This window comes from Schistocerca serialis, chromosome 3, assembly GCF_023864345.2.
Source record: "Schistocerca serialis cubense isolate TAMUIC-IGC-003099 chromosome 3, iqSchSeri2.2, whole genome shotgun sequence".
In the NCBI taxonomy this organism is placed as follows: Eukaryota; Metazoa; Arthropoda; class Insecta; order Orthoptera; family Acrididae; genus Schistocerca; species Schistocerca serialis.
This window is the reverse complement of record NC_064640.1, coordinates 1,013,481,349-1,014,058,064: the sequence shown is the minus strand read 5'-3', so window position 1 is coordinate 1,014,058,064 and position 576,716 is coordinate 1,013,481,349. Positions and strand designations below refer to the sequence as shown.

The following is a 576,716-nucleotide window of genomic DNA, read 5'->3' as shown; positions in this document are numbered from 1 at the left end:
TCGAGTATCTACACAACAGAAACTGACCACTGAAATAAGTCACACTAATATTACTATGATTTTCTTATAGACAATATGTACACTGTATGGGCACTAGCGGCCACAATTGAAGAAGAATGTACCACACATACACACATTCACCCACATATATACAATATATAAGCAAACACTGTGTGCAGAAAATATGTACATAGCATACATAAAATATATACAATTTGAAGGCACACATAGGGTGCAGTCATTCACATGCTTACACGCGTACAGACAATTATGACAATGTTCCATTTATGTATTCCATAGACACGCATACATACACACATCCACACTCAACCACTTTCATTTAGGAATGAAACGATGGTCACTATATTTTCAACTACCTAGTTTCAACTTCTTTTCAACGTCATTTAGCTATCCACTTCCCACACTTGTATTTAGCAGACTTTTTAGGATTTTTTGTTTAAGTTGCGATTAACAACAAGTATTCCAATACAAAAACTTTTATGAACCATCTACATTTTTTTATGTAATTCTAATAAGATCCCTGCTTACCTTAAAGTTGTAAATTACATCTACATCTGAGTCAGCTATTTCTTTCTCCGGCCAGTACTTTGACAAATACAACTGCTTATCATGGATGCTCTCCAATTGTATGATGAAGATATATAATAAATTTATATGACAAATCATGAATCTGGGAGTAAACGAAGTTATCGGTAACGACCTTACAGATTTTATAAAATGCCCAGACATATGACGACAAGAAACTTTTACGTCTTCCTTGGCTAAGGAACATGGAGGTTGGAGGCTACAATAACAGCTACACAATGGGTTCTGTGTTTGACTGTGGGCAAGTCTGTTTAAGTGTATGAGACACCAACAAACAGTATTTACAATGTGCACGACTTCACTGCTTGCCAATTGCTTCCATGTGGTGTCCATTAATGAATAAAGTACAGAACAACGTTCTGCAGTTTGTGTGCTGGTGCAGTAAAAACATTCAGATATTGAATAGTATATAAGTAAGTCTTCCAGACACTCAAGACTGATGAAAGCTTACAAGCTATGCTCCGTTTGGATATCGTTTTAATTACCTACCTTTAAATTATATAGAGATTCTTAACACTAACTCAAAAATGATGTATAGGAGTAAGTGTTATGCGGAAGTGTTATATTAAAACAGGCGCACATATTTTTCTCAATCAAGGACACTGTTCTCCACAAGACCATCTAAATAGACCGTGCTGAATTAGGTCTAGTTCCCACAAATAATATTTATCCACAATTACTAAGAAAAAGGACCAAATCTTTCGCACAGACTTAAGCCATTCCCCATTAAAGAAATTACGCTTTTAATCGTTGATACTCTCTTATGGATACCAAAAATAAAAATGGAAATGGAAGAGACCAAAGTCAAGAAATGAAAACTGGAGTGTATGGTGAAGACACCTACTGTAAGGGAAGAATATAAACTGCAATTGGAAAAAGGCAAAGCTATTGCAAATTTACAAGCAAAATCCAAGGTGACAGCACTTTCGATGATGAACTCCTAGCTCAATTATTGAGAAAAACGAACACTTTAAGCACTGTCGCAAAAATGCTGAGTTGTGATTGGATTCCCAGTGGATATTGCGTTAAGGTATGCATGGAAACGAGCCACTTACGATGCAGTGCAAATCCGCCTTGCACTTCTGTCGTGCATTGGCTATTTCTTAGTGTCTGCTAGTAGAACAGGAGCAGGAATGGGGATCAGTGTAGGTAATGTTGTTCACAAAATAACTTTTTAAACGCTGGAGGTAATAAAAGATACGTTTAATTAGCGAAGGAAAAGCCCAAATACAGTCGGTATCGGAGACATCGTTTATTCATAGTATGTAAAAAATGGTTGCTCTATGGGAGAAAAATATTTCAATGTGACGGTAGGAGGCGGAGCCTCCAAGGAAAGATGTTGTTTAGAAGATGAAACATGTTGAGCACTGTCGAGAAAACGGTATTGTTAATTTGTAATTGGTTCCTAAGTGAATATTTGCGCTAAGATGAACAAGGAAACGAGCCACTTACAATGCATTGCAAATCCCATATGGCTTTTTCTTCTTTGTATTAATGCTTTCTAGTAGAACAGTAGCAGTGATGGGATTGACAATGGAGTTGCCAGTATGGACTCATATTAACGTTTAGGGAGTTTTGCGCTCAGTGGAGACTATGTTAAAGAAAATTTGTGGGTTGCATGGAGGCAGGGTGTAGATTAATATATTCTCTCTTTGAGTACTGCACCCACTGGAAGAGAGCTACTGACTATCATTCACCTGCAAATGTGAGGCGGAAAGCAAAAAGGGTCCTCTTGTCAGAAATTTTCGTTTCTGAGTTATTAATATTTTCAAATTAAGCATTAACTTCTGAATAATGTAGTGCAACAATCATGACTTCATTAATCTTTACGTTACAGACATTTAAAGTTTATTAAATGAAAATGATCACTTTGAGGAAAACACAATTAAAAGTTCAAAGTAAGGCAGAATCGTTATGTTTCACATTTAAGGAATTAATTTAGTAGCACAATACAGTTTTAAATGACCTCTTTCAAACAGTAGAAAACTGAGATTCACATCTCTTCAGTTTGACACCTTAATCTGAGCATTGACTCGTTGATAGTCCAGGAACTGTTTGTGGATCGTCAGGCTTGGGATAGGCAGCTTCAATACTGCTGATTGGAGCAACAGGTTCATGTTCAACTTGAGATGTCTTTGAATTCGTCTTCACAGAATGGTCTGACGTTTTTGAAAAGATATTCCTGACGTTTCCTTGTCAGGAGTCACTTCTTCGGGAAATCCGCGAAGTTACTCTTCTAATTGCCGTATCTTGTGAATGAACACATTCCCTGCACGTTAATTTTGCAATACACTTTACATCTGTTACTCTGTTCTCTCCATTGAACTCGAAGCGATTGTACTTAGTTATAGGGGGCACTTTCTTAGCACCATTGTTGTGAAAAAAACGTAACTAGGCAAATATTTTAACTAGACACTCAACAAAAAAGTCAGAAACAGACGCAATCGGGTGTGTTGCTGCGCTACTCAGTTTGCAGTTTTTGCATGGTGACCAGCACTATTTGTTTACAAAACCTAAATATAGTACAGTATATGTTTAAAATAAATAGTCATTCATAATAACTAACTCTTAAAAAGAAATGAGCAGAGGTAGAGTCTGAATATCAGTAAAGTTACTGGCTTCTAAACCTATGAAGGAAAAGGGACCTATAGTCGGGACAGACATTATTGCTGTCAAGAAACTTTCTTTGGTTGTCTGAACTGCCACTTGCATTTGGGGATGCTAATTTTCAAAGTGATGAATACTAGCCAAGTGTGTTGCTGGCCTGTGTTATACATTTTTCTAGACACGATGTTCACTACTTTAACTACGGATTTGAGTGTTTTATGTATTCTAAATTGTTTTATTATCGATTGTAGCTTGTAGAGGACAAAGTAAAGTTCATTAAATTACAAAGAAACCAAAATCGATAGTTCTGGTGCAAATCACTTTTTCGACAGTACTGAACAATTGACTTTGCTGACAAGAGCTCCCTTTTTGATTTTTGCCTCACGTATATAGAGTATCGTATGCACTGAGTACACGAGTGTGGTAGCCGCCAAGGACGCTGTGCGACCGCAAGGGCCAGTTCGACCATGGAGGTAGAATAAGGGGAGATGGCGCTACAGACTTAAGCTGTAGATTATTTTGAAGCCAGTGGGCGGGGCTTGCCGCCTTCTTGGATCCCCCAAAACACTAGCAGACGAGTGTTTACAATTCCTTCTTGTTCGTTATTTCTGTCGTGTGCACGCTATATTTATTTTATATAGTAAATGCTACACTGTTTTAGTGAACAACACAGCATAAGGAACGCAACTTCAAACGTTTTTCTGGTCTTAAATGCGTATTCGATACAGTAATACTACACGAAAATATGACGCTTCTAGCCTCAGTACCGCAATTCCTTTTTGTTTATACACTTCGAATAACCGAGAAGAGAAGTATGTGCTATGAAAAGCGTGCTTTCGTAATCCATTTATATTCACTTTCATTGTGTTTGTGTCGATAATTGATAAAGGCAGAACTCCAAAAGCAATGACTGATAGTTTAGAGGCATCGATTTGTATTCGTTGCATTTTCAAGTCAAATGCAAATTTTAAATGTTCAAGTTTGCAAGAAACTTGCCTTATTTCTTTTGGTGTCCAACAGATGTATGCAGGGATGATATAAACAAGCCAGCTGTCATGTCAACAAAGTGAAAGATTCGTTAAATTACGAAGGAAAAGAACGGAATTTAAGATTGTCAGGCCCATTGTAGTTTACACATCTGCTTTGTTTTTAAATTGTACCTATCAAGTGACATTCTGTGTGGCAAATAACAGAAATTTACAGGGTAATACATGTAGTTAAATTACTTTTATATTACATTATCGCATTTTAAAACATTAGTCCCCATTTACAGGGTATTTCTTGCTAGGACTTTTCAGTTACTTGGGAATAACCAAACAATGAAAACCAAGTGAATTGCTCACCTCCAGAGAGCTCTTCGCGTTGGATTGATAGGAAATCTAAAGTCAAATCACAGAAATAAAACCATACTGTAAAACTTCACAGTGCATCAGAATTTCAGGTATATATAAGAAAATAGCGCTTAAATACGTCCACTTACGAATGAAATGTGACTTTTTTTAAACTTTAGACTACAATCAGAACGATTAGTACACCAGTAAGCGACCCAAGCCGGCATTTTTTTTATCAAAACAATTCACGACTACATGGAATCAATCTAGCAGAAGCGAACATTTTGGGGTAGCTAACATGGCGGATCTTCACTTGTGTCGGTTTCAAGTTTGTGACGTCATGACAACTCCTCTTATTTTTACCTCCATGAGTTCGACACAGCTTATGACGTTACAAGATGGCTTCTAAGGTGGCTGACTATGATGTTAGATCGCTGGTAGCACTGCCAAGCTGGCCCTCACAGTCTCAGTTGCACAGTGGCTTTAGTGGGTACCACATGTGTGCATGATGCCTATGATATTTGATACATGGAGATGCATGACTCTCAGCAGTGCTCATCTGGTGGGTGTAGTAAAGTCTTCCAGTGTGAAAAGAGAAATAATGCTTCTATAACCTGCCTCTGTGCTGCCCACATAATTTACTTTGACCTATTCTGCACTGTATTCATAGCTATCCAGATATTAATATGATTCCTTACTGACAGCTGCACTGGTTGCTTCTGCCGCTGTTGCTGTTCTACTAGAGAGCATTAACAAAAAGACAAAAATCGCAACAGCTTCAATTCCTATAAAGAAATTCCCCAAGGGTATGCAGGGGAAGAGCTAGTAGTGTACACACAGAAAGATGTGAAATGGTTTGACACTAGTGCCATTGAGGAAATAAAAGGCAAAACTAAAATCCCCACATGCTCTCCCCTAGAACAACTGCAGGAAGGAACAGAGTTAATTGTCAAAGCCATGAAACATATTTTAGTGGAAGGAAATTAGATATATATTAGAATGTGACAATATACCTTCATTGCATTTGTCAAATTGATGACTGGAGAAAGAAATAACCGATTCAGATATAGATTTAAGGTATGAGTAAAAAATTAAGCTGTATATTATTAAAACTATAGCAAACAAAAGTAAAGTATGATTTGTTTTCTGTATGTAAATAGCTATTTCCGTTTTTTGTATGAGAATGGTTGTTGTTATTTGCTATGCTCCCAAAACATTATATATATATATATATATTGTTAGCAAATATCTCGAAAAGTTCTTCACTAATTTGCTTCAGATTTTTACACGATACTCTAATAAACATTCAGACAGCCAGGTGATCATATATATATATATATATATATATATATATATATATATATATATTGTTAGCAAATATCTCGAAAAGTTCTTCACCACTTTCCTTCAGATTTTTATACGATACTCTAATAGACATTCAGACAGCCAGGTGATCCTATCTTTTGATATATATGGTACTTAAATATATTCACACTTTATACTTTATGAAAGAGAAACTTTGATGGCTATGGTACTTAAATATATTCACACTTTATACTTTATGAAAGACAATCTTTGATGGCAAACATCTCGAAATGCTCTTGACCGATTTACTTCAACTTTTACACGAAACTGTAACATCACGAAACTATAACAAACATTTGGATGCACATGGGCTATATCCTTTTAGAGTAACATTGTTAGCACGAATCTGGAAATGTTCTTGACTGAATTACTTCAAAGTTCTTCACTGTACTCTAATAATGGTTTGGATGGACATACACTACATATTTTGTATATAAAGATGAAATGTTGTCAGAAAAAATCTTGGAAAGTGCTAGATCAGTTTACTTCAGCTTTTTACACAACACTGTAACAAAAATTTGGACCAACGTAGACTGTATTTTTTTATCTATGTTTATAAGTTGTATAAAGGGGAAAATTGTTAGCAAAAATCTCAAAAAGTTCTTGACTGACTTATTTCAAATTGTTACACAGTACTCTAGTAAACATTTGGATGAACTCAAGCTATATATATTTTTATGTACATAGATACATTTATACTACTATATAAAGACAAGGCATTGTTCACTATTATTACCAAAATCAAAGAAAAATCCCTGATTCAATATTTTTCAGATTTTTAAACAATGCCATACTGTATGTTCAGACAGACAGAGGCTACATGTTTTTTTAAATATACACTGCATATAAATACATATGTAATGTATAGGAAGGCAACGTTGTTAGCAGAATTCTCGAAAAGTTCTTTACCAATTTACTTCAAATTGTTACGTAGTATGCTAATAAAATTAGAAGAGCCATACACTATAAGTAAACATCATTGGCAAAAAATCTCGAAAAGTTCTTCATCGGTTTACTTCAAATTTTTGCACAATACTCTAAAAAAATTCATACAAGCATAGACTACATATTTTTTTAAACAACAGTGTACACGTTTTATATTAAAACCGACTTTGAGGAAAATGCTGTTCTGTGGAAATGTGTGGTTTAATTTTCTTTTCCACAGTCAACTTTAACAACGAAAACAGGAAATTAAAACCACTGGACAAATAGTTTCTTATGTATACATTCTTTCTCTTGACATATAATTTTAAATTAAACTGGCATATACAACACTGTAATGTTTCATTTTATTCCTTGCAGTAGGTTTTGAGAGAAAACAATAAAGTTATATTTATGGCTTATTGGCTTATGACTAGAATGTTATTACAGAATCTGAATCGTTCAAAATTTTGTAATTTTACCCATTCACAGATTAAAACCATGTCAAATACTGTCATTGCACATCTAGCAGCTGGAGAGTTCTCTGTTACACTCCATATACCAATTATCCCAACAATTTCATTTTAAGCGACTTCAGTCTTCAATCAAGGTTTCCTTTGCGACACCAATAAATAAGGCTCTTAGTCAGATATAGTGGAAAAGAGGAGGTGGACAGAGAGAGAAGGAGGAATATGAACATAGGAGATGTACAGAGAGAGGGAGAACCTTCAGGAAATTCAGCCTTCACAGATTTCATGCTTACAGGTTTCTCAGACACATATTTTGGCGTTGGATGAACAATCATGCATATACCGTTCTAATTGATTTGTATTCACATTGTGCACATGCAAACAGTCGATAGTCACAGTATCAACTCTAATATATGGACGATAGCAGCTCAGTCTGTTTGCCACAATCAGTAAAGAGTTTTACAGGTTGCTTAAATTCACCACACTTGAATGTTTGGTATATATGACTGCACATTCAGATTTTGATTCAAACGCTGCCTCTCCATACATATCAACAAGTGATGTTTCATCCTTCAACATGCTAATGTTAATAGGAATAGGTAATGGGTTGTATTCAGTTGTGAACTTTCTCTGTATGAACTCTGTCGTACTACACACCAAGTCCCATTCACACCATGGACGGAGTACTCAAATTTTTCACGTAACAATTTCTGAGGCGTTATTTTTCACACATCCTCATTGAAAAAAGTGAATGACATTGTCTTTCTAATGCAAATACTTTATTTTTCACAGTTCACAAAGTACAGAATGTATATTAACAATCCTGAAAAGTTGTATATAGTAAATAAAAGTTTTACTAGTTGCAATATGTCTTATTCATCACAAATGTATCCCATGAGACTTATCGCTTCAGATGTTGGAGAAACAGACTTAGTAGTTCACACATTTACAATCTTAGAGAGATTTTACAGTCCAGTTGCTGCTATATCAAAGAGACTTAGAATATTTTGCATGAGATGAAACTTCACAGTTCAGCTGTTACAATGACAGAGAGAGTGAACACTTTTTCCAGCATCTTATTCACATGTGACATTCCGACACAGTCAACCACTTAGACGAGGCCTGCTATTTCTGGTCTACAGCTAATCTCCCCTCCCTCCTTATCTTCTTACCCTACGAGGTCTAAGAGTACATTTTTCTGGTACAGCTTCTTACAGTTTATTGCAGCATATGACCATTATCAAGTATCCACAAATCACATTCCTACAGTGGTGAGAAGAAACTGTGACACATTCAGCTGTCAGGAGAGTAGGTTTCTGACGAGGTAGTGAATAGATGTTTGAAATTCTATGAAAAATACTCGTAGGCCACAGGGAGAAATTGTAATAAACAACATGGAGAGGAACTTATAGGGAATCATAAGAATGTAAGCTCAAGAGTGTGATGCTTGTATTGAAAAGGGGTGTGACAAGGTAGCAGTTCTACTAACCTACAGTTGATCATGTACAGCCAAGAAGAACTGAGAGCTATTGCGATGGTCCAGATAGTTGTTCCATCAGAGCATCAGTTTTATCGTTAGCTAATTCCACTTTAGAGTATGCTTCCTTGCCAGTTTCACCCAGTATTCCTTCTGCTATCACTTAGTCATTCCCATGGAGGAGAAATTATTTTCAGCCTTCGCAGAGATGAACTTGAGAAATTTACCACACAAATAGCTGTTAATTATACAGTACACATTTCAAAGTGTTCGTCAGTTGGACTTATCACCCTACCTAACGATAACATTTCGACATGTGTCGATGTACACTTACTTTTTATTGAGTGACCAATATTATGAGCAGACATGGAGTTGCACTAGACAGGTATTATTAGCAGTTTGTTTATGAAAGCCTCCCAGGAATGTGCCTTGGAGTCAGAAGCTTTGAAACCTGCATGTTTTTTCAGATACGTAGACGATGGTTTTGTTGTTTGCCCTCATGGCAGTGAGAATTTGAACGACTTCTTAGAACATCTGAAGTCAATTCACCTAAATATTTGTGTCACCATGGAGGTGGATGGATGTGAGGAGGCAGGTTGATGGCACATTGGGATAGGGTACTTATAGAAAGCTTGTGTTGTGTACGACTTCTTGGACACTCAGGTGGCCAGTAGTAATACAGTTAATTAGAACACTTTGTATAGGTTCTACTTTATGAATTGCAACAAACCTTATCTTTGGTCGCCAGGCTCGCCTCCACTTCGCATCTGGACTTGTGGTTCAGACCACATGAGATGAGCCATGATTACTGAGTGGTGAAGCGAGTAGACAGCACAATGACGTTACTCCGACAGGAAGTTCCTGGAAGTGGGCAGGATCTGACCTCAAACAGAATTGTCCTCCTGCCCTCTGGCGACGCTATTTCGGGGCGGAGGTAGCTATAGTACATCGGAACTGCGGGAGGCATGGCTTCTTCCCGGCATCTCTTTGGCGCCTCGTGATACCGCTCTGCTGTGCAGTATCCCTGTGGTGGTCGATACTTCTTGCGCCGCCCTCGATACTCGACGACATCGCAGCCTACTACAGGCTGATAGTTGTCTTCATCCTGCCAGTCATCGACATTCTGGGTCAGCCTGCATGATTCATAGCTTCAGTATGCTGACAGCGTCCTCTCCCCTTGGACAAGTTCTTTGGGAGCTTTATTCGTATCAATTCCACATCTACATCTACATCCATACTCCGCAAGCCACCTGACGGTGTGTGGCGGAGGGTACCTTGAGTACCTCTATTGGTTCTCCCTTCTATTCCAGTCTCGTATTGTTCGTGAAAGATTGTCGGTATGCCTCTGTGTGGGCTCTAATATCTCTGATTTTATCCTCATGGTCTCTTCGCGAGATATACGTAGGAGGGAGCAATATACTGCTTGACTCCTCGGTGAAGGTATGTTCTCGAAACTTCAACAAAAGCTCGTACCGAGCTACTGAGCGTCTCTCCTGCAGAGTCTTCCACTGGAGCTATGGTGACAGGGTGCACTGTGATCTGACGCCTGACACTGCTGACGGTTTTTTGTGTTGAAATGTCATGGAGAAGAAGTGAACGGACAATTACTATTGTAAGATGTCGTATGTTCGTCGCTGACAATTATTTTATAGGAATGATGTGAGCCTACCACAATTTCCGAATCGTAATCGGACGTAAATTTGGTAAGCAATTGACTTAATATACCTTCAGAAACCTACGAGTCGTTAGCGTCAGACTAAACCGAAGTTTTATTTGGTGTACGAGGTAGAAGTTTCACCCTCTCAAAGTTTGCGACAATATTGAGTGGTACCTGCTAACTGAATGTTTGTCAGACTCTGGAAATTGATTTCTTACATTGGAATGTTAATAGTGTCACATTCTAGACGACTAGTGTAGGACGTCTGGGTGTCATAGGGTTGGGCGTCTACAATCGTGTATACAACTGAGCATGCATGCAGTCCACTTGCTGGGCATTTTCAGTTCCTGTGCCCATGTGGAGTACATCTCTACAGCGCTAGTGACACATGACATAGCTGTGTGATTTCCTTGTCAGGCCCCTGGCTCCCTGTAGTAACACCGCCAGCCACTGGCAGTAAGCAGACGGCTAGGCCCTGAGTGAGCCGTGAGTGGTAACTTGCTAGTGTTTACAGATGGGATGGGTTTTATTGTTCATCACTGGGTATTTGTGTCTGATATTCAGTCAGTAAATTAGTCAGTGTACTATGTTTATTACTACGTTAATAGCTACCACAATATTCATATGATTGTAGATTTTGCGAATGAAATGTTATAATTTTTAAGAGTGATCGATAGCTGGTGGTACAAGAATTAGTGTGGCTTTGCAACGAGGCAAGCCAAGAAATTACACATTTATTTTTATACCGACAGTGCTCTTTTTCATGAGATTTTGGTCTGATGTGTCCTCAGTTACTCTTTTAATAAACCATTTTGTCAGGATTCTGTCGCAATTGAAAATCCATTAGCATGTTAGTGAGGTGAAATTGTGTAAACTCCACTTTCTTTTGCCAAAGGAAGCAAATTTTAACATTGCAGCGAGAGAAATGTAGCTGATATTCGATATTCGCCACTAATGAAAGAGTGGTTTCCAGGTGACAGCAAGTTTTAGTTGCTACAAATCTAGTGATGGGGTGGACCAATGCTCACATCGTGAAACTTATACAGTTGTATCATGAAATACCTTGTTTGTGAAAACTGATAAATGAACACTGCACAAACAAGAACTTAAAATGCAGGACAATAAACATATCATTGAAACATCTCTAGAGAGTATTACAACTGTGGACCAAAGTGTTTTAAAAACTGTCAACGGTGCCAAAAGAGGAAATATCTGAAAAACGTACAAGCAGTCAGCGTTTGCTGATGTGAGAGGAAATCGGACATAATATATCATAAGTAACATCAACACGTTTTGTAACTAACTGTTTTTGTATATAGAAAGCAAGCCAGATTGTAAATATGTTTCATTACAGACCGCTGATCACGTTTTATGTCAATAAAACTAAACGCGATTGGTGACAAAAATACGCATTTTTTTGTAGTTTCAAAGGCGGATTTAAAATATCTTCAGTAATCCTTGAGAAGTGTAGGCCTCTTGAAAGAAGCGTACAAGGGTGGGAGGGATGATTTGTATAAACCAACACTACAGCGAGCACAAATAAGACGTTGCTTGTTCTATGTTCATTATTTTATGGTATTACCCATAACTCTATTACCTACATCTACATCTATATCTACATGGATACTCTGCAAATCACATTTAAGTGCCTGGCACAGGTTCATGGAACTACCTTCACAATTCTCTATTATTCCAACCTCGTATAGCGCGCGAAAAGAATGAACACCCATATCTTTCCGTACGCGCTCTGATTTCCCTTATTTTATCGTGGTGATCGTTCCTCCCTATGTAGGTCGGTGTCAACAAAATATTTTCGCATTCGGAGGAGAAAGTTGGTGATTGGAATTTCGTGAGAAGATTGCGCCGCAACGGAAAACCCCTTTCTTTTAATGATTTCCAGCCCAAATCCCGTATCGTTTCTGTGACACTCTCCCATATTTCGCGATAATACGAAACGTGCTGCCTTCCTTTGAACGTTTTCGATGTACTTCGTCAGTCCTACCTGGTGAGGATCCCACACCGCGCAGCAGTTTTCTAAAAGAGGACGGACAAGCGTAGTGTAGGCAGTCTCCTTAGTAGGTCTGTTACATTTTCTAAGTGTCCTGCCAATAAAACGCAGTCTTTGGTTAGCCTTCAACACAACATTTTCTATATGTTCTTTCCAATTTAAGTTGTTCGTAATTGTAATACCTAGGTATTTAGTTGAATTTACGGCTTTTAGATTAGACTGATTTTTCGTGTAGCCGAAGTTAACGAGTTCCTTTTAGTACTCAAGTGGATGACCTCACACTTTTCGATATTTAGGGTCAACTGTCACTTTTTGTACCATTCAGATATTTTTTCTAAATCGTTTTGCAATTTGTTTTGATCTTCTGATGACTTTATTAGTCGATAAACGATAGCGTCATCTGCAAACAACCGAAGACGGCTGCTCAGATTGTCTCCCAAAGCGTTTATCTAGCAAAGGGCCTATAACACTACCCTGGAGAACGCCTGAAATCACTTCTGTTTTACTCGATGACTTTGCGTCAATTACTACGAACTGTGACCTCTCTGACAGGAAGTCGCAAATCCAGTCACATAACTGAGACTATATTCCATAAGCACGCAATTTTACTACGAGCCGCTTGTGTGGTACAGTGTCAAAAGCCTTCCGGAAATCCAGCAATACGAAACCGATCTGAAATGCCTTGTCAATAGCACTCAGCACTTCATGTGAATAAAGAGCTAGTTGTGTTTCACAGGAACGATGTTTTCTAAACACATGTTGACTGTGTGTCAATAGACCGTTTCCTTCGAGATAATTCATAATGTTCGAACACAATATATGTTCTAAAATCCTGCTGCATATCGACGTTAACCAAATGGGCCTGTAATTTAGTGGATTACTCCTACTACCTTTCTTGAATATTGGTGTGACGTGTGAAACTTTCCAGTCTTTGGTTACGTATCTTTCGTCGAGCGAACGGTTGTATATGATTGTTAAGTATGGAGCTAATGCATCAGAATACTCCGAAAGGTAGCTAATTGGTTTACAGTCTGGACCAGAAGACTTGCTTTTATTAAGTGATATGAGTTGCTTCACTTCTCCGAGGATATTTACTTCTACATTACTCATGTTACCAGCTGTTCTCGATTCGAATTCTGGAATATTTACTTCGTCTTCTTTTGTGAAGGCATTTCAGAAGGCTGTGTTTAGCAAATCTGCTTTGGCAGCACTGTCTTCGATAGTATCTCGATTGTTATCGCGCAGGCATTGATTGTTCATTGCCGCTAACATACTTCACATACGACCAGAATCTCTTTGGATTTTCTGCCAGGTTTCGACACAAAGTTTCGTTCTGGAAACTGTTATAGGCGTCTCGCATTGAACGCGGCGGTAAGTTTCGTGCTTCTGTAAAGGATCGCAGTCTTGGGGATTTTGCGTCTGTTTAAATTTGGCATGTTTTTTCGTTGTTTCTGCAACAGTGTTCTAACCCGTTTTGTGTACCAAGGAGGATCAGCTCCGTCGTTTGTTAGTTTGTTTGGTATAAACCTCTCAATTGCTGTCGATATTATTTCTTTGAATTTAAGCCACATCTGGTCTACACTTATATTACAATACTGGCCATTAAAATTGCTACACCCAGAAAAAATGCAGATGATAAACGGGTATTCATTGGACAAATATATTATACTAGAACTGACATGTGATTACATTTTCACGCAATTTGGGTGCGTAGATCCTGAGAAATCAGTACCCAGAACAACCACCTCTGGCCGTAATAACGGCCTTGATACGCCTGGGCATTGAGTCAAACAGAGCTTGGATGGCGTTTACAGGTACAGCTGCCCATGCAGTTTCAGCACGATACCACAGTTCATCAAGAGTAGTGACTGGCGTATTGTGACAAGCCAGTTGCTCGCCCAACATTGACCAGACGTTTTCAATTGGTGAGAGATCTGGAGAATGTGCTGGCCAGGGCAGCAGTCGAACATTTTCTGTATCCAGAAGGCTCGTACAGGGCCTGCAACATGCGGTCGTGCATTATCCTGGTGAAATGTAGGATTTCGCAGGAATCGAATGAAGGGTAGAGCCACGGGTCGTAACACATCTGAAATGTAACGTCAACTGTTCAAAGTGCCGTCAATGCGAACAAGAGGTGACCGAGACGTGTAACCAATGGCACCCCATACCATCACGCCGGGTGATAGCCAGTGTGGCGATGACGAATACACGCTTCCAATGTGCGTTCACCGCGATGTCGCCAAACACGGATGCGACCATCATGATGCTGTAAACAGAACCTGGATTCATCCGAAAAAATCACGTTTCGCCATTCGTGCAGTCGTTGAGTACACCATCGCAGGCGCTCCTGTCTGTGATGCAGCGTCAAGGATTACCGCAGTCATGGTCTCCGAGCTGATAGTCCAAGCTGCTGCGAACGTCGTCGAACTGTTTGTGCAGATGGTTGTTGTCTCGCAAACGTCCCCATCTGTTGACTCAGGGATCGAGACGTGGCTGCACGATCCGTTACAGTCATGCAGATATGATGGCTGTCTACTCGACTGCTAGTGATACGAGGCCATTGGGATCCAGCACGGCGTTTCGTATTACCCTCCTGAACCCACTGATTCCATATTTTGCTAACAGTCATTGGCTCTCGACCAACGCGAGCAGCAATGTCGCGATACGATAAACCGCAATCGCGGTAGGCTACAATCCGACCTTTATCAAAGTCGGAAACGTGATCGCGATACGATAAAGCGCAATCGCGGTAGGCTACAATCCGACCTTCATCAAAGTCGGAAACGTGATGGTACGCATTTCTCATCCTTACACGAGGCATCACAGCAACCTTTCACGGGCAACGCTGGTCAACTGCTGTTTGTGTATGAGTAGTCGGTCAGAAACTTTCCTCGTGTCATCACGTTGTAGGTGTCGCCACCAGCGCCAACCTTGTGTGAATGCTCTGAAAAGCTAATCATTTGCATTTCACAGCATCTTCTTCCTGTCGCCTAAATTTCGCGTCTGTAGCACGTCATCTTCGTGGTGTAGCAATTTTAATGGCCAGTAGTGTATTAATTTGGAATGAGTGGAGATTGTCTCTCAGGAAGGCGTCAAGTGAATTTTTATCTGCTTTTTTGAATAGGTATATTTTTCGCTTATTTTTCGAGAATTTGGGGATTACAATATTCAATCTCGCTACGACAACCCTGTGTTCACTAATCCCTATATCGGTTTTGATGCTGGTTATTAACTCAGGGTTATTTGTTGCTAAGAGGTCAAGTGTGTTTTCACAACCGGTTACTATTCGCGTGGACTCACGAACTAACTCCTCTAAATAATTTTCAGAGAATGCATTTAGCACAATTTCGGATGATATTTTATACATACCTCCAGAATTAAATATGTATTTTCGCCAACTTGTCGAAGGTAAATTAAAGTCACCACCAACTATTATCGTATGAGTCGGTACGTGTTTGAAATCAAACTCGAGTTTTCTTTGAACCTTTAAGCAACTGTATCATCTGAATTGGGAGATCGGTAAAAGGATCCAATTATTATTTGATTCCGGTTGCGAACAATGACCTCTGCCCATACAAACTCACAGGAATTATCTACTTCAATTTCGCGACAAGTTAAACTACATCTGAAAGCAATAAACACGCCACCGCCAACCGTGTTTAGCTTATCTTTTCGGAACACCGTTAGGTTCTTTGCAAAAATTTCGGCTGAGCTTATATCCGGCTTTAACCAGCTTTCAGTGCCTATAACGATTTGAGCAGCAGTGCTTTCTATTAGCGCTTGGAGCTCTGGTACTTTCCCAACATAGCTACGACAATTTACAACTGTTATACCAATGGTTCCTGTATCTATGTTCTTCCTGTGTTCAGCCTGCACCCTTTGTTTTCCTGAGACCCTCTAACCTAAAAAACCGCCCAGTCCACGCCACACAGCCCCTGCTACCCGTGTAGCCGCCTCCTGTGTATAGTGGACACCTGACCTATTCAGCGGAACCCGAAACCCAACCACACTTTGGCGCAAGTCGAGGAATCTGCAGCCTACACGGTCGCAGAACCGTCTGAGTGTCTGATTCAAACCCTTCACTCGGCTCTGTACCAGAGGTCCGCAATCGGTCCTGTCGACTATGCTGCATATGGTCAGCTCTGCTTTCATCTTGCTAGCAAAACTAGCAGGCTTTACCTCTTCTGTTAGCCGCTCGAAACCAGAGAGAATCTCTTCTGATCCAAAGCGACACACATCATTGCTACCGACGTGAGCAACCACCTGCAGTTGGCTGCACCCTATGCTCTTCATGGCATCTGGGAGGACCCTTTCCACATCTGGAATGACTCCACCCGGTATGCACATGGAGTGCACATTGGTTTTGTTACCCTCCTTGTCAACCAAGTCAAAAAATGTTCAAATGTGTGTGAAATCTTATGGGACTTAACTGCTAAGGTCATCAGTCCCTAAGCTTACACACTACTTAATCTAAATTGTCCTAAGGACAAACACACACACCCATGCCCGAGGGAGGACTCGAACCTCCGCTGGGACCAGCCGTACAGTCTATGACTGCAGCGTCCGACCGCTCGGCTAATCCCGCGCTCAGCCAAGTACCCAAGGGGCCCCATAACGCGCCTAACGTTGGAGCTCACAACTACCAATAGTCCCACCTTCTTCGATTGCCCAGATCTTGCAGACTGAATGGTTTCCTCTGAAACAGGACAGGCGACAGCATCTGGCTCAGCGACAGTGTCAGCCACAGACAGGAGGTGGAACCTTTTTGTCAGACAAACCGGGGAGACCTTACATGCAGCCGCCTGGGAAGTCTTTCGCCGCCTGCTTCGCCCCAGGGCGACCTCCCACTCGACCACAAGTGAGGGGTCAGCCTCGGTGCGAGCAGTAACTGGGTTGGCCACCAGTGAGGACCGATCGGAGGACTCTGACGCGCTGGACGTCCGTTGGGTCCCCACGGCCAGCCCACAACAGTGGTTCCCATCCACTGCAGCCTCAAGCTGTGTAACCGAAGCCATCACAGCCTGAAGCTGAGAGCTAAGTGTCACCAACTCGGCTCGCATCCGCACACAACTTTCGCAGTCCCTGTCCATACCAAATACCGTGGAAAACTAAACTATGTAGATAAACGGACTATCGGCACGTGCTGCGCAACTCCAATGTAGACACTGACGAAAACACCCAAACTGCGTCTAGTAATACGCAGATATTCAAGAACCTGACTATCGAAGCACTCATGTGAAACTAAATAATTTGCCCCTGATAAGGAACTTGTAATATATCACAAAATCGGTTTACTTTCTGACGCAAACGAAAACGCGAGAACTGTGGCTATTGGATTTTAAATGTACACGCAAAAACTCAAGAAACAAAACTATTAAAGCACACAGATGATATAATAAAATTCGCTCCTGGTTGGGAACTCGTAAATGATACAAAAGCGGTTTACTTATCTGTTGCTGCGCCTGTCGCGGTCGGCTATTACTGCCTGACTGTCCATTACTTTTCTGGTATTACGAATTACTGCAGTTTACAAAGGCGCAGGAACGCCCTCTTCCTAGCATATTAAATCTTCATGAATCTCAGAGCATTGGCCGCGATTCTGACTCAGATCTGTATCTCTGGATGTTGTCTTTTGGGAATCCATTCTTCTACCCATTTTTGCAACTTTTCTTTCGGAAAATATATGAATACAAAGCGTACAAGCAGCCAGCGACTGCCACAATTTTGTTCCTACCATCTTCCATAATTTCTCTCGAAGACATAAACCATTTTCAAAGTGTGAAAATATACTAAAATAAAGAAAATGCCTATGAAACACTACACTGTACAATGTACTTTGGATGAGACACTGTCGAAACTCCTGGAATATGTCACCCGTGGCCTCCGGGCTGTCGAGCACGCACTGCAGTCCCTGGAACCACGGATAAAAAAGTCACAAAAATCTGCTGGTCTGCGCCGCACTGTAAAAAGAGAGTCCTGCAAGCGCGTCGTCTAACCGCATGGCCCACACTCGCCTTCGGTGTACGAGTGAGAGGGCGAATACCGCTTCAAGAACGTTTGGCGCATACTGCCGAAGATTACCAATGCTACTGAAAGCCGCGTGAGCGCATGCATAACCGGCTACGCTGCTAACACAACTACGTGTGGGCTTCTCAGCAGCCACGTGGATTTCACGTGCCTGCACTCACTTGCATCTATGTTGCGAATTTGTAGTGCGGACATTTCGCATAGCACCAGACGTCGGCGACATTTATGCGATTGACGAATAACGAATACAGATATAAATTATTAGTCATTATTCGTAAATAACAAATATTATTCGTAACATTATTCACTTACACAGATACATCTTATAATAAAAAGTGTTAAGAACAACAAATAAATTTGAAATCCAGTTGCATTTATTGTTCCAGTTCTTTACCATTTATGAAATGAATGTACTTTGTTTGTTTTAAATTAGTTTTCAGAACAATTCTTTTTTCGAAATGTCTCATGACAAACTTTGTTTGATTTACGGATATTTAACATTGTGACACTAAAGAAAATATGTTCTATACATGTATTGTACTCCTGAATTCGTCTTTAATCATGACTTTGACATATGAGTTTCAACTAAAAAATCGAGAAATCATCAATTCAGCTGTAGTTTTTGGCAAATAATTCGTTGTGATTCAAGTTGAACTTCATTTCTCAAATCACATTCCTAGCAAAATCTTTTTATGTCGTAATGTCATTCGAAACTCATGACCCGATTTCTTTGACATTTCCTTGGCCAATACATGTCCGAATTTTTTTGTAAGCAGTCCTTGGTCATGGTCAACAGTAGAAGTGAACTATTTGTTTTTAAATCGTGGGCTAGACTTTGCTGCAATAATTGCAGTTAGTATAGAAAGGCGAAACATGTCTTCCAATAATCTCTTGACTCCTTCACAATACAAATGTTGCAGGTGCACTGCAATATTACAAACTCTTTTATGTACTCGAACCCAGTGCCTCTTCCGAAATTTTTGTATCTCAGAGCGCTATGTAGTTGCATAGATGGATGTCAAATAGAAAAACTGCTCCATATTATAATGGCAAACTTACTCAGAGTTAATCTTAAAACACTTTGGATGACTTTGAACGTCCAGCAGCATTCCATAAACGTTTTAGGAGACCTTAGATTAAAAGTCTGTTGATTTTAATCGTTAGGAACCACTGAGTTCTTGCTTGGTTCACTCATTTTGTAGCACTACGAGCACGAATTGTGTAATTGTATCAAGGAGACATGTGTATCCGTTTTTATCAACTGCATTCTCATCGTAGGCTGCTTACATGGGGTGTTTGTGACAGATTAGCAGTGAGAGGTAGAAGGTATTAGCATGTTCAGAGACAGTCGAATGGGACTGAGTCGACAGTGTAAGGGCTGTTACACACTAGGTAGCCAATAAAACAATGACGTGAGCTGTAGTCCACGCACTAGGCAGCTGTGATTTTGTGTCTTCGCACTGCCAGTTGTGAGCAGGCTGTCTTGTGGAGAACGTATGTATCTGCCTTCAGTCTCTGCACCCTGAAAAAAATTTCACGATGACTTCCGACAGCTTGTAGGACCTGGGGTACGTGCAGTATGTCTTCAAATTTGTAGCCTTTTTCCTGACACATTATTTAGGAACACACATCATAAATTTACTATGGCAATTGCAAATTCTTCTCGAACATCCATTGAGCGATGAAGAATTCTCCATTCTCCATTTATTTGCCAGATTGCCAAAAGTGTATTTTATAAAGAGCCTGGTCTGCGACAGTCAGTAGTTAAAGGTTCTTGTATTGTTTGTTAAATTTTTTCCTCCATAAGAAAGATTACATTTTCAAATATTCCAAATACCTTGGCTCCGACAATGTTACATGGCAGCAATGCTTCCTTGTTTGATGTGAGGTTTTTCTCGAATATTTGTAAATTTTTATTGACTATCTTTTCATGCAAAATTGATTGCTTAAAGATGGATGACTTACTATGCTTTCCATATGCTCCAGCATCTATGTAAGTGAACTTATAATCTACAGCGCATAAACCAAGTAAATCGACAGAAAGATAATTTTTTATAATTATACTGAAGTATGTTTGTCATGAGTGGAAAGACAAAACATGTTCCACGTCCATCTCACTCAGCTGATTGGTCATAACTGACCCTCAGGAGGCTGATTAAATTGGCTGCTCAACATCGTGGCTGCCTAGTGCGTTATAGCCCAAATTTCTGAGGCCATCCAGCTATAAGCACCTTTACGATTAATTTGTCATGGTGTAAATCAAGAAAAGCTGTGCTCAACTTGAAGGTTGTTTTCAGCACTGCAGTGCTTTATTAGGCATGATGGAGTCCCCTTGACTTCTCTCACCTCTGAACAAATTCATACTGCCAGTGAGAGGGGAATCTACATTATTTCAACAGATACTCTGAAATATTGTCCAACTTAACGTGGAATAATTGTCACTGCTTTAGGCAAAGGAAGTGATAAGTAATAGAGAAAACTGTAGGACCAACTGGGCATCGAACCCTAAGCCTAAGTTTTGTAGTCTGGAACTTGAGCCACTTAGCCACAAAGGCACATTTCTGGAAAACATATTAAAAAGTTGTTTATCAAACAGAAACTGCACTCTACCAAGGGAACAAATACTGAAGCTATACAAGAAGTAAACAAAGAAAATACGGTGAGATTATATGTTATTCGTTATTTACTTAACATATAATTTACTGGCGAATAAATTTGTTTGAATGATCTACTCATTCGAATAATTATCCAGGTAGAAGTATATTTGAATAGTATCCACCTCTTTTCACCACTACACCTTATGCTTAATTTCTGTTTCTGTTGATATTTTCAAATGTAATGAGTCCTACTAGTTCATTTCCTCGATTTACTCATGAAAACCTACAGTGTAGTTGGATTCAAGTTTTTTTGTTAATCACAATGAAAGTTGACAATTATAATGTGTTGTCACATAGTTCAACATGGCTCTATTTAATTTGTGCTGTTCAAAATACATTTAAACGTCAGTGCGATATTAGCATCTGCCTGAAAGTGAGCATCAATTCGTCAGCTATTATTTCACAGAATATGGAGTCTACAACTAAAACAATGGCTTTCAATAACATTCAATATTCAGTTATCACTTTAATTTTCGTTATACTGTGATAACACTTGGTGAATCTCAGGTATACAGCACACACCTCCTCCATAGAAAGCTTGGAAAATAGACAGCGAAATGCATCTCAGCGTTTGCTGGAGCTATTAGTCCCATTACATTGTCTTTCAGCTACATAGGTAGAGTCAAATGGCTCTGAGCACTATGCGACTTAACTTCTGAGGTCATCAGTCGCCTAGAACTTAGAACTAATTAAACCAAACTAACCTAAGGACATCACACACATCCACGCCCGAGGCAGGACGCGAACCTGCGACCGTAGCGGTCACGCGGTTCCAGACCGAAGCGCCTTTAACCGCACGGCCACACCGGCCGGCAGGTAGAGTCAGTGTTTACTTACTAGTGTGGCAATTGCACGCCGCCATACGGCTGTTGCCGATCACTCTGTGCGGTACCAAGTAAGTGAACTGCCAGCTGCTTACTTCTGTGCGTACGTGCATGATGTAGACGAAAACTGTCCACGCGGATTCGTCTTGCAGATGCATTGCTCTACGCCACACAGGAACGAAACCGGCCTGCGGTCAAATCGGAGCTACTAGATCCCACAAGTGGGGCGTGGACGCAAGTGGGAAACAATGGGTCTCAAATCGGTGGGCCACATACATCTGAGATAACCACAGAATTGGTGTGAGGTTCTGGTCTATTGGGGAACTGCGTTCGTGTGTGGCCAACTTGTTACAGTTCTTAAAACAATAATTCATTCTTTGCTTGTTATTCTACCTATTATTATAATTTTCTTTCCTACCATAACACTGGTCACATTTATGCTGTTGATGGAGTCTATCCCCCCTATCTGCTCCTGTTCGACACTTCACTGCCCTTCTTTTTCTCCATTATCTTCACTATAGCATGGTCTGGAAACATTATTTCCCCTGCTTCCAAAACCTCTTCCTCTTCTGCTACCTCGGTCCAGCCTAACAGTTCTCATGCCATACTGTCAGTCTCTGTCATTTCTATTATTTTTATTGTTATTGTAATTGGATCTATTTAGATTATTGTGGATCCTGTTCTCATTTGCACTATTCCACATATCAAGCTGTCCTATTCTCCTCAAAAAGTCTCTCTTGGCACAGTTCCCTAAACTAACGTAAGGCTACACATTCCATGGTAATCCACAATGTAACACATGTAATAAATGATTCTCAATCGTGAGTTCTTTCACTTGTTCTACCTCCCTACGCAATTCCTCACAATATGTTTACATAATGTTTTCTCTATTTGGTTTGTATGGAGGTACACTTAAAAATTAATGATAAATCTCACTTTGTTTAATTTGTGATCAACATTCTTTCTCAAATCAGCTGAAAGTTCCTCTAAAATGCCACAGTCTTCTGTGCCTCTAGCTGCCCATTTTCCAGCATCACCACTAAGCTTTGTTTCTCTGATCAAAACTCTATCTTAATGTATCATTTTTTTTATTTTTGATACAATCATAACTGCTTTTGGCCTTCAAAGGCCATCTTCAGATGCTATGGGTGGCATTCAATTAACAAGTGATCATTTGTTGACAACAGGTAGTTGATACATTTGCTACAGGAAAGTGGGTTATTATTTAGAGGAAGCCATTGCATTACTTACCTTTAGAACATATTAATTCTGACTTGTATCATTTTGCTTTTGTAACTGTTGATTATGAAAAAAATTGCACATGGAAAATAGGATTGGGAAGCACTCACTACTTATGCAATGAAATGCGTAAGACTATCTGCAATGGACAAAAAAGTAATTATTAAAAAAACACCATACATGAGAGTGATTGGTTTCACAAAACAAAACCTTAACTTGGCATAAGGGCTTCCTGAGAACGTGTCTGCTGATTGCACCATACATACAGTAAAAAATACTTGGGTCTACAGTCATTTCAGTGAGCAGGCCAATTATCATTAGGGGCAGCTCAGCCCAAAACAAGAATAACAAATAGCTTTTAACAGCATTCAGGTCAAACCACATGATCTCACTTACTTGTTACTTTGGACATTTCATATTGGATTTCATCGTATTCAGTTGCTACTGAATTATAAATTACGTGTTATGACAGTATGCCATTCCTAGGCAAAGGTGCATTGAAGATTTATCACAATCATCACTCTTATATGATTTAACACAATTAAACATCAGTTAAGGCCACATCAGAGGTAAAAATCCTGTTAGAGATCATAAGATAGACAATACTAAATTGAATGTGAGCCACTTGTGCAGTGGGGCAAAGACAGTAAACGGACAGCCTGCATTGTTGCCAAATTTATCCAAGATGGTGGCAGTAGATGTCGCAACATCACAGCAATGATGTCATCTCCCCCCTCTCCATCTTCCATTTCCTCCTCACTCCTCCACTTCTCCCACCTCACCCACTGTCGCCTCATCTCCCCTCTACCATTTGGAAATTGTCAGGTGAAAGGCTGTCTGTGCTCAACTGCTGGAGAGTAAGGTTATGTTAGTGTACTTTATTTATTTCTGTATACTTCACTATCCCACACCACACATATCTCACCTCACCCATCCTACCCTCTCTTCCCCCACCTGGAAATTGGCAGGAAAAAGGCTCAGTCTGTGTCAAGCTGCTGGAGTGGAAGATAGAGTCCCTCCCTTTATTTAATGGGGTTAACCTCTCCTATACCTAAAAACAAATCGAAAAATCAATCACTGAAAATATGCTTCTCGAAAAAATTGACCATCAAAGATAAGTTCTTCGTAAAAATACATCGCGGAAATCAGCTATAAACGCTACCTAGATATCGCAAACTACCGTAAATGATGTCTAAATCACCCTGCTGATCCTAAAACATTTCGCAAACATCGACAAACATATCACGAAAATCGAAAAACATATCGCGGGTGTCGAAAAGCCCTGTGTTCGCAACAGATCGTTCTAGCCCCGATGTGTTAACTTTCATTTCATGCTGGCTGCGAAAGGTCTCCCGCCTACACGCCGTCGAACCCTGTGGCATACTGGCAGCTATTAGGCACGTGCGGGGCTGCCACAGCCAGTACTTGTGCAAGCAGTAACCGGGACAGCATTCAGCTGCTACCTAGTGGCTACCGTGTGAATTACACTCCTGGAAATTGAAATAAGAACACCGTGAATTCATTGTCCCAGGAAGGGGAAACTTTATTGACACATTCCTGGGGTCAGATACATCACATGATCACACTGACAGAACCACAGGCACATAGACACAGGCAACAGAGCATGCACAATGTCGGCACTAGTACAGTGTATATCCACCTTTCGCAGCAATGCAGGCTGCTATTCTCCCATGGAGACGATCGTAGAGATGCTGGATGTAGTCCTGTGGAACGACTTGCCATGCCATTTCCACCTGGCGCCTCAGTTGGACCAGCGTTCGTGCTGGACGTGCAGACCGCGTGAGACGACGCTTCATCCAGTCCCAAACATGCTCAATGGGGGACAGATCCGGAGATCTTGCTGGCCAGGGTAGTTGACTTACACCTTCTAGAGCACGTTGGGTGGCACGGGATACATGCGGACGTGCATTGTCCTGTTGGAACAGCAAGTTCCCTTGCCGGTCTAGGAATGGTAGAACGATGGGTTCGATGACGGTTTGGATGTACCGTGCACTATTCAGTGTCCCCTCGACGATCACCAGTGGTGTACGGCTAGTGTAGGAGATCGCTCCCCACACCATGATGCCGGGTGTTGGCCCTGTGTGCCTCGGTCGTATGCAGTCCTGATTGTGGCGCTCACCTGCACGGCGCCAAAAACGCATACGACCATCATTGGCACCAAGGCAGAAGCGACTCTCATCGCTGAAGACGACACGTCTCCATTCGTCCCTCCATTCACGCCTGTCGCGATACCACTGGAGGCGGGCTGCACGATGTTGGAGCGTGAGCGGAAGACGGCCTAACGGTGTGCGGGACCGTAGCCCAGCTTCATGGAGACGGTTGCGAATGGTCCTCGCCGATACCCCAGGAGCAACAGTTCCCTAATTTACTGGGAAGTGGCGGTGCGGTCCCCTACGGCACTGCGTAGGATCCTACGGTCTTGGCGTGCATCCGTGCGTCGCTGCGGTCCGGTCCCTGGTCGACGGACACGTGCACCTTCCGCCGACCACTGGCGACAACATCGATGTACTGTGGAGACCTCACGCCCCACGTGTTGAGCAATTCGGCGGTACGTCCACCTGGCCTCCCGCATGCCCACTATACGCCCTCGCTCAAAGTCCGTCAACTGCACATACGGTTCACGTCCACGCTGTCACGGCATGCTACCAGTGTTAAAGACTGCGATGGAGCTCCGTATGCCACGGCAAACTGGCTGACACTGACGGCGGCGGTGCACAAATGCTGCGCAGCTAGCGCCATTCGACGGCCAACACCGCGGTTCCTGGTGTGTCCGCTGTGCCGTGCGTGTGATCATTGCTTGTACAGCCCTCTCGCAGTGTCCGGAGCAAGTATGGTGGGTCTGACACACCGGTGTCAATGTGTTCTTTTTTCCATTTCCAGGAGTGTATTACTGCACATTGCTCAGCAGTTGCATGGAATATTCCCACTAATTGGAGCTGCCAGTAACCAGCCTTTCGCCTGTAGGTCTTGCCCACATAGCCACTGGCTCTGGGGAAAAACCTACACCTTTGAAAACACCCAGGTGGATTACCCTCGCAGCCAGGTGGCTTGTTTTCCACCGCAAGGCTGGCAGCAGCAAACAGAGATATTCCAAAAGTCTGTAAAAGCTACACTTTAAACACAATTTTACGTATGTCCCCTAGTGTGGCGGCAGCAGCTTCGTTCACACCCAGGCAGAGAGGCAGCTTGTTGTGCACCGCTAGGCTGGCAGTGCCAAACAGAGATATTCCAAGATCTTGTAAAATCTGTCCAATAAAACACGATATTTCATATTTCCCCTAGGATGGCTGCACCTTTGTCCACACCCATGCAACTTCCACCTGTGGCGTGGCTCTTTTGTTGTTGATGGCGACACGGGCATTACAGAAGCCATAAAAGCTGTTCTATTAATCTGGGTAAAAACTTTCGCATTGAAAAATGTCCTGTATTTCCCTGGGAGGAAACAGGATGTTCCACAAAACATCTCAGGGCACCCATAGAAGCTATACTATTATTCTGAGCGCTGGGGAGGAAAAGTTCTTGTCAAACAATGTTCTGTATTTCCCTGGAAGGAAACAGCCCTTTGCAAATGACATTACACTTGGGAATACGTTCCCTGTCCTCCTGTATGAACCTGTAAGTCAGGGTTTTCGCTCTATTCGAGCGCTCTTATTGGTTGTCACCAAAGCAGGCCTGGGAGTCCGCCACCCAGTACAATCATTGCCATTGGCTCCCACCAAACGAGTGGGAACGATTTGAGGACATATAAGCCATAACTCCTCCACTCTCAACCTGCTGTCTCATTCTGCTGTCATTCAACATTGTGTTCAAGTGCCTTTCTGCTATTGTTCGCCATTGTGTTTGAGTGCCTCTGTATTGTCTGTTTGGTGAAAGTGTGTAAGCCTGTCCATCATGAACTGTTCAGCGGCAACATGAGCATCAAGTGACAGTGGTGCCAAACGTCCAAAGCAGTACCTGGAGGAATTGCCATGCAAGTACACAGTGAATTTTCATAGCAAGTATGTTGACAACTTTCGTTAAAATGAATTTTGTGGTGTGTGTTAGAAAAAAAAGTTTTGTAGTAAGTGGTCTACAAATCAGTGTGTTCAGATTTAGTTAAAACGAATTTCACAATGTGTGTTACAGATATTCTCTTCATTGTTACAGCTTATATTCCTGAAATGCTGGATGAGCTCAGTCGGTAGCTATAGGCTTGGATGCAGCAGCATCAACCCCCTGAGACTGTGGTACAGCCTCTGGTTGCTGTCCAACGGATGCAACAGCCACCTAAGTACATTTCATACTTTTTGTGTCTTCAATTTTTTTCTTTGGGTCTTCAGTATAACTTGTTGAAATCGATATGTTGTTGCTACAGTATATCACCTCAGCAAAATGGATCGCTTGTTGGAGGTAGTTAATGAGCCTCCAGCACCATCCCAGCCTTTGCAGCAGCAGCAGTTATTTAAGAATAATTAATAAATTAAGTATAAATAATAAATTTAAAAAATCATGTGAGCTATTAAGAGCACTGTATGTTAAAATTTAGTATTGACATGTCTTACATTTCGTGCTGTTGTTGTTACAGCATCGCCAGGGGAACTTCTCCCTGAACCCAATGTGGAGATGTTGGAGTGGGCGAAAGAGATGTCTGATTAGGCTGAGATGATCTCTCATGATTTCGTGGATGTGCTGTTGTCGTGGGAAGGGGAGGAGGAGGGAGACTTTGGTAATTTATATAAATAACCGTATTGTGTTGTTGTAGTATTAGTAGTAGTACATGTAGTTGTTGTTGTTGTGGTCTTCAGTCTGAAGGCTGGTTTGATAAATCTGTCTATGCTGCTCTGTCCTGTGTGATATTCCTGGCTGTGGCTGTCAGTATTATATTTTGCTAGAAGCTCGTCTTGATGCGGCTTGATACACGTTAAGTAGCATGTGGTACAAAAGTGGAGTGAGGTACAAGTGGCAAATGGTACAGTATTTACCAGTCCCATGGGAGAGTCCACCAATTGTACTGAACCTGCTTCTGATTTGTTGGCAGGTTTGGATGCTAGGTGCCAAAGCACCTAATTCTCTTATTAATTATTTATATAATTTTCATTGTATTTAACCCAGTTTTTAGTATGACAATCTGTCACGATTACCCTACGAGTCTATCGTTTTTGTTTATGAAATTTCACTAGTTTTCAGAAGCATACATGTAATTATATTTCAAGCAAAGTGCTTCAGACACCTTCGGGTTTCTTTGGCACGACTGGGGGATGAAGTACTTCGGCTGCTCTAGCCTGTTCCAGGCGTTCTGGAGAGCCAGACACGTATGTCTGTCTTGGGCATTATGGAGAGACGGACACATAATTTATACCTGTGTGAGCCTCTTCATCTCTGAATAACTACTGCAACCTACATCTTTCTGAATCTGCTTACTGTATTCATCTCTTGGTCTCCCTCTAAGATTTTTATCCACCACACTTCTCTCCAGTACTAAATTGGTGATCCCTTGATGTCCTGGAATGTGCCCAATCACCCAATCCCTTCTTCTGGTCAAGCTGTGCCACAAATTTCTTGTTTCCCCAGTTGCATTCAGCACTTCATCATTAGTTACGTGATCTACCCACCTAACCTTCGGCATTCTTCTGTAGCTCCACATTTCGAAAGCTTCTATTCTCTTTTTATCCAAACATGGACGCATGTTTCACTTCCATAATGACTATACTCCAGACAAATACCTTCAGGAAAGACTTCCTAACACTTCAATCTATATTCGATGTTAACAGATTTCTCTTCTCCAAAAATGTTTTTCTTGCCATTGCCAGTCTACATCTTATATCCTATCTACTTCATCTGTCATCAGTTACTTTGCTGTCCAAATAGCAAAACTCATCTACTACCTTAAGTGTCTCATTTCCTAACCTGCCTAACCAGATTCCCTTAGCATTATTTGATTTAATTCGACTAAATTCTTTGAAGCAGCGGACGAGTTTTCTCTCTCTTTCTCCCCCTACCTGACGTGTGAAGTGTCCCTGGGGAGCGAGCTACTCCCCATAACCACCATCCCTCCAGCACGCAGAGGCGTGGGTGTTAGGCTTCCCCTAAACGCAATCTGCTGTGGCGTGCATCACCCACCAGTACGAGTCTCGCTGCTGCAGGGACTGCTGCAGCCCCCACTGATTCTTGAGCCCCCCACTCGGCCTTCCTAGTGGCTATGGGAGGCTTCCAACCCTCTGTCAACTGAGTCAGTGCTAAGAGCCACAAGCGTTCCCTGAAACAAGGCATCACCACCGCCAGGGCACTCCTTCTGGCCAGCAGGATCAGGCCAGGGGACTGCTCCACATCCCTAATGGCAGCGGAGCTCTTCACCACCACCATGACAAGTTTTAGTGAACCTGTGGCTATTAGCAGTTTCCTCTCCTGTCCTATTATAGATGGACACCATGTCAGTACCGCAATGCCACAATTAAACTACGAAGTGCCTGGAGATGCATTTGAGAAGCGCATCTCATTTTATCATATAGGGAACCCAGCAGAAGGGCGCACAGATCCGATAGAGTTTCTCAAGGCATGCCTTCCCGTTCTGGAGGGAGAGCTCCTCAAAATCATTAATGATCTGTGGTACCCCACTTTAAATGCACTGCTGTGCTGTGTTGCAAACTTTTGCACATCCCAAACAGAACTCTGGTCTTGAGGGGATGAGTATCGTATATATTTGGGGGAAAGTGGGGTGGTATCACAAAGCTCCTCAATCACTAATTGGTTCCATAAATCCACCTTGTGTGCTATGCAGGTCAAGTTTTCCAAGATATACGTTAGAAGCTCAGATAAAGCAATTAGCCAAGTACTATAACGTGACATCCATACCCATTTCCATGATCCAATCAATGGGCGATACAGCTACATCAGGCTTCCCAATGATATAGCAGTGAAATGATCATGTAATAATGTCCAAAATAAAAAAAAAGACAATTGTTGTTTTCCTTGGTCATTCCTGGCTTGTCAGAGAAATTATACATTCAGGTAGTATCGAGTTCCCCATTAAACCCCAGGACCACCAATCGCAAAAGGCGTACCTTTAAACTGTACCGAAATATTGCCACTTCTACTTCTTCTAAGTTTATTTCAGTCAATCAGACGTTTGTGCCCGCTTCTGACGCCTGATCGTTACACATGTACATCATTAGAGCACCATGGACCTTTCATATGATCAGTAAATGCGATTCTCTTTTAACTGTGTCTCCGGCCTGTTTGTATCCATTTGGAAATTCCCCCAACGCAGTTTTCTAAAGAATTTCTCTGTCACAGGCAACACTGGGTCACTACCTGCTCACCTCAATGTATCACCCTGCATGTTCGTTATCTCTCTCGCCACAGGTCACCTGTTAGAAGCCTTTCGTTGTATGCGGGACGTGATTGCGCAGCTCGAGTCTGTCCCCAAACTAATGCATTTCTTCCCACAGCTTTTTTCACCTTTTGCTCATTGACATGCAGGATTTCGGCTCAGTGCGTTAATACCATCGAAATGAGTGTCATCCCTTTTTGCATTACATATTGTACATTTTGTAGGCAAACCTGCTCACTATCACCATAGTATGTCAGGTGACATATCCATATACATGCTACAGTGTATAAAATCTAATGTAAAGTGCGAAATTAACATTCATTCACGCTGCTACCTTTCATATCCAACTCCTTCCATGTTCAATCTTGCGCTCGGTCAATCAACGCTTAAGAAATTGGTTGATGTCAGAGCAAAACTGTTCTCAATTTCTGAATGTAGCAATTGTTACATATTTATATTGACTAACTCTCTATTTTAATATGGCATAGTCAAAACAGATGTTCTTTCAGTCTTTCTTTGTTTTTCCACCGCAACTGATTTATTATGTACTACTGTTCTGAGCCTTAAACTAATGTTTTTCTAGAATTTAACATGTTTTTACTATTTTTCTGATTCAATATAATTATTTAAATAATATGAAGCCTTTTCTTTCTATTCTGTAGCTGTCTATACTTTAATTTTAAATAGAAACAAATTAGGGATTCTCTTGCAATTTATATACAACATTTTTTTTACTTTAACATAAATTTGTACCACTCATTATTTCTAAATTTGAGACTGATTTTTATTTTACATCAAGACTTAGATGTATGATGATGTAGATGTATTGACATTAGGGTAACCTTCATTTAAATTATCCTCCCATTTTTCAATAATTATGTCTTATTCTCAACCTTAATTGCTATGTCTGTTTCTAGCTTCTATGACAATTATAATTCATGGAAGTTTCATCCTTTATAATAATTTCTCAAATTATCTTACATTTATAGCACCATTCCCATAACTTTACAAGCACAATTCCATTAATTTTTTTTCACAAACATATTTATATTTCTCAAAAATCTTAAACTTATGCATTACAACTTCACAGAAGAAATAAACTATTCATTGACTTTTAGAAAAGTATTAAATTGCTAATCTTACTAATTACAAATATTGATATCCTGCAAGCCACTCCAAGCACCTTGGAGGTTGCAAAGTACTGAGTACGTGTAATATAAATACAATTTGTATATATATATATATATATATATAGACATATTTATTTATGTGTATGGCTACTGTAAATTTGTATGTTTCTGACTCGAGAATAAAAAAAACATTAAATCAACATCGACAAATTGCAAAATCCTTTTTTTGTACATAACTATACATCAACGAACATGTTACATACTAGAATCTTAGCCTCCAAAGAAAATATGGCTTTCTTAACCTAGATATGTTGTCAAAATATGAAATACAAGAAAATATCATTTACCTGTCAAGATTAAAAAAACTCAAAAGTATTGTTAACAAAAATCTCTTTCTTGCACAAAACTCTTCAAAAATGAAATATTTTTAAACAATAACAAACTCTGTGTGTTCATGATTTTTTTCAGTTTAATCTGATACATGTTAGTCTGTCACAAACAGTCTTTTTTGATATATCTTCAATGTGGTTCATTGAAGTCATCATCCTCATCTTCATGTTCCTCGATGTGTCTCTTCTGAGCATAGAATGTCAGTCGGCAAAGAGAAAGATTGCAAAAGTTTTGAGTGTATTGTGAATGCTTGGTTGCGTTCATTCCATTGCATGTGTACCCATGGCGAAATTGTGTTAGAGATCTATTATTAGCAGCATAAAAACTTATATTCTTCGTCAATCCTCGAATCTTTATGCCAGTCCAGTGTTGGTTAATTAATCTCCTGTTTTCTATACAAATAGCCATCTCTCATCGCTCAGTGTGACATTTGAAAGTGTTGCAATTTGCCATAATTAATATTGGACATCTGTATTGCTAGATCAGTTAAAATGGATGTTTTGTTGGTAGGTAGATGCAATAATGGTCTTGTATAGGAAGGGATTTAGAAAGGTTTCTTGATTTCTTCTGGTCCAGGTCTTCTTTCTTCCTGATCTTCTGCCTTGAATCTTCTTTTCTTGTTGCATCTTGCTATCTTCTCCCTTGTGTCTTCATTCTACTCTAGACTGGGAACTGGAATTTAAGACCCACTTAACCTCATTATTGTATAATCCGTTCTTATAGTAGTTTCTTTCGTTGTGTATCCTTAACTGTATCAGGTTGTTCTTCTGGATAGATTGGACAGCCTTCCATCGCTCTCTTGCTTGCTCCCATAAGTGTTAAGGGATGTTTCGCAGTTGCTGGATTCTGTATGGTATGGCGATAATTTCAGCCATTCTGTATCTTGGGTTACGGAAACACGCCTTTTCTTCTTCTGGTCTATTCAAACATTTGTTCGTCAATGATGGAACGTGTCAGCCCCAATTACGGTTTGGTGGATATCCATCATATCTCCTTATGCTGCTCTAAACAGTTTGTGACAGAAGTGCTAAGAATCTATGACTTTAGCAAAACTGTTACTATGAAGGTCGCATGTGACTTACACATGAATAAAGAGCCTGTCATGTCACATGTCGACTGTATCCAGGATTCTTCGTTGATCCCCATACTTTCCCACAGAGCTGTTACCCTCTTGGACTGTTACTTCCACAAAGGCATTTCCTTTCGTCATCTCGAAAGCTGATGTACTGGGCACCCACACTCAGTGTTCCTTCCTCCCATGCCTAACCACTCTACTCAGTTCTGCTGTCAATCTGACCACAATGACAATGCATTGTTCTTGATGATGTCGTCTATAATACAACACTGTGCACGCCTTTGTCCATCTTACATCGCCAAATTTCTCTAATTTACATCTTATTTCCACCTATATTAGTTTTTGGGTTGTTCTATTGCTCTTTATTAAAGCAAAAATGATAATCAAAACCCTTTCTCCTTAAGATATATTACAAGCTTTACAAACACTGAACTATTAAGAGACTTTACAAAAATTCTGTACTAAAAACAGTACATAAGATTCTCCTTATTAAACTCTTCATAACTTTACATCTATTATAACAGATCAACATCTTTTATCCACGTTCCATATGTACATTTTCTTTTTTCTTTCCACTATTAGTACAAAGATAATGGTTTCCTCATCTTCGTCACGATTAATAGTAAGAGGAAAATTGATGGTGATGAAGGTTAGTGTCTTAGTATGTCCCTCTTTTTTTCTAACTAGAGGTACATCATATTATAAAAACTCTGCACCTTGACTCTGACTGCGGCGTCTTTTTTTCTGCAATCTCTTCTTTTCGGCATAAGCTGCAACAGAACTTCAACATACAATATGTCTCTTCTTGTTGCTTCCATTTTGAAACTTTCTTCACTGTCCAATTCCATTGTTCTAGAGCTTGTATTTTTATTAGTTATAGTTATCCCTACCTCCCTCTTATAAACAGTAAACTATTATATTACTTTCTCCCACTATCTTACTCTTCCTTGTTACAATCATCCCTGTGTTAAACTCACATCCCTCTGTCTATATCCTTCAAGGAAATAGCATGTTTTTCGCTTTCCTTAATAATTCAAGATATGCGAAAGATTACTCAAGGTTGCTTATGTTCACATTGGATGCAGGCTGGTGATGCAACAATTTTACGCCTCTGCCAGCACCATTTACCTTTAGCAGCGACGTGTAGTCGGCTGCATAGCTGCTCTCGCCCTCTGAAAATCCTATAAAAAGCTAATCAAAATCTTTACTGATTTTATCAGCTGAAACTGGCCTATGTTTCTCGTTACACGAGAAAACACGCATTCATCCCTAGTCTGGAAAATAGTGTGACATATACGTTCATAGATGGTGCAGCGTGTAAACTTCAATGCCCTCTCAATTCTCACAAGAACAGTTAACTACGTGGCTGTTTCGTTTCTCCACTATTGGAGCTTAACGACCCTTCAGCTAATTTCTAGCTGAATATCAGCCAAAGTGAATGCAGTGTTCACACAAAATTCCTCTTTTGGCGTCGTACAGAGCGTGATGCGCCTTGTTCTACACTTGACACTGATTCAGTTCTCGAGAGTCCCCAAACTTTACGGTATTCTGTCTTTCGTAGCAAAACTGTCCCCCACCTGTGTCTTTTCATGCTTCGCATCACAGTCTTTTCAGACCAATGGGAGCATTCCTTTTTTTGTGGCGGTGTTCGTAGCGACAAGCAATTCGCTGTAGAAACGGCTTACGAAGTCACCGCCACACTTTTAATAGCGGGCCGACCGGTTCGCTGGAACAGTGAACAGAAAGATGAAAACCCAAACACTCTTATTAAATAAAAGTCGGTACTTATCTTTATTAACGAAGATACAGCAACACAATAGTGAACTCCGTGTCTACAGAAATCTGTCTAGTTCGAGTCGGAGCGGCTGGGTCAGCGTCGGCTGACGACAAACAACAACTCTGCTGCGATGAACACACGACTGACTAGCAAGTACACAATTCGGTGGCGAGTATACAACTGAGCGGCGAATACAGAACTGTCCTAGCGCTCGCGACTCCAGCGCTTAAGAAGCCAGAAGCCAGCGGTGGCGCGCGCAGACTTGCGGCGATTTCCTGTATCGCTGGCGCTGCTTATGCGGACGGCGTCCGGACTTTGATGCTGCCAACCTTTTGGCAGCGGGCTCGGTTGGCATTACTGGCTAGGATATAACACCTTTCATCTCTAGCCCCGTCAATCGGAAAGGGCGTACCTTCAAACTGCGCCAAAATATCGCCACATCTACTCTTTCCGATTTTATTTCAGCCAATCAGACATCCTGTACCCGCTCCTGATGCCTAAGAGTTACACACATACATCACGAGAGCACCACGTTCCTTTCATGTGATCAGTAAATGCGATTCTCTTTTAACTGCATCTCTGGCCTCTTTGTATCCATTTGGAAATTCCCACAGCGCAGTTTTCTCAAGAATTTCCCCGTCGCAGACAGCGCTGGGCCGCTACCTACTCCCCTCGATGTATCACCTGGCTCATTCGTTATCCCTCTCGCCATGGGTCACTGCCCCTTGTTAGAAGCCTTTCATTGTATGTGGGCCGTGACTGTGCAACTCGAGTCTGTCCCCAAACTAAAGCGTTTCTTTCAGCAACTTTTTTCATCTTTTGCTCATTGACATGCAGGATTTGGGTTCAGTGTGTTAATACCTTTGAATCGAGAGTCATCCCTTTTTGCATTATGTACTGTAAATTTTGCTAGGCAAATCTGCTCACTATTACGGAAGTATGTCAGTTGACATATCTATCTATTTGTTATGACATATATAATCTCATGTAAGGTGCGAAATTAACATTCATTCAAGTTGCCACCTTACTCTGTGAGGTGGTGTGAAGAAGACCCCATAGTCTCATACACCACCTTCACAGAAAAACAAGTGTCACATGTGGCCACGTAGCAGGTTGCGTATTTGTATGATTCAAGTTGTTGCCATCATGAATGTTATGTCAGGGATAATCCAACGATTTGATAGCTCGATGAGCTTGAAAAACTTTCATGTGAGGTTGATAAGCTTTACAACACCAATATCCCCATGACTGAGTCAAAGGAGAATGATGATTGCTGCAAGGAGGATGTCGAGTGTCACATCTGTGGGCATTCTTTAGCTTGGAAAGTACATACTCCTTGAAAGGTCGCATGGGATAGCTACATGGTCCGAGGAGGCCTGCCATGATTTGTGTGGCTCCCTCCGTCAGAGGTTCAAGTCCTTCCTTGGGCATGGGTGTGCGTGTTGTTCTTAGCGTAAGTTAATTTATGTTAGATTAAGTAGTGTGTAAGCCTAGGGACTGATGATCTCAGCAGTTTGGTCCCATAGAAACTTACCACAAATTTCTACTCCTTGTAAGGACCATTGTCATCTAATGGGGAAATTCAATGGTGCTGCTCACAACGCATACTACCTGGAGTGTAAATTGCCATGACACATACCAGTATTTTTCAAAATTTGAGCAGGTATGATGCTCACTTTATTACAGACCATACGGCTGATTTTGGAATGGAGAAAGATTGAGTAAGTGGCCTGCCTGATAGTGTTGAGAGATATAGCTCAATCAGCAAATGAATGACGCCAAGAATTTTGCTCCACTTCCTGGACTCGCTACTTTTTATGCAGGCTTCACTCGAGAAACTTGTTGAAACTCTACCCTAGGAGGACACGCACATCACTCAAAGTGTTTTTTAGAAAGCCTAGAGTGTATTCACGACTACATACGAAGGGCTTATTTAAGTAGTGGTACAAGTCCATTTCTGTTCATTTTAAGATACGGAGTCCAAAAGTTAAATGAGCATTGAAAAATCTGCAGCTGAGATACCAGAAATATTCAAACATATGGCTTCTTGCTAGAGACGAACCTTTCTTTCTGTTTGTTTGGCTCATTACTTTCAGAAACATTATAGGCAGAAAAGTGGAGGTGATGGACTTGTGCCACTACTGAAATAAGCCTTTCATATGCTCTGGAACCTGGCTTTTGTTACGCACTGCCTAGGTTGTCTTGGGCTGCTACTCTCAAGAAAACAGTAGTCAGCATTGAACTATTGGCCGATGCCGATGAGCTTCTTTTCTTTGAGCGAGGGATCGTTGGGGGAGTTGGTCAGTGTCTCCATAGACACATTAAGGTAAACAACCCATTGATTGGTGTGAGGTTGAATGCATCTGATGATTCGAGCTACATCATGTACTCGATAACAATGCTGGGGAACAAGCAGAGATACGTTTTTCAGTCTTTTAATCTCCAGCAGTGTCTCAACTTGGGAATGGAGTTGGTTAGAATCACCCACACTATCTACTTCAAGCTTCTGTGAAAAATTATTTTGAAAAAGATTCTTTTAAATTGATGAATAATGCAATTTTCGACAGGACATTGGAAAATTTGAGAAAACACTGCGAAATTCTTATTAGATCAAAAAGGGATATGCATTATGGCGTAAGAAAGTGTATCACCAGATGAACTTACTTGCTGTGGAGATGGTGAAGACTGCAGTGGAGTTCATGGAACCTGTCTACATAGGGATGTGCATATTAGATCTCTGCAAACTCCACATGTACTGCTTTCATTACAAGTTTGCACAAACTCATTTTGCATATCCAGAGTTACTTTATATGGATACATATAGCTTTGTCTATTGGGTGAAGGACTGATGTAATAAGGTAGCATGCCAATGCGTTCGATACATCTTCCTTCACCTCCAATAATCCTTAAGGTATTGTTCCACAAAAGAAGAAGGGTGTCAGGATAGTGGAGGATGAGGTGGGTGGTGCCGATTGTGGAGTTTATGGGTCTTATATCCAAAATGTATGCATATCGTAGATTGGGGATGCCACCCATAGGTGGGCAAAGAATGTGCATTGTGTGGCATAAAGGGTCCTCATCGTTGAATATTATTTGCACTGCCTGTAGAGTGGTATTCATGGTGCTCCACCACAACCACAGTATATAGTAGAGATTACTAGTATTCAATCATGAGAGCATGATGTGTACACTCATTGCAATTTAAAATCAGTCTGTCACCTCCTGATGATAAGCTGATCATTTGTGAGGATGAGATTTAAAGTCGCCCATAGCCAAACCACTTGATGAGGGTAGTGTGTGTGTGTGTGTGTGTGTGTGTGTGTGTGTGTGTGTGTGTGTGTGCGTGTTTGTGTGTGTGTGTGTGTGTGTGTGTGTGTGTGTATCTGTGTAGTGACACTTGTAAATAGACTCTGCATGTAAACAGAATAGTTTTGAAGTTTCACCAGTTCCCAGCCATCCAAGTCTGATTAGTTTTTAGTGTGGATATGTATTTAACCTCCAGTTCATTCAGATTTGTAATAATTCTCATCCAGTGCTACTGTGTCTCTCATATCCATCGAAAATTGTAAATAAATGTTCTCAAACTCACCCAGTGCTACCAGTGGACTATCTCTTGCCCATCGAAAATTGTAGATGTATAATAGCATCATTCAGTGCTACTGTTGGATTTTTACTCGTAGCTATTAGTAATAGCAATACTATGTGTAAATGAAAACTATCCCTGCTCTGAAAAAATGTTATTATCAAGAACCATATTGTATCTGAAGAAGAAACCAATATATCTGTGAGAATGGAATAAAACGAAATTTGTTACCATGTGTCTCTCCTATTATTTACAGAAAAAAATGCCATTGTGAAATGCTCTTATTACGACAATATTTGTTCATTTATAATGATCACTGCACAACACCATCGAGCAGACAATAGTTGATCACACAGTCATGTAGAACTAGATTATATGCTGCAGTGGGAGTTGGGAAATCTGCTGAAGCTTCAAATTCAATTAGTAAATCGACAGGTCCAGATTAAATTATTTCATACTGTTTTAAGCAGTCTATTACGATGATTAGCGTCAGTTCCTTGAATTCCTGTGGACAGAGTAGACATCCTTCCACTTCGTAGCAAGAAGCACAGAACCTTCCATACATGTCAAATGCTAGACTGTACACATTTTCATCCCACGGTAGGTGTAAATTATCACACAGATAATTCCCAGTTCAGGTAGACTCTGACATTAGTTAACCCACAACTGTCAAATATGGCGGAACCATTTGTTATATTCCCTCTTCTGTTGGTCTGAAGCACAAGCGTGACAAATCTTAATGTCTCCAGTTGAACAGCCATTTTAATTGCCCATGTATGTCTGTTTGCAGAAGGAAGCACAAGGTATTCGAAAAGCCCCCATGAACGGAAAGTTAAAGGCAGAAATACACCAATACTCAGAACTTTTAAAATCTTCAAATGCTGCTCATTTTCCGTATTATTTTATTGATAGTGACCTCGTTCTTTTCATCAGCTCCTTGAACGTACGAGTTGTTATCTGTTGCACTCTATACCAGGATAAGTTCCTGTTTAGCGTCCATAATAAATCGCTGCATATCTTCAGAGTAACCCATAAGCATTTTAGAGGTATACATGGAGTAAATCTCCTGTACTCTTCAACAGTTCTGCCTTCTGCTTAATGTACGAACCATCCTCCATTTTCTAATTTGCTCAAATCCGAGGGGGATGCAAAGACATATGTTTTCAACCCGATAAATTCATACTGTATCTTGTGAAACAGGAATGCTAAAGCATTACGTGTAAGCTTTGATGTCACTGTATTGGTACCATCCCTTTTTGTAGACGATCCTTCCAGAAAATGGGAGAGTAAAGCATCATGTTGCTAGATGAAAATCTTAATTTCGTCGTTCTTGTTAAATTTTGTTGAAGCATAAGGTTGATGCAAGAAATATTCCTGGCGTATAATATGCTCATTGTATTCTGCAGGGGTAGTTAAATCGAGTGACATAATTGTGAGGTTTCAGACCTACTGATTTGAGAAACTCGTAGTTTGTACATGCTATGACTTGCTGTTCTGCTGTGGAGAGCCAAGCTATGTATTATGCACATTAAGTTTATATCTACTTCCTGTCGCTGATATTTTTCTTGATACACGATGGCTAACACAATGATTGCTGCTGCTGCTGCTACCACTCCTGGCTGCCACGAGTTCATGATCAACCCCGCTTCCGGTGTCCTTTGTTGTAATTTTTTTGGAAATTTGTGATGAGTTCCTATGGGACCAAACTGCTGGGTCATCGGTCCCTAGGCTAACACACTACTTAATCTAACTTAAACTAACTTACGCTAAGGACCTGCACGTTCGAGGTCACTGCTGGTTCTGCTTTAGGAGTAGTGGCACAATGATTTCCTCGCCACGAAATTCAGTGGACTGGTTATGCTAGTTCACTATACGAAGTTCCAGAGAGTCCAAAGTCTGAACTGTTACTGGAAGGTAAACAGCATTAGTAGGTGTCCCAACGATCTTATAGCCTGATCCATCTGTTGGGAAGAATCCATAAATCCCATGAACCAAATCATAGTTGAGGTAAGAGTTTCTGGCAATGTTACATTCGACGTGGATTTTACTGATGGGAGGTATATCCACTGGCTAATCGTATCTGTAAAATTTATTAGGGTCCTTCTTCAAAACCAGTCCTTTTGTGAAAGCCAGCAACTGAACCACTCTTGTTACAGTCTATCGTTGCATTCAGTGTCTTTACTTCAGATTTAAGTGTAGTGATGTTGGCATATAACACAATCCTTTTTCCAGACCGTTTTAAAACCTCGTTTAAATCGTCCCTATCGTATGCACCAGGTATTATTTAAACAAATTGTTTTACACCATTAATTTCCAGGTAAGGACTATTGTTAGTCTCTGTGATATTCGGAATGCTGTTGTAAGTCTCCAATCCAGTCAGCGTTCGCGCAAAATACTGACGATCGTTCTTTTAAAAGTCAGATATACGACATCGCATCTGAACCTTGACTAGAAGGTGGATGCTTAATGCACCTCCTTATATATAAGTTTCTTCGCAAACGTTAGGAGGAACATGATGCACAGATGCCCACAGAAGTAGACATTAAAGTGTTGGTAGCGATGAAAATTGTAGGAAACAGGTTTTCTGTCGGTGAAGTATTGTTGTATTGATGTTTTTCAATTTTTATTCTCTCTTTCTTTCTGAAAATACTTCAAAAAGAAATACAAACAAACTGCAAAGATTTCTTTAACTTTTTCTAATTTAAAATTCATTTATAGTTAAAAATTTTCAGTAAGTATTCTGTGCTGTTCATCGTAAGTTAAATTTTTCTTACCATACATCGTTACAAATGCTAAAGTAACTGTAGGAATTGTTTCATTAAAAGTTGCACAAAGTTTCATAATGGTTTTCTGAGAAGATGCAATATTCTATCTATCAGTCGTGTTAATCACATAGGCAGGGTAGTTCGTTATGAAGTTATATCAGTGTCTGATTTGAGTAGTGTAACTCGTTTAAAATCGAGAAATGCATCAAATGCTTTGAGAAAATTACTTGGAGGATTAATATTCCATATTTCCCGTGGGAAAATTTCGTTTATTTCATTTTTCAACTATATATTCTGAAGATTAACGTGATCAAATAACGAAGAGTCAAGTATCTGATTGTTTTTACGATTTGTCTGAAATGTAACGAATACGAAATATCCCTATGAAATTCCACTGAGTTCTAGTAATTTGTAACATTTCGTTCGAAATTTTTCTTACCACTCAATCCTACAGCTTCTACAGTTGGCTGTTCATAAAAAGGTATCAGAACTTTTGGATTTTACAGAATATTTCCTCGTTGTTTTAACTCGCAAGTTGGTTCATATTTAACAATTGGTAAACGAATTTTCGTCGATTCTATTACAATTTTTCGTTCCCTAGGAGGTGTATCTTTAACTCCAGCATTATTATAATCAGGCCATCTCAGAATTGCATCTCCAAAACTAGTGGAGCTAGTAAAAATTAATGTTAAATGTCCTTCCCAGATAATTTCTTTATAATCTTTAAAAAGTCCACCAAGCATTGATAATCGATAAAGTACTTCATTTTTCTTACTCCTTATTTTTAAATTATGAAGAATGTGTCCTTCCAATCTTATTTTATCAGTAACAGATGAAGTTAAATAAACTATAGTTGTCGATGAAATAAAAGGCTGTCCACTAGTAGATAAAATATCATTTCCTTTCTTTATGCTCACAGAATCAAACAAATTTGCCACATAATTATCGATTAATTTCTTATTCGTTTTTCCATCATATGTTGCATAATGTTATTCTGATCTATCTGGATTAGCTATAACAGTTCTAAAGTCCATGTATAATTGTGCATGATTCGGATGAAGCCATCCATCTCCAGTTTTATTTCAATGTCTGTATCATTGTTGAGTACATTTAAATTATTTTTTGTTTTCTCATTCACTGGGAATGAGTAAAACTGATAACTCTCGATTTTGCTCATGATATATTAAGGATAAAATTTATAAAGACAGTTTTAAAACTATCAGGTTATCATTTTCATCAGTTATAGTAATTTTTTAATCTTGAGTAAGTTAAAAAATAGGAATATTTACAGGATAATGTGGTTCATAAATTATTGGTCTTCCAGATTCAGCATTTGTTTTAAATGAACAAAAATATTAGTTTCTCTATGAAAAGTATCAGTATGTTTAACAAACATTCCATCAGCCAAATTAAAATTTATATTAATTAATTCAAATGGAATAATATTAGGAACATCTTTAGCACTAGTTTTTTATTAGGTTCAATAACTTGATATTAAATTGTAATACACTAACAATACTATCTTTTGTATCCATGTATAATATTACATTACTTTCAATAACAACTGTATTTAAAATTTCATCTGCTTTAATATGAATATTTGGCATTTTCGATTGAATAAATTCTTCTAAATTTTTCAAACTATATTGACCAACACGAACTTCTATTGTTTCTCCATTACAGTAAAGTTTATTATTTTTCGATGTAATATTTGGCGTTAAAAAACTTGAATAGAACCAACTAGTTAAACACTTTTGTGAGTTTCTCTTATTGAAACGGTTTTTAAGAATAGATGACTTATCACTCAACTGATATAATCTATTATGTTCCATTTACTAGTAGAAATTGTATTAAATAAATGACAGATTGGAAACAAAAAAAAGAATTCCAGAAAATAAAATAAAAAACACTCATGGTAATCTTTTACCAAATTCCATTCAATATGCAATGATACGACCAACTGGATATTGGAGAACAACATTATTGATTGACAGTTATGTTCTAGCTCCAGGATGGTTGAACTGGAATAAAATTAATCATTTGTACATTTATTCAAAGAGTTTAAATCAAGCAGAATATCAAGAATTTATAAAAAGATGTGAAAAACTGAAGATAAGCACAATGAAAAAATTGCTACATTTATTGGAAATAATGAAGAAATTATTCCATTAGATCAATGTCAAAAGAATTCAGTTGCTGTATTTTATGACTTCATTCTTGAAAAATCAAGATATACTTAGAGAATATTTTACTAGAGGAAGACTTATTCAAAAATACGAAAACAATTAGTCCGAGATAATCTTAATTTTATAAATATTTTCAGACAAGATGACACAAACTTAAATCATATTTATCATGAGTTCGCTGCTGGTGATTTAATGATTGATGATTTTAAAGAAATGTATAGTAAATGTTGGAATGATCAATTTGGATTTTTTTATGATAGACATGACTAGAAAACTGAATGAAGGTAAGCTCAGAAATAAAATAAAAAATTTCATAAAAACGTAAATGTTGGACATAAAACATGAACATAAACGTTTCAAAATGTTTATTAATGTTTTTCATCTCTAATAAATGTATACAAAATACGACACAAGAGTTGTTAAAAAAGCTAACTGAAGTAGAAAGAAAGCTGAAGAATTAAAAGAACAATTCAAGCTTCGGAAAAAAGCAACTACAAACAGATTATGAAAAATATAGAAAAGATCAACCAGTTATTGATGCTATTGAACAAGTTAAACAAAAAATCGAAGGAGTAGGTGCTAATGTTTTGAAAGCTATTGAAGAAAATAATGGCGTTGAAAAACAAAATCTGCTGTAATGACGATGGTTGCATTATAGTCATCTCTTACACTTTGGGTCAAGGACTGAGCAGTTCAGATGGTCATTCTGGTAGTTGTCCCTTTCCTCCTCATCGAAAAGGGCAAGATGGCGATGCCTTTTAGTGTCCTCAGCAGCCGCTAAATCATGTACCTACTCTGGCATTTCTCCTTCTCCTTGGAGCCATCTATCTAGCTCTCTGAGGCTACCTACAACAATTAGATATTGAACGTAATTATTTTTTCAAAATGTTAGAGACATACACAAAAAATAGTACTGAAATACAAAGGGAAAATCGTATTCTTTAGCTCACCGAAATACAAAACAAAATCGTATTCTTCAGCTCACTGAAATACAAACAGAGAATCGTGCTCTCTAGTTCACTGAAATTACATATAAGAGAGTCGTTCAATAAGTAATGCCCCACTTTTTTTTTAAGAACATATTAGTTTTTCAGAGTGTGAATTTGGTGACAATATGCATCAACATGTCTTACCCATGTCTTATTCTTCTATGAAGTCTCCATGACATTCTATGGCCGTAAGCCAACGTTGCGGAAGAGCATTTATTCCCTACTGGTAAAAGCTCTTGTCCTGCAGGCGTAGCCCTTTTTTCACTGCATGACTGACACACTCGTCATCTTCAAAGTGTGTTCCCCGTAGAGAATCTTTAAGCTCCAACAGTTGAGATGAATGGCCTGTCTTTGAATCTTGTGGTCCGTTGTGAGCATTTGTGGAACCCATCGTGAACACCCCTTTGAATATCCCAGAGACTCGACCATTGCAAACGCACTTCCAATGCTGACCGACAACTATAGAGCCAATTGTCGAGTTGTGATGCGCAGGTCGGCACGAGTAATGGCATCTTCACGATGCAGCATGTCTGGAGAAGTGGTTGTGACAGGACATCCTGAGAGTGACTGATCATGGAGCTCTGTTTCTGCATTTTCTGAAGCTTTAACTTTCTTTACCCATCGCCCAACTGTACTCCTATCAACTACAGCGTCGCCATACACTAAACACAAAGTTTATGGAAGTTTAACATGGTTTCTTTTTCTGCACTCAAGAATTCAGTAACAACACGCTGCTTGTAGCATGAGTGGTATGTAGACGCTAATTTGACACTGTACTACGCCTCCGCCATCTTTCAGAATGGTTCCAAACTTTACCGGTGCACCGAACAAACATCAAATGTGAAGCACCTACAAGGACGTTTGTCCATATATATATTAATGGTTTTTTTTTACAAAATGTGGGGCATTACTTATTGAACGACCCTCGTATATGAAACAAACACACTGAATATGAAAATCGTATTCTGGTACTTACAAGACTGAATTAATGTCTCCTGATTTTCGGCCTCAATAATAATCCTTATTTTTCTTCTTGATCCATAGAAACACCCAGAATAAAAAAGAATATGTCACAGACATTTGAATGCAACATGTTATGAAAAATGAATGTTTATACATATCCTGCCCTCGTCATTAGAACCACAGTATATTGTATGAACAAAATCTTTTCTCTAACAGCTACATGATACAAAAATAACATACAATTACGTTCTTGCTGATCCGGCACGATTATTATTGCTGGAGGCTACTGCAGTGCTCTCTCTGCCTTCAGTTGGCCATCTAGCTCAGCCAGAATCTTAGAGATAAATGTTGCAACGACAAGGAACAAAAAGGACTATAATAACCGTTATAGAATAAAAATTCGTCACACACTGAAATTATAGTAACAAACCGTTCAAAAGCTCAGTAATATGGAGGTATACCTCTGCCGACTGCGGCCTAAACAGTTGCTGTGAGGGATACTACAATTACAGAGCAAACAGGTACATTGAATCAGTAGAACAATTAACTTACATGGCAGGCTGTCTGGGTGAAAGCATGTGCTGCTGCTACCGCTATTGTTGCTGTCGTTGGAATTTGAGCGCTTCATTTTTCCATGAAGAAATTGATGGCAGAATGAGAGCGACTGCACCACGACAAGGGTCTATATAACTTCTAACTAGAGGAGTTGATACTGGTCTGCTGGCCATAGATTTTCCACACTTTTGTACGTTAATTCTCGTGCACTCTGAAAATACTCACTTGTTTCACTGATCCATTCTTTGAGCTGGAGGCGCTCGTCGATCCAGCACGAGAGCCCACTCCCTGTGCTGGTTCACTCTGTGGCGAGCGGCGGCCGCTGACAGACACGTCACTTCGTGGGTCCCAGGTTATGACAGTGCCTCGTGTAGCAAACTACTGTGCTACTGTTCAAATGCCTCTGAGCACTATGGGACTTAACGGCTGAGGTCGTGATGTGGGGCGGCGGGTGGAATAATTGTTATATTAAATGTTCCTATTATTTATGCTGTTGTTTGCCATTCTCAACACTGGCCCTCTAACTACAATATTGGCAACCAGAAAGTGATTAGCAAAACGTGAAGCCTGTAATTAGAATTCCTAGTGCCCACTTCATCTGAGAAATACATTTATAGCTACAGCTTATAGCTGTGAGGAATTAGGAGATTGCCTAGGATTCGTAATCAAAAACCATTCTCTCTAAAATGTTCACTATATTCTGAAAGTCACAGACCAAAAAGAATCCACACAATCCAACTACCAGAGCAGTTCAGAGTCTAATGCACTGATGCAACTATAACTGTTCAAATTAAATGTTTAAGTGAATGCTCGCCATAATTTGATGATAATCTTCATCAAACGCCACGCTAAATAATGGTAGAATGTTTGTCCCGCGACGGCACGTGAAAATACGACATACGCAAACTGAAGATAGATCATTAAAGTCATCCCAGAATTAACACTTCACTCGAAAACGATTTCATGGTTACGTGTATCCCGAGTAACTTATTACGGCATCCGAGGCTGTTTATAGCAATGATACCGACGCGACGCGATTCCCGGCACAGGTGGTGCGCTAATCAGTGTCTGGAGAGAACTGGGGCCTTTCTTTTCTCGCGCAGCGTTCTTATATATAAAGCCGCGGTGCGGACGGCTAAAGGGACGCCTGATCAAATCCGCTCTCCCGACTAGCCGCTGGGCTAGTAATGCGACACTTTAAGCTATTGAATAAATCATTGCTTCCTTTGCTGATGGCCGATGAAGCTCTCAATTTAAATGTGCAATCAGCACACAGGTAAGTAATCATAATAAAAGTCTGACGTGGCTAAGTCAAATATTTTGGGCGAGAGAATTAATTTAATTACACTACACACAGTAGACGAGCTCTGAACTTGCCCTTTGGAGATATGCTATCGCTATAGTTTTATAGTTATTCAGTTGAAACTTCTCACATCTTTATGATTATAGCGGATCTCCCTTCTACTTAAATTTAAACATCCTAGCTTTATTTATTCGCCTACTTAATCTATCTTTCTTCCTTAATTTTTGAGACAAGAACCAGAAAATCCTGAATTTCAACTAAAATTTTAATTTGTGAGATCCAGAATACTGTTTCTACTAAATTATTATGAAAGAGGAATCTAAATATAAATTTTTAAGTTTCTAGCTCTTTTCTGTTGCGCCAATGATTTTTACAGAAAAACATCAAAATTTCGAAAATGGTTAAAGTTATTGAACTGATATCCAACATATATTGATTTTGTATTACTCCTGACATGCTAGAAACGTTTCAGATTATTTACTTGATTTTTAAAGCATTGCGCAACATTTATGACATCAGAGCTAGTTACAGCAGACTAGGCTGGCACACAATGGAAAGACTGATGTGAATTTTATAAGGTGTGAGTAGGCTGCTTCCCTACAATCAGTCCCCTAAACTTAGAACTACTTAAACCTAACTAACCTAAGGACATCACACACATCCATGCCCGACGCAAGATTCGAACCTGCGACTGTAGCAGCCACATGGTTCGGGACTGAAGCGCCTAGAACCGCTCGGCCACCGGGGCCGGCGCTGTGCTACTGTATTTAACATTATTTTTATGGGATATAGGCTCGTCTTTATAGTTTCGATGGAATGTATTTGCGATTATTTATTTTAGTTTCAGTTTATAAACAATATTTCCCCTTGATGTATTTTCGAATGTATTTGCATTCATAATTTTTTTTATGTGACGTATTTCCGTTCCACAGGCGCCTGGAAGATTGTTATGCTCGCGAGCGGCACCGGTAGTGGGTAGCGGAACTAAGGCCGGTATTACACTATCATATTTCTTTGTTGAAGTTGATATGTCAAATGTCTATGTCAAAGAAATTTGATGGTGTATTAGGGAACTTTGTGAAATCTCACCTTTCGTCAAATAAATATGATCAAATCTAGGGACTCGCTTCTATTCACTGCAATGTGAAATGTAACCGCCTGGAGCACATGTGTTGCTACAGCTATTTGGCATCTCTGTAGTGTGTTTGTAAACATGGCTTCAAAGTTAGTGTGTGTTCCTTCGACTCATATATATATATATATATATATATATATATATATATATATATATATATATATATATAAACTTGCTTTGACAAGGGTGGGGGTTTGAGCAGGGGCACTGTGCATATTATTGATTGCACATTGATGGGCAGGCGAAATATGCTGCAGGTGATTTCATGTTCACAATCACAGCTACAGCCATCCACCTCTACATCTGGGAACATCCATGTAGCTTTTCAGCAAACCGCAATAGAGGATGTTGTCATACCTTAAAATAAAAAATTCTTTCGTAGTTTTCCATTTTACTTTGTTTATTTTTGAACTCTGGATACCACAAGTTAAAAAGCACTTCATCTGTCTCGTACTTTTTATTAATTTTGTAGTTGTTGGAACACTAATTCCACTAAATTATTCAAAAATAAAAATAGTTGTTACTGTCCATTTTGTGTACTAAACATTTATTTACCTTCACATATTCCTCCTTCAGTGCTTTATAAATCGCTTCACACGTTTCTGGAATTGTTTTGGTTAATGTGCAAAGTGATAATCGAGTGCCACGTTGTGAACTAGAGTAGCTCTCTCTTGTATCAAGAAATCGCAGTGTCAGAGTTAGTCTGTCTTCTGCACATGTAGCATTTCTCGAGAGAGTATTTTGTTTTGTAATTTGAGAAACCACTCTACTGAGCAAATACTGAAATACACTCTCATCCATTTCTATGCAATTTATACAGGGTGTTGTCTTCATCATCCCCATTCGGCGCACAGGTCGCCCAGTGTGGCGTCAAATGTAATAAGACCTTCCCAGAAGGCGGCCGGACCTGCCCCGTAATGGTCTCCTGGCCATTGACGCAAAACGCTCATTTCCATTTTTACGGTCCGTGGAAGTTTCAGTTGCTTTGCTGTAAAGAGTTTATCTGAGCCATAGTCCCTCATGATCTGAAATGCATAGCTTGATTGTGTTGAATTCTGGTTTGTTTAGATGAAAATTACAAATTATTTTATTTAGACCTGCTTCCTGTCTTGTGAGTTTGTTATTTACGCAACTGAAGTTAAGGGATCTTAATATTTTAGCAAATGATCAGCCTTTCTATTCTTAAATCTAATGTGTATATTGTTATCACCAAATATTAGTATTCCAAACTCCCACTTGCACAAAAATGCGAAAGGGAGAGTTGCCAAAGTTTACACATTATTTCGTTATTGCCCTAAACTGTATTTAATTATGTTCAAAACAACAAAATTCCACAAAAACAATTCCATCGTTTGTCATATAAGTTATGCATATTATTATTATTTATTTTCTTTCTCAGACGTTATGTCTGGTTAAAAACAGAAAGTGATGGGGACATTGATCAAGTGTGACTTCCTTTTAACTGTACGGTATATGTTACATTGCATTTAGGAACTTTTGGGTAATTGAACATGTATCAATAATTACAGATTTCTGTAGCTGTATATATACGTTTGGATGTAGCTGTATTGCGTTGATGTACTGGTGGATATTGTGTGGTATGACTCCTGTAGTTGATAGTATAATTGGTATAATGTCAACTTTGTCCTGATGCCACATGTCCTTGACTTCCTCAGCCAGTTGGATGTATTTTTCAATTTTTTCTCCTGTTTTCTTCTGTATATTTGTTGTATTTGGTATGGATATTTCGATTAGTTGTGTTAATTTCTCCTCTTTATTGGTGAGTGTGATGTCAGGGTTGTTATGTGGTATTGTTTTATCTGTTATAATGGTTCTGTTCCAGTATAATTTGTATTCATCATTCTCCAGTACATTTTGTGGTGCATACTTGTATGTGGGAACGTGTTGTTTTATTAGTTAATGTTGTATGGCAAGTTGTTGATGTATTACACTGGTCAACACTCATTTTCTTGCCAAGGATATTTGAGTGGCTTTAGGATGGGTTAGTGGTGCTGAGGACGAATATAGCAACCATTTATGCGGTTTGGCTCTAGTTTTTGAGATAATGCATGATAATGCATGATAATGCATGACTCGAGCGCTACAAACTACAATGAAAAAAGAAAATAATCTTTATAAATAGCTTCTATGAAAACCTGATAGGCATTTGTCCACGTATAAAACATAATTGAAAAGTTTCTCTATAAGTATATCATTTTCCGTCCATGACGAACCGCTTCCTGCACGCTTTCCTTTTATAGGTCTCTTCAGAACAGTCACGTTGCAGATTCCAGCAATAATCTGCCATCATATGCCTGTCCCATCTTCCTTTATATCTTTCCTCTATTCCTTTCATATCTTGATGGAACCGCTCTCCTTGTTCCTCACTGAAATCACCTAGATTACGAGGAAATCGATCCAAGTGGCTGTGAAGGAAGTGCAATTTTATGCTCATGTTAGCGCCTAAGTTTTGAAAGTTAGTGAGCATGTTTTTGACCAGTTCCTCGTAATTGTGAGCTTTATGATTGCCCAAAAAACATTTTACAACAGCGACAAAACTGTTCCAGGCCGATGCTTCAGTGACAGTCATGACACTTGTAAAATTGGTATCGTTGATGAGCCTGCGAATTTGAGGACCATCAAATATTCCTGCCTTAAGTTTTTCACTTCTGAGTCCAGGGAACGCATTGCAGATGTACGTGAAGCAATTACCATTTCTGTCTAAAGCTTTGGTGAATTGCTTCATTAGTCCTAACTTAATATGTAATGGTGGAAGAACAATCTTGTCCCTACTAACCAGAGGTTCATTAATGATGTTTGCTTCACCAACAGCCATATGTTCCCTTGGAGGCCATGTTTTCTGCTTCCAATGTTCGTGCTTTGCCCTACTATCCCACATGCAGATAAAACATGGGTGCTTTGTGTATCCACTTTGTTGTCCAAGCAAGAAGTTCACCATTTTCAAATCAACACAAATCAACCACTGGTGCTGCATATACTGAATTTTCTGCAGAACCATCTTGATGTTAGCATATGCTTCACAAAGTTTTGTTGAGTGGGCAATTGGAATAGATGCGTAACGATTGCCATTGTGTAGGAGAACACATTTTAAACTTCTAGTGGAACTGTCTATGAAGAGACGCCAGTCCTCTGGTCTATATTCCGGCAGCCCCAATTCAAGTAAAAGTCCAGGTATATTGCTGCAATACACTATAACCTCTTCTTGGTTGAAATATGGAAGAAGGTTTTCTTCTCTCGTCCGATAAGCTGTTATTTTAACACTTGGATGAAGACAGTTCTTTTCCTTAAGCCTGGATGCTAAGAGTTCTGATGCTTGCTTTGAAAGATTGAGTTCTCGTATCAAGTCACTGAGCTCCTTCTGGTCGAACTGCTGGGGTTGTGTCTCACGTCCTTCGTATTCCGAACCACTACTTGTACATTCCTCGCCGTGCACATCGTCATCTGATGATGTTAGCGTGGGTAATGTTGTGAAGGTTGGTACAGGAACATCGTTGCTGTGCACCACCGGTCTTCTTGCTGACTCCAAATCGGGATATTCCCACTTTCGTTTTTTGAACCTATTAAAACCTTTCACATTAACAATGCAAAAATAGCAATCATCTGTATGGTTCTTCTGCTCTCACCATACCATAGGCACTCCGAAGTTTAAGCTTTTCCTTTTTCGTTTTGTCCACTGCCGTAAGCACTCCACACAGCATTTACAAACTTTATGGGGTGCCCACGCCTTGTCTTGATCTCCAAGTTTAATTCCGAAATATGCCAGATACGCTTCCTTCACAAAAGGAGTGATATTCTTCCTGTTCTTTTGAAGAACGTATTCACCACAAATGTAGCAGAACTCATCTGGATGGTTCACGCAAAGACGGCGTGAAGAACTCATGTTTTCCTAAAACAAAATTGCACAAATACTACATATTATGCAGAACTTTCTTGTATTTGCATGTCAATCACATCCAACAAACATCATTAATTGTTTTGTGTGAAATGAATACTCACCTCTTATTTGCTATGTCACGATGAAAAGGTTCTATCTCCTTGAAGCTGCACTGCACATGTGTGTGACTTTCGACCATCGCCATTTTTCTTGTTTACACTGAACGCTACCTATCGGCTGTTGCGGGGATTACCTCGGCCAACAAATGAATGTCGAGTACTGCCGAATTCAAATCTGCACAACCCTCAATATCTTCAACACACGCACCGCACAACAGGACTGAACACATGCTGACAGTGTGATGTTTGCATGATGTAATCCTCAACCACACAGATGCACTCCCTGAGCACAATTGTTTAATAAAGATAGTACAATATCACTAATTAAAAAACAGGTAGCAAATACATTACACTATATATGGACCCTGCAGTCGATATTATCCACATGAAATTCTCATTTCCACAAATAACCTATATCTCAAAAACCAGAGCCAATTTGGAAAAAGTACAAATATACTCGGAATGAGTATCATAACAATATCCCATTTTCGTTCAAACTTCCCTGGCAACGAAAAAAAATTTTATTTTGTAGAGCTGTGTTATTTTTGTTACTTTGTCATGTCTTCTGGGGTATTCTGTATTTGCTAGTATTGTACATCTGCTTGTGATGTGATCTACTGTTTCTGTTTGTTGTTTGCAAAGTCTGCATTTATCTGTTGTGGTATTGGGATCTTTAATAATATGCTTGCTGTAATATCTGGTGTTTATTGTTTGATCCTGTATTGCAATCATGAATCCTTCCATCTCACTGTATATCTTGCCTTTTCTTAGCCATGTGTTGGATGCATCTTGATCGATGTGTGGCTGTGTTAGATGATACGGGTGCTTGCCATGTAGTGTTTTCTTTTTCCAATTTACTTTCTTCGTATCTGTTGATGTTATGTGATCTAAAGGGTTGTAGAAGTGGTTATGAAATTGCAGTGGTGTAGCCGATGTATTTATATGAGTGATTGCTTTGTGTATTTTGCTAGTTTCTTCTCGTTCTATAAAGAATTTTCGTAAATTGTCTACCTGTCCATAATGTAGGTTTTTTTATGTCGATAAATCCCCTTCCTCCTCCCTTTCTGCTTAATGTGAATCTTTCTGTTGCTGAATGTATGTGATGTATTCTATATTTGTGGCATTGTGATCGTGTAAGTGTATTGAGTGCTTCTAGGTCTGTGTTACTCCATTTCACTACCCCAAATGAGTAGGTCAATATTGGTATAGCATAAGTATTTATAGCTTTTGTCTTGTTTCTTGCTGTCAATTCTGTTTTCAGTATTTTTGTTAGACTTTGTCTATATTTTTCTTTTAGTTCTTCTTTAATATTTGTATTATCTATTCCTATTTTTTGTCTGTATCCTAGATATTTATAGGTATCTTTTTTTTTTTCATCACTTCTATAGTGTCGCTGTGCTTATTCAATATGTAATCTTCTTGTTTAGTGTGTTTTCCCTTGACTATGCTATTTTTCTTACATTTGTCTGTTCCAAAAGCCATATTTATATCATTGCTGAATACTTCTGTTATCTTTAGTAATTGGTTGAGTTGTTGATTTGTTGCTGCCAGTAGTTTTAGATCATCCATGTATAGCAAATGTGTGATTTTATGTTGGTATATTCCAGTAATATTGTATCCATAATTTGTATTATTTAGGATGTTGGATAGTTGGTTCAGAGCAAGGCAGAACCAGAAAGGACTTAATGAGTCTCCTTGGTATATTACATGCTTAATCTGTATTGGCTGTGATGTGATATTATTTGAATTTGTTTGGATATTAAGTGTGGTTTTCCAATTTTTCATTACTATGTTTAGGAACTGTATCAATTTAGGATCCACTTTGTATATTTCCAATATTTGTAGTAACCATGAGTGGGGTACACTATCAAAAGCTTTTTGGTAATCAATGTATGCGTAGTGTAGCGACCTTTGTTTAGTTTTAGCTTGATGTGTCACCTCTGCATCTATTATCAGTTGCTCTTTACATCCTCGTGCTCCTTTAGAACAGCATTTTTGTTCTTCATTTAAAATTTTGTTCTGTGTTGTATGTGTCATTAATTTCTGTGTAATGACTGAAGTTAATATTTTGTATATTGTTGGTAGGCATGTTATGGGGCGATATTTAGCTGGGTTTGCTGTGTCTGCTTGATCTTTAGGTTTCAGATAAGTTATTCCATGTGTAAGTGTATCAGGGAATGTGTATGGGTCTGCAATGTAACTGTTAAATAATTTAGTTAGATGTGAATGTGTTGAGATGAACTTCTTTAGCCAGAAATTTGCTATTTTACCTTTTCCAGGGGCTTTCCAATTGTGAGTAGAATTAATTGCTTGGGTGATTTCATGTTGCAAAATTATCACTTCAGGCATTTGTGGTATCATCTTGTATGCGTCTGTTTCTGCTTGTATCCACCGTGCATGCCTGTTTTGCTGTACCAGGTTTGACCATATGTTGCTCCAGAAGTGTTCCATGTCTGTTATGTTTGGTGGGTTGTCTGTTTTAATGTGTGTGTTATCTACTGTCTGATAAAATTTCTTTTGGGTTGTGTTGAATTTTTGGTTTTGTTTCCTTCTATTTTCACTTTTTTTGTATCTTCTAAGTCGTTTGGCCAATGCTTGTAATTTCTGCTTCTTTTCATCTAATTGCTCTCTGTCTTCTTGTTGTGAGATTTTACCTAACCTTTTTCGTTTTTTGTCTGATATTTCATTTCTTATAAACTATGTTAGCTGTCCGATGTCTTTTCTCATTTTTTCTATTCTGATCTGTAGCCTGTGTTGCCATGATGGTTTTGTGGGTTTCTTCTGTGTGTTGGTTTGTTCTGATCTCTGCCTAGTGTGTATATTTAGTGTAGTGAGTGCTCCTATATAAACCAGTAGTTGTAACTCTTCCATAGTTGTATATTTATTTATTTTGTTGTGTATGATTGTGTTGATAGTTGTTATTGTTGTTTCGACTTGTGGGTTATTTGGTGGTCCATGCAAGAATGGTCTAATGTCTGTATTTGTGTCTTTGTATTCTATATATGTCACCTGAAATTTTTCTTCTATATCTAACATGTGTGTCACTTCGTGTTCTATTTGTGCTTCTTCTGGTGGCTGTCTTAAGCTTTCATTTTCCTCTTATTATTTAATTGATGCGTGTTGTTCTTTGTTTGTTTGCTCTGGGATGTTTGAGTCCATTACTGTATTTTCTTCTTCTTCTGATTGCACATTATTTTGTTCCAGTATTTGTTGTACTTGTTGTTTGATGTTTTCTAATTCTGACTGGGGTATCCTGTTATTTTTGATTATTACACGGATCTGATCAGCTAGTCGTTGTTCTGTTAAAAAATTTTAGTTCTGGGTATCTGGTAATAAATGTTGTGTGTACTTGTGATCTGTATGCAGTTGTGTTGGTTCCTGAGTTTGTTGCTTGGTAATAACAGAACATGAGGTGTCGGTTAACTTCATCTGACCATCTCATCATCTCTCTTTGTTTTCCTTCTAGAGTGGTTGCAGGAAGCATATCCTGCAAAACACGTCTATTTGGATTTAAATCATTTTCCGTGTGGCTAGCAGTGTCGTTACCATTGTGGACGGGCATAGGGTTCAAGCGTCGTCCCCGACCATGACAGCGCTTGTCCAAGGCTTCATTAGTTCTGTCCTGAACCAACTAATCACACTAAAAGGGGGTTAGCCCTATTAGTGGTTTGTTCTTTTCGTCGCCTTTTACGACTTGCAGAACATTCCGGAGGCCTATTCTTTTCCCGGGCCTCCACAGGGTTTATTATTATTATTATTATTATTGGCAGTGGCTGTAGTTGTATAAATTTGTTACGAAGCATAACTGTTATGCAACAGATGCTATTAATTTCACACTGTCAAATTTATCTGAATCTAAAAATCTGTGAACACCCAGAATGTATACTCATGAGCTGCCACTGGTCATAGGTTCAGTTTTTCCCCGTGAATCCACAATTTGATTTATTACACTGTGGCATCGATGTATTTGTCTCTTATCCATAATATCTCCATATTCTGGTGGTATCCCTGCTATTCTAATTGTTTATGACACTAGACTGGAGGTATATGCAGTCCATTTGAGTTCAACAGTGCGTACTATATTACTTTTTATTGGCGGTTTGGACTACATCATTTTCCACACATTTCTGGTTTTGTTAAAAAAGTTTTTGCCAGAAGCTGAATAGCATAAGTGTGCAACTCATTTACATTTTTCAGTTGTGTCATCTACTGCCAGTGTGAAGGTGTCCCTTAGATCGGCGCTCGTAACGCAGCTCCGCTGAACGGCTGTGCATAGCAGCGAGGACGTTGTGAGCTGTCGATGTTCTTCACATTGCTAGTTCAATTGAGACTTGGCAGTATTGCTGACGAGTTTGGCTCCTCGTGACCATTCCACACTTTCAGGACTGGTGCTGAATGATTCTACTAAATTCTCGTAATATTCTCTATCCATAATGGTGAAGTTATCTGAATAGTCATTGCGTTTATGTGAGTTCGAGATCGTAACTTTAATTTTCAAAACAAAGAAAGTAACTCCACTCTTCAATTTCAACTGCTTTTGTATTTCATATTCCTGAACTGTCTGCATTAACTATCACAAGAGGAATGGTAGACAGTTAACGAAAGCAGTGTCACGTTTGCTCCAGGGCGCCATGCTCAGTTCGCGATCTAAGCAAGGATAGTTGCTGGTTCCTATCTCGTTGGACTATCGATGTGTATCGCCTCAGCTTTTTTTTCCCTTTTTTCGTTTTTCACTGGAATAGTAAGTACGGAATTCAATAACAAAATGCTAAGAAAACCTTTGCACTGTGCCAACTGAATAACAGGCTACAATTTTTTATTTTTAATTGTCAACATCCTTCTATAATGTAATAAACATAATTAATTCATAGTTTGTTATTGTCAATATTATTGTTGTTATTTATTCACTTGCAAGAGCTTTCCTGTCCCTGTTTCGAACAGATGCCCACAACCAGTGAATCTGGAAGACCGGATGTTGCAAGTGTTGCGGCACATAAAATGTGACTTTATAGTGCGTTTGAAATTAGTTACGACTTTTGACGTTTGGCTCACCGGCGGGGACATGACGCCGTTACCCAGGTGACACCAACGGGGACCCGGCTTTTCCTACCACGCCGCCAGCAGTTCGCTTGGTGAAGCGCTACTGTTGCCACGCCGTGGATAAACAGTACCGGTACTACGTGGTGTCACGCTTTAGAGGCACCTACGTTCGTTAGCTCTCCTAGTGAAGTGATATTTTCTGGTGTTGAAGTGTTCTACGGTCGTCAGGTATTGAGAACCAGTGTTTCGTGTTGGCGCTGCATTAATACACTACTGGCCATTAAAATTGCTACACCAAGAAGAAATGCAGATGATAAACGGATATTCATTGGACAAATATATTGTACTAGAACTGACATGTCACTACAGCCGGCCGGAGTGGCCGAGCGGGTCTAGACGCTACAGTCTGGAACCGCGCGATCGCTACGGTCGCAGGTTCGAATCCTGCCTCGGGCATGGGCGTGTGTAATGTCCTTAGGTTAGTTTGGTTTAAGTAGTTCTAAGTTCTAGGGGACTGATGACCTCATAAGTTAAGTCCCATACTACTCAGAGCCATTTGAACCATTTTGTCACTACATTTTCACGCAATTTGGGTGCATAGATCCTGAGAAATCAGTACCCAGAACAACCACCTCTGGCCGTAATAACGGCCTTTATACACCTGGGCATTGAGTCAAACAGAACTTGTACAGGTATAGCTGCACATGCAGCTCCAACACGATACCACAGTTCAAGAGTAGTGACTGGCTTATTGTGACGAGCCAGTTGCTCGGTCACCATTGACCAGACGTTTTCAGTTGGTGAGAGGCCTGGAGAACGTGCTGGCCACGGCAGCAGTCGAACATTTTCTGTATCCAGAAAGGCCCGTACAGGACCTGCAACATGAGGTCGTTCATTATCCTGCTGAAATGTAGGGTTTCGTAGGGATCTAATGAAGGGTAGAGCCACGGGTCGTAACACATCTGAAATGTAACGTCCACTGTTCAAAGTGCCGTCAATGCAAACAAGAGATGACTGAGACGTTTAATCAATGGCACCCCATATCATCACGCTGGGTGATATGCCAGTATGGCGATGACGAATACACGCTTCCAATGTGCGTTCACCGCGATGTCGCCAAACACAGATGCGACCATCACAATGCTGTAAACAGAACCTGGATTCATCCGAAAAAATGACGTTTTGCCATTCGTGCACCGAGGTTCGTCGTTGAGTACACCATCGCAGGCGCTCCTGTCTGTGATGCAGCGTCAAGGGTTACTGCAGCCATGGTCTCCGAGCTGATAGTCCATGCTGCTGCAAACGTCTTCGAACTGTTCGTGCAGATGGTTGCTGACATGTGGAATAATCGGGTCTACTGCCGGATGTTTGTGTCGCTGTGGCACAATATTTTGGCCACGTAACTCGTTGCCTTCTTCAGGTGAGACTGCCGTACTGGAGGATCTTGTCCAGTATTTATGCCCAGAGAGCGCTGGCCCATACCACGGCCGCATATTCCAGCACTGGACGAACCAGTGCCAGGTACAGCGAGATGCCATGGCGGGGAGGCAAGGCGGACGACGGCTTGAGCAGAGGGTACAGAACGTGTAGGCGCCCTATTGCTCTGCTCCTGACGTCCTCAATGTGGGCTTTCCACGTGAGCTTCTGACCGAGAGTGATTCCCAGGTAGCGGCCAGTCTTGCTCCACGGGACGGGGCTTCCCATGACGGTGACTGGCGGAAGATCTGGTGGCAGTGGTCTTTGCATCGAACACCATTGCCTGGCTCTTTGTCGCATTCTGCTTCAGCCTCCACTTTGTCGACCACGCACCAAGGGCCTCTCATCCACACTGGAGCAGGCGGCGCATTTCGATTACCGTCATACTCCGCACGAATAGCGCTGTGTCGTCGGCATATAGTGCCAACTTCACCGGCGCCACGTGTGGAGCGTCGGCACTGAATAAGGAGTAGAACAGTGGGCCGAGAACGGACCCCCGCGGCACTCCAGCACGAATGGGTCGGTGCGTGGACGTCCCCTCGTCCAGGCGGACGTGGAAAGTCCTGTTGGCCAAATACAATCAGAGTAGGACCCCATGTGATGTCGGGACCCCGTGCACAAAACGTTTGTACACCAGGCCGTCATGCCACACAGAGTCGAATGCCCTGGAGACGTCGAGGAACACTGCCCCAAGGTATTCCCGAGTCTCCAGGGCGCGCATGGCCTCTTCCACCAGCCACATCAGCCGATGGACCGTGGAGTGTCCCCTCCGGAAGCCGAACTGCTCGTCCGGTATCACTCCTTCTGCTGTCACGTGGCGAAGCAGATGCCTGGCGCAGAGGTGCTCGAACACTTTGGAGAGAGCCGGTAGCAGACTGATGAGTCTGTACTTGGTGGCGTCACTCTGGTCCTTGTTCACTTTGGGGATGGCCACCACCTCTGCATGTTTCCACACAAAGGGGTAGACACCCGAGCGAAGGACCTGGTTGAAGATACCCGCCAGCAGCGGATGGGCCCCTGCTGGAAGGTTCCTCAGCAGGTGGTTGGTGACCCTATTAGCACCTCCGACCTTCCTAATGTTGAGTGCCTTCAGCTGTGTGGCCACCTCCGCCTCGGAGATGGCTTCGATTACGTCCCCATCGTCCTTTGCCTCCAGGAACACCGGGAGTTGCTCGGTTACCCACTCTATGTGGTCTTCATCCAGATTGTCGTCCACCGGGGTGAATGACGATTCGAATTGGTCCGCCAGGACACCTGCTTTTCTGTCTGGGCTGCAGATGACTTCTTGCCCAACCAGTGTTGGTGGTATGCGCTGTCGTCGGTGCAGGAATGACTTCACTGTGGGCCAGGTGCTTCCGTCCTCTGGGGTGAGGGAGGCAACGAAGGCCGACCACATGCTGTTCCTGTGCGCCTCAGCCGCAGCTTTGATGTCTCTCCGCATGCAGTTGAGGCGTCGCTTCGCCGTGGGTTGGCGGTTGGCAGGTGAGCTGCCACTCCCGGAACAGCCTATTCTTGTCCCTGATTGCATCCCAGATGGGAGGCGGTAGCTTGCGGGAGAAGTCCCTGGGCCCCTGTGGCTGGGGGGGGGGGGGCTGCGTGCAATAGCTGGCGGGAGAGGACCCACAGAGTGGCATCTGCACCCACTGTGTCTGGATCGGGTGTGTCCGCGATCGATTCCAGGACTGTCTCCTGGAACAGCTCGCAGTCCATGCACCGGTATGTCTGTCGGCTTGGTGGCAGCGTGGCTCCGGCGACATCTATGGCGAAGACCACCGGCAGGTGGTCTGACGACAGTGCACACCGTGTGGAGGCGGTCATGTGGTGCCCGATGCCTTTTATGACTGCGATATCAAGCATGTCCGGCCGTCCCCTGGCTGGGTAGATTGTGGGCTCCTGTGGGCCCAGGATCAGGGCGCCATTCCTCTGGGCAGCACAGGAAAGTCGGCGGCCACTGACATTCGTGAGGAGGGAGTTCCATTCCGGGTGCTTCGCATTGAAGTCACCCGCAATGAACAGCCTCCCCCCAACTGTCAGCAGTGCGTCGACGTCCGCCTCCTGGAGGTGTCCGCGTGGTGGCCTGTATACTGCCACAAACGTGATCTGCCCAGCTGTTGTGGTGACCGTCACCCCAGTAGCTTCCAGAGTTGCCAGGTCCCAGAGCTGCACCTGGTGGTGCCTGAGTGATGCACGGACATAGATGGCGTTGCTACCACCAGCTGTTGGGCTGTCATTGGGGTAGCAAACACAGTTTGCTACACGCACGTGGACCCCAGGTGAGTTTCGCCGACCAGGCAGAGGTCAATGGCCTCGTCCTGAATGAACTGGCGAAACTCACCTTGTTGGGGGAACAGGCTGTTTGCATAGAAGCCGCAAACACTCAGTCCATGGATGAGTGGATTATCCATGGTGCGACTTCGTGGTGATGGTAGCAGGCTGGAGGGCCTCCGTGACTGCCGTGACTAGCACGGACAGTGGTTGGAGCAGGGCAGAGAGGGAGCCCAGGAGGGTTCACAGGTCTGTGGCTCCTGGTCCTGTTGATGGTGCGGGTGCAGCCGCAGCTGCAGGTGCAGGGGCGGCTTGGTGCGGCGTCGCCGTCGCGTCCGTTTGCTGGACCATGTGCCCAGCAGCTTGCGGCGCGGGAGTGTTGAGTGGATGGGCAGTGCGTTGTCTGCCCTTGTGGTGGTCGGCCTGGGAGTCAGCCTGTGGGGCCTGTGGGGCCGACGAGCCAGGCGCGGTGGCTGGTGCAGTCTCGTTCGAGTCCCGTTGCGGAAGTGGTGGGAAGGCCACTTGTCGTCTCGTGGTGGCGTCAGCGGACTCCCCCTTGGTGGCGGAGGCAAAGCTGGTGCCAGGTTGCACCTTCCTGGCAGGTGATGATCATTCGTTCTGCCGTGGGCGGCGTCGTAATGCAGCGCAGCCTCTGTAGCTCGCCACATGTCGCTCGCTACAGTTGCAGCACTTTGGCGCCTCCTCTCTCTTCTTTGTGTAGTCCCGACTCTGGTGGGAGTCAGCGCACTTGACACAGCGGGCCAGCGTGGAGCAGTAGCGCGCCACGTGGTCAAGGTCCTGGCAGGAGAAGCACTGGGCGCGCTTCCCCTTGGCCTTGAGTGGCTCCACTTCCACCCCAATCCGGGCCACCATCTGCAACTTGAAGATTTTTTCGGTTTTCGAAGTTGTCCGGGAGCACAACTAGGAAAAGAGGCATATCTCGCCTCGTCCTGGGCGACTTCATGATGGTCACGGAGCTGGCCATGTAGCCCAGCCATGCCAGTTCGTCTTTGAGGTGTGAGGTCTCCATTTTCAGCTGCTTCACGGGCTCCGCATTATGTGTAAAGCAGTGTAGCTTGTCGGTCTCAATGATCTTCATGGGTGCTCAGTAGTCATCCATGGTGGCAGTAGAAACCCGGTATAGGTCTCTCCCAACAAATTTGACCTTGGCAGCGGGCGCAACTGTCTGAAATTTATCAAGGAAGGGCTTGTATGTGTCCGTCCATGAGACAGTTATCGGTGCCCGCCTCTTCGATGGCTCAGTGGCCTCCACGGCCTCTGGCTCATCGACGTCGATGAATGAGTTTGTCATTGGGAACGGCTGCGCTGTTTGGAGCCGTTTGGCCCGAGCAGTCTGCCGCCACTTCGGGACGGTGAACCCATCGTCTGGCGCCTGGTCTGCCTCAGTGGGGGCAGGGTCGTCTGCCATCTTCTGCTTCTGGCTCCTCCTGCAAACAGACTGAGAGAATGTGGAGGAGTCATCCTCCTCCATTGCTGCCAGCCTCTTCCTGGAGGGCTGCGGTGTTGCCATGGCTTCCACCTCGAGCAGGTTGCCAAGGTTGGCCTCTATGATAATGTCATCACATGGCAGGACTGTGACGTCTTCTCTCATCACGCCTGGCGGTGCAGTTTCCGGTATATCTGTGGCCTCTTCACTCGAAGAGACCGGAGTGGCAGCCAGCATTGCACCAGTTTCTTCTGCAACTGGGACTGGTGGCGCAACACTCATTGGGGCCGCCGCTAGCAGAACAGTGTCGTCTTCATTCGACACGCATGTCAGGGCTCCCAACAGTACTCTCTCCTCTTCATCGACCACGCGACCGAGTGACTTTAAGTACTGCTGGAACAAGTGGAAAGCTCGTTTGTCGGCAGCACGTTCCGGGCAATCAGTATCCCGTGCCATTCGGTGCATGATGAGGTACAGCTGCTAGGCTGTAAGCGGGCATGTTTCCCTTGAATATGCCGTCTCGTAGTCCATCATCATTTGCTGCGTCGTCGTACGTGGGGGGCTCGGTCGCCCGAGCCCGTCCCGCCAGGCGGCGATCCGCCACACCCTTCGCTTGAGTAGCATGATCCTGCTTGCACGGCATCGCTCGCTCGAGTGCGCCCACCATCTGTGGCAGCTCTCTGAGGCCCGTCCTGTGTCGGGTGTTCCGTTCGTGGTCTGCACCCATCTGGCGCTGCTCCTGAGGTTTTGGCACTTCCCTGGTGCTCTGACGGTCGTCCGCGCTCGGCTCGTCCATCATCTGTGGTCGTGGAGGCTGTCAGACGCCCGTCTTGCGTCGGGAGTTGCGTTCGCGGTCCGCGCCCACAGAAGAGGAGCCAGAGGAGGCGAAGAAGGTGGCATACTTGCCATATGCCGGACCCATTTCTGCAAAGATCAGCAAAATTCTTTCAAAATATGATATAAAGAGTATCTTCTGTCCAACCCTCCAAAATTGGGACAATGCTAGTGAGTGTGAAGGACGACCTGGGGCGATGTAAACCAGGCATTTACAACATTCTGTGCCAGTGTGGAAAGTCATACATTGGCCAGACAACCAGGACAGTGGACGTCAGGTGCGAAGAACACAAAAGGCACACCATACTCGTACAGGCAACCAAATCTGCCATAGCGGAGAACTGTCTGGAGCTCGGTCACTCAGTGGAATACAACAACACCAAAATTGTGACACAGACGCCAAGATTTTGGGACAGTGTCATAAAGGAGGCCATCGAGATCAAGGTCACAGACAACCTAATTAACCGAGACAGCGGTTACCAGCTCAGCTCGGCGTGGAGTCCGGCTCTGGAGCTTATCAGGGCCTAACGAAAGGAACCAAGAAACTCTTCAAGAAGTAGTAACACCGCAGGAGCAGCGCCAGGCGGGCGCGGACCATGAGCGGATCGCCCGACAAAGGATGGGCTTCAGAGAGCTGCCACAGATGGAGACCAAGTCGGGCGTGGACATCCAAGGGAGCACCAGGGAAGAGACAACACCTTACAAGCAGCACCAGGCGGGTGCGGACCGCGAACGGAGCGCCCGACGTCAAACGGGCCTCAGAGAGCTGCCACAACTGCAGATGGTGGACGAGGCGGGCGCGGACGTTCGTGGGAGCACCAGGGAAGTGCCAACACCTCAGGAGCAGCGTCAAGCGGGCGCGGACCACGAACGGAACGCCAAACGCGGTTCCGGCCCCAGACAGCAGCCACGACCACAGACGGTGGACGAGCTGGGCGCGGACGTCCGTGGGAGCACCAGGGAAGGGCCAAAACCTGAGGAGCAGCACCAGGCGGGCGCGGACCGCGGACGGAACGGCCGACACAGGACCGGCCTCAGAGAGCTGCCACAGATGGCGACCACGTAGGGCGCGGACGTCCGAGGGAGCACCGGGGAAGAGACAACACATTACAAGCAGCGCCAGGAGGGCGCGGACGGCAAATAGAGTACACAGCGCCCTCTGGGCATAAATAACGGACAAGATCCTCCAATACGGCAGTCTCAGGTAGCACCTGAAGAAGGCAACGAGTTACGTGGCCGAAATATTGTGCCAGAGTGACACAAACATCCGGCAGTAGACCCGATTATTCCACATGTCAAGATCTCGCCGGGAAGCCTGAAGAGTTACATCATATGGTTGTTGTCTTGCCTACGTCCCCATCTGTTGACTCAGGGATCAAGACGTTGCTGCACGATCCGTTACAGCCATGCGGAGGATAAGATGCCTGTAATCTCGACTGCTAGTGATACGAGGCCGTTGGGATCCAGCATGGCGTTCCGTATTACCCTCCTGAACCCACCGATTCCATATTCTGCTAACAGTCATTGGATCTCGACCAACGCGAGCAGCAATGTCGCGATACGATAAACCGCAATCGTGATAGACTACAATCCGACCTTTATCAAAGTCGGATACGTGATGGTACGCATTTCTCCTCCTTACACGAGGCATCACAACAATGTTTCACCAGGCAACGCCGGTCAACTGCTGTTTTTGTATGAGGAATCGGTTGGAAACTTTCCTCATCTCAGCACATTGTAGGTGTCGCCACCGGCGCCAACCTTGAGTGAATGCTCTGAAAAGCTAATCATTTGCATATCACAACATCTTCTTCCTGTCGGTTAAATTTCGCGTCTGTAGCACGTCATCTTTGTGGTGTAGCAATTTTAATGGCCAGTAGTGTAATAACAGTGCAGTGCGTCTGAACACGAGATTCGCAATAATCGTCGTCCAGGAACACGGTCATCGACTGTGATGATAATGTTCTACGGCAAAATCTTCCTCCGAACTGGACAAAGCAATGGACAAAGCGCAATACCACTCGGTTCTGATGGATAGAGCTCCAACAATCCAGCGGAGGAAAGCGCATATTTTTCTCTGGGTACAAGGAAATGTTCGATTGGATTAAGTTGAACCTAGCTTGTGTAAGGTGTAGTTAACGGAACTTGTAGTAATGTGCAAGCCAAAAATGCTGAAGAGCATAGTTTAATCAGGCTTCCTCCGTATCATGCTCGTTTAAATCCGACCGGGAATATGTAGGCCTAAGTGAAAAGTAATGAGGCAAAAAAACAACACGAAATTTACGCTCAGTGAGGTTGACATGCTGACAAAAGAAGTCATTGCAAATGTTATATCACAGAACTGGTCTCAAGTTGTCAGCAGTACCAAGAACGTTTTTAAGGAAACATGGATTCGTGAAGAACTGTGTCGAGTTTTGAGAAATACGTCACTTCTCTTGTTACTGTAGGCAGCAGAGTTTACAGATATACATCTCACTAACATTCTACAGCAGTTCAAATAGTGACAGAATCCTAAAACAGCGTATTATTAAACTAGCAAGTGAGGGCGAGACATATCATTAGTTATGAGAAAGATGAGTCTCACTATAAAAATAAATGTGCAGCCATTCTTCATTTACATTGTTGCAAAACTCACAGCAAGTTTCGTTTCACAGGCTACTGATGATCCCTGAAAATTACGTTACTTCATTTGAAAACATCTGTAGTTGCTTGAATACCGCGATAGGTATGGAAGGTTTGCATATAAGTCATATGGCAAAATACTCTGCTCTTTCCAGAATGAGATTTTCACTCTGCAGGGGAGTGTGCGCTGATATGAAACTTCCTGGCAGATTAAAACTGTGTGCCGGACCGACACTCGAACTCGGGACCTTTGCCTTTCGCGGGCAAGTGCTCTACCAAGTGAGCTGCCCAAGCACAAATTCCGCCCGGTCCTCGTAGCTTTACTTCCGCCAGTACCTCGTCTTCTACTCTCCAAACTTCACAGAAGCCCTCCTGCGAACCTTGTAGTACTAGCACTCCTGGAAGAAAGGACATTGTGGAGACATGGCACAGCCACAGCCTGGGGGACGTTTCCAGAATGAGATTTTCACTCTGCAGCGGAGTGTTCACTGATATGAAACTTCCTGGCAGATTAAAACTGTGTGCCAGACCGAGAGTCGAACTCGGAATCTTTACCTTTCGCGGGAAAGTGCTCTACCATCTGAGCTATCCAAGCACGACACACGCCCCGTCCTCACAACTTTAATCTGCCAGGAAGTTTCATATCAGCGCACACTCCGCTGCAGAGTGAAAATCTCATTCTGGAAACATCACCCAGGCTGTGGCTATGCCATGTCTCCGCAATATCCTTTCTTCCAGGAGTGCTAGTTCTGCAAGGTACGCAGGAGAGCTTCTGTGAGGTTTGGAAAGTAGGAGACGAGGTACTGGCCGAAGTAAAGCTGTGAGGACGGGGCGTGAATCGTGCTTGATGAGATGTGTGTGAAATCTTATGGGACTTAACTGCTGAGGTTATCAGTCCCTAAGCTTATACACTACTTTACCTAAATTATCCTAAGGACAAACACACACACACCCATGCCCGAGGGAGGACTCGAACCTTCGCCGGGACCAGCCGCGCAGTCCATGACTGCAGCGCCCAAGACCACTCGGCTAATCCGGCGCGGCTGAGTCGTGCTTGGGGAGTTCAGATGGTAGAGCACTTGCCCGCAAAAGGCAAAGGTCCCGAGTTCGAGTCTCGGTCCGGCACACAGTTTTAATCTGCCAGGAAGTTTCACTCTGCTCTTCGCTAAAAATCTTGTTTCGATATCTCAGACAGTTTATGAGATACGAGGGATTTATGAATATTTCAGTCTGTTTTTCTCTTTTTTCACTGGCGTGCGCGTTCGTGACGGAGACCTTTACACACATTCCATTTTATGGACATTGCAGATAGATAGCGATATCCTTCGAGGTTTAATGAATAATTAAATACGGTTTCTAAATTTTATATGCAGCAATGTATGACCTAACACACACCAAACGCAAATTCGTAGCGATCCCTAATTTTCACTAGAAACTTTCAGAATTTCTCGCAGTAGTTCAGCTAATACTGAAATATCACAGTAACTACGACCATTAAGAAATAATAGTAGTTCATCATGAGGCTGACGAATGAATCTATAAGGTGTGCGAGACGCAGAGTTTGCTGCCGTATATTTTCTCAAAAATCCTTTGAGAAAGATTGCAGATCAGCCAGCTTGGGCGGCCGACAGGTTACGCGCCGAGAAGGCCCGGTGTTATCGTCGCGTGCTGAGGCGTTCAGCACACGCTTTCCTCCACTCGGTCCGTACTGAACTGTCAAAAGTCGAAACTAATTTTAAACGCACTATAGAAAGTATCAGCAGATAATGCAGCATAGAAACCAAATGCGCTAGCGCCTCCCATATGAGTGCCCGTATAACGGGAGCATGACAAACATTTCGCTACATAGCTGTCCCTAGCACAGCTAAGGACTGGCAACATTGTTGCAAATATTTGTCAACTCTGTGACAGTGAGATTACAACCCCATGTGGTCCTGAATAGTTGCGCTAAATTCACTTGGCATGCATTCCTTTTCCATCTAGATGACTTATGCTACATAATCCTACTGTAAGATGAGAAATTGAGACAGAAAATTTAATTGTTGGACCGCAGGAATGCCATACCTCACTTAAGTAACGAACGTTCTTGTCTTTAATGTTGCATTATGAGGCTCAGTGACCAATACTACAATGAGAGGAACCTGATCCCAACAGCAGCTCGTTAGCTCAGTGATTCTGCACATGTCTTGCTATGTAAGGGGGCCGTGAGTTATCGGTTTTATCAACGATACAGATCAGTGCGCTATAGGTTATTATTTCCCGATTTACTTAATGCAGCTGCAAATTGCTAGAAGAAATTCCTTAACAAAATCTGGAGAAAACTTTTACGAATAAAGCCTTGCCACAAACTCGACTCAGTAAGCTGTGTGAATGGTCATAATTGTCTGCTTTGTGATTGCCAAATGTACCAATTTGATATTTGTTTTAGCTAGTACATTCAAACTGCCAAATCAGAATACAGGCCGACACAATTACAAAAATAGAACTTTTGCAGGAAATTCCATGGTCTTATGTATTCAGGACCCCCAGGTGCAAATTATGCAAAAGCCAGCTAAACAATAGAAAGTGGATTCAGAATGCTTCTTCAGCTAACTGATTACCGATTAATCTGTTTGATACAAATGTCTCTGAAGAACTTTGTGTCGACCTTCAACCACACGAATTTCAGTTTTGTTCGTTATGTAGGACCCATGTCAGGGGAATAGTTACGAAGTGTATATACAGTCTTCTAACTAAAAACGTGGTCAGAATTACACACACAGATGGTAAAAATATCATCTTACTTCTTTCAAAACCCACTAGAGGGAACCTTTTTCATTCGTGCATTGTCCATAACTCGTTAGTTTACTTTGAATTCCTGACTGAGATCCACAAGAAGAGACATGAGTGCAGCTTACGTATCGCGTTTTTGAGGCTGTTTTTCTCTGTAGCCACCCCAAAAGGTCTGAAAACGAAAAATCAAAAAATCAGAAACAAGTTCCAAGGAAAACAGATCTTCACTTTGAAACAGCTGTCACTGCAAATTCGACGCATTTGGAGACCTCCTCCAAGTGAATTCGCGGAAAACTTGGTTTCAAGCATGCCTCTGAGATGCCAAGCAATTATCGGTACTGTAGGTGAATGGACGTATTATTAATTGTAATTGCATTTTTCTTTGGTTCATATGTAATGTATGCATATATTTTAATCTGTTGTCAAATAAATTCTTCTGCTGATTAACCTGACAACGATTTTGCTTAACAAACTGTAGTTCCTCTGTGCTTCATCTATGGAATAGGGGAAGGTGGGGGAATTACACGCATGTGGGTAATCCCACGCAGGCTGATTTATGCACTTTGAATGGCGGAAGCTGTTCCCAGTTGGTGCTATACCCTGCCGGCAGGAGTAAAAACTACTATGCAGCTTACGCCAGCCATTTTCCAGTGGCATTGTTGGAGCAGTGAAGTATTGTTTATTTTCGGCGTGTCTCATGTAATTTTGGTCAGCTGTATTTTGCATGATAGGTGCTACTATAAGTTGCTTTAATGTAATTCTTGCGTATCAACTACTAACCCTAGATGAAACCTTTAATTTAATCGTAGATTTGTCCCGCTATTTGAATTAGGTGCCGAGTTATGCTTAGGTTAGTCATCGAACTTACGGTGGGGTAATGCCACGCAGCTGTTGAAGTGCGTGGTATTCCCCCTTGCAGGTTATATTTTCAATACTAACAAGGTTTTTTTTAAAAAAATTTAAGATGGGTAGATATTATAAAAGAAAAACCCAGAAAGCAAAATGGATGCAAGAGGAACTTTGTAAGGCTCTTGATGCCATCAAATTTGGAAGAAAAATAAGAGAAGTATCAAGAGTTTTTGGGATTCATGAAGCTACACTGCGAACGAGAATGAAGGTTAAAAATACCGAGGGTCCAAAACTTTGAAGAAACCCAACATTTTCGACAGAGATTGCATTTGAGTATGCAGAGGCTAACAACATTGCAAACAATTTTGATAAATCATCTAGGTTTTTAAAAAGAAACCCAAGTATTAGCTTGAGAAAACCTGAAGCAACTAGCATAAACAGAATACAGGCATTTAATGAAGAAGAGGTTAATGCATATTTAAAAAATTTAGAACGTGTCTTTGAAAAATATAAATTTAAAGAGGGGCGAGTGTTCAACGTCGATGAAACGGGCATAAATACTGTACAAAAGCCTGACAGAATTTTGGCTCCTAAAGGTGTTAAACAAATAGGTGGGGCCACATCTTGGGAAAGGGGGAAAAACGTGACCGTGATATGTTGTTTCAGTGCTGCTGGTACCTACATCCCCCCTACGTTTATCTTCCCCAGGAAGAGGATGTCAAATCTCTTAAGTAAAGGTGGACCAGTTGGAGCAATATATGGTTGTTCCGTCAATGGCTGGTCCAATGAGTCATTATTTTTCGAATGGATCCAACATTTTCAGAACAATGTAAAATCAACTATTGATGACCCTGTGCTGCTTATTTTAGATAATCACAGCAGCCATATGTCACTTGATATTTTTGAATTTTGTAAAAAACATTCTATTGTCATGGTAACCATACCTCCACACACTTCTCACAAGCTGCAACCACTAGATGTTACATTCTTTACCTCTTTGAAATTAGCCTTCAATCGTGAATATGACATGTATATGAAGTCACAGGTGTATCAAAAAATTACACCATATGAGTTAGCAGAACTTTTTAATAAGGCATATAATAAGGTCGCTACCATGGACAATGGACAGTCAGGGTTTAAGGCATGCGGGATTTGCCCTTTCAATCCAAACAAATTTCAACGTGACGACTTACAACAATGTGAGATCTTCAGAGATGTTGTCCTTGAAGATGAAGAGGTTCCAAATGCAACAAATGGAAATGAAGTGGTTGCATCTACAAACGAGCCACATATCCCCAAAAGGAGTCAAGAAGATTCCTGAATCTTCAGTAGAAGATGTTCCATTTCTAGTAGGCCTAGAAGAGGTCACAACAACATCAACTAAAAGTGCATGTGTCAAGCACATTAGTGTATTTGACATATCTCCTGTTCCAAAACAAAAACAAGTTCTTCCTAAGACGAAACAAGCTAAGGGAAAGCCGAAGGGAAAGTCAGTGATCCTTACAGCAACTCCAGAGAAGAATAAACTGCTAACGGAGTTATCAATAAAGAAACAAAAAGAAGCCATGAAAAAGAAAGCTGAAGGAAACAAGAAAAGAAATCTTAAGGATAAAGCAGATAAGTGCAGAAATCTGCAACTTAAAAAAGTCTCAAAGAAGAAACAGACATTATATAACAAGGAACACCACCAAGAAAGTGAAAGTAGCAGCGAGGATGGCCTAAATCTGGACTTGCAGAACATTTGTGATGGCGATGAAATGGATGATATTGATCCATTGGCGATTTCAGAAGATGTCTGTTTAGTTTGTGGAGAGTCTGGGAGAGATGGAGAACTGAGGTACCGATGTATTTCTTGTAGCAGATGGAGTCATGAAGAATGTAGTGGCTGGAACACTCCAAAAGGTTACAAGTGCGATCTTTGCTGTATGAGAAAATGAACTCTTTTCACACCAATAAAGACGTAAAGAACGAAAATTATAAGAGATGTTTGTAGAATTACATTATTTCGTTCTTAAATATACTGTTTACTATTTGTAGTAACTAATAAGCAAATAAAAATAGCAATTATTGTACATTTTTATGGTTTGTTTGTTTTACGTCTTATTACCCAGTACTTTGCGTGTCATTACCCTCAGGGGTGGGGAACACCACGCATATGCACTTTTTTTATTTTAATGTTCAAAATTAAGTTACTGTTTATAACTATTTACAGACGATTGGAATATGGAGAGAAATGTCCATTATATGGTATGAACTTATTTTCGTAGGTTTTAATGACGTAACGAATGGTTCACATCGATTTTTCCTTAGGTGCGTGTATTTCCCCCAATCTCCCCTACCAATTAGGCAGCCCTACAGACGTTTGCTGACACCGACGTTAGCAACTTCTTTTCACTTTGTATCCGTGAATAAACACAGGTACTCTCTTATGCGTTCGTCACTGTTTCTAAAGAAGCTGAAGCACTATGGAGTGGTTATACCTAGTACAGCAAAGATACGCAATGGCTTCAGATGCAGGGAAATATCAAAATCTTTCTTAGAAAAATGGGCTCACCTGATTTTATAATACACATATTTTATGGGGCTTAATAATCTATCAAAGAGATTAATCGGTAATCAGTTAGCTGAAGAAGGATCACTGGTATTCTGAATCCACTTTCCATCGGTTAACTGGCTTTTGCGTAATTTCAATCTGGAGATCCTGAAATCATAGGACCTTAGAATTTCCTGCAAAAGTTGTATTTTTGTATATGTGTCGCCCTGTATTCTGGTTTACCAGTTTGAATGTACTAACTAAAACAAATATCGAATTGATACATTTGAAACACTATTGTTTAGAATGTCCAAAACGGCAAAGATATTTGTGCCGTGGCGGCGGTATTCCCGATCGATTCTCGATCGTTGGGCCTCCGAGTGGTGTTTCTTTCTCCGTTGCGGGGCGCCTCCTGGTGGCGGGTGGCGCCGTCTCTGCCCGGTTGTGTGTGCACAGGCAGTGAAGTTTGGGCGCGAGCATTGCCTTTTGCGTCGGACGGTGGGTCCCTCTGCGCTGTCGCTGGCCGGGACTGGTGTTACTTGCTGCTGCGCAGGTCGGTGGTTGGAGTCGTCGCCTGATTACCAGCTTTCCTGCCCTGTCTGACTGCGCCTTGCTGAGGTCTTGGTGACAATACTCGTGCTGGATCATCTTTCTCGCGGCGATTTCCATGGACCGCGCCTTGCCAGGAGCTTGTGGCGGTGCTGTTCCCAGATATACACTGTGTTACAAAAAGGTACGGCCAAACTTTCAGGAAACATTCCTCACACACCAATAAAGAAAAGATGTTATGTGGCCATGTGTCCGGAAACGCTTAATTTCCATGTTAGATCTCATTTCAGTTTCGTCAGTATGTACTGTATTTCCTCGATTCACCGCCAGTTGGCCCAATCGAAGGAAGGTAATGTTGACTTCGGTGCTTGTGTTGACGTGCGACTCATTGCTCTACAGTATTAGCATCAAGCACATCAGTATGTAGCATCAACAGGTTAGTGTTCATCACGAATGGGTTTTTGCAGTCAGTGCAATATTTACAAATGCGGAGTTGGCAGATGCCTATTTGATGTATGGATTAGCACGGGGCAATTGCCGTGGCGTGGTACGTTTGTATCGAGACAGATTTCCAGAACGCAGGTGTCCCGACAGGAAGACGTTCGAAGCAATTGATTGGCATCTTAGGGAGCACAGAATACTCCAGCCTATGACTCGAGACTGGGGAAGACCTAGAACGACGAGGACACCTGCAATGGACGAGGCAATTCTTTGTGCAGTTGATGATGACCCTATTGTCAGCGTCAGAGAAGTTGCTGCTGTACAAGGTAACGTTGACCACGTCACTGTATGGAGAGTGCTACAGGAGAACCAGTTGTTTCCGTACCGTATACAGCGTGTGCAGGCACTATCAGCAGCTGATTGGCCTCCACGGGTACACTTCTGCAAATGGTTCATCCGACAATGTGTCAATCCTCACTTCAGTGCAAATGTTCTCTTTACGGATGAGGCTTCATTCCAACGTGATCAAATTGTAGATTTTCACAATCAACATGTGCGGGCTGATGGGAATCCGCACGCAATTGTGCAATCACGTCATCAACACAGATTTTCTGTGAACGTTTGGGTAGGCATTGTTGGTGATGTCTTGATTGGGGCCCATGTTCTTTCACCTACGCTCAATGGAGCACGTTATCATCATTTCATACGGAACACTCTACCTGTGCTGCTAGAACATGTGCCTTTACAAGTACGACATAAAATGTGGTTCATGCACGATGGAGCTCCTGCACATTTCAGTCGAAGTGTTTGTACGCTTCTCAACAACAGATTCGGTGACCGATGGATTGGTAGAGGCGGACCAATTCCGTGGCCTCCACTCTCTCCTGACCTCAACCCTCTTGACCTTCATTTATGGGGGCATTTGAAAGCTCTTGTCTAAGCAACATCGGTACCAAATGTAGAGACTCTTCGTGCTTGTATTGTGGACGGCTGTGATACAATACGCCATTCTCCAGGGCTGCATCAGCGCATCAGGGATTCCATGCGATGGAGGGTGGATGCATGTATCCTCGCTAACGGAGGACATTTTGAACATTTCCTGTAACAAAGTGCTTGAAGTCACGCTGGTACGTTCTGTTGCTGTGTGTTTCCATTCCATGATTAATGTGATTTGAAGACAAGTAATAAAATGAGCTCTAACATGGAAAGTAAGCGTTTCCGGACACATGTCCACATAACATACTTTTTTTCTTTGTGTGTGAGGAATGTTTCCTGAAAGTTTGGCCGTACCTTTTTGTAACACCCTGTAGTTTACAGGGGGGGTAATTTTCTGTCCTCGGAAGTTTGGTGCTGTTTGTGTGTTTCAGCGTGCTATGGCTAAGAAGATTATCTTCGTTGTTATGATTGTGTCAGAATCGTGGGCAAACCCCAGTGTTCGTGCTTCTCGGCATTCTGTGGGGTGATGTACCTTACTTTGTGTGTTTTTCTTGGCTTTTTATTGTGCCATTGCAGTACTTTGTTTAACCTTTTCCGTCCTTACTCTTCTGCAGAGTGCCGTTGGATCCTGTGGCCTGTAATTTTGCTTGTGCCAATTTCTGGGGTTTTGGGGGATAATTGATTAAATTATGTTTTGGAATTTATGGGATTCTGTGTGTTTGTCTGGGGTTTTGCTGGCCTGTGCCCGTACGATTTCCCGTTTCCTCGCCCGGGCGTCGTACGTAAAGTTTAAGGTGAGTGAATTTTGGTAGTTCCCGTCCAGTGGTTCGGTGGACCCCATCACGAATTGTTTTTTTGCACCCTGCCTGTCCTATCTCCCTGGCTTAAGGTTGGCTCCTCTGTGCCCTGGCGCGAGTGTGTATGTGGGCGAGGGTGATCGTTTCCTGACTTGTTTGCCGTTTCTTGACGACTTCTCTGCAGACACTGCCGAATCTTTAATTTGGTCTATGCCATGTTATAGTTGCTTCAATTTGGTTCGCACACTCCCCTCGGTAATGACATCTGCGCACCTATGAGATTGAATAATGTTTTGAACTAAAGTAAGCTGGCGGTTGTCACCGTGTGTGTTAAATTTTAACCTGTATTTGAGTTTTGGTGTAATTGTATTTTGTTAACTGAGTTAATTTTATCTTGCCTACTGCTGCGATGTAAGAAATGTTAAAATCTAGCCTTGGGCTCCTTGTGAATTTTTATGTTGATAACTGATGCAGCATTTTAGTGTAATGATCCATCTTTTACGTTTTGGGGAAATTTTATCTTGGCAATTCCTTGGGGTTAAATTGTGCAACTTGTATCTATGATCTATGGAAATGTTGGGGTGGATTGCACTTTCTCGTTAGGTCTATCACTTATTGTTTTACTAAAGGCATTAAGGGTTTTTTGCTGAAAATTTAAAAAAAATTTAAATATCATAAATTTAATCTTACCTGTGAAGCCATATTTGTGGAGAGTTGTTATTTAAATTTCATTGTCTACCGTTCACTCCAATAAAGCCACCCTGTTTAAGAAAAAAATTTTGGTGCTACCATTTGTTTCCCCCTTGTTCCCCTACCACGGCTCACTGCCAGACGTCCAAGGACGGAAAAGTACTCCCCTGTAAACTATATCCGGGAGCAGCACAGCCACAAGCTCCTGCCAAGGCGCGGTCCAGCAAAATCGCCACGAGAAAGATGATCCAGCACGAGTATCATCACCCAGACCTCAGCAAGGCACAGTCAGACAGGGCAGGAAAGCTGGTAATCAGGCGACGACTCCAACCACCGACCTGCGGAGTAGCAATTAACACCAGTCCCGGCCAGCGACAGCGCAGAGGGACCCACCGTCCGACGCAAAAGGCAATGTTCGCGCCGCACGTGCCCAAACTTCACTGCCCTGCCCATGCACACGCCACCGGGCAGAGACGGTGCCACCCGCCACCAGGAGGCGCCCCGCAACGGAGAAAGAAACACCACTCGGAGGCCCAACGATCGAGAATCGATCGGGAATACCGCCGCCATGGCACAATATTGATGAAAAACACTCAGATTCGGGCCAGATGGCAGTGTTAAAATACCGGAACATATTGACGAGTTCATATTCCTCATGTTTCGGCGAAGTGTCGGGATATACAGATGCTGTGATATTTATACTAGTGGAGTGCCCCCTCCACCTGGCTATGAGCGACTCTGTGTACTGTCCGGCTGGCGGATAGGGAGCAGGGTGAGGCAATAGTGGTGGAGGTAGTGGATGCTCTGTTCGTATCTCTGTATAGACCATCCAGCTGTATCTTGGGGAGCTGTGTGGTGCTGATCACGATCTGGTCGCATTGCCGTTAAAGCCAGATTTCATGCCGCACTTAGTTGGTATCCTTCGTCTCTGTTGACACGATGCCATGACCCATATTTCAATAGATTCCTTTACAGTGCTGTCCCAATAGCTGGTAGCTCGGCAGGTTCCTTGGCATTCTGGAAGTCATGGGTGTGTTCTTCCTTGAGGTTACACTCTGCTATGGCCGACTTTATTGTCTGTCCCAGTGGTGTATGCCTGATGTGCTTCTTGCAGCATTTTAAAATATAGTCATGCATGTGCCGTATGTAGTGTCGGCCACACACGCAGGAGATGTTGTACATTCCTCGTACACTGATTTTCAGTGCCTCTTTTGCACAGCCAAACCACTTTTTCATCTTTGGTAGAGATCGGAAGACAGGTTTCATGTTGGATTTTTCGAGTGGCCCCGCAATTTTGGCTGCAAGTGGTCCCAGGTGTGAAAGGAAAGCGAGTCTCTTGTCTTCTTCTTCCTCTTCCTGGTTTCCGGCATCTTGTCTCTTCTTGAATACCCTACTAATCTGCACTCCACTGTACCCATTTTTCCTTCAGGTGTTGTAGTTCAGCCAGGAGGCTTTCTTAATTGCAGATGACGTGCGCAATATGGCGGCACTGCCTGCTCTCGTGCTGGATGGTGGCAGCTCACTGCATGCAGGTACAGCTCTGTGCGTGTCTTCATCCTATGTACTGACTGGCCTAGTGATCATCTGACTTCTTCCTTAGTAGTTTGCCCAAGAAAGGAAGACAACCATTCTCCTCTATTTCCATAGTGAAAATAATGTTATGATGGATGTTGTTAAGGTGGTCCAGACACTCGTCCACTGCCTGCTCCCATACCACGAAAGAATCGTCGACAAGCCGAAGAAGTGTTTAGCTTTCTAATGAGCAGTTTGAAGAGCCACCTCCTCAAAGTGTTCCATGTAGAGGTTCGTAGTCCCTGAAACGAGAGGGGATTCTATGGCCAGTCGATCCATTTATTCATAAAACTTTCCACTGCACTTAAAGTCGGCAGTGCATGTTCGAAGAGATTAGTTATTTGCAGATCGAAATGTTGAGACAGCAGCGCCAAGGAGTCGTGCAGAGGCACTTTCAGGACCAGCAATGTAATGTTGAAACTCACAAGCAGGTCATATCTTTGTAATCACATATCCTTAAATACTTTCACGAAATCGGCCCAGTTCTTAACATGATGATGACAGTGTCTCACAAGGGGTTTTAGAAGTGTCACCAGATATTTGGACAGTCTGTATGTAATTGTGTGAACTGAGGGTGTCAACTATTGGTCACAGAGGCACCCCTTCCTTGTGGATTTTCGGCAGTCACTGGCGCCCTGAGATACAGCCACTTCTTCTCTGCCTCTGACAGATTTGAGCGCTTCAGCAGAGCCACGGTTTTCTTAGTCATTGTCGAGGTTAGAGACCTCTTGAGCTTCCTGGAAGCTAGGTCCTGTAGCAGCAGACCAAATTTATGATAGTAGTTGACAGTGTGTATCAGCATTGTTGCATTCTCTTTGTCTGCTTGAAGAATCATTGTGTTATCATCATATCTCAGTGAGCAGATAGCCTCCAGTTCTGCATCCATCATGTTTGCTTTCAGAAGGAGGGACACTTCGTTGACCCTACAGTTTCCCCATCAGATTTCTTCTGCTTCTTCCTTTGGCAGGCTTCAGATTCTTTTCCCCATGCCGCTAATAATGTCCCATCTCAGTATAGGCCTCCGGACTGCCTGCCAAAGGAGAAGCAGAGGAATCATCATAAAGTCCCGACTTATGAAAGCGAACATAATGGTGCAGAACTGGGGGCTATCTGATCACTGCGAGATGATCCTGACATTACAGTTCCTCCAGCAGACAAAAGGAATGCACTTTCGACTACCATCGTAAATTTGGTTCGCTACTAAAGGAATCAGTATACAGGAAACTCAAGGTGGATCGAGCCTCAACAATCACCAGGAAAACCGTGGCTCTGCTGAAGCGCTCAAATCTGTCAGAGGCAGAGAAGAAGTGGCTGTATCTCAGGGCGCCAGTGACTGCCGAAAATCCACAAGGAAGGGGTGCGTCTGTGGCCAATACTCGATACAATCAATTCATTCAACTGCGGACAGGCCAAATGTCTGGTGACATTTCTAAAGCCCCTTGTGGGACACTGTGGTCATCACGTTAAGAACTCGGCCGATTTCATGAAAATATTTAAGGATATGCTATTACAAAGATATGACCTGCTCATGAGTTTCAACACTACATTGCTATTCACAAAAAAATCTCTGAAAAACTCCTTGGCGCTGCTGTCTCAACATTTCGAACTGCAAATCGCTACTCTCTTCAAACACGCACTGACGACCACCTACTTCAAATGGAATGGAAAGTTTTAGGAAAAAAATGGATGGACAGACCTTGGGGTCCCCACTGGTTCCAGGGACTACAAACCTCTATGTATAACACTTTGAGGAGATGGCTCTTCAGACCACTTACTAGAAACCCAAGCACTTCTCCCATTATGTCAACGATACATTTATGGCATGGGAGCATGGCACACAGATACTGCACAAGTTTCTGGACCACCTTACCAGCATCTATCATGCAATTCCTTTCACTATGGAAATAGAGGAGAATGGTTGTCTTCCTTTCCAGGACAGACTAATAAGTAAGATGGCAGACGGTACACTAGGCCACTCATTATATAGGATAAAGACAACACAGAGCTGTACTTGCATGCAATGAGTTACCACCATCCAGTGCAACAACAGACAGTGCCGACCACACTGGTACATATGGTGCATGTCATCTGCGATTAGAAAAACCTCCTGGATAAACTACAGCACCTGAAGGAAGTAGCCTGCAAAGTGTGCAGATTAGTAGGGTATACAAGAAGAGACAAGATTCTAGAAATCGGGTACAGGAAGAAGAAAAGAGCCACGTTTTCCTTACATACCTGGAAACACGCTTAGTCAAAACTGTGAGGCTACTCAAAAACTCCAACATAAAACCCATCCTCTAATCACTGACAATGATGAAAGAATGGCTCGGCTCTGCAGAAGAACCACTGAAAATCTATTTACAAGGAATATGCAAAATCGCCTGTGAATGTGGCCAAAAGTACATTGGACAAATGCAGAACTGTATTTTAAAACACTGCAAGTAGCACATTTGGCATGTGCTACTGGGACAAACAAAAAAATCAGCAATAGCTGAGTGTAGCCTCAGGGAAGACCACATCTTTCATTTCCAGAACACCAAGGTGCTTTTTCAAGCAACCATCTACTGGGACAGCATCATAAAGGTAGCTATTGAAATACAGGTTTACAACAATCTCGTCAACAGAGACAAACGATACCAAAGAAGTGCAACAAGGAATCTAGCATTGCGCCAATATGATCAGAGCACCACCAGTACCGTCCAGCTCGCAAAGCACAGCTAGGATGTCCATGCAGAGATGCAAATGGAGCACCCACTACCATCACCTCATCCTGCTCCCCGCCCGTCAGCTGGATAGTACACAGCCGACCGCGGCCAGGTGAAAGTTGGTTTAAAAGAGGGGGGAACGGACCAAACTACGAGGTCATCGGTCCCTTGTTCCTAATAAATCAATGCCACGTTGTTGTTGTTGTGGTCTTCAGTCCTGAGACTGGTTTGATGCAGCTCTCCATGCTACTCTATCCTGTGCAAGCTTCTTCATCTCCCAGTACCTACTGCAGCCTACATCCTGCTGAATCTCCTTAGTGTATTCATCTCTTGGTCTCCCTCTACGAATTTTATCCTCCACGCTGCCCTCCAGCACTAAATTGGTGATCCCTTGATGCCTCAGAACATGTCCTACCAACCGATCCCTTCTTCTAGTCAAGTTGTGCCACAAACTCCTCTTCTCCCCAATTCTATTCAATACCTCATCATTAGTTATGTGATCTACCCATCTAATCTTCAGCATTCTTCTGTAGCACCGCATTTCGGAAGCTTCTATTTTCTTCTTGTCTAAACTGTTTATCGTCCATGTTTCACTTCCATACATAGCTACACTCCATACAAATACTTCCGGAAACGACTTCCTGACAATTAAATCTATACTCGATGTTATCAAATTTCTCTTCTTCAGAAACGCTTTCCTTGCCATTGCCATTGCCAGCTGTTCATTTGGGCCCACTACCACCACCAAGCTCGACAGCGGTGCCTTCGGTTACTAATAACCAGTGTACCAACCTTGTTTTGCGTAGCTCACTTGTTTGTCACTCGTAGCCACCCACCAGTTGGCAGTTATACAAACTTTTGCCGTCTGTGGCACAACCCAGCCTAGCGGCCGCCGCGCACACTATACCACTATACCTCATCATTAGTTATGTGATCTACCCATCTAATCTTCAGCATTCTTCTGTAGCACCGCATTTCGGAAGCTTCTATTCTCTTCTTGTCTAAACTGTTTATCGTCCATGTTTCACTTCCATACATAGCTACACTCCATACAAATACTTCCGGAAACGACTTCCTGACAATTAAATCTATACTCGATGTTAACAAATTTCTCTTCTTCAGAAACGCTTTCCTTGCCATTGCCAGTCTACATTTTATATCTTCTCTACTTCGACCATCATCAGTTATTTTGCTCCCCAAATAGCAAAACGCCTTTACTACTTTAAGTGTCTCATTTCCTAATCTAATTCCCTCAGCATCACCCGACTTAATTCGACTACATTCCATTATCCTCGTTTTGCTTTTGTTGATGTTCATCTTATACCCTCCTTTCAAGACACTGTCCATTCCGCTCAACTGCTCTTCCAAGTCATTTGCTGTCTCTGACAGAATTACAATGTCATCGGCGAACCTCAACGTTTTTATTTCTTCTCCATGGATTTTAATACCTACTCCGAACTTTCCTTTTGTTCCCTTTACTGCTTGCTCAATATACAGATTGAATAGCATCGGGGATAGGCCACAACACTGTCTCACTCCCTTCCCAACCACTGCTTCCCTTTCATGTCCCTGACTCCTATGACTGCCATCTACTTTCTGTACAAATTGTAAATAGCCTTTCGCTCCCTGTATTTTATCCCTGCCTCCTTCAGAATTTGAAAGAGAGTATTCCATTCAACATTGTCAAAAGCTTTCTCTAAGTCTACAAATGCTAGAAACGTAGGTTTGCCTTTCCTTAATCTTTCTTCTAAGATAAGTCGTAGGGTCAGTATTGCCTCGCGTGTTCCAACATTTCTACGGAATCCAAACCGATCTTCCCCGAGGTCGGCCTCTACCAGTTTTTCCATTCGTCTGTAAAGAATTCGCGTTAGTATTTTGCAGCTGTGGCTGATTAAACTGATAGTTCGATAATTTTCACATCTGTCAAGACCTTCTTTCTTTGGGATTGGAATTATTATATTCTACATCTACATCCATACTCCGCAAGCCACCTGACGGTGTGTGGCGGAGGGTACCTTGAGTACCTCTATCGGTTCTCCCTTCTATTCCAGTCTCGTATTGTTCGTGGAAAGAAGGATTGTCGGTATGCCTCTGTGTGGGCTCTAATCTCTCTGGTTTTATCCTCATGGTCTCTTCGCGAGATATACGTAGGAGGGAGCAATATACTGCTTGACTCTTCGGTCAAGGTATGTTCTCGAAACTTTCACAAAAGCCCGTACCGAGCTACTGAGCGTCTCTCCTGCAGAGTCTTCCACTGGAGTTTATCTATCATCTCCGTAACGCTTTCGCGATTACTAAATGATCCTGTAACAAAGCGCGCTGCTCTCCGTTGGATCTTCTCTATATCTTCTATCAACCCTATCTGGTACAGATCCCACACTGCTGAGCAGTATTCAAGCAGTGGGCGAACAAGCGTACTGTAACCTACTTCCTTTGTTTTCGGATTGCATTTCCTTAGGATTCTTCCAATGAATCTCAGTCTGGCATCTGCTTTACCGACGATCAACATTATATGATCATTCCATTTTAAATCACTCGTAATGCGTACTCCCAGATAATTTATGGTATTAAATGCTTCCAGTTGCTGACCTGCTATTTTGTAGCTAAATGATAAAGGATCTATCTTTCTGTGTATTCGCAGCACATTACACTTGTCTACATTGAGTTTCAATTGCCATTCCCTGCACCATGCGTCAATTCGCTGCAGATCCTCCTGCATTTCAGTACAATTTTCCATTGTTACAACCTCTCGATACACCACAGCATCATCTGCAAAAAGCTTCAGTGAACCTCCGATGTCATCCATAAGGTCATTTATGTATATTGTGAATAGCAACGGTCCTATGACACTCCCCTGCGGCACACCTGAAATCACTCTTACTTCGGAAGACTTCTCTCCATTGAGAATGACATGCTGCGTCCTGTTATCTAGGAACTCCTCAATCCAATCACACAATTGGTCCGATAGTCCATATGCTCTTACTTTGTTCATTAAACGACTGTGGGGAACCGTATCGAACGCCTTGCGGAAGTCAAGAAACACGGCATCTACCTGTGAACCCGTGTCTATGGCCCTCTGAGTCTCGTGGACGAGCTGGGTTTCACATGACCGTCTTTTTCGAAACCCATGCTGATTCCTACAGAGTAGATTTCTAGTATCCAGAAAAGTCATTATACTCGAACACAATACGTGTTCCAAAATTCTACAACTGATCGACATTAGAGATATAGGTCTATAGTTCTGCACATCTGCTCGACGTCCCTTCTTGAAAACGGGGATGACCTGTGCCGTTTTCCAATCCTTTGGAACGCTACGCTCTTCTAGAGACCTACGGTACACCGCTGCAAGACGGGGGGCAAGTTCCTTCGCGTACTCTGTGTAAAATTGAACTGGTATCCCATCAGGTCCAGAGGCCTTTCCTCTTTTGAGCGATTTTAATTGTTTCTCTATCCCTCTGTCGTCTATTTCGATATCTACCATTTTGTCATCAGTGCAACAATCTAGAGAAGGAACTACAGTGCAATCTTCCTCTGTGAAACAACTTTGGAAAAAGACATTTAGTGTTTCGGCCTTTAGTCTGTCATCCTCTGTTTCAGTACCATTTTGGTCACAGAGTGTCTGGACATTTTGTTTTGATCCACCTACCGCTTTGACATAAGACCAAAATTTCTTAGGATTTTCTGCCAAGTCAGTACACAGAACTTTACTTTCGAATTCATTGAACGCCTCTCGCATAGCCCTCCTCACACTACATTTCGCTTCGCGTAATTTTTGTTTGTCTGCAAGGCTTTGGCTATGTTTATGTTTGCTGTGAAGTTCCCTTTGCTTCCGCAGCAGTTTTCTAACTCGGTTGTTGTACCACGGTGGCTCTTTTCCATCTCTTACGATCTTGCTTTTCACATACTCATCTAACGCATTATGTACGACGGTTTTGAACTTTGTCCACTGATCCTCAACACTATCTGTACTTGAGACAAAACTTTTGTGTTGAGCCAACAGGTACTCTGAAATCTGCTTTTTGTCACTTTTTCTAAACAGAAAAATCTTCCTACCCTTTTTAATATTCCTATTTACGGCTGAAATCATCGATGCCGTAACCGCTTTATGATCGCTGATTCTCTGTTCTGCGTTAACTTTTTCAAATAGTTCGGGTCTGTTTGTCACCAGAAGGTCTAATGTGTTATCGCCACTAGTCGGTTCTCTGTTTAACTGCTCAAGGTAGTTTTCAGATAAAGCACTTTAAAAAATTTCACTGGATTCTTTGTCCCTGCCACCCGTTATGAACGTCTGAGTCTCCCAGTCTATATCCGGCAAATTAAAATCTCCACCCAGAACTATAACATGGTGGGGAAATCTACTCGAAATATTTTCCAAATTATCCTTCAGGTGCTCAGCCACAACAGCTGCTGAGCCAGGGGGCCTATAGAGACATCCAATTACCATGTCTGATCCTGCTTTAACCGTGACCTTCACCCAAATCATTTCACATTTCGGATCTCCGTCAATTTCCTTCGATACTATTGCACTTCTTATCGCTCTAACACGCCTCCCCCTTCACTGTCCAGCCTGTCTCTGCGGTATACATTCCAATCTGAGTTTAGGATTTCACTACTATTTACGTCTTGCTTCCGCAGCAGATAAATGTTGGAATGTTGTCTACTCCTGGGGCCTTGTTTCGGCTTAGGTCTTCCAGTGCTCTGTCAAACTCTTCACGCAGTATCATATCTTCCATTTCATCTTCATCTACCTCCTCTTCCATTTCCATAATATTGTCCTCAAGAACGTCGCCCCTGTATAGACCCTCTATATACTCCTTCCACCTTTCTGCTTTCCCTTCTTTGCTTAGAACTGCGTTTCCATCTGAGCTCTTGATATTCATGCAAGTGGTTCTCTTTTCTCCAAAGGTCTCTTTAATTTTCCTATAGGCAGTATCTATTTTACCCCTCGTGAGATAAGCCTCTACATCCTTACATTTGTCCTCTAGCCATCCCTGCTTAGCCATTTTGTACTTCCTGACGATCTCATTTTTGAGACGTTTGTGTTCCTTTTTGCCTGCTTCATTTACTGCATTTTTATATTTTCTCCTTTAGTCAATTAAATTCAGTAGGTCTTCTGTTACCCAAGGATTTCTAATGGCCCTCGTCTTTTTACGTACTTTATCCTCTGCTGCCTTCACTATTTCATTCCTCAAAGCTACCCATTCTTCTTCTACTGTATTTCTTTCCCCCATTCCTGTCAATTGTTCCCTTATGCTCTCCCTGAAACTCTGTACAACCTCTGGTTTAGTCAGTCTATCTAGGTCCCATCTCCGTAAGTTCCCCCCCCCCCCCCCTCCCTTTTTTTTTTTTTTTTTTTTTGCAGTTTCTTCAGTTTTAATCTACAGTTCATAACCAATAAATTGTGGTCAGAGTCCACATCTGCCCCTGGAAATGTCTTACAATTTAAAATCTGGTTCCTAAATCTCTGTCTTACCATTATATAATCTATCTGAAACCTTTTAGTATCTCCAGGTTTCTTCCATGTATACAACCTTCTTTCATGATTCTTGAACCAAGTGTTAGCTATGGTTAAGTTATGCTCTGAGCAAAATTCTACCAGGCGGCTTCCTCTTTCATTTCTTAACCCCAATCCATATTCACCTACTACGTTTCCTTCTCTTCCTTTTCCTACTGTCGAATTCCAGTCACCCATGACTATTAAAATTTCGTCTCCCTTCACTACCTGAATAATTTCTTTTATCTCATCATACATTTCATCAATTTCTTCATCATCTGCAGAGCTAGTTGATATATAAACTTGTACTACTGTAGTAGGTGTGGGCTTCGTGTCTATCTTGGCCACAATAATACGTTCACTATGCTGTTTGTAGTAGCTTACCTGCACTCCTATTTTTTTATTCATTATTAAACCTACTCCTGCATTACCCCTATTTGATTTTGTATTTATAACCCTGTATTTACCTGACCAAAAGTCTTGTTCCTCCTGCCACCGAACTTCACTAATTCCCACTATATCTAACTTTAACCTATGCATTTCCCTTTTTAAATTTTCTAACCTACCTGCCTGATTAAGGGATCTGACATTCCACACTCTGATCCGTAGAATGCCAGTTTTCTTTCTCCTGATAACGACGTCCTCTTGAGTAGTCCCCGCCCGGAGATCCGAATGGGGGACTATTTTACCTACGGAATATTTTACCCAAGAGGACGCCATCATCATTTAATCATACAGTAAAGCTGCATGACCTCGGGAAAAATTATGGCTGTAGTTTCCCCTTGCTTTCAGCCGTTCGCAGTACCAGCACAGCAAGGCCGTTTTGGTTAGTGTTACAAGGCCAGATCAGTCAATCATCCAGACTATTTGCCCCTGCAACTACTGTAAAGGCTGCTGCTCCTCTTCAGAAACCACACATTTGTCTGGCCTCTCAACAGATACCCCTCCATTGTGGTTGCACCTACGGTACGGCTATGTGTATCGTTGAGGCACGCAAGCCTCCCCAGCAACTGCAAGGTCCATGGTTCATGGGGGGGAAAAATGTCACAAGTGTGAGAATCAAACAGACAAGACATATAACACAAAACGGTAAGAAAACAAAAACCCCAAGAACGAAGGAAAGCCGGCCAAAGTGGTCGAGCAGTTCTATGCGCTTCAGTCCGGAACCACGTGGCTGCTACGAATGCAGGTTCGAATCCTGTCTTGGGCATGGATATGTGTGATGTCCTTAGGTTAGTTAGGTTTCAGTAGTTCTAAGTTCTAGGGGACTGATGAGCTCAGGAGTTAAGTCCCATAGTGCTCAGAGCCTTTTGAGCCAACAGAGGAAAGGCAACAGACACTAAAAGGAACAAAAGAGGACCAGAAAACAACAGACTCTAGAAACAGAAGAGACTAAAATTACTAAAAGGAGCAAAAGAGGACCAGAAAACAACAGACAGACGCTAGAAACAGAAGAGACTAAAGCTAGAAAGCAGATTACAGTGGCTGGCCAACCACGAGAAGAAAAAGGAAAAGCCAGACACTCTGCAACACATTAAAACCTCCACCCTAAAAGCACTAGGTTGGAGGACACAGAGGGACTAGGAGACATGCGCTAAAACTTAGATCAAATGATAAAACCCACCCTCACGAATGAAACGTAAGACTAAATCAGCCAATGAGGCGTTGTCAGATAAAATGAGTGGCAACAAGTCCGGTAACCCAAGATTTCGTCGCTGAGCAGTCAAAGTGGGAGAGTGCACCAGAATATGGGCCATTGTCAACCGAGCACCGCACCGACACTCAGGTGGGTCTTCACAGTGCAGGAGGTAACTGTGGTTAGCTCAAGCGTGGCCAATGCAGAGCCAACAGAGGACAACTGATTCCCTGCGAGAGGCTCGCATGGAAGTCTTTCACACATTCATAGTCTCCTTAATGACACGTAGTTTGTTGTGTGTACTGTTATGCCATTCCGTCTCCCAAAGCCGAAAAACCCTGCAGCATAAGTCAGAATGCAGGTCAGGTTCAGAGATGCCCATCTCCAGAAGCGGTTTCCGCGTAGCCTGTTTGGCCAGCCTGTTGGCAAGTTCGTTGTCTGGGATGTCGACGTGTCCTGGGGTCCACACAAACACCACTGAACGATGGGACTGGTCCAGGGCATAGATGGACTCCTGGCTGGACGCCACCAAAGGATGGCGAGGGTAGCACTGGTCGACAGCTTGTAAGCTGCTCAAGGAGTCAGTACACAGAAGAAACGATTCCCTGGAACATGAACATATATACTGAAGTGCATGAGATATGGCCACTGGCTCTGCAGTGAATACAACACAGCCGTCGGGAAAGGAATGCTGTTCAATATGGCCTTTGTGGACAAAGGCGAAGCCAACATCACCATCAGCCACCGAGCCATCGGTGTAAACCACTTCAGAGCCCCGGAACACTTCAAGAATCGAGTGGAAGTGACAGCGGAGAGCTGCAGGGTTAATGGAGTCCTTAGGGCCACGTGAAAGATCCAGGCAAAGCTTCAGCCTACAGCTATACCACGTAGGTGTATGTGAATAGACCTCGAGGAGAGGTGGTGAAGGGAAGGACTCCACTTCAGACAGAAGCGATCGCACACGCACTGTAATTGTTAGCCCTGACCTGGGCGCCTATGCGGGAGATGAACCGCTATGTTTGGGAAAAGAAGACGGTAATTAGGATGTTCAGAAAAGCTATGAATGTGTGCAACGTAACTGACGAACACTTGTGCACATCTGATCTTCAATGGAGGCACTCCAGCCTCCACCAGTACACTTGTCACCGGACTTGTCCTAAAAGCTCCTGTCGCTAGTCAAACTCCGCAATGGTGCAGTGGGTCGAGCAAACGCAATGCTGAGGACGCCGCTGAATTATAAATCACACTTCCAAGTCAAGGCGGGATTGAACAAGGGCTCTGTAGAGCTGTAGCAGCGTAGAGCGATCTGCACCCCACTGGTGTTGCTCAGGCAATGGAGGGCATTGAGGTGCTGTCAACACTTCCGTTTAAGCTGACGAAGATTAGGAAGCCAAGTAAACCGAGTGTCGAAAACCAGGCGTAAGAATCAGTACGTCTCCACTACAGTGAGTGGATCATCATTAAGGTAAAGTGCTGGTCCTGGATGAATGGTATGACGCCGACAGAAATGTATGACACACGTCTTCATGGCGGAAAACTGGAAGCCGTGGACTAGAGCCCATAACTGCGCCTTGTGGGTGGCTCCCTGCTGGCGACGCTCAGCAACACCAGTACTAGAGCAGCAGTACAAAATACAGAAGTCGTATGCATACAGAGAAGGTGACACGGAAGGCCCGACAGCTGCTGCTCCACTGTTAGTGGCCACTAAAAATATAGACACATTCAATACAGGGCCCTATGGGACTCTGTTCACCTGGATATGGATGGAACTATTGGAGGCACCAACTTGGACACAGAAAGTAGCGAGCAACAGGAAGTTTTGGATGAAAATCGGGAGCGGACCCCGGAGACCCCATTCATTCAATGTGGCAAGGATATGATGTCGTCAGGTCGTGTCATATGCTTTACGTAAGTAAAAAAATACGGCAACCGGGTGCTGGCGTCTGGAAACGGCTGTTCGGATGGCAGACTCGAAGGACACAAGATTATCAGTGGCAGAGTGGCGCTGGCGGAAGCCACCCTGACATGGAGCCAGTAGGCCACGTGACTCCAGGACCCAACCCAACCACCGACACACCATACGTTCCAGCAGCTTACAAAGAACCTTGGTGAGGCTGATGGGCCGATAGCTATCCACATCAAGACGGTATTTACCGGGTTTGAGCACTGGAATGATGGTGCTCTCCCGCCATTGCGATGGAAAGACGCCATCGCACCAGATCCGTTTCAAGATCACGAGGATATGTCGCTTTTGGAGGAGTAGGCGTTCGCGTCTTACAGCTTTTAAAGCAATAGACAACATTTCTATTACTACCAAGGATTTTGTAGGCACCCAAGTCATCTTGCATGTGGCTCTGGTGTTTTGCGGTGGAGTTTTGAACTTCATTCTCGCTAACAAGGATACAAATGAACACAGTAACAGCTGGGTCACCGTTGCTCTTGCTCCCTCCTACGTATATCTCGCGAAGAGACCATGAGGATAAAATCAGACAGATTAGAGCCCACACAGAGGCATACCGATAATCTTTCTTTCCGCAAACAATAAGAGACTGGAATAGAAGGGAGAACCGATAGAGGTACTTAAAGTACCCTCCGCCACACACTGTCAGGTGGCTTGCGCAGTATGGATGTAGATGTAGATGTAGTCAGATGAGAGATGTTTAATCATTTGGCTGTGGATCCGACCAGGCGCAGGAGCTGCATCAGGGCAATGTGCAAGGACACTGAGGACCTCCCACTCTGTAAATGGGGTGTTATAGGATTCACTGTGGCGCGTAATGAATGAGAGGACTTTCCCTTCCAGCCGCAGTTTGAGAGTGCGAAAGGTTGGGGGGGGGGGGGGGGGGGGGGGGAATTCTCTGGCTCTGAGCACTATGGGACTTAACATCTGAGGTCATCAGTCCCCTAGAACTTAGAACTACTTAAACCTAACTAACCTAGGGACATCACACACATCCATGCCTGAGGCAGGATTTGAACCTGCGAGTGTAGCGGTTACGCGGTTCCAGGCTGAAGCGCCTAGAACCACTCAGCCACACTGGCCAGCCTGGGGTCTGGTAACCGAAAAGATGTTTCATCTTTGCCCAGAGTTGGGAAGGTGACGTATGACACCCACTAGTCGACACACATCTCTCCCGGCACTCCAGCTTCCGTCTTTTGATAAATTGGCAAACGCAGGCTGTTTAAAGGCTATGAGGCACTCCAGGGAAGGGTGCTGCTTATGACATTGTAGAGCTCGCCGACGATCCTTAATTTCTTCAGCGACTTCCAGCGACCACCAAGGGACTACCTGACGCCGCGTTTTCTGCCGCAGAAACAATTTTTGTAGTCACCTGTTCAAACATCACATCGATGTTATCGTGCGGGGGAGATTCAATGGTGACAGCAGAGGTGAAAGTTTCCCAGTCCGCCTTGTTTAAAGCCCATCTGGGCAGGCGTCCGTGGGCCTGACGCTGGGACAGTGACAGGAAGATGTGGAAGTAGTCACTACCACACAGGTCGTCATGTGCAAATTGATAAATCAATGGTCGAGTAACTACCATGAGCCACACTGAAATGTGTGGCGGCCCCAGTATTTAAGAGGCGGAGGTCGAACTGAGACAGCAAAATTTCGACATCTCTGCCTCCGACAGTAAACACAGTGCCGCCCTACAAGGGGTTATGGACGTTAAAATCTCCCAAAAGTAGAAAAGGTTCAGGGAGTTGATCAGTCAGTACAGCTAATATATTCAGGGGTACTGCACCATCTGGAGGAAGATATACATTGCAGACAGTTATTTCCTGTGTCGATCTTATTCTGAGAGCCACAGATTCAAGAGGGGTTTGAAGAGGCCCAGTTTCACTAAAGAATCAGTTTAGCACATAAACGCAAACTCCACCTGAGACTCGATTATAGTCGCTACGGTTCCTGTAATACCCCTTATAGCAGGGGTCCGCATTGCGGGGAACCAGGTTTCCTGGAGGGCAATGCAGATAGCAGGTGCAAAGCTTAACAGTTGCTGCAGCTCATCCAGGTGATGGAAAAAACCGCCGAAATTTCACTGTAGGATGACGTCATAGTGAGACTGGGAAGGCATGGAACATTCAATAAGAGAGTTTACGCCACAGAGTCACCTGCTGCCACCGACTTATTGCCTGAGCAGTCTATATCCATTGTGTCTGAGTGTCTGGTGAGATCTAGGTCCTCAGCAGACGCCAGAATCTTCACCCCATCCTCAGACTTAGAGCTTGTAGGTAGCGGTGGTGTGGGTGCCACCGCAATTTCCTTGGTCTTAGGGAGCTTCTTTTTGGATTTCTCTCACTGCTCCTTGGGTTTCCCTGGCTGGGTGGACTTCACTGGCTCAGTCTCCAGGACTGAGGATGAGCATGAAGCACTACGACCAGCTACTTTTGAGCTCTTCAGCCACTGTCAGGTGTCATCTTTCCCACTAGCAGAAATCAGGGAAGGGAGTGACCCAAGGGACCCCTTCCTAGCGAGAGAAGCCAAAGAAGACTTACGATTCTCCGGCTTAGAAGTGCGGACGGACGTCCCTGATGGTTGGGGGGAGTGTTGCTCCTGAAGTAAGTGGTGTGGGAGCAACAGGGAGAGAAATGCACCACGCCATCAAGGGGGCAGGCGCTGTCTTCTGGCTCTGAGAGGTGACTGGCGTTGGTGGAGCTGATGGTGCCAGAACTGTTGTAGTGGCGGCGTAAGACGATGTCATATGTACAGGATGCAGGTGTTCAAATTTTCTCTTAGCCTCAATGTAGGTCAGTCAGTCCAGGGTCTTGTAGTCCATGATCTTTTTTTCCTTCTGGAGAATCCTGCAGTCTGGCGAGCAAGGTGAATGGTGCTCTCTGCAGTTGACACAGATGGGAGGCAGGGCACATGGATTATTGGGATGTGATGGGCGTCCACAATCTCAACATGTGATGCAGGAAGTACAGAGGGAAGACATACGGCCGATCTTCCAGCACTTAAAGCACTGCATCGAGGGAGGGATTTAGGGCTTTACATCAGAGCCCTAGACCGTCACCTTGACCTTCTTGGGCAATGTATCACCCTCGAAGGCCAAGATGAAGGTACTTGTGGCAACCTGATTATCCCTCAAACCCCGGAGGACACGCTGGACGAAATGTACAAATATGATACCATGGACCATATTTAAGCTCTGATGGTTGCAAAAACATTCCCCAGCTCGTCACATGTGAGTAACGCCCATGGCTGGTCAGAGGATGCTGTTTTGATTAAGACTGACCAGATCTTATTTTGGACAAGCCCTCCACCTCCCCAAACTTGTCCTCTAAATGCTCAAGAAAAAACTGAGGCTTCATTGTTATGAAAGATTCCCCATCATCTCTCGAACATACAAGGTAAAGGGGCGAATAAGATCCACTGCCATCCTTAGACTGACGTTCCACCCATGGTGTGTCCAGGGATGGGAATGATTTGGGATCATACTTGTGTGCATTGAACGGAGCTCATGAACGCATAGAGACTGCTGGTGATTCACTACCAGCACGAGATGATGGACTGTGCTTCACCACGTGTCATTTGCCCTGATGCCACCCACTCCAACCAGGGGCCCTCCCAACAGGTGTCACCCAGCTGCAGCAAAGACCACCTCGCAGGATGCTCATTGCTGGGAGTCCCACTGCCGTAGGGGGTTGGGCATCTGACCCTTGGCATATGTGGGGAGTTAACGCCGCAGGCATCAGCAGAGCGATCCCTGTGTGGTTGGGGGCTACAACCAACAGGGTACATGGCGGCCCCACCACAATGGACTGGCTACCGTGCTGGATATCAGATGCAAAGAAGTCCATGGTTATCTTTGACACAGAAAGTGACACTGCATAGTGCATGTTGCAAAACACACCCAGGAAGTGGGACTGAAATATGACGATGAGAAAGTGGGCTAAAGATCTCAATGCACGATGGACCCGATGCACCATGTAAGGCGCCTTTCCCCAACAGCCTTTCCTTGGAACAGCGCAGCGTGCCATATTTATTAGAGGTGTTAACAGAGATCTTCAGGTGAGTGAAGAGCTCCTCGATGTAGTAGCTATGAAGAACGCTACAACCGGCGGTGATTTTTAAGTCGTGTTGAAGAAAGTGTTGAAAATATAGAATTGTCGTAGAATTCTTTAGTTTCAGTGTCTACAGACGGTGCACCAGCGGTGACAGGGAAAAAATCATGTTTCGTTGCGCTGTTGAAGGAGAAAATGCAAAAACTGACCGTGCCGAATGAAACAAGGGGCGTTCATTGTGTGATCCACCAGGAAAACTTATGTGCAAAGAGTATCACTCTAAAAAATGTGATGAGTGTTGTTGTTCGTACAACCAATTATATAATGAAGCATGGGCTACAACACAGGCAATTTAAAAGCTTTCTTGAGGATGTAGAAAGCCAGTATGGTAGCCTGCCTTATTACAGCGAGCTCCGCTGGCTTAGTCGTGGCGAATTATTAAATCGATTTTTTTGCCTATCAAATGAGATAAATATGTTCATGGAAATAAATAACATGTGTGTTCCTGAATTGAAAGAGCCTTCATGGAAATGTGATCTCGCGTTCTTAGCAGATTTAACTAGCCATCTGAATGCTTTGAATATTTCACTACAAGGTAAAGATCTGCTAATTACTCGTTTCATAGATCGAATATGAGCTTTTAAAATGAAATTGGCGCTTTGGATGAGTCAGCTGGAAACAGTAAATCTAGCTCATTTTCCTAAATTATCATCCATGCAAGATGTTCACAAAGACTGTGAACGTTATTCACATAGTTTAGTTGCCCTTAAGGAAGAATTTGATCAACGCTTTCAAGATCTGACAGCACTAGACAGTGATTTTGATCTGTTCTCCTCTCCATATTCAGCGAATATTGAAGAGATTCGTCCTGAGCTGCAACTAGAAATTATTGACCTGCAGTGTGACAGAGAATACAGAGACAAATTTCAGAACAAGAAAAACATTTTGGAATTCTACAGACACTTCCCTCAGGATAGATTTCCTCGTTTGCACAAACTGGCGGCTACAATAATATCAATGTTCGGTTCCACGTATGTTTGTGAACAACTGTTCTCCCGCGAGCACGTATGTTGTGAAGCTCTGTACTACATGTTAATCCACATTTGCTGATGTTTGAATGTATCTGGGACACTAGAATTACACATAATGTTTATTCTCTGCTGAATGCAATGAAAATAAATTTTATACGTACCATATTCAGTTACATAATTTGCAATAATTCAAAATGGAAAAATAAATTTTAATTTTAGTTTCTTGTGGGTGTCTGGAAGTGATAAGAATGTACACTGAGGTGACAAAAGTCATGGGATACCTCTTAATATCGTGTCGGACCTCCACCTCCCTGGCGTAGTGCAGCAACTCAATGCGGCATGCACTCAACAAGTCGTTGGAAGTACCCTGCAGAAAAATTGACCCATGCTGCTCAATAGTCATTCATAATTGAGAATGTGTTGCTAGTGCAGGATTTTGTGCACGAACTGACCTCTCGATTACATCCCATACACGTTCTATAGGATTCACGACAGACAATCTGGGTGCCCATACCATTTGCTTGAACTGTCCTTCAAGCCAATCATGAACAATTGTGGCCTGGTGACATGGCGTGTTTCAATCCATACAAATTCCACCATTGTTAGAGTATGTGATATCCATGAATGGCTGTAAATGGTCTCCAAAGTAGCCGAACATCCAGAGGACCCAGTCTATTCATTCCATGTAAACACAGCCCACACCATTATGGAACCACTACTAGCTTGCATGTTTGTCAAAAATCCCACATCAATTTCTGTGGTTATTTCATGCAGTGTTGCTTGTCTGTTAGTACCAACAACTCTATGGAAATGCCACTGCTCTCAGTCATTAAGTGAAGGCTGTCAGCCACTGCATTGTCAATGTTCACAGGTAATGCCTGAAATTTTGTATTCTCAGCATACTCTCAACACTGTGGACCACAGAATATCAAATTTGCTAATGATTTCCAAAATGGAATGTCCCATGTGTCCAACTCCAACTACCATTCTGCGCTCAAAGTCTGTTAGTTCCCATTGTGTGGTAATAATCACATTGTAAACTTTTTCACATGAGTCACCTGAGTACAACTACAGTGCTGGAAATGCACTGCCATTTTATACCTTGTGTTCATGATACTACTGTCAGTGTGGTTTCAGTTGCCTGCGACTGCAGTCGTGTGTGCGAGTTGTGTTTGTGTGAGTGTCCGCGTGTGTATGTGTGTCTGTCATCAATTGCCAATGAAGGCCTCAATGGCCGAAAGCTTTAATTGTGAGAGTCTCCGCTATATGGTGAGTAGAAACTTTTCTTTTCATAATATTTATACTACTGTCATCTGTATATGTGTATATCGCTATTACATGACTTGTCACCTAACTATATATGTAAGAGTAATGGACACCACTTTATTTGCCATTCCTCTCATATGAAATTGCGATTTTGTTTGCACATCATATATTTCCCCTACATATTTGATATCCAATGTTCTCCTACTTCATACCTTATTTAGAAGTCAAGAGAAGCATCTCCTGGTCTTTTAAAGCCTCTCTGAATGATGTAAGATGTTGCCAACAGGTCAGAACAATGAAGAACACTTCATCAAAATTCATTCACTCATATAACTAAAGTACATAAGATTAGTCAGTGGTCCACTTGCAAATGTTAGACCCATTGATGTACGCTGTACAACTATGACAGATCTATGTTAATAGAGATGTAGATGCTGACAACAAACATACATACATGACAACATTTCAGCAGGTTTTGACATAAATTGTATTGACAAAGACAACTGTTATCTTGGATATGCTGTTTTATGAATTAAACTATTCTAACAATATATTTTTATTACAAAGTATTTTTACGTTGAGTTGAAAATGGTACGTCCCACAAAAATTGTCATTAATTAACCATTATTTACTAGAATAGTTGTCTTCATGGTAACATGAATTTCTTCAAATATGTTAGTGCTGAGGAGCACATCTCACAAAATATATTTCATAAGGTAATGGATCAGCTTTTCCTGAAGAGGCATGCAAAGATGATGTAACTTACCAAACGAAAGTGTTGGCATGTTGATAGACACACAAACATACACAAACACACACACAAAATTCAAGCTTTCGCAACCAATGGTTGCTTCATCAGGAAAGAGGGAAGGAGAGGGAAAGACGAAAGGATGTGTGTTTTAAGGGAGAGGGTAAGGAGTCATTCCAATCCCGGGAGCGGAAAGACTTACCTTAGGGGGAAAAAAGGACAGGTATACACCCGCGCGCACGCGCGCGCGCGCGCGCGCGCCCACACACACACACACACACACACACACACACACACACACACACACACACACATCCATCCGCAGAGTGTGTGTGTGTGTGTGTGTGTGTGTGTGTGTGTGTGTGTGTGTGTGTGTGTGTGTGTGTGTGTGAGTGTGTACCTGTCCTTTTTTCCCGCTAAGGTAAGTCTTTCCGCTCCCGGGATTGGAATGACTCCTTACCCTCTCCCTTAAAACACACATCCTTTCGTCTTTCCCTCTCCTTCCCTCTTTCCTGATGAAGCAACCGTTGGTTGTGAAAGCTTGAATTTTGTGTGTGTGTTTGCGTTTGTTTGTGTGTCTATAAACATGCCAACACTTTCGTTTGGTAAGTTACATCATCTTTGTTTTTAGATATATTTTTCCCACATGGAATGTTTCCCTCTATATATATATATATATATATATATATATATATATATATATATATATATAAATGCATCAAACATTTGTAATGTGTAGCATTGTTTTACTCCACAATTTACATATATCAGAAGGCACAAGTTAGTGGTGTAATCAGCATAATTTAAAATGCCTTTCTTCCTTTGTGCTGTGTCAAGCTGTATTTCTATTTTGATGTGCTGAAACTGGGACCTAAGGAGAGAGCTTGTAAACTAGGTTCTGCTATCAGCTCATCATCCATTGTATTATGATCTGAGAAAGTTCCCTTATTCTTCTTGGAGTAATGTATTATATCTATGTATAGTGGCTCATTACACTTGGTGTCTTTCAGCTTGATAAACAGTGTTGTCACGATAGCCACCATAAATTGGGAAAGATACTGGAGATGTACATAATTATTGCAAGACTAACTTAGCTAGTGTGGCATTATCAAGCACCTTATTCGTTTTGTCTTCTTAAATGAAATTGCAGTTAGATTATTATTTTCTCTACTGTCACACTTTGTTGCAATTAAACTCTCAAGATTTTGTGACAACACAAACTACTAAATACACTTATTTTATGCACTTAGCACTTTTTGTTCTTATTTGTGGCTATACCTCACTACACACAGAATTATGCTCTTCTTTTGAAATAGCAGAGTGTTTTATTAAAGGACTTTAAACCCCTCACAGTAACTGATTGTGTCCCCCCCTCCCCCCTCTTTCCCTCCTTGTCTCATCACTTATCCAGTTGAACTAGTGCTCCATTTCTAATACCTAATGAACTCACTGTTGATAGCCTTTTAAACCAAAATAGTCAGATAATTTATACGAGGTGCTTAAGTAATGTTCTTTCCCTTTAGTTTATAAACTTTAAAGATTTAAAATTCTCTTTTATATTCCTATGAGAAAATTGTCGCAAAGTTTTCTGACACTACAAACAACACTACACTATTTTACGCATTAGACAGGATTGTTGGATAATAGATGGAGAAAATATTTTATTTCTTGTAATGAGTTCCTGTATGTCAGAGTATTTTTGTCACATAGGGTATACAGCAAACAAGTCCCTGATTTCAAAATTAAATATCCCAAAGACTAAGATTGACAGAACAATGCCACAAAAGGTATGTTTATTGTGAAAGCTGTGAAAATTTTATGCAGAAGTTTTGAAATAGTTTGAAAAGCTGCTAACAGATGGTGTTTTAATGACAATACATAGTGCCTATAAATAGTGCACCCCAGCTCAGAGTGATCTGTTCCACAATTGAAACGTGAAAGGAGGTTAGTATACCGAAGAAAGAGGCTCAAACCATGTAGTTCATTTAACAACATATACTTCTGTTACTGGAATACTACAGGTTAGAACACATTCCCACAGCAACAAAGTGCAGCTCCAAAAGGACCCGATCCAAAAGCCATTCACAAGTTCGTCACCAAATTCCTACAGACGTGCACTTTGGCTGATGATCTAGTGGGGAAAGTTAGCACCTGGCAAGCTGTAATTACTCCTGAAAATGTCAAGGATATCCATCTGAAGAATTGCAGCAGAGACTGGTTTGATGTGCCGCAGCATGCTGGAGATACTGAGACAGACGCTACACGTTTCCATTCATAATCCGAACCACCAGGTCATACCTGTATGACCTGTGAAACAGGGGGCTGACTCTGCAAACCTGATTCTCAAAATGATTGATAATGAATGATTTGATGTTGGTTGTGCATAGTTCACAGATGAAGGACACTTCCACCTGAACAGCATCATGAATAAATAAAACCGATGATTTAGGGGTGCCAAACTTCACCATTTGTGTAAAGCAAAACCATTGTATTCTCCCAAAGTTACTTTTTGGGCTGTGGTTGGCAGCACAGGCATTATTGGCTGTTTTTTCATGCAAGAAATAACCACTAGTGAATGTTATGTTGCTATTTTGGAACAATTTGTTGCCACACAACTAGCATTGGAGGATCAACCAGGCACCAAGTGGTTCATGTAAGATTGGACCAGACATCATCACACCAAACAGGTGGTTTGCTTTCTTCATAAATACTTCAGAATAGAGTCATTGCATTGGATTATTGCAAATTTACAGGTGCAGGGACAGATTCACCTGCATATTCGCCCAATCTGACTCCTTGTAAATACTTTTTGTGGAGCGCATTGATAGACACTGTCTACCAGAACCATCCCATCACATTGGATGAGCTTGAATTGACAAACTGTGTGGTATCTGAATCCATTTCCATTGAAACACTACAGAATGTGATGGCAAATTTCATTCCTCATTTGCACCATCTCTGTACTGCAAATGGTGGACATTTTGAAAAAGATTCTGATGTGACTGCAAAGGCTGCTTGCAGAGGCTGAGTTTAATTATGCACACTGATAGTGTAAGAGCTGCACAGCATACAGCACCACATCTTAGCAGCTTTTTGAACTGTTTTGAAAAAATTCTTACAGCTTTCTCGATGAACATATCTTTTGTTGCACTCATGTATGGATCTTAGTTTTTGATATACATATTTAATTTGAAATCAGAGACTCCTTTGCTGGACACCCTGTTTTAAAGAAAAAAAAGTGTACTGGCATGTAAGTATAAGAATCCAAGTTTAGTGGATAGGCTTTTGCACATTGTTCATTTTTAAACTTTAACTAATATTCTTATATTTTTATCTAATACAGTAAAAAATTGATGACTTCAGCTTGTAGTATTTGTAAGACATGATAAACTGAACAGAAAATACCCTCTTATTTCTCTGTGAACTTTACTCCATTTGTCTAGAGGCAATGAATAAATATGAATGTCACAATTTAGTGCACTAGTGACAAAAATTTCATTATGTAAACGACCAAATGACTGTGAATGCTATCACAGTCAGACACATTTTTACCTGTCTTGGTATTTTATGGTATCACTGTAATGACAATGGTGCTGTATTATATGCTAATTTAGTTGTAAGTTTCACCACAACTTGTGTTGTCTCTATTGGTTAAGAAGTGATGTCAGTCTCTGAAGATTAAGGTTCTACGATTTTGCTTACTTATCATCATTACAGCTACATCTGGACTCCACATACCTCAACATAGTGTTTGGCTTAAGGTATATCGTGTACCAAAATAAGTTTTTCCTTTGCTATCCATTCACAGATGGTGTTTAGGAGCAAATACTGTCAGTACTACTCTTTATATACTGGAATTTTAAGGGCCAAAAATAATGTCACACTGGACTGAGATTTCGGACTTTTGACAGTAAGGGTTTATGAAGTACATAACATCTTTTTTATAGACTCTCCTAGTGGAGGTTTTTTTTCTTTTTTTTTTTTTAGGATTTCTGTGCCAATATTGCATTAACTTAACAACCAATGACAAAGATCCTGTCTCTCCTTACGGCTGTCTCTATTTCTCCCTTTAATACTACTTGGTCATGGTCCATTACCAATTAACAGCATTCAAGAACTGGCCAAATGACTACTGTGTAACCAGCCTCCTTCCTGGATGAATTACACTTCCTTTGGAATTACCCTTCTTAAATATAAGTCTGGCATCTGCCCTTCCCATGACACCCCCGTCACTCAGGCCAGATATTTCTTGGTACTTGACAGCTGTGACTAACTCCAATGACTGATGCTTGATTGTGTAATCAAATGATATTAGGTTTTTCCATTTATTTACATATGTCACACTATATTTATTTATTTTAAGAGTAATTTGCAATATCTGCAGCAAGGGCTGATCACTTAACAAGATAGCTAACAAATAAGAGGCAATAAAAAAGATACTTGCATAATGAGAATATATATAACCAGGGCCAGTTTGAGAACATATTTCCACACAAGTGACTTACACACACTGTACATAATATAATCAAATGGCACCAAATTAAAATCAATCAATCTGCTCTGAGAATAATTTTCCACACAAGTGAATTACATACTCTGTATATAATTTAAACAAAGGGGACCAAATAAAAATCAGTCAGTCATTTGGTGCCCTCTTCTTCTTCCTCCTCCCCCTTTTCTCTCATACATTTTCATGTCAGTTTTTGCTGTTACTTGTGATATGTACTGCATACTAATCTTGCAATTGGACACCTCCATCGTCTCTCTCTCAGCTTGTGCCCCAAGCCCTGGATGTTGTATGCATGTCAGGCACATAATGAAAATGATTACTGCAAATATACTTGGTGGCAAGTAGTGACTGAAGTATTTTAACTGAGGCTATTGTACAGCACATTAAATTCCAGTAAAACAATCTGGAAGTGAGAGTGAGTTCACTGGCATCACAAAAGGTTTAGTTTTGCAATGAACCTTTGTAAAATATGAAGCTACATATAAGGTGTATTATAGTTATGTAGTAAAACCAGTGTAATTAGAATTTAATGAGTTGTACAAAACTGTAAGAATAATGTACTCACTGTATCTGCCTGAAGCAAGCATAGGACACAGACAGTGTGGCAACAATGAAAAGTAAACCACAAAAAAAACACTGAAGTTTTTCATGTATTTATTTTGTGTCAGGCAGAACATAACAAATGTAGCTTGTGTATAATCTCACATTATCCAAAAACAATGGAACCTCAGAATTCACTTTGAAATATCATTGATATACAGAAGAAAGAATAGAGCCAAAATGTTCTTTGAGTATTCACGTACAAATTTAATGAAAAGATTAAAAATGTTTGCTTATTAAGTGCTGACAATAACAAAATACTGAGAAATCTTGTTTTATATATACAGATATATTTAATTTGCACACACAATCACATTGCTACACATAACATCCATAAAAATAAATAAGGCAATTTATCAACATTTTTGCTGATTCATGAAAAATTATAGCTATTTTATTTTATCACAGCTATTCCATGCTGTTAACATCACATTAACAACATTAACTTTGCTGAAGAAATACAAATACTGTTTAGACTGACTTTTTTAAAATTGATACAAATAAAGCAGATACCAATAGGATGCATGCATTGCACATGCATCTTACAGATTAAAAAATATACGCATACATCCATTACTGGATGATGATAGGTCTAAAATAAATTTGACAGTTTAAACAAAAGTCATGTACTGAATAAAGCACACCACAACCATAACATTTGTTCACATCGTTATCACAAATTATGTACTCAGCCATAAGAAGGGCAATTCATAAATATTGTAAAACACAAGTATGCTACCTAACTACTAAACATTATTGGTGTCACAAGGGTGGCTCAGACAGAACTGTCTTTGTTAAATGGGCAAAATACACAAAACAACTTTGAGAGTTAAAATCATATTTTGCCAATGTTGGGTCAACACATTTCAAGCTAGTTCTTTCAGTAGGTAAAAAAAATTCTTAGATATGTGTGAAATGATTTTTGAACAGCTGATAGGAAATGGCTAAATTTATTTGGCTTGTATGATAAAGACACTGAATTCTCTTAGAGGTATTATTCAGAATGTTGGCACATTGTGCTATGAATAAATTTTATGATCAATTTCCTCCTCATAATGATGTGAAATAGATGTTCAAAAAAATCTTTGTATTAAAAGAGCACAACATGGAAAAATGTTCATGTGCAATATATTTTGGGTATTGATACTATTTCACGGTAAAGAAATGATGATTAGAAATAAATGTGTATAAATAAAGTTTAATTCTCTGATCCTCAGGTACCTGTCTGTCAATGTTTTAATGCCCCAAGGAGCTCAAAAGTTGCATCTGATTTTGGATATTAGCACTATGACTACATTATTTGCAAAAGAAGAAGCAGATTTTGGTTGCAACTGATTTACTCCCCGTTTCCATAAATTGACCACAGCTATATTAAACATGAAAGATGCAGGATGCACTGATGGATGCCGCTTTAGTTGGTTGGTCTTAGGTTTAGAGCACTCAGTGTCACAGTTATTAGCACCCTTAGTATTGCTTTGACTATAGCACCAATAAAGGTCCATGTATAGGCAATACCTATTTCATACAACATATTCTGCAATAATTAGGCTGACCTACAGCTAAAAAAGCTAAGAAAAAGATTTTAGAAAGTTCTGTACATTATGTTAGAGAAAGTATCGAACACTTCCAGTTATGCTTCAGGCAGTTGCTACATAAAGGGGTCAAACTGAGAACCAAATCTCTGTAACACACATTCAGCTTGTAGCAAAAGATACCTTCCCCCCACCCCCACCCCCACCCCCTCCCTCCCCTGTTATGATATTTTTGGCAATGGTTCAGGGATCCAGAAGCAAACTTGTGAACCACTAAAAACAGGAAGGAGTGCAAATAGAAAGCAGTGAAAATAGCTTCCTTAAATGTATTTGTGCCTGAGGTAGAAAGCAGCACTGGAGCATGAAATTATATAAGCTGGCATAAAATGAGGGAAAGCCATAGTTAAATGTACAGTCAAGTCATGGTACAAGAACCAGTTGACCAGTGGAAATGAAAGAAAGGAAGATAAGAGTTTAATATCCCATCAACAGTGTGGTCATTAGAAACAGGTGACCAATGAAATATAAGAAAAGATTGTCATACATAGTGTCATTGAGCACTGAATATAAAGTGCGAGAAGGAGTGAAGTTGGTGTCATTGCACATAGCACAGATACTATATGAGAAATTACTCTAAAACATTAACAGTCATGGATGGAAGTATATAAAAATAGTTTCCTTGTATGTCTTTATACATTTTCCTATTAAATTTGTTTGATAACTGCTACAGCACAACAAATCTTATTAAAAATAAGTCTGCATCTTTGTTTATGCAACTGCAATGTTATGGTGATGCTTAAAATGGTCTATAACTAAAGGGAGAGAATGGATGAACTAAAACAACCTCAGAGCAAATTTAAGTGCCTTCTATTATTATTCTTTTTCAACTTGTGTCTTCAAAAGAGCACCAAAATGCCATGGTTCCATTTCAAAGCTATTCTGATAGGATTTACCAATAATTTTATTATACTGCAAATTTAGTGAATTCAAAATGAATTCTCAGGTATGGGTTTTAACTTAATAAATAATAAGCACAGTGTCCCATTTTTAAAGTACTTCAGTGTAAAGTCTGAAGTAAAAAGCATTGATAAAATATAAAGATATGTAATGAAAATAAATGAACTGCAGACCTCCCCACCACTAATATAAGGCAAGTAGTAACAGACGTTGTTTGTGCCCTGCATGTGAAAGTGCTTTCTGAATAATGCATCGAGTAACATAATATAGGAGATGCTGGACTCAATATACAACAGACTTGCATCCAGTACCAACTGTATATTGAGTGAGTGCACAATACATGTCTGATTCAATATAAAGATGAATGAACAGGAAATTCAGTGTGTACTTATGTCATGAAAAAAGTCAATGAAACAAATATTCACTATAGATTTAAAAATCGCTGCATGCATCATTACTAATAAGCTTAGTAACATGTATGAAATAATTATAGCCAGTTCCACTTCATATGTAAAGCATTTTAAAGAGAGTTTAGTCTACATAAGAACCTCCTTACTGTTAGCAAAAAGCCAAATGAAAGAAGAAGAAAATCTAAAATCGTTTTATATGTCTTGGTGTAAATGGATTGCACCTTTCCATTATAGCTTATATTAAGCAACAACACAGCCAAGTAAGAAATATCACACCAAATCCCAGAATTAAATACTAAATGGTCTAACATTTTTATAGTTTGTCTTAAAATTTAAAACTTGCAGATATGTGCTTTCCATCTTTGTGTCAAGATAAATAGTGTACAGCAGTCTATTACTACAGTCATCTTAGCAATTATTGTAAATTCTTGGATGCTTTAAGGCCCTGCAGCTGTTGCAGATGAGAAATACATATTGCCCTTTTATTTGTTGTGTGCTATGTATGTATATATTATGGGGTAATAGTTTCAAGGGTTCTGAACAGAAATTGTTTTTGCTCAGCATCATGACATTATTTGTTACAAGGAGAGTCTGTCGAAGTCTTGTAAAGTGGAATAACTATTGCTGAAACATTACTGGATGGACAGATGACATATTTTACATGTCTAATATATCCAGATTTGACTGATTTCTACTGGTCACATATATTTGTCTAATAGAGTTCTGTCTAAGGAAGTTAAACAGCAAAATAATAGACACTTTTGATATGAGATCAATATAAGTAAATCCTATAATTGTAGTCCACAACGTTCATGCTAAGAAAAATGAACACTACAAAATGTGCTGTGACATGACATTTATCTGTAAACTTATAACTCTTTCTCTTCATTACTGATGACTGATGCTGGAACTACATTAATAAGTAGATCTGAATTCTTAATTATTCTGTAATAAAAATTAATTGCTTGATGGTAACTGTCTATGGAAATCCGTTCATTATTTCCATGGTACCGAGTAATATCCGCTGGTGTTACAATTGTTGGTAGAAATCTGTAGAGATTTGATGTAAGATCCAGGTACCAGCGAGTATCTGTATTAGCAATGAAAACACCTGAAAATAAAAGTCACAACTCTTGTATATCTGTTTTAAGAATACATGAAAACATGAACAGAAAAATTAAAGTATCTAGTTTTTTATTTACAATTCTGGTTCTTAAAATAGTCTGATCTTGGAAGATCAATGCATGACAATGATTTCCCTAAGTTTACACTAGCCTAATGAAATAAATATTGCAGAATAAAGCATACAGTTTTGTGCGTTAGGTAAGAAAGCATATTTAAAATACAGGTCGGACTTCTGCAGAATTTTTCTGACTAAACCATTCATTACAATATTTCTTGTTTGAGTTTTTACTGACTTTGAATAAGTTCTAGATGTTCTCAAAAATTATTAATTATCACCACATAGTCATATGAACTGTGAAATAAATATGAAATAAGTGATAGTCCAAATTTAATACTGAAAGAAAGTTTACTATGCAAACACAAACACATATATTGGAACTGCCTCTTGAATGAAGTGTTCACATTTACATACTATATAAAATTTTATAAAGTCATCTAAATTTTAGTTAAATATGGTTTTAGAGACTCTTCTGGACCTTGTAAACCATACATTAAAAATAATGTTAGGAGAGTAGAACGAAACTTGTGACCTGTCCATTGCCAGCCAGGAATTTTAAACATTACGTCACACTATATGTGGCCGAGGCTGCTATGCTATTTAACCTCTTTGGAAAAGAGCAAATTGCTGTTACAGAGCTAACTATAGCATCTTAAGTCTGAATCTTGCTAAAGCTCTTTTGTGAGAAGTACCTTGAGCATATTTGCTCCCTAATCATGCCGTCACATACTCAGAATAAGTGCAGCTCCAAGGACCAAGGGATAGAAAAACAACTGAAATTACTCAACAGAGGAAACGCCACTGTACCCGATGGGATACCAGCTTGATTCTACACAGAGTAAATGAAAGAGCTTGTCCCTCTTCTACCAGCAGTATTCCTTAGGTCTCTAGAGGAGCAAGTGTTCCTAATGATATGAAAAAATGTACAAGTCATTCCCATTTTCAAGAAGACTCAATGAAAAAATGCACAGAACTATAAGCATATATCTCTGATGTCGTATTACGACATTTCTGGGGACCAAAAATCTTCTCTGTAGTAATCAACATGGATTCCGGTAACAACAGCGATTGTGTGAAACCCATCTCACTTTATTCATCCACAAGACCCAAAAACCAGTAAATATAGGCAGCCAGGTACACATGCCAGGTTGCTCAACTTCAGGAAGAAGTTTGATACAGTTCCACAATGCTGCCTAATGAACAAAATATGAGTGTACGGAATATAGACAAACTATGTGACTGGATTGAAGAGTTTCTGTGAAACAGAGCACAGCATGTCATTATGCACAAAGATATGACTTCAGATGTAAAAGTGACTTCAGGCATGCCCCAAGGGAATGCTACAGGACCATTACTTTTCACAATATAGATAACATTAGAAGTCCCATGAGGCTTTTTGTGGTAATCCTACTGGCGTATTAGAAGGGAATAAAAAGTGTTATGGAAAACTATAGGGCAATATCATTAACTTCAGAGATTGGGGAATTACTAGAAAAGGTAATTTTAAAACAATTTAAGGCATATTTCATTAAGCATAATCTATTCAACAATCTACAACATGGTTTCAGAAAAGCAAGATCTACTGTAACAGCAGTAGCTACTTCTATACATGAAATAATGAACAAGGTAGATGAAGGAGACAAGGTAACAGACACCTTCCTGGATATGAGTAAAGGTTTTGATACTGTGGATCATACGAATCTGCTACATAAATTAGAAGCATACAGGATGAGAGGGGTAGCCTTGCAACTACTTACCTCTTGTTTGAAAGACAGAAAACTGTTTATCAAGCTAAATTATAAAAGGAATGAACAGTTGGTAACAATCAAATCAACACACAAGATACTTCAATGTGGTGTGCCTCAAGGAAGTATACTGGGGCATTTCCTGTTTCTTATGAATGTTAATTATTTGACTGGACCCCAAGACTGCAAGGTTGTAAGCTATGCTGATAACATATCTTTTGTCAGCTGGGGCCATGATATGCAAACTACTACAAACAGTAGTGAAACCAGTTATAATGTTCTGTCAAGTTATCTTACTACAAAAAAGATACTTGTAAATAAAGAGAAGAAAGTGACAATGCAATTTCATTTCAATGAAAAAATGCACAGAACTATAAGCATATATCTCTGATGTCATATTATGACATTTCTGGGGACCAAAAATCTTCTCTGTAGTAATCAACATGGATACTATTTAGATAGTACTCAGTTTACACCTCCACTGGCTCTTAGCTACACAAACAAACACAAATTTTTGGCTATAGTTGTTGATGAACATCTTCATGGAAAGAACATTAGGCCATATTTGTAAGAAAATCAGAACAAATGTTTATCTATTGAAATAGGTCTCAGCCTTTCTGAACCATGTTAGATTCAGACAAATACACTTATGGTATTGAGATATGGGGTGGGGCACCAACTGTCTTTACAGACAGGGTCTTCAGACTACAAATGAGGAAGTAAGAGTGGTAGCTAAGGTAAACAGGAGAGACCCTTGTAGAGAAATCTTCAGAAAATATAAAATACTAGCCTTCTACTCTATGTACATCCTGTGGGCAATAACGTTTCTGAAACAAATTCCAGAATATAATCCAACAAACAGTAATGTACATAGGTACAATACATGGGGAAGGGAAAACTTTCACAGAATTGCACGTAAAAGAAAAGACTGCAGGCTATAGTCCACACCTTTCATAACAGACTGCCATTGGCCTCAAGCACGCTAATTTAAATACCTTAAAGAACAAACTTAAGTATTTATTAATAGAGAAAAGCTTTTATTCAGTAGAAGATTTCAAGTTGTAATATTCCTTTTTAAAATGGTGTATATAACACACTTTTTTTTTTTCAACAAAAAATAATAATGTCTGATCTTCACACACTATATCAATGCGTGCATTTATGTTTCAAGTTGTAATATCTCTCTGTAAAACAGTCTATATAATGCAAGTTTGTTTTTGCAACAAAAAGTAATAATTTCTGACCTTCACTATTTATATCAATGAGTGCACTTATGTATGTTAACAAAGCTTTGTATATGTGAACTAAAATCTATGGCAATGTCCAAAAACTTATTTTTATATGGACAACAAACAAGGAAATAGACAAATTTGTTACTGAGAAGTCACTACATTAGAAAATTGTCGAAGACCTACAGAGGATCGACCCTAGGAGCAGTGTGTGGTAATTGACCCTCAACATAAGAAAAATGTAATGTATTGTGGAAATATAGACAGAAAGACCCTTTACTGCATGATTACATAATTGCAGAACTGTGGAAGTGATTACTTCCATAAAATATCTGTGAAAATGTGTGCAGAGTAATCTGAAGTGGAAAAAACCATTTAAAATTAATCTTGGGTAGGACAGAAACCTCAGGAAATTTATCCTATCATCAAAGGAAGTAGTTTACCAGTGTGGGATCCATACCAGATAGGATTAATAGAGGAAACAGAGAGTAGATCCAAAGAAGAGCAGTATGTTTGGTCACAGGTTCATTTATTAAGTATGAAAGTGTCATGGAGATTCTCAGCCAGCTCCAATGGCAGATGCTGCCAGAGAAGCATTCTGCATCATGATATGGTCTACCGTTAAGGTCCTGAGAGCATATGTTCCTAGAAGAGTCAACCAATACATTGCTTCCTCCCATGTATATCTCATGAAAAGAAAATGATAAAAGTAGGGAGACTCAATCCCACTTGTAGGCTTACCTCTTCCCACAAACTACATGCAACTGGAACAGAAAAAGAGGGAAATTATGATGGTAGACAAAGTACCCTCCTCCACATGCTGTAAGGTGGCTTGTAGAGCATACACACACACACACCCACACACACACACACACACACACACACACACACACACAGAGTTGTAGCTGCATTCAATGAGACTTCTAAATCAACAAACATGCCTTCATGTTCTCTTGGTTGTAAGACATGTCACCAATGTAGACCTCAGATCTGTAATAAAATTTCATGTAGTGGACACATATAACATCCCGGTACATTTGGCTTCTTGGAGTATAACTATAATATTCGAATTTATATGTGATGTATGACAAATAGTGACAGTATTGTCACAGCCCAAGTAGCATTTTATTAATTTTTAGATAGCTCAAATATTACCACAGATGTAAGGATCCAAATTAAGTTACCTTATTATCTACAGTTTGGTGATTCACATTACAGTGCCACCAGTCATTACCCTAAGTGTCCAGCATATATAGTGGCTAACAGTAATTCTTCAATAGTGGCAATAAATTAAGGAATTTAATCATCCTGAATACCTTCAGTTTTGGGTAATAAGATTCTCATTTAGGTCATATAACCATTAAGCAGAAAGAATAGTGTTTCATTGTGTTGAATTTAGATGTCACAACAGTCAGTATCATACACACATATTGATGCAGTGTCATTATACATAAAGATATCAAAATCTAATTAGATCATTTGTCTGTTGATGATATATGTGTACAACCGCCAAATTGTAAAAAAATATGACAAGAAATCAATTTCGACATCAGATTCCATGGTAACACCGTTCCGTGATTAGAGTTCATTTTATGGTGTTCCATGTTTCAGAATTATATATTAACTATGGAACTTTAGTTGTTGCTAGAAGCTTGGTAAGAGCAAAATAAACTAGTTAATTAAACTGCTGTCCATCTTTTTTTTTTGTCTTTGGGATACACCATAAGAGGACAGTTCCAAACCAATGTAATGGGGCAATGGCAGGTAGAAGTGACTCCAGATGTCCTGGGGGTAAATGAGGTTACATTCCTTAAGTTATTTATGTTGTGTCCAATATATTGGAACAACATTGCCAACAATACCAGTGTGCAGTTTTGTCAAAGAACTTCAAAAATGCCAGCTGGCCAAACATTGAATGTTGATGAAAATACTTAATTGCTGCTGGCCATAAATGATCTATTTTGTATGGTATTAGATGGTGATTGCTTCTATGCAGTGTCCTGTCTACTAGTTAGAGATGTTTGATGGCTGCTTCCATATCTAAGCCCTTGATGGCTTTTACATATGATGGAACTTACAACAATGACGTTTGTTAATGAAGAAGTGAGTGGGATTTTGTCAGTGATGAGTTATCCCTCCAAGGGAGTCTTTAGCTGACAGTAAGGATCCTTGTGTTTTTAAACCACTGTGATATTGTGCTCTTGAAGTATCACTGTTCATACTTAAAATAGCACTGACAGATATTCTACCTAGCATTATAAATATTTATTCATTACAGTAGTGGATGATTTGCCTTACGTATTATATACTGAAGTCAGTCAAACTTCTTGAAACATAACATTTTCTGATGCATTGCTTTTTGATGTACTGGGACCACTTGATAAAGTTCTCTGTTTTGGTAATATTCTGCAGAAGAAGTGCAGCTGCATATTTCATTAGAAGTGAAACAACATTGCCTTTTTTCATATTTTGTGAGGCACAATGAAAAAATTCCCTGTGCAAACAATGTCATAGCCCCCCCTAATACTGGCCTGTGTGCTTCTTTACAGACAAAATCTGCTGCTGACTGTCATTAAAAGCTTTCTTAATTTTCATCTGAAATTGCTCCTAGCTATCTCAAGCCATTGTTCATCCCAGTAAGAGTAGACACAGATGACAAAAAATGTTATTGAAACTACTGTATTGGGCAATTTGATTGAATCACTTCAGTAACTTAACTGGCTCCTCATTAACATCTCCTGTAGGCACCTGTTGTGCAGCTGGTTCACTGACATTTTCTTGGCAACTACTATCTCAACTAAGCAGTTATTAAGAGCAGCACAGTTCTTTCATTTATATGCTGGACATGAATGTGATGGCATTTTTATAAAATAATTGGAGTCATAGCCCTATTAAAATTCTGAAGTATCCAGCATCATCTTCATTAAAATATGTCACTTACTCATCAGAACTGTGCCAAATATAAGAGTAGGCATGTTAACATAGCCAATCCTTGTTACTGAAAGTTGGTTTATTTGACAAGCACAAAATAAATTGTGTACTGAGCTGAAGCTTCTCGAATGGTGAAAAGCTACATGCAAACAAACAATGAATTTTCTCAGATCTGAAAATTTTCATAGTAAGAAGTTTCTAGAAACTTCCAGAACTCTTAAGTGTTACATGATAAGTATTAACACAGGAACTTGGAAATTAATTCTGTTACCTGGTTCATCACAAGCCACTGACTTCAACTGCTTCACCCTGATGGCCTACGTACAGGCTACAAAAAATTATATGAATAACTAATTCCTGAAGGTAGGCTATATTACATGAGTGAGCATGTAAAAATCAAGATATGTAGTCAGTACAGGGTAAAGTGGCTGATGCACAGTGACTAATTTTCATCCAAAGTTCTGGGCGAGTTCATTTGTTTGTTAGGAGGGGAGGACAACAGTGTCTGCCAAACAGCCGTTCAGCGATGGCAGAATCGAGGCACATACTCTGCAACCTTTCTCAAACAATTTTACACAAATTATTCGATAGAAAATTTCATTTTTGCTTTACTTGTAGCTTTATGTGTCAGGTTCATGATGATGTGTCCATCATTTTGTTAATGGCCATAGTTATTGTGATATTTACGTGGAAGTAAGACACTGCACAAAAGTCATAAAAGTTTTCAATGAAAAATAGAGATTGCTATGATTTTGCATTTAGTGCATACTGCATAATATGTTAACGAAAACAATCAATTTTTGACAAAATAATTTAATTGGATAGATAAAAGATCTACTCATCAAGCGGCGGCAGAACACACACATAAAAGGAGGTTATAATTAGGCAAGCTTTCAGAGCCAGTGGCTCCTTCTTCAGGCAGAAGTGTTGAAGGGGAAGGAAGAGGGGTGAAGGAAAAGGTCTGGAGAGGTCTAGAAAAAGAGGTAGATTTTGGGAAAGTCACCCAGAACTGTGGGTCTGAGGAGACTTACCACATGGGACAACTTCCTCCCCCATACTTGAATAATGCGATGGGATTGATGACCTTGCTGTCTGGTCCACTCTCCCAAATCAACCAACTGATCTTATGCTAATGAAATTCAAAGAACAAATATAACATGGACTGTGTTGTGGGGGGTTGCATATATCTATAAGGTCCCTATTGTTATATTGGCCACAATACTGCAGATGATATAATCTTATCTGCACTTCCACCTTAGTACTGATACACAGTGAATTCTGATGTTTGGTGTTGTGTAGGGTTTTCTGGAGGTCCAGTACTAGAGAATTTGCAGGTCATAACTGCCTCAGGGATCCACTTGTATATACATAAGCAGTAAGGTAAAGAGAGATAGTGGTGAGCCAAAACATTGAGACCACTGTCCACCACAACACTGAATGCAGTCTAGTGGTGTTGTGGACATGTGATGCAGCAAGGAAAGTCTATAAATGAAGCAGAGATAATAGGGAATGAATATAGTGATGATACAGACTGCAAATGGGGAATTCCAATGACACAAGTATCTTTGGCAAAGGGCAGATTGTTAACGCCCAGTGCCAGAGAACAAGCATCTTGGAAATGGAGACACTGATCAGCTGTTCACATGCTACTGTCATGAGCATCTATGAAAAGTAATTGATGGAATGTGAAACCCAAAGTGGGTGACAAGATTTTGGATGTCCACACTTCACCACAGAACATGGGGGCTGGAGGCTTGCCCACTCTCTAAAGTGTGACAGGCAGATATTTAGGGTAGAGCTGATGACAGGAGTACAATGCTGGTGCAGGCACAAGTGTTTTGGAGCACATTGTGGAACATGAGGCTCTACAGCTGATGATCCCTGCATGGCCCAATGACATCATCAATAATGATAGTACTGCACACAGGACCATCAAGACTAGACCATGGATGAATGGAAATGTGTCATCTGATTGAAAGAATCATATTTCTTGTTACGTTAGGTTGATGGTCACGCTGGAGTCACTGTAATCAAGGTTAATAACTGCCTGAAACATGTACCACACTACAGATACTAGCTGATGGGAGCAGTGCTGTATTTGACCGGGCTTCCGTGGGATATGTGGTGGTAATCAAAAGCACAGTAATAGCTCTAGACCGCATATACATTATTGTGGATTGCCTGAATCCTTTCATGCTTGATGTGTCCTCCCACAGTGATGGCATTCTCCAGCTTAATTACTGTCCAGGTCACAAGGCAACAGTGGCTTGCAGAGCATGGTAGTGAATACACATTGATGTCTTGACCACCAGATTTGGCTGATATGAACACGACGGAACACATCTGAGATGGTATCAAGTGCCAGATCTGCAGCCACAAACCACCAGCCCATAATTTATGGGAATTGTACAACCTGTGTGTAGACAACAGTTGATAAGTACCTTCAGAACTCTATCAAGGACTTGTCAAATCCATGCCATGCAGAATCACTGCTCTATTGCTTTTCTACTGACTTATTTAGTATTCTAGGGCTGTCCATTTCAATTCCATTGTTTTTAGATAAATTTCTAGAAAATGGTGAATATCATCATGTTTTTCAAATACTTTCAATGCACTAAATAGAAAATGATGTGGCTGTTACTACCATTAATCACTGGTTTTATATGTCCATCCTTTTGACTGGAGGTCTTGGGGACCACAGTCATTCACTACAGTAAGAAAATAAAATGCCTACAGCCATCCTTATGATCTTGTTTATGGTGTGGCTACCAGTTTTGATACTTCGGTGTACCAAAGCTGAATTGATGGTTGGAGTGCTGACACCCCAGTTACAAATAGTCTGCGTAAACAAGTTAAGTTGGCCACTGATGCAGTGTATATATGGATTGTGGTAACCCCTTCAACATCAACTACAGCCTGAAGATGGTGCATTGAAGTGCTGAAACTTGTAGCTACACAATAAATGATATCACAAGGTTGGCTGTAGACATTTCATTTTTTTTACAATTAATCAGTTTCCCTTAGAGGGCTTTGCTTTTGATTGGACATATATTTGAATGCTAACATGTGATATGCTGGTATGGTGAAGTCTCAAATTCTTTGGTTAGCATCAACAGAATATATGTAGCACAGCAACAATAAGTGAAGAACTGGTTGAAGAGAAAATAACTGTAAATGCAATATTGTCTTTGAATTATGTATAAGTAAAGGTGGGGAGGGGTTAGCTCATGTATGTTACATGCTAGATCCTCAACTTACTCAACTTCACTGAATTTAGAAAGCAAACATTTAGAGATTTAAAACTTTGACAAAAATTTAGATACCACTTTAGTTCAATACAGAGGTGTTTCTATGAAGATTATATTCACTCTCAAAAACAATAAATAAGGGCATGATGTACAGAGTGCGGCAGAACTGACTAAGCAGTTTTAAGGAGCAATAAGAAGTAAATCTGGATGTATAGAGAAAAAATGTTTTTATTTTCTAAATTAGTACAATATACCATTTAACATTCATTTAGTTTTGAAAATAATGTCCTCAAGATGGCGGCCATTAGCATCAATACATTGTTGTAGATGAACCCCTAAGTTTTGAGAGGCTCTTGCACACATATCGTGGGGTATGACATGCATTTCGTCAGTAATCTGCTCTTTTAACTCTGGTAGGGTGTGAGGGTGGCTTTTGAAAACCTTTTCCTTCAGATATCCCCAAAGAAAGTAGTCATAAATGCTGAAATCTGGTGACTGTGCAAGCCAACTGACATCACCCCTCAAAGAAATGAGGTGGCCTGGAAACATTTCTCTCAAAACATCAAGTTAAATTCGAGCTGTGTGAGCAGTAGCTCCATCCTGTTGGAACCACAAGTCCCCAGTCCATGTTCTTCAACATTCTCATCCATTCTGGGTTCAAGAAAATTTTGGAAAATTGAAACATAATGTGTGGAATTCACTGTCATGGTCACTCCTTCCACCTCAAAAAAGTAAGGGCCTACCATGCCAAATTGTGATATGGCACACGACACTATCACTTAAGGAGAATGTTTCCTCCAACTGCTGTACCCAGGACTGAATAGTGTTTGCATTAGGAATGGCATTGATGTGTGGAATGTTGAACTGTCACCAAAAAGCTCACTGTGTAGCGTTCACAGATCTGATGTTTTCATAATAAGCATGAATGGTAAAACTACGATGTGCACTGGTCCAGACCATGTTGGCTACTGAAATGGGGTCCATGACTGAACAAAGGCAGACCACATGCAACTGCCTACCCCCATCACAGCCCCAGCGGTAATCAATAGAAACTGCTTGGTTGGTTCTGCCACACCCTGTATAATTAGAGTTATGCGACCGTGATACAGAAATGATATAGTCAAATGTTAGAAGCAAAACAGATAACAATTCAAATTTACCATTGGTCCATTGATGATGATAAAATTTCATGTAGACATATTTTTGTAATAATTTTACTTAACTGCATAACTTACACAAAATGATACTTTCATAATACTTGCTCAAAGTGACATCCCTTAGCTTTAATGCTGGCATGACATTGTTACTCAAAGTTCTGTCATCATCCTTCAAACAGCTCTGATGTTTGAACAATGTCATATTCAGCAAAACTACTTTCCAAGAGGTGTTTGTCAGTCTTTACAAGTGTTTCAGACACAAGGCTTTTCATATGGACCTACAAGAAGATAGCAAGTGGGGTCCAGTCAGGTAAATGAGACTGCAATGAAATAGGACTTTCTCTTCCTATCCACCTTTCAAGGGATGTCTGATGTAGATTTTCATGAACAAAAGGTACACAATGTACTGGGGCTTCATCATACTGGAACCATATAAATGCATGAAGATCAAGCAGGATGTCTTCCAACAATGTTGTGACTGTGATCCTGAGAAACACAATGTACTCTGGTGCAGATAGGGGTACAGGAAGCAAATAAGAGCCTTATAAACAATTATTGAATATCCACATGTTCATTACAACTCTGTGTTGATAGCTCTTGGCAACTGTACATGACTATTTCAACAGTCTTCATTGAAGGAAGGGACATACACAAGAAGATGAAAAGTGATGATACAGCACTACACTGGGGCAAACAAAAGTGGCTCCAAAATCGGTATGAGTTCAGTGCGGATTGAAGGAGTTTGTCTGTGTGATCACAAACCCCATATTCCAAACCAGGGGATATGCAGTTTATTTTTCTTCTCAGTCCTTATATTATGGTGCCAATTGTTATATTTAGCTCAATTATTTGAATAGTCTAAAGAAATAGTATGTGTTGAATGTCTCCTAAAAATGTACTTGACCCGATGCAAGCTGTGAGCATCCCTTACATTTTCATTTGCTTGTGTGTACACAAAAATCATTGGGTACAATGCCACTTCACTATGCCTGACTGACTGTACACTTCAGTTTATAAAAAAACAGACTGTAGTCTTAGAGACTTCTATACCAGACCTCTACATCAGGAGTGATCAGATCATGTTGGTGTACACATCATATCATCAATGCTTTAATGGAGTTCCTGTCCCCACCTCTCATGATGCAGAGCTACATGTTGGTAGGATTTGTTTAACCTAAGTTGTTGGCAGCCATGTACACAATAAACCAATTCTTACATCATACAAACAATAATTCATACATTCTTGCATTCCACTCGAAGAGTTAACTTACAAGACTTATGGCTTTGTAGCTTTGGATGAAACGATTGTTTCATCATAAACAAAATACTACCCACTATTCACTAGGTCTTGATCCAACATCATTTTCCTTTTTATCAATTTGGTGCAAGCAACATGAAACAAATGTAGCCCTACAATTTTCTTGCTATTACTCATCAACATGCCATTCACGTATAAAATAATGTACAAACAGAAAATGTAGACATCTCAAAAGCCACAAAAGTGTCTTAAATTGTTAATGATAAAATATTTATTTTGTAAAATAGTGAGTGGTGCCATTAATATTATATTTAAATTTAAATAAATTATTGTGGAAAAACAACTATGTAATATAACAGCAATCTCTGCATCTGCAAAGACGCAAGACCAAAAGTTTATTGTACTCAATTTAATCTGCATTAAACTCAAATTTGCTGTCTTTTTTGTTTGCTGTTTATTTTTATAGTTATTTTGTTCATTTATTTGGTCTCTCTACCTATAGGTGTCATGTGTCCTACAGACAGCATGTTATCTTCTCTTCTCATTTTAATGTACAGTAGTAAAAAAAAGGTTCTTCTGCAATAAAACATTAAATGCACCTCATCCCTTTAACAAAAAAGATTGGAAAAAATTGGTCAAATGTTTTGTTAAATGATTTGTCTAAAAGTAAGAAATAAAATAGATTAGTGTAACATATGAAGCACCTCACTTTCTGTACATGACTTGAAGAATCATTAAAAGGCATGAAAAATGTTTCTCTAATCCAGTTTATTTCTTACTGTTACACAAGACATTTCAGAAAACATTTGGCTGACTTTTTACACATTTTTTTTTTTTTTATTTTCAAGTTTCATTCACATCTTACTGACACCTCATTTTCTTTCTTAGTGTCCTCTATTCTCAAAACGTCTTGAATCTAGTACTTGGTTTGGAGGAAACCATTTTGACAATTAAATATCACACCGGTGTGACTTTTCACGTGCAAAATAGCTAGGTCTTGAAGAGATGAACTTTTCCACATTTCATTTACATAGCTAGAATAGCTGTTCTTGAACTCTCAAGCTAGTCAATTTGATACCACATTTGCCCATTTCCCACTCTGTGTTTTGATATGAAAATTTGGACAAAAACTGATTGTGTCATTTATAGGGAGTCTTGTTTTCACTCTGCTCTAACATTTGGCCAGATGTTTTCACATATATGTAACTCTTACAGCATGCAAACAGTTCCACCAAGATGGTGTAGTAAAGTAGTTTAATACTGATACTCAATTTACCAAACTTGAGTAAAATTCCAACAGTTTCCTCCAAGACCACTGAGATTCAGGTGAAATAATGATTACTGTAGGTTTCTATGTTTCAGTTTCATAGAGTGTGCTCTGAGCCCACAGTACAAGAAATAATCACCTGTTAATGTTCACACCCAGGGCTCTTAGTTTTTAAAGTAGGCAACTGTGTATCTATTAGGCATGTTTTCTCTCTTCTTTATTTCAGTTAGCATTTTCATTCAGCTCCATTTAAAATATCTCTGCTTAGATATTTAGCTTTAGCTTTGTTGTTCTCTTTCACTATAAATGTGTCACTGTATGAACTACTGTTTCATTTACTGATGGCTATTCAACAAATAGCTTAGCTACAAACTCTGCAAAAAATTATCTTGAGATATTTGTTTTGTTATAGAATACTACCCCATGGTCGTCCGCCCCAGTAGCTGAGTGGTCAGCGTGACGGATTGCCGTCCTCTGGGCCCGGGTTCGATTCCCGGCTGGGTCGGAGATTTTCTCCGCTCAGGGACTGGGTGTTGTGTTGTGTTCATCATCATTTCATCCCCATCCGGCGTGCAGGTCGCCCAATGTGGCGCCGAATGTAATAAGACCTGCGATATGGCGGCCGGACCTGCCCCGCGAGGGGCCTCCCGGCCAATGACGCCAAACGCTCATCATCATCATCACCCCATGGTCAACACGGTAGTGGACTATGGTGAACATATCATATCTCAGAACAGCAAACAAAGACTTTAAATGACAATTTTTGGCATATTTATGCTTCAAAGCATTCAAAGATTAGGCTATGTAAAACACATTCAAAATGGAGTGTTTCTGACTTTACTTAGTAAATTTCACCAACAGACTACAATTAGTTTCCAATGAAAGTACAAACACAACTTGCCCTATTGGTAGTTTTCAATACCTATGAAACACTTGCCTATTCAAAGTAAAGTGTACACCTTTCCTACTAAGACAGTACATTGACATTTTGTGACAGTCATCAGCAGTGACAAACATTTGTGTTTAGATTCCTCTCTTTTCTGAACTATAGTTAACATTTGAACACTATTGGAGTACAGAACCAGAGACTTATGCAGTTTTGATAGAGAAAGAACTTTAGAAAATTGTTTCTAAATACATGGTTAAAATAAATGTTGAGTATAAAATAATCTGCATTTTCTGATTAATGAGGAATTGTTTTGTTATAGGAAGGAGATGTAAAAATTAATTATATTTCAAATGTTATATATAAAAACAAAGATGAGGTGACTTACCGAAGAACAAAAGCGCTGGCAGGTCGATAGACACACAAACAAACACAAACACACACACAAAATTCAAGCTTTCGCAACAAACTGTTGCCTCATCAGGAAAGAGGGAAGGAGAGGGGAAGACGAAAGGAAGTGGGTTTTAAGGGAGAGGGTAAGGAGTCATTCCAATCCCGGGAGCGGAAAGACTTACCTTAGGGGGAAAAAAGGACAGGTATACACTCGCACACACGCACATATCCATCCACACATACAGACACAAGCAGACATTTTGTCTTTAAATATGTCTGCTTGTGTCTGCATGTGTGGATGGATATGTGCGTGTGTGCGAGTGTATACCTGTCCTTTTTTCCCCCTAAGGTAAGTCTTTCCGCTCCCGGATTGGAATGACACCTTACCCTCTCCCTTAAAACCCACTTCCTTTCATCTTCCCCTCTCCTTCCCTCTTTCCTGATGAGGCAACAGTTTGTTGCGAAAGCTTGAATTTTGTGTGTGTGCTTGTGTTTGTTTGTGTGTCTATCGACCTGCCAGCGCTTTTGTTCTTCGGTAAGTCACCTCATCTTTGTTTTTATATATAATTTTTCCCACGTGGAATGTTTCCTTCCATTATATTTATATTTCAAATGACGTGAAATAATTTAAACTGTCAGTTACTGCAAAGATATTAGTGAATTAAAAGGGTAACTATGACACTGCTATCTAAGAAATGCTTGGGGACTGGATCATTCATCTAACTGGAAAGGTAATCTTTACTAAAACTGAATATTTATTTCAGTCAAAGCTGCAAAATGCTTAAAGTGATCATGACCAGATTTAGATATTAGGAGGCCATCTTCAGAATTTTATTTCTACACCTTGACACAGTTTCTTCATACAGTGTATTTTGGTTCAGTTGTCATCATCAAAGCTACACAAATTTGATGAGTGTGTGTGGAGTGTGTTACTAGAATAGTCGAACTGGTACCACACAGCCAGTGTATCAGATCATAAACATGGGAACAAATCATTAACTAAAAAATTAAGCCTTAATAGAAAATGGAAATCATTGTAAAATAACTGAAACAGCAGTGATAATTTTGTATACTAATGTAACACAAAAAGCAGAAGGTATTCATGTCACTACCTACCTGGTACAACAATGGAATCATGAAAAACTTGTTTTATACTTGTAGCTACCATCTGAAAGGGAATGCAATCACGGTCAAATGGAGAGACAGGATGAGCTTCTCTTGAAGTTTTGACTCGAATGTGTACACGAGGATCATCAATTATCTCACGGTCATAAGAAATTACATCAGCCACTCTTTGAGCTGGATGTACTCGATGATTGATGACAGCTGTTGCTGATGGTGGAACAACATTTTCCTTCATATAAAACAGTTTCCATTACTATGATATTCAACACAAAAAACTCCTCTCATGGAGTGATATACAAGCACAATAAATATCAGCCATTCACATTCACTATACTGTAGAAATGTTCAATGTAACTATTCCAGCACAAGTATGACAATTCATGGAACTCATTTATCAATAACATACTTATGAAAAACAAGGCATATCATATGTGAGAAGGCTGAAATTCAGTGACATAGCAACACTATACAATGGCAATAGTCTAATTTCATCGTGAAGGGAATATCACATTTTGCATGATAAGGCATTTTAAAATTAATGTGTCTTCAATGACAGAAATTCTAGGATGGAAGCAATAAACAACAGTGTGGAACAATATAGCTGATAGATGCATAGCACATAGAAGTATGTGACAACACAGAGATTTGACTAACTTTTAAACTACCACTTTATGTTTACAGTCTGACACAAACAACCACATGACTTTCGGAGCGGTTGCTCAGGCTGACAGGAGTATGGAGAATGGAAAGGTGCGTGGTTACTGGAAAAGACTGCGATACATGAGACAATGAGGGTGAGGGGAGTTGATAATGGCCATTTGTGTGGATAGACAGCTAGTAAGTTATTATTCCCATATAGCATGCTACACAGTGAATGGAGAACAACTGAAATATAATTTTGCTATTTTCACACTTACCCTACCTTTTTGAGAATAGGAAACGGCGGTGCTTTGACTATGGTAGGAGGTGGTAGTTGGGGGAATTGGACACATGACCTATGCACTGTGCAAAACCTGGAGTAGAGTTAGCATAGTGATGTCATAGGATATTACAAAGGTTGGGTAATACTACTAATACATTGAGTGGTGGATAGGTCACACTTCATCATAGGGCTTCAAATCCCTGGCAAAGGATTTTGTTGAGTTTTCAGTGTGTGTATGGTACTGGATGATGAGAAGAGTTGTGTTTGACATTGGATATGAGTTTGTTTGTATCATAAGAAGAAATTGCAAGGGCTATCAGTTCTGAATTAGCTGGGCAGGATACTCTATGCCTGTAAAGTCTCTGGTAAGGTTATGTGCTAAACCTTGCTTCTCATTAGAGAAATTCCAACCATGGCTGCCAATGGTTGCCAAGGCTGTAGGGTAGGGATTTCTTAATGTGGAACAAATAACAGCTGGCACAGAGGAGGTGGAGTTGGTGGATGTGCCTGACATGGATGAGCCTGAGAAGTAGAGGTCAACATCTACATAGGTAGCTTGTTGAGCTCAAAAGGGCTAGATGATGTAGATTTTAGAGCAGACTCAAGGTTCTAGAGAAAAAATCAGGGACTTTCTTTGGCACTGGTCCAGATCATAATGATGTCATCTACAAATCCAAATTAGACAAGTGGTTTTAGGTGTTGTGTGGATAGAAGTGATACTTCTAGGTAGCACATAAACAAATGAGCATGAGACAGTGCCATGAAGGTATCCTTGTCAGTTCCATGGTTTTGTTTGAAGATATTGCCTTCAAATAACGTATAATTATGAGTCAGAATGTGGTTAGCCAAAACATTATGAACTAGGCGATATTAGTTGATGCTGGTAAAGGTAGTATTCCACAGCAGCAAGATCCTATGTGGGCAGGGGAGGGGGGGGGGGGGGTGAGGGGAAGGGGGAGTTAATATACAGGGATTTAGCATAAGGTACATGATGGTATAAGGCCAGCAACTGTTGGGAAGGGAGACTGAGGAAAATTTGTTGCGAGTGCTGGTAAATGAAGTCAGAAGAATATTGGTGAGAGCATTGTTTTTGCCAGCCAAGATGAGGCAATGAGCAGAGTGATTACTGGAGTTGGGTTTGTGGAGTTTGTTAGGAAGGAGATTAGGGTTTAACATCTCATTGGTGATCAGGTCATTACAGAAGAAGCACATGCTCAGATTTGGGGAAGTACAGGAAAGGAAATTGGCCATGTCCTTTCAAAGAAATCAGATCAGAATTTAGCTTAAATGATTTAAGGACATCACAAAAACTTAAAAGTGGAGGGCAGGATGGGTATTTGAATTGATATCCTCTTGTATACAATTCCATTCTCCACCATTGTGCTATACTGGTAAGTATTGAGCTTAGGGAGCAAGTGAATGGCTCCCAGAATGAAATTTGCACTCTACAGTGGAGTGTGTGATATTATGAAACTTTCTGGCAGATTAAAACTGTGTTCTGGACCGAGACTTGAACTCAGATCCTTTGCCTTTCATGAGTAAGTCCTCTACCAAATAGCTACCCAAACACGATTCATGGCCCATACCCGCAGCTTTACATCCACCAGGACCTCAGCTCGTACATTCCAGACTTTACAAAGGTTCTCCTGGGAAACTTGCAAGACTAGTACTCCTGGAATAAAGAATGTTGCTGATAAATGTCTTAGCCACAGCCTGGGGGATGTTCAAGAATGAAATCTTCTCTGTGTAGCAGAGTGTGCACTGATATGGAACTTCCTGGAAGATTAAAACTGTGTGCCAGACCAAGACTTGAACTCGGGACCTTTGCCTTTTGCGGGCAATTGCTCTAACGACAGAGCTACCCATGCACGACTCGTGACCCATCGTCACTGCTTTACTTCCACCAGTACCTCATCTCCTGCTTTCCAAATTTCATTGCCGGCCATTGTGGCTGAGCGGTTCTAGGTACTTCAGTCCGGAACCGTGCTGCTGCTATGGTTGCAGGTACGAATCCTGCCTTGGGCATGGATGTGTGTGATGTCCTTAGGTTAGTTAGGTTTAAGTAGTTCTAAGTCAAGGGGACTGATGATCTCAGATGTTAAGTCCCATAGTGCTCAGAGCCATTTGAACCATTTGAGCCAAATTTAATTCTGGAAACATGCCCCTAGGCTGTGGCCAAGCCGTGTCTCTGCAGTATCCTTCCTTGCCGGAGTGCTGGCCTTACGAGTATCACAGGAGAGTGTCTGTGAAGTCTGGGAGGCAGGAGATGAGGTACTGGCAGAAGTAATGCTGTGAGGATAAGTCACGAGTCAGGCTTGGGTAGCTCTGTTGGTAGAGCACTTGCCCATGGAAGGCAAAGGTCCTTAGTTCGAGTGTAGGTCTGGTATACAGTTTTAATCTACCAGGAAGTTTCTGGTTAAATGTTGGTGTCCCAGGGGCTGATAGTGTGTATTAATGTGTCAGGTTTTCAGATGGAACTAATGTTTGAGAAGCTGCTGGAGGTCACACTGGACATCTGCAATGGAATCATAGTGTTAATGTTTGTAAACAACGGTGCTCGAAGGTTTGGACATATTGGGAATGAAGGTGAAGCCAGATTGCCAGCAAGTAACTTCAGTAAAGTTATAAGGGGATGTCTGGATAGAAGTGGCAGAATATGATTTGAAGGTAGTTGGGACTGTCTGAAACAAGGTTCTGTGTGTAAATTTTGCTGACTGTGGTCAGTATAGCGAGTGATGAAGAAATGATTCCACTGAAGGGAATAAGTAAAGGAAAACATGTCCTTTTCTTGTCCAGCATGGCTAAACCTTAGTTAGCTGCTCAGAATCAGTGTGGCTATTGGGAGATGAAGGAAGTTACAGGAAGCATTTTAACTGGAGGAGATCAGCAAGGCAGTATCTGAAGTGTCTAAAGATTTGTTGGGGTGCAGGAGGTGGCGAGAAGTCACCGGTACTTTGTTGAGCAGATGTACTCACTGGCAGGAATAACACATAAATAGCTGAGACAGCTTCTAGCCATTTTTATCTCAGAGACTTGTTACAGTAAATTACTGTCTTAAGGAAAAAGGACCCAGTGAAAGAAGCAGAACTGGTTAGTTGCAGCCTGAGCTTGGATGATGTGATTATGTTGGACCATGGTGGTGACAGTTAAGAATTGATGCGATCAGAAAAAAGGGTATGTAAATGTAACTCCATCTTCTGGCTGGAGTATTGGACTATGGCTGGTCAATATCCAATAAAACAATATCAATCGCCGTTATTTGGGTTTATTTCTAGTCTACCAGTTTCGAAGATACACTATGTCATCTTCATGCCTGCTTCAATTGAGTAACCTTCTGTGCTGCTTTATTTTGTAACACGAAGGTTACTCGATTGAAGCAGGCCTGAAGATGATGTAGTGTATCGTCGAACCTGGTAACCTAGAAATAAACCTAAATAATGGCGATTGGCATGGTTTTATTGGGAAAGGGCACGTCTCTGTATACGTCTCTTGAACAACACTTCAAATGTCAGACAGGATTTCAGGAAGAGTCTGTGGTATTGGAATTTTGCTATGGCAATGGCTAGTTGTTTGAACATTGTTCATATACACTAGAGAAAGAGAGGTTGCTCAAAGGTTAGCAACATCTTTGTGCTGGTATGTGTTTCCATGCATCACACACCAGTCTGGTTTAGCTAAGCTGTGGCCTTTCCTCATTTATTTATTAACATAAATATTTGATAATCTGAAATTTAAGGAAAATGGTTTTAATGACACACGGTTTAAAGAGTTGGCAAAGAAAATCAACTTCTATGAAATATCAGTTTCAATTAATGCTTTATTAGTTTAAAAATGTTAATAGTTATAAACATCTGATGTTTTGACCACACAAAACTTCAGATATTTTAAATCATTCATGGCACTGAAAAATATAGGGGCCCATTCTGAAACAAACAAATAATTTGAACCTAATTTATTTATGAACAAGTTAAGATAAAAATAACAGGAAATAGTAAAAACTTTGAAGGCGTTCAGAATGATTTGAGGGAACAATAACTCAGCCTATAAAGCATTTAGAACTGATTTTCAAATGTGTAACTGAAAGGTATGAGTGGTAATCACTAAGTTAGGAATGAGTGAACAAAATGTGTTGTACACAAATGAAAAGGTCAGATGAGAAAGAAAGTATAACATCACTAATTATTGGTTTAAACAGGAGAAAGGGAAAGAAGCTTATAGATTCAGCAATAACGGGTCTTTTTATTATTATCCATTGATACATTATTATCATTACTACATCAATTGACCACAAACAAATTCACTTTTTTCTTAAAATGTCCTTCCATTCCACCCAAATATAAGTCAAGTATGTTACCTAGTTTCTGCTATAATCTACATTTTTTACCATCTATTAACTATTGTAAGCTATCATAGTCCATAATCTGCACAAAATACTTTTGTTTGTAATTAAAGACAGGTACTATCTACATTTTTGTGCTACCTATCATTTCAGAATAGAAATAATCAATGGTAACAAACCTATTTTGTTAGAATATTATACCATTCTATGGCTCTCTTGTCTTGTGTCATTGGCAATTTAATGTTTCTTCACTTACATTAGGTACAGAATTCACTGTCATGCAAACAAAGATCAATGAGAAATCTCTCAGTAACTGCTTATCTATTTTTTTCAGTATGCTGAGAATACAAACTGATATGTATAAAGTGCTCTATAAGTGAGAACTGAAAGGATTTTCTTTGTTTTGGGGTTTGCTTTACCTGAGAACTACAGTTATTGCCATACTGTCTGTCCAATTGTTAAACACACACACACACATAAGTCAGTTTGGTGCATTTTAAAAGGTATTCCGTTGCAGTGCTCTTCTTCTCATAATCCCAGACTTTAGCATGCTTTGTTTCATCTGAAGAGATTACATGAGCATGTGTCCATAAGAAAAATTTTGGGGTTACACACATTATCAAATTCTCATTAATGGCTAATATTACTTAGTTCTAGAAGGTAACTACTTTCCTTAAGTTGACAGATCAGTGCAGTATGTACAGTAATAATTTTTTGTAAGATATTTTCAGACAATTAATTGCATCACTATTCAGAAAATCTTCCAGGAGATTTTTGCAGTACTTAGCTAGTGCACTATTGCTTGGTTTAGTTTGCTGTTTGTACAGGTTAGTAGCAAATGGTAAACATTATCATCTTCATGCCACTGCACATCAAAAACACCTATTTTCGTATAACTTTTTATCATTAGCTTCTGCCTGTTTCATAGATTCATCTGGGATTTACACTGGCACATTGAAGCTTATTTCATCCATAAATCCCAGTCGCAAATCCACATATTTTTGTGTACTGTGTAGCCTGTACTTTTCAAAATAAACTAACAACTCATTCATTTTTTTAAAGAAAATATGGCCCCTTCAGGCAAAGCTAGATTATTTTTCGGTGTTCCTTTGTGTCCATACATTGACACAAGATTTCACTTTTAAACCATTTTTTTCCTTTCTTTGTTCAACATTAGATATACGAAGTGCTGCACATGTTCCTTCAGTAAATTTAAGTCTCTTACCAGATATCTGAGTGCATGCTGTGAAAACAGTTGAGGGATGGACTCATGTCTCCAGGTCAGTAGACATTGGTATCAGCATCAGTAGTTTCACTTATAATTTCACTCTCTGATGTTACACTCTCCAATACAGCTGGAGGCAAGGAAATGGCAGGTTATCTCCACGTGGTATTGGTCTAATCACATATCGAATTTTAAACTATATATAACTTCCGTTTGCATGGAATTCATCTACACTAAGTAAATGAAAATAACAGTCATCACAGAGTTCCTTATATTCTCATCAAGAAAGCATTCATCAAAGTGTTCCTCATTTGCCCACTGGGAAAATTAATAGACATTGCTTTAATTGCGTTTCTCCTACTAATTCAGAGTCTTGTACATGGGCAAAATTGGGCAGTTATCTGTTCTTATGTGTACAATTAATGGAAGTGTTAATGCTTTTTCCAGTCAGGAGTTTTGCACAATTTGAAGATATGGAGTGTAACGATGGAACTTAATGTAATGATCAGTAAGACTGCTGTCTTGTAAGATGTTAAAATCAAACAGAAACATGTTAACTATAACTTCACACATGATACACAATGAAAACTACACTGAATTAATAATTAGTTGGGAATTATTCTCAATCTGTCACAACGTTTTACAAATTTATTTATTTCTGTTTAAAGTTAGTATGGGAGCTTAAGCAGCACAATTTACAGATATATGCAAAAAATGATAGATATGTAAATATAGAATTTTAAAGGAATCTGTTTATAAATGCAAATAAAACACATTAAAATTCAATATTCTATGAAAAATATTTAGTTTTTACCTTTATTCCACCATGAAATACAGTGATGGCTGTTGTTGTGCGAACAATTGCATTTGCAATAGGTTTAAGTGCTAATTCTCGAGCCATTAGTCCCGAAAAGAGCCATAAATTACTATACAGAATTTTATAACCAAACGAAACCTGGAAGGCAAAGAAGTGTGACATTAAAAGGGACAGCCACAGGAATCTACATGCACTATCCATTACACAGTACACTGTCATATTTTTAAAAACATATTTCCAAATATTTCATAGTATCTGTCTACCCATTAAAGACAATATATTGGACATTTATAGTTTGAAATGGAATGTTAAAAATGGTTACCGTACTGTAAAAATAAAATGGTATTGCAGTCTGCTTACCAGGCTGATATGGATGGCTACATAATCACACTTTTGATAAGGAATACCTTTAAAAACAGCCCCAGGAATATAATATATTTGGCTATTGAGTAAGTGTTATGCATGAATTAGAAAGGAACACAACACAAACTCTGATGACAGTGAGTGACACCAAAATTAAACTGACCTAAATTATATTCAGCACTAATGACAATACAGAGGAACTGACCTAAATTATATTCAGCACTAATGACAATACAGAGGAAATGTTGAGTCTCATTGTTCCACTGTGATACTGAAAGTTTGACTGCACATGGTATGGTTGGCCATACCAAAAGATGACTACTACTACTATTACTACTGCCATTTCATTGTAACACCACCACACTGGCACTGTGATGGGTAAATGGTGGAAGGTGAAAATATACTTTCCATCAGGTTGATATTCATAATTCAGTAATCTACCAGTACAGATGCAAATGGCATTACCTCTTCATTCAATGTATTATGTGCCAACTCCTGCAAGTTGCACAGAATACATCTGAATTTGCATCACACTTTTGTGTAAATTCATTCATTTTAGCCAGTGGATCAGTTTTATTTTAGATGATAGCTTGTTGATAGATTCTTAGATTTGTTGCTTTATAGAGGCCAACCTAATAATCTTCAAAGGCTGTTCCAAAAGAAAAGTTGCACCTGACTCATCTAATGAACTATTTATAGGGCTACAGAACAAGATAAATCCCGTTAATAATTTCTGCATGACATGTTATGACATTACACCTCCAAGGTCGACAACACATCTACATCCCTGCATCAATGATTGTTGACTTGCCAAGCAACCAGTTTTCATGGAAAAGTAGATTTCCTGCTGTTCTCCTATGCAACACACTCGCAGGCCATAGCAGATGGAGTAACCACAGTTTCAGTCCCCGCACTTGAGGTCTCCAATAATCTCTCCAGAATCAACACCATGGTCATGGCATTTCATGAGACAGCCTCATTGTTCCGGCCATTCATCCACAAGGTTGAACCATGGACCAACTATATTGCAAGTATGGAGCAGCACTTCCTGGTCCACAGTATCTGCATCTCTGGTAATGAGCAGTGATGCACTTTTCTGTTGGCTTATACAGGACCAGAGATATATCATCTAGTACAACACCTTAAATCCAAGACAGAGCCCCATGTGCTCTTATACAATAGGGTCAAATCCAGTTTGCTTGAATCTTTTGACTCTCAAGTTCATATAGATGATAATGATGATGGTTTGTTGGGCACTAAGCATCAAGGTCATCAGCACTCATACAAGTTCCCAATCTTTCCAGTTCCAATCTCACCTCTGCTCAAATGATGATGAGATGATGAGGACAAAGCAAACACCCAGTCCCCGGGTGGGGAATATCCCTAACCCAGCTGGGACTCGAACCTTGGACCCCATGATCAAGAGGTAGCAACTCTAGCCACTAGTCCACGAGCTGTGGACTCAAGTTCATATAGTTGCTCCTAGACATAAATTCTTCAGCTATCACAAGCCCAGTGGACAATCATACAAAGAATGGATTGCACAGTTACAAGGGCTACCCAGGGACTGTAGGTGCAGTAATCAGGACGGCACACAGTCATATGCAATTCATTAGTCAGAAACATTATATTAGTGCATGTTCTGCAGGATGCACTCTGGATGGACTTGTTGAAATCAAGAGATCCTTCATTAGAAACATGTCTGCCTATCATTAGGGTTTTTGAACAGTCACTGCATTCATCAGCAACTCTACAAGACTCAGCCCAAGTATTCACAACCAGGACAACCTGCAGACTCCCACTGGCAGTCAGAACTGATAGGCAAATGGCACAAAAAGACAAGGCACTGAGGCACCATTCCAAACAATTGCCATTGTGTAGGCTGTGTTTTATATTGCACCCCCATCATGATCTGCTTATCTTTATCTGTAATAATTCAGAATTATTGCTAAGAAACAATTTTTAGCATATATGTGATGCTAGAAACAAAGAAAATTTAAGGCTAAAATTATACTACAAAAGCTATGAAAAACTTCCACAGTTTGAACTAAGTTTTCTGAGAAGAAAACTATACAGCATCCTTCTGTAAACAAGTTATTTTTAAATAATGAAGCTATCTTTATAGAGTAGTGTAAAAGATGTGTCCTAATGGATGTAAATTAAGAATAATTTTAGTTTTTTATGCTTTGTATGTGTCTCAGTTACATTACTTATATTCCACATTAATTCCAACTTATTTGTACGGTTCCTGTCATTTTCCATCACACCCTACATTCCTCTACATCTATATAATGTACAGTTACATCTGTTCAACTCCATTCTAAACAAGATGATTAAGTTGTTGTAAACTGCCTTATTGTATCTACTGACTCATGTATCACAGAACAAATCATTACTTCTCAGGAACACTGAATGATTTTATCCATTATTGTTGTTTTTCCCTTCTTTAGCTTACTGCAGTTTAAGAGTGACTTTCATCAGACATCTTTTGCTTCTATTCACAAAACATCTTCAGTACTCATTAGCATTTTTTTCCTCTCGTTTACATGTCTTAAGTCCACTGTATTTCCCCTGATATTAACAGAGTTTGAACTCTCTCTCTCTCTCTCTCTCTCTCTCTCTCTCTCTCTATGTGTGTGTGTGTGTGTGTGTGTGTGTGTGTGTGTGTGTGTGTGTGTGTGTGTGTGTGTGTGTGTGTGTGTTTTTCACTTTTTGTTATTTTTCAGCTACTACTTGACCTCTACTTCATCATGAACTATGGACCATGTCGTTGGTGGAGAGGCTTGCGTGCCTCAGTGAAACAGATAGTCGTACCACACATGCATCCACAGTGGAAGGGGTATTTGTTGAGAGGCCAGACAAACATGTGGTTCCTGAAGAGAGGCAGCAGCCTTTTCAGTAGTTGCAGCATCAACAGTCTGGATGACTGACTGATCTGGTCTTGCAACATCAACAAAAACAGCCTTGCTATGCTGGTAACGTGAACAGCTGAAAGCAAGGGGAAATTACAGCTGTAATTCTTCTCAAGGCCATGCATCTTTATTGTATGGTTAAATGATGATTGCATCCTCTTGGGTAAAATATTCTGCAGGTAAAATAGTCTCCCATTTAGATCTCTGAGTGGGGACTACGTGGAGGATGTAGTTATCAGGAGAAACGAAACAGGCTTTCTATGGATCAGAGCGTGGAATTTCAGATCCATTAATCATGCAGGTAAAGGAAATGGATGGTTTAAAGTTAGATATAGTGGGAATTAGTGAAGTTTGGCGGCAGGAGCAACAGGACTTCTGATCAGGTGAATACACGGTTATAAATACAAAATCAAATAGGGGTAATGCAGGAGTAGGTTTAATAATTGGTAAATAAACAGGAATGTGGATAAGCTATTATGAACACCATAGTGAATGCATTATTGTAGCCAAGATAGACATGAAGCCCACACCCACAACAGCAGTACAAGTTTATATGCCAACTAGCTCCACAGATGAGGAGAAGAGTGAGGAAATGTATGATGAGGTAAAAGAAATTATTCAGATGATTAAGGGAACTGAAAATTTAATAGTCATGGGGGACTGGAATTTGATAGTAGGAAAAGTAAGAGAAGGAAAAGTAGTAGGGGAATGTGAACTGGGGGAAAGGAATTAAAGAGGAAGCCGCCTGGTAGAATTTTGCACAGAGCATAATTTAATCATAGCTAATACTTGGTTTAAGAATCATGAGAGAAGGTTGTATACATGGAAGAGATTTGTAAACACTGGAAGGTTTCAGATTGATTATATAATGGTTAGACAGAGACTTAGGAAGCGGATTTTTAAATTGTAAGACATTTGCAGGGGCAGTTGTGGACTTTGACCACAATTTATTGGTTATGAACTGCAGATTAAAACTGAAGAAACTGCAAAAAGGCAGGAATTTCAGGAGATGAGACCTGGATAAACTGAAAGGATCAGAGGTTGTAAGGGGTTTCAGGGGGAGCATTAGGGAATTATTGACAAGAACAGGGGAAAGGAATACAATAGAAGGAGAATGGGTAGCTTTGAGAGATGAAGTAGTGAAGGCAGCAGAAGATCAAGTAGACAAAAAGATGAAAGCTAGTAGAAATCCTTGGTCAACACAAGAGATATTGAAGTTAATCAAGGAAAGGAGAAAATTCAGAAATGAAACAAATGAAGCAGGTGAAAGGGAATGCAAAATGTCTAAGAAATGAGATCACCAGGAAGTGCAAAGTGGCTAAGCAAGAATGGCTAGAGGACAAATGTAAGGATGGAGAAGCATATATCACTAGGGATAAGATGGACATTGCCTACAGGAAAATTAAAGAGACCTTTGGAGAAAAGAGAACCACCTGTACGAATATCAAGAGCTCAGATGGAAAACCAGTCCTAAGCAAAGAAGGGAAAGCAGAAAGACGGAAGGAGTATATAGAGAGGCTATACAAGGGAGATGTACTTGCGGGCAATGTTATGGAAATGGTAGAGGATGTAAAGGAAGATAAGCAGGGAGATAGGATACTGCATGAATAATTTGACAAAGAACTGAAAGAATTAAGTCAAAGCAAGGGCCCGGGAGTAGACAACATTCTGTTAGAGTTATTGATAGCCTTAGGAGAGCCAACCATGACAAAATTCTTCCATCTAGTGAGCAAGATGCACTAGACAGGCAAAATACCCTCAGACTTCAAGAAGAATATGATAATCCCAATTCCAAAGAAAGCAGGTGCTGACAGGTGTGAAAATTATTGAACCGTCAGTTTAATAAGTCATGGCTGCAAAATACTAACACAAATCATTCACAGAAGAATGGAAAAACTGGCAGAAGCTGACCTTGGGGAAGATCAGTTTGGATTCCTGAGAAATGTAGAAACACGCAAGACAATACTGACCCTATTACTTCTCATAGAAGACAGGTTAAGGAAAGACAAACCTACAATTTACAGCATTTTTAAACTTAGAGAAAAGTTTTTACAGAGTTGACTGGAATACTCTCTTTCAGCTTCTGAAGGTGGCAGGGGTAAAATACAGGGAGTGAAAGGCTATTTACAATTTGTACAGAAACCAGATGGCAGTTATAAGAGTAGAGGGGCATGGAAGGGAAGCAGCGGTGGAGAAGGGAGTGAGACAGTGTTGTTGATGTCATTAAATCTATATATTGAGCAAGCAGTAAAGGAAACAAATGAAAAATTTGGAGTAGGAATTAAAATGCAGGGAGAAGAAATAAAAACTTGCGGTTTGCCGATGACATTGTAATTCTGTCAGAGACAGTAAAGGACTTGGCAGAGCAGTTTAACAGAATGGACAATATCTTGAAAGGAGGATATAAGATGAACATCAACAATGGCAAAATGAGGATAATGAAATGTAGTCTAATTAAATCACTTGATATGGAAGGAATTAGATTAGGAAATGAGTCACTTAAAGTAGTAAATAAGTTTTGCTACCTGGGCAGCAAAATAACTGATCACAGTCAAAGTAGAGAGGATATAAAATGTAGACTGGCAAAGACAAGAAAAGCATTTCTGAAGAACAGGAGATTTATTAACATCAAGTATAGATTTAAGTGTTAGGAAGTCTTTTCTGAAAGTACTTGTCTGGTGTGTAGCCATGTATGGAAGTGAAGAATGGATGATAAACAGTTTAGACAAGAAGAGAATAGAAGCTTTTGAAATGAGGTGCTACAGAAAATATTGAAGATTAGGTGGGTAGTGTGGTGTCACCGCCAGACACCACACTTGCTAGGTGGTAGCTTTAAATCGGCCGCGGTCCATTAGTACATGTTGGGCCCGCGTGTCGCCACTGTGTGATCGCAGACCGAGCGCCACCACAAGGCAGGTCTCGAGATACGGACTAGCACTCGCCCCAGTTGTACGGACGACGTAGCTAGCGATGCACACTGACGAAGCCTCGCTCATTTGCAGAGCAGATAGTTAGAATAGCCTTCAGCTAAGTCAATGGCTATGACCTAGCAAGGCGCCATTAGTAACATTGCATGTATCTAAAGAGTCTCACTTGTATCGCCACAATCTCCAGATGTACCACAAGGATGGATTAAAGTTAAGTATTCCAGCAGCTACGTACTTTTCTTTATAGCATTCATTACGTATCCTGTTTCAGACCTCACGCCATCCTGCCTTAGCTTAGCGCGTGCCTTTCGGCTTCCTCTCATTGTGTCTAGGCTGTCTTGTCTAGACACAACAGGTAGGTCACATGCCTAATGAGAAGGTACTGAATAGAACGGGGGAGGAAAGAGATTTGTGGCACAACTTGACTAGAATAAGTGTTCAGTTGGTAGGACACATTCTGAGACATCAAGAAATCACCAATTTAGTACTGGGGGGAAGTGTGTGTGTGTGTGGGGGGGGGGGGAGGGGGGGGGGATCAGGGGATCATAGAGGGAGACCAAGAGAAGCTTGCACAGGATAGAGTAGCATGGAGGGCTGCATCAAATCAGTCTTTGGACTGAAGTCAACAACAACCACAATGAGCCTCATGATTTTGCTGCATTTTTGCACTTCAATTTGTAAACTTCACAATAGCTGTCCTCATAGAAACAGTTATGCAGTTTTCCTAAAGATGGAAAAATAAAATGTATGAATAAAATATGTAAATAATAATAAAATATCAAAATAATAATAACTGATATTTAACAGGTTCTTTACACAATTCAAGGTATATACATCATAATAATTGCTGGAATGGGCACTGTCAGGTGCGTGATTGTACTGCAGACAAATACAGTTTTATAATTGGCGATGGTAACAAAGCTTTCAGACAACTGAAAACATAGGCTCTTATAGGTAGAATAAGAAAGTTTTAGCCCTTGAATGGAACTCTGAGACACACCTTGTGATACTATGCTCCATTTAGAATGTTAATTAACTTTTCTTGAAATGACAGTTCAACTATGTGATCAAAAGTATTTGGACACCTGGCTGGAAGTGGATTACAAGTTTGTGGTGCCCTCCATCAGTAATGCTGGAATTCAATATGGTGTTGGCCCATCCTTAGCCTTAATGACAGCTTCCACTCTCACAGGCATATGTTCAATCAGGTGCTGGAAGGTTTCTTGGGGAATGGCAGCCCATTCTTCACAGAATGCTACACTGAGGAGAGGTATTGATGTCAGTCAGTGAGGCCTGGTACAAAGTCGGCATTTCAAAACATCCCAAAAGCATTCTATGGGATTCAGGTCAGGACTCTGTGCAGGCCAGTCCATTACAGGGATGTTTTTGTCATGTAGCCACTCCGCCACAGGCCGTGTATTATGAACAGGCACTCAATCATGCTGAAAGATGCAATTGCCATCACCGAATTTCTCTTCAACAATGGGAAGCAAGAAGGTGCTTAAAACATCAATGTAGGCCTGTGCTGTGATACTGCCATGCAAAACAACAAGGGTGCAAGCCCCCTCCATGAAAAACACGACCACACCATAACACCAACGCCTCTGAATTTTGCTGTTGGCACTACACACACTGGCAGATGACGTTCACCGGGCATTCACCAATAACCACACCCTACCATCAGGTCGCCACATTGTGTACCATAATTCGTCTCTCCACACAATGTTTTTCCACTGTTCAATCATACAATGTTTACACCCCTTACACCAAGCGAAGTGTCATTTGGCATTTACCAGCACGATATGTGGCTTATGAACAGCCGCTTGACCATGAAATCCAAGTTTTCTCACCTCCTGCCTAACTGTCATAGTACTTGCAGTCAATCCTCATGCAGTTTGGAATTCCCATATGATGGTCTGGATAGATGTCTGCCTATTACACATTATGACCCTCTTCAATTGTCGGCGGTCTCTGTCAGCCTGTACACTTTTGTGCTGAACGTGTCCCTTCATGTTTCTACTTCACTATCACATCAGAAACAGTGGACTTAGGGATGTTTAGGAGTGTGGAAATCTCGCGTCCAGACGTAAGACACAAGTGCCACCCAATCACCTGACCAAGTTCGAAGTCCACGAGTTCTGCGGAGCGCCCCATTCTGTTCTATCACAATGTCTAATGACTACTGAGGTCACTGATATGGAGTACATGGCGGTAGGTAGCAGCACAATGCACCTAATATGAAAAATGTTTGTTTTTGGGGGTGTCTGGATACTTTTGATCACATAGTGTACCATTTTTCCTGCTCTGCAGTTATGACATAAGACATTGCAGAACACTGTTCTTAAACCCATATTTATCTAATCTGTAAATAAGCAAGACATGTTTTACTGAGTCAAAGGCTTACATGAGACTCCAGAAGACATCTGCAAGATTACTTCTCTGATCTAACAGTTTACTTATCTTTTCAATAAACTTTTTCACTGCATCCAGAGTATTTTTTCCTTCTTGGACTACAAGCTAGTTACTTAGGATAATAGCATTTCTTATAGTAAAATTTTGAATTTGGATTACAGCTACTGTCATCAGCACTTTTGACAGGATTCTAAGACTAAAAATAGGGTACTGGTGATAATTCCTCATGTCCTTCTTTGACCTTATCTTAAATGCACATTGTAATTAAAATATAGTAATGATACCTATTGAACAATCTTCTTTGGTCTACTCATTTATAATTTTGGCCCGGCCTCAGCAGCGAGAGGCAGTGTTGTGTGTGTCAGTTGCATCTGTGTGAATGTGGGTGTGTATGTTGCCTAAATGAGACAAAGGCCTTCTGGCCAGAAACTTACTTGTTTATCAGTCTTTTTGTTGTGCATCTCTATTACATGGTGAGCAGTGATTTTTCCTTTTCATAATACTGTCAGTATTCCACCCTGGATTTTCCATGGTTTCATTTATAATTTTGGATTGAACTCAGCTGTTTGATTCTTGTTACCAGAAAGCTTAAGAGTTACTCATAAACTCACATGTGGTGCTAGGTACTGAAATGTGGCTGCTTCAGGGCCTTGGCCGAGTAGAGCTGGCTGAGGGTTTTTTTCTAGACGTGCAACAGCTGCTGCTAGAATTCCAATAGCTGATTCTGCTGGTGGAAAGCTGGAGTGCCCTGGACTTCCCCTTACACTGAGTTCAACAGTGGCAGAGCCTTTTTCTGAGACTCCAATGCTAGGTAAAAACAAACATTTTGCAGGTAAGGAATACACATGAATGACACAGTAGATTAAAAAAATACTGTAATCAGCACAGCCACATGACAAATATCTTATTATTTTTTTCTAGCATAAGTACATTTTTTAATTGTCTAATTACTGAACTACTACACTACTGGCCACCCAAAATACAACACCCTGAAAGAAGCATCCAAATTAGGTGAAATTTGCAGCAAGCTTTTGCAGCAATGAAAGATGCACACTATTAGCATTTCAGCAGAGGTGCACATCAGAGGTGTCAGTCAAGTAACACAGCCTGCAAGTGCTATTTAAAGGGAGAACAGATAGTCATGTGGACATACTGGAATTGTTCATTCGTGCAGTTCTTTTGTGTAAACAGCTTCAGTACGCCTTGTAGAAGGCAGCGATTGTCTTTAGAGCATGTTTTGGAGTTCGACTGAGGGAGAATAGTTGCCTATAGGGATTGCAGATTAACCTTCAGAGAAATCAGTGGTTGTGTCAAATGGAATGAAGCAACTCTGATGTGGATCTGTAACGATTTGATGAAGGAGAGAATGACAGATTGCTGGGACTGATTAAACCCAACTTGTTGCACCACTACATGTGATGACATGCATAATGTGCACATGGCAGTGATGGATCACTCTGCCACATCATGAACTATATCACAATACATTTGGTCTGTTCCACAACAAGCAGTGTCCGCGTGTACCATTCAGCATTGTATGCAGCACGGTGGACTGTCTGCAAAGTGTCAATTGCTGCATTTACCAGTGAGTCAATGCCACAGGTGTATGGGCTGGCAATGGTGCTATGAATGACGGATATGGAAAACTGAATGAAATGACATTGTTTTTACTGATGAATCTTGATTCTGCCAGCACCACCATAATGGTCAGATTAGAGTCTGGAGATGCCATGGTGAGAGAACTGTTGCCTTATGCATCACAATACTAGTCCTGCACCTGATATTATGGTTTGAGGTGCTACTGGTCTCCACTTGTGCACCCCTGTAGTATGTATTGCCAGTACACTAACCAGCCAGTGTTACATCTCTGATGTGTTGGAGCCTGTTGACCTCCCATGCCTTCGGAGCTTGCTAACAGCTACAATGCAACAAGACAATGTGCTACCACAGGAGCATGCAATTTTCAAGACTTCTTCATCACCCATTGGACTGCAATGTTGCCTTGGCCTCCCTGTTCTCCCAATCTCTCACCTATCAAAAATGTCAGGTCGATGATTGCAGTACAACTGGTCCAAGATATACCACCCACTGCTATGCCAGATCAGCTTAGGTGATATGTGGAAGCGGTATGGACTGATATACCCCAACAACGCATCCAGAGCCTCTTTGATTCAGTGCTGAGGCATGTAGCAGTGGTTATAGCCAGGAATGGTGGCAACACTCAATACAGATTTCATCATCTTTCTCACTCCACACAGGGCTGTATTCTCAATCATGCAATCTTCGGGCAACATATTATCTCCCAAATCAATTTGATTGTGATATCTCTGGACCTTTTTGGTGTTGCATTTTGGATGGCCAGCAGTGTTTATTTCATCTGCATATTCTTTTGCCTGTATTAGCAGATAGTATGACTGCAGCATTTAGAATATTCCACTCTGATTGTTATTCTTTGTTTTTTATAAATTTATGATAGCAGAAGTAATTCCATGTCTATCAGGAGCTGGTTTCATTTATATAGCTGGCAACATTGTATAAATGACTTAAAAGTATTTGCAGCAGGTATTCTGAAACTATGAAGAAATATAAATAAATCTGAGTTATCAAAGGCATTTCCTCTCACCATCCCATACCAACTCCCATTCCTGTCAAAAAACACCCTATAGTAAAAACAGATGTAACTCTTCTGAAATATCCAAATCAATATATCATTTATAAAATTGCTATCCACATGATGTCACCCACAGCTCTCACTGGAACCTCAGATCTGTACATAACAACAAATTTGTTAATACACAATTATGTCTGTTCAAATTCAAATTCAAATGCTTTATTCACCTTGAACATCTTTACCTGCTACTGGAATTGCCAAAGTTAAATGAAGTAACAATAACAATAATAATAAAAAATCAAACAATGGAAAATCCAGGCTTGAATGTAACAATATTAGGGAAGGAAAGTTGCTACTCACCATATAGCGGAGATGCTGAATCGCGATAAGCACAACAAAAAATGACTGCTTCGCAGCCTGTGCCATATGGATCCTTCCCACAAACACCAGCTTTTCTGAACTGTGCAGGTGGGAATTTTTCCTGCAATATATCCCATGTTCCCATAACACTCCTGGCCTCAACCTTCATTAGTCACTGTCTTCACCCATCCAGCCCCCTCCCTGTTCCCATTCCAGCACTACACAGCTGTCATTTCACCACCACACCCAATCTTTTAATTTCTTTTCATTTCTGCTACTTAACCCCCCCCCCTCCCCTCCCTCCCTCCCCACATTCTCTCCTGCCCTCTGTCTAAACTACAGCACTTCACTGTCTGCCACCCCCACCATACTATCCTTGCCCCTTCCCATTCTAGCCTCCTCCTTACCCCCACCCAGTCGCCACTCCCATCATGCACTGGTGCTGCTGCTTGCAGTGTGGTTTCAGTTGTGTGTGTGTGTGTGTGTGTGTGTGTGTGTGTGTGTGTGTGTGTCTGTCTGTCTGTCTGTCCGTCTTTCTATTTCTGACAAAGGCCTTAATGCCCAAAAGCTATAATTATGTGAATCTCTTTGTTGTGCCTATCGCGACTCAGCATCTCCGCTATATGGTGAGTAGCAACTTTCCTTCCCCAATAATAATAAAAACTTAGACAACTGTTATTAAGTACAAGAAAATCATACATGGTAGATAAACTGTGTAATTAAGTAAATGACAATAACAATAAATAATCACATGATAGAGCAATTACCAGATAAAAACACTACATAGTAATGAATGACAAAGATAATCAATAACTAAACATACAAATGACAATAAGCACATGAGACAGAAATAAAATAGTTACACAGCCAGACATAAATGGTTATAAAAACTCTGTTATTTATTGACTTCTCATTCTCATATGAAATGTGGGTCATTTGTCACACATTCGAGGAATTCTTGAACAGGGTAAAGTCCTTCACCCTTCTTCGATTTCGCAAGGCTTGTTTAAAATTTATTTACTGGCACTTTGTATGCACTTTCAGATAATCTGTTGAAATAGACAAGACCATGGTATATGTAGCTGTTTCTCAGTCTTTGCCAGGTAGCATATAGCACATAAGCTGTATGTCCATTTCTTGTACTATAGTTATGGATAATTATGGTCCTCCTTAGGTAAAGTATACTTAGGTTTTTTTAACACAGATAAGGCAATCATAGACATACAGGCTAAGTAGTGTCATTGCATTTAGTTGCATTGATTTGTGTGAGCTAAGACTTGCAATCCCTTTTACAGCTTTCTTTTGCCATTTAAACACTAATTTTGACCCTGCAGAATTACCCCACAGTAGTATCCCATAAATCCATAAATCAGGTGGGAGTAGAAGAATGAAAAATATGCATATAATTGAAGTTATTTACTGACACTGTTCCTCAGCTTGTACAGAAGAGACAACACATGTACCACTCTGACACATAATTTCCCTGTGTGGGTATGCCAGCTGAGGTTTTGGTCAATGTGAAATCCTAATAACTTGTGTGTTTTGTTATTATGACTGGGAGCATTCAAATGAATAAAATGTCTGCAGTTTTAATGTAATTTTTCTGCAGTGCCAAGTAGAACAACATTGCTTTGCTACCACCATTCTGTGTTGCACATTTTCAAGCTTCACATGTAATGAGTGTTGTGTCTGCATATAACACTACAACACATAGCACAATGGTGGAAAATCATTTATATAAGTAACAAAAAGGAAAGATCATGAACAGATCTCTGAGGTACACTCTACATGACTTGAACACATTATTACTTTTAATTATTTACCTTAACTAACTGTTTTATGTTGTCCAAGTAAGACTGGACAGAGCATTCCTCTCACTTCTTAGTGGTAGAGTTTTCTGTGAGAATATGGTGGGAGGCAATATCAAATGCTTTCATGAGGTCCACATTGTTGCACAGCTAATCTCTCTCGCTCTCTATGCCTTTTTTTTACCAGCTATATATTTGTGTTACCATGCTTTCAACTGCTTTGTCTGTAGAAATTATGGATCTTAAATCATGCTGTGAGGAGCTTAGTATACCATTATTCATTACATTCAAAATATTGACTCATCTGTTTACGCATGCAGTATTCTATTGTTTTCGATATTTTAGGTGTAAGTGATACATGATGATAGTTATCTTGAGGCACTTCGTCTCCTTTCTTATGAACTGGTTTACAGAGACACTGTCCAGTCATATTAATGTGACTTCTTGTCAAAAGCCTGAATAAACAGCTTTTGCAGTGTGGACTGCTGTGAGACATGCAGGAAGAAAGTCAGTGAGGTTGTATAAAGTACTGACAAAGATGTGGAGCCATAATGACTTCAGTGCCATCGCCAGCTGCACTAGGTTTCTCGGCTGAGAATCCATGGCACAAACAGCCTGATCAAGTGGCTTCACAGATTCTCAACAGGGTTTAAGTCTGGGGACTTTGGTGGCCAGGGGAGTATGGTAAACTCATCCTGGTACTCTACGAAACATGCACATGCACTACAAGCTGTGTGACACTGCACTGCACTGTGTGACACTGCACTGCTGGTAGATTCCATCATGCTGAGGAAAAACACAGTGCATACAGTGGTGAACGTAGTTCCCAAGGATATCTACATCTACATCTACATCTACATCCATACTCCACAAGCCACCTGACGGTGTGTGGTGGAGGGTACCTTGAGTACCTCTATCGGTTCTCCCTTCTATTCCAGTCTAGTATTGTTCGTGGAAAGGAGGATTGTCGGTATGCCTCTGTGTCAGCTCTAATCTCTCTGATTTTATCCTCATGGTCTCTTCACGAGATATACGTAGGAGGGAGCAATATACTGCTTGACTCCTCAGTGAAGGTATGTTCTCGAAATTTCAACAAAAGCCCATACCGAGCTACTGAGCGTCTCTCCTGCAGAGTCTTCCACCAGAGTTTATCTATCATCTCCATAACGCTTTCTCGATTACTAAACAAACCTGTGACAAAGCGCTTCTCTCCGTTGTATCTTCTCTATCTCTCCTATCAACCCTATCTGGTACAGATCCCACACTGCTGAGCAGTATTCAAGCAGTGGGCGAGCAAACGTACTGTAACCTACTTCCTTTGTTTTCGGATTGCGTTTCCTTAGGATTCTTCCAATGAATCTCAGTCTGGCATCTGCTTTACCGATGATCAAATTTATATGATCATTCCATTTTAAATCATTCCTAATGCGTACTCCCAGATAATTTATGGAATTAACTGCTTTCAGTTGCTGACCTGCTATATTGTAGCTAAATGATAAGGGATCTTTCATTCTATGTATTCGCAGCACATTACACTTGTCTACATTGAGATTCAATTAACATTCCCTGCACCATACGTCCATTCGCTGCAGATCCTCCCGCATTTCAGTACAATTTTCCATTGTTACAACCTCTCGATATACCACAGCATCATCCGCAAAAAGCCTCAGTCAACTTCCGATGTCATCCACAAGGTCATTTATGTATATTGTGAATAGCAACGGTCCTACGACACTCCCCTGCGGCACACCTGAAATCACTCTTACTTTGGAAGACTTCTCTCCATTGAGAATGACATGCTGCATTCTGTTATCTAGGAACTCTTCAATCCAATCACACAGTTGGTCTAATAGTCCATAGGCTCTTACTTTGTTCATTAAATGACTGTGGGGAACTGTATCGAATGCCTTGCAGAAGTCAAGAAACACGGCATCTACCCGTGAACCCATGTTTATGGCCCTCTGAGTCTCGTGAACGAATAGCGCGAGCTGGATTTCACACAATCGTCTTTTTTGAAACCCATGCTGATTCCTACAGAGTAGATTTCTAGCCTCCAGAAAAGTCATTATACTCAAACATAAAACGTGTACCAAAATTCTACAACTGATTGACGTTAGAGATATAGGTCTATAGTTCTGCACATCTGTTCAATGTCCCTTCTTGAAAACGGGGATGACTTGTGCTCTTTTCCAATCCTTTGGAATGCTCACGTCAGTATAGTTCTTCCCTCCTCACGCCAGCCTGCGTGAGCTAAAATGTGTACATTTCAGCCTCCTCTAGTAACACAGAGTTGGCTCTTCTGCCAACACAACAAATTCGAATCAAGAACAGCTGCCAACATGAGTAAGTAAGAAGTAGATATCCTTGGTGTAGTGGAGCAGCTTAAATCACTTGAAAAGGGCAAGTCCTTATATCAATTAGGTTCCTTTCAGAGTATGCTGATGCAATAGCTCCATACATAACAATCATAAACTGCTCATTCGACAAAACATCCATGCTTAAAGAATGGAAGGTGCACAGGTTACACCAGTATTCAAGAAAAAACCTAAGGGTAATCCACTGAATTACAGATCTACATCACTATAGTTGATTTGCAGAAGGATTTTGAAACATACAGTACACTGTGTTTTAATAGTATGGATTAAGTAGAAGAAAACAAAACCTGAGATAGATGGCAGTGAGATTTTTGGGGAAAATTTAAGTGTATACTGAAAGGATAGGCTAATGGGAAATGGAGATGCTGTATTTGTCACAGTAAACAAGAAGTGCAAATCCATAGAGATAGAAATTGAAGCTGAATGTGAAATTGTTTGGGCAATTGGATCCTTCTATTGCTCATCAGACTCATCTTCTGACGTAATCAAAAATTTTAGAGAAAACCTCAGTTCACTTGTAAGTAAATTCCCCAATTATACTGTCATCACTGGTGGAGACTTCAATCATCCAACAATCAGTTGGGAAAATTACAATTTTGTTAGTGGTGGTTATGATAAGACATCCTGTGAAACTTTACTAAATGCCTTCTCTGAAAATTACCTAGAACAGATAGTTAGAGACACCACTCATGATGGAAATACATTGGATCCAATGACAACAAATAGACCTGACATCTCTGAGGAGTCCACATAAAAATTGGTATCAGGAACCATGACACAGTTGTGGCAACAATGATTACTGAAGTTCAAAGGCCAACTACAATGAGGAGAAAGATCTATATATATTCAGTAAACTAGATAAAAAATCACATGTAGAGGAACTCTGGCTCAGGTTTAAAAGTATAGTTGATCATGCACTGGATAAATGTGTATCCAGTAGAAGAGTTCATAATGGGAGAGAACTTCCACAGTATAGAGTCACTATAAAGAAACTTCTAAAGAAATGGAGATTACTGCATAATAAGTGTTACACAATGGTATAGCTATAGATAGAGATATTCTGAATGAAACTCATTTGACTGTCAACAGAGCAATGCATGATGCCTTCAATGACTACTGTAGAAGAATACTGTAAAGTGATCTTTCACATAGCCCAAAGAAATTCTGGTGGTATGTAAAGGCTGTTAGTGGCACCAAAGTTACTGTACAGTCCTTAGTGAATGAGACAGGAACTAAAATTGAGAGTAGCAAAGCAAAAAATGAAATGCTTAACTCCATTTTCATATGTTCCTTTACAACGGAAAACCCAGGAGAATTGCCCCAATGAAACCTCATACCACTCAAAAGATGAATGAATTAAGTATTTGTATCAGTGGTGTTGAGAAACAGCTGCAGTCATTAAAACTGAACAAAGCTCAATGTTCCAATGGAATCCCTGTCAGATTCTATACTGAATTTGCAGTTGAGTTAGCCCCTCTTCTAACTACAATCTTTCATAGATCCCTTGAACAAAAAACTGTACCCAGTTCTGAGAAAAAGGCACAGGTCACACCCATCTACAAGAAGGGTAATAGAAGTGATCCACAAAACTGCCACCCAGTCATTGACACAGTTTTGTTGTACAATCTTAGAACATATACTGAGGTCAAACATAATTAGGTATCCTGAACAGAATGACCTTCTCAATGCCATCCAGCATGTATTTCAAAAACAATAATCATGTGAAACCCAACTTGCACTTTTCTCACATAACATGCTTAAAGCTTTGGATCATGGCAATAAGGTATATGCAGTATTTCTTGATTTCTGAAAAGCATTTCACTCATTACCACACCTATGTTTATTGTCGAAAGTACAATCATATGAGGTATCAAGTGAGATTTGTGACTGGATTGAGGTCTTTTTGGTAGGGAGGACACAGTATGTTATCTTGGATGAAGAGTCATAGTCAGGTGTATAAGTAATTTTGGGTGTGCCCCTGGGAAATGTGCTGGGATGCTTGCTGTTCATGTTGTATGTTAATGACCTAGCAGACAATATTAATAAGAAAATTGGGCTTTTTGCAAATGATGCAATTATCTATGATGAAGTACTATCTGAAAAAAAGCTGCATAAATATTAAGTCAAATCTTGATAAGATTTCAAAATGGTGCAGAGATTGGCAACTTGCTCTAAATGTTAAGAAATATAAAATTGTGCACTTCACAAAACAAAGAAACATAGTATCCTATGACTATAATATCAGAGAGTCACTGCTGGAATCAGCCAATTCATACAAATACCTGGGTGTAACACTGTGTAGCGATATAAAATGGAATGATCACATACGTACAGTCTTGAGTAAAGGAGGTGGTAGACTTTGGTTTATTGGTAGAATACTGGGGAAATGCAATTGGTCTACAAACAAGATTGCTTACAAATTACTTGTGCAGCCAGTTCTAGAATATTGCTCAAGTGTGTGGGACCCATACCAGACAGGATTAACAGGAGATATTGAAGGTATACAGAGAAGGGCAACATGAATGGTCACAGGTTTGTTGAATCCATGGGAGAATGTCACACAGATACTGAAGGAATTAAACTGGAATACTCTTGAAAATATATAAATTACCCCAAAAAAGTCTACCAATGAAATTTCAGGAACTGGCTTTAAGTGATTACTCTATGAATATGCTACAACCCCCCATGTATCACTCTCATAGGGATCGTGAGGGTAAGATTAGAATAGATACTGCACGCACAGAGGCACTGGAACAATCATTCTTCCAGCACTCCAAACATGAATGGAACAGCAATAAACCTTAATAACCAGTACAATGAGATGTACCCTCTGCCATGCACCTTACCATGATTTGCAGAATATAGATGTAGATGTAGTTGTAGAATCTATTGACAAATAGTCAGCATAGATTCTGAAAATATCATTCTTGTGAAACACAACTATCTCTTCATTCATATGAAGTAATGGGTGCTATTGATAGGAGATCTCAAATTGATTTCATATTTCTAGTTTTCCTGAAGGCATTTGACACCATTCCTCAAAAGCAGCTTCTAATCAAATTGCGTGCTTACAAGAGTATCCTCTTAGATGATGACTGGCCTCATGATTTCCTGCCAGAAAGGTCACAGTTGACAGTAATTGATGGAAAGTCATCAAGTAAAACAGAAATGATATCTGGCATTCCTCAAGGAAGTGTCATAGGCCCTCTGCTGTTCCTAATCTATATTAACAGTTCAGAAGACAGAATGAGCAGCCCTCTTATATTCTTTGCAGATGATGCTGACATTTACTGTCTCATAATGTCCACAGATAATCAAAGACAATTGCAAAATGATTCAGAGAAGATATCTGCATGGTATAAAAAAATAGCACTTGGCTCTAAGCAATGAAAAGTGAGAAGCCATCCATGCGAGTACTAAAAGTAATCTGTTAAATTTCCATTATGTGATAAATCATACAAATCTTAAGGCCGTGAATTCAACTAAATCTGTAGGGATTACAATTATGAATTACATACATTGGAACAATCACATAGACAATGGTATGGGGAAAGCTAAAAAAGACTGTTTTATTGGCAGAACATTTAGTAGATGTAACAGGTCCACGAAGTAACTTTTTACACTATGCTTGTCCATCCTCTTCTGGAGAATTTCTGCACAGTGTGCGATCCACATCAGACAGGATTGGTGAAGGATATTGAAAAATTCAAAGAAGGGCCTCTCATTTTGTATTATCATGAAATAGGAGAGAGAGTGTCATGGGTATGATATCCAAGCTGAGCTGGCAATCACTAAAATAATGGCATTTTCTGTTGCAGCAGGATCTTTTTAAAATTTCTATTACCAACTTATTGCTCAGAAAATGAAAATATTTTGTTGGTGCCAACCTACAAAGAGAAATGACCATTGTCATAAAATAAGAGAACTCAGAGCTCGCATTGAAAGATTTGTGGGTTTATATTTCCTGCATACTATTCGAGAGTGGAGCAGTAGAGAAATAGCATGAAGCTGGTTCAATAAACCCACTGCCAGGAACTTAATTGTGAATTGCAGTGTAGTCAAATAGATGTAGATAATTTAGTCAATTAGGGGTTTGTAACTAACCACTTTGTCACAAATATCTTTAACACTGGCACTTTGTGACACCAGCAAGGCATTTTACTTCACTCATCATAAGGTCTTTTTAAATACACCCAATCGGTATGAACCTGGAAGAACTGTATTGGCAATCTTCAAATCTTATCTGGAAAATAGAAAGCAGATTTATCAGCTGAAGGAACACTATCATGTGAACAGAAACTGGAATATGGCATGCGATAAGGATTGGTAATGGGCTGCCTCCCTTTCCCAGTTTCTGTAAGTGATTTAAGTTTTCCTGGACAGTTCTTGCAACTTGCAAATGACACAACTCTGTATTTATAAGGCATCAATGCCAGAAAGGCTCAAGAGAAGAAGATCCTTTGTCTTATGTGACAAATAAATTGCTTGTCATACAGAAAATGAAAATCAACAAAGCAAAAATGAAAAATTGGTATGTAGCCTCAGTGACAAAAGCTACCTAAACTGTGCAGGGGCTGTGAAACTTCTGAGGTTAATGGTGGACAGCAAACTCACTTGGCAAAAACACACTGCACATGTTTGTGACAACCTGTTATGTCATACACCTTCTGAAAAAACTGAAACTTGTGTTAACTAATCAGTAGCTGCTAATAGTATATTATTTACTGTTTCTTACTATAGGGTGCAAGAAAGTAATACTACTCAAAGAAATAGCAATAAGGATAACAACAACGCATAGGGGCAGGAGCACTACAGGCCATTATTTACAAAATTGGGAATAATGGCTGTTTGCATTCATCATGTATTTTTGTGCTTCCTTCATGTTAAGGAAAATCTAGATTCCTTCAGCAACAGGCATGAGATACATGACGACAACATCTGCAACAAAGAAAACATAAACATACCAACCTGTTGAATGCCCAGAACAAGAGACAGCTTTCACTAGATACATCTGCATCTTTGAGATCACATCTACAATATCTTTCATTGGCAGAGATGTGGACTCAAGGCGTTCAAAAGCAACAGGTAGAAATTGGAAGTGAGCTCTTAAGAATGCCAAGGAAGCAACATTCTTGTTATTCTTTAGGGATAGCTTGGATTTTTCAATAAAAGCTGATCCACTAGTGTCAAATGTGTCTACTACCTGATTGACTTTTTGGCAGTGTTCAGCATAACAACGATTCGAAGAGCCAGGTGCACCAACATGTAGGTATGGGTTCTGGGGGGAGGGGAAATGTTTGGAGCTATTTCCTTAAAGGACTGGATGTGGATAGGAGCTTTGATAAATATTTTCTTAACAGAGGAAATGATACTGTTAGCCTCAGGAAAACTATTTGTGTCTTCTTCTGCTAGATGATGTAGGTCACCAGCAAGGCAAGTGCAATGGATCCCATTTTAACATACCGGTAGCACAATCTGTCACCAACAGCAAAACATCTTCTCCAGGTCATATGGTGCATAGGGCATAACTGATAGTCCAGGTTACTGTGCTGTGATTCCTTTTCTCCAATTCTCTACACAGGAATAGGTGGAGTGTGCCTGGTGCTGTGGAATCTACCCACCATGACATTTAATGTAAAATTGCCACATCTGTCACTGGTCTTGTCAATTCAAAGTGAAATATGGTAGTCACCAACGTCTGTTTTAATATCAGCAACAGCTTTTTCATGCACCTGTTGCAAATAATATTTACACATTGTCGATTCATCTGGTATACTGCAGCTACTAATACACTCATGGAAGCCCTTAAAATTGAGGTTCTTTAGCACTTTCCATGGCACATTAGCCAACACTAAAGCCTCACACAAGTCTATATTAAAGTTGTCCACTGCACTACTTGTCATAGAGGAAAGTAATGGTTGAATCTGTTGTTTGCTGTTCTTCCTAGTAATGCTTGTAATGTGAGCTGTGGAATCTTTGTGTTGAAGGAAATGTGACTTTTGTCATAGCCTCTATTATATTAAAACAAAAAAACACTAAAAAGATGATAGTAACTAAAAAATAAGAATGCTATAATGTAAAATGTCAACTTCAATTGAATTGCATACCCCTGTCAGCAGTCTAGTTTTAAAGTGCAAGTGGAAAATCCAAGAGTAGAAGACTCACAAGAAGACTGGTACATAAAATGAATGATAACAGTCATCTGTGTTAACTTACTTGCTTCTGACAGGCTTTGCAAAAATTTACTCATTTGTCAGTTATGAAATTGGAGCCTTTTCCAATCCACTGTCGGAAAAGAACAATTTTTGACAATTTCTGTTTAAACATTACACTATTACATTTACAGTACACTACTCAATTGAGTCAACACACCACGCAAATTTACTTTGTAACTACAAAAATAAAAAGACTCATCAAGTGTCAATGATTTATTCCTTTAATATACCTCTCTATTGTTGGTTGGCATTTAAGTAAAGGTTGGCTGTGTTTGGCAGAATGCAGTGGTATGTTGGTATATTCTCAAAGCAACAATATGGCATCACACACAGTGTTGATTTCAATGTGGACAATATTTCTTATACCTTCCAAACTATAAAAATAAGTAGATCGAAATGTCACCGATGCACCAGCATCCTGACACATTATCAAGTTATAAAGACGAGCAACATTGTACCTTACACATTCTTGATTTTAGCACAGTGTACAACTTCATTACGTTGTTCCTCAAACTGCACAAATTTCCATTATTGACTCTCCTTAATATTACATACGATTTGACAATCAGCAGCTGTATGAAATATTATCCCAAAGGGACTGATTACCCTATAGTTTGGTCCCTTTCTCTCCAAACCAAACAACAAACTTGTTATTCCAAATTATTCACTACATGCAAATTTCATGACATCAGATGCAATGGGTGTAGATGTATTATTCACTAGTGACATATGGTAATTTTGATATGTCACAACTATGTAATACATCTATACAGATTGCAGATAATGTCATACAATTCACATTCAGTGAATAAAATTTCATACAAGCTGCTGACTGTTAAATCATATGTGAGTTTTATAAGTTGAGCTGTGGCTTATGACAATAAAAATAGTCCCGATTCCCTGTGGTGGTGTCATTCTCACTCAGCGGAATTTGAGTAACATTGCATGATTAAGAGGGGGTGTACACAAGACTACAATGTAAAGATGTGGACTGTGACATATGGAGGTTTGGGTCAGGCTGAGAAGTGTGTATTGATAGCTGAAGTGGTTAATGTGACTGCTCGCAATAAGCAAGAAATCTGGGTTTGAGTCCCAGTCTGGCATATATTTTCATATGACAAAATTGGTTAATACATCTACACTCACATTGCAACTAATGTCATGAAATTCACATCCAGCACAACTTCTGGAAAGATCCTTAGTATTAATTCAGAAACTGCACCATATTTAAAAACTGTTTTTTTTTCCTGCAGAAGTCTTCTTTAGCCCCTAATTTTCTATGAAAGCCCAATTTAGCTCATTTTAGGCCGTTTAAGTATGATTTAGCCCTTTTTAGGTTCCGTAAGGTTCAAACTTTCAAATCTGAGTCCTAGTCATGAGACACTGTTGTAGAAACTTCATCAATACAGCATCAGAGGAAAAGTGGTTGATATTATACAATCCCTTGTAAAATGCAGCACACAGCGAAAGGAAGTGGACTGCAAAATCGAAACAAAAATTATAAATATGTGCCCTAAATTTCAATAAGTTAAATATGATATGCCTCAAGGATCAGTATTGTGTCCACTGTTTTTCATTCTTTACATAAATGATATGTGTAGACAAGATGGCACAAATGTCATCATCTGTGCTGACCACTTACCTCTTATGAATTGAAGAAAAGACTTGTTCTGAATATAGAAAATGCAATCCAGTATTTTAGTGATAAAAATTTGTTCATAAATGGAACAAAAACATTTACATACAGTTCCATGCTATCAGAAATGTTCACACTGAAAATATTAGCCTTAAAGTTGGGAACACAAATCTTCATGAGACAAGCAGTTGCATGTTCTTCAAGGTAGTAATACACAAGTACTCATCTTAGGAAAATCACATAGATAATTTATGTCCAAAAATTAACTCAAAAACATTCGTAAAGAGGAAGATGTCTAGCTCAGTAAATGGAAACACATTACTAAAGATGTACTATGGTCTTGGCTATCCATAATTCTCAACACTCACACAGCAGGACTGATTAATTAAAAAAAAAACCCTTAAGGTGTATTGCAAAATTATGGCCATGAGAATCTGTAATAAGGACCTTATGGAAATAGGGTGATTCTTTTACAATACGCTCCTACATTAAACAAGGAGCATAAGAGTATTGTCAGCATTCAAACACAAACTTAACTGTTATATTATTGTCATACATTCCTACAGTCCATAAGTATTCCTAGAGAAATATCAGCACAATCAAACATGAACTGTATGAGCCTAAGGTTAAACGTGACTAAAATAAACACTGTACAACTCTTGTTTATAATAATTACACTGAAGTCACAACAATTTATGATGGTCTTCTGGACATTCCAAAAGGTGGGACATGGTTGTTAATGTGGTGTTTAATCACCATGGACAGCAGTGCATGTTCCTCAATGTTCTCCCATATTGGCCACAAGGTTGGTGAAGAGTTCTTGTAATAGGACATACCATTCCTCCACCACTGTGGTTGACAACTGTTCGAGAATTGTTGATGTATGTGGACATGCTGCAAGACAACACATCACACACATGCTTGATGGGATTTAAGTCAAGGGAATCACCTGTACTGTTTTATGCAGTCATGCATTGTCATCCATGAAAATAAAATCAGTGCAAAACTACCCCTCAAAAGATGCAGATCAGGAAGAAGTACAGTATCACAATAACTCTGACCAGCGAGTGCAACATGTTCAGAGATTTGGAGGTAAGTATGCCCAAGCAACATTATGCCTCCACAAACCATATTTAGTTCATATGGAAACATTCAGAAGAATCAAACCATGTGTACATCAAATTCAGTATTGCCAAAGTTCAAGATTTTATGGCGTGAGTTGCTTACAGATCTTTAGAGTATTTCTTGCAACCTCTTATCCAAGCCTCTCGAACCTTGTATAAATCTTCCTTCAGATTTCTTTACTGCATATTCTATGCCACTTAATTTTTCCATTCTGCAATTTTGAATGAACACTTTTCTTTTTCCAAAAACTTGAAATATAAAGTTATTCATATTCAAAATTTTCAAATCTTAAAATGTAATTCTTTCCAAAATTCAGTGCCAAGTTCCATAGCCTCAATTTTTCTATTTCCAAAAATATATACATGGGCATAAGTAACTTGTTAATTTATTAATTATTTAACTGAGAAGAATTCATTTTCTAGAAAATTCTTAACAAACTATGAAAATCTCTGTGCACATTAAAACTTAACTCTTATAAACTATTACCTATTATTTTGTCATTTTATAATTACATACAGCTATTAAACAAACTTACTACCCTGCTGATTGTATCTTCATCCCTTTTAATTTTCCTGTCTTTTATGTTAACATCTATAATGGAATAGCATAGTATTTTACCAATTTGTAATTTCTGTGATATGGGCATCTATAAGTAGGTGTCAAACACAAACCTTAAGCTAGTTCATGTTCACTAGTCAAAACAGTACTACACCAGTCAATTAGTACAGTCACCATGTTACCCAGCCAGTACTCAGTATTTAAAGTGTATAGTTACCATGTGTCAGTCAAGTAAATTTCATAGTCAGGTCACTGAAATGAGTTGCTTGTGACAGTTTCAACAGAGGAAATAACTGAAAGTTTGAGTTCTTAATTAACCTCACACAGCAAGAAAATAGAAAAATTTATTCAGTCCAAGGATATAGTACTGAAAAATTTAAATCCCAATAAATCTGAGTATTAGGGAAAATGGAACCTTAGTTGCTAAGCTAATTCATTTTATATGCTGTGATCATTTATACATGTATATAGAATCCTGTGACCACATGGAAAATTTCAATTATCAGTAACATAAAGCTATAGTTTGTTGAGGAAAGTTGCTGTGGGACATAGTGGGACAGAATAACCAAATAAATATGTATGTTGAGTCAAACTGGAGAATGATTTACGCCCAGGAAAAACTTTATGCAGTTTTGAAATAGAAAATTTAGAATAAAAAATTGAATACAGACAACATAGTGAATATGAAATCCACAGGTTTGGACTGAATAGTCAAAAAGGTATTTTTTGTATTAGAAATGACTAATTAAGATACAAAAGTTAAAAAAACAGTGGTTTGAAGTTATTTGCCATTTTTTTTTCCTGTAGCAAAAGATAAAAGGAGAACAGAAATGTAGAAAGTGACAAATGAAAGGACAGTTTCTCTATAACACTAAACATTTGGAGACTGCACATACGTATGAGTAAATGCCTCAGTAGGAACAAATAAATGATATGAAAGTCTGATGCAGGAGAAACACAAAATAAAATTATAAATGAAGTCTTAAATTAAACATAAAAATCACCGTGATCTTCATGATAACAATGAACCAGACAACTGCCTAGATGAAGTAAATGAACTTCTTCCTTTGTGTCTGTTAACACAAATATAAATATAGTGATACACCACAACAAGTTGAAGGCACATAATTTGTCCTGTTACACATGATTATGGTAGTGGATATATATGTGTGTATTTACTTCAAAGACAACTTCATGTTTGTACTTTCATTGACCTTACCATTGTCTTTTGTGGCATTCTTTTTGAAAATACAAAGACTGGTGACATACAGATCTGATTTTGTTTCCCTTTATATTACCCACATTCAGTGGGTGAAAAGCATCCAGAAATGGGGTGTTCATAAAGTTTACCCTTCGACAAATATTTTACATTCCCACAAATACCATAGTTTTAACATTTCACGTATCATTATAATTTTTCAAGAAGGTAAATGGCATGATGATGATCTGGTACACAGCATAATGTTAAAGACTTCAATAGGAACAATATATCTGCATGATACCAATAAATACTTACTGTTATGGTTATTGTTCAGTCACTTCCTTGATGAGTTTTAACTTGTGAGGTGTAACACTTGTGTTACAAAAGCAATAAACCACCACAAACATAGTTCTTTATAGGCATATATGTGAAATTAAACTTTTATTGATGAAAAGCTGTTGGGTTTCCACCTGAGCAGAGGTGTTGAGATATAATGACAAATGGAGATCTTTTTGTCAGTCGCATATACTGGGGACGTCTACATCAACACATAAACTCTTATTAGTTTGGCATTCTTATGCTATCCATTGTGGCTGTTGTTATTTTGTATCTTATTCTTATTACCAGAAAGAAATAGTACAATCTATGCTGATTTATGGTCTTCTTATCATATCACATTAGTTGCAGTATCTACTTATTAATGTTATCACACCAAATAACACATTTCTTTACATGTATAAGCATATACTAGAAATTGCAATACAGATATTAGTTATACATATGTAACTTTTGTAACAAGCATGCTATGTAGGTTCACCTTGTATCTGTATATTACATTTATCAGTATTTACAACTACCATTTAATTTCAATTACATTTCATATCTTGCTTCAGACAGCATTATTGTCCTCCTTTTAGTTCACTATGACCTTTTAAGATAAACTGAAATGTTACTCACATTGCTACATGCCTATCTGTGCCAGGTATCAGCCCTTTTGTAAGCGGATAGCCTTCATCCAATACAAAATCTAATCGAGTGACACCACGTGCTGTGAGTATCTTTGCTATTTCCTGTGCCCCTCGTCTTCCAGATATCTAAAACATAACCATATGAGACAAAATAGAATAAAAGAGTAGTCTCTTATCTCTTAACACATAATTTCAAGTTATTTACTTAATATTGAGAAGACTCATTAAAATATAAAAATTAGTTAGGATTTTTTCTTAAAATGTCATTAACATATACTGTATTGGTTATATTTTTTTTAAAAAATAATAAATTTTATTCATAAGTATGTGCTCTCTTTTTTAGATAATTTAGATAATTATAATGAACTCTCCAATTGAATAATATCATTCCTACAGCATTCCATGAGACAAGTTTTTTTTCAGTGATTGTAAATTAATATTCAGCAAACCTTCTCCTTCCACTTTGTGACAGATTTCAGTGCCCATACACTACACAGTTTGAGCCGAAAGTTTCAAATCATGGACATTCAGCATAAAATTATTGTGATTCCAAGTGTTATATTCATGCTGATATTGATTTGCTATAAATAAACTGAAATTGGTGTGAACAAATATCATCAATTCATAAATGTATTATTAAGAATCACTTAGTATTCTTAGATTTTTTACGAGTGTGCAATATGGTTTTCTTCACTTTGCATTATGAATATTCCTAACGATATTTTTTGGAGTGTTAATAATGTTCAAGCTGCCCCAAAATGGTTCAAATGGCTCTGAGCACTATGGGACTTAACTTCTGAGGTCATCAGTGCCCTAGAACTTAGAACTACTTAAACCTAACCAAACTAAGGACATCACACACATCCATGCCTGAGGCAGGATTCAAACCTGCGACCGTAGCGGTCGCGCGGTTCCAGACTGTAGCACCTAGAACCGCTCGGCCACTGCCCCAAAATATTCCATACCATATTACTGATTTAAAGCAGCTGTGATGAATTTCTTTCCTGATGTTCATGCTGGTTGCATTATATATAATCATCGCTACAAACATCAGGTTATTTAATTTGTTTAGGAGGTATTGTATACGTGAGGCCACTGAGTTAACCTTCCATTTTTTTAAAGTATTAATTGAGTTTTTCAATGTTTGATTTCAGCCTATTTAGATTAAATTAGTTATCTAATTTTCTAGAGTATTTATGACAGTTTGCAAAATTTGGTCAGTGTTAGTTTCATGATTATAGATGTGTCCTCTGGGAAGAAAACTGAGCGACAATCAATATTGAGTGCTAGATCATTTATGTAAAACATGGATAGGCAACCGGTGGCCCATATGCTGGATCTGGCCCATAATTGGTTTCTATCTGGCCCATAGAAGAAATTCATGGGAGAGATAACGAGGCACTTTCATCGCACTCCACCCGGTACACATTTTTGGAAATTTCCACCAACATTCAGCTCACCTCGAGTTTGCAGCTCATGATGCAGACCAGTGAAAGTTTTGCTTACTCAGTGCAATTTGAGATTCCATTTCTCATCATTGTAGAATTTTAACAACCAAGCCAAATGTTTTTCCAGTGTGAGTGTGAAATTGTGGGCTATGTGTGTGCAGAGAGTAGTGGAAACAGCTCACTACCTTGAAGGGGTGTGGGGAGAAGTATTTTCGCTCATGGATCAGTGCTAAAACACACACACACACACACACACACACACACACACACACACACACACACACTGGTGGATCACAGATGTTGGAAGTAGGCAACAAGAACACGAAATTTACCAACTAAGACACAAAATGTACAAATATGAACAACAGCGGCAGGGGCAGTATCTTGGCGAAAACACTAGTTATTGTTGTCAGTTCATGTGTAAAGTTCTGTGCTAGCTGTTTGTCAGTTTTGTGCAGGTGTTTCTATGCATCTTTAATGCATACATTTGCAAAAGTCTCGTATTAAGATGAGAAAAGTAAATGCTGGTGAATTTCATCAATTCCAAGAGAAAGGATTTTTCTTTGCCCTATATAAAGATAAACATGTCTGTTTGTTGTGTAGTGAATCACTAATTGTTGTGAAGGAATGTAATATTAAAATGCACTTTTTTTTGTGAAACGCACTGCTGAACAACAGCTTACAGGTCAATTACAGAGAGACAAGTTAAAATACTTATTTCTAATTTGGACAAGCAACAACAAATGCTTGTCAAACCAAGGACTCTGTACAACAATTCAGTTAAAGCTGACTTCATAAAGGTGTTTCTCTTGGTCATTTCAGATGTACTATGTTCTGATAAAGAAAGAGAGTTTGAACAAGTATGTTTATCAAGACAAACAGTCCTTCAGCAAGCTGGTATGATGGCTGATGACATTAAGAAAAGTTTGTGTGATCATGCAATACCATGCGAAGCATTTGCAATCACTTTTTATGGGAGCATTGATTTGTCGGACACATCTCAGTTAGCAATTTTTGTTCATGTTGTAGATGTTAGTGTAATATAAAAGATGAATTATTAGCATTACAACCATTAAAAGAAACCACTAAGGGTAAAAATATTACTGAAGGAGTGAAAAACATCATTAAAATGTTCAATGTGGATGATCTCTCTTGATCCACTGTTGATGCAGGACAGCAGCTGGTCAAATAGTTAAGACGGAATATCTCGAAACAACCATGCAATCTTAGAAGATATTTTATTTTATTTTATTTTCATAACCAGTTTTGGCAATCCAGCATGCCATCTTCAGGCCTCATGTCTGTACATGAGATGCATACGGGGCCTGAAGGTGGCACGCTTAAATGCCAAAACTTGGTGTGAAAAAAAAAAAAGATGACTTCTCAAATCGCATAGCTGTCTCACAATTTACCTTTCAAAAATCACATGTGAGTGCAGCTACAATTGGGAGATGGGAACATATTAGACAGGCTTACACCTGAATAGGAGAGGGAAAGATAGGTTGGCTGAGCTTCTTGCAGATAATATACGGGGTGCCATCATCACACATAGCAAGATCCCTGCAGTGTAGCCTGGTGTCAGAGGGCACCTTTTTTTAGGTTAGAATCAGGATTCAGGCACCTTGTTTTGAAAGAAGTGAAAATAACAGAAGCGCCCCACAAAATGCTTAACAGTGCACAGAAAATCAAGGTTAACTTATATCATCAACATATTAGAGGATTGTGTAATAAGGTAGAAGAGTTTGTTGTCTGGAAAATTTAGAGAGCTCTGAAAGGATAGACGTCCTGTGCCTTTCTGATCACCACATAACCACAGAGATGGATAAGTCACATATAAAAGATTATGCTACTGTAGCTTCCTCATGCAGAAATAACATGAGAAAAGGAAGAGTTGTTAAATACATTAAGACAGACACTAGTTCAGAAATGTCAAGACAAGTAGATTTTGTAATGAGCAGCACCTCTAGAAGCAGGGGCTTGTGAATTAATGCTGAAAAAAATTCTCTTTTAATTGTAACTGTTTATAGATCCCCACTGGGAAATTTTTAACTATTTATAAGGGATCTGGATTCCTTACTGTGCTGTCTGTCAGACAGCAGCAAGCAGTTAATAATCTGCCATGGTTTCAGTGTAGATTTTTTGAAGGATTCTGATAAGAAAAATGATTTGGAAACCTTATTTGGATCCTACAATTTGATTTTAGTAATTAAATTTCCAACAGAAGTAGATAAAGACAGTGGGATCCTAATTGATAATGTTTCCTTTGATGAAGCTCAAAGCATGAAAATAACTATTTACCCAGTAACAAATGCTCTCTCTGATTATGTTGCACAGTTACTTAGGATAAACATCATAGTGCCTTACAGTATGGATACTCCTCAGAGGAAATCAGTCAGAATAATGAATGACTCCAGGACAAATGTTTTTACGAACAGTTTACAGGAGATGACATGAGATGTAATTTACAATGAACCAAATCATACCATAAAATTTAATTTATTTCATGATAGATTCATATCATTATTTAAAAATAGTTTTCTGCATAAGCTAATGAGAAAGGACACTAAACAACCATGTAAAAAGCATGGATCAGTAGAGGGATTAAAGTATCTTGCAAAAGGAACAGTGAAATTTATGTTTTGGCAAGAACAAGCAGGGATACTGCAGTAGTTGAACACTACAAAAAACTGCTCTGAATTACTAAGAAAGGTTATTAAAAAAGCAAGGGACATGCACATAAAATTGGAAATCAGTACTTACAGACTTAAGGCTGTATGGAATGTAGTGAAACAAGAGACAGAGCAACCAGCCACAGAACAAGACAACATCGCTATTGAATTGAATGAAAGGGCTATAATTGATGAGTCACAGGCAGCAAATGCACTTAATAATAATTTCTTAAATACAGTAGAAAGCACAGGGACAAACAGTTCAAGAGCAAAATCACAGCAGTATGTTGAAAATGTAAGTTTCATAATATTAAATCATAAGAGTGAATCACCAACTTCTCCTTCTGAAATTAAGAAAATTATATATTCTTTCATAAAAATGCTCACCTGGTTTTTACACTTTTCCAACAGAGTACTAAAAATTTGATCCCATGTAATAAGCCCAGTCTTATCTGAGACATGTAATGCATCACTAACTTAAGACATTTTTCTAGAGAGAATGAAGTATGCCATTGTTAAATCACTTTAAGAAAGGTGACACGAGAGATATAGATAACTACCAACCTGTTTCACTGTTGATATCATTCTCCAAAATTTTTGAGAAAATGATGTATTCTAGAATAGTGTCTCACATCAGCAACAATAGTATCCTTAGCAAATCAATGTTTGGGTTTAGGAAAGGTTGCTCTTCTGAGAATATTTACATATTCACTCACCAGAGTTTACAAGCATTAAATAATAAAATAGTGCTGACTGGTATTTTCTGCAACTGCTCTAAGGCATTTGATCAAGTGAATCACAGTATTCTCCTAGGTAAATTGACATTTTACGCATTTGAGGGTATAACCAGCCTATGGATAATGTCGTATCTAACCAAAAGAATGTAGAAAGTTGTACTTAGTAATTCAAGCAATATAGTCCAGGGACATAATTCTGACTGGAGAGAAATCATGTTTGGGGTCCACCAAGGCTCAATCTTAGGTCCACTATTGTTTCTCATACATGTAAACGAGTTTCCATCCAATATATAACAAAAAGAATTAGTTATTTTTGCAAATGACACTAGTATTGTAATCAGTCAAAGCACATGTACAGATCTTTAAGAAAGAAAGTCTTCATTGTGCAAAAATGGGCTGTAAGAATAATATGCAGTGCTCGAGTATGATCATCTTGGAGATGTTTTTTTAAGTAGTTGGGCGTTCTGGCTACTGCTTGACAGTATATTTATTCCCCCTTGAATTTGTTGTAAATAATTCACCACAGTTCATAAGGAACAATGAGGTACATATTACAATACCAGAAGGAAAAATGATGTGCATTATTCCACATTAATGTTACCTTTAGCACAAACAGGGGTGCACAATGCTGCAACAAAAATTTTTATCACTTACCCAATGATATAAATTAGTTTGTGATGTGAATACAGAATGATTCATTCTGCATCATTACAGTCTATCATGCAAGATGATCCATGGAAAATGTAACTAACTAACTAACTAAATAGCTTCTGTGTTCCTGGCAATACAGTATACTTTAATTTCATTCATCAAAGTCAACTTTAAAATCTCTCAAAGGACTAATTGTAGTGAACATCCAACAGGTTATGAGCACAGAAAAAGGTCAGTGAAGTTTCCACATCAATAAAGTACCATCTGCTCAGAAGATGACAAGTAAAGATCCCAAGTATCTGCATGGCATCAACTGCTGTGTTTGTTATTGTGATTGTGATTTTTACTTGTGGAGTTACTGTATTTCACACATGTTCAACATGGTGCTATAATATTTTATTTAAAAACTTTCAATATTTATTTTTTGAACTAGTTGAACATATTTAAGATGACTGGGTGGACACTAACTGTTTAATTTTGAAAAGCTGACACGTACAGCTAACTGCAATGACTGTAAATTTATGATAGAAGTGTACCTAACATGAAGAACTATAGGAAATAATATTGCTGGCACTGACAAAGAGCCAAAGAATGTACAGAAAGCAATATCCAAAATATGTTTAATGGTAAATTCATCTGTATGTCCAGAACTTCATAGATCAATGACTGCTACAGATGCATGGCTAAATTTACAATCTGCATTTGAAGATATGAGTTTATTAGTAACATTGGGCTGCTACAATACTTGATGAATGTACTAAACTGTCTGAAGGTCAATAAATAAATATATAAATAAATAAATATAAAACACAGTGGTGAACACCAGAAGCTGAACACCAATTTGCAATGTGCGAAATTTCAAGTTGTTTAAATGTTATGAATGTCAGCACATATGTCATTAGGCAAGTGAGTGTAGAGCTAAGAATAAACCAAATAAATCTTCAAATTCTGTGAATATGGAAAATGAAAATGCATTAGTGGCTGTAACTTCATCTTTGCATCACAGTGATGGTTGGCATGTAAATTCTACATGTACATGGCACATGATGAACAAAAGAGACTCATTCAACAATTTCATTAAACCAGAACTGCAAAAGCTGCAGTAGCAGATAACAGCAATCTTGGGAAAATTATAGAAGGCAACATTCATCTTGAAGCTACTGGAGATGAGAAGAATAAGCAGATAACTGTTAATAATGGTGTATGCAATGGATATTATTTGCTGTCGGTTAGTCATACAACAAGGCATGGATCGTGCATGTTATCTGACAATGTGAAGTGTGGTATATACAACAAAAACTATATGATTGTCTCTGGAACACCAATAGCAACTGCAACTCAGGTAACTGCCATATATCAGTTAGATGCAGTCTGTAACTATGCAAATTATGTAGGAATCAACAGTTATAAAATGTGACATTGAAGAGTGGTACATTCAAACTGTGTAAGTGCATGTGCATTAAAAACAAAACTGCCTGATGGACTGAAGTGGATGAACATCTGCTTAGACCTATGTATGTTTTGCATAAAAGGTAAACACTCTCAGCAGCCTTTTTGTAAAACATCAAGTAGAAAAGCAAAATACCTACTTGACAGAGCATTCTGATGCTTGTGAACCAACGAGCATGGCCTGGGGGAGGTGTACATTACCTTCTCACTTTTATGGATGATATATCAAAGAAGTCATTCCATTAAATGCTAAAATCAATAAAAGAAGTCTGTGACATTTTCACTGAGTCCAGAGCATGAGAAGAAAATGTAACTGGTCAAAAACTTAAAACATTTCAAACATACAAGGGAAAAGAGTTTTTCAGTCAGGGTATGAAATCATTCTTAAAGGCGAATGGAATTCAACATGAAATGACAATTCCTTACACACCAAAACAAAACGGAGTTGTGGAACAACTGAACTAGATGATTGTTAAAAAAAACAATATTGAAGCTGATAGATGCAGGACTACGTAAACAGTTTTGAGCTGAGTTACGGCAGTGATTTATTTGAAGAATCTATATCCAACCAAAGCTGTTCGATGTGTTACTCCTGCAGAATTATGGAATGGTCACAGACTAAATCTGAGCCACATGTGAATATCTAAATGCTTGATGCCCAAAGATTATATACCTGCAAATTTTGTAGATGTATCAAAGTAAAATGAATGAAGTCAGAAGACAAATTCAAAGCATTTATCTTTGTTGGATACTGCAAAGATTCTGATTGATCCAAATTCACCTAAGACATTTGTGAAGGCCTGTGATGTGCAGTTCATTGAAAATTCAAAATGCAATTGTGCAACACTAATGTGATTCACGATAATGATACAGGCAGTGCTCAGCTTGCAGCAGCATACAACAAGGGATGCTGATGTGTCAAATACAGAAGACATGCAGTGAGAAATTAGAAAATATTCACATGAAAGAAAACTGAATCCCAAATATTTTAAAGATGATTTTGCTTGTTTTACTAGTATTTCTGAACAAAATTCATATAAAGAAGCAATGAGTCATGACAGCTGTGAAAAATGAAGGAAGCCTATGATGATGTATATAAGTCATTACTTGAAAACGAGATGGACTTTGATTTACTACCAGGCAGAAAGGTAATCAATTCCAACTGGGTATTCAGTGTCAGAGAAACTGAGATGAGAAAAGCTGAACATTATAGGGCTTGTTCTGTCACAAAAGGTAATTCCCAGATACCAGGAGTGGGCTTTGATGAAATGTTCTTGCTTGTTGTTCATCATTCTTTACTTCATATTCTCTTAGCTTTAACAGTGGAATTTGATTTTGACATTGAACCCATGGATATGTGAACTGCACTGCTGTACGGTGATTTTGATGACGTTTACATTCATCGAACCGAAGGCTACGGGGTGAATGGAGAGGAGGCAAATGTATGCTGAAGAAGGCAATTTATGAAAATGTGACACAAAGTAACAATGTGGATGCAACTGAACTGCGGTATTGACCATCTAGGCATGGTTGAACTACAGACAACACGAGCCGTATGCCTCCTTCTTGGTGGAATGACTGGCACTGGTCAGCTGTCAGATCCCCTCTGTCTAATAGGTGCTGCTCGTGCGGGGTTGTTTACATCTTTACATCTATTGGTGGATTTAATGACAACTCTGAACAGTCAAAGGGACTGTGTCTGTGATACAATATCCACAATATCCACCCACTGTCTTTTTTTTTTTTTTTAGGTGTGTATAGTGTGCATTGGATGTGAAGATTTCAAGTTCAATTGTGTCCACATTGTTACTATGTTTGGTGTCAGAAATTAGATGTGACATTACATAAAATGAATCTAAAGAAGTCAGAATATGACCCCTACAAAATTTTCAAACAAAATTGCACTGGACAGTCTAGAAGGTGTCTCAGAATCATCAGAATGGGGTACCATCACATGTGGACTGCCTCAGGCATCCATTCTGTGTCCATTACTTTTTATTATCTTTAGTAATGATCTACCTCTTTGTGCAGAATATTGTAAGTTAACCATCTTTGCTGATGACACTATGCTATTATTGATAATTCGATAGACAAACTTGAGGTGTCAGCTAATGAGGTTTTAGGGATTATTGTGAGTTGATGATAATTTTCATTTACTGTTGGATCTCAGTTGTACATTTTTAATTAGATTACATGTTTTGATTACTCTGGACCATATTCAGATCTAACACAACGTAAAAATAAATATGTACAATATAATATTTTACAATAAGTAGAAAAAACAAGAATTGTACATAAATGTAGAATTTGCCTATGTAGCTGCATCAGAAATCCATCTTGTCTACCCAAACCACATATCATAATATTGTGATTTGCAACTGTAGTCAGTGTTTTAAATAGGTGCACGTGGAGATAGGGGTGGAGGGATTTTGGGGGGGAGGGGGGGACAGGGGGAGAGGGGGGGGGGGATGTAGTGAGGTTGTTGGAAGAATTTTCGTAAATACCTAGACAGATCCTACACATATCAAGATGATTATGTTGGCTATAGTGTATTGTGAATTGATTGAACATAAATGGTCTCTCTGTTACTTACAGTAAAACAAACTATATTCAGTTTCAAATTATCCCTAAAGATGAAGAAATAGGAGAGTAACTAGGTGACCAGCAGATAGCTAGGTTGGATAGTTCAAAATACCTGGACTTACATACTGATAGCAAACTTAACTGATAAAATCACGTCATGGATCTTTACAAAAGACTGAATTCTGCAACTATACTTTATGCATCACCTGCTCTTATAGAAATACGGAAACCATTACATCAGCTTATTATGGTTATTTTCATGCCATTATGATATATGGAATCATATTTTGGGGGTATCAGCCACTTGCTAGAAAAGTGCTATGTGCACAGAAAGGGGCCATAAGAATCATGAAAGGAGTGCACTGCAGAGCCACAAGCAGAAATATTCTTAAGGAACTTAAAATCTTTACATCCAATGCACAATATACACACCTCAAAAAACATCACCCCAGTTCCGAGAACCGATGATAGACATTGACAGTGGATATTGTAAAACAGACAAGACTGTTCAAAGATGACTGTTCAAAGATGTCACTAAACCCACCAAAAGATGTAAACAACCAAGCAACCTATTAGAGAAGGTCCAACAGCTGACCAGTTCCAGTCATGCCACCAGGAAGGAGGCACATGGCTCATGTTGTCTGTAGTTCAGCCATGCCTAGACAGTCAATACTGCAGTTCAATTGCATCCACATTGTTACTTTGTGCCAGGAAAGGCTTTGGACAAGGGAAGTATGAAGGCACCTCAGAGTGAACCAAAGCAATGTTATTCGGACATGGAGGAGATACAGAGACACAGAAACTGTTGATGACATGCCTCGTTCAGGCTGCCCAAGGGCTACTACTGCAGTGGATGACCGGTACCTATCGATTATGGCTCGGAGGAACTCTGACAGCAATGCCACCATGTTCAATAATGCTGTTTGTGCAGCCATAGGACGTCATGTTACAACTCAAACTGTGCACAATAGGCTGCATGATGCACAACTTCACTACCGACGTCCACAGCAAGGTCCATCTTTGCAACCATGCAGCGCATTACAGATGAGCCCAACAACATGACAAATGGACTGCTAAGGACTGGCATCATGTTCTCTTCACCGATGAGTGTCACATAAGCATTCAACCAGACAATCATCGGAGAAATGTTTGGAGGCAACCCTGGCAGGCTGAATACCTCAGACAAATTGTCTAGCGAATGCAGCAAGGTGGAGGTTACCTGCTGTTTTGGGGTGGCATTTTGTGGGGTTGACGTATGCCTTTGGTGGTCATGGAAGGTGCCATAATGGCTGTACGATACGTGAATTCCATCCTCTGACCGATACTGCAACCATATTCACAGCATATTGGCGAGGCATTCATCTCCATGGACAACAATTTGTGCCCCTATCATGCAAATCTTGTGAATGACTTCCTTGAGGATAATGACATCCCTTGACTAGAGTGGCCAGCATGTTCTCCAGACATGAACGCTATCGTACATGCCTGGGACAGACTGAAAAGGGCTGTTTATTACATCATGACCCACCAACCACTCTGGAGAGATCTATGTCGAATCGCCATGGAGGAACGGGTCAATCTGGACCACCCTTGCCCTGATGAAATTGTGGATGGTATGCCATAACAAATACTGACTTGCATCAATGCAAGAGAACGTACTACTGGGTATTAGAGGTACCGATGTGTACAGAAATCTGGACCACCACCTCTGGAGGTCTCACTGTATGATGGTACAACATGCAATGTGTGGTTTTCATGAGCAATAAAAAGGGTAGAAATTATGTTTGTGTTGATCTCTATTCCAATTTTCTGTACAGGTTCTGGAGCTCTCAGAACCGAGGTGATGCAAAACTTTTTTTATGTATATATATTCTCCCTGATGTGTTTCATAAGGGAAAAAAGCCCCTTTTCAAACCTGACAGTGTGCATCACGGTCATGATAATAGAAGAAAAGATAATATCCACTATGAGCATGCAAAGCTGAGTATGGTACAGAAGGGGGTCCACTTCAGTGGCTGTAACATTTTTAATGCTCTCCATTCACAAGTTAAGCGTTTAGTAGATGATGAGCTCTTGTTTAAAAAAACTTAAGGCAGTTCCTATTGCAAGGGTCACATTATTTTATAACTATTTTAGACTACAGAAGAGTTCCTGAACTACAGCAAATAGTACCCATGAAACTGTAACTCTTTATTTGTGATCCTGTCTATTTATTGTTGTAAACATATTTATTTTTCTATAATATATTTTCTGAAATATTTAAATGCAAAATTTATTTTCCTGCCATAGAATCTAAGCTGTAGATACTTATATGAAACTGATTAGTACTGTTTGCATAACACAATAACAAATTTTTAAAACTGAAACATTCCATATACTGTGATATATTCACAACATGGATCACTAGAGCATGAAAAAAATAAATAAGATGCAAAATATACTCATTCTATCCATTTACATAGAGGACTTGATCATCTTCTTGAACGGAAAAAATAGGTGGAAGAAATAATTAATGCATCAACTTGAGATGAGAGATCTTGGCTAACTCAGTTGGTACCTTGGCGTGAGAATGAAATGAAGCAGAAAAACAAGGCCAATTAGTGTCAATCAAAGCAATATGCAGCAAACATATTCAAGAAATTTGGAAAATTGCAAACTGGTTACACATTGACTCAAACCTTGTTTGAAGCTGTAAAAATGTGAAGAATACCTTCAAGGATTAGCCCGTGAATTATGAATTGTTTTGTTTTCTTTTAGGGTGTAAAAACAACAATGGTCATATGCACCCATGCCAGAACCACAGAGCACGAAGACAAGGAAGGGATTAAAAGCGACTACATGTTAAGCCCAATCAACATAAGGAAAGACAGCTAAAAAACAGGGACTTTCTGCTGGTGAAAGGGCCATAAAATATGCCATAAAGACAATGAAGATCCTGAACTAAAGATTAAATGTCCTTTGCCACATTGCTACAATAGATAAAAAGTAAAACCCAGGTGACAGCCCATGTGTCATTCACTAAAATGGCTGATAACTTAAATGGCAAACATAAATTAGAACGTAAGTGGTTAAAAAAAGGGGCATTCAGTCAGGAAATGGCAAACAGTCAAAGGTTGAGGACAATGAGCATAAAATGGTGGTGGATCACCACTTAACAATGGTGATGGCTAAAAAGACAGTGCCCAATATGCAACACTGCTAAAATGATCTCCTCATGGTGAGAGGGCCGAGGGGAGGTCGGCCCAGCCATTGGGAGAGGTTTAATTCCCCAGAGTTTGTTGCAATGAAGGGGAGACCAATAGGATGACAAAGTAACACCACCCGCTGACAGATGGCAACACAAAGATCATCAGAGGGAATGGAAGAACTAGCAGGCCAAGGTACAAGGACTGCAGCCTTGGCAGCAGTGTCGGCGGCCTTGTTTCCCGTCAGACTGAGGTGACCAGGGACCCACAAACATCACAGAGGCTCCATTAAGAGTGGGTAAGTGAAAGCTTTCTTGAACCCATTGCACTAAGGCATGGGCAGTGTACAGCACACAGAGGCTCTGAAGGGCACTGACAGAGTCGGAGCAAATGGCACAGCTGGAAAGCCTGTGTCGCTGGATGTGCTGTGTGGCCTGATACAGGGCGAAGAGCTCTGCTGTAAATACTGAGCAGTTTTCCTGAATCCAATACCAAAAACCGTCGGTGCCAATGACAAAGGCACATCTGACAAGGTCAGTCCGAGAGCCAGCAATGTACAGATAGGACTACCGCGAAGCTCCATGCGAATGTCAAGGAACTGATGGCGATAGAGCGAGTCTGGAGTAGTGTCCTTAGGAAACGAATTAAGTCCAACGTGAACACAGGCCACTGCATGAAGCCAAGGTGATGAGTTCACACCAGTCAGGAAAGTGGCAAGTAGCATGAAGTTACACTGCCGGAGCAGTAGGCAAAAACAAACTCCTGGAGGTAAGAGAGAAGAGGGACACATTCCATACTGGCGATCAAAGGATCCATCGAAGAAGGACACATAGGATGGGTGGCCAGGCATGGCATACAAATGGCATGTGTATACGCTGAGGAGAAAATCACAGCGGTATGACAGTGGTAGTTCAGCAGCTTCTGAATGCAGACTCTCAACCAGACTAATGTAGAAGGCACCAGGGGCCAAACGGATGTCACGATGGTGGATTGTACCAAGACGGTGTAACATGGATGGATGTGCAGATGCATAAGCAAAACACTCACAGTCTAGTTTCGAATGGACAAGGGACTGGTACAAACTGAAGTACCACTGAGGACACATAGGACACTGAGGGATCCCGTACAGCGGGCGGCCAGGTAAGACATGTGGGAGGACCAGGAGAGTTTCCTATCGAGCATGACCCCCCAGGAATTTCGTACTTTCAATGAATGGAAGAGCAACAGGCCCAAGATGTAAAGATGGTGGAAAAACCTATTGCGCTACCATAAATTCATACAAACGGTTTTGTCAGTGGAAAAGCCCTTGTCAATGAGTGAAGATGTTCAAGACTATGCTGGAGACTCCACTCAAGAAGACATGTCCATGGAGAACTGCAATAGATGGCAAAATCATTGATGAAAAGGGAGCCAGAGATACCTGACAGGAGACAAACCATAATAGGGTTAATGGTGATAGCAAAGAGGACAACACTCAGGACAGAACCCTGAGGTATACAGTTTTCTTGGATAAAGCTGTCCAACAAGGCAGAGCCTCCCTCTACCATGAAAACTCAGTCTTTTAAAAATTCCTGAAAGAAACAGGGTATGTGGACTTGAAAGCCCCATGTGTAGAGAGTATGGAGAATACCAGTTTTCCAGCACGTATCGTAGCCTTTCTTCAGATCAAAAAACATGGCCACAGTCTGGTAATTCCACAGAAAACCATTCATGACCGAGGTTGACAAAGTGACGAGATGGTCAACTACAGAATGGCAAGCTCGAAATCCCCATTGTGGAGTAGTTAGTAAATTGTAAGACTCTAGCTACTATACCAGTTGAGCATGAATCATATGTTCCATCACCTTGCTAACAGTGCTGGTGTGAGAAATAGGACAGTAGCTATAAGGAAGGTGTTTCTCCTTAACAGTCTTGGGTATGGGTATGACAGAGGCTTCACACCAGTGTCTGTGAAACATGCCATCTGCCCAGATGTGATGGTATGTATGAAGGACAAAGTGCTTGCCTGCAAGAGAAAGGATCTGCAACATCTGAATGTGAACATTGTCTGGCCCTGTGGTAGAGAATCAGGATGAAGTAAGGGCACAATCTAGCTCCCTCATTACAAAAAGCGGCTTTGTGGCACTCATGATTCTGAGAAGAGGAGGGTATCACCTGAGCCTCCCCACTCGTTTCCAATGGAGAAAGGCAGGCTGATAGTGGGTGGTGTAATACTTTTGCCAACTCGCCATGTGCAGCCAAGGAGGAGGGAGCCAGACACCCTGGGGTGAGCCCCAGAGGAGTGAACATTGCAGTCATTCCACAAGCATGCAGTGGGAAGCCAGGCAGACGTCCTCGCCTCGCTCAAGGAGGGACACATTGTGAAGGGTCTGTCTGACATGAAGCATGCTGAGAACTGATGGACACCTGCAGCCATTAGGATGGAATGCCAAGAATGTACGCGTGAAAGCATGTGAGTCCTTCTGGCCCAGCGGCAGTCATGTTCCTGCCTTAGAAAGCAGAGATGTGCTGACAATTCCAGCACCCAGAGGGCGCAGCGAGGAGCATACACAAAGTGCAGGTAATTGGCACAGGGAGGCATGTGAAAGAAGTCAGTGTTGTTAAGAAGATCTTTTTCTTGACAGTAAGGACATTGCTTATAAATCACGGATGCCGGCAGGTTTTGAAATGAAGCCAAACATGAGTCTGTCCAGGTCTCACTCAGAAAGAGCAGATATAAAGAAGTGTTGTGTAGTTGCTCTCACAACAGCCTCGGAATGCAGGAAAACATCATACGAATGTGAAATCATGAGGAAGTTGCCAATTCACAAGGCACACAGCAGCCCACGCCAGATAGGAAATTTTCCATCTTGCACGGAGAGGTGTGGCTATGAAATGGTGATTTTTCATTGGGCTGCACTGAAAATTTTGTCCGCCAATGACAATGCTCAAAGGAACAATATTTCGAAGAGGAGTTGAGCTGAGAGATGGAGGAGAAGTGAGATGGGGAGTCATGGAGACACAGTGGAAGCGAGAGGGCATAGTTGCTCCTCCACCCATGGGCTCTCTTCCACCCATGGGCTCTCTTCCACCCATGGGCTTTCTTCCACCCATCGCCAACATGCACCTCCAGATACCCTGATAATGCAGCTTCAGCCACATGACTGACAACTGCCAGACAACACGGAGATCGTACCTGGGCCCCACCGCAAAGCCGCAATTGCTGATGAAGGCACCCAACTTGCGCCGCACAGCTGAGAGGTGACACGTTGAACCAACACAGTGCCTGCCACCGACAGCAGTACATGACAAATGATAACGAATAATGGTGAGACGATTCATCCCCTCCTCCTTCCCCTAAATAACAGAGTCGTGTCCATGACCATTAAAATCGGCCCTCAGAGTTATAATTTTGTTTTGGTTTGTGTAAACAGCACGGAAATAAATACATTCCTTTCAAGTTTTGACCAATAAGCAATCTTTTTTATTCATACATGAACCCCTTAATTTTGAACCATTTGTGTTTGATTTCATTTCATTATTGATATCAAGTATTTGTTGGCACCTAATGTGGGGCAATCTCATCAGTCATCTGCTGGTCATTTCACGTCCGACAGCAGAGAGAAGAATTCACAGTTCACTACATTTTTGGCGCCCAGCATGGGGTTTTGATTTGACTTCATTCTCACATTGTCGTTATGGTGAGAACGTCTACGTTTCGAGACACAACTCTGGAAGGATCTCCATTCCCTTATTAGCATATGTTAAACTCATTGTGTGAGATGTCAGGTGCAAGGATGGCGTGTTTGTGTATGCTAAGTGTGTTACAAATGAGCATACTAAGTACATATAGCGGTAGCTAGTGAAGTCAGTTTTGGTTCCCAAAGTCTCCTTATATTTTTTGATGTAGTATTAGAACGTGTAGTTTGCTGATGTGAATATTATGTTCCACGATTTTCATTGTTCTGTTCACTGTTATCAACATTGCCATCAGCATTGTACTGTCTCTTTGTTCTGTGGAGTGCTTTTACCTTTTACTTTAGTTCTTCTATGCAACTGAGGTCTGGGAGACTGATGAATATGGAAACAGTCAAGTCAGTTGATGAAAGTTCGGGGGCGAGCGAGGAAATACAAAGCACGTTTGTGGGGGTACGCAAAGTCAGAGTCCACTAGATCGAATTCTCGGGATATTAAAAAAACCACACACCACAGTTAACAGCCATAAGAGAGGAGAATAAATCATGGTTTGAAAGACTGGAAACTGAACTAAAGCTTTGTAGTCAAAACCCCGATTGGCAGATCACTGAAGTTAGCCACGAATCGGAGACCAAAACCGAAAAGATATGGAAAGAGGTCACCAACAACCTGGACGAGGTGAGTAAACAATGCGAAATGAAGATTGACAATTTATAAACACAAGTAAATGTGAAGATTACCGATATCTCTGTGTGCATAGATTAGGAAAATAAATCATCCAAGGAAACACAATTACGAGAGTCAGTCCTCGAGCAAGAAGTGTCTGCAATGTGACAAGGTAATGTCTTTGTAATGCAGGTCACACCAGCGAATATGCAGGCTGCATTCACAATGCACAGGGTGTACATACCACTGCCCAAGTTCAGTTGAACACACAGTACTCATCCAAAAGCATACCTAAGGAATTTAGACACTTATCGGCATGTGAAGGGAGTGGTAGAGTGTAATGCTTTACTCCTTGCATGCCAGACACGTGATCAGGAGGAGGCTTCCTGGTCTGATGTTACAATTTGTGAGAACAGTAGTTACAAGGATTTCTGCACTAAGTTTCTGGCAATATACTGGAACCTGACTACACAGGCAAGTCCAAAGATGAGTATACAGGGTGTTACAAAAAGGTACGGCCAAACTTTCAGGAAACATTCCTCACACACAAAGAAAGAAAATATGTTATGTGGACATGTGTCCGGAAATGCTTACTTTCCATGTTAGAGCTCATTTTATTACTTCTCTTCAAATCACATTAATCATGGAATGGAAACACACAGCAACAGAACGTACCAGCGTGACTTCAAACACTTTGTTACAGGAAATGTTCAAAATGTCCTCCATTAGCGAGGATACATGCATCCACCCTACGTTGCATGGAATGCCTGATGCGCTGATGCAGCCCTGGAGAATGGTGTATTGTATCACAGCCATCCACAATAGGAGCACGAAGAGTCTCTACATTTGGTACTGGAGTTGCGTAGACAAGAGCTTTCAAATGCCCCCATAAATGAAAGTCAAGAGGGTTGAGGTCAGGAGAGCATGAAGGCCATGGAATTGGTCCACCTCTACCAATCCATCGGTCACTGAACCTGTTGTTCAGAAGCGTACGAACACTTCGACTGAAATGTGCAGGAGCTCTATCATGCATGAACCACATGTTGTGTCGTACTTGTAAAGGCACATGTTCTAGCAGCACAGGTAGAGTATCCCGTATGAAATCATGATAATGGAAGAACACGGGGCACAATCAAGACATCACCAACAATGCCTGCCCAAACGTTCACAGAAAATCTGTGTTGATGACGTTATTGCACAATTGTGTGCGGATTCTTGTCAGCCCACACATGTTGATTGTGAAAATTTACAATTTGATCACGTTGGAATGAAGCCTCATCCATAAAGAGAACATTTGCACTGAAATGAGGATTGACACATTGTTGGATGAACCATTCGCAGAAGTGTACCCATAGAGGCCAATCAGCTGCTGATAGTGCCTGCACATGCTGTACATGGTACGGAAACAACTGGTTCTCCCATAGCACTCTCCATACTGTGACGTGGTCCACGTTACCTTGTACAGCAGCAACTTCTCTGACGCTGACATCAGGGTTATCGTCAACTGCACGAAGAATTGCCTCATCCATTGCAGATGTCCTTGTCGTTCTAGTTCTTCCCCAGTCGCGAGTCATAGGCTGGAATGTTCCGGCTCCCTAAGATGCCGATCAATTGCTTTGAATGTCTTCCTGTTGGGACACCTTCGTTCTGGAAATCTGTCTCGATACAAACGTACCGTGCCATGGCTATTGCCCCGTGCTAATCCATACATCAAATGAGCTTCTGCCAACTCCGCATTTGTAAACATTGCACTGACTGCAAAACCACGTTCGTGATGAACAGTAACCTGTTGATGCTACGTACTGATGTGCTTGATGCTAGTTCTGTAGAGCAATGAGTCGCATGTCAACACAAGCACCGAAGTCAACATTACCTTCCTTCAATTGGGCCAACTGGCAGTGAATCGAGGAAGTACAGTACATACTGACGAAACTAAAATGAGCTCTAACATGGAAATTAAGCGTTTCCGGACACATGTCCACATAACATCTTTTCTTTATTTGTGTGTGAGGAATGTTTCCTGAAAGTTTGGCCGTACCTTTTTGTAACACCCTGTATATCAGGGACAGAATGCACCACCGTCACGCCAATCCATGGCAGCATATGCTGCTCACTTTGTCATTCTGGCAGGATACGTGGATGACAAAATGTCAGATGAGGAATGGTGCAGAGCGATGCACTCACATTTTCCTGCTTATGTACAACATGCACTCATTGGGGCACTGTAGAGAGAACAGTTCCTCAATATTTTAAGGCCTTTGGACAAAACCGAAGAGCAGGAGAAGCAAAGGACAGCAAATGGTAATGCAATTAGGACAGAAAACGGGGCACCGCAAGGGATTGTGCACCACAATGACAGGCAGAATTGGTGTAATAACAGATGAAGGAGAGAAGAGGGGAATAGGTGAGAGCGAGATAGACGTCATGGTCTATACCATGGAGGACAAGGCAGGAACAAAGTGCCAAACCACAGATGCCATGTGAAGTGCGTGCAAGCGTCACATAATGGGAGAGACTGTGAGAATAATGGAGGTTTACCACCTCTGACCTCACCTTAGGCAGAGGAGCATGAGGTTACACAAATGAATGATCAGAGAAAATGAGATGTTTCAGGGGACGCCACAGTAGGGAAGGGCCATCACACATTTAATGTGCGGTACTGGTAATCACAAGCCAAAGATGACATTCACCAGTACTGTGATGATCAGAGTTCCTGAAAAACCCGGACAATCGGTGTCCTTTCATTGAAATAATCGTGGAGGAATTAAAACAAGAGCCTGTCTGGATTCTGGATCAGAAATGACAGCACCTTCAACGTCTTTTTACTCAAAGCTGGTAGAAAGTGGTAATAAATTAGCTGAGATACCCGTAATCTTGAGTAGAGTGGTGATCATGGATTGGACCACCAAAACCATGGTCAGTTTGTTCGAAGATCCGATTCCACGGGGTGCAGAGGGCACAAAGGGCACAGTTAACACTATGCCGTCTGGCAACACCACACTGCTTTCGTGTGTGAAATAGTGGTCAACGGCCGGCGACACCACAGTGGTATCGTGAGCATAGTATTGCTCAGTGGCAGGCGACAGCACTTTAGTATCTTTTGCATTCTGTTGGTGTTTTGATTAGGTAACATTAAGTTACACACATAAACAAGTTTTTTATTTTTATAAGTACTTGTGACCTTTCATTATGGCGGACGAAAGAGACAATAGGATTATTTACGATGAATGTGCGAACATCTTCTCTGACATTCCGGACGACTTGGCTGATTGGGAAGAAGACACTGGATATCAAAAAAATTAAAGTGAAGTGGAATCATAGGAAGATAGTTGAATATGTCCAAGAAGAATTCGGCAAACACTACGGTTGTCAACTTATTCAGCTGAATCAGACGAAACAGACAGTGCACAATGGTCAGACTTTGATTTACCGAGGACCAATAATAAATTTGAAGGATCCCTGGGTCCAAACATATTTCCCAAAGATACACAGAGTATCAAGGATATCGTAGAATTATATATTGAGAACAATCTATTTCAATATATTAGCAACAAAACCAACAAGTCCTACAGTCAAAATTGCAATACAAGGGAACTGGATTAAAAAATACCAAATTTGTCAACATTACGGAACCCGAAAATGGTTTGGGGTTGCTATCCTTATGGGAATTGTAAAAAAAGCAAGGATCAATGATTATTGGTCAACGAATCCGTTGACAGACACACTGATATTTCACAAAACGATGTCCTGCAACTGATTCAGACAAATATTATCATTTTTACTTTCTTCCAACAGCAACAATAAACCGGATAATGCCGACTGGCTTGTGAAAGTGCAATTTGTAATTGATTATTTTTCCAAAAACTTTAAAGAAATGTTTAATCTAAGTCAAAACATCTCAGTTGATGAAGAGATGATACTGTGGCGTGAACTGTTAAATTTTAAAGTTTACAATCTGTCGAAAATTACGAAATATGCCATGATCATTCAGATGCTGTGTGATTCGAGTACGGGATACATTTCCTCATTCAAGTGCTGGAGAGCCTTTAGCAAGAACAGTGATGGAACTATTGACACTTTCTGATGGAAAGCAAATCACCTCTGCATGAATAATTATTATAACAGTGTAGAACTTGCACAGAAGTTACTTGAAAAGAAAATTCAACTTTGTGGAACGATAGGACAAACTAGAGGATTTCAGGAAAATTAAAGCATGCAAAAGTCAGTGTGTCTGAAGCCTGTCATCAATGGAAAGGTGACAAGTGGTTAGCGACAAGCCAAGTAATCCAAATCAGCGATTCCGGCGCCAAGCGAATAAATTTGTACAAGACGTGTGGACAGCAAAGTTTTAATTTAGTAAAATGTAGGAAGAATGAGGAAATTTTCATAGATGAGCCACAGAAGCTAAGAGATGATTTAGAGGGAACATGGGTTCCAGATTAAGTCAGTTTGCTGTCCACAAGTCGTGATGAGAATTCCATGCGCACAGCCAATGAAAGTGAATCTGACAGGCATGATGGACTGGTCACGGGTTAAAGACCCCCGCACATGTACTATTAGGGTTTAAAGGGCCAGAAGCCATAAATGAGTATGCTCCCATTACACAGCAAGCCGCCCATGCGAGTATGGAAGACACGCTCCAAAAGGAACATATTAATATGCAGAGAGAGACCACAGTCAAATGCCATGACAAAAGTGCCAAGACAATGAAAAACGTTGAAGGTGAAGCACCTACAGCAACAGAGAAGTTCATGTGGAGTGTAAAATGTGAATGTGATTGCAGAGTGCCAGAGAAGCACTGTAAAGTGCACCTCAGAAGTACTAACGCCCACTTACCAGTAGTGGAAGACAATGTTGTTCCCTCCACGGTCATAATATGTGCAAAAGTCAGACGGTTTTCTGAAGATTGCAGGTGTTTCCATGCTTCCAAGTGGCGAAAAAAACTGACGCCTCAGTAAGAAGCAGGGGAGACTGCAGACAACAATGAATTCTTATGCTATTTATGATGACAAGAATGAGGTTGAGATTTTTAATGCCCACAGCCTGGGAGCATACGTGACTCAATAGAGTATTGCATGGCAGTACTTGTATAGAAAATTGTAGATATCTGTTAACAGCATGTTGTATCTTGTGAATAGATTTTCTGTTGTAGTAATTAGTAGTTATTTATTGTTTTTACCACAGACAGTCATTTTATGTGTATTTGAAGTGTGGGACACTTGGTGTGAATGTGGAGAGATGATATGACAGTAGCACGTGAGTGTGCCTGCATTCCATACGCCGTCACAACACGCAGTGCAAGGCAGGGAGGAGCCGCCCACATTCGACAGCATGATACTTCCAGTAGCGCGGGAGTATCAGGCAGCTCACGCAAGAACATTACCATTTCGATGTCTTTCAAGTTTTGTTTGTTTGCTGTGTATATTTCATTGTAATGCAATGTGATGGAGCCATGTTTTACTATATTACTATGCGAGGTTTTCAGTGTAATGACTAGCGTGAAAGGTGGAAATGAGACGCACCAATATTTGATGAGATTTCTGTTGCAGCATACAGAGGTGTACCAAGGGTACCTTGCAGTTGGTGGAGAAGACATTTTACCTTTGCAAAGTAGTGCATGAAACATTGATTGAAGCATGTTAGGTTTATTCTGCAAATTAGAATATAAGGGTTGGGTAAAATAACGCGAGTGATTACTGACAGTCTAGGTGTTGGCACAGCTTGTACAGCTGAGACTGTTGAATTTAGTAAAAAAAATATTTAGCATGCTTAAGTTAACGGCATAGAAAGCTAGGTACACAAAGAATTTTTTGTTTCTCGACATTTGAGTCAGTCCATACGGCCCACACAGCTGAAACTATGCAACCTAGTAAATGAGAAGGGGGCCTCCCAAAGATCACTGATGAGTACTTTATACATATGGAGTGTGGGTTCTGTGCAAGAAGGAAAGGTACAAATCTTATTTTTGTACATCTTATACAGTAAGAAAACATATGCACTGTTGACTAAAATGTGAAGGGGCTACCTGTCCCATCCTTCCTTATCAGTCCAATAAAGTGTATCATCTGAAACTTTATTGTTTTGTGTGACCAGATTTTTGAACTGACATCCATTCTGTATCGATTTTATAGCGGTCTTCGATGAACAATACCACTTAAGGTCAACTCTTATGTCACTTGCTTTAATTCTACCTTGTGTATTTTCCTTGTTGGTATTTCTGTCAAATAAGTCTTTCATGAACATTATTGCTGTGTAAAGTGCACTTTTGTCTCACATGTCTTAAGTCTGTGTGTCATCTAAATGTACAGTGTTCTCATCTGTCATATGATGAACAGTGTTATTGTGAGCAGTATATTTTTGATTTACACTTGTCTTGAATACATGTTTATTTTCCATACATCTTGTGCATGTCTGTGACGTTATCATCAAGTTCATTGTGTTCAATGCCATTTGTGTTCCTCATGTATTGTTTACTTGTTCTGATCTTCATCTATTTGTGCACATCTTGTCATATGTACATATGTGACATAATCATCATGTTCAATGTAATAGTGTTCTTCATGAACAGTTTACTTGTAAGGAAATTTATTTATCTTTACACGCCTTGTACCTCTTTACTAAGAGCAACCATATATGTTAATGGTCAACTGGGCTTGACACACTAGGGCACAACTGATAACATAATATCCCCACAGTATCCCATATCAGTGAATGAAGTGTTACTGTAAGTATTTTCTTTTGAAGAGTGTGTGTGTGTGTGTGTGTGTGTGTGTGATGGGACACTTTGCCATTACTTTCAACCTTCCATATCAGAAGCTTAATAGTCATGACAAGGAGCTGTGTAATATGTCTGACCACAGCCACTTTTGCCAACTCGCCGCGAGTGGAGGAGGAGGAGGAAGAGGAGGAGGAGGGAGCTGGACACCCTGGGGTGAGCCCCCGAGGAGAGGACACTGCAGTCATTCCGCAAGCACACAGTGGGAAGCCGGGCAGATACCCTCACCTCGCTGAAGGAGGGACACATTGCGAAGGGTCCATCTGACAACGAGAAGCACACCGATAACTGATGACAAGTGCAGCCATTAAGACGGAATGCCAAATATGTACACATGAAAGCATGTGAGTTCTTCTGGCCTGACGGGAGTCATTTTACCTGCCTTAGAAAGCAGGGATGTGCTGAAAATTCCAGCACCCCACAGGCATAGGGAGAAACATACACAAAGTGCGGGGAATTGGCGCAGGGAGGCGTGTGTAAGAAGTCAGCATTCTTAAGATGATGTTTTCTTTGACAGTAAGGACATTCCTTATAAATCACAGATGCCAGCAGGTTTTGAGATGAAGCTAAAACCTGAGTCTGTCGATGCCTCAAGCAGACAGAGCGGTTATAAAGAAGTGTTGTGCAGCTGCTCTCACAACACCCTCAGAATGCAGGAAAATATCATAAGATTGTGAAATTGTATGAAAGTTTCCGATACATGAGGTATACACCAGCCCACACCAGATAGGAAATTCTCCACCCCACATGGAGAATTATGGCTATGAAACAGTGCTCTGTCATTGGGCTGGATTGGAAATTTTGTCTACCAATGACAACACTGAAACGTATAATATTTTGAAGAGGAGTTGAGGTGAGAGATGGAGGAAAAGTGAGATGGGGGAGTCATAGATTTCCAGAAGGCTTTTAATACCGTTCCTCATAAGTGACTATTTATCAAACTGCATGCATATGAAGCATCATCTCAGTTGTGACTGGATTCATGATTTCCTCTCAGAGAGGTCACAGTTCGTAGTGATAGATGGTAAATAGAGTAGAAAAGAAGTGATATCTGGTGTCCTGCAAGGTAGTGTCATAGGCCCTCTGCTGTTCCTGATTTACATAAATGATCTAGGTGATAATCTGAGCAGCCCCTTAGATTGCTTGCAGATGACATTGTAGTTTAATGTCTAGTAAAATTATCAGACACTCAATTCCAATTACAAAATGATCTAGAGAGAATTTTTGTATGGTGCAAAAAGTGACAATTGGCACTAAACAAAGAAAAGTGCGAGGTCATCCACATGGGTACTAAAAGAAATCCGATAAATCACACAAATCTAAGGGCTGTCAATTCAACTAAATACCTAGGAATTACAATTACAAGCAACTTAAATTGGAAAGACCACACAGATAATATTGTGGGATAGGTGAAACAAAGACTGCACTTTGTTGTCAGAACATGTAGAAGATGTGACAAACCCATTAAAGAGACAGCCTACATTACACTTGTTTGTCCTCTGCTGGAATATTGCTGCATGGTGTGGGATCCTTACCAGGTAGGATTGATGGAGGACATCGAAAAAGTGCAGAGCAGGGCAGCTCGTTTTGTGTTATTGCACAATAGGGGCGAGAATATCACTGATATCATACACGAGTTGGGGTGGCAGTCACTGAAACAAAGGCAGTTTTCTTTGTGGCAAGATCTATTTACAAAATTTCACTCACCAACTTTCTCTTCTGAATGTGAAAAAATTTTGTTGACACCCACCTACATAAGGAGAAATCATCATCATAATAAAATAAGAGAAATCAGAGCTCTAATGGAGCTCCTTTTTCCCACGCACCATTGGAGAGTGGAATGGTACAGAAGTACTATGAAAATGATCCGATGAACCCTCTGCCAAGTACTTAAGTGTGAATTGCAGAGTAACCATGTAGATGTAGATGGAGACACCACAAAAGCAAGAGGACATGGGCACTCTTCCACCAATAGCCAACATCCGCCTTTCAACACCGTGATAGTGCAGCATCAGCCACATGACTGACAACTGTCAGACAATGCACAGATCATACCTGGGCCCTGCCACGAAGGCACGACTGCTGATGAGGGCAGCCGACTTGTGCCACATAGCTCCAAGGCAATGCGCAGAATCGACGCAGTGCCTGCCGCTGACAGCAGTACACAACGAACGATAACGATAAATGGTGAGACGATTCATCTCCTCCTCCTTCCTGTAAATAACTGAGTCCCTTGCCCATTAAAACTGGCCGTGAGAGTTATAATTTTGTTTTGGTTTGTGTAAACAGGACGCAAATAAATACATATCTTTCATGTTTTGACCATATAAGCAATCTTTTTAATTCATATATGAACCTCTTAATTATGAACCATTTCTGTTTGATTTCATTTCATGATCGATATCAAGTAATTGTTGCCACCTAATGTGAGGCAACCTCATAAGTCATCTGCTTGCCACTTCACATCCAACAGCAGAAAGAAGACTTCACAGCTCACTACAATGGTGTTCGATATCTGCAAAATAGTGGACCAAGGTGTTGGAGATAGCAATAGGGTCTCCTATGACATCATCTTATAGAGTCAGGCCGGAAATTGAGGATTGGACCTTGGTCCCAGAGAGCCGTCAGAGGTTGCCCACATAACGTAAGAGGGAGTGGAACTGTTAAAAGAACTGGTAAAGGAAATTCAGCTAGCTTTTTTGCTATCCTGAAGAATGCAAACATATTGCTCACAAAACTGTTTATAACGAATGCAGTTTGACATCATAGGATAATGGTTAATGGTTAAAGACATGGAGAGCAGGTCTCCACATGCAAATTGCATTGCAGCATGCCTCAGTCCACCAAGGGACCGGAACAGTAAGGGTAAGGATGACGTGCACGAAATGGAACATTCTGTAGTGGTAAGGATAATGTTGGTAAGGTATTCTACATGATGATCACAACTGGGGAAAAGTTGGTCATCAAAAGTTCCCAGGGGGGAGTAAGGCCTCCAGTCAGCCTTAGAAAGCTGCTATTTGGGTTTGCATGTAGGTACGGTACAAGTTAGCAAATGGATAGCACATGGGCAAAGGGTCACTTGAGTACATGCCAGAGAGAATGGACCCCTCAAGACAATGGTCAAGCTGGGAAGTGCAGAATGAGAGGTTCAAATGGGAATAGGTGTGCATGGAATCTGAAAGGAATGTGGTGTGTTCCAGTGTTAAGGCAGATGAGGTTGTGTTGATCAAGAGGGTCACCCAAGAGAGCACCTCTCTGACAGGTTTGGCAGAGCCCAAAGGGGATGGTGTGCATTAAAGTCACCAAGTACCAAAAAGGGGTGAGGGAGTTGCCTAGTAAGCTGGAGGAAGTCCACCTTGGTGACACCGAATGATGTGGGGGTGTAAACAGTACAAAGGGAAAAGGTGAAAAAAGGAAGGAAAATGCAGACTGCAACAGCTTGCAGCCAGGTGTGCAAGGAGATGGTGTGACTATGAACAGCATCCCAGATGAGCCTCATGACTCCCCCACGAAAGGGAATACCATCTTCGGAGGGAAGGTCAAAATGGACCAGAAAGGTATACAAGAAGTCAAAGTGGTAATGAGGATGCAATTTTGTTTCCTTGTTGGATCTAAGGCTACAAATGTCCCATTGGAGGAGGAGAAAGGGGAGGAGGGAAAAAGTTAAGGGGTGTACACCTCAGTGGCTGACAACTGCCACACTTCAAAGAATCTGTGCTGCAGGGTACAGGGACTGGAGGATCCTGCTCCATGAGATCAACTGGGGTGTTGGTATTCTCCTTCGGTTGGTCTGTGGAGTCCAGGTCAGAAAAACGGTTGACAGTGCACACTGGCGGAGGTCGACTGGATGAGGGTATCACATGGCAATGCCATTGAAGAGGATCTCTGAGTCAATGAAGCAGAATCTGAGGTGTTGGCATTCTCCCTCGGTTGGTCTGTGGAGTCCAGGGCAGAAAAACGGTTGTCAGTGCACACTGGCGGAGGTCGACTGGATGAGGGTATCACATGGCAATGCCATTGAAGAGGATCTCTGAGTCAGTGAAGCAGAAGACTGTGTGCCTTTGTTCGATTTGTTGGAGCCATTGCAGTTGGCAGATGACGATTCAGGTGTTTGTTGGCTGGAGGGACATAAAAAGTGTTCATGGAAATATACCTTCTGTTCTTTCTGGCCTGCTGGTTGTATAGCAGGAGATTGAGCCATGTGAGGTGAAAATTTAGTGGCTTGCTTCACAGCTGGAGGAGAAGGAATCAGAGATGCTACCATTCCACTAGGTGGTTTTACAACCACGGTGCTGAATTTGTGGTTGCATGTCTGCATGGCCATGTCCTTCTTAGAGCAAGATGTAGCAAGAACAGTACTGTCAAGTGCTGGATGGTACAGCACAGGGTTTACAACTAGTGAACAACTTGCAAGCAACAGGGTAAGGAATTTTTTCATTCACCCGGATCTCCCAGAAAGACCACTCATCGACATATATGACACAATCTTGGGAGGAGGCTGCATTGTCGCCATTGCAATTGATACAGTTGAGGGAAGGAGGCAGACAATCGTCTTTGTGAGCATCCCTACCACAGGTTACACATTTTTGAGTGTGGTTGTAATGATGACACTGGTAGCACCACATCAGATTCAGAATGTACGGTTGGACTATGATAACTTCATAGCCTGCTTTGATCTTGGATGGAAGCACGACTTTATCGAGCGTGAGAAAAAGAGTGCATGTGTGCACTAAGGATGCATCCACCTTTTTCATACCTCCATGGACTATAATAATGCCCTGATCAAGGGGTAAGTCTGGATTTATGACGCAGTCTGACCATCAAGCAGCCTAGTGTAAATAACACCGTGTGAAGAATTCAGCATTCAATGCGCCCCGACATGAAGAGGATAGCCCTGGAGGAGCGAAGCTGCAAGCAGTTGTTATGCTTGAGAATCACAAGTAGTCTCCAAAAGCAAAGTGCCATTGTGTAAACAAGAGTAAGATTTTACAGGGTCAGCAATTGCATCAACACTTTTCTCAATAATAAATGGATTAACCATAGCAAAAGACTGTCTTCAATATGTGAAACAATGAGGAACTGAGGTGCAGCTGGGAGCGCCTTTGATCCATTAGCCTCATTCTGCTTATATTTAATAGATAGACTGACAAGAAAATGTTTGGCTCATTGCGAGTAAGTTCTCCATGATTGCCAGCATCTCCAACAGTGCACTCCTTCCAACTAGGGTGGCCTCCCCTCAGAGGGGGGATCACCCACCTTCACATCTCAGGTCACACCTTCTGAACACCTGGCAGAGGGTCCAATTGGCAATTCAGGAAGGTAACAGCTCAGGCAATCACCCCTCCCCGGGCCTAGACTGTACCAGGAGGTAAAGGCAAACTCTACCTATTGATCCAGGACTGGAATTATGTGTCATATGCATGGGCCAACCTTCAGGAGTGCACAGAGAGGAAGACGAAAAGGAGGAACTTCAAATGCCAAAGCAGAAGAAGGGTAGGAGAAGGGGGGGCGGGGGGGGGGGGGGGGGGCGAGAAAATAAATAAATGAAAAATGAAAAAACTGTGGAGGGTCTGTTCTGATGTTGGACTACTGAAAATCCACAACACAGTCCCAAATACATCTCAGACATGTTCTGCAAGGGAGGGGAAAAGAATAACAAGAGGATAGAGATGCAGCACAGAAAGGAAAAGATGCTGCAAAGGCTGGACCCCATGCTAGCCAAGCAAGAATTTGCCAAAGAGTGGTGAGCCCCCTGGGGAATGAATTGTGTGTTAAACACAGTGAGAAACAAGTAAGTGTATTCTGTTGTAAGGGCCTATGGGTCGCATGCAGCCATAAGTTATGGACACGTGCTCGCCAGCTGGCCTGTCTGGAATGCTGACGATTCGCTTGGTCAGTAGATGTGCGTCCAGCCACACTGCAATGGAGTATGCGACTGGCCACCATCGGCAGCGGGCAGTATTAACTAGCGCTGCCTTGGGCGCGAATCTCTCTCTATTCTTAGCTCACCATGGAGCCTTTCAATATGACCGTAATTAGCCGGTGTTAGGATGTCAGACACAGTGATGATGGGTGTTTTATAATCTGCCTTTGCTAATAAAACTGTTTAAACTTACTTCTCGTGTTCGCGTATTGCCATACTTCAAGAACCCACCGTTTACAACCCCTGACAAAATATTCATGTAATCATCAAGGGGATAAATTGAAACCACCACTGTTAAAATTGTGAGGGTTAAATGGGGGAAAGCTACGTAAATATGGAGAAGTTGACATAGAATTAATTCTTGGCCAAGGCCAAGACCAAGATGAAGGTGAAAATAAAGATAAATACACAGCAAGGGTGCAAGTAGTTTCAAATAACAAAACACGTTACGACGGTGTACTTGGATTTGATTTCTTGTCCACTAACAAGGCAGAGATATTTATCACAGAAAGAAAGATCAGACTAGGCGATAGTAACTACAACCTTGGAAATCATTCTTCAGATCGTACTCAAAGGAGCAGCAATACTGACGTCAGGGAAATGGACCACCCAAACGATGCATCAGTTCAAACCATCTGAGTCTATGGTCAAATTGATCAGCCCCAGCAGATTCCCAAGGGAGCAGGAAAGACAATCTACGTTGAAATTAAGTAACCCTAATGCAAGGAAGGAACTTTGTTATTAATTGAGCGATCCAAGAAAAGCGAGTTATTGGATACAATGCATTGTTATGTTGCTAGAAGTGTAGGTGTCGCTACAATGGTGAGACAGAATGTCACAAAAGCCCCAGTTACAATAATGAATATGAGCAATGAGGATGTTGTTTCACCACGAGGAACGAAAGTTGTTGAAGTGTTGAACATAAGTAAAAATGACATAATACAGACTCCAGATGAGGTAACAAATGCTGCAGTTATAAACACACAGATTTTTGTAACAGTACCGCAAAATTTCAACGAGGAGACAAAGTTAATAATGAACTGAAGTGCAAGATTTGGGAAAAGATAGAACATTTGACAGTTGATGAACAGAAGATTTTAGCGCCTGTTTAGCTGGAGTATGCAGATTTATTCCGAGAACGTGTAAATTTACCTGTCAGTCATTTAGTTCAGCATCATATTCATACAGGAAATGCTGCCCCAATCACACAGAAACCTTGCCGAATACCATTTAGTCAAAGAGAGTTGGTAGAAGACATGGTTAAAGAACAATTAGAAGCCGGAATTATAAAACCAAGAGATCCTTCAGACCCACCATGGTGTTCGTCTGTTGTAATTGTAAAGAAGAAATCAATTTCAGGAGAACCACAGTTCTGTTTTTGTGTTGATTGACGATCTTTGAATGCTGTGAGTACACCTGACATTTACCCCTTACAAAATTTAGTGGAAACCTTGGATTACTTAGGCAGATGTCGAATTTTTTCAGTATGTGATTTAACAAGTCGTTATCTTCAGTTAAGAGTGCATCCAGATGATCAAGCAAAAACTTCATTTGTAACAGCAACAAGGGTATACAAGTATCTTTGTATGCCATTTGGACTTCGTAGTGCTCCAGCTACATTTCAACGCCTGATGGATTCAGTTTTATGAGGGCTCACCCCAACACAAGCACTTGTTTACCTTGATGATGTAATAATTTTTGGTGAAAACATGAAGCAGCATACTGAGAGACTACAAGCTGTTTTTGAGCATATAAGAAGTGCAAACCTGTCTTTATCAATAGATAAATGTCATTTTGCACAAAATAGAGATAACTACCTTGGTCATGTTATAACTAGTGAAGGTGTTTAACCTGATCCAAAATTAATTGAAGACGTAAAGAATTTTCCTGAACAACAGAATTTGAAAGAACTACAATCATTCTTGGGATTGTCAAATTTCTACAGATGATTCGTAGACAGTTATGTGAATATAGCACATCCAATGACACAGCTACTGAAGAAAGGAGCCACATTTAATTGGTCAACAGAATGCAAAAAGGCAATGGAAGAGCTTAAAACTGCTCTAACCACAGTCCCAGTGTAAGCCAATCCGGATTTCAGTAAACCTTTAATTCTTTCAACCGATGTATCCAATTTTGCCAGATGTGCAATCTTGTCTCAAGAAGCTGATGGTCATGAACATCCAATCTCATTTGCTTCCAGACAATTAAACAAAGCAGAATGTAATTATACTACTACTGAGAAGGAGCTTTGTGCTTTGGTTTTTGGTATAACACATAACAGATGTTTCTTAACAGGAAGAGAATTTACAGTTATTATAGATCATGCTGCACTTATATTGTTATTGAGCTTAAAGGATCCAAGTTCCAGATTAAGAAGATGGGTATTAAGACTGAGTGAGTACAAATTTAAGGTTATTCACCGACCTGGTAAACAACATGTGAATGCTGATGCAATGAGTCAAAAAGTCAATGTTTGCGTTACAATAAGTCGAGAAGAAGAGCTAAAGGCAGCTCAAGAAGAAGATCCACAATGCAAATTATGAAAAAATGATCACTGTTTTGTCGAAATAGATGGATTATTGTGCAAAATCACTAGTAAAGGAAACCGCCTAGTTATTCCAGAAAGCATGAAAGAGCAAATCATGAGAGAGCAACATGATTCTTTATTATCAGGACATTGCAGTAAAAAAGCAACAAACATTAAAATAGCTCAAATGTTTTGGTGGCCGAGTCACAAAGCTGATGTTTCCGAGTTTGTTTCACAATGTGATACCTGTAACAGACAGAATAATGTAGGAAAAAGTAGAGCACCATTGCAAGAACTGCCAGAAACAAGTGCACCATTTGAATGAGTAGGACTAGATGTCATAGGACCGTTGCCTAAGACTAAAGATGGAAACAAATACATATTGACAATGTTAGATCATTTCTCTAGATACCTTCTCACAATACCAATACCTGATCAGAGCGCTGGGACTATAGTTAAAGTTTTTGTAAAAGAATGTATTCTTAAGTTTGGATCACCATTAAGTATAATTAGTGATCAAGGAACGAATTTTATGAGTGAATTACTTAAACAAACGTGTAAGCTCATGCAAATAACTCAGTTAAGGACTACACCAGCACACCCTGAAGGAAATGGAAGAGTCGAGAGAGTCCACAGAACAATTATTAAAATGGTTAGCCATTATGTGAGCAGGTAACACAACAATTGGGATGTCTGTTTACTGTACTTGGTAAGTTGTTACAATGCCAAAATGCACAGCTCAACTAGCCTAAGTCCATATGAGATCGTCTAGGGGAGAAGAATGCATTCACCCTTGGACTTTGCAGGATCGACTGCCAGATTCAGCAATGAACACATAAGGGATCTAGCACGCAAGCTAAAGGAAGCATGGAGGGGAGTCAAACAACGGAATCATCAATCCTTTCTTCAGCAAGCAAGACAACATGACCGCCAAGCAGCAGTGCCACAGTATCGAGTTGGAGATCTTTTGTATCTGAGCAATGTGGTGTTAAAGAAGAGTCAAGTCAAAAAGTTTAACAAGTTTTGGAAAGTGCCATATACAATCTTGGAGGCATTATCACCAGTTACTCTTAAGCTCCAACTGCCCTTTCGTTCGATTGTTGTTCATGTCAATCATGTAGCCATTTCTCGGTAGATTTCCTGTAGTATCGCAAGAAGACGAGGACTGATCGAGAGGCAGATCTGCTGTTCTCAAACCCTGGAAGCGAGAATCGCGAGGTCGCAGTCCAGACTTCGAGGCCGACGCATTGTCATGTGCCGACCAATCCTGTTCCAGACACCCCTACAATCTGTGTAAAGGTGTGTAGTGTGTGAGAGTGCAATGTGTGTGTTTATTTCAGCCATGTGCTTATGTGAATGTGCTGTGAAAATTTAGTATTGAAACTACTGCATGAGTGCACAAGTGAAACTAAACGTTTTATTCCACAGATTACCCCAAGAAACTCATTTACTTTATGTTCATTGTTAACTATAGTATTTAGAACTAAATAACCATGTTCATTTTTATTCTAATACTTGACATGATAGCATATTCTACTAATGCTGTAGTAATAGTACCGCAGAGTACAGGTGTTTTGTTTGAACCACGATCAGACATGGTAGTTTCAACAAGTAACACAAAACTTGTCCTCAAGTACAATCTGAGTGAAATCCAGCAACAGTTCAATTCTGTAAAGAAGCAGATTGACCTAATTCGTTCTGTCAAGGGTAATGATTCAATTTTGGAAATGGGTACATCTTGGTATAATAACTGGATCACAGCCAAAATGCAGGTAGAGTCTCCATTTGCTAATTATGAACAAGAGATTTACTGTTTTTTAAAGCTTTTGCCACATAAAGCTTTAATTAGGTGTAAATGAGCCTGGTTTGATTATGGAGGGAATATCCTTCATACTGTATTTAGTAATTTAACTATCTTGAGATCTACTGGAAGTTAAAGGCAAATAAAGGCAAAATATTAGCTCTTGAACAACAGCCCAGTACAGATTCAACTAACCTCTCTAATGAAATTATCATATTAATGAATACTCAAAGAACCATTACTAACCACAAAGTTTTCATTGAGCAGATTGTAAAGCAATTTATCTCACATTTCCACGTACTCTGTAATGAAATGAATGCAAATATCCAAGAACTATTCCAAGTATTAAATGCTGTGAGTGCACACTTAGATTTAAACACTCTTTTGTTAAGGATTACTGATAGTTTATCAAATGCTAGAATTGATGCCCTTAACTTAAGAACAGCCTTAGAGAGTAGTTCAAATGATTGAGCAGTGTACTACTACATCCAGAACAATTTTTACAGATCCTACAACCAATTGAACGAAAGCTAGATGCAACATATACCATGATTTACCCTGTTAACTCTTACAATTTATATGCTTACTATAAGTTAACCACCACACACTCCCTAATGATTGAAGATGAATTAATTGTTATTGTTTCTATTCCCATTGCTAGACCAAAGCATGATTTTGAAATGTATAAGGTTTATACTTACCCTGTGAAATGGAGACAGGCAGGTATTCATGTAAAGTATGTACTGAATGATTATCTACTGATAACCAAGGATCGAAGATATTTTGTGTCCCTAAATGAAAATGATTTGCATATGTGTAAACGTAGTCATAAGTTAATTTGCCCTGAATCAGCAGTATTCTTAGACAGTAGAGTGTACAGCTGTGAGAAAGAATTGTTTATGAATCAGCCCCCAAGAGATGATTGCCCTAGAATTTTAATGCATCTTTATCATCCATTTCTTAAACGATGTTCTGAAGGTATAATTTTCTCATTTAACTCCACGCTTGATGTCACATTTACATGTAAAAACTATGATACATTTGAGCCACCCTTTACACTAAAATTGAACAATAGTGGATTAATCTTGAATGCCACACATTGTGATTTATCATGTGAACTATTCGATATGCCTAGTGTGTTGTCATCTACATTTCATGCAACTGGATATTTGCCATTAACTAGAATGTTATCTGTTTGTTACAATGATTCATACATATTAACATATGGGAAGCATTCCTTATCAAGTTTTTCCGAAGACAATAATTTAATTAAGGACAACCATGAAAATGTAATCTCTTCAATAATGAGTTAAATTTCATTGAAGCAGCAAATAGAATTAAGTCCTTCAATTCCTCCAGTAATGTTAATGCTTAGTTGATTGTCAGCATTGCATTTTCACTGCTTTTATTAATTTGTCTTGTCAACAGCATTTGTCATGTATGAAATTGTCATCTTGAAGGCACGCTTCTCTGTACCAAACGTTACTGTGTCTTCAAATTAAATACATGTTGCAATGCCTTCTGATGCCACAAATGGTGAAATAGATTCATAATGCCCAGGAGGTGGTTTTGAGCCACCTATGGTTGCTCTTTTTCTCTGGGGAGAGTGATGTAAGGGTCAACGGGTTGCACACAGCCGTATGTTACGGACACAAGCTCACCAGCCGGCCTGTCTGGACATGCATCCGGCCACACTGCAATTGAGTACATGACTGGCCACCATCCAGAGTAGGCAGTATTAACTAGCGTGGCCTCGTGCATGAATATGTCTCTTTTCTTAGCTCACCGTGGAGCCTTTCGATACGACCGTTATTAGCCAGTGTTAGGATGCCAGACACAGTGATGATGGGTGCGCATAGTGTGCATGTTTTATAATCCGCCTTTGCTAATAAAATTGCTTAAACTTACTTCTCGTTTTCGTGTATTGCCGTACCTCAAGAACCCACTGCTTACAACTCCTGACAAATTTGTGTAATCATCATCTGGGCCAACAACACAGAGTAACCCCCTTATATTGTGATAATAAGAGGAACCTTTGCCCTGAGTCACAATGCTCAAACAATATGTGCTGATGTGAGACACCACTGTATTCATGAGCTAACACAGGAAAGCTCACCGTCAAGTTGGTTAGTACCCACAAGCAACAACCTGATTTTTTGATGAAGGTACTGCCGAAGATTAAGCATCAGTGGTTCTGCTAAGCCATGGGACTTTCAGACTACATGAATTAACAACTTGAGAATTTGCAGGGGTGTAGAGAAAACTATGCTTTTTTTCCTTTTCTGGTGTCTTGTACAGCAGTTTGTTGTTTTGCATCTTTGGTCAGTTCTGTAAATATATTGCTGAATAAATAGTTTCTGATGATTAATGATCCTAGCAATACAAAGTACATGAATTTCATTCATCAAAATCAACTTTATAATCACAAAAGGACCAGTTACAGTCATAGTCCAGTAACATGTCATCTGAATTAAGTACAAGTATCTCTTCCTAGGATAGGATACTATATTTGAACCTCAGGTGTTTTCATCCCTTGTCCCTGCTTCTGCTTAATTGTTCCCTCATTTGTCTATATGGGGAAACAGGATTCAAAAAAGGGTAAAATTTTGTCTGCCACAATGCTTGTTTTGTTAGTCCTCTTCCTCAGTGAATTTTTATAGCCATCTGTGTTTTTCTTTACAAAATTTACACTCTATTCAGAAAGTATACCTACTCTACAAATGCCTCACTACTACTTCAGGTATAATTTACTGAATGTATACACACTGTATATCCTTAAGAAAATTGTGTTGTGTAAAACAGAATAATAAAACGATCATAATGAGGAGACACTCATAATTTCAATACGTGAACCAGATGCAATTATTGTATGATACTGTGGTAAAAAAGAGCTACAGATCACAGTTCATATACAACTGAGAGATAATTTTACGATAGGTTGCCAAATAATATAAAGAAACTCCCTAGACATCTTTCTATGACAATTTGAAACAGCTGTTAATTAAAAGATGTTTATTCTCACTCAGAAATTTCTGAAATTTATTATTGATAGCACAACTTCTGTATATTGCAGTATATTACTGATGGTAAATATTTATATAATAGTATCTAATACAGTACTTCTTGTATACATTCACTATATGTATTGCATGATATAGTTGTAAATGTACAAAGAATGATGCTGTGCAAGACTGTAAAGTTATTATGGACACCTAATTATTCTAATTATTATTATTATTATTATTATTATTTCTGTCAGTATTATTATGAATTCTGACATCTTTCTTCTGTCTGATGCAAGGCATTACCATCTTTACTTCATTTATTCTCTCTCTCAGTGGAGGGCCACTATGACACAAAGCACTGCAATAATTTTTTGTGGAGAGCATTTTGATTTGATATGCTTTGCAGGGACAAATTTGATTCATATTTTATTTCAGTATATGTCAATCAGTATAATTCATTTGGTTTCTGATATTAGTAGCTTGGTACCATTTGTAAACATAGTGAATGTGTGGCAACACTTGATAATAGCCTAATAATTGAGGTGTAAGCTTCATAAATTAATGTTATACACTGAAGACCCACGGAAACTGGTACAACTGCATGATATCGTGTAGGCCCCTATGAGCATGCAGAAAGCCACAATATGATGTGGCATGGACTCATATAATGTCTGAATTAGTACTGGAGGGAACTGACACCATAAATCCTGCAGGGATGTCCATAATTCTGTAAGAGTACGAGGGGTGGTGGTCTCTTCTGAATAGCACATTGCAAGGCAACCAGATATGCACATAATGTTTGCTTCTGGGGAGTTTGGTGGCCTGCGGAAGTGTTTAAACTCAGAAGAATATTCCTGAAGCCACTCTGTAGCAATTCTGAATGTGTGGGGTGCTGCATTATCCTGCTGGAATTGCCCAAGTCTGTCAGAATGTACAATGGACATGAATGTATGGAATTGATCAGACAGGATGCTTACATACATGTCACCTGTCAGAGTCATATTTAGACATATCAGGGGTTCTATATAATTCGAACTGCACATGCCCCACACCATTACAGAGCCTCTACCAGCTGGAACAGTCCCCTGCTGACATGCAGGGTCCATGGATTCATGAGGTCGTCTCCATACTCGTACCTGCCCATCCACTTGGTACAATTTGAAACAAGACTCATCCAACCAGGTAACATGTTTGCAGCCATTAACAGTCCAATGTCAGTGTTGATGGGCCAAGACAAGGTGTAAAGCTTTGTGTCATGCAGTCATCAAGGGTACACAAGTGGGTCTTTGGCTCCAAAAGCCTATATCAATGATGTTTCGTTGAATGGTTTGCATGCTGACACTTGTTGGTGGCCCGGCACTGAAATCTGCAGCATTTGTGGAAAGGTTTCACATCTGTCACATTGAACGATTCTTTTCAGTAATCATTGGTCCCATTCTTGCAGGATCTTTTTCCAGCTGCAGCGATGTCAGAGATTTGATGTTTTACAGGTTTCCTGATGTTCATGGTACACACATGAAATGGTTGTATGGGAAAACCCCCACTTCATCACTACCTCAGAGATGCTGTGTCCCATCACTCATGCACCGACTAGAACACCATGTTCAAACTCACTCAAATCTTGATAAACTGTCATTGTAGCAGCAGTAACTGATCTAACAACTGTGCCAGACACTAGTTGTCTTATATAGACATTGCTGACAGCAGCACCATTTTCTGCCTGTTTAGAAATCTCTGTACTTGAATATGCATGCCTATACCAGTTTCTTTGGTACTTCAGTGTAAATTAAGTAGGGCATAGGGTGTGTGTCACACGCTAAGATAGCAACAATAAGATTTAAAATATATTTCAACATGTAATTACAGGGAAAATTTGTGATGTGCAATACACCAACTTAGAAGAGACATTGTAAAACACTTAAAAACTACCTCATTTTAAAAAGAATATTGTACGGTATTTTTACAGCCAACTTCTATAGTACACAAAAAAATACAAATATTCATAGTAAACATACTTCCTCATCATGACCAAAGGCAATGTAAAAGGTTCTCCGAGTCCTTTGTCCCTTTTCAAGCATATACTCCAAAGCTTCCAGAATTCCCTGTAAATAGAAATTAAAGATAAATAATGATTAAAAAAACTGTCTCACAAGAAGAGGTACATAGAAACGGTAGCACTATATGTGTTTAAGGTGCCAGCCATCATGTTTATATACCTACTGAATGCCTGTTAGATTACATTAGAATTTTGATTTCTAGCTTCACAATAGGTTCCTATGTTCAAAGTAGTTTATTGCTTATCATGCAGCATGAAAAAAGAAAGTGTTTAATATTCAAGTACTAATTAAATCCTTAAAAAACCATATGTTTTTCTTTTTGTAAATACAGTTCTAAAGCAGATTTATTATCTGTATTGATTGCATTATTTTTTAAATGGCTTATTATGGCTCAACATGAATGATTCTCAAACCTGCATACAGCAGTTACAAAAGTAATCTATCCAGCTTTTAGTGAATTTACACACTATGTCTCACAATAAAACGTATGTAACTGATAATTCAAATCTGATGATGGTTCATATTGAAGCAAAACTGATATTTTAAAAAAAATAATGCAGTCAAGATGTGTAATAAATCTTTTTTAAAACCAGTGATTGCAGATTTGTTCTCCAAGGATATTATATCAATTTTTGTAAATAGAGTTCTGTAAACGAAACATTATGTGTGCAGCAAACTCATATACCTATGATATGTCAATGTATATCAGGAAGAGTTCAGATAACTAACTGGAATGGAGACAAGTAACATCCTCAATAACAGCGAGGGCATTACCTAGTTGGATTTTTATTGAATAAGCTTTCACTAACTGCCCAAGATATTCCTGAATATACATTCAAACAAATATTATTTGACTGGTTAGGTGCCCATCTGTTTTATGACTTTTAAGGAATCATTTATGGCAATATACACTCAAGTTAATCCAGAAAGTTAGGAGTTGTAGATATGCAGAGATAAATAGTCTCACACGAGATAGGAAGATATTGAGGACAACATCAAAACTCATGCAATTTTCAACTAGAGGTAGCTACTATGTAAGAGAGGAAGCTTTCTTATTGACAGGTCACATGGAACAGAGGAATGCAAAATTTGGCAAGAAAGAGTTCAGAACATCTGAGCAGAGCCATATTGTCTCTTTTTTATTTGCCATTAGGTCAGTGGTATACCAAGACTACTGAAGCCTTCAAAATTAGCCGTTATGAAAAAATACACACTGATGACATAGGTCACAATCAATGTATTGTAACAGCAGATAAACATGCAACAGAGCAGCAAATTACTCATACATCCAATTCTAGTGAGTACCCATACCATACAGAACGTCTCCTTGTTAAGGGCTACAGGACCAAGAAACCCGCATGTGTATTTCCACCAAGAACATGTGAAAAGACATAGATCAGTATGAATAAAGACATATTGCTATTTGATGCTTCAGCCATGAAGAAGGGTAGCCTATATGGGTGAGTCATGGTACACAATAGTAAATGCTGATATATAGTATGCAGAATGATGAAAATTATATGAGGTGATGCATCCAGCTAGTTAACACTGCATGCAATTGGTGGTGCTGTTTGCATATTATGGATGATTAGACAGAACAAAATGTAGCTCTAAATATAGCTTCTTAGATATCTGTCATCAGATTTTATTCTTAAACTATGCAAGAACCTGCTGTGCAATTGTGTCCATGTGTTTCTTTACCTACAGCACCTCAAAATCAATCTGAACATTCAGCAATACTTTAGGTCATCTGCAACACCACAAAGTGAGATGCTCTTGATTTTGACCCATCTGTACAGTTTGCACAAGTTGTGGATGGCAGTTGAGTGATCATAGATAAGGATTGTTCCCAAACATGTTTGGAATCTTGGGGAGTCCATGCTGTGACACCTCAACACCTCACCACAGCTGTCAGTGTGAAATGGGGTGTTACAAACTATTACATCAATGGGTCTAGTTCAGTTGTTCATTAATGTAATGTTGTGTAAACAGCTAACATACTGCACTGTTTTATATATTAATATAACTATGCTACATTGTGTTAGTAGTTGTTTGTTGCCGTAATTGCCTAACAACAATAAATTATTTTTATCATTATCAAATCTGTCATTAAACATTTTGATAAATGACAGCAGTCAGTTGCAGAATCCATAATTCACTGCGGATTTAGATTTTTGACTATGACATAGTCATCATTGTTGCTGAAATACAAAAAGAGAGGATCAAGAACAGGTACAAAATATGTATATAATACAGTTATATAAATCAATATAAGTGGAAACACAATAATAACATACCATTATCATAACATACACATGTGAAAATAAACACTAGCATTTACATGGCAGAAACAAGAAGGAAGCCATTGCTTACAACCATTGCAGACAATGATAACATGGATCATCAAGGACCTATAGTGTGCTCTATTGGAGAATACATGCAGAAAGCTATAACTCAATTTTATTGAAGGCCATAACTTTTAAATGACTCTTAAAATACAATACATCTAGGAAATACAAATTAAATAGTGAATATATGTAAAGGCATAAAAAGTGAACATCAGAATTTTAATGCAAATAAAGTCATAAAAGACAGGAGGAGTCCCCTATGGGATTACCATATTTAATTTTATAATAAGACTAATGGATTTTTAATCAATTTATGAAAGTTTATAAACCAGCAATTTCTGTATGAGTGCACCTTTTGTATGTACTTCAGTTTTGGCTACGCCTTCCAAATAATAGTTCCCTTATACTAATTATTGGTTTTAACAGTAGTTGGTTTGATAAACACTGTAGCCCCCTTTTTTATATTTGGCTTAATGGTTTCCACTAAAACAACTTAGTAGATGCCTTGATATTATGCCACCAAAGAGGTGCAGCACTATCAATGACGAAAGTATTCGATAGTTGGACACTGGTCTGTGCATTGTCTTAGCACAACAATCTTGTTTAAAAATAAAAAAGTAAATGTATTTTTTCAAAAGTTTGTAATGGCTCTTTTTGTAAAATTCTCTTTTGTGACAAGTAAATCCAGTTCCTAATAAAATTTCAATTTACATTATTGATCTGATACTATATACGTTAGAGATCTGATGTACATATTAGCAATAACTTTATAACTATGTGACAGACACAAATGGAAGTGTGTAGATGGAAATTTATTCAAACATTAGGTTCTTTAAAATAAAGTGTGTTTAAATTATTGCCTCTCTCAAATGTAATCTCAGACGGGGTGCTTGATCCCTATTATGGCACTATTTTATATTTTGTTTATAATGCTGCAGATTTTTCAGTTTTGTTCACAATGTCTTTTAACACCTTTTGATACACAGTACTGAAATATGTTGTATGAAGCTTTTGTAAATGAATCTTTTAATCCATTAGTCTTATTATAAAATTCAATATGGTTTTATCACAATCTAATTCCATATGGGGTGCCTCTTGTCTTTTATGACTATTTGTGTGTAAAGTCTGATGTTCACTTTTTATGCATTTGTACATATTCATTATGTAATTTGCATATCTCAGATATATTGTATTTTAAAAGTCATTTAATGGTTATGGTCTTCAATAAAATTGAGCTATAGCTTGCTGGATGTATACTGCAATAGAATGCACTATAGGTCCTTATTATCACTGTCTGAGTTGGTTGTAAGCAAACAGCTTCAGTTTTGTCCATGTTATGTAAGTGTTAGTGTCAGCAGTCACATGTTTATGCTCTGACATGGTTATGTCTATATGACTTCTGGTAAAGGTATACAATCATTTTGTACCTGTTCCTGCTTCTTTGTGTTTTTGTATTTTAAATTGATGATGACTATGTTATAGTTGAAATCTAGATCTGCAATTGATTATTTATTTATTTATTTATATCCCATAAATTCAATGCTGTGAGGCATTCGCATGGATGTAGGATGTGTCAGAATTATTACAAATAATACAAAAGGAATACATAAAAGTACCTCTTGCAAGAGGATATCTGGTATAAGACAAAATACACATTATTACGTATAGAAAAATTTACATTAAAAAATGGTAGATCTTAATAGCTAAATGAAAGACACAGTAATGTTAACAGTAATTGTGAGTATCATAATGCACAACAGCACATCAAATTAGTAAATGAAAAACTCAATTACAGTTAACTCTACTGAAATATTCTTCTACCGAATAGAAGGAATTATCTAATAAATACTGTTTGAGCTGTTCTTTAAATTTGGGAAGCTCGTGGATAAGTAATTTCAGTGATGGTGGGAGAGCATTGAACACCTTGCAGCTCATCTAATGGTGTCCTTTTTGTACAATAGTAAGGATTTTTGTTTCATAATGGAGGTCCATCTTCCTCCTGGTATTGTGGGTATGGCATGAATCATTGGTTTTGTACGATTGTCCACTTTTACCAATGAAATATAACAGGGAGTAGATATATTGACATGCAGTTGTCAGTATCCCTAATTTTCTGAAAAGATTCCTACAAGAACGTTTAGGCTGGACTCCGCTCATTATCCTAATAACTATCTTTTGGGCAATGAATATTTTTTTGGATAGTGGCTGATTACCCCAGAAAACTGTGCCATACAGCTATAGTGCATGGAAATAACTAAAATGAGCAGTTTTGTGGTGTCTTGTTCACATACAGTGGAAATAATACAAACAGCAAATGTTGCTGAGCTGAGTTTTTTGTGGAGGTGCAAAATATGCTCAGACCATTTTTAGACTGTTGTCAATGTGTAAACCCAGAAAATTGTTTGACTCAACTTGTAGTAACTCACTACCATTCAGTGTAATACTTAATTGATCCTCAACTTTTTTCCTTACTTGGAAATGTACAAACAGGGTCTTATTAACATCTAGTGATAACCCATTATTTACAAACCAATTACATACTTCACTAAAGACAATATTAGCCGATTCCTCAAGATTGACGTTGGGAGTTTTGTTGATGAGGATAGCGGTGTCATGAGCAAAAAGAGTAAAGTGAATTTTAAAGCTAGTATGCAAGGGAAGGTCATTGATAAAGATGAGGAAGAGAAGGGGGCCAAGTACAGAGCCCTGAGGAACACCACAGCCAATGACTGACTGCTGTTCTTCTTTACATTTGAATATTCAATGGCTGCTGTGAACCACTGGTATCCAATGAATTCCAGTTTATCTAAAATCTATATATAGTCTCAGTAATGATATTTTACAAGAGACTAATGCTTAGGTCATTATAAGCTTAAAAATGTATACCCCATGGATTTTCTGTGTCTACAGATAAGTCTTTGACTGTGTAGACTTTAAAACATGAATGAAAACCATTGCTGTTTGATGAAAGAGAGCTCACTTAGTTAGTCAGACCCTATGAATCTTTGCCATGCATTTTATAATGATTTGCAGAGTATAAATGCAGATGCAGATGTACATGTAGCTGTAGAAGCATGAGTAAAGAAATATGGGCTCTAACAGTTACACATAAAGAAAAATTCAGTACTGTCACTCAGAGCTTAATTCTCGGATCAGTGTTTCTCTTGATTTACTGGTACATTGACAGTCTCCTTTCAAACACCACAAGACATTAATTTTACATAAAATCACACAATTACAGAGTGCATCAAGTCTGTGAAATCACATTAATGAGCATAAAAGTTATAAAATTTATGAGGATCTGAAAGTACATCCTTGTCATAATTAGTCAAACTAAATTTAACATATTTTGTGTTAAGTGTCTTGTATGTTGATAAGCATGTAAAATTGTTGTCTTGCTTATACTTTTTCACTTTCTGCTCTATGCTGAGAAACATACTGGAGAAACATTGCAGCACACCGAGTTTTTTAATGCTGAAATGAATTGGGGGTGTAACTTATGGAGTTTGTAATAGCATATTCTGCAATAGATGTGGTTTTCGTAAAGCAAAAGACAGATATTTTTATCTACAGCTGCCAAACATGACATACTTTTACAAAGACAATATAACTATCACAAGAATACAGAATGGAGTTTTGTGCAGTTATTCCCTATAATAAACAAGTTTTTGAAAAGCTATCTAGAATTAAAAACTGTACATTTCAGGGGAAACTCAAATAATTGCTTATGGCTTCTATGAACAAACTATTTTTCAAATAGTTAGTTCTATGTTATTTGTCATAACTACAAACAGATTAAATTCAGCTACAGAGCAAATAGTTCAAACTTGTAGTAAAATAGTCATACACCAATTTCACATTAACTACAGTGGTTCAGGGAAAATTTGATAAAGCTAATAAAGATTACTGAAGATTAAAGATGACTGCAAGTCAACTGTTTTATTTTTATGTTTTTACACATAAGGGGCTGTCAAATGAAAACAAAACAAATGGAAAAAAGTAAGTAAACAGTTTAGTGTTTCAATAGTAATCACTAATCACCATAACTACTAATACATTTATCCCACTGTGAGACAAGATGGTCTGTCTTCATGGAAAAATGTTTATGATTACCTTTTGTACCCAGGCAAGCACCACTTTTTCCAAAGCAAATCAACAGCCATAAATGTCTTTCTTTAAGCCTCCAAAAATATAGAAACCATATGGAAGAATTTTAAGAGCTTCCCAGCAAAACATCTGCAGAATACTCAAAACAACCTTGGCAACATGTGGGTGGGCATTTTGTTGGCAGGTTGTTTCAACTAAACTGTAGAAGTTTTGCTGGGAAATCCTTACATACCCTCCATACAGTCCCGATCTCTCCTTATACAATTCCCATATTTTTGGAACCTTGAAGAAATACATTTATGGCCACTGATTTGCTTCAGATAAAGAGCTGCACAACTGGGTACAATCATTGTTTCACAGGCAATTGCAAACATTTTTAGTTACAAGAGACAGATTAATGAAAATCTTGAATAAATACAACCTCCTAAGTTCATCAAAGTTTGGGTTCTGATGGGTAGGAGTGCAGAGTTAGTCATAGTTGAATTTACAAAAGTTGTACCTGCACTTGAAAAGAATGAGTGTGTCCCATGAATACACATAGAACTACCTAAGGCTTCTGATACTGTCGACAGTGAGGCTCAACCAAATATGCTGGAATCATCAAGAACAAGATGTGTCAATAATTCCAGGTTCCAATCAACCCTATCAGATAGGCAAAAAAAGAAGGGATATGGCAAATCTGAAATAAGGCTAAATATTTAGCCAAACATTTATGGAGAACCAACATATATTTATAATGAAGTTCTTCAGGATAGAATATTAGGACTAACACCTCTTCTGATGTAGTTTAATGATCTTTTCAGTAGCATTAGTCATGAAAAAAAAGTAATCATTGTTGATGACAGTAATATTACAGTCACTGAGAAACAAGGGAACTCCTTAAAGGGAAAACAAATAAAGTGCTCAAGGAAGTTTACAATCAGTCAATATGCAGTAAAGTTATACTGAACATAGATAGAACAAATGTCATATTTTCAGTTTGAGGAGTGAAAACGACACTGTAAAATAATATTTGGATGCTACCTTAGTAAAAGTAAGGAGAAATCCTGAGAAAAAAATTGAGAGACAGTCCTAGAATATCCATATACCATAGTATTTACAGTGTAATGAATTGGAACAACTACAACCAAATGATGCAGATGAACTCTACAGACAGCACAAAAAATTCTAAGAATCAATATTGATTCTTGGTTGAAGTGGTGTGAATATATCAAGATGGTTGTAAATGGATCAGCATCTTATAACTTAAGAGTCCTGCCACATGTGTGTAACAACCAGTGTCTTTTAGTAGCACACTATTCATATGTACACTCAATTCTTAGCTATGGAATTCTGTTCTACCAAACAAATGAACAAAATATGAACACAAGTGTCAAACTACAGGAAAGGGCCATAAGAACATTAAAGAAAAATAGTAAACAAGTTCATTATAAAGATCTGTTCAAAACATTAGAGATTTTAACTGCACATTGTCAGCATGTTTACCAGTCAGTTACGCACATCACAAATAACCTTGATAATTACTACACAAAGACCTCTGCTCATGACCATGGAACAAGATCTAGATTGGACTTGCATTTTCCAAAAAAGGATAAACTTAAATCTCTAAACAGAATTTTCTAATAAGGAATAAAATTGTACAGTAATCTGATGCTGAGTCTGTCAGCTTCTCTTGTGGTGACAGGACAGGTTTAATCTTGTGCCTCTCCATCATCCTAATATTTGTGGATGAGAATGCCTCAACATTAGGGAGAATGGACACTTGCTTCCTACATTTCTGTTTTTCTACATCTGTATACACCTTTCTGAAGATACATTTCTTCCCTGCTTTCCACAAAACCCTCATTCTCTGTATTTTGGTGCTGAGTAAAATAGGAAATAAGCTTAAAGAGGTAATAATGCAGCCGATATCATTAGAAGAACATCAGCAAACTGTTTCTAAGGCTTTTTAGGCTAAGTGTTAAGACTGGTGATAATCCAAGGTGTTATAATTTACCGAACAGTCAGAGTTTGTGGGGAGATGCTAAGCTATCAAAGTGTAGCAACAAATTAAGAAATACCAGTAGCAGTAAACTCTTTGTGTTACATGAAAACATCAATGGACACAGAAAAAACTGGAGCCTTTAAATCAAGACATTAATGATGCTGGATCTGTAAACCGTGACAAGTAATATGTCTTACAGAACACCACGTGACAAGTGGAACCGAAATGCCTCAAATTGATGGATACTCATTAGCAGCCAGCTACCGTAAAACCATAAGGGGATAGGAGGGATTGCAATCTATGTTAAAACTAATGTAAAATATAAATCCCTAGACGTAAGTACATACAGTGCAGATTCCCACTTTGAAGCCTGCGAAACAGAAATTACTACAAATAATAAGTGAGTTATAATTTTGGCAGTTTACAGGGCCCCTGCAGGGAAAATATGTATCTTTCTAAACCATATGAACAACTTTTGAACCAAATATATTCAAAACACAAGGATTTAATTATCATGGGTGATTTTAATATTAACTTCTTAACTACAAATAATGGCAGAAGAGAACTAGAGCACCTGATGGAATCATTTAATCTAATTTCAGTAGTTAACTTGCGCACTAGAGTAACTAGTACTTGTAAGAGCCTAATGACAATATATTCCTGGACAGATACAGAAGCAACAGTATTACTGTAAGTCAAATTCTCAATGGTCTGTCAGATCATGATGGTCAGCTCCTTACAGTAAATGATATCAAACCGTATGATAAATCGAAACACTCCTATAAAACTGTCAGACCAGTCAATAATAACAACTTGTAACTCTTCAACCTTCTCTGACAGCAGATCAACTGGACCCCTGTATTTATGGAGAGGAGGAATATTAAAGAAAAATTAAATCTGTTCTGTAATGAGCTTGTGTCATTCTTTGAAACTGTATTTCCAAAAATAATCTTGAGAAACAATCCTCAGGCCACAAAATGGAAACCCTTGATTACTAAATGGACCAGAATTTCCTGTAGAACAAAAAGAAATATATATGAACCCCTAAGGCTATCTAATGATCCCAGCAAAAAGGAGGACTACAGATTGTACCATAATATTTTGAAAAAGGTAATAAAAGAATCCAAAACCATGTGCATAAAACCTGAAATTGATAACTCAAACAACAAATCAAAAACCATATCGCAAGTTATAAAAAGGGAGAGTGGTAAGAAAGTAGAGTACATGACTAACAGAGAATTAATTCAAGATGGAACTATTGTAAAAAATACTGAGGAAGCTGCTAATATCTTCAATAAACATTTTTAACAGCTGCAGAAAAAATTGGCTGTGAAGGCTAAGTGGGTGATGCAATAGCCCTTCTACATAAAGCTAACAACGCCAGAGTTTGCCAGATGCAGATAACCCCCATAACAATTAGTGAGATCAATAAGACAACCAGAGAGAGGAAGTCAAAAAACTCTTGTGGGGTTGATGATACTTCAACTAAGATACTTAAGTACTGGCATGGCTATATAAATGCAGTCTTGTGTCACGTTTTTAATGAATCCCTAAAACAAGGTATTGTTCCACTTCGATTAAAATATGCCTGTGTGAAATCACTTTTCATGAAAGGTGAAAAAACTGATGTAACAAACTGCCACCCAATATCCTTGCTAACAAGTCTTTCAAAGGTGCTTGAGAAACTGGTATACAGGAGAATTATTAATCACCTGAACAGCCATAAATTTCTCAGTCAATGTCAGTTTGGTTGTCAGCAAGGCCTATCAATTGATGATGCTATTTTCTCTTTCACTGATTAAATTCTCAAATCTCTTAACAGAAAATTGGCACCAATTGGAATCTTATGTGACCTATCCAAAGCTTTTGACTGTGTCAATCATGAAATTCTGCTAAAAAAAAAAGGCAGACTACTATGGGTCAAGTGGAATAGTGGGGAAATTGATTAAATCCTATCTGTAAGGTAATAATTAATGACAGTAATGGAATCCCAGCTTTATTCAAGTGGGCCACAGTCAGCATTGGAGTGCCTCCAGGCTTCGTATTGGGACCCTTAATGTTTCTAACATTTATAAATGACACCTCCCACACTGCACCATGTCAGTGAGCAACTTCACCCTATTTGCTGATGATACTTCTCTTCCTATTGATAGAGCAACAGGGAAGAACTGGGAAACGTCTGCAAACAATGCATTTGATGATATTCTGAAATGGTTTTACTGTGATGGACCCTCTCTGAATATGCAAAAAAACTCATTATGTGCAGTTTCACACAGCACATAAAGAACTGGGGGAAATAAATATAGAATGTAATGGACAGCAAATAAAGCAAGTTGACTCAGCTAAGTTCCTGGGTGTGTACATAGACTACAAACTAAATCGGTCCAACCATATCCTACACCCAGAGAAAAGGTTACATTCTGCACATTTGCCTTACGCATAATTGCATCAACCACACATAAGGAGGCCATAAGAGCTGCTTACTTCAGATATTTCCAAATATTTTATATCTTAAAGAATTATCTTTTGGGGCAACCAGCCCTTGGCTCACTAATTCAGTAGAATGACTTTTGTATTAGGAATTCCCTCAGTTTGCTCTTGAACTTTGGTGTTTCAGGAGGAAGACTTTTGATGACACTGGGTAGAGCATTGTAAATTTTGATGCATGTATAATTTGCTCCTTTCCGCACAAGGGTATAGTCTGACTGGTTACTATGAAAGTCCTCTTTTGATCTTGTGTTTTGAGCATGATATTCACTATTGGTTTTGACGAGAGAGTGGTTATTATTAATGAAACATAAAAGGGAGTATATTTACTGAGATATAATTGTAAATACCTGTAGTTTCCTAAACAGATTCCTGCATGAGTGCCTTGGTGGCACATCATTCATGATACGTATAGCTCTCTTCTGAGCAGTAAAAACTAAAAAAGTTTTCATAGAACCTTTGACAAATCATAGCAGACACCAATTGTTATCACTTTCTCATTCAGAAATCTTAGAACCTAATTTGCAAGTGCATATTTTGTGGCTTTTGTTGAACAGCCCATTTGAAAATCAAACATGTCACTGTCGAGAATTCCATTCTTAATGAGATGTTCAGTATTTCTTACATGGATTAATTGTTCTAGAAGTTTTAACACACAAATAGATGATAATTAGTGAATTCAGTTGTTCCTGCACTACTGTTATTCTTGATCTTTATAAATGATCTACCATCATGTAAAATCCTGCCCTGTAATTGCTAATGATGGCATCATTTTCATGAGTGGATTAGGGGATAGAATTGAGAAATCGATTAGCTATGTACTCTTAGATGTGGTTAATTGGTTCAATGCAAATGGTCTCTAACTGTATTCTAATAAGATGAATTATGTACAGTCCTGTACAATTACAGAAAGAAACAGAGAAATGAATGTGGCATGTGGAAAGCAATCAAAAGAAGTAATGGATGTGACTAAATATATTGTAGTTCAAATAGATAAAAATAGAAAGTGCTCTTCTCATATTTTGCATCTCAGTATGGGTTCACATTCTGCTACTTTTGAATTACATATTCCCAATATATGGGGAGAAATTGTCTCTCATGTGTTTCATCACTAAACATATGAATATGTTTCAGATGAACAGTAGATCTCATAATCATAATACAAATAGAAAGAATGATCTGTACAGTGAGAGTAAAAATTTGAACTTGATACAAAAAAGTATTCACTACACTGGAACAAAGGTTTCAGTGATCTTCTTCATATAAAGAACCAGATTAGCAATAAAATAAAGTTTAAGAATTTACTAAAATATTTCTGCTGTAAAATGCTTTTTATTGTTTAAATGAATTCTTCAATATGTGAGTGAACTATGTGATTCTACAATTATACAAAATGACTTAAATGTTATCTAATAATATATGGTACTAAAATTATTTACAAAGGTCTGGTTGTTAACATTGTATTTATCTTGCACTCTGTTTCTTGGTACAGTTTTAAAGTGTTTATGACATTAAAAATTTGATGTAATTATAAATTCAAAAGTATTGTACACAGAACATGATTGTGAAGGAAATTGTCCTCTCAACATAAACATTTCACGTCTTTGTAAGCCTATAGAATATAAAAATCTGAAAATATTCCTTAATTGCTGCAAGGAGTCCAAAATAATGTGTATATAAAGCAAATAATTCAATTCTATGTCATTTGTAAAGAGCTGATCCTCGTAGACAACCCTATTGAAGACATCTATAACATTTTTTTGATTCTTCCATTTTTGTTCCAGAGTATACCAATTTAAGAGAGAGAGAGAGAGAGAGAGAGAGAGAGAGAGAGAGAGAGAGAGAGAGAGAGAGAGAGAGACCATACACCAAAATCTGAATTCCTCATGGTTAATGTACATTTTACAATACTTTTTCTACTAACATATATAAAATAACTATTACAATGTACATACCATTACACCTGTTTTGTCATCGATGGCTCCTCTACCATAAACAAAAGTTTGGTTAACAATTTTTCCACTAAATGGAGGAACATCCCATGCTCTAGGATCAGCTGGAACAACATCCAAATGAGAAGCCAACAAATATGGTAGCTTTCCTTTACTTGTGCCTTCCACAGTGTACAACAAACTGTACTCGTTGATAACTTCTCTCTTAATGTGTGGTGAGCTATGGATCAATGGAAAATCTGAAAAGAGGTCATTTTTAGTTGTGTTATTCAGAAGATAAAAGCTATTCTGCAGATGTCTCAGTCACTTACTCCATTTCTGCTGATGCATCAGTGCAATAGAGTGAGCAACAATGTACACACACTATGTTTTAAACTCTGCTGAAAAACACTACCAGTAAACAAACAAATATATTCAAATTCATTCAAGTGTTTTCTTAATATCTTACATACAGTACTGCTGTTTTGAGATATAAAGCTGATTGACGTGGTTGTGTAGGAGACAGCTAGGCATCATAAATTTCCAAATTGGATTAAAGTTTATACTGTGTTCCAGTGTATTTTAAAATTCAAGTTTTTAGATCTCCTAATACTTCCTAAATTTTTGTATGTGTGTAGAAAAATTTGTTTTTGGCCCCTAGTCATTTAATAAAGCAATGTATTTTTTGTAACTTCTAAAACATCTGCTCACATAAAATTTCATACATCTCTAGCTGCTATGGAAAATTTATACTTTAATTGGACTTCCATAATCATGAAATAACCACTGAAAGGGAGGCACTTATCTGGGCAAGAAATTAGTATCCCAGGACGCATCGCTTATACTGTGCAGCACTGCCCCTAGCTTTGATAATGGCCTCAATTCAGCAAGTAGAGCATCCACAAATTTCTCCAGAAATCCAGCATTCACGGTTAGATCCCACAGAATTATCAATTTTTGGGGATGCTGTTTGCTATATTTCATCTGCTGTATCAAATAGTCCCAAATATTTTCTGTGGGACTACGAAATTGTGATTTAGCTGGTCAGCTGAGATGTGATATGGTGCCTGAGTGTTCACAAACCATCAACATGTGTGCGCAGCCCTGTTAACATGGCTGTAATTCTGGGAATATGGGAGTGTCCACAGGATAATCATTATGAAGATGTAGATGAATGGACAACATCTGGGCACTGGAACTGTTAAAATCAACATCCCAGATCACATTCAAGGTAACCTGAATGAGCGTTTCCAAGTCACGGTACAAAAAACACCCCCAAAACACCACAAAAATCACTCAAAACATTACAAAAATCACTTTGTATCTGGAGTATATTCTCTACTCAGTGTGCTCTAAATGCTTCATTGGACCGTCGGTAATCGCATTGCCTTGCATTAGTTGAAAAGGGGCAAATTTGCAACTTCTATGACCTCACTGCACACTGAAGAAGTGCAGCTTTATGTGCTGTTGAGAGCAATTTCTGTTCATGCAGTTCCCTTTGCCGTGTTTGCTCGTAAAACTGATTGAGATGAGCCTGAATTCACTGATAATACACAGAAGAGCCAAAGAAACTGGTACACCTGCCTAAAATTGTGTAGGGCTCCTGCGAGCACACACAGAAGTGCCGCAACACAACGCGGCATGGACTCGACTGATGTCTGAAGTAGTGCTGGAGGGAATTGACAACATGAATCCTGCAGGGCTGTCCATAAATCCAAAAGAGTATGAGGGGGTGGAGATCTCTTATGAGTAGCATGTTGCAAGGCATCCCATATATGCTCAATAATGTTCATTTCTGGGGAGTTTGGTGGCAAGCGGAAGTATTTAAATCCAGAAGAGTGTTCCTGGAGAAACTATGTAGCAATTCTGGATGTGTGGGATGTTGCATTATCCTGCTGGAATTTCCCAAGCCCATCGGAATGCACAATGGTCGTGACTGGATGCTTACGTATGTGTCACCTGTCAGAATCATATCTAGACATATCAGAGGTCCCATATCAATCCAACTGCACATGCCTCACACCATTAAAGAGCCTCCACCAGCTTCAAAAGTCCCCTCTGACATGTAGGATCCATGACTTCATGAGGTTGTCTCCATACCCGTACACGTCCATCCGCACGATAAAATTTGAAATGAGACTCGTCCGACCAGATGACGTGTTTCCACTCATGAGCAGTCCAATGTCAGTGTTGACGGGCACAAGTGAGGTGTAAAGCTTTGCGTTGTGCAGTCATTAAGGGTACACGAGTGGACCTACTGCTCTGAAAGCCCATATTGATGATGTTTCATTGAATGGTTCACACTTGTTGATGGCCCAGCATTGAAATGTGCAGCAATTTGCAGAAGAGTTGCACTTCTGTCATGCGGACTATAACATCTCATTCAAAATCACTTAAATCTTGACAACCTGCCATTTTAGGAGCAGTAACTGATCTAACAACTGCACCGCACATTTGTCTTATAAAGACATTGCCAACTGCAGTGCCTTATTTGTCCTCTTTAGGTACTCTGTATTTGAATACGTATGCCTATACCAGTTTCTTTGATGCTTCAGTGTAGCAATTCATGGCAGGTTTGAAACTGATTGTTATTGACGAGTTGTAACAATCACCCTGCTTCCTGTAAGCTAAGTTCTTTTTACAAACACAGGTCTTATGCTGTATGCCATGGCTGTGAATGGTGCACCATTTCTTTTAGATATGCTGGACATTCTGCTTTGATGCCCCAATGAATCAAGCAATTACATTCAAGGTGTGACAATGGGCACATCCAACAGATAGCTCATTTCCATCATTCTGTCACATTTTCACATCAATCCACCATCCTATCATGATTCCACACAAACTGGCACATGCACACCACTTCACTACCATGATGTATGTCAATGGTGGAGGATCACATGACTGCCTAGTACCAGTTGTACACCATCTACAGTGCTCCAAAGCAACCAGTGTCCTCATGTAAAGGGGTTGCTAATGTTTTGTCCAGTGACCTTATGAACAGTCAATAACTACGATCTTCTTTCTTAAGGCAAAATAATTTATATCTAAAGCACCCTATCCCTTCCATATTGTTGTTATTCCATCATGAATTTTCCATTGTCCAATAGGTCAAAATAATCCATTATCCCCAAAAAGAAAAATTTCACCCTGCCTTAAATGAATAATGCAGCAAAAAAGGGAAAGGCCAGAAGTAACACTAGGATACATGAACCCACAGTTTTATACTGTATTATTTACAAATACATTTTGTTCATGAGAGTAAACAAATCTATTAGTTTATAACTCAATAGTAATTTCATAATAAATTGCTTTAGAAAAAGACAGTAATTTTTTTTACTTACAAACAGTAAATGTGATGTAATTAACACAATACTGGAAAATCTTGGATGGAATGAAGTAAATGAAATTAGTAAAGATAACTTTGCACCATTTAATGGAATCTTTTAGCTGTGAATAAGCAAATAGACATGAATTTGTACATTGTAGCTTAACATGGAAGTATTATGGAGATGCTTCACAAACTCAAGTGGGACTCACTGAAGGGAAGGTGATGTTCTTTTTGAGGAGCACTATTGAGAAAATTTAGAGAATGGCATTTGGGACTGACTGCTGAACAGTTCTCCTAGCACCAATGTACATTTTGTGTAAGTCTCATGGAGATACGATGAGAGGGATTAGGACTCATATAGAGGCATACAATCATTTTTTGCTCACTATTTGTGATTGGAACAGAAAAGGAAACGACTAGAAGTGGTACAGGGTACCCTCCACCAGACACCATACAGTGGCTTGTGGAGTATGTATGTAGATGTAGAACTTGAATAGTTTCCTTCTACTGCAGAAAGCATGCGAGCATTCACTCACTCACTCACACACACACACACACACACACACACACACACACACACACACACACACACACACACACACACACACTTGCTGTGATGTGCTCACATGCAACATAGGTTTTGTGTAAGGGTTTTAAGGAACAATTCAATTTATCTTTCAAGATGAATGAATGCATTGATGCAGTCCACACTGGGCTATAACTTGAGAATGACATCAGCCAAAATTGCAGTTATAAATAAGTACATTTAATAACAGTCTGGGCAGAAAATGTTGTCATTTTTAAAAGTTCGGAATATTGTTTGCTTGCCTATCCGCTGCTTAACAATTAAGTTATGTAGTGAGTAGTTATCTTTATGCATTGAGTTGTTAAAAGATATGATGTAGAAGCCATTACAATACCTGAATTGTTTTTGCATGATATCTAGTAATATACTACTTTTGTAACCTTAAGAAGTTTTGCAATATTTATAGTTATTTGTACACTTCTTCAACTGCTGATGTACGAGTCTCAGATTAATTATATTCTATAAACATACACTGCAAAATAGATACCTCTGACATATGAAACATTTATATCAAGGGACAAAGATTTTGTATTATTCAACCCCTCTACTTTCTTTGTGTCTACTATTACATTCGAAACTTCATTTCCACTATACAGCCCATAACAAAAAAGCAATGTAGTGATTATGGAAAATTAAAATAAAAGAAATAACAGTCTTTCACGAAAAATATGGTAGCCCATGACTGCCAGAGTCAGCCACATAATTTTCTGTCTTTTGTGATTAGTGCCTGAAATTATCATGCATAAATGATATGTCAGTTCCCAGGCAATTTAAGTCCAATGACAAGGACAGTAATATGATTAACTTGTAAGCTGGTATACTTTCCTTCAATATAAAAAATTTAAATATAGTGGATGTATTATGATTTATAAGACTGGATGATATCCAATCTGAAAGAGAAACAGAACTGATTTACCATTATAAAATTTAATAAACATCACTAAATTACGGAAACAACTCAAAATTGATCACTGGCATAAAAACATCATCATAAATACTTCTCTCTTTCAAATGAGAACCTTACTTGTCTTAATAAACTCATGGTACTGAAGTATAGCCTGTTTCTCTTGTTTATCAATTGCATATGACACAGTAGGAATCCTCAGTGCTCCAGCAAGACGTTCAGACCTAAGCTTCATGCTGCTCCTGTCAATAGCATCTGAAGCCTGGTCTTTCAGGAGCTCTAGTATGTCCACATATTGTTGAGGTTGTATGAAAACAGCTCTGAGGAAGGCTACAAGACTCAGGAACAATGTAACTGCAAGTGGAAGTCCAATAACTGACAGAAAAATTTTCTGCCAGCATCTGTATCTGAGTCGGAGTTTTCTTTTGTTTGTTGAGCCCATGATGAATTTCTGGAAAAGAAATGAAGATCTCAATTATAGACACCTGTATCACTTACACATACTTGACTGATATTCTGAACACAATTTCAGTATTTATGCTACATGATAAAAGTACTTATTTGTAATGTCAGTAGTATAAAGATTAAATCCACTTTTGGGATTTGGACAAAATTTTTGCAGACATCACACACACTGCAGCATATTTCAGTCTGTCTTGCTAAACTCTTTTGTGCAAGTATGTTACCTCAATATCTAATCAGCTGCAGTGTCATCAAAAGAGTGAGGTCCGGTAGTAAAGTTGGTACCTCACAGCAGAACCACTAACTAAAGACAGTCACTGCCAGATGCAGGTAGGAATGAGAGACAGTGATGAAGACATGCGCTCAAGTGATTTGTTACACCGCTGCTTCTGGAAGTCTACTTACACTAGGGTGCAGCGCTGCTCGCCCACTCTTTGATAACCTACTCTGATAGTAGGCTCATTGTAGTTCATATCCAGGAGGGAGTTAATGTCATTATTCAGAACTATGTACCAAAGTTCATAGTTAAATGGAAGTAGTATTTGCCTGTCATTCAGTACAAGAGAAAAACTGTTGCAACATTATATTAAAGTATTACTGAGTACTAGCAGTTATCATTGTGTTATGCGATTATAAATGTATGTCATTCATCATATGGACATGGACATAGACTTCTGTATTAAAGAGTTTTACTGAAACTGAACAAATATTCTCGATGTGTTTTAGCATCCCCTTGAACTCCCCCAGAAGTCTAATCTATTGTCATCTAGACTCACTACAACATGTATAAAAGCAAAAATACTCGGCATGTACTAAAATATGTACATACACTGTTTACTGTGTAGTTTAGGAGGTTTAAATACAAGAAACTGATGAGCGAAGGTTGCTTTAAAAGCAGATAGCCACAAGCAGAAAGGTTTTTTCATAGAAGCAAAACTGTCTGAAATAGCGACCGAGCTAACTTGAAGTAATAATTTAATTCAATTTAAATTTGTACAACAGGAAATCCATAAAAGGAAATTTATGAAAATAGGCATAGTCTTCTCTGAAAAATGCTCATATGATTTTTGCCTAAAGGTTATTGTCCACTAAGGTCAGTTGCTGAAATTTTAGCTACTGGGAACACAGATATTTCTTATTGAAATTTACAGAATAATGCTAAAAAAATACTCTTCTGCACTGTGTTGCATGTTAGGATCCCTTGTGTGAATAAGTGTGTGTGTTTTCTGCTTTAGAGAAAGGTCTTTTGACAGAAAGCTTAAATGTATAGCGGTCTTTTTGTTATGCCTGTTTGTGACTCAGTGTCTCCTCTATATGGTGAATAGCTATATATCCTTTTCATAATATTACTGATTTGATAACTTGTAATCTATTTTTATATTTTACAGGTAACTATTGAAGTATTATTGTAACATTTGTCATATTTCATGGTTCTTGCAAGTAAATATTGTGTTATAAAGGACACAGGCATCTAACCCAGAAGGCAGGAAAGAAAAGTACACTTAGTTGGATATGTATAGTTCTTCAAATTTTAGTATTATGTTCAGTTGGAGAATGCATGAACATTTGCTCATTAAATGTTGAGACATGAAATCTCATAGAAGGTAGGCAACAACGGTTATCTTATAACATTGTACTATTTGGAGCTGAATAACTCACTTCAAAAAAGTCATACAGTTGGTGAAAAATGACTATTAATTAAATTGCTCACTTGATGCATTTTGGATTTATTTTCATCTCCAGACATCTGAAAAGTAAGATGATAACAAATTTGTACATAGAATATGAAAAATATAACAGACATTAAAGTATAAAATGCAATATATGAAAACCTACCTAAGTGAACAGAGGGTACAGGATACGAGTCTTTCTAGAGGTATACATACCTAAACAGACAGACTACCAGCTACTGGAGGGGTACAGAGGGGGAAGGAAGACAAGTTTGGTCACCAGAGGGCAGGAGTTATATGGTGGTGCCATGGGCATATTATCTGACATTTCATATACAAAAAAATGCTAAACTATTGTTTCAAAGGTTACAGACTGTCTAGTAACAACAAGTACAAAATGTTAAAATCTCACAACTTCCTGGCAGATTAAAACTGTGTGCCAGACCGAGACTCAAACTCAAGAACTTTGTCTTTTGCGGGCAAGTGCAAAGTACTGGTAGAGCACTTGTCCACAAAAGGCAAAGTTCTGAGTTTGAGTCTTGATGTGGCACACAGTTTTAATCTGACAAGAAGTTTCATATCAGCGCACACTCTGCTACAAAATTGAAAATCTCGTTCTGGAAACATCCCCCAGGCTGTGGCTAAGCAATGTCTCTGCAATATCCTTTCTTCCAGGAGTGCTACTTCTGCAAGGTTCACAGAGGAGCTTCTGTGAAGTTTGGAAGGTAGGAGATGAGGTACCGGCAGAAGTAAAGCTAAGAGGACAGGGTGGGAGTCACGCTTGAGTAGCTCAGATGGTAGAGCACTTGCCCACGAAAGGCAAAGGTCCCGAGTTCGAGTCTCAGTCCGGCACACAGGTTTAAGCTGCCAGCAAGTTTCATAGCAGCACACAATCCGCTGCAGAGTGAAAATCTCATTCTGTGCAAATCTCAACTGCAAACTTTCTTGATTGATAAGGTGTATGGAACCATAGAAACACCCATGAACAAATGCTAGGTTCCACACAGCAAGGATGCAGGGGCTGTACAAACATACCACATACAGAAAAATGAGTGGCATCAAATATTGCAAAGATTCCTGTGATTCACTCCTAACTGATATCTATTGCCTATAATCAGTACAAGGAATCTGGCTTACAAAAGTGAGCAAAAATATGATTTTATATGCACATAGGTGAAGGGGCTGCATGAACAGTTCACATATTTTTAGTAACAATAATTAAATTATGTTCATGTGGTCAACAAGTCTGGTGTAGAATAACAAAGTGTAATCCACTGAAATGGACCAGTGTAACCAAAAATTTCTTGTTAGAAGTGATGGTGATAGAAGCTCCTGGCATACAGGAGGAAAATAAGAAGGTATGAGACTGAGGAGGGGGGGGGGGGGGTGAAAGGAGGGGTGCAAGAAGGAGGTGGGCAGGGGAAGGAGGGGGAAAGAGGGGGAGGGAGGATGGTGTTCAATGTGAGTCAGATAAAAACATTGTATAAAGCATAGAATGAGTACCAGTAAAATATGTAAAATATACAGTATATATATACGGGGTGGAGCAAATAAAAGTGGCCCAGACAAGTGGATATGGCTGGATGGGAATGTATGTGTATAATCACACCCTGTGATGCACACACAATGTGTACCCCTGCCACGTGATTTACATCAGTTCCTTGTAGCACATTTACACCATCTTCACACCTGACAGAGTTGTTAATAGAGGTCAGTTTGGTCACGGTCCTGGCAGGCGAGGTCACCCGATCTGTCAGTGTGCGTTACTTTGTGTGGGGAGCACTCAAGTCTAAGGTGTATCACAGCAACCCTTGTAGTCTTCAAGTACTGCAGCAGAACATTTCAGATGAGACTGCAGCAATTCCAAAAGTCCAGCTTCAATCTACCTTCAGTAACTTGCTGACCAGAACCCAAAAGTACCAAGAGATGACTGGTGGTCACTTTCAACATCTTCTATAGTCATGTTAGTACCATATTTACTTTTCTCTGCTGTGTTTCTTTGTAACCTGGAACTTTGTTCTCCGGGCCACTTCTATTTGCTCTGTCCTGTATATTACTATCTCCCATAAAATGAACCAACTACACAGCCAGTACCAAAGGTTGTATTTTTTTTTTCTTTTTTTTCCATGCGGTCTAGGAAGCTAGTAATTAAATTGAGTCCAACATATCCATCCAGAAAAAATACAAGATTATACAATCAAATTTATATTAAAGCAAATTTACTGCATACATTAAGTCCAATCTGTGAGTCTATAAAACAGTTATATGTGGTTACAACAGTTTTAATTTTTAACCAATATGAAATTGTCTTTTCAATATTTGATTCCACTCGTTTTCCTGTATATGGTATTTTTGTATGCCACCTGCATCCTTGCTACATGGAGCCTAGCATTTGTTCATAATTGTTATGTATGATTTTGTAGGCCTCATCAGTCACAGAATCTTTCAACCGATATTTGTAAATTTTGTACTTATTGTTACTAGACATCCTATAACCTTTGTAAAAATAGTTTGTCATTTTTGTACATGAAACATCAGATATTATGCCCATGATGCCACTATGTAACCCTTGCCCTCTGGTGGCCAACACTGACTTCCTTCTCCCTCTGAGTCCCTACAACAGCTAGTAGTCTGTCAGCTTATGTTACATGTACAGCTAGTAACACTCATATACTGTGACCCTCTATGCTCTAGCGTATGTTTCCATGTATTGCATTTTGTATTTTGTTAATGTCTGTAAAATTTTCATATTCTATGTATAAATTTGTTCTCATCTTACTTTTTAGATGCTCGATGATGGAAATAAATCTGAAATGCATCAAGTGAGCAATTTGAAGTCATTTTCACCAGCTGTACAACTTTTTTGAAGTGACCTATTCAGCTCCATTACAGTTATACATTATAAAATAACATAGATCATCTGAGTGAAACTTGTATTTTAGAGCAATAACCATCTGCCAAGTTTTGTTTTCATTCAGCAAGACTGTTTACTCTAAACCAATAGGATAATTGAGCAACTGTCTTTTCTACACAATTTTTAAGGTTACTGAGATCATTACTACTGTGAAGAAAAGTTGTCAAACTACTGTTCCAGAATGTTGGAAATTAGTAACGAAAACTTGTGTCATCTGCACACAGTACAGTACTTGATCTAATAAATGAGAGTAGGTACTTAATCATTGCAAGGCAGCAGCAACCGTATGAGACAGACACAGCAACAGGAAAGTATATGATTTTGTGACTTTAACAGTTTCATAACCATGAGCAAATTTTATGATTTCATCTGTGTGCTTTGATAGTTAAGTTTCTTGAGTTTCTGTGTGTTAATTTAATATCTAATAGCCACAGTTGTCAAGTTTTCGTTTGCGTCGGAAAGTAAACCAATTTTGTGACATATTACAAGTTCCTAATCAGGGGCGAATTATTTAATCTCACCTGAGTGCTTTGGTAGTTCAGTTTTTGAATCTCTGTATATTAATCTAACTAGTTAGACACAGTTCCTGCATTTTCATCAGTGTCTACAGTAGATTTCTGCAGCACGTGCCCCAATAGTCTGTTTATCCGGGTATTGTAGTTTTCCATGTTCATTAGTGTATATAGGGACAGTGATTGCTGACAAATTATTACTCGGCACATTGACTGCCGTGTAGTTGCCAGTAGTCACAGCAGAGTTGCCTCCCTATGCCATGTGGCCATGGGAGACCATAGCAGACTGGCACCTAATGCAGCATGCCTGGTTTGATCTGGTGCTGAAACATCCAGGTAACAGGTTCAAAAAATTGGTTCAAATGGCTCTGAGCACTATGGGACTTAACATCTGTGGTCATCAGTCCCATAGAACTTAGAACTACTTAACCCTGACTAACCTAAGAACATCACACGCATCCATGCCCAAGGCAGGATTCGAACCTGCGACCGTAGCGGTCACGCAGTTCCAGACTGAAGCACCTAGAACTGCACGGCCACACCGGCCGGCGCAGGTGACAGGCAACATGTTAAACTATCATGTGTGTCATCATAATCATGGCCAAACCAATCTCCTGTAGCAATGGAATTTCAAATCTTGCCAATTACACTGGTAACATGTCTTGTGATCACAACTTTTGGAACAAGCCCAGTTATATTACTCTTAACAAGAGGGAATCTACTTGTATATTTTAATGATATAGAATTATGATAAGAAAATGGAAACATCATGTGACCCTTCTGTAGATCTAAAATTGACAAAATATTGTGCAGACATGCTTGTTCTCTTGTGCCTACATTATTGACAAAGTGTAAATTGCACTGTCTTAGTAACTTTTTTAGTTCGCTAACACTGCAGTAATGTGTTGTTATATCAAAATCTGCAGTCAAATCTCCGCCATTTCAACATCACACTGTATCCCTCTAGTATCACTTAATATACTAAACAGTGCAATTTTTCTAAAAGTACACTGATGATACTTTTGAATGATCTATAGAAGAATATTAGTACTATGTTAAAACTGTCATATCTATACCAGTAGCTTCAAAGTTCTGTTCTTCACACAAAACATCTAGAACCAATCTATTGAGTGAGCAACTGAATGAGTGGTTGACAGTGATTGTCACACAACCTCTTATGTGCAGTTTTCTGCAACAACTATTTTCTACACTTTGGTTATCAAATTTAACAACTGTAAGTTGAATATCGCCCAGATGTGCTATGTGCTACCAAGGGTGCTCATGTGGAAGTTTACTGATGTGCGAATAAACTTTGATAGTTTGTAAACAATTAGACAACCAGTTTCATATTTGTATCTTACTTCTAGCCTGAGTTATCAATTTATGTAATCAGGGAAAGACTTTTCGGACACACTGTATATTCTGTGTGTCTATATACCAGACCACCTTATTTTCGTTGTGTTATGATGACAAATCTTATATCATTATGAGATGATTCCTGGATGAATAAATAAAAAATCAGAACAAAACAAATAAGTATTATCCAATACATCCAATGGTATCTGCCATTCATGGCTGACTTTTTCCCTTCACAGTGCAGAGATAAACACTGTTGTTCTTGATGCTGAGTCACTTCAACATCCCAGGTAATGAATTATCAGACAAATTCGCCAAAGAAACATAAAGAATTTGATAGAAGTATGTGTTTGAGTATTCGATGTTAAGTATAACAAACAGCACACGCTGCTCAGGAGTGAGTTTGTTAGAATAAACTGCAGTACTGCTGCTACGTTCCTGACTATCCTCGCAATTCAGTGCTGTGTATACTATAGACACTATGCGGACAAGGAAGCAGTTATCCACTGTAGAATAGGAGCAAGTTTTTTATAATGTTAAAGGTGATGATTACTGCAGACATTGCTTCCCCACTTATCCGTGGAAGTAAAATGTAGCTATTTTACACGCATCCATTTTTTTAAACTAACTTTGTGATTTGTGCACTATGTGCACCGTATGGTGGCTTGCAGAGTATGAATGTACATGCAGATGCAGAACAAGTGCGCCTAGAGAGCACTGCGGTCATAAATCACTTTATTTCATTTTATTTTAATTCCTGTCCATAGAGCAACGAGTCAATAAACTGCAAGTAAGCAGAATGTGCCATACATTTAAGGTATATATATATAATAATGAAGTCCCATACTCCATAACAGAGCGTAGGGGACGATGCGGGACACCCGCACCGCCGTACTAGGCAAGGTCCCAGTGGAGGTGGTTTGCCATTGCCTTCCTCCGACCGTAATGGGGATGAATGATGATGATGATGATGAAGACGACACAGCAACACCCAGTCATCTCAAGGTAGGTGAAAATCCCTGACCCCCCGGGAATCGAACCCGCTACCGCGAGACCACGAGCTGCGTTCTTACACTTTTTGTTGTACATTAAATGGTTTGTTATAAAGACTAATCAGTTTTAACATTGACATTAAAATTTTTACAACGCACTACACCTGGGTCAGCCACGACGTGCCCAACTGCACCCAGGCAAGATGTGTGGGTAGAATGTGGGCTGAGGTTCGGACTGCCTTGGCTATGCTCGGTACTTCTCGGAAGCACTCGGTACAACAAAACATTTCATTTATCATTGAGGTGTGGTATTTTTCTTCACTTGGGCAGAATTGTGGTGTCAGCGCCGTTTACCCTGCGCTATTTGTTAGTGGTACAAGGGAAGTTCACAGGTCCAGTGGATGTTTGCGCAAAAAGGGATAATCTACCGATCTGCGGTCACAAGCCTTTAAAAACGTATGGGAATCACGGAAGAGAAGAATGAGAATTCTAAGTAGTATTATGCAGTTATATAATTGATGGTACCAGAGATTTGCTAATGAACAACATTACAACACCGTGTAGAAAGAATTTAAAGATTTAATTGGCGATGAAAGAGCAAAAAATTAGAACGATTGATAGACGGGAGTCATTGTTCTGTACGTCAAAACCCACTTTATGCTCCATGTACTAGCATGGAGCACATCATGAAATTGGTAGTATGAAGAATTGATTTTTTTGAAGGCTTTATATATTACTGCAAAGTACATTGGTTAAGTCAAGGGGACATGCCTGGAAAGAGTTTTCGATTTATAACCCGCTATTGTTGAATGTAAGGAGGAAAATATGAGCATGAAGAGAAATCAGAACATTCGAATGGATTGCAGAGGCAGAACGTTGCATTTTAAGGGTACGAGATGGCACACTGCTCATAGTGAGATACTGCAATGTGACAAACAACTTATTTCTGATTCCAAGGGGCTGCATTTAAAACGAAAATCGCATTGTGGAAGCGACAAATTCTGACAAAAACCTCGTCCATTTCCCTAAGCTCACTGCTATTAAAGAAAACATGAGGTTTGAAGAATTCATGGTGTCTTTGAAAGAATTACAAGAACAGTTTTCTAAACGTTTGGAAGGCACTGCCAGTCTTACATCTGTTTTATAGCAGTTTTCAAGACCGTTTGCCTTTTCAGTTGAAAGTATGCAGGTAGAACAAATTGATCTACAATGTAATCCGCGTTTAAAAGACAAATAATTTTACTTTAAAGTTGCCCACGAGGTTTACGTTGTTTTTCTCTGGAACGGTATCCACGTGTCCATAATGAGGATGCAAACGTGATAAAATACTTCGACACAGATATGTGTGTGAAGGGCTGTTTCGTTAGTGAAACTAAGTAAATCACAATTACATCGAACCTGACTTTTTTTAGATTATATTAATTATTCATTCCATAGACCCACAAAAGAGGGCATCCTCCTGGGTGTGGAACATGTCAGAGAAAATCTGTGAAATTGTCTGCGTCTGTTCAAGATAAAAATTCTCATAAGTCTTCAGCGCACCTAAAATAATTAAATAATACTGAAAATTTGTTTTGTTTTTCATCTACGTTGCTATGAAAGATAAAACCAAGTCATAAGCAGTGTTTCAGTACTCCCATTTAACTGTGGCGCATTCGCAGTTACTTCCTCTTCCCCCTCCACGTACTCAGACATTATGTCGTGGCAGTGTGCAGCCATGCGGGCGACATGACATGCGAACAGGAGCCCTTCTTTCACTACCCAATCAAACATTATTATAAAATTCCTATAAAGAATTTGAAAACACGTTTAAAAAGGTGTTGTTTTAGATAACTGTTTAAAATTTATTTAGGTCGGTAATACTGAATTTGATATTGACTGGGAAAGTATTATAACCTTTGTGCTGGAGTAGTGAACTCCATTTCCTACTTCGTTCATTTCGTGCAATCTAAAATTCTATTCAACAGAAGACATAAGAGAAAAATATATATACTGAGATGTCAATTCAGCTGTTTGAATATGTTTCTACATTAACTGCACATGTGGGCTACATACATTAGTCTGTACACTCAGTTTTGTGTAGTAAAGAGCTGATCGAATGGAAACGGCCCAAGTACGAAGCTTTGACTGCATATTTATCACCAGTTGCACTGATAATATAGATAACAAATGTTGCTGAGCTCGATCTTTTAAACAGTTCAAGGGTATATAAAGGCCAGTTTAGCTTGTTCCTCATGTGTAGGCCAAGCAATATGGAGGACCTCACTCCCATTAATTCTTTATTATTACATTTTTTTTATTTCTTCCTCCAAACAGTGTGCTATCCATGTTCCCTATTACACTGTTATACGGTTTCTCAGTCAAAATATTTGTCCCATCTTCAGAGTTAGTAAAACTGTGTTATTAAGTTTTACAGTGTGAGGTCCTCTATAAATATAACAAACAGCAGAGGACTCTGCACAGAACCTTGTGGTGTTACACAGGTAATGCTGCCCAGTCATTGAGTTTATTGTCCCCTGAGGAGCGAGCACCATGTCATGGACCAGCTAGTTTCTGAGTGTGCACCATCTCGGTAGGAAACGGGGGACAGCATAACATTTCATTACAATCTCCCAAGACATGCATCGCCACTTGGACCCAGGAAACCACCTACCACATATTCTATCGGATGAGGTAACAGCCGTAAGCTACAGTTTCTGCAAAGGAGTGGATATTATAATAAGATTCAATCTCAGTACTGTTTCCAGGCCTTACTGAGTTGTCAACAGCGAGAGTTATAATGCCCAAAGAGCTAAATCAATCTAAACTAAACACAAGCCAAAACGTCAACAGAATGCTTACTGAGAGCAAACTGAGGAAAAGAATACCTCTAAACATGGAAATGTGTAAGTGAGGCAGATTATCCGTAAGTCAGGCTTCTAAGCTAGTAAAAACACGACTGATGTGAGTCTGTGGTCCCCTTAACTCTCGCTTCAGAAAGCAGAGGCTCCATCCAATAGACACGGTGCAGGCGTGCACTATCAGTGGCCGCTGTGACCAGTTCGCTGGCGGTCAACATAGTTGGTTCGGCGATCTCTGTTGCCATGAAATTATCAGCAGGTGTGGATACAAAATCAGCACCATTAAATGTCAGCTTAACGAACAGTGCAGGTTGGGTAGGGTGTGGAAAGGTGGTCGTCTAGACAAGTACATAGCTGTTTTACGCTCACAAGTTCCTTCTGAAATGTTTTGCTTTACTCACACAACCAACTGTGGCAGACACATCAGAGTAGGTTCATCTTGTCTATAAACGTAACTGTACGCTGTTTCTTGCCAGTGATCACTATTGCAAAGTGAAGGTGCGTAGTAGCAGTAAGTACTTTTCTCGTCTGTGACAACACCTAGTCTATGCTAATAGAAAGAGATTTAGGAAGGAATAGAGATGGAACAAAGTTACTAATGAATAGAAAAAAAAACGTTGTCGACAGTCGTCACCTATCTAACAGCGATCAGCATGAATTTGAAGATTCTTTAGAGGTGAAGCCGCGGGTGACTGAAGGTCTGATAATGCAGTGATAGTCATGATGGTGCAGGCAAACATCTCATTCTGGTCGTTGAGGTTATCCCCTCTAGGTTTGGAGACAACTTCCTAAGCAGAATCTGTTTCTAATGCGTGCAGTGTAGGTCGCAGCACACTGAGGGAGTACTTGTGCTTCGAATGCCACGGTCGACAATTTGCCAAGTCGTTTTTGTGAGAAAAGGATAGCGTCTAAAAATTCCGAACTGGTGGTGGTCGCAGCAAAGCTCGAAATGAGATACTTGTAAAATACATGCTGACTTTACACCAAAGAGAGGGACTAGCGAAGCAAAACTTCCTCAGATCTGTGAACGTCTTTGCACTCCTCACAGCACATACCAGTCTCCCGCCTCATTAAACAACAAAATGACAAGTGTCAGTCACCAAAGGGACTTACATCGAAATACACAACTAAAACTCACAATCACGCTTACTAGAATAATTATTTGTTTTAAAAGTCGTTTCCCTAGAATAACTGAACAATGTGAGCTTAAATATAAACAAACCCTCAAGTCTTCTTTGCTTTGTTGCATTAACCATTATTGTAATCGTATTGATCTAACTTTAGAAAATGGACTTCAAGCTACTGATGAAATGGATACCTCTCTGTTCTATGGTTTTTGGCTTAGCTGTAACAAAAGAGAAATCCCTTAGCCTCTTTCCTACCTCATAGGGCGTCTCCACTACTTTTTATCCTGGATCGGCTGTAGTGAAGAATCCGTGGATAGTATGAATCAGTTTGTTGTTGAGAAATGTATGCTTCAAAATAGTGCACTCGACTCAAATCGTTCTGATATGTAGTATACTCACTGAATGAGCTGAGAGTTTATTTGGATCATTCTGCAGATATTGTTTCTTTGAGAAAACTAGTACTGATCCTACTGAATTCTGCTTTGTTATTCCTTATTTCAGTTTTAGGTGTACTGACGTTCGCACGTCACTCGCAACCTGGTACTGCCCATTTTAAATATTCATTTAAACTATCAATGTCTCAAATACAAGTTCACTGTCTCAACAAATGCATTAAACCATTCGATTGGCTCCTATTGTATAACGTTCTTTTGTTCAAAAGCAATTTGCACATATAGTTTTGCACTGTTCGTCTCTTTTCCAAAAATATCCATTCAATTACTGCGCGCACCTTTGTTTGTAATATACTCAAGAAGTTGCTACATACAACGAAAAGTTAAAACGTTTTTAGGGCTATTAATTCTGAAATATAAGACTGCTTTCTTTTTTTTCTCGTTCCCGTTCGTGGACGTCCACATAGTCGATTCGCTCATTATATCTGGCATTATGTAAAGTAGTTTAATACGTGTATGCTCTTGGACGACTGTATAAAATGCACAGTTATAAAAATTGGGAACTAAGTTGTCGCACCAGAGGTCCATCCTTACTATTGGTCAGACAGCACATCATGGAAGAGTGGCGGAGGGAGAGAGGGGGAGGGGGATTTCATACATGAAAATCTTTCTTACATTTTATCAGGAATAATTCAAGTTCTTGACGAAGGTTTCAAGTCATAGTGTTTCTGGTCGTACCGTTCTGAGACAGTTCATGGGTAGCTGGATTGTGGAATACAATGGGATGATAGGTTTAGTATGACATCGGATTAATCGTAATTGTTATTTAACTACACTGGTGTCCAAAACTAAAGCAACTAACCTCTATTTCCCCGTCATCTGTCTAATTAACGATATAATCATACAAACTGTCAATGGATGTCCGTGCGATCTTGTTCTTCACAGAAGATAGCATTCTGGTCAACGGACAACCACGCCAATGATGACTTCAGGACACCTGTCAAATGGGGTAGCGTTTGCCGAGTAGACCCACACCTACAAACGCTGTGTACACAGTCACAGACGGTGTAGTATGGCACAGAGAAGGCAGCTACCGGACTCTCTGCATTGGAGGGCCATAGGAAGAATGGAAGCAGGATAGTGGCAATCTAATGTGGCCCAATGGCTTAATATGACTCGGTCTGTTGTTTCCCAGATGTGGCGACAGTTTATAGAGACCGAAAGGGTATCCCAAAGACCAGGGCAGGGCCGACCACGTGTGACATCAGAAAGAGAGGACCGTTGTTTGGCTGTAATGGCACGACGGTACCGCCGTAGGACTGCACGACAACTGATATCTGACCTCGCAACATTCACTGCACGTGTTGTTTCGAGACAAACGGTGAACAGAAGGCTTCGGCAGAGTAATATTTACTGTCGGAGACCTGCTGTATGTGTACCTCAGACGCGTCTTCACAGAATGGAACGTCTAAAATGGAGCCAAAGTGTCACGTGGGTGGCCGCACAGCGGACCAACGTTCTTCACACAGACGAGTCCTGATTTGGTCTGGAGAGTGATTCTCGACGGATTCGCATCTGAATGGAACGTGGAACATGATTTTGGGACCCAAAAAGTGCGGAAAGAGGCCGATATCGAGAAAGAACCCTAATGGTGTGGGATGCGACTATGTTGAGTGCTGTGGGCCCAGACTTGCCCCCCTTCTAACAGCCATGTACCGCAAGTCTCTAGAGGAATGGAAGGTTCCAAATGATTGGAAAAGAGCACAGGTAGTCCCAGTCTTCAAGAAGGGTCGTCGAGCGGATGCGCAAAACTATAGACCTATATCTCTGACGTCCATCTGTTGTAGAATTTTAGAACATGTTTTTTGCTCGAGTATCATGTCGTTTTTGGAAACCCAGAATCTACTATGTAGGAATCAACATGGATTCCGGAAACAGCGATCGTGTGAGACCCAACTCGCTTTATTTGTTCATGAGACCCAGAAAATATTAGATACAGGCTCCCAGGTAGATGCTATTTTTCTTGACTTCCGGAAGGCGTTCGATACAGTTCCGCACTGTCGCCTGATAAACAAAATAAGAGCCTACGGAATATCAGACCAGCTGTGTGGCTGGATTGAAGAGTTTTTAGCAAACAGAACACAGTATGTTGTTATCAATGGAGAGACGTCTACAGACGTTAAAGTAACCTCTGGCGTGCCACAGGGGAGTGTTATGGGACCATTGCTTTTCACAATATATATAAATGACCTAGTAGATAGTGTCGGATGTTCCATGCGGCTTTTCGCGGATGATGCTGTAGTATACAGAGAAGTTGCAGCATTAGAAAATTGTAGCGAAATGCAGGAAGATCTGCAGCGGATAGGCACTTGGTGCAGGGAGTGGCAACTGACCCTTAACGTAGACAAATGTAATGTATTGCGAATACATAGAAAGAAGGATCCTTTATTATATGATTATATGATAGCGGAACAAACACTGGTAGCAGTTACTTCTGTAAAATATCTGGGAATATGCGTGCGGAACGATTTGAAGTGGAATGATCATATAAAATTAATTGTTGGTAAGGTGGGTACCAGGTTGAGATTCATTGGGAGAGTCCTTAGAAAATGGAGTCCATCAACAAATGAGGTGGCTTACAAAACACTCGTTCGACCTATACTTGAGTATTGCTCATCAGTGTGGGATCCGTACCAGATCGGGTTGACGGAGGAGATAGAGAAGATCCAGAGAAGAGCGGCGCGTTTCGTCACAGAGATATTTGGTAACCGTGATAGCGTTACGGAGATGTTTAGCCAACTCAAGTGGCAGACTCTGCAAGAGAGGCGCTCTGCATCGCGGTGTAGCTTGCTCGCCAGGTTTCGAGAGGGTGCGTTTCTGGATGAGGTATCGAATATATTGCTTCCACCTACTTATACCTCCCGAGGAGATCACGAATGTAAAATTAGAGAGATTAGAGCGCGCACGGAGGCTTTCAGACAGTCGTTCTTCCCGCGAACCATACGCGACTGGAACAGGAAAGGGAGGTAATGACAGTGGCACGTAAAGTGCCCTCCGCCACACACCGTTGGGTGGCTTGCGGAGTATAAATGTAGATGTAGATGTAGACTTCGTATTAATGGACGATAATGCTCGACCTCATAGAGCACAGGTGGCAACAGAAGATATTGCACGCATTGCGTAACCTGTTCGGTCCCCCGATTTGAATCCCGTCGAGAATGCCTGGGATGCACTATGGAGACGAGTTGGATCATGTCAGGATCCACCAACCATCTTCCGAGACTTGTGAGCACCTCTGCAGGAAGAGTGGGCCTTATTGCCTCAATCCAAGTTTGTTGGCATCATTCACAGCATGCCACGTCGTAGTCAGGCCTGTATTGCTGCTAGAGGTCGTCACAACGCATACTGAGCACATTAATCAATTGTCAGAATGTGTGTGCAAATACGTCAAGTTGGTAGAAACGAAGAATGTTTTTGTATACCGTTATACATGTTGCAGTTTTTTACGTTCTGTATTCTTTACGTTGTTTGTACTTTACTGAAGTCTGTTTATACTGTTTTGTGGCAAAATAAACGTAACCTTGCAAAATTTCCATCTGTTGCTTTAATTTTGGACACCAGTGTAAATTTTGTTGGCGCTAGAGTACTATTCAGCGTTTGAAGTCCTTATGTAGTAGGCTTCACAAAATATACGGGACAAATCTGAAGACATCCTGCTAGGCTCATAATGCATAATTTACGGGAAAATAAAACCGAGTTGTTCATAGAAAGTAAACGGGAAGTTTTGGACTAACGACAGTAAACCCTGTTGGGTAAATTTAGAGAATCATTATTTGAGGAAGACTGCGTGACCATTCTGCTACCACCATCGCATATCTCACATGGGATCATGAGAATAAGATCAGAGAGATAAAGGGGCATACAACGGTATATGGACGGTAATTTTTTTCCTCACTCAATATGTAAATAGAACAGGACAGATATACAACGGTATTGATACAATGTACCCTCCGCCATGCACTGTAAAGTATCTTGCGAAGTATGTACGTACATTGCCGGAAAAGAATGCAACATTCGCATGGTCACGGTCATTATATTGGCAAGTGAGTTAAGAGGCAGTTCGTCATTGTAGGAGTATGCCTATACAATAACGAATTCAGGCTAAATGAAATACGCACGTCACAGCAAAACGTTCCCAAACAGTTGCATCAATACACGGAGTAACCCCTCCTCTGGCGGCAACTTAGGCGTGTATTCTCGCATGCAAACGATCATAAAGATGCCGAATGGCTTCTGCCATAGCTTTTCCTAAGCATCTTGCGCCTTTTGTTGCAATTCGGCTACGATTCTTGTAGGCCATCGAGAAGGAGTAAGTTCCCGTTTCATCATGTCCCATCCATGTTCAGTTGATGGCAGATCTGATGATCTTGATGGTCAGGGCAGTTGTTGTACACAACGAAGAACATGTTGTGCCACAGCAGCTGTACGTGAATGTGCACTGTTCTGCTGAAAAAGGGTGAAGAAATGATAGTATCATGGGGATAACAGCCTTTGCAATGTAATGGGCACTGTTTACTTTACACAGCAGGAACACCAAGTGTGACCGCGAGTTGCAATTGATGGCACCTCAGATCATGATGCCTAGGATGGGACGTGTGTCATGGGGAATGCAATCTGGAATAGGCAGCTCACCAAGTTCAAATGGTTCAAATGGCTCTGAGCACTATGGGACTTAACATCTGAGTTCATCAGTCCCCTAGAACTTAGAACTACTTAAACCTAACTAACCTAAGGACATCACACACATCCATGCTCGAGGCAGGATTCTAACCTGCGACCGTAGCAGTCTCGCAGTTCCGGACTGAAGCGCCTAGAGCCGCACGGCCACCGCGGCCGGCAGCTCACCAAGTCTACCCCATACATGTGCAAGTCCTTCACTCACATACAGACAGAACCTACCTTCATCAGTGAAGCTAACTGGGCACCACTTCACTCTCTAGTCGATTCCTTCTTCAGTCAACTCTTTCACAACAACAGAGTGGCCATGCTTGATAGTATTTTAGTGTCAGTGGTAGCCTAGCCAAAGGCATAAGTGATCTTAAAACTGCTGCAAGCAGGTGGCTCCCAATAGTACCTGATGACACAGTAGGTCTTACATATGCCCTAATTTCGCCCCTGGATGATGTTCTGTCAGCTTCCACCACTCCCACAATGTGTCGATCTTTACGTGCATCTACACCATGTGGACGTCCAGAACCTGGTCTACAGGTGTGGGAATGTTCCACAGGCCACTGTCGAAAGCAGTGACACACCACCAACACAATGGGCCCATCACGAACAGCAATCCATCAATATGTCTATCCAGACTCACAATGCTACCCTGTTTAAACGGCTGAAGCTGTTCACAGGCGTAGATGTTTGCCAGTGGGGCACAGTCGTACCCTCGAATGAATATTGCAAACACTGTTCACCTTTAAACTCGGCACAGTTACTGCCTGCAGAGTAAAACAAGGCCTACCAGCAGCACCTGATCGTCGAGGAGCGATCATTAACACTATAACCCCTCAGTACCACAATATTATCTCCTGCTGGCACTCAACACAGTCCTTACGCTTGTTGCATTTTTTCCCAACGGTGTAGACGTAGACTGTGTGAGCTTAAAAACTTTTGTCATAAAAAATACAGAGCAAATATTGCCAGGTGCCATTGTAAAAAATATTTGAAGTACTTACTTTAAACTGTAAGCACATCACCCAGAGAAAGAAATGAAGAAAAAAAATTATGCTTTGAAAGTCTCACTCAAAATCGCTGAAGCAGATGTGTATTCTGACAGCCATGCTCGTGGTCTTGGAGAAGTTCTTTTTTAATTATTACAGTTTAAAAGCATGTGGCTATCTTACAAAGTGTGCCCAAAGATAAATCATCAGTGACACTAAATCATAAACTGAAATATATGATCATCATGTTGTACTGTCGGAAGGCACAATGAACGTATATAGGTACAAGCTAGTGTATGCTGTCCGCAACTTGAAACGAATTCTACAAATTTCTGACAAACAAACTGTAACACATTCTGGAATACCACAAAGGCATGACATTAATAAAGTTCCAGAGGGACTGCGACGAATTCCAAAATACACTGTCAGACAAAAAAGTGAAACGCCCAGAAGGGGGGAGAAGTGGAAATTAAATTTCACGGGTTGAAAGGCTGTATAGTATTTCAGTGATTACTAAATCGAGTCAAATTTACGAAGAACTTGGCAGCATGAGCCCACTTATCAGTACGACGTTGCACCCTCCTCTGGCCCGGATGCAGGAACTAATTCGGTCGAGAATGGTCTCATAAAACCGTTGTATCTTCTCCTGAGGAAAGCTGGTCCACGAATATTGTAACTGGTCTTTGATGTCACAGATACTGGCAATGGGATGGAGCTGACATCTGAGCTGGGCTCAAAAATGCTCCATTGGTGACAGTTTGGTGATGTTGCTGGTCACAGGAGTACCTCAATATCATGCAGACAGTTTATAGAGACACTTGCTCTGTTGCAAAATGATGCTGTTGCACGAGAAGTAACACATGGGGACGGAGGATTTTCATGACGTACCATTGTGCCGCCAGTGTTCCCTCAATCACTACTGCCCATGACCTAAAGTCGCACGAGATGGCTACCCACACCAAGATGCTAGGAATAGCAGCACTGTGCGTAGGGCCGGCCGAAACCATCCAGGCGGCCATGGCGAGTCTCTCATTTGGCGCCCTTTACCATATAAGACTATGCATAATGAAAAGGAAACTAATATTGGATTGGGTAACAAAACTTTTATTTAATTTGATATAACTAAGCAATGAGCCTACATTGTCAGTCAGTCGTCGGAACACACAAAATTTAATGAAAAACAAATATAAACAAATGGCTAATACTTTAATTTTTATAGTTTTTTTTGCCAGCAACTCTCTGATAAGATTAACAAAATCTAGGTTTTCTGCGACTTCATTTTCAGTGGACAGCGAGGCCAAACTGGTCAGTCTTGTTTGAGGCACTGCCAAATACGTTTTTATCAGTTTCAGTTTGGAACCATTGCGTTGGCCACTTGCAACAGTCATTGGTATTGTTAACAGGTGTTGGGATATAACTCTTGAAGATTATGCTTTTTGATAAAGTTTAAGGCTTCAGAGGCGTTGCCTGGCTGTCTTCGAGATAATGTTGCAGACCTAATATTTCCTTGCACAACAAATCGCCATCAGCATCTGATTTCGTGTGGACTGTTAACTTTTCTTATAATTTAGAACAATTTTGTATTAGTTCTTCTTCATTTTGATTTTTGTAATGTTAAACAAGAAACTCTACGTCGCAAAAAACTTACATCTGTTCAAATCTTTCTTTCATAGATATCAGCACAGTGTCCAAAAGGGCATTAAAGAACGCCACTTCTATTTTTTTTTGGGGGGGGGGGGGGAGGTTAAGTCATTTGATCATCAACAGCCACTTAACCCGGTCTGCATTTAACACGTCTTAGCCACGTATTTTGTGGTTTATATAATGGCTGTGTATCGAGCTCCGACGGTAATTCAGTTGCTGTTACAATAGTTTCTTCGAAACCTGTTTGTCTATATGTATACAAATAAGAGCAACATTTACCAAGGATTTCGTTAAACTGGACACAGTTAATTGTAGGTGACTGACTTGCTTTGCTCACAACGTTAATTTTGAAACGGAACATCATACAATGTCGCGAGAGAAACAATGAAGCTGAAGTCGTCCTAGTGCTGTCTCTTCATGTGACGTCGCAACATCGCTTTGTTTGGTAACATCGGCCAAGGAAACCAAAGCGTCGTGTGTTCCACATAATCGATAATGAAGCGCTTTGACACTTTCAACTCGAGCGTCCCAGCGTGTTTCACTTAAATCTTTCGGGGTGTATATTTTCAAATGGTCGGTCAAAATTTCCCCTCTATTTACCGATCGTGCAAATAAATTAAACATTTTTTGCAAAATTTCGACCAGGTCACTGATTTACTGATGATTTTGCCGCATCATGTAAACCGAAATTATAACTGTCGCATCCACATGGTACAAAAAAATCTAGCGGGTTTAACTTCGTAATTCTGTTCTGGACGCCTTTATTTTTCCCCTTCATGTTCGCGCCGTTATCGCAACCCCGTTCTCTGCCGTAATGAAAGTTGTGGCCTAGATCACTCAAGTACTTAAAATGCTTTCTGTGATACCCGCACCGATTGTATCATCTGTTTCCAAAAATTAAATAAGATATACTTTTACACTTACGCCGTCCTCTGTTACGTAGGCGCATCGTAAAGATTGATTGATTGATTTTTATTGTTGTAGAGACCTCAGAGGTCATCTGAGGCATTACAAAAGTCAATATTACACAGTATAAATGTTACACAAATAGTTATTGAAAGTTGCTCTATGATCGCGTAATACTTTGACCCCTTTATGCGGGGTATTATTTTAGACATAACTTTTGATGCCATCAGTTCTATTAATTCATTTTGTATATTTCTGCCGCAGTAACTGTCAGCCAAATCACCATTCACTGCCAATCTGACACGCTCTTTCATGATGGTACCAAACTTTTCCAATAATTGTACAAGGCCTAGGAATGTTCCATTATTTGGAAAAAAATAATTTATCTGGTAACCCTCTGAATGTCACATTATTTTCAGCAAAACACAATGTTATGCGCATCACTCTTTGAAGCACATTGTTCCATCGTAAACTTTCTTTAGAAATTAGCTTTTATTCTTCTTTGTTAGATTACATTAGATTAGTACTTGTTCCATACATCATGAATACGACACTTCGTAATGATGTGGAACGTGTCAGGTTAATAAAAGGTGTCCATACAAGATATTTTTTGAAGTGCTACCTTGAGCAGTTAAACAGAGAACCGACTCGTGGCGATAACATATTAGACCTTCTGGTGACAAACAGACCCGAACTATTTGAAACAGTTAACGCAGAACAGGGAATCAGCGGTCATAAAGCGTTTACTGCATCGATGATTTCAGCCGTATATAGAAATATTAAAAAAGGTAGGAAGATTTTTCTGTTTAGCAAATGTGACAAAAAGCAGATTACAGAGTACCTGACGGCTCAACACAAAAGTTTTGTCTTAAGTACAGATAGTGTTGAGGATCAGTGGACAAAGTTCAAAACCAACGTACAATATGCGTTAGATGAGTATGTGCCAAGCAAGATCGTAAGAGATGGAAAAGAGCCACCATGGTACAACAACCGAGTTAGGAAACTGCTGCGGAAGCAAAGGGAACTTCACAGTAAACATAAACATAACCAAAGCCTTGCAGACAAACAAAAATTACGCGAAGCGAAATGTAGTGTGAGGGCTATGCGAGAGGCGTTCAATGAGTTCGAAAGTAAAGTTCTATGTACTGACTTGGCAGAAAATCCTAAGAAATTTTGGTCTTATGTCAAAGCGGTAGGTGGATCAAAACAAAATGTCCAGACACTCTGTGACCAAAATGGTACTGAAACAGAGGATGACAGACTAAAGGCCGAAATACTAAATGTCTTTTTCCAAAGCTATTTCACAGAGGAAGACTGCACTGTAGTTCCTTCTCTAGATTGTCGCACAGATGACAAAATGGTAGATATCGAAATAGACGACAGAGGGATAGAAAAACAATTAAAATCGCTCAAAAGAGGAAAGGCCGCTGGACCTGATGGGATACCATTTCGCTTTTACATAGAGTGCGCGAAGGAATTTGCCCCCCCCCCCCCCCCTTTCTTGCAGCGGTGTACCGTAGGTCTCTAGAAGAGCGTAGCATTCCAAAGGATTGGAAAAGGGCACAGGTCATCCCCGTTTTCAAGAAGGGACGTTGAACTGATGTGCAGAGCTATAGAACTATATCTCTAACGTCGATCAGTTGTAGAATTTTGGAACACGTATTATGTTCGAGTATAATGACTTTTCTGGAGACTAGAAATCTACTCTGTAGGAATCAGCATGGGTTTCGAAAAAGACGGTCGTGTGAAACCCAGCTCGCGCTATTCGTCCACGAGACTCAGAGAGCCATAGACACGGGTTCACAGGTAGATGCCGTGTTTCTCGACTTCCGCAAGGTGTTCGATACAGTTCCCCACAGTCGTTTAATGAACAAAGTAAGAGCATATGGACTATCAGACCAACTGTGTGATTGGATTGAAGAGTTCCTAGATAACAGAACGCAGCATGTCATTCTCAATGGAGAGAAGTCTTCCGAAGTAAGAGTGATTTCAGGTGTGCCGCAGGGGAGTGTCATAGGACCGTTGCTATTCACAATATACATAAATGACCTTGTGGATGACATCGGAAGTTCACTGAGGCTTTTTGCAGATGATGCTGTGGTGTATCGAGAGGTTGTAACAATGGAAAATTGTACTGAAATGCAGGAGGATCTGCAGCGAATTGACGCATGGTGCAGGGAATGGCAATTGAATCTCAATGTAGACAAGTGTGATGTGCTGCGAATACATAGAAAGATAGTTCCCTTATCATTTAGCTACAAAATAGCAGGCCAGCAACTGGAAGCAGTTAATTCCATGAATTATCTGGGAGTACGCATTAGGAGTGGTTTAAAATGGAATGATCATATAAAATTGATCGTCGGTAAAGCAGATGCCAGACTGAGATTCATTGGAAGAATCCTAAGGAAATGCAATCCGAAAACAAAGGAAGTAGGTTACAGTACGCTTGTTCGTCCACTGCTTGAATATTGCTCAACAGTGTGGGATCCGTACCAGATAGGGTTGATAAAAGAGATAGAGAAGATCCAACGGAAAGCAGCACGCTTCGTTACAGGATCATTTAGTAATCGCGAAAGCGTTACGGAGATGATAGATAAACTCCAGTGGAAGACTCTGCAGGAGAGATGCTCAGTAGCTCGGTACGGGCTTTTGTTAAAGTTTCGAGAACATACCTTCACCGAAGAGTCAAGCAGTATATTGCTCCCTCCTACGTATATCTCGCGAAGAGACCATGAGGATAAAATCAGAGAGATTAGAGCCCACACAGAAGCATATCGACAATCCTTCTTTCCACGAACAATACGAGACTGGAATAGAAGGGAGAACCGATAGAGGTACTCAGGGTACCCTCCGCCACACACCGTCAGGTGGCTTGCGGAGTATGGATATGGATGTAGATGTAGATATTACATTACACAAAATATTACATGACACTTAATATTTTTTTGTGGGGGGTTCGGGAAATTACCCACTTACTATATCCAAAAATTCATCTAATGAGTAGAAGGAGTTGTCATTAGAAATTCTTTTTGTTTCCTTTTAAATGCTATATGGCTATCTGTCAGACTTTTGATGCTATTAAGTAAGTGACCAAAGACTTTTGTGGGATCATAATTTACCCCTTTCTGAGCCAAAGTTAGATTTAACCTTGAGTAGTGAAGATCATCCTTTCTCCTAGTGTTGTAGCCATGTACACTGCTATTACTTTTGAATTTGTTCGGATTGTTAATAACAAATTTCATAAGTGAATATATATATATATATATATATATATATATATATATATATATATATTGTGAGGCTACAGTGAAGATCCCTAGCTCTTTAAATAAGTGTCATTAGTTAATACAGCTTTAAACGTCATTTCAGCTTCAATCCATTGAGTAAATGCTTTTTTGAGGTTAGGACTATTTTCAAGCATTTTCAAAGCTTCACTGAAATGTTTCCAGTTTTTAAAAACCTCAGTGGTTGTCAGATTAGCGGTTGACTTTGCGTCAAGCAATCGACAACAAAATTAAAAGATACTGTCGTTTGATACTGAATAAATTAACCAACTTCGTCTGATAATTTCTTCATTTGATAGTTTTCCTGTGTAATGTGCTAAAGAGAAATGACACCCAATTTCATATTTTGGAAAACTGCTTAGATATACTTGTGAGGGTACTTACAGTACAACGTAATATATGTCTCTCGCATTAAGTACTTTTGGCCACGTACCTACGTTAGAAACCCTGTATTCCTTTGTTCCATGTACGCTGATACTTTCATTAACGACAAAAGTCACATACTGATTTTAATTTGGAAAAATCTCAGAGCGTTCATGCAAGAATTTACTAAGCTGGTCAATTTGATCACCTTGAGTACATGACTGTATATTTTTAGTGCCTAATTGTCCACAATATAAATAAATATTGGGGTTCTAATTCAATGTCTGAAGTACTTGCCTTAAAATTTCCTTTAAGGAATTTAAGAATATTCATGTGTTTTTTAATTTCTTCAAAAACTTTTTTCTTCATTTTTTCTTTCCCGATTTTCTATACCAGAAAGCTTTCTTTTTAATTATTTCCCTCTCTTCTGACATGATGTAATAATCTAGCAAATTATTGTGAGGGCACTGCTCTATTTCGCGACCACAATATTCCATCTACAACAAATTTAAAAAAAACCTATCAGGAGATGTAACTAGAAAAAAATGAGATAAAAGATAAAAATTTAAACCAATTGTGAATTTGCAAAACGACTGAAGTCCACATTTTCATGGTGTTGAGTTACGGGCACAGTAATGTTCCCGTACCCAACACTCATCGCTTAATACCAAAGAGACTTTAGTCCCTAACTTCTGTACATGCTTTCCAGTAATAGAACATTCGTGTTTACTGGCAAAACAGCCTTAGTCCAAGACTTAGGTTGTTTTGCTTGTCAGGTAATGATAATTGTTAACAGATTCATGTATAGCTTTAAGTTGATATAACGTCTGTATTACTTTTGTTTGTTTGGTAGACCTGTGATACGTTAGTTTAAAACGAAAATGACGTGTAACAGCAGTTCTTTATGTATTGGTGTTATTGACAATGAAGAAAATATGACCAAAAAAGGAGGAAAGGAATGAAAAGGGCTACATAATACAAGAGAGCTACAATAAAGCGTGGTAATGTGAAAGGTTTGGAGCACGTAAATCATGTGAGGAAGTTGAGTTTCAGCTAGACGAACAGGAGCTGCTTGCAGGAAAGCAATTTGGATTTAATTTTGTTTCACAATATTGTTGTACACAATATTCTTGTACACATCATTGTAGCTTACTGAGACATAATTACTAGTAATGCAGACTCTTGTTTATAAAAAATTGTCATATATTTCAGATGCAGGAAAGTGTCTCAACTTGGTTTCCGAAAATGCATTGTTAGAAGCAGATAATTACATGAACGATTTTGACACTAAGAACGAACAAGACGTGTTCTTACAGGGACAAACTGAAAGTATTGCCATAAAAAAACGAAGAGAAAGGAGAGACGAGCCTGGTACTGGGGCAGCTATGTTTAAGTATTATGTTAAAGATTCAGACAAGCAGATAGAGATATGTAAGAAAGCCTTCCTCAGTGTTTATTGTGTTACCGAATCCAAGATGAAGGCATTGTGTAAGTTGCTGCTTCGTGGCAAGTCTCCTTCCTAAAGACCAACGTGGAAAACACAAACGATGGAAGCAAAGGCGGCTGATATACTTGATTCTGTTCATGCTCATATTGTGTCATTTCCAACTAAACAAACCCACTATGGAAAAACAGATTTTTTCTACTTAAACAGTGAACTAACTGTGAAAACTATGCATGTAATGTTTCTTGTCAAATATCCTGATAGTAATGTCTTACCGCTATTATCACAGATATTTCAATAAAAATTTCCGTTTGAGATTTGGTAAACCCAGTGTAGACACATGCATTACGTGTGAAGAACTGAATGTTAAAGTGAAAAGCGGTGCACTTAACGATTGTGATCAACGTGTATCTGCAGCAGAACTCCTATTTTACAAACGTCGCAGCAAAGGGTTCAGCAAAACATTAAAAGATGCAACCAAGTTATGCACTGAGAGAGAGGATTTTCTTGCTTTAATATTTGACTACATGAAAAATGTATGCTTGGCTAAGATACCAGTTCACGACATGTATTATTATCGTCAACTAACAATTCCAGTTTTCTCTGTGCATAACATGAAAACTAATTCAGTATCCTTCTACATCTACCGTGAGAGGCAAGCTAAGAAAAGTCCAAATGAGGTATACAGTTTTCTCCTCCATTATTTCAATACATGTGTCTCATATAGTGTTAAAGAACTCTGGTTGTTTTGTGACAGCTGTCCAGGTCAGAATGAGACCAACACTCTCGTCAGGTTTTTAATGGCTATAAGTGCTCAGAGGCGTTTTTTTAACATCAGACTTCTTTTCCCTATCAGAGTACGCTCCTTTTTGCCAAATGATAGGGACTTCGCAGTAATAAAAAGACGACTGAAGCGTGTGGACAGACTTTACACAATGAAGGACGTGTGTGAACACATAGTCAGCCCTAGCGCCAAAGGAAATTTTACAGTTACAATCGTTGAAAGTGAGGATGTTTATGATTACAAAAACTGGTGGCCACATTATTACAAAAGAAATGCCAATTCCATAGACGTCTGTTAAGGACGTTCCTAGATGTAGAAAGGTATCTTTCACTGTTTCAACTTTTGTGGAATCTGCTTTTGTGCAGAACAGATCAGAATAGTTTTGGCAAAACTATTCATAGGAGGAATAATTCAACATTCTTTCATCCTTGGGTCAACGTTTCCACACGTCCCAGAACTATGACACAGACATGCTTATCCAAATGGTGTGTGTCCAGTCAATTAAAATAAAATTTTAAAAAAATGGTTCAAATGGCTCTGAGCACTATGGGACTTAACTTCTGAGGTCATCAGTCCCCTAGAACTTACAACTACTCAAACCTAACTAACCTAAGGACATCACACACATCCATGCCCGAGGCAGGATTCGAACCTGCGACCGTAGCGGTCGCGCGGTTCCAGACTGTAGCGCCTAGAACCGCTCGGCCATCGAGGCCGGTAATAAAATTAATTAAAGATACACGCAAAATGCTCAAGTACATTCCCGACTGTAATGAATCCAAAGCATTTTATGAGAAAATTGCAGCTTGGGAACAAAAACAAATGAGTAAAATTGCAATTTCGTTTTGGAAATTTTGTCCTGTATGTTTATTTTCTTGGATGATTTACTGTTCTATGTATTCTGAATGTGTTTTCAATAAAGAAAATACATTATTATGTGTGTGTATGCCACAATTTTATTACGTAAGAAGCAAAACTAAAGTTAATTCTTTTTTAAACCAAAATTTGAACATGAAGGAAGTACAAGATCATGCTTTGGTAATGACATCTCGTGTAGTTCAGATGTATGTAACATATATTGCAATAATTTAGTGCAATATTCGCTTCACTAAAATAATAGACAGTTTTATCTTGTTTCTGAAAATGTACCTCTAGGGACTTAAGTCGCTTTTGAAAATTCACGATTCAAATATTCTCACAATCACGACACTCGTCTCAATCACTATTATTCAGCCGCGAAAACATGACCCCTGCCTCCGACGATTAATGACTGATTACTGAATGTAAATCGTGACGCTACCAACATATGCAGTCTAACAATGTGTAGCGCTGTATTATTCCAGTACGTATTCTTTCGTTCTGACTTCCGGTGTGTGAGTGAACATGAGCGAAATTCTCGCGACTCCTCAAACGCCATTTAGTAAGTCCGTGATAAACAGTGAGGCCTAAAAAATAATTCAGAATTAAATAATTTATACTATCCTTTGGAGAAATCTATGAAGCCTTCTGCAACATACACAGAATTCGGCTGTTTGGTCAAATACTCCTGGGAGAAAAAGATGAGCGTTTATTTAGTGTGTTCATTCGACAGCCAGCTGTTGAATTATTTAACTTATTGAAAAGAGTTTTTTAAGCTACCATTGGGATAATTATTATCACGAGTAATATTTGCTGTCTTTTTAAAAACGAGTTGCCGGCGCTGACAATAGCCCACCTGCCCTCACCTGTGTGCCTGTGCAGCTGGCCAAGTCCTGACCTGACTGTTCCCTGTGGCAAGGGGCCAGGTTTTCGGGGCTAAGTAGTACACATTATCATTTCTTTGACAATTAATAAATACCCTACTTAGTTTAGCATGAAGTCCGACCAATTACAACAATATTCACGGCTCACTAAGTACTGAACCATTCCAGCCAACGTTTTGAAAAAAGTGTGATGAAATGAACTATTATTTCTTTTCAGTCATACGTTAATAACTTCATAACTACTTCACATTAAAAAAATATTTGTTGTGACTACCCGGCAAAATCATTCCACAGTTAGACAGGGCTACGTCGCGCTGTGTAGACCTGTACTTCCAGGGAAACCTACCAGATGGCGATGACATCATATTAACAGTTCGTTGTACCTTAATCCATCATTTAAATACATAGAGCGAGAGCGAGATACTGTATCTCCCCCCCCCCCCCCCCCCCCCCAACAAACTACCGATGTGTTTGCTTGCCAGAGTATCATGTTGGATATGTGAAGGAGGCTTAGTCTTCCAGTGATTGAGTGCATTGGGAAGTTTTTGGAAATTTGTGGTAAGGTCTTATGGGACCAAACTGCTGAGGTCATTGGTCCCTAAGCTTACACTCTCTCTGAATAGCACTGAGTAATGAATTGGTCTGTTGTTGATTCATAGCACGTTCTGCTATGGAACAACGTAAGTACGATACAACAGAGGCATCTTATGGAAAGTAAATTCAACATACCCTGTATCATGACTTGCTGGTAATCAGACGCGTGTTCCTTCTTTCCTTGCAGCAAGTAAAGAAACCTAAATGTAAATAAACAGCACAGTATGTGTAAACCTACACGCATGTTAGTTGTAAATAAGCTGAAAAACAGTAATGCTAGACATGGCAGCAGACAAGTTTACTTCCATATCTCCTTAAGCTGGTCTTTCTGACCCCAGGTTCCCTATCTCAAAATGTTCAGTGGAGTATTCTTTATGCCCTGTTACATTTTTGAGCGTTCTTACGGAAACATCCTGTATGCCAGAAATACACCAATTCTGCGAGTTCATAGTAGAAATGTAGAATGTACCGTGTGAAATATCATTGAGTTGATTGATACAGCTAATGGCACTAGCAATCTGTGCTGTGTCTTTTGGCAATGTTACCGTCATCTACTACCAGTTGGCACTGCTTTCTGATGGTGATGGCAGTTCAGTTTTTGGTCTTGAAATGTGATGTACGAGTATCTTGTAGAACATGACTCTTATAAGATGTCACTGTTTTTCTTCATCTATATTTACCGCGTTTTTAATGTGTACAATTCAGTTTGTCAATAAGTATAAGTGTGTACCACTCTCAAATATTGACGCTACATTACTTCTGTATATAATTTCACATGTTTAACAACTGTGTGCTGTTGGTTACGTTATTGGCGGTAAATAGTCACAGCCCATTCCACACACAATATATTTTTGTGGTGAATTTTATGATCATAGTACTGAATTTTCTCTCCATCTCCTTCTCCTGACTTCAGATCCTGCACAAAAGTGTTTAATTTCAGCAGGACGAATGTGCATCTGTCGAAGTTCGACTTCCATCCAGAATATATGTATGTATATGTGGGGGCTATAGAGAACTGGTGCTTCTCACTAGTTGTCCTAGCATTCCTTTCTCATTGCCTACTGAGTAGACTTGGCTGGAGAAACTTTCCTGTGTTTCTCAATAGTAACCATCCGAGCACATTTCCTATGGAGTAGAATTGGCTGGAGCAACCCTCTGGTGCTTCTCAATCCTTCCATTCCTCTCCTTCCCACTGCTGTTAACACTCAACTGTCACTTGGGTTAAAGTACAAGTCTTTTTATGTTTCCTATCGTTTTAACTCGGTGCTCTCATGTCTTAAGTGGTGTGGTGAATCCTAGAGCCCTTTCTTCTGATGTCAGCAGTGGTGCACGGTGATACAGCTCTTAGCAGCAATGGGCGAGCTCCTCAATCACTAACTTTGCAATTCTGGAAAGAGGACTTCTCCCTGGTGTGGTATCTCTTTGATTCTTTAAACAAAGATGGATTGTTACTATCCTACTCACAGCAGTTGTTTTAAACGAAGTACTTTCCGTAGTGATCTGTATCATACAATATTAGTCCCACAGGTTCACCAAAGCTGAACGCTTGAAGTTACCTATCAATAACATATTGGAGTAAGTCTGCATCAAAGTCTTGAACACCATACACAATACACACCAGAAACCACACATCACACCTTTCATTTATGATTAATTGTAAAGGGTTCTGCACAGGAGAATGTGCTATAACAGTTCATACAGACATGTGGCTAGCTTTTGCTCTGTTGGTATAGTACCATACTCAGCGTCTGTAGGTTAGTCGTCGTCCTCATCATCATCATCATCATCATCATCATCATCATCATCATGAAGTGGCATCAAAGATCTACCACCTCCAAACAGAAAAAACTTCCTCGCACACTCACTTGTAAGTATGAAACTAATCATTTCTCTCAATGTTTATTATTTATTATGTGTATGTATGCGTTTTGCATGGTTTTCTTTCACTTCTCCCTCAGTTCAATAGCTCCAGCATGTAGACGATGCGGTGCTTGACACATTTGACCAGCAGTAGCAGATATGAAGCCCACATGCAGACACTTCCCGATGCTGCTCCCAACGTTTCACGGTGGAACTCAAGCAGATTCAAACAGCAGAAATCAAGTCACCATGCAGACAAGCTCCCTGAAGCAACTCTCCACATGCTGCATTGGAAATAAAGTCAGCATGGAGAATAGTTTCGAGACTTCAAGTTTCCATTATATACATTATTGGCACCACTGAGTCAGCATGCAGAAAAGCTCCCTGATGCAATGACTGATATATCAGAGCAGCACAGAGAATTGCTTCCAGTCTTCGAGTTTCCAGTATATCCAACATCTGCACCACTCGTTGAGGCTGAGTTAAATCATTACATAGTGCTGTTGTTCAACCCTACTTATCAACGGACTACCAATGGATCAAAGTGTGTTAATGTTGGTTTAGTAGCTAATATGGACTTCAAAATTATAGTGGAAATGAGAATGTCCAGCAGTGCATTTCAGTGTTATGGAGTTGGATCAACTGTGCAGAAAGCTGAAATACATTGAGGACTGTGTGACAACTGAGAACAATCCATTTCCTCAAGACATCAATATATCTGGCAGCAACAATGTCGTCGACATGTCTGGGGGTGATACAATTAAGTTAACACCCCAAACCTCTGCGGTCTGTACAGTGCAGTATGGATTGCTATGGAGAAACTCAGTCTGTGGTGAAGTTATGTCAAAACACACTCAGATTTCGATGGTATTCTTGAGTATCTATAGGAACACAAAAGTTGCAAACTTGATGATGATGAGGACTTGAGATAGAGATAGAGACAGAGAGAGAGAGAGAGAGAGAGAGAGAGAGAGAGAGTTGGGAACTTACTGCAATATGAATTCGTCATGGGGTCTACTGTTTGAATCAATTGAATCTACTACTACAAATGCAAGGTATGGTACTATAATAATTAAGGCAAAGCAAGCTACATGTCTATATGAACCATTATAGCGCATTTTACCTTCCACACATGTTTACAATTCATTAGAAATGAGAGGTATGATGTGTGGTTTCTGGTTTGTGTGTGTGTGTGTGTGTGTGTGTGTGTGTGTGTGTGTGTGTGTGTGTGTGTGTGTGTGTTAAATACTTTGATGCTGACTTGCTCCAGTATATTCTTAATGAGTAGTAACCTTGCATACAACACATTCTAAAGAACATGTTGTATAATTGCTAGTCAGTCCCTTTTTCTGCTCCACTTGCATGTGGAGCAATAGGGGAACGAATATGTTCCTCTGATAGGTAGCTTGAAGAGTTCAGTTGTGGTGAACCTATGGCACTTGTACTGTGGAATACGGATCACTATGGAGAGATTCAGTCTGTAGTGTACATATCTTAAAATTAATCTCTGTTTATGGTCGCAAGTATTTGTTGGAACACGAAGTTAGAGTTCCTGACTTCTGGTCGGTGTTAAATACATGGGATGGTATCGCCTAGTGACTGTGTTTCTAGTTGAGAAGTTACGGATAAGAAGGGAACTCAAACTCATAAGATGTCATCTCATTACATGTGTTTACCACTGCTGACGATGTAAACATAGCACAATTTTCGAACTGTAATCGGATGTGAATTTCCTAAGCTGTTGCTGTTAACATATTCAGTAACCTATAAAATGAATTGTGTCAGACAGAATCAGTGTTGTATATGGCGTCCCAAAATATCGATTTCACCCTCTTAAAGTATCCAATTCTAGCGTGTCGAACTTGCTAGCTGGATGTCTGTTTAAGTATTTTCGCATTGTGTGTGTTCTGCACTTCCACCTTGTGTACATGTGTCTGATTCACAATGAAGTCGAAAAAAATGGAGTGCAATTCAAACACTGCACTGCTCATCAGAAATGTCTATGGAACATTCAGCTTTTAAGCTGTGCTTATTTCAGGTCTATGGTAGGAATGCGAATATCTTAACGTGATAATTCAACGGATAGTACTACTATACGTCAGAAATACACCTGCTCTGCGAGTTTGTAGTACAAATGTAAAATATACTGTGTGAAGTATCAGAGTTGATTCACTCAACCAAAGTCCTATGTCGCTAGTGCTAATCGGCTTTTCAGTTTTGGAGAACGTCTTATACACCATGTCTTCCTTCCCTTTCCACCTATCAAGAGCTTGTTTAATCCATCTAACACAGAACCGCAACACTGAAAAGAGATGGACCAACAGAGAAGTATTCCGTGTTGAGTTCCGAGATATTACATCACGATCAAAATATGGATCGTTTATGTGGGAATTCTGAATGAACTGATGACTTCCTACGAAATACCTTCTTGTTCTTGAAAGTGGTGGATCACTCTTGTTCATTCGCGCCCTGGACAGAATAAGTTTCGCCCTTATTCGTTGATTTAACCATAAAATTAATGTGAAAATTCAATGACTCGCTGTATGTATGATGCCCATCCCCATTTAGAAAACCTATGGAAGTGGCTGATGTTAAGCATGCACCATCATATTTCCGTAAAATGACGGCAAATTTGGATCGCTGTATCATATATGTGTGAGTGGGAGGTCGAGCCATGTGCGCTGGTTGTCAGGACTACCGTGTGCAAGCGCAATCTCCTGCGCGCCGTAAAGTGTTTACCACTGACAGCACACTCGACTTACTATGCTCATGTTCCCTCCTTCAGACAGAGCTAGCAACCTGTGCTGTGTCGCAGGGCGATTTTAAAGCAATAAAGGTATGATGTAGATTATTATTCTCACAAGATGACACTGTTTTTCATCACGTATATTTATTGCGATTTTGATGGGTACAATTCAGCTTGTCAGTAAGTATAAATGTGTTTCACTCGCAAGTATTGATGGTACATGACTTCTGTATATAATTTCACGTGTTTCCAGTTGTGTAATGTTGATTGCGGTATTGTCAGTAAACAGCCACAGTCCATTCCACACGCAATTTATTTTTGTGGTGAATTTTAGAAACATAGTACTAAAATCTTTCTTTTTTCCTTTCTTTCAGCTGCAGAGCCTGCACACAAGTGTCCAATGTCAGCAGAACAAATGTGCATCTCTTGAAGTTCGACTTCCATCCAGAATATATGTACGTATACATGGGGGCTATAGAGAACTGGTGCTTCTCACTAGCTGTCCTAGTATTCCTTTCTCATCGTCTAATGAGTGGAACTGGCTGGAGTAAATTTCCTGTGTTTCTCAATAGTAAGCATCCCTGCACATATCGTACTAACTACAATAGGCTGGAGCAATCCTCTAGCGCTTCTTACCATCGTTTTAACTCGAGGCCCTCATATCTTATGTAGTGCAGCGAGTCCTACAGAACTTTCTTCTGATGTCAGTAGTGCTGCACAGTGACAAAGCCCCTAGCAGCCACGGCCAGACTCCTCGATCACGAACTTTTTCAATTCTGGAAACGGGACTTCTCCCTGGTATGGTATTTCTTTGCTTCTTTAAACAAAGATGGATTGTTATTATACTACTCACTACAGCTGTTTTAAACAAGGCACATGTGGAATTAACCTACTGCAAGGGGTGTGAGTCCAGTGCTATCCTCCACTCCAGGTGATTTAGTTGGAACTGTCACTGGCGCAACTTCAGGACGAGTTAGAGGAACTGGAATTAGGACAGTAAGTATGCACGAATTCTATAAGTAACACACACCTTTGAGTGAGAGAGTTTCGCTTCTGGTGTGGTTTTAAAGACATAATGTGGAAAAAAACCTAACTTAGAGTTAGGAGAAGCAGTGACCATACACCTATGAGTGAATAATAGCCAGAGAAAACATGCCACATGCTTCGACCTGCACGTATATCCTCTATCCCCAGATGTCGCATTGCCAGTATTCCAGAAAATTAACTACGACGTAATGGAAAGTGTCCCAGTATGTCAAGTACGGATTAGTATGTTGCAATTCCACACTGTTACAAATAGCACAGCAGGTCTGAGCAGAATTGTGACGTTATAGAACGAGGGCCAGTGTTCCAGGCTGGCTATCTTGGATTCTATCGTCATAGTTAAGCTGACGACAGTAATCTGAGTCTTAGATTTCCTCCCATAGTATTCCAGGTTGGCCATCTTGCATTGTCATCCTATATTCTGATCAGAGCAAGACTGAACCAGTATTCCAAGAAAACCAGTATCACAATGTATCACTTGTGAATTTCTCGCCAGTTTATACTTGGGGCAACTGCGCTACTTCCACACTAGCGCTATTGGGCTATTTTTTGAATTCCCAGCAAAATTTTCATTTTCCCACCAAAATCTGAAATCCTCCCTTTTTATGTATAGGGCAATTGCCTTTTCTCAGTCGGGGTGTGGGTGAGGAAATTCCATGACACATCGTTAACACCAGAAAATCCCGCCATAACTAGCACTGTTATCCCATTACATTAAAAGGTATATTAAAAACCACGAAGAATGGTCGGTAACCTCAGCATGTCAGAGAGATTATATAAAGTTTCCCAGTTCGATCCTCCTTATTCTGCTACACATTCCTCGTTTATAACCTTAGCAGTTTTACTTAGTATGACACATTAGTATCTAGATATATAATACTGAACATTAATATTGGGAGTGTCTCCAGACTGTATATTAAAAAAAAAAACACACACAGAGAGAATATTGCAAGTGACCACACTGGGACAAGCGTGTAGGACGTGCAAATATCAATCCCATAACACAGCAGGTAACAGAGAAAGTTGAATGAGAGTTGTACTGATCTGCAGTACCACCAGCTTAACGCCCCTGGAAGAATGGAGTCAGCCAACTCAGACATATCTACTTTATTGTTCAGTCTGTTTACATGCTCAGAAATATGAATATGCAATCCCTAGACTAGTTTCCCATCCCTGTCGTAAAGTAGCCCTCAATGGGAGAGCGACAACATAGTCCTCAAGAAACTCTGCTGGGTAATTGTAGGAAATATGCATTTATGAAAGACTGCGTGATACTCCTACACCTGCCAAAGTATGCCTTGCATACAGGCCAAGGGAATAAAGCGAGAGAAACCTGACTTAATAATTCGAGATATATATTGCTGAATAATATTAAATGTAGAACAGCGAGATATGAAAGATTTAGTGTATTGTCCATCTTTTCCTTTCACGGTATTCAAGAGAGAATAATTCCGATATTGAATTTTAGGGGAGGAGTATATCCCTCTTTCACTTGCTGCAACAACCTCCAAGCAATTCCTGTAATAGTGATATGCACAAGTCTAATCGAAATATTGCTACATTATGGTAAGACTAAGAACAAGAGATACATTTAGAGAGAATGTAGCTTTCTGCTTCAAGTCTACCCAAATAGGTGAGTCATAATATTACCTACAGAAAGCTATGCCAAACACCTCCCCCTTCCCCCCCGCCGAGCCAGACGAGTGTGGAAATTGATACGTAATAATAAAAGAACTAGAAATGCTGACGACAATGAGGTACTAGAGTTTTTTAAAAATCCACTAGCAAATACTGCTTAAGTTGTTGACGATTGTCCATACCAGTAGCAAAAACCTTTGCGCAGGTGGATCTGGCGCCAGTCGTTGTTGCCAGTGCATCACTGCAAATGAACATGTTTCCCAGTCTTGGTTCAATCGTCTACATAGCATGTATCTGACCCCAGTAAGTTGGCTACCGAATAGATTTGCAGGAAGTTAAAGTACGAGGGTGTGCTGAAAAGAAATGTCTCTGAATTTTTTATTCTGTTCGCCATGTCTGTTGAGGGCTTACTTATCATGCATATTACTCACTCGACTTTTCCACTCCGCTGACGCAAGTTGCAAGCTTCTGCCTCTAGAACGTGGTGTGTTTATGGCGGTATGTAACGTAACTATGTTGGTGCATGAGATAACAACCGAGCATAAATGCAGTTCTGCCACAAAGGATCACCGACGCCAAAAATGTTCAAGAACATGCTATCGGCAAGAAGAGTCATACACGCATTGCTTGGGCTGTTCAAGGCGTGGTGGATTTTAAATTGATGCCCAAAGGCGCCATCACGAACTCTGCAAGGTACTATGAGACTCTCAGATCACTGAAAACACGAATTCGAAGAGTTGGTCCACACATAGAGCACACTCTTCTTCAGCATGACAACGCCAGATGACACGCGAGCGCTGCGACACTTGTAGCAACACGACGCCTTTGGTTCACTGTCATTGATCACTCTCCACACAGTCCTAATTTGACCGCATCCGATTTTCACCTGTTTCCAACCATTAAGAACACTGTTGAGCACTCCACGTTGACAGTGATGAAACGGTGGAGGCACAGATGAGGTTGCGGCTCCATTCTACACTGACAGTGTCAACAAACTGGTCTCTTGTTGGGATAAATGTGTCCGTTGCCAGGGTGACGTTAAAAATAAAGATGTGAAATGTTACTAAAGTTTGTTTCATTGAAAAGCCCTTAAGAATTTTCACATAGAAAATTCGGAGGAATTACTGTCCAGCACACGCTCGTACAATTATTGCGAGTTTTTTTATTGGAGTATCTTGTCCGCATCATTGTTTCTTCTTCATGACTCCCATGAAGTCGATCTTGATGATCGAACAGAAAGTTTCATAAAATTACAGGTGATACCATCTACTGCTGAGCTCCTGTATTTTGACATTAAATTTGTTATGTTTTCTGTGATTTCAGTCATTGGTTCTGACATAGTAGCGATACATTATTTCGATAAATATACAATCAATCACGAAACAACTGTGCTGTTTTTGTGTGATAGATAGTCGTGCACCACACAGCCTTTTAAAATGACCCTTTAGCCCCTCTCAGCTAATATATTCCTTCCCGCCTACAGAGTGGATATCATAGTCACATGTTCTTTCGTTCTCTTGTAAGGGGGTACATACTCCACTTCTCAGCTGCCTGGTTGCCGAAAACCTCGCATGTGATGATCTTTCTCTTCTCGTTCACTTTTCAACAGCTCTTAAGTCTCTCTTTTAAAATATTGCTTGCTTGATCCTCCCCTCCATTATCTTCTTTTGCTTGCAGTCCACGAGTTAGAAGGCAGTGATATGCGACGTTATTTCTCTAGTAATCGTTAAACCTCAAGGTTATATAATTGTTGGATGTAATGTTTCATGATGTTTTCGGAATGGTGTTGGAGAAGCTGATATATTTGGTGACAGAGCAACATTATGTATAAGTTCACCTCGTCGAATAGACTCTAAAAAGCCTTGATACTGCTTCTGCCAAAACATACATGAACTATCAAGTCTATGGACCACATTTTTCATGTTTTGCAGTGCACCACAGAAGGATGTTGGGTCCTTTGAATCTGTCGACCTTAAAAGGCAATTTAGGTATTCCCTGTCTCGATACAGAACTTCTGTATCCCTTTTGTCACTTTCACAAGATCGTGGAGTGTGGGAACAAAAATGTTTACCAGCTAAAATATAGCACCTATATACAATATCCATATATTGAAGTGCGTTGCTGTGTTATACAACCCCCACCATTAACAATTGTTCCATTAAAACCACAGCCTTCTATGGCATATACACATTGTGCAGATTTTGAAATGCTTTTGCTTATGAAGAGTAATATGCACTCTAGCAAGGCAATGGAACTGGGTGGTATCACAGAATTCCTCTATGAGATAGTTTACAATACAACTGTCAGTAGTCCTGTTTTGTACTGCTTCCCGCCATTACTAATTGTTCTGTTAAAACCATAGTTGAAACAACTAGCCAGTGAATATAAAGTGTGATTGTTGCTGAACATACATTTTAGCTACAATTTCCCTGATTTCTCCATTGCAATCATGTCATACCATGTATCTAGGAGGAAGTAAAATGTTGCAGTTGCACAGATTATTTGCTTCTGGCTACAGTCAATGCTTGGCCTGTCTAGCACAGCTAAATGTGTAAACTAAAGCGGTGAGTCTTTTTTTTCTTTAGTAGAGTATCCTACATATTGTGTTATATGGAATGGTTTAAGTCTGTTTGACACTGTGATTCCTTCAGATATTACCCATTTCGATACAGATCTTTGATGCAAAGTATATCACTTTGACAATGGCCTGAAGAGAGAAAACGTATATTTTTCATAAGGAACTGCTCAAATCGGTCAATTTTCTTAACACCTAATGAATAACATTGCTCTTAGTAAGCAATTTTAAATCGATAATATCTATACTTGATGATATTGTGGACAACGGATAACAATGTTTTTGACTTAGCTAAAAATACACGTTTCTTTGGCTTTAATATGTCACTTATAATATATGTGTGTCGACATTGTTGATGCCACAGTGTTGCATACATGTTAGTTGATATGGTAGTTTCGTCTAAAAAGTCGTACTCTTCCACTAGTAAAGGGCCTATCTATGGCGTCGTCCCTCTTGTCTTGACAATATGTCTCTAAAAAACTGTACCCTTCCGCTAGTAAAGCATCCATTTATGGCATCATCCAACTACTATAGTTATTGCTTAGATTAAAGTCCTACAGCTTCTGTCACAAATTCCAATTACTCCCTCAGTATAATGCTTTGTCTCAGGTTATCTGTAAATCAGTTTAGGTAAGAAATTATAATTAGTATGTTGCGGATGTTTTGTATGATGTCACAATCAGATATTTTACCATGCAATACAGCGTAATACGCCACTGAGTCACTACCAGGTTAGCGGAGTGTGCATTCTGTCTTCGGAACGCTATCCCCACATCACACAGCACTTGTTACCAGATATCACAGACTGGAATATTTTACAAACAGAGCTACAAGCTCCAATATCTTTACAGCCCTCAAGATGGCTGGATGTGAGTGTGAACCATAGTCCTGAATGCGAGTACAGTGCGCTAACATTTGCAGCATCTCGTTAAGTGAGAAAAGATGAGTGATGTAGATATTAGTGTCAGGGAGTGCAATCTCTCAAACTGAACATAGATCTAGGAAAAAGTGAACAAAGCAGCTGCACCCGTTGGAATTCCTACTAGATTACTTGCGCCTGAGTAAGCATCTCTTTTTACCATAATGTGCCATATATCCCTCAAACATAAAACTGTGTCCAGTAGTTGGACGAGATCATAGGGTATACCCACTTACAATAAGGGGAGCAAAGGCGATCCATAAAACTAATGTCCATTCTGATTTGTGTCAGTCCATTATAAGATCTTAGAAAATCTGATAAGTTCAAACATACAGAATGACCTCTTCCATGCCAACCAGCATAAATTCCAAAAACACTGATCATCAAAACCTTAACAAGTGTTTTCCTCACATTACGTTCTGAAACTGATCAACAGAATATATGCTTGCAGTATTTTTTGATTTTCAAGTAGCATTTGACTAAGTACAACAATAATTTTTATTAACGAATTTGTGATCTTATGGGGTATCAAACAAAATTTGTGACTGGATTGAGTGTTGCGTGGTAGGGAGAACCCAGTACCATATCTTCAATGGAGAGTAACTGTCAAAAGTAGAAGTAGGATAATTAGTACCTCAGGGTAGTACAATGTGTCCATAGTTGCTCATGTTGTATGTAAATAAACTTACAGAAAATATTAAGAACCGCCAGACGCTTTTTGCAATGATGCAGTGATCAACTCTGAAGTACTAGATGAGAAAAACTGCATCAGTATCAGTTTATTTATACAGATGCCTAGGTCAACTGGTAGAGATATGAAATACAGTTCTCACATATGTTCAAGCAAAGGTAAAGCAGGTGATATACTTCAGTTCATTGGTAGAATGCTGTGAAAATGCAATGATGCTACAAAGGAGATTACTTACAAAACACTCATACAACCTGGCCATTAGTAATGATTAAAGGTGTGGGACCTATATAAAATAGGAATAAAGGGAATAATTTTTGTATACGAAGGTTTGTTTTTCCTACAAGAGACCGCCGTTGAATTGGCAGTCTTGAAACTTGATGTACTTATCCTATAACCCACTACACATCGCCCTTGTAGGGCCGCAATGGCACAGATTAAGTGCTCACAGAGGTATTTAAACAATCATTCTTGCAGGACTCCATATGTGAATGTAATGTGAAGAAATCCTAATACATGCTTGAATGGGTAGTACTCTCTGCCAGGAACGTAACAATGTATTGTAGAGAATAGATTTAGACATAGGTATCTTACGTAGGATCTCAAGAAATCACAATATTTCTTTGTTAGATACGATACAGACAATTTTAACAACATAACGGAAAACGTGTGGGATTAAAAAAAATCTGGAAAACAAACAGAGTATGCGTTTAATATATACATATGTCATGACAGTTTATAGTATAAAATGTGGCGCAGTTGAAAACACTTTTTTGACAGCAACAAACAAAATTGGTTCTAGTGGCTCTGTGAAAGAAGCCATGGACTTTTTCACAAAACTCTGGCTGCAAGAAAAACGGTAAAATGCATGTAAATCATGTCGCACTTAATAAGGGATTAATATGCAAAGCATTTTAAAAACAAAATTTCCCTGTGAATTTGAAAAAAATATAAAACGTTGCTATGGATTTACACTGGCTGGCAAAGAAAGTGGATCACCTCGAAGCGGAGGGAGAAATGAAATGAGATGAGATTAGGCCTCCAGAGGTTAGGAAGGTATGGGATTTCATTCTTTCATTAATGAAGTTGTGAGAAAGCATTGCTGTTCGTTTGATGAGACTCTAGTCATTATCAGTCTAGGTGAAAAATGTTTTACAGTTGTCTTTAAGAGATCAAAAGCAATTGAAAGTGAAAAAGTTTGGTGCCTCGCTCGGTATATTGCTAAAGCACATAGCCAAGTTATGCTGGCCTGTTTAGTTTGATCATAAAGGTTAACAGTGTCTGGCGGGAAAAAAATTACACTACTGGCCAAAACATCATCTGTCTACTGTCGATAGACATATGGGGAGGTGAGGATTCAACTAATACCTTGTAGTGAGACTGAAGACAATAGATTATGCCCTCACACTCCTCACTGTTTATTAACAATATAAGAAACCATTTGTTGTGAAATATGTATAAAGCACATTATGTAACTTTAGGTCGTCATATGCATTTTTCAACACACGAGTAATAACGACAAAACGCAAACCCTTACTCGATCATCATAACACAAACAGGCCACACGAACTCCCCATAAAATGTTTCATAGATGAAAGGTTTGGATGGTGCAATATCACTGTTCTGACATTTCTTAAACGATTTGTAAATAATAGATTTCAGCTATCAGTTGTCCTTTGGAATTTTTTGTTGGCTAGATTTCAGCTAGCAACTAGCCATTCTCAATGCTAAGAATACAACAGGTACATAGTTAGATGATGTCATAAAAAAGTTGCAATTAATGGCTTAACTCATATGGTTTGTATATTACATACCACTATCCTTTTTTGGTCAATGCATGTAATGCCTGTTGATTTGGCTTTGTACACAGTTCATGGAATACCAATTTTTGCAGAAGGCGGGCTGTGTGGAGAACACATCGGTTAGTTATATGGCGCCATCTATGTGAACTACATATAAACCTCAATGGAAGTAAACCACTTCAAATTTAATTACATGAAATGAAACGTAAGTAAAATTCTTACATTGTCGTCCGACTTATTTCATCTTTATCGTCAAGTAATAAAATTTCCATGTTCACTCCTTGTGAGTCTGTGATTATTATTAAAACATTTAAATTACGTCAGTTGGGCAAAACTTTAATTTTTTAAAATACATTTTTTAAATTTATAAAAACACTGGAGAACACATGGTGTATACATATATTGGTTGATATGGCTTAGATATATTTATTTTTATATTATATCTCCCTTTATTAAAACCTAATAAGTAGATTGTTCATCATATTTACTAAATAGTTCAGAGATGGCACCAAACATCGGTCAGATGCATGGTTATTGCAATTTGGCTATTCCGCTATAGATATAGAGGATGCTAACCTCTTTCTTCCTTAAGGCGATTTTCGTTGTAAATGTAAAGTGTCGCGACTATTATGTTAAACTGTGCTCCATATGTGACTGCAACAGGAAGAATATGTGATACAATGGGAAGTATTCTATGGCATGCATATCACACTTGTTTGCAGAGTACAGATAAAGAAACCCTTTTGATTGGTTGAACCCTGGACCAGCTGTAGATTAATCTTTAGGGGATATGAAATTTGTGGGAATAATTTAGCAGGAGAGTTGACCAATGTTGTTTTTGACGTCCATTTTGGGAATAAGTAGTAGTAATGTACTGTCATTTGGAAGGGCATATACACTTTTAGTCAGTGGAGAGAGGAACATGTGATGAGCAATGAACACCAACACTCCTTCCTTATCTCCACCCCAGCACTGGAGGGTCTTCCATTGAAAACTATCATTACTTTTCATAATACATATTAATTAGATGCTGTAAAAGATACTCCAAGAGAACTAATGCACATCAACTGTCGCTGATCATAAAACAACATTCATTTTACAGTTGCAGTGAGCATTATCTTTTTAAAGTTTTTGTAATAACATCCTGTGTAAGCACTATGAAGGTTATGTTGTGCTAGCTTGATGATTATACTTTAATTGCATCTAAGTTCCAAAAGCACAGGAAATAGTGGATTTCCGTGTTAGATGTGAGCTGAATAGCAGAGGAAGTAACATGGTTGTTAGTAGTATGGCCGAATGGGTTCTGGCACAGGGACAATGCAGATATGCAACCTGCACTACAAGCTAAGAACAAATGTACTGCAGAGGCAACCCATCCAGTCGTCAAAATGCTGCAATATTAGTGACCAGCATATCTCACTGTCTCAAACATTTGCAGCAGACCTACATCCAAGTCTCCAGAGCATAGAATAGCAGGAAATTCAAACAGTAATGGAGAAAAAACTGGAGCTGAGCTGTCTGCATTGTTACAAGATTTCTCCCCAGCTCCTGATCGAGATCAAGATCATTTCTCCTTCATTCCCCTACTGCTCTAGGACAACTAAGTGATGTGTAAATGATGTGAAATTCAAAGGGCTGTTACCTTAGCTGTCTGAGAAGCTGGAACAGCCTGCATGACTGCCAGATTTATCCAAGATTGCAGACAGTTAGTATGAATCACTTTCAGCCATGCTCCCTCTATCATTTATTAGCTAATTAGGGTAATTTATGACCCAAAATGCAGCCAAGAAGTTTTCGTCAAGCACCAGTACAAAATAAATGTTCCAACTTCCTATTTGCAAACTGCACTTTCTAATTATTTTTTATTTTCCAGTTTTCCTGCTGTAATCTATTACCCAATGCATTATCCCTATTTATTACCCAATGATGACTACCCAGAGGGGGCCTTATTGTTCTAATTCATCACCCAATAAATGTAATTTATCGTCAAAAATGAAAAATTGTGGAAACAAAAAAATTTATTATGGTTTACTTGTTAAAACAATTACTGTTGTATTTTCATCATAGTGACATAGAGACAGTTTAAAAATGGTTGGAATCTCGTTACCACACTGCCTACATGAAACCCCTAGGCACACACTTGCCGTGAAACAAGATGTTCAGACCAAGATTTTACTGCCAGCAGAGTATTTCTTTTACAATATTTTTACTGTAACATAGTGATGTGGTGTGTGTGTGTGTGTGTGTGTGTGTGTGTGTGTGTGTGTGTGTGTGTGTGTAATGCTGATGAATGCCTTTTTGGCTGAAAACTTACTTGTTTGACAGTTTTTTTGTTGTGCCTATCTGTGACTCAGTATCTCCGATATGTGGCGAGTAGCAATCTATCCTTTTTCAAGTATGAAGACACACAGACAAATTACACTGATAGTACCTGGTTCCATGTTTAGGAGTTACTGCAGGAGTTTTGCTGTATGGTCATGTTGTACTGCTTGGCGTAATAGGATAGGATGGGTTCATATGTATCTTGATTTTAAACACCCCCCCCCCCCCCCCGCCTCCTGCTGCTGCTGCTGCCGCTGCAGTGAACAGCTATCTGATTTATGAGTGGCTGGCGGATTGTTGTGAATGTGGCTGGAGACAGTGTGGCCAACATCAGCCATGTACTCTGCGAGGTGTTGCTTAATCACCTGCTGCTGCATGGTGGAAGCAGGGTGGAATACAGGCCGAATTCTGAGGGTGTTGATATATCACTCACAACTGCAGCTGTGCGACCTCATCTCACGAACATTGACACTTCGAAAAACAAACATTGACACACTTAAGAAAAACCCATGTCTAATTACAAATTTATTCAAGCACGGTGCATGCATGAGGACAACATAGATCTTTCAAAGTGGTGTTAGGTAAAATTCGAGAGCCTGTATTTGAATGTGATAGTACATCACAATCATTACCAAACCGTTGAAATGCACACCACATTTAAAAAAGAAAATCGTGACTAGTCATTTTATAAACAAACCCATTACCACAGATCCTATACTTTTTATGTATGATTAACACACACAGCGACAGGCAACAGACCAACAAAATGGTATTCTGTGTGTATTAAGTATTTTGTTTCGAGTAAGTGCAGCATAATATTCTGGGCCTTCTGCTGACACTATATTACCTCGAAAACGCAGATAGTGTCTCCTGGATGTGATGTGTAACTTGCGATGACAATCTTTTCCAAAGCAGTGATGTATGCTGGATCATCTAACGAACAAAAATGTGAGCTTCAGAACTCCATTACTTGGACAAAATTGGCAGATGGAGTAATAATTTCCAGTCAAAGGATTATTACAGGGTTGATACTGTATACAATGGATAATATCAGAAACTCCTTACAGTGTGAGATTGAGAGCCCGTCTATCATTTAACACGCGTCCCTGTTCTACTTGCCAGTGGGACATAGAAAGAATGATTGTCGGTAAATCTCAGTATTAACTCTAATTTCTCGGATCTTTTGATTGCAGTCTTTTCACAAGACGTATCTGGCAGAGAGTAATGTGTTGCCCATAAAGTGATCTCTTGGGTTTTTCCAAGAATAAATCCCTCCATGATATGCAATACCTTTTTTATAGCGTCTACCACCAGAATTTCAGGAGTTGGTTTAGTATCTTTGTAACGAACACATGTATACCGCATTGCATTGGATCTGGTATACCTTTTCTATTATAGTGAGCTACTAATGCCCCGAGTCTGACGTGCAATACACAGAAACTGGTTTATAATAGTTTTGTAAGCCACTTATTTAGTGGATGAATTACATTTCCTTAAGATTCCTCTGAGTTTGGCATATGCTTTTCCTATATTTCGTTTTTGTGTAATTATTCCACTTTGGATCGCACCAGCCATTTACATCCTGATATTTCACAACTGTTAACGTTACCAATGATTTGTCATCAACAGTGTAATTGTGCACTTCTTGGTCTCTTCATCTATTTATGTGCAGAACGTTACATTTACCTGTGGCGAGGTCCAAATGTAAGTCCTAAGTCCAGTCATCAATCCTCTGCAGGTCTCCCTGCAATAACCAAGACTAATTATGAAGTGCCATAAAACGTGTCACCCCATACAGGAATCGCCTGACTGGCAATGTGTACAACATACAGTGACGTAACTATAAATTGCAATGGGTTTACTATTTTACTGCATAACCCTGAGATGTTCAGACCAAGATTTTACTGCCAGCAGAGTATTTCTTTTACAATATTTTTACTGTAACATAGTGATGTGGTCGTGTGTGTGTGTGTGTGTGTGTGTGTGTGTGTGTGTGTGTGTGTGTGTGTGTGTGTGTGTAATGCTGATGAATGCCTTTTTGGCTGAAAACTTACTTGTTTGACAGTTTTTTTGTTGTGCCTATCTGTGACTCAGTATCTCCGATATGTGGCGAGTATCTATCCATCCTTTTCCAAATACTGTCATTCTTTCTGTAGCTTTGGTATAGTTTTTGTACCAACAAGCTTATCATTCAAATCTATATCCAAACGATTCAAATGGGTCTGAGCACTATGGGACTTAACATCTGAGGTCATCAGTCCCCTAGAACTTAGAACTACTTAAACCCAACTAACCTAAGGACATCACACACGTCCATGCCTGAGGCAGGATTCGAACCTGCGGTCGCGCGGTTCCGGGCAGAAACGCCTAGAACCGCTCGGCCACTCCGGCCGGCAAAATCTATATCCAAATCATATATTTCTTTCTCCAGGCAGTAATTTGACAAATACAACAAAGATATATTCTCAGATTATAATACGAATCTATTTTTTTTCTGTGCAGTCTCTTTTATGACTTTAACAATTAACTAAGTTCCTTCTTGCAATTCTTCTAGTCAAGAGCAATCAGAAATTTTAATTCTCTCTCTTACTTCCTGCATTGCACTATTGTTAAAACATGCCACAACTTCTTGAATGTACCCTGGAAAATCATCCTTGCAGAATTTCTGTATAAAACTTCAAGTTTACAATTTTTGCAAAGATTACTGTTACATGGTGTTGTTCAATCAGTTCAAAGGTCTGAATATAGCTGCTATTTTGCTAGGTGAATAATGTCCTGTCCACCTTATTTATATACAACGTAACTGTTCTTTTTAAACAGATTGAAGCAGAAATAAGCTTTGTAAATTTCTTTTTTCATGTTTCCTTTACTATGCCAATAAATTTCCACGGACTCATTGATTTCTATGAGTGCACCAACATATGGCCACTTTCCATAGGTATTTACAGCAAACGCCAATATCTCGTATTCCACACTAATATACACATTTTTTCATACCCTCTACTTAATATATAAACCTAGTCGGCACGTCTGCTATGGCTTCTTATTTTTCCAATAAAAGTTTATGTCCCCCCTTCATGGCAATTGTTTCCATCATATACTCGCCAGTTTTCATTTTCTGACTTTTGCCTCTCAGATTTCCAGTTCTCTCTCTCTCTCTCACTCTCACTCTCACTCTCACTCTCACTCTCACTCTCACTCTCTCTTCTTTTTTACATACAACGCATTGACAGGGTGTATACGTGGACAAGGAAAAAAAAAATTCCCAGATTTTTCCCGGATTTCCAGGTTAAAAATACACTTTCTCCCAGGTGCTCCGGGTGAAAATGCACTTTTTCCGTGTTAAGTGAGAGTATACTCTTCCTTGGCACTGTAAAACTCATCAATCCTTTGAATGCTTATGGTTTTATATACTGACGTAGACTTCCCCGACACTTTAGAAAACGAAATTCGGGTGGGGGGGGGGGAGGGGGGACACGTTTTGAAAGACGTTTGATGTGTAGCAAGATGTACGCTGCATATTTTCCAATTACGAAGGTATAAATTTGAATTCCACCAAACAACGCAGGTCATTTTCCGAAGCATTGAAATCGAGATTATGATGGGCTTTTGTAAGCCAGTCATAGCTCATAGCTCATGTCAAGTGATCTCGCCAGCTGATAACAGCATAGGACACGTGATATAGTCAGCCAATAGCAAGATCACTCTTAAGTAGCACAAACACGCAAATAAGAAAAGTTAATGGTTTAAATTAATATACGTAGCATTTCCCGAGGGCATGCAGCTTTACTGTATGATTACATGATGATGACGTCCTCTTGGGTAAAATATTCCGGAGGTAAAATAGTCCCCCATTCGGATCTCCGGGCGGGGACTACTCAAGAGGATGTCGTTATCAGGAGAAAGAAAACTGGCGTTCTACGGATCGGAGCGTGGAATGTCAGATCCCTTAATCGGGCAGGTAGGTTAGAAAATTTAAAAAGGGAAATGGATAGGTTGAAGTTAGATATAGTGGGAATTAGTGAAGTTCGGTGGCAGGAGGAACAAGACTTCTGGTCAGGTGACTACAGGGTTATAAACACAAAATCAAATAGGGGTAATGCAGGAGTAGGTTTAATAATGAATAGGAAAATAGGAATGCGGGTAAGCTACTACAAACAGCATAGTGAACGCATTATTGTGGCCAAGATAGATACGAAGCCCACACCTACTACAGTAGTACAAGTTTATATGCCAACTAGCTCTGCAGATGACGAAGAAATTGAAGAAATGTATGATGAAATAAAAGAAATTATTCAGATTGTGAAGGGAGACGAAAATTTAATAGTCATGGGTGACTGGAATTCGAGTGTAGGAAAAGGGAGAGAAGGAAACATAGTAGGTGAATATGGATTGGGGGATAGAAATGAAAGAGGAAGCCGCCTGGTAGAATTTTGCACAGAGCACAACATAATCATAACTAACACTTGGTTTAAGAATCATGAAAGAAGATTGTATACATGGAAGAATCCTGGAGATACTAGAAGGTATCAGATAGATTATATAATGGTAAGACAGAGATTTAGGAACCAGGTTTTAAATTGTAAGACATTTCCAGGGGCAGATGTGGACTCTGACCACAATCTATTGGTTATGACCTGTAGATTAAAACTGAAGAAACTGCAAAAAGGTGGGAATTTAAGGAGATGGGACCTGGATAAACTAAAAGAACCAGAGGTTGTACAGAGATTCAGGGAGAGCATAAGGGAGCAATTGACAGGAATGGGGGAAATAAATACAGTAGAAGAAGAATGGGTAGCTTTGAGGGATGAAGTAGTGAAGGCAGCAGAGGATCAAGTAGGTAAAAAGACGAGGGCTAGTAGAAATCCTTGGGTAACTGAAGAAATATTGAATTTAATTGATGAAAGGAGAAAATATAAAAATGCAGTAAGTGAAACAGGCAAAAAGAAATACAAACGTCTCAAAAATGAGATCAACAGGAAGTGCAAAATGGCTAAGCAGGGATGGCTAGAGGACAAATGTAAGGATGTAGAGGCCTATCTCACTAGGGGTAAGATAGATACTGCCTACAGGAAAATTAAAGAGGCCTTTGGAGAGAAGAGAACGACTTGTATGAATATCAAGAGCTCAGATGGAAACCCAGTTCTAAGCAAAGAAGGGAAAGCAGAAAGGTGGAAGGAGTATATAGAGGGTCTATACAAGGGCGATGTACTTGAGGACAATATTATGGAAATGGAAGAGGATGTAGATGAAGATGAAATGGGAGATATGATACTGCGTGAAGAGTTTGACAGAGCACTGAAAGACCTGAATCGAAACAAGGCCCCCGGAGTAGACAGTATTCCATTGGAACTACTGATGGCCGTGGGAGAGCCAGTCCTGACAAAACTCTACCATCTGGTGAGGAAGATGTATGAGACAGGCGAAATACCCTCAGACTTCAAGAAGAATATAATAATTCCAATCCCAAAGAAAGCAGGTGTTGACAGATGTGAAAATTACCGAACTATCAGCTTAATAAGTCACAGCTGCAAAATACTAACACGAATTCTTTACAGACGAATGGAAAAACTAGTAGAAGCCAACCTCGGGGAAGATCAGTTTGGATTCCGTAGAAACACTGGAACACGTGAGGCAATACTGACCTTACGACTTATCTTAGAAGAAAGATTAAGGAAAGGCAAACCTACGTTTCTAGCATTTGTAGACTTAGAGAAAGCTTTTGACAATGTTGACTGGAATACTCTCTTTCAAATTCTAAAGGTGGCAGGGGTAAAATACAGGGAACGAAAGGCTATTTACAATTTGTACAGAAACCAGATGGCAGTTATAAGAGTCGAGGGACATGAAAGGGAAGCAGTGGTTGGGAAGGGAGTAAGACAGGGTTGTAGCCTCTCCCCGATGTTGTTCAATCTGTATATTGAGCAAGCAGTAAAGGAAACAAAAGAAAAATTCGGAGTAGGTATTAAAATTCATGGAGAAGAAATAAAAACTTTGAGGTTTGCCGATGACATTGTAATTCTGTCAGAGACAGCAAAGGACTTGGAAGAGCAGTTGAATGGAATGGGCAGTGTCTTGAAAGGAGGATATAAGATGAACATCAACAAAAGCAAAACAAGGATAATGGAATGTAGTCTAATTAAATCGGGTGATGCTGAGGGAATTAGATTAGGAAATGAGGCACTTAAAGTAGTAAAGGAGTTTTGCTATTTGGGGAGCAAAATAACTGATGATGGTCGAAGTAGAGAGGATATAAAATGTAGGCTGGCAATGGCAAGGAAAGCGTTTCTGAAGAAGAGAAATTTGTTAACATCCAGTATTGATTTAAGTGTTAGGAAGTCATTTCTGAAAGTATTTGCATGGAGTGTAGCCATGTATGGAAGTGAAACATGGACGATAAATAGTTTGGACAAGAAGAGAATAGAAGCTTTCGAAATGTGGTGCTACAGAAGAATGCTGAAGATTAGATGGGTAGATCACATAACTAATGAGGAAGTATTGAATAGGATTGGGGAGAAGAGAAGTTTGTGGCGCAACTTGACCAGAAGAAGGGATCGGTTGGTAGGACATGTTCTGAGGCATCAAGGGATCACCAATTTAGTATTGGAGGGCAGCGTGGAGGGTAAAAATCGTAGAGGGAGACCAAGAGATGAATACACTAAGCAGATTCAGAAGGATGTAGGTTGCAGTAGGTACTGGGAGATGAAAAAGCTTGCACAGGATAGAGTAGCATGGAGAGCTGCATCAAACCAGTCTCAGGACTGAAGACCACAACAACAACACGTAGCATTCATATATAATATTGGTCTCGAAGATTAATAAACTGGAAGAAAAGTTAAGCTTCCACATATAATGTTGATCTCTTTTGCGCGTGTTACACTTTAAGATACATCACACAAATGTGCCAGTAAAATTTTTAATAACGACATAAATGTCTGATCTTCCGGGCTCGAAATTCTTCTAAGTCGTCGTCCTCAAAGAGTTGACTTTTAAATCAGAGTCAAACGCCTTGTGATTTAAGAAATTCATCGTACATTCTCGCACATTGCTCCTGTGCAAAAGGAAATTTGCTTTGAATGTAACACTTTTCAAACCATCATTCGCAATATTTTCCCGCGACCTGTTAGAACTAAGTTCGTTTCAGCAGTTGCAAGAGAGCGCAAAATAAGAGGCGTCACCGCGCTTGCGCAGCAACGATGACGCAGGAAGCCCATGTACACGTTGGTACGTGTAAAACATTAAAAGACCTTACATTATGTCATAAAAGAGAGAAGACATCAGATCATACTTCAAAAGCGTCGGAATTTCGTGAACCATACTAAAATGCATAAATCGGCTGAAAATGCACACTCGTATGTAAATTTTCTTGGAGTACCAGTACCGTATTATCTCATGTTTGGTTCTTTATTATGGCATAATGCCATAGGTGCACTTGAAATGCAGCAAACAGTTGAAACTAGCCAATAGTGTGAAATTAAATACTTCGTTTCAAACAAATTGACTGCCTCAGCAGAAGAGATTAATGAAAGCCAAATCTCTTCAGCAAACCGGCAAAAATAACTTCATTGTTCCGCAAGGCGATTAATGCTTGACTGTCAGAAAGGTGGAAATAATATCTGCAACATATTTTGGCCTTCCGTAATTATGCGAACGTATTTTAATTCATTTGATAGCTCCCGGCCACAAAAATCCTTTTTGTAATCATTTAACGTGAGAGCAACAAACGAAGAGGAAACAACATTATCACTGGACGTAAACACAGGTCACGTGGAGACGACCCACCTCCCTACCACAACTCAGACTGCTCTGTGCACCAGCCCCAGATTTACTGTTATTTGCGAACCGGGGCATTGCAGTCTTCCTAAAGCCTTTGACACACTTTGCTGTCGGCAGACGCTTGTATGAGCACTGTTTTGTTGTTGTACATGGCGCATTTCCTTTGCAACTTAAGTTTTTTTTTCTTTTTTTTCTCTCGTTCATGATCTGTTGCTGCAGTATTATTCTGCAGTAGCGGGATACAGTAACATCCTTTGTTAGAGTATTGGTTCTTACCAGTCAAAATCACAAAAATTTATCTGAAAACTAAAAGAAAAATTCCCGGAATTCTAAACAATTCCCGTGTTTTTCCCGGTTTTCTCCCGGATGAAAAAATTCCGGGGTTTTTCCAGGATCTCCCGGATGTCCCGGGTCGTATGCACCTTGATTAACTATACTTAAAGGTGTGGTTTAAGTCTGCTTTATACATTTTTCTTTTCGTTAAGACCTGTGGTGCTGGTAAGATCCTATGGGACCATACTGCTGAGGTTATCGGTCCCTAGGTTTACACACTACTTAATGTAACTTTAACTTAAACTGAGGACAGCACACTCACCCATGCCCGAGAGGTAACTCGAACCTTCGATGGGGGCAGCTCCGCAAACCATGGCAAGGCGCCTAAGACTGTGCAGCTACCCTGCATGGCTATGGAATAACAGAACCAATTCTAATTCGTTAATACCTGTATTTGATGGTACTGTGGAGAACGATGTCCTAGATATGGTATTGACAGTCATCTGGTCAGCCGTACTTTTAAGGATGTATGCTGCCAATTAGACCACCACATTTCCTACAGCCGCCACAGTGGCATGACGATGCTGCCACATATGATCACGCCACTGCCAATGAGATGCAAGCATCCCCTCTCTAGAGTTCCGGTGGCAGGTGTACTTAAGTTTGAACATTCATGCACAGACCCCATTTTGTTTGTTTACCAGTTGGACAACATTTACAGAATTTCATAGTGGCCATGGCTCGACATCATCTTAATAGATATTGTATTGAAGAGTGACAAATTTATAAATCTTTTGTATCTGTATATATTTATACATTCAGAGCTACTGTTAGTTGTCTGCATTAAAATATCCATGTAGTTTACACGCAAATAATTACTATAGGCAGACAGAACATAGTTTATGATCTCTTCTGGTCTTGTACAGGACGTTTACTTGCATACCAGTCAACTTTCGGGTATTCGTATTGCCCCAGTGGACAAACTGCAGTACCCTGTTGAATGCAAAACAGCAGCTGTTCCGTTACCTACCTGATAATTTACGCCACACAGAAGCAGTTGTTACAGAGCACAATGAAGCACATTGTAAATACTGTTTGTTGGTGTTTAGTACACTTGAACAGTCTCACAGAGAGTCTAACATATGTGATCTGTATTTATGAATGCAGCCTGGTAATACTATGTTCTTTCGCCATGGAAGATGTAAATGTTTCTCCTAGACGCATATGAGAGCGCTCTACAGAGTCCAGATGGTTATTAATATCTTTGTTCACTCTCAGTCTTGTGATTTGATATACAAATTGGTTTTGTATGTCTCCACTGCAGTTGAGTTCATCCACGTTAAACAGTATACTCCAGCTGTCTTAGCGTTGTTTGAAACATCACAGCACTTTCGTCTGTTGTCTTCTCCATCCACATCTACATATATACTCCTCTAGCCACCAAGCGTTGAGTGGCGGAGGGCACTATTCGCGCCAAAGTCATATTCCCCCCCCCCCCTCCCCCCTCTCCCAGTATCTTTGAATGGCGATCATTGCGCAATTTGAAAGTAGGTGGTAATAATATATGCTCTACATCCTCGGCAAAGATCGGATTTTGGAATTTAGTGAGCAGCCCCTTCCGTTTAGCGCGTCGTATATCTGCAAGTGTGTCCCACATCAAACTTTCTATGAGATTTGTAACACTCTCGCGATGGCTAAACGTACCAGTCACGAATCTTGCCGCTCTTCTTTGGACCTTCTCAATCTCTTGAATCAGAAACAACTGGTAAGGGTCCCATACAGATGAACAATATTCTAAGACTGGACGAACTAAAGTATTGTAAGCAATTATCTTTGTTGAAGGACTGCATCACTTCAGGGTTCCACCAATATACCGCAATCTGGAGTTCGCCTTACTCGTTACGTATGTAATCTGATCGTTCCATCTGAGATCATTTCCAACAGTCACACCCAGATACTTGACGAATGTTACCGCTTCCAAAGACTGGGAATTTATTTTGTACTCTTACATTAATGTGGATTTTTGCTTTGTTATGTGCAGTAGGTTACACTTACTAATATTGAGAGATAACTGCCAGTCATTACCCCACGCATTTATTTTCTGCAAATCTTCATTGATTTGTTCACAACTTTCGTGTGATACTACTTTCCTGTAGACTACAGCATCATCGGCAAACAGTCTAATGCCGCTGTCAATACCATCAACCAGTCGTAAAAAGCAGCGGACTTATTACGCTGCCCTGGGGCACACCTGATGATGTTACGCTTGTTTCTGTTGAAGTCTCCCCATTCAGGACGACATACTGCTCTCTGTCTGTTAGAAAACTTTCTATCCAACCGCATATACCATCGGATAGACCGTAAGCGCGCACTTATTGGAACAAGCGACAGTGCCGAACTGAGTCGAACGCCTTTCGGAAGTCAAGGAATATGGCATCGACCTGGGAGCCGGTATCTAGAGCCTGTTTTATATCACGCACAAAGAGGGCCAGCTGTGTCTCGCATGATCGCTGTTTCCTAAAACCGCGCTGGTTTCCGCAGATGAGCTTCTCAGAGCCCACAGAGGTCATTACGTCTGAACACAAAATATGTTCCATGATTCTACAACAAATCGATGTCAGTGAAATTGGCCGGTAATTATGAGAATCCGATTTTCTACCATTTTTATAGATTGCTATGACCTGGGCTTTCTTCCAGTCCCGTGGAACTTTCCTCTGTTTCAGAGATCTCTGATAGATGATGGATAAGCGTGGTGCTATTATATTTGTAGCATAGTCAACATAAAATCTTACGGGGATACCGTATGGGCCAGATGCCTTGCTGGCGTCTAAGGATCTTAGCTGTTTTACAATCCCAGATACACTAAACGCTATATCAGCCAGCCTTGCGTTTGTTCGACAATTGAAAGTGGGAATGGTGCTGCAGTTCTCTACCGTAAGCGATTTTTTGAAAGCTAGGTTTAGAATTTCGGCCTCCTGTTTATCACCATCAGTTACATTACCCGTACTGTCAGAAAGAGAAGGTATTGAATTATTTGTAGCGTTCATAGATTTTACGTACGACCAAAATTTTTTGGGGTTATTTTTAGAATCTGCAGATAAAATATTGCTTTCAAATTCGTTAAAAGAATCTCTCATTGACCTTTTGACAGCTGCTTTCATTTCGCATAATTTCTGTTTGTCAGTGGGGCAGTGACTACGTTTAAAACGACTGTGCGAAATTCTCTGCTTTCTCACCAACTTCCTGATATGTTTATTGAAGCAAGGTGGAGCTTTTCCCTCCCCTGTATTTTTGCTAGGCACATATTTCTCTAGCACGTGGTGAACAATACCTTTAAATTCCTACCAAAGATGCTCAATATCTGAGTCCCGCGGTGAATGCTTGGAGCTGACTTTAAAGATATTCCTTAATGACACTTTTATTTGCTTTCTCAAACAAGAAAACTCTACGCTGTTTCTTTGGCTTTTTTGCAACTTCCACGGATATAGAAGCCACAACGACATTATGGTCGCTAATACCTTCTTCTAGATTAACTTCCTCAAAAAGACCAGGTCTGTTTGTCGCCAAGATATCTAATATGTTCCCATCTCGTGTTCGTTTTCTAACCAACTGTTCAAGGTTGTATGTTGAGAGCGCTCCTAGATTAACTTCACAAGAGACTTTGCTTCTGCCCCCTGTGATAAACGTGTAATTTTCCCAGTCAATGGACGCCAGATTAGTCTTCTCCTATAACTAATGGATAATTTGGATATTTATTTCCTATGTACTCCCTAAAACGTTCTGTGACGTTTTTTTGTGGATGCTGGTGGTCTATAAAAACATCCTAATACAATGGTCACTCCTTGTCCGATTGACAGCTTTATCCAGACTATTTCACAGTCCAACCCAATATCGCTCTCAACTGCGTTTAAACTGCTTTTAACTGCAATGAACACACCACCTCCCATAGCATCAGTCCTATCCTTCCTAAACACTGTCCAATCCGAGTTCAAAAATTCACTGCTGTTTATGTCTGCTTTCAACCAGCTTCCGGTACCTAATACAATATTGGCATTACTACTGTTTATTTTGGAGAGTAACTTGGGGACTTCGACAATTTACTAACATTAGATTTAGCATATATAAATCCTTTGGAATGAGCTGTTTAGGCGAACTAACAATTTTTACAGTTGGCACACCCACATCAGTGTCATGAACTGGTAATTTTTCAGGCCAATGGTTTGTTGCCCGTCGGGAGGAACCTAATCTAAAAAAAAAAAAAAAAAACCATGTGCACACAACAAGTACTGTGCTACCCATGTAGCTGCTTTCTGTATGTAGTGTAACCCTGATCTATCGAGGGGCGTCCTACAACCTTCCACCCCATAGCATAGGTCGAGGAATCTACAACCATTTTCGTCACAAAGTCGACGTAGCCTCTGGTTTAGATTCTACACTCGACTCCAAACCAGAGGACCCCAGTCCACCCTGGGTACGATGCTGCAAATCGCCAGCTTGGCTTCCATTCCTCGAGAGCTGAAGGCCTCCGTCGCCAATTTAGCCAGCCATTGAAAGGACCCAAGGATTTCCTCGGAATCCTGACGACGGGCATCGTTGGTGCCGACATGTTCAACAATCTGCAGCTGTCTGCACCCCGCACTCTCGATAGCCGCCGAAAGAGCCTCTTCCACATACCAGACAAGGACCCCCCGGTAAGCACACTGAGTGAACGTTCGACTTATTCCATGCCCTAGCCACTATGTTCTTGAGGGGCTCCATGACTCGCCTAACATAGGAGATCCCAATAACTAACAAATCCCTATCCCGACATGCCTGTCCGGACCTTGCTGAAGGAGCGGCCACTATCCTGGCAGAAGGTGCATTCTGATCCAGCTCAGCCTTCCCCCCCCCCCCCCCCCCCCCCGCATCAGATAACACACAAACTATTAGCAAAGTGCATGGGATTTGGCAGGAGCCTGCATCCCCCATGTAGCCTTCGCCTTGAGGCTCAAGACCTCGACACCGTGCACCGCCCACACTGAGGTGAGAGTGGGCCGGCCGGCTCAGTCGCACCTGAGATCGGATCAGTGACAGAGAGCTGTGACCCCCCCCCCTCCCTGCACAACTAGTACAGACAGGCTGCCCCAGGCACCCCATCCCCACCACACCTCAACGTGGCACTCTCAAACCTGTTGACAGTGGCCAACAAAGCTGTCAACTGCTTTTGGACTGTGGCCAACTCCTCCTGCATCTGCACACAAAAGACACAGTCCCTATCCATCTAGCTAATATGTGATTTACTATAATAGACTTAAGGAAACCTACAGCTACACTCTAGTTGACAGAAAGGACACTCAACAGTGAAAAACAATAAGAATGTATGGTAGAAGCTAAATCTGGTGCTTATTTTCCCGTTAGGGGCTATCTAGTGAATATTATTAAAGAATTACACAGTAACCTACAGTAAGCTACACCTACTGATTATCTCTCGTATTTATAATGTAAACAAACGTTTACGTACTGTCGAAAAATTATCTAATAAAACGTATAAAAACCGCTACCATCAATGTATCGAGTCTAAATAACACTAATAAACGTAAATGCTGAGTATTGTACACTGCCTTAATTGACAATCCCGCGTATTTAACGTCAGTTAAGAATGTAAACAAACGTTTACGTACACGCGAAACTGTCCTAAACAGAAACTTCGCTTTTCCTATTCAGACGCAAATAAAAACTGAAACCTTCAATTTATCAAGTCTATCTGACATTAACGCACGCAAATGTATGTTTCTTTTTCCCTTTTTCCTATGAAGCCTGTGGCTGAAAGCTTATGTGTAAGTGTCTTAATTGTGGCTGCCTGCAACTCCTGCCCACAGAAGTCATAGTCTGATGTTAAGTAGTACCATGTCTCTATTTTGTTAAAAATCCTATCAATATTTTGTGTTATATCCACATCTGTTAAAGCAATAGTAGACTACACAAAGCACTTGCATTATTCCAAGCAGTTGTATCATTGGCCAATTCCACTTTATGTGGTACAACCACAGGCTTTTTGTATTTTCTCAAAATGGTTTCCAATAGTTTCCAATATTCCTTTTGCAGCCACATTGCTACTCCAGTGTGGGACCAATGGTAGCTTTGCCCTGACACTATGTCTCACAGAGAGGAACTTGGAGATGTAGATGACTATTAAATTCACCGCAAACTACCTTCATTAATGTTATAAATAGCGCATTATCAAACTGTTAATGACAGCCCACTTGGTAACAGATTTTAACTACCATCATGCTGTCACACAAGGATTCTGTAATAGAAGTATGGACATTTAAATTATTTTTTCTAAGGAGTGTACCATCTTCAGTATAAATTGTTAGCAATATCAGTAATAAGATTACATAGGTTCTCCAATAATAACCATACACTAAAGTACTTGCCTGTCAGTTTCATCTCCCCCCCCCCCTCCCTAACAGCTGCATGATGTTTAGTACATTGGAGTGAGACATGCCAAGACTTTCCTCTGCTGCAGAACACTAATCAGTTGTTATCAAGCTTCCTATGTGCTAAAAATTAGAGACGTTGGATAATACTGGTCATGTCAGCATGATGTCACTTCTGATTTTCTCCTAAATTTATAACGCTGTTATACAGGTTGTGTGTACACAAAATGTATGAAAACGAATAACTTTTAAAAACATATTTATTTTTTAAATTTATTTTACACATCTGCTTAAGTAGCACCAAATTGAGGGTCAAATCCCCATGGTCGTGGAAGGAGTCAGTAAGTGAAATTAACATCAGAAAAGTGAGCTATAGATAAATACGAGGAGCAGGCAATAAGTACTGCAACACTTTTTTACCAGCCAATTTCGGTTAAAAATGTGGAAGTTGTTGTGGGACATCATGAAATATTCCTTCTTCAGCCCCTATAGTTTCATGAAGTTCCAATAGGTCACAGCGCTGTACGTAGCATTCAAAATGGCTTCTCGAATTGAGTGCATTCCAAGCAGAGAGCTGTCATTGAGTTTCTTTTGACGGAAAACCAAGGCATCATATATATTCACTGGTGCTTGAATAATATCTACAGAGACCTGGCAGTGAACAAAGCATGATGACTCACTACGTGAGGCATCTGTCATCAGTACAAAGGGGTCACACGCCACGCACCTGTCCGATTTCCCGCATGCTGGCTGTCCCCACACACCATCAAGAAATTGAAGAACGACTACGGCTCGTTCATCACCAACATAAAGTGAACAAACTTCTCCTCCGTGACAATGCAAGGCCTCACACAAGTTTGTGCACCTGAGATGGGCTCACAAAACTTCATTGGACTGTTCTTCCTCATCCACCCGACAGATGATATCTTGTACCTTCCATCTGTTTGGCCCAATAAAGGATGCCATCTGTGGGAAGCAGTACATGGATGAGAGGGAGCTTATTAAAGCGGCAAGACATTGGCTCTGATGGCGATCAGTAGAGTGCTACCATGGGGTCAGATGGCGTAAGGCAGTCGAAATGACCAGATATTATGTTGAAAAATAGGGTTTCGTAACCAAATATGTGAGGAATACTATAGTGTACCGAATCCTGAATAAAATCAACCCGCTATAAGAAAAAATGTATTGTATTACTTATTGAATGCCCCTTGTAAAAGTTGCACAAATCCTATGCAGACAACAAGCTGCTGTACTGCAGTAATCAACACTGTAACAAAGGAATTTGCTGCTTTTTTCAGTAACTTCCAACAGAACAGAACAAAAGGAATGAACCATGATGAAATTATTCTGTTTGGACTAGAAAGTGCATGGTTCACTGATAATATTTGTTAACACTTGTAATAGCTTACTGAAAATGGATGCAGCAGTATACTGCAAGTCTTTCTGCACAAGAGTCAAGGAGGTGTGCTCCAAATGCAGACTGGATTTTTGCCTATATCAACTGAGTGAAAGATGCAAATTCTTGGGAATAAGCTCATAACGTTAACAAAAAATGACATTAAAGGAAGTATATATTGAGGGGTCCAATGTCAGAATTCCCAGACTTCTGAACAGGAGTCAACAAGTTGTTTGCGAACTTACACCATACATTTCCCCAACTGTCCACTCCTAAGCAAAAAATCACCTTTTTAGGATAGGAAGTGTTCTCCAGAATATAATTCGATATGTCATAGGCGAATTAAAATAAGAAATGCACAATAATTTCCGTCTTAGGCTATTACTTATTGCAGATCCTGTTCTAATGATAAATACCTGTAGCAGCATCCAGTTTTTGAACAAGATTCTGAATAAGGTTTCTTACTCCATAATGGTCTAACTTCTGCACTAATATTTTGTGTTCAACACAATGAAATGCCTTAGTTAAATCAAAGAAGACGTCTATCGTTCGCAACTTTGGTTTAATCCGAACACTGCCTCATAGAAAAAAAGGAATACAACGTTTTCTGTTGTTAAATCACTGCTAATACCAACCTGTACATTTGACAGCAAATTATATTCACTGAAATGATCAGTTACCCCACACAGAATGAACCACCTAAAACTTGCACCACAAATATTACGGAAACGGAAAATGCAATTGATGTGAGATTTTCACAGAACAGACTGGTAGTAATGGGCTCGTATTGTTAGCCAATAAACAAATTATAACAATACTTAGAAAGTGTATTTTTGTGCAATCACATACTTTTTTTAAAATGGAACAATGCCTGTTGATATTAACACACTAAAAGTAGGATAAATGATTACGTCACTGGTGTTTGTAACAGGATTCTAGTGCCAGTCGTTTACGAGATATCATATTTTGAAAAAATTCCACATCAACACTTGTTTGTAGCATTCAACTGGCATAGTGGTTAGGTACGATGTTCTTATGGTTGCTTACAGTGTGCCTTGCATGTTCCTTGAATTTATTGCGACTTGCTAGTCAATCAGCATGTGACAGTCCAAGCAGTAGGTCGTGCGTGGACGGTGGGGTTTACCAATGCAGAAAAAGTCGACATGCTCATGCTATGTGGAGAATGTAGGAAGAATGCAGTTCATTTGTGTACAGTGCACGTGGCAAAATATTCCAATACATGTCAAACATCTCAGCAGTTATTTATTGAACTCCTCAAGCAGTTACGTGAAAGTGGTAATATAACACCTACACAATGAAACAGAAGGAAACAAATGATGATAGAAGAGAGGGAAATTGTTGGGCTTGCTTGCCATTGCAGTTGATCCGCGTGTTAGCTCCCACACTATCGCATGAGGAAGTGGCATGAGTCAGGCAAGTGTCCTACACATTCTTCATCGACATAGGTTCCATCCCTATCACATCTCTTTCCATTCAGAGCTCCATGGAAACAATTATGAGGCTCATGTTAAGTTCTGCGCATGGGCATTAAGACAGGATAATCCCCATGCGTCATCTTGCTTGTTTAGAGATGAAGCCATTTTTACCAATCATGGCCAGGCAAACAGCCGAAACATGTGCAATTGGTCTGTTGAGAGTCTCCATTGGCTTTGTCAGATAGAACATCAGTGTCCATGGAGTGTAAATGTGTGATGTGGGATAGTGAACCATCGGTCACAGGCTTGTTTTTCATGGATGGAATACTGAAGACGCACAAGTATTGCGGCCTTCTAAAGGACTATCCTCCACGGACGCTATAAGACGTTCCTCGGCAGACTAGGAGGAACCTGTGGTGCCAGCATGATGGCTGTCCAGCCCATACTGCACGCAGTACTGCAGCATGTCTTCACAAATTGTTTCCAAATCGTATTGGACGCAGAGGGCCTTTACCTTGGCAGGCCCATTCCCTGGATTTGACGCCTGCAGAACTTTTTCTGTGGAGAAAGCTGAAAGACGCTGGCTACAAGGACATACCAACTACACCTGATGATCTGCAACTATGCATTACTGTAGTTTGTTCAGACATCCCTGCTGAAATGCTAGCGTGTGTGTGTAGCAGTCATTCCATTCCAGGCTAGAGGTGTGTTTGTCCCTACTGGTGGTTATTTTGAACATAACCTGTGATGGTCAATTGTCTTGTGAGTGGTCAGAATACACAAAACTAGTGTATGCACTTGTGTTTAACTTTAGTGTGTGATACCACAGGTATTGTACAAGTCGCAGTGTGGGAACTTTTCAAAATAAGTTATCTCATAAATGACTCTCTCTCTCTCACTAGAATCCTTCAACAAACATCACTGACATTCTAATTTACTCCACTTTTAGGTTGTTAATGTCAATAGGCATTGTTCCATTTTTTTAAAAGTTTATATTTTCACAAAAATTCCACTTTCTAAGTATTATTACAATCTGTTGATTCACTTACAACACGAGTCCCTGACTACTTACTCGATTGTGTGAAACTGGCACATCAACAGCACTTTCCATTTCCGCAATATATGTGCTGCGAATTTTAGGCGATTCACACTGTATATACAGCCTTTTTAGTAACTTCAGCGAACACTGCCGCCATAGAAATATGAGGGCGTTCAATCAGTATTGCAACACTTTTTTTTCTTAAAGCAGGTTAGTTTTATCCAGGATTCGAATACACCATATTATTCTCCACTTTCTTGCATATAAAACCCTATTTTTTTAACGTAATCTCCGTTCAATGCGATGGCCTTATGCCATCTTACTAACAGGACCTGTATTCTCGCATGGTAACATTCTACTGGTCGATGCCCTGTCAATGTCTTGCTGTATCCAGAACCTCCCCATCATCCACATACTGCTTTCCGCAGAGTGCATTCTTCATTGGGCCAAACAGATGGTAGGTGTGAGGTATCGGCTGTAGGGTGGATGAGGAAGAACAATGCAATGAAGTTTTGCGAGCCCCTCTCAGGTGCACCGACTTGGGTGAGACCTTGCGTTGTCATGGAGAAGTTCGTTTGCATTTTAGTGGCGACGAACACGCTGAAGTCGTTTCTTCAGTTTCCGCGTTCCAACAGTGCGGGAGTCAGAGCTGTGTGTCGTTGGCTGGCACGTGAGGGATCGGAGAGGTCTGAGCGACCTTGTTGCAGTGATGACAGATGCCTCGCCCAACGACTCACCGTGCTTTAGTTCAATGCCAGATTTCCGTAGACATTCTGCAAGCGCCTATGAATATCAGAAATGCTCTGCTTTTCCGCAAAAAGAAACTCAATGACAGCTCTCTGCTTGGAATTCACCCCCATTACAGATGCCATTTTGAAGGCTACGTATAGAGCAGTCATCTAACGGAACTTCATGAAACAATAGGAGCTGTAGCGAGAGTATTACAGGATGTCCCACGGCAAATTTCACACTTCTTCAATCAAAATTGACGGAGAAAAAATGTGTTGCATTACTTACTGAGTACTCCTAGTATGTCTAAAATTGTTTATGTTATCGTTTTCTCCCATTTTACACAGTGGTGCCATTATGGAGTACTTTAATCGTCCCATAACCCACCATTCCAAAAAGAAAAATTACAAATGTGGTTAATTACTAGGGTAACATACGCAGCACAGTTCTTTAGTATCCTGCTACATACCGTATCATATCCATGAGAGACTTTAGTCATCTACAACTATGTGATTACTCTGAAATTCACGATTAATTACTTGGCAGAGTGTTCATGGAACCACCTTCAAGGTATTTCTCTAGCGTTCCACTCTCGAACAGTGCTTGGGAAAAACAAACACTTTAAATCTTTCTGTGCGACTTCTGCTTTATTTTATTACGATAATCATTCTTCCCGATATAGGTGGGCGCTAACAAAATATTTTCACACTCTGAGAACAAAGCTGGTGACTGAAATTTCATGAAACGATCTCGCCGCAACGAAAAACAATCCCTCTGTTTTAATGATTGACACCCCAACTCACGAGTAATATCCGTGACACTTGCTCCTCGTATCGCGACAATACAAAAGGAGCTCCCTTTCTTTGAACTTTTTCGATGGCCTTCGTCATTCGTATCTGATGCGGATCCCTCACCGCACTAAAGTACTCCGGAACAGGACGGACAAGCGTAGTGTGGGCAGTCTCTTAAGTATACCTGTTGCATTTTTCTAAGTGTTCTGTCAATAAATCGCAGTCATTGATTCGCTTTGCCCACAACATTATCTATGTGATCATTCTAGCTTAAGTTATTTGTAATTGTAATCCCTAAGTACTCTGTTCAATTTACAACCTTGAGATTTGCGTTTTATCCTGTAACCGAAATTCAGCGGATTCCTTTTAATACTCATGAGGATGACTTTAATATGTTCATTATTTACAGTCAACTGCCACTTTTCGCACCATGCAGACATTTTGTCTAAAGCGTTTTGAAAATTGCTTTGATCATTGGATGATTTTATAAGGCGATAAATGGCAGCATCGTCTGCAAACAATCTAAGAGGGCTGCTTGGATTGTCTGCTAAATAATTTATATAGTTTAGGAACAGCACATGCCATATAACACTTCCTTGAGGAACGCCAGATATTAATTCTGTTTTGCTCGATGAATCTCCATCAATTACTACAAACTGTGAGCTTCCTGACAGGAAATCATGAATCCAGTCGTACAACTGAGATGATAATCCATAAGCACGAAAAATGATTACAAGTCCCTTGTCAGGAACGGTGTCACAAGCCTTCTGGAAATCTAAAACTATGGAGATAATTTTTCATCTCCTATCGATAGCATTCATTAGTTCTTGAGATTAAAGAACTAGCTGTATTTCACAAGAGCGGTATTTTCTGAATGCGTGTCAGCTGTTTGTCAGTATATCATTTTCTTTGAAGTAATTCATCATGTTTACCAACAGCATATGTTCCAAGACTCCGCTACAAATTAACGTCAGTGATATGACTCTCTAATTCAGTGGATTACTCCTATTGACTTTCTTCGATATTGGTGTGATCTCTCCAATTTTCCTGCCCTTAGGTACATATGTTTCGACGAGCGAGTGGTTGTATATGATTGCTAAGCATGAGGCTTTTGTATCAGCATACTCTGAAAGGAACCTGACAGGTATACAATGTGGACTGGAGCCTTGCCTTTCTTCTTAAGTGTTGGGCGCAAAGACAACTAGGGTCATACGCGCCAATGTCAGGACTGTAGAACACGACGACAAAAAAAAGCAGTTAAAAAAGACTACACGTTAATCTCAATCGACGGAAGAGAAAGCAGCTAAAAACAGGGACGTGGAGAATGATCTATAAAACACGCCACAGCGAATTTGAGGTTCTGAATTAAAAATTAAGTGTCCTTCGCCATGTAGCTTCGACGGATAAAAAGTAAAACGGCGTCGACAGCCCACGCGTCGTTCGCTAAAACGGCCGACATCTCAGAAAGCCTAACACAGGCGAGAACGTAAATGGTTAAAAAAAAATTGGCATTCCGTCAGGAAATTGCGGACCGTCAAAGACTGAGGAGAAATTGGTGAGCGAGCACCAGGTAACAAATGGCGATGGCTAAGAAGACAGTGCCTGATACGCAACCTGGCTAAAATGGTGACCTCACGACGAGAGGGTCGAGAGGAGGTCGTCCAAGCCTCTGGGAGATGCTTAATAACCTGGAGCTTGTTCCCATAAAGGGAGGATCAATGGCGATGCCAAAGTGACACCACCTGCTGACAGACGGCAATACAGAGAACATCAGAGGGAATGTGGCAACTAGCGAGCTGAGGTACAAGGACTGCAGCCTTGGCAGCAGCGTCAGCGGCCTCGTTTCCTGTCAGAACGACGTGACCAGGAACTCACATAAACATTACAGTGGCTGCATCAAGAGTGGGGAAGTGACAGCTTTCCTGGACCCGTTGTACTAAGGGACGCATAGTGTACAGCACACAGAGACTCTGAAGTGCACAGGGAGTCGGAGCAGATGACGCAATTGAAAAGCCTGTGTCGCCAGATGTACTGCGTGGCCTGATATAGGGCGAAGAGCTCTCCTGTAAATAATGGGAATGCTCTGGAAGACGATACCGAAAAACGTTGGTGCCAACGACGAAGGTTCACCTGACACCACAGTCAGTCTGAGAACCATCAGTGTGCACAAAGGTACTATCACGAAGTTCCGTGCAAAGATCGTGGAACTGTAGGCGATAGAGCTAAACTGGAGTAGTAGTATCCTTAGGAAGCGAATGAAGGCCAAGATGAACAAGGGCCGGCATACAAAGCCAAGGTGGTGAAGGATTCACATCCAATGGGAAAGTTGTTGGTAGCGTGCATTTAAGCTGCTGGAGCAAGAGCAGAAAGCTAGCTCCAGGAGGTAACAGAGAAGAGGGACACACCCCATACTGGCGATCAAATGAGTCATGGAAGGAGGAGGCACACATGGCAAACAAACGGCATGCATATCTGCTAAAGAGGAAGTCACGGCGGTAGGACAGTTGTAGCTCGGCTGCTTCTGCATACAGACCCTCAACCAGGCTAGTATAACAGACGCCAGTGGCCAAACGGATGCCATGATGGGGTATAGTACTGAGACGGCAAAGAGAGACGGACGTGCAGATGCATAAACGAAACACCCAGAGTCTAGTTTAGAACGGACAATGGACCTATGCAAACAGAGGAGGGTGGTTCGATCTGCTCCGCAGGAAGTACCGCTGAGGACACGTAGGCATGGAGGGACCGCATACGGCGGGCTGACACGTAACACACATGGGATGACCAAGAGAGTTTCCTATCGAGCATGAGCCCCAGGAATTTCGCAGTTTCAATGATCGGAAGATCAACAGCCCCAAGATATGAAGACAGTAGAAGAAACCAACTACACCGCCAGAATTTCATACAAACAGTTTTGACAATGGGAAAACGAAAGCCATTGTTGATGCTCCATGAGTAAAGACGATCGAGACATCGGTGAATATGCTGCTCAATGTGACAGCTCCGTGGAGAACTCCAATACACGGCAAAATCGTCAACGAAAAGGGAGCTAGAGCTGCTCTAAGGGAGACAGGCCATTATAGGATTGATGGTAATAGCAAAGAGGATGACGCTTAGGATGGGACCATGAGGCACGCCGTTTTCCTGGATAAAGGTGTCGGACAAGGCAGAACACACATGTACCTTTAAAACTTGGTCTTTCACACATTCCTCAAGGAAACGGGGCATGCAGCCACAGAAGACTAACATGTAGAGTGTACGGAGGATACCAGTCCTGCAGCTGGTGTCTAGGCTTTCTCCAAATCGAAAAACACGGCCAAAGTCTGTGTTTTCGGCAGAAAATCATTGGTTGACAAAGTGACGAGATGGTCAACTGCAGAACGCCGCACTCGAAATCCACACTGTGCAGTGGTTTGTAAATTGCGAGACTTCAGCCACCATACCAGTTGGTCATGAATCAAACGTTCCATCACCTTGCGAACACAGCTGGTGAGAGAAATGGGGTGGTAGCTGGAATGAAGATGTTTGTCCTTACTGGGCTTAGGTATGGGTATGACAGTGGCTTCATGCCAGCACCTGTAAAGGTGCCCTCTTCCCAAATGCAGGTGTATGTATTAAGCAGAAAGCGCTTTCCCCATGAGAAAGGTTCAAATGATTCAAATGGCTCTGAGCACTATGGGACTCAACTGCTGAGGTCATTAGTCCCCTAGAACTTAGAACTAGTTAAACCTAACTAACCTAAGAACATCACAAACATCCATGCCCGAGGCAGGATTCGAACCTGCGACCGTAGCGGTCTTGCGGTTCCAGACTGCAGTGCCTTTAACCGCACGGCCACTTTGGCCGGCAGCTGTCCAATAAGCTGGAGGAATTCTGCCCTGGTGACATTGAATGACGGAGGGATGTAAATGGTTCAAAGTGAAAAAGTTCAGGTGAAGTAGGAAAAGGTGAACTGCAGCAGTTTGAAGGTGGGTAGTCAAGAAATGGGCTGACTATGAACATCATCCCGTACGAGCAGCATGACTCCCCCACAAGATGGAATGCCACCCTCAGGGGGAACGTCAAAATGGAATGGGAAGAAATGCGAGAGTTCAAAGCGGTCGTGAGGATGCAGTTTTGTTTCCTGGAGGCAGAGAGCAATTCGTCCACGAGACTCAGAGGGCCATAGACACGGGTTCCCAGGTAGATGCCGTGTTTCTTGACTTCCGCAAGGCGTTCGATACGGTTCCCCACAGTCTTTTAATGAACAAAGTAAGAGCATATGGACTATCAGACCAATTGTGTGGTTGGATTGAAGAGTTCCCAGATAACAGAACGCAGCATGTCATTCTCAATGGAGAGAAGTCTTCTGAAGTAAGAGTGATTTTAGGTGTGCCGCAGGGGAGTGTCGTAGGACCGTTGCTATTCACAATATACATAAATGACCTTGTGGATGACATCGGAAGTTCACTGAGGCTTTTTGTGGATGATGCTGTGGTATATCGAGAGGTTGTAACAATGGAAAATTGTACTGAAATGCAGGAGGATCTGCAGCGAATTGACGCATGGTGCAGGGAATGGCAATTGAATCTCAATGTAGTCAAGTGTAATGTGCTGCGAATACATAGAAAGATAGATCCCTTATCATTTAGCTAAAAAATAGCAGGTCAGCAACTGGAAGCAGTTATTTCCATAAATTATCTGGGAGTACGCATTAGGAGTGATTTAAAATGGAATGATCATATAAAGTTAATCGTCGGTAAAGCAGATGCTAGACTGAGATTCATTGGAAGAATCCTAAGGAAATGCAATCCGAAAACAAAGGAAGTAGGTTGCAGTACGCTTGTTCGCCCACTGCTTGAATACTGCTTAGCAGTGTGGGATCTGTATCAGATAGGTTTGATAGAAGAGATAGAGAAGATCCAACGGAGAGCAGCACGCTTCGTTACAGGATCATTTAGTAATCGCGAAAGCGTTACGGAGATGATAGATAAACTCCAGTGGAAGACTCTGCAGGAGAGACGCTCAGTTGTTGAAGTTTCGAGAACATACCTTCACCAAAGAGTCAAGCAGTATATTGCTCCCTCCTACGTATATCTCGCGAAGAGATCATGAGGATAAAATCAGAGAGATTAGAGCCCACACAGAAGCATACCGACAATCCTCCTTTCCACGAACAATACGAAACTGGAATAGAAGGGAGAACTGATAGAGGTACTCAAGGTACTCTCCGCCATACACCGTCAGGTGGCTTGCGGAGTATGGATGTAGATGCTGCGATTCTAAGAGCAGTCGTAAATCCTCTTTGTTGGCGCGAAGATTGCTAACGTTCGATTCGAGGAGAGTCATGATGAGGAATAAATGAAGGGGTGTCACCTCGGCAGCTGCCGAGTGCCAGCCTCGCCTCGCTGCTACAGGGCACAGAGGCAGGAGAATCTTGCTCCATAAGGTCTACAAAAGCATAGGCCATTTCCTTCTGTTGACCTGCGGAGTCCAAGGCAGAAAAATGATTGGTGGTGTGCACTAGCGATACAAGGGACGGCTGGGCAAGGGTATCACGTGGCGATGCTGTCAAAGAGGATTGTCTAGTCGGCAAAGAAGAAGATCATTTGCCTTTGTTTGACTTCTTGCAGCCTCTCCGGTCGGCAGAGTAAGACTCAGATGCTTGTTGGCTGGAGGGACATACGAAGCCTTCACTGGAGTATTCCTTCTGTCCTTTCCAGCCTGCTGATTGTGTAGCAGGTGACTTCTCCCTGGGAGGTGTATGTTTGATGGTATGTTGCATAGCTGGAGGAGAAGATGGGGACGCTTCCATGAAGTTGGGCGATTTCACAATGGTGGTGCTAAATTTGAGGTCGCATGTCTGCATGGCCACGTCCTTCATCGAGTGAGAGTTCGCAAGAACAGTACTGTAGGTGCCAGCTGGTACAACGCAGGGTTTCTGACTAGCCAACAACTTGTGAGCAACTGGGTGAGGCAGTTTTTTCTTCACTCAGATCTCCTGGACAGCCCGCTCATCGAGATACAAGGAATAGTCGCAGGAGGAGGTGGCATGGTCGCCACTACAGTTGATGCAGCAGGGAGGAGGAGGCAGACAATCACCCTCATGAGCATCCCTACCACAGGTTAAGCATTTGGCTGGGTGCTGAAAACTCTCGAGTGTGGTTGTAACGATGACACTGGTAACAGCACATCGGGTTCAGAATATATGGTCTGACAGTGATAACTTCATAACCTGCTTTGATCTTTGACAGAAGAACCACTCTTTCAAAAGGGTGGAATGGAATGCGTGTGGGCACTAAGGAGGCATCTCCTTTCTTCATCACCCGATGTGCTGCAATGACACCCTGATCAGAGTGGTATATTTAGATTTCTGCCTCAGTCAGACCATCGAGCAGCCTAGTGTAAATAACACTACAGGAAGAATTCAGCATTCCATGAGCCTCAACACGAAAAGGATAGCCATGGAGGAGCGATGCTGCAAGCAGTTGTTGGGCTTGAGAATTAAAAGTTGTCTCCAAAGCAAAGTGCCACGGCATAAACAGGAGCAGGATTTCACAGGCGCAGCCGTGGCATCAACATCCTTCTGAATAATACACGGATTTACCGTAGCGAAAGACTGACCATCTTCTGTATGTGAAACCACGAAGGACAGTGATATAGCTGGGAAGGCCTTCAGGAGCGCACACGTAGGCAGAAGAAAGAAGAGGGACCTGAAACGCCGAATCGGAGATAGGATAGAAGGGGAACGAAAAGCAGTGAAGAGACTGTTCCTGTACTGGCCACTGTAAATGCAGAGCACATTTCCAAAAACGTCCCAGACACGTTCCCCAAGGGAGGGGAAATAGGACAGCAAGAGGGTAGACATGCAGCATGGAAGGGAAATGATGCTGCAAAGGCTGCGGCCCCGTGGTAGCCAAGCACGACCCCGCCAAAGAGCGCCAAGCCCCCTGGGGGTTTCTTACGAGTTTTAAGCATCTACACCAAGGATATCTATTTCTAAGTTACTCAGGTTGGCAGTTGTTCTTGATTCGAATTCAGGAATATTTATTTCATATTGTTTGGTGAACGACTTTCAGAAAACTGTGTTTAGTAACCTTGCACTAGCAGCACTGTCATCCATAACATCACCATTGTTATCGTGCATTGAGAGAATTGATTGTGCCTTTCTGCTGGTACATTAATTTTCTGCCAGATCTGGAGACAGAGTTTCGTTGTGGCGTCTACAAACATCAAAAATGTTTTGCATCACCTCGGTTCCGAGAGTTCCGGAAACTGTCCAGAAAACTGGAATAGATATCAACATAAACATCGTTTCCGCCCTTTTTATTGCTCATGAAAACCACATATTGCATGTTGTACCACCATACAGTGAGACCTTCAGAGATGGTGGTACAGACTGCTGTATACACTGATACCCCTAATATCCAGTAGCACGCACGTCCTCTTGCATTGATGCATGCCTGTATTCGTCATGGCATACTATCCACAAGTGCATCAAGACACTGTTGGTTCAGATTGTCCCACGCCTCAACGGCGATTCGGTGTATATCCCTCAGGGTGGTTAGTGGGCCACATCGTCCATAAAGAGCCCTTTTCAATCTATCCCAGGCATGTTCGATAGGTTTCATGCCTGGATAACATTCTGGCCACTCTAGCTGTGCGATGTTATCCTGAAGCAAGTCATTCACAAGATGTGCACGAGGGGGGCACGAATTGTCGTCCATGAAGACGAATGCCTCGCCAATATGCTGCCGATATGGTTGCACTATCATTCGGAGGATGGCATTCATGTATCGTACAGCCGTTACGGCGCCTTCCATGACTACCAGCGGCGTGTGTCATCCCCACATAATGCCTCCCCAGAACAGCAGGGAACCTCCACCTTGCTGCAGTCGCTGGATAGTGTGCTTAAGGCGTTCAGCCTGACCAGGTTGCCTCCAAACACGCCTCCAGCGATTGTCTAGTTAAAGGAATATGCGACACTCAGTGGTGAAGAGAACGTGATGCCAATCCTGAGCGGCCTATTCGGCATGTTGTTGGGCCCACCTGTACCGCGCTGCATGATGTCGTGGTTGCAAAGATGGACCTCGCCATGGACGTCGGGAATGAACTTGCGTATCATGCAGCCTATTGCGCACAGTTTGAGTCTTAACACGACGTCCTGTGGCTGCACGAAAAGCATTATTCAACACGGTGGCGTTGTTGTCCGGATTCCTCCGAGCCATAATCCAGAGGTAGCAGTCATCCACTGCAGTAGTAGCCCTTGGACGACCTGAGCGAGGCATGTTATCGACAGTTCACACCTCTCTGTGTCTCCTCCATGACCGAACAACATCGCTTTGGTTCACTCCGAGACGCCTGGACACTTCCTTTGTTGAGAGCCCTTCCTGGCACAAAGTAACAACGCGGACGCGATCTAACAGCAGTATTGTCCGTGTAGGCATGGTAGAACTACAAACAACGCGAGCTGTGTACCTCCTTCCTGGTGGAATGGCTGGAACTGATCGGCTGTCGGACCCCCTCCGTCTAATAGGCGCTCCTCATGCATGGTTGTTTACATCTTTGGGTGGGTTTAGTGACATCCCCAAAAAGTCAAAGGGATTATGTCTGTGATACAATATCCACAGTCAACATCGATCTTCTGTGCTGGGAACCAGTGTGATGCAAAACTTATTTTGATGTGTGTATTAACAGGACCTCGTATTCAAGATCGTGCTAAGTTTCGATCTTTTGTAAAAACTTTGCCAATCTTGAGGGGTGTTGCTTTCTTTGAAATTTGGCATGCTTTTTTCGCTGCTTCTGAAGGAGTGTTCTGACCATTTTGTGAACCATGGGGGATCTGCACGATCTCATATTAGTTTATTTGCTATGTATCTCTCAATTGCCGTCGATACTCTTTCTTTGAATTTGAACCACATCTGATCAACATTTACACAGTCAGATTTGAAGGAGTTGAGACTGTCTCTTAGGAAGGCGTCAAGCGAATTTTTATCTGCTTTTAAAAAAATGAATTTTGCGTTTATTTTTGGCGAGTTTTGATGTTGCAGTATTCTTCGGCGATTTAATTAATGGTTAACTCATTGTACCCCTTGCCATAGTTGAGGTCTATTTCAGATAACAGTCTTGGAGAGTGATTTTCTAAGAGAGTTATATGATTTAATGTGGAAACTAACTTTTTATTTAATTCACCTCCTGTGTGATTGTCAAATACAGTACATATATCTGACCTATCAATAACAAAATATTTTTACTACATATTGAGTTTACATCCTCTAACTTGCGCTACTGGTCACACACTTCCTTCGTGATTGACATATGCTTCTAATTTTGTCCTGAGGATTAGCTATTCTACACTGTGCAACACAAAGGGTTACTCTTTCGAAATCATGTAATTGTCTCCCATTGCGATGCAGACGTTTTAAATTTGGCTCAAAGGTCTCCTTTGTAATGGAGAAAAAGTGTGGCGTCGTGCAAAGTGACCCTCGGGCTCGGCGACGTTTCAAACAGCAAGCTGTAGCCATGAGCGAGAAGGACACAGCTCGGAAGTTCATGTGAGGCGTAAGGCGGGTTAATGATGTCACACTGACACCAAGGTTCACCACAATTACCCCCAACGCCACAGTGAACGTGTCACACGATGGGAAGGTCGTCGCACTCCCTCTTACCTACGTTTTACCCCTTCTTTTGACGCCTCTACTATGAAGGTCAGAACCGCTAACGCCCAGCGTTGATATCACGTCATTTTCTAATGGATGACCAAGGAAAACATTTCATACACACCGCTGCTGAGAATCCACACGAAAGGCCGCAAGAGATGGCATAAAGTGTGTCAATGAAGATACCTCTTACCTTGGGGCATTGATTCCCATACATTTCGCGCTAGAAAACGACAGTTTGCAGAGCAATAAGCAACAGGACGACGTTTCTCGACAACCTTTGACACTGTCGGACATCCCCGTCCAAATGTTTCAAACCCTTTGCTATGGACATCGTTGGGTTGTAACCACACTGAATATGGTCTCACCCTTTCGGAGAGTAGCTTGACCACAATTTTTGGTTTGGTATACAGGGTGGAACAACTAGGGACCGTTCAAACCATTCGACGAAATCCGAATGTGATCTCAAGCAGAAAAGGATGTTTATGTTTTTTCATCCGTCCTTTTTCGCGCCCTTCTGTAGCATACGCACACGGGGTAAGGAGGTGTAACATAGAAATGCACGTGAATGAAACAGCAAAGGGACCCTCTACGGCCCCACAGTTCGGCAACACCCTCAGTGCCACTCAAGCACGCTTGCTGGGCACTTTGAAACTGTCCCTGCACAGAGATACTCATTCACTACCCACTGACGGAACCGGCAACTCGTTCCACGTTCGTCTCTGCTGACCACTTGCGAAATCAGAGGGATTACCTATCCAGCCACCACGTAGCGATCGGTAGATCGGTGTATCTGCACCGAAACTTTTTTAAAGTGACCAACAAAGGAGCGCAGGTGGCACCGATGATGTTGCCAATCTGTAGAATTTAACAAGGATCCTCTGCCGTTTTATTCATCAATGTTGCACTCATCCTCACCCCATAGCACATACCCACGACGCTGCGGACAGGGAGGGATAAAAGGACAAACACCATTTGCTGTTTTGGATAGCATTCAAATTACGTCGAATAGTTTTGAAGGGTCCCAAGTGGTCCCATCGTGCATATGAAAGCAAACTTGAGGTCACGTTACATTCCAAAAAGGCGAGATCACATTCAGTGTGGTTGCAGCCCCATGATTTCCTTAGAAATGGGTTGAATCATTTGGGAGGGGGGGTTGTCAGACCCAAATATCAAACTTCTGAGTTACAATGGGAGCAAATTACAGGGTTTCAAAAAAGTGCCACATACTTCTTGACCTCCTAATAACATTTTTGAACACCTTACATTGAAATCTGTAATGGGCCTTTTTCTTTCACAAATAAGATTAATATGAAAATCATCACATACAACTAATTTTTTGGTAAAATGTCGTCCAAAATTAAAATAACAAACGGAAATTTCGCAAGGTTGCGTTTATTTTGCAAAAAAAGGATAAACAGATGATAGCAAAGTAGAAACAATGTAAAGCATACAGGATGTAAACAACTGCAAAATGCGTAACAGTAGACGAAAATGTTCTTCGTTTTTTCCAACTTAACCCTCAAACGGTAAGGTTGGGTTTGGATCCGACCCCAGCGAGTCTGTTTTGTGTGTAACTGCCCACTCCCTTTTCTGAGAGCGCTGTGGTTCCAGCTACCCTAACAGCCAGTCGTCCCGAGAACGCCGAGGAGTCCACTTCAGTCTGGTGAATGACCTGCAGCTACCCTCTCTATTCGAAACATACACTCCTGGAAATTGAAATAAGAACACCGTGAATTCATTGTCCCAGGAAGGGGAAACTTTATTGACACATTCCTGGGGTCAGATACATCACATGATCACACCGACAGAACCACAGGCACATAGACACAGGCAACAGAGCATGCACAATGTCGGCACTAGTACAGTGTATATCCACCTTTCGCAGCAATGCAGGCTGCTATTCTCCCATGGAGACGATCGTAGAGATGTTGGATGTAGTCCCGTGGAACGGCTTGCCATGCCATTTCCACCTGGCGCCTCAGTTGGACCAGCGTTCGTGCTGGACGTGCAGACCGCGTGAGACGACGCTTCATCCAGTCCCAAACATGCTCAATGGGGGTCAGATCCGGAGATCTTGCTGGCCAGGGTAGTTGACTTACACCTTCTAGAGCACGTTGGGTGGCACGGGATACATGCGGACGTGCATTGTCCTGTTGACACAGCAAGTTCCCTTGCCGGTCTAGGAATGGTAGAACGATGGGTTCGATGACGGTTTGGATGTACCGTGCACTATTCAGTGTCCCCTCGACGATCACCAGTGGTGTACGGCCAGTGTAGGAGATCGCTCCCCACACCATGATGCCGGGTGTTGGCCCTGTGTGCCTCGGTCGTATGCAGTCCTGACTGTGGCGCTCACCTGCACGGCGCCAAACACGCATACGACCATCATTGGCACCAAGGCAGAAGCGACTCTCATCGCTGAAGACGACACGTCTCCATTCGTCCTTCCATTCACGCCTGTCGCGACACCACTGGAGGCGGGCTGCACGATGTTGGGGCGTGAGCGGAAGACGGCCTAACGGTGTGCGGGACCGTAGCCCAGCTTCATGGAGACGGTTGCGAATGGTCCTCGCCGATACCCCAGGAGCAACAGTGTCCCTAATTTGCTGGGAAGTGGCGGTGCGGTCCCCTACGGCACTGCGTAGGATCCTACGGTCTTGGCGTGCATCCGTGCGTCGCTGCGGTCCGGTCCCAGGTCGACGGGCACGTGCACCTTCCGCCGACCACTGGCGACAACATCGATGTACTGTGGAGACCTCACGCCCCACGTGTTGAGCAATTCGGCGGTACGTCCACCCGGCCTCCCGCATGCCCACTATACGCCCTCGCTCAAAGTCCGTCAACTGCACATACGGTTCACGTCCACGCTGTCGCGGCATGCTACCAGTGTTAAAGACTGCGATGGAGCTCCGTATGCCACGGCAAACTGGCTGACACTGACGGCGGCGGTGCACAAATGCTGCGCAGCTAGCGCCATTCGACGGCCAACACCGCGGTTCCTGGTGTGTCCGCTGTGCCGTGCGTGTGATAATTGCTTGTACAGCCCTCTTGCAGTGTCCGGAGCAAGTATGGTGGGTCTGACACACCGGTGTCAATGTGTTCTTTTTTCCATTTCCAGGAGTGTACATTACACGCGCTCGGGTTGGATCCGACCCCACCTTACTGTTTACGTCACACTTATTAGTTTCTTTTGTGGGGAGGATTCAACCCCATATTGATGTTTATATTACATCTAAGTTTTGTTTTCTCTTCTAGTATCTTACTAAAATGGCTGAGGAGATGCACAACGAGTTTCTCCGACAGGAGGCTGAGCCAGAGGATGGCGACATTATAGATGCAGGTTCAGAAACCACCTATTACATTATGTGTACAAAGACATTTATTATTGCGAACTTTATATTTCGAAACTGCTGAGGAGGAGGAGGAGGAAATTAGTGTTTAACCTCCCGTCGACAACGAGGTCATTAGAGACGGAGCGCAAGCTCGGGTGAGGGAAGGATGGGGAAGGAAATCGGCCGTGCCCTTTCAAAGGAACCGTCCCGGCACTTGCCTGAAGCGATTTAGGGAAAGCACGGAAAACCTAAATCAGGATGGCCGGAGACGGGATTGAACCGTCGTCCTCCCGAATACGAGTCCAGTGCGAAACTGCTGACACTATAATTATTTTCTACAAGTAGTAAGAGATGTTTCTCATTTAGTTCCTATCTTTAGAAATTCTAAAGCACTCAAGTTTCTAGTTGATGACTGACTCTATTGATTTTTACTATGTTTTCAATAATTTTATAGAGAATATTTCTATTAAGGTATTTTTTGTAATCAAGTTCCTATTTTTTTCCAAAGTACTTAATATTCTTACTTATTGACTATAAAAATAAAAAAACGTGTTATAACAATTATTACATGTGTTTAATTGATAAAACTTTTTCCCATTATTCATTTTTTATTTTACCCCGAAAAATCGATATTTGGAGGGTGGGGTCTGATCCAACCCCACCTTACCGTTTATGTCAGGAAACTTCACCTTACCGTTAGAGGGTTAATAGATTTGCACACATTCTGTCTACTGGTTACTGTGCTCACGATGGGATGTGACTACCTCTGGCAGCAATACAGACCTGGCAACGACGGAGCATGTTTGAATAACGTCATCAACGTCATGTTGAGGCAATAACGCCCATTCTTACTGCGGAAATGCTCGCAAGTCTTTTAGATTGGTTTGTGGATGCTGTTACGATGCAACCCGTCTCCATAGTGCATCCCAGACATGCTTTACGGGATTCAAATCGGGTGAGCGAGCAGACCAGCCATACGTGCAATATATTCTGTTTCCAAGAAAACATCAACCACTTGTGCTCTACGAGGTCGAGCATTATCGGCCATCAGTATGAAGTCTGGGTGCACAGCACATCGCGACACCAATACATGATGTCCCAAGAGACCTCATCACGATACCTGACAGCAGTTAAACCTTTGATTCACCATACAATTTCATGTGGTAGTGTTCGAGTGATCAACATAATCCCTGTCCACACCTCGGTATCTGTCTCTTTCCACAATGTTTGCGTCTCGAAATCGGGTTCCACATTCCCTTCAGATGCGAATCCGTTGAGAATATCTCTCCCGACCAAATCAGGAGTCATCTGTGAAAAGAGCAAGTCAAGGTGGCATATTGACGACTCCACTCTTGATGTTCCCTTCTGTACAGACGCGTCAGAGGACACATACAGCAGGCTCCCGACAATAAAAACCATTGTGTCAAAGCCTTCTCTACACGGTTTGCCTCGGTACTGCACATCCAGTGGATGCTTCGAGGTCAGATGCACGTTGCTTCGCAGTACTAAGGCAGTACCATCGTACCCTTACAGCCAAATAACGGTCCTCTCTCTCTGATGCCACACTTGGTCGGCCCTGCTCTGGTCTTCGTGATACAGTTTCAGTATCTATAAACTGTCGCCTGATACGAGAAATAACAGTAGGCTTGACATTAAGCCATCGTGAGTTTGCGACTGTGCTGCTTCCATTCTACCTGTGGTCCTCCACTGTAGAGTGTCTGGTACGCGTCTTCCTTGTGACTGTGTACACAGCGATTGTGCATATGGGGCTACCCACCAAACACTACCCTATTAGATAGGTGCCCCGACATGAGAGTTGGCGTGGTTTTCCGTTGACCGAAATGCCATCTTCCGTGCAGAACAGGATCGTACGAACAACTGTTAACAGTTTGTATGATTATATCTTGAATTATACACGGGTGGGGAAATAGCAGTTTGTAGCTTTAATTTTGGACACCAATGTACTTTCTATATTAATAAAGAACACTCTAGAGCTTGAACAGAAATATTCTGGAATCAGAGCCAGGGGACCTATGGACCGATTTCTACTGCTCCTGTACAACATTCAGGACCTGTTCAAATGGCTCTGAGCACTATGGGACTTAACTTCTTAGGTTATCAGTCCTCTAGAACTTAGAACTATTTAAACCTAACTAACCTAAGGACATCACACACATCCATGCCCGAGGCGGAATTCGAATCCGCGACCGTAGCGGTCACGCGGTTCCAGACTGTAGCGCCTAGAACCGCTCGGCCACGCCGGCCGGCGGACCTGTTCAAGTGCAATGCTTTGATACATCAGTAGATTCAAATGGAATACAGTTTTTCATGTACATGGTCACTCCCCATCTCCACAAAGATCACTTGAAAAATAGCCAGTATAGGGAACCTCTGAACTGTCACATTGTTTAAGTTGTGCTCTGATATACAAAAATTGTCAGAGTTAACATCTACAACAGGCTCGTCCAAACTTTGCCCCTGGGGCGCTAGCGCCCGGGATCGCCCGAGGCCAGCGCCTCGAGCGAATTCAAATTTTGTTGCAGTGGTCGAGCCGTGTCGCTTAGCTGACCGTGCGGTCCGCCCGCCGTGCCTCGCCATGCCGCTGTACTTGCACTTCGTACGGAAGACAGACCGACACGCCAGCAGAGGTCAAAAGCATTCATACGACACGAAGCCGTAAGTCAACAGACGTAAGGCTGCAGTGGATCGAGTGGTCAACAGCAGCAGAAAAAAAGCAGAGGAGCGGCACGTCCGCACTATTTAAACCCGAGTAGGAAATTAAGTTTTTTTTGTACTACTGTCGAAAATCACGTCAAATGTTTAGTATGTCATCGGAACCGCATGTATTAAAAAAAAGTATTCGATTGAACGGCACTTTAGTACCTGTCGCAAATATCAGTTCGAAAATTTGTCGTAAGAGGAACGCCAGTCAAAGCTTGAAGAACTAAAAGAAAATTGCAAGCAGCATTACAGTGAAGTAAATGTTTCATATGAAGGGCTTATTTCAATAGTGGTACAAGATACAGCGTCCTAAAATTAAATGAGCGCTGAAAAATCTGCAGTTGAGATACCAGAAATATTCAAGCATATGGTTTCTTGCTAGAGATGAACCTTTCTTTCTGTTTGTTTGGCTCATTAATTTCAGAAGTATTATAGACAGAAAAGTGGACGTAATGGACTTGCACCACTATTGAAATAAGCCCTTCATATCGTATGACTATAATAAATAAAGATGATAAATAAAACTAAATTTTATAATCTGTCACTTAGCGATGTGCCAGTTATCGAATATCAGAATGTCAGCAACAAAGAACATTTCTTTTCGGTTAATTTTTATATTTGGGTTGATTTAATCGCATCGCACAGTCATAAGAAAAAGTTTCAGGTGCGTTACTTTTTTCCACTTTCTGAAAAGCCGTCATAAACGCTCTCTCGGACAGCAAAGTGTCAAAGAGTCATTCTTTGTTTTTGTGTATTTGTGTTTTGATGTATGGGAAGATATATGTTGCAGTTTGATCTATGTTTATAACTAATGTTTATAATTAATTAAAACGCAAATATTCCAATAGATAAAAATTTATTTTGCGATCGCATTTCGTTTTCCTTCCTAGCGTCTATGACCAGTTTTCAGAGGAACTGGGGAAAAACGTAGCTAAAACAAATCTATTTTGTTAGTTTTTTATTTGGGTTTCAATGAATGAAACAATTAATTGTTAAAATTATAGGAGCAGGAAACAGGTGGGCAAAGTTTGCGCGTAAGTTACAAATGCTCGCTGGGAATTGTGAAAGCAGGGAAACCTTTTGCGGCTGGGAATCTTATCAAGGGTTGCCTGATCGAGTCGGCGGCTTGTATTGTCCTGCAGACCTCACGGAAAAATTTGAAAAAAATAGCTCTTTCACCTCAAACTGTTGCTCGTCGAGTCGAAGATATGGCCTCAGATATGGAGCAGCAATTAACGGAGAGAGAGAGAGAGAGAGAGAGAGAGAGAGAGAGAGAGCGGCAAACTTCGTTTTATTTTCTATCGCTCTTGAAGAGTCGACGGACGTTACGGTCACATCTAAGCTCGTCATATTCATTCGGCGTGTCGACGAAAATCTGTGTCACCGAAGGATTTTTCGACCTTATACGATTAAAAGACACAATCATGGGTTTGGATATTTTTCTAGCCGTGGAAAACGTGTTCGAGTCAGTGGGTTTAAAGTGGGAACGCCTGACCAGTGTAACAACAGATTGCTGAGTTACGTCAGGTCAAAAATGGCTGAAGTCTTCTGTTCCTTAATCGCGGCAGTCCATTGTCTGATACACCAGGAGGCACTATGTGCGAAGATCGTCAACATAAAAAAATGTTATGGACACAGTTGTTCCAACGGTTAATTATCTTCGCCCGCATTGACTCACACATCGCCAATTTAAAGTATTTCTTGCTGATATCGAATTGGAATATCCGGTCATCCCTTACCACGCCGAAGCAAGATGGCTGAGCAGAGGGAAGGTGTTTCATCGGTTTTTCTCCTTGAGGGACGAAATCAATACCTTTTTGGAAATAAAAGGACGTCCAGAAGAATTACTTAGTGATCCTAAGTGGGTGGCGAATTGGGCTTTTTTGAGTGACCTAACTGGTCATTTAAATACTTTCAACATTTCAATCCAAGGTGAAAATCACTCTGTTGTTGATTTAATGCAGAAGATTCAAGCACTTAAAAAAATACTTATTTTGTGGCAAAAACAGTTGCGCGAGCAGAATTGTGGACACTTCCCTGCATTAGACAGCGTTAAAGATGATGCCAATTTTTCAGATTTATGTTCAAATCACTTGTGAATTACAAGAAGAGTTTGAAAACATTTTTTAGATATGAGTGAGCTTCAACCGGCCTTAAGACATATTTGCCACCCATTTTCCCTTCGGGCAGAGGACGTCTCACAAGTATTTCAACTAGAGCTGATTGACCTGCGATATCCGCCTGAAGGGCCGCATTCTTATGGGTAAAACTTTGGATGACTTTTACAGGCGTTTTCCACGAGAGAAATATCATCTTTTGCACCAGCACGCCGCCAAAGTTCTCTCAATGTTTGGTTCCACGTATATTTGTGAGCGCTTTTTCTCCCTTTTAAAGTCTGCTAAGACTAAGAACTGTTCACGACTTAGCGACAAAAATTTGACTAATTCTTTGAGGTTAGCAGTCTCCCGGAATATTGTACCAAACCTAGACAAAATCAGTTCCTCTAAAAAGAAGAATGTGTAAAGTGTTAATGGTCTTCTTTAACAGTGTTGACTGTAGGGATTAAAGGTCTTTACAACCTTAATTCTATTTTTAATAGGATTTCAAACTTGAGCAATTAAAATTATTGCTTACAAAACAGCAATCTAAGGATCCGATGTATAAACTCTGAAAAGGGATACAAAAAGCTGTAGCACGGAGTACAACAAAAAAATATTTACTTGTAACTGCTAAGAGGAAGAATGAGACTCTATATCCCTTACGTAAAATTATTTCTAAAACAGAATATTTATGACACTAGTTCATTTAAGAAATTGATATATCTTTCAGAAGACGCATACTGTACATATGAGGAGTGTTCATGTACAATACTAATAGAATCAACCTGTGGGTCAGAAAACTACTCAGCTGTTCTTCGATTCTTGTTTTGGATATTGTTTTCCAAAGGTTTGCGCAGTAATTCTGCCACACGAACACTAATTGTTACCTAATAAACAGTAATTGGTTTGCTTGTTTTACCGCTCATCTACCACTTCTACAGAGATGCGCTTCCTCTGTTATTCTGTTTGCATTGGATCTGACCGCGGGACAGTCCAAGGCAGAGCAGTGCTGTGCGGCCTCACTCGCTCCGCAGCTCTCTCTCTCTCTCTCTCTCTCTCTCTCTCTCTCTCTCGCTCGCTCCTGTGCCGACACTAGCGACACGCGGTCACGGACGGGGCGCTGAACTACACTGCCTTGCGCGGACCTTTGTTAGAGTGAGTTCCCTTATGTAGGAATACCTATCAGCTGACTTCAGTCTAAAAAAGCTGCAGCTCTAACACCAACTACTACAGTAACTCACCCATAAATGATCCCTCCACCCCCAACTACACTGTTACCTACAACCTTTGCCATCCCTTTCCTCTACTTGCTGAGTAGAGGCCAGTGATACCCAATCTATCGACAGACTCAGCTGGCACCACTACAATGTGAGCCATACGCTTCTCATCATAAGTGCCTTCTCAAGCCCCCATGCTAATACACCTAACAACTATATCAAGATGAGGCCAATCATGACACAAAGAGCGCCGGCCGGAGTGGCCGAGCGGATCTAGGCGCTACAGTCTGGAACCGAGCGGATCTAGGCGCTACAGTCTGGAACCGAGCGGTTCTAGGTGCTACAGTCTGGAACCGCGCGACCGCTACGGTCACAGGTTCGAATCCTGCCCCGGGCATGGATGTGTGTGATGTCCTTGGGTTAGTTAGGTTTAAGTAGTTCTAAGTTCTAGGGGACTGATGACCTCAGAAGTTAAGTCCCACAGTGCTCAGAACCATTTGATTGGTTGGTTGGTTGGTTTGGGGGATTAAAGGGACCAGACTGCGACGGTCATCGGTCCCTTTTTCCAAAAAATTAAAACCACCCAAAGAGAATAAAAACGAACAGCAGGAAAGACGTCACACGACACAGGACAAGAAATACTCCTACAGAGATCAGACAAAACAAATTAAAATCACACAGAGTGTGACGGTGGTTGGCCAACCATAGAGATAAAAAGGAAAAGCCAACCACCGAGAACACATTAAAAACTCAGCGTAAAATCGTAGGCCAATGGCCAGATTCAACACAAAAGAACAGAACAAACACTCAGAGAAAACGATAAAAAAACCCTGCCCGAATAAAACGTAAAACTAAGCCAGCCATAACAGGGTCATCAGATAAAAGGGCAGGGAGCGTATCAGGCAGCGCAAATGTCTGCCTGACCACAGCTAAAAGGGGACAGGCCAACAAACTGTGGGCCACTGTCAAAGCCGCCCCGCAGCGACATAGAGGAGGGTCCTCCCGGCGCAGTAAATAATTGTGTGTCAGCCGGGAGTGGCCAATGCGGAGCCGACAAAGGATGACTGAGTCCCTGCGGTTGGCTCGCATGGATGACCGCCACACAGTCGTCGTCTCCTTAATGGCACGGAGTTTATTGGGCGTAATCCGATCGCGCCATTTTGCGTCCCAAAGCGCAAAAACTTTTCGGCGAAGGACTGCCCGCAAATCAGTCTCTGGGAGGCCAACATCCAGAGATGGTTTACTCGTGGCCTCTTTCGCCAGGCGGTCAACATGTTCATTGCTCGGGATACCGACATGACCGGGGGTCCACACAAAGACCACAGAGCGGCCGCAACGGGCAAGAGTATGCAGGGACTCTTGGATAGCCATCATCAGACGAGAACGAGGGAAACACTGGTCGAGAGCTCATAAACCGCTCAGGGAATCGCTACAGATAATGAAGGACTCACCTGAGCAGGAGCGGATATACTCTAGGGCATGAAAGATGGCGACCAGCTCAGCAGTGTAAACGCTGCAGCCATCCTGCAAGGAACGTTGTTCGGAATGGTCCCCTAGAGTGAGCGCATACCCGACATGACCAGCAACCATCGAACCGTCAGTGTAAACAATGCCAGAGCCCTGATACGTGGCCAGGATGGAATAAAAGCGGCGGCGGAAAGCCTCTGGAGGGACTGAGTCCTTCGGGCCCTGTGCCAAGTCGAGCCGAAGGCAAGGGCGAGGAACACACCATGGGGGTGTATGCAAAGTGGCCCGGAAAGGAGGTGGAACAGTGAAAACCCGAAGCCTGGAGAGAAGCTCTTTGACGCGGACCGCAATTGTACAACCAGACCGGGGCCGACGTTCTGGCAGATGGACGACCGATCGCGGGAACAGGAGACGATAGTTTGGATGCCTGGGCAAGCTTAAAACATGGGCAGCATAAGCGGCCAGCAAACGTTGGCGTCGTAACCGCAGTGGAGGGACACTTGCCTCCACTAGTACGCTGTCCACAGGGCTGGTGAAGAAAGCACCAGTGGTAAGGCGTATCCCGCTGTGGAGAATTGGGTCCAGCACCCGCAACGCAGATGGGGATGCTGAGCCATAAGTCAGGCTCCCATAATCCAGACGGGACTGGATTAATGCCTGGTAGAGCCGCAACAGGGTAGATCGGTCGGCACCCCAGCGGGTGTGGCTCAAGCATCTCGGAGCGTTTAGCTGCCGCCAACACGTCTGTTTAAGCTGCCGGATATGAGGCAGACAAGTCAACCGGGCATCGAAAACCACCCCCAAAAACCTGTGGGTCTCCACCACAGCAAGAAGTTCGTTGTCAAGAGAAAGCCGCGGCTTAGGATGGACCGTTCGGCGCCGGCAGAAATGCATAACGCGGGTCTTGGCAGCCGAAAACTGAAAACCATGCGCTGCAGCCCAAGACTGCGCCTGGTGGATTGCGCCCTGTAGCTGACGTTCAGCAGCTGCAATGCCAATAGAGCTGTAGTATAGGCAGAAGTCGTCAGCATACAGGGAAGTGGAGACAGAATTTCCCACGGCCGCAGCGAGCCCGTTAATGGCTATTAAAAACAGGCAGACACTTAAAACAGAACCCTGTGGCACGGCGTTCTCCTGGACGTGGGAGGAACTATATGAGGCTGCGACTCGCACGCGGAAGGTACGATACGACAGGAAATTACGGATAAAGATCGGCAGAGGGCCCCGAAGACTCCATCCACGAAGCGTAGAAAGGATGTGATGACGCCATGTCGTATCGTACGCCTTCCGCATGTCGAAAAAGACAGCGACCAGGTGCTGACGGCGGGCAAAGGCAGTACGGATGGCCGACTCCAGGCTCACCAGATTGTCGGCGACGGAGCGGCCTTTACGGAACCCACCCTGAGACAGAGCCAGGAGGCTCTGAGACTCCAGTACCCAATGCAAGCGCCGGCTCACCATCCGTTCGAGAAGCTTGCAAAGAACGTTGGTGAGGCTAATGGGGCGGTAGCTGTCCACCTACAAAGGGCTCTTGCCCGGTTTCAGAACGGGGATGACAATGCTCTCCCGCCATTGCAACCGAAACTCACCCTCGACCCAGAGACGGTTGTACAGGTCGAGGACGCGTCGCTTGCAGTCCACTGAAAGGTGTTTCAGCATCTGACAGTGGATGCTATCTGACCCAGGAGCGGTACCAGGGCAAGCGGCAAGGGCACTGTGAAATTCCCACTCACTGAATGGAGCGTTGTAGGATTCAGAAGTGTGGGTGCGAAAAGAAAGGCTCCAACGTTCCATCCGCTCTTTAATGGAGTGGAAGGCCTGGGGGTAATTCGCAGAAGCGGAACTCATAGCAAAATGCTCTGCTAAGTGGTTTGCAATGACGTCGGAGTCAGTACAAACTGCTCCATTCAGTGAGAGCGCAGGGACACTGATAGGTGTCCGATAGCCGTACACGCGTCAAATCTTGGCCCAGACCTGCGATGGAGTGACATGGAGGCCAATGGTGGACACATACCGCTCCCAGCACTCCTGCTTGCTTTCGCGGATAAGGCGGCGGACCCGCGCACGCAGCCGTTTGAAGGTGATCAGGTGTTCAATGCAGGGATGTCGCTTGTGACGCTGTAGCGCCCGCCGGCGATCTGTAATCGCTGCAGCGATCGCAGGCGACCACCAAGGCACAGTCCGCCGCCGAGGGGACCCAGGAGGGGGGAATGGCAGATTCGGCGGCAGTAACGATGCTGGTGGTGACCGATTGAACCACCGCATCAATGTCATCAGTAGAGAGAGGCTCAAGAACGGCAGTGGAGGAGAACAAGTCCCAGTCAGCCTTATTCATAGCCCATCTGCTAGGGCGCCCAGAAGAGTGACGCTGTGGTAGTGACAGAAATATCGGAAAGTGGTCACTACCACACAGGTCGTCATGCACACTCCATTGGACAGACGGTAAGAGGCTAGGGCTACAGATTGAAAGGTCAATGGCTGAGTATGTGCCATGCGCCACACTGAAATGTGTGAAGGCACCATCATTTAAAATCGAGAGATCGAGCTGCGACAATAAATGCTCAACGGCGGCGCCTTGACCTGTTGCCACTGACCCACCCCACAGAAGGTTATGGGTGTTGAAGTCGCCCAATAGCAAGAAAGGTGGCGGCAATTGGGATATCAGCGCAGCCAGGACATGCTGCGAGACATCACCATCTGGTGGAAGGTAAAGACTGCAGACGGTAACAGCCTGTGGCGTCCACACCCGAACAGCGACAGCCTCTAAAGGTGTATGGAGAGGGACAGACTCGCTGTGCAGAGTGTGAAGGACACAGAGGCAGACGCCACCAGACACCCTTTCATATGCTGCCCGGTTCTTACAATAACCCCGATAGCCACGGAGGGCAGGGGTTTGCATTGCTGGAAACCAAGTTTCCTGAAGAGCAATGCAGAAGAAAGGGTGAAGGCTGATAAGTTGGCGGAGCTCAGCTAGATGGTGGAAGAAACCGCTGCAGTTCCACTGGAGGATGGTATTGTCCTTTGCAGAGAAAGGCGTGACGGGACTGGCAAGGCAGATTACGCCGCTGGGTCACCTGCTGCCTCCGATGGAGCACCCGTGCAAGTGCTATCCATTGCATTTGAGGGATCGGCGAGATCGAGGTCCTCAGCGGACCCAAGGATCTCCACCTCATCGTCAGACGCAGAGCTTTTACGTAGCGGTGGAGTAGGTGGCACCGCAGGTGTCTTGGACTTACAGGTCTTCAAAGTCGTTTTCTCTCGCTGTTCCTTTGGTTGCCGTTGTTGAGAGGGCTTATTGGAGTCAGTCTCTGGGACCAACGAGGATCGCGAAGCCCGTCGACCAGCGACCCGTGGCTTCTTCAGCCACTGGTTGGTGTCTGCTGTGCCGCTGGTAGGAACCTGGGAAGGGAGTGACCCAAGGGATCCCTTCCGAGCGAGAGAAGCCAAAGAAGACTTACGCTTCTCCGGCTTAGAAGTGGGGACTGGTGTCTCTGGTGATTTAGTGGGTGCTGCTCCCGAGGTAGATGGTGTGGGAGGAACAGCGAGAGAAGGGGCCCCCATCGTCAAGGGGGCAGGTGAGGTCCTCTGACTCTGAGAGCTGACTGTATATCTTGCAGCTGAGGGAGCTGGAGCAGGAGTGACAGTGGAGGCATAAGATGACATCATGCGCACGGGATGTAGCCGTTCAAATTTCCGCTTAGCCTTGGTGTAAGTCAGTCGGTCCAAGGTCTTATATTCCATGATTTTGGGTTCTTTCTGTAAGATACTGCAGTCCGGCGAGCAAGGGGAATGAGGCTCTCCACAGTTGACACAGACGGGAGGCGGAGCACATGGAGTATCGGGATGAGATGGGCGTCCACAATCTTGACGTGTGAGGCTAGAAGTACAGCGAGAGTACATGCGACCGAACTTCCAGCACTTAAAGCACCGCATCGGGGGAGGGACGTCACACCGGTAGACCATCACCTTGACCTTCTCTGGTAAGGTATCACCTTTGAAGGCCAAGATGAAGGCACCGGTAGCTACCTGATTGTCCCTCGGACCCCGATGAACACGCCGGACGAAATGTACACCTCGGCGCTCTAAATTGGCGCGCAGCTCGTCATCAGACTGCAAAAGGAGGTCCCTATGGAAAATAACACCCTGGACCATATTTAAACTCTTATGTGGGGTGATGGTAACGTTAACATCCCCCAACTTGTCACAAGCAAGTAACCTGCGTGACTGGGCAGAGGATGCCGTTTTTATCAAAACTGACCCAGAGCGCATTTTGGACAAGCCCTCCACCTCCCCAAACTTGTCCTCTAAATGCTCTACAAAGAACTGAGGCTTCACGGATAGAAACGAGTCCCCATCAGCTCTGGTACAGACGAGATACCTGGGCGAATACACGTCACTGTCATTCATTGCCTTTCGTTCCTCCCATGGTGTGGCCAGGGATGGGAACGATTTGGGGTCATAAACGTTAGCTTTAAAATGAGCCCTCGAACGCTTACAGACTGCTGGGGCTGGCCGCCAGCGAGAGATGATGTACCACGCTTCATTGCGGGTCATCCGCCCTGATGCCACCTACTCCGACCAAGGGCCCTCCCCACGGGCGCCACCCAGCCGCAGCAATAGCCACCTGGCAGGATGGCCATTGCCGGGAGTCCTGATGCCCCAGGGAGAGGGGCATGTACTCCTTGGCATACGTGGGGAGTTAACGGCGCAGGCATCAGTAGAGCGATCCCTGTGTTGTCAGGGGGATACAACCAACAGGGTACATGGCGGTCCCACCACAACGGACTGGCTACCGTGCTGGATCTTAGGTGAAAAATGTCCAAGGTCGTCGTCGCAGTTAAAAGCAACACTGCAGAGTGAAGCGTGGTAATCGCACCCAGGGACGTATCCTCGTCCAAGAGATGGAAAACGAGCGGGACACCATTGCAACGACGAAAAATCCGGCTAAAGGTCTCAATGCACGACGGATACAGTGCACCATGTAAGGCGCCCTTCCCCAATTGGCTCGCTCTTCAGAATAATTTAGAAAGATGGAGGTCAAACTCGAGAGGGGACCATCACATAAGGCTGAAACATTTGAGACTCCTTTTAGTTGCCTCTTACGACAGGCAGGAATACCGCGGGCCTATTCTAACCCCCGAACCCGCAGGGGGGAAACCATTTGAACACAATGAGCTACATGATGTGCATATTTATGCCACCAGTTTGAGTAGCTAACTTTTCCAGGTCACTACCTGCCATACTCTCTGTCACTACGTTATTTCCTGCTCCACTCACAACCCCTACCTGATTCACTTCTGAAAAATTCCTACATAACTCCCCAATGTTATCGGTCACCTGAGCCAAACCTGCACTAGGCTTCACAATACTGGTAACCTGGTAATTACTCCCCAACATTACTTGCAACTCTTGGCCCACACCTCTGGCATGAGAAGAACCTAACAGTGAACCCTCTTATTTCTATTTGAATTTACAACAACTGACTTAGCATTCTGAAGTGTTGAGATCTGCTGCATCTTTCATATACTTAGGGATACAAGAGAATCTCTCTCACTAAATTTTGGAAATTGGTCAGATCTGTCGGTGATACACAAAGTGCATCTGTCTGATTATATCGCTCACCTAGCAGCCTTCGTACCAGCTATCAGTTCCCATTCCCCAACCCCCATCTACCTCCTCATCGTATCTAGTTTCTCCCTTGCGTTTTCTGACTGCATCTGAAGGCCACAGATCTACACTCCTGCTACATATCCCGAAATTCCACGAAAGGATCTCCCTAGAATGCCCACTGGTTTCCCCACTGAATACCCTCTCCCCAATGAAAATATTTTACACAAATCTCACACTGTAATACAGTTCTCACAAACTTATGACAATGTCCATGCTTCTCACTCATTGTAAAAATTTACAACTATCAAAAAAGTACACTTTAAATTACCTAAGTTATGCTGCTACAGTAAACCTATTGTATGAAGTTCCTACAGTACTTTAACAAAAATGCAATCATTCATTTCGCCTTAAGTACTTTTTTTTGGAGGGGGGGGGGGTAAAGTTAGCAGTATGGATACAAAATACGTACAGTCTGCTTATCATAATACATATGTATGATTATAGACTTTCATCATGAATGGTACAAAGATCAAATTTAATTTTTTCAAAGTTTAAATAAATTGTCTATCAAGCTGTTTTGGATACTATGCAAAGTTTATATTGCATCAGAGATATGTAGTCGCAGATCCTCTGGTAGAGTTAGCAAAATATACTGTATAATCCGTTCCTTTGCTAAAAGTGGTTTCTTACAAATAATATTATCTCACAGGTCTAAAGAAAAAAGAATCAATGTATAAAATAGACTTTAGCCAGCCCCTGTAAGTGCAGTTAATGTGTTGCGTGTATGAAAAAGGAAGCTGAAAGTGGAAATACATCAGAATTAAATACATGAGAACTCGAGTGAATGGTGAAAACAATTCCCACAATGGAAGAATATAAACAGAGGGTCCTTTGAGATGTGTAAGCAAGGCTTACAAATTTCTTTAAACACAGTGTATTGAAAAATCTGGATACATCAGCGGAATACAAGATTTTTGCACATACTGTAAATAGCAGTGGAAAGTGGTCACACGTTGGAGTTTCCTCCCTAGGTGGATGTTTTGGTGTGTAGAGTAGAACTATGTGTATAAAAAAGACATGCATGATACCTGTCATAATTCACAAGTATGATAACAGATCTCTGATTGCAAATGAACACATTCAATCCTGAACAGAAAAAGTAGTCTGTGTTACGATTATTTAACCCAATAGGAAATATTTCGAGTATAAAACACGTATATAGCACTAATGTTGGAATTTAACTGCCCTATAGTAGTAGAAAGCCACACACGGCTCACATACTGACAGTACTGGGGTAGCAACTGACAATATGCATACAGTGGTACTTGTGAAGCTTTAACATGGTAAGCACCAGATACAAGAGGGAGATTACTCCACATATTTATATTTTAATAAATATACAATGCTAAATATTTCCTCTATAGTCTTTAAGAGTATAATGCAGAACTAGACAGCAGCAAACTATTAAGATATCAATTCTATGCTTAAAAAGATATTTTCCACTAGGTCATACTCGAAATCATATTCTGTACTGTAAGCAACGAATTCTACACCAAAATCGCTTCATATAACAGATTCTTTTACAATTTCCGATAGTATTTTCAGTTACAGAAAAGCAAACAGAATTGCAACAATTTACTTTTCACATCACAGGAATTGCAACAATTTACTTCTCACACCACTACGTTAAAGCAAATATATTTTAAAAGAAATACTCTGCTGGCTGTAAAATCTTGCTCCGAACACCTTAGGGTTATGTAGTAGAAAAGTAAGCACGTTGCAATTTACAATTGCGTCACTGTGTATTGTATGGAAACTACATATAAGTGGTGAATGCAAGATAATTTTGTCAAAAATAAGTAAACTTCACTGTCTGTTTAAAAATGGGAGTCATTGCTCACTCAAAACTCCACACAACACGCGATTTTATAGAGACTGCAACAACAGGGAACCCATTGCCAGTCAGACGATTCCTGTATGGGGTGACACGTTTTGCGGTACTTCATAATTAGATTCGGGTATTGCAGGAGCACCTGCAGAGGATTGATGACTGGAATAGGGACCTGTATCTGGACCTCGCTCTGCACATAAATAGGTGAAGAGACCCAGTAATGCACAATTACACTATTGATGACAAATCATTAGAAACCTTCTACAATTGTAAAATACAAGGATGTAAGTGTCTCGAGCGTTCCAAGGTGGAATGACTGTTCAAAAATCAAATGTAGGAAAAGCATATACGAAGCTCAGAGTAACCTTAAGGAAATTTAATTCATACAAAAAATAAGTGGTTTACAAAACTCTTCTAAACTAACTTCTGTGTACTGACGTCAGACTCTGGTCATTAGTAGCTCACTGTAATAGAAAATGTATACAAGATCCAATGCAATGCGGTATACATGTGTTCGTTACAAATATACTAAACGAACTCCTGAAATTCCGGTGGTAGACGCTACAAAAAAGGTATTGCATAACATGGAGAGATTTATTCTTGGAAAAACCTAAGAGATCACTTTATGGGCAACACATTACTCTCTCCCAGATGCGTCATGCTAAAAGACCGCAATAAGAAAATCCGAGAATAATACTGAGGTTTACCGACAATCATTCTTTCTATGTCCCACTGGCAAGTAGAACAGGGACGCGTGTTAAATGATAGAGGGGCTGTCCATCACACACTGTAAGGAGTTTCTGATGTTATCCATTGTAAACTGTAACATCCCTATAATAATCTCTTGACTGGAAATTATTATTCCATCTTCCGACTTTGTCCCCGTAATGGAGTTCTGAAGCTCATATTTTTGTTCGCTAAAGGATCCATTGAGAGTATGCATGTCTACTTGGGAAAAAAAAAGTACCATCCCAAGTCGCAAACCATATCCAGGTCATTCTCTGCAATTTTTCGCGATAATATACTGTCAGCAGGAGACATAGAATATTACGCTGAGCTTACTCGAAACAAAATACTTAATACACACAGAATACAATTTTGTTGATCTGTTATCTGTTGCTATGCGAGTGAATTAGACATAACGTATAGCTTCATGGATCTGTGGTAACGGGTTTGTTTATAAAATAACTATTTCCTACTATTAATCATGCTTTTCTTTTTAAATGTGTTGTGCGTTTCTACATTTGGTGGTGATTGTGATGTACACATATTCTTTAAATACAGATTTTCGAAAGTTATCTCACGTGAATTGGCAAGAATTATGTTGTCTTCACGCAAACGGACTTTTCAAATGAATTTGTGATTACACATGGTTTTCCTTAAGCGTTATTCATCGTTCTTACATTACTTCTTGCACACCCATTCCACAGCTTCAGTCTTATGGTGAAATTTTGAGATGCGTAACGCTCAATAAAGAACTGTGCGATCAAGACATTTCTATATTTCAGACTTGTGTCATCGTTTTTCGAAGTAACGGTGCTCGTTGCAGGTGGCAGGAGTCGGCACACAGTCACAAATGATACTCTCCAGAAAACGATGAAAGGTAAAGGTTGTCGTTTACTACAGTTTTGCTGCTCATGTAGTAAAAGAGGCTTGGCCTTTTAATTCATTACTTCTTTGCTACTTACTACATGTAACACATTTTGAAGTCAGTATTCACATAAACCACTTAATGAACCTGCAAAAATATATCATTGTATGACACATACTTCAGGAGATAAGACATCATGAATACTGGAATGTGTAAAAAACTGCCGCTTCATGTATGGCGTTTTAATTTATTACTCCTTTGCTACTAACTATTCGCAACACATTTGGCAGACATTATCCACATGCACCACTGAATGTACCTTCTAATTTATATCCTTGCATGACACACAGTTCACAAAATATGTCGTCACAAACATTGAGCTCTCTGGAAAGGAAACTACAGGGCGAAATTAGCTAGAGATACACTTGAAATATTTGTATTAGTATGTTTGAAATATTTTAAGTATACGTGAAATATATGGCTCTTAGCACTATGGGACTTAACATCTGAGGTCATCAGTCCCCTAGAACTTAGAACTACTTACACCTAACTAACCTAAGAACATCACACACATCCATGCCCGAGGCAGGATTCGAACCTGCGACCGTAGCGGTCGCGCGGTTCCAGACTGAAGCGCCTAGAACCGCTCGGCCACACCGGCCGGCTGTGAAATATATGTGACACGTGTACGCGGGCTAGGCCACAGATAAAAAGCTCCTCCTAAAAACTGGGATAGATTTCAAACAAGCTCGGTACACATATTACTTACTGTGCTGGCGTAAGCTGTTGCCAGCACACCAGTCCCTCGCATTCGGGAGGACGACACTTCAAACCCACGTGCAGCCATCCTGATTTAGGTTTTCCACGATTTCCCTAAATCGCTTTAGACAAATGCTGGGATGGTTCCTTTGAAAAGGCATGGCCGACTTCCTTCCCCATCCGTCCCTAAACCGATGGACCAATGACCTCGCTGTTTAGTCCGCTTGCCTGAACCAATCAACCAACCAACCACATCGGTCGACAAAGATGCAGCAAGAAAATCGATAGTACGCGCTGGATCATGCGCCCTCTCAGGAGAGACGCCTAAGACAGACTCCCAAGCAGCAAGCTGCCAATGCCCACTCGACCGCAAGTATTGAGATCGCCGCCGCCGACCGGAGGGCTCAGTCTCAGTCACTATAGTCTGGGAGACGAGTCTTTGGTATTGACAGCTCGGTAGCGTCTTTCCGTTGCCTAGCCACCGCTGGCAGGCAGCCAATGACGGCCTGACTTTGAGCGGGTAGCAAGGGCCACGTTGCCGCTCTGAAACCCGGTCGCGCGCGCTTATGAAACTTACCAGTGTCTCGCGTGCAGGCGGTGCGGTCGTTCGTCGTTTGTCTGAAGTTGAATTCGCAGTTTATTTCGTTTTTGTTGTTTTTAGTGTTTCTTTGTTTATGTTTCGTTGTAAACAATGTCTAGTGCGGCGGGTAGTACCAGCCCAACACAAGAAGTGAAACGGAGGAAGAAAAGTGTGCTACACACCCAGGCCCGTGAATTCGTGTGCTCTGTGAGGGATTACTTTGAGAAAGAAAAGGACAAAGGTGGGCCCTTAATTCCTGTTGTTCAGATTGTGAAGAGAACTGCAGCAGCATTGAAAATAAGTAAGAACACTGTTGTAAAGATAGGGAAAGAACAGTATAGTGTAGATTGTGACAAGAGTGGCACAACAAAGCTGCACACACCAGGAAAGAAGCGACCGAGAAATAAGCAGGTGACAGCTTTGGACGATTTTCAGAAAGACGCTATTCGTCGTCATATATACAGCTATTATAAGAGAAGGGAACATCCCACTCTATCTAAATTACAGGTGTCGCTTCAGAAAGACGATCTTTTTAAAGGGAGCAAATTTTCATTGCGTACAGTGTTGAAAGACATAGGCTTCAGCTATTCACTGTTTAACGGACGCAAAATATTAATGGAAAGGACAGATGTAGTTGCAAGGCGGTGCAGATTTCTGCGCAGGATCATGGGTGTAGAATTCGAAAGTATAGTGTGGTTAGATGAAACTTGGGTCAATGCCAGCCATTCTTTACGTAGAGGCTGGAATGATGAAACGCCCGAGGGGACAATGGCAGTGCCTGTTGGCAAAGGAGGGCGTATTATTGTCTTACATGCAGGAACATCGAAAGGTTTTGTGCCAAACTGCTTGAAAATGTTTCTGTCAAAAAAGACGGGAGATTACCATGAAGAAATGAACAGTGTAGTATTTCAAGAATGGTTCGGGACATCGCTTATGACGAATCTGACAAGTCCATCAGTGATTGTTATGGACAATGCGCCTTATCATTTCGTTGTTCACGATAAGGCACCAACCTTGGCAACAAAAAAAGACGATATCATTCAGTGGTTGAAACGGCGAAAAGTAGATTTCAGAGAAGATTTAAGGAAGGCGGAACTGCTCGAAATTGTGGCACAAAAGAAACCCCAATTTCCAACATATGTAATTGACGAGATTGCTAAAAGGCACGGGCATGAAATCGTTCGGCTTCCTCCATACCACTGTCACTTCAATGCAATTGAAGGAGTGTGGGCGCAGATAAAAAATTACATTGCTGCAAACAATAAAAAATTCACGATTTCTGAAGTGGAAACTCTCCTTCCAGCAGCTATCAATGAAGTGACAAGCGAGACGTGGGCTAAAATTGTAAACAGCACTGCAAGTGCCATCAGAGAGGCGGCCAAAACCGAAGGGGTTGTGGAAAAATGCATCGAAAATTTAATTATACATCTGGGAGAGAGCAGTGATAGTTCGAGTAGTGCTCAGGAAGACAATGTCAAATCAGATGCTGACAGTGATGTGAGTGGTGTTTTTCCATTACAGTAACTACAACGTATTCAGGAATGTAAGGAGGGAGTTTGCTATCGATCTACAACCAGATCATCATATTGTGAGTACTTTCTTCAGATTATAACTCTTAATACACTGACCAATTATTCTGTAGCTTGTAGTAGAACAAATTAATAGTGCTAATACTTAACAATGGAAACCAAAACTGCTAATGTTCAACAACTTGCGAAAATAGTTTTCATTTCAGTTGTGAAGTTTAACAAATAACTTTATTAAGTTTCAGCATCTTAGATACTTGTACTAAATAGCTCTTATCAGTGGTCGAGTTAATATATTTCAAGCATCAACTTTAAATAAATTCACGCGTACCAATACGACTTGTATTTTGTCTCGCTTTTATTTCTGCTGCTAGAGAATGCATGTAGCAGACAGGGCGCCGCGTGCTGAGAGCCACGTTCGGCAACAGCGCCGTCTGCCCGCCGGAACTGTCAGTACCAATCACTCGTCTCACGGACTATAGCTCCGACACTAGCTCAGTCACTATTCTAGTTGACGTCTGTCAGTACATTGCAACCAGATTAGTGTACATATCGGGACTTGTACTTCACCAGGTGTGAGGCTAACGTGGGCTACTACTGAGAGTTTGTAACACAACACATAGATGTTGTTAAAGTTAAGTAGCAGCTATCTGTTTATGTAAATAAAGAACCCTGTTAATACAAGTGTGCAGTGGTGTTGTAGAAAGAGGATACTGGCCACCAAACCATATCCTCTACCTTGATTCCTGTGGTACAAGACTCTACACTTACTATTGGGAAAGAAATACTGTGGGTATAAGAACCAGCAACCACCTATTGGGGTGAGGGTGATAACATGGAGAGAGAAATGAGGAGAAAGGGGGGAGGAGGGTGAGGAGGAGGAGGAGGAGGAGAAGATGTACAGACAGAGATGGGGGAGGTGGCACAGAGATGGGGGGGGGGGGAGGGGGGGGAGAGAGAGACAGAGAGAGAGAGAGAGAGAGAGAGAGAGAGAGATAACGGAAATGAACTAAAACAAGACTGGAATAAAAACAAACCTGGGTCACACCTGGTACTTAGCTGGTCTACTAATAAAGGGACACAATGTCACTGTAAACGTAAAAATGCTTCCGTCTAGCGAAGAAAATAGTAAATTCTTTAGGGGCATCGTGTCCCCCAATGCTTTAGTAAACCGTGCTTGATCCCCACGAGTAATTCTTAAGTGGATGGCTGGGGAATTTATCCCAGTTACAATACCTTAACAACCACTTATTTCAACAACCAAATAAGTGGCGCAGACCCAACAACCCACTTGGACCACTAAAGCACACACTGAGTCCAGATATGCAAGGCTCAGGGATATATTTGTTTCACGGAGTTATAGAGCTTATCATCAACACCCTTCTGACCCAAACGGTCTTCTGTCCACTAAATACAGACAATTTCGTAACTGCCGAAGTATTATCTCCATGGAATCCAACACCCTACTACTGCGCCCCTTAACAGAAATGGTAAATATACCCCAATACCTCCCCGTCAATTCATAACTACGACGAGTAATACCAACGTCAAGCGGCAGCCTCGCTAATCAAACTCTGAAGTTGTTAGCCTGTGCTGTGCACCAATGAAGTCCACATTAATACATTGATCATCCAGAACATTATGACCACTCTGCGTAACAGCCCGCTATGACCAACTTTGGCATGGAGAAGAGCGGCGATGCCTCATGGAATGGAAGCAATGAGGCCTTGGTAAGGTCGCTGGAGGGAGTTGGCACCCGACCTGCATAAACAAGTCACTTAACTCCCAATAAATTCTGGGGAAGGTGGCGATGAGCTCAGATGCCACATTCAATCACATCCCAGATGTGTTCGATTGGGTTCAGATCTGCAGATGTGTTCGATTGGGTTCAGATCTGCTGAGTTGGGGAGCCAGCACATCAATTTGAACTCGCCACTGTGTTCCCCCAAACCACTCCATCACTCTCCTGGCCTTGTGACATGGTGCACCATCTTGTTGAAAAATTCCATTGTCATCAGGAAACATGATCTTCCTGAAGGGGTGTATGTGGTCTCGTACCAGTGTACAATATTCCTTGGCCGTCATGGTGCCTTGCACGTGCTCCATTGAACCCATGGATGGCCATATGCATGTTCCCCAGAGCATAATGGAACCACCGCCACCTTGTCTCCCCTTCTCACTGTACGGATGTCAAGGAGCTGTTCCCCTGGAAGGCGACAGGTTCGTAATCTGTCATTGGCACGATGAGGAAGGTATCGGGATTCATCAGACCATGCAATGCCACTGCACCAATATCCAATGTTGATGGTCACGTGCCCATTTTGGTCATAGGTGCCGATGTCGTGGTGTTAACATTAGAACATGCATGGGCCGTTGGCTGCAGGGGCCTATCGTTAGTAGTGTTCGGTGCACTGTGTGGTTAGAAACACTTTTACTCTGCCCAGTATTAAAGTCTGATATCAGTTCCGCCACCTGTCCTGTTTTACCAGTCTGCCCAGCATTCGACGTCTGACATCCGTAATTAGGGCTGGCCCCACAAGCCCACGACGTCTGGATGTGGTTTCACCCTTGATTTTGCCACATGCTGAAGACACCACAGGACTACCTTGAACACCCAGCCCTCTGGGCCATCACATTCTGCTCTCAGTCAAACTCAGATCGTGTGCCTTCCCCATTCTAAACACAGACAGCACGCTCACTGATATTACGTGCACCATGCTGCGTGTGTCTGACTAGCAGTCATTCCTCGCCAGGTGAAGCTGCTTGTCGCCTGGTTGGGTTTATATCGATAGTTGGTCAGTGATCAGAATGTATCGGCTGATCAGTAGTGTACTGGTTCATGGAAATGCAAACTAAAATGTGCCCCAACGCAGTTGTATCGGTCATACATAATGTTCTAGAAATCAAATTAAGAAACTTTCCACATGTCTAGAAATCAAATTAAGAAACTTTCCACATGTCATGAATACTGTCCTCCTCTCCAATGCATTTGGTGGTTAGAATAAGAACTCGACGGAAGTGCCATTTTCTTCAGAACAGCACAAGTGTTTCACATGGAGGTTACTAATCTTTTCCTAGTTCGAGATCATTCCTTTGGGGAATTGATAGAAACTTTGATCTGATTAAAGCAAAAGTGAAGAAAGAAGAAATCATTCCTACTGCAAAGCCCTATATATCAGCAATGGTGATGTGCAGTAATAGTTCATCACTCTTTATTGTTCTTGTGAGCAGAAGTGTAATAAAGCAATGGAAAGATGGCCTTGACAAATATGTCTTCACGACACTTGTTGTCATGGGATCCCCGTTTATAATTCAAATGTATTTTGGTCTGAAATACAATGCAAATGGTTCAGTACTAGGCTCGAAAACATACAAAGGTCAATATACATCATTCTCACTTTGGAAACAGAAATATGGAGTATTTAAACTGTCCTATTGCAAATAACCATCTTGTGCTATGAGCCTTTCGCCTGAAAATGCCTTATTTACAGACCAACATCTTCAGTATCAGGCTTATACAGATACAGTCACACGAAAAAATGGCGCAACACGAAGAAATTATCGGAATGGAACGGAAATCGGTAGGTGTTATGTACTTATACCGAGAAAAAAAATGATTATAATTTCAGAAAAATTGGCTGACTTATTCAAGAGAAAGAGCTTCACAAACTGAGCAAGTCAGTAACGCGCTGGTCTACCTCTGGCCTCATTCAAGCAGTTATTCAGCTTGGCATTCATTGATAGAGTTGCTGAATGTCCTCCCGAGGGATATCGTGGCAAATTTTGTCGAACTAGCGCGTTAGATCGTCAAAATCCCGAGCTGGTTGGAGGGTACTGCCCATAATGCTCAAAACGTCCTCCACTGGTGAGAGATCCAGTGACATTTCTGGCCAAGGTAGGGTTTAGATAACAAGAAGACAAGCAGCAGAAACTCTCACTCTGTGTGGGTGGGCAATATCTTGCTGTAATGTACGCCCAGGATGATTTGCGATAAAGGGCAAAAAATAAATAAATAAACCGGGGCAAAGAATATCATCAACATACCACTTCACTGACCATTGGGGCTCAGTTCGAAGGGGGACTCATCACTAAAGACAATTCTACTCCAGTCAATGCGATTCCAGAGTGAAGGCTAGTCTAGAGACGATACGGACAGCAGTGAGATATCAACCCGAATGTCGCTCCAACAACCAGGAGTGATGGTCTGGGGGTGCCATTTCTTTTCATAGCAAGACCCCTTTGATTGTCATACGCGAAACTCTTACAACACAGCGGTACATCAACGATATTCTACGCTCCATTTTGTTGCCCTTCATGTCAAGCCACTGTGCGCTTACAATTCAGCAATATAGTGCCCACCTGCACATGGCGAGAGTTTCTACTGCTTGCCTTCTTGCTTTATAAACCCTACCTTGGCCAGCAGGGTCGCCAATTAAGAACGTTTTGAGCACTATGGGTTGTATAAGGTTCTTAGATTAGATCAGATCAGTATAACCTGTTAGTTGGTGTGGGTCCCACATGTTTGACAAATATTCAAGGATAGGATGCAAGAATATTACGTAAGCAATACTCTTCATAGATGGCCTCTTTAATTGTTTTTGGAGCATGTCCCTTTACACAATTGGAATTAGTTTCCTTTTAAATATGGGTGTTCCATTCTTTCAAAGATTGCACTGCCTAATCACATAGTGTCTGTCTCCTTAGTAATCCCACATTACTGGCAGTGTTATGGCGTTCTTTTCACATCTAATTTGTAATATCAAATTGCATATGTCCGTTCTTTTCTTCAGCATTTTCTTTCTCAAGAACTACAAAATTATGACACTTTAAATCAAATGTATCACAGAAGTTTTCATGAAAAGCGAAGGTCTGGCGACAACGAGAAGTTTCATGGATCCGTTTAATATGGGGTATGTGTTTACTAACTTCTGAAACCCTTTCACTATGAAATACATTTTGAATATTACCATTACAAAGGGCCACATTACCATGAGCAAAACACAGAGATACCTATCGGTTCGTTCCTATGCTCAAGCTCCCTTTCTTATGACGTCATGTACACTGTTTGATTTAAAACTTGGGCGACGGCCGGCCGCCGCAGCGTCAAAGGGACAAATAAGCTCGCCACGGTGGTAATTCCCTAGGGAGGCTATTTGCACAACTGGCAACATAGCTGCTGCGGTTCCTGGGGGTACTATGTTATGCCTGCGCGGGTGGTCTAGAGGTAAACAACGCCTAGTTTTAATGCAACGTATCGCGTTCGAAACCGCTCATGGCCTAAACTCTTATAGCGCCCTTAGGCTGAATGCCGAAGTCTTTAGTGTAATGATAGCACAGCCACAATACGTTTAACTTTCAGACACACCGGTAATAACAATTCTGGGTTGGGTTGGATTGTTTTGGGGAAGGAGACCAGACAGCGAGGTCATCGGTCTCATCCGATTAGGGAATGATGGGGAAGGAAGACGGCCGTGCCCTTTCAGAGGAACCATCCCGGCATTTGCCTGGAGTGATTTAGGGAAATCACGGAAAACCTAAATCAGGATGACCGGAATAACAATTCTGACCAATTAAATTTCGTGGGAGGGCGCCTGCTTTTGAACGCCTCGTGCGTCAAGAGCTCTGCAGGGTTACACTTGCTGCCGCCCGGCAGCGACAGCCGTGGCAGCGGCAGCACTCCACTCACTCTCACTCTGTCAGAAGCGTCAGCTACAACACATCTCCTCAGTGATGCTTTATTGGTGCTGAGTGACGCCAGACAAAAAGGTCTACAATTTGCATTTCACACTCGGCAGCAACAGAGGCAGACGACCTATTTTGATATGATGAGCGTTGTTTCACATTTACAAGCACGACACGAATATTGCCCAAAATTAATTTAATAGTTTATGATCCGGAATGACTACCTTACTACGTTATTTAAAGATATTCTGACTCCTTTATATCTCGTTCTTTCCCTTTCAGAAGCGAGTTTTAATTCCATTTTTTATTCATAAATTCGTATGTTTCTGTCAAACCACAGTCAGTAACAGTGGTGTAGTGAGTTTTAGTGTCGTGGTGTGATTCTCACGGTAAATTTATGATATAAACAGTGTGAATACCTTGAGTGCATGTTGTGTAGCAACACAGAAACATTGAACATTTTGAAGTCTATGGATGGATTCATGGAGAACTTAAGCTGTCTACAGGCATATTTAAGGTATTCAGTTACTTTTAAACTAAAAAAATTTCCCATTTTCCCCTACGTCCAGAGTGGGAGAAAGTTGCTAACTCTGGTAGATGCTTAATTGCTGTTTCACAGATTTAGCACAGAGGTACTGTGCTCACTTCATAATTATGTCCCTGACATACGGGTCCTACATGATGACCAAAACTCAAATCCATAGGTCGGATGTCGAGCCGCAGTTCTTCAGACGTATGTATAGTGAAAAATCTTGATATCCACAAAACAAACATCTATGACCATTAACACAGCTTAGTTAGTCGAGATTGTGAGAAGATTTAAAGTGTAAATCGTTTCTTCAGATGTTGTTGAAGAACTTGTGCTAGCAGTTCTCAGCTGCATTAAATAAAACAGATAATACCCTGGAGTCCACTAATCTGTACTGCAATTAGAACTGAGAACTTCCCTGCCCTTGCATCACAAGAGATGTGTGGAACCACTGATTAATGAGACACTGCTAGCACCATGTTTCTCTCATCGCAATATTGATCGCTGACCCTGATAATGGAACGTTAAAGTTAAAAACAGTTGTTACTTATGTGAAATATGGCATTCCTGGAGTTCAAAAAATAAATTACCTGTCTCAGTGCCTCATTTTACATGAGGATTACGTACTTTAAGTCATCAAAATCGAATGGGAATTCCAAGTTAAATCAACAGAACGATTCAGGACCGCAAGTAAGGGGACAAAGTCAGCATGAGCATAATTTGTTAGTGCAGGTTGCTTACATCGAGGGGCATGGATACATTCAGGGGAAAACTTCTTGTTCTCTTTTGATTGATAGGACCTTAACCTATTGCTCTGCTGAGAGGATAATGACTCCCTGGGGACAATTCCTCTTTTTGATTGACAGGTTCTTAACATATTGTTCACCCACCCATGTACCTCCTCCTCCCCCTCATCCTCACCTATCCTTCTGGACACTCCCTTCACCAATACAATCACACTTTTGATATTAATCTGATTGACTAATTAATTAAATCGACCAATTAATTAAACCCTCCCCCTCTGGTAAATGACCCAACCCTCCCTTCCAACCCCACCCACAAATTGGCGGCTCTGTACTGGAGCAGAAGGATCTCACGACAGAAAATTCAATTACATAGCAGAAGGTATATTGTTTATCTATAAAATGTTCAACTGGCATGGGTGGGATCTCTCTTGCTCATCATTCTCTGCTGTTTGGGAAGATGCAGGTCTTGTAAAACACATCGAAAGAAGCTATTAAATCGATTGCTTCTTTTTTTATTATGATTGCACAAGCAATACTACCATGAAACACCCATCACACGTAATTACAGCGTTAAAACCCTTTCGATCACAGAGCACGCATCGACCACCGTCCTGCACCCAGTGCTGCCTCGCATCTCCGTACGCGCGGGTAGCTCAGGGTGTCGCAAAGTGACGCGTCCATTAGCGGCCGCGCCACGCGCCAGTGTCCAAGAACGTCACTTCGGGCCCCACCACTGGCAGACCAGATGTCGCGCTAATCCCCAAACAAAACCATCAGATGGTAGCAACCCTTTCAAACTTGACACCCAAGAAATTCCCATCGAAACATCTGCCCTCTTTCTCGTCCTGTAACGTGCCACTGCCGGGCCTGCACCCACCGTCTGTCGTGGTCGGACTGAACCGCAAACAAAGCAGCGTTTACCTGGTAAACCGCTGGGGAATACCGAAGCACGCACACGAAACGCCTTCCTTCCAATGCAGATGCCTGGCTGAGAATCGATTCAGAAATAACGCTGAAATTAATAAATAATTAATTTCTGGTCGCGTGATCATGATGTAGGGGATATAGGGCGGATGCGGTAGATATCTCACACACACAAATTGACAACATCACAAAACTAGGTGTCAGCTGACTCTAAATACACTTTAAAAAAAAGATCTTTGCGTACAAAGAGAGAGAGAGAGAGAGAGAGAGAGAGAGAGAGAGAGCGCTGTAGTTTGCTTTGCAGATGACATAGGAACTAGCACGAGGTATTTCATTCCGCCATGAAATGATAATTGAAATTTCAGATTTCGACGTGAATTTTTATCGTCACTCTTATAGAGTCCCCGACCACTACAGGTCTGCTAAGAGCATTTAAAAGTACTAGAGAATTCCCAAACTGACTGGTTCTCTTAGCTACACCAGGATGAAGGAGGAGGCAGGAAGCTTTCTCAGACTCTCTGAACTGGTGTACAAACGATAGGCAAGCCACAGCTTGGAACAGAGGCATCTGCTGAGATGCTGTTTCTAGTCACGACCTGCTTGCTTGCTGCTATGCTTATACACTCCTGGAAATTGAAATAAGAACACCGTGAATTCATTGTCCCAGGAAGGGGAAACTTTATTGACACATTCCTGGGGTCAGATACATCACATTATCACACTGACAGAACCCCAGGCATATAGACACAGGCAACAGAGCATGCACAATGTCGGCACTAGTACAGTGTATATCCACCTTTCGCAGCAATGCAGGCTGCTATTCTCCCTTGGAGACGATCGTAGAGATGCTGGGTGTAGTCCTGTGGAACGGCTTGCCATGCCATTTCCACCTGGCGCCTCAGTTGGACCAGCGTTCGTGCTGGACGTGCAGACCGCGTGAGACGACGCTTCATCCAGTCCCAAACATGCTCAATGGGGGACAGATCCGGAGATCTTGCTGGCCAGGGTAGTTGACTTACACCTTCTAGAGCACGTTGGGTGGCACAGGATACATGCGGACGTGCATTGTCCTGTTGGAACAGCAAGTTCCCTTGCCGGTCTAGGAATGGTAGAACGATGGGTTCGATGACGGTTTGGATGTACCGTGCACTATTCAGTGTCCCCTCGACGATCACCAGTGGTGTACGGCCAGTGTAGGAGATCGCTCCCCACACCATGATGCCGGGTGTTGGCCCTGTGTGCCTCGGTCGTATGCAGTCCTGATTGTGGCGCTCACATGCACGGCGCCAAACACGCATACGACCATCATTGGCACCAAGGCAGAAGCGACTCTCATCGCTGAAGACGACACGTCTCCATTCGTCCCTCCATTCACGCCTGTCGCGACACCACTGGAGGCGGGCTGCACGATGTTGGGGCATGAGCGGAAGACGGCCTAACGGTGTGCGGGACCGTAGCCCAGCTTCATGGAGACGGTTGCGAATGGTCCTCGCCGATACCCCAGGAGCAACAGTGTCCCTAATTTGCTGGGAAGTGGCGGTGCGGTCCCCTACGGCACTGCGTAGGATCCTACGGTCTTGGCGTGCATCCGTGCGTCGCTGCGGTCCGGTCCCAGGTCGACGGGCACGTGAACCTTCCGCCGACCACTGGCGACAACATCGATGTACTGTGGAGACCTCACGCCCCACGTGTTGAGCAATTCGGCGGTACGTCCACCCGGCCTCCCGCATGCCCACTATACGCCCTCGCTCAAAGTCCGTCAACTGCACATACGGTTCACGTCCACGCTGTCGCGGCATGCTACCAGTGTTAAAGACTGCGATGGAGCTCCGTATGCCACGGCAAACTGGCTTGACACTGACGGCGGCGGTGCACAAATGCTGCGCAGCTAGCGCCATTCGACGGCCAACACCGCGGTTCCTGGTGTGTCCGCTGTGCCGTGCGTGTGATCATTGCTTGTACAGCCCTCTCGCAGTGTCCGGAGCAAGTATGGTGGGTCTGACACACCGGTGTCAATGTGTTCTTTTTTCCATTTCCAGGAGTGTATTTATCAGTGTAACTACAATTAAATATTACAATTGCTGCTGCAGTCTGACACCGTGCAATGTACTGCAAATGTTTCCTTTTGACTGCTACGGTTCAGGAACGAGTCTCAATGTCTATAGCGCACATAATTTTCCACATAAAATCTCTCTCCATTATATCCTTACAGCTATCGATGTGCTGAATTTATACCTCCCTCACGATAGGACACATTCATTTTCTGAGCACATGCCATAACATAAGCCACAGTAACTTTACACTGCAAAAAATACACATTTCTGACAAATAGTGCAGCACCCGAAAAAATATGGTACGCCCCCCCCCCCCCCCCCCCCCACACACACACACCAGCTACGTGTCTCGATTCCCTTCAGTTCTAGGAAATTATTTGACGTTTAAGCTTTCCAGTCAGCACTTGTGGAAGGTGCGGCATCCTGCCAAGACTCTCTCAAACATGTGTCATAAAGCACAGGCGTCCGGCACTAAGTGATAATCAAGAACGCTCCCGCGGATGAAAGGGTTGGAAAGACATCACCGATACGGGGTGATGTACTGTAATCGACAGCACTGTCGATAGTGCAACAAGGAAAGCACGAGGATAGACTTAGGGATACCCAGAGGGGCGTTCTGTGTATCCATCTTACACAGCCATATTGCCCGTCCTGTTTGTACACTATAGCAAAACAGTTGAACCCTTAGATTGTTATATTGTGCAGCTGTTAACGAAAAGAATCTATCACCCGTTACGTTCGGATATACACCTCAATGCGTTCAACACGTTAAATCTATGTATACATACATAAGTTTTTTACGTGAATAGTAGTTTGATTACTTCCCAGAAAGGTCTGGTGATATGTTGTAACATAAGCCACAGTACCTTTACGGTCAAGCAGCATAACATTTCTGACTATCATTTATAGGTGTACAAAAAATTGTCATACATCCACACTCACATCAGCGAGTGTTGTTTTTGCACTGCAAAAATGCCTCCCACCATCACATATTTGTCGATGAATAAAGGATGCAATTACAATTTATAAAAGCCCTATGGTTGTTTTATCGATTTCACCACTTCCACGAAACCTTTTCGTATTTTCGATACTTGTTCAAAATGGTTCAAATGGCTCTGAGCACTATGGAACTTAACTGCTGTGGTCATCAGTCCCATAGAACTTAGAACTACTTAAACCTAACTAACCTAAGGACATCACACACATCCATGCCCGAGGCAGGATTCAAACCTGCGACCGTAGCGGTCACTCGCTTCCAGACTGTAGCGCCTAGAACCGTACGGCCACTCCGGCCGGCTCGATACTTGTAAATACAGCCAACACACAGTGCTATTTATATATATTTAGACTGCTAAGTCGGGGTTTGTGTCACTGCATTCCATGCTTTGCTACTGTAGACCTTCTACCACCACCCAGACCATACAAATTTCCCCTGAGAAGTCATTGCGGATGTAATATATACTAGAGCACGTCCATTGGGAGTTTATTTTTAGGGCCCAAGCAAATGGGCGGAGAAACTGCAAAAGTGTTCTCTATCAAGTCTAAGCACATTTTACGTTCCTGTTGCTAAGCACCATCCCTCTTTGACCCTTTGGAGCAGGAGGGGGATCACCACGAGACGGATCTGTTGTTACAGCTGGCAAAACTGAGTTTGTTACAAAAAAACAAAAGTCTGTTAGAGCATCATACAAAGATTTTGTTTGTTACATGTGTGAGACGCATCGACTTAATGATACGTAACTGTTTAGATCCTATAACATGTGTGTGCAGGATCCGAATTTTCAAAAAGGAATACCATGTTATGTAGAAACCTCCTCTAGGCTTGAACGCAAAGAATGCTTTATTCCATGTGTACAAAAGACTTCCGTCTGTCCCTTTTAGCGCACCAGCTTATGTATCTATGTATGTATAATCACTACGAATCTACCATCATTCAGTTATTCAACTTCCAGAGTGTGCAGGATGTCTGTGAATAAGGTAATGCCGTAATTCTCACAGTGAGTTTGAGGAATGTTAGTGAATGTATTATGCAAAGTATGGTCATACTTTAGTTACTGCTATTAAAGGAGAATAGTTTCTGCACAACTTTGCTTATTGCAGAACTCAGTTGTACCCACACATTAGAAAAAAATATTCTAGGGCTCTTACTTCTTCGATATGTTACGAAAATTAGCCTTGAGGACTATGGTTTCGCTGGGAAAGGACAATGTTGCTGCTTACAACGTGTTTGAACGGTTGAACTCAAGAAAAGTGTGTAATGTTCTCTTGGATATTTGTATGAAACTGATTAAGAGTCATCGCCACGTGAACGCTTTTGATTACTACATGTTCCCTACACAACTAGTACAATTACTCTGTGATGTATATTTTATTTGCTACTTGGCGTATTTAAAAGGAATGACTCAATTCAGAGTATGAACCCTGCTTTAAGCACTACAACTCGACTGCGCGATGCAGTCCAGGGTCTATTACTCCATGATTTTCCTTTCTTTCTGGAGAATCCTGCAGTCTGGCCAACACAGCACATAATGTTCTCCACAGTTGACACAGACGTGATGAGGCGGGGCACGTGGAGTATTGGGATGTGATGGGCATCCATAATCTCGACATGTGACGCTGGAAGTATAAAAGGAAGACATATGGCTGAACTTCCAGCACTCAAAGTACTGCATTGGGGGAGGGATGTAGAGCTTTACAACACAGCAGCTGACAGGCGACGTACATGCTTGTCACAAGCGATTAACGTCCATGACTGGGCAGAGGATGCTGTTTTGATCAAGACTGACCCAGATCTCATTTTGTATAAGCCCTTCACCTCCCCAAACTTGTCCTCTAAATGCTCAACAAAAAACTGAGGCTTCATCGTCATGAAAGATTCTCCATCAGCTCTCGAACATACTAGGTACCAGGGCAAATAACTCCCATGGTGTGGCCACAGAGGGGAATGATTTGGGGTCATACTTCTGTGCACTGAATTGAGCTCGTGAACGTTTAGAGACTGCTGGTGTTTCACTACCAGCAAGAGATTATGGACTACGCTTCAACGCATGTCATCCACCCTGATGCCACCCACTCCGACCAGGGACCCTCTCAACGGGCACCACCCAACCGCAGCAAAGGCCACCTGGCTGGATGGCTATTGCCAGGAGTCCCGATGCCCCAGAGGGATGGGCATCTACCCCTTGGCATATGTGGGGAGTTAACGGCGCAGGAATCAGCAGAGTGGTCTCTGTGTGGTCAGGGGACTACAACCAACAGGGTACATGGTGGTCCCACCACAACAGACTGGCTACCATGCTGGATATCAGGTGCAAAGAAGTCCATGGTCATCGTCGACACAGAAAGCACACTGCATAGTGCATGGTGGAAAACGCACCCAGGAAGGTGTCCTCGCCCAAGAGATGGAGAATGGGCTGGACTGCAATGCGACGATGAGAAAGTGGGCTAAAGATCTCAATGCATAATGGACCTTGTAAGGTGCCCTTCCCCAATTGGCTCACTCTTCGGGAAAATTTTGAAGAATGGAGGTCAAACTCTACAGGGGACCATCACATACAGGCCGAAACGTGTGAAACTCCTTTTAGTCGCCTCGTACAACAGGCGGGAATACCTCGGGCCTATTCTCGCCCCCGGACCTGCAGGGGGGAGAGGGGGGGTGGCTCCCATTTGGGTGTGTACAAAGGTGGGGTAGGAGTCAGCAAACAGATAGCACATGGGAAATGGTCACTCGAGTATATGTCAGAGAGAGTGGACCACTTGAGATGATGGGCAAGCTGGGCAGTGCAGAAGATAGGTCCAAATGGGAATATGTGTGTGCACGGAGTCTGAAAGGAACTTTAGTACTCCTGTGTAAAGGTAGAACAGGTTAAGTTGGTTAAGAAGGTGAGCCAAGATGTCACCTCTTGCACAGGATCTGGGAAAACCCCAAAGGGGATGGTGCACATTGAAGTCACAGAGCAGCAGAAAGGGGTGAAGTCACTCCCCAATAAGCTGGGGAATTCTGCCCTGGTAAAGCCAAATGATGGAGGGATGTAAACAGTACAAAGGGAGAAGTGAGGAAGGAAAAGGTGTACTGCAACAGCTTGAAGGCGGGTAGCCAGGGAGATCGGTTGGTTATGAACATCATCCTGTTTCCACGAGATGGAATGCCGTCCTAGTGGGCAAGGTCAAAACAGACCGGGAAGAAATGCAAGAGCTCAAAGCAGTCGTGAGGATGCAACTTTGTTTCCTGGAGGCAGAGAAGAAGCGAACGCTGCAATTCTAAGATCAACCATTAATCCTCATTTATTGAAGGACACGAACATTCCATTGGAGGAGAGTCATAACAAGGAAAGGAGAGGATGAAAAAAATGAAAGGGTGTCACCTCGGTGGCTGCCAAGTGGCAGTCTTCAAAGACTCACTGCTACAGGACGCAGAGGCTGGAGGACACAGATCCATGAGATCTACAGAAGCGCCGGCATTCTCCTCTGTAGGCCTGCAGACTTCAGGGCAGAAAAATGGTTGTTGGTGTGCACCGGCGACATGTAGGTCAACCGGGCGAGGCTATCATGTGGAGACACCATCGAAGATCTTTGAGTTGGTGAAGGAGAAACCTTATGCCTTTGTTTGACTTCTTGGAGCCTTTCTGGTTAGCACAGTTAGATGTTTGTTGGCTGGAGGGACATAGGAAGTCTTCGTGGGAGCAATCCATTTGTCCTTCTCAGCCTGCCGGTTGTGTAATAGGTGACTGCTCCAGGATGCTAATGTCTGGTGGCTTTTTGCACAGCTGGATGAGGAGAAGGCGATGTAACCATGACACTGGGTGATTTCACACACACAGTACTGAATTTAAGGTCAAATGTCTGTGTGGCCATGTCCTTCATGTAGCGAGATGTAGCACAAACAGTTCTGTAGATACCAGATGGTAGAATGCAGCATTTGTGACTACTTTTTACTTTACCCAGATCTCCTGGACAGCCCACTCATCAAGGTACATGGGACAAACTCGAGAAGACGTAGCATTTCAGTTGATACAGTGGGGAGAAGGAGGTTGACAATCCCTCTCTTGCACATCCCTACCACAGGTTACACATTTTTCCAGGTGTCGACAAGACATCTGAATGTAGTTGAAATGATGACAATGATAGCAGTGCATCAGGTTCAGAATGTACAGGTGGACTGTGATAAGTTCATAGCCTGCTTTGATCGTGGACAGAAGCACCACTCTATCAAAGGTGATGAACAGGGTGCGTGGGGGCACTAAGGATGCATCTACCTTTTTCATCACTTGATGGACGGTAGCGACACCGTGATCAGAGAGGTACGGCTGGATTTCTGCCTCAGTCAGACAATCGAGCAGCCTAGAGTAAATAACACAACGGGAAGAATTCAGCATTTGATAGGCATTGACATGAACGGGATAGCCATGGAGGAGTGAAGTGGCAAGCAGTTGTGTTTCAGAATCACAAGTCTTCTCCAGAGGCAAAGTGCCATTCTGTAAACGAGGGCAGGATTTCACAGGGCTAGCAACTGCATCAACATCTTTCTGAATAATAAACAGATTTACCATAGCAGAGGACCGACTGTCTTCAATACGTGAAACCACAAGGAACGGTGGTCTTTGAATCGTTAGCCTCATTCTGCTTACATTTAGTAGACGTAGACTGAGAAGATGATGTTTGGCTCCTCACGAGATAATTCCCGTGACTGCCAGCGTCGCTGATGGTGCGCCCCTTCCAACTGGGGTGGGGGGGAGGGGGACGCCGCCTCAGAGTGGGGTGCACCCGCCTTATGTGATTGTTCACACCTCCCAACACCTGACAAAGGGACCAATCAGCAATTTAGGAAGGTAGCAGCTAAGGTACGCACCCCTCCCTGGGCCTGGACTGTACCAGGGGGTACACGCGAACCCTACATTTCAACCCAGGGTTGTGAATTACGCATTACCTAGCCACCTGTTACGTGTCAGATGCATAGGCCGGCTCTCAGGAGCGCACAGGGAGGAAGAAGTAAAAGAGGAGCCTCAAACGCCGAAGCAGAGGAAGGATAAGAGAAGGTGAACGAAGAAAGGAAAAATGGAACAAAAAACGGTGGTGAGACTGTTCTTATGTCAGCTACCGAAAATGCAGAACACATTCCCAGAAACACCCCAGATGTGTTCCCCAAGGGAAGGGAGGAAAAAATAGCAAGACGATAGGCACGTAGCATGGAAGAGAAAAGATGCTGCAAATGCTGGGGCCCTGTGGTAGCCCAGCACAAACTCGATAAAGAGTGGCGAGCTCCCTGGGGTGTGTGGATTATGTGAACACTACTGTGAAGCACCAATACCCCTTTCATGCTTGATGTTTTCTTCAATGTTGATGGCACCTTAAAGCAGGATAATTGACTGTGTCACAAGACCAGAATAGCGCTGCAGAGGTTTGAAAAATATGATAGTGAACTCACGATGTTGTGCCCATAAAATGCACCTGATCTGAACCCGATGAAACACATCAGGGATGCTACTGGGTGACAGCTCCTTGCCCATAACCATCGGCCCATAATTTATGGGAATCATGTGACCTTTGCATAGACATCTAGTAGCGTGTGTCTCTAGAAACATACCAAGGATTTGTTGAAACTATGCCATGAAGGGTCACTGCTATATTGCATTTCAAAGGTGTACACATCCTGTTAAGTAGGTGGTCATAATGTTTTGGCTCTGAGTGGACAACATAATGGAAAACTTCCACACCAGAAAGAGTATCAGAAGTCAACATACTATTATGATGTGGTAGCATACATCACATCAGCAACAACTTAAGCAGCTGTTTTGCTATGAAATGCCTATTTATTACTAATTGCAGCTGTAGTGGTAGAATTTCCACCTCTAAAAGCCAATCTCCTTATAATGAAAACATTCACTTGTTGAACTGATCTCATTGCAAATATGTACCCAAGTCTTAACATTGAACCATCTGCAGACCCAAATCAATTGCAGTGAGACAAACATGAAGTGGAGTAAAAATAGTACAAAATTAAGGGTAAATCACCTTCCACAGAACCAAAGGTGATAAAAAGTTTAGAGCCTTTGAAAGCCTCCACAATGAGGTTGGTGGAAATGATCATGCTGCAGTGGCAGCAGTACGAGAGTGAGTAGAAAATTGAAAACCACAAATTCAACACCAAAATGTTTAAGACAGCCTTCACAAATCAAAATTAAGAAGTACTGCTCTTCGCTGGATTCATAATCTATTATTTTCAAATAAAGAAGCCACTGAAATTACTAAAATACCGGACCCCCACCACAACCTGCAGGGATAAACACAATCCATATTGAAACTGAAGTTAAAATACGAGGGTGAGTCAATTATTATCCGCAAAGTAGTTATAAAATTTTATTGTAATCAAATAGGAAACTCACAAGAACATCATTTTTCGACATAGCCTCCTTGCGTTTCAACGCACTTGGTCCATCATTGTATAAGCTTCCTGATGCCCTCATAAAAGAAGGTTCTTGGTTGAGCTGCGAGCCAGGAATGCACCGTTTCTTTCACTGCTTCATCCGAGGCAAATCGACAGCCCCTTAAAGCCTGTTTCAGTGGACCAAACAAGTGATAGTCCGAAGGGGGCAAGATCGGGACCATATGAAGGATGATCCAGGACTTCAAATTTGAGTTTCTGGAGTGTTTCAGCACTGTGGGCAGCAGCATGCGGATAGGCATTGTCATGCAATAACATAACACTTTTGACAGCAATCCTCAGTGTTTGCTTCAAATTGCAGGCTTTAGCCTCACGGTAAGCATCTCACTGTAATGTACACTGTTTATTATTGTGCCCTTTTTCCCAAAATGTTCCAGTACTGGACCTCGTGGGGGGGGGGGGGGGGGGGGGGGGAACCGTAAGCATCAGTTTCCCGGTGGAGGGTTGGGTATTTAACTTTTTCTTGCATGGCAAATTTGGATGTTTCCATTCCATACTCTGCCGTTTACTCTCTGTCTCGTAATGATGGATCCATGTTTCGTGACCAGTAATGATCCTGTCTAAGAAGTTGTCCCCTTTGTTACCACAGCGATCCAAATGTTTTTTGCAGATGCGCGTTTGTTTATGCAACTGTGTGAGTTGTTTTGGGACCCATCTTACACAAACTTTATGAAACCCAAGTCTATTGTGGATGATTGTTTCGTAGGCAGAACCCTGACTAATTTGCAGACGATGTGCCACTTCGTCAATAGTTAATCATCTGTCTAAGAGTTTCATTTCACTTGAATGCTCAATGGTTTCTTCATTTGCGATGGTAAGCGATCAGCCGGCTCCTTCATCGTGCATAACACTTGTGGGACCATTTTGGAATTTTTCAATCTGCTCATAGACACTCCTTTGTGGCAAAACACTCTTCCCATACTGTACCGAAAGTCTTCAAAGAATTTGAGCCCCTGATACACCTTCCGACCACAAAAAATGGATCGCTGAATGTTGCTCTTCTTTGGTGCAAATAGACAGCAGAGCAGCCATGATTAACAGCACGGCAGCGATAACGAAACTAACCTAGCTGGTTGAAAATTACAAAGATATAACAACGAATAAAAAAAAGCATGCTTCATCAACGTAAAACGATGGTACTACCAAAATAAATAAAAATGTAACTAAATTGTGGATAATAATTGACACTCTCGTAGTTGCAGCGTCAGCTACAACCTCTTATAGGTTTCTTAGATAGAAAAGAGGAAGCAGCCAACAACTAGAAAGAAGCTCAACTTACACATACCACTAAGACTGGTTGCAAAATTGACCCACCTCATCTAATTATTATCTGCAACAGAACACTACAACATTTCAAACTTCAAATAGGAGACCTATCAGCTGAAGATAGCCTTCCATGTGGCAATTCACATTGAACACAAAACCATTTATCCCACTAACAGAACTTTAGATATTTACGCAACATTTTAAAAGAATAAGAATACAACTCCATCCCCCTTGACTTCTTCAAAGCATTTGATCCGATATCACACCAACTAAAACAAAAGAAGCAAGTTCATATGGACCATTTAGCAAATTTTGTGAGCATGTAAACAGAAGGTAGCACTTCATTTCTTATGGTGAATTGTCAATAGACACAGAGGCAACTTTGGATGTGCCACAGGAATCAGAAGAAACCACTACAGCTCATTTTCATAGTTTATGGTTGGGTAGATAATATTGGTTGTAACTTCAATCTTTTTGCACAAGAGAAGTACATCAGTCTCCACTCAAAACTGAAAATGTTTTTAAGGCTTATCAGTGGATAGACAATTGGCTATAAATGTATGAAAGAAACCTTTTGCATCTCATGGGGAATAAAAGTGCAGTTACCTATGTCAACATCGAAAATGAGCAGCAAACAGATTTGAATATGCCATAGTGATGCATTGAGTAGCAGCGATTAAAAATATTAAATATACACAAAGGTTTAGAGTACAGATACTCGTAAGTTTGTCTGAAATCACAAGAGTTTGTCACAAAATAATAATATTAAAATGATAGTGGAAAATTTTTAAGAGAAGTTCTCCTGTGATCAAAAATCCCAGCACTTCATGATGTACATGTCACAGTCTGCATACAGATCAATAAATATTTTGTGTGTGTGTGTGTGTGTGTGTGTGTGTGTGTGTGTGTGTGTGTGTGTGTGTGTCAAACGAAAGCGCTGGCAGGTTGATAGACACATAAACAAACACAAACATACACACAAAATTCGAGCTTTCGCAATCAACGGCTGCTTCATCAGGAAAGAGGGAAGGAGACGGAAAGACGAAAGGATGTTGGTTTTAAGGGAGAGGGTAAGGAGTCATTCCAATCCCGGGAGCGGAAAGACTTACCTTAGGGGGAAAAAAGGACAGGTATACACTCGCACACACACACATATCCATCCACACATATACAGACACAAGCAGTCTGTATATGTGTGGATGGATATGTGTGTGTGTGCGCGAGTGTATACCCGTCCTTTTTTCCCCCTAAGGTAAGTCTTTCCGCTCCCGGGATTGGAATGACTCCTTACCCTCTCCCTTAAAACCCACTTCCTTTCGTCTTTCCCTCTCCTTCCCTCTTTCCTGATGAGGCAACAGTTTGTTGCGAAAGCTTGAATTTTGAGTGTATGTATGTGTCTGTCTGTGTTTCTATCAACCTGCCAGCACTTTCGTATGGTAAGTCACATCATCTTTGTTTTTAAATATATTTTTCCCGCGTGGAATGTTTCCCTGTTTATATATATATATATATATATATATATGAATTTAAAGAAAATAAGTACATAAAGGTATGTATGCAATTGTATGGCTACGGTCCCCTTCTGGCAGACTGTTCGCCGGGTGCCAGTCTTCCAATAAAACATTTGTATTATTTATGAAATAAGTAAAAGCAGGGTTTAGTATACTTTGACACACCAAAGTTTTACACGTGGAAGAAGGAAGTTGTGTTACTGTATGCTATATTTTCAGTTTATGAATTTGTTGTACCACTGTGTTTGAAGTAGCACAATTTTAAACCTTAAACCTACTTAACTTCTTTCAAACATAGGTCACACACATTTCCCCATTAGATCTTTCTGTCCATAGAGGAACAACTTACTTACAACAAATATCACAGGAAGAATATTGTAAAAGGAAAATGCAAATGTTACAAAAAAATAACCACACACACACACACACACACACACACACACACACACACACACACACACACACAAGAAAAATAGATCAAATTGAGTCTGTAATGAGAAGGAATTTAATCACAGTAAATAACAAAAACACATTAGATATATGTCTATTATTTGTTTGCACATTAGCTACAACTTAGCCCATAACATTTATGCCAAAGTAATGTCTTGAAATCACATCTACAACAGAGAAATTAAAAGAAAACATGAAACTTAGGAATATATTTTAAGATGTGTTTGCATATAGAATAGATGTATGTGCTGAATGCTCTGTATGCCCCATTGAGATAATACTGATGCAAACAATCCACTACCTAAAGTATCATTAAATAAAAGATGAATCATGCAATTCAGAAATATGTGTAGCAAATTTCTGAAATGCGTAGGAGGTATTAAAGGAAGCCAGTGCCAGGAATAGCAAATTTAAAATAATTTTTATTGCTTGTGCAGTTAGGAGGAATGGAGTACTAACTCAACTGGAGGAGGATGGAGGAATGTACGAGCTATGGCAATCTTTAGGTGAGAACTTGGCATTTGGCTAGTGTTTTAAGGAAACCATGGGCAACCTAAATCAGAATAAGTTGGTTGGTTTGGTTGTTTGGGGAAGGAGACCAGACAGCATGGTCATCGGTCTCATCGGATTAGGGAAGGATGGGGAAGGAAGACGGCCGTGCCCTTTCAGAGGAACCATCCCGGCATTTGCCTGGAGTGATTTAGGGAAATCACGGAAAACCTAAATCAGGATGGCTGGATGCAGGATTGAACCGTCGTCTCCCGAATGCGAGTCCAGTGTCTAACCACTGCGCCACCTCGCTCGGTTCTGAATAAGTGATCAGCATTTTGACCCCTACTCTTTTCAAAGAGACACTCATTGTCTTAATCACTGCATTATTCCACCTGGTTGCTCTACGGCCTTAGCTCATACTAGCACAGGTATAGCCAAGGGGAATCAAAGGGTAATGCTATTAACCAAAAGCTGCACCTAGCTGTTATGTGTAAGCACAAATATATATTTGTGATGATAGAAATCATAGGCATTTTGAGGACACATAGTGGCCTGCAATATTTGCATAACTGAAGGAACTCTATATACTGAATCTCATCAAATCACAATCTGCAAAATTAGTACAGAGACCTTTTTTTTTTTTTTTTTTGTGGTTTTAGGGTGCACAACTACAATGGTCATTAGTGCCCAGACTACGTTAGGAATGCACCGCGAGGCACAAGTTTAAAACAGCAACTAAAAGGGAAAACACGATAAAAGACAGATCGACAGGCATAGGATTAAAAAAAAAAAAGAAAAAAAAAAAAAAACAGCATAATCAAATGTCATTAGACACGTTTGTCAAGTTGATAAAACGAAGAACGCGAGCAGCTGCTCCTGGGTCATCCGCTAAAATGGCATCTAGAGTACATGGCAGACCAAGAGCAAGACACAGTGTATTAAAATCCGGACAGGACGTTAAAATGTGGCGGATCGTCAGCAATTGCCCACATGGGCAGAATGGCGCTGGCGCAGCCGTCAGCAGAAGGCGATGGCTGAACCGGCAGTGTCCAATTCGTAACCGGGCCAAAACAACCTCCTCCCACCGAGAAGGGCGTGAGGAGGACGTCCAAGCCGCGGGAAGAGGTTTTAAGGCCCGAATCTTGTTGTCCGTAAGTGCAGCCCAATCGGCATGCCACAGCGATAAATGCGCCGACAAATGACCCTGCTACAATCTGATGAAGGGACACAACAAGAAGCTGTCCGAGGCTAGAGGATTGCAGCTTTGGCCACGGCATCTGCAGCTTCGTTCCCAGGGATACCGACATGGCCAGGAGCCCACATAAAGCTAACTGGAGAACCATCGTCCACCAGCTGATGAAGAGAGCGTTGGATCCGGTGCACGAAAGGGTGAACCGGATATGGATCACTGAGGCTCTGGATGGCGCTCAGGGAATCGGAGCAGATGACATAAGCAGAATGTCGGAGGCGGCAGATGTAAAGAACAGCCTGGTAGAGGGCAAAGAGCTCAGCTGTGAAGACCGAACAATGGCCATGGAGCCGGTATTTGAAACTTTGTGCCCCGACAATAAAAGAACACCCGACCCCGTCATTGGTTTTAGAGCCATCTGTATAAATGAAGGTCATATTAACGAACTTCGAACGAAGTTCGACAAAACGGGAGTGGTATACCGAACTGGGGGTAACCTCCTTTGGGAGCGAGCTGAGGTCAAGGTGAACGCGAACCTGAGCCTGGAGCCAAGGTGGCGTTTGGCTCTCGCCCACTCTAAAGGTTGCAGGGAGTGAAAAATCAAGGTGTTGAAGGAGGCGACGAAAGCGAACTCCACGGGGTAGCAGGACAGAGACATACAACCCGTATTGATGGTCGAGAGAGTCGTCAAAAAAGGAACGATAAGACGGGTGGTCGGGCACTGACAGTAGCCGACAGGAATACCGACAAAGCAGTATATCGTGCCGGTAGGTGAGTGGCAATTCACCAGCTTCAGCATGAAGAATCTCGACGGGACTATTATAAAACACTCCGATCGCAAGACGTAAACCCCGATGTTGTATGGAGTTGAGGCGGCGTAAGATGGACGGCCGTGCAGAGGAGTATACGAAGCTCCCATAGTCCAGCTTGGAGCGGACAATCGACCGATATAGACGAAGTAGGACGGTTCGATCAGCTCCCCACGACATACCACTGAGAACACGGAGGACATTTAGAGAACGGGTACAACGGGCAGCCAAATATGACACATGTGGAGACCAGCTAAGTTTCCTGTCAAATGTAAGACCTAAAAATTTTGTTGTCTCCACGAATGGGAGAGCAACGGGACCGAGTCGTAAGGACGGTGGGAGAAACTCTTTGTAGCGCCAGAAGTTAATACAGACCGTCTTCTCGGCAGAAAAATGGAAGCCACTGGCGACACTCCAGGAGTAAAGACGGTCAAGAGAACGCTGAAGACAGAGCTCCAGGAAACATGTACGCTGCGCGCTGCAATAGATGGTAAAATCGTCCACGAAAAGGGAGCCTGATACATCAGCTGGGAGGCAATCCATTATTGGATTGATCGCTATGGCGAAGAGAGCGATGCTAAAAACTGAGCTCTGTGGCACCCCATTCTCCTGGCGAAACGTGTCTGACAGGACAGAACCCACACGTACCCTGAACTGTCGATCCATTAAAAAGGAACAAATAAAAAGAGGGAGGCGACCGCGAAGGCCCCATGTATGCATGGTGCAGAGAATTCCCGCCCTCCAACAGGTGTTGTAAGCCTTCTCCAAATCAAAGAACACAGCCACGGTCGGGCGCTTCCGCAAGACGTTATTCATAATGAAGGTCGACAAGGTAACCAGATGGTAAACAGCAGAGCGGCGCCTACGAAATCCACATTGTACATTGGAAAGTAGGCGTCGAGATTCGAGCAGCCAAACCAAACGAGAGTTAACCATTCGCTCCATCACCTTACAGACACAGCTGGTAAGCGAGATGGGTCGATAACTGGAAGGCAAGTGCTTGTCCTTCCCCGGCTTAGGAATCCGTACAACAATAGACTCGTGCCAGCATGCGGGATCATGTCCCTCAATCCAGATGCGATTATAAGTACAAAGAAGGAAACCTTTACCCACAGGAGAAAGGTTCTTCAGCATCTGAATATGTATAGAATCAGGCCCTGGAGCGGAGGACCGTGACCGGGCAAGTGCATTTTCGAGTCCCCGCATGGTGAATGGGGCATTATAACTTTCACGATTCGAGGAGTGGAAGTTAGGTGGCCTAGCCTCCTCTGCCTGTTTTCGGGGGACAAAGGCAGGGTGGTAATGAGCGGAGCTTGAAACCTCTGCGAAAAAGCGGCCGAAGGCATTGGAGACATCCTCAGGGGCCACAAGGGCGTCATTCACGACTGTCAAGCCAGAAACTGGTGAGTGGACCTTAGTGCCAGATAGCCGGCGCAGGCTACCCCAGACAACAGAAGAAGGAGTAAAACTGTTGAAGGTGCTTGTGAAAGCAGCCCAGCTGGCCTTCTTGCTTTCTCTAATAATACGACGACACTGCGCACGTAATCGTTTATAATTGATACAATTCGCCACTGTAGGGTGGCATTGAAAGGTGCGTAATGCACGTCGACGAGCACATAAAGCATCTCTACACGCTGTGGTCCACCAGGGGACCGGTACGCGACGTGGAGAAGAAGTAGTGTGAGGGATGGAATATTCAGCAGCAGTGAGAATGACGTCCGTGAGGTGTGTGACCTGACAATTGCAGCTTGTGAAGGTTTGATCCTGAAAGGTCGCCCTGGAAGAGAAGAGCCCCCAGTCTGCTTTGGAGATGTTCCAACTACTTGAGCACAGAGAGGGGGTATGATGCAGGAGATGGATAACACACGGGAAGTGGTCGCTCAAATATGTATCAGAAAGTGCATACCACTCAAACCGGCGTGCAAGTTGGGTAGTACATATAGAGAGGTCTAAATGGGAATAGGTGTGAGATGTGTCCGAAAGAAAATTAGGGGCGCCAGTGTTGAGGCAGACCAGATTGAGCTGGTTGAAAAGGTCTGCTACCAGGGAGCCCCTCTGGCAGGATGCTGGAGAGCCCCAAAGGGGATGGTGGGCATTGAAGTCTCCAGTTAACAAAAATGGTGCAGGTAGCTGAGCAATAATTTGCATCATGTCTGCCCTGGTAACGGCAGATGACGATGGAGCGTAAACGGTACAAATGGAAAATGTAAAAGTGGGGAGAGTAATTTGGACGACAACTGCCTGCAGGCCGGTGTGCAATGTGATGGGATCGTAGTAAATATCATCCCGGACCAGCAACATAACCCCTCCATGTGCCGGAATACCTGCCACAGGGGTAGGTCAAAATGCACAGAGGTGTAGTGTGCCAAGGCAATTTGATCGCATGGGCGTAGCTTCATTTCCTGGAGGGCTACGACGAGCGGACGGTGCAAATGGAGCAGCAACTTTAAGTCCTCTTGGTTGGAGCGAATGCTGCGAATATTCCAGTGAATAAGTGCCATCGTGAGAAGAAAAAGAAATGCAATAAGGGGTCATCTCAAAGGCCGCTGAGGGCCTGGCTTCGAGCGAGCACTGCCGCCGCTATCAGTAGGCGGACAGTCATCGTCCATTGGTTCTATAGGTTCATCGGCCATCTTGTTAAGATGGCAGGGAGGGGGAGCTTCCTCTGCCGGTGAACAGCCAGATGTTCAGCTACCAGCGGTGCGGCCAGGCGAAACGGATGACGGCCTGGGACGGCAACAGCTGGGTGGCACAGGAGAAGAAATGCGCCATGGCGGAGAAGGAGAACTGTGCTTCCTATGAGCCTTCTTGGAAGGTCGTTTAGTGGAAGTACTGGTCGATGGCTGGGAGTTCGAGGTACATAGGAAGTCTGCACGGGACGGTTCTTTCTTGAAGGCCCGTGCATCTGACTTCTGGGTCTTCGTCTTGGCAGAAGCTGATGAAGGTGCTTGTGTCTGAGGGGTGACGGGAGGAAGAGGAGATGTCGACCGGGCAATCTGGCCGAATGGACGACCGTAGTGCTGAAGGTCAGATCGCATGTCTGCGTCGCCACCTCCCTGGTAGTTCGAGGAGAGGCGAGGACAGTACTGTATTTCCCTGCTGGGAGCAGCGTGAGCTTCCTACTAGCAAATAGCTTGCGAGCAGCCGAGGTGGACACTTTCTCTTTGACCCGAATTTCCTGTATACGGCGTTCTTCTTTGTAGATGGGACAGTCGCGGGAGGACGCTGCATGGCCACCCTGACAGTTCACACAACGAGGAGACGCAGGTGGACAGTCACCCTCATGGGCATCCCTGCCACAAGTGACACATTTAGCCGCATTGGAACAAGACTGGCGAGTGTGATTAAAACGCTGACACTGGTAGCAGCGCGTAGGTGTCGGGACATAAGGGCGAACAGAAATAACCTTGTAGCCCGCTTTGATGCGCAACGGCAGCTGAACACTATCAAAGGTCAAGAAAAGTGTCCGGGTCAGTACAAGGTCATTGTTGACCTTTTCATGACCCTATGGACAGCTGTCATGCCCTGTTCAGCGAGGAAAGACTGAATCTCCTCGTCAGTCAATCCGTCGAATGATCTAGTATATACCACACCACGAGACGAATTCAAAGTGCGGTGAGCCTCCACCCAGACAGGGAACGTGTACAGGAGTGTGGCCCGAAGCAGTTTTTGTGCCTGAAAGGCACTCTCAGTTTCTAGTAACAAGGTACCGTTACGCAACCTGGTACAAGACTTGACAGATCCGGCTATGGCATCTACGTCCTTCTGGATAATGAAAGGGTTGACAGAGGAAAAATCCTTTCCGTCCTCAGATCGAGAAACTACGAGGAACTGTGGGGCAGGCGGTAGTACTTTTGTCACTGGTGGCTGGTCAAGTTTCCGTTTTTGAGCAGAAGTCGAGAGAGAAGAAGGAGAGAAATCCATTGCGGAGGAATCCCCCATGATTGCCAGCGTCTCCGATGGCGCGCTCCTTCCTTGTGGGGACCCTCTCAGAGGGCACTCCCGCCTTAGGGGGATGTTTACACCTCAGGTGACACCTCCCGAGAAACGGACGGACAGACCAATTGGCATAGTCGGAAGGTGTCAGCTCAGGCTATCACCCCTCCCTGGGCCTGGCCTTTACCAGGAGGCACGTGCGTGCCTTACTTGTCTACCCAGGGCGGGGAATTATGCGTTACCCCGTCACCGGCTACGCGTGCGAACGCGTGGGTCGGCCTTCAGGCACGCACAGGGAGGAAGGAAGAAGAGGAAAAAGAAGCGAGAGAGGGAGAGAAAGGACAGACTGTCTCAAACGCCGAGGCAGAGACAAGAGAAGGCAAGGAGAAGAAGGCAAGGAGAAGAGTAAGTAAGACAGTGAGATGGAGAAGAACAAAGAAAGGAACCAACCAAAGGAAGGAAGAAACCAGAAGAAGTGAAAAACCAAAATGACCGCAAATATAGGTCGTGGAACCGTCTGTCTCCAGACGCAGGCGCTAACTACCCCCTTGAGGGGGAGGGACTCCTTTTAGTCGCCTCTTACGACAGGCAGGAATACCTCGGGCCTATTCTAACCCCCGGACCCGCAGGGGGGGCTACAGAGACTGAATTGTAGAACAGAATGTAGCGAGCAGTAAAAAGGCAACAAATACCCTAGAGATACTGCTTTATTTATCAGTGATACTGTTTTAGGACATTCTTGGGCACGTAGATATAATAGCTTCAAAAGCATAAAATGTCATGAATAGGATAGTGAGGACAGGGGGCAACAAAATACAAAGTATCATTAGGTACAACAAAACAGTACTGTAATGTTGTATCTGCAGACGTCGTCAGTATTACAACTAATGTCTGTGCATAGCAGTTCTGCATTTTATGTCATAGCTGGTTATCATAGCACAAATTTGTTAAGAGAATAGTGGGGTAAGATATTCACGCTAGTGTGAGCAGTTAGTACCACTCAGTGATTATACTGGTTACATATCTCACAGGTATCTGTTTGTTGCTAGAGACTGACTAAGTTAGTTACTTAATGACAGATTCCCAGTGTAATACATTGCATGACAGTGAATAACAACCAATTGGATGACTATGAATAACAATCAGTTGGGTAACTAGATAATTGAAAATTGTCAAGGAATATGGAATAACTAATACGTGACTAATAACTTAGATGTTCAGCACCCCAAACCCAGCCAACTAATAAAGTCCCAAGAGGATATGAAAAATTAACCAGCATCAGGTTCCTTTGACTATTAACCATGTGTTCATTCCCTAATGGGGTATGGTCCTATCCTTCACAAAACCCAAAATATGTAGGAAGCTTGACAGGCTGAAGGCAGATTCTATTTCCATTTTTCCCTCTAACATGATAAACATTTATATTTGCTTTTTAATTTAAGCACACAACCCACACTAGATCACCCTAAAGATAATCAACACAGTTCTTGTTGGGCCTTTGCAAAATCCTGCAAGAAAGCCACCTTATGTTCCTCAAATTAAAATGGCAGTTGTCTTTTTTGTTGACAGGTTTGTTTTTATGCTTATACAGAGAAGTCTTACAATCTGTTGCCACACAGCGTTGAATGCTTGTTACTGTTTAAAATATTTTCATTATCATCTTCATTTCTCTGCAAACTAAAATTAATGGTATGACATCAGACTTGCAAAACTGGCTGATATCATGTAATCACCGACATCAAACTTCACTGTTGCAACAACACAAACAGATAACACATGCTGCTATCTCAGTGTTTCATTATGCATTGTGACTCACTGCTTGATAAAACTTCATTAAACTGCACTAAAATCCAATAATGGTGTTGCTTGAAAAACTTAAGAAATTATATTAGATGTGAACCCGTTCTTAATTGTGACAGACAAAGGCACAGAATGATTACAATGATTACAGGTTTGAACATTATATACAGAGGGATCCAGAAAAATGTAGATACACTGACAGTTAATATCTTTGGAACAAAATGATGTATCATTGCAATTTTGCATGGGAGTGTAGTCCATTGTTCTCTCAACAGATCTTGCCATGCATTTTCCAGCTGAAGACAGTGCAGCTATTAATAAGTAAGATTGTCATTTGAGCAACATAAGGCTGCACTGAACTGGTACTGGAAGTATGAAAACACAATACAGGTACAATGGCAATGGTGTATTGTGTATGGAACTTGGCCACCAACGTGTACAACAATTTATTGTATTTGGGTTAAATTTGAAGCTGACGGTACTGTTCAGGATGTGCATAAGGAAAGGTCTGGCTGACCAAAAACGTTAACAAATTCAGCTTCCAGCACAGCTGCGCTGCAACATTTTACTAGGTCATCTCAAAAATCTGTGAAGCAGTGTGCACGTGAAAGCATGGTAAGCCAATGAGCCAATGAAGCATACAATGAATTCTGGGTTGCAAAGTGGTAAGTGTACATTCCAAGATTGCTGCATGCCGTGAATGAGGACAACTTGGATCAAAGGATGGAGTACTGCGAGTGGTTTGAAGGCATGCTTCATGAGGACGAACAGTTTGCAGGGATGGTTATATGGTCTCACAAGGCACAATTCAAAAACTGAATAACACTGTAAACCACCACATCGTAGTGTACCGGACTCCTAAAAATTCTCACATTCATATGGACAGACATATAAATCTACTGGGTGTTAATGTGCAGTGCAGTCTGTCACTGCATGGTTTTATTGGCCCAGTCTTCTTTGAAGGTACTTGTGAGGTGTATCTTCATATGCTGCAAACATCAGTTTTATCTGCCACCCGAGAAATGTTTGGAAACGAAAGGTTTTACCTAAGACAAGATTGTGCTCTGCTTCACTGCCACAGAGATGCCAGAGCCTAATTGGATGAAAATCTACTGGATGATTATAGGTCAAAGAGAAGCTGTTGAGTACCCACTGCAGTCTCCAGAACTTACACCTCTCGACTTCTACCTATGGAGGACTTTCAAAAATCAAGTTTATCAACAGAAGCCGACACTGAATGAGCTACGAGAAACCCTCAAGATGCCTAGTGTGGCCATCACCCTGGCAACACTGACAGCTGTAGTTTGGTCAACAATTCAGCAGCATCGATATTGTTTGGCTGCTATGGCGGGTCACTTTGAACACACAAAGTATTCTTCCCCCATGCAAGAATTTCAGTGGTATGTCATTCTGTTCCATTAATATTGACTATCAAAGTGTGTCTGCATTGTTCTGGGCCCCTCTGTAGATGCCCCAAGTGGAAACATGATCAGCTTACTGAGAGAAGTATTTGGAGAAACTATGTGAAAACAGATCTAGAAACATAACACTGTGGAGATTTTAATGCAGATTCACTAATAAAATCTGACAAAGTTGCAGTTTGTAAATTTAATGAGCTCGGTAAACACGCATGAGAAAGGCATGATAACAACAAAGATAAGTTTCTGCCTTGATCAGGTAGTGACCGATCTTAACTGCATTGTAGAAGTAACAGATGTGAGCTTCTCGGATCTCAGTGCGCTCACTACCCTTACACATTTACCAAATCAACTATTCACAATGGGAAAAGTATAAGATGTGGGAGTAATAACAATGCAAATAAATTTACTTTTGTCCTACAAAAAAGAAAGGAGAAATTTACCAAGTTCTTCAAGTGAAAAGTTTGACACCTTTATGCGGTTTCTGCAACACTACTTCAGATAGTCATAATCCAGGAAAAGTTAAAGTCATCAGACAGAAAAAAGAAAAATGCCTAATTATAAAGACTATCAGTGTGGTCCCCCACGAACCATGGACCTTGCCGTTGGTGGGGAGGCTTGCGTGCCTCAGCGATACAGATAGCCGTACCGTAGGTGCAACCACAACGGAGGGGTATCTGTTGAGAGGCCAGACAAACGTGTGGTTCCTGAAGAGGGGCAGCAGCCTTTTCAGTAGTTGCAAGGGCAACAGTCTGGATGATTGACTGATCTGGCCTTGTAACAATAACCAAAACGGCCTTGCTGTGCTGGTACTGCGAACGGCTGAAAGCAAGGGGAAACTACAGCCGTAATTTTTCCCGAGGGCATGCAGCTTTACTGTATGATTACATGATGATGGCGTCCTCTTGGGTAAAATATTCCGGAGGTAAAATAGTCCCCCATTCGGATCTCCGGGCGGGGACTACTCAAGAGGATGTCGTTATCAGGAGAAAGAAAACTGGCGTTCTACGGATCGGAGCGTGGAATGTCAGATTCCTTAATCGGGCAGGTAGGGTAGAAAATTTAAAAAGGGAAATGGATAGGTTGAAGTTAGATATAGTGGGAATTAGTGAAGTTCGGTGGCAGGAGGAACAAGACTTCTGGTCAGGTGACTACAGGGTTATAAACACAAAATCAAATAGGGGTAATGCAGGAGTAGGTTTAATAATGAATAGGAAAATAGGAATGCGGGTAAGCTACTACAAACAGCATAGTGAACGCATTATTGTGGCCAAGATAGATACGAAGCCCACACCTACTACAGTAGTTCAAGTTTATATGCCAACTAGCTCTGCAGATGACGAAGAAATTGAAGAAATGTATGATGAAATAAAAGAAATTATTCAGATTGTGAAGGGAGACGAAAATTTAATAGTCATGGGTGACTGGAATTCGAGTGTAGGAAAAGGGAGAGAAGGAAACATAGTAGGTGAATATGGATTGGGGGACAGAAATGAAAGAGGAAGCCGCCTGGTAGAATTTTGCACAGAGCACAACATAATCATAACTAACACTTGGTTTAAGAATCATGAAAGAAGATTGTATACATGGAAGAATCCTGGAGATACTAGAAGGTATCAGATAGATTATATAATGGTAAGACAGAGATTTAGGAACCAGGTTTTAAATTGTAAGACATTTCCAGGGGCAGATGTGGACTCTGACCACAATCTATTGGTTATGACCTGTAGATTAAAACTGAAGAAACTGCAAAAAGGTGGAAATTTAAGGAGATGGGACCTGGATAAACTAAAAGAACCAGAGGTTGTACAGAGATTCAGGGAGAGCATAAGGGAGCAATTGACAGGAATGGGGGAAATAAATACAGTAGAAGAAGAATGGGTAGCTTTGAGGGATGAAGTAGTGAAGGCAGCAGAGGATCAAGTAGGTAAAAAGATGAGGGCTAGTAGAAATCCTTGGGTAACAGAAGAAATATTGAATTTAATTGATGAAAGGAGAAAATATAAAAATGCAGTAAGTGAAACAGGCAAAAAGGAATACAAACGTCTCAAAAATGAGATCGACAGGAAGTGGAAAATGGCTAAGCAGGGATGGCTAGAGGACAAATGTAAGGATGTAGAGGCCTATCTCACTAGGGGTAAGATAGATACCGCCTACAGGAAAATTAAAGAGACCTTTGGAGATAAGAGAACGACTTGTATGAATATTAAGAGCTCAGATGGAAACCCAGTTCTAAGCAAAGAAGGGAAAGCAGAAAGGTGGAAGGAGTATATAGAGGGTCTATACAAGGGCGATGTACTTGAGGACAATATTATGGAAATGGAAGAGGATGTAGATGAAGATGAAATGGGAGATACGATACTGCGTGAAGAGTTTGACAGAGCACTGAAAGACCTGAGTCGAAACAAGGCCCCGGGAGTAGACAATATTCCATTGGAACTACTGACGGCCTTGGGAGAGCCAGTCCTGACAAAACTCTACCATCTGGTGAGCAAGGTGTATGAAACAGGTGAAATACCCTCAGACTTCAAGAAGAATATAATAATTCCAATCCCAAAGAAAGCAGGTGTTGACAGATGTGAAAATTACCGAACTATCAGCTTAATAAGTCACAGCTGCAAAATACTAACACGAATTCTTTACAGACGAATGGAAAAACTAGTAGAAGCCAACCTCGGGGGAAGATCAGTTTGGATTCCGTAGAAACACTGGAACACATGAGGCAATACTGACCTTACGACTTATCTTAGAAGAAAGATTAAGGAAAGGCAAACCTACATATCTAGCATTTGTAGACTTAGAGAAAGCTTTTGACAATGTTGACTGGAATACTCTCTTTCAAATTCTAAAGGTGGCAGGGGTAAAATACAGGGAGCGAAAGGCTATTTACAATTTGTACAGAAACCAGATGGCAGTTATAAGAGTCAAGGGACATGAAAGGGAAGCAGTGGTTGGGAAGGGAGTAAGACAGGGTTGTAGCCTGTCCTCGATGTTGTTCAATCTGTATATTGAGCAAGCAGTAAAGGAAACAAAAGAAAAATTCGAAGTAGGTATTAAAATTCATGGAGAAGAAATAAAAACTTTGAGGTTCGCCGATGACATTGTAATTCTGTCAGAGACAGCAAAGGACTTGGAAGAGCAGTTGAATGGAATGGACAGTGTCTTGAAAGGAGGATATAAGATGAACATCAACAAAAGCAAAACAAGGATAATGGAATGTAATCTAATTAAGTCGGGTGATGCTGAGGGAATTAGATTAGGAAATGAGGCACTTAAAGTAGTAAAGGAGTTTTGCTATTTGGGGAGCAAAATAACTGATGATGGTAGAAGTAGAGAGGATATAAAATGTAGGCTGGCAATGACAAGGAAAGCGTTTCTGAAGAAGAGAAATTTGTTAACATCCAGTATTGATTTAAGTGTCAGGAAGTCATTTCTGAAAGTATTCGTATGGAGTGTAGCCATGTATGGAAGTGAAACATGGACGATAAATAGTTTGGACAAGAAGAGAATAGAAGCTTTCGAAATGTGGTGCTACAGAAGAATGCTGAAGATTAGATGGGTAGATCACATAACTAATGAGGAAGTATTGAATAGGATTGGGGAGAAGAGAAGTTTGTGGCACAACTTGACCAGAAGAAGGGATCGGTTGGTAGGACATGTTCTGAGGCATCAAGGGATCACCAATTTAGTATTGGAGGGCAGCGTGGAGGGTAAAAATCGTAGGGGGAGACCAAGAGATGAATACACTAAGCAGATTCAGAAGGATGTAGGTTGCAGTAGGTACTGGGAGATGAAAAAGCTTGCACAGGATAGAGTAGCATGGAGAGCTGCATCAAACCAGTCTCAGGACTGAAGACCACAACAACAACATCAGTGTGGTTGAGGCTACCAGAGAAAAAAGAAAATGAAAAGCAGATTTGACATAGGAATCATTCATTCATTCATACATACATCATGTTCTGTTAACACAATCATGAAGGAGAGCCTTCACAGATGTGCCACGAGTCAGTGATGTACTCCTTTCCCTTTTCAGAAAAATACACGCATCTTACAAAAAAGTGATCCAACTCTCAGAAAATTATTTTGTCATTCATTCATTACAATGTATTTCAACAAATGAAAAGCAATGTGTGTTGGCATAAATGAACAGACTGGAAGAGAGAAACTACTGAGCAGAAAATTATGTTAAATATACATAGGGAAATTTTAAAAAATTCATATGCAATTGCTAACAAATGTTATAGATACTTCTCAGAATATACACATAATCTATTGAGTGACAGTGAGAACACTGTACCTACTCATCTGACTACAAATTTTCCAATACAGTTCTTTTTCCTTGTGGTCATGAATTTTTATAGAGCCAGTGATGCTGAAAGTAAGGTAGATGAATTGATGGATACTATGCAGTACTGTTATGATGTAGCATTTCCAATCACGTTTAGATCAACACAGCGTCAATGCAAATAATCTAGTAAGAAATGATTAACTTTGGTCATACAAATGTCTTTCAAAAATTCAGATCCGTTACTTGTATATAGCAGGACTACAGACAAAGAGTTACTTCAGAACTTCTTAAGAATGTGCAAATAAATCCTCCACAAAGTGATCTGCAAAGTCAATAAACTGTGCAACTGGTAGTTCACAGTCAACTCTAAGAATATATCTAAAGCCATGTGGAAAGTTACCAATGAGACAGTTGGGAAGAAAAGCAAGGGCCACTTAGTAACATACATTAAGAATGAGGATAGTATTCTCTCTGACCCTAAATGTGTTAAGTATTTAACAAGCACTTTGTAAACATTGGCAACAAAATTTCTTTCCAAATTGATCTCCAATACCCTCTCTCCATTCAGAATCAGAGTTATTCCTCAAAACATTATTTCTTGATCTACTCGCATCCTTCTCAAACAAAGCTGCCATCAGGGGTCTTACCCTTTTTCAGAAATAATAAACTGCTCCTTGCTGTCAAGCAAGTTCCCTGAAATTTTCAAGGCTGGAAAAACTGTTTTTCTTTTTCAAAAGGGTGAATGGGATGTCAATAGCTACAGATCCATCTTGATGCTTTGAGTCATATCCAAGGTTCTTTAGAATATGAAAGTCCACATTTGGCTCACTTTTGTTTATTATATCGATCAATAATCTGCCCTAAAGCAATCCGAAAAGATTTACCAGTAATGTTTGCTGACACCAAATAGTGCATTCAAATCACTGTGCTAAGGAACTCAACAACACCATTTGTGATGTGAATTCCAAGCTAGTATATTGTTTACACAGAAACAACCTTCTTTGCACAATGACAAAACTGTATACAAAATTTTCACGTATCAACTGTAGTTTAATCAATGATGGATTATGTAAGATTTTGAAATGTACCTACAGACCATGAAATAACCATTAAATTCCTAGAAGTGTGGACATATGACGCACTATAAGACATACATAAAAAGTAAGCAAATAGACTGAGCAGTTTGTGCTATCCATTTAACGTATTAAGTAAATCCTGTAACATCAAAACGCTAAAATGACCGTACTTTGCACTTGTATACTCAATACCCACATATCACATTTTACTTTTATCTCTCTCTCTCTCTCACTCCTCCTCCACCACCACCACTGCAAAACACCTAGGAGCTCAATATCCTGCCACTGCCTTGTATTTATATTCACAAAAATTGTGTATTATTCATGAAAATTTACACATTTTAAAAAAATACGCCCACTGAAATTATACCCACGATTCCAATGTTGTATCTACAATTAGTCAATGATTATGTAAAGGACACAGAATTGTAAGGCACGAGTTGTTTTATACAAGCTATATGCACACTTAAGGTTGAACAGAGGATTCATAAAAAGTAAAAATATGCTATCTAAGAAGAAGTATTTCTATAAAGTAGAAGAATTTATGAATGCCAGTCTAAAATAACTGAAATGAATACTTTCTAATGTTCCAGAAGTTTAAAGTTGTTTACTTCATTCTGGTCCTCTGGGTAAATGTGATTGTGATTTGTCCCATACCTATTATTTTTACTTAGTATGAATTAATCATAACACTTGTAGAAATTATAATTGTGATTTTTCTCATAGTCATGTGTAAGAACACACAACAGCATTTCTGCAGTCAATAAAAATATTTTTTGCTACAAGCATTCACTACACGTAAGTACCTCTTAACATCAGAGATCTGCAGTGGAGTTTCCTGGATGCAGCCCTCGTGAAATATGACTACACTGTACACGAGACAAAAAACCAATCAACCTCATGACATGTCATGCTTCTAGCAGTAGCACTGCTTCTAACTTCTAAAGTAGTGTCAATTTGGGTAGGAAGAAAGCTGACAAATTTCTTCAGGTGTGCCATATAAAATCACTCATTGATGATTAGATCCAATACAACTACATTGTGACGATATTGACTGCTATGTATAATTCAGTGTTCCACACAGCTCAGGATACTTCCTGGTGATGCTGGTCCAGTCATGGTGGGATAGGACGCCTAAGTGTTTGTTAAACCAGGAACACACGGTTGCAGTCCTGTGTATTTAACATGCCTGTTATCTTATAAGATGGGAGTTTCTATAGCATACTTACCATGAAGATATAGAGAAAGTGTAACATTTGATCATTCAGAATGTCAAGTGTGTGTGTTGGGGTTTATGGGCGCTCAACATCGAGGCAGAATGTCAAAACAAACATTCTGGTTCACATTCACAACAACCTAAAAGAGTGCATCCACCACATACTCCACAACTGCAGGTTAATTGCCTCATTGGGCCGTTTGTACAGTCGACATATTGTAATACGTAATAAGAGATTGGGACAGTTTGCGTTGACATATCAACACACTAGAAAACTTGATTCATGGTGAGGTCATGGGCACATTCAAACACAAAAGCTCCTTTATTCCACTTAGTCATGTCTCCATGCTGCCTAACCTTACAGCAAAGATTCAATGCAACACATTGGCACACACCCAACACTTCACTGTCACGATTTACACCAGAGGTTGTGGGTTACACAACTGTCCAGTAACAGTTTCTATATCCAGCATTCCAAAGCAACTAGTGTGTGAGCTAATGACTGTAATAAATTATTTTATTTTTATAGGTTCTTATATGACATTGTAACCTATGACTCTGTCATTTCCAAACAATGTACACATTGTTGGGAGTGAGTGAGTATGACTTCCACAGAATGAAATTACTTCTCACACGTCTGCTTATGGGGCTTTAATTTGTTTGTGTGCTGATATTGAAATTTAAAGTACACTAATCAAACTTGCTTTTTTTCTCTTCTCCATGCCCTCCTAAAAGCCTCACAGTCATTAATCATCATCTCAGTTGTTTAATTTTGTAAATATAAGAGAGGCCTAGCTTTGGGCGAAAGTATTCAGTGTTGCTACTAACTGGTATGTAGCCGATGCATGACTGAAAATTTGGCAATCTGATTTTAAGTGAGAACATAGTGAATCAAGCTGAAACTCGTCAAAAAGCCCAGCATTCCTTTGTAATAGATGAAGTACTTTGGGGGTTTCCAAATATTAATGCAGGTAACAGAATTTGATGACACTAGGGCAAAAACCACATAGAATCAGCAGTGCAGTAGGTATTTCAGGAAACAAATTTTCTGCAGCTACAGCTGACAAAGCCATCAGAGATGAGTTACAGTTCCAGTGGGACAAGAATAGGGAAAAAAATTGGCTATGATCTTTTCATTCCAGCATAAGTGTTACACAGTGGCTGTCCTTGCACTTTTCATAGTTAATGTAGGATACGAGGGTCACTCCAAAAGAAATGCACACTGTTTTTAAAAAAAAAAATCATCTATTATTCTACATATTTGAAAGTTTCACAGTGTGTAGATACATTCTTTAGGAGCAATATTTTCATTTCTCCACATAATTTCCATCCCTCTCAACTGCCTTACGCCATCTTGGAACCAGCGCCTGAATATCCGTACGGTAAATCCTGGACCAACCTGTTGGAGCCACCGTTTGGCAACGTGCACAAGAGAGTCATCATCTTCAAACCTTGTTCCATGCAGATAGTCTTTCAGTTTCCCAAGGAGATGATAGTCACATGGAGCCAGGTCAGGACTGTAAGGCGGGTGTTTCAGTGTTGTCCATCAGAGTTTTCTGATCGCTTCCATGGTGTTTTCACTGACATGTGGCCGTCATAGTCATGCAACAGCAAAACATCCTACTTTTGCCGATGTGGTCGAACACAATTCAGTCGAACTTGAAGTTTCTTCAGTGTCATCATATATGCATGAATTTATGGTGGTTCCACTTGGCATGATATCCACAAGCAAGAGTCCTTCGGAATAAAAAAACCACCATAGCCATAACTTTTCCAGCAGAGGGTGTGGTTTTGAATTTTTCTTTTCTTGGGTGAATTTGCAGCATGATGCCACTCCACTGATTGCCTCTTCGTCTCTGGTGAAAAATGATGGAGCCATGTTTCATCACCTGTCACAATTCTTCCAAGAAATTCATCTCCACCATTCTTGTACTGTTCCAAAAGTTTGCTGCATACCATTTTTCTTGTTTCCTTGTGAGCCACTGCCAACATCCTGGGAACCCACCTGGCACAAACCTTTTTTAACGCCAACACTTTCAGTATTCTGCAAACACTTCCTTCCCCTATCCCAACGTAGCGTGACAATTCGTTCACTGTGATGCGTCTGTCAGAAGTCACCAATTCGTTAACACTCTGCACATTGTCTGGAGTGTGTGCAGTACGGGGCCTGCCGCTGCTAGGACAATCCTCAATATTGCAGTGCCTGCTTTCATCACGTAACCTGCTTGCCCACCGACTACCTGTACTGCAATCGACAGCAGCATCTCCACACACCTTTTTCAAACTCTTGTAGATGTTTCCCACTGTCTCGTTTTCACAGCACAGGAATTCTATGACAGCACGTTGCTTCTGACGAACGTCAAGTGTAGCAGCCATCTTGAAGACATGCTGTGATGGCGCCACTCATGGGAACAGGTTGAACTAAGTTTGAAAACACGTGGGAAGGATGTATCAACACATGGTACAACTTTCACACATGCAGAATGAAAACTGTATTTTTACAAAAATAGGGTGCATTTCTTTTGGAGTGACCCTCGTATATACACCAAAATAGTCACAAAAGATTTGCCTACAATACAAAATTGTTTTCTTGAATTTACTTTGGAGTTTTCTTTAAATAAATATTGCTTTACACATGGAGTGAGGGTAGATATATGGCTACAGACCAATTTGTTACTTTGCTTACTCACTACTAAACTATCGCCTTCCATGTGAACCTAAAACACTTGACTAAAAGAAGAGATCAATTTACAGGACACATCCCGAGGCATCAAGGAATCGCCAGTTTGACAATGGAAGGAAGTGTTCGATGTAAAAACTGTTAATGGAGACCAAGGTTTGCAAACAGTAAGGAGGTAGCAGTAGGCATGCAGTGATGAAGAGGCTTTCACCAGACAGACCAGCATGAAGAGCTCAATCAAACAAGTCTTCAGACTGAAGACCACTATAACATGTAGTGAGATACATGATTGTGTGAAAACTTAACAGAATATGCTGACCTGTTCTATATCATACTGTGCCTCATGTACTACAAATAATTTACGGCTCAATAAGTACAGTTTCAAGTATAACAAAAAAGTCAAGATTTTCTGTGCTACGCTGCACACATCCTGCATTAAAAAAAAAAAAAAAAAAAAAGGTTTTTCTCCATCAGTGCATTGCAAAAAGATTATAATGGCATTGACATGTTTGATTCAAAGTAAATTATTAATCTTAACATATGAATAGTATTTTCAAACTTGCATGGCGTGAATAAGTGGGTACATTACAACATACAGTAAGAAGGTAAATCATTAAATGTTAATTTGTTCTCTATTGCTTCATAAGCATCTTCACGTTATATCAGTACTGATGTGAACAACTTGTGGTAACTTCAACCCCATCGTTGTATATGAGGGAATAGTAGCACCAATACATATTAACTTATTCAACACAGTTTTAGTCACAAATATCGAATACACAGGAACACAGTATGTGAACCAGCCAGCATGAGAAAACAAAAGTGAAGTTAAAGCAAAGAGCAAAAAGCACAAAGGTGCTGTTTGAGTGGTTGATAGTTGCCACAAACTCAACTACCCTGTCACACTTTGTTTTCAGCCAAGTCTCTATTTGCTAGCTGACTAAGGTGATATAATTTAGAACAAAACACCAACTTCTACCTTATTCTGAAGACAATAACCTCTTTCATGAGGCACAATACAGTTTGGGAAGAAAACATTTGAGACAACTACAATCTGTGGCCTATGAACAAAGATAAATGAAGCTTTTGAAGAACAAGTGTCTGCAGTACTGCTACTTTGTGATTTTGTAAGACATTTGATTGCATCATGCATAATCCTGCTTACTAAATTAAAATCCTAGAGAATTGGGGTAGATACCATAGCAACCCTTGACTCCAATCTAATAGATATCAAGTTACACATCAAGGTGAAGTCCATGAGAAATTGCAACACCATGTGCTGCAGGTATCCACACTATTGTCTCCATTTGTAATATTTGTTAATGGTTTATGTTCAAACTGACAAATTCTACAGTTTGTAGGCGACAACAGTATCTGACTGTGGAACAGTAACATGCAGGCTCTATAACAAGCAGATGTTCTGTTCAGTGAGGCCAATGAGAGGTTTAATTAAAATATAGTGAAAATAAATAAAACCACTGACCATGAAGTGTAGTTTGTGACAATAGGTAATGTTGGAGTCGTTAAACCTCTCGGTGTCTTCTGCGACTGTAACAACTTGGAAAGGGCACACCACAGATGAGAACATCAAGTCTTCACAATTCCTCTACCTTCCAACGAATTTAAAATGCATTGTAACAGAACAGTACCACCTTCTGAGGAAATTATAATGCACTGTAACAGAACAATGCCTACAAACAATCTACTGTACTTTATTCTGCAGCCTCATCTGGTTATGGATTGCAGCTACAGGGCCACCCTGGAAGATGCAGGAATGTGCTGCTGCTATAGAAAGACAGCACTGAGGATCACTCCTCCTCAGTGTGTGTTCGACTGCCTCATTCTAATGAAGCACAGCAAGAAATATCAAATTCACATATACAACACTGGGCACTGGGAATTAGGACAATCTAGACAGGTCAAGAAATCAACTGAGCAAAACACAAGATAATTCCCAGCAGGTGGCTATAAAAATGTTTAGTGCCAATGCCAAATAGTGTTCAGTCCCTACCTACAGACCTGTTTAAAGCAAAAATGCTGAGTGACCTACAGTAACATCCACTATAATCTGTCAATTTTTTTTCCTAGTTACAGAATTATGGCCTAATAGGCCTTATGGCGGATACTGTATATATACAGAGAAGGGCAGCATAAACAGTCACAGGTTTGTTTTGCCCATGATTGTGTCTCACAGAGATGTGCAAGAAACTTGAACTGGTAGACACTTGGGAGATGGATGCAAACTATATCAATATAGCATACTTACAAAGATTCAAGAAACATCTTTAATTGATGATTCTAGGAATTTACTACAACCCCTCTTATAGGGATCATGTGCACAAGTCTAGATTAATTACAGCGCTCATAGAGCAATTTAAACAATCATCTTTCCCATGCTCCATACGTGAATGAAACAGGAAGAAACGATAGTAACCGGTAGAATGGGGAGTACTCTGTCATGCACTTCATAGTGGTTTGCAGATTAAGGATGTGGTTGCAGTCTAACTTAAAGATTAAGGATGTGGATGCAGTCTAACTTAAAATTTGGTGCTACGAGACTATCAGCAACACTGTTATTGTACTTTTAATGTTCGTTTTAGTGATGTATTGTTAAGTATATTAATATACTTTTGGTGCAGTCCATTCCAGTCCTAACTACTCAATACCGTGGCACTGGTAATAAAAGAAATATTTAAGCAAAAAAATTGCGTAGCAGGTGGAATAGGTGCACGAGGATAATTATGTCGCGTAAAATTAATACTAATACGGGAAAGAACTGACAAAATTACAAGGCTGAAACAATTTGCTCTCTACAGTTATTGAGAAATTTGTCCGAATGAAGCACGAGATGCTGCTCCAAATCAATTCTAATTTCTAACACCACAGAAAACGAGAAGCAAATACAACTACTTTTTTTTTTTACATGATCGTAAGATTTCAATAAACACAGTTCCCTAAGGAACCAACAGTCTACAGCATAGTGCATTCCAAGCCATTTCTCAAAGCACCTATGAAAGTACAGAACTAACGATACACAATATCAAATCCACTTATTAACACGACAGCAATATAAGAGTGCCTTACGTCGCATCAGAAACGAGCATTCTATCGCTTTTTCATCTACTGGTATTACTGCAACTAAAACTTAACCTTCGAAAGCACTCACTAACCTAGACATTGAAGAATGATGTGTGAAAAAAAGAAAAAAAAAAATCTCCCAACGATGACAGTTACAAATTTGTTGTATCGGTAACAATCATCTCTCCTCAACAGGGCAAAAATAATAAAGCTCCGTTCCTAACAACGAAAAGTTATCAAACATCATACATGACAACCGATACCACATTCGATTCTATCTGCCGCATCGGCATCGCCGAAGTCAAAAGATCTCTGATATTTAGAAAACACTACACTTTTTACAACACCATATTTAATATCTCTAATATACATAAGACTCGTAGAAGGTATTACGGTATAAAGCACTGACGATATTCCACATCGACACGGAAAAGCATTTTATTACAAAATCAAAGAGACATCTTTACTACACACAGGCGGGTGTATCTAAACAGTGTAATAACTGAGGTGTGAGAACAGCAATCGGCGACACAAAATCACATACTTACCGTTGCATAAAGTGAGATGACTCTGTTCAGTAAATCTTTTAAAGTGAAAACAAACTCTCAACTTAAAGGATCAGAAAGGTTGGTACAGTTTCTTCTTTCTACACGATGATATTTTCAAATGGTAACATTGTGTAATTACCAGTTGTGACTGAAGAAGGATATTATATTTCACTTATAACAGTGTAACGTGGTTAAGGGCTAGAGAGATGTACCTCGTAACATAGCCCAAAACTGCTTGGTAGTGTGGAGAGCCAGCCATACTGACTGTTGTGTAGTATTGTGCGGCTGTTATTGATTCCATGGTCCGGGAAGTTCGAAGTGCGTTTGTCGTCTTGATGAGACAAAACTTGCGCTATCGTTAGATTCAGTTGCATTAACGTGAAGTTTGGAGTACTGCCCCCGACTACTTCCATGTAATGAAATACAAACACTTCCGGAATGGTACCTTATCAGCGAAATAGGATTGGCAGCTGCTGTATCATAACTGTTATATCTCCTGCACAAAAGTAATGCTGCACTTCATAAGTTCATATGATGGGAAGTATAATATGTTAGGCTTTATGAATCAGTGATGTGCTAATTTAGAGGGCGCGTGTAAAAAACGTTGTTAATCGTAGCTCCAGAATACCGAGAAAAGGATAAGGAAGTTGTCAGGCGACATAAGTTTCTTTGGTTGCCAGTAGCACTACTATCAATTCTTCATGTGACTGTTGCCGTCTTTTGAGACAGTTGTTTAAACCTAAACATAATATTTTTGACAGATGTCAGTATTTGTATACTTTGAGAACTTTCCTGTGGAACTTGTTGTGGTATAGTGAAGCTTCAACATACTGCATAAAATACTATGCATCAGGTATAGTAGATGGTTTTAGAGTGGAAATTGTGTACATTGTACTTTGTGAGCTTCATGACACTGAACTTAGCCCCTTGTTTTAAAGAAAATAAAATATAACTAGATAATAAAGACAGTGGTGTCCACATAAGTGACAATATTGAGGGAACCTAACCTTAGTGATGGTCTCAAAAGTAAAAATTTCTTCCTATAACACACATGAATGGTAAATGGGAAATTTAGGTCATTTATTGAAGATAGCATACAACATAATAGTTGTGAGTGGATTGACTATTTTGCGAGTGCATGTGAACATGAGATAGAAGGAATAGACTACTGATTTGTGGTGCTTTTAATTAGATTGTTTTAAGGGAATATTACAGTAAAACTGATGTGTGGGTACTGTTTTCTATATGCAGTTAAGTATTGGACATAAATTTCTGTATTCGATTAACTCCAGACAGTAGCACACAGAAAGGCAGTGTATTCATACAAGCAAAAGCTAAATATGCACATGCCTATCCTGTCTGTGGTATACACAAATTGCTAGATCATGATTCAAGATTATTAAAATTGCATAACTTACCTGCATGTACTGCCCAGAAACACAGTGACAACAAGGGTGATAAAAAACCCACTGGAAGATTTGAGAGAGAACTTAAAAAATTGTAGGAGTGCCAGACTAAATTCAGATCCACTGAAGCAATACTGTTTTGCCAACTTGGAACCAAGCTGTTACCTTTGAGCCTGAAATAGGTCTTAGGATATGCTACAGATCAGTATATCACATGCACCTTCATCTGCACGTCATTGTCTTTGCCAATTCATAACCAAACTGTCACCTTCCAACCTAACATGAGTGTACGCTACAGGTCAGTCAGTCACCACAACCTACAATCAAAAAACAATATAAACACAAAAGAAATATTGTCAGTATTCTGTTCTTACTTTGCTTGCCAACATAGTGTCATCTGCCACATCATCATTATGTTGTTGGATGAAACCAGCATCTGGTATATGTAGGTTCAGTTGATGCCTAAATTCAACTTTTTAATAAGTGTTTTGCCGATTATGAATGCCTTTTCCCCAAAAAATTATTAATTGCAGTGGTAGGAAGTCTTCAAAGATACCTTGCATCATTACAGATACAAAGAATCTTCAGAACCAAAAACGAGGTATTATGAAATATCCAGAATTACCCTCATATAATAAGTAGTACAATAAGTAAATGAGAGTAGCTGTACAAGAAATCAAAGAGTTTGCATATTTTGTCAGAAACTGACAGATTGGTAAATAAATTTAAATCATTATAGAATATCGATAAAAGAGAGAAAAAGAAAGAAACTGACATTAATTCTATTACTAGAATGGGAGCATTATTAAAAACAGTTCATGGGTAGTAGATACATTTAATAACTACCTTTTTAAAAGTAAATGGAAAAAATAGGTGAAAACCGTGTAAAGCAAGAGTAAAACAGTAAAATGAAGAAACAGTAGAGATCAAATTTAATGAAATCAGAAAATTATCCTTGATCCTCTAAAGCAAAACTTCATATGGAGTTAATGGTACTTCTAATAAGATGCTAAAAATTCATGGCCCTATAATACGTAATGTGTTTAGTAATTAAGGGTATTTCTCCAGACATATTAAAGTGTGCTATTTTTAAGCATCATTATAAGAAAGTTGACTCTTTGTGTCCATAATTAGTAGCTAGTCTCACTCCTTACATAGTTTTCAAAACTTTTTGACAATGTAATGCACACAAGATTTGCCACCCACCCTGAGTGGTAATGTCATATTTGCATAAAATATTGCCAGTTGGGATCTTGTGCATTTTATTCAAGGTGTTTGATTGTGTCAGTCATAATATTTTATTGTCACTATAGTCATCAGTTTGAAGACAAGTTGGTTTCAGCTCTCTATATTGGTCTACCTCAAGCGAGTGTTTCATATCTGCATATCTGTTACTGTATATATTGATTTGAATCTGGCTACTGCATTCAAGCCTTGGTGTTCCTCTACAGCTTTTAACCACCACCCCCCTCCAATCTTCCTCCTATTGCCAAATTAACTGTTCCTGGTACCTGAGGGTGTGGTACATCAACCTGTCCCTTCTTTTACTGAAATTGTGTCATAAAGTTCTTCTTTGTCTAATTCAGTTCAGATGGGTAAATCACATAACTAATGAGGAGGTATTGAATAGAATTGGGGAGAAGAGGAGTTTGTGGCACAACTTGACTAGAAGAAGGGATCGGTTGCTAGGACATGTTCTGAGGCATCAAGGGATCACCGATTTAGTACTGGAGGGCAGCGTGGAGGGTAAAAATCGTATAGGGAGACCAAGAGATGAATACACTAAGCAGATTCAGAAGGATGTAGGCTGCAGTAGTACTGGGAGATGAAGAAGCTTGCACAGGATAGAGTAGCATGGAGAGCTGCATCAAACCAGTCTCTGGACTGAAGACCTCAACAACAACAACAACAACCTCCTTATTAGGCACATAACATGTACTACAGAGGACTGTAAGAATAATAACTGGGAGTAGTAATCAGACTTCTTGTAAGGAGTTATTTCTAAAATGTGGGTGTACTTACTGCACCAAGTCAGTACATCTCCCAATGTGTGATGCACATCGGGAAAAACATTATTAAATACTTCAGTTATAGTTCCATACATAATCAAGGGATCACCAATTTAGTATTGGAGGGCAGCGTGGAGGGTAAAAATCGTAGAGGGAGACCAAGAGATGAATACACTAAGCAGATTCAGAAGGATGTAGGTTGCAGTAAGTACTGGGAGATGAAAAAGCTTGCACAGGATAGAGTAGCATGGAGAGCTGCATCAAACCAGTCTCAGGACTGAAGACCACAACAACAACAACAACATAATCATACAGCAAGAGCCAGTTTGGAGTTCCATGTACCTAGGAAAAAAACCTCAAAAGAGTATTTTATATCAAGGGATAAAATTGTATAATAAATTGCCAGAGGTTTTGATTGGTAAAATACATTTGTTTGAATGACAGCTAAAAAATTGTTCATAAGTAATGCATACTAACGCAAAGAGTACTTAAAGGCCTTGGAGCGATGACCCATAATGCAAGGGAATGACACCATCACCACCTTGTTGCATTTTAATACATGATCATGATTTACTGTTTTCACAAGAAAATTGTGTCGAGATGTAAAATGCATGATAGTAATGTCTGCTGACTCACTTTTTCAAGTGGACAGAGGAGGATAGTTGAATATGGTTGGAATGGAGTCGGGAGTTGATGCAAGGGGCACAGCAGCATCTTTCACAGTCCAGAAGTCATCAGCATATGCCTTAGTATGTGTGGTAATGAAGAGCAGAACTATGATTTGTATTAAAAGTTATTGGAAACAGTACATGAGTCATCAGCAGGTGTCTTTGATGTGTGTGGAAATGAAGAATGAAACTATGTTGTATATTACAAGTTACGTGAAACAAATTGCATCCATGATTAAATCGAGGAATATAATACAATAGGGACGGAATGAAGCAGTAAAGCTATTGAGACACTGACCTCATGTTCAGAAGGATGGAATTGCTCTATCCAGCCATCATAATTTAGGTTTTCGTAGATCACCAAGGCAAATGCTAGGATGGTTCCTCAATCAAGGCCATGGCCGACCACTTGTTCAGTCCTCTTAGACTATCTTTGCGGTCCTTATGAGGAGACATTAGGTATGTGCATGAGCAAGTTAGATAGCTGTGTGTCGTGTATTTTGACCTATTTATTTACACTGTATTACCTTGACAAATCCTATATCATTGTTAGCTGGTTCTTAGATGAATGAAGATAAATAAACAGTTATGTGATACACCCATCTAATCTTCAACAGTTTTCTTCAACACCACATGTCAAAAGTTTTTAATCTGTTCTTGTCTGAGCAGATTATTGTTGAAGTTTCACTTCCGTACGAGGGTACATTCCAAATAAGGTTCACCCTGCAGGTCCGGGGGTTAGAATTGGCCAGAGGTATTCCTGCCTGGCGTAAGAGGCGACTAAAAGGTGTCTTGCATGTTTTGGCCTTTATGTGATGGTCCATTGTAGTGTTTGACCTCCATTTTTCAAAATTTTCCTGAAGAGAGCGAGCCAGTTGGGGAAGGGCGCCTTACACGGTGCGTAGTGTCCATCATGTGCTGAGACCTTTCGCATCCTTCATCGGCATGGATCTGCACTTCCGCCCATTCTCCAGCTGATGGGTGAGGTCACCCTCCTGGGTGCATTTTCCTCCATCCTCTGTGCAGTATCACTTTCTGTGCTGTCGACGATAATGGACTTCTCAGCTTGTTTGCGCATGATACCCAGCATGGTAGCCAGTCCGTTTGGTGGGGCCGCCATGTACCCTGTTGGTTGTAGCCCACTGACCACACAAGGATCACACTGCTGATGCCTGCGCTGTTAACTTCCCACATATGCCAAGGAGGAGATGCCCATCACCCTGGGGCATCGGGACTCCTGGCAATGGCCATCACACGTGGGGAGGGCCCCTTGTCGGAGTGGGTGGCATCAGGGCGGATGACACGCCATGAAGTGTATTAAGTTATCTCTTGCTGGTGGTCAAACACCAGCAGTCTCTAAGCGGTCAAGGTATAACATTAATGCTAAGAAATATGACCGTAAATTGATAACAACCCCCCCCCCCCCCCGCCCACACCATGGGTGGAATGCCAGGCTAAGGATGGCAGCGAATCTTATTCACCATGGTACATGGTATGTACGAAGGTTGATGGGGAATCTTGTCAATGAAACCTCAGATTTTTGTGGGCCATTTAGAGGACAAGTTTTGGGAGGTGCAGGGCTTGTCCAAAATGCAGTCGGGGTTGGTCTTGATCAAAACAGCATCCTCTGCCCAGTGATTGGCACTGTGACAAGCTGGGGGATGTTTGTTTCCATCACGCCCCATAAGAGCTTAAATATGGTCAACGGTATCATATTTCATAGGGACCTTCTTTTGCAGTCTTACGATGAGCTGCATGTGAATTTAGAGTGGCAAGGTGTCCATTTCGTCTGGCGCGTCCACAAGGGTCCAAGGGATAATCAGTTTGCCACTGGTGCCTGCATCTTGGCCTTAGAGGCTGACACATTACCCGTGAAGTTCAAGGTGATTGTCTACTGCTGTGATGTAAAGCCATATATCACTCCCCTGATGCGGTGCTTTAAGTGCTGGAAGTTTGGCCACATGTCTTCCCGCTGTATTTCCAGCGTCACCTGTCAGGATTGTGACATCCTTCACATCCCAATACTCCATGTGCCCTGCCTCCAAACTGCGTCAACTGTAGAGAGCACCATTCGTCTTGCTCACCAGACTGCAGGATTCTCCAGAAAGAAAGGAAAATCATAGAATAAAAGACCCTGGACCAACTGACCTACACTAAGGCTAGGAGAAAATAAGAGAGGCTACATCCTGTGCATATGGCGTCAATCTACCCCGCCGCTATGAGAACGGTTCTACCATCTTCCGTTCTGCTGCATACAGGTGGCTCTCAGAGCCGTCAGACTCCACCTGCCCCTTTAATGGTGGGGGGCACTGCCCTCCTGTTGCTCCTGCACAACCTACTACAGGAGCAACACCTGACGTCCCCACTTCTCAGCCTGAGAAGCGTAATTCTTCTTCGGCTTCTCTCGCCAGGAAGGGATCCCTTGGTCACTCCCTTCCCAGGTTGCTACCAGTGGCAAAGCTGACACCCGCCAGTGGCTGAAGCAACCACAGGTAGCTGGTCGTAGGGCTTCACAGTCCTCGTCAGTCCCTGAAACTGAATCAGTGAAGCCCTCCTAGCTGGACGAACCTAAAGAGCAGCGAGAGAAACCTAAAAAGAAAGACCCCCAAAAACCAAGGCACTGCTGTGGCAGTCACACCACCTCTACCTACAAGCTCTGTGTCTCAGGATGAGGTGGAGAGGTGGAGATTCTGGCATCCACTGAGGACCTAGACCTGCCGTAGACTGCCTCATTTGAGCGTTGCATGCCTCCCCAGTCTCGTGATCACCTAATTCTCCAGTGGAATTGTGGCGGTTTTTTCCACCACCTGGCTGAGCTGTGGCAACTGTCAAGCTTTACACCCGCTTTCTATATTGCCCTCTAGGAAACATGGTTCCCGGCAATGCAGACCCCTGTCCTCTGCGGCTATAAGGGATATTACAGGAACCGGTGCAGTCTGTGTCTATGTCCTGAACTCAGTATGTAGTGAACCTGTGCTCCTTCAAACCCCTCTAGAAGCTGTGGCTGTCAGGATAAGGACGACACAGGATATAATTGTCTGCAGTGTGTATCTTCCTCCAGATGGTGCAGTAGCACTAAACGTATTGGCTGCACTGATTGATCAACTCCTTAAACCTTTCCCACTTTTGGGAGATTTTAACGTGCATAACCCCTTGTGGGGTGGCGCCATGCTTACTGGTTGAGATAGGGAGGTCGAAAATTGTCACAACTTGACTTCTTCCTCTTAAATATAGGTGGCGTCACACATTTCATTGTGGCACCTGGCACATATTTGGCAATTGAGCTCTCGGTTTGCAGTCCTGGCTTTCTCCCATCTATCCACTGGGAGAGCATATGACGACTTGTGTGGTAGTGACCACTTCCCCATCTTCCTGTCACTCCCCTGGCATCATGCTCATGAACACCTACACAGACGGGCTTTAAACAAGGCAGACTGGGAAGCTTTCACCTCTCCTGTCACCACTGACTCTTCCCCACATAATGCCATCGATGTTCTCATTGAGCAGGTCACTACAACGATCATTTCTGTGGTGGAAAACGCTATGCCTCGTTCTTTAGGGTGCCCCTGGTGAAAGACAGTCCCTTGGTAGTCACTGAGGCAATTAAAGAGCATCGGCAAGCTCTACAGCAACATAAGCAGCACCATTCCATAGAGCACCTAATAGCCTTTAGGTGGCTTCATGCCCGCATTCGCCAGCTTATAAAATGTGGACCATTGGGTGCCATACGTCACCTTCACAAGGCTGGACGAAGACCAGACATCTTTCTGGGTACCAGACCCAAACAGGTGTCCCTGGCATTAACATTAATGGCGTGTTATCTACCAATGCAAACACAATTGCCGAACGCCCCCAGGGGGTCCACAACTCTTTTGTGGATACGTGCGTAGCGAGCACGGGACCCCGAGCTAATGTGGCCTTCCTTCCTTTCCGGGCTGCATACCTTCCCTTTCCGCATCCTTCCCCATCACCCATCTTCGCCCCTCCCACCCTCACCTCTGGCTCTTTCCTTCCCTTTCTCCCCCTCTGGGAGTATGGTTTGTGCCTACGTCCCGGAGACGGACGCTTGTAAATGTACCGCATTCTTCGCCTTCCTTGCTTGTATGTCTTCATCCTTCCTTTGTCCTTCTCTTTTCCTTACCTCTTCTCTTTACTCTTTTCTCCGCTGCGGCGTTTGAGACCTCTCTTCTTTCCTTTCCCTTTCTCTTTCTTCCTCCCTGTGCGTGTCTGAAGGCCGACCCACGCACTTCCATGCGTAGCCGGTGACGGGGTAACGCGTAATTCCCCGCCCCGGGTAGACAGGTAGGACACGTACGTACCCCTTGGTAACGGCCAGGCCCAGGGAGGGGTGATTACCCGAGCGCGCCATCGGAGACGCCGGTAATCATGGGGGATTCTTCCGCAATGGTTTCCTCACCTTCCACTATGTCTGCTCACAAACGTAAGTTCAGAGTCCCAGCCACAGTCAGTTCTTCCATCGTTGCCACAGTTCCTTGTTGTTTCTTGGTCTGACGAAGGTCACGACTTCTCCACGGTCAACCCTTTCATTATTCAGAAAGGTGTCGACGCAATTGCAGGTCCTGTAAAGTCTTGTTCCAGATTACGGAATGGCAACCTGTTGTTAGAAACAGTCAGTGCCCTCCAGGCACAAAAATTGCTGCGTACCTCACTACTACGCACCTTCCCTGTCCGGGTGGAACCGCACCGTACTTTAAATTCCTCGCGTGGAGTCGTTTATACACGCTCCCTCGATGGATTGTCTGACGAAGAAATTCAGCACTACCTGTCTGACCAGGGCGTAACGGCTGTTCATATGGTTATGAAAAGGGTTGACACGAACATCATTCCAACCCGCACTGTCTTCTTGACATTTGACAAAGTTCAACTCCCATCGAAAATCAAAGCAGGCTATGAGATAATTTCCGTTTGCCCTTACGTCCCAAACCCTACGCATTGCTATCGGTGTCAGCGGTTCAATCACACCAGCCAGTCCTGTTCCAATCCGGCCAAACGTGTTGTGTGTGGCAAGGATGCCCATGAGGGTGCTTGTCCACCTCCATACCCTCGCTGCATCAACTGTATGGGTGACCACGCTGCTTCCTCTCGAGATTGTCCCGTTTTTAAGGACGAAAAGCTCATCCAGGAAATTAGAGTAAAGGAAAAGGTGTCGACCTATGCTGCTCGTAAATTATTCGCCAGTCGACAGCCCACCGTGCCTCAGAAAGGAAAATACAGCACTGTCCTTGCTTCTCCTCAGCCAACAAAGGAGGCGGCCACGCAGACTTGCGACCTCACCTTTAGTGCCACGGTCGTCAGATGGGCCAGCGCAAAGATCGCCCGTTCAACCTCACCACTTTCGCCTGCCCACTCTCTGGCTCACCCTTCGTCGAGTTCTGCTAAATCTCGAGCCCAAAAGTCAGACACCAAGACTTCGAAAAAAGAGCATACTCGTGAAGAGTTTTCACGTACGGCAACTTCCCAACCATCGGTTCCTCCTTCCTCTAAACATCATACTTCCAAGAAGGCTACAAAGAAACCCAGTTCCTCTCCTCGTCCGCCAAGGCGTGTCCCATCTACAGCACCACCTGGCGGAAATCGCCCTCGGCCGTCTTCTGTGTCGCCGAGGCGCACTGCTGGCGGCCAATCAACCGGCCGATCGCTGGTGGCAGGAGCTGCTCCTGACCAACCTATGGATCAGTATTTTCTGCCTTCGGCTGAAAGCCATTCCATGCTGTCGGTCGCAAGCTCAGAGCAGTCGTTGAGTTGACAGCGACCTTGGTCACATTCCTCCATTTTCTGTTCACCCTATGTCCATTATCCACTGGAATAGCCGCGGTATTCGAGCCAATCGGGATGAATTGTCGATCCTCTTACGATCCTACTCGCCGGCATCTTATGTCTTCAGGAAACAAAGCTGCGTCCCCATGACCGCTTTGTTCTCCCTCATTTTCAGTCCGTCCGATATGATCTCCCCTCTGTTGAAGGCACTCCAGCACTTGGAGGACTCATGATTCTTCTCCATGAAACTCTCCATTATCACCCAATCCATTTAAACACTTCCTTCCAAGCTGTCGCCGTCCGTCTTTCCCTTTCCGGATACACGTTCTCTCTTTGTACTGTATACATTCCATCGTCCACACCAATGGCACGAGCTGATTTCCTTCATCTTCTTGGTCAGCTTCCACCCCCATATTTGCTGGTTGGGGACTTCAATGCCCACCACCCGCTTTGGGGGTCTCCACATCCTTGTCCACGTGGCTCACTATTGCTAGACGTCTTCCACCAAGCAGATCTAGTTTGCCTCAACACTGGGGTCCCTACATTTTTGTCTGCCTCCACGACAAATTTCTCTCATTTGGACCTTGCGGTCGGTACTGTTCCGCTAGCTCGGCGCTTCGAATGGTTCGCCCTTGATGATACACACTCGAGTGACCACTTTCCATGTGTCCTTAGACTGCAGCCTCAACTGCCCTACGTGCGCCCGCGACGCTGGAAGTTTGCACAAGCCGATTGGACACTTTTTTCGTCTCTAGCGACATTCGATGACCGTCACTTTCCCAGCGTCGACGATGAGGTCACACATATTACCGACGTTATTCTTACAGCTGCGGAACATTCAATACCACGCACCTCCGAATTGCCCCGGCGCCCCCCAGTTCCTTGGTGGAACGGGGCATGCCGTGATGCAGTACGTGAGCGGCGACGTGCTCTCCGCGTTTTCCGCCACCATCCTACTTTGGCCAACTGTATCCGCTATAAGCAGTTCCGAGCGCGTTGCCGTCGTGTCATCCGCGATAGCAAGAAGACAAGCTGGAAATTCTTTATTAGCTCATTTAACACCTTCACTCCCTGCTCGGAAGTTTGGAGTCGGCTTCGACGGTTCTCAGGCGCGCCTAGTTTCTCCCCGGTCTCTGGGCTCACTGTCGCGCGTGACACATTAGTGGACCCCGTCGCAATTTCTAACTCGTTGGGTCAGCACTTTCCTGAGATTTCGAGCTCTTCAAATTACCCGCCAGCGTTTCTCCCGAAGAAACGTGCAGCGGAAGTGCGACCTCTTGCTTTCTCCTCTCAAAATCGCGAAAGCTACAATACTGTTTTCTCCTTGCGGGAACTCCAACATGCACTCTCTTCTTCTCGCTCCTCCGCCCCAGGACCAGATGGTATCCACGTCCAAATGTTGCTGCATTTATCAACCCATAGTCTGCGTTACCTCCTTCGCCTTTATAATCGAATTTGGACCGACAGTACTTTTCCCAGACGATGGCGGGAAGCTATCGTCGTTCCTGTTCCGAAACCTGGAAAGGACAAACATCTCCCCTCTAGTTATCGCCCCATTTCTCTCACGAGTAGTGTCTGTAAGGTTTTGGAGCGTATGGTGAATTACCGTTTAGCGTGGTGGCTGGAATCCCGCAGTCTTTTAACACCTGCCCAATGCGGATTCCGAAAGCATCGTTCTGCAGTTGACCATCTTGTTGCTCTCTCCACTAATATCATGAACAATTTTCCCCGGAAACGCCAAACAGTAGCAATATTTTTTGATCTGGAGAGAGCATACGATACCTGTTGGAGGACAGGCATCCTCCGCACACTGTTCTCTTGGGGCTTTCGAGGTCGGCTGCCCCTTTTTTCTTCGTGAATTTATGGCAGAGCGCACATTTAGGGTGCGGGTGAACACTACTCCCTCCCGTACTTTCTCCCAAGAAAACGGGGTACCCCAGGGCTTCGTGCTGAGTGTTGTACTGTTTGACATTGCCATCAATCCAATTACGGATTGTCTCCTTCCTGATGTTTCGGGCTCCCTCTTTGTGGACGATTTTGCGATCGACTACAGCTCTCAATGGACCAGCCTTCTTGAAAGACGTCTTCAAGGATGTCTCGATCGCCTCCACTCGTGGAGCATCGAAACCGGCTTCCGTTTCTCACCCAATAAGACCGTTTGTGTTAATTTTTGGCGACGTAAGGAGTTTCTTCCGCCCTCCTTACATCTAGGTCCTGTCAACCTTCCGTTTTCAAACGTCGCTAAATTCTTGGGTCTTATATTTGACAGAAAACTGTGCTGGTCCTCCCACGTTTCCTATCTTTCGGCTCGCTGTCTGCGATCCCTCAACACCCTCCATGTCCTGAATGATACCTCCTGGGGAGCGGACCGAGTGGTCCTTCTCCGCCTCTATCGCGCCTTAGTGCGCTCGAAATTGGACTATGGAAGCATAGTCTACTCCTCTGCTCAGCCGTCTATTCTTCGGCGTCTCGACTCTATCCACACCCATGGATTGCGTTTAGTGTCTGGAGCTTTTTACACCAGCCCTGTGGAAAGCCTTTATGCTGAGACTGCTGAACCTCCGCTGTCCAATCGGCGAGCAGTCCTTCTGAGTCGTTATGCTAGCCATCTGTCTTCCATGCCTGCTAATCCAGCCCATGACATTTTTTTTCGACGCCTCCTTTGATGTAGGGTATGCAGGCCGCCCCTCCTCCCTACTACCACCGGGAGTCCGCTTCCGTCAACTGCTCCATTCTCTTTCCTTCCGCTTTCCTAAAACCTTCTTGACAACTTGGGGTACAGCACCGCCTTGGCTCCGTCCCCGGATCTGCCTGCTCCGTGACCTTTGTCGATTTCCCAAGGATGGTGCCCCTTCACTTGTTTATCGTCGGGCATTTGCTGCTCTATGTGCACAAATGACGGACGCCACATTTATTTACACCGACGGCTCGAAAACATCGTTAGGTGTAGGGAGTGCCTATATTGTTGGCGACACCCCAAATCACTTTCGGCTTCCCGACCAGTGTTCGGTTTATACTGCGGAGCTTTACGCTGTTCTCTAGGCTGTCCACTACATCCTCCGCCATAAGCGGATACAATACGTTATCTGCTCAGATTCTCTCACCTCTCTCCTCAGTCTCCAAGCTCTTTATTCTGTACACCCTCTGGTCCACCGGATTCAGGACTGTAAGCGCTTGCTCCACCTGGGGGGCGTCTCGGTGGCGTTCCTCGGGCTCCCGGGACACGTTGGTATCTGTGGAAATGAGGCGGCCGATATTGCAGCCAAGGCTGCAGTCTCTCTTCCTCGGCCAGCTATTCAATCGATTCCCTTCGCCGATCTACGGAGCGTTCTATGTCGACGTGTTGTTCATTTATGGCACACGCATTGGTCGACACTTACCCATAATAAATTGCAGGACGTAAAAGCTCTTCCTTGTGCTTGGACCTCTTCCTCCCGAACGCGTCGTCGGGAGGAGGTAATTTTAACTAGACTCCGGATAGGGCACTGTCTTTTTAGCCATCGACATCTTTTAAGCGGCGATTTTCCCCCACTCTGTCCCCACTGCTCTCAGCTGTGGACGGTAAGACACCTTTTAATTGAGTGCCCCTATTTTAATCCGTTACGCTCCCGTCTACAGCTATCGCCTGATATATCGTCGATTTTAGCAGATGACACGCGCTCAGCCGACCGCGTTCTCAAGTTTATTAGTGCCAGTGGAATGACGTCAGTCATTTGAAGCTTTTTTTGGGGACAACCAACCCCTTTCTGTAGTGGATGTTTAAGCCTTCCTTCTGCTTTTAGTTTCTCCAATTTTATGACTTTCGTTCCCATTGCTGCTGGTTTTCAATTTCGGTTTTTTACTGTTTTCTAAGTCACGGACCGGGCGCTAATGACCATAGAAGTTTTGCGCCCTAAAACCAAAAAAAAAAAAAAACAAAAAAAATTGCCGAGCACTTTGCTGAACACTATGCTCGAGCCTCTGGGATGGAGAACTACCCCCCTAGCCTTTCGCTCCCTCAAACGGTGGGCAGAAAGGAAAGTCCTCTCGTTCATTCCACGCCACAGTGAACCCTATAACTCCCTATTTACAGAGTGGGAGCTCCTCAGCACCCTCGCACATAGCCTCAACACAGCTCCTGGACCAGGTCGAATCCACAGTCAGATGCTTAAACATCTTTCGTCCGACTACAAGCGACATCTCCTCATCATGTTCAACTGGATCCGGTGCGATGGCGTCTTTCCATCACTATGGCGGGAGAGCACCATCATTCCAGTGCTCAAACCTGGTCAAAACCCACTTGATGTGAATATCTACCAGCCCATCATCCCCACCAACTTGTAAGCCGCTGGAACGTATGATGTGTTGGCAGTTTGGTTGGGTCCTGGAGTCATGTGGCCTACTGGCTCCATGTCAGGGCAGCTTCCACCAGGGTTGCTCTACCACTGATAATCTTGTGTCACTTGAGTCTGCCATCCAAACTGTCTTTTCCAGACACCAATATCTGGTTGCATACGACACGACCTGGTGACATATCCTTGACACATTGTATGAGTGTGGTCTCTGGGGCCCGCTCCCGATTTTTATCCAAAACTTCCTGTTGCTCCGTACTTTCTGTGTCCAAGTTGGTGCCTCCCATAGTCTCCCCCCCCCCCCCCCCCCCCCTATTCAGGAGAATGGCGTTGCGCAGGGCTCTGTATTGAGTGTCTCCCTATTTTTAGTGGTGATTTGTGGTTAATGATCTAGCAGCAGCTGTAGGCCCGTCTGTCTCACCTTCTCTGTATGCAGACGACTTCAGCATTTCGTACTGCTCCTCCAATAGTGGTGTTGCTGAGCGGCACCTACAGGGAGCCATTTACAAGGCGCAGTCATGGGCTCTAGCTGATGGCTTCCAGTTTTCAGCCCCAAAGTCGTGTGTCATGCATTTTTGTCAACGTCGCACTGTTCACCCAGAACCAGAACTTTTTCTTAATGACAATCCACTCACTGTAGTGGAGACATATCCTTAGGACTGGTTTTTGACACCCGATTGACTTGGCTACCTCACCTTCGTCAGCTTAAGCAGAAGTGCTTGCTGCACCTCAATGCCCTCCGCTGCCTGAGCAACACCAACTGGGGTGCAGATCACTTTATGCTGCTGCAGCTATACAGTGTCCTTATTCAATCCTGGCTTGAGTGTGGGAGTCTGGTTTACGATTCAGCGGCTCCCTCAGCGTTGCATTTACTCGACCCAGTGCATCACTGTGGTGTTCGCCTAGCGTCGGTAGCTTTTAGAATGAATCCGGTGACCAATGTCCTGGTGGAGGCCGGAGTCCCTCCATTGAAGGTTAGACGTGCAGAACTACTCAGCAGTTATGTTGCACACGCTCGTAGTTCTCCCGTGCATCCAAATTACTCTCTTCTTTTCCCAACCATGGTGGTTCCTATCCTGCATCAGCGGCCCAGGTTAGGGCTTATGATTGTGGTTTGCGTCCGGGCCTATCTGTCTGAACTGGAGTCCTTCCTGTTACCACGTCTCCTCGAGGTCCATCCATGTACACCTCAATGGTGTACACCTAGGCTGCAGATTCTTTTGGACCTTTTGCATGGCCCTATGGACTCTGTTAACCCTGCGGCTCTCCGATCTCACTTCCTCTTGATTCTCGACATGTACCGTGGCCATGAAGTGGTTTACACTGATAGCTCTATGGCTGGTGGTCACATAGGCTTTGGAGGACATATTGAGCAGCACTCCTTGCCAGATGGCTGCAGTGTTTTCACTACTGAGCTGGCGGCCATATCTTTTGCTCTTGAGCACATCCGCTTGTGCTCTGGCGAGTTATTTCTTCTGTGTACTGATTCCTGGAGCAGCCTACAAGCTATCGACCAGCACTACCCTCGCCATCCTTTGGTAGCGTCCATTCAGGAGTCCATCTATGCCCTGGAATGGTCTCATTGTTCAGTGGTGTTTGTGTGGACCCCAGGACATATCGGAATCCCAGGCAACGAACTTGTCGACAGGCTGGCCAAACAGGCTACACAGAAACCGCTTCTGGAGATGGGCATCTCCGAAACTGACCTGCATTCTGTCTTGTGCCGCATGGTGTTCCGGCCTTGGGAGACGTAATGGCATAACAGTACGTACAACAAACTGCGTGTCATTAAGGAGACTACGAATGTGTTGAAGTCTTCCACGCGGTCCTCTCGCAGGGAAGCAGGGAATCAGTTGTCCTCTGCTGGCTCCACATTGGCCATATGTGGCTAACGCATGGTTACGTCCTCTGTCGCAAGGATCCACCTCGGTGTCGCTGTGGCTCACAAATGACGGTCGTCCACTTCTTGCTGTACTGCCCACTTTTAGCTGCTCTGCGGCGGACTTTTAACTTCCTAGCTCCCTACCTTCGGTGTTGGGCGACAATGCCTCAACAGCAGCTTTAGTTTTACATTTTATTCATGAGGGTGGCTGTAATCATTTGATCTAAGTTTCAGCGCATGTCCTTTGTCTCTATGTATCCTCCACCCTAGTGCTTTTAGGGTGGAGGTTTTAATGTGTTGAAGAGTGGCTGGCTTCTCGTTTTTATTCTCATGGTCAGCCAGCCATGGTAATCAGCTCTCTTGTTTTGATCTCTTCTGCATTTTTCTTGCATCTGTGGTTTTCTTGACCGATTTTGTGCATTTTAGTGTTTGTTTCCCTTCTGTCATTCTTGTGGTTTTCTCCTTTCTTCCAGCTGTGTTTTGTAGGTCTCAATTATTTTACTCCCACCCTTGTGGAATTCTTTTAATCGGAACAAGTGACCAATGACCTAGCAGTTCGGTATTTCCCCCCCCCCCCCCCCTCTTTTAAACCAACCAACCCATCCAAATATCTTAATAAAAGACTGCCAAACACTTGAATTCATATTAGATATGTTAATATCTCTCTTTTTGATAGAAGAATTTGTTGCCATTGAAAGTCTACACTTTATATCCTCTTGACTTCTGCTTTCATCAGTTATATTGTATCCAAATAGTGAAATTCAACTACTATTTTCATTGTCTCATTAGCTAATCTAATTCCCTCAGCGTAATCTGACTTAGTATGGTGTCGCTCAATCTTTTGTACTTTTTTACAGCTGATAACGTCTGTTCAAAACACTGTGCATCCACTCAACTTATTTCTAAAATCCTTTGCCATCTTGGGTGGAGCTACAGTGTCACTTTGCAAACTAAAGATTTTATTTCTTTCTTTGGAACTTTAACTATCTTTCTGAATCTCTTCTTGGTTTCCTTTACTGCTTGCTCTGTGTACAGATTAATAATATGGGATAGGCTATAACTTTGTCGCTCTCCTTTCTCAATTTGTACCTCCCTTTTGTGTTCTTAGGCTCATATAACTTCAGTCTAGTTCCTGGACAATTTGTGGATAATTTTTTGCTCACTGTATGATATCCCTTCTACCTTCACAAGTTCATATATTGTTTGTTAGATAGTTGGTTTAATTTTCCGTGGATCCTTTATACAATTAATTGTAACATTGTGGTAAGATTCATTTTACATTAGCATATTTTATATATATTCGCATATTTTATATATTGATCATTTAAAAATTTTTTAATAGGTAAAGATGTGAATTTGTAACTCCTGTCCACCACTTTTAGATATTAGATCAACAGAAATTCTTCTGCTGAATAGAAGGTATTGTCAGGAGAGAATTTTTCAGTTAGTTCAAATGTGACTTTGCTGTCTGTCAGGCATTTAATATCATTGAGTAAGTGATCAAATTTTTGTTGGTTGTACAGTGCACACCTTTTCGTGCAAAATACAACCTTAATGTGGAATAATTGTCAGTTTTTCTACTTTTAAATTCTCAGCAATAAGGATACCAAAATAGTTTTTGAATATTCCACCCTAGTTATTACTTCTATTCTCTGTGTCGCATTTATCGTTCATGCAGTATCTCTAGGTGTGCAGAACTGAGTAAGCTGTCTATTTTGGAATGTGAGAGTGAGACCATTTGATGAAATCACTCAACAGTACTTCTAAAAATGTTAGTTACCATTTCTTCTGTTGCTGTGTGTGCGTTTGGACACAACACTAGTTTCATCAGCTTCTTGTTTATCAGATGGACATTTGCTTACATGAATGAGAGACAACGGTGAAGTTAATGTTGATCCATTATATTGGTTGAATTGCTAAGTACAACGTTTTGCATTCTTTGGTTAGATAGGACATCATCCATTGGTTGGCTATACCATCAACTTCGTAAAACCTCAATTTATTAAGGAGAATACTGTGACTCTCACTGTCAAATGCCATAGACATGTCACAGAAAATACCAAATGTTGTTGTTTCATTACTTCCTACTTGTAAAATGCCTTCTCCTTTGATGATACCTTTGATCACCAATATGGGACGTGTCCTCCTTCTATTCCCTCCTGGAGTCCGCTTTCGGCACATGCTGCGGCAGCTTACCTTCACACTACCAACCACTTTCCCGGTAGGTGTGAACCCTTTACCACATTGGCTTCGTGAAGTGGCCCATCTTAACCTTGGTCTTCATTCGCTTCCTAGTCACACTACTCCACCCTCGCTCTATTGCCTTCAATTTCACGACCTTCACTTGGAACTTGCAATAGTACTTTTGTATACACTGATGGCTCGTGGACTGGCCATGGGGACGGGTATGCCTTCGTCATTTGCACCCGCATCTTTCGATATTTGCTTCTGGCACACTGCTAAGTATTTACAGCCAAGCCCTTCGCCCTGTATCAGGCCACAGAGTACATCTGGTGACAGACTTCTTAATTGTGTTCTCTACTTGGACCCACTCAGCGCCCTTCAAAGTCTGTGTGTGCTGTACACACCCATCCCTTAGTGCAGTGGGTCCAGGAAAACTGTCACATGCTCACTCTTGGTGAAGCCACTGTGATGTTTATGTGGCTTCCTGGTCATGTCGGTGTGCCAGGAAATGCGACTGCTGACGCTGCTGCCAAGGCTGCAGTCCTCATACCTCTGCCTGCTAGTTCCTATATTCCCTCCGATGATCTCTGTGTTGTTGTATGTCAAGGGGGTGGTGTCCCTTTGGCATTGCCAATGGGCCTCCCTACATGGCAATAAGCTCCAGCTTATTAAGCCTCTTCCAGCAGCTCGAATGACCTCCTCTTGGCACTCCCGCCGGGAGGAGGTCTTTTTAACTAGGCTACGCATTGGGCACTGCCTTTTTAGCCATCGTCATTTGATAAGTCGCACTACCCCACCACATTGTACACATTGCACCCAAGTTTTAACTGTCCACCACTTCCTGATGGAATGCCCATTTTTTAACCGTTTATGTTTCCACTTGGGTTTGCTGTATGAGGTACCGGCCATTTTAGCAAATGACGCATGGGCTGTCAACTGTGTTTTATTCACCAAAGCAGTATGGCGAAGGCGATTTAATTTTTAGTTTTGAACCTCAGTTTCTGACTGACCTACACTGAGGCTAAGAGAAAATATGAGAGGCTACATCCTGTGCATATGACGTCAGCCTACCCCGCCGCTACGCCAGTGGTTCTACCATCTTCCAATCCGCCGAGTGCAGGTGGCTCTCCGAGCCGTCAGACTCCACCTGCCCCCTTGATGGTGGGGGGGGGGGACTTCACTCCCTGTTGCTCCTGCACAACCTACTACAGGAGAAACACCCCCCCCCCCCCAAACCATCGGGGACATCATTACCCACTTCTCAGCCAGAGTACTCCCAGCCAAACAAACCTACGGAGCAGCGAGAGAAACCTAAAACAAAAAAGGCCGCCAAGAACCAAGGCACTGCGGTGGCACCCACACCACCACTACCTACAAGCTCTGTGAATGAGGTAGAGATTCTGGCATCCGTTAAGAGGACCTAGATCTCACTGGCCCCAGCCGACAATGAATGTCGATTGCACAGGCACTCGTCTGGTGGCAGTCGGTGATCCTGAGGCATAGGCTGCCAAATTGAGTGTTTCATACTTTCCCAGTTTCACGGTCACGTAATCCTCCAGTGGAATTGTGGCGATTTTTTCCACCACCTGGCTGAGCTATGGCAGCCGCTAAGCTTTACACCTGCTTTCTGCTTTGCCCTCCATGAAACCTAGTTCCCGGCAATGTGGACCCCTGCCCTCCGTGGCTATTAGGTATGTTCAGGAAGTGTAGCGAGTATAATAGTGTGAGGTGGAGTTTGTCTCTATATCCTGAATTCAGTATGTAGTGAGCCTGTGCCCCTTCAAACCTCTTTCGAAGCGGTGGCTGTCGGGATATGGATGAAGCAGGAAATAACTGTCTGCAATGTGTATCTTCTTCCAGATGGTGCAGTAGCACTGAACGTATTGGCTGCACTGATTGATCAACTCGCTAAACCTTTTCCACTTATGGGAGATTTTAACGCGCATAACCCCTTGTGGGGTGGCGCCATGCTTACCGGTTGAGGTAGGGAGGTCAAACATTTACTGTCACAACTCGACCTCTGCCTCTTAAGTACAGGTTCCCCCACGCCATTGATCTCTCGGTTTGCAGTTCTGGCTTTCTCCCATGTATTCACGGGACAGCACATGACCTGTGTGGTAGTGACCACTTCCCCATCTTCCTGTCACTCCTCTGGCATCATGCCTTTGGACTCCAAACAGATGGGCTTTAAACAAGGCAGACTGGGAAGCCTTCACCTCTGCTGTCACCTCTGAATCTCCCCCACATGGTGCCATCGATGTCGTCGTTGAGCAGGTCACTACAACGATCGTTTCTGCGGCGGAAAACGCGATGCCTCGTTCTATAGGGTGCCCCCGACGAATGACAGTCCCTTGGTGGTCGCCGGAAGTCGCTGAGGCAATTAAAGAGCGTTGGCGAGCTCTACAGCAAATCAGCGGCACTCTTCCGTAGAGCAGCTAAAAGCTTTTAAGCGGTCCATGCCCGTGTTCACCAGCTTATAAAACGACCGAAACAGGAGTGCTGCGAGAGGTACGTGTCGACCATTGAGCGCCATACATCACGTTCCCAAGTCTGGACGAAGATCTGACGTCTTTTTTGAGTACCAGACCCCAACAGGTGTCCCTGGCATTAACATCAGTGGCGTGTTATCTACCAATGCAACTGCGTGAAGAGTTGTGTGACCTGACTTATAATCTTCATGACTATTTTGGTGGTGGTGATTCTGGGGAATAATGTCTGCATTATTCTTCAGAATGTTGTACTGATGTTGGGAGTGTCGGACTGTGGGTTATCTGCGGTGTTGGCAGCTGCTGATGCTTTGGTTGGCATCGGGTGTTGTCTGGCCTGTGAGTCTGCTGTTTGTGTAGTAGTTGTGGGCGCCAGTGTGGTCTCTCTTGTGAGTGGGTGTGTACTGTGGGTCGGTGTCAGAGTTGTGTATCTGCTTATTGGTGTCTTGTTGTCTTTGTTCTTGTTGTGGTGTAGCCATATTCCTTTTGTTCCAGTTGTTTCTCGTCCTCCACCTTTTCTGTGGCTGTGACTATCCCTGTGTAGTTGCATTTCGTGTGGCTTATGGTGGGCTGCAATTCAGGGTCTCGGAGGAAGGGGGGAGTAGGATTGTATTGTTATTTGCATCTTGGGGTGTAACTGATACAGGTGTGATATTGGGTGTTGTCTGACTTGGCTGTGTGGCTGTTGCGGGGGCGGGTGGGGGGGGGGGGTACTGTGTAGGTGTGCAGTGTGCAGCTCTGAGGTCCTTCTGCTCGTCCTGCATTGCTGGGGATGCGAGCCTCCACACCAGCAAAGGATATTCCACGCCTGACTGGGCGCGGAGGGGGGGGGGGGGGGGAAGGGGTGTTTGGTTGGAGTTGTGATGGTTATAGGATTGGTGTAGTTAGCTGTTTTACGCCTTACACATCAGAGCCTCCTTGTGCGCAATGCATCCCTTGTAGGTGCCTGGATGGGCCCCACCACAGTTCACGCATTTGCGTTGTGCTGTATGGGTGAGTTTGCAATGTTATGTTGTGTGGCCATATGGGAATCTGCCGCGGCGGGGAGCGACATCACACAGAATACCAGCATGCGCTAAACACTGGCAGTTGTGACATTATTTGGTGGGGTGCATGGCATGTTGTATATCTCTGCACATACGATCCCATCAGAAATAACTTTATATTCAGCAGGTCGCGTGATTTGGCACAGTCAGCCATCTGAACCACGTTATTGTGTGAAGGTCTAACTTTGCTGAACTCACTCATTCGATTTATATGAATGCACTTCCAGCCTGGGGCAGTGAGTTCTTGATGTACTGTGTTGGCCATGCTTTTAAGATCTGCCCCCTTGATCACATATTGCTGTTTTTTTTTCCAGTACGGTTCCTTATGTGAAATGCTCTACCTTCCGTTCTTTCAGAAGGTTCAGTGGATTCATGTAACCTGTTTTGCTCACCACATACAGTGCGGTGTGGTCCCCAGTGAGTTTTTAATAATATGTTGTGGGATTGTGTTATGCTGGACTTTGTTTAGGAGACTAAAGTCTCCGTAGTTGTGACTGTTGGTTCAAATGTTTCAAATGGCTCTAAGCACTATGGGACTTAATTTCTGAGGTCACCAGTCCCCTAGAACTTAGAACTACTTAAACCTAACTAACCTAAGGACATGACACACATCCATGCCCGACGCAGGATTCGAACCTGCGACCGTAGCGGTCGCGCGGTTCCAGACTGAAGCACCTAGAACCGCTCGAATGACTCGTGGGTAGCCAGCCGAAGATACATTTGGGTTCTACATATGCAGGGTTGTTTGTAGTGTTGGAGTTGCTACTTGAAGTTGATGGAGTTTGCAACTACACTCGGCAGTTGCCTCATGAGCTTGTGTGCTCACTTATCTGTGTGTTGTCTGTGCAGCGCCTGCGGCATGGACGAACTTGCTGCCATGGTCTGTCTCCTATTTCGTGTGTGTCCTCTGTCAGCTTCAGCTCCGGCTTTTTCGCTGCCCGAGCCGCCAGAGGACATAGAGAGGGCATGTCCAGAGTATTTTCGGCAGGCGCCTGCGTGTGTGGTGCGTGTGTTCATGTTTGTGTAATGTCACCCTCCATGAGCAGCTTGATCAGCTCCTGCTGGTAGGCGATCTGTCAATTTCTTAAGGCACCTGCTACCTGAAATGTGGCCGGTGGGACGGAGACATAGGCAGGGTCAGCCGGCATATCTGTCACTTCTGTTGCAGCCATGCTGTGGGTAATTGGGGGATAGGCTGTGGGGGGGATCAGACATCTCCGCAGCACAAGGAATTTTATTAGGTTGGGAGGGATCCACATAGTTTTAAAGTGTGCCCTGCATAAATCGGAAGTCCCTATGACCTGTCAGTGCAATGCGCAGCACTTAGAGGAAGTGTGAGAGAAAGAAAGAAGGCGTGGGGTACGTGGGAATGACAGATTTGAATGGATCCTTATTACTACCTTCAAAGGCCTTAACAAAGGATGGGAGTGTTCCACTAGGGAAGTTTGCAACAGGAGTTGCGGAAGTTAAGAGTCGTCGACTCTTATCCATTGAGTGCTTGAGAGCTTCAGTCGATGTTCACGAGTGGCAGTTACGCCTTAGCTCCTCGTGACCATTCTGTAGAGCTATCTTTGGGCAGCTACGCCATATGCAGAAAGCAGCAGTCTGCTTAGGTCAGCTGCTCGACTGCGAATCTCGAGGCCTCTCGGAAGGACGCCATTGTGTTGTGGCGACTATACATTGGCCACGTGAGACTAACCCACGAGTTCCTTCTCCGTCAGGAGGATCCTTATCACTGCAGCTGCGATAGTCTACTGATAACAGCACATGTTATTGTTGAATGCGCCCTGCTGGTTGATCTGCGGCATGCTCTCAGCTTTCGTACCTCACTAGCTCAGATGCTCGTGCTTTACAAGACAGCCACTACCAAAGTGTTGCATTTTGTGAGGGAGAGCGGATTTTACACGAAACTACAATACTCCACTTTCAGTATAAGGGTGGTTGTGGGGAGGGGAGAGACTCCCCCTGTGGCAGGTACCCCCCATACAACCACAGGCTACTTCCTTCCATCCTCACCTTGTGCCTCTAGCCCCTGTTGTGCAAGATGTTGGGTGGGTTATCTCTATTGTACCATATTTTACCTGTCATGTTAAAACTACTGTAACGCCCTTTTAAGCTTTTTGGCTTGTGCATATAGTTGGAGCAATCAAGCCCCCATTTTTCGACTTGTGTGTGTTTCTCTCATGATAAGGGGAGACTGATGATGTAGTTTAGATGTAGTTTAGTCCCTTTGAACACACAATCATCATCATCAGCTAGGTATTTGCATAATTGAAGCAACAATTATCAGGTGTAGAGTGTTCCATCACTAATGGTGACTTTACATAGGTAACATATGTATCTGTTTAACCTCATAGACCTTTGTGTGTGATATACTCATGCATGAAGATATCATGAACGCCTGTGAGGTTAAATAGACGTGTGTTTTGTATATACAGCTGTAATTAGTGATGGAACAATGTACAGTTGATAACTGTTACTTCGATTATGCAAATGCCTAGCCGAGATTGACGCGGTGATGGTCTGATCATAGACAAAAATCGGACTTCTATAATAAAATGTACTGTTACAGCTGTGTATTGCTTAATTCAATTCTTGACTTTGTGTGCAGTGTCCAGGCCATTGATCTTTGTTGCCTCTTGTAACCTTATGATATCTTTTACACCTAACCTGTTCTCTGACTTTAGTTGGTTCAGTCGTCTTTCTCAGTGTCCCTAGCCTTGCGGGTATCCCAGGGAATGAACTGGCTGACCATTGGCTATAGAAGCAATTACATTCACTTTCACCATCCCAGGTGCGGTTTTGGCGGTGCAAGTAAGGCCTCCAATCTCTGAGATGGAATATCGTCTGGTGGGCTACGTCCCCATTTAATAAATTCCACACTATCAAGGAGACTACTGCTGCATGACCCTCTTCCTCCCATTCCTCCCTTACCACCACTCTACGTCACCTCTGCATTGGTCACAGCAAACTAACGCACAGTTTTATTTTACATAACGAGCCACCCCCATATTGTGATTTCTGAGCCTTACAGACAGTAGCTCATATCCTAGTGAAATGCCTCCTACTCCTGGCTCTCCATGCTATGCATGGAGTTCCGAATTTTTTTTCTCTAATTTTGGTGGACTATTCATGGACAGTTGAACTGGTTCAGAGTTTTCTCTTTGAAAGTGGTCTGGAGGATCCTCGTCCCTACCTCATTTATCCCTCCTCTACTCTGTTTTAATTGCTTTTATATGTGATTTGCCTCCTTCTGCTGCACCCTGTTTCCAATTTTTGGGTAATACCGTGTTGAGTAGTGGGCTCTTTTTAACTCTTTGACTACAATGGGAGAGAGGTAGTTACGGCTCCTGTCACATGCAGAGTCCAGGGAAAACCCCACCTGCTACTTTACCTAATTCTCCAATATAGTTTTATTCATGGACCAATTGATGTCCAATACGTTTTTAGCATTCGCGCTTTCACCATATCGAGGTATAGACAGTCGTCAAGTTTCCGCGGGCCTGCCGCTAAGACGGCTCTACTGTCCCTAAGCGCTGGGTGAGAAACGTTTCAGTATAACCTGTGTGATCAAAAGTATTCGGACATCTGGCTGAAAATCATTTGCAAGTTCGTGGTGCTCTCCATCGGTAATGCTGGAATTCAATATGGTGGTTGCCCTCCCTTAGCCTTGATGACAGCTTCTGCTCTCGCAGGCATACGTTCAGTTAAATGCTGGAAGGTTTCTTGGGGAATGGCAGCCCATTTCTCACGGAGTGCTGCATTGAGGATAGGTGTCGATGTCTGTCGGTGAGGCTTGGAACGAAATCGGCATTCTAAAACATCCCGAAGGTGTTCTGTAGAATTCAGGTCAGGACTGTGCAGGCCAATCCATTATAGGGATGTTATTGTCGTGTAACCACTCCGCCACAGGCCATGCATTATGAACAGGTGCTCGATCATGTTGAAAGAGGCAATCGTCATCTCCGAATTGCTCTTCAAACAGTGAGAAGCTAGAAGGTGCTTAATACATCAATGTAGGGCTGTGCTGTGATAGTGCCATGTAAAACAACAAGTGGTGCAAGCTCACTCCATGAAAAACACGTTCACACCATAACACCACCGCCTCTGTATTTTACTGTTGGCACTGCACACGCTGGCAGATGACGTTCACCGGACATTCGCCATACCCACGCCCTGCCATCGGACCGTCACATCGTGTACCGTGATTCGCCACTCCACACAACGTTTTTCCACTGTTCAATCGTTCATTGTTTACGCTCCTTACACCGAGCGAGACGTCGTTTGGTATTTACCGGCGTGATGTGTGGCTTATGAGCAGCCAAGTTTTCTCACCTACCGACAGACTGTCATAGATGCAGTTTGGAATTCGTGTGTGATGGTCTGGACAGATGTCTGCCTATTACACATTAAGACCCTCTTCAACTGTTGGCAGTCTCTGTCAGGCAACAGACGAGGTCGGCCTGTACGCTTTTGTGCTTTACGTGTCCCTTCACGTTTCCACTTCACTATCACATCGGAAACTGTGAACATAGGGATGTTTAGGAGTGTGGAAATCTCACTTACAGACGTATGACACAAATGACACCCAATCACCTGACCACGTTCGAAGTCCGTCAGTTCCGCAGAGAGCCCCATTCTGCTCTCTCACGATGTCTAATGACTACTGAGGTCGCTGATATGGATTACCTGGCAGTATGCGGCAGTGCAATGCACCTAACATGAATAATGTATGTTTGTGGGGGTGCCCGGATACTTTTGATCACACAGTGTATGCACTAGTCCGTCTTACACAATTTTAAAACGCTGCATTGGACAAGATAAGTGAACTATGCCATCTGCATTGAAATATAAGACGTTGACGTCCTTTAAGGCAATTATGAAACATCGGGTCACACATAATAAGCAAATAAAATATAGTGACGGAGATACAGCTTAATGTGCAAAAAATCGTCGATAGATGCACCTACCAATCAATAATACAGACTAAAGCATAGGAGATAAAAGATAAACTTATCCATATAATTTGTAGCTGTTAGTTGTCGGAAACTTTGGAAAGCTTGTGTGATGACGTCCCAGTCTTCGCTGATACAAGCTCTTTGCTGATTTCTCGCGCGTGAAAGAAAAAGCGATACTTCATGAAATGGAAAATTAATGTACTGGCAAGGTGAAGTTTATCTTCCAACAACATCCCAAATCACATGTTCCTAAAACAATTTCGTCAGTGTTGTCTAAACACTCATAAAATACCACCCCATAGATTTCAGTTGGAAGAGAGTTTCTTTTCAAGAACTACTTTAGCCTGTAAAAGAATGTTGGCAACGCTTTCGGACGGACAATTCAGATAAAGTCCATCTACTGAGCTGAAGTCCTTTATGGTGGTGAAGGCAGCAATTTTTGTGGATTTGAGCACACTTCACACAGCTGCTCTGTGTATTACGCCTTTTGACATTGAAACCTGCTGTGTGACGAACTAAATATTGTTTTGGAATGTAGTCTTCATACGGAATAGGAAGATCATTCTCCCAGTCCGCTATCACCATTTTGACCTCTGCAAATAAATTAATGCGTTTCTTTCAGACCTCCATTTCTTTAGCACATAAACGCATCTGAATTTGGTTCACAGTTCCCGGATGCAGATATAGCCATCTTTATGGGGACATACACGCACGACATATGTTATTGCAGAAAATCTACTCACACAAGTTGTCGCAAGTTATATACCACACAATTCCAAAATGACGTTCCAGAGGGTCTTGGTTGATTTTTCCTGTCATTACATACTTAAAACCTTTGGACCATAAATACTGAGGAAGTTCCAATATACTCTTTAGCGTGACAGAGATTCCATTATTTTGTTTGAGAAAATTTGTTTTCTGAGCAAATTGTTTCATAAAAGAGATAATATTTTGTATGCAGGGGAATCTCTGTAGAGTTAGTTATTTGGTATTATAGAGTTGAGCGCATCTGATACATTATGGTATTGATATCCCTCGTGAATAGTTCCGTGTTGTCACGGCCGCTAAAATTCTTGGTATTAGTTTTGCGGAAAAAAGTGTGCAAACACACGTGAAAACAAGTTACTTTTTGATAAAAAATTGTTTAACATCACGAAACACAACTAAACACGACAACATTCGAAATGTCTTACCAGCTGTGCCAAGTCCGTTTTACACTAGACGTGCGATTCTCACAAGAAAGTCGTTTACTGCAGCGCTCCATGCGGTAGAACACCCAACCACAAAAAAGTGTTTATACGGCACGTGCCTGTCACGTCATCTGCTTTGCATGTTTGATGTGTTTGTTGACAACGTCCAGCACGTGAATCGACGGCTTTAGTTCATTTTCGAGACTGTCTGGTATTTTATGTCTTTTCTAAGGGCACTATATTTATTTGTACTTTAGACGGTCACTATGATGCTACATCTAATTGTTTTCACACAGTTTATATGAAACTATAAGTCGCTCACATGTGTAAACACCCTCGTTATGAAAGCCGTTTAAATACTTTCAGCAGGCAAGGCTCAGAAGGATGGAAGAAGATATCGCCTTGGTCTTACTGCCGTAGCTGAGGCTTTCATCATAAAGAAAAAATCGGAAGAAAGACGCCGCAAAAAATAGAAGCTACTGGGTTTGGCCGTGGCTTCAAAGAAGGGACCAGGAAAAGGACTGTTATTACTTATTGATGGAGTTGAGACTCGGGGATCCACAACAGTTTAAAATTTTGAGAGAATGGATTCAGTTTATTTTGACAAGCTGTCATCGCGTCATTGAGCCAAATATTCGCCTGAGAGAAGCAATTTCGCCAATCAGAAAGCAAGACTTTAATTTTGAGTGTATAATTTTTCATACGATTGTTCGTTTAACTATATTAGCAGAAAACTGTCATATTTTATTCCTCTCCAGATTAACAGTTACATTGCGATTTCTGGCGACTAGCGAATCTTAAAAGATCTTGTCGTTTGCACATCGTATTTCAGTTTCGAGTCTGTCTAAACCGATAATAGATGCATGGTGTGAAATCCGTTACTCTGAGGGATAAGTATTTGAATGTACTTGTTTCCTGTATTACTGAATAAAAAAAAAGTGAGAACCTTCACTTCTACTATCTTATGGGCTTCAACAGCTGAAGAGGAATGGCTTAGAATAGCAGCAGCTTTCGATAAATTGTATAACCGAGATAAAGCTTCAAATAATACTTAGCAAAAATTGCAGATATTTCACGCATTAACTTTTGTCGGACGGACAACCTGCTGTATTACTTTTCGCTAAGCAGGAGAGAGGTACACAATTTACATAGACCTTCGCGCCGTTTGTCAGCTGTGCCAACCACTTGCTCGTCTGCGCATGCGCGAAGAATCTAGATATACATTATGTGATCAAAAGTATCCGGACACCTGTCTGAAAATGACTTGCAAGTTCGTGGCGCCCTCCATAGGTAATGCTGGAATTCAAATGGTGTTTGCCCACCCTTAGCCTTGATGACATCTTCCGCACTCGCAGGCATACGTTCAAGCAGGTGCTGGAAGGTTTCTTGGGGAATGGAAGCCCATTCTACACGGAGTGCTGCACAGAGGAGAGGTATCGATGTCGGTCGGTGAGGCCTGGCATGAAGTCGGCGTTCCAAAAACATCACAAAGGTGTTCTATAGGATTCAGGTCAGGACTCTGTTCAGGCCAGTCCATTTCAGGTATGTTATTGTCGTGTAACCACTCCGCCATAGGCCTTGCATTATGAACAGGTGCTAGATCGTGTTGAAAGATGCAATCGCCGTCCTCAAATTGCTCTTCAACAGTGGGAAGCAAGAAGGTGCTTAAAACATCAATGTAGGCCTGTGCTGTGATAGTGCCATCAAAACAAGTGGTGCAAGCCCACTCCATGAAAAACACGACCACACCAGAACACCACCGCCTCCGAATTTTACTGTTGGCACTACACACGCTGGCAGATGACGTTCACTGGACTTTCGCCATACCCACACCCTGCCATCGGATCGTCACATCGTGTACCGTGATTCGCCACTCCACGCAATGTTTTTCCAATGTTCAATCGTTCATTGTTTACGCTCCTTACACCAAGCGAGACGTCGTTTGGCATTTACCGGCGCGATGTGTGGCTTATGAGCAGCCAAATTTTATCACCTACCGCCAGACTGTCATAGTACTTGCAGTGAATCCAGATGCAGTTTGGCATTCGTGTGTGATGGTCTGGAGAGATGTTTGCCTGTTACACATAACGACCCACTTCAACTGTCTGCGGTCTCTGTCAGTCGAGGTTGACCTGTACGTTTTCGTGCTTTACGTGTCCCTTCACGTTTCCACTTCACTATCACATCGAAAACGGTGAACATAGGAATGTTTAGGAGTGTGGAAATCTCGCGTACACACGTTTGCCACACCCAATCACCTGACCCCGTTCGAAGTCGATGCGTTGCGCGGAACGTCCCATTCTGCTCTCTCACAATGTCTAATTACTACTGAGGTCGCTGATATGGAGTACCTGGCAGTAGGTTGCAGCAGTATGCACCTAATATGAAAAACGTGTTTTTGTGGTATCCGGATACTTTTAATTACATAGTGTATATTGAGTGGCTTTTGTAGAGTGCAATTACAGCAGGATCTTCATTTGTTCTTGTCAACAGGTACATTTCCCTTTTTCTTTCACAAGATACTATATCCCTGTAGTATTTTACATGGCTGTTTGACAATAGGACTGCGGAGTTTCTGACATTCCTAAAACGGCGCAAAGGAATCATTTTGACCCTGCAAAAAATGTTTTCATATTTGACTTGAACGAGTACTTTGGTTTGGTATATGCTAATCCCTACGATTTTGCGAGGTATAACTAGACATCGGATTTTAGGTAAAATCTATTTTGTTCCACATTAAATAAAGGCAATAAAAGTTGTACATACAGGAATTACGCCAATTTATGATCGAAAACGCTAGTTTTATAGCACTTAAAAATACGTAATTTCAGCTTAGTACCTGATCGTACATTTTAAGAAACCAATTAAATAAAATTTTTTTGACTAACATTCTCTCTTGGTCTTCCCAGATAAGAATTGCGCTAATATCTTATCGAAAATTGTAATTTTATAGTACCTAAAATACCTAATATATTAGAAGGTGGTTGTATCTCAGTTTTAAAAATCCTAAAAATATCTAATTTCATGTTAGAACATGACTGTGTCTAATTTTTAAAAATCCAGTCACAAAAATTTTTGTGACTAAAACTACTGTTCCGATCTTCCCGGCTAAGTAGAAAACAGTAATGGAATGATAACTGGTTTGTTTGCATGCGTGAACGCCAATCGTGAGTCAGACGACGTCAGCATTATGGCAGGGTGTTCCAGCCCGCCCTGGTCAGCAGAGATTTGTCCCTTGCTGTGAACCGTCAAATGGGCCAGCAGGGCATGGAGGAGCCTTGTGATCTTCCTCCAGCGTCTTCCTGCTCTGTCGGAACAGCCGGTTTAAAACACCTGTACTGTCTTCATTCAGTCGGGCAGCGTGCTTCTTGGATGTGGTAAAATATTTCACAATGACGGTGTATTTGTGGAAAGCCAAGCCTGCCGAAAGTAGCCAGCTCCAAATAATTTGAGGAGCGCCAGAACAAAACCCAATAAATCCACTTTTGCTGTATTCGCGTGCAGGGGGGAGATCCGGGGGTAATACATGCTGCCACAAAATAATTTTCAATAAAACGTAAGAGCAAGTGTTTATAGCGTCAAATGGAAATCTCAACTGGATCAAAATCCGATAACTCCCGGGAAGCACTTACTTGACGCTCGGAAAACAACGCTTAATGCGGTTGCACAAGTGCTGATTGTGGTATAATACCAAAATATAGGAGCAGAAAGTACGATATAGAACATTATAGTCCTTCAATAGATGTTTATGCAACACCCAGGACATTCCGTGAAAACATATGGAGATGTCTGGTTTTGATCCAACCGCTCGGAAATATCGGACTTTGATCCGACTGACCTGGAGTAGTCCAGCAAGGAATACACTATTAAGACCACGAGGCAAGTTTTATTGTCAACAAACACGTTTTATAATTACGTAATGCAATATAGTTGTTATATCATCAATGTCAGCTCATCTTCCAAACAATCAAACTCCTCATCTACAGGTACTGTTCCTTCATCTGCATCTTCTTCGTGGATTTCACTGTCATTAAGCAGGTTCTTGTACCACATGAAACGAGCATACATTGCCCAGTCCCTTCCAAATTGCTTGACCAGCAAACCTCGCACATAATGTTTCTTGGCCGCTGTCGGACTATGCCGTACAAGTACAGTCTGCAATGTCTGTGGATGGTTTCTGCGGCCCTTAAAAATATAGAACCTCTTCGTTTCCGAGACAGTTTCGTGCTTTTAATTCCTGTAGCATTTTAATAGGAATAATGTTTTTGCCTGTCTGCTCTTCACCCTGAATGACGTATTTCTTGAGTCCCATCGTTTTATGTCCCTTAACCCAGGGACCTTTTTGTAGGATTCTCCAAGGGATTTAATATTTTATAAGACATAGTCCTGTCCTAAGGTTCGTACAGTACCATGCTCCTTGAAAATTGTTTGATATTAGTCAATTTGTGTAATAACCGGCGTTGTCCTAGGGTGCTTCTCAACTCGACCGAACACAGTCTGCCGGGAGAAAGCTATGACCTCTTACTGGAAACGCCAAATTTATCTCCTCTAATTGTGCTGGTGATTTGTTGACAAGCCAAAACATGATGGTGCGTATAATGTGGGAATTTTTTTGACCTCCACACCCATCACAGAATAACCTCAACATTCTTGTTCCGTCCAATTCCAACGAATCCAAGTAATGTAGCAGTGCTGGACCAACCTCCGTAGGTCCTCTGCCGCCTACGTCCTCGGTCCATTAATAAAACGCTTGGTTCCTCCAGTTCACTCCGACGAAACAAAGAGTATAGAAACTGATTTGTCTTGCATAAAATGATTCTTGGCTAGGTGTGCGTGGCAGGGGTTGGTCTTGTTGTAAGTCAAAACAGAATGACACTGAATCAGGATCATTGGTTTTACACGAGTTACAAAATACCTTTTCACGTAAGGTACGTACTCGTTTCTTCGTTATTGAGACTCTCTTGCTATAAGTATCGGTTGCATCTTTTATTTTTTGTGCTAGTACAATGCATGTACTGAAGGCATCAGAGGAAGGTGACCGAAAACCAATATTAAACGAGCGCGTAAATACCTCGTGAAGCATAGACATCTTGATCTGCAAATGCGGAGCAACAAAACCGTTGTATAGTTTCTGTAGTTTCCTTTGACTTAGATCACAATACAAATAAATACTTTGGATTTACGTCTGTTATAGTGGCTCTCGGTTTCCGGAAGTTTACCTAAAAATTCTCTCAATTTTGCCTTCTTCTCAGCTGATTTTAGGGACTTTCGGTCCCCACGTTGTCCTTTAGGAATCCGTCCCTCAAACACTGTCTTAGTGAGCTATTGCATGCACCCTATCCTTTTTAACAGAAAACACCTTCATAAGCAATTCCTTACATACATGTAGGTCTATTTTGTCTTACATCCGTTAGGTAATATGTGGTACTAAATGCACGTCCCCTCTCCTTTCCTGGTAATACTGTACTTTCTCGTCGCCGTCGTGGTGCATGTGCTACAATTAAACGAGTAAGGAACACGTCCTGTGCCACTTTTGAATGATTATTATAAAACCTTTGCCTGTTTCGAAGAAGATATTTCATCGATATTTTTGAACATTGTAACTTTGCTGAATTCTGCTTGCAAGGCAATGCAAGGTGTAATCCTAGAGAATCAGCATCACGATGCGTACGAAAAGCAAGCAACCCTTATAACCCATGAAGGCCACATGCCCCAATAATGTAGTACGACAATACGATTACCATACATACCGGTTTGCTCGTTCCACTGCTGTTTTCCTTTCTCGTCTTCTGGGTCGCCGCACGCCTGTGTTAATATCTTTCACTATGCGTCCTTCATCCATTTTACACCCCACAATACCACAACCCCAACGAGTTATGTGTAGGTATGACGAAGCCGTATTACTGTCAGGATGTTTGCCTCACTTGACTAGCAGCAAATGACCAGTGTCGAAATACTCCTATAGTCGCAGTACAATAGTATCGAACTACGGTGCCTACAGAAAACCTGATATATCCAATGCGGTCGGAGCACGATCCGATAACTCCAAACGGTCGGATCACAACCAGATATCTCCCTTTTGTTGCGTTTAATATCTGGGTAATAGAAAGAGAAATCTGGCAATCGATTGGACACTCTGAATAGTGTTTCCTGTTACTGCATCATGGTGCGTTTCTTCTTTTCATAGCTTGTGCAACCACTCACGAGATCACTATTTGTTACTTTCTGTATTAACAGCAAATCTGGATTTATCAGTTTTTGTTCCGGCGCTCCTCATTTCTGATTCGTCTGTGGTTACAAGAATTTCCTGATTTCTTTACTGACGGAAGAGTTATTCACTGCAATGTGTGCGACAAAGACGTAAGTAAAATGTTAACCTTTTATCTGCTACGCCCACTCTGAGAACAGTGATACAACTGTTTCTCCCGAGTTAACCTGGACCAGACACATGCGAATGCACAAATATTGTTTCTAAATCTTTAATGTAAGTTAATTTTGCTAAGTAGATCTTGTATATAAATTCCTCCACAAAATATTTCTCATTTCTTTTTGTTTTTAGGTACTTTCTGAACAGAGGTCGCATTTAAATTAGCATGTTGCAGGGTTAAACATCAGGCAATTAAAAAAAAACTTGAAACAAACGTTTGTGATAAAACCAGATGCGACAAACAAAAACGAATTTCATCTTGACCTGTGTCGAGCCATTGTTACAGCAAACATATACCATTCAGTGCAGCCGAAAATAGCCAGTTGAAAAGTTTTCTAGAGAAATACTGTGACCTCAGTATTCCATAAGAATTGACACTGAGAAACCACTATTTAGATACTTTATATGAAAATACATTGAGCAGGAATAGTGAAGATTCAGGCGATTCATACATGTGGATCTCTGTCGATGAGACAACTGACAGACAAGGTCGATATGTGGCTAATTTGGTTGTTGGAAAGTTAGATCCTGGCACTCGCTCTGTACCTTATCTGATCTGCAGCAAGGAGCTAAAAAAGACTAACCAGGAAACAGTTGCTCGCTTGGTTGATAAAGCCCTCAAATTACTTTCTCCTAACTGTCTAGATGAAAATGAAATACTTCTAATCTACGTGATTGCTACTGTTAAATTGTTGAAATTATTTTACCCAGCCTCGCTCCATATCACGTCTTGCCCATGTCATGAATCGCGTAGCTGAGACGATATGTCTAGAATTTCCACATGTAAATAAGCTAGTTTCAACCATCAAAAAGGGTTTTATTGATGCACCTATAAGAATCCAGTTATTTCGAGAGGAACTTCGCAACGTACCACTTCCACCAGAACTCGTGCATACTTGCTGGAGAACGTGGTTAGAGGCCGTGGAGTATTACAGCAAGCATATGGAAGATATTAAGAACATTGTTCTTTAATTGTAGGAAGAGACAGGGAGCATTACTTCAGCTAAAGATCTTCTAAAGGACCCAACAATTTCCAACGGAATTTCATGTATAAAATCTCATTATGCATTTTTTGGTCCCAATTATGAAAGCTCTAGAGTGTTAACTGCGATTGATAGAAGACGTGACAGAAAAAATCAACTTGGTCCCAGGTTCTATTGGTATGAAGGTTAGGGAGAAACTAAAGAACGTGGTACAAATGAAACCAGGACTAACCACTCTCTGCACAGTGACATCTTATCAGATAAATCAACGGAACATGAGTGTGCAGTCCCAATGCGCCTAATACCGTCATTTAAATATGCTCCAGTAACATCTGTTGACGGGGAACGCTCATATAAGATTCTATTAACAGACAAGAGATACAGTTTCGCAACGGAAAATCTGGAGAAAGTATTAGTTATTTACTGTAACCGTAATTATGGACATGGACAGTAATATAATGTGGATTTTTGTCAATGTATTTTTCTCGACAGTTATATGTCAGATTTTGGTTTCCTATTTTGTGATTTTTATAACCTACTTTTGTAATAAAACCTATTTTAGGTACTTAATTTAAGATTTTTAGACCCTTAGAGGTCTATTTATGACAATAACTATTTAACCATGTGGTGCACATGTCCACTGCAGTGGACAGCTGCTAATGGCCACTTCTCTGGCGTTTTCAATCAGTCCTGTGGCTGCAAATACATGCAGGGCACTGCACTGCGCCAGTAGGCATAGTCTACAGCAGGGCCGCACAAGGTGCATGCACCGGTGCATCGCACAGTGCAGAAGACGGCTGCGCTATGTTGACGACGGTGCAGACCCCCCACTCCCTCGGCTTTGCGCAACAGCGCTGCCTCTCACTTCCTTAGCTTGTGTCGCTCGCGCCGCCTGTCTCGACCTGTTTCAAAGCTTTTACCCTGTTGTCTTCGTCATTGCCAAATACTAATGTACACTAGGTGGAGAGCTTAGTTTGGTGTACCGGTACAAAAGAGATTTATATAATAACTGTAATGGTAACAATTTTAAATTTGGTTTCAACACAAATGTATCTTCCTATGTGCTCTTTATTTTGTTTGCAATTATGTTACTAAGATCTGGAACAAGAGATTCACTGACAGTAATTCTGAGAGAATTTTTTAAATTACAATTAGAAATACTCGCACGCAATCTAGTTTTTGTACAAGACAAAACAGAAAAAAACCTTTCATATACACAAGTGGAAGCAAACATAGAAATAATCTTCGCTGCTTCTCTGTGTAACTTGGGAAATTCTTCCTTCGGCAAATTCTGGTAGAATTGGAGCAAACCTTTTGTATTGTAAAACACATCCTTTCGGTGAACATCGCTTTGCAAATCAATTAGTTCGAAATGTAAATCTGAATGCGCACTTTCAATATCCATCGAAGAAGGTTTCAGAAAAACATCGAGAATTGTCTGCAGGTAGGTAATTTCCTGAAACAATAACAAAGACAATGTTAATAAATCAAAGTAATGTAAGCCGTTGTTTCGAAGTACTAAAATGCGATAGATTTTAATAAACATGTAACGTGTACTATTGGTTTTAATGTAATGTTACACTTGCATATGTAACGCAATCTCTTTTATTTAGCTGTATGTCATACATACCTGGAATCGGTCGTTAAATGCATTTTCAAGGGATTGTAGCACCTCGACGTATTTTTCAAAGCGCGCTCCTTCCTGCACAGATGCTGTCAAACAAAAACATAGTACCGTTTTGATTAGAGCGGTTGTAAAAATCAGGCTGTTTTAATAAAGGTACATTTTGTATCTCGCTTACCTAGTTCAGGAAAGTGTTGAGCATTTTTCTCTGAAACTTTTTGAGGAGCTTCAGTTTATACTGGAAAGCGTTTATTTTGCTGATCATATCGTTGATGAGATTGTTTCCTTTTTGGAGTTTGAAAAAAAAAAAAAAAATGGTTCAAATGGCTCTGAGCACTATGGGACTCAACAGCCGTGGTCATCAGTCCCCTAGAACTTAGAACTACTTAAACCTAACTAACCTGAGGACATCACATACATCCATGCCCGAGGCAGGATTCGAACCTGAGACCGTAGAAGTCGCGCGGTTCCGGACTGAGCGCCTAGAACCGCTAGACCACCGCGGCCGGCTTGGAGTGTGACACTTAAATCATTTAGGAGGGCCATAATATCTGCTAAAAATCCTAAATCAGCTACCCATTCAGGGTCATGAAAAAGTGGCTCCGGACGTCCTTTGCTCTCCAAAACCTGAGCCACAGTGTGACGTAGTCGAAAAATTCGGGAAATCACTTTCCCTTTGCTCAGCCAGCGCACCTCAGCGTCGTAGGGAATATCTGGATACTCCTCTTCAAAGGAAATCAAAAATTCTTTGAATTGACGATGAGTGAGTCCATGAGAACGAATGTTGTTCACGATACGCACCACTACCTTCATCACATCTTGAAGACCGATAACTTTCACACAAAGAGCCTCTTGCTGTGCAAAACAATGAACGGAAGGTAAATTCGGCATGTTAAGTTTTTTTCCGCAGTATGCAAATAAACCCTTTTGCTTTACCGCACATTGCTGGTGCCCCGTCTGTGGTTACGGAAAACAGCTTTTCCCAAGGGAGTCCTATTCCTTCAGCTGCCATTTCAACAGCTGCTAAAATATCCGCCCCTGTAACAGTATCCTTCAACGAAATCATATCCAGGAGCTCTTCCGTTACATGTAGGTCGTCGTCCATGCCACGCAAAAATATTGCTAACTGAGCCGTGTCGTTAATATTCGTGGACTCAAGTGCGATGGAGTACGCTAGGAAGTTTTCAATTTTTGGCCGCTAGTTGTTCATGCAAATTCTCAGCAATGTCGTTGACTCTCCGATGTATTGTCATTCTGGAAAGTAGTATTCTGCTGTACGCGGGAGCTAATGTGGGATTCATTGTCTCTACTACGTCCAACATAAGGTTTTTTATTAATGGTCCGTCCATAATTGCCTCCCAGCTCTTGCTAAACGTAGAGCAACTTTGTAACTAGCTCTGAGAGTCCTTTCGCAACACCCCTCATCTTCTTCACCCTAAAGTAGAGAAAAAAAGATGTGTTAGAAATAATTTATGCGAAAACGAAAACTAAGGAATCCAAACAAATGTTATTTCTTTTCGCATGACCTTTAACCAAAATATACATGCTAAAGTACTTGGAACAAACCTCGTTTGTAGATACAGAATTCTCTTCTGCAAGAGTTTGTAACTTACGTAATTCTTCCTCTCTGGCATCCCCTGTTATATCACTATACTTTTCTGAATGCAATTTGCTGTAGTGCCTTTCAATAGACGATTTTCTGACACACGTAATTAGTGTACCGCAGATTAGACATTTGGTTTTATCGTCACAACGCACAAAAAAGTAGGAGAGTTCCCATTCCGGTTTAAATTGACTTTCGGCAATTTTCCCTTTTTTTGGAGCAGATGGTTCCATTATTCTGGTAATTGTCTTGCGCTTACGTATTCCTATGTTGACTAAGCCGTCTGGCAGCGCATTCGGCAGCGCACAGCGTCGGCCTCACCTAGCAAGCCGAGTTGAGGCGAAGTATGCCGAGTTGAACCGATGCACTGTGCAGACACTAGCTGCACCTCGCTTTGCACGCGTGCGGTTTTCCATGTTTGTGCGGCCTTGGTCTACAGGAATGGACTGTGCGTTTGCAGCCTCAGGACTGATTGAAAACGCCCAACTGTCTGCTGCAGTGGACAGATGCACCACAGGATTAATATTCTGCTTAATACATTACTTATTTCGACAAAAAATTATCATGCTAATTTATCGTTGCTCATTCTAACAAGTTTCCTAAACTGTAGACTTTGATATAATAACATTTTGTCGAACCTTCTAGACACATTTACTATACAGTTCCATATTATATGCGCATGTTTTCTACACACAGCTTTGCTGTAGTGTCTGCTGAAATCATTGGAATCCGCTAGATGCACTTAGCACAATGACTTATGTTTTACGCAAACATTTTGCACACTTGGCTTTGTGGCACTTTACACGGTTTTCGTTGGCCTTGTTACCTTTGAAGACGCTCATTCGGCATTTCTTCCACTGTCTAGATGATTTTGGTCCCTTTCCCCTTCTTTCTGTCTGTTCATCTTGCTGTTCTTTCGTTCCCTTGAGTTCATTTGACAGTTAAAGTATTAACTTCTTCTTTTCCATTTTCTTCTAAATTACTATTTTGTAGATGACCCCTGCATTTATTGCCACTGTGTCCAAGATGTTGAAGTAGTATGCATTGCCATCTCATACACGCAACCTTTGTAGTATGTTCATGGGTCATTTGACCAACCATGTCCACACCATATTTTGTTACATTGCAGAATTTTACGGTTTGGTGTCTTCTTTACTTATTATTACTTTAGCATGCAGTGTGCTTAGAGTAATGACATTTTTTCCTCTTCTTTCTGTGGTATACAGTGTGTGCTGACAGTCTGGCGCAGAATGGTGGAATAGTGTATTTCAGCATTTGGCTTCTTTACCTCATCAGGGATTTTATAACAGAACTTTTTCAGTGTACCAACTAATAAAGTGTTTTTTTTTTTTTTAAGAAGTTGCCTGTAGTTACTTCTCTTCCTTGATTTAGATATGGCTCCATGAGATGTATGGCAACTTAATCTGAGTTACTACTACTTCCAGTGCTTGTCCTCTTTTCCAAGGCAAGGCAAAACATTACATTTATGTTCCATTGGCAGCAGTCGACAATTCGAGACCATATTTGTTAGGCTTGTTGAGCATGCATTGAGTGAAACTGCATCTTATTTGCTTGGTAATGTCGCTCGCCTGTGGTTATATTTTCTCCGCGTAAGAAGTAATATTGTTTCCCCATAAACTTTCACCAAATTTCAAATAAAAGAGTGAATTTGTTGGCTGGCAGTCATTCAGCTTGGGTTGGTTTTTCATAAAAACAGAGTAATCTAAGTAGCTTCAGAAGTCTATTCCTTGGCATAATGTGCACGATAAAAGTAGGCCCTCAAGGATGCGATCAATAATCATCCGCACACATACATTTTGTCCAAATAACATCTTGAGTATACACACTGATGTGACAAAAGACGTGGGATAGTGATATGCACGTATACAGATGGTAGTGGTATCGCATACACAAGGTATAAAAGGGCAATGCATTGGGAGAGCTATCATTTGTATTCAGGTGATTCATGTGAAAAGGTTTCTGACATGGTTGCACGTACGTGAGGAATTAAGACTGTGAAAGCAGAATGGTAGTTGGAACTGGATGCATGGGACATTCCGTTTCGGAAATCGTTAGGGAATTCAGTATTCTGAGATCCACAGTGTCAATATTCTGAGATCCAAGGGTGTACCGAGAATACCAGATTTCAGGCATTCCCTCTCACCACAGGCAATGCAGTGGCCAACAACCTTCACTTAACGATCAAGAAGCAGCGTTTGTGTAGAGTTGTCAGTGCTAACAGAAAAGCAACGCTGTGTGAAATAACCACAGAAAACAATGGGGGACGTAAGACAAACATATCCATGGAGAGACAGTGTGGCGAAAGCTAGCGTTAATGGGCTATGGCAGCAGACGACAGAAGCAAGTGCCAATGCTAACAGCGCAACATCGCCTGCAGCATGTCTCCTGGGCTCATGACCACATCGGTTGGACTTCCAACAACTGGAAAACAGTGGCCTGGTCAGATGAGTCCAGATGTCAGTTGGTAAGAGCTGATGGTAGGGTTAGTGTGGCCCCCCTTCTAACAGCCGTGTACCGCAAGTCTATTGAGGAACGGAAGGTTCCAAATGATTGGAAAAGAGCACAGGTAGTCCCAGTCTTCAAGAAGGGTCGTCGAGCAGATGCGCAAAACTATAGACCTATATCTCTGACGTCGATCTGTTGTAGAATTTTAGAACATGTTTTTTGCTCGAGTATCATGTCGTTTTTGGAAACCCAGAATCTACTATGTAGGAATCAACATGGATTCCGGAAACAGCGATCGTGTGAGACCCAACTCGCTTTATTTGTTCATGAGACCCAGAAAATATTAGATACAGGCTCCCAGGTAGATGCTATTTTTCTTGACTTCCGGAAGGCGTTCGATACAGTTCCGCACTGTCGCCTGATAAAGTAAGAGCCTACGGAATATCAGACCAGCTGTGTGGCTGGATTGAAGAGTTTTTAGCAAACAGAACACAGCATGTTGTTATCAATGGAGAGACGTCTACAGACGTTAAAGTAACCTCTGGCGTGCCACAGGGGAGTGTTATGGGACCATTACTTTTCACAATATATATAAATGACCTAGTAGATAGTGTCGGAAGTCCCATGCGGCTTTTCGCGGATGATGCTGTAGTATACAGAGAAGTTGCAGCATTAGAAAATTGTAGCGAAATACAGGAAGATCTGCAGCGGATAGGCACTTGGTGCAGGGACTGGCAACTGACCCTTAACATAGACAAATGTAATGTATTGCGAATACATAGAAGGATCCTTTATTGTATGATTATATGATAGCGGAACAAACACTGGTAGCAGTTACTTCTGTAAAATATCTGGGAGTATGCGTGCGGAACGATTTGAAGTGGAATGATCATATAAAATTAATTGTTGGTAAGGCGGGTACCAGGTTGAGACTCATTGGGAGAGTCCTTAGAAAATGTAGTCCATCAACAAAGGAGGTGGCTTACAAAATACTCGTTCGACCTATACTTGAGTATTGCTCATCAGTGTGGGATCCGTACTAGGTCGGGTTGACGGAGGAGATAGAGAAGATCCAAAGAAGAGCGGCGCGTTTCGTCACCGGGTTATTTGGTAACCGTGATAGCGTTACGGAGATGTTTAATAAACTCAAGTGGCAGACTCTGCAAGAGAGGCGCTCTGCATCGCGGTGTAGCTTGCTCGCCAGGTTTCGAGAGGGTGCGTTTCTGGATGAGGTATCGAATATATTGCTTCCCCCTACTTATACCTCCCTAGGAGATCACGAATGTAAAATTAGAGAGATTCGAGCGCGCACGGAGGCTTTCAGACAGTCGTTCTTCCCACGAACCATACGCTACTGGAACAGAAAAGGGAGGTATGACAGTGGCACGTAAAGTGCCCTCCGCCACACACCGTTGAGTGGCTTGCGGAGTATAAATGTAGATGTAGAATCGTGGACCCAAGTTATCAGCATGGCACTGTACAGGTTAGTGGTGGGTTCATAATGGTGTGGGATGGGTTTACATAGAATGGACTAGCTCCTTTGGAAGTTTGACTACTTTGGGACCATTTGCAGTCATTCATGGACTTCGTTCCCAAACAACAATGGAGTTTTTATCAATGACAATGCACCATGTCGCTGGGCCACAGTTGTTTGAGATTGGTTTTGAAGAACATACTCGACAATTAGAGTGAATGGTTTGTCGCCCAACATGAATTCCATTGAACATTTATTGGGCATAATAGAGGGGGCAGTTGTACACAAAATCTGGTTTTAATACTTTTTGGGTGTTTGGTTCTGTGGAACTCTTAATGAGGTGTTGCATTTTCTAGGGAGACAGAAATACGCCATTGTCAAACTCTTACTTAAGAAAAGCTATAGAGATGGCAATATCTACCGACCAGTTTTACTGGAGATACCACTCTCCAAAATTTTTGAAAGGTGATGTATTGTAGAATAGTATATCATGTGAGCAACAATGTCATCAGTAATTCACAGTTTGGAATAAACAAGAGCTGCTCTGCTGAGAGTGCAGTTTACGCGGTCCAGTCACATTAATACATTAATGTGAACACCTGTCAGAAGCCACCTCTACCTGTCCAACCACCTCTTGCAGTGTGGATGTGCAGGAAGAGAATCTGAGGTTCTGGAAAGGACCGGCAAGGATGTGGAGCCGTGCTGAATCCATTGTCATAGCCAGCTGCACAAGGTTTTTCAGTTGAGAATCCGTGGCACGAACAGCCAGATTAAGATAGCCCCACAGATTCTCAGTTTAGTTTAAATATAGGTAGTTTAGTGCCCAGGGGAGTAATGTAAACGCCTCCTAGTGCTTTTCAAACCACACACATACAGTGCCAGCTGTGTGACACATTGCATTGTCTTTTTGGTAGATGCTGTCATGCTGTGGAAAAATAAACTGCATGCATGGGTGGATATGGTCCCTAAAGGATAGATGGAAACTTGTGTTGATCCATTGTGCTTTACAAGATGATGAGATCACCCAGGGAAAGCCACGAAAACATTCCCGAGACCATAACGCTCCCTCCTCTGGCCTTGGCCCTTCCAACAATTACTGCAGGGCCATACACACCAACGGCTATCTATCCGATGGAGTGTAAAACGTCATTCATATGAAAAGGCCACGTGTCGGCACTTAGTGGATGCCCAGCACGGGTGCATGAACCAGGCGCCTGCTGTGGAGACACATGCACAGCAATATTTGCTGAACAGTCGTTGAGGCGATACTGTTGGTAGCCCCTTGGTTCACCTGGGCAGTCAGTTGCTCAACAGTTGCACGTATACTCACTGGGACGAATCTCTGCAGCCATGGTTTACCCATGTCTTATATGGTCTGTGATGCACCACAGTTGCGTTGGCGCCAGTTTTGTATGGCGCCGTTTTGCCATGCACAGTACCCTTTTATCACAGCTGCGTGCAAACAGTTTACAAACTTAGCCATTTTGGAAATGGTTCCACCCTTGGCCCGAAAACCAATAATCATTCCATTTTGGACGTCAGATAAATCGCTTCATTTCAGCAGTACGACGATGACTGCAGTGTTTTCTGTATCTGCTCGACATGCTTTATATACCGAAGAGCCAAAGAAACTAGTACATCTGCCTAATATCGTGTAGAGCCTCCGTGACCATGCAGAAGTGCCGCAACACGACGTGGCATGGACTCTACTAATGTCTGAAGTAGTGCTGGAGGGAATTGACACCATAAATCCTGCAGGGGTGGTCATAAAACTGTAAGAGTTCGAGGGGGTGGAGATCTCTTCTGAACAGTACATTGCAAGGCATCCCAGATATGCTCAACAGTGTTCATATCTGGAGAGTTTGGTGGCCAGCGGAAGTCTTTAAACTCAGAGGAATGTTCCTAGACACTCTGTAGCATTTCCGGAAGTGTGGGGTGTCGCATTGTCCTGCTGGAATCGTCCAAGTTCGTCTGAATCCACAATGGACATGAATGGATGTAGGTGATCAGACAGGACGCTTGCGTATGTGTCAGATGTCATTGTCGTATCAGGGGGTCTTACATCACTCCAACTGCGCGCGCGCGCGCGCGCGCGCGCGCACACACACACACACACACACACACACACACACACACACACACACACACACACACACACACACCATTACAGAGCCTCCACCAGCTTCAACAGTCCCCTGTTGACATGCAGGATCCATGGATTCATGAGGTTGTCTCCATACCCGTACACGCCCATCCTCTCAATACAATTTGAAATGAGACTCGTCCGACTAGACAACATGTTTCCAGTCATCAACAGTCCAGTGTTGGTGTTGACGGGCCCAGGTGAGGTGTAAAGCATTGTGTCGTGCAGTACACGAGTGGCCCTTCGGCTCTGAAAGCCCATATCGATGATGTTTCGTTGAATGGTTCGCACACTGACGCTTGTTGATTGCCCAGCATTGAAATCTGCAGCAATTTTGGGAAGGGTTGCACTTCTGTCACGTGCTCTTCAGTCGTCGTTGGCCCTGTTCTTGCAGGATCTTTTTCTGGCCGCAGCGATGTCTGAGATTTGATGTTTTATCGGATTCTTGATATTTGCGGTACACTCGTGAAATAGCCGTACCGGAAAATCCTAACTTCATCGCTATCTCGGAGATGCTGTGTCCCATCGCTCGTGCACCGACTATAACACCACGTTCAAACTCACTTAAATCTTGGTAACCTGTCATTGTAGCAGCAGTAACCGATCTAACTACTGCGCGAGACACTTGTTGTCTTATATAGGTGTTGTCGACCGCAGCGCGGTATTCTGCCTGTTTACGTATCTCTGTATTTGAATAGGCATGCCTGTACCAGGTTCTTTGGCACCTCTGTGTGTATGCTCCACTTTTAGTGTTGCCACCTGGCTTCTGTGAGTGTTTGTTGCACGTTGACGTTGAACATAGGTGGTTGCCACATTAATGTGACTAGATTGCGTACACATTCACTCACTAAATCATGAAAGCATTAAATAATAAAATACCGCCGGTTGGTATTTCCTGCGGGGCCTTTAACTTTGAGTCACAATATCCTCCTAAATAAATAAAAATTTTATGAGTTTTCGTGGTATAGCCAAACAATGGATAATGTCATATCTAACCAAAAGCATGCAAAAAGTTATACTTAGTAATTCACTCCTTGTAGTCTGGGTCCATTATTCTGACTGGGTAGAAATAACATATGGGGTTCTCCAAAGCTCAATCTTGTATCGTCTATTGTTCCTCATACATGCAAACGATCTTACATGTAAAACACAATAAGCAGAATTAGTTCATTTTGCAGATGACACTAGTATTGTAATGAGTCCAAGCATTCACACGAGAAAGAAGAAATGGTAAAAAGTTTTCACAAACGTGTCATTGACTGGTTTTCTGCGAATGTTCTCACCCTCAGTTTTCAAAAGACACAACATACTCAATTGTGTGTGTTCAGGGGTACTACACCAATGATAAATGTAACACATTCCGAAGAAATAAGAAGTAGGAATGGAAACTTCAAAGTTCGTATGTGTCTATATTAAAGAGAATTTAAGCTGGAGAAAGCACGTTTTGGAACTCCAGAAACTACTTGGTTCTGCCCCTATTTGCACTAATAATCATTGCAAATCTTGGGGAGAGACAAATCAATAAGTTGACATATTTTGCATATTTTCATTCAATAATTTCATGTGGAATAATGTTTTGGGGTAGCTCATCTTCAAGAAAGGAAGTCTTCGTGGCTCAAAAAGTGCTGCAAGACTAATATATGGTTTTCACCCACGATCATCCTGTAGACATCTGTTTAATGAGTTGGGCGTTCTGACGACTGCTTCACGGTATGTTTATTCGCTAGTGAAGTTTGCTATAAATAATCCCTGCAAACAATCATGTACATCGTTACAATACCAGACGGAAAAACGACATTAATTACTACACATTAACATTGTCTTTAGCACAAAAATGAGTGCACAGTGCTTAAAAAAATTTTTTTGAACACTTACCCAGTGATATAAAATGCTTCAAATACAGCAAAGTAAAACTTGAAGACAAACTGGAAAAGTTTCTCCTTGACAACTCCTCCTATTCCATAGAGCAGGCTGTTCCAACCGAGCTCCAGGTAGCCGGAGCGCTCACTGCGGCAGCTCGGAGCCCACGTGGAGGGGGAAAGCGAACTCACTGCCCCCTGGCCACATGCAGCCGCAACTGACGCAATAATCCGTGTCCAATGACAGCTATGACTAGCCGCGGGAGCCCTGTACTTCTATTGGAGGATACCTTTCTATTCATTGAGAGGGATGGTCGTCCGCAGTGTCTTGTATGTCTTAAAGTATTTAATTCTGCGAAGAGGTACAATATGCAACGACATTATACACGTCTTCACGCAGCGCACTACGATTTGGTAGAAGGCGTTGCACACAGAGAACAGGTAGCCAAGTTTAAGAACGACATACCAGGAGACACAAGTTTAAAAACGGTTTCGTAATACGGAGGGTATCAAAACATGCAACATAATTCGTGTTCTGTAATGCGTTTATAATTTTCAGGTGAATGAGAGCGGAGAAAACGCTACTGAATCTGCAATTCGAGCAAGCTACAGGATCGCTCACATCAATGCGACGAGTGGCAAGCCGTTTTCGGTGGGACCACTCGTAAAATAGTGCATGGTAGCAGTTGCAGAATGTTTGTTTCCAAGGGAGGTGCAGGCAATTGAAGGGGTTTGCAAACAATGTCTCGTCGAATCCTGGACATGGCATCGGATTTAGAGACACAGCTCAGGAAAAAGGTTTGTTGCATTTTCGCTAGAGCTTGACGAAAGCAGCGACATATCGGACTGTGCTCAGCTTGCAGTCTTTGTGAATTGTGTCGACATGGAGCTGCAAGTAACTTAAGAACTCTTGGATGTGGTACCACTCGATTACACCGCAAAAGGATGTGAAATTCTTGAAGCTGTTTGTGAATCAGTGGACAATATGAGTTTGCCGTGGGATTAGCTCCATTCTGTAGCGACAGACGGTGCACCACAAATGATCGGGCGTCACCTAGGGTTTGCTTCTCGTTTGAAAAATAAACTTAGGGACGAATTCGGGAAAGACATTTTGACTCTTGAAAGAGAGGTACTACAACACGTTGGATTTGCCACGATGGTATGGTTCATTACAGCAAAAAACATTTCCCAAGCTTCACAATACTGCTGCTCAGATCACGTGCATGTTGGGATCTACGTATTGTTTTGAGCAGCTTTTCCCAGCAATGAAAAGAGTAAAAAGTAAGGAACGATCGTTTCTTCAGGATGCAACAATGAAGGCCATCCTCCGCATTAACGCTGCAAACAATTTGACGCCTGATATTTCCGATCTTGTAATGAAAAGAAAAGTCAAGCTACACAGGCCCAATAAATTTAGTATACAATTTCTTGTAAAACAGTTATTTCTTATTTATTCCTGAACATCGTATTTCCTGGTGTAGCATGTCACCACGTCTTAGCAGCTAGGAGTATGAGGTTGTCGATCTTGTAAGACGCAGCTGGCACATCAAAACGCTTGCCTTACCACCTGCCACAGCCAGCCGTGCCACTTGCAGATGTGCCGGCCCACTTGAATGGTCACAGCGAGCGACACTGCTCACTGGAGCAAGGAGCGCTCCGCGGCTCTCAACGGAGCCGACGAACTGGAACAGCCTGCCATAGAAGAAGTTCTATTATTGTAATGTGTAAAATGTTGTGGGTACTCTCATTTGTATACTTAAAAAAATACAAATTTATCGTGGAGAATGGTCCATGGAACATGAAACTAACAGGCATTACTTTGTGAAACGTAAGCACTGATGACAGAACCGTCTACTCATTGGCATGCGTAAGTAGTGGAATCTCTTCTATCTTTCAGATCGCTTACAGCCGAAATTCTTCCAGAAGATGAAAAATTGTCAAACTTCCACTCCATCCCTATCAACCATATTTGTAGAGGCATCCAATTGGGACTGCTGTGATGGTGAGATGAGGTGTGATAAAGGTCAACATCTGAATCCTTCGCCACAAATTGCCCGTTCAGAGTCTTCATCTTCACTTGTCTCTAGTACAGAATCCACGTTTTCATCATTGAAGTCAATTTTCGATTCATCAAAATTCTCTAGGAGGCATAACATTTCATCATCAAAAAGTCACGCTGACAAGACAAGTCGAGAAACATCTTTCATGGACGAAGATAGTACCTAAAAGACAGGATATAAACGGTGACAAATTGGAATGTTCAATTGTAAAGGCACAACAATGAGCAGCAACAGCTCTGCTAGTTGCTACGTATATCGAATGAAATGTGCAAGAAAATGTAAATATTTTGTAAATTATAATACATCAGCATAAAATGGAGAAAAATTAGGAAAAGTCGTATGATTTCATGAACGAAGTAAGGAAATGGAGTGTGATGCAGAAAAAGAAGTATGACAGGTCGTTTTGCTCCTTCCAGCGTTCTTGTGTTAATGTTGTTTCTGATTGATTTATGAAGAACGCTGTTTTCAAATAATGACATGAATTTATCGTCGAATAATTTTTATTATATGTCAGGATTTGGTTCACTTCAAATATCATCCCATGCCATTTGTATGAACTGTTCTTAGAAATGAATGTCCTGGAGTGATTTGTTGTTTTTGATTGCTGCTGAGGAGGATCTATACTCTGACACTCTCTCGTTTATTCAAACTTTCTATGCATCTCCCCCAGGGGGCTCGCCTCTCTTCAGCGGGTTCATGATTGGCTTCCACGGGGCCCCAGCGTTTGCAACATCTTTTCCCTTCCATGCTGCTTGTCTATCCTCTCGCTGTTCTTTTTCCCCTCCTTGGGGAACAGGTCTGGGCTGTTTTTGGAAATGTATTTTCATTTTCGGTAGCTCCACTGCTTTTCGTTCCCATTTTATTTCTTCGTTCACCTTTTCCTATACTTCCTCTGCTTTGGTGTGTGAGGTTCATCTTTTTCTTCTTCCTCCCTGTTCGCTCCTGAGGGCCAGCCCATGCATCTTGACGCATAGCAGGTGAATGAGTAATGCGTAATTCCCAGCCCGGGATTGACAGGTAGGGGTCGCACGTATCCCCTGGTATAGGCCAGGCGCAGCGAGGGGCGATTGCCTAAGCTGCTACCTTCCCAGATTGCCGATTGGTCCCTCTGTGAGGCATATGGGAGATGTGACCTGAGGTGTAAAATATCACCTAAGTCGGGTGCGCCTCCTTCTGAAGGGGGCCCCAATTGGAAGGAGCAAGCCATCAGAGGTACTGGCTGTCAAACGAGGATTTTCTTGCAATAAGCCAATCATCTTCACAGTCCACATCTACGAAACATAAACGGAATGAGTAATGATTCAAAGACCCTCCCAGCTGCACCAAGGTTTCTCGTGGTTTCATGTACTGACAACGGTCGGTCCTTCACTACGGTAAATCCGTGTATTATTCAGGAAGGTATTGATGCAATTGCTGCCTGGTGAAATCCTGCTCTTGTTTATGCAGTGGCACTTCGCTTTTGGAGACTACTTCTGATTCTCAAGCACAACAACCACTTGCAGCTTCGCTCCTCTGTGGCTATCCTGTTTGTGTCGAGGTCAATCGAACGCTGCACTCTTCCCGTAGTGTTACTTACTTCAGGCTTCTCGATGGTCTGACCAAGGCAGAAATCCAAACATACCTCTCTGATCAGAGTTTCATTGCTGTCCATTGGGTAATGAAAAAAGTAGGTGCCTCCTTAGTATCTGCAAGCACTCTCTCACTTTTGATAGTGGTTCTTCTAGGGTTGTGTCTAGGAGGACGTTAAAAAATCTTTACAGAAACTGAAGAATAACAAGGCCACCGGCACTAATAGCATTCCTGCAGAATTGCTAAAATGTGGAGGAGTAACATTAGAGCGGTCTCTGTTTGAACTTATCACTCTGATACAGGAACAGGAAAGGATACCAGATGGATGGAATGAAGGACTATTATGTCCCATATATAAAAATGGCAACCAAATGGAGTGTAGAAACCACCGTGAAATCACCCTCCTAAACCTGGGGTGCAAGGTGTTAGCTAATATTATTTTTGATCCGCTACTTCCACAGGTGGATAAAGAAATTGGAATATGCTAAAGCGGATTTCGACGAGGAAGGTCAATAATGGACCAGATTTTCAACATGCACCAAATTTTGGAGAAAACTGTTGAATATAGAATAGCAAAACACCACCTCTTTATTGACTTTAAGGCTGCATACGACAGCATCAATAGAAACCAGTTGTTTCATGCCTTACAGGAGATGGGGATTCATGGGAAGCTCCTGAGAATGGTTGAAACGATGATGTCTGACGTAAGAAGCTGCATTCGAGTTCGAGGGAATTACTCAGACCCCCTGGAAATGAAAAACGGGTTACGTCAAGGAGATGCATTAGCATGCTTATTATTTAATGTAGCACTCGAGAAGGTGATTAGGGAAGCAATCCTACAGACCAGGGGCAGCATCTTCTACAAGTCAGTGCAGATTTTAGCATATGCGGATGATGTAGACATCACAGCACAGACAGTACCAGCACTGAAAAAAGTTTTTACAGGCTTAGGTCAAGCAAGTAAGAAGATGGGTCTTACGATAAATGAAGACAAAACTAAATACATGGCCAGTGGGAAAGCATATCAACCCAATATGTCAAACTTTCAGTGTGCATGGACACACATTTGAAAGAGTTGATCGCTTCATGTTTCTTGGTTCCACAGTTTGATGTCATCTCAACTGAAATTAAGATTAGGCTGATATCAGCAAATAAAGCATATTTCTCCTTGAGTAATTTATTCCGGTCAAGACTCCTCATCTGCCCAACAAAATTGACTATTTATAAAACCCTTGTTAGACCAGTTCTCACTTACACTTCGGAAACATGGCCCTAGACGGAAACCGATGAAAGGCTGCTTGACAGATTTTAGAGGATAGTTTTGAGGAGAATATTTGGACCTGTGTATGACAGAGAACAATGGAAGAAAAGGTACATTGCAGAATTGTACACTATATGTGTCGATGCTCCTGTAACAAAAATAATACGATCAGGAAGGATAAGATGAGCAGGTCATGTGGCAAGCTAGGAGGAGTCTGAGGTGATAAAGAAGATTCTCTTTGGTAATCCAGGAGGACAAAAAGGGCGAGGCCGACCTCGAGCAAGATGGCTGGATGGAGTGGAAGACCAGCTTCAGAGGGTCAGATGCAGAAACTCGAGGAGTGTAGCATGTGACCGTGATGGATGGTGGAAGCTCATTGGACTCAAGCGCCGTAGGTGGAGGTGTCAAAGATCGAAGCAGATTATGAACTTATCACAGTCAGACCATATATTCCAAACCCAATGCACTGGTACCAGTGTCATCCTTTCAATACCACTTGAGAGTCCTGTGTACACTCAGCCAAATTCGTAACCTGTGGTAGGGACAATAAAATGGCTCTGAGCACTATGGGACTTGACATCTGAGGTCATCAGTCCCCTAGAACTTAGAACTGCTTAAACCTAACCAACCCAAGGACACCACAGACACCCATGCCCGAGGCAGGATTCGAACCTGCAACCTTAGTGGTCGCGCGGTTCCAGACCGAAGTGCCTAGAAGCACTTGGCCACACCGGCTGGTGTAGGAACACTCACAAAGGTGATTGTCCGCTGCCTTCTCCTCGGTGCATCAAATACAATGGCGACCATGCTGCCTCCTCCCACAATTGTGCCGTGTATCTCGTTGGGCGGGCTGTCCAGGAGATCAGGGTGAAAGAGAAATTGCCTTACCTGGTGGTCCACAAGTTGTTCACTAGTCGAAAACCCTGTGCTCTACCATCTGGCACCTACAGTACTGTTATTGCTACAACTTGCTTCACTAAAGGACATGACTATGCACACATGAGACCTCAAACGTAGCACTGCGGTTGTGAAATCGTCCAGTGTCATGGTCGTCCTGTCTTCTCCAGCTGTGCTACACACAACCAAAGTTTCGCCTCATCGAGCAAAGTCACCTGCTACGCAACCGGCAGGCCAGAAAGGGTAGAAGGAATACTCCTGTGAAGAATTTCTCTGCCACTCCAGCCAAACAATATCTGGGTCTTCTTCTGCCAACCAGGAAGGCTCGAAGAAGTCAAACAAAGGCAAACGGTCTCCTCCTTTGCCGACTCAAAAGTCCTCTTTGACGGTGTCGACTCGTGATACCCTCACCCGGCTGCCCTTCGTGTCGCCGGTGTGCGCCGCCAACCCGTTTCCGCCCTGGACTCCGCAGGCCGACAGAAGGAGAATGCCGATGCTTTTGTAGACCTCATGGAGCAGGATCCTCCTGCCTCTGTGCCCTGTAGCACCGAGTTTATGGAGCCTGGCACTCGGTAGCCGCCAAGGTGACACCCCTTGATTTTTTCCTCATCATGACTCTTCTCCAGGGCCGCCCACAGTTAAGAGTTCTAGGATAGTTGAGAAGCAAATCATAAGAAGCATTTTCCGCTCAACAGTTAAAATGAAGACTAAGCTTGGACCAAGAGTCAGTAAGCGACCAAGTAGAGCTAAGAGCACGTGGCATCTATAGCATTACGTGCGATTGTGGCAAGCAGTACGTCAGTGCCTCAGCCACAGTGACAAGGGTGCAGTGGCAGAGCACACCATCAACAATGGATACATGTTTGTCTGCAATCGGGTTACCTCAGTATCCGCTATTTCAAAATTCATATGATGATTGGAAGGAGGGATGATATTACAATCTTCCGCAGTGAAACAATTCTCGAAGACTGAATGCAGTATTTCGGCTTTCTCTCGGTAAAAAAAAAAAAAAAATAAAATAAAATAAAATAAAATAAATGGAAATGTCGTGTGGCTAGGGCCTCCCGTCAGGTAGACGGTTCGCCTATCTTCTGTTTCATTGCTAGTGTGGCCCCTGACGAAATGAATAGAGAATTTTGAACCACATACTGATTTTATGTAAGACCAAAACCTCTTAGTGTTTCCCCCCCCCCCGGGGGCTCACATCGTTCTTATGAGTACGTGCTTGGCCACCATGGGGCCCCAGCCCTTGCAGTACTACTTCCCTTTCTGTACTGCAAGTCTGTATTTCTACTATTTTTTCCTGTGTACCTTTCCTTCGGATGGTATTCTTGGTGCCGATTGTGCTTGGATCTGGTTTGTCTCATGGACATCCATTTTCTTACTTTCCAGCCACACACAACTTCTCATTATTAATTATGTGGCCCTCTTGTTGGTTTTGATTTGCTGCTGCTTTTCTAAATTTTAGAGATGTGCAGTTCTTGCAGGGAAGGTCGCCCAGTGTGGCATATATTCCACCTTGCCGTCTCTCTCTCTCTCTCTCTCTCTCTCTCTCTCTCTCTCTCTCTCTCTCTCTTTGCACCCTTTCTTTCTTGCCCAAAACCCAGCACGGTAGCTATGCTGTTGTGAGGGGTCGTCAAGTACATGCACGGTGAAGACCCCTGACCACTCAGAGAGCCTACTGTTGGTGGCTCCGTGAACGCAGCAGCTTCTTCTGAAGCTAAAGACATATTACAATGCCGAGAGGTATGACTTCAGAATGTTCCTATCCCTAGCTATACCGTGGGATGCAGAGACGAGGCGAGAAATACTCTTCCGAATACTTCGTTTGTTCTTGGACAGGAAGGGATTCCTTTTTGACTACAAAGCCATTTTTCGTTGAACACATTGAGGACAGGTTTGGGGAAGTAGTGGGCTATTTTAAAAACGAAAAGTGGCTCTGGCCTGCTTAAAGTGGCCACCCCGACTGAATTATTATCGATGCTCCCTTATGTCAGTCTGGATAATATTCCTGTCACTACAACCCAAATCGAAATCTGAATATGGTACATGGTGTCGTTTCCATGGAATTCTCCTTTTACAGACTGATGACTAGTTGCATGCTAATTTGGAGAATGAAGTGTGTGTTATGTCTATCGTGTCCAGTGGGGACCAAAAGAGAACAGGGTGGATTGTGCTTTCATTTTGGCCTTCGAATGTGACTCCTTTCTTGAGAAGGTAAAAGTGACAGTGTATTGCTATGTTATCAAGCCATATATTCCTCCTCCCATGTGGTGCTACAGGTACATGCGATTTGCAACATCAGCCGCATCTGTAGGGATTGTGGTACATGAATGATCCTTGTGCCCCTCCCCCGCTATCTGCGTTTACTGCCAGGAGCACCATTCCCCCTCTTCACCAAACTGCACCATTTTGAAACGAGAAAGGAAAGCCCAAGAATGTGCGACCCTTGATCACCTCACATATCAAGATGCTAAGAAGAAATTCTATCACCTACACCTTACACTTGATGATGATGATGATGATGATGATGATGATGATGATGATGATGCATGCTACTGCTACATGACTTCATCCTGAGTGACTGTGCCATCGCCCTCCACATCGTCTATGTCCGGCCCTCAGAGCCACTCAACCAAATCCACTCCCCTGTGGTTGGGAGTCGTCCTATTGCTTACCCAACAACCCCTTTGGGAGTGTCAACTCCCTGTCTATCGGGGACGTCAGTCCCCAACCTCCAGCTGTAGAAAAAATGCCATCTTCCAGCACCCCTTACCAGGAATGTATCGCTGAGACGTTCCCTTCCCAGGACTCGGCTGATCTGCAGCCACATGCGAGCCAGTCGGTGAAGGAGCCACAGGTTGTCGGTGGCAGAACTTCACGTTCACAGAGTCTGTTGCTGTGTTCCCAGAATCTGTGGCAGATAAGCCCTTGGTGAAGTCTAAATCGTCTAAGAACAAGAAGTAATCATCCAGAAAGAGGGAGATTCTGGTACTCCTGTGCCACCAGACCCTGAATGTTCCGCCTCTCTATCTGAGACTGCAATCATGTTAGCTTGTATGGCACCAGACCCCTGCCGTATACTCTCATTCGGAACAAATGTGTACTGATGGTGTCTTCACAACCAGTGGCAGCTGGCGGCACTGAGGCATGATCTGCATCATTGGTCCCTTCACATGCACACAGGATATTGATAGTATGATCCCACAGTGGAACTGTAGCGATTTTTTGCCGTCTCTTGGGTGAGCTATGACATCTTTTGTGCAAATGCCCAGTTTTCAGCATCACTTTCCAGGAAATTTGTTTCCCAACGCTGCAGATCCTTACCCTCTGCAGCTATCGGAGCCATTTAAAGAATTGCACTGACTATGAAAGAGCGTTGTGTGGTGTTCGCATGTTCATTCTGGACTCTGTATACAGCAAAGATATGCCACTCAGTACGACTTGGAAGGCTGGGGCCATTCCTCCGAAGACATATCTGGAATTTACCATTTCTAATGTGTATCTCCCTCCCGCTAATGAAGTGTCCCAGAATGCTTTGTCTGCACTTTTTTCTCTACTACCCTAGTCATTCCTAATATTGGGTGACTTCAGTGCCTGCAGTACTTTGTGGGGTGTAACTATCACCAATGGATGCGGTAAAGCTGTCACAAATTGACTTGAATAGCTCTATCTTTGCCTCAAGCATGGTGGTGATCCCAGACACTTCAGTGTGACATATAGTTCTTATTTGGCCATTGATCTTTACATTTGCATTCCGGGTCTTCCCCTGTCCATTTGTTGAAGAGTCCATGATGTTTTGTGTAACTGTGATAATTTTGCAGAGTGTTTTCACTCTCCCTCAGCATCACTCGCCTAGGCATCCGTCCAGATGGGATTTTTCCAAAGCTAATTGGGATGCTTTCACCTTTGCCATCACCCTTCTCACACCGCCACATGGCTCTGTTTGTACATGGAGTCTCGGGGTCTTTTGCCTCTGTCCCAGGGTGGATTTCGCCATGTTTACTGCTGACAATTTGGTTTGCGTGGACTCTGCTATTCAGTCAGCTTTTGCCTGGCGTGTCACCAAATCCTCGTTACTCTCCTTGACTGGGGTCTCTGGGGCCAACTCCCAGTTGTAGTCCGTAACATCTTGTCCAGCTTACTTTCTGGGTGCAAGTTGGTGCTTCCCACAGTGTCCCTCTTTATACAAGAGAAAGGGGTTCCACAGGGCTCTCTGTGGAATGTGTCCGTTTTTCGAGTGACTACCAGCTGCAACTGTAGTGTCAACAATGTCACCCTCCTTGTGTGCTGACGACTTTTGCAGCTGTTATTGCTCCTCAGCTATGAGTGTTGCTTAATGCTGGCTGCAGGGTGCCTTACTAAAGGTACAGTCGTGGGCTGTCACCTATGGCTTCAGGTTTTCCGCCGCTCAGGCATGTCTTGCACTTCTGTCTACATCTACATTTATACTCCACAAGCCACCCAACGGTGTGTCGCTGTTGTATGATGCATCCCCCAACTACAACTCTACCTCAGTAACCGGATGTTCAATGTGGTGTAGTACTATTGTTTTTGCTATTGGTTTTAGATGTCCAGTTGACTTGGATTCCCCATCTTCACCAGCTTAAGTGAACGTGCTGGCCATACCTTAATACTCTTCGCTGTCTTACAAGGAGAGATCCCCAGTGGTGTGATTGATGTTTTGAAACTATCCATATGCTAATGTAGGTTAAGATCCCAGGTATCACACACTGCAGTCATTCATCCTCGTGGGCCCTCGTCTGCAAGTAATTAACGAAAAAAGTAGTGATTTTGCGTGATAATCATTAGCGTTAAAAACATGGCGTTTGCTATTATGGTTGTGTGGTGTGATGGGTAGGAAAACAGCTTCACCAGTAGGATGTCGGTTCGATTCTCGTAAGCTGGGCAAAAAAAACTTTATTTTTAAACCTTTATCGAAATGATCAGAATTTTTGTGAAAATGAATTTAATTATATTTATCTATTACAGTATTCAATTATTTAAAATACCGATCTACCATTTAAAAAACAAAAGACAAAATAATCTATTTATATTTGTGCAGTGGTGTGTAAAATGTATTTTTGTTGCCATATGTGTAGTTTTTTTTTACAAGATAATCGTTATACAAACGTTTAAAACATAACTTAATATCTACTGTGCTGTAAACAAAATAACACAGGCGAAAATTTTAATGAAAGACGGGCTTATAAGTAAAACGAAATTCAAGCTAAATGAGAAATAGATATCATGAACTCAATGATGTGAACGAAAAAATAGGATCATAAAACAATAGAAATTAAATCGAAATTAATACATGAAATTAATTAAAACACATGAATAAAGATTTCAAGATAATAAATAATGATACGAAGAAAAAGAGAGCACATGAAGAAGTTAATGTTGTGATTAAAATTATGTTACAACGAAATGGAATTAAAAAATTATATTTAAATCAGCCAACTGAATAAAAATGATGATCAGAGTCATTTCGATAAAGATTTAAAAATAAAAAGATTTAGCACCAACCACATTTGAACCCTTGCATGCGAAGGTGTTATCCTATCCATTAAACAACTCAGCCAAACTATGCAACACCTCTTTCTTAACACTATTGAGGGTGACACAAAATTCCGTATTTTTTTTTCTATCACTCGTTAACAAGGGCTGACTAGGGTGAATGACTGCAGTGTGTAGTATATGGGATCTTAACCTACATCACAGTATCACCATATAAATAGTTTCAAAAAGTCGATTGCACGGCTGGTGACCCCTCTTTATCAGTAACACCAGCTGGGGCATCTTGATTATGGGAGCCTGGCGTATTGCTCAGCAGCGCCTCTAGCATTGCAGATGCTGGATCTGATACACCATTGTGAGGCCCGACTTGACAGGTGCCTTTTGGCCCAGCCTGGTGAACAGTCTACTCATGGAAGCTGGGATCCCTCTAATGTGGATCAGGCGCCAATAACTGCTGCTCAACTGTGCAGTACAAATGCGCTGCTCCCCTGAGCATCGAACTGCTGTGCCCTTTTTCCTGGTAGGTTTATCTGCTTCCGACAAAAGAGACCATGACAGTTCACATATAAGGTCTATATTCGGAACTCTATTTTTCCCCACTGTTGCTTTGTGTCAGGGCGAAATTACGTGTGCGCCCCCGTAGTATGCACCCTATCCTTGGAACTGCCTCAACTTCTCCTTTGGCCTGAAAGACCCTATGGTTTAGCACTGCTTGTTTCTGGACATCCTTGACTCATTTCTAGACTAAGACACGGTATAGATTGATGGCTCTGTGGTCGATGGATGAATTGGTTTAGCTTACACACATGCAAGATGCAGTGAACTGCGCTCCCTGCAGAGTGGATGCAGTGTGTTCAATGCAGCGTTGGTGGCCATTGCTCGAGCTCTCAGCTACCTTTGTTGTTTCACTGGCGAGTCGTTTTTAATCAGCAGTGAGTTCTTGAGGAGCTTCCAGGCTGTTGACCACTGCTGTCCTCGACGTCCATTGGTTGTGACTTCAGGCTCTCCTGTCCGACCTTTGCCAAACTGCACTGTCAGTCTTCTTTGTATGGACCGCTGGTTACTTTGGTATCCCAGGGAACGAACATGCTGACCAGTTGGTCAAGCTGGCTACCAGTATGCCAATTTTGGAGATGAAATTACCAGAACCAGACCTATGGTCGACTCAGTCGACATTTGTTGGAAGCTTGGAATGCATATTGGTGTGCCCTTGTTCCTCCAAATAAACTGTGAACCACAAGAGACCATTACCATATATCAGTCTTCCCTTCGCACTTCTCACAGGGGATCTGCTGTCCTCTGTTCCCTTCACATTGCCCACACTTGGCTGATCCATAGCTGCATCATCTGACATGAGGGTCCACTTCACTGTCAGTGTGGTGCCCATCACATGATGGTCTACATCCTAAAGGACTGCTGGAATTTGGCCACCTTATGGCGAAAAAATAAACTTGCTGACATGATCTCTTTGGTGCTAATGGACGACGCCAAAGCGGTTGATTTGGTGTTAGGGTTTACCCATGAAAGTGGTTCTTATTCCTCTCTGTATAATAGGGTACATCAGCCTGATAGGGGTAAGGGTTTGGAGGGATGTTCCATCGCCTTTTCCGACCAGGGGGTCCGTGGCTAGCCTTGCTCGGTGGTCCAGCCTGACTCCTGCACTTTCCACCTTTTTAAATCGTCCTTTTTCTTTTCCGTCTGTCATTGGTTGCAGACTTGTTGTCATTGTTCTCTTCCGTGACATTTTATCTCGTCCATGCAACTAGTTTTGTTTTGGTAATGGAGGGTGTGGATGCAGGGGGTCTCTCTCTGGTCTCATAACGTGTGCCCGGGGTCTTCAGCTGCTTTCTGGGTGGGCAACTCTCCCAACTTCACCTTTTTCCCCTCTCTCTCACTTTTACATGCTTCTATCCCTTGGTTTTCTTGCGTCTCGTTGGAACAGAACCTTAAAAACTTCTATGTCCACACCATATGTACTGCACTACCCTAGTAGTCTCTTTCCTACATGTACTGCACACCTTACCTATTAAGGGAACCCTACAATTCTGCACCCAATACCATACATAGATCGAGAAATTCTCATCAATATCGTTAAAGAGTCGTCTGAGCCTCTGGTTTAGACCTTCCACTCTGCTCCAAGCCAGATGATTGTGATCAATCCTGGTTATAGTGCTACAGATAGCTTAGCATAACATATGCCTGGGGCCTTCAGCTGCTTTCTGGGCTGTGTGATGGTAGTTACCTTCTGAAAGACAGCCGTCCACCTAAAGGAACTGAGGGTGGCCTCAGAACCCGAGCAGCAGGTGTCATTCATTCTGACATGTGCCACTATTTGCAGCCAGTTGCACCCATTGCGCTTGATAGCTGTTATGAGAGTCTTTTCCATGCCTCTGATGAGACCCCACAGCAAACATACCGAGCACAAAGTGGCCAAAACCAGTGGATATGATGGAGAAAAGGGCATAAGGCAGGCCGCAGAGTGCAGCATACACTTCAGCTTTGTGAAAGCATGCTTATAGTTGGCCATCCACCTGCACTGAATGCCCTTCTTTCGCCACTGGCTGAGCAGATGGGTAATTTGGGCATCTTGTGGAAGAAACTTAGAACAATAATTCACATTTCCCAGAGAGAGAAAAAAAAAAAAAAGGTTGCAGCTCCTGTAACCTCTGGGGGGGGGGGGGGGGGGGGGGGCGGAGTAGTGTGTCAATGGCAGAAATATTGTGAGTAGTTGGCTGGATCCCTTCTTTGCTGCGCACAAGGCCGAGCTATTCCACTTGCTCCTTGCATTGCTAGCTGCAACAGGCAGAAGACGCGCTTTGTTAGTGCTGACCATTTTAGCAATTTTGACTGAGTTAGACTTAAGGTGCAGTGTTGTTCTTCGGCATGTCAGTGTAGGAGTTGGCACAGTGAAAAATCCGTGCAATTTGCATGTTTGTTTATATATAAAAACCGACTAAGGAGTTTTCCTTTTTGTGAGACTGCATCTACAAGATTCGTGTGCTGATTGGAATTTCTAGATTCGCATATTTTACTTTTCACCTTGCTTTTGCATAATCATTCATTGACTATATCAATACCCATTTGTATTACGATATATTATGAAATTTCAAACACTCGTGAATGCCACAATAAACTCTTAATGTTACAGTCAATTGAAGGCTTAAACTTATTTGTTCTGTTAAAATTTTTGAGAGTAGTAGGCCTATCTTCGTTCAAAACAATCGTTTTCCAATGTCATTGTGTAATTACGTAAGAGAGAGGTTATTTTTGAAATTTTTCAGATGCTTACAAAACCATATGTCCATAAGTTAACGGTATGAATGTTTTGGATACATAACTTATTTCCTAGCAGATCAGCGTTTGTGGTTCACAGCTACTGCCAATGAATAGATCAACCTTGAATTTCATTGTATATCAACGAAAATAAACGTGCAGATTTGAGACTTTTTACAAGCAATCATTTTCCTGTGTGTAATCTGTTTATTTATTTATTTTGTAAATTGGTGTTTGTGATTCAGTTGATGTAGCAGATATTGTAGGTCAGCCCACCCTATTAGCTGAACAGTCAGTGCGTTGGAGGCCACGCACGGGGGCTCGGGTTCGATTCCTGGCTTGGGTGAGAGAATTTCTCCCCTCAGGTACGGGGTGTTGTGCTGCCCTCATCATCATTTCATCCCCATTGTCGACGCGTAATTCGCCCAATGTGGCGTCGCACTTAGTAAGACTTGCACTTGGCAGCCGAACTTCCCGCCAGGGAACTCCCGGCCATTGACGCCATACGATCATTTAGATTGTAGGTCAACGGCCTTGCTGCAGAGGTAACAGTTCCCGTCAGATCACCGCAGTTATGCATTGCCAGGCTGGGCTAGCACTTTGATGGGTGATTATCCGGGCTTCCGAGCACTGTTGGCAAGTGGGGTGCACTCGTAGCGGCTCTGGTCTCGTAAACTGATATACGGCCGGGAGAGCAGTGTGCTGACCAGATGCAACCAGTGACGCCTGTGGGGTGAGGATGACACGGCGGCCGGTCAGTACCGTTGGGCTCTCATGGCCTGTTCAGGCAGAGTTTAGTTTTTAGCAGATATTGTAACTATCACATTGTGTTACGTCTAGTTTTCCCATAAAGAGGAGTATATAATGTTTTATTATAACTATAATAAACCTCAAAAAGTTTTAGGCTGTGAGTGGACTTGAACCATAGGGCTGAGAACAGTACGGTCCCCTTAAATGGGTCAGGAACGGACTGCACATCAGAGGGTGCTACTCAGGTAGCTGACTGCGTGTGGAGTGCACACAAGACATCGAAACCAAATAACAAAAGTAGGAAACTCAGAAGTATCAGTATATGATCAAAGGAAATACCTCCCACAGGTGAGAATATTAAAATCCTTATGATTAACTACCAAAGCATTTGCAATGAAGTGCCAGAGTTCGAAATGTTCATGAAAAGTAGTGAAGTTCACATCACACTAGGTCTTGAAAGGTGGTTGAAACCTGAAATTTATAGCAGTGATATCTCTGGCGAAAATTATGGGTATATCGAAAGGATTGGCAAAGTGGAATTGGAGATAGTGTATTTGTCACAGTAGACAAGAAACTTAAATCCACCAAGATAGTAACTGAAGCTGCATGTGAGACTGTTTGGGTAAGACTCAGAATTAAGGTTGGGCATAAAGTGATAATGGTACACTTCTATCGCCCACAAGACTTATCTCCTGATGTAACCGAAAACTTTAGATAAAACCTCAGTTCACTTGCACCCAAGTCCCTCAATTGTACTATAATCATTGGTGGAGACTTTAATCATCCAGCAATTAATTGGGAAAATCACAGTTTTGTTAGTGGTGAGCGTGATAAAACATTCTGGGAAACATTAAGAAATGCGTTCTCTGAAAACTGTACTCACGATGAAAATATATTTGATGCAGTGGCAACAAATAGACATGATCCCTTTGAGAATGTCCACATTGCAACTGACATCATTGACTCTGACGCGGTTGTGACAGTAGTCATTACCAAAGTACAGAGGGCAACTAAAACGAGCAGAAAGATATATATGTTCAATAAAGTAGATCAAAATGAGTAGTGTCATATCTCAGTAAATGTAAAAGTCGTGTGAGGAACTTGAAAGTTTCAGCACAGGGCGGGAGCATGGAGAGGAATTATCATCCAAGTTTAAAAGAACAGATGACTGTGCATTGGTTTTATATGTACTAATTAGAACAGTTCATAATGGGAGGAACAGTCTACGGTATATAATCACTATAAAGAAACCTCTAAAGAAACGGAGATTACTGCATTCCAGGTGTAAAACAAAGCGTAGGTCAATAGGTAGAGAGATGCTGAATGAAACGCATTCAGATGTCACGACAGTAATGTATGAAGCCGTCAGTGACTACTGGAGCAGATTATTATCAAATTATGATTCACAAAACCCAAAGAAATTCTGGTCATATGTAAAGGCTGTTAGTGGCACCAAAGTTAGTGTCCAGTCCCTAGCAAATGAGACATAAACTGAAATTGTGGGTAGCAAGACAGAGTGACGCACTCGCCGCAGTAGAGAGCAGAAGTACTAATGCTGCTGCTCCACTGTGATGAGTTCGTGGATGCAACCTGCCGTGGATCGCCACTCAGTTGAGCATGCTCCCAAATGTGCATCATCCAGTCACTCTTGCTACGACAGGAGACGATTTGGGTGTGACAGACCAACGTTGGGTAGAGCCTGCTCCGCCGAAGGCCTCATCTGTCCCGTCCACTACACCGACGACATCTTCCTTAGACATCGAGATGGAGGGTTCACCTGATGACGATGATGATGTGCTGGTGCCCAACACAGCACTAAGCACTAGGCACGCTTCCAGCTGCAGTACGGGAGAGTTGAAAGAGCACCAACGTGCTATCGCGCCCCAGAGGCGAGTGGTGCAAATGGTCAGCTGCAGTGTAAACAGGTGTCCATAATAAGACACCCAAAATGAAGAGACAACCAACTGTCTTGTCTACAGGCCGCAGCCCTCAGGGGCTCAGCATTCATTAGCTGGGTACGGGCTTGGCGACCCTGTGGTTCCTGAGCTCTGGGGACTTGTAAGCGCCGCCAGTCCCGTCACTGTAAGCTCAGGGCATGCTTCATCAACCAATGTGCGGCACAGTGGTGGAACATTGTGTGTCTGAGAGAATGAAGATTTTTGCTTCACCACCCGAATCATGAGGATGGTAAAAGGTCCTATAAAAAACCTCTCTGTCTCAAGGTGTACTTGCATGCTGATGGGATGCATGGCTGTTAAGGGGGAACAGTAATTAGCAGGCAACCTCTGGGAAACCTGCTGCACCTCAGTTGTACGAGGCTAACATAGGCACACGGGTTTCTGTCTGAGTGGACCCTTGTTTCCCTAACTGCTCGTGGGCCCGATATGGAACCCTCGAACTAATCTTCTTCCCCTCCCAGTGAGAAGGGTGTACTACATGGGAGTATTCACACCCATTCACCCAAGAGAATGAGAGGCTAGTCCTCCTGATTGGACTTCAGTATCAGGTCTCATGGAGTAGTGAATAACAATGTGTTTCTGGTGATAAAATGGAGGATGGTTCAGTTGACGAAGTGTCCCCCTTCCATATTCATAATGGTTAGGAAGGCCTTGTATAATGGCTCAGTGTTGGTCAAAACTACCAGGTCGAAGCAGGTGGAACTTCTTCAGAAATCGCAGGAACTGGGTGAACTTGATATCATTGTTAAGATGCACGCCTCTCTCAACTCCAGTAAGGGCGTTGTCATGTGCCGAGATATCATGGGCATGGACATAGCAGAACTGAAACAAGAATGGGCTCCCCAGGGGATAGTCGATGTGAAGCAACGAACGCGAAGGAATAGCAGAGAAACTGAAAAGACTGCCACTTTCATTGTCACATTCAATTCTCTGACACTACCTGAACATATTATAGTGGCGTTCATTCGACTTAATGTTCGGCCTTACATTCCAAACCCTATGCCGTGCTATAAATGCTAGTGTTTCTGCCATACAATCATGAGTTGCAGAGGTGAATGGATCTGTGTGAATTGCGTAAAAGCCATTCATCAGGTTGGGACTGACTGCTGCATCAACCGCTCTGGGAGCCACCCAGTATGGAGCTGAGACTGCCTTGTTTTTGCTGATTAATGCAAAATACAGGAAATAAGTGAACAAGCGGATCCCCTATGCCAGAGCCAAAAAAGAATATAAGGTGACGAAACCCTCTCTCTCTGCTACCTCATATTCTTCCATGGTGCAGAAACATGTTCCCAAGGCAGACGTTGTCTAGTGTGCTTGTATCCACCACAAGCACCTGTGCTTGCACGTGTACATGCCAAGGAAAAAAAGGGTAAAGACAAAGCAGTCCAGGCAGCTGCACCAGGAAAGACCCACAACTACTCTGCAGTGAGCATCCAGAAGGTACAAGAAAAGTGGAGTGCTTCTCAGTGCCCCCTTTTCCCCTCATCCTCGAAGGGACAGGGTGCAGGGAAAGGCTCACGACATTTGGGTGAAAACCTGTCCTGAGTGCCATCAGACATCATTCTTTCCCATTTGACTGACGAAGAGGACATCATGGAGTCAGAAGCCTTGGATCCAGGCAGCTCTACCACTCCCCCCCCACTCTACAAGTGCTTCACCTCCACAGTGCAGAGATTTGGGTAAATTAAAACCATATTGATGAAATGGATCCCATTGTACAGTGGAACTTACAGGGGTTCAAGACGCATGTGGAGAAACTCTGTCTCATATCTAAGGGTAGCCACTGTGTCTGTGTCTCCAGGAGACTCATTTCCATCAATCGTATGCCTCTGAGCTACGAGGCTATATTCTACACTAACAGGATTACAAGAGTGGAGAGAGAGCTGGAGGAGGCGTAGGTATTTTCGTCAGTACTGACTGCCACTCCTCACCCCTCTCACTTCCGTCTTTAAAGACAGTTCCCATATCAGTGCATGTGCATCATCCATTGACGATTTGTTCCCTTTACTTGCCCCCCACGTGATGTGATCGATGAAGAGGCCCTAACCGACTTTATTGCACAGCTCCCCCGCCCCTTCGTCCTCTGTGGTGATTTTAATGCACACAATGTGCTTTGGGGCTCTGCAACCAAATGCCCCATGGGTAGAGCAATTGAGAGGCTTCTCGTGTTGTGATGCGCATACTTGCTGAACATGAGACAGAGCACACATTTCTGCACAGCAACTGGGTTCTTCTCTGCCATTGGTCTCTCCCTTTGCTCTCCAGCTCTTTCTCACACTGCTCAATGAGAAGTGGTCGACGACTTGAACGGAAGTGATCACTTCCCGATCTGGATTCATCTGCCAGATGGAGTGGAACCCAAATGGAAACTGCTGAAATGGGTACGTGGTAGAGCAGACTGGATACTTTATAGCCAGTTGGCCCAGTTTGAATATTGTGCCAATGTTGAGGCATGGGTGGATCATACTACCAAAATGTCCACCACATCACTCCAGCATCCATTCCACAGACCACCGGACGACAGAAGAGGCTACTTGTCTCTCAGTGGTGTGACAAATGCTGCTTTGCAATCAGGACTAGGCATCCAGCTCTTCGTAGGTTCAACTGTTGGCCAACTACAAAGAATATTGCAACCTTTTGTGTGGCGTGAGCACTGTCGCCGAATTATTCGAGAGAGCAAGAAGAGGTTGTGGCAACAATTCCTGAACACCATTAATCGTTCCATGATGAGTACTGTTGCAGGGAGACCATCAGGAGAATTTCTGGGAGAGGAGGGAGGTGCCCCATGGCTACTGTTATATGGAATGGCACTCTCCATAGCAATCCATGGGACATTGTCCAGACTATGGTGGCGTATTTTGCCACAGTTACTGCAACTGCCAGTCAGGATCCAGGTTTCCAGCGCCATAGAGCGGTTACTCAGAGGCTGTAATTTGGACTTCTGGTCCACCAGTGTTGAAAATTACAACTGCCCATTTTCCATGTGGGAACTGGATTCTGCATTGTCTGCAGCTCATGACACATCCCCTGGTCACGACAGAATCCGTTATAGTGTGCTATGGCACCTCACAGAGTGAAACAAAGTATTTCTGAAAAATTTGGACTCCTTGTTGTGCTATCTGTCAGACGGGGGAAGCAAATTATTATTTGTGGGGACTTCAATGTAGATTCTCTGAAAGAGGGTAATAGGAAAAATGACCTTGAAGTATTACTCAGTTCTTTCAATTTGATACCCGTTATTGATTTTCCTACTCGGGTGGTAAAGGATAGCAGCACACTGATAGATAACTTCTTTATAGACCAAGATAAGTTTAACCAGATAAATGCTCAGCCTGTTGAGAATGGTCTTTCTGATCATGGTGCACAGCTAGTTACAGTATATGACATAGCTCCATTCAGCAATACTAAACAGTCCTCCAAAGTAGTACGTTCAGTCAACGATTTAACAATTGCAAATTTCAGGGAAAGCCTACAGCAGTTAGTCTGGGATGAGGTGTACCGTGAACCTGATGCCAATTTAAAATATAATTTATTTCATGACATTTTTGTAAATGCATTTGAAAACTGCTTCCCCAAGAAAATAGTTAAATATACTCGTAAGAAACCTTGTAACAAACCATGGCTTACTAAGGGTATAAAAATATCTTGTAGCTGGAAAAGGGAAATGTATCTGACAGCAAGACAGAGTAGTGACACAGAAACTATTAAACATTATAAAAACTACTGTGTTATATTAAGAAAAGTTATTAAAAAATCCAGAAGTATGTGTATCATGTCTGAAATCAGCAACTCTGATAATAAAATTAAAACAATTTGGAATATTATTAAAAGAGAAACAGGTCAACCAAGAGCACAGGAAGACAGTATTACAATCAAATTGAATGAAAACTTTACAAACAAAAAGTCAGAAGTTGAAAATATTTTTAATAATCATTTTCTTAATGTTGTGGATATAGTAGGATCCAGGTGTTCATTAGAAGATGCTAGGCTGTTAATGGAAGAGGCCATACCTATGCAATTTGATACAATTGAAATCTCACCCACTTCTCCCTCTGAAATAAGGAAAATAATAAACTTGCTTAAAAGCAAAAACTCATATGGAATTGATGGCATTTCCAGCAAAATACTAAAAGCTTGTTCTCAACAGATAAGTAAGATTCTCAGCCACCTGTGTAATAGCTCTCTGGAACAGGGCATTTTCCCTGATAGACTGAAATATGCTATTGTTATACCTTTGCATAAAAAGGGGGATAGATCTGATGTCAACAATTACCGTCCAATCTCCCTTCTAACAGCTTTATCCAAAATTTTTGAGAAAGTAATGTATTCAAGAGTAGCTTCACATATCTGTAAAAATGAAGTACTAACAAAATGTCAGTTCTGTTTCCAGAAAGGATTTTCAACAGAAAATGCCATATATGCTTTCAACAATCAAATTTTGAATGATCTGGATAACCGAACACCACCCATTGGGATTTTTTGTGATCTCTCAAAGGCTTTTGATTTTGTAAATCATGAAATTCTGCTAGACAAGCTCAAGTACTGTGGCATGAGTGGGACAGTGCACAAATGGTTTAATTCGTACCTAACTGGAAGAGTGCAGAAAGTTGAAATAAGTAGTTCTCATAATATGCAAAGATCAGCACATTTCTCAAACTGGGGAACTATCAAGAATGGGGTTCCACAGGGGTCAGTCTTGGGTCCTTTGTTGTTCTTAATATATATTAATGACTTGCCATTCTATATTCATGAAGAGGCAAAGTTAGTTCTCTTTGCTGATGATACAAGTATAGTAATCACACCTGACAAACTAGAATTAACTGATGAAATTGTCAATACTGTCTTTCAGAAAATTACTAAGTGGTTCCATGTAAACGGACTCTCACTGAATTTTGATAAGACACAGTACATACAGTTCCGTACAGTGAATGGTATGACGCCATTAATAAATATAGACCTTAATCAGAAGCATATAGCTAAGGTAGAATATTCCAAATTTTTAGATGTGCCCATTGATGAGAGATTAAATTGGAAGAAACACATTGATGATCTGCTGAAATGTTTGAGTTCAGCTACTTATGCAATAAGGGTCATTGCAAATTTTGGTGATAAACATCTTAGTAAATTAGCTTACTACGCCTATTTTCACTCATTGCTTTCATATGGCATCATATTTTGGGGTAATTCATCACTGAGGAATAAAGTATTTATTACACAAAAGCGTGTAGGAGAAAGGATGATCTTCACTATTCAAGATTAAATCTAACTTTGGCACAAAAAGGGGTGAATTATACTGGCACTAAAGTCTTTGGTCACTTACCAAATAGTATCAAAAGTCTGACAGATAACCAACAAGTATTTAAGAAGAAATTAAAAGAATTTCTGAATGACAACTCCTTCTACTCCATAGAGGAATTTTTAGATATAAATTAAGAAAAAAAAGAAAAAACACAAAAAATAGAAAAAATAAAAAAACCAACAATTAAAAAGTTGTTAATTTAACAACATACTTAAGTTAATATAACTGAATTATGTCATGGATTGGAAAATTTGACTCGTTCCACATCAATACGAAAAATCGTATTCATGATCCATGGAACTAGTATTAACCTAATGTAATCTAATCTAACCTCCTCGCATTTTTTAATGCCGTTTGGGCGTCAGGTCACCTTCCCGACTCGTGGCATGAGGCAATTTTAATTCCTCTCTTTAAAACCTGGGAAAGACCTTACATCCCCGAATCGTAACTGGCAGCAGGCATTGAGGTCCTATGGGATTCGTGCACAGGATTTCCAACTAGAGGTAGGTGTGGTCGGTCTTTGTTTTACATCATGGTTGGAGCAGATTTCCACCTTAGCTTCTCCGAATGTGCAGACTTATTTTAGACTTGTCCAATTTTAAGACAAATCAGATTTAATATTTCAATCTTTGTTTTTTAAGATATAGATCACAGTTTCACAGGAGTGTACACTGATGGCTCCAAACAAGGGAATTCCCGTGGCTGCTCTGTCATGTTGGAGGAGGCTTGGGCGATACCCTTCTCTTCTCCGAATCGTGAGTGCTACAATGCCGTCTTCACTATGAGGGAGCTAGATTATGCTCTCATTTCATCTCCGTCCTCCGCCCCAGGGCCAGACGCTATCCAAATTCAGATGTTGCAGCACCTCTCTCTTGCGGGCAAGCACTTTCTGCTTAACACATACAACCGCATCTGGGCTGAGGGCACATTTCCTGGACGCTGGTGGAAAGCCACAGTCATACCCATACCAAAGCCCGCTAAGGACAAAAACCTTCCTTCCAGCTACCGCCCCATCTCCTGCCAGCTGCGTTTGCAAGGTGATTGGCCGTGCGGTTAAAGGCGCTGCAGTCTGGAACAGCAAGACTGCTACGGTCGCAGGTTCGAATCCTGCCTCGGGCATGGATGTTTGTGATGTCCTTAGGTTAGTTAGGTTTAACTAGTTCTAAGTTCTAGGGGACTAATGACCTCAGCAGTTGAGTCCCATAGTGCTCAGAGCCATTTTTTGCAAGGTGATGGAATGTATGATTCATGCCTGGCTGGTGTGCTGGCTCGAATCTCGCCATTTACTCACGAATGCACAGTGTGGATTACGAGCGAGGCATTCTGCAGTTGACCATCTCATTACTTTGTCCACCCGTGTCATGAATGGTTTTCTGCGGAAATTCCAGACTGTGGCACGAGTTTTTCGATTTGGAGAAGGCCTAAGACACCTGCTGGAGAACTGGTATCCTCTGTACTCTTTACATGTGGGGTTTCTGTGGGCACCTGCATTTTTACAAGACTGAGTTTCCAAGGTGTGTGTGGGTTCTGTTTTGTCGGACACCTTTATTCAGGAAAATGGTGTGCCTCACGGTTATGTCCTGAGCGTCATCCTCTTTGCTATCGCCGTTAACCCTATCATGGCCTGTCTCCCACCGGGCATCTCCAGTTCCCTTTTTGTCGATGATTTTGCCATCTATTGCAGTTTTCCATGGACCTGTCTCACTGACCGCCGTCTTCAGTACTGTCTTGACCGTCTTGATGCCTGGAGCATTGCCAGTGGTTTTCGCTTTTCCAATGACAAAACCGCCTGTATGAATTTCTGGTGGCGCAAATGGTTTCTCCCACAATCTCTACATCTTAGGCCTGTTGCCCTTCCATTCGTTGACACTACAAAATTCCTGGGTCTCATGCCTGATAGGAAACACTCTTGGTCCTCCCATGCCTCTTGCCTCATAACTGGCAGCCCGCTTTACACAGTCCCCCAGTGTCCTCTCTGTCTTCAATGGTACTACTTGGGGTGCCGATGAACGACCCTCCTCTGTTTGTGCCGGTCTCTTGTCCATTCGAAACTCGACTATGGGTACTTTGTTTATGCATCTGCATGCCCATCCCTCTTACGCTGTCTCAACACTATCCACCATCGTGGCATCCGTTTGGCCACAGTTGCCTTTTACACCGGCCTGGTTGAGAGTCTGTATGTTGAAGCTGCTGAGCTGCCACTGTCCTACCGCTGTGACTTTCTCCTCAGTAAGTATGCATGCATGCTGTTTGTCTTCCATGCGTGACCAACCTTCCTATGCCTTCTTCTTTGATGATTCCTTAGATCGTCAGTATGGGGCTCTTCCCTGTTACCTCTTGGCGTCCACTTTCGCCACTTGCTATGGCGGCTTAACTTCACGTTACCTCCCCCCAGGGGGTCCTTTGTGGATACGAGGGTAGCTAATGTGGCCCTCCTTTCTTTCTGGGCTGCATACCTTCTTTTCCGGCATCCTTCCCCATTCCCCATCTTCGCCCCCCCCCCCACCTCCACCTCTTTCCTTCCCTTTCTCCCCCTCTGGGAGTATGTTTTCTGCCTACGTCCAGAGACGGACGCTCGAAAATGTAACACATTCTTCGCTTTCTCTGCTTGCAAGTCTTCGTCCTTCCTTTGTCCTCCTTTTTCCTTACCTCTTCTCTTTACCCTTTTCTCTGCTGCGGCATTTGAGACCTCTCTTCTTCCTTTCCCTTTCGTTGTTTTTTTCCCTTTCGTTGTTTTTTTCCCTTTCGTTGTTTTTTTCCCTTTCGTTGTTTTTTTCCCTTTCGTTGTTTTTTTCCCTTTCGTTGTTTTTTTCCCTTTCGTTGTTTTTTTCCCTTTCGTTGTTTTTTTCCCTTTCGTTGTTTTTTTCCCTTTCGTTGTTTTTTTCCCTTTCGTTGTTTTTTTCCCTTTCGTTGTTTTTTTTCCCTTTCGTTGTTTTTTTTCCCTTTCGTTGTTTTTTTTCCCTTTCGTTGTTTTTTTTCCCTTTCGTTGTTTTTTTTCCCTTTCGTTGTTTTTTTTCCCTTTCGTTGTTTTTTTTTCCCTTTCGTTGTTTTTTTTTCCCTTTCGTTGTTTATTTTTCCCTTTCGTTGTTTATTTTTCCCTTTCGTTGTTTTTTTTCCCTTTCGTTGTTTTTTTTCCCTTTCGTTGTTTTTTTTCCCTTTCGTTGTTTTTTTTCCCTTTCGTTGTTTTTTTCCCTTTCGTTGTTTTTTTCCCTTTCGTTGTTTTTTTCCCTTTCGTTGTTTTTTTCCCTTTCGTTGTTTTTTTCCCTTTCGTTGTTTTTTCCCCCCTTTCGTTGTTTTTTCCCCCCTTTCGTTGTTTTTTCCCCCCTTTCGTTGTTTTTTTCCCCCCTTTCGTTGTTTTTTTCCCCCCTTTCGTTGTTTTTTTCCCCCCTTTCGTTGTTTTTTTCCCCCCTTTCGTTGTTTTTTTCCCCCCTTTCGTTGTTTTTTTCCCCCCTTTCGTTGTTTTTTTCCCCCCTTTCGTTGTTTTTTCCCCCCTTTCGTTGTTTTTTTCCCCCCTTTCGTTGTTTTTTTCCCCCCTTTCGTTGTTTTTTTCCCCCCTTTCGTTGTTTTTTTCCCCCCTTTCGTTGTTTTTTTCCCCCCTTTCGTTGTTTTTTTCCCCCCTTTCGTTGTTTTTTTCCCCCCTTTCGTTGTTTTTTCCCCCCCTTTCGTTGTTTTTTCCCCCCCTTTCGTTGTTTTTTCCCCCCCTTTCGTTGTTTTTTTCCCCCCTTTCGTTGTTTTTTTCCCCCCTTTCGTTGTTTTTTTCCCCCCTTTCGTTGTTTTTTTCCCCCCTTTCGTTGTTTTTTTCCCCCCTTTCGTTGTTTTTTTCCCCCCTTTCGTTGTTTTTTTCCCCCCTTTCGTTGTTTTTTTCCCCCCTTTCGTTGTTTTTTTCCCCCCTTTCGTTGTTTTTTCCCCCCTTTCGTTGTTTTTTCCCCCCTTTCGTTGTTTTTTTCCCCCCTTTCGTTGTTTTTTTCCCCCTTTCGTTGTTTTTTTCCCCCTTTCGTTGTTTTTTTCCCCCTTTCGTTGTTTTTTTCCCCCTTTCGTTGTTTTTTTCCCCCTTTCGTTGTTTTTTTTTCACCTTTCGTTGTTTTTTTTCCCTTTCGTTGTTTTTTTTCCCTTTCGTTGTTTTTTTTCCCTTTCGTTGTTTTTTTTCCCTTTCGTTGTTTTTTTTCCCTTTCGTTGTTTTTTTTCCCTTTCGTTGTTTTTTTTCCCTTTCGTTGTTTTTTTTTCCCTTTCGTTGTTTTTTTTCCCTTTCGTTGTTTTTTTTCCCTTTCGTTGTTTTTTCCCCTTTCGTTGTTTTTTTTCCCTTTCGTTGTTTTTTTTTCCCTTTCGTTGTTTTTTTTTCCCTTTCGTTGTTTTTTTTTCCCTTTCGTTGTTTTTTTTTCCCTTTCGTTGTTTTTTTTCCCTTTCGTTGTTTTTTTTTCCCTTTCGTTGTTTTTTTTTCCCTTTCGTTGTTTTTTTTTCCCTTTCGTTGTTTTTTTTCCCTTTCGTTGTTTTTTTTCCCCTTTCGTTGTTTTTTTTTCCCTTTCGTTGTTTTTTTTTCCCTTTCGTTGTTTTTTTTTCCCTTTCGTTGTTTTTTTTCCCTTTCGTTGTTTTTTTTTCCCTTTCGTTGTTTTTTTTTCCCTTTCGTTGTTTTTTTTCCCTTTCGTTGTTTTTTTTCCCTTTCGTTGTTTTTTTTCCCTTTCGTTGTTTTTTTTCCCTTTCGTTGTTTTTTTTCCCTTTCGTTGTTTTTTCCCCCCCTTTCGTTGTTTTTTCCCCCCCTTTCGTTGTTTTTTTCCCCCCTTTCGTTGTTTTTTTCCCCCCTTTCGTTGTTTTTTTCCCCCCTTTCGTTGTTTTTTCCCCCCCTTTCGTTGTTTTTTCCCCCCCTTTCGTTGTTTTTTCCCCCCCTTTCGTTGTTTTTTTCCCCCCTTTCGTTGTTTTTTTCCCCCCTTTCGTTGTTTTTTTCCCCCCTTTCGTTGTTTTTTTCCCCCCTTTCGTTGTTTTTTTCCCCCCTTTCGTTGTTTTTTTCCCCCCTTTCGTTGTTTTTTTCCCCCCTTTCGTTGTTTTTTTCCCCCCTTTCGTTGTTTTTTTCCCCCCTTTCGTTGTTTTTTTCCCCCCCTTCGTTGTTTTCCCCCCCCTTCGTTGTTTTCCCCCCCCCCTTCGTTGTTTTCCCCCCCCTCCTTCGTTGTTTCCCCCCCCCCTTCGTTGTTTCCCCCCCCCCCCTTCGTTGTTTCCCCCCCCCCTTCGTTGTTTCCCCCCCCCTTCGTTGTTTCCCCCCCCTTCGTTGTTTTCCCCCCCCCTTCGTTGTTTCCCCGCCCCCTTCGTTTTTCCCCCCCCCCCCTTCGTTGTTTCCCCCCCCCCTTCGTTGTTTCCCCCCCCCTTCGTTGTTTCCCCCCCCCCTTCGTTGTTTCCCCCCCTTCTTCGTTGTTTTTCACCCCCCCCTTCGTTGCCCCCCCCTTCGATGTTTTTCCCCCCTTCATTGTTTTTTTTCCCCTTCGTTGTTTCACCCCCCCCCCTTCGTTGTTTTGCCCCCTTCATTGTTTTTTTCCCCCCTTCGTTGTTTTTTCCTCCCTGTGCGTGTCTCAAGGCCGACCCACGCATTTCCATGCGTAGCCGGTGGCGGGGTAACGCGTAATTCCCTGCCCCGGGTAGACAGGTAGGACATGTACGTACCCCCTGGTAACGGCCAGGCCCAGGGAGGGGTTATTACCCGAGCTGATACCGTCCGGAAGTGCCGATTGGTCCCTCCATCCGTTTCTCTGGAGGTGTGACCTGAGGTGTGAACAATCACCTAACGCGGGAGTGCCGTCTGAGAGGGCCCCCACAAGGAAGGAGCGCGCCATCGGAGACACGGGTAATCATGGGGGATACTTCCGCAGTGGTTTCCTCATCATCTACTATGTCTGCTCACAAGCGTAAGTTCAATGAGTTTCAGCCACGGACAGTTCTTCCACCATTGCCATAGTTCCTTGTCTCTCGATCTGACGAAGGTCAAGACTTCTCCATGGTCAACCCTTTCATTATTCAGAAGGGTGTCGATGCAATTAAAGGTCCTGTAAAGTATTGTTCCCGATTACGAAATGGCACCTCGTTGTTAGAAACAGTCAGTGCCCTCCAGGCACAAAAATTGCTGCGTACTTCACTGCTACACACCTTCCCTGTCTGGGTGGAACCGCACCGCACTTCAAATTCCTCACGTGGGGTCGTTTATACACGCTCCCTCGACGGATTGTCCGACAAGGAAATCCAACACTACCTGTCTGACCAGGGCGTAACGGCTGTTCATCGAGTCATGAAAATGGTTGACATGAACATCGTTCCAACCCGTACTGTCTTCTTGACGTTTGACAGAGTTCACCTCCCATCGAACATAAAAGCGAACTATGAGACAATTTCCGTTCGCCCTTACATCCCAAACCTTACGCATTGCTATCGGTGTCAGCGGTTCAATCATACCAGCCAGTCCTATTGCAATCCGGCCAAATGTGCCACGTGTGGCAAGGATGCCCATGAGGGTTCTTGTCCACCTCCATCCCCTCGTTGCATCAACTGTATGGGTGACCACGCAGCTTCCTCTAGAGATTGCCCCATTTTTAAAGCCGAAAAGCTCATTCAGGAAATCAGAGTGAAGGAAAAGGTGTCGACCTTTGCTGCTCGAAAATTATTCGCCAGTCGAAAGCCCACTGTGCATCAGACAGGTAAATACAGCACTGTCCTTGCCTCTCCTCGGCCAACAAAGGAGGCAGCCACGCAGACTTGTGATCTCACCTTTAGTGCCACGGTCGTCAGATTGGCCAGCGCAAAGATCGCCCGTTCAACCTCCCACTCTCGCCTGCTCACTCTATGGCTCACCCTTCATCTCAAGCCCAAAAGTCAGACACTCGAACTTCCAAAAAAGAGCCTACTCGTGAAGATTCTTTACGTACCCAAACTTCACAACCATCGGTTCCTCCTTCATCTAAATATCCTGTTTCCAAGAAGGCTAATAAGAAACCCAATTCCTCTCCTTCTCCGCCACGGCGTCTCTCATCTACAGCACCACCTGGCGGTAGCCGCCCTCAGCCATCTTCTGTGTCGCCGAGGCGCACTGCTGGCGGCCGATCAACCGGCCGATCGCTGGTGCCAGGAGCTGCTTCCGAACAACCTATGGATCAGGATCTTCTGCCTTTGGCTGAATGCCGTTCCACGCTGTCAGTGGCCAGCTCTGAGCAGTCGTTGAGTTGAGGGCAACCTTGGTCACATTCTTCCATTATTTGTCCACCCTATGTCCATTATCCATTGGAATATCCGCGGCATTCGAGCCAATCTGGATGAATTGTCAATCCTCTTACGATCCTAATCCCCGGTCATCTTCTGTCTTCAGGAAACAAAGCTGCGTCCCCATGACCGCTTTGTTCTCCCTCATTTTCAGTCAGTCGGATTTGATCTCCCCTCTGTTGAAGGCACTCCAGCACATGGAGGACTCATGATTCTTCTCCATGATACTGTCCATTATCACCCAATCCCGTTAAACACTTCCTTCCAAGCTGTCGCTGTCTGTCTTTCCTTTTCTGGATACACCTTCTCTCTTTGTACTGTATACATTCCATCGTCCATACCAATGGCACGAGCTGGATCCCCTTCATCTTCTCGGTCTGCTTCCGCCCCCCTATATGGTGGTTGGGGACTTCAATGCCCACCACCCCTTTGGGGATCTCCACATCCTTGTCTGCGTGGCCCACTATTGATAGACGTCTTCCACCAAGCGGATCTTGTTTGCCTCAACACTGAGGACCATACATTTTTGTCTGCCTCCACGAAAAATTTATCTCATTTGGACCTTTCAGTTGGTACTGTTCCTCTAGCTCGGCGCTTCGAATGGTTCGCTCTTGCTGATACACACTCGAGTGACCACTTTCCATGTGTCCTTGGATTGCAGCCACAACTGCCATATATGCGCCCGAGACACTGGAAGTTTGACCAAGCCTATTGGACACTTTTTTTGTCTCTAGCGACATTCGATGACCCTCACTTTTCTAGCGTCGATGATGAGGTCACTCATACACTCCTGGAAATTGAAATAAGAACACCGTGAATTCATTGTCCCAGGAAGGGGAAACTTTATTGACACATTCCTGGGATCAGATACATCACATGATCACACGCACTATTCAGTGTCCCCTCGACGATCACCAGTGGTGTACGGCCAGTGTAGGAGATCGCTCCCCACACCATGATGCCGGGTGTTGGCCCTGTGTGCCTCGGTCGTATGCAGTCCTGATTGTGGCGCTCACCTGCACGGCGCCAAACACACATACGACCATCATTGGCACCAAGGCAGAAGCGACTCTCATCGCTGAAGACGACACGTCTCCATTCGTCCCTCCATTCACGCCTGTCGCGACACCACTGGAGGCGGGCTGCACGATGTTGGGGCGTGAGCGGAAGACGGCCTAACGGTGTGCGGGACCGTAGCCCAGCTTCATGGAGACGGTTGCGAATGGTCCTCGCCGATACCCCAGGAGCAACAGTGTCCCTAATTTGCTGGGAAGTGGCGGTGCGGTCCCCTACGGCACTGCGTAGGATCCTACGGTCTTGGCGTGCATCCGTGCGTCGCTGCGGTCCGGTCCCAGGTCGACGGGCACGTGCACCTTCCGCCGACCACTGGCGACAACATCGATGTACTGTGGAGACCTCACGCCCCACGTGTTGAGCAATTCGGCGGTACGTCCACCCGGCCTCCCGCATGCCCACTATACGCCCTCGCTCAAAGTCCGTCAACTGCACATACGGTTCACGTCCACGCTGTCGCGGCATGCTACCAGTGTTAAAGACTGCGATGGAGCTCCGTATGCCACGGCAAACTGGCTGACACTGACGGCGGCGGTGCACAAATGCTGCGCAGCTAGCGCCATTCGACGGCCAACACCGCGGTTCCTGGTGTGCCCGATGTGCCGTGCGTGTGATCATTGCTTGTACAGCCCTCTCGCAGTGTCCGGAGCAAGTATGGTGGGTCTGACACACCGGTGTCAATGTGTTCTTTTTTCCATTTCCTGGAGTGTATTACAGACGTTATTCTTACAGCTTTGAAACGTTAAATACCTCGCACCTCCGAATTGCCCCGGCGCCCCCCAGTTCCTTGGGGGAACGAGGCATGCCGTGACGCAATACGTGAGCGGCGACGTGCTCTTCGCGTTTTCAGACACCATCCTACTTTGGCCAACTGTATCCGCTATAAGCAGTTCCGTGCGCGATGCCGTCGCGTCATCCGTGATAGCAAGAAGGCAAACTGGGACTTCTTCACTAGATCATGTAACACCTTCATTCCCTCCTCGGGAGTTTGGATTCGACAGTTATCTGGCGCGCCTAGTTTCTATCCGGTCTCTGGGCTCAGTGTCGCGCATGATACATTAGTGGACCCCTTCGCAATTTCTAACTCATTGGGTCAACACTTTGCTGAGATTTCGAGCTCTTCAAATTATCCGCCAGCGTTTCTCCCGAAGAAACTTGCAGCGGAAGCGTAACCTCTTGCTTTCTCCTCTCAAAATCGCGAAAGCTATAATACTGTTTTCTCCATGCGGGAACTCCAACATGCACTCTTTTCTTCTCGCTCCTCCGCCCCAGCACCGGATGGTATCCACAACCAAATGTTGCTGCATTTATCATACCATAGTCTGCGTTACCTCCTTCGCCTTTATAATCGAATTTGGACCGACAGTACTTTTCCCGGACGATGGCGGAAGCTATCGTCGTTCCTGTTCCGAAACCTGGAAAGGACAAACATCTCCCCTCTAGCTATCGCCCCATTTCTCTCACGAGTAGTGCCTGTAAGGTTTTGGAGCGTATGGTGAATTACCGTTTAGCGTGGTGGCTGGAATCCCGCAGTCTTTTAACACCTCCCCAATGCGGATTCCGAAAGCATCGTTCTGCAGTTGACCATCTTGTTGCTCTCTCCACTTATATCATGAACAATTTTCTCCGGAAACGCCAAACAGTAGCAATATTTTTTGATCTGGAGAGAGCATACGATACCTGTTGGAGGACAGGCATCCTCCGCACACTGTTCTCTTGGGGCTTTCGAGGTCGGCTGCCCCTTTTTCTTCGTGAATTTATGGCAGAGCGCACATTTAGGGTGCGGGTGAACACTACTCTCTCCCGTACTTTCTCCCAAGAAAACGGGGTACCCCAGGGCTCCGTGCTAAGTGTTGTACTGTTTGCCATTGCCATAAATCCAATTATGGATTGTCTCTTTCCTGATGTCTCGGGCACCCTCTTTGTGGGCGATTTTGCGATCTACTACAGCTCTCAACGGACCAGCCTTCTTGAACGACGACTTAAATGATGTCTCGATCGCCTCCACTCTTGGAGCATCGAAACAGGCTTCCGCTTTTCTCTCAGTAAGACCGTTTGTGTTAATTTTTGGCGTCGTACGGAGTTTCTTCCGCCTTCCTTACATTTAGCACCTGTCAACCTTCCGTTTTCGTACGTCGCTAAATTCTTGGGTCTTATGTTTGACAGAAAACTGTGCTGGTCCTCCCACGTTTCCTATCTTTCGGCTCGCTGTCTGCGATCCCTCAACACTCTCCGTGTCCTAAATGGTACCTCCTGGGGAGCAGACCGAATGGTCCTTCCCCGCCTCTATCGCGCCTTAGTGCGCTCGAAATTGGACTATGGAAGCATAGTTTACTCCTCCGCTCGGCCGTCTGTTCTTCGGCGTCTCGACTCTATCCACACCCATGGATTGCGTTTAGTGTCTGGAGCTTTTTACACCAGCCCTGTGGAAAGCCTTTTTGCTGAGACTGCTGCACCTCCGCTGTCCAATCGGCGAGCTGTCCTTTTGAGTCCTTATGCTACCCATTTGTCTTCCATGCCTGCTAATCTGGCCCATGACATGTTTTTCGACGCCTCCTTGGATTTAGGGTATGCAGGCCACCCTTTCTCCCTACTACCACTGGGAGTCCGCTTCCGTCAACTGCTCCATTCTCTTTTCTTCCGCTTTTCTACAACTTTCTTGACAACTTGGGGTACAGCACCGCCTTGGCTCCGTCCCCGGACCTGCCTGCTCCGTGACCTTCGTCAGTTTCCCAAGGATGGTACCCCTTCACTGGTTCATCGTCGGGCATTTGCCGCTCTATGTGCACAAATGAAGGAAGCCACATTTATTTACACTGATGGTTCAAAAACATGGTTTGGTGTAGGGAGTGCCTATATTGTTGGCGACACCCCAAATCGATTTCGGTTTCCCGACCAGTGTTCGGTTTATACTGTGGAGCTTTACGCTGTTTTCCAGGCCGTCCAATACATCCGTCGCCATCAGCGGATACAGTATGTTATCTGTTCAGATTCTCTCAGCTCTCTCCTCAGTCTCCAAGCTCTCTACCCTGTCCACCCTCTGGTCCAACGGATTCAGGACTGCCACCACTTGCTCCACTTGTGGTGCGTCTCTGTGGCGTTCCTCTGGATCCCAGGACACGTTGGTATCTGTGGAAATGAGGCGGCCGATATAGCGGCCAAGGCTGCAGTCTTTCTTCTTCAGCCAGCTATTCGCATGATTCCCTTCGCCGTTCTACGGAGTGTTTTATATCGTCGTGTTGCTCTTTTATGGCACGCACATTGGTCGACACTTCCCAATAATAAATTGCGGGACGTGAGAGCTCTCCCCTGTGCTTGGATCTCTTCCTCGTCGTCGGGAGGAGGTAATTTTAACTAGACTCCGGATAGGGCACTGTCTTTTTAGCCATCGACATCTTTTAAGTGGCGATCCTCCCCGACTCTGTCCCCACTGCTCTCAGCTGTGGACGGTGAGACACCTTTTAGTTGAGTGCCCCTATTTTACTCGCCCGTCTACAGCTTTCGCGTAATATATCTTCCATTTTAGCAGATGACGTGCGCTCAGCCGATCGCGTTCTCGAGTTTTAGTGCCAGTGAGATGCCGTCAGTCATTTGAAGCTCTTTTTGGATACAACCAACCCCCTTTTATAGTGGATTTTAAAGCTTTCCTTCTGTTTTTAGTTTCTCCAAATTTTTGAGTTCCGTTCCCATTGGTGCTGGTTTCCAGTTTCGTTTTTTTTTTTACCTTTTCCTAAGTCACAGACCGGGCGCTAATAACCGTAGCAGTTTTGCGCCCTAAAACCATAACAAAAAAAAATTCACGTCACCTGCAACGTTCCCCGTGGGTGTGAACCCTTCAGCACCTTGTCTTCATGAAGTGGCCCATGTCAACTTTGGCTTTCATTCGCTTGTGAAGGACACTACTCCAACCTCGGTCTATCCCCTCCAGTTTCACGACCTTCGCATGAAACTTAGCAATAGTACCTTTGTATACACTGGTCATGTCAGTCTGCCAGGAAATGACGCTGCTGCCAAGGCAGCTATCGTATTACCTCAACCCGTGAGTACTTCTATTCCCTCTGATGATCTCTGCGGCCTGTCAGCCGGTGGTGTCTCTTTGGCATCGCCAACGGTCCTCCCTTCACGGGAATAAGCTTTGGCTTCTTAAGCCTCTCCCAGCGCCTTGGACGACCTCCTCTCGGCCCTCCCACTGGGAGGAGATTATTTTAACTTGGCTGCATATTGGACACTGCCTTTTTAGCCATCATCGTTTGCTCAGTGGTGCTGCCTCACCACTTTGTATGCATTGCTCCCAATTTTTAACTGTCCGCCACTACCTGCTGGAATGCTTTTGTGTTTTTTTTTTTTTTTTTTACTAGTTTATGTTCCGTCTAGTGTTTGCTATCTGATTTATCAACTGTGTTAGCAAATGACGTGCCTGCTGTTGCCTGCATTTTACTTTTTATCCGCCGAAGCAATATGGTTTAGCACATTTAGTTTTTAGTTTTGGATCTCCATTTTTGTATGGTGTTTTTTAGCCCTTCTTCCATGTGCCTTGTTTAGATGTCTCCTATTTTTTCCATTGGGACTGACATATAATCGTTTCCCTTGTCTCTGTGTTTGCGTTCCATAGTTTTTACTTGGGCGAGTATGACCTCTGTTGTTTTTTGCGCCCTAAAACAAAACAAACTAAATCTCCATGCTCCCGCAATTACCCAGCTTACAACAAATAAAAGAATATCCAATAGTATAATTCCCTGGATCGTGTATCTGATACTGAGGCTCGTCAAAAATATGACCAAAACCACCCAGTGCCAATGTCTTCTACTTTTGCCTGTGTTACATCCTTTCCCCCTTCCACCTCTTCCTTACCTCAGTCCCATCCCCCTCTTCTCACCCCCTCTCCTGCGGTTTCCCTTCCCTTTCCTCTCCCTGGTGGATGCTGTCCCTTCCCCTCAAGGAACTACTCCTCCCCTCGACCAGAAAAAAATTCTTCTGTGGCTCCTGCTAGTGTCAGGGCTCCCTCCCAGAACACCTATTCCCAAGTATTCTCAAGATAGGAAGCCTGCAACCTTGAGTTGGATGAGGAACCCGCACTCCACAGGCCCCAAAGCTGATTGTTCTCTGTCTGATCCGAACATTGCTGCCACCTGTTCTCTTACTGATAACACCTCGACAACTGACCCGATGACATACCCTCCCCTTGGCTTCTTTATGTCTAACCATGAATCTTGCCACACAGTAATCCTGTGAAATTGCAACAGATATTACTGTCACCTCCCAAAAATACAACAACTTGTTTCCTCTTACTCTGCATTCTGTCTTGCTCTTCTAGAAACACATTTCCGTGATGACCACTCTCCCAAGTTTTTTGGTTATTGGGCATTCTGCCAGAACCATGCCAGCTCTGAGATAGCATGTGAAAGGGTCTGCGCTTTGGTTTGCACTGGTGTCACTAGTTACAGGATCACCCTTCGTACCAACCTGGAAACAATAGTGATATGAGTGTGAATGAATCCAGCAATCACCATTTGCAATGTCTATCTCCCTTCAGGTAGGCCACTTCCTTTTTCTGAACTGCCTACCTTAATACAGCAACTCCCGCCCCCATATCTCCTCCTCAGGGACCTCAATGCACACAATCCCATGTGGGAAAGTACCACTTTGATGCGTTGGGGTCTTCTAATTGACCAACTTATTACAGGCTTTGATCTATTTAGTCTCAATGATAGTTCTCCTACACACTTCAGTGCTGCTCATGGCACCTTCTCTGCCATCAATCTCATGATATCCTACCCTGCTCTTGTGACTTCACTGCACTGGTCACCCCGTGATGATCTTTGTGACAACGACCACTTTCTGGTGATTCTATCATTACCCCAGTGTCGCCAAGCAGACAGGTCCCCACTTTGGGCATTCCAAAAAGCCAGTTGGCCTTTATATACATCTGTTGCACACTTCGACACCTCTCTCTTAGATTGAATTTATGCAGTCACGGAAGACATGTACGCATGCCACTGGCACTGCTGTCTCCCTATCCACAGGTCCTCCTCATTGACCCGTACTGTGGTGGTCGGGTTGACGCAGGAGATGGAGAAAATCCAAAGAAGAGCGGCGTGTTTCGTCACAGAGTTGTTTGGTGGGCGTGATAGTGTTGCGGAGATGTTTAGCAGACTCTAGTGGCAGACTCTGCAAGAAAGACGCTCTGCATCGCGGTGTAGCTTGCTGTCCTGGTTTCGAGAGGGTGCGTTTCTGGATGAGGTATCGAATACATTCCCCCTACTTGTACCTCCTGAGGAGATCACAAATGTAAAATTAGAGAGATTCCAGCGCGCACGGAGGCTTTCCGGCAGTCGTTCTTCCCGCGAACCGTACGCGACTGGAACAGGAAAGGGAGGTAATGACAGTGGCACGTAAAGTGCCCTCCGCCACACACCATTGGGTGGCTTGCGGAGTATAAATGTAGATGTAGATGTAGACCGACGATGTAGCAGTTGCTATTGAGGACTGCTGACAGGCGCTGCAATGATTTAAACACCACCCTTAACAGAATAACCCTATCATTTTTAAGTGTCTCCGAGCTAAGGCTCACTGAACTTATTATGCAGAGTAAAAAGGAATGCTGAGAGCACTATGTTTCCTCTCTGGGGATGTATGCCAGGTTTGGCCCACCCTCTGTAGCCTTCTGGACCCCAGTGACAGTTAGCTGTCGAGTGTCATATCCTACAGGGTGCTCTGTGTACTGATCCACTGGTCTCTGTAAAACATTTTGCAACTGCATCCTCTTCCTATCCTGCTACCTTTCTCCAGCAGAAACGACAAATTGAAGAGACCACCTCTGTTTCGGCCCCCACTGACTTGAAGCATATAATGAACCCTTCACTGAATGGGAATTCTTGCAGGTTCTTACCTCTTCACATGACTCTGCCCTAGGCCTTTATTCCACCCACAACTGTACGATCCATCACTCAGACACTACCTAGTGGCAGCATCTACTCGACCACATTTGGCTCGTGGGTGTCTTCCCCTCACAATGAGGAGATAGTGTAGTTACACCCTTACTTACCCAATGTCTCTCTACAGTTATCAACCAGTTAACCTGACCAACTTCCTTTGTAAACTGCGCAAGAGGATGGTTAGCTTTCAATTATGTTGGGTACATGAATCTTGGGGCTTTTTATCCCCATATTAGTGTGGCTTCCGGGAAAGATGATCTACAACTGACCATTTACTTAGGTTGAAAACAGCAATCCTACAGGTTTTTGCTAAACCCTGACATCTTGTTGCAGTCTTCTTTGACCTACAAAAGGCATACAACATGACTTGGCACTGTCACATTTTAGTTACCCTCCGAGACTGGGGCTTTCGTGGACCCTTTCCAATTCTTATCCCGCTGGCTCTTCGAGGTTAGAGCTGGCACTTCACTCGGCACCCCTCACACCCAGATAATAGTATCCCTGTAGCACAGTCCTGTTCCTCGGGTCTTGTTTTTGATAAAAGAAACTGATGTGGCTGCCCCGTATTCACCAACTGAAGACTACCTGCATGTGACCCACACATCTTGGGGGTGCATACCGTGCTACTCTTCTGCATCTTTACCGTGCTCTGGTTTTGTCCAGACCTGATTATGCCTGTCAGGTTTATGTCAGAGCAACTCCTTCCACGCTGAAACTACTTGACCCTGTTCATCATTACAGGGTGTGTTTGGCTATCTGTGACTTTTGCACTAGTCCTGTTGACAGTCTCCTTGCAGAAGTGGGAGTCTCCTTCTATAAATATGACTGAGCAACAACTCCTCATTTCTTATGCAAAATCCATTCAATGAATCCCTGACCATCCCCTGTACCCCACCCTCTTTGCAAACGAAGGACATCTTCCTGCTGATACCTGCTGGGATCTCCATCTTCACTCCCTGAGATGTGCTCCATTTATTTCCTCCCGCACTTCCCCTTGGGTGGTGCCTAGACCGTGGATTAGACAGGATATGCTTTTATGTATCTTATTGGCACGAAACACTGTTTACTGCTGAGGTCGTGTAGTGTATTCACAGCTGAGCTGCTAGCCATTAACAACGCCCACCATTTTGTTACTCAGGCCCCACTCCACAGTATTTTAACATGTACAGACTCAAATGAGCAACCTGCAGGCTATAGACCGATGCTACTCTCGCCATCCTTTGTTATCTGCTGTCCATGACCTACTCTCAGTCCTTGGTCATAGCACCTTCTCAGTTGTCTTTCTCTGCATCCCAAGTCACATGAGCATCCAGGGAATGAACTGGCTGTCCATTTGGTTGGAGAGGGAGATACTTGCCCTCAATTTACTTTCATGACTCTAGGTGCAGATATGCGGATAAACATCAGATCTCTTTGTCCAAAAGTGTAGTGACATCTGGTGTGCTACTGCATTCACTAATAAACTCCACATTCAAGGAGACTACTGCAGTTTGGTGCTCTTCCTTCCGCTCCTCTCAGGAGTAGTCCACTGTCTTATGCTGTCTATGCATAGGTCGTATTAGAGTCACACATTGTTTTCTCTTGTGTAATGAGCCTCACCCACAGTGTGGCTGTAGAGCCAGACTGACGGTATCCCATACATTGATGGAATATTCCATTATTTTGACTCTTCATACTAAGTATAGCCTTCCAGATTCTTGTCTTTAATATTAGCAGACCATTCATGGATGGTTGAACGGTCCTCAGTTTCCTATAGTGGTTTTTAATTTCAGTTATAAGGTTTAGCTTTACTCCTGGAGCAAGGGCAGGGTGTTTGTGGTTGGGGCCTCCTTTCGCGTTTTGTGGGTCTGGGGCCCGTGACTAATCCCCATTGCAAAGACCACTCTTTCATCCCTCTGCTTTTCCAGTTTCAGATTTGGCCTATTCTTTTATGCCTTCTACTGTGTGTGTTTTTAGCTCCTCGCTTTATAGTGTGACCCCTATGACTAGATCTGCACACTTTTAGCGGACACCTCTATGTTACTCAAGTAATTTTTGCCGAGACTTGCCTCATGTACTTCTGTTGTCATTGCACTGTATACCCACAACCAGAACTTTACCTCAATAACCAACTACTCAATGTGGTGGAGACGTACTGCTTTTTAGGACTAGTTTTTGATGCTCACTTGACATGGGTTCCCCATCTTTGCCAGCTTAAGCAAACATGCTGACTGCACCTTAACAAGCATTGCTGTCTGAATAACACCAACTGGGGTGCAAATTGCACTACCATTTTGCAGCTTTACAGCCTTGGTACTGTCCCATCTTGATTATGGGAGTCTGGAATACAGTTCGGCATCACCCTCAGCATTATGGATACTGGATCTGGTACACCACTGCGGGGTTCGACTTGTGACCAGAGCCTTTCAAGCTAGCTGTGTGAAAAGCTTTCTCATGGAGGCTGGAGTCCCTGTATTGTGGATCAGGTGCCAACATCAGCTTGTCAATTATGCTACAAATGTTTGCAGCTCCCCTAAGCATCCAAACTACTGTCTCCTCTTTCCAAACATGGAAATTCATCTCCCGCAATGGTGGCCCAGATCAGAGATTACAATTACAATCCACATCTGGTTCCTGCTCTCTGAATTCCAGCTGTTATCTCTACCACCACTTCTCTGTACCCACTCACATACACCTCTAATGGTGCACCCCATGGCCACAACTTTGTCTTGACCTATCACAGGCTCCAAAAGACTTGTTTCATCCAGAGACCCTCCGCCACCAATTTTTCTCCATCCTTCGCATATTCCGTGGTTCAGAAGTAGTCTATACTGATGACATGATGGTTGCTGGTCATGTAGGCTTTGCTTATACTCATGCGGGACATACTGAACTGCTCTTCTTGCTGGATAGCTGTAGTGTTTTCACTGTGGGGTTGCTAGCCATCTCTTGTGCTCTTGAGCACATCCATTCGTGCACTGGTGAGTCCTTCCTTATCTGCAGTGACTCCATGAGCAATTTGCAAGTTGTTGACCAGTGTTACCCTTGCCATCCCTTGGTCATGGCTATCCAGGATTCCCTGCATGCCCTTCAACAATGTGGATGCTCGGTGACCTTTGTCTGGACCCTGGGCCATGTTGGGATCCTAGGGAATGAACTCACTGGTAGATTAGCCAAACTGGTTACAAGTAAACCAATTCTTGAGATAAGTAACCTGGAAACAGACCTCTGATCGCTATTAGGGGGTTTGGAATATGGAATGGCTCAATCTGACTTCACCAAACAAACTACAGGTTATAAAGGAGACTACAGATTTGTAGAGGTCCTCCATGCAGCTATCTCACAAGGCTTCTATTGTCCTTTGCCAGCTCTGCATCGGCTGTACATGACTGACTCATGATCATCTCCTCCATTGCAAGGATCCATTCCACTCTCTTTGTGGTTCCCGTTTGACAGTGGTCCACATTTTGCTGGACTTTATCAATCTAGCTGCCCTGCAGCAGACTCATAATCTCCTTGACTCGCTACCCCTGGTAGTAGGGGATGAGGCCTCAACAGCTGACTTAGTTTTATGCTTTATTCGTGTAGGGGGCTTTTATCACTCATTTTAAGGAGGGCTATTTAACCCTATTGGCCCACTGAAGGGTTGGCAGAACACTCTGTTGCCTCCTCTGCCCAGACCAGGATGCAGCTGTCTGGGCTTCGTGATCCACCCAGCCCCCCCTCCCCTCCCCCCTACTTGCTCTTTCTTCCATTCTCTCACATGGTTTGTTAGACTTGTTCATCTTATGTATATCTGTGCTTCTCTTGCCCTGTCCATGTTGATAGTCTTTCCTTGGCAGTTTCTGAGTGCTCTGGTATGTGGCAGGGGGATGGGGGTGGAGGATGTATGTCCCCTCATTGCATTCTGCTTTTGGGGGCTTCTGGCTGCTCCCTAGATAGAGCACCTTGCTTGCCTTCCTTCCTGTATCCCTCTTTCTTTTATTTTGTCCCTTATGTAGCCTCCATTGACCTATTTTAGACCTTGGGATTTTCTTCCCCTGGGTTTTGCACGATAGACCACCTATAATGTATAGTCATGTAGACCTGTGTGTTCAAGGAAAAAGGGACTGATGACCTAATAATTTGGTCCTTTTAATCAACCAACCAATCAACCCTTCTTTTGGCCCTTTGTGCTAAGTATGAATGTCTAGACTCATTGCCTCTAATATTGGTGAACAGTTCACGGATGGTTGAAGTGGTTCTCAGTTTTCTCCATGAAAATGGTTTTTGTTCTCAGATATAAGGTTTTAATCTACCTCCAGAGCAGGAGCAAGATGGTTGGGGTTTTGGCATCTCCCATTGTATGCTGGGTCTGGAGGCTCCCCAAACTCTGCCTCCTTGGCCAGGCCTCTCTTTCATCCCTCTTTCACTCTGTTTTAATCAGTTTTAGGTTTGGTTTGCACACTTTTTGCTGCACCCAGTTTTTCATTCTAGTTGTTGCACTCTGTTGACAGTCATGGATCAGGAGTGGGGTAGCTGTGGGTGGGATGTTTCCTGTAGCATATAGAGCTCTGGGGTGTCCACCTGGTGCTTCCCTCTTTCTCTCATCTTGCTTCTGTTATGGGTGGTACAAAAGATGTCCATTATGTTTTTAGTCTTTTTGCTTTTACTGTTGTGAATCTCCTGACTAGAGCAGATCACATTCTTGGTGGACACCTGTACTTGTCATGCACCACTCTTGGTTTAAGGGACTGGTGGCCTTGCTGTTTACTCCCAAACCCTCCCCCCCCTCTCCCCCAGTCAACCAGCAACCATCAACCATCATCTGTTCCCAAAACTTAAAGAAAACCTTGGGGGACTTCACTCTGATACTGATGAAGTGATGCAAGCAGACATGAGGTTGCGGCTCTGTCAACAAAGTCAAGCACTCTGCAATGATGGTATCATGAAACTGGTTTCTCATTTTGAGAAATGTGTATGTTGCCATGGTAACTACACTGACAAATAAATATGTAGACATGCAGGATAAAGAAGTAGAATGTTAATAAAGTTTGTTTTATTTAAAAAGCTTAAAGAGTTTCCATGTAAAAAATTCAGTCACATTACTTTTCAGTATACCCTCATATAAGTCATGTCTTTTTCCACCATTGTCAAGGCAATCATATTAAATCACATCCCACCATTATTATAATTTTTTTTATATCCTCTTTACTCCTAACATTGTACATGCATAAATATGCAAGGTGGTAAAAGAATCAGTACACAATTCTAATTATACCCACCAAATCATATATAGGATAGTAAAGAAAAAAGGACTGCAAATCAGGAAAAGAAAGAAGTCCAAAGCCATCTATCCATCCTACTGAAGGCAGGACTTCGGATCCATCACGTTTTGGAGACAGTGCGTATTCCCATGATTTGGGATATGCAAGTCTGTAGGCATTCTCAAATGTTCTACATACTGCTTTGGATGAACCATGGAAAGTTACTAGGATATCTTTATCTCTGAATTTACCATTTGGATTTCTCTTCGGTCCTTACCAGTATTAGGTGTCCTATTGCAAAGCTTACAATGTTGACCTCATCATGTCTCCTTTTTCCCTCACCCTCTTTCTTTTCCAGTCCTTATCTAGCAAACTTCGTACAAAGTCGGTCCTCTGATCACTAAAAACTCTAGTGCCTCCACAATAACGTTATTCAGTTTTTTGTGTAATGTAAGTCCACATGCAACAAAGCTTGTTACTCTGCGTCACAAATTGTTAGTAATTTTCTCAAAAATAGGAGTGTAACTGGTCTTGGCTGAATGCTTTTTGTAACAGTATGTCCTACATAAATGGTCCAATTCTTTCATTACTCTTTATCTCATGTTGCTATGTCGAAAATATGCAGAAATCAGACTATGTTTTGTTATTTCTTTCTGAGCACTTCTTAACTATTTTTAAAACAAATTATGGCCTGGCTCTGCCCTCTGTCCATTATCGATGCCATCAATAACATTCAGTCTCTCATCAGTCTCTTCATTTTTATCCTTGTTTTCTATTAATGTCTCTTCACACTCTGTTTCTCCCCTTCATCTTAGCTTTCATTTGTTGCCATATACCTTATAGAGTTCTCAAATACCTCACAATCCTTGACCATCTTTGTAAGTGGAACCTTGTAGTATATCCCATGGGTATTGAATTGCAGAATTCCAAATGATAAGTTTCTTTTTACCTTGTTAAACCATTTTGTTTAACAAAACATCAACTGTTAGACCAGAAATGACCAAAATTGATGTGCTGTAGTATGTAAAGGGTAAGAGTGCTCCCCACATCATAATATTAAACAGTTTCCCTTTGTCACTAATAACTTACCCAAATTCACATGCTAAGTCACTAGCTTCACAATACTGTTCATAACCTTCCCCACTAAAATGCAGCACACGTCACTCCCACTGTCTAGATTTAGATGTAGTGAAGATTCCATATGTCTACCCCTTACTTCTATTTCAGTACTTGGTTGAACTGCCACATCCATACCATCTGGGGTTGTATCAGGCAGTAATTCCAAATTGATTAGTTTTGTGTCAGATTGCTCTTCATAAACATTGCTCTGTTCTGGCTTAATAGTCATAGGTCCAACCTGTTCCAACCTTGCTACTACTATCTGGTTGTGTTTATCCTTTGGTATTTCTTCTGTGCTCCTTCCTAGTACCCAGTAGTCATCACTAAAAAACTGTGATCATCATATATAAAATCAGATAACACCTCCACTTGAGATGGTCACCTTCACTGAATCTTAGTGGACCTTCACTGAATCTTAGTGGACCTTCACTGAATCTTAGTGGACCTTCACTGAATCTTAGTGGACCTTCACTGAATCTTAGTGGACCTTCACTGAATCTTAGTGGACCTTCACTGAATGTTAGTGGACCTTCACTGAATCTTAGTGGACCTTCACTGAATCTTAGTGGACCTTCATCCACAATCGAAGTTGCATTCACCTAATCTTCCCTTTTCCATACGTCCTAATCCATTGCAGTGCCCAACTTTACTCACTTCTGGTCCTTTAGCATCAGCCTCAGTTTCAGCTTTGAGGCTACTCTTGAGTTTCCAAATTGCTGCTGACCTTTACGTGGCTTTCCCTACAAATTGCCATCATCATTATTTCTATGTTGGACATTTCCATTTCTACGATAATTTCCATTATTTCTCCTTCAATTTCATATCATGGGGCTGTTCAACTTTATTCAATTTACTCCATAACAACTCTTGCTTTTTTAGAACTGTGATTGACTTCTGTAATAGACTCTTCACAAATTTTCAATGCACCTTTTTCAGACTAGCTAGAAAAATATGTACATTATCTCAGGGTGCTGCCACCAGTGACTGTCTAACATGAAATGGCAGATTGTGTTCCATCTGCAAAATAGTAGCTTTAGGCTCTAAACACTTCATTTTGTGACTCCACATCTCACAAAAAACCTTTATACAAACCTTCTTTGATTCATATTTTTCGTCCCCTGCCACCCAAAACAAAAAACTCTTTAAGGTCTGAATGAATGTATAAAGTCTGCTGACAAGCTCTCATTTGAACTTAGTTCAGATAATGAATGAAGTTCATATTTTTATTTTTATTTATTTATTTATTTTTTATGTTGTGTAGTACTAAACTTGGGTCAAATGAACTAGGTTCAGAGTTGCCGTAATATGTCATGAGACATATTTGGTAACAGTGCTAAAGTCAATTATTGACATGGTTGTTGCACTTCGGCTGAAGATTTTTTGATGTAAAGTTGGAGTAAAAGAACCAGAAGAAGCTACAATTGCTGGTAATTGCGTGTGATGTGTATCCTGTAGCATAAAATCTTGCTATTAAGAGTAGCATACACATTGTAGTAAGTGGTTTATGTCATTTGGTTGGTTTCAGCATATGGTCTCTCAATCTCAGTTCTAATTGTTGCACAGTATGTTTGTCCAGACAAACTCTCAATTTAAATTCTTTACCATTTAGAATTGATCCCTCTTTCACAAAATACTTGACGTGCTCTTTGGAATGGAATGTGATCCTCATTAAAAACATCAGAATGGCGAGGTATCTGTAAAAAAAGGGGGGGGGGGAGAAATAGAGAAAATACAAAGAAGATTAGCATGTTTTGTCACTGGTTCATATAACAAGTGCAAGAGTACCATGGAGGCACTCGTCCAACTCCAGTACTGGATGCTACAAGAGAGAGATTGTGCATCACAATATGGGTTACTGTTAAAATTCTGGGAGTCTGTGTTCCTAGAGGAATCAGCCAATATATTGCTGCCTCCTACATATATCTCGCAAAAGAATCCTGAAGGTAAAATTGGAGACATTTGTGCTCATACAGAGACTTACAGGCATTCGTTCCTCCTGAATACCATTGGCATCTGCAACATCAGGGGAAGGGGAAGGGACTGCAGTACAAAGTGTACCCTTCTCCGCACATGATAACATGGCTAGATGTAGATGTCTAATGTAATTCTCAGTATTTAAGGCTCTTGCACACTGCACGCTGATCATTAGAGAAGCTCGGAATGCCAGGAAAGCAGCAACTGCTGTATTTGGTGGCATGGTTTCAATAATGGATAATTCAATAATTACCTGTGCTATAGAGAATAAATCATATGGTACCTGACAGATGACTGCCACCTTGCATTGACCATAATGTTGAGAGGCTGATTTGTCTTCTTAAACAAACTGTTGTCGACCATATCAGTGTGTAGCATCATGTTGGGCTTTCATCTGTTTGCTGAGCATAATCTTAACGTATGTATAAACAGAACATTTGTCATGTATGTTGACATCTTTTTGTAAGTATGAAAGATTCAATAATTCACAGGTTTTAAAGCCACTGTTGTTCAACTCTATAGAAACTTCTGATGCAGATAGTAGCTGAGGTATACATTTTCATTGTCTGATTATGTAGAGCTGTCCTCAAGCTGAATGTTGCTTTGAACACCATAGTAATTTACTAGACTTCTTTTTATTGAAAGAACCTAGGCAAGACTCAGTATCAAAAGCAAGATCTTTGGATTTGTGGTCCAGCATGGAACTGTCAAGTCACACCATTGCTTGTTGGAAAGTGTCATTGTCGATTGACCTACATGCTATTTTGGTTCATCTGCACACGCACACGCACACGCACACGCGCGCGCGCTCACACACACACACACACACACACACACACACACACACACACACACACACACACAGCTGTAGTAACAGTTTATAGAGTGTAGGTGTACAGTAACTGTTAACACTGTGTGAAGAACATAGTATTTAATATGCATTGTGTAATTACTGTTATTCAAGTCTAGAGAGGATTTTTAATTGGAAATATTTGGTAATTGTTGAGTGTTGTCAAACTCCATATACTTACTGTTCGTTCCAAGTAATCCAAATGTACCTTTCTTATTTTTTTCCAACATGTCTATGAAATGATTTAACCTTTTTGCATTAATTATGAGTCTCCTCAAAGATTTCTTGTGAGAGCAATTATTAGTAGCAGTCGCTACCTACAAATTAAAAAAATTCAAACTTCAGCTGTGTTGGAGTTGCATACTTAAGTATTTCTTTACTATTTCTGTGTTACAAAAAAGTCTTCATTATTTACTTCTTTTCGACTTGTATTTGTGAAAAACAATATCTGTTCTTTGTTAGTGTCACTAGATTGTGAAATGATGACTCCCCCTCCACCACACCCTGTCTCCTCCTGCCCTTCATGTAAGAGTTTCACAACTTTTATTGCTCTTGATAAACAATGTCCTCTCTATTACATTCCAATAACTGGTTAAAAAAAATCTCTAAAATCATTCAGAGATTTAGTTTATGAATTGATCCTCATGAATCAATCTTGGAAATGTTCCTACTTTTAACCATAGTGCTTTCCACAGATTGACTGTACCAGTACCTGATAAAAATCATTGTTTCAAACAGAGTAACTAAGCAGTGTATAAATTATTTATTATTTGGCTGGTGTTGGATACTAACCCATCATTAGGATTACTGGCAGTAATCGCGTCCAAGTTGGTGTGATTTCTGGCAGTAATCGCACTCAAGTTGGTGTCATGCATGTTGCTTACCAGTTGTCAGTATTAATTTTTTCAGGGGAGAAACTTTAAAACTATAACCATGTAAATACATGGCATATTGTTAAAATCATGAGATAGCGCAAACAGCTCATGCTAGCTTCAGTAGAAAACAAATTGTACTGAATATGTTTGTCCTGGTGCTCCACAGTGTATATTGTTATAGCTCACGTGAGCAATTGGTAAACATGTGCCTCAGTCATACCATCAGCATACTACTGAAAATGTTGTTTCTCTACTTGCAAAAAATCAGATTCATACTTGGAAACTACCAGTCCAAGTCTAGCAATCATGTGGTTCATAACTTAAAAAGACTGACCAGAAAACTGCAATAAATTTTGAGGAGCATGCTTCTTGGACCATTTTGTAGCAGTCTCTCATATTAAGATGTGGTTATACATTTTCGTAGAGTTCTGTCCTGCAAATGTCAGCATGTAGCAGCTATTTCATAGTGATCTCAGGCATGGAACTAGGTAAGGAAAGAAATACTTTCAAGAAAGCTGCTGCATTACATTGCAACTATATAAGCATATGGCATACTTTGAATAATAATTTTTACAAGCAGTCTCTTGCAAACACTTTCAGATTCAAGGAACTTGGGATGTCCTGTGCCATCCCACAGACAACTTTTTAAAATATTTTATGCCAGAGTACAGAACTACAGTCAAAATTACTGACAAATGTACAATTTAAATTTTACTACCATCAACAAATGTGATTACAGTGATTGTGAAATTGTTGTGGTCTGCGTAGAAACTTTTGGTGTTCAGTATGTTCTCAACTACACTTATAATACGATACGTTATTACTGGATTTGGCCATACATTGGCCATCTTCCTAGAATGTATAAGAAAAATGAGTAATGACTATTGTTGTATTACAAAGGTGATAGTGTCTAAAATTTAAAAAAAGTGGGTTTTACAATACATGGGTCACTCTCCTTTATAGACAGAATGTTGTTTTTGAGAAATTTTAACAACTTCCTAGTGCCTTTTCAGGTATCTTCTGATATTATTAATTTATAGCAAGATTATGTGATTGTCAAGTTAATGTATTAGCTGTTTGGTGAGGTTTTTAGTTTGGGAAGCAAGTGTTACCATTTCTCTGACAGATAGAGAGTTGTAGATGCACCACTATTTGAAAATGGGGAGGTAAGAATGGAATAATATTTGATGTATCCCATAGTTAATTCAATGTATGCAACTTGTAGAATGTGTTGAAGTTTGACCTTGCTCATCTTTTGCTACCTGTGTAAAGGGAGTGTGGGGAGAGATGGTGCCATTAATGCTACACAAAACTTCTCTCTAGTTTTTGTTGCGGGGTACCTCACTGAGGTCACAGTTTTATTTTTTTAAACTACTTGTAACTCTCACTCTCTCTTTGTTAATTCTAATGTATTATACCTTCCAGCTTCAATTTTAATATTAGTAATACAATGTTTACTACATTTCCTTTTCTTTTTCAGAAAAAAGCTGCGATTTGAGATCTTGAAAAATTTTCCACAGTTGAAGGAGGAAGATGTCTTATCTATAATACCAAATAAGGAGGCAGCATCTGTTGTGAAAGTCTTCACGCACTCAAAGGATTTAGTCATGGTTTACTTTGCTGTAAATAATCCAATTGTATTTGAATATGAAGGTGTTCTTTTCCCAACAGTATATTTACTGTGGCAATTTCCAGAACTTCTGTACTGTTTCACAACATGGCCACAGGTGTTCCCAAAACTGGCTGGTGGAGCTGACCTCATGTTACCTGGTGTGATTTTGCAAGGTGAATTCAATGCAAAGTCATATGGCAACTTGCAGAAAGGAGAAAGAGTTGCTATTAACACAACAACCAACCTTGCTCCAGTTGCTGTTGGTATGACATATCTCTCAAGCACAGACATGTTTCTTTGTGGCAAGAGAGGAAAAGCAGTGCGCGTTCTGCATTTTCTGGGGGATGACTTGTGGGCCCAAGGTACAAAAACAGCAGTTCCAAATTTGGGACCTCCCAGTGGATTTGCATGTGAAAAAGAGGAAGAAGAACATGATTCTTTGCAAAAAGATAATTTGGTGTCACAGATTAGTGAAATTGTCATAGACTCACCAAAGCCTGAATCATCATGTAGTTGTGAAACAGAAAAGGCAGATGAGGAATTTTCTATAACAAATACAAATACCCTCACAGATGAAGTTTGTGAAGAAACTTCTGAACAGTCAGAAAAAGATAGCGATGAAAAGGAACTTATGGACGAGCTGATAATGTACTGTTTTCTTAAAGCATTGAAAACGACAGCAAAGAAAGCAGAGTACCCAATGCTGGCAAGCACATTTTGTAAGCAGCATTTATTACCTGCCTGCCCTCCTGGTAGGACACTTGATGTCAAAAAAACGAGCTACAAGAAACTGTCAAAGTTTTTGGTTGAAATGGACGCAATCAATATAATCAAAGTTAAGGAACTTACCAAAGGTGTCCAACGAATTATGAGTATTGATCTTAGCCACCCAAGATTTAGGGAATTTGTGTATGCTGAAGAAGATAACTGCACATCCCAGCCAGAAACTAAAGATCAAGGTTGCAAAGGAAGCCCAGAAATAAAAGAGATGTATGTGGTGACTGCTGCTGTCCTACCTTTGTTTAGGCATTTTGGATATGTGTGAGTATAAATTAAAAAAAAAATACATATTTTATGCATGCAAGGACCAAAGTTAAACTGTTAAATAATTATGTACATGATTCTGTCAAACCATAGCTGCTTATGTCTACCCCATCAAGGGGCTCAACCTTTGTAAGTATTGTAAGTATGCATGTTGTGGCACCTGTACTCGAGGTCAAGTGAGGGACCACACCCTGCCACCTCCCCTCCCAGGTGTGTCTCTCTCTCTCTCTCTCTCTCTCTCTCTCTCTCTCTCTCTCTCTCTCTCTCTCTCTCTCTCTCTCTCTCTCTCTCTCAGGCAAATATAGTGTAGTCAGGTGTTTTTCTTTCAAGAAAATGATAAAAAAAGTCAGTATTATGCAGGTTTTTTATGGCGTCAGGACTGGGAATTTTGTATGGCTACTTACAAATTGCCAGTCGTCTTCCAAAATAATACTAAAAATACTCCATACCTCCAGTTGTTAACCCCCCCCCCCCCCCCCCCTCTCCCCATAAACTATCATACGAGCACCTTTGTATGCATATGATGAGCATGGGTCCATGAGCCATTGGAGTACTTCTTTCTTTTCTGTACTAAAACTCACACCTCCATCTGTTATGTTCTGTTGCTTACATTCTCCTTGCTCCCATGTCCATGACAGCGTGGATTCTACACAGATGCTGTTTTGATTCATCCTGTTTTCCCTTCCCTTTGAATTCTAAGGGGGAGGGCACCCAGTGAACTTTCTGCATAAGCCATGGAGTGTGTGCTCACTTTATTTGGGGCACCAAGAGTCCAGAAAACACCCACTGTGCCAGGTGGTTGTTGCCTTGCGTATGTGTTGGTGACACCATAATAATATATTTTTAAAATTTTTATTAAATTATTTCTCAAAAACAAATATTTTACATCAGTTTATATTTCTGATTCTGAAAATTATTTTAATTTTCTCCTGTCATATGAGGATTTTTCAAAAAAATATGATCTATTTGAAAGATTTAAGTAAAGATAGTAGAAGTTTATTGTCTCATAACATACAATTTCAAGCCATTGACTTAAAAGCACAGGAGACTCATCAAAACACAAAAACTGGTTTACAATTTTCCTTATAATACCAGTAATATAATATACAGCACTGAATAATTACTTAATGAAGCAATTAATAATTTTTCTTCAAAAGTAACAGACTTTTAAGATTAATAGTCCTAAGTACTTGCTCTCTCCTGCTCAAATTTTCAGATAGTCATTTATGAATTCTTCTACTGGATAGTAACATTTCTGCACTAGTTTCTCATACAAGGATTTTTTAAGTGTTTCTAAATTTATGCTGAGCAATTCTCTTCCTTTCACTTTGTTATAAATTTTCATGCCCTTATAATGTGGAGTTTGAGCATAAAGTTTCAAATGGTGTGTTGGCAGCATAAAATTATTTTGATTTCTGGTGTTGTAATCATGTTGAAAATGATTTGCTGTAAATAAATCAGGGTTACTGTGTAAAAAGATAATCAGCTGATAAATACTAAAACAAATTTTCAATTGAGGACTATATTTTTATAAATACTGTTTTATTTTTGTAGATATATACAAAAAATATTACAAACAATTGTCTGGACAACATTATGAATACTCTGTTACATACAATTTTCAAACTTTCTCTTTTTTGTTTTCCACACAGAACTTCCATCTTCATTGTCCCACTTCTGTATTCAGCAATAGTCAGCCATCATACTTTCATTCAGGCTCCCCTGCTACCACTTCTGTATCTCCTTAATACTATGGTGGAAGCATTATCCTTGCTCTTCACTTCAGTATAAGGTCTCAGATTTTCAGGGAAGTAGTCTGTATGTATGTTGAGGAAGTTGTACTCATGTTACAGCAATATATCTGGAAACTTTTTTAACATAGTTTTATCAGTGTTCTTGTAATTTGGATGTTTTTTGTGTTTTTATTCCCTAGCAAGTTTTCAGTAGCAGACCTGAAGGCAATCCTTATAAACTGCTTTATCACGCCAAATTTGGTATGTAGTAGTGGTCTACAAGCTGTCCATCCAAGGTGGTGGTAGCCCCAGGCACAAAAATCTGCAATTTAGTCAGACCTTTATACTTCAATGCTTCTGCTTGGCTCCACTATACACTCACATAAAAAATAGAGCATTTTCATGAACCCATCTTGCTGTCTTAATAAATTTTATTTCATCATGGAAAAGCTGTAAATGATAGAAGAAAGCAAGAAAGCTAAGAGCAGTTTCAAAGTTAATGTGACAAAGGCAGCTAAGAACACACTTTTATTTTTATTTATGTTATATCATGCAGACCATTGTAACCTGCAATAAAATGGATAATACTCTCCCAAGCTGATGAACTTGAGATCCCAAACATTTCTTTGGATAGGTATGGTAATTAAGATAGTGGCCACTACAACTGTGTGTCTGTTCTGCCCTTTGCTACATCAAGGAAGGACAGATAGTGCTGCCAAATTGAGGATGATTTTGAATGGTAATATTTTCTTGACAATGAAATCCCAATTATTTGTAAAACACATTGAGAACATATTTGGAGAGGTGGCAGCATTGAATAGATAGATGGGTAGCAGCTCTTGCCTTAATAAGACAACAAACTTTGCATGATCGCAAATCTTCATTTATTGTACTGCTTTTACAGTTACTATCATCCCCCCCCCCCTCCCCCAAAAGAAAAAGCTTAAACAAGACAAGAGATATTATTTTCCAAAATGGTGTGGCCCTACAATCAGATGAAAAATTATATACCAATCTCAAACTGTTCAAAAAGGGGGAGGGGTTCAGTATAGCTGCTTGATTACTGCTAGCCTTTGTGGTTGAGCCTTCATCTGTGGCAGAGTTGAGGGTTGTTCAAAGGTGTAGCAGGCAGTGTAAGACTTTCCAGGGGGCTGATCAACAGACCTATCTAGTTCATCTGACAACCAATTTCGAATGCTGTCTGTTGTTAAATAGATGAGGTAAAGGAAGAGTTCTATGACCAACTAAAACAAACAATTGAGAGCACACCAACTAGAAATATCAGGATAGTGCTGGGAGATTTTAATGGAAAAGCAGGAAAAGAAGAATTCTACATACCAACTATAGGAAGGCACAGTTTACATGATGAGGCCAATGAGAATGGTTAAAGGATGACCAACTTAGCTATATCAAAGAAACTGAGAGCACGTTCTTACTTCAAACACAAGAGAATACATAATGGAACGTGGTGCTCACCGGATGGAAAAACCATCAACCAGATAGATCACATCTTGGTGGACCAGTGCTATAGCCATAGAGTCATGGACGACAGGTCGTATAGAGGAGCTGACTGTGCATCAGACCACTTCCTCATTGTGTACAGGCTTAAACTCATGTTCACCTACATGCATGAGAAGAAGGGGACACTCGAGCCTGCTTTGAATGTTGAGAAACTACAAGAAAGTGCCATTAAAGAACAATATGCTTTGGAAATCAAAAACTGTTTTGAGGTCCTAGAGACCCTGGAAGCAACAGAGAATGTGGAGGAAAAGTGGAAAAAAATAAAGTCCACGGTACAAAGTGTAGTGGAGGATATATTGGGAAGAAAGAAAATAATGAAGAGGAGGAAATGGTTCAACAAGACATGCCAGAAGGCTACAGAAAAGAGAGGGAAGATGAGGGTGAAGTGGCTAGCTGACAGGGAGAATGAGCAGAAAAGGGAACGTTTTATCAATGTTAGAAGGGAGACAAAGCAAATCCTAAGAGCAGAGAAAAGAATTTATCTAACCAGTTTGCTAGAACAAGTTGAGGCAGAGTGCCAAAACAAGAATTAAAGGCAATTCTTTCAATACATAAAAAATCAGAAATGTGGATTTCAGATACCAACTTTTTTCATTAGAGATAAGAACAGCATCTTGATAAATGACAAAAGAAAGAATTGTAGGAAGATGGAAAGACTACTTCTCAGAACTGTTGAATTGCCCAGACCCAGATGAGATGTTACCTGAAGACACTACGAAGGAAAGATAAAGAAGAATGGGAAGTTAGTGAAGAAGACGTGAAGATCGCATTCAAAGGTCTCAGAAACAACAAAGCCCCAGGAGAGGACAGAATAACATCAGAATTAATCAAGGAGGGAGGTGAGAGCTTATACTTAGAGATATATAAATTGATGCAGTTGATATGGGAGGAGGAGACACTACCAGAAGAATGGCAATCGTCTATAATATGCTCAATATACAAGAAGGGAAACAAAATGGAATGTGGTAACTACAGAGGAATCAGCTTGTTGAATATAACATGTAAGCTACTGTCCATCATTATCCTCAAAAAATTGCAACCATTTGTAGCGAGCAACATTCAGGAGTACCAAGCTGGCTTTCGACCAAACTGATTGACAATAGATCACATTTTCACACTAAGACAATTGTTTGAAAAACACTGGGAATATGATAAAGATATCTACAGCCTGTTTATCAATTCTCAGCGTGCATATGAGAGCATCCACAGGAATAACCTATACAATACAATACAATACAATACAATGCATGACTTCAGAATCCCTGAGAAGCTAGTGTGAATGGTGTAAGCTTGTATGGAAGGGTCAAAGGCAGCAATATGTTTCCGAGGAGCCAGATCAGAAACATTAGAGATTGAGACAGGCCTCAGACAAGGGAATGCTCTCTCATGTGTTCTGTTCAATGTCATCTTAGAGAAAGTAATAAAAGAGTGTAGGCAACAGGAGTGGGCTGGAGTACAGATGGATGGTAACTTCAATTGTCACGCATATGCAGATGACATAGTAGTACTAAGTGAATCAAAGCATGAGTTGAAAGAAATGTGCTCAAAGGGAATCAAGACAAAACAGAGTTCATGCAATTAGGAAGAAGACAAGACCAGGAAGAATTTCTTGAGATCGATGGCAAGAGGTTCAGGAGCGTACACCGGCTCAAATACTTTGGATCTTGATTTACCACGGACAACAACATAAAAAAATGGACATCAAGGAAAGAATAGCGGTGGGAATGAAATGCATGCATTCACTCAGAGACGCTAGGCTCTAAATCGATCTTGGTGAACACTAAGATGAAAATCTACAACACAGTGATATGCCCAGCAGTAATGTATGGTTTAGAAACGTGGAGCATGACTAAGCGAGAAAAGGAAAAACTATTAATATTTGAAAGAAGAGTAATGAGGAAGATATGGGGGCAAGTTTTAGATAACGGAGAATGGAGGAAGAGGAAAAACAAGGAAATCTACCTTCTGATGTGACAACCAACTATCCTTCTGAAGATAAAGAGCAAAAGAATACAATGGGTGGGCCATGTAGCCCATATGCCAGAAGCAAGACAGGCTAAGATGGCACTAGAGGGGAAACCAAACACCAAACGCCCCATTGGACAACCAAGGCAGCACTGGATGGACGACCTGGCGAAGGACCTAGCAGCCCTGGGGATTGAAGACACCTGGAGTAACTGGGCACAAAACAGGAAGGAGTGGAGGCAGTTTGTGGAAGCAGCGTGTGATCTGCAGGGCCTTTGATTCCTGGATGTCTATCTATCTACCCACCCATCTATCTGAGGTTGATAAAAATCCTGAGCCAGATGCAGTCACTTCTCCTGTTTCAGAGCTAGCAACTCAGCCTGCAGTATCTGGGTATAGTAGTATATCTGGGATTACTAGTAGCTGGGGGCTCCATTGTTAGGTGCATAGTGCTGTGCCTTAGGCATATGGTGGCCAAGGAAGGGAAGAACTCGAGTGTGTGCTCTGTGTGCATAGTGGGAGAAGTCATCCCAGATGTGGAATGAGTCCTTCAGTATGCCATGAAGAGCACAGGATGCAGCCAACTGCAGGTGGTGGCTCATGTCAGTACTAATGATATGTGTTGCTTTGGATTGGAAAAGAGTGTCTCTTGTTTACAGTGGCTGTCTAAATTGGCAAAGATGGCCTCTCTTGTTTGCAAGATGAAAGCGGAGCTGACTATCCATACCATCACCAACAAGATTGATTCTAGTCCTTTGGTACAGAGCCAAGTGGAGGGTCTGAATTGGAGGCTTAGACAGTTCTATAGCCATGTAGGCAACAGATTCCTAGAGTAACACCATAAGGTGGTTAGGGTATCAGGTTCCACTTCGTAGATCTGGGGTCCGTTATGTACAGGAGATGGCTGCACAGGTAGTGGGGTGCTGTGTGGAGTGCACTGGAAAGTTTCTTTAGGTTAGAGGATGTTTGAAAAGAACAAACAGGACTTCAGTCTCAAAATATGCAGGTCAAACATGAGAATAGACCTAGGAACCATAGGTGTTATAGTTGTAAATTTTCATGTGTTGTGAAAGAACCAGAGCTCATGGCGCTAATGCAGAACACTGGAGCTTGAATCATTAGAGATACTGAAAGCTGACTATAGCTGGAGATAAGTTCAGCCAAAATTTTACAAAGGACCTAGCAGTGTTTGGAAAGGATAGAGTAAATATGGTTGGTGGTAGCATATTTATTGATGTCAGTGCTTTATCTTGTAGTGGAATTGAATTAGATAGTTCCTTCATGTCATTATGGGTAGAGGTTATACTTGACAACTGGGATAAATTAATAACTGTCTTCTCTCAGTGTTGGCAAAAACACAAGTTTAAAGCTAGTGGCAGGCGTATAACTTCATCCAAAATTGTCCTAAACACTCTCTGAAAATTATTTTGTTCAATTAATTCAAGAAACCACCCAAAAGTATAAATGAGTAGGAAAACATGCTTGACCACTTAGCAACGAAGGATTCGAGGATTAGTGACCACAAGGTCATTGTAGCAATACTGAATACTGTAACATCCAAACCCCCCAAAAAATAAATGTAAAATTCCTTCCAGAGTAACTATGAAAGCACAGACCAAATGTGTCTTGAATTCCAAGAAATAGTATTGACAGCAATTAAGAGATTTATGCCAAATAAATTAATAACATAAACAAAATAAGCATGCTAAATTTAAAGGAACCTAAAATCCCCAAGATTCGCAAAGTTTTACAGGAGCTTGAAATATAGCACAGACTTCAATGTGAGATGCTTTTAATAATTCCCACAGTGAAACTCCTTCTCAAAATCTGTCCACACATTAACAAGTCCAGCAGCTTACTAATGAAGCATAGATGAAATATCAGATCAAATTAACAGTGCAAGTGTGGGAACTATACATTGAGAAGTTTTATACCCACCTATATTGTAAATTGTTTCATTGCATTGTATTATATTTGTAGATGCTTGAAAATGTCCTAATGCAGAAATTGCAATGGTAAAATAAAATTCTAACAGCTGAAAGCAGGGTGAAATCATTTAAAAAGGAAGACAAAAAGTTAGGCAGAGAATTATGCCTTGGACCATTGTCTTATTCTCATAAAACAAATATCAGCAATAACACAGAAATATCACAGCTCATTGTAATTGATGGCAAGTCATTGAGCAAAGTAGAAGAAATTTTTGGCATTCCTCAAGGAATTGGTATAGCCCATGTGCTGTTCCTAATGTGATTCAGGAGACAATCTGTGCAGCCCTCTTAGATTCTTTGCAGATGATGCTATCATTTACTATCTATTAAAGTCATCAGATGGTCAAAACCAATTGCAAAATGACTTGCACAAGAGATCTGCATGCTGCAGAAAGTAGCAGTTGGAACCTAAGTAATGAAAAGTGTGTGATCATTCACATGCATACTAAAAGGAATGTTAAATTTTGGTCTCATAATAAATCACACAAATCTAAATGCTGTCAGTTCAGCTAAATACCTAGAGATAACAATTATGAAAAACTTAAATTGGAATGATCACATAGAGAGTATTGTGGAAAGATGAACCAAAGACTGTTTTTTACACACTTGGAAAATTTCCATTGAAGAAATTGTCAGTGCTACTCTTATCTGTCCTCTGCTAGAGTAATGCTGTGTGTGGGATCCTTACCAGGTAGGATTGTCAGAGGTCATTGAAAAAGTTCAAGGATGGGCAGCTTCTTTTGTACTATTATGAAATGGAGAAAGAGTGTTACAGTTAAGATACACGGAATGGGGTAGCGATCATTAGAACAAGGATGTTTTTTGCTGCAGCAAGATATTTTCACAAACTCTCAATCGCCTACTTTCTCCTTAAAATGCAAAAATATTTTGCCAACACTTGGTTACATAGGGAGAAATGAATGTTGTAATAAAATAAGAGAAATCAGAGCTCACCTGGAAAGATTTAAGTGTTCAGCTTTTCTGTGTACTGTTAGTGTGGAATGGTAGAGAAATAGTGTGAAAGTGGTTCTGCCAGGCACTTAAGTGTGAATTGCAGAGTAATCGTTTACATGTAGAGGTAGAGGCCACATTCAGTACAGACAAAAAACAACCAATTAGACATGGTAGCATTCATCTTAGTAGAAGTGGACTACACTTCCAGAGAAAGTGAGGGTTGTGGTCTACCACACAAAGGAACTAAAGAAATTAGCTGCAAGTGGGCACTGATTTAAATCAATGGGGAAAGTTGAAAATTTGTGCTGGACTGGGATTTGAACAGTACACATTTTGTGTTGGTAATAGTTGTTACTATAACATCATCAAAGTTGTTCATTCCTGACTCTTAATGACACTGTCTTAAAAGGTACCAGGTCTGTTTGTAACCAGGTCATCAAAAATGTTTTTGTTGCTCATCATGTCTCAGACAAATTCTTTGTGGCACCTGTCTAGTGAGTGTTCAATATTACTTCACAAGAGTATACCACTGGTAATGTGCTTAATTTTTTCTCTCCTTCAGGTCTGGGCAAATTGAAACCACTTACCTTAATTAGGGATATTTTCATGCTGTTCAATTTAGTCTGTCTCAGAGTGCCTCTGCCTGAAGTATGTGTATATGAGTTTGCAGTCAGTTTCTTTTTAGACCTCACTTGACTGACTGTTGCTGCTAGTTGCTGTAAAGACTCAATATTCTTAAGATTCTAACTTGTCCTTCATACATACACTCCATGTAATGTTGGAACATCTCTAATTTGGGCTGCTGTCAACTTTCATTTATGATTATTACGTGAGGCTAAGTACACATAAATAATTCATAAACTGCTTTCAATGCAACAGTGTTTTGCTTGGAGTACTCACGGGCCTTTGCCTTTGCCCCACCCAAAAATCAGCTTGAGTTAGTGTGGTAAGCAAATCACAATTGTATGAAGCTTTTGACTTTTAATATATGTAAAGAATAAGTTGAACTGAAAGTAACATTAATTCCCAGAGTGTTTCCTGGAGACTAATGTAGACCATAACTATGATTCTCTTATGTAGTAGTCTCACCAACTGAGTTATGAAGTCTAGATAACAATGATGAAGGTGGGTAGTGATCACACACCCTGCTCTCAAAAGTAGACCACAAGGGCTCAGTAATATTGAGATTGGAACTCATCACCATCATTGGGAAATAAACATTGTACCATGGGATTGACATGATCAGCCAAAATGGTCATGTGATTGTCAGCAATAATGTGGCCTTGTAGAGCAACCATGGGGGCCCATTGAATTCCATAATATGGCTGCCCAAGTCCTGGCATGCTCCACTATTGGGACATAAACTCTACCGGAAGTTGGAAACGATGTGAAACCATTCCTCCATAGTCCAGGTTATGATACTTTGAAATCATGTTTTCAGATTACACCATTTGCATCACAGATATGTGGTTTTAGACTTCCAGCTCATCCAGCAATTTCCAGTGTATGAAGCTCCTTTAATGTTGGTTTGGTGCTAACAGGGTTGGCGAGTGTGACATTATTGCAGTGACATTTTCAGCTGTCGTCCTCTTACTTTTTTGTCACAACCCTCTCCAATCTGTCATGATCACTCAGCACGTACCTTCATCTGCATTGTGACTTAGCAAATGATGTTTTTCTACTTTCCCTGTATGCGGTATAGCTCTTAGATTCGGTGCCTCTTGAAACACCAAACACTTCGGCTATCTTGTTTACAGAAGCATTCATCATAGGAACACCAACAATTTGCCCATATTCAAATTCCCTTAGCTCCATCCTAATGCACTTGCAATTACCCAAACCACTGATCTGACCATGATTGACACTCTCACCATATTGAGGACACTGCACAGGTGCCATTCATGGTCAAATACAAGAGTGCAACCTGCAGGCTTGGCTAGCATCTCCATTTATGTTCAAACATGCATTTTTTCTGGTGTTTCAATATTTTTGTCTAACCCCTGTACTTCACTTTGATGTGATGTACACTCTTTGACATAAAACTCGACCGGCGGCCGGCCGCTTCAGAGGCTAAGTCCGCGCCGATCGCGACATGCGACAATAAAACTGGCCAACTCGCTAATTCTCGAAGTCCGGTTATCTGCACAATCTGGCAACACTGCAGACTGCGGCACTTCCTGGAGGAAAACTTGTCCCATGATAGAGAAACACTAGGCTGATTACGCCTGTGGTCTAGCGGTAGCGTGCGTTGTTTCTGTTCGTAATGTCAGTAGATCGAGAGCAGCTGGCATAAAATATTTTTATAGCCTCTTCTGTCTGAATGCTGAAGACGTGAATGTAATGGTAGCGCAGGTTCAATCTATTTCGCTTTCTGACACACCGATATCAAAATTTTATCCAGTAACGATTTTGCAGCAGATTTCCTGCAGACTGTCCTCCTCTGGACGCCGTATGCGGCAAAGCTCCGGGATCCATTTGCTGGCTACCGGCAGCGGCCGTGGCGACAGCAGCGGCGCTGCACTCCCCCGTTCTTTATCGAAAGCGCCTGCTCCCGCTCATCGCTTTTGATGATTTAAAACGCTTTATTATTAAATGTTGCTCCACAGAAAATTTCTACGATTTCCATTCACGCTCAAAAGCAACGGAGACAGACGCCCTGATTAGTAGGCGGGTATTATATTACATTAATCGGCAAGAGCTGAGTATGGCCCGAAATTAATTTTATAGACTGGGACGAAATTAAACCACCTCGCTACATTCGATGAATTTATAAATGCTTCATACCTCGTTTCTTTTCCTTTCAAACTCAATTATTTGTGCAACTTTTGGTCAATGTTCGGATGTTTTCGTCAAGCCGGGGTGAGCGTCTGTGGTGTAAAGTGTATTACAGTTCTTGTTTCATTCCTTATGGTAACTCTATGCGATAAACTGTGTGAATAACTTGCAATGCATGCTCTGTAGCAGTGCAGGAACACTGCACATTTGGAGTTCCATGTATGGGTTCATGAAGTATTTAATGTTGATCGGAAGTGATAGTTAAGGTCATCAGGTTTAGACCAGAAAAATTTGTCGTTTTGGAGGTTTCAGAGAACGGAAAGGAATTGCTAACGCCGGTGTTAGAAAATGTCTACAGTTAAATGCTATTGCAAAAATTTAGAAGAGGGGAACTAAATTAATCAACATATGCACTTCATAAACAACCTTCTGACATGTTAGACCTATATGACGAACAAAACTCAAATTTATATCGTTGACAGTCGCTTTGAATCTTTCCAGGATCTATTTTACAGTGAAGCACCTTGGCATTTGCAAAGCACACAGCCATGATATTAACTTAATTTACTAAGTCGAATCGGACGAAGATTGATGTTTAAAGGCATTCTTCAGATTTCGTATAAAGAATTTTTACTAGCCGTTTGCAACTCCATTAATTAAAATGGAAAATAAAAGGTTGTAGTCAGCGGCTTCCACCGAGATTGGAACTGCTATGTCATACAGTACGACCACCGCAACGCACAAGGGAACCTCTTTTTTTTTAATTTTGCTTTTTTTCTTTTACTTTTTTTGACGATTACCCCTTTTTTTCTCTCTCATTTTAAAGGCCCTTACGAAAATGGCAATAAAAAAGAAACTAAGTGCCACCGCCACTTTCCATCCAATAACAAAAAAAAAAAAAAAAAAAAAAAAAAAAAAAAAAAATCTGGTCCACTTCAGGCGTTGGCTCCTGACTAAACCTACCCCAAGAGCTGCCTATATACCAGGGGAATATATAGGAATTAAAGGTTAGGGCTCTCATTACAAACAAAACAAAATCTTCCTTCTTCTGAATTTTATATTTATTTTGATTTTTGTTTTGTTTATATTTGTTGTGTAATTGTCTGTATTTTGGGTGGCGGACAACGACATAATGACGGTCGTTGAGATATGTCCAAAAATCGAGTACAGAGTCTACAGTTTGTCCAACTAGGTAGTGAATGGCATGTCCGCGAATCCAATTCACAGCATTGGTCTTTGTCCCAGGAAAATAGTCACGTCCCAGAACTAATAATGAAAGGGAAGTATTCCGATTCAGAATGTCCCGCGTTAGAAAAGCCACAATATGACGAATAACCTCTGAGCTAACGACACACTGGCGACCACAGACGGACTATAGTCACTGCGATGTTGCCTGAGCCTCAAAACGCAACCTTAAAACACACAAACAGGTGTTACTTATGTGAAGAACGCCGTTCTTGGAGTCCAGAAATTAATTATACTTTCTAAGTGTCTCATCTTACAGTGCATTCTATCGTACGAGTCTTCGATGTGAAAAACGAATGTCAAGTGAATTTAGCGAGGTAACGCCGGCCTACACCCGGAAGTAAATGCACTATCAGAGTGTTGACAAATACTTGCTACGACGCTGCCATTTCTCGGTTCTCTTACGAGGCAGCTCTTCAGCGAAATGCTTGCCGTGATTCTCCGATACGGTCCTTCAGAGTGGAGACGCGCGCGCACGTTTGGTTTTTATGCGGCGTTCTCCCCTGATGGTTTCTGACGTCGCCTTGTGGGCTATGTCTACATTTGAGACATTCAATTATCATTAATCCAGAATGATACAAGTTTCAGCTTCCGGCGTGGAAGAAGGCTGTTGACGCCGACATTATATCATTTCAACGTAGGGAAAGCAAAACGGGTCATTCAATGTTTCTCATTCAACATAAAGCATGTGAGATAATTTTCCGTAACGTTCATAATCATCTAAAAATACAAACGAAGTAAAAATACATCTGAAGCTTATTCGAATTGAATATAATGTAAGATACCAAACTCTTTGCACCTCGATGTCGAATTTGTCCACGTGCAATCTTTTGCAGCATACAAAAAGAATGTCATGATTACCACTAGAATGAAGAAATATGTTGGTACGGATGGAAGCAAGGAGAGACGCAGTCAACAAATATTCGATTCCTCATGGCATTCATTTCATTTGAGACGTAAGAAGAGTTAAAGCGGGATATTACTTTCGTTAACACGAAAGATATGCCGCACATATTGATAACGAGGAAGTCTGCGTCTTCATACGTTTCCTCCTTGAAATCTGTATGCTCTCTTATATACTAAGTAGCCTGACCATTGTTTCAGTAATGTTACCCTCTTGTTTGACCCCGTAACAATGAACAGATTCCAAATGCATGTCTCTGCATGAAAGTAGCTGTTCGAACCCTTCCTGGGTTGCTTTTTGTGTTTTATTGCTTGGAATTCCTGAAGCAGACCACCGTGCCTTCTCCCCTTGTGGGTTAGGTCTCAAAACTAAACCGCTTTTTATCCAATGGCATAATTTATTCAGACAGCATCAGCACAAGACTGTCAAACAAAGCCTTCCATTTACAGTTGCAACACTCTAACCAGTACTGACTGAAGTGTAATCCACGGTCATGGTCCGAAATTAGCAGATGTCTGCTACTGTGGCAAAGTCCGTACTACACTTTCGATTCCGCAGCACCATTTTATCTGGTAACACTGTGTAGTTGCAGAGTTGTGCCAGCATGTCTGTCCTCACACTGTCAACTTTATGTATCTCACTTCTCCTGCAGCGTTGATCACGAGGAGCAGAAGTAAATGAGTGTATTCTGCATGACGTAACATTCAGTATTCCCTTCTTTCATAGCCACTCTTCATGTGCATCGATACCAAATAGGAATGTGAAAACTCTTGCGAGTGAGAGAATGACAATAACAATCGTAACAAGAACACTCAAATAATGAATGATGTTTATTCCAACGCAGAACGAGAATGGCTTTAAATATAAAAATCTATATCTATATCAATATCTATTGATCTTTGAGTTGGCACAATGCAAATATATTCTTAGCATTTGATTACTGAATTTAGTTCGGGATGTTTGCAGAGAAAAGGAAAAGTCGGTACTTCTCGCTAGTGTAATATAATGTGAACCAGCAACTACCCTTTCCTTAGAACACGACTCAAGCAGGTCCCCAAGTAGGTACCAAGGCACTGCTGCATTCTGTTCCCTGACATTGCTCTGATGACGGTTAATGCAGATAGCTCCGATTATGAAATACAAAACGTATTGCAGGTTCGTTCCTAGGATAGTAACATTAAATTTGCGTTGTAGACGGCACATGAACGTGACGACTATCCATATTACTCATCAATATAAAAAGACAATATTATGGGAATTTAGCAGGATTACTCAACATGAATTCTGAAATTGGTTGACTGACCGCACAGGTGCTAAACGTCGTCAAGTGTATACGATGTCCTAATCGCATTAGGAATATGAAGATCGTCTTCGACAGCTCGCAACTTTCACATTGCTATATCCACCCTACTCCAGACAGCCCTCGGTGGAGTTGCACTAAGTTGCCTTCAAACCGACAACAGACCACATATTGAAAAATACAAGCGAGTTCTCTTGCAGCGTAAGCTTATTGTAACTAATCTAAAAATTATTGGACAGGAACATTGTCCTATTAAAAAAAATCTGTCCAGCAGGTCCTCTAATCGCTCCTTGGTACAGTCGTTTGACTATTGAAAATGGTTCCAACAAGTCACCACTAGATAACACTGCTCTGTACCGCAATAACTCAAGATGTAAAGTAATACCACGATACTACAAATATCAGGGAACACCTTATCACAGATAAGACTGTCCTTAAGGCTTGTAAGCTCACATTTATTACAATAAATGACATACCTGAAATGTTACCACTCTCATTATTACGTCAGATTGGTAATGCACGTAGTAAGTTCGTCGTATCCATGATTTCCTCTTCAAAGTAACATACCGTACTTATTATTTAACACAAAATGACATTAAAAATTTAAGTTATTCACGAGCAGCTAGTTGAGAATATGTATGAACTTCAAATTACACGACGAACCGTCTTGTTCCGCATATGGATTCAAACCCAGCTCATGAAGACTAAGCAAAGATTTCGTTACTGACGGAAACTAACATTCATTCCTGATTAAGCATACAGAGAGTGATATACCTCGATTTTAGACAGTATCAGTTAGCAAATATCAACTTTAAATTGCATAACGCAAACATGTTTAACAGACGCGAATTCCTACCCATCATCTATTGTCCCTGTTAACGAACTACGAGAAATGTTAAATATTGCTTCTTCACAAGTAACTTACTTGAAATGCCGTGAGGTAAAGCTTTGTGTTGGACAGGGATTCGGACCCAGAACCTAATCGGATTGCTATCGAAGCACAGTCAAATGTGACATATCGGATTTTCGCGGCAGTAGCTAGATGTTTTAACTGAAATGACGAGACGAAACAATTTTTTCCTTCCCAGGACTCCTACCCGGCACCTATCGCTGTTATATTCTAGAGAAAACGAACGTTAAATATGGGTTTGTTGCGCCAGCAGTGATATGTGAGCATGTTTGAACTAGAAATAATATGACGAAGAGTTCAGCGCTCACTGGGAATAGAGCCCCACATATATCGTTGTTGACTACACACAAAGAGACGTCAGCTACCGAATTTTTCTCCACCAGCTGCTCAGAATAACATCTTGAACTTAGTCATCTCGCAAATAGTTCTGTGTCTCACTGGGAGTTAAAAACGTCAGATATCGTTAGTGTTGACAACTAATGAAAATACATTAAAAATCAAAATTGTTATCCACCAGCAGATAGGTGTTCTCATGCTAGAGCTTGATAATACATAATTAAATCTTTAGTGCCGGGCCAGGATTCGATCCCATTCACGCGTAATATGTGGAGATGTTGAGGAATCTGCAGTTTTGAACAAACAACAAATTGTAGCCGAGCTGTATTGTCACGAAGGGATCAAATTCCGCGTTAAGGGCGGTCTGAGTTGCATTCCCAGTTCAGAACCAATCTTATCGACATACAGAAGCTCAGATAAAAGATGGAATAAGTGTCCTGCGACCATACATAGCGTTTGTTTCGTCACTTGAAATAAATAACTAGTATAAGAAAGGTTACTGGTGATAGAGTTTCTACATGTCGCCACTCCAGACTTTATTGTGGTTCAACCTACCGTCTACTTGGTAGAGAGGGAAAATCATCTTTAATGTGAATTTTCAGACCACACTGCCATTACACCTTCTTCACTTGGTGTAGCCAGGAGAGAATGGACTCTGTTTCTCCCTATCTAAAATCATTGACAGAAGTGGGAATCCAACCCAGACCATAGGTATAACAACCTACCATCCGTCCAACAGACCACGAAATCCTCTTCTCTCATTTTTCTGTCGTAACGCCGTTGCGCCACACTGGATGAGAATTCTGACACACAGGCGTCCTGTAGTAATTTGCACCATGTTCAGTAAATTCATTTACTTGGTTGACCGAATCACCATGAACTAGCTGCCTCAGCTACCCAGTGCATACATTCCACTCTATATTTTGTAATCACCGAAATAAAATCACGTAACTGCCACCTACACAGAACTGCCAACAGTGTAGGATGCAGAAGTTTAAATAGGAAGTGTTCCTTTAAACTTGAGCTATTCTATTGCGCTATCTGTTTGTAGAAAACGTCGTTCAGTAAAAAAAAAGAAAAGCTGTAACTGTTTGTCTCTCAGAAGTCAAGACCTGGCCATATGCATAATCTCACAGTGCTGTGGAATCCAAAAGTTCTGGAGGAATAGTTGTCGAGCTCTGGAGCTGTTGTAGCTACGTGTCAGCTAGTAGCGTAGATAAGATGTCGCGAGTTCGAATACATTCAGTGCTACATTTTTTAAAACGCAATTCTGCTGTCTGCTGAAGTTGTCAATCTAATGGAACTTTGAACATACTTCCCTTCACTTCTCAACCCAAAGTAGTCGCATGTGGAAAAAGGGCTAACTACTGTGACATTTTGTTCTGTTCAGGTTTAATAGACAGCAGGCAGCAGATGCATCTCGAAGATGTGTAGGGAGAGCGCATCGTGCCATAATATGTCAGAAAAGTATTTTCTACATTAGATGTCGTGTGGTAGTGAGATTTTATTCTTCTTCAATCTTTGTTTGACAGCTTTAACTCAGAACAAGTTTTCTACATGCATGTAATCAATAAACTGCACGTGCATTGTCATACTGTCATAGATAACATCAGAGAATTCGCATATATCGTTGATGATTAATTTCTCTCTCATGTTTACTATTGTTTTAACAACACTAAAGGAAACCTTACGAAAATTGTGCACTGTATTATAAGAAATGAAACAAAACTAACCACGATAACCTTACTACGAAAGTATGTTTTTAAAACCGAGTATCTGTACACAAATGTGCCTCTATCAACACGAATTAGTAAAATACTACTCACTTAGATTTTGATTGGGTCTGTGTTTCATTGGTATGCTGTGTCGTACTCAAGAGGTATGCAAACGTGGTATTTCATAAATATAGTTACGTATTCCTAGAAACCCAAAATTCGCTTGTCAGCAGCGGAAAGAGGCGTTACCTGTTGCGCAGCATTGTAAGTTTTTCAACATTGCACTATGAGCCGAAAGTATTTTCTTGCGATTTCCTTATTGATGTTTGATCCGACTCCTTGTAGCTCTTTCACAGAAGGGATAAAAACGTTGCAGTCAGTGATACTGGAACTGCGAACCATAACAGACGCTTTTCCACAGGTCAGCACGTTACCACAGAGCAGGCGAAGAGGTATGGGTCTGAGCGTCCTCTTACGACGGCAATAGTGCCTAGAACTCGTAAACCGCTATTTAAAGGTCGAGATTAGTGAGATTTCCACCTGCAACGTCTTTCCTGGGCTGAAAACCGTAAATTTACAATCTTTTGTTACCCTTCAAGCGATAACAACTCAGATTATTCAATGGAAATGACAGGTAAAATCAAGTGAACTTTGAGGCTTAATTCCGTGCACACCAGGAAGTAACTCGTCGATCACAGAGTTGCCAAACATACGTTGCCTTGCTGCCAAATCTCAGTTACAGTACCAGCAGGAAGAAGACGAACCGATGTGATCCTACAGCGGGCTGGGAAGTGACCATAGCTGGTGTCACCAAGTCGCGGCTGCTACGGCCTGGAATACGTAATGCGTCTGACTCGCTTACTGTAACTAGGTTTAGGGACTGGAGCGTAGTTACTAATAATACTCAGAACTGACTGCAAACTAAGCATCATAAATCATTTACTCTCATTGTTGTTTTTATATTTCTTTAGTAAGTGTACTCAAAACTAAGAAACTCATTCACAGGCGTTTTCGTGCCTCGCCGATAGTCGAGCACAACAAACAAATAAAAATAAAAAAGAATGTTTATATATGTGTGTGAGTGTGAGTGTGTGTGTGTGTGTGTGAGAGAGAGAGAGAGAGAGAGAGAGAGAGAGAGAGAGAGATAAAAGAATGAGAGAGAGTGTAAAAAATTGTTGTAAAGAAATTTAATCATGGTATTTAAAGAAATCTTTCATTGTAATGACACGTTCCACATCATTACGAAATGTCGTATTCATGATCTATGGAACAAGAAGTAATCTAATGTAATGTAATCTAATCTAAATACATCATATTGATGACTAGCCATAAAGAGTCATGAATTACCGATATTTTTGCCAATACCAGTAACCAAATCTAAACTTGAAAATAAAAGACGACAAGTTTTGTAATAAACCGTGACTCCTATCAAGACCCCTTCGTCCCTGTTATCTAACCACGAAAGATGTCTGATATACCTCCATTCTGAAGTAACAAAGTGTGCATGCATTTAAAGATGAAGTGCATGATGTGAAGTTCTGTGACGGAGATACAAACCCAACACGTAATCGGATTGTTAACTAAGAAAAATCAAATGTTACGTATCGGTTTTTCTTACGAGCCGCTAGGTGTCTGAATCTAAAATAAGGATACAAACTTTTGTGCCTAAGAGACAATCGAACTGCACACCTACCGTGCATCCACGAATGTAGCTTAAGTATCAGTTTCTTACTCACGAACAGTAAGATGTGTGCGTGTTTGACCAGAAATAACGACACCTGTTGCGATTGTTGGCAACACATGAACAGACATTAAAAATGCGCGTTAATTTTCACTAGCAGGTGGGTGTGCACTTGATAGAGCTGGAAATGAAATTATGAATATTTTTGTACTGGATCAGGATTCGGACCCACATATTTACCTTTGGAGGAGACTTAGAGAAGACTGCAGTCTTGGGAAAAGGAACGAAATGATTGAACTATACTGTTCCGAGAGATTCAGATCCTCGAAAGAGGAGATACGAATGCGAATCACAGTCCAGCACCAAATTTTTCAACGTCTCTAGTTCAATCAAGTACAAGTAAACTAAGAGCCCTGTCCCTTTAAATGGCTATCGGTTCATCAAATAAAATAAAATTTGCTAATGTAAGTAAGCTTACTGGGGACTGTATTTCTGTTTACAATGACTTCCGCTATGTCATTTCCCAACGTAAACTGGCTCTGACCAGTTGGTAAAGAAGGAACATGATGCTTAATGCTGATTCTGGATTATAACGTCTTTCTCTTGAGGTTACCAGAGGTAAAATAAATCTGTTTGTGCCTCTTAAAAGCAAATGCCTGAACCCACGCATTGCACCTGTGATAGTTCGTTCCACCAGACCATTGTGGCCACATTTCCCAGCCCCTGGAGTGTGCTGTAACGGATGATGTGCTTAGCTTACAAAATTAATCACGGTGGAAAAAATGCGAGTCTGTTAAATGGTTAAGTAGAAGCAAGCTTCTGACGCAGAGATTATGCTAGTCTCATGTCAGCAGGATGTAAAGACTCTTCTAGGCATCATAGGCTGGATGTGAGGCCCTTTTTGATTTTTCACAAATTCAGCAAATTTCTTAGTTCGAGAAAATCCACTATGAAGTGTAAAGTTGACGGATAATTCGATTATTACTGTTATTATTACTATCATTTTATTCATACCGCTGCTGGAACACGACCGTAGTCTTGAGGTAAAACGCGAGACCAGCTAATATGACGTCTGGCGACCGAAAGCACATATCGACAAAATTTTTATCGCCCCTTTCCTCTCGGTGCTGAAGCTATGAGTGTAATTCAAGCGAATCTACTATATAATATTAACTGGTCTCGCGTTTTACCTCAAGACTACGGTCGTAGTGAAGAGTAATGTACTAAGACTGGAGTCAAGACTTCCTCTGGGAAGTGCCGCAGTCTACATGTTGCCAGATCGAGCATGTTGCCAGACATAGAATTCTGAGAGGAGCACGACTGTATTGTCCACCTTACGTGAACGACTCGGCGGTCAATTTTTTGGTCTAAGACTGTATCTACAACACACATTGCACGCTGAAGACCCAGAAGAATTAAAAAAACAAAAGTAGTTTATGAGAGCAACGTTAACCATAGCGTTCGAAGTATTCATAGTATTGTATACGTGTGTGTGAACGCCTTCCAATGACCACTCAAGGAAGACAAGGATACGCCTCAGTTTGTGGATGAACTCAGACTTAGGTTGATAATAATTTTGAATATTTAGCAGCACTGTACCAATTGGTGTTAAACTCGTTTTCAACCAATGATTCCCATAGCTACAGGAACACTACTTGTGATACCTCTTAGACAAAATACTTAAGCAGTGTTATCAGACGAAAAGATCAACCTGACACAAACTGTGGGAAGTTTGTTTCACAACCTTCGTACCTGGATAATGAGCTTTTTCCTATTTGAGATATCTGTGAACGTTGCTGCTTAAGACGACTTAAGCAGAAACTAAATTCCCTCAGCTTCGATAATGTTTAAAGAAATCGTCTTATCGGCACTAGCTCGTGATTTGTGAATTGTTTACCGGCCGCACTCTGCCGTATTTCGCCAGTTGGAAGGCAAAAGCTTACTGACGAATTTCAGACAGAAATTACTGTTACAGTGTACTTATGGATCCAAATGAGTGGATTGCGTATTTTCCGGTGAGAAAGAGCACTGGCAAACAGTCTTCGCTACATGAGGTTATTTAAACTGGTGTCACTCTGAGCTAGAATTTATGGTCAGGTCAATGTTTCGGATGCAAGTTTTGCAACTGTGAAATACTTTCCTACATTATAGAAGCGAATATTAAATTTGAACTAATATTGCGAAAATTTTGTACTTGGACAGCTTAGAATGAAAAAACTTCTGTTTATTTCAAAGGGAAATAATAGATTTTCTAAAACATTGTCTGTCATACACAACTTGGAACAGGTCATGTCGACCAAATCATGTGGAAGAACTGACAGCGACGTATATCGGAAGGCAGTAAGATCTCTTGCCTTTCGGTTTGTCAGTACTCGATAGCCATTTCTAGGTGCAAGTAAATGACGAAAGGCAGCGCTTTTTTGTCATCAAGTAACGTCTTCGTCAATTACTTTAGTTTTAATGTAATCTAAGAGTAATTGCTGATGTTTGATATTAACATGAATAGGATTTAGTAGACAGGGAAAGAACCTGTTCTTGGGAAACTACTTCTATAGTAACCAAAAGGCATTACATGATCTTCAAGCACTTGTGTTCCAGCAGCGGTATGAATAACATGATAGTAATAATAACAGTAATAATCGAATTATCCGTCAACTTCACACTTCACAGTGGATTTTCTCGAACTAAGAAATTTGCTGAATTTGTGAAAAATCAAAAAGGGCCTCACATCCAGCCTATGATGCCTAGAAGAGTCTTTACATCCTGCTGACATGAGACTAGCATAATCTCTGCGTCAGAAGCTTGCTTCTACTTAACCATTTAATAGACTCGCATTTTTTCCACCGTGATTAATTTTGTAAGCTAAGCACATTATCCGTTACAGCACACTCCAGGGGCTGGGAAATGTGGCCACAATGGTATGGTGGAACGAGCTATCACAGGTGCAATGCGTGGGTTAAGGCATTTGCTTTTAAGAGGCACAAACAGATTTATTTTACCTCTGGGAACCTCAAGAGAAAGACGTTATAATCCAGAATCAGCATTAAGCATCATGTTCCTTCTTTACCAACTGGTCAGAGCCAGTTTACGTTGGGAAATGACATAGCGGAAGTCATTGTAAACAGAAATACAGTCCCCAGTAAGCTTACTTACATTAGCAAATTTTATTTGATGAACCGATAGCCATTTAAAGGGACAGGGCTCTTAGTTTACTTGTACTTGATTGAACTAGAGACGTTGAAAAATTTGGTGCTGGACTGTGATTCGCATTCGTATCTCCTCTTTCGAGGATCTGAATCTCTCGGAACAGTATAGATCAATCATTTCGTTCCTTTTCCCAAGACTGCAGTCTTCTCTAAGTCTCCTCCAAAGGTAAATATGTGGGTCCGAATCCTGATCCAGTACAAAAATATTCATAATTTCATTTCCAGCTCTATCAAGTGCACACCCACCTGCTAGTGAAAATTAACGCGCATTTTTAATGTCTGTTCATGTGTTGCCAACAATCGCAACAGGTGTCGTTATTTCTGGTCAAACACGCACACATCTTACTGTTCGTGAGTAAGAAACTGATACTTAAGCTACATTCGTGGATGCACGGTAGGTGTGCAGTTCGATTGTCTCTTAGGCACAAAAGTTTGTATCCTTATTTTAGATTCAGACACCTAGCGGCTCGTAAGAAAAACCGATACGTAACATTTGATTTTTCTTAGTTAACAATCCGATTACGTGTTGGGTTTGTATCTCCGTCACAGAACTTCACATCATGCACTTCATCTTTAAATGCATGCACACTTTGTTACTTCAGAATGGAGGTATATCAGACATCTTTCGTGGTTAGATAACAGGGACGAAGGGGTCTTGATAGGAGTCACGGTTTATTACAAAACTTGTCGTCTTTTATTTTCAAGTTTAGATTTGGTTACTGGTATTGGCAAAAATATCGGTAATTCATGACTCTTTATGGCTAGTCATCAATATGATGTATTTAGATTAGATTACATTACATTAGATTACTTCTTGTTCCATAGATCATGAATACGACATTTCGTAATGATGTGGAACGTGTCATTACAATGAAAGATTTCTTTAAATACCATGATTAAATTTCTTTACAACAATTTTTTACACTCTCTCTCATTCTTTTATCTCTCTCTCTCTCTCTCTCTCTCTCTCTCTCTCTCTCTCTCTCTCTCTCTCTCTCTCTCTCTCTCTCTCTCACACACACACACACACACTCACACTCACACACATATATAAACATTCTTTTTTATTTTTATTTGTTTGTTGTGCTCGACTATCGGCGAGGCACGAAAACGCCTGTGAATGAGTTTCTTAGTTTTGAGTACACTTACTAAAGAAATATAAAAACAACAATGAGAGTAAATGATTTATGATGCTTAGTTTGCAGTCAGTTCTGAGTATTATTAGTAACTACGCTCCAGTCCCTAAACCTAGTTACAGTAAGCGAGTCAGACGCATTACGTATTCCAGGCCGTAGCAGCCGCGACTTGGTGACACCAGCTATGGTCACTTCCCAGCCCGCTGTAGGATCACATCGGTTCGTCTTCTTCCTGCTGGTACTGTAACTGAGATTTGGCAGCAAGGCAACGTATGTTTGGCAACTCTGTGATCGACGAGTTACTTCCTGGTGTGCACGGAATTAAGCCTCAAAGTTCACTTGATTTTACCTGTCATTTCCATTGAATAATCTGAGTTGTTATCGCTTGAAGGGTAACAAAAGATTGTAAATTTACGGTTTTCAGCCCAGGAAAGACGTTGCAGGTGGAAATCTCACTAATCTCGACCTTTAAATAGCGGTTTACGAGTTCTAGGCACTATTGCCGTCGTAAGAGGACGCTCAGACCCATACCTCTTCGCCTGCTCTGTGGTAACGTGCTGACCTGTGGAAAAGCGTCTGTTATGGTTCGCAGTTCCAGTATCACTGACTGCAACGTTTTTATCCCTTCTGTGAAAGAGCTACAAGGAGTCGGATCAAACATCAATAAGGAAATCGCAAGAAAATACTTTCGGCTCATAGTGCAATGTTGAAAAACTTACAATGCTGCGCAACAGGTAACGCCTCTTTCCGCTGCTGACAAGCGAATTTTGGGTTTCTAGGAATACGTAACTATATTTATGAAATACCACGTTTGCATACCTCTTGAGTACGACACAGCATACCAATGAAACACAGACCCAATCAAAATCTAAGTGAGTAGTATTTTACTAATTCGTGTTGATAGAGGCACATTTGTGTACAGATACTCGGTTTTAAAAACATACTTTCGTAGTAAGGTTATCGTGGTTAGTTTTGTTTCATTTCTTATAATACAGTGCACAATTTTCGTAAGGTTTCCTTTAGTGTTGTTAAAACAATAGTAAACATGAGAGAGAAATTAATCATCAACGATATATGCGAATTCTCTGATGTTATCTATGACAGTATGACAATGCACGTGCAGTTTATTGATTACATGCATGTAGAAAACTTGTTCTGAGTTAAAGCTGTCAAACAAAGATTGAAGAAGAATAAAATCTCACTACCACACGACATCTAATGTAGAAAATACTTTTCTGACATATTATGGCACGATGCGCTCTCCCTACACATCTTCGAGATGCATCTGCTGCCTGCTGTCTATTAAACCTGAACAGAACAAAATGTCACAGTAGTTAGCCCTTTTTCCACATGCGACTACTTTGGGTTGAGAAGTGAAGGGAAGTATGTTCAAAGTTCCATTAGATTGACAACTTCAGCAGACAGCAGAATTGCGTTTTAAAAAATGTAGCACTGAATGTATTCGAACTCGCGACATCTTATCTACGCTACTAGCTGACACGTAGCTACAACAGCTCCAGAGCTCGACAACTATTCCTCCAGAACTTTTGGATTCCACAGCACTGTGAGATTATGCATATGGCCAGGTCTTGACTTCTGAGAGACAAACAGTTACAGCTTTTCTTTTTTTTTACTGAACGACGTTTTCTACAAACAGATAGCGCAATAGAATAGCTCAAGTTTAAAGGAACACTTCCTATTTAAACTTCTGCATCCTACACTGTTGGCAGTTCTGTGTAGGTGGCAGTTACGTGATTTTATTTCGGTGATTACAAAATATAGAGTGGAATGTATGCACTGGGTAGCTGAGGCAGCTAGTTCATGGTGATTCGGTCAACCAAGTAAATGAATTTACTGAACATGGTGCAAATTACTACAGGACGCCTGTGTGTCAGAATTCTCATCCAGTGTGGCGCAACGGCGTTACGACAGAAAAATGAGAGAAGAGGATTTCGTGGTCTGTTGGACGGATGGTAGGTTGTTATACCTATGGTCTGGGTTGGATTCCCACTTCTGTCAATGATTTTAGATAGGGAGAAACAGAGTCCATTCTCTCCTGGCTACACCAAGTGAAGAAGGTGTAATGGCAGTGTGGTCTGAAAATTCACATTAAAGATGATTTTCCCTCTCTACCAAGTAGACGGTAGGTTGAACCACAATAAAGTCTGGAGTGGCGACATGTAGAAACTCTATCACCAGTAACCTTTCTTATACTAGTTATTTATTTCAAGTGACGAAACAAACGCTATGTATGGTCGCAGGACACTTATTCCATCTTTTATCTGAGCTTCTGTATGTCGATAAGATTGGTTCTGAACTGGGAATGCAACTCAGACCGCCCTTAACGCGGAATTTGATCCCTTCGTGACAATACAGCTCGGCTACAATTTGTTGTTTGTTCAAAACTGCAGATTCCTCAACATCTCCACATATTACGCGTGAATGGGATCGAATCCTGGCCCGGCACTAAAGATTTAATTATGTATTATCAAGCTCTAGCATGAGAACACCTATCTGCTGGTGGATAACAATTTTGATTTTTAATGTATTTTCATTAGTTGTCAACACTAACGATATCTGACGTTTTTAACTCCCAGTGAGACACAGAACTATTTGCGAGATGACTAAGTTCAAGATGTTATTCTGAGCAGCTGGTGGAGAAAAATTCGGTAGCTGACGTCTCTTTGTGTGTAGTCAACAACGATATATGTGGGGCTCTATTCCCAGTGAGCGCTGAACTCTTCGTCATATTATTTCTAGTTCAAACATGCTCACATATCACTGCTGGCGCAACAAACCCATATTTAACGTTCGTTTTCTCTAGAATATAACAGCGATAGGTGCCGGGTAGGAGTCCTGGGAAGGAAAAAATTGTTTCGTCTCGTCATTTCAGTTAAAACATCTAGCTACTGCCGCGAAAATCCGATATGTCACATTTGACTGTGCTTCGATAGCAATCCGATTAGGTTCTGGGTCCGAATCCCTGTCCAACACAAAGCTTTACCTCACGGCATTTCAAGTAAGTTACTTGTGAAGAAGCAATATTTAACATTTCTCGTAGTTCGTTAACAGGGACAATAGATGATGGGTAGGAATTCGCGTCTGTTAAACATGTTTGCGTTATGCAATTTAAAGTTGATATTTGCTAACTGATACTGTCTAAAATCGAGGTATATCACTCTCTGTATGCTTAATCAGGAATGAATGTTAGTTTCCGTCAGTAACGAAATCTTTGCTTAGTCTTCATGAGCTGGGTTTGAATCCATATGCGGAACAAGACGGTTCGTCGTGTAATTTGAAGTTCATACATATTCTCAACTAGCTGCTCGTGAATAACTTAAATTTTTAATGTCATTTTGTGTTAAATAATAAGTACGGTATGTTACTTTGAAGAGGAAATCATGGATACGACGAACTTACTACGTGCATTACCAATCTGACGTAATAATGAGAGTGGTAACATTTCAGGTATGTCATTTATTGTAATAAATGTGAGCTTACAAGCCTTAAGGACAGTCTTATCTGTGATAAGGTGTTCCCTGATATTTGTAGTATCGTGGTATTACTTTACATCTTGAGTTATTGCGGTACAGAGCAGTGTTATCTAGTGGTGACTTGTTGGAACCATTTTCAATAGTCAAACGACTGTACCAAGGAGCGATTAGAGGACCTGCTGGACAGATTTTTTTTAATAGGACAATGTTCCTGTCCAATAATTTTTAGATTAGTTACAATAAGCTTACGCTGCAAGAGAACTCGCTTGTATTTTTCAATATGTGGTCTGTTGTCGGTTTGAAGGCAACTTAGTGCAACTCCACCGAGGGCTGTCTGGAGTAGGGTGGATATAGCAATGTGAAAGTTGCGAGCTGTCGAAGACGATCTTCATATTCCTAATGCGATTAGGACATCGTATACACTTGACGACGTTTAGCACCTGTGCGGTCAGTCAACCAATTTCAGAATTCATGTTGAGTAATCCTGCTAAATTCCCATAATATTGTCTTTTTATATTGATGAGTAATATGGATAGTCGTCACGTTCATGTGCCGTCTACAACGCAAATTTAATGTTACTATCCTAGGAACGAACCTGCAATACGTTTTGTATTTCATAATCGGAGCTATCTGCATTAACCGTCATCAGAGCAATGTCAGGGAACAGAATGCAGCAGTGCCTTGGTACCTACTTGGGGACCTGCTTGAGTCGTGTTCTAAGGAAAGGGTAGTTGCTGGTTCACATTATATTACACTAGCGAGAAGTACCGACTTTTCCTTTTCTCTGCAAACATCCCGAACTAAATTCAGTAATCAAATGCTAAGAATATATTTGCATTGTGCCAACTCAAAGATCAATAGATATTGATATAGATATAGATTTTTATATTTAAAGCCATTCTCGTTCTGCGTTGGAATAAACATCATTCATTATTTGAGTGTTCTTGTTACGATTGTTATTGTCATTCTCTCACTCGCAAGAGTTTTCACATTCCTATTTGGTATCGATGCACATGAAGAGTGGCTATGAAAGAAGGGAATACTGAATGTTACGTCATGCAGAATACACTCATTTACTTCTGCTCCTCGTGATCAACGCTGCAGGAGAAGTGAGATACATAAAGTTGACAGTGTGAGGACAGACATGCTGGCACAACTCTGCAACTACACAGTGTTACCAGATAAAATGGTGCTGCGGAATCGAAAGTGTAGTACGGACTTTGCCACAGTAGCAGACATCTGCTAATTTCGGACCATGACCGTGGATTACACTTCAGTCAGTACTGGTTAGAGTGTTGCAACTGTAAATGGAAGGCTTTGTTTGACAGTCTTGTGCTGATGCTGTCTGAATAAATTATGCCATTGGATAAAAAGCGGTTTAGTTTTGAGACCTAACCCACAAGGGGAGAAGGCACGGTGGTCTGCTTCAGGAATTCCAAGCAATAAAACACAAAAAGCAACCCAGGAAGGGTTCGAACAGCTACTTTCATGCAGAGACATGCATTTGGAATCTGTTCATTGTTACGGGGTCAAACAAGAGGGTAACATTACTGAAACAATGGTCAGGCTACTTAGTATATAAGAGAGCATACAGATTTCAAGGAGGAAACGTATGAAGACGCAGACTTCCTCGTTATCAATATGTGCGGCATATCTTTCGTGTTAACGAAAGTAATATCCCGCTTTAACTCTTCTTACGTCTCAAATGAAATGAATGCCATGAGGAATCGAATATTTGTTGACTGCGTCTCTCCTTGCTTCCATCCGTACCAACATATTTCTTCATTCTAGTGGTAATCATGACATTCTTTTTGTATGCTGCAAAAGATTGCACGTGGACAAATTCGACATCGAGGTGCAAAGAGTTTGGTATCTTACATTATATTCAATTCGAATAAGCTTCAGATGTATTTTTACTTCGTTTGTATTTTTAGATGATTATGAACGTTACGGAAAATTATCTCACATGCTTTATGTTGAATGAGAAACATTGAATGACCCGTTTTGCTTTCCCTACGTTGAAATGATATAATGTCGGCGTCAACAGCCTTCTTCCACGCCGGAAGCTGAAACTTGTATCATTCTGGATTAATGATAATTGAATGTCTCAAATGTAGACATAGCCCACAAGGCGACGTCAGAAACCATCAGGGGAGAACGCCGCATAAAAACCAAACGTGCGCGCGCGTCTCCACTCTGAAGGACCGTATCGGAGAATCACGGCAAGCATTTCGCTGAAGAGCTGCCTCGTAAGAGAACCGAGAAATGGCAGCGTCGTAGCAAGTATTTGTCAACACTCTGATAGTGCATTTACTTCCGGGTGTAGGCCGGCGTTACCTCGCTAAATTCACTTGACATTCGTTTTTCACATCGAAGACTCGTACGATAGAATGCACTGTAAGATGAGACACTTAGAAAGTATAATTAATTTCTGGACTCCAAGAACGGCGTTCTTCACATAAGTAACACCTGTTTGTGTGTTTTAAGGTTGCGTTTTGAGGCTCAGGCAACATCGCAGTGACTATAGTCCGTCTGTGGTCGCCAGTGTGTCGTTAGCTCAGAGGTTATTCGTCATATTGTGGCTTTTCTAACGCGGGACATTCTGAATCGGAATACTTCCCTTTCATTATTAGTTCTGGGACGTGACTATTTTCCTGGGACAAAGACCAATGCTGTGAATTGGATTCGCGGACATGCCATTCACTACCTAGTTGGACAAACTGTAGACTCTGTACTCGATTTTTGGACATATCTCAACGACCGTCATTATGTCGTTGTCCGCCACCCAAAATACAGACAATTACACAACAAATATAAACAAAACAAAAATCAAAATAAATATAAAATTCAGAAGAAGGAAGATTTTGTTTTGTTTGTAATGAGAGCCCTAACCTTTAATTCCTATATATTCCCCTGGTATATAGGCAGCTCTTGGGGTAGGTTTAGTCAGGAGCCAACGCCTGAAGTGGACCAGATTTTTTTTTTTTTTTTTTTTTTTTTTTTTGTTATTGGATGGAAAGTGGCGGTGGCACTTAGTTTCTTTTTTATTGCCATTTTCGTAAGGGCCTTTAAAATGAGAGAGAAAAAAAGGGGTAATCGTCAAAAAAAGTAAAAGAAAAAAAGCAAAATTAAAAAAAAAAGAGGTTCCCTTGTGCGTTGCGGTGGTCGTACTGTATGACATAGCAGTTCCAATCTCGGTGGAAGCCGCTGACTACAACCTTTTATTTTCCATTTTAATTAATGGAGTTGCAAACGGCTAGTAAAAATTCTTTATACGAAATCTGAAGAATGCCTTTAAACATCAATCTTCGTCCGATTCGACTTAGTAAATTAAGTTAATATCATGGCTGTGTGCTTTGCAAATGCCAAGGTGCTTCACTGTAAAATAGATCCTGGAAAGATTCAAAGCGACTGTCAACGATATAAATTTGAGTTTTGTTCGTCATATAGGTCTAACATGTCAGAAGGTTGTTTATGAAGTGCATATGTTGATTAATTTAGTTCCCCTCTTCTAAATTTTTGCAATAGCATTTAACTGTAGACGTTTTCTAACACCGGCGTTAGCAATTCCTTTCCGTTCTCTGAAACCTCCAAAACGACAAATTTTTCTGGTCTAAACCTGATGACCTTAACTATCACTTCCGATCAACATTAAATACTTCATGAACCCATACATGGAACTCCAAATGTGCAGTGTTCCTGCACTGCTACAGAGCATGCATTGCAAGTTATTCACACAGTTTATCGCATAGAGTTACCATAAGGAATGAAACAAGAACTGTAATACACTTTACACCACAGACGCTCACCCCGGCTTGACGAAAACATCCGAACATTGACCAAAAGTTGCACAAATAATTGAGTTTGAAAGGAAAAGAAACGAGGTATGAAGCATTTATAAATTCATCGAATGTAGCGAGGTGGTTTAATTTCGTCCCAGTCTATAAAATTAATTTCGGGCCATACTCAGCTCTTGCCGATTAATGTAATATAATACCCGCCTACTAATCAGGGCGTCTGTCTCCGTTGCTTTTGAGCGTGAATGGAAATCGTAGAAATTTTCTGTGGAGCAACATTTAATAATAAAGCGTTTTAAATCATCAAAAGCGATGAGCGGGAGCAGGCGCTTTCGATAAAGAACGGGGGAGTGCAGCGCCGCTGCTGTCGCCACGGCCGCTGCCGGTAGCCAGCAAATGGATCCCGGAGCTTTGCCGCATACGGCGTCCAGAGGAGGACAGTCTGCAGGAAATCTGCTGCAAAATCGTTACTGGATAAAATTTTGATATCGGTGTGTCAGAAAGCGAAATAGATTGAACCTGCGCTACCATTACATTCACGTCTTCAGCATTCAGACAGAAGAGGCTATAAAAATATTTTATGCCAGCTGCTCTCGATCTACTGACATTACGAACAGAAACAACGCACGCTACCGCTAGACCACAGGCGTAATCAGCCTAGTGTTTCTCTATCATGGGACAAGTTTTCCTCCAGGAAGTGCCGCAGTCTGCAGTGTTGCCAGATTGTGCAGATAACCGGACTTCGAGAATTAGCGAGTTGGCCAGTTTTATTGTCGCATGTCGCGATCGGCGCGGACTTAGCCTCTGAAGCGGCCGGCCGCCGGTCGAGTTTTATGTCAAAGAGTGTACATACCAAGATGATGTGTATGTGCTAATATTAATTGAAAGGGGGGAGGGGGGTTTGTTAAAAGAGATAAACAAATAAAGGAATGGAATCCGTAAATTAGCTGAATAATACCACTGCTGACAGTGAAGACTTTGCAAAATATAACTTAACTGAGGAACTTGTGCTTTTACAAGAGTTTCCTTACAACTGTGAATCAGATTTTGGAGAACTAAAGTTCTACACACAGAATAGATTTGCAGTAGATATTTTTAACTTAACAGTGACACTGTCATGAGTATTAGTGTGGAAGAAGAGTGATGACTCTGACGTCAGGATTGCTATGATTTGTGCTTTTGGACAAATTTCCTTCCTTGCCATTTTCTATCCCACACGATCTGGAGGACAATGAGACTGTGATATAAATCATTAAGAATGTTCTTTTCTTTACTGCTTCAGAAGAGATATTAATATGTGTAGAGGACAATGGATATCTGCTACCACTGTACCTGGGGTATATATTTTGAGTGTGTCATCTGGCCATTTGGATGAATTACGTCTTGTTCTAAATATTTAACATGTTATACATGTATATTTCAGAAGTGTGGAGGTCTTTACCTACATCAGTTTCTCTTTCTTCTCCATTACTGCAGCTAATTCTGATCTTTCAAACAGTAATGAAGATTTCCACAATCTCAGTTTATAAACATATAACAGGTGTAATATACTATCAAAGTAAGCCATGGAAATCCACACTTGGTGAAGTAGTCATACATTTTCGGACAGCATATAATGTTTCTGAACACAAATGTGACATCTGGGCTTTGTTGCCCATGTGAAAAGTATGACCTTTCAAACTATTAACTCGCCATCTCCAAATTATTGAGATAGCATGCAGTATCCCATTTGGGTGAGTGAGGAATGCTAAACTGTATCCAAGCAGCACTTAGGCACCTTATATGCTGAGTAAATTGTAGGTGCTTCACATCGACTACAAGGATGTAATTATGAACAGTGACTAAAGATTATTAAGAATGTTCGTGACAGAATAAGTTAGAATGAAATGTGTTATACCTTTAATAATTTTAAAGTGATGTAATATCTGACAAGTAGCTGGTAAGTACTTGTCAGAAGTGTCTTTCAGCCCATAAAAACTGTTAGAAGCAGTGGCAGAATGTTTTACTGGCATTACTGGAACTTCATCAGCAGCAAATTATCACCTCTTCTTCTTTCTTGGCTCTACAGCTTATGATGAGCCTTGGCCTCTTCTACAATTTCCTTCCATCTCTCTCAGTCCTTTGCCAATACTCTCCAGTTTCTATAGCCCATCTTCCTAAGATCTTCGATTACTCCATCTTCCCATCTGGATCTTGGTCGACCACGTCCTCTCTGCCCTCTTGGCTTTCCTTGTAATATTCTTTTTGGTACTTCTGTATCCTTCGGGCGAGCCACATGTCCCGCCCACCTCAGTCTGGATGATTTCACTATCCTTCTGATGGATTGGTCTTTGTATATGGTATACTACTCATGGTTGTATCTCCTCCTCCATCTTCCTCTTTCACAGATTGGGCTGATAATTCGTCTAAGTACCTTTCTTTCAAATGCATCCAGTTTTTCAATATCTTCAGTTGTTGATGTCCAGGCTTCAGAGGCATATGTAAGCACTGGTCATATAAGTGATTTATAGATAGTTAATTTAGTGGTACGAACCAGGAGCCTTGAGGTTAGAAGTCCTGTTAGGGCAAAATAGGCCCTATTGGCCAATATTAATCTCTGCTTAATTTCAAAGGAGGTATCATTTAGATGTGTAACTGTCAAGCCCAGATACTTGAAATGTTCAACACTCTCAAATGTATAATTGCCCATTGTTATTACATTTGGCATATTTTCTCTATGTGCTTTTCCAGCTGCCATATATTTTGTTTTTTGTTCATTAATAATTAACCCCATTTTCCTACTGGCCTGTTCAAGAGCTGTAAATGTCTCTTCAATTGCTTTTTGGGTTCTTGGTATTATATCTATGTCATCTGCGTAGGCCAGTATCTGCACCGATTTATAGAAGATCGTTCCTCTGTTCAGAAGGTTTGCGTTTCTCATCACCTTCTCCCGGGCGGCATTAAAGAGAAGGCATGCCAATGCATCCCCTTGTCACACTCCATTTTTAATACTCAATGTGTTGGACATCATTCCTCCTATTCTTACACTACGTTGTGTTTCACTCATTGTCATTCTCACCAGCCTTACCAACTTTCTAGAGATACCCAGTTCATCTAGAACTTGATATAACTGCTCTCTATTTATGCTAACATAAGCTGCTGTGAAAACTATAAAGAGGTGATGCTTGCCAACTCTGTATTCGTTTGTTTTTTCAAGGATTTGTCTTAAGGTGAATATTTGATCTATGGTTGACTTCCCAGGAAGGAATCTGCATTGGTACAGCCCCGTCTCCCTCTGTATGATTGGGAGTATTCTGCCGAATAGTATATTAGAGAGTATTTTATATCCCAAATTAAGTAGTGTGATCCCTCTGTAATTGCCACACTGGTATAGTTATTCTAGGGTTGAGGAGACTATCAAAATACCTGCGCCATCTTTCGCATATTCCCTTCCCTTCACTTATTATATGCCCTGTCTCATCTTTTATTAAGCTTGTTTTGCTACCAAAAGGCTTCCGTGCAGCATTCACCTCTCTATAGACTTTTCTTATTTCATTTTTGCTTCTCATGAGCTCCATTTCTTTGACACTTGCTTTCATCCATTCTCTCTTTTTTTTTCTTTGGTGAGTCCTCTTTTCAATCCTCCTTTTTTCTTCGCATTCTTCTACTATCCTCCTCATACAGTGTGATCCCAGTGTCCTTCTATATGCTTTGTTCTTTTCTTCAGTTACTATTTCGCATTCAGTATCAAACCATGATGGTCTTACTTGTCTTGTCCCAATTCCAAGTATCTCTCTTGCCGATGTCTCCTCCGTTGTTTTTATCACTTCCCACTGATCTTCAATATTGTTATATTCTCCAGCATTTTCCAGAATCCAAGTTATCTTCTCCTGATACTGTTCTCTTACTTCCACTGATTCTAAAGTTGTTATATTATATTTCTGTGCCCTGGGTTGGTGTCCTTTCGCTGCGTTAGATATCCTTGCCTTTCACCCGTGCCCATACCAGAAAATGATCTGTATCTATGTTTGGGCCTCTGAGACTCCTCCCATCCAATAGGTCCGATTTGCGTCTCACATCTATCAACACATGGTCGATCTGGTTTACTGTTTCCATCCGGTGAGTTCCATCTTCCCTTATGAATTTCTTTATGTAGGAACAGTGTTGATCCTATTACCCTATTTCTAGATGCTGCAAACAGTATAAGCCTTGTTCTGTTCTCATTACTTGTTGCATGTTTGCTGTGGGGGCAAATTATCGGTCCATAAATCTGTTCTTTCCCCACCTGAGCGTTTAGGTCTTCAGCTATTATTTTAATATCATGCCCTGGGCACTCATCATATACTCTTTCCAAAGATTCATAGAATACTGCTTCTTCTTCTTCTTCTGTTAGTGCATGGGCAGTAATTATGGAATAGTTAAAGAATTTCCCCTTTATCCTGAGTGTTGATAATCTTGGATTAATGGGTGTAAACCCTATTACCAAATGCTTTAATTGATGACGTATAACAAATCCTGTCCCCAGCTGGTGATCACTTTCACTGCAGCTATAGAATATATTCACCTCTTTCTTTTCTAAAACTCCACTCCCTGTCCATCTAATTTCTTGTAGTGCTATTATACTTTGCTTCAGACTCATTATTTGATCCATCATTACTTTCAGTACTCCTGGTTGATATAGGGATCTCACATTCCAAGTACCAATATATAGATCTGATCTACGCCTTATATTTCTCTTCTTCCTAATTTTCCCTCCTTCATTTACTTGTATTCCATCCTCTTTGTCCTTTTCCATGCCAGGTCCATCTTCCTTCATCCGACCGACTTTACTTTGTAGAAGTTTCGCAACAGTTGTTTTTTACAGAGCGGGCTGTCAATCCTGCGTCCAACCCCTACCAGGGGACAGGTGATTTTTAATCAAGGTTTTCTTCCCTTAACCCTTCTGATGATGGTGACTACAGCCATGAAATCAAGAGACACTTGTTACTTGGGAGAAAGGCAATGTCCAACTTGGACAATGTTTTAAGAGGAGAGAAGTAATTGTAACAACAAAGGTTCATATAGTAAGGGCTATGGTCTTTCCAGTTGTGATGTAAGGATGTGAGACCTGGGCCATAAGAAAGGCTGAAGAGTGTAGAATAGATACCTTTGAATTGTGATCTTGGAGGAAACTCCTTAGGGTTCTGTGAACCACAAAGGCAACAAATAGCTCATTATTACAACAAATAAAACCAAATTGCTCCTTGGAAAGTCTGATACCGAAACGACGACTGACCTACTACGGGCACATTATGAGAAGATGTAATTGACTGGAAAATACTATAATGCAGAGGAAGATTGAAGGCACAAGGAAAAGAGGGTCGCAAAGGGTGAGATGAATCAACATCCTGGAAATTCTGTAGAAGAGAGTGCAGGACAGAAGAAATTGTCATGCATGATGTCACAGAGTGGCAGAATACACACACACACACACACACACACACACACACACACACACAGAGTTATATATATATACACTTCGGTGGATCATAAAATTGTGTTTTGTGGTACTGTCATTACTAGTCATACTAAAAAGCAAAAGCTAAACTGATGCTTCATGAAGGTTGTAGAACTAGACACTATGTAGTTGATTTCACTATGTATTTTGACCCAAGGGGCTCACAGATCTTTTGTGGGTGCGTGACTGACGAACATGGTGCCACAAGCTCTTGTTTAAGAAAATAGAGGAAAACTCATCTGATTAGGAAACGCCAACAATCTTCCATACAGATTATGATGTTATTCACATAGAGGTACTAGTAAAACAGCCATGTACTACTCCTGCTCTTCCTCCTCCTCCACCTCCTCCTCCTCCTCCTCCTCCTCCTCCTCCTCCCACCACACAGTCTCCACCTCCATCCTCTATCCCACTCTTTGAAAGATTGCACCAATACTTCATGGTAATTTCAGTGGTAACAGGACACTCAGAGATAAACTAAAAACTCTAGTACATGCAAAATTGTCTGAATACATGATGGTTATAAATAAACTTTTGCTACTTGAGCTACTGTAGATGGAATATGTTTACAGTATTGGTACACAACTTCATAGGAATGATGTTCAGACTATGTGCTGCACAATTTGCATCATTAGTAGTGTTACTGTCATGACTTGCCATTAAGTGCTGGTACTGGCACAATGATGTACATTGAAACACAAGTATCAGTGTGCATTACAGTTGTAGACAGTCAACATGGGTCTGGAGAAGTTGAGCAGGGCTTTACTCGTAAAGGGTCAACATGGGTCTGGAGAAGTTGAGCAGGGCTTTACTCGTAAAGCTGTTTTATCAAAACAGTGCTGCTGCTCTTTGTGAGTATCGATGCATTAAAAGTATACAGAGAGGTTCTCCTTCAGCACCACGGTTGAAGGACATGATTCGGATGTTCAGATTAACTGACAATTTGGGAATTGCTTCTGAGAGAGGACAACAGCCAATTGTGCCTAACGTTGTTGAAGAAGTTACTGTTTCTATGGCTGAGAATGCTGGATGCAATGTGTAATCTTGAAGCAGTGCACAAGCTGTGTCACGTTGAGCAGACATTTGTGACCTGGGACATAAATATGGTATGCAATTAGAAAATATTACCCTCTTGTGGGGAAATTAAAATGTGTTTCTTTCAATGGTTCATTTGTTGTTTCTCTATCTCGACACTGTGTATCTATACAAGACACACTTTCAAGCTCCCTGATACCTCTTTGGTGAGTGTATTCAAGTCTCAATGAAAGGGCAAGTTCAGGGGTGAAATTGTGTGGATTGAAGTTGCTGTGTTTGTCAGTGACTGACTAGATCTCACTAGTAACTCTTAGCCATTTTTAGTATGGGCTTGGAAGTTATGTCCCCACCCTGCTATCTTACTCAGTGGGCAGCAGAAAGTTCATTATCATCCAGCATGTGAGTGGTGAGGTGACTAGCAGAACAAATGGCAGTTCCGAATGGTCAGTGATGACAAAGTTGACGCAGTGAATGGCTGGCTAGTAAGAGAGTCCAAAAAACACTAATTTTGCTATAAGCTTACAAGGTTAGTCCAGAATATGATATGGCTCAGTCTTCAGCTGATTTCAGGCTCTGACAGAATTTGAATGAACACACACATTTTAGCTAAAAACTTTGACACAGTGTGTGCCTAGTGTATTGTAGGCTTACACTGTCTGTGTAACCATGAGGAATTGTGGCTGCTTGCTACCCACTGTCTCTGACTCCATATTAATACTGCAGCTTGGCAGGACTCTGAATCTCTGTCAAATACTGGTCTTCATACACAAGCACAATCTTGTGTGTGTCTTCTTCAGTACAGAAAAAGCTTACAATAGCACTTGGAAGTACTTTATTATCGAGTAGCTTCATTTATGGAGAATGTGATGACACCTTCCCCTTTTCATATTATCCTTCCTGAATGGACACTAGTTCCATTGTAGAGTCAGAGACATACAATCAAATTGCTTCCTTCAAGAGAACTGTGTATCACAAGTAAGTGTGCTCAGTGTCACTCTTTTTGCCACTGCCATCAAAAGCATTATATCCACAGCAAGGATTAATTTCGTGTGCTCCATACTTGCATGAAATTTCTCTGAATTTTGTGTCCTCATCCAATTTCAGCTCGAGTTTTTCTACTTCAGCTAATCATTCAGAGATTGAAACTAGTATGTTTAGAAGGTGTGTTTTTAACTATGGACCATTTTTTAAATAAAGCTGTTGGAGCACTGTGATTGGCAATCTACATGTGTGTGCTGAGTACTTGCATCTATTGGCTACCCACAGATACTGTAATGGAAGCTTTCATATGTGTTTGGTCATTTTTGCTTATTTAAAATTCTTCCTTTAGCTGAAAAATCTCTCGGAGTTTGAAATATGCACAATTTGTTTTCTGTGTTCAAGAGACATGAAAATGATCATAATTCATCCCGGGTTAGTTAAGTTCTCAATATTTGCCATCACAGATATCTTATGATCAAATAACTAACAAATATACTGAGATACCTGAATCAACCTAAAGTGTACAGCGATACAAAAATAAAATAAATATTAACATTGAAGTTGCGCAATGGTAAGACACTGGGTGGACTCTCATTCGGGAGGATAGAAGTTGAAATCCCCAACTGGCCATCAGTATTTAGATTTTCCAATGTTTCCTTAAATTAGTTAAAGTGAGTGCCTGGATAGCTCCTCTGCAAAGGACATGGTCAATTTTCATCGCCACCCTTCCTATAATCTGAACTTGTGCTCTGTCTCTTCTGATCTCTCAGCAATGTGACGTTAGTCTCTAATCATCCTTCATTCCAAATACAATATGAATTCATTGCACAGGTTTCAACCGTGTCTTCAGAACTGATAATTTTAGTGTGGTGTTGTTGTGGTTCTTCTTCTTCTTCTTCTTTTCTTTTTATTTTCTTTTTTTTTTCCCCCACACACATTACATTTTACTATCTCCAGTTATATTTTTGGCATGTTACACATCTTATCTTTCAACATTATTTCATGTAACACCTGTAGAATGAATATTATCATACCAGTTTTCTGGAAATTTCTTGTGTTGTTATGTTTTCTCATGTGTCCAGTATCCTCACTGTGAGTGTGTGGAATGAACAATGTATCTAATCTAATGTTTCGTTTTGGCACATAAAGTCTTTGTTTTTACCAAGAATTCTGGGTTATTCTTTTTGCATTGACAATGTCATCCACTCAGCCTCTTCTTCTCCTTCTCCTTCTCCTTGTCATTATCATCATTTGTCTCCACCCCCACTTCCTTTCCTCGTGTGTGTGTGTGTGTGTGTGTGTGTGTGTGTGTGTGTGTGTGTGTGTGTGTGTGTGTGTGTGTGTGTGTGTGTGTGTGTGTAAATTTTTGCCTAGACATGATGCCTACCTTACACAACTTAGAGAGATGATAAACCATTAAGATGTTAATGAAATCTCTATCTACTGTTTCTAATTTTTTGTAAAACATCATTAGAAAGAAGTTAAGAAATTAGGATAGTGGTTCTGCCAGAAGTTAAGCTATGAGGATAGGTCATGAGTCGTTCGTGAATAACTGAGTGGGCAAGAGCATTTCATATGAAAGACAAGGTCCCCAATTTGTGTCCTTGTTCTGCACACATCTTTAATCTTCTGGGAAGTTTTGTTATTAGAAAGTCTAAATGAAAAGTATTGTGCTAAAAACTAACAAATGAATACCTTTAGATTGTAAGAACAAAATTGAACAATGCTGTACTATTAATGTGCATGTTAATGTATGCTGTATCTTCACTTTGATGATAAGACGTTAAGACAGCTATATCCATTTCCAGGAAAGGCACAAGTTTACCTGTCAGCCTTCTGAGAAAACACATAACTGATTATGTTAAGGAGGAAAACTTGCAGAGTACCTCAGATCGAAGGTAATATTTTCATTGTTGATTGTTCTACAGCATAGATTTGGCTTTATTGCCTGCATGCTACTTATTGTTATAAACATGCATTAAATGGCATAACTAACACTTCCATGACAGATGGAAAGGTGAGCCGTGTTTGTTCATCTGCTTGAATGAAGTGGAGAATTTCCATTCAGCAGGTAGTCATCTAAATATCCAGCTCAGTGGAAATAAATAAATACTGGTGTTCAATACTTGGCAGAAGCAGCTGTTCACAGTTCATTACATATAACTGTGATTCAAAATAAATTGTTTTTAGTGATTGCATTGCTGTGTGTTGTCAGTAGTAAACAGAAATATTCAACAGATGTGCAGATTCTTGAAGCTTTTAATGGAATCACAGGTATGAAAATTTCTGCAACAATATTGCTTTTCTATTTGTTAGTAATTTGATAATTTCAGTCATAGTAATGAAAATATTTGATTTTATTCAAGTTATGTTAGCTAATTCTTCCATTGCCTCTTTGTAGAGCCTCATAATAATAAATGAAAAGCACAATACTGTGTATTTCTACAGGATTATTTGTTTAGTTAACCGATTTTCAGCTTACAAGGCAATCATCAGACTTCAACTGACTACACACACAAAATAAATGTCATCTTCGACAATGCAATAGTAATGAAATTAATATGCAAAAAGTTGGAAACTAAATAAATATAAAGGGTGCAAACCAGGAAAAACATTAACACCAGGACAAAAAACTGTGCCTATGTAACATATAAAATAAATTAAACAATCCCAGTAAAATAAATTATTACTTGCCAAGATTACTAAAGAATAGCTTGTGAACAGTTATTACACATCACAAGTGATACAGAAACAGAGTAAAAATAGAATTGACTTTTGTAACAACAGAACATTAGAGTACCTGGGAGAACTGATGATTTAGCAACAGAATATTAGAGTACATAAGCAATCGAAATAAAAATTAAATCAAAACAGTAATTGGAGGAATAGAAAGGAACAGACAGTGTGGGGAGTAATGGAAAACTGAGAGGATTAAGTGAATTTTAGAAGGGTAGAAGTATTGAGTTGTTTTTGGCCATTTTATATTAAATCACAACTGTGGGCCAGATGTTTATTGATTTACAGGACTTACACCAGACTGAGTTTTTGGCATTTGTTTGTTAAGCAAAGGACATGGGGCAGTGGCTGGTAGCTGTGGCCCTTGCTCAGTACATGCTCGGCAAGTGTGGAGTTATAATTCTGCAGCCTCCAGCTGTGTTCATGTTCATGTTCAGCTAGCCTAGGTCCTGTGTCTATGCCTGATTGACCGATATAAAACCATAGTCAGTACAAGAATATTCTGTATAACCCACTGTTGGTTAGTAATTATGTGTTATCTTTGCCATTGAAAATACACTGGACTGTGCTGTTCCTCACATAGTAGGAAGTCCTATAGCTGTAGCTTTTACTACACTCTGTGATACTGGTCCTATGTATGGTGTTGTACACCACTTCCTGCAGACAGTGGAACAAGCAGCAGAGGTAGTTTAGAGGAATGGACGTAATTTTCAATTTTTGTTTCATATTGCAAGCTGTAGTCAATCAGGATAGGATTGTAGCCACTGGTTGATGCAATAAAATTTATTATGTCTAACTCTGCTCTGAAGTCTTCTTGGGACATGGGAACTGATATGAAATGGTGCCCCACTGAGTGGAAAATTGGATGTTTGTGTGTTACTGGGTGTTGTGAGTAAGAAGGTATTACTCTGCCTGTAGCTGTAGTTTTACAATAAGTTTTGAAACAGTGTGTTTGTGTACTGATGTCGATGGTTACATCTAGGAAGTTCATGACTCTGTTGCCAGTTTCCACTGTGAACTTAATATTTTTATGTTGACTGTATAAGCTTCGGAAAAAAAATGATGTTGACCCATCTTGTAGTCCTGTCCACATAAACAGTATGTCATCTTCATACCTGAAACACTATGTAAAATTTACACTCAAATCTTCTTTATTCAAAAAATGTTGTTCGATAGGGTCCATGAATATTTCAACTGAAAGTGGATTAAGAGGGGACTCCAAAGCTAAGCCATCTAAGTGTTTGTCAGAGTCCTTGGAGCCTCCAGGGGACTCACTGCTCTTTAACAGGTTCATGCTTGGCTATCACGGGTCCCCAGCCTTTGTAGCATCTTTCCCTTCTGTGCTGCATGTCTTTCACTTCAGGAATATGTGTGGGATGTTGTTGGAAGTGTGTTCTGCAGATTCAGTTGCCAATATCAGAACAGTATCTCCACTGTCTTTCATTCCTTCTTTCTTTTTTCGTTCCCCTTCTCCTATCCTTCCCCCTCCACTTCGGTATTTGAGGTTTCTCTTTTTCTTCTTCCTCCCTGTGCACTCCTGAAGGCCAGCCCACACTTCTGACGCCTAACAGATGTCTGGGTAACGCATAATTCCCAGCTGCAGGTTGACAGGTAAAGGCCAGGTCCAGGGAGGGGAGACATCTGTAGTTGCTACCTTCCTAAATTGTTGATTGGTCCATCTGTCTGGTGTTTGAGAGTTGTGAACTGAGGTGTGAACAATTGCCTTAGGCAGGTGTGCCCCCTTCGGTGGGGGGGCCCCCAGTTGGAAGGAGCGCACCATTGTAAAAACTGGCAATCGGGGGGGGATTTTCTCGCAATGAGCCAAACAGCTTCTTCTCATTCTACGTCTACTAAATGTTCCTTCTGGTTTCGTGTATTGAGGACAGCCAGTCCTCTGCTATGGTAAATTTGTTCATTATTCAGAAAGGAGTTGATGCAGTTGCTGGCCCTGTGAAATCCTGCTTTTTATTTATGAAATTGCATTTTGCTTTTTGGAGACGTGTGATTCTCAAGTACAACAACTGCATGCCGCTTCGCTCCTCCTATGCTATCCTATTCGTGTCGAGGCCCATCAAATGCTGAATCCTTCCCCACAAGCGCCTTTTTTCACACTTTTGGTAGAGTAGTTCTACCGTCAAATGGTTTGGTCATGGTTGGGTTGTTTGGGGGAAGAGACCAAACAGCCAGGTCATTGGTCTCATCGGATTAGGGAAGGATGGGGAAGGAAGTTGGCCATGCCCTTTCAAAGGAACCATCCCTGTATTTGCCTGGAGCGATTTAGGGAAATCACGGGAAACCTAAATCGGGATGGCAGGATGCGGGATTGAACTGTCGTCCTTCTGAATGCGAGTCCAGTGTGCTAACCACTGGGCCACCTCGCTCGGTCCCGTCAAAGAGCGAAGCAGGCTATGAAGTTATCACAGTCTGACCATACATTCCGAACCTGATGCACTGCTGCAAGTGTCATCATTACAACCACACTCGAGAGTCCTGTTGACACCCAGCCAGATGTGTAACCTGTGGTAGGGATGCTCACAAGGGCGACTGCCTGCCTCCTCCTCCCCACTGCATCAGCTAAAATGGCAACAATGCTGCCCCCTCCCACGATTGTCCCATGTATCTTGGTGAGCAGGCTATCCAGGAGATCAGGGTGAAGGAAAAAGTGCCTTACCTGGCCGCTCACACAGTGTTTGCTAGTTGGAAACCCTATGTTCTACCATCTGGCATGTACATTACTGTTCTTGCTACAACTTGCTTCACGAAGTACATGGCTACGCAGACGTGAGACCTCAAATTTAGCATCGCGGTTGTGAAATTGCCCAGAGTGTGGTAGCGACCCCATCTCCTCCTCCTCCTCCTCCTCCTCCTCCTCCTCCTCCTCCTCACCAGGCAAAGTCACCTGCTACACAACCAGCAGGCCGGGAAGAACAGAAGGAATACTCTCGCAGAGACTTCCTACGTCCTTCCAGCCAGCAAACTTCTGAAACTTCCTCTGCCAACCACAAAGGCTCCAAGAAGTCAAACAAAGGGAACGGTCTTCTTCTTTGCTGACCTCGCTGTGTTGCCACATGATACCTTAGCCCGGCCAACCTCCATGTTGCTGGTGTGCACCGTAAACCATTTTTCCGCCCTGGACTCCACAGACTGATGTTAGGAGAATGCTGACTCCTCTGTAGATCTTGTGGATGAGGATCCTCCTGCCTCCGTGCCCTGTAGCAGCAAGTCTTCAAAGCCTGGCACTCGGCAGCTGCTGAGGTGACACCCTTTGTTTTTTCCTCGCCATGACTCACCTCCAATCTTCGATCCAAAAAAGAGGACTGACGGCTGCTCTTAGAATCGCAGCATCCACTTGTACCCTGCCTCAAGGAAACAAATTTGCATTCTCACGACCACTTTGAGCTCTCGCATTTCTTCCTAGTCCACTTTGACCTGCCCCTCCCCCTCATACCCTCATCCCCCCAGGGCGCATTCCATCTCATGGGGGTGTCATGCTGTTCGTCCAGGATGATGTCCATAGTCAAGCCATCTCCCTGACTACCCGGCTCCAAGCTGTTGCAGTCTGCATTTTCCTTCCTCACTTGACCTTTTCCCTTTGTAGCAGTTACATCCCTCAGTCATCCGGTGTCACCAGGGCAGACTTCCTCCAGATTATTGGGCAACTCCCTTCCCTCCTTTCTGCTGCTCAGTGACTTTAATGTGCACCATCCCTTGTGGGGCTCACCCAGAACCTGCCCGAGAGATGCCCTCTTGGCTGACCTTAACCTCATCTGCCTTAACACGGGAGCACCCACATTTCTTTCAGACTCCACTCTCACCTGTTCCCATTTGGATCTCTCCTTCTGTACTACCCAGTTTGCTCATCATCTCGAGTGATTTGTTGCCTCTCACACGTATTTCAGTGACCATTTCCCATGTGCCATCTGATTGCTGGCTCCTACCCTCACCTACTTGCACACCCAAATGGCAGCTTTCTAAGGCTGACTGGAGGCTTTACTTCTCCCTGGCGACCTTCGACATACATAATTTCCCCATTTGTGATGACCAGGTAGAATATCTTACAAATGTTATCCTTACCACTGCAGAACATTCCCTTCCTCACACATTTCTTCACCACACCCTGTCCCAGTCCCTTGGTGGACTGAGGCATGCTGCAACACTGTTCATGCGCAGAGATGTGCTCTCCGCATTTTTAACTATCGTCCTACAATGGCAAACTGCATTCATTATAAATAGTTGCGTGCACAGTGTCGTCGCATTTTTTGGGATAGTACAGAAGCTAACTGGATTTCATTTACTATTTCTTTTAACAGTTCCACTCCCTCTTCCATTGTATGGGCCAACCTCAGACAGCTCTGTGGGACCGAGGTCCATTCCTCAATTTCTGGGCTGATAGTAGCAGACGACGTCATAGTGGACCCTGTTGGTGTGTCCAACACCTTGGGCTGCCATTTTGCAGTGATTTCGAGCTCCTTCCACCATCACCCTGCCTTCCTCCATCGGAAATGAGCAGAGGCAGCTCAGGTAATACCCTCCTCTTCTCAGAATAGTGAGTGCTACAATGCCGCCTTTACTATGAGGGAGCTAGATCATACTTTTACTTTATTCCGATCTTCCACCCCAGGACCAGATGCTGTTAACATACAGATGTTGCAGCACCATTCTCTTGAGGGCAAGCTCTTTCTCCTTTGCACAGACAACCACATATGGGGAGAGGCCACGTTTCCCAGATATTGGTGTGAAGCCACTGCCATACCCATACCTAAGCCCAGTAAGGACAAACACCTTCCTTCTTGCTGCTACCTCATTTTCTCACCAGCTGCATTTGGAAGGTGATGGAGTGTATTATTTATGCCTGGCTGGTATTGTGGCTCAAGTCTTGCAGTTTACTAACCACTGCACAGGGTAGATTTTGAGTGTGCCGTTCTGTAGTTGATCTTGTCACTTCGTTAAAAGGTGCTCCCCTACCGCTTTGCACTCATTGCCCTCATCCTTTGATGGTATGCCATTTTCTAATGGAAAGCCCTTTTTTAACCACTTATGTTCTCATTTGTGTTTGCCATCTGAGCTATCAGCGATTTTAGTGAACAACACGCAAACGTTCAACCATGTTTTACTTTTTATCTGTCGTAGTAAATGGTGAAGAACATTATACTTTAGTTCAGGTTCTCCATTTCTGTATGGTGTATTTTATAGACTTTTCTCCATGTCCCTGTTTTTAGCTGTCTTCTGTCAATTTGGATTAACATGTAGTTGTTTTTAATTCCTTTTTGTCTTCATGTTCTACAGTTTTGACATAGGCAAATATGACCCTAGTTATTTTTGTGCCCTAAGACAAAATTGAAGAGAAAAAAAGGAGAGTCCTTTGGAACTGGAAAAAATTTTGTACTAAGTATGTCTGAGTGTCTAGTCTCAGGTCATTCAGCACCAGGGGTTGACTTTACTCCTGTACAGCAACTCTGTCAGAATATCAACACATTTGCCCACTGGTGTGTTGTAAAACAAACTGCAGACAACAAAGGATACTAATTCAGCACTGTGTGAAGTAGATAAATAGATGAAACTTCCTGGTTGATTAAAACTGTGTGCCGGACCGAGACTCGAACTTCAGGACCTTTGCCTTTCGCAGGCAAGTGCTCTACCAACTAAGCTACCCAGGGTAGCTCAGTTGGTAGAGTACTTGCCCGCGAAAGACAAAGGGCCCCGGGTTCGAGTCTCGGTCTGGCACACAGTTTTAATCTGCCAGGAAGTTTCATATCGGCACACACTAAACTGCAGAGTGAAAATCTCATTCAGATAAATCGATGTTTTATCTTATTTATAAATTCCACTGGTTTGAGATACCATGCTTTGGTTTGAATTTGTGTTTACTTTTAATTAAGATGTCTAAGCCTTTTAGTAAGATGGAGCAGCGAATGATGATACAACTAGATGGATGTGTACACCTTGCTTTTGTAGTTTAGGAAGCACATACAGTCTAGGAGGCACTGGATTCATGTTAGTTAATAGCTTTGCTTCAAAATCAGGAAATATACTTTCGCATGAATTGGTTAGACATTTAATATTGTCTTTGTAGTTTATTAGGATCTCCAGGAAGGCCTTAGAAGGACGTTGGTCTCAGGAAATTGTTGACTTTTTTTCAAATAATGATACTTGTTTAAAATTACAATAATGCTGCCTGTGTCTGATTTTATGACAATAATATCTTGCTGATGTATTTTTTTTATGTCTTGAGGGTATGAAATTAGTTAGTGGTGTGTTACTCTCAAATGTTCTTCATGCCTGTCGTGCATGAGCAACAAAATGTTTTGCTGTAGTGTCTTTAATTAAAGCATATTCTGTGTGTCTTTTCATCACTGTTAGTTGCTTTTCTTATGTAGGATAGGAAGGAATGTATTTAAAGTATTTCTCAAGCACATTTTACTCATTTCTTGGTTGTGTTGGGGAGTAAACTGACCAATCTATGGAGTTATCAGTCCCTTATTCATTTGTCTAAAGGACTAAGTCTGGCAAATTGATTATTCATTGAGAAAACTTTTGTTTGCGATTTAGGGTTAGACGTGAACTCAAATTTAATGTTATACATTCAGAAAACATTGTAATAGCTTCAAGAAATTTAATATTAGCAAAGGCTTTCAAACTATAGGCATCATGGGTAATAAATCATGTCATAAAGTTGAGAAAATGTGAGTATGGTGGCTCTGGGGTGTACAAAATAAATTGTGATAAAGTTTATAAGGGGCAAAGTTGGTGATCATTAATGACAGGGTTTAAAGAACACCCATACAGTGGGAGGGATAGTGAATTGGTGAATTGCGTACATATGCATAGGCATGTATTGTGTCAGGTAAGTGAGAGTGTGGTGTGTTGAACAAAGCACAAAAAAGAAACCCTTTAAATGTTCTAGAGAAGCTTGAAACTTTTGTACACAAAAACAAATATCCCCATGCTATTCTAGATGAAGGAAGCAAACTTAGCTAACACTTTTAAATTTCTGGTGTGATGTTTTGCAGACTGTGGCATGTTCTGTTTGCTAGCCATGCTAGACAAAGTTAGCTAGGCTGCACTACAACCTGTCACTTCATATGTATTCTATGTTACTGGTCTCACCATAATATAGAGCTGCCTCTCCAAAATGTTAAAATTTATCCTTTTTTTTTTTTTTTTTTTTTAAATCTGCTTTGCAAGTTCATGTACTTCAATATATCGTTGGATGCTAGTAATGTGAAAAATGTAAGTAACATTGTTTTCTCTCTCTCTCTCTTGGAAAGTGGGAACCAGCTGACAGAGGTACTAGGAGATATTTTCCATATTTCATTTAAACTGAACAATCCAAAATATGTATGCTTATAAATGCATTTGTCATAAAAAATGTACACTGTATACTGTATGTACAATGTATACTGTAACAGCAGAATGTACAAGATTCCGTTGTTTTGAGGCATCACAAACCCCAGATATTGTGTAGGCGGGACCTTCACACCCCCCCCACCACTGCCTCTTTCCTTCCCTTTCTCCCCCTCTGGAAGTATGTTTTGTGCCTATGTCCGGAGACGGACGCTCTAAAATGTAAAACATTCTGTGCTTTCTCTGCTTGCAAGTCTTTGTCCTTCCCTTTTCCTTACATCTTCTCTTTACCCTTTTCTCCGCTGTGGCGTTTGAGACCTCTCTTCTTTCCTTTCCCTTTCTTTGTTCGTCCCTTTCTCTTTGTTCCTCCCTGTGTGTGTCTGAAGGCTGACCCACGCATTCCCATGCGTAGCCGGTGACGGGGTAACGTGTAATTCCCCGCCCCGGGTAGACAGGTAGGACATGTACGTACCCCCTGGTAACGGCCAGGCCCAGGGAGGGGTGATTACCCAAGCTGATACCGTCCGAAAGTGCCGATTGGTCCCTCCGTCCGTTTCTCGGGAGGTGTGACCTGAGGTGTGAACAATCACCTAAGGCGGGAGTGCCGTCTGAGAGGGCCACCACAAGGAAGGAGCGCGCTATCGGAGACACCGGTAATCATGGCGGATACTTCCGCAGTGGTTTCCTCATCATCTACTATGTCTGCTCACAAGTGTAAGTTCAATGAGTTTCAGCCACAGACAGATCTTCCATCGTTGCCACAGTTGCTCGTTTTTCGATCTGACGAAAGTCAAGACTTCTCCATGGTCAACCCTTTCATTATTCAGAAGGGTGTCGACGCAATTGCAGGTCCTGTAAAGTCTTGTTCCCGATTACGAAATGGCACCTCGTTGTTAGAAACAGTCAGTGCCCTCCAGGCACAAAAATTGCTGCGTACTTCACTGCTACACACCTCCCTGTCCGGGTGGAGGTGCACCACATTTCAGATTCCTCACGTGGGGTCGTTTATACACGCTCCCTCGACGGATTGTTCGACAAATCCAACACTACCTGTCTGACCAGGGCATAACGGCTGTTCATCGAGTCATGAAAATGATTGACACGAACATCGTTCCAACCCGTACTGTCTTCTTGACGTTTGACAGAGTTCACCTCCCATCGAACATAAAAGCGAGCTATGAGACAATTTCTGTTCGCCCTTACATCCCAAACTCTACGCGTTGCTATCGCTGTCAGCGGTTCAATCATACCAGCCAGTCCTGTTGCAATCCGGCCAAATGTGTTACGTGTGGCAAGGATGCCCATGAATGTTCTTGTCCACCTCCATCCCCTCGTTGCATCAACTGTATGGGTGACCACGCTGCTTCCTCTAGAGATTGCCCCATTTTTAAAGACGAAAAGCTCATTCAGGAAATCAGAGTGAAGGAAAAGGTGTCGACCTTTTCTGCTCGAACCTTATTTGCCAGTTGAAAGCCCACTGTGCCTCGGACAGGTAAATACAGCACTGTCCTTGCCTCTCCTCGGCCAACAAAGGAGGCAGCCACGCAGACTTGTGATCTCACCTTTAGTGCCACGATCGTCAGATCGGCCAGTGCAAAGATCGCCCGTTCAACCTCCCCACTCTCGCCTGCTCACTCTATGGCTCACCCTTCATCAGGTTCTGCTAAATCTCAAGCCCAAAAGTCAGACACCCGAACTTCCAAAAAAGAGCCTACTCGTGAAGAATTTTTACGTACCCAAACTTCACAACCATCGGTTCCTCCTTCATCTAAACATCCTGTTTCCAAGAAGGCTAATAAGAAACCCAGTTCCTCTCCTTCTCCGCCACGGCATGTCTCATCTACCGCACCACCTGGTGGTAGCTGCCGTCGGCAGTCTCCTGTGTCGCCGAGGTGCACTGCTGGCGGCCGATCAACCGGCCGATTGCTGGTGGCAGGAGCTGCTCCCGAACAACCAATGGATCAGGATCTTCTGCCTTCGGCTGAATGCTGTTCCACGCTGTCGTTCGCAAGCTCTGAGCAGTCGTTGAGTTGAGGGCAACCTTGGTCACATTCTTCCATTATCTGTCCACCCTATGTCCATTATCCATTGGAATATCCGCGGCATTCGAGCCAATCTGGATGAATTGTCAATCCTCTTATGATCCTAATCCCTGGTCATCTTCTGTCTTCAGGAAACAAAGCTGCGTCCCCCATGTCCGCTTTGTTTTCCCCCATTTTCAGTCAGTCCGATTTGATCTCCCCTCTGTTGAAGGCACTCCAGCACATGGAGGACTCATGATTCTTCTCCATGATACTGTCCATTATCACCCAATCCCGTTAAACACTTCCTTCCAAGCTGTCGCTGTCCATCTTTCCCTTTCTGGATACACCTTCCCTCTTTGTACTGTATACATTCCATCACCCACACCACTGGTATGAGCTGATTCCCTTCATCTTCTTGGTCAGCTTCCGCCCCCCCCCCCCCCCCCCCTATTTGATGGTTGCGGACTTCAGTGCCCACCACCCGCTTTGGGGATCTCCGCATCCTTGTCCGCGTGGCTCACTATTGATAGACATCTCCCACCAAGTGGATCTTGTTTGCCTCAGCACTGGGGACCCTACATTTTTGTCTGCCTCCACAACAAATTTATCTCATTTGGACCTTTTGGTCGGTACTGTTCCGCTAGCTCGGTGCTTCGAATGGTTCGCTCTTGCTGATACACACTCGAGTGACCACTTTCCATGTGTCCTTGGATTGCAGACACAACTGCCATATATGTGCCCGAGACACTGGAAGTTTGCCCAAGCCTATTGGACAGTTTTTTTTGTCTCTAGCGGCATTCGATGACCGTCACTTTCCTAGCGTCGATGATGAGGTCACTCATATTACAGACGTTATTCTTACAGCTGCGAAACGTTAAATACCTCACACCTCCGAATTGCCCCGGCGCCCCCCAGTTCCTTGGTGGAACGAGGCATGCCGTGATGCAATACGTGAGCGGCAACGTGCTCTTCGCGTTTTCAGACACCATCCTACTTTGGCCAAGCGTATCCGCTATAAGCAGTTCCGTGCGCGATGCCGTCGCGTCATCCGTGATAGCAAGAAGGCAAACTGGGACTTCTTCACTAGATCATGTAACACCTTCATTCCCTCCTCGGGAGTTTGGATTCGACAGTTATCTGGCGCGCCTAGTTTCTATCCGGTCTCTGGGCTCAGTGTCGCGCATGATACATTAGTGGACCCCTTCGCAATTTCTAACTCATTGGGTCAACACTTTGCTGAGATTTCGAGCTCTTCAAATTATCCGCCAGCATTTCTCCCGAAGAAACTTGCAGCGGAAGCGCTACCTCTTGCTTTCTCCTCTCAAAATCGCGAAAGCTATAATACTGTTTTCTCCATGCGGGAACTCCAACATGCACTCTCTTCTTCTCGCTCCTCCGCCCCAGCACCAGATGGTATCCACATCCAAATGTTGCGGCATTTATCATACCATAGTCTGCGTTACCTCCTTCGCCTTTATAATCGAATTTGGACCGACAGTACTTTTCCCGGACGATGGCGGAAGCTATCGTCGTTCCTGTTCCGAAAACTGGAAAGGACAAACTTCTCCCCTCTAGCTATTGCCGCATTTCTCTCACGAGTAGTGTATGTAAGGTTTTGGAGCGTATGGTGAATTGCCGTTTAGCCTGGTGGCTGGAGTCCCGCAGTCTTTTAACACCTGCGCGATGCGGTTTCCGAAAGCATCGTTCTGCAGTTGACCATCTTGTTGCTCTCTCCACTTATATCGTGAACAATTTTCTCCGGAAACGCCAAACAGTAGCGATATTTTTTGATTTGGAGAGAGCATACGATACCTGTTGGAGGACAGGCATCCTCCACGCACTGTTCTCTTGGGGCTTTCGAGGTCGGCTGCCCCTTTTTCGTCATGAATTTATGGCAGAGCGCACATTTAGAGTGCAGGTGAACACTACTCTCTCCCGTACTTTCTCCCAAGAAAACGGGATACCCCAGGGCTCCGTGCTAAGTGTTGTACTGTTTGCCATTTCCATAAATCCAATTATGGATTGTCTCCTTCCTGATGTCTCGGGCTCCATCTTTGTGGACAATTGTGCAATCTACTATAGCTCTCAATGGACCAGCCTTCTTGAACGACGACTTCAAGGATGTTTGGATCTCCTCCACTCTTGGAGCATCAAAACGGGCTTTCGCTTTTCTCACAGTAAGACCGTTTGTGTTAATTTTTGGCGTCTTACGGAGTTTCTTCCACCTTCGTTACATCTAGGATCTGTCAACCTTCCGTCAACTGCTCCATTCTCTTTCCTTCTGCTTTCCTAAAACTTTCTTGACAACTTGGGGTACAGCACCGCCTTGACTCCGTCCCCGGACCTGCCTGCTCCGTGACCTTCGTCAGTTTCCCAAGGATGGTACCCCTTCACTGGCTCATCATCGGGCATTTGCTTCTCTATGTACACAAATGAAGGAAGCCACATTTATTTACACTGATGGTTCAAAAACATGGTTTGGTGTAGGGAGTGCCTGTATTGTTGGCGACACCCCAAATCGATTTCGGTTTCCCGACCAGTGTTCGGTTTATACTGTGGAGCTTTACGCTGTTTTCCAGGCTGTCCAATACATCTGTCGCCGTCAGCGGATACAGTATGTTATCTGTTTAGATTCTCTCAGCTCTCTCGTCAGTCTCCAAGCTCTCTACCCTGTCCACCCTCTGGTCCACCGGATTCAGGACTGCCACCACTTGCTCCACTTGTGGGGCGTCTCTGTGGCGTTCCTCTGGATCCCAGGACACGTTGGTATCTGTGGAAATGAGGCGGCCGATATAGCGGCCAAGGCTGCAGTCTTTCTTCTTCAGCCAGCTATTCGCATGATTCCCTTCTCCAATCTACAGAGTGTTTTATGTCATCATGTTGCTCTTTTATGGCACGCACATTGGTCGACACTTTCCAATAATAAATTGCGGGTCGTGAATGCTCTTCCCTGTGCTTGGGCCTCTTCCTCCCGAACTCATCGTCGGGAGGAGGTAATTTTAACTAGACTCCGGATAGGACACTGTCTTTTTAGCCATTGACATCTTTTAAGTGGCGATCCTCCCCCACTCTGTCCCCACTGCTCTCAGCTGTGGACGGTGAGACACCTTTTAGTTGAGTGCCCCTATTTTACTCGCCCGTCTACAGCTTTCGCCTAATATATCTTCCATTTTAGCAGATGACATGCGCTCAGCCGATCGCGTTCTCGAGTTTATTAGTGCCAGTGAGATGCCGTCAGTCATTTGAAGCTCTTTCTGGATACAACCAACCCCCTTTTATAGTGGTTTTTTTATGCTTTCCTTCTGTTTTTAGTTTCTCCAATTTTTTGAGTTTCGTTCCCATTGGTGCTGGTTTCCAGTTTCGGTTTTTTACCTTTTCCTAAGTCACAGACCGGGTGCTAATGACCATAGCAGTATTGCGCGGTAAAAACCATAACAAAAAAAAAAAATCTCTCAAACGTATAACTGCCCATTGTTATTGCATTTGGCATATTTTCTCTATGTGCTTTTCCAGCTACCATATATATATATATATATATATATATATATATATACCCTGTTGGTTGTAGCCCCCTGACCACACAGGGATCGCTCTGCTGGTGCCTGCACCGTTAACTCCCTACATATGCCAAGGAGTAGATGCCCATATATATAAAAAATTGAATGTACAAGGGAAAGAATGTTGCAAGATCTCCTAAATTCATATCATCTGACTATATTCTTTCTAACCAGTATGCAAGTGAACACTGGCACAATTATAGACAACATTTTTGTTCATTCTTCATTACTAGAGTGTCATTAAGTGTATAAAAGGGTAAAGGGCCTTTCAGACAATTATACACAAATTTTAACACTCTTTAGGGATTACTTTCCATTAGAATATTTAAAACAGGGTATTTGCACTAAGAAGCAAACTGCTGGCTGACCAATAGGCTAAGGATAAAATAGTCACAAACGAACTAAATTGTCCCATTAAAATAGTACAGTAAGGCGCTTAAAGTTTTATTAGGAAGTCAAGAAGCATGTGATATGCAAATAGAATTGCTAATCCTCAGGATAAAATTAAAATCATTTGGCCAGTCATAAAGGAAATGTCAGGCCAACAACACAAGGTTGAGAACATAAAGTCAATATATAATAAAAACGTTTCTGTTAGTCAGATATATGTAAATTATTTAACACTCTCTTTCTGAATACAGCAGAAGAATTCAATAAACTGTATAACTCTCGTAGAAAATTGCTTTCCAGGGATGCTATCTGAAGCAAACCTCCTTAATACAGTCAAGGGGTACATTGAGGTAATAATTAAATCGCTGAAGACAAAAGACTCTCATGGATGTGGTGGGGTATCTAGCAGGATACTAAAGCACAATTCTGCATATGTTAGCCCTGTTAATTTTTCTTTTACAAATGGTTTAGATTCATGAATGATTAAAGTACTCGGCAATGAAGCCACTGTATTAAAAAGAAGAAAGAGATAATGTAGACAGTTTTAGACTTCTTTCTATGGAACTTATGCTTGCAAAAGTTATTGAAAATGCTGTATAAATAAGGATAACTGGTCATTCCAGTTCACATAATTTCCCCCCTATGGTTCCATGGGTTAGAATAGGCCCGAGGTATTCCTGCCTGTCGTAAGAGGCGACTAAAAGGAATCTCTCACGTTTCGGCCTTTGTGATGCTCCCCTGTAGGGTTTGACCTCCATTTTTCAAAATTTTCCTGAAGAGTGAGCCAATTGGGGAAGGGCGCCTTACATGGTGCATTGTGTCTATCGCGCATTGAGATCTTTAGCCCACTTTCTCGTCGTCACATTTCATCCCTGCCCATTCTCAGTCTTCTGGGTGAGGACATCTTCCTGGATATGTTTTCCGCCATGTACTATGCTGTGACACTTCCTGTGTCAATGATGACCATGGACTTCTTTGCACCTGATATCCAGTTCGGTAGCCAGTCCATTGTGGTGGGGCTGCCATGTACCCTGTTGGTTGTAGCCCCCTGACCACACAGGGATCGCTCTGCTGGTGCCTGCACCGTTAACTCCCTACATATGCCAAGGAGTAGATGCCCATCACCCTGGGGCATTGGGACTCCCGGCAATGGCCATCCTGCCAGGTGGCCTTTGCTGCTGTGGCTGGGTGGCGCCCATGGGGAGGGCCCCTGGCCAGAGTGAGTGGCATCAGTGTGGATGACACTAGATGAAGCATAGTCCATCATCTCTTGCTGGTGGTGAAACACCAGCAGTCTCTAAGCGTTCACGAGCTCAATTCAACGCACAGAAGTATGACCCCAAATTGTTCCCCTCCCTGACCATACCATGGGAGGAACGTCAGGCTAAGGATGGCAGCAGATCTTATTCGCCCTGGTACCTTGTATGTTCGAGATCTGACGGGAAATTGTTCATGATGATGAAGCCTCTGTTTTTTGTTGAACATTTAGAGGACAAGTTTGGGGAGGTGGAGGGATTGTCCAAAATGAGATCTGCATCAGTATTGATCAAAACAGCATCCTCTGCCCAGTCACTGACGTTACTCACTTGTCACAAGCTTGGGGATGTTTCTGTAACCATCACACCCCATAAGATCTTAAATATGGTCCAGGGTATCATACTTCACAGGGACTTTCTTTTGCAGTCTGACGATGAGCTGCGCGCAAATTTAGAGCGGCAAGGTGTACATTTTGTCCGGCGTGTCCATCAGTGTCTTAGGGATAATCAGGTTGCCACTGGTGCCTTCATGTTGGCCTTCAAGGGTGATAAATTGCCCGAGAAGATCAAGTTGATGATCTACCACTGTGATGTAAAGCCCTATATCCCTCCCCCGATGTGGTGCTTTAAGTGCAGAGAAGTTCGGCCATATGTCTTCCCGCTGTACTTCAGTGTCACATGTCGAGATTGCGGACGCCCATCACATCCCAGTACTCCATGTGCTCCACCTCCCATCTGTGTGACATTGTCTTACACCGCCACTACAACAGTTCTGGCACCATCAGCTCCGCCAACTCCAGTCACCTCTCAGAGCCAGAAGACTACACCTGCCCCTTTGATGGTAGAGGCATTACCGTCCCTGTTGCTCCCACACCACCTTCTTCGGGAGCAAACGTGTAAGGCTTCTTCGGCTTATCTCACTAGGATGAGGTCCCTTGAGTCACTCCCTTCCCAGGTTTCTGCTAGTGGGAAAGATGACACCCACCAGTTGCTGAAGAGCTCAAAAACAGCTGGTCGTAGGGCTTCACGCTCATCCTCAGTCCTGGAGACTGAGCCAGTGAAGTCTTCCCAGCCAGGGAAACCCAAGAAGCAGCGAGGGAAATCCAAAAAGAAGACCCCTAAGACGAAGGAAATTGCAGTGGCACCCACACCACTGCTACCTACAAGCTCTGCGTCTGACGATGGGGTGGAGATTCTGGCGTCCGCTGAGGACCTAGATCTCGCCAGACCCTCAAGACATAATGGGTGTAGACTGTTCAGGCAGTAAGTCAGTGGCAGAAGGTGACTCTGAGGTGTAAACTATCTCATTGAATGTTCCATGCCTTCCCAGTCTCACAGTGACATATCCTCCAATGGAATTGTGGCGGTTTTTTCCACCGCCTTGCTGAGCTATGGCAATTGTTACGCTTTACACCTGCTATTTGCATTGCCCTACAGGAAACCTGGTTCCTGGCAATGCGGACCCCGGCCCTCTGCAGCTATAAGGGATATTACAGGAACTGTAGCGACTATAATCGAGTGTCAGGTGGAGTTTGTGTTTATGTCCTAAACTCGGTCTGTAGTGAACATATGCCCCTTGAAACCCCTCTTGACCCCCCAGGGGGTCCACAACTCTTTTGTGGACACGTGCGTAGCGAGCACGGGACCCCGAGCTAATGTGGCCTTCCTTCCTTTCCGGGCTGCATACCTTCCCTTTCCGTATCCTTCCCCATCCCCCATCTTCGCCCCCCCCCCCTCACCTCTGGCTCTTTCCTTCCCTTTCTCCCCCTCTGGGGAGTATGGTTTGTGCCTACGTCCGGAGACGGACGCTTGTAAATGTACCGCACTCTTCGCCTTCCTTGCTTGTATGTCTTCATCTTTCTTCGTCCTTCTCTATTCCTTACCTCTTCTCTTTACCTCTTCTCTTTACCCTTTTCTCCGCTGCGGCGTTTGAGACATCTCTTCTTTCCTTTCCCTGTCTCTTTCTTCCTCCCTGTGCGTGTCTGAAGGCCGACCCACGCACTTCCATGCGTAGCCGGTGACGGGGTAACGCGTAATTCCCCGCCCCGGGTAGACAGGTAGAACACGTACGTACCCCCTGGTAAAGGCCAGGCCCAGGGAGGGGTGATTACCCGAGCTGATACCTTCCGAAAGTGCCGATTGGTCCCTCCGTCCGTTTGTCGGGAGGTGTGACCTGAGGTGTGAACAATCACCTAAGGCGGGTGTGCCCTCGGTGAGGGCCCCCACAAGGGAGGAGCGCGCCATCGGAGACGCCGGTAATCATGGGGGATTCTTCCGCAATGGTTTCCTCACCTTCCACTATGTCTGCTCACAAACGTAAGTTCACTGAGTCTCAGCCACAGACGGTTCTTCCATCGTTGCCACAGTTCCTTGTTGTTTCTCGGTCTGACGAAGGTCACGACTTTTCCACGGTCAACCCTTTCATTATTCAGAAAGGTGTCGACGCAATTGCGGGTCCTGTAAAGTCTTGTTCCAGATTACGGAATGGCACCCTGTTGTTAGAAACACACAGTGCCCTCCAGGCTCAAAAATTGCTGCGTACTTCTCTGCTCCACACCCTCCCTGTCCGGGTGGAACCGCACCGTACCTTAAATTCCTCGCGTGGAGTCGTTTATACGCGCTCCCTCGATGGATTGTCTGACGAAGAAATTCAGCACTATCTGTCTGACCAAGGCGTCACGGCTGTTCATCGGGTTATGAAAAGGGTTGACTCGAACATCATTCCAACCCGCACTGTCTTCTTGACATTTGACAAAGTTCAACTCCCATCAAAAATCAAAGCAGGCTATGAGATAATTTCCGTTCGCCCTTATGTCCCAAACCCTACGCGTTGCTATCGATGTCAGCGGTTCAACCACACCACCCAGTCCTGTTCCAATCAGGCCAAATGTGTTACGTGTGGCAGGGATGCCCATGAGGGTGCTTGTCCACCTCCATCCCCTCGCTGCATCAACTGTATGGGTGACCACGCTGCTTCCTCTCGAGATTGCCCTGTTTTTAAGGACGAAAAGCTGATCCAGGAAATAAGAGTGAAGGAAAAGGTGTCGACCTTTGCTGCTCGAAAGTTACTCGCCAGTCGACAGCCCACCGTGCCTCAGAAAGGAAAATACAGCACTGTCCTTGCTTCTCCTCGGCCAACAAAGGAGGCGGCCACGCAGACTTGCGACCTCACATTTAGTACCACGGTCGTCAGATCGGCCAGCGCAAAGATCGCCCGTTCAACCTCACCTCTTTCGCCTGCCCACTCTATGGCTCACCCTTCGTCGGGTTCTGCTAAATCTCGAGCCCAAAAGTCAGAAGCCAAGTCTTCAAAAAAAGAGCATTCTCGTGAAGAGTTTTTACGTACTGCAACTTCACAACCATCGGTTCCTCAATCATCTAAACATACCTCCAAGAAGGCTACGAAGAAACACAGTTCCTCTCCTTCTCCGCCAAGGCGTGTCCCATCTACAGCACCACCTGGCGGAAATCGCCCTCGGCCATCTTCTGTGTCGCCGAGGCGCACTGTTGGTGGCCGGTCAACTGGCCGATCGTTGGTGGCAGGAGCTGCTCCTGACCAACCTATGGATCAGGATCTTCTGCCTTCGACTGAATGCCATTCCATGCTGTCGGTCGCAAGCTCTGAGCAGTCATTGAGTTGACAGCACCCTTTGTCACGTTCCTCCATTTTCTGTTCACCCTATGTCCATTATCCACTGGAATATCCGCGGAATTCGCGCCAATCGGGAGGAATTGTCGATCCTCTTACGATCCTACTCGCCGGTCATCTTCTGTCTTCAGGAAACAGAGCTGCGTCCCCATGACCGCTTTGTTCTCCCTCATTTTCAGTCCGTCCGATATGACCTCCCCTCTGTTGAAGGCTCTCCAGCCCATGGAGGACTCATGATTCTGCTCCATGATACTCTCCATTATCACCCAATCCCCTTAAACACTTCCTTCCAAGCTGTCGCCGTCCGTCTTTCCCTTTCTGGATACACGTTCTCTCTTTGTACGGTATACATTCCATCGTCTACACCAATGACACGAGCTGATCTCCTTCATCTTCTTGATCAGCTTCCACCCCCCTATTTGCTGGTTGGGGACTTCAATGCCCACCACCCGCTTTGGGGATCTCCACATCCTTGTCCACGTGGCTCACTATTGCTAGACGTCTTCCACCAAGCGGATTTAGTCTGCCTCAACACTGGGGTCCCCACATTTTTGTCTGCCTCCACGGCAAATTTATCCCATTTGGACCTTGCGGTCGGTACTGTTCCGCTAGCTCGGCGCTTCGAATGGTTCGCCCTTGATGATACACACTCGAGTGACCACTTTCCATGTGTTCTTAGACTGCAGCCTCAACTGCCATATATGCGCTCGCGACGCTGGAAGTTTGCCCAAGCCGATTGGACACTTTTTTCGTCTCTAGCGACATTCGATGACCGTCGCTTTCCCAGCGTCGACGATGAGGTCACACATTTTACCGACATTATTCTCACAGCTGCGGAACGTTCAATACCACGCACCTCCGAATTGCCCCGGCGCCCTCCAGTCCTTGGTGGAACGAGGCATGCCGTGACGCAATACGTGAGCGGCGACGTGCTCTTCGCATTTTCCGTCACCATCCAACTTTGTCCAACTGTATCCGATATAAGCAGCTCCGTGCGCGATGCCGTCGCGTCATCCGCGATAGCAAGAAGGCAAGCTGGAAATTCTTTACTAGCTCATTTAACAACTTCACTCCCTCCTCGGAAGTTTGGAGTCGGCTTCGACAGTTCTCAGGCGCGCCTAGTTTCTCCCCGGTCTCTGGGCTCACTGTCGCGCATGATACCTTAGTGGACCCCGTCGCAATTTCTAACTCATTGGGTCAGCACTTTGCTGAGATTTCGAGCTCTTCAAATTACCCGCCGGCGTTTCTCCCGAAGAAACGTGCAGCGGAAGTGCGACATCTTGCTTTCTCCTCTCAAAATCGCGAAAGCTACAATACTGTTTTCTCCATGCGCGAACTCCAACATGCACTCTCTTCTTCTCGCTCCTCCGCCCTAGGACCGGATGGTATCCATGTCCAAATGTTGCTGCATTTATCAACCCATAGCCTGCGTTACCTCCTTCGCCTTTATAATCGAATTTGGACCGACAGTACCTTTCCCAGGCGATGGCGGGAAGCTATTGTCGTTCCCGTTCCGAAACCTGGAAAGGACAAACATCTCCCCTCTAGCTATCGCCCCATTTCTCTCACGAGTAGTGTATGTAAGGTTTTGGAGCGTATGGTGAATTACCGTTTAGCTTGGTGGCTGGAGTCCCGCAGTCTTTTAACACCTGCCCAATGCGGATTCCGAAAGCATCGTTCTGCTGTTGACCATCTTGTTGCTCTCTCCACTTATATCATGAACAATTTTCTCCGGAAACGCCAAACGGTAGCAATATTTTTTGATCTGGAGAGAGCATACGATACCTGTTGGAGGACAGGCATCCTCCGTACACTGTTCTCTTGGGGCTTTAGAGGCCGGCTGCCCCTTTTTCTTCGCGAATTTATGGCAGAGCGCACATTTAGGGTGCGGGTGAACACTACTCTCTCCCATACTTTCTCCCAAGAAAACGGGGTACGCCAGGGCTCCGTGCTGAGTGTTGTACTGTTTGCCATCGCCATTAATCCAATTATGGATTGTCTCCTTCCTGATGTCTCGGGCTCCCTCTTTGTGGACGATTTTGCGATGTACTACAGCTCTCAACGGACCAGCCTTCTTGAAAGACGTCTTCAAGGATGTCTCGATCGCCTCCACTCGTGGAGCATCGAAACCGGCTTCCGTTTCTCACCCAGTAAGACCGTTTGTGTTAATTTTTGGCGACGTAAGGAGTTTCTTCCGCCCTCCTTACATCTAGGCCCTGTCAACCTTCCATTTTCCGACGTCGCTAAATTCTTGGGTCTTATGTTTGACAGAAAACTGTGCTGGTCCTCCCACGTTTCCTATCTTTCAGCTCGCTGTCTGCGTTCCCTTAACACCCTCCGTGTCCTGAATGGTACCTCTTGGGGAGCGGACCGAGTGGTCCTTCTCCGCCTCTATCGCGCCTTAGTGCGCTCGAAATTGGATTATGGAAGCATAGTCTACTTCTCTGCTCGGCCGTCTATTCTTCGGCGACTCGACTCTATCCACCACCGTGGATTACGTTTAGTGTCTGGAGCTTTTTACACCAGCCCTGTGGAAAGCCTTTATGCTGAGACTGCTGAACCTCCGCTGTCCAATCGGCGGGCAGTCCTTCTGAGTCGTTATGCTAGCCATCTGTCTTCCATGCCTGCTAATCCAGCCCATAACCTTTTTTTCGACGCCTCCTTTGATGTCTGGTATTCAGGCCGCTCCTCCTCCCTACTACCCCCGGGAGTCCGCTTCCGTCAACTGCTCCATTCTCTTTCCTTCCGCTTTCCTAAAACCTTCTTGACAACTTGGGGTACAGCACCGCCTTGGCACCGTCCCCGGATCGACTTGCTCCGAGACCTATGTCAATTTCCCAAGGATGTTACCCCTACACTTGTTTACCGTCGGGCATTTGCTGCTCTATGTGCACAAATGACGGAAGCCACATTTATTTACACCGATGGCTCGAAAACATCGTTAGGTGTAGGGAGTGCCTATATTGTTGGCGACACCCCAAATCACTTTCGGCTTCCCGACCAGTGTTCGGTTTATACTGCGGAGCTTTACGCTGTTCTCCAGGCTGTCCACTACATCCGCCGCCATCAGCGGATACAGTACGTAATCTGCTCCGATTCTCTCAGCTCTCTCCTAAGTCTCCAAGCTCTTTACCCTGTGCACCCTCTGGTCCACCGGATTCAGGACTGTCTGCGCTTGCTCCACCTGGGGGGCGTCTCAGTGGCGTTCCTCTGGCTCCCAGGACACGCTGGTATCTGTGGAAATGAGGCGGCCGATATAGCGGCCAAGGCTGCAGTCTCTCTTCCTCGGCCAGCTCTTCAGTCTCTTCCGTTTACCGATCTACGGAGCGGTTTATGTCGCCAAGTCACTCATTTATGACATGCGCATTGGTCAACACTTCCCCACAATAAATTGCGGGAAGTGAAAGCCTCTTCCTCCCGAACGCGTCGTCGGGAGGAGGTAATTTTAGCTCGACTCCGGATAGGGCACTGTCTTTTTAGTCATCGACATCTTTTAAGCGGTGATCCTCCCCCACTCTGTCCCCACTGCTCTCAGCTGTGGACGGTCAGACACCTTTTAATTGAATGCCCCTATTTTAATCCGTTACGCTCCCGTCTACAGCTATCGCCTGATCTATCGTCGATTTTAGCAGATGACACGCGCTCAGCTGACCGCGTTCTACAGTTTATTAGTGACAGTGAAATGACGTCAGTCATTTGAAGCTTTTTTTTGGGGGACAACCAACCCCTTTCTATAGTGGACTTTTAAGCATTCCTTCTGCCTTTAGTTTCTCAAATTTTCTGACTTTGTTTCCATTGCTGCTGATTTTAAATTTCGTTTTTTTCCTGTTTTCTATGTCACGGGCTGGGCGCTAATGACCATAGAAGTTTCGCGCCCTAAAACCACAAACAAAAAAAAAAAAAAAAAAAAAAAAACCCCTCTTGAAGATGTGGCTGTCAGAATAAGGATGGTGCAGGAAATAACTGTCTGCAATGTATATCTTCCTCCAGATGGTGCAGTACTGCTGGATGTATTAGCTGCACTGATTGATCAACTCCCTGAATCTTCTCTGCTGGCCGCGGTGGTCTAGCGGTTCTAGGCGTGCAGTCCGGCACCGCGCGGCTGCTGCGGTCGCAGGTTTGAATCCTGCCTCAGGCATGGATGTGTGTAATGTCCTTAGGTTAGTTAGGTTTAAGTAGTTCGAAGTTCTAGGGGACTGATGACCTCAGATGTTAAGTCCCATAGTGCTCAGAGCCATTTGAACCATTTGAATCTTCTCTACTTTTGGGAGATTTTAATGCCCATAACCCCCTTGTGGGGTGGCACCGTGCTTACTGGTCAAGGCAGAGATGTCGGAACTTTACTGTCTCAGTTCGACCTCTGCCTCTTCAATACTGGGGCCGCCACACATTTCAGTGTGGCGCATGGTAGTTACTCGACCATTGATTTATCAATTTGCAGCCCAGGACTTCTCCCATCTATCCACTGGAGAGCACATGATGACCTGTGTGGTAGTGACAACTTCCCCATCTTCCTGTCACTGCCCCAGCATCACTGCCCACGGACACCTGCCCAAATGGGCTTTAAACAAGGTGGACTGGGAAACTTTCACCTCTGCTGTCACCATTGAATCTCCTCCACACGGTAACATGGATGTTATGGTTGAGCAGGTGACTACAACAACTGTTTCTGCAGCAGAAAACGCAATCCCTCGCTCTTCAGAGTGCCCCAGCGTAAGGCAGGCCCTTGGTGGTTAGCGAAAATCACTGAAGCAATTAAGGAATGTCGACGAACTCTACAGTGGCATAAGTGGCACGCTTTCCCTGAGCACCTCATTGCCTTTAAATGACTCCGTGCCTGCGTTTGCCAACTTATCAGATGATGGAAGCAGGAGTGTTGGGAGAGATAAGTCTTGACCATTGGGTGCCATACGTCACCTTCCCAAGTCTGGGCAAAGATCAAACATGTTTACAGGTAGCAGACCCCAACAGGTGTTCCCGGTGTTACCATAAATGGTGAGCACTTAGCTGAGCACTTTGCTCGAGCCTCTACATTGGAGAATTACCCTCCAGCCTTTTGCACTCTCAAACAGCAGCTGGAAGGGAAAGTCCTCCATTCACTAAACGCGACAGTGAATCCTATAACAACCCATTTACAAAGTGGGAGTTCCTCAGTGTCCTTGCATGTTGCCCCAACACAGATCCTGGGTGTGATTGGATCCACATCCAGATTATTAAACATCTCTCACCTGACTACAGGCGTCATCTTCAACCGGATCTGGTGTGATGGTATCTTTCCATTGCAATAGCAGGAGAGCACTATCATTCCAGTGCTCAAACCTGGTAAAAACCCACTTGATGTGGATAGCTGCTGCCCCATCAGCCTCACCGACGTTCTTTGTAAACTGCTGCAACATATGGTGTGTTGGCGGTTGGGTTGGGTCCTGGAGTCACTGGCCTCCTCGCTCCATGTCAGGGCGGCTTCCGCCAGGGTCACTCTAGCACTGATAATCTCATGTCCCACAAGTCTGCCATCTGAACAGCCTTTCCCAGACACCAACACCTGGTTGCCGTCTTTTTTGACTTATGCAAAGCATATGACACAACCTGCTGACATCATATCCTTGCTACGTTGTATGAGTGGGGTCTCCGGGGCCTGTTCCCGATTTTTATCCAAGACTTCCTGTCGCTCCATACTTTGTGTCCAAGTTGGCGCCTCTCATAGTTCCATCCATATCCAGGAGAATGGAATCCCACAGGGCTCTGTATTGAGTGTCTCTCTATTTTTAGTGGCAATTAACGGTCCAGCAGCAGCTGTTAGGCCCTCCGTCTCACCTTTTCTGTATGCAGACGACTTCTGCATTTTGTACTGCTGCTCCAGTACTGGTGTTGCTGAGCATCGCCTACACGGAGCCATCCACAAGGCGCAGTCATGGGCTCTAGCCCATGGCTTCCAGTATTCCGCTATGAAGACTTGTTTCATGCATTTCTGTCGGTGTCGTACTGTTCATCCGGAACCAGCACTTTACCTTAATGACAATCCACTCACTGTAGTGAAGACATATCGATTCTTAGGTCTGGTTTACGATGCTTGTTTGACTTGGGCTCCTCATTTTCGTCAGCTTAAACAGAAGTGTTGGCAGCACCTCAATGCCCTCCGCTGCCTGAGCAACACCATCTGGGGTGCAGCTTGCTCCACGCTGCTGCAGCTCTACAGAGCCCTTGTTCAATCCCGTCTTGACTATGGGAGTGTGATTTATGGTTTGGCGGCGCCCTCAGCATTGCATTTGCTCGACCCATTGCACCGTTGTGGAGTTCGGCTAGTGCAGGAGCTTTTAGAACGAGTCTGGTGACATGCGTACTGGTGGAGGTTGGAGTCCCTCCATTGAATATCAGACGTGCACAACTGCTCGCCAGTTACGTTCCCCACATTCATAGTTTACCTGAACATCTGAATTACCGTCTCCTTTTCCACCCATGGCAGTCCATCTCCCACATTGGCAGCCCAGGTCATGCTGTCCCTTCTCTCCTAACTGGAGTCCTTCCCTTTACCACCTCTACTTGCGGTCCATTCATGTACACCTCCATGGTGTACGTCTCGGCTGCAGCTTTGTCTGGACCTTTTGCATGGCCCTAAGGACTCAGTTAATCCCACTGTTATCCGCTGTCACTTCTTCTCGATTCTTGACGTGTTCTCGGGCTCTGACGTGGTTTACACCGACGGCTCGATGGCTGGTGGTCACATATGCTTTGTGTATGTTCATGGAGGACATATTGAACAGCACTCCTTGCCAGATGGCTGCAGTGTTTTCAGTGCAGAGCTGGTGGTCATATCTCGTGCTCTTGTGCAGATCCACTCATTCTTGGTGTGTCATTTCTCCTGCGTATTGACTCATTGAGCAGCCTACAAGCTATCGACTAGTGCTACCCTCACCATCCTCTGGTGGCATCCATCCAGGAGTCCATCTATGCCTTGGATGGTCCCGCCATTCAGTGGTGTTGTTGTGGACACCAGGACACGTTGGAATCCCCGGCAATGAACTTGCCGACAGGCGATGTGGAAACCACTTCTGGAGATGGGCATCTCCAAAGCTGACTGCATGTCATTAAGGAGACTATGAATGTGTGGAAGTCTTCCATGTGGTCCTCTCACAGGGAATCAGTTGTCCTCTGCAGGCTCTGCATTAGCCGTACATGGCTAATGCATGTTTACCTACTCCATTGTGAGGACCCACCTCTGTGTCGCTGTGGCTTCCAAATGACAATCGTCCACCTCTTGCTGGACTGCCCACTTTTAGCCGCTCTGTGGCAGACACTTAACTTACCCAGCACCCTGCCTTCAGTGTTGGGTGACATTGTCTCAACAGCAGTGTTAGTTTTACGTTTTATCCGTGAGAGTGGGTTTTATACTTCTATGTCTCCACCCTAGTGCTTTGAGGCTGGAGGTTTTAATATGTTGCAGAGTGGCTGGCTTTTCCTTTTTTATTCTCGTAGTCAGCCAGCCACTGTAATCTGCTTTCTTGTTTTACTCTCTTCTGTTCCTAACATCTCTTTGTTGTTTTCTTGTCCTCTTTTGTTCCTTTTAGTGTTCACTGGCTATCCTTCATTCTTGTGGTTTTTCGTTTCTTTCTGTTTCATGTTATATGTCTCGTCCATTTTATTCTTTAGCAGCCCTGAATGGTAACACAGGAAGTAATCACTGTTGAAGTTGTAAATGCACTTGAGCAACTAAGAAACAAAAAGTTCCCGGGAAAGATATGATAAGAAATGAAATCCTCAAACTAGATGGATGCAGCCTGCTGAAAAATGTGGGGATACTAATCAAGAAATGCATAAACTCTGGATAACAGAAAAAATGAAGTGATACTACTCTTCAGAAAGGTTGATAAGGAAAACTTGGAGAACTATCATCTGGTTAGTTTGTTATCACATCTGTATGAACTTCTGAGTAAAATTGTAACAAACTTCCGTACAAGAGAACTGGGTTTATATCAGCAAGTAGGATTTCAGAAAGGGTTTTCGACTTTGGATCATATCCTTACTATTCGCCTTCTTCTTGAAACAATAACTGAGTGCAGCATCAGTGTTCGTCTAGCCTTTATAGATTATTGATAAGATTTTGACTCCGTGGAGATTTGGGCAATCGAGGAGGCCTTTGAAACACGTCAAGATAAATTCGAGCTATATAAAGCTCCTGAAATTCATCTATGACAGAACGGATGAAGACCTTGTTATCCATAAAATCCCAAGTGGCAAAGGAGTTCACCATGGCGACATCACCTCCCCAAAACTGTTCATCCTTGCATTGGAAGATATATTCAAATCACTAGATTGGAACAACAGAGGAATAAAAATCAATGGCTCATATCTGAACCATATGTGCTTTGCTGACAGTGTTGTGCTCAAAAGTGAAGATCTTGAAGAACTAACTATCTCATACATTCTCTAACAACCAGTGTGTGTTCAGTAGTGTTCTCGGCATCTGTTATGAATGCCATAGGCAGTGCAAGTATTAAATTTGATTGTAGTGACTTATTTGGTGAATTTGTATTCCATTTGTTGCAAGTTGTCACAACTGATGGTAGTAAGCAACAACTAAGAGACACAGTTTTCAATACACACAATTTCTTCGCATGCAGAGCACATGTATGCAATTACCACAACCATCGCTTAGAACCAGTACAGTGCAATCCCCGTCCATGTCTCGAGCTGCACAAACCACCATTGTTTGTGGATTGGAGTATAGTAAGGACAACAACAAAATGAAACAATAAAAAATACTGGACTCAGTGAGCCATTTCACTAAAATTGTTTATATGGAAGACCATCAGGAGGATTTCAGGAAGCAATGGCTGGTGCACATTTTCTGCAGTAATGAAGAACACAAATCCAAGAGAGACTGTCCATACAATGACAGTTACCTGGTATTACTGTCATTGGCAAGTGCTAGTGAAGAAGCTGCAGAATGACGTATTTTATAGCTCTCTGTCTGCCTTGTTGGAGCTGGATTGTGCATTGTGTAATCCACGTACAATCTAACCACAATTAAGTCCATCACAGTCTATAATGAAATTTCACATAGCTGCCAAAAAATCCTAAATATTCCCAAGTTGATAAACAAGTCAGGGCAATTACTTAAATTACTCATTTGTGGAAAGGAGCTATATGAATCCCATGCTTGAAAGCCTCTGTCAGTAGTTGATTTATTTTAAAAATTTCTACTCTTCCTACATTCTAGCAACAATGACGTATCAGTTAAAACCCACAGTTAGGAAATAGGGGAATGGTTATTAAAATAAATAAATAAATAAATAAATAATCCACGAATTCACAAGATCATATTTTCATTTTGAACACTGGTTGTATACAGTCTTCCACAACGGCATGAGTCTACCACATTACCACTATTTATATTCCCAACATTTATAATAAGATTGTGGTGCCTGACTGACTGAAACAGTTCAATATTTATCCAGTTTTGCAGCTACCAGTATACCAGACAATTAGTCGCAGTTTTCTAGAACTGCTTAATATTGCTCTGTGAGGAACAAGTTCATTTAAAATTCGGATGTGGAATTTATTTTAGAGATAGGCATGGACAACATTAATATGTTGTGCTAAGGTTAGAGTAAAATATCTCTGTGAGTGCATAATTCTGTATTTTACATGTACTGTACTGTATAAGCTTCCCTGGCTGCTCAGTAATTGTCTGTAACTACTTGTACAGGATTAATGACCCGAATGAACATGGAGTGAAATACGATCTTGAAAGCACTGGTGCAGCTAAGGCATGATAAATGAAGGATTTTCTGAGCTGCTCAGATTCCTGCACTGCCCTGAAGCAGTTTCATCAAATATATCTGCAGGCAAAGTAATTCAGTCATCATAATTCTAACTGATAAATAACAATTACCATACATGTTGCTGCTACATTACAAACAAATACTGTAAGCTTTGTGCCAATATGGCAATATTCTCAAGACATGTCAGATAAGGACCATCAAACTATACCTTCCTCTGTGTATATTAGTCCAATGTTCATCACATGGTAATAAGATTCTGGGTATGAGGCAATCCGGTATTCTGTCTGTACCAAAAAGTTAAATGTTGTGTCCTTTTGTTATTTCTAATGAGATTACTCAGAGATGTGAGGAAGATCGGAGGAAAGAGGAGAGTACTTACTTGTAATGGGGTGAGGAGTGCATACAAAAATGAAAGCTGACATTAAAGTTGTTTTAGTAGATAGGTCTTTAGTTGTATTTTGAAGCTGAAGATGGTATTCAATTCTCTGATATAGTGGTAGATAATTCTCTACCCAGCTTCCTCCTCCTGAAAGAAAATTAAGGCAAGATGGCTGTGGGATTGAGTGAGACAGAACTGTTATTATAAATGAACATTGTTCATGAATATAGTTTATTATTTTTCTACAAACATATAGTGGACCAGATTCATTTGTTTGGTGTATTGTTTTTCAATAGAGTTTAGTTTACTTTAGTTACCTGCAGTTTCCAAGGATCATATGAGAGTCACTCCAAAAGAAATACGCCAGATTCTTTTGAACATACAATGTTTTTTTTTTTTTTATATCTTTCGTATCTTTGATATTTTTGCAGTATTTCTATACATTCTTGACAGACAAAATACAGTTTTTCCACATAATTTCCTTCCCTTTCAACTGTCTCAAGCTACGGTGGAAATAATGTCTGTATTCCTGAATGGTATAAGTCAGGGTCAGCATGTTTGAGCCACTATTTAGCAGCCTTCATAAGGGAGTTGTCATCTTTAAATTTTGTTCCACGAAAGGGTTGCTTAAGTTTAGTGAAGAGGTGGTAATAGCACAGTGCTAAATCAGACCTGTAGAGTGGTTGTTTCAGTGTTGTCCTCCCACACTTCAGCTGTCTCCATATTCTGCACAACTCACTTCTCTTGCTTCCACTCAGAATGACAGTTAGTACACCATTACGTATTTTTGAGCTAAAATCAGAATGTGAATACACAGCATATCGTCTGGAGTCTGTACAGCACTTGCTCTGTTGCTGCATGGGAGGTCCCCAATTTTCACCAAATAATTTGCTTGCCTAATCTGTACCTGGATCAGCAGTGTCATCCCTGTACAACTCCTTCAATCTCTTCTGTTCTCACAACACAGGAACTCTATAACAACACATTACTTCAGATAAACATAAAGTGCAGCAACCATCTTGCCGGGGCGCTAAGACACTGCGACTTGCAGAGACAGGTTGAATTAAATCTTAATACAGATGTGGAGAATGTTTCTATGCTTTCCATGAATGACAAAGGTTTTTGTATATGACAGTGATTCAGATTCCCCGCAAATCATGAACATGAACATGTCAGGAGTACTAAGGCTCCAAGTGGTGGCTGTGGGTTACCATCATAAGGGGAGCCACCACGGCAGTACGTACGAGGGGGCACCCAAAAGTAACCGGAATTGTAATGCTGCACATCGTGTACTTGTAGTAGCCGGTTGTGCCATCAGAGGGTTGTAATAGGAGCTCTGCTGAGTCATTGTGCCACGCGGCGTCACCCAACAGTGAGAAGTGTGGTTTCTTCGGCAGTTCTTTGAGTGTGCGTACAGTGCAGACGTGACATGAGGAAATAGCTAGTTCTTATGAACAACGTGTGTCAGTGAAGTTTTGTTTCTTGCTCGGCAAGAACACAGCAGAAACTGTTGCGATGGTTCAGACAGCCTACAAAGACCATGCTCTTAGTAAAATGCAAGTGTACGAATGGTTTTCTTGGTTTAAAAAGGGAGAAATGTTGGTTGAAGATCAGCCCCATTCTGGTCGACCTTCAACTGCTCGAAGCGAAGACAACATTGACAAAATCCGTGATCTCATCGGTGAAGATCGATGCAAGACAGTCGACCAACTCGAGAACTTGTCCGGGTTGTCCTGGAGCTCAATTCACCGCATCTTGACCATCGATTTGGGGATGCGAAGAGTGGCAGCAAAATTCATGGCAAAGCTTCTTACTGGAGATCAAAGGGATCGTCGCGTTCAAGCCTGTCTCTAAATGAAGGATGCATTCAAAGATGATCCACATTTTTTCAACAAGACCATTACAGGTGATGAGTCATGGTGCTATTGGTACGATCCAGAAAGTTAACAACAGTCATCACAATAGAAGTCACCTGGCTCACCTCCACCAAAAAAAAGCTAGACAAGTGAAATTGAATGTGAAAACGATGCTGATCTGTTTTTTGACATCAAAGGGATCGTACACTCTGAATTTGTCCCTGAAAATCAGGCAGCAAACCAACAATTCTATTTGGAGGTTATGAAACAGCTTTGCAGAAGTCTGTCGCAAAAGCTTCCGGCTTTATGGGATTCTGGCATGTGGTTCCTGCATCATGACAACGCTCCTGCGCACACGGCTCTCAGAGTTCGTCAGTTTTTGGCCCAAACGAAGACAACTACCTTGACCCACGCACCCTATTCGCCGAATTTAGCTTCCTCAGAATTCTTCCTATTCACGAGGATGAAGAGAGACTTGAGAGGGATGCGTTTTGCAGATGTGGAAGACTTAAAACGCAATGTCATGAAAGTGCTAGTAGGCATCAAAGAGGACGAATTTAAAAGGTGCTTCAAACACTGGAATGAACGTTTGGACAAGTGTATTAATGCTAATGGAGAGTACTTCGATGGAGATTAAGGTTGTATTTGAAAACAATAAAGTATATGCTTTCTAGAAAGAAATTCCGGTTATTTTTGGGACCCCCTCGTATTTCACTTCCCAGTGCCCATTGGTGACAGTTTGCCACTGAGCCTGTGCCTCTGCTTGCAGCGCAACTCATTGCTTATTGTACTTTGTAGCTGTTCGTATTGTGCCATTGCATAGCTGAGTTGACTCAGTTTATTTTCCAATCTCGAGTGGGTTCTGATTTGGCACTTTTGTATTTCTACATTGACTTTGCTATGTCCCAGACTTGTTAGTGCTTCATTCACTTTGTGAACTTATTCTATTGAGGACTTGTAGGAATGTATTGTTTGTGTACTTGCTGGAGAAAGTGATAATAAACAATGTTTATGTCACACAGGATAGTAAACTAGTGACAAAGAACTTTCTAACCATCCCATTTCATTTAGTGAACCATTTAGAAAGAGCCACTTCTGCGAAACGCAACTTGCCTGTTTTTTACATGATATCTTGTGAACCGTGGATGAAGGGTATCATATGGATGCCATATTCCTTGACTTCCGGAAGGTGTTTGACTCGGTGCCCCACTGCAGACTCCTAACTAAGGTACGAGCATATTGGATTGGTTACCAAATATGTGAGTGGCTTAAAGACTTCTTAAGTAATAGAACCCAGTATGTTGCCCTCGATGGTGAGTGTTCATCGGAGGTGAGGGTATCATCTGTAGTGCCCCAGGGAAGTGTGGTAGGTCTGCTGCTGTTTTCTGTCTACATAAATGATCTTTTGGATAGGGTGGATAGCAATGTGCGGCTGTTTGCTGATGATGCTGTGGTGTACGGGAAGGTGTCGTTGTTGAGTGACTGTAGAAGGATACAAGATGACTTGGACAGGATTTTTGATTGGTGTAAAGAATGGCAGCTAACTCTAAATATAGATAAATGTAAATTAATGCAGATGAATAGGAAAAAGAATCCCGTAATGTTTGAATACTCCATTAGTTGTGTAGCCCTTGACACAGTCACGTCCCCCCCTGCGGGTCCGGGTGTTAGAATAGGCCCGAGGTATTCCTGCCTGTCGTAAGAGGCGACTAAAAGGAGTCCCTCCCCCTTAAGGGGGTAGTTAGCACCTGCGTCCTGAGACGGACGGTTCCACGACCTATATTTGCGGTCATTTTGGTTTTTCACTACTTCTGGTTTCTTCCTTTCTTTGGTTGGTTTCTTTCTTTGTTCTTCTCCATCTCACTGTCTTACTTACTCTTTCCCTTGCCTTCTTCTCCTTGCCTTCTCTGGTCTCCGCCTCGGCGTATGAGACAGTCTGTCCTATCTCGCCCTCTCTCCCTTCTTTTTCCTCTTCTTCCTTCCTCCCTGTGCGTGCCTGAGGGCCGACCCACGCGTTCGCACGCATAGCCGGTGACGGGGTAACGCATAATTCCCCGCCCTGGGTAGACAAGTAAGGCACGCACGTACCCCCCTGGTAAAGGCCAGGCCCAGGGAGGGGTGATTGCCTGAGCTGACACCTTCCGGCCATGCTGATTGGTCCCTCCGTCCGTTTCTCGGGAGGTGTCACCTGAGGTGTAAACATTCACCTAAGGCGGGAGTGCCCTCTGAGAGGGTCCCCACAAGGAAGGAGCGCGCCATCGGAGACGCTGGCAATCATGGGGTATTCCTCCGCAATGGATTTCTCTCGACTTCTGCCCAAAAACAGAAACTTGACCAGCCACCAGTGACAAAAGTACTACCACCTGCCCCACAGTTCCTCGTAGTTTCTCAATCTGAGGACGGAAAAGATTTTTCCTCTGTCAACCCTTTCATTATCCAGAAGGGCGTAGATGCCATAGCCGGATCTGTCAAGTCTTGTACCAGGTTGCGTAACAGTACCTTGTTACTAGAAACTGAGAGCGCCTTTCAGGCACAAAAACTGCTTCGGGCCACACTCCTGTACACGTTACCTGTCCGGGTGGAGGCTCACCGCACTTTGAATTCGTCTCGTGGTGTGGTATATACTAGATCACTCGACTGATTGACTGACGAGGAGATTCAGTCTTTCCTCCTGAGCAGGGCGTGACGGCTGTCCATAGGGTCATGAAAAAGGTCAACAATGACCTTGTACCAACCTGGACACTTTTCTTGACCTTTGGTAGTGTTCAGCTGCCGTTGTGCATCAAAGCGGGCTACGAGGTTATTTCTGTTCGCCCCTATGTCCCGACACCTACGTGCTGCTACCAGTGTCAGCGTTTTAATCACACTTGCCAGTCTTGTTATAATGCGGCTAAATGTGTCACTGGTGGCAGGGATGCCCATGAGGCTGACTGTCCACCTCTGTCTCCTCGTCGTGTGAACTGTCAGGGTGACCATGCAGCGTCCTCCCGCAACTGTCCCATCTACAAGGAAGAACGCTGTATACAGGAAATTCGGGTCAAAGAGAAAGTGTCCACCTTGGCTGCTCGCAAGCTATTTGCTAGTAGGAAGCCCACGCTCCTCCCAGCGGGGAAATGCAGTACTGTCCTCGCCTCTCCTCGGACTACCAGGGAGGTGGCGACGCAGACATGCGATCTGACCTTCAGCATTACGGTCGTCTGTTCGGCCAGTGCTAAGATCACCCGGTCGACGTCTCCTTTTCCTCCCATCACCCCTCAGACACAAGCACCTTCATCAGCTTCTGCCAAGATGAAGACCCAGAAGTCAGATGCACGGGCCTTCAAGAAAGAACCGTCCCGCGCAGACTTCCTACGTACCTCGAACTCCCAGCCATCGACCAGTACTTCCACTAAACGACCTTCCAAGAAGGCTCATAGGAAGCACAGTTCTCCTTCTCCGCCACGGCGCATTTCTTCTCCTGCGCCACCCAGCTGTTGCCGCCCCAGGCCGTCATTCGTTTCGCCTGGCCGCACCGCTGGTAGCTGAACATCTGGCCATTCACCGGCAAAGGAAGCTCCCCCTCCCGGCCATCTTAACAAAATGGCCGATGAACCTATAGAACCAATGGACGATGACTGTCCGCCTACTGATAGCGGCGGCAGTGCTCGTTCAAAGCCAGGCCCTCAGCGGCCTTCGAGGTGACCCCTTCTTGCATTTTCTTTTTCTTCTCACAATGGCACTTATTCACTGGAATATTCGCATTGTTCGCTCCAACCGAGAGGACTTAAAGTTGCTGCTCCGCTTGCACCGTCCGCTCGTCGTAGCCCTCCAGGAAACGAAGCTACGCCCATGCGATCAAATTGCCTTGGCACACTACACCTCTGTGCATTTTGACCTACCCCCTGTGGCAGGTATTCCGGCACATGGAGGGGTTATGTTGCTGGTCCGGGATGATATTTACTACGATCCCATCACATTGCACACCGGCCTGCAGGCAGTTGTCGTCCGAATTACTCTCCCCACTTTTACATTTTCCATTTGTACCGTTTACACTCCATTGTCATCTGCCGTTACCAGGGCAGACATGATGCAAATTATTGCTCAGCTACCTGCACCATTTTTGTTAACTGGAGACTTCAATGCCCACCATCCCCTTTGGGGCTCTCCAGCATCCTGCCCGAGGGGCTCCCTGTTAGCAGACCTTTTCAACCAGCTCAATCTTGTCTGCCTCAACACTGGCACCCCTACTTTTCTTTCGGACACATCTCACACCTATTCCCATTTAGACCTCTTTCTATGTACTACCCAACTTGCACGCCGGTTTGAGTGGTATGCACTTTCTGATACATATTCGAGCGACCACTTCCCGTGTGTTATCCATCTCCTGCATCATACCCCCTCTCCGTGCTCAACTAGTTGGAACATCTCCAAAGCAGACTGGGGGCTCTTCTCTTCCAGGGCGATCTTTCAGGATCAAACCTTCACAAGCTGCGATAGTCAGGTCGCACACCTCACAGACGTCATTCTCACTGCTGCTGAATATTCCATCCCTCACACTACTTCTTCTCCACGTTGCGTACCGGTCCCCTGGTGGACCACAGCATGTAGAGATGCTTTACGTGCTCGTCGACGTGCTTTACGCACCTTTCAACGCCACCCTACAGTGGCGAATTGTATCAATTATAAACGATTACGTGCGCAGTGTTGTCGTATTATTAGAGAAAGCAAGAAGGCCAGCTGGGCTGCTTTCACAAGCACCTTCAACAGTTTTACTCCTTCTTCTGTTGTCTGGGGTAGCCTGCGCCGGCTATCTGGCACTAAGGTCCACTCACCAGTTTCTGGCTTAACAGTCGCGAATGACGTCCTTGTGGCCCCTGAGGATGTCTCCAATGCCTTCGGCCGCTTTTTCGCAGAGGTTTCAAGCTCCGCTCATTACCACCCTGCCTTTCTCCCCCGAAAACAGGCAGAGGAGGCTAGGCCACCTAACTTCCACTCCTCGAATCGTGAAAGTTATAATGCCCCATTCACCATGCGGGAACTCGAAAATGCACTTGGCCGGTCACAGTCCTCCGCTCCAGGGCCTGATTCTATACATATTCAGATGCTGAAGAACCTTTCTCCTGTGGGTAAAGGTTTCCTTCTTTGTACTTATAATCGCATCTGGATTGAGGGACATGATCCCGCATGCTGGCACGAGTCTATTGTTGTACGGATTCCTAAGCCGGGGAAGGACAAGCACTTGCCTTCCAGTTATCGACCCACCTCGCTTACCAGCTGTGTCTGTAAGGTGATGGAGCAAATGGTTAACTCTCGTTTGGTTTGGCTGCTTGAATCTCGACGCCTACTTACCAATGTACAATGTGGATTTCGTAGGCGCCGCTCTGCTGTTGACCATCTGGTTACCTTGTCGACCTTCATTATGAATAACGTCTTGCGGAAGCGCCCGACCGCGGCTGTGTTCTTTGATTTGGAGAAGGCTTACGACACCTGTTGGAGGGCGGGCATTCTCTGCACCATGCATACATGGGGCCTTTGCGGTCGCCTCCCTCTTTTTATTTGTTCCTTTTTAATGGATTGACAGTTCAGGGTACGTGTGGGTTCTGTCCTGTCAGACACGTTTCGCCAGGAGAATGGGGTGCCACAGGGCTCAGTTTTGAGCGTCGCTCTCTTCGCCATAGCGATCAATCCAATAATGGATTGCCTCCCAGCTGATGTATCAGGCTCCCTTTTCGTGGACGATTTTACCATCTATTGCAGTGCGCAGCATACATGTTTCCTGGAGCACTGTCTTCAGTGTTCTCTTGACCATCTTTACTCCTGGAGTGTCGCCAGTGGCTTCCGTTTTTCTGCTGAGAAGACGGTCTGTATTAACTTCTGGCGCTACAAAGAGTTTCTCCCACCGTCCTTACGACTTGGTCCCGTTGCTCTCCCATTGGTGGAGACAACAAAATTTTTAGGTCTTACATTTGACAGGAAACATAGCTGGTCTCCACATGTGTCATATTTGGCTGCCCGTTGTACCCGTTCTCTAAATGTCCTCCGTGTTCTCAGTGGTATGTCATGGGGAATGGATCGAACCGTCCTACTTCGACTATATCGGTCGATGGTCCACTCCAAGCTGGATTATGGGAGCTTCGTATACTCCTCTGCACGGCCGTCCATCTTACGCTGCCTCAACTCCATACAACATCGGCGTTTACGTCTTGCGATCGGAGTGTTTTATACTAGTCCTGTCGAGAGTCTTCATGCTGAAGCTGGTGAATTGCCACTCACCTACCGGCGCGATATACTGCTTTGTCGGTATGCCTGTCTGCTACTGTCAGTGCCCGACCACCTGTCTTATCGTTCCTTTTTTGACGAGTCTCTCGACCATCAATACGGGTTGTATGTCTCTGCCCTGCTACCCCGTGGAGTTCGCTTTCGTCGCCTCCTTCAACACCTTGATTTTTCACTCCCTGCAACCTTTAGAGTGGGCGAGAGCCACACGCCACCTTGGCTCCAGGCTCAGGTTCGCGTTCACCTTGACCTCAGCTCACTCCCAAAGGAGGTTACCCCCGGTTCGGTATACCACTCCCGTTTTGTCGAACTTCATTCGAAGTTCATTAATATGACCTTCATTTATACAGATGGCTCTAAGACCAATGACGGGGTCGGGTGTTCTTTTATTGTCGGGGCACAAAGTTTCAAATACCGGCTCCATGGCATTGTTCGGTCTTCACAGCTGATTTCTTTGCCCTCTACCGGGCTGTTCTTTAAATCTGCCGCCACCGACATTCTGCTTATGTCACCTGCCCAGATTCCCTGAGTGCCATCCAGAGCCTCAGTGATCCGTATCCGGTTCACCCTTTCGTGCACCGGATCCAATGCTCTCTTCAGCAGCTGGTGGACGATGGTTCTCCGGTTAGCTTCAAGTGGGTTCCTGGCCATGTCAGTATCACTGGGAACGAAGCTGCAGATGCCGCAGCCAAGGCTGCGGTCCTCCAGCCTCGGACAGCTTCTTGTTGTGTCCCTTCATCAGATTGTAGCAGGGTCATTTGTCGGCGCATTTTATCGCTGTGGCATGCCGATTGGGCTGCACTTACGGACAAGCTTCGGGCCTTGAAACCTCTTCCTGCGGCTTGGACGTCCTCCTCACGCCCTTCTTGGCAGGAGGAGGTCGTTTTGGCCCGGTTACGAATTGGACACTGCCGGTTCAGCCATCACCATCTGCTGGCGGCTGCGCCGGCGCTGTTCTGCTGACGGTCCGCCACATTTTAACGTCCTGTCCGGATTTTAATACACTGCGTCTTGATCTTGGCCTGCCATGTACTCTAGATGCCATTTTAGAGGATGACCCAGGAGCAGCTGCTCGCGTTCTTTGTTTTATCAACTTGACAAACCTGTCTAAGGACATTTGATTATGCTGTTTTTTTTTTTTTTTAATCCTATGCCTGTCAATCTGTCTTTTATTGTGTTTTCCCTTTTAGTTGCTGTTTTAAACTTGTGCCTCACGGTGCATTCCTAACGTAGTCTGGGCGCTAATGACCCTTGAAGTTGTGCGCCCTAAAAAAAAAAAAAAAAAACAGTCACGTTGATGAAATATTTGTGCGCAACATTGTGGAGCGATATGAAGTGGGACAAGCATGTAATGGCAGTGGTGGGGAAGTCGGATAGTCGTCTTTGGTTCATTGGTAGAATTTTGTGAAGATGTGGTTCATCTGTAAAGGAGACCACTTATAAAACACTGATATGACCTATTCTTGAGTACTGCTCGAGCGTTTGGGATCCCTATCAGGTCAGATTGAGGGAGGACATAGAAGCAATTCAGAGGCGGGCTGCTAGATTTGTTACTGGTAGGTTTGATCATCACGCGAGTACGGAAATGCTTCATGAACTCGGGTGGGAGTCTCTGGAGGAAAGGAGACTTTCTTTTCATGAATCGCTACTGAAGAAGAGGAGGAGGAGGAGGAGGAGGAGGAGGAGGAGGAGGAAACAGCATACATGGCTGTTACAGTTTCTTCAAAGTCAACAACTGCTCTTTCCATGCCTCCCTCTCTACAATTTCCTTCCTTTGCCGAGGCAAGTGAGATGTGAGAGGTCTATTTACAGTGATTTGAACTGCACAGCAAGGCATGTCACATCGATGATCCTGAACATCATTATGCACCTTTGCTGTGATCTAGAAGTAAATTCTATGGAGTGGTGCCAAAATTATACCCACTCATGGACCCCATTTGTTTGAGGTTTTCTGAAGTTTGATGATTGCTGACTGAATACTACAGTCACCAAATGCACTTCGGTCCAGCTAGGCTCAAGTTCAGCGTGTTAAGCAAAATAAACAATCCTGTGCAGCATATACTGCTGAGTTACAACACTTAGCTTGCAAGCGTGAGTTCGTCTGCCAAAAGTGTAGCACGTCTTATGCAGGCTATTTAATTGGGGGTGTTATCATCCTCCTGGCTCTGGATTCAGAGGTTAGTGCAAAGCCTTCAGAAACATCGGATCCTACTTTGAGTGATGCATTAAAAATTGCTAAGGTTTATGAAGTGACTGTCTCGGCACAAGCTCTGTCTAGGATTCTTTTGGTTTGTCCTTGGTAGCAGTACACATCATTGTATGAGAACCGTAGCACAAGTCATGCCATCAAATTATGTCCACAGTGTGGCCCTCTTCATCAATGTCATCACTGTGTGTACCGTGATATCACATGTCTTGCTTGCTGCAAGCTAGGAATCCGCGCAGGAGTCTGCCTCTGCTGGCAGACGTCTACCTAAGCCACTAGCATGCGACATGCTATGCTACCACTGACAGGGACGACAGTAAACAGGATACTGCAGCTGAATGTCAATGGGATGATGGAATTCCTGTTTGGACAACAGTGCGGCTGTGTCTGTAATTAATGGAGATGCTTACTGATGCATTGGCTCCTTGCTGCTGCGTGCACTGTGGCACAAAGTGATGGCATACAATGGCCAGCCAATCCCACTGTGGGGTCAAATAGTGGTGCAAGCTAAGTACAAAAATGTAGCTTGGCAACTAACCTTGCTTGTAGTTAATTCGTGGATACTACTAACATTTCTGATCTTGATGCGTTCATGCTTTTCTGTTTCCAAATTCAGGATCAGGTGAATGTAATTTCTAACGGGGTTCCATCTGCAGAACTGGATGCGTTTTGTGAAAAATGCAAACAATTGTTTGAACCTACCTTAGGTTGTGCTATGAATTTTCAGAGCCTGTCCAATACCGTTCACCATGCACAAATGAGTTAAAGCAGAACTAGACAGATGGCAGAATCCGCTTCCTGCTTTGTCTGGCCAGTGCTCAATGCCTACGGTTGTTGTACAAAAGCCTTATAGGTCACTTTGGATCTGTTGTGATTTTAAGTCTACTATTACTGCTCAAGCAAATGTCGATTTGTACCCAATTCCTAGGCAAGAGGAATTGTTAGCTAAATTGGCTGGGAGGGGGAGACAGTATTTTTCCCAAATTGAACTCGCTGATGCATATTATCAGTTACCTGTTGATGAGCCGACAGAACATTCTTCTGATTAATTATCCTCCACCATGTACAGATATAACAGACTGCCATTTGGGGTCAGTAGTGCTCCCGCAAAGTTTTGGAGATATCTAAAACAGTTCATCCAAGGCATCCCTAATTGTGTCAATTATTTGCATGCAGGAGCAGCACTTGCACAATGTATGACTGTTGTATGAGCAGCTGCAAACCTATAGCCTACGTAGTCATCTCACAAAGCACAGTTTCTTCCAGCCGAGAGTCAAGTATTTGGGCCACGTAATAAGTAAAGATGGGGTTGCAACACAGAAGACCATGTGACTGCTTAATTTACCAGTGCCTAAGAATCTTAAAGAACTGCAATCTTTTCTGGGCAAAGTCAGTTATTATGCTAGCTAGTATTTCTCACCTGCTTGACCAGTTATGTAGAAAGGGTGTTCAGTTTGTGTGGTCGGAGGTATGTTTTAGGTCAGTCCCTTGCTTAGTGATGTTCCGGCCAGGTGAATGGTTAGCATGGCCAGAGAGTCATCCAATTGTGGTGTTAGTGCTGTCGTGTCAAATAAATTTGTTGACAGCATGGAACACCCTATTGTGTTTGCACCTAAGATGTTGAAATCAGCATAGCAAAATTATTCACATATTGAAAAAGAGGCACTGGCCATCATTTATGGTGTCTGGAAGTTCCATGTCTATCTCTATGATACCAAGATTCATTTGATTACAGACCATAAGCTTTAGCATTGCTTGGCCTTCATGCAAAGCTATCGGACAAAACTGTGCAACGATTACAGCAGTGGGCGTTGTTTCTTAGTTACTGACTTAAGACATCGATTACATAACTACCTTGCAGCACTCTAGTGCCAATGCCCCATATTGTTTTCTGTGTGGTCTTGATGCCAATTTTCACAGATATTAAACAGTGTGTTTTGACCTGGACATGAACCAGCGGCACATCCTTGATGAGTTTCCCATTAGGGCTGGTGACACAGAGGTGGAGACAAGCTGGGACCTGCTTCTTCACAGGATGTTGTCCACAGTGCAGCAGGCCTGGCCTGAATATTTGCTTAAAGATGCAGACACAGAATGGGGCACTTATTTTTTTCCTTGGGCTCAGGCTTAATGTTACGGATGGAGTGAATTTGTTAGTCACAGACAGTGCAGAATGTGGAGTGTTTGTCCCTCTCATGTTTCATCCCTGCATATTGCAACTCCTCCACACTGTGCATTGGGGAATGTGCTGAATGAAAGCAATGACACAGCACCATATGTATCGGCAGGGAATAGATGTCACCATTGAATCTACTGTCCGCAACTACTATGCTTGTACACGTGACAACTCTGCCCCGGCACAGCATTCTAACTCGTGGCCCTGCGAATACCATCCAAGCCACAAGGCAAAGCATACATGTAGATTTTGCTAGCCCTTTCCAGGGAATGGTGTAATTGTTGATTGTTGATGCCATTTCAAATTTACCATATAAAGCATGGGTGTCTACAACATCCTCTGGGGCCACAGACTGGGCCTTATCTACCATCTTCACTACAGAACGGACCACGTGGGTTTCTGACTTCAGAATTTTGGGATTTTTGGAGACATAATGGTATCAACCACCTGACCACACAGTTTCACAAGGCATCCAGTTTGGAACCCGAGTGGTTGGTCAGGGCGTTCAAGTTGCAGATAAACTCAAGAGATGCATTCACCAGCTTCCTGGCCACGAACCAGTCCACTGTTGTCAATGGACATAGCCCAGCCAAGCTTTTGCATGGGCATCGAGCACGTACCTTGTTTGATCTCTTGCATCTGGCAATGTTGGCTCCATGCTCCTGCACCCCTCTTTATTACTGTGATGGCTCTCATGTGCGGGCTTGCATGTTCGTGTGGAATCCCGGGTGGATGCAGGGCTCCGTGGTTGGCAGTAGGGGGTGACAGATGTTCGAGGCGGCGGTCAGCCAGAAGCTGCTGGTCCATTGCCACAGCATGATGTATCACCCCCAAACCCTCCTCAGGCACCAATGGGGCAGCACTGCTGGAAGTTGATACTGACAAGCGATGGGAGCCTGTAAAGGTGGATCCCCTCTGTTTCACCATGCTGTGCACAGCTCCTTTCCCTACTGCCAGTGCCATCTGCTGCAAATGATCATGGGACTGTACATGTTATGGCAATGAGGTGCCGGTGGAGGGCAACTTGTTGGCACTGTCTCCTTAACACACAATGGCCATTTTCCCACAGGCCAACCCAAGTTGTGCCCCAGAGGTTGTTACTATGCTCCAGAGGTTGTTACTGTGCCTCAAAGGTTATTACTGCACCCCAATCAATGCAGATGGTGCCACCTCCTGCTCTGGCAATGGATGACGTGCCATTCGAGCCATTTGCAAAGATTCTAGTTTTTTCCTCTCTCCATCCTCGACACAGTTGACTTAGGTTGGGTCAATTCTGGTCCTACGTCCCAATTAAAGAGGGGAGGGGTTTTGTATCCAACAGTGATTCGGATTCCCTGCCTAGCAGGGACACGGACATGTTAGAGGTGTTAAGACTGAGAGCAGCAGCTGCAGGCCACTGTCGTAAGGGATCCACTGCTGAGATACGCATGTCACGTGGCACCACCTAGCGGCAACTGTTTGTCACTGAACTTGTGGTCTGGGCTTTGTAGCTGTTTGTATCACACCATTGCACAACCAAGTTGACTCTGTTTGTTTTCCGGTCTCGAGTGGTTACTGATTTGGAACTGTTGTATTTCTATGCTGACTTTGCTACATACCTGCCATGTTAAGTGCTTCGTTCAATTCGTGAACTCTGTCTATTGTTCACTTATAGGAACATGTTCATTTTATGTACCTGCCAGAGCAAGTGACAACAAACAGTCTACCTATGTCACACAGGATAGGAAAAAGGTGTTGAACAAAAATTGAATTTTTGAAAAAACATGTTGTGTAGTTATTTTGGAGTGACTCTGGGAGGTGATGTATCCCAAAATTCCCATGAAAAACTTTAACAACAGATGCATTCGTGCATGCGCATGTTGCCATAACAATAGCAACCAAGTTGGTGAGTTGTGTGATGGCCATGAGAGCACGGTTTCACAGTTGTGGAGGATGCTGAGCCAGATCAGGTTTGTGATATCGTCAGTAGAGGGCGGCAGCTTTCTAGTCACAATGATTGGCAGGCCTCAACTTATGAGAAATGGTGCGTGCAGATCAAGAAGCCTGATGCTCTGAACATGCAGTGGTGAGACCTGGCCAGTTGAATGGACTTGGGAGGATAACCACCATGACCAAACTAAGTGAATAAAGAAAATATGAAATAAGGGAAACTCTAAATAAGGACTAAACCAAACCAGTCACAGAGAAACTTGTCACATGATTCTAAAGATAAAAGTTAGACGAGTGTGTGAGGGAACACACACCCTTGCTAAGAGATTTATTGTATTTACAAGTAACTAAATGTTAAATATTTTAGATAAAAAACGATATATAAAAATTAATGACTCACAATGCCTTAAGCAATTCAGACAAACTTGTTGACAATGGATAGGGCTCAGTGAGCACTATCAAACTGTTCTAATAGATTTTCTGTGACTATTTCATATTTCAAATTACAGGCCATAAAGTATAGTCTGTGCACGAAAAAGTGAATTTTCTAGTAAATAAAACACAAAACAGTGAAGGTAGCAGCAGAATTAGAATATAGAAGTAATTAGAGATGTGTGGCTGTAATTAGTTATTTTATATTTATTAGTGACATAACGATGCAAAATAGCGTCCATAAGAGCAAAAACCCATGAACCATGGACCTTGCTGTTGGTGGGGAGGCTTGCGTGCCTCAGTGATACAGATAGCCATACCGTAGGTGCAACCACAATGGAGGGGTATCTGTTGAGAGGCCAGACAAACGTGTGGTTCCTGAAGAGGGGCAGTAGCCTTTTCTGTAGTTGCAGAGGCAACAGTCTGGATGATTGACTGATCTGGCCTTGTAACACTAACCAAAACGGCCTTGCTGTGCTGGTACTGCGAACGGCTGAAAGCAAGGGGAAACTACAGCCGTAATTTTTCCCAAGGCCATGCAGCTTTACTGTATGGTTAAATGATGATGTCGTCCTCTTGGGTAAAATGTTCTGGAAGTAAAATAGTCCCCCATTTGGATCTCCGGGCGGGGACTACTCAGGAGGACGTTGTTATCAGGAGAAAGAAAACTGGCGTTCTACGGATTGGAGCGTGGAATGTCAGATCCCTTAATCGGGCAGATAGGTTAGAAAATTTAAAAAGGGAAATGGATAGGTTAAAGTTATATATAGTGGGAATTAGTGAAGTTCAGTGGCAGGAGGAGCAAGACTTTTGGTCAGGTGAATACAGGGTTATAAATACAAAATCAAATCGGGGTAATGCAGGAGTAGGTTTAATAATGAATAAAAAAAAAAATAGGAGTGTGGGTAAGCTACTACAAACAGCATAGCGTATGTATTATTGTGGCCAAGATAGACACGAAGCCCACGCCTACTACATTAGTACAAGTTTATATGCCAACTAGCTCTGCAAATGACAAAGGAATTGAAGAAATGTATGATGAGATAAAAGAAATTATTCAGATACTGAAGGGAGATGAAAATTTAATAGTCATGGGTGATTGGAATTCGGTAGTAGGAAAAGGGAGAGAAGGAAACGTAGTAGGTGAATATGGATTGGGGGTAAGGAATGAAAGAGGAAGCCTGATGCATAGTAATGGCTACCTGGTAAAGCTTAACTGCTAAGCTTACGACTCGAACCAAACTACTGTAGCTGTATCGTCATTCATTCGACCTAAACTGTGTCTCATATTACAATGGACCAACTTTGTTTCGATTTGGAGGTGCGGTGTAAAACTTTTCTCTCCCCTTGAATTTCAAGTCTCAAATTTCAGGTGCAGCTTAGATTCGGGATTTTTTTTTTTTTTTTTTTTTTTTTTTTTTTTTTTTTTTTTTTTTTTTTTTTTTTTTTTTCTCCTTGATTTCGAGTCTCATTTTTCAGATGCAGCTTAGATTTGAGTGCGTCTTAGATTCTAGTAAATACGGTAGATGAAGATGAAATGGGAGACATAATACTGCGTGAAGAGTTTAACAGAGCACTGAAAGACGTAAGCTGAAACAAGGCCCCGGGAATAGACAACATTCCATTAGAACTACTGATAGCCTCGGAGAGCCAACCCTGACAAAACTCTACCGTCTGGTGAGCAAGATGTATGAGACAGGCGAAATACCCTCAGACTTAAAGAAGAATATAATAATTGTGATCCCAAAGAAAGCAGGTGTTGACAGATGTAAAAATTACCGAACTATCAGTTTAATAAGCCACAGCTGCAAAATACTAACACGAATTCTTTACAGACGAATGGAAAAACTGATAGAAGCTGACCTCGGGGAAGATCAGTTTGGGTTCCATAGAAATGTTCGAACACGTGAGGCAATAGTGACCCTATGACTTATCTTAGAAAATAGATTAAGGAAAGGCAAACCTGTGTTTCTAGCATTTGTAGACATAGAGAAAGCTTTTGACAATGTTGACTGGAATACTCTTTCAAATTCTGAAGGTGGCAGGGGTAAAATACAGGGAGGGAAAGGCTATTTACGATTCGTACAGAAGCCAGATGGCAGTTATAAGAGTAGAGGGGCATGAAAGGGAAGCAGTGGTTGGGAATCTGTATATTGAGCAAGCAGTGAAGGAAACAAAATAAAAAATTCGGAGTAGGTGTTAAAATCCATGGAGAAGAAATAAAAACTTTGAGGTTCGCCAATGACATTGTAATTCTGTCAGAGACATCAACAGACTTGGAAGAGCAGTGCAACGTAATGGACAATGTCTTGAAAGGAGGGTATAAGATGAGCATCAACAAAAATAAAACGAGGATATTGGAATGTAGTCGAATTAAATCGGGTGATGCTGCCGGAATTAGATTAGGAAATGAGACACCACGCGACTGCTACGGTCGCAGGTTCGAATCCTGCCTCGGGCATAGATGTGTGTGATGTCCTTAGGTTAGTTAGGTTTAAGTAGTTCTAAGTTCTAGGGGACTGATGACCACAGTAGTTAAGTCCCATAGTGCTCAGGGCCACTTAAAGTAATAAAGGAGTTTTGCCAGTTGCGGAGCAAAATAACTGATGGTGGTCGAAGTAGAGAGGATATAAAATGTAGACTGGCAATGACAAGGAAAGCGTTTCTGAAGAAGAGAAATTTGTTAAAATTCAGTATAGATTTAAGTGTCAGGAGGTTGTTTCTGAAAGTGTTTGTATGGAGTGTAGCCATGTATGGAAGTGAAACGTAGATGATAAATAGTTTGGACAATAAGAGAATAGAAGCTTTTGAAATGTGGTGCTACAGAAGAATGCTGAAGATTAGATTGGTAGATCACATGACTAATGAGGAGGTATTGAATAGAATTGAGGAGAAGAGGAGTTTGTGCCACAACTTGACTAGAAGAAGGGATCGGTTGGTAGAACATGTTCTGAGGCATCACAGGGTCACCAATTTAGTATCGGAGGGCAGCGTGGAGGGTAGAAATCGTAGAGGGAGACCAAGAGATGAATACAGTAAGCAGATTCAGAAGGATGTAGGCTGCAGTAGGTACTGGGAGATGAAGAAGCTTGCACAGGATAGAGTAGCATGGAGAGCTGCATCAAACCAGTCTCAGGACTGAAGACCACACAACAACAACAACAACAACAACAACAAGAGCGAAAACACTGTTTGTGAGAAAACAATTAAAGCTACATAAAAGCATTGAAAAACTGATGAAATGTACATGAAGATTCATGTGTAATTTGTATATGTAGCATAAAATTTATAATTTGTATGTGTTTTCGAAAGTCAAACATTGATGTGCTTGACTCGTGAGTGCGAGAGTATAAGTATTGGCAGCCATTTTCATGGGAGCCACTTGGATTTTGGCTGTCAGTTGGAGCGGTGTTCACATATTAGTATATGTATGTGTGGCTGAAGTTGCCTAATTTTTGTAACTGGAATATTTTCTAAGTATTCAGTTGTGGACTTGCAAAAGTTTTGTGTTTCATGATTGTGAGGAACTCTGAAATATTTTCAGTGTGTATGGACTTGGAAAAATTTGTGCCACCTGACTTGGTTGGTTGGGACTTGTAAATATTTCTCGAGCGTTGATCATAAAGAGTTTGAAACATTTTTCAGTATGAGGATTCTGAATCATTTTGGGTTAGGCAACTTTTTACAAACTTCTGTGGACTGTTCTGCAGTTAACTTTGTTGGTGATATGCAGTTCAAAGTATCGTTTGTTCACAATCACAAAACTGCAACTTAGAAGTATACTGTTACACTGTAAATGATTTTCATGGATTTTTGAAACCTTAAGCAAACATGTTATGGTGGTAGACTTCCTTAAGTTCTCGCACTGACAAATATTATTTTAATAATAAACCCTTGTGAATAGTGTGAAAGGATGTTTGTCTAACTTTTCTGTAATAAATTCAGTCTGTGAAAAGTGAACATTATTTCACTGCAAATTCCTGCCAGCATATTTATTGAACACGAGTCATGATTTCATTTGGGTTAGTGTGACACATGAGTAGGTTGTCCCCTGGCCAATGATGCAGCCAATATTTTGAATATCAACCATATAGTAGGCGGCCCTATGAACAGTGTTCTTCTTGCTTTATTTAATTTTTATTCATCCAGATGCATGTGGGGGCTCACAGGTCAATCACTGGTAGGAGCAATAGTAGTTAACTTCATTATTAGACATTTATTTTTCCTTTAGTAAGCCACAGGAAGGCCAGTGGTGTGAACATTGCATTAACATTTTGCATTCCTAAATTTCCATATTGTCACATGTGGTTGGTCTCGTATGGGATCATCCAAAGTGAGCAGAACATTTAAACTTGTGTGTGAAGTTAATTGATGTATCAATTAACTGGTTATAGTAGACATAGGTGTGGATAACATTATTTTCTGCTAGAGTACGAGTGAAACATCACTGTGGCATCTTAGGATGCCCAAACTGATATCTGAATGTGTATTTAATATGGACAGACATTAAGAGTAACCCAGGAAGTAATGACCATTTGGATTTAATAAATACAAGAAGTGTATTCTACTGACAAGAAACACGCTACATACAAAATTGAAGTTCTCGCCATAATCACCTCCATTATTTATACATTTGCCATTTCTATTCACAAAGTTTATAATGCCCGTATCACAGTTGGCTGCCACCAGTCCATTAAGCCACTTGTGTTCACTGTATTCGTTACTTCTAAAACATTTCCTGCCCAGGAACTCTTAATTGTGTTGCGAGAAGGTATCTTGTATGTTTCATTCTTCACTTTATTTTTAAAACTGAGCAAGGTTGCATAGTGGTTAGCACACTGGACTTGCATACAGGAGCACAAGGGTTAAGATCTTCGTCCGGCCATCCAGATTTAGGTTTTCTGTGATTTCTGTAAATTGCTCCAGGAAGATGCTGGTATGGTTCCTTTGTCAAGGGCACGGCCAATTTCCTTCCCCATCATTTTGTAATCCAAGCTTGTGCATTGTCTCTCTCTCTCTCTCTCTCTCTCTCTCTCTCTCTCTCTCTCTCTCTCTCTCTCTAATGACCTCACTGGTGATGTGATGTTAAACGCTAATCTTCCTTCCTTCTTAATTTTTCAGTTTATCTGTGATGAGAGACAGACATCTGGATGGAGTTTTGCTATGCAATTTCTTTTACCTATTGTTGAACACTTTCCCACATTTCTTTCATGATTGTATCACCATTTACATCTGACTTCACAGTGAGCAGAACTTTTTATCACAAACTTTGACTTTAAACTTACACAAAATGAACAATAAGCCATATTTTTACCAACATTCATACAATGTTGAGACAATGTGCCAAGGAAATCATTTGGCCCTTTATAGAAACCTGAGACCAATCTGTGTAATGGGATGCACAATAGGGTGTTACTTCCTGGATTACCCTCATACCAACTATACAAGTCTGACCAAGTCTTGATACAGTTGGAGTACATTGCAGTCTATGTATGATTGTCTTATAACTATCTTCCCATCAAATTGTATGATTTATTTAGAATTTTATTACTCTGACTTCTTCTGAATTTTGCTTTGTAATTGGTTAGTGTTGATACACAGTGAAAAATTTGTCTATTTTATGCAAACAATATTTCTAATTCTTTTGTATTGTGCATTATACACTTTGAAAGCCATGTATCTAGAATTATTTGAGTAGTGGATCATTAACTACCAAAGGCGTAATGTTTGTTACAACACAGTGGACATAATGTTTGTTACAACACAATGGAGCCATCTACATATAAAATGTAAGATTGTTTGATTATCCAGTAATTTCACAGTTTTTCATAACGCATCACTGGAGAGCCTTTATTGCCCATTATCTCAGCTGGCATACATTCCATAGCAATGAAATTATAAATGCTGTTACATCTGTTAAAGAACTTTTCTGTGTGATGGTTTTATTTTGAGTTAATGATATGAACTCTCCTCTTTAGTTTGGTTCTGTGTAGCATCAAAATAAGGAAGTACATAACATGCCCATATAATTCAATCTGCATTGAAACTCATATGTTTCAGGATGGTAAATTTGGATGCTACTCTTAGAAAGGTTACTAATACAAATGATGACACATTGGCACTAAATTGGGAAGAATTGATTACGAAAACTATGTCTCGGATGACACACTCCTACCAGTGTACAATCTCTGGTAAAGCTCCTGTTGTCAATAAAGGAAAACTTGAACCTATAACCATCCACGTTGCAAAACGTACAGGCAATAAGAAGGTAATATTGCTGTTTGCGGCCATATTTTTGCATAAGTGATTATTGTAGACAGTGACATTTAAATAAATATACATTAATATCTCAGTCGCTGTAAGTGGTGAAGAGTAAGACAAATGAATTTTCAATTTATGTGATGTTTTTGACTGAAGATTAATATTACCCGAACACACCATTCTGACTTTGATAGCAAAGCAATGTGTTTACTCAGTCTTTGGTAATGATCATATTTTCTGTGTGTGTGTGTGTGTGTGTGTGTGTGTGTGTGTGTGTGTGTGTGTGTGTGTGTGTGTGTGTGTGTGACTGAGGTAGATAGATAGATAGAGAGAGAGAGAGAGAGAGAGAGAGAGAGAGAGTTGCATGAGAATATGTAGATACTTGTGCTAATGAAATGAGTAAAAGATGATTACTCTGCAGCTGAAGATAAGACTCTTTATTGGACTGCACAACAATAAGATGAATAACTATTACTACATAAATGCTAATATTGTCCCACTGGTGGTTATATATAATGTGTGTCCAGCAACCCCACACACTCGAATCCTTGCACCGCGGCAGGAAGACATGTACTGCTTGTCGGAGAGAGCTGCCTTTCCAGTATTTGCCATTTGCAATGTTGCCAAAGGATACTTGTGAACTGACCTCTGAGATGAAGTCGCTGCATTACACCCACTCAAGGAAAAGAAAAAATGTTACTAATTTAAGTCATGAAACATCTGTTAAAACAAAGGAGAAGCACACTTTTCATCCATAGTGAGTTTCCATTGTGGCTGGAGGCTGGTGGGTCAGCTAGTGTTGCAATGTGACGGCTGCAACTGGGTGTGTGCGGCCATTGGTTGGTTTCCAGGTGGATGGCACTGCTCTGGGTGATGTTGTGGCACTGGCTGTTGTGGCATGGCAGCTGTTTTGTGTCTTCTGGTGGCCTGCGTTTCAACAGCATCTTCTGCACTTGGATAAGTTGGCTTGCACCAGTCAATGGACACTACTGCGAAGAGTGAATGTCTATCATTTCATCCCACAACTGTGTATGAGACCTGGTAGGATCATTTGAGTGATCTGCCCAGTGTGCTGTATTGAATGAAAACATGCTTCATTATTGTCAGGTCTTTGAAAACAAAAGTAGCCTCTTTTCGATGCTGCGTAGTTCCACTTCACTGCATGGCCTCCATTTGCCTCTGAAGTTGTGCAAAGAAATCTTGAGTAGAGCACAGGGGGCCAAGTTGTTTGAAAAACTTTCCTGGGAGATGCAGAGATTTTCTGTACACCAGCTCTGCTGGGGATGTCTGCAGATCTTCTTTTAATGCGCTGTGTAGGAGTAGGTGCTCCACAATGCCATTTGTGGATGCACAATGTGGTGAAGTAATTTTCATACGTATCACCGTGACACAGTACTGGTAGTTAGAGGAGTGACCAGGAGTGCTCCTACCAAGTACAGGTGGACATGTGAGAATAGTGCCTCTGTGATGTCACAACTTCTGAGCAGAGCTCATACATGTTGTGTTGTTTTGCACTTCTGGTGGGGACTACAGGTCTGTGTCTGTGTATGGCAGTTGTTCTGTATACCAGGCCACACAAAATGCTGCACTACTAGCATCTGCATAGCATGGATCCAGGGATGGCTCAGTTCTTGTAGAATCTACAACACTTCCTTAGTCATAGAGGGCACTCAGCTGTTTGGTCCCTTAGGAATTCACACATTCATAGAGGGGCATGCTCATATGGCTGCTGTCAGCCTGCTGACTCTTCACAGTATATCAGCTCCTCAGTGCTTGGCAGTGGCATGTATGCATCACAAGTGCAGTGTTGTCTTGCCTTTCAGCAGATCCGTTTGACTTACCATCATCATTTTCTACTGCTTCCAGCTTGGTGAAATCCATAGGTGGCAAATGGCTGTCGTAAATTGCAAAATAAAATTTTGTTGGTCGATTTGCACTGGGGCTGAATGTTAGTTCATGGTTGTGAAAATGTGAAAGTCAATGGCCGATTTTTTGTAAGAAGAAACCCAAAAGCTGCCTGTTTACATTCTGTTGTAGTGAGGATGACTTGCATGAGGCCTCTCTGGCAGGCTTCAAATGCTGCCTGTAGGTCATCAGTCCCAGTGACAGACATGGAAGCACACACTTTGGAGCTGGCGAAGACAGCATGGAGTTGCGCCTGGGCCTCAGCAGCTTGGGACAAAAACAACAGTAAAAGTTTATCATCCCCAAGTACTTACACACTTCGTGCACTGTTTTTTAAGTGCGGATTTGTGCCCAGCTGGCAAACCTACTGGTTGTGGAAACATAAAATCCTAGGAATGTCACTTTGTTGACACCAATGACACATGTAGCTGGATTTATGAAGATTCTGGTCATCAAGCCTTTGGAAAACTATGCATAAATGTCTTTTACATTCTTCTGAGGATGTGCCAACAACACATCATCTTTTGTGGATGTCCTTTGTTGCCACAGGTATTTGGTTATAGGCTTCTTACTAAATCCCAACATCGAGAAAACAGTGAATCCTGCTGTTTGGCACACACAGTTTCCTATGTGGCACATCAGTTGGCAATTGTTGACGTGTTAAGCCCCTTGTAGTCACCACAGGTGCACCATCCATCTGGTTTCTTCGGTACTGCTATGCCTGCTTGGACCATATTGTGTTGAATTCTGCTTCGGTGGTGCGAATTTTGATTGGGCCAGCCATATGGGCCATGAGAAAATAGGATGTTTGGGTCTGGCCCCAATGTGGTGCACTGTGGAGTGGGGAGGCAATGACAGCACTCCAGCAGGTCGTGTGAGTGACAGGAACTCATTTAGCCGGTGCACTAGTGGCGATGGTGTGGTGAGTAAGTGTACTGAGGAATCGCTGCACTGTATAGGCTGGCATGCCATCTTCAGTGACATGCCCTAGTCCAAATTAGAAATGTTCCTCACATATAGGATGAAGTCATAGGAGGATAGAGAATTGTACATGTACATAGATACTCTGCAAGCTACAGTATGGTGCGTGGCAGAGAGTACCCTGTACCAATATTCGTCATTTCCCGTCCGGTTCCACTCACAAATAGACGGAGGGAAAAATGACTGTCTGTACACCCCCTAATTTCCCATATATCTTCACGGTCCATACGCACAATGTGTGTTGGCAGCAGGAGAATCGTTCAGCAGTCCGCTTCAAGTACCCCTTCTGTAAATTGTCTAAATAGTGTTTCTCGAAAAGAATGTCACCTTCCCTCCAGGAATTCTCATGTAAGTTTCCAAAGCATATGCGTAACACTTAGGTGTTGTTTTGAACATACCGGTAACAAATCTTAGGCCCGATGATAGTGCAGTTTAAGTCTCCAACTATAAATGGCCACTCGAATGACGTCCCTGAGCTGATGTTCAAATTTAAATTCAGGAGCCCATATATAGCTATGAGCAAACCATATGCAGCTACTAAGCTGTAATTTGCACATGATCATGGTTGCCACAGCAAGCACCTGGGAAACACGTATTTATTTGAGCCATTATTCCCCTAGAAACTGATGTTAGTGGTTCTGTCTGTTACCATGAAACGTTGTGGTGCTGGCATACTTCACTAACACAAAAGTAGCCCTAAGTGTTTAGTGTCAGAGAGGGAAGCTGCTGAATGAGGTCACCTTTTAGTAACTCGTGCTTTCTAGAAGCAGGTGGGTTTGTAAGAATGTAACTAATACTGCTGGCAGAACGGATGTCTAGTGGTGTCACCACATGTTCTTATTTGGTGAAGTCTTTAGTTACCCCTCCAGTGACAAAATGGCTTTCGATGTGTATGAACCAAAATGATAGACAATCTGTCCAGAGAGCTGGTACTTCAAATGCAATGTGTTTCACTTGTAGTGCATGTACAGTCCCAGGAAGTGGCAGCAGGTAATAAGACTCACTGGGTGTGCAGTTGCAGTTGCAGGCAGGTACAGGCAGGATCACACCCAGGGCATAGGTAGAACTGGTGTTGGCGCAAATGGGCAGCTGGCAGGTGATGCCAGGAAACCTGGTACTCTTCCCTGGTCATGTTTGTAGCTGCTCCTGGTGTTGCTGTGGTGGTGTGACCATCTCTTCAACATGATGCTGCAGCTATTGTATCAGTTGTAATTGTTGCTGTAGTTGTTCCACTGGTACTTGTTGCTGTTGTAACTGTTGTTGCAGCTGTTCCATGATACTTTTTTTTGTCATCACTTTGTAGACACTCAATAAACAGTACAGTTCACCTAAAGCTAAGAATTCCTATTGTCTGCACAGCAACAAGATAAATAACTAATGAGGTATGCTCAGATGGAATATTGTAATATGGTACATACCAAAGGGCTTCATATTATAGCTACTTCCTTTTGTTGATATTTATTAATGGCATGTTCTCAGCTACAAAAGACATATCTAAAGCCATTTTTTTTTGTGAATGATAACAGCATAATTGTTACAGATAAGATCAGGAAATGAATAGTATAGCAAGCCTTTCAGACTCTACAAGGCATAAATTCATTATGCTCATGCAGGCTTCTGTTTAAGCAGCTGGGAATTCTTAGACTGACTATGCAGTACTTCTGCTCACTTTTGAGATTTATGGTTAACGTCATTAACCTGTTTAAAATGAAGTGGAACATCCATTCAGTGAGTACAGTACAGAGGAACAATCTTTGTTGAGAGTATGTTCTTCACTAATATATTCAAAATACGCGTAAGCCGTTCGCCGAATACATTTGTTAAAATTTTCTTCCCACTGGGGAACATGATTAGCCCCTGTAGAAGTAACATATGTCCAGTTAATTATCTTACTAAAATTATATACTGATCAACATTATGACCACCTACCCAATAACAGGTATGTTTGCCTTTGGCACAGATAACAGTGGTGACAAATCATGGCACTGAAGCAATGAGGCCTTCGTAGGTTGGTTGCTAGAGGGAGTTGTCACCCCCCCCCCCCCCCCCACACACACACACACACACACACACACACACACACACACACACACACACACACACACACACGCGCGCCACCTAATTCTCCTTAAATTCTGGAGAGGGAGCGATGAGTTCCAACTCTACGTTCAATCGCTACCAGATGTGTTCAATTGGGTTCAGATCTGGTGAGCTGGGAGGCCAGCACATCAATTGGAACTTGCCACTGTGTTCCTTGAACCATTCCATCACACTTCTGGCCTTATGACGTGGTGCATTATCTTGTTGCAAAATGCCACTGCCGTTTGGAAACATGATTGTTGTGAAGGGGTGTACATGGTGTGTAATCAGTGTACGATACTCCTTGGCCATCATGGTGCCTTGCACAAGCTCCACTGGATCCATGGATTCCCATGTGAATGTTCCCAGAGCATATTGGAGCTGCTGCCAGCTTGTCTCCATCACACAGTACAGATTTCAAGGAGCTGTTCCCCTGGAAGATGACAGGTTTGCTCTCTCCCATTGGCCTGATGAAGAAGGTATCAGGATCCATCAGACCATGCAGTGCTCTGCCACTACACCAGTGTCCATTGTCAATGATCACGTGCCCATTTCAGTTGTAGTTGCCGATGTCATAGTGTTAATGTTGGCACATCAGTGTTCTGTTTGTTCAGACACACTTTTACCCTGCCCAACATTAAAGTTTCATGCTAGTTCCGCCACAGTTCGCTGCCTGTCATGTTTTACCAGTCTGCCCAGCCCGTGATGCTAGACATTTGTAATGAAGGGTGGCTGCCCAACCGCACAATGTCTGGACATGGTTTCATCTTGGTTTCGCCATGTGTTGAAGACATTCTTCACAAAACTTTTCGAACACCCAGCAAGTCTTGCAGTTTCCGAAGTGGGCCATCACAGTGTGCCCCAGTCAAACTCAGATAGATCATGTGGCTTTCCCATTCCACACATGGACAGCACGCCCATTGATACTACATGCACCGTGGGTGTGTGACTGACCAGTAGTCATTCCTCACCAGGCGATGCTGCTATCACATGTATGGGTTTATATGGATAGTAGGTCAGTGGTCATAATGTTCTGGCTGATCAGTGTAAGTCACTACAATGCAAAGCAAAGTACTAAAGTTATTCATGTAATGAGGATTCAGGCTCATTTAGAACTTTCGTGATCCTTATGTGGGTTTTATCTTTTTTTCCCCAAATCATTCTGGGCAAATGCTGTGATAGTCCCAGCAATAGGCAATCACCAGTGACTCTATCCTTCCTTGTTCATTATTTAGACTTGTAAAGGGAAGTAAACTTATAGTCGATATTTAGTGTTGTTGTTGTGGTCTCTGTGCTATTTTTGTTCTTGCATTTCATAGCTTCATCTTTCATTATTCCTTTTTTTTCTGTGAGACCTGTGAATGTGAAGTTTTATTATCTCATTTGTCATGAGCATAGATGAATAACTGAATAAAAATGAAGTAGCAAATAACCCATAAATTCTGGACAGCGTAAAATATCTCACCGTCAGAAGTCTGCTGCAGTACATGGGATTTGTTCAGCATTAAATTAGTAACAAGGTTTTTTCCCTCTTCTCAGCTGATTACATATGAAAATGTTAGACTGTTTTTGTCCTGTACCATGATGCAATAAGGCTGATAGCACTGGTTATTTAGCCAGTCTGTCATTGAATATGGTTTCTTACTTACGTCAAAGCCAACAGTGCTTCACTATGGTAAGTCACATTCATAAAGCTATCATGTCAACAGTGCCTTTTAAAATACTACTTGTTCTTGCTCGAAGTAGCTGTTTACAAACAAGTTTCCATGTTGCAAAGCCAGAGTCATAACTCTAGTCATGGGAGGGGGGAGGGGGTGTCTGGGGCAAGTACCTATGGTTGAACACCTGCCCCTCCTCCATGCCTACCGTATTCCCCTTGCCCAACTCACCAAAAGCATCACTCACATCTCATGTCTCACAACCAGCACCCCCTCTCCTCCTCCAAGAACTTTGTCACCGCCCTGGCCATTCTCATCCCACTAGATTCAAAAAGAAAGTAAGTGATAAAAAACTTTTTAGAAAAACAGTCTAGTTAATTTTTAGTATTCTATTTCAACAACGTGATTTTCACAATATTTTCTCCAGTATTCCAACACTTGAAACAACTATTTGTCCATGCATTGTTACATACACTATTACTGCACACAGTGGTTGTGGTCTCTGGTCAAAGGCTTGTGTCATGTGGCACTTCTCACTTGTCTGTTGTATGCAAGTTGTCTTGTCAAGTACTGTAGCTATTTTACTTGGTTTATTTGTTTAATGCAAACTGTTACGTAGACACAGTTTTGAGTATAATGTTAATATTTTTCCTGTTTGCTCATTTTATATTTGTATTGTTCAACTTTTTACTTTTTAAAATGTCGTATTACCACATTCTCAAAAAAGCATTTACTGAGATGTTTCTTCACACTCCTCCATTTTCCTGACTTAATTCGTTTGTGCCTATCTTATTGATATTGCTTAAGTTCCTTATATATTCTGTTGTTTCATTCATAATTCTTTCTTCTTTTAATTTGTTTGTGTATCACACTCCATGTTTTATACCTCCTGAACTAGCCTTGGCCAGTACTAATTTTATTTTATTGGTTTTGTTCATTAATATAAACTGTTATGTAGATGTTCTGTTCCAGTTTTGTGTTAAAGTTTTTTTCCTGTTTACTCCATTCATATTTATTTACTATCAACTTTTTACATTGCATTACCACCACACTGTAAAGATGTTATGTACTGTACATTTGTGCTTCAACCTAGATGTGCAACTTCTTTTCCAATGTCCGTTAGAAACATAGTAATTTCTTTGGTGACAATAGTCAGTAAATGTCTTAAGAAGGTATTGTAAGCCAAAAACCAGTTTGCTTTTGTTCTTTTACTTAAAAGTAATACTGTAGAACAAAAGAAAACTAGCACTTTTCATTTATTATTATGTTACTCTACCTAGAGTAGACGGAAGATTCAGTTAACATGCATGCAAGTCACTTCATTTTTGCAGAACTACTGCAACTTGCATCCCTTGAACCATGTTAACGATACTAGAATCGAACGAAATTTGTGACATTATGGGAATTTATTGGTTGACAGGACACAGCTTGTCATCTTTGATGGAAAATCATCTCAGATGCATAAGTAACTTAAAGACTGTTGCAGAAAAGTGCATTATGACCCTTAACGTTCGTGTTGAATATTAATTATTTGTATTATTTGTAACCTCAGACTTTTTTGTGGATTGTGCAGTTATCTAGAATTAGGCAACTAACAGACTTCACTTCATTGATAGGATCCTGGAAAAGTGTAATCCATCTTCAAAAGAGATTGTTTACAAAATATGAGAAAAACTAATCAATTATTCTCTACCTGTCAGCTGTATGAGAACTGCTAGCACAGTCTGAAAGGACTCAAATCCACGTAGCTCATATGCAAGAACACTGCCTCTAGAACACACATTATCAGCATTCTGTGGACATTTGTGAACATACAATAATATATATCTTATTTTCTAATTTTTCTGTTTTCCTTTCAGTTTTTCCAAATTTTTCCTTCCTTACTTTCTTCTGGTGTCCCAGAACCCCTTGTTTTCTGTGGCTCTGGGACATTGCTGTAGCCTAGTGTTGCTGTCAAATATGTGTGTGTGATGTGAAAAATGTATTTTTACCTACACCTTGGGTACACATGATTTTAATATAAGCTGCTCAAAAAGGCATTGCACCACATGGATATCCAAGTGTGTGTGGAGACCTAGATTCAAGGGGAGTAGAAAATGAAAAAATAAGCATTATGGAAATAAAAGGCAAGATATTAAAATAAAGGCAGTGTATTCAGAAGTACACATCTGTAAATGAAAATCTGTTTCTGGGTAACATTCGGTAGTATGTTTCTCCACTCATGCATTTTTAATGTGGTTGACTCTTCCTTGGCATGCTGCCCTTTTGAGAACATCCAGTGTGTGAAGGAGGTTCCCGTGTCAACAAACTACAAGTTTTAGCTGGTCCCAAGCATGCTTATTTGTGTTGGTATTTTCAGATATGATAGGACATTCCATTCAGTTTATTCCTTCTTCCAAAGAAAGATTTACATGAGGTGGGCATAGTCTACTCATGCATTAACATATTGGAATGTGAAAACACTCTTCAAATGTTGTTTGTAAAATTAAACAGTAGGTTGGAGGACCCTGTCATTACTCTGTACAGCCCACAAATGATCCTAGATAGCGATGAGAAATGGTGTAGATACACCATACCAGCCCAGAAGAGGACTCGCTCATCTTCCTGCTGAACGCATGAGTGTGTGTGCCTGGGAGGGAACATGGCCACCTTCACACACTCCTAAGCAACAGATCAGCCCTGCACTGAGTGAAGAGAACCAATGCCATTGATAGAGGTTCCATTCTATGTGTTCCCTCATCTTTTTTATTCACACTCTACGGTACTGGGGGCTTTGTACAGTTGCTCATGATAGGCACCTTAAGCCAGTTTAATTGTATGTAGATGATTGCATACTACCTAGGTTGACATTACCCTTCCTGTTGTCTCCAAATAGAGTTTACACAGTTCTGACACATTCTCCACAGCACCTCTGGGCAATCGTTTGTTGTTAGCTGTCATCAGCTGGTGTTGTTGACTGTAGACAACCAGTGAAAGGCAGGTCTTCAATATTTCATGTCTTCCAAAACTATTGAATGTTGGTGATACCACTATGGTGTTTGCCAATTGGGTGGGCTACTTGCCATGCTTCTTGCCATAAATAGACTACACGTGCTCAGTCTAAGCTTAAAATGACTTTTTGAGACATGTTGACAGACTGAGAAATGTCCTTGAGCCTCAATCTCGTGATTACAATTGGAGAACAAATATACACTGCTGCACTACAGTGAGAGCGCAAGTTTTCTTTTACCTCCCTTGTTGACAGGGCTGTACGAAGTTATTTTCCATTGAGAGAGACATTCCCAATATAAAAAAATATCATCTATGCCAATTATGACAATGTTGCAAAACTTTTTGGCAGTTTGTGTGAAATTAGTTTGAGTAAGATATTTTTTGCTATTCCCTTCTCTTTGTCAATTATGCATTCAGGTTTTGACCCCTGGTGAATGCCAAAGTGTTTAGTGTTGAAGACTCCAAAACAAAGAAGCTTTCACTGGCATAAAAAAGGCCCAGTGTTGTTCTGATTTCTTCTGTGCCCTGTTCATAACAAGCAGATGGCATAGTGATTAAAACACTGGAGTTGTGCGAAGATTCAAGTGGGGAATGATTGAAGTCTGTATACAGGCATCACAGTATGAGTTTCCTTGGGAAGGGGTATGTGATTGAGAACTTGACACACACACACACACACACACACACACACACACACACACACACACACACACACACATGTACATGCAAGTAATCTTTTTCTTACTTGTTGGGTGCTGCGGGAGTCAGTGAAAATAACTCATCTGCCTTCACATGTGTGAAAAAAATTTAGATCATGTATCTTGCACTCTGCTGTGAAAAGTGTATTGTTTTGAAATTTTCTGACAGATAAAAACTGTGTGCCACACCAGTATTCAAATGCAGAACCTTGCTTTGTGGGCCATGTTGACATTTGTGTGACTTTTGTTTTCTTTAAATAATCTGTGTTGTCACTAATTTAAATATTTACTGCTATTCAGAAAATTATTGTTTTGTGATTTACTTTGTTAAATAAATTATTGTTAGTTATTTGATTTTACCTATTCAGAACTAGTGTTATATGTGAGTTATTCTTGGAGGGTGGCAGTACAGGCCCACTCATTAGTATTTTGTTACTGTTGGGATGTTAACAGGGGAGCAATTATTAAAAGATTTGCATTAGCTGTTGTGAAAGTGTCTGTGGAATAAAGTTGTGTTCAGTCTACTGGTCGTGTTGTACTTACACCTAATTACGATAATTCCTGTTGTCATGATTATCATCAATATTAACTAAGGTTCTCAATTTCTTCTAATAAAATTCTGACTTTATCTTTACTAAATGTTACAGGTTACATTGATAGACAATCTGGAATTATATGGTGTGGTTATGCAAGACTTTTCTCGTGAATGTCAACATGGCGTGGCTGCCAGCACAAGCATAAGCTCAGTTCCTGGGAAGAAAAGTCAGCAGCTGATGGTGCAGGGTGACCAAACGATTTTTGTTGAAAAACTTTTGAGGAGTAAGTAAAGAAATAAAATCATGACTTTGTTGAAGTAATACAGATGAAGATAGGCAATGTTCCTCCTTATATGCTGTAAAATATATTTCAACTAAATTCATGAATAAGCTTCCTTTTTAGATATAACTGTACCAGCTGTAGCATTCAAAAGTTTTTTCAGATTTATAGAGAATGAAGTGCATGTTTATTTTCATTATTGTGTACATCTAATTCATCAAGCTAAGCAGTCAATGTTTTCTGTTTAAATTACAGACAACAATCAGTAAGTAATTTCAATCTTTGTTCACAGCAAAATATGAAATACCAAAGAGATATATACTGGCTGGAAACTGAAGAAGCCAAACGGGTTGTCATATAATGAGGCAACATGGTAGGCTTGAAGCTACAGGTGACAGGAGTGGTGAAATGAAGGCTGATATTTTCATTTGAAGATTTTAAAATGCCCCTTTTGAAGATTCACTGCAATGAGGTGTTAAATCCTAACAAAAAATGTACTTCTGGTACTAGTTGAATAAACATACAAATATCTGTGAGTGTACTGTGAGATCCTTAACTAGTGGAATTGTGATGAAAGGGAACCTTTTGACATTCATTCATTACATGTACTTTCAAAGGGAATGATGTATGTACAGCTGCTTTGCAGAATGAGCTCAAGCAGCATTCTGCGTGCATTCATGGTCTTGGCTCCTTCATGATTACATGCAGATTAATGGTGCTTTCCCTAAGACGAAAGTACAGAAGCAGTCATTCTGCACAAAGCATGAAGATACAATAAGATAGCCCTGAAAATTGCTGCAGTCACATATGTACACAGAAGTTTACATGAGTAGACACGGAGTATCATAACTCCATGTATTAAGGATCTCAAATTGTATGGGTTTAGTAGGTTTTCATATTTTAATTGCTCGGCTTCTTATGTTAATATGACTGTGGACATAATGTGTTAATTATACCTTCTTTTACATTTTTTATGTATTTTTATGATGCTGGGTAATATTTGTTGCTGTAAAAAGTTCCTGGTATTAAAAAAATAAACATTTTTTGTGTATTTTGTCTTTCTGTTTGGTCATCTTCTACAGCAACTGTTAAATAACAAGTATTATTTGACTTTTTCTGCAATAAAAAAATTTCACCAGGAATGTAAGTGCTATAGTTCTCATTTCGCTTCATACATTCAGCACATGTATTTGCAAAACAGTGGATACAAAGGAAACCTAGTTACAAATCTGAACAATGAAATATACACACACACACACACACACACACACACACACACACACACACACACACACTACTGTATGCAAAAATATTTACAACTGCAGTAGAATTTGTGTGAAGTTAACTATAGCAAAAAGTTCACAAAATTAAATTGAAGTTTACATGAAAACAAACTGCAGTTAGAGTCCCAGACTTCTAAAAACCAGAAAATGTGTTTGTGAAAGTGATATTGAGCATTTTTCAATCTCTGCTAATGAGAGGAAAATCCAGCGGTCATCGAAGCATGTGGAAATAAGTTATAAATATGTACAGCAAATCACATTCATAAGCAAAGCTGTTCATAACACTAGAAATAGAATATAAAAATGTGTTATATATGCAAAACACATACTGAATCACCATTAAGTATGCTTTACACAATGTGAAGCATGGGTGAAAACCTTTCGTACTTGCAATACACCTAAGCCAGGAAAGGCCAAATAATAAATAACAATTATCTTAAAAATATACATAATCAATCATTTGCCACATTTAAAGGTGAAGAAATATCAATGATACCATTGTCAAATATCATAATTTGGACAATGACCAAAATACCAAACTGCTTGCTCTGATGAAGGTTTCTGTTGTTGCCCATAATTATTAGTCAAAGCTGAGAATATTCTTGCCAAACTTTTACTTGATTCCACTCCCCAATATCATCAGAACTAGTCAATTACCCCATTATTAATGATGTCCTTGCTGCTAATACATGTAACTCATAACTCATGAATGTTAATAAATTATTAAAATTTTGTTAGGGAAAGTGGTGTTATTTCCTAGGTAAATAAAATTCGTATTTACAGTTTGTTCGTTACCAGCATAAGCACTTTGATTATGTAAAAAATTTAAGTGGCATTTTGTACTGCATGTAAAGACATTAATGGTACAATATTTTGTGGGCTCAACATTATTTCAGTAAGGTTGTTATACATTACACTTTGAAATTGTTGAATAATGATACAGATATGTGTTTAAATGTGAGCTTACAGGGTTTATTTTGCAGAAGTTGCTCACCCTGTAACCTTAAATTTTGTCTATTTAATGACGACTCATTTTTAATTAGTTTTAAATTAATCAGTGCTCTTTGTGGTAAAGTATAGAATTTAATCACGATAAATAAATAATGTTGTGTGGATTAAATTTTTCACATAAATTTAAATATGGATTGCTGCATATAATTTCCTAGTTGTGAAATGAATGTGAAGATGTTGTATTCTGCTATGATTTCAATGAAGTATAGTAGACAGCTTAGAACAAGATCGGTCGTGGCATGGAAAATTTCGTGTGTGCACAACGTGTTCCATGTATGTCGTCAGAGGCTTGGCACATCTTAGATTTGCTCAGTATTTTTCAGGAGAGTGTGACATTTCATTGAACAGTGCAATGTGACACTTTCTTCTAGCGTTTGGTGCAGCATTTTGCATTCACCACTACTTTATTCAGTTCCGATGAATTGTGATGTTAACACTCTTTATCCTTCACTATTCATTTCCAGTATAAAATAAGTTCATAGGTCCTGTGGTTTTTTTGTGCAGAAAGAGGCAGTCTAATGATCTATCATACCAACCCAACCTTTAAAAATGAGTGAAACTAGCAGAAGGGAAGGATGAGAATTCTCAGCATATATTATGCAGTCACATAATGGACACGTACTACAAATTTGCTTTGGAATGGCATTGCGGCACCATGCAGAAAGAATTTAGATTTAGTTGATGATGAAACAGCAAAAAATTGCAGTGATCGACAGACAATTTGTATGGGATTTTTTATTCTGTACCCTAAGAAGCACTTTGTGCTAAATTAACAGGCATGTAGCGCATAGTGAAATTGGTGGTATGAATAATGAATTTCCTGGAGTTGCACACATGATTACATTGCCAGTTGCAACTGTTTTTTATGGAACTGAACGAGGAGTATGGAGGTGTTATATATTACTGAAAAAGAAAGTTGATTAAGGCTTGGGGCTTGGCTTCAACGATTTTTTGATTTAAGACACACTATTTTTGAGTTTCTGAAGGAAAAAGAAAAGCAGTTATGAAAATTAGAACATCCTGAATGGAGTTAAGGCCTTGCACTTTAAATGGACTAGACTGCACACTACCCACAGTGAGACATTGCAGGATGAGAAATGACTTATTTTTGATCTGGTGGGGATGCAGTTAAAAAGAAAATCCATTGTTGAAGGACAAATTCTGACAACAAAAAGCATCCAGTTCCCTAAGCTCACTGCTGTCAAAATGCAAATTTTGAAGAATTCATTGTGGCACTGGAAGAATTTCAGGATTAGCTTTTTAAACATTTTGAGGACACCAGTCGTACATCTGTTTCTGAGAAGTTTTTGAGACTGTTTGTTGTTGCAGTTCAAAGCACCCCTGTACATGTGCAGATAGAACACTCACATCTGCAGTGGAATTCCCATTTGAAAGGCAAAATTGTTTTATGATGAAACCGTCCAGGAGGTCTACATTGATTCCTCAGGAAGAGTTTGTCTCCATAATGAGGTTGCAAACGTGGTACAATGTTTTGATCAACATGTATGTGAATGACTTTTTTTCACTTATGAAACCAATTGAGTCACGATTACATGGCAACCCGGGTGACAAAAATCTGCAACATTGTCTGCATCCGTCCATATGCAATGTGTACCAGATAGAAATTTTTATTATGTCTTCAGCGTGTCAGAAATAAATAATACTGAAAATATTTGTGTTTGTGATCTGTGTTCTTATGAAACAGGAAATCAAACTGCATACAAGATATTAAGTTTCCTTATGTGATTGCATTACCATCTAAATGCAGCACATTTGCAGTTTTACCCTCAGAGAGCGTGGTGGGCTATTGGGGAAGTGTGCAGTCAGGTGACAGAGTTCTGCACGTGAGAGAGAGCACTGTACACATGCAGAATTCTGCCATCCCTGGTTTAGAAGAATGACTGAGAGAGATGATGCGGGGAAACATCCCGCAGCTGCCCGCGGTCTGTATTATTGGCTGTCCAAAGCATATTGTCATACTACTAAGCTTCATGGTTAGCCTTGTTGTGTATCATTATTTGTCATTCATGGTCTCCTTTTTTCTTCTGTTTCATAAGAACAGCACCAGTGACAAAGGTGAAAATTGTAGTAAAACATGCATGCAGGCATCATCCCCCACTGCAAGCAAGAAACAGATGAGGAAACCTTGCCATTGGCAGTGTTTCATTATGTTGAAACATAACTAGTATGATGACAAAATCAAATTATTAACAGATTATTTTTACTGCAGCTGCACCATGTGCACACAAATGATTATGACCGATATTATCTGGAAGTATCTGTACATTGAAGAGGTGAGGCAGTGTAATATATTTACATCTCCTGCACCTCTTGAAATCAGCCAGAGCTACAATGCCAACATAATTTAAATAATGAAGATGTTTTTAGAATGATGTGTACTATTCTGCTCTGTAGCATGTAACAAATCACACCTGATTCACTGCCAAATTCCTATTGCATGCATTTTTTTCAGCAGCAGTCAGTACATGTCTCCATATAAGTAATACTCATAATATTATTGCCACATTACACAAAAAGGACATTCTTATAAGTCAACACTTTCAGATGTAAATGAGTTACCTGCTGCTTTTGACTGTGATCTTGCATATGAAGGCAAGTATTTTTAATGTTATTCCCAACCCAGTCTTAAATCTTTAGGTGGATTCTGCTTAAATGTAAAGCCTTTTTATGTTATTAGGCCAGTTTATGTTGCAGCTGTTTTTTGTGTGAACTCCAGCTGATTTGCTTTCTTATAATCCAGTTGAGCTGATTGCTTTGGACTATACCTTTGCCTTCTGCCCATCATCTTCATCATCACTGATATAAAAGATGGCCACTACACCAGCATGAAAAACTGTGGAGCATCTATTTTTTGTTGACCCCTTCCCCCCCCCCCCCCCTTCCTCTCCGCTCCCCCTTCTCCAGTATTTTATTAGCATCACCCTATTCTGCATTCTCTGACTAACATTTTCTTAGTAGTTACCTATCCTGCCCCCCCCCCCCCCCCTGCCTTCCTGCATTGATGCCACTCATGCCTCCTACTACCTACAATTTCATACCTGACTGGTGGTAGAAAAGGGAGTGAATATACATACACATACACATTTACATGTATACTCTGCAAACTCCTGTGAATTGTTGACATATCACATGTCAGGATTTATAGTCATTCCAACCACGTACGGAGTGTAGGAAGGAGGACTGCTTGAATGCCGCTGTGTGAGCTGTAATTAGTGTAATTTTGCTTTCATGGTCCGTGTGGGAGTGACAGGGCTGGGGCTGAAGAATATGGCTAGATTCTTCAGTTAATACTGGTTGTTTTTGTCTCTCTTCAAGGGTCTACCAATTCAAGTTTTTTGACATTTCTGCGACTCACTCCTGTGAGCTGAACAAACCTTTGACTTTTCCTGCCACCCTTCATTGTATATTTTCAGTATAAATAAACATAAGCAACAGGAACCTAACACACTTACCATGAAGACACCTGAAGTTCCTTCTACTTCTCTGTTTTCTCTATTTATTGACAAAGGCACATTTTGCCTCTGTGGAACATCTTCAGATTAACCTAGGTATGTAAAATAACATTGTGAGGCATAGGTCTATTAAAACCGGGGTGATGGGGGTGGTACGAAGCAAAGTTCCAGGCCAGATCTAACTAACAATAACTACAAATTTGCATAGGAAGTATTGTGGTGAGCCAACATCCATCCTTTAATGCCAGCATATAGCATTAAGATAAAAATTATAAGGAAACATCATCCTGTCATAATTGGAAATGAAGTACCATGCTTCTTGACAGAGGGTAGGGGAAGGATGCGAGAGACCCGCACCGCCATTCTAGGCAAGGTCCTAATGGAGGTGGTTTGCCGTTCCATTCCTCTGACCGTGATGATGATGATGATGATGATGATGACAAAACAACATCCAGTCATCTTGGGGCAGGTGAAAATTCCTGACCCTGCTGGGAATCGAACCTGGGACCCCGTGCTCGGGAAGCGAGAACGCTACCACAAGACCACAAGCTGTGGACCCAGCCATCATTAGGCAGATAAAAGCATTAGGGTCTGAAACCAGGAAAAAAATGCCAAACTAAAGCTGCAATATCTAATGGAAAGAGGAACTGTGGTAAACCAAGAAAAATATTGAAAATAGCCTACATAATATAGAGATAACTGTATTCTGGCACACACAGCATGGAGTGTTGCGTATAGTGGATGAAATGCAAATATTATGTGGTTGAGAACACAAGGTATGCCAAACATCATAGGCAGCCACACAAACATAGAGCTGTAAAGCCAAGTTTATACCTAGTGATAGACATTAAGGGTAGTTGGCACTGGTTAGTCAACACACTTAAGAAAAGTGCTTTTATGGCTAAATTACATACGCAGAAAACAATACATTAGGTAAAGAGTAAAATTAAATTAGTAATTAGTGTAGATATAGTGATAAAATAAGTGGAAAGATACATGCTGTATGGGGGTAAAATGATCCCTATAAAGTAAGAAATTGTTAAAACTAGCCTAACAACAAAAAACTTAAAATAAGAGTAAAATATAACAGGTCTAACAACGGAAAACCCAGGATGGAATGTAACAATATCAAAGAAGGAAAGTTACTACTTGCCATATAGCAGAGATGCTGAGTCGTGATAGGCACAATAAAAAGATTCACACACGCGCAGCTTTCGGCCATTAAGGCCTTTGTCAGCAGTAGACACGCATACACACACTCACGCAAACGCAACTTGCACACACGTCTGCGGTCTCTGAAACTACACTGGCAGACCGCAGAGAGTGTGTGTGTGTGTGTGTGTGTGTGTGTGTGTGTGTGTGTGTGTGTGTGTAATGGCCGAAAGCTATGAGTGTGTGAATCTTTTTACTGTGCCTATCACGGTTCACCATCTGTGATATATGGTGAATAGCAACTTTCCTTCTCTGGTATTGTTACATAACAAGTCTGGTTTTTTACATTCAGACAGAAGCTAAAGAAATGAATAAGGTAGTGTCACACATACAATTAAGAACTATTGATGGGTTAGTGTAGTGGTTATCATAATAAAACTGGTCTCTGCTAACCAGTTGATCATTCATTAATATACTGTTCTCTGGAGAACTTAAGAATTTCCATTTCCTGTAAAAGATTTACCTTTTCCCTTTGCATGCGGTATGGAGTACATGTAAATTCTTAAACATCAGGGGCCAGTGGCCACAAGGCTTTAGTTGCTCAGCAACAGTCGAATGCTGTTTCATCTATCTTTTCTTATTAAGTAAATATTCACTAAACCTTGTTCAAAATTTCTTACCAGTCTGGCCCACATGTGAAGCTTCACAGTCGATGCACTCAATTCTATAAACCTCGGAGTTTGCGTATTTGCCATTAATAGTATTTTCTAAATACCCTTGTAAGGTCATACAATAGTGTTTCTATAAAAGGAGCTTTGACAAATTTTGTATTGGTGGGTAACAGACTGAGTGGAAGTTTAGATTCATCAGGATCAGTTTTTGTTGATAAAAATCATCTGTAATATTAGGGTCATATTCATTGCTGATTGCAATATATCTAAGGTTTGCTAATTCTTCCTCAATGGAAGAGTGACTTAGGGGGAAGTTCAGTGATATGGTGATCGCATATTTTTTGTAAAAGTTCATCCTGTGCCAATATGAATGACAAAGAGAGGAATGAATGATGGAATCGCTTGTCGTTGGTTTATGAAAGATGTCAGATTTGACACTACCTCCCTCTAGTCATAATTGTGGATGTAAATAACTGAGAATCTTGTTGCCATCCGTTAACTTGTGAGTGAAGGCCATCTGATGATGTAACAAATTATAATCTTAAACAAGATCCGGAACCTCCTCCACAGTACTGTTGAGGTTACTAAAAATGTCATCGACATAACACCTATGGAAAACGATCTGCTTGGACCTGTCTGTCATTTTTAAAATAAACACATTCTAAATAATTAACAACAAATGTTATATGAATGTGTGGTGTCTGTTCTTTTGGACAAGTCCAAAAGAACAAACACCATGCGGAATCTGCAGCTGTGATATGTATTATGTAAACTGAATGTGGAGGGGGGAGAAAGGAAAGGAAAGGGAAGGGAAAGAACTATTAATGTCAGTTGCATTGGGACTTTCTGTAGAATCAGTGGCGACGAGTGAAAATGGGTGCCTCACTGGGATTCAATCCGGGGATCTCCTGCTAACTAGGCAGTTGTGTTAACCACTGCAACTCCTGAACACAGTGTTTATTGCAATTGAATGAACTATCTCGGCATGCCCCTTGGCACTAGGTGGGAATGTGGGTCAGTTGAGGGGCATACCAAGATAGTCTGTGCAGTTGCTATAATCACTGTATCCAGGTGGTGCACTGGTTAATGCAACTGCTTAGTAAGCAGTAAATCCTAGGTTCGAATCTGAGTCTGGCACACATTTTCACTTGTCACCACTGACTATGCATAAAGTCCCGATGCAACTGTTATCAGTAGTTCTTTCCCTCCACGTTCAGTTTACATAATATTAAAAAAAGAAAAAAAAACATTTGCAGGGAAGCTCACCAGACAGCTACCCATGGAAAAATAATTATATGAAGTGATTAATTTAAGAAGTGAAATTGAGTGACCTGTCTACAGTGAGCTGATGCTGTCTACAGAGACACCATAGTTGGGCCAGCATCTATTTCTTGATTGTTATTCTCTGCAAAAAAGGATAATGTCTGAACTACCGTATTTACTCGAATCTAAGCCGCACTCGAATCTAAGCCGTACCTGAAAAATGAGACTCGAAATCAAGGAAAAAAAAAAAAAAATCCCGAATCTAAGCCGCACCTGAAATCTGCGACTCGAATTTCAGGGGGAGAGAAAAGTTTTAGGCCGCACCTCCAAATCGAAACAAAGTTGGTCCATTGTAATATGAGACACAATTTAGGTCGAATGAATGACGATACAGCTACAGTAGTTTGGTTCGAGTAGTAAGCTTAGCAGTTAAGCTTTACCAGGTAGTCATTGCTACGCGTCAGGCGCTCCGTCCGTATTTATACGGGTACCCTTCCTTTTTCACGTGCTTCGTCTGGTTTGAATTGATTGCGTATTTTTCTTTGATCTGATAAGTGCCGTTCTCTTTGTTATAGGTATTTACGTCACTCTAAGCTGAAAATGCATTACTGTACTGTGTCAAGCATTGTTTGTTGCATTCTGATAATCAGTGTTTACGGCCTGTCGCCGATCGCGGCATGGCTTGCTTTTGTGCACGCTACCGTCGCTTTTTTTTAAAAAAAAAAAGGGATCGTCTCACTAGCGAAACAATGGCAAGAGACTGCTGTTTGTTGTTACTTACACTGCTCTTTTCTTTGATAACGATAAACAACAACCAAATAATAGACTGCATATGATAGAAGATGTTCTGAACAAGGGTTTAGGCAAAATTTTTCTCCGTTTGAAAATCTTTGCAGACGCCTCTTTAGTACATTACATTCTGCACAGAAATTAGAGTCATCTTAGATTTAAAAATCTAGTCATTTGCCGTGCTTCATTTCTGACTGTATCACTATTAGGCATAAGAATAATACGAATATAAATATGACATGATATGTATATTCTTCTGCGTTTGCTGTTGTCTCACTCTAGTTTATTAGGCAGACAGGATTTAAATGAGATAGCAGCAAACACGAAAGAATACATGGGAAAATGTTTATATTCGTATTATTCTTATGGTGATGAGAATACTGCATGTGATTCACAGTTCATAAAAGTTCCTATTAGCAACCATCTCTTCTCACAGATAGGAAAACATTCAGAAGGTAGAGTTGGCCATATTGACAAACATCCCAGACAATCTTGCCAGTCAGATTTTCGTAGTACATTGAAATGCTGTTACATTCGAAGATGAACAATACGGAATTTGTATTTACTTCGTTGGATAATGTATGAAAATGCAGTGGTCGAAAATCGGGACGGAGAAAAAAGCTCGTCTTCCACCTTTTTTTAAAAATTTATTTACTGACGCAGAGGTTTTGGCGCCAGTATGTATCTTTGTGCCTGCAAAGCATGCCTGTGTAGCGCTACATATATTCGACGGCAGAAGTTAGTTGTGGCGGCACCTATCAACATTTTTCAGAACTTCCGCTTACTTTGCACTCGATTCTAAGCCGCAGGCGGGTTTTTGGATTACAAAAACCGGGGAAAAAGTGTGGCTTAGATTCGAGTAAATACGGCACGTAGCCTTCTTTATGAAGAATAATTGAAGTATTACCCTTGTCAGAACGAATTGTCATTGCATCATTCGGTGTTAGCTTGTCATTTACAGTATTGAGTGCAAAATATTCTTTTATATTTAGGACTATTCTGAGTAGCCTTTTGGATTAATTCGCTAGCTCTACACATTGTTTTTACTTTGTTGGCCTTACTGCATGGGGTGACATGAAGTGCAGATCTTCAAATCTGCAACTAGGGCTGTAATGGCCTTTTCAAACACCCGGTTGAATGCAGTACTTTAAACCTTTATACAGTAGCTGCTTGTGTACTAAACTCTATCTTAGTTGGGTTTACCACCTGCTCTTGATTTCCCATAGTTCCTTTTTTCGGAAGATATTGCAGTTAATACTTTGGCGTTTTATTCCCAGTTTCAGGTTCCTTGTGCTTTCATTTGCTTAATGAAGATAGAACAATGTTTCCTTATAATTTTTATCTTAATGCCATATGCTGGCATTAAAGAATGGATGTTGGCTCACCACATTACTTCTTATGTAAGTCCACAATTATTATTAGTTGTAGAGAAAGAACAGGTCTGGTCTTAGTTAATCAACAGTGAATCGACTACATAGCACCTTGGGGAAGGTATACGATGTCCTTAAAAGCAAGATAGATGGGGCACAGGTGCGAGTCAGTTGCGACGTAACGATCGTGTAGCAAATTGCTCATGGATGCAGGCAATTACTAATACTATACGAAGATGGGTGGTGGAATTTCAAGAAAACTTCTCGGGTGGTTCATGAGCTATACAGTAAAATCAGTCACAAACCACACGCTAGCTGGTTTGGGAGTGGGGCATCTTGTTGCCTGGGACTATGAAAGTCGCATAGCCTCGACAGTAGGAAGTGTTAGTGTGGGAGGACAGTGTCAAGTATTCGGGGCTACTAGTGTGTGAATGTATGTGTGTGTTGTTGGTTGAGAAACAGCTCTGCCCAACTCTGATGCCAGGAAAAAGTAGAGGATAGCAGTGCTGTGAAGCAATTCTGCTTAACCCTCTCGCCATGAAAAAGAGGGGAGAGGGGGGGCGGCAGTGTTACCACAGATGTACATTGACACTGGTTGAGCCTCTGAGTACAATATGTGAATAGCCTAAAAGTAGTCACAAATGCTAGAGGGGCCCAGAAGCCAGAACACGACAACAACAGAGAAATATTGAGATATAAAAGGCTGCAACTGGATGGTACAGTCAAGTTTCCATACAAGGGCCTGAGCAAGAATGGGTGGGTAGCCTGAGGGCATGAAAAAACGTTACAAGGGCTGTAAGCTGTGCAGGATGAATACTGCTAGAGGGGCCAGAAGGCTGAACACGACAACAGAGAAATTCCGATTTTAGTAGTCGTAGTGAAATATAAAGGGCAATGTTGTACAAATGAAAGAGATAGGTAGGCGATCGATTTACGAAACCGAATGTTGAAAGAATAGACCAATCAGCTGGGTGCTCTGCAGGTGCTAACCGCAATGTGTAAGGTATACGGCTCTGGAGGAAATACTTTTCCAGTATGAAGGTAGGGTGTACGGCGCATCGTTAACACGACGGTATTGCCTACTTAACTGTTTATACGACAATACTGTGATTCAAAGATAGCTGCTACGTACTTCTTAAAACTCATCTCTCACAAAAGAAAACTTCGCGGTGCGACCAAATTTTCCGTCTTCATCCTCCTTAGTGCTGGCCTCATCGGGCCCAGCTAGTTGCTTAAAACTCACATCTATCCTTGGGTATATCGCAGTATCCTGAGACACATCATACAGTCAACTACTACTGCTTCACTAGTCGGTGATCCTTCGGAAAATACAATGGAAGAACAATGTCAAAGAATGCACAGGTTTTGAACTGGGACTTCTGCTTACTGGCAGTTTAGCTGCGGGCTAGACACCATTCGCGTCTGATAGTGCTCAAACAGCTATCGTCAGAGAGGACGGAACACTGTTATCCTGGACCCTTCTTCGACATGAAAGATTAAAGTCTAGCTGTGTTAGTCCACATGGACTGAATAATTTTGTGTTAGAATACGCCCAGATAATAAACTCCAAAAGACGTTATTCTATGGAAAGTTGAAAGATGAAAGTGGGTAGGACGGACTATGCCACAAAATTGAAAAGTTAAGGAAGGACATAGACAGCTAGGGATCCACGCAGTTACTGGTAGTGTCATGTAAGGTGCGTGCCCTTTCGGGTATTGTTCTGTTGAAAGTTTAAAGATTTAGTGGGTAGGACCGACTATGCCGTGAAATTGATAAGTCAAGGAACGACACAGACAGCTAGTGATCCATATGATTGCTGGCCACGTCACGCAAGGTGCGTGTCCTTGCAGGTTGTCCTCTGGTTTGCCTAACAAACAAGGTGTACGGCCAAAGTCTCCTACCCTGTGGGGGTTAATCACTCCATTTACCTTATCTACAATGGGAAGGCATATGGCATGTCCCTCCAAATAAGCATTCAGACACAAATGAAATACGGCATGATTACATCTTAAGTTACCCTTCCAAAATAGTTTCTTACCTAGGATATTATGAAAACACTTAAATAATAGGTGATACTTGGGAACTTACTTTGGCTACAAATTAACACATGGATACACTAGGTTCATAGACACAAATACTAAATTACTGGTGCCGGCAAAACTCTAGCAAAACTCTCTAAATAATTGATAATAAAAATAGACAAAATGAATTATTAAAATAGTATATAGACATGAGTAATTGGCAACCCATCGCAGTGACACAAGTGGTGGCAAAACTGCAATACAAGCGAAAGTACAAAATACCATTTCCCTTATACAAAACTCCCTTATTCTCCAGTTACCGTTCGTAGCAAAATAAGTGTAAATATTCTCTGTTATCCTAGTCATGCTCTTGTTTGTATTTCCATATTGATTGACATGTCTTTGGTATGTCTACCTATTGGTGTGCAGTCGTTAAGTTGTGCCAATGTTACGAGTAATGCGGTGTAATAGTACAGTGTCATGTTAATACTCCCTCTAGCAAGATTTTGGTTATGGTGGTTTCACGTCTCCTTTAGTCTTCAAATCAATAATTGCCATTGCCCTCCTTGATATTATTAAACATTTTGTGTGATATTTCCAGCATTATTTTGTACTTCTTGTCCTGTAACTACGTAATGTGGGTTGTTGGCAGCCTCCTAACCAATTGTGCTGAGTTATTGTTGTTGTTCCTTTTATTAACTCTCTCACCCACCTGCTTCCTAATACTCGTTAGCGCTGGTTCGACGATACTGGTTGCCTCTCGATGACGTCGACAAAAATTACCTGTCGGTGCTTTGGTTTTTGGATAAAATTAGAGTCCATTTGCCATGTGTAGGGTGTATAGGAAGGAAGGTAATTTCCTTAGTGTTGAAAATGTGCGTAAAGTTATACAAAATTTTCTATATATAGTGGTTAAGAAATCTGTGTGGAGAATCAGTGCTACATGGGGCGCTGGATACGCAGCAGGTGATGCACTCTTACGATTGCAGAGTGCTGACATTAGCCGGCCGCGGTGGTCCAGCGGTTCTAGGCGCTCAGTCCGGAGCCGCGCGGCTGCTACGGTCGCAGGTTCGAATCCTGCCTCAGGCATGGATGTGTCTGATGTCCTTAGGTCAGTTAGGTTTAAGTAGTTCTAAGTTCTAGGGGACTGATGACCACAGATGTTAAGTCCCATAGTGCTCAGGGCCATTTGAACCATTTTGCTGACATTACAGGTATGACTGGCTCTAACCGGTGCGAGAGCAGTGATGGCGTCTGCGGTTGGGTCCGTCCTACTGCCGGACGCCGAGTGCTAAGTGACTCCAGAATAATTTTCTACGAAAGGCGGGTTCAGTGGTTGTTTTGTAGCACTAACGGTGAGTACCAATGTAACTCGTGTACTCCATATCATAGATAGAGGCGCGTATGACTTTTCAAGTAGCTCTTTGCAGGTCATGGGTTCGATGCTAGTAGGGCCTGACTCTTTCCCAACTGAAGTATGCGGTAGTTCTATATTTTACTCTGACTATTACTCTGTTGAAAGTTACTTGCATGGTGTTCAATTGGGGTTTCTGTCTTTCCCTTCTTTACAGCTCCTGATTAGTACGTACATAAAACACTCTCAATGATACTGTGGCAACAGATTAAAAATTAAATTTAGTAGTAGTAATATTAGCGAAGGTAAAAATGGTTGAATATAAAGTGTAGATCTTTCGGGTACTTCTTGCTTTTGCTAACGTCATATACCGCACTAGGCGACACGGCTCGGACGCTTCAGGGGTGCAGGGATGTGAACTTTCTCACAAGGGAACCTCCCCATCGCACCCCCTCAGATTTATTTATAAGTTGGCACAGTGGATAGGCCTTGAAAAACTGAACACAGATCAATCGAGAAAACAGGAAGAAGTTGTGTGGAACTATGAAAAAATAAGCAAAATATACAAACCGAGTAGTCCATGTGCAAGGTAAGCAACGTCAAGGATAGCTTGAACTCAGGAGCGCCGTGGTCCCGTGGTTAGCGTGAGCAGCTGCGGAACGAGAGGTCCTAGGTTCAAGTCCCCCTTCGAACGAAAAGTTTAATTTTTTATTTTCAGACAATTATCAAAGTTCAGGCACTCACACATAATCAACTTCGCTCTCCAAAATTCCAGGACATGTTCAGATTTGCTTGGACATAGGCAGGATTTGACGATCTACACACGGAAAAATTCGAAACATGTTTTGACAGAGCACAGGGGAAAGTGAGCGACTGCGAAACTGTTGGATTCATTTGTTGCAGTTTATGTGACAAACTCTTATGTTTTCATCACTTTTTGGGAGTAATTATCACATCCACGAGAAAACCTAAATCAGGCAACGTAGAAGAATGTTTTTACCCATTCGCCAAGTGTGCAAGTTAGGTGGGTCGACAACATATTCCTGTCATGTAACGCACATACCGTCACCAGTGTCGTATAGAATATATCAGACGTGTTTTCCTGTGGAGGAATCGGTTGACCTATGACCTTGCGATCAAATGCTTTCGGTTCCCATTGGAGAGGCACGTCCTTTCGTCTACTAATCGCACGGTTTCGCGGTGCGGTCGCAAAACACTGACACTAAACTTATTACAGTGAACAGAGACGTCAATGAACCAAGGACCTCTCGTTCCGCAGTTGCTCACGCTAACCACGGGACCACGGCGCTCCTGAGCTGAGATTGTCCTTGATGTTGCCTATCTTCGCATGGACTACTCAGTTTGTATATTTTGCTTATTTTTTCATAGTTCCACACAACTTCTTCCTGTTTTCTCGATTGACCTGTGTTCAGTTTTTCAAGGCACTACAAACTGTGCCAACTTATAACTAAATCTGAGGGGGGTACGATGGGGAGGTTCCCTTGTCAGCAATCGTTTCTTTTGCCTGGGGCTGGATACAAAACAGACGGCTGGGCCTGGTCCCGCCGGGAGGCGTGACGGGGGGGGGGGGGGGGGGGGGGAGAGAGTAGAATAGTGCCTTTATATGTGTGTGGGGGCTCTGGGCAGCCTTCCTTGCAGTGTGCCGAGTCAAGTTCCTCTGCGCAGTCACTAAATTTCTCCCAGACTTAGTTTATGTTGTTCATGACAGTTATTCATAAAGGATCTTCTTTTCAAGGGACTCAGATAACTCAATTGTTAAAGTTCGTGGAACTATCATGGTTCATTTACTCACTTAGATACTTTGTTCTTCTAAAATGTACGTAATTTATAAATTTTTATACTTCTGCACGAGTTGTGATGACGACTTGGTTCTCTCAAATATCGGTTACTTGAAACTCGGGGCTCATAACTTCTGAGATTGACAGTGGGGTATGCAGTTAGAACTGTTATTCTGGATTTGTATTAACTCGGTTTTTACTCTACTTTATTTTAAGATGGCATTTCATTCTCGATCCTTTTGGCTGACGTGTTTCCCATACAGCGGTCACTTACAGAATAAATATCACGCCATATAGATCTGTTTATTAACTGCGAGGGTGGCAATACAAAGTAGCTGGAGACTGATTTGAGATCACAACGTCTCTTATCTTGGTGGATTAGGCATTAGGCAGTGTCTTAAAACACTTTTTTGTAAAGGTAGTGCAATCTGTAGGGCAATATTAGGCTGGTGGATTTATTTTGATAACTATATTCTTGGATTTGCTGGTTACGCTACAGCCAAAAGTGGAGCATGGGAGCTTGATTCACGCGGCAGAGACGTGTGGTCCTCGTGGCGGAAGAGGGGACCGAGGGGGTGGGGGCTGGAGTGTGTGTGTGTGTGTGTGTGTGTGTGTGTGTGTGTGTGTGCGCAGGAGGAAGGCGAGAGGTGGTCGTGCGGCCTGCGGGGTGGAGGGAGGGGAGGGAGGGTTGCCACATCACCAGACGGCAGGGAGGGGCGAGGCTTGCGGTTTGTAAACAGATTGTGGGCGACAGTCTTGCCTGGCGTTAACCGTGCGACTTTCTCTTTTCATTTGGTATTTACTCTTTGGCGGAAAGCTGCCATTGTTCGTACACCAAGCTGAAGGGTAGTTGGCGATGTATTTTGATTGATGGGAGTGCATTTGTGTACGAGAAATAACATCCCATCGCGCATTTGGTATACAGAAACACGTAGTATCATGAAAACTTACCTTGTTGTTTCTCCAGCGGCATATTAAGAAAACAATAAAATAGCACTTAGGGAGGGCTCCTTTTACTTTCAAAGTAACATATTGGCTGGTTAGCTTAGACATATGTATTCTTGTTAACCAAAACTACTGTCTCTCTAGCCTGGTGTTCGAATTGTTCTTTCCCCTGTAATAGTGTTATCATACATGTAGTGTAGTGTATTTCAAATGGTAGGTAGAGGGCAGCATGTTGTCACTGATTCTATGCCAATGGCAGTTACGAAAACATGTTACTAAAATGTTTTTATAGTAAAGTTTTAACAGCTGTTCCTGTTCATCGTTCACTAAATCAACAGATGAAGTGTCATTCCATTCGACATATAAAAAATTAATTGATTCTTAACTCTGCATGTTCCACTGACTAGGACAACTTTTCCCCTTAATTCCATTACTAATGAGTGTGTTTCCAGTTCTCTACCGCTCCGACAACGTTACTGGAGACATTAAATGATGTAAGACAGAATGATTACAAAAACTCCAATCCCTTCCATTAGCGTATAGCATCCTAATTTCTATTACAAATGGTTGCCAACCTTATGAGTACTTACAAATAACATGCACAACTTAAAAGAATACATAGCAACGACAGCGTTTTCCAGTCAATTAATTCTCTTACTTCACTAAAGACTTTTTAAATTGAATACGTGGCACGCTGGACCTAGTCCTTGGACCGTAACCCATAGGGTTGTTTTGACCTTAGATCGTACCTAGGTTGCGCTCTAGGCGGTTGTACTACTTTCTTTCTTGCCTACCTCTGTAAACTTCAATCTGGCTATGTTGACCAATAGATCAACCGGCCAGGCACAAGTGCGACCCACATAGCAAATATTCTGTAAGAACATAACCATATTTTCATGGGACTTTCTGAAAAGGTGGAAATGAAAGAAGCCGCAGGAAAATTACTTACAGTAGCCGTGTTAGCTGAGATGGTGACAGTTGTTTTGGTGACAAAATTAGTATTAGTTGTCACTGGTTGAACATTTATTACAGGTGTGGAACTAGCTACAGGTACAGAACTTCGCACACTGGCTTCCAGCGTCTGTTTCAAGACGCGGGTTTTACTCGATTAACTCTCGATTTTGGATCAACAATTGGTTCATTCTAGTATTGATAGCTTCGAAAGGGTCTTGCGAGGCAGCTGCCTCTTTGGGAGTACCCCGTTCGGTTGCTCGAGTTCCCATCGGCATGTTACAAAATCAGGGGGGCGCTGGTGACCCAAAAATGAACGTTACAAAAAGAGAGGTCACAAAATAACCTAATCCAGCAAGTTTGAAGCGACGCTGTGAAGGTTGAGTCGGCGCGACGTGTTGGAGGCGGCGACAGTGTGGTGGAGCGGCAGTCAGCAGGATTGTCGGCGGGCGGATGGCTACTGGACCCTCGGGTGACAGCAGATGTGTTGGCGGTGGACGACAGTGGTTTGGCCGGCATGTGGCGGTGGGCAGCGGGCGGCAGGACGGCGTACGGCTCGTGTGGCTCGTTCCCTCGGACTCAGTTGGCTGTGTCTCTGCAGCGTACGTCGTGCATTTATACTGACACAGCCGCAGCCTGTACGGTGCGAACGTGGCGGCCGGCTAATGCATTCTATATGCGCAAACTGCTTGGCGCTAGAAGCGTAACGGAGTGCGAGATACTGTGGCATGGGTCTATCGGCAAGATACATTCACTGGAAGAATTTGGATTAGCGACAGAGTCGCTATGGGAATGTAGCTCGATTCTGACACCAGTTTGTTCAGAATCGCAGGAGCGGCTAAGGCAGTGGGTGGAAATAAATCATTTGGAAAATTTTTGTGACAAGGCCATTTATTAGCAGAAAATGCATTCAAATGGGCAACACGAATCAGGCCTACAGAGGCGAAGGTGAGCCAGAGCGTAGTGGTATGCGATGCATAGTTCAAATCAAACCTGGGCAAAGTTAATGAATAGTGGCGTCTGCCATTCGGACAAGTCCGAGTGGCGTGGCGGCTACAGAGACAAAGTCCACAGTGCCGCAGCACTGTGAGAGGCAGGTGGTGTTCACAGCTACAGAGCGCGCAGCCGAGAGTGAGTCTCGCCAACGGAAGGTAGGGTACATCCAGCATACCCAAACGGCTTCCTCCGCCCTGATTGGTCAGAAGCCGAGAAACCCGCGGGGGCGGCATGAAAAGTTCCTAAGCGTGACCTGGTCAGCGTCGCCTAGGCGGCGTTACCTGATCAGCACACGAGGGAGGCGCGTCATCGAGATTGCCCACGCTGGTGCTGACTTGCTGTTTCCAGACCTTGAGATGAGAAAATTACAGGCAGCCAAAGCTGCCGGCTAATGCTTGACCGTAACGAGAGAATGAAATTAACCTTTAGAAATAAATAAACTATAGAATCCCCTACTATCTGACTCAACCTTACACTAATGAAGCATGAAAACAGAAGTAAAAATACACGGAACTGTGAAAAAGAGGTACAAGCTCGAGATGTGCCACATTGAGTGACTGCCAGTAGCTGCGACGTGGTGGTTATATGGCTGTGGTGCTGGATTATGGAGAGAGTGGTCAGTGTTCGAATCTAACTCATGCCAAACACTTTTTTTTTTCACAAAATTATGAACTGTCCATCTGGTCATTGACGTGTCTGTTCACTGTACTCACATTTGTGTCTGTGTCGTGATGTAATATCTGTTTGCAGCTGTGAGGACTAAGGAAGGGACCTACAGACATACGTAGCTCCTGTTTGTTCCATACAAGTGCCGTTTTGGAAACTTTGATTTTTGAACTGCTTTGTTGTAAAAGTTCACATGCGATTATTGCTGTTTTCATTTCGCAGAGATCTATGTGACATCTCGCCTGCACTCACTATTCGTCACATTTATTTTAGGCGGTATTATAGCCTTACCACATGACCAATGTATAGTATGGCAACTGCCAAGACTACAGAAGGAGAACAGATAGATCAGTGACCGGATGGAAACTTCATAATTTTGTTAAAAAGAATGGGGCGTGAGGGAGATGGATCTCTTGCTATGCAGTCCAACACCGTGACCACAGAACCACGACGCTTTGGTGATTGTAGGGAGCCCAACGTTGTACATCTTGAGCTTGGACCGTTCACTGTTTCTATTTTGCTTCTTTTCCCACAGTTCAGTTCACCCTCTCTGTGTTTTCATGCTTGATTTGTGTTCACTTTTGGTCATTTTACCACTAAATCTGGGGGAGGCGGAATCTGATGGAGAGTTTCCCTTGTTAGAATCACCTGTGGCATCTTCTTCTGCTAACGATCCTGGTTGAAGGAGCACATTGATGAAAATACCGAACAGAGGGCTCCTGTGACGTGTGATTTTGAAAAAGATTTTTATAAATTAATGCATAACACAGTTTTCGATAAAACCATGGAGAAATTTAGAACATGTCAAGAAATTAATTTAGTTATGGCACAAGAGATTACGTCACTTGACCTAAATTTTAAACTGTCCACAATCTTCAATGAAAGACTAGTCACTCTGGAGATGGCTAAGGTTTCAGTGGAGTTCACGGAGCCTGTCTGTAGCAGTATGTGCGTTCTGGACCTCTCCAAACTCGCACAAGTGCCGATTCCACTACGAATTTGCAAAACCAACCTTCGACGATGCCAAGTTTCTTTATACTACTGGGTGAAAGGCTCCAATCAATATGAAGTAATTAGTTATAATCCCAAGAAATACGACTTGTCTGGATAAGTAGCCAACAATCCTTACGGTATAACACCTTAGAACAAGAAGGTTATTAGTTTGATGAAAGATGAGATGAATGGCTTGCAGATTGTGGACTTTATAGGACACAGATCGAAGATGTATGCAAGTAGTGGGACAACGTTCGCGTCAGCTCACGCTGCATTGATGCCAAATTTATTCAAGATGGCGGAGATGGCGGCATCCAAGATGGCGGCATGTAGACTTGGCAGCATCGCATGATGTCATCCGAGATGGCGGATTTTGGTGGGAAAATAGGTCAATTGTGCTACATCCACTAACCTGACCTCAAGAAAAAATGGCGGGAAAATAGCCCAATTGGGCTAAGTCCACTAACCAAAGCCTCCAGAAGAAAAAATGGCGGGACGTTTGAATTCCAACATGATAATGCATGCAAAAACCGTACTTGTCTTTATTATTATTGATTACCATTTATTAACATTCATTGTCATTTATTATTATTTATTATCATTTATTATTATTTATTATCATTGACCTGCCTCCACTAGAAAATTCCCTCCAAATTCAAATTCCAACACGATATTGGCTGCAAAACCTTACTTTTGTTTATTATTATTCATTATCATTTATTAACATTCATTATCAAATATTATTATTATTATTATTATTATTATTATTATTTATTATTATTATAGGCCTACCTCCACTAGAAAATTGCGCCAAATTCAAATTCCAACACGATAATGTCTCGAAAACTGTACTTCTATTTATTATTATCATTTATCATTTATTCAAGATTTCCGATTTTCTCGGCGAGAAAGCCATTTTCCTTACATCCACAACAAAAAGCTATCACAAGTTCAAATCCCAACACCATAATTGATCACATGTATGAACTTTCTCCGTCACTTATCTATTTTCACTGGTAGCGTATCATAATCGTGTCAAGTAATAAACTGCACTTATAGTAATGTATGTCACGTCCTTTGATTTTGCAGGGGGGAAGGGACTGAAGACTTTATTTCAAGCAGTATGGTCATCACGTGTTCTCCAACACAGTCGGCACACACATCCTTGATATCGCAGTGCAGTCGTCATGACGTCCGCGCTCCAACTGAATTAGTTCAAATTCTCACCACCCCCTGGCCAGCACGCAGACACACTGCCGACGCCTGTCACGTGAGGTGGCCGGGCACTCGCGCTGGGGGTGAGCCCAGCGATTGCTCGCACGTCGTAAACATGTTTTCGCTGGACACGTTGGAACTTGCCGAGTTTGACGTCACAGCGGCCCCTTGTCCACTCACCAGGTGTATTCGTCGCCTCCGCAAGTTTCCCGCCTAAATTGTTTGCCTCGGAGCTGAATCACACAACGGTCGGCCGTACCCTGCCACAATTTTGGCGCCAAAGTTGTTTTCCTGGGCACATTCAAACCTGTCGATGCCGACCGCTCACCGTCCACCACGCGTCCTTGTGCGATCGAGAACCTTTGGCGCCAGAGTTTGACCGGCAGTGGAATCCAACATAAGCATATAACTGCGCGTTTGGTCGTCACGTGAATGCTCGCTAATTGACTCTCACTACCCCGCAATATTAAATAATTCAATTTACAATTTCATACACATATGCAAACGTGTTCAACTCCCTAATTTCAACTACTTTTCGAGGACCAGAGCGCCACCTCATCCTAGGAACCAGCGCCAAGTTTGAAATCTTCCAGTAAACAAAGCTCACTTGCGCTTCCGCCACCAACCTAAGAAAATTGTTTCAAACTAAGCCACCAGCACTCACCCTCTTCCTACACGTTTCTGGTAAAAGAACTCACCCTGCACTAGGTCCATGGATGGAGGAACGAATTTACTTTATTTAGGAATGGAGTATATGTATCACACTGACGTGTCCCACATCATACAGACCTGCAAAACACTCCTACATAACTCATTTATAATACTCTAGACACATGCTTCCTAATTGTAAACAGTTAAAAATAACACATAGCACAGCCTACAGACATTACAAATGCTCGTAAATAATGCAAAACATTTACGTCCAAATAGCCAAACAGCTCCTAATTTTCCTAAATAATTTCAGTCCATAGGCAGATGGACGGAGTGTACTTTATTTATTTGGGATATATATTTTTTAAACTTCTGCATCTCATAGGTTCCGATATGTAAGGCTGACATAAGGCAGGCTCTGAACTCCAGTAGTGCACTACATGCTGCAACACAACCACACCCATCAAGATATTCATTCCAATCCAGACCTGTAACTCATCTAGAGATAAATTTGTCCAGTTATTTGTTGACTCACAATCTGACCAGATTGCAGTTTTTGTTTGTAAACCGCTCAGACTGTGCTGTGCTGCTTGGGGAAGTAATGAAGGACTGCACTCTATTTCTTTGGATCCCCTTTTATTTAGTCGTGGAGTATATTTGTCACAAAACATCCGCACTGATCCGACTGTGGTAATCTCACACAGGCCACAAAGATGTAAACAACTCCTAATTTCACCACACAATAGTAAACTACTCTTAAATAATGCAGTACACAATATCGGCAAACGAGCTATCTACTCTTAAACTCTCCAAATAACGCACAGCACAGTGCCCAGACATGCTCACAAAAAAATAGTCCAACAGACACGCCCAAACACCCCCAGCTGCTAAACCGACCAAATAGTCTGTGCTCAGCCTCCCCCAAATATGACCTCAGCACAGTCGCATTCGCGCCTAACACCGGAGAAATTGATATCGCCTATGCCCCTTAGATTACGCTCCCAGGCAGGCCCAGGCCGCGTGCGTGTGGTCGGCAGAGGAGGGCGTTCCAGAGCCTTCACTCAAGTTCAGCTTCCCAGCGCTCCCTCCTCACGGCCGACCAGAAAGGGCACCGACATCTGACTCACGTGAAAGCTGCATTGTTCGTCTCATGTTATTGCAGGCGTCTCAGGTCTGGTCCAGCCTTCACGTCTATTGTCAGAATAGTGCATAGATCGTCAACACTCATGAATAACGCCGCTGCTGTGTAATGATTGACAACACTCTATTTATTTTTTCAAACAACTTATTTAACCATACGGTATATCTATCACACAACCACCCTAGACCATGTCGCAGAGCCCACAGGCACGCACTCAGTCATAATTCCAGTACACCCAATAGCAAATTGCTACTAAATAATTTTTCACACTGATGTGTAGACACCCTCAGTACTCGTAAACTACCCAAATAACGCATAGCAGAGCCTCCAGATCCGCTCCCAAAATAACTCAGCATACATGCTGAGGTACCACCCTATGCACCCTGTCCACAGGATCGTGAAGTCACGCATCCGCCTGATTACATACAGCCCACAGCCCCTGCTCGGCGTCAGCAAGCGTGAGATGGCGCAGTCAACGCGCTCGTCAGCGATCAAAGCGCACACATACGTCCCCGTCCAGGACCACGATCCGTCACAATCCCGAGCCGCGACCACTGAATGCGGGTAAAAGTCAACTTCATATCAACGTAGCATAATTCCAAAGCGCAGCCACCATGCGCTAGACACATCATAGCAGCACATTTCTTTATCTCCTATGACACTGTAGCACACTGCGCTTTGCTTCTCACAAGACATTACACTGCCCTTTAACTAAACATCACTACACATCCCTGCTCTCGCCTCGTCGTGTGTCGTGCCATCTAAAACCTTCTCAATAATATTCTTACTTTACAACATTTTTTAAAAAAATAAGATCTAATTTACACCTCCCACCACACCTGATCTCACACCCATCCCATCATCAACATACGCAAACGTCCTCAACCCTATCTTGACACTCATACATCACCCCACAAACCATGTCCATCAATCAATTTACCATTCTCATCACCTCTTTTCGAATTACAAACGTAGCCTCTATTTAAACACCAGTCAACTCATCTTTCTCGCACTTTCAAACCGAGCGAGGTGGCGCAGTGGTTAGCACACTGGACTCGCATTCGGGAGGACGACGGTTCAATCCCGCGTCCGGCCATCCTGATTTAGGTTTTCCGTGATTTCTCAGGCAAATGCCGGGATGGTTCCTTAGAAAGGGCACGGCCGATTTCCTTCCCCATCCTTCCGTAATCCGAGCTTGTGATCCGTCTCTAATGACCTAGTTGTCGACGGGACGTTAAACAGTAATCTCCTCCTCCTCCTCGCACTTTCAACAGTAAAATTAATTTTACACACACCCAGAAATACCAAACGCAATTAAAGAGTCAAACTTTTATGCAGAGCATCAAGCACATACGACACTCACACCAATATTCAATGCCTGGTCCGTATTTACCACCTCCACCTTGAATTAAATATTATTACCATTGCCGCAACATTCTGACAGCGCTCGATTTGTACCTATTTTTCCGCTCTTAACTGTTGTCACTAGCGGTTGAATATCACTATTTATAGATTGCACAAATTTCCACATAAAAAAAAATCTCGCCCCGCCGTTTAGAGACTCCTATATCTGAACACATGTCATCATTCAACTATCACTTTCTATTATCTAATAACTCATCCATCAGGTCTGGGGCAAGGCCACCCCTTTCTTTCTTTCTTTCTTTCTTTCAGCAGCAGACAGCTATTTTTTTTACAGTGGCAGCTAAATTACGCAATGAAGTTAACACCACCATTCACGAAACATATCTTCAAATACGTAAACACACTTACTCAATTACACAGCGGCACCACTGAGGACATGACCTTCAATATTACAGTTCTTAATCCAATAAACACCAAAAAAATGCTCAAACTAATCCCACAGCGCCTTACAAAGCGAGTGTCCGAGCGCCGCCGGCGGCATTTCAAAGCCACACAGCTGTCCATCTAAACAGCCGCCCACTCAGCCCCCAGGACCAGATTGCTGAAGTGGGCTCTCGCTATACGTGCTCTCCAGCTATTGTCTAACGACATACAGTGCACAAATGGATTCCTGAATAGCACAGATCTCTATCTCCCACTTGCATCTCAAACAGGACATGTAAACAGTGTCTCCCCCCAGCCAGCGAACCCGACGTCATTCACCCTTTGCTGAAACACTTGCATATATAAAACCATATTCACTCCTGCCAAAACTCACTTAATAATAAAAAAGCATTCTCCCTTTCTAAGCATAGATGAGTATGCACTTATCTTCAACCATCTGATCTCTGCAATTTAAGTCAGAGAAAGACATATCTATTACCTTCTGCAACCTGTCTATAAACAGAACAATCTTAGTTACTACAACAGGACCTTGTTTTCACCATTCGCCGGAAACGCGTGCACTGTTGTACACCTCAAACTAGGTACAAGTACAACAGATCCTCAACACCCTATCATCTTTATCCTCTACCATCAAACAGTGAAAACGTCACGATGGCACCAATGCGATCCACCTCCTGCGCGGACAAACGGAATTCACAATACTCCCCCCCGAA

The 576,716-nt window shown here is 41.9% G+C and overlaps 2 protein-coding genes across 2 annotated transcripts; one reads left to right on the top strand and one right to left on the bottom strand.

Annotated features, from left to right (window-relative positions):
* Positions 1 to 102,960: 102,960 nt before the first annotated feature.
* On the bottom strand, positions 102,961 to 351,709 carry LOC126471474 (N-fatty-acyl-amino acid synthase/hydrolase PM20D1-like). The gene is made up of 9 exons (XM_050099670.1): positions 351,438 to 351,709; positions 212,251 to 212,581; positions 207,334 to 207,569; positions 194,411 to 194,497; positions 155,288 to 155,424; positions 137,053 to 137,248; positions 127,825 to 127,965; positions 120,516 to 120,753; positions 102,961 to 105,213 (listed from the first exon to the last, which is right to left on the bottom strand). The coding sequence occupies exons 2-9, from the start codon at positions 212,570 to 212,572 to the stop codon at positions 104,972 to 104,974; spliced, it is 1,599 nt and encodes a 532-aa protein (XP_049955627.1). The 5' UTR covers positions 212,573 to 212,581; positions 351,438 to 351,709; the 3' UTR covers positions 102,961 to 104,971.
* A 15-nt stretch (positions 351,710 to 351,724) lies between these two features.
* On the top strand, positions 351,725 to 551,501 carry LOC126471473 (eukaryotic translation initiation factor 2D). Its single transcript, XM_050099669.1, has 6 exons — positions 351,725 to 351,971; positions 447,763 to 448,935; positions 488,899 to 488,988; positions 539,122 to 539,329; positions 550,282 to 550,453; positions 550,743 to 551,501. Exons 1-6 carry the CDS (start codon positions 351,910 to 351,912, stop codon positions 550,784 to 550,786), a joined length of 1,749 nt encoding a protein of 582 aa, XP_049955626.1. The 5' UTR covers positions 351,725 to 351,909; the 3' UTR covers positions 550,787 to 551,501.
* The last annotated feature ends 25,215 nt before the right edge of the window (positions 551,502 to 576,716 follow it).

Excerpts from the sequence above, each read along its gene's own strand:
- LOC126471474 (XM_050099670.1), bottom strand. The coding sequence starts at position 212,572 with ATGGGCTCAACAAACAAAAGAAAACTCCGACTCAGATACAGATGCTGG. Across the intron at positions 207,570-212,250 it reads CCATGAGTTTATTAAGACAA|ATTTTCCATTGATCCATAGC; the intron begins GTAAGGTTCTCA and ends ACCTCTTTTCAG. Across the intron at positions 127,966-137,052 it reads TTCAGTACCTAGCACCACAT|GTTTCGTTTGGTTATAAAAT; the intron begins GTGAGTTTATGA and ends TTTGCCTTCCAG.
- LOC126471473 (XM_050099669.1), top strand. The coding sequence starts at position 351,910 with ATGACTCTGTTCAGTAAATCTTTTAAAGTGAAAACAAACTCTCAACTT. Across the intron at positions 351,972-447,762 it reads CAACTTAAAGGATCAGAAAG|AAAAAAGCTGCGATTTGAGA; the intron begins GTTGGTACAGTT and ends TTTCTTTTTCAG. Across the intron at positions 488,989-539,121 it reads CAGAGTACCTCAGATCGAAG|GATGGTAAATTTGGATGCTA; the intron begins GTAATATTTTCA and ends CATATGTTTCAG.